General features: G+C 36.7%; 53 protein-coding genes, 6 long non-coding RNA genes and 1 other non-coding gene across 86 annotated transcripts; 28 read left to right on the plus strand and 32 right to left on the minus strand.

Moving 5' to 3' along the window:
* Nucleotides 1-21,415: 21,415 nt before the first annotated feature.
* On the plus strand, nucleotides 21,416-25,099 carry LOC135794829 (glycerol kinase 3-like). The gene is made up of 10 exons (XM_065306268.1): nucleotides 21,416-21,664; nucleotides 21,724-21,923; nucleotides 22,903-23,269; nucleotides 23,358-23,575; nucleotides 23,637-23,849; nucleotides 23,902-24,012; nucleotides 24,072-24,509; nucleotides 24,572-24,740; nucleotides 24,804-24,890; nucleotides 24,954-25,099. The coding sequence occupies exons 3-10, from the start codon at nucleotides 22,951-22,953 to the stop codon at nucleotides 25,055-25,057; spliced, it is 1,659 nt and encodes a 552-aa protein (XP_065162340.1). The 5' UTR covers nucleotides 21,416-21,664; nucleotides 21,724-21,923; nucleotides 22,903-22,950; the 3' UTR covers nucleotides 25,058-25,099.
* Nucleotides 25,100-26,074: 975 nt separating this feature from the next.
* Cbl (E3 ubiquitin-protein ligase CBL) lies at nucleotides 26,075-35,316 on the minus strand. Its single transcript, XM_065306267.1, has 7 exons — nucleotides 34,527-35,316; nucleotides 29,939-30,085; nucleotides 29,607-29,876; nucleotides 29,311-29,533; nucleotides 28,991-29,155; nucleotides 28,281-28,349; nucleotides 26,075-28,223 (listed from the first exon to the last, which is right to left on the minus strand). Exons 1-7 carry the CDS (start codon nucleotides 35,066-35,068, stop codon nucleotides 27,465-27,467), a joined length of 2,175 nt encoding a protein of 724 aa, XP_065162339.1. The 5' UTR covers nucleotides 35,069-35,316; the 3' UTR covers nucleotides 26,075-27,464.
* Nucleotides 35,317-39,830: 4,514 nt separating this feature from the next.
* On the plus strand, nucleotides 39,831-81,689 carry LOC135793329 (frequenin-2). Its single transcript, XM_065304248.1, has 7 exons — nucleotides 39,831-40,325; nucleotides 72,163-72,187; nucleotides 72,324-72,372; nucleotides 72,648-72,737; nucleotides 73,271-73,349; nucleotides 77,991-78,079; nucleotides 78,643-81,689. The coding sequence occupies exons 1-7, from the start codon at nucleotides 40,262-40,264 to the stop codon at nucleotides 78,805-78,807; spliced, it is 561 nt and encodes a 186-aa protein (XP_065160320.1). The 5' UTR covers nucleotides 39,831-40,261; the 3' UTR covers nucleotides 78,808-81,689.
* On the plus strand, nucleotides 57,891-61,049 carry LOC135793328 (craniofacial development protein 2-like). Its single transcript, XM_065304247.1, has 2 exons — nucleotides 57,891-58,290; nucleotides 58,354-61,049. Exons 1-2 carry the CDS (start codon nucleotides 58,185-58,187, stop codon nucleotides 59,244-59,246), a joined length of 999 nt encoding a protein of 332 aa, XP_065160319.1. The 5' UTR covers nucleotides 57,891-58,184; the 3' UTR covers nucleotides 59,247-61,049.
* On the minus strand, nucleotides 81,633-83,640 carry LOC135793327 (luciferin 4-monooxygenase-like). Its single transcript, XM_065304246.1, has 5 exons — nucleotides 83,421-83,640; nucleotides 82,842-83,362; nucleotides 82,625-82,790; nucleotides 82,287-82,565; nucleotides 81,633-82,228 (listed from the first exon to the last, which is right to left on the minus strand). The coding sequence occupies exons 1-5, from the start codon at nucleotides 83,562-83,564 to the stop codon at nucleotides 81,707-81,709; spliced, it is 1,632 nt and encodes a 543-aa protein (XP_065160318.1). The 5' UTR covers nucleotides 83,565-83,640; the 3' UTR covers nucleotides 81,633-81,706.
* A 276-nt stretch (nucleotides 83,641-83,916) lies between these two features.
* Nucleotides 83,917-86,057, minus strand: LOC135794055 (uncharacterized). Its single transcript, XM_065305186.1, has 4 exons — nucleotides 85,780-86,057; nucleotides 85,202-85,722; nucleotides 84,609-85,044; nucleotides 83,917-84,534 (listed from the first exon to the last, which is right to left on the minus strand). Exons 1-4 carry the CDS (start codon nucleotides 85,924-85,926, stop codon nucleotides 84,001-84,003), a joined length of 1,638 nt encoding a protein of 545 aa, XP_065161258.1. The 5' UTR covers nucleotides 85,927-86,057; the 3' UTR covers nucleotides 83,917-84,000.
* A 134-nt stretch (nucleotides 86,058-86,191) lies between these two features.
* Nucleotides 86,192-90,952, minus strand: LOC135794722 (uncharacterized). Its single transcript, XM_065306104.1, has 9 exons — nucleotides 90,808-90,952; nucleotides 90,317-90,441; nucleotides 89,278-90,255; nucleotides 88,704-89,213; nucleotides 87,978-88,127; nucleotides 87,397-87,914; nucleotides 87,180-87,342; nucleotides 86,854-87,123; nucleotides 86,192-86,786 (listed from the first exon to the last, which is right to left on the minus strand). Exons 1-9 carry the CDS (start codon nucleotides 90,824-90,826, stop codon nucleotides 86,259-86,261), a joined length of 3,261 nt encoding a protein of 1,086 aa, XP_065162176.1. The 5' UTR covers nucleotides 90,827-90,952; the 3' UTR covers nucleotides 86,192-86,258.
* Nucleotides 90,953-93,577: 2,625 nt separating this feature from the next.
* LOC135794833 (uncharacterized) lies at nucleotides 93,578-95,015 on the minus strand. Its single transcript, XM_065306275.1, has 3 exons — nucleotides 94,773-95,015; nucleotides 94,277-94,684; nucleotides 93,578-93,984 (listed from the first exon to the last, which is right to left on the minus strand). Exons 1-3 carry the CDS (start codon nucleotides 94,775-94,777, stop codon nucleotides 93,855-93,857), a joined length of 543 nt encoding a protein of 180 aa, XP_065162347.1. The 5' UTR covers nucleotides 94,778-95,015; the 3' UTR covers nucleotides 93,578-93,854.
* A 501-nt stretch (nucleotides 95,016-95,516) lies between these two features.
* Nucleotides 95,517-99,471, plus strand: LOC135794831 (interaptin). 2 transcript variants are annotated; one of them, XM_065306271.1, is made up of 8 exons: nucleotides 95,517-95,676; nucleotides 96,005-96,667; nucleotides 96,740-96,963; nucleotides 97,031-97,169; nucleotides 97,227-97,437; nucleotides 97,580-97,803; nucleotides 97,921-98,061; nucleotides 98,117-99,471. In XM_065306271.1, exons 2-8 carry the CDS (start codon nucleotides 96,023-96,025, stop codon nucleotides 99,245-99,247), a joined length of 2,715 nt encoding a protein of 904 aa, XP_065162343.1. In that variant the 5' UTR covers nucleotides 95,517-95,676; nucleotides 96,005-96,022; the 3' UTR covers nucleotides 99,248-99,471. The 2 variants fall into 2 exon arrangements, with proteins under 2 accessions (XP_065162343.1, XP_065162342.1); XM_065306270.1 differs by having other exon boundaries at nucleotides 95,606-95,772.
* A 25-nt stretch (nucleotides 99,472-99,496) lies between these two features.
* Nucleotides 99,497-100,763, plus strand: Tsen34 (tRNA splicing endonuclease subunit 34). 2 transcript variants are annotated; one of them, XM_065306274.1, is made up of 5 exons: nucleotides 99,497-99,597; nucleotides 99,654-99,803; nucleotides 99,855-99,923; nucleotides 99,978-100,298; nucleotides 100,353-100,763. In XM_065306274.1, exons 2-5 carry the CDS (start codon nucleotides 99,752-99,754, stop codon nucleotides 100,673-100,675), a joined length of 765 nt encoding a protein of 254 aa, XP_065162346.1. In that variant the 5' UTR covers nucleotides 99,497-99,597; nucleotides 99,654-99,751; the 3' UTR covers nucleotides 100,676-100,763. The 2 variants fall into 2 exon arrangements, with proteins under 2 accessions (XP_065162346.1, XP_065162345.1); XM_065306273.1 differs by having other exon boundaries at nucleotides 99,506-99,803.
* mRpL27 (mitochondrial ribosomal protein L27) lies at nucleotides 100,621-101,283 on the minus strand. The gene is made up of 2 exons (XM_065306276.1): nucleotides 101,108-101,283; nucleotides 100,621-101,056 (listed from the first exon to the last, which is right to left on the minus strand). Exons 1-2 carry the CDS (start codon nucleotides 101,166-101,168, stop codon nucleotides 100,692-100,694), a joined length of 426 nt encoding a protein of 141 aa, XP_065162348.1. The 5' UTR covers nucleotides 101,169-101,283; the 3' UTR covers nucleotides 100,621-100,691.
* A 3-nt stretch (nucleotides 101,284-101,286) lies between these two features.
* Pfdn6 (prefoldin 6) lies at nucleotides 101,287-102,019 on the plus strand. The gene is made up of 2 exons (XM_065306277.1): nucleotides 101,287-101,485; nucleotides 101,569-102,019. The coding sequence occupies exons 1-2, from the start codon at nucleotides 101,422-101,424 to the stop codon at nucleotides 101,883-101,885; spliced, it is 381 nt and encodes a 126-aa protein (XP_065162349.1). The 5' UTR covers nucleotides 101,287-101,421; the 3' UTR covers nucleotides 101,886-102,019.
* Dhc1 (Dynein heavy chain 1) lies at nucleotides 101,874-118,128 on the minus strand. Its single transcript, XM_065306269.1, has 23 exons — nucleotides 117,685-118,128; nucleotides 117,499-117,636; nucleotides 117,151-117,438; nucleotides 116,354-117,100; nucleotides 114,743-116,288; nucleotides 114,450-114,689; nucleotides 114,227-114,393; nucleotides 113,756-114,028; nucleotides 113,446-113,687; nucleotides 111,323-113,384; nucleotides 110,730-111,269; nucleotides 110,482-110,676; nucleotides 110,118-110,414; nucleotides 106,820-110,063; nucleotides 106,319-106,464; nucleotides 105,395-106,259; nucleotides 105,107-105,340; nucleotides 104,322-105,040; nucleotides 104,092-104,260; nucleotides 103,098-104,036; nucleotides 102,698-103,044; nucleotides 102,472-102,624; nucleotides 101,874-102,414 (listed from the first exon to the last, which is right to left on the minus strand). Exons 1-23 carry the CDS (start codon nucleotides 117,769-117,771, stop codon nucleotides 102,028-102,030), a joined length of 14,025 nt encoding a protein of 4,674 aa, XP_065162341.1. The 5' UTR covers nucleotides 117,772-118,128; the 3' UTR covers nucleotides 101,874-102,027.
* On the minus strand, nucleotides 106,511-106,650 carry LOC135795070 (U4 spliceosomal RNA). Its single transcript, XR_010549024.1, has one exon. It is a non-coding gene; the product is annotated as a U4 spliceosomal RNA (small nuclear RNA).
* Nucleotides 118,129-121,565: 3,437 nt separating the features above from the next.
* On the plus strand, nucleotides 121,566-123,449 carry LOC135793698 (GTP-binding protein Rhes). The gene is made up of 4 exons (XM_065304762.1): nucleotides 121,566-121,709; nucleotides 121,905-122,328; nucleotides 122,386-122,575; nucleotides 122,630-123,449. Exons 2-4 carry the CDS (start codon nucleotides 121,932-121,934, stop codon nucleotides 123,042-123,044), a joined length of 1,002 nt encoding a protein of 333 aa, XP_065160834.1. The 5' UTR covers nucleotides 121,566-121,709; nucleotides 121,905-121,931; the 3' UTR covers nucleotides 123,045-123,449.
* Nucleotides 123,450-123,827: 378 nt separating this feature from the next.
* Nucleotides 123,828-125,111, plus strand: LOC135795040 (uncharacterized). The gene is made up of 2 exons (XM_065306591.1): nucleotides 123,828-124,015; nucleotides 124,149-125,111. Exons 1-2 carry the CDS (start codon nucleotides 124,011-124,013, stop codon nucleotides 124,453-124,455), a joined length of 312 nt encoding a protein of 103 aa, XP_065162663.1. The 5' UTR covers nucleotides 123,828-124,010; the 3' UTR covers nucleotides 124,456-125,111.
* On the minus strand, nucleotides 124,903-126,275 carry LOC135795037 (UPF0046 protein T07D4.2). The gene is made up of 2 exons (XM_065306588.1): nucleotides 125,565-126,275; nucleotides 124,903-125,505 (listed from the first exon to the last, which is right to left on the minus strand). Exons 1-2 carry the CDS (start codon nucleotides 126,086-126,088, stop codon nucleotides 125,151-125,153), a joined length of 879 nt encoding a protein of 292 aa, XP_065162660.1. The 5' UTR covers nucleotides 126,089-126,275; the 3' UTR covers nucleotides 124,903-125,150.
* Nucleotides 126,276-126,400: 125 nt separating this feature from the next.
* On the plus strand, nucleotides 126,401-128,386 carry Seipin (lipid droplet biogenesis associated protein seipin). 2 transcript variants are annotated; one of them, XM_065306586.1, is made up of 5 exons: nucleotides 126,401-126,555; nucleotides 126,689-127,186; nucleotides 127,248-127,405; nucleotides 127,464-127,817; nucleotides 127,878-128,386. In XM_065306586.1, the coding sequence occupies exons 2-5, from the start codon at nucleotides 126,906-126,908 to the stop codon at nucleotides 128,156-128,158; spliced, it is 1,074 nt and encodes a 357-aa protein (XP_065162658.1). In that variant the 5' UTR covers nucleotides 126,401-126,555; nucleotides 126,689-126,905; the 3' UTR covers nucleotides 128,159-128,386. The 2 variants fall into 2 exon arrangements, with proteins under 2 accessions (XP_065162658.1, XP_065162657.1); XM_065306585.1 differs by lacking the exon at nucleotides 126,401-126,555 and having other exon boundaries at nucleotides 126,687-127,186.
* A 270-nt stretch (nucleotides 128,387-128,656) lies between these two features.
* LOC135795035 (uncharacterized) lies at nucleotides 128,657-136,098 on the minus strand. Its single transcript, XM_065306584.1, has 6 exons — nucleotides 135,794-136,098; nucleotides 132,545-132,572; nucleotides 130,723-130,961; nucleotides 130,146-130,282; nucleotides 129,780-130,064; nucleotides 128,657-129,721 (listed from the first exon to the last, which is right to left on the minus strand). Exons 1-6 carry the CDS (start codon nucleotides 135,854-135,856, stop codon nucleotides 129,130-129,132), a joined length of 1,344 nt encoding a protein of 447 aa, XP_065162656.1. The 5' UTR covers nucleotides 135,857-136,098; the 3' UTR covers nucleotides 128,657-129,129.
* LOC135795041 (uncharacterized) lies at nucleotides 130,534-160,456 on the plus strand. The gene is made up of 5 exons (XR_010549014.1): nucleotides 130,534-130,670; nucleotides 130,768-130,963; nucleotides 158,570-158,605; nucleotides 158,874-159,360; nucleotides 159,435-160,456. It is a non-coding gene; the product is annotated as an uncharacterized lncRNA (long non-coding RNA).
* Daao2 (D-amino acid oxidase 2) lies at nucleotides 144,537-146,110 on the minus strand. The gene is made up of 5 exons (XM_065305498.1): nucleotides 145,799-146,110; nucleotides 145,444-145,653; nucleotides 145,066-145,344; nucleotides 144,891-145,008; nucleotides 144,537-144,798 (listed from the first exon to the last, which is right to left on the minus strand). The coding sequence occupies exons 1-5, from the start codon at nucleotides 145,987-145,989 to the stop codon at nucleotides 144,571-144,573; spliced, it is 1,026 nt and encodes a 341-aa protein (XP_065161570.1). The 5' UTR covers nucleotides 145,990-146,110; the 3' UTR covers nucleotides 144,537-144,570.
* mRpS34 (mitochondrial ribosomal protein S34) lies at nucleotides 147,363-148,174 on the plus strand. The gene is made up of 2 exons (XM_065306590.1): nucleotides 147,363-147,676; nucleotides 147,737-148,174. The coding sequence occupies exons 1-2, from the start codon at nucleotides 147,485-147,487 to the stop codon at nucleotides 148,109-148,111; spliced, it is 567 nt and encodes a 188-aa protein (XP_065162662.1). The 5' UTR covers nucleotides 147,363-147,484; the 3' UTR covers nucleotides 148,112-148,174.
* Nucleotides 148,071-149,044, minus strand: LOC135795038 (IQ domain-containing protein K-like). Its single transcript, XM_065306589.1, has 2 exons — nucleotides 148,670-149,044; nucleotides 148,071-148,614 (listed from the first exon to the last, which is right to left on the minus strand). The coding sequence occupies exons 1-2, from the start codon at nucleotides 148,917-148,919 to the stop codon at nucleotides 148,163-148,165; spliced, it is 702 nt and encodes a 233-aa protein (XP_065162661.1). The 5' UTR covers nucleotides 148,920-149,044; the 3' UTR covers nucleotides 148,071-148,162.
* Nucleotides 149,032-154,044, minus strand: LOC135795033 (uncharacterized). The gene is made up of 3 exons (XM_065306583.1): nucleotides 153,873-154,044; nucleotides 151,312-152,996; nucleotides 149,032-150,148 (listed from the first exon to the last, which is right to left on the minus strand). Exons 2-3 carry the CDS (start codon nucleotides 152,983-152,985, stop codon nucleotides 149,240-149,242), a joined length of 2,583 nt encoding a protein of 860 aa, XP_065162655.1. The 5' UTR covers nucleotides 152,986-152,996; nucleotides 153,873-154,044; the 3' UTR covers nucleotides 149,032-149,239.
* Nucleotides 160,457-173,129: 12,673 nt separating the features above from the next.
* On the plus strand, nucleotides 173,130-185,952 carry LOC135794567 (putative mediator of RNA polymerase II transcription subunit 26). The gene is made up of 5 exons (XM_065305885.1): nucleotides 173,130-173,319; nucleotides 181,030-181,104; nucleotides 181,466-181,617; nucleotides 181,684-182,019; nucleotides 182,079-185,952. Exons 1-5 carry the CDS (start codon nucleotides 173,130-173,132, stop codon nucleotides 185,319-185,321), a joined length of 3,996 nt encoding a protein of 1,331 aa, XP_065161957.1. The 3' UTR covers nucleotides 185,322-185,952.
* On the minus strand, nucleotides 173,158-179,137 carry LOC135794582 (uncharacterized). Its single transcript, XR_010548916.1, has 3 exons — nucleotides 178,900-179,137; nucleotides 178,580-178,827; nucleotides 173,158-173,288 (listed from the first exon to the last, which is right to left on the minus strand). It is a non-coding gene; the product is annotated as an uncharacterized lncRNA (long non-coding RNA).
* LOC135794173 (uncharacterized) lies at nucleotides 176,345-176,902 on the plus strand. The gene is made up of 2 exons (XR_010548821.1): nucleotides 176,345-176,531; nucleotides 176,580-176,902. It is a non-coding gene; the product is annotated as an uncharacterized lncRNA (long non-coding RNA).
* A 108-nt stretch (nucleotides 185,953-186,060) lies between the features above and the next one.
* On the minus strand, nucleotides 186,061-186,852 carry LOC135794581 (cysteine-rich PDZ-binding protein). The gene is made up of 2 exons (XM_065305904.1): nucleotides 186,553-186,852; nucleotides 186,061-186,478 (listed from the first exon to the last, which is right to left on the minus strand). Exons 1-2 carry the CDS (start codon nucleotides 186,723-186,725, stop codon nucleotides 186,349-186,351), a joined length of 303 nt encoding a protein of 100 aa, XP_065161976.1. The 5' UTR covers nucleotides 186,726-186,852; the 3' UTR covers nucleotides 186,061-186,348.
* A 189-nt stretch (nucleotides 186,853-187,041) lies between these two features.
* On the plus strand, nucleotides 187,042-187,764 carry RpL36 (ribosomal protein L36). Its single transcript, XM_065305903.1, has 2 exons — nucleotides 187,042-187,203; nucleotides 187,380-187,764. The coding sequence occupies exon 2, from the start codon at nucleotides 187,381-187,383 to the stop codon at nucleotides 187,714-187,716; it is 336 nt and encodes a 111-aa protein (XP_065161975.1). The 5' UTR covers nucleotides 187,042-187,203; nucleotide 187,380; the 3' UTR covers nucleotides 187,717-187,764.
* Nucleotides 187,765-187,774: 10 nt separating this feature from the next.
* Nucleotides 187,775-193,908, minus strand: Tsc1 (tuberous sclerosis 1 protein hamartin). 4 transcript variants are annotated; one of them, XM_065305886.1, is made up of 14 exons: nucleotides 193,770-193,908; nucleotides 193,184-193,451; nucleotides 193,000-193,117; nucleotides 192,777-192,921; nucleotides 192,608-192,720; nucleotides 192,362-192,548; nucleotides 192,082-192,304; nucleotides 191,871-192,025; nucleotides 191,650-191,754; nucleotides 191,028-191,354; nucleotides 190,422-190,806; nucleotides 189,548-190,365; nucleotides 188,894-189,490; nucleotides 187,775-188,828 (listed from the first exon to the last, which is right to left on the minus strand). In XM_065305886.1, exons 2-14 carry the CDS (start codon nucleotides 193,269-193,271, stop codon nucleotides 188,700-188,702), a joined length of 3,390 nt encoding a protein of 1,129 aa, XP_065161958.1. In that variant the 5' UTR covers nucleotides 193,272-193,451; nucleotides 193,770-193,908; the 3' UTR covers nucleotides 187,775-188,699. The 4 variants fall into 4 exon arrangements, with proteins under 4 accessions (XP_065161958.1, XP_065161960.1, XP_065161961.1 ...); XM_065305888.1 differs by lacking the exon at nucleotides 193,770-193,908 and adding an exon at nucleotides 193,507-193,650; XM_065305889.1 differs by lacking the exon at nucleotides 191,028-191,354.
* A 93-nt stretch (nucleotides 193,909-194,001) lies between these two features.
* LOC135794569 (uncharacterized) lies at nucleotides 194,002-198,168 on the minus strand. Its single transcript, XM_065305891.1, has 10 exons — nucleotides 197,813-198,168; nucleotides 197,438-197,755; nucleotides 196,845-197,381; nucleotides 196,669-196,785; nucleotides 196,157-196,609; nucleotides 195,871-196,101; nucleotides 195,413-195,742; nucleotides 195,150-195,356; nucleotides 194,956-195,099; nucleotides 194,002-194,897 (listed from the first exon to the last, which is right to left on the minus strand). The coding sequence occupies exons 1-10, from the start codon at nucleotides 197,816-197,818 to the stop codon at nucleotides 194,085-194,087; spliced, it is 3,156 nt and encodes a 1,051-aa protein (XP_065161963.1). The 5' UTR covers nucleotides 197,819-198,168; the 3' UTR covers nucleotides 194,002-194,084.
* Nucleotides 198,169-198,536: 368 nt separating this feature from the next.
* CalpC (calpain C) lies at nucleotides 198,537-215,684 on the minus strand. The gene is made up of 9 exons (XM_065305894.1): nucleotides 214,989-215,684; nucleotides 208,440-208,580; nucleotides 203,927-203,996; nucleotides 202,567-202,822; nucleotides 200,172-200,433; nucleotides 199,209-200,108; nucleotides 198,879-199,143; nucleotides 198,759-198,817; nucleotides 198,537-198,698 (listed from the first exon to the last, which is right to left on the minus strand). Exons 1-9 carry the CDS (start codon nucleotides 214,989-214,991, stop codon nucleotides 198,672-198,674), a joined length of 1,983 nt encoding a protein of 660 aa, XP_065161966.1. The 5' UTR covers nucleotides 214,992-215,684; the 3' UTR covers nucleotides 198,537-198,671.
* An 87-nt stretch (nucleotides 215,685-215,771) lies between these two features.
* LOC135794574 (probable cytochrome P450 49a1) lies at nucleotides 215,772-218,397 on the plus strand. Its single transcript, XM_065305897.1, has 5 exons — nucleotides 215,772-216,523; nucleotides 216,587-217,000; nucleotides 217,058-217,617; nucleotides 217,679-217,879; nucleotides 217,935-218,397. Exons 1-5 carry the CDS (start codon nucleotides 216,409-216,411, stop codon nucleotides 218,076-218,078), a joined length of 1,434 nt encoding a protein of 477 aa, XP_065161969.1. The 5' UTR covers nucleotides 215,772-216,408; the 3' UTR covers nucleotides 218,079-218,397.
* dikar (CECR2 histone acetyl-lysine reader dikar) lies at nucleotides 218,080-227,067 on the minus strand. 5 transcript variants are annotated; one of them, XM_065305882.1, is made up of 9 exons: nucleotides 226,559-227,067; nucleotides 226,448-226,483; nucleotides 226,239-226,327; nucleotides 225,568-226,174; nucleotides 225,320-225,499; nucleotides 225,111-225,255; nucleotides 224,797-225,059; nucleotides 220,405-224,709; nucleotides 218,080-220,342 (listed from the first exon to the last, which is right to left on the minus strand). In XM_065305882.1, the coding sequence occupies exons 2-9, from the start codon at nucleotides 226,473-226,475 to the stop codon at nucleotides 219,714-219,716; spliced, it is 6,246 nt and encodes a 2,081-aa protein (XP_065161954.1). In that variant the 5' UTR covers nucleotides 226,476-226,483; nucleotides 226,559-227,067; the 3' UTR covers nucleotides 218,080-219,713. The 5 variants fall into 5 exon arrangements, with proteins under 5 accessions (XP_065161954.1, XP_065161955.1, XP_065161953.1 ...); XM_065305883.1 differs by lacking the exon at nucleotides 226,448-226,483; XM_065305881.1 differs by having other exon boundaries at nucleotides 225,320-225,503; nucleotides 225,572-226,174; nucleotides 226,448-227,067.
* Nucleotides 227,068-227,637: 570 nt separating this feature from the next.
* NELF-B (negative elongation factor B) lies at nucleotides 227,638-229,830 on the plus strand. Its single transcript, XM_065305895.1, has 2 exons — nucleotides 227,638-227,913; nucleotides 228,127-229,830. Exons 1-2 carry the CDS (start codon nucleotides 227,797-227,799, stop codon nucleotides 229,771-229,773), a joined length of 1,764 nt encoding a protein of 587 aa, XP_065161967.1. The 5' UTR covers nucleotides 227,638-227,796; the 3' UTR covers nucleotides 229,774-229,830.
* pn (exopolyphosphatase prune) lies at nucleotides 229,775-231,500 on the minus strand. Its single transcript, XM_065305898.1, has 5 exons — nucleotides 231,225-231,500; nucleotides 231,068-231,147; nucleotides 230,770-231,002; nucleotides 230,449-230,708; nucleotides 229,775-230,385 (listed from the first exon to the last, which is right to left on the minus strand). Exons 2-5 carry the CDS (start codon nucleotides 231,107-231,109, stop codon nucleotides 229,832-229,834), a joined length of 1,089 nt encoding a protein of 362 aa, XP_065161970.1. The 5' UTR covers nucleotides 231,110-231,147; nucleotides 231,225-231,500; the 3' UTR covers nucleotides 229,775-229,831.
* A 190-nt stretch (nucleotides 231,501-231,690) lies between these two features.
* LOC135794576 (dnaJ homolog subfamily B member 12) lies at nucleotides 231,691-234,455 on the minus strand. Its single transcript, XM_065305899.1, has 6 exons — nucleotides 234,313-234,455; nucleotides 234,018-234,231; nucleotides 233,422-233,957; nucleotides 233,247-233,365; nucleotides 232,772-232,935; nucleotides 231,691-232,575 (listed from the first exon to the last, which is right to left on the minus strand). Exons 2-6 carry the CDS (start codon nucleotides 234,148-234,150, stop codon nucleotides 232,460-232,462), a joined length of 1,068 nt encoding a protein of 355 aa, XP_065161971.1. The 5' UTR covers nucleotides 234,151-234,231; nucleotides 234,313-234,455; the 3' UTR covers nucleotides 231,691-232,459.
* Nucleotides 234,456-234,644: 189 nt separating this feature from the next.
* LOC135794571 (zinc finger protein 112-like) lies at nucleotides 234,645-237,429 on the minus strand. The gene is made up of 5 exons (XM_065305893.1): nucleotides 237,040-237,429; nucleotides 236,150-236,938; nucleotides 235,627-236,089; nucleotides 235,039-235,564; nucleotides 234,645-234,984 (listed from the first exon to the last, which is right to left on the minus strand). The coding sequence occupies exons 1-5, from the start codon at nucleotides 237,196-237,198 to the stop codon at nucleotides 234,765-234,767; spliced, it is 2,157 nt and encodes a 718-aa protein (XP_065161965.1). The 5' UTR covers nucleotides 237,199-237,429; the 3' UTR covers nucleotides 234,645-234,764.
* A 507-nt stretch (nucleotides 237,430-237,936) lies between these two features.
* On the plus strand, nucleotides 237,937-241,324 carry nompB (intraflagellar transport protein 88-like protein nompB). The gene is made up of 8 exons (XM_065305892.1): nucleotides 237,937-238,285; nucleotides 238,344-238,549; nucleotides 238,601-239,014; nucleotides 239,068-239,447; nucleotides 239,511-239,704; nucleotides 239,755-240,201; nucleotides 240,262-240,802; nucleotides 240,863-241,324. The coding sequence occupies exons 1-8, from the start codon at nucleotides 238,091-238,093 to the stop codon at nucleotides 240,982-240,984; spliced, it is 2,499 nt and encodes an 832-aa protein (XP_065161964.1). The 5' UTR covers nucleotides 237,937-238,090; the 3' UTR covers nucleotides 240,985-241,324.
* LOC135794577 (hypoxia-inducible factor 1-alpha inhibitor-like) lies at nucleotides 240,810-242,339 on the minus strand. Of its 2 annotated transcripts, none has more exons than XM_065305901.1 (4): nucleotides 242,200-242,339; nucleotides 241,853-242,100; nucleotides 241,330-241,795; nucleotides 240,810-241,277 (listed from the first exon to the last, which is right to left on the minus strand). In XM_065305901.1, exons 2-4 carry the CDS (start codon nucleotides 242,056-242,058, stop codon nucleotides 241,116-241,118), a joined length of 834 nt encoding a protein of 277 aa, XP_065161973.1. In that variant the 5' UTR covers nucleotides 242,059-242,100; nucleotides 242,200-242,339; the 3' UTR covers nucleotides 240,810-241,115. The 2 variants fall into 2 exon arrangements, with proteins under 2 accessions (XP_065161973.1, XP_065161972.1); XM_065305900.1 differs by having other exon boundaries at nucleotides 242,162-242,298.
* A 221-nt stretch (nucleotides 242,340-242,560) lies between these two features.
* Nucleotides 242,561-243,673, plus strand: Alg14 (ALG14, UDP-N-acetylglucosaminyltransferase subunit). The gene is made up of 3 exons (XM_065305902.1): nucleotides 242,561-242,712; nucleotides 242,776-242,857; nucleotides 242,918-243,673. Exons 2-3 carry the CDS (start codon nucleotides 242,851-242,853, stop codon nucleotides 243,559-243,561), a joined length of 651 nt encoding a protein of 216 aa, XP_065161974.1. The 5' UTR covers nucleotides 242,561-242,712; nucleotides 242,776-242,850; the 3' UTR covers nucleotides 243,562-243,673.
* A 237-nt stretch (nucleotides 243,674-243,910) lies between these two features.
* Nucleotides 243,911-247,222, minus strand: Cpr56F (Cuticular protein 56F). The gene is made up of 3 exons (XM_065304666.1): nucleotides 247,092-247,222; nucleotides 246,614-247,003; nucleotides 243,911-244,827 (listed from the first exon to the last, which is right to left on the minus strand). Exons 1-3 carry the CDS (start codon nucleotides 247,095-247,097, stop codon nucleotides 244,528-244,530), a joined length of 696 nt encoding a protein of 231 aa, XP_065160738.1. The 5' UTR covers nucleotides 247,098-247,222; the 3' UTR covers nucleotides 243,911-244,527.
* A 17,057-nt stretch (nucleotides 247,223-264,279) lies between these two features.
* On the plus strand, nucleotides 264,280-266,196 carry LOC135793697 (putative serine protease K12H4.7). Its single transcript, XM_065304761.1, has 3 exons — nucleotides 264,280-264,717; nucleotides 264,778-264,965; nucleotides 265,034-266,196. Exons 1-3 carry the CDS (start codon nucleotides 264,493-264,495, stop codon nucleotides 266,127-266,129), a joined length of 1,509 nt encoding a protein of 502 aa, XP_065160833.1. The 5' UTR covers nucleotides 264,280-264,492; the 3' UTR covers nucleotides 266,130-266,196.
* Nucleotides 266,197-267,932: 1,736 nt separating this feature from the next.
* On the minus strand, nucleotides 267,933-288,068 carry LOC135793695 (uncharacterized). 3 transcript variants are annotated; one of them, XR_010548691.1, is made up of 10 exons: nucleotides 287,700-288,068; nucleotides 281,936-282,118; nucleotides 273,047-273,259; nucleotides 271,945-272,583; nucleotides 271,703-271,879; nucleotides 271,419-271,598; nucleotides 271,175-271,354; nucleotides 270,597-271,038; nucleotides 269,901-270,164; nucleotides 269,334-269,376 (listed from the first exon to the last, which is right to left on the minus strand). XR_010548691.1 is itself a non-coding variant. In XM_065304760.1 (9 exons), exons 1-9 carry the CDS (start codon nucleotides 287,776-287,778, stop codon nucleotides 268,995-268,997), a joined length of 2,472 nt encoding a protein of 823 aa, XP_065160832.1. In that variant the 5' UTR covers nucleotides 287,779-288,068; the 3' UTR covers nucleotides 267,933-268,994. The 3 variants fall into 3 exon arrangements, 2 of the variants coding, with proteins under 2 accessions (XP_065160832.1, XP_065160831.1); XM_065304760.1 differs by lacking the exon at nucleotides 269,901-270,164 and having other exon boundaries at nucleotides 267,933-269,376; nucleotides 270,597-271,035; XM_065304759.1 differs by lacking the exon at nucleotides 269,901-270,164 and having other exon boundaries at nucleotides 267,933-269,376.
* A 13,615-nt stretch (nucleotides 288,069-301,683) lies between these two features.
* Nup153 (Nucleoporin 153kD) lies at nucleotides 301,684-309,883 on the plus strand. 5 transcript variants are annotated; one of them, XM_065306108.1, is made up of 7 exons: nucleotides 301,684-301,928; nucleotides 303,058-303,535; nucleotides 303,596-305,143; nucleotides 305,204-306,888; nucleotides 306,950-307,077; nucleotides 307,143-307,243; nucleotides 309,504-309,883. In XM_065306108.1, the coding sequence occupies exons 1-6, from the start codon at nucleotides 301,857-301,859 to the stop codon at nucleotides 307,204-307,206; spliced, it is 3,975 nt and encodes a 1,324-aa protein (XP_065162180.1). In that variant the 5' UTR covers nucleotides 301,684-301,856; the 3' UTR covers nucleotides 307,207-307,243; nucleotides 309,504-309,883. The 5 variants fall into 5 exon arrangements, with proteins under 5 accessions (XP_065162180.1, XP_065162178.1, XP_065162179.1 ...); XM_065306106.1 differs by having other exon boundaries at nucleotides 309,394-309,518; XM_065306107.1 differs by lacking the exon at nucleotides 309,504-309,883 and adding an exon at nucleotides 307,385-309,375.
* On the minus strand, nucleotides 302,104-302,470 carry LOC135794727 (uncharacterized). The gene is made up of 2 exons (XR_010548943.1): nucleotides 302,330-302,470; nucleotides 302,104-302,272 (listed from the first exon to the last, which is right to left on the minus strand). It is a non-coding gene; the product is annotated as an uncharacterized lncRNA (long non-coding RNA).
* On the minus strand, nucleotides 309,779-313,463 carry wcy (WW domain-containing adapter protein with coiled-coil wacky). The gene is made up of 9 exons (XM_065306110.1): nucleotides 313,228-313,463; nucleotides 313,003-313,036; nucleotides 312,397-312,598; nucleotides 312,100-312,272; nucleotides 311,823-312,033; nucleotides 311,150-311,758; nucleotides 310,905-311,086; nucleotides 310,715-310,842; nucleotides 309,779-310,646 (listed from the first exon to the last, which is right to left on the minus strand). Exons 1-9 carry the CDS (start codon nucleotides 313,266-313,268, stop codon nucleotides 310,568-310,570), a joined length of 1,659 nt encoding a protein of 552 aa, XP_065162182.1. The 5' UTR covers nucleotides 313,269-313,463; the 3' UTR covers nucleotides 309,779-310,567.
* A 168-nt stretch (nucleotides 313,464-313,631) lies between these two features.
* LOC135794726 (uncharacterized) lies at nucleotides 313,632-317,807 on the plus strand. 3 transcript variants are annotated; one of them, XR_010548941.1, is made up of 5 exons: nucleotides 313,632-313,646; nucleotides 313,711-313,928; nucleotides 315,036-315,087; nucleotides 316,049-316,235; nucleotides 316,296-316,325. It is a non-coding gene; the product is annotated as an uncharacterized lncRNA (long non-coding RNA). The 3 variants fall into 3 exon arrangements; XR_010548942.1 differs by lacking the exon at nucleotides 316,296-316,325 and adding an exon at nucleotides 316,368-317,807 and having other exon boundaries at nucleotides 313,635-313,928; XR_010548940.1 differs by having other exon boundaries at nucleotides 313,635-313,928.
* A 5,827-nt stretch (nucleotides 317,808-323,634) lies between these two features.
* Nucleotides 323,635-331,247, plus strand: LOC135793325 (alpha-1B adrenergic receptor-like). 4 transcript variants are annotated; one of them, XM_065304243.1, is made up of 5 exons: nucleotides 324,524-325,254; nucleotides 325,364-326,504; nucleotides 326,561-326,755; nucleotides 327,223-327,413; nucleotides 328,826-331,247. In XM_065304243.1, exons 4-5 carry the CDS (start codon nucleotides 327,236-327,238, stop codon nucleotides 329,725-329,727), a joined length of 1,080 nt encoding a protein of 359 aa, XP_065160315.1. In that variant the 5' UTR covers nucleotides 324,524-325,254; nucleotides 325,364-326,504; nucleotides 326,561-326,755; nucleotides 327,223-327,235; the 3' UTR covers nucleotides 329,728-331,247. The 4 variants fall into 4 exon arrangements, with proteins under 4 accessions (XP_065160317.1, XP_065160314.1, XP_065160315.1 ...); XM_065304244.1 differs by having other exon boundaries at nucleotides 325,364-326,477; XM_065304245.1 differs by lacking the exons at nucleotides 324,524-325,254; nucleotides 325,364-326,504 and adding an exon at nucleotides 323,635-323,955.
* Nucleotides 327,398-346,615, minus strand: LOC135793326 (uncharacterized). Its single transcript, XR_010548608.1, has 3 exons — nucleotides 346,535-346,615; nucleotides 345,958-346,005; nucleotides 327,398-327,528 (listed from the first exon to the last, which is right to left on the minus strand). It is a non-coding gene; the product is annotated as an uncharacterized lncRNA (long non-coding RNA).
* On the plus strand, nucleotides 331,414-334,839 carry LOC135793620 (solute carrier family 15 member 2-like). Its single transcript, XM_065304648.1, has 12 exons — nucleotides 331,414-331,467; nucleotides 331,526-331,598; nucleotides 331,662-331,803; nucleotides 331,855-331,941; nucleotides 331,998-332,272; nucleotides 332,329-332,411; nucleotides 332,466-333,134; nucleotides 333,198-333,301; nucleotides 333,350-333,490; nucleotides 333,550-333,661; nucleotides 333,722-333,958; nucleotides 334,420-334,839. The coding sequence occupies exons 1-12, from the start codon at nucleotides 331,462-331,464 to the stop codon at nucleotides 334,651-334,653; spliced, it is 2,163 nt and encodes a 720-aa protein (XP_065160720.1). The 5' UTR covers nucleotides 331,414-331,461; the 3' UTR covers nucleotides 334,654-334,839.
* Nucleotides 335,388-340,447, plus strand: LOC135793324 (peptide transporter family 1-like). Of its 2 annotated transcripts, XM_065304239.1 has the most exons (7): nucleotides 335,388-335,549; nucleotides 336,963-336,997; nucleotides 338,050-338,128; nucleotides 338,187-338,687; nucleotides 338,746-338,828; nucleotides 338,885-339,817; nucleotides 339,882-340,447. In XM_065304239.1, the coding sequence occupies exons 1-7, from the start codon at nucleotides 335,510-335,512 to the stop codon at nucleotides 340,281-340,283; spliced, it is 2,073 nt and encodes a 690-aa protein (XP_065160311.1). In that variant the 5' UTR covers nucleotides 335,388-335,509; the 3' UTR covers nucleotides 340,284-340,447. The 2 variants fall into 2 exon arrangements, with proteins under 2 accessions (XP_065160311.1, XP_065160312.1); XM_065304240.1 differs by lacking the exons at nucleotides 335,388-335,549; nucleotides 336,963-336,997 and adding an exon at nucleotides 337,297-337,791.
* LOC135793323 (peptide transporter family 1-like) lies at nucleotides 341,025-345,956 on the plus strand. 2 transcript variants are annotated; one of them, XM_065304237.1, is made up of 7 exons: nucleotides 341,025-341,246; nucleotides 341,601-341,635; nucleotides 343,213-343,291; nucleotides 343,357-343,857; nucleotides 343,916-343,998; nucleotides 344,051-344,983; nucleotides 345,042-345,956. In XM_065304237.1, the coding sequence occupies exons 1-7, from the start codon at nucleotides 341,114-341,116 to the stop codon at nucleotides 345,444-345,446; spliced, it is 2,169 nt and encodes a 722-aa protein (XP_065160309.1). In that variant the 5' UTR covers nucleotides 341,025-341,113; the 3' UTR covers nucleotides 345,447-345,956. The 2 variants fall into 2 exon arrangements, with proteins under 2 accessions (XP_065160309.1, XP_065160310.1); XM_065304238.1 differs by lacking the exons at nucleotides 341,025-341,246; nucleotides 341,601-341,635 and adding an exon at nucleotides 341,990-342,476.
* An 851-nt stretch (nucleotides 346,616-347,466) lies between the features above and the next one.
* On the minus strand, nucleotides 347,467-349,142 carry LOC135793769 (KICSTOR complex protein ITFG2-like). The gene is made up of 4 exons (XM_065304853.1): nucleotides 348,996-349,142; nucleotides 348,614-348,940; nucleotides 348,035-348,558; nucleotides 347,467-347,978 (listed from the first exon to the last, which is right to left on the minus strand). The coding sequence occupies exons 1-4, from the start codon at nucleotides 349,140-349,142 to the stop codon at nucleotides 347,555-347,557; spliced, it is 1,422 nt and encodes a 473-aa protein (XP_065160925.1). The 3' UTR covers nucleotides 347,467-347,554.
* Nucleotides 349,143-349,152: 10 nt separating this feature from the next.
* On the minus strand, nucleotides 349,153-350,071 carry LOC135793772 (mitochondrial inner membrane protease subunit 2). The gene is made up of 2 exons (XM_065304856.1): nucleotides 349,459-350,071; nucleotides 349,153-349,391 (listed from the first exon to the last, which is right to left on the minus strand). Exons 1-2 carry the CDS (start codon nucleotides 349,721-349,723, stop codon nucleotides 349,153-349,155), a joined length of 504 nt encoding a protein of 167 aa, XP_065160928.1. The 5' UTR covers nucleotides 349,724-350,071.
* Nucleotides 350,072-350,127: 56 nt separating this feature from the next.
* Nucleotides 350,128-351,399, plus strand: LOC135793770 (uncharacterized). The gene is made up of 2 exons (XM_065304854.1): nucleotides 350,128-350,646; nucleotides 350,707-351,399. Exons 1-2 carry the CDS (start codon nucleotides 350,236-350,238, stop codon nucleotides 351,133-351,135), a joined length of 840 nt encoding a protein of 279 aa, XP_065160926.1. The 5' UTR covers nucleotides 350,128-350,235; the 3' UTR covers nucleotides 351,136-351,399.
* LOC135793771 (uncharacterized) lies at nucleotides 351,267-352,265 on the minus strand. The gene is made up of 4 exons (XM_065304855.1): nucleotides 352,073-352,265; nucleotides 351,845-352,020; nucleotides 351,646-351,771; nucleotides 351,267-351,590 (listed from the first exon to the last, which is right to left on the minus strand). The coding sequence occupies exons 1-4, from the start codon at nucleotides 352,170-352,172 to the stop codon at nucleotides 351,393-351,395; spliced, it is 600 nt and encodes a 199-aa protein (XP_065160927.1). The 5' UTR covers nucleotides 352,173-352,265; the 3' UTR covers nucleotides 351,267-351,392.
* A 5,467-nt stretch (nucleotides 352,266-357,732) lies between these two features.
* On the plus strand, nucleotides 357,733-367,303 carry LOC135793699 (uncharacterized). Of its 3 annotated transcripts, none has more exons than XM_065304766.1 (4): nucleotides 357,733-357,820; nucleotides 360,240-360,603; nucleotides 366,061-366,186; nucleotides 366,310-367,303. In XM_065304766.1, the coding sequence occupies exons 2-4, from the start codon at nucleotides 360,244-360,246 to the stop codon at nucleotides 367,048-367,050; spliced, it is 1,227 nt and encodes a 408-aa protein (XP_065160838.1). In that variant the 5' UTR covers nucleotides 357,733-357,820; nucleotides 360,240-360,243; the 3' UTR covers nucleotides 367,051-367,303. The 3 variants fall into 3 exon arrangements, with proteins under 3 accessions (XP_065160838.1, XP_065160837.1, XP_065160836.1); XM_065304765.1 differs by lacking the exon at nucleotides 357,733-357,820 and adding an exon at nucleotides 359,362-359,495; XM_065304764.1 differs by lacking the exon at nucleotides 357,733-357,820 and adding an exon at nucleotides 359,777-360,005.
* Nucleotides 367,304-475,404: 108,101 nt separating this feature from the next.
* Nucleotides 475,405-476,619, minus strand: LOC135794728 (uncharacterized). Its single transcript, XM_065306112.1, has one exon. The coding sequence runs from the start codon at nucleotides 476,617-476,619 to the stop codon at nucleotides 475,405-475,407; it is 1,215 nt and encodes a 404-aa protein (XP_065162184.1).
* A 30,844-nt stretch (nucleotides 476,620-507,463) lies between these two features.
* Nucleotides 507,464-555,376, plus strand: LOC135793915 (nephrin-like). The gene is given in 19 exon segments (XM_065305043.1): nucleotides 507,464-507,921; nucleotides 515,696-515,798; nucleotides 528,763-528,822; nucleotides 542,997-543,164; nucleotides 543,633-543,812; nucleotides 548,215-548,367; nucleotides 548,441-548,629; nucleotides 548,751-549,041; nucleotides 549,186-549,236; nucleotides 549,239-549,481; nucleotides 549,565-549,855; nucleotides 549,964-550,266; nucleotides 550,351-550,641; nucleotides 550,751-551,038; nucleotides 551,100-551,693; nucleotides 551,994-552,161; nucleotides 552,277-552,422; nucleotides 552,523-552,742; nucleotides 552,825-555,376. Coding segments are annotated over 18 exon segments (4,002 nt in total). The 5' UTR covers nucleotides 507,464-507,921; nucleotides 515,696-515,779; the 3' UTR covers nucleotides 553,172-555,376.
* Nucleotides 555,377-563,105: the final 7,729 nt, after the last annotated feature.

Below are 563,105 nucleotides of genomic sequence, written 5' to 3' on the forward strand. Positions count from 1 at the left end.
TGTGCGCGTTGTCGTCCGCCGTCGGTGATAATTTTTTGCGCGTGAATTAATAGTGCACTCATGTTGGTCTGCATGAGCATGGCGTGCGTGTCCGTCGGTTATGATCCAGAAAAATAACATGGATTTGTATTTAAGACGAATAAATACACAACGTATGTATGTGCCCGGAGAAGAAGTTTGCGAATTGAAGGATCCTGCAGTTTGTAATATCCCAGTAATTATGCAGTTGCGAAATTATAGCAAGCCTTTCATGGGTTTTAAAAGTGGCCGATGTTTTTCTTTTAAAAAATGTATGTATTTGTCAATGTTGTCAATAAAACAAAATAATAGTATTATAATCATATTCCTTTTTGGTATCATCTTTGCCGTTCTCAGCGTTTTACACATTCAATATAGATATATTTTATGCCTTTAGAGTGAATACAGTAGGTGTAATGTTGTTGTTTTAAAAGTCGAACAAAAGAGAACTATATATAGAAGAAACAAATAACAACGATAAAAGCGCTCGGTGGTCGAGTGGAGACGTGCACCTGCTGGCATGCTAGTAGGCGCGGATCGAATCTCGGGTATAGAAGGCATTTTTCTCAAATATAAAAATATCAGGTGTAATTTGGGTTGCATATATGAATTGCAACGAAATATAAGAGAAATTGAAATACAAGTGAAGGCAATAAGGGAAGTAAGAAAGTAAATGGAGAAACGAGAACAAGGAAAAGGAGAATAAGAACTAGAAGAGCAGAGAGGAGAGAAGAAAGGAAGAGAACAGAGTAGAGAAGAGGAGGAGATAGAAGAAAGGGAACAGGGGAGGATCAGATTTTTAAATTTTTTGGCACGTGTCGTTATAAGACAGTCTACGGTCGATCGCCCACTGCTTCGATGCGTCCATTGCTCCCGGCCCATCCTACAGCTACGATGTCTCTGCGCTTCATCCCCGAAATTATCAGGCATATCAACAATTTTTATGGTGGGGGATCACCCCCAGAGAGAGGGAACTCCTTATAAGGACAATCCTTATGAGGCCTTGTTTAAATATTTCTAAGTTTTAAGTCGCCTCAGGGGAGGTGACACTCAAAAATATTCTTACAAGTTCTGACCTGTAGCTGAAATGAAAGAAGGAGTACACAAATCATACAGGTTAGGTTAACAATTTGTATAGAGGGGATCATCCCCCTGAGAGAGGGAACTGTAATCATAGAAGGGGTATACACAAATCAAAGAAGTCAATATATCTTACTGTTTCTTTATTAACAATAGAATACAAGTTAATATTTTACAAGTCAACCAAATACGTGCCGCCATGTTGAAACATGACTTACGATCTGCATAGCCACGCACATGTAATTAACAAATAGTTCATTTTCTACGTTATTGAAAATGAAAACAAATATACAGAGTGTTACCAAAGGAAAATTTAAAGTGCAAACAATAAACACTATAAATCTTGCTCGTTTTCACTAGACAATCAAGGTAACTAATATACAGGCTGTTACAAAAAGAAAACAACGTCATTTTAGAATATACGTCAACGACAAAGTTTTAAACACTACAAATATAGCTATTTTTTCGTGACATAACGGAAAATTAATATACAGGGTGTTAACAAAAGAAAATCTACAATGTAAAAAGGAAAATGGCTTCAAAGCAATAAAGATTGGCAACTTTTTTGCTGAACAAGAAAAATTTGCATACAGGGTGTTGTCAAAAGAAAATCTTCGATTTATAAAGAAAATCACCACAAAACAATAAAGATTGCTCATTTTTCGCTGAGCATAAAGGAAAATTTATTTACAGGGTGATGCAAAAAAAGAAAACAAAAATTCAAGTTCCATTACCTGTTTCCACCTGGATATCCAGGAGAGGTGATACTTGCGGGCATAATAAATAATACAATTATTATTAATTAAAATTACTACTTTTAAAGAAATACTAAATCATGATCTTCTAAACCCAGACACTAGCAAACACGTGAAGCCGATTACAAACAGAAATAAGATACAAAAGCAATAATCAGGCACGATAAACGGTACCTAACGGAAGCGAAAGGGTAGCCGGCGGATCACGACAATATTGCACTACTTGCATTACATTCTGGATTAAATGCGACCATTTTCAAAGCTTCTACTAATTTGACTGATCGTGTTTCCTTATCGGGTGATGACTCCACATTTGACTGTTTAATTAGTCGAATAATAACAGAATATAATATTTATGTTACGCATTTACTTACGTTTTCGTAGGTAGAATACTCCACAAAAGACACAAATGGTGGTGGTAATTCAAATTATTAATTAAATGAATACATAAAACTAAACCACTAGGAATTCTTAACCGACGGGAGATATTCGCCGGCCGACGGCAAACACGTGTGTATCTTGTAAAACCACGCAATTCTGGGTTCCACGCGCGATATCTCAATAACTATACACCGCACTCGTCGGGCACTTCTAAATCTTACCTTTGTTGACCGATTTTAATTCAACTACTGACTCAAAATCACAAGAAACGCGATTAGTCGCCACGAAAACCGCCGATCAAGTGAACGCGTCTTTACCACGCGGCAGCACACGATCGACTAAGTAAAAAATAGAACATACGCTGAGCGAGCCGGACGCGCCGCAACGCGATAACAAAAAGTTGTTTATGCATAAACACCAATAAAGATCAAGAGTGGTAACTATAAACAATTCATGTTGTGGATGTAGTCCAATGCAATGAAAAGATTGTATATTGTGAACGTACTCTCTTATTGGATTCTCATAAAAGTTATTAAGGTTAAGAAGAGTAAAAAGTTAAGAAGATGATAACGAAATTTAATACTTACTATCTTATGAAAAAATGGTCCTTCTACGATGTCGGACTCAGGTGCAAAATCCCTAAAACAAGTAAAAATTAGTCCATCGAAGCATAAATATGCAATTTTAAGGGTCACTTTGTAAGACATTTATATCTTCTCATTGTATCGAAATATGTTTTTAGCGATATCTTCTAAACTAATAGAGATAGAGAGGATCGAATGGCATATCCTTAACCTACGAAAATTTCTCTTTAAGATACACTAGTTAAATTCGAGCTACAGTCAATTTTAAAAAATAGGGTATAAGAAAAAATCATGCAAAGAGGGGGGTCTTCTCATTGTATCGAAATATGTTTTTAGCGATATCTTCTAAACTAATAGAGATAGAGAGGATCGAATGGCATATCCTTAACCTACGAAAATTTCTCTTTAAGATACACTAGTTAAATTCGAGCTACAGTCAATTTTAAAAAATAGGGTATAAGAAAAAATCATGCAAAGAGGGGGGTCTTCTCATTGTATCGAAATATGTTTTTAGCGATATCTTCTAAACTAATAGAGATAGAGAGGATCGAATGGCATATCCTTAACCTACGAAAATTTCTCTTTAAGATACACTAGTTAAATTCGAGCTACAGTCAATTTTAAAAATAGGGTATAAGAAAAAATCATGCAAAGAGGGGGGTCTTCTCATTGTATCGAAATATGTTTTTAGCGATATCTTCTAAACTAATAGAGATAAAGAGGATCGAATGGCATATCCTTAACCTACGAAAATTTCTCTTTAAGATAGACTAGTTTAATTAGAGCTACAGTCAATTTTAAAAAATAGGGTTTAAAAAAATTATGCAAAGAGGGGGGTCTTCTCATTGTATCGAAATATGTTTTTAGCGATATCTTCTAAACTAATAGAGATAAAGAGGATCGAATGGCATATCCTTAACCTACGAAAATTTCTCTTTAAGATAGACTAGTTTAATTAGAGCTACAGTCAATTTTAAAAAATAGGGTTTAAAAAAAATTATGCAAAGAGGGGGGTCTTCTCATTGTATCGAAATATGTTTTTAGCGATATCTTCTAAACTAATAGAGATAAAGAGGATCGAATGGCATATCCTTAACCTACGAAAATTTCTCTTTAAGATAGACTAGTTTAATTAGAGCTACAGTCAATTTTAAAAAATAGGGTTTAAAAAAAATTATGCAAAGAGGGGGGTCTTCTCATTGTATCGAAATATGTTTTTAGCGATATCTTCTAAACTAATAGAGATAAAGAGGATCGAATGGCATATCCTTAACCTACGAAAATTTCTCTTTAAGATAGACTAGTTTAATTAGAGCTACAGTCAATTTTAAAAATAGGGTTTTAAGAAAAATTATGCAAAGAGGGGGGTCTTCTCATTGTATCGAAATATGTTTTTAGCGATATCTTCTAAACTAATAGAGATAAAGAGGATCGAATGGCATATCCTTAACCTACGAAAATTTCTCTTTAAGATAGACTAAATTAATTAGAGCTACAGTCAATTTTAAAAATAGGGTTTAAAAAAAAATTATGCAAAGAGAGGGGGTCTTCTCATTGTATCGAAATATGTTTTTAGCGATATCTTCTAAACTAATAGAGATAAAGAGGATCGAATGGCATATCCTTAACCTACGAAAATTTCTCTTTAAGATAGACTAGTTTAATTAGAGCTACAGTCAATTTTAAAAAATAGGGTTTTAAAAAAATTATGCAAAGAGGGGGGTCTTCTCATTGTATCGAAATATGTTTTTAGCGATATCTTCTAAACTAATAGAGATAAAGAGGATCGAATGGCATATCCTTAACCTACGAAAATTTCTCTTTAAGATAGACTAGTTTAATTAGAGCTACAGTCAATTTTAAAAAATAGGGTTTTAGAAAAAATCATGCAAAGAGGGGGGTCTTCTCATTGTATCGAAATATGTTTTTAGCGATATCTTCTAAACTAATAGAGATAAAGAGGATCGAATGGCATATCCTTAACCTACGAAAATTTCTCTTTAAGATAGACTAGTTTAATTAGAGCTACAGTCAATTTTAAAAAATAGGGTTTTAAAAAAATTATGCAAAGAGGGGGGTCTTCTCATTGTATCGAAATATGTTTTTAGCGATATCTTCTAAACTAATAGAGATAAAGAGGATCGAATGGCATATCCTTAACCTACGAAAATTTCTCTTTAAGATAGACTAGTTTAATTAGAGCTACAGTCAATTTTAAAAAATAGGGTTTTAAAAAAATTATGCAAAGAGGGGGGTCTTCTCATTGTATCGAAATATGTTTTTAGCGATATCTTCTAAACTAATAGAGATAAAGAGGATCGAATGGCATATCCTTAACCTACGAAAATTTCTCTTTAAGATAGACTAGTTTAATTAGAGCTACAGTCAATTTTAAAAATAGGGTTTTAAAAAAATTATGCAAAGAGGGGGTCTTCTCATTGTATCGAAATATGTTTTTAGCGATATCTTCTAAACTAATAGAGATAAAGAGGATCGAATGGCATATCCTTAACCTACGAAAATTTCTCTTTAAGATAGACTAGTTTAATTAGAGCTACAGTCAATTTTAAAAATAGGGTTTTAAAAAAATTATGCAAAGAGGGGGGTCTTCTCATTGTATCGAAATATGTTTTTAGCGATATCTTCTAAACTAATAGAGATAAAGAGGATCGAATGGCATATCCTTAACCTACGAAAATTTCTCTTTAAGATAGACTAGTTTAATTAGAGCTACAGTCAATTTTAAAAAATAGGGTTTTAAAAAAATTATGCAAAGAGGGGGGTCTTCTCATTGTATCGAAATATGTTTTTAGCGATATCTTCTAAACTAATAGAGATAAAGAGGATCGAATGGCATATCCTTAACCTACGAAAATTTCTCTTTAAGATAGACTAGTTTAATTAGAGCTACAGTCAATTTTAAAAAATAGGGTTTAAAAAAATTATGCAAAGAGGGGGGTCTTCTCATTGTATCGAAATATGTTTTTAGCGATATCTTCTAAACTAATAGAGATAAAGAGGATCGAATGGCATATCCTTAACCTACGAAAATTTCTCTTTAAGATAGACTAGTTTAATTAGAGCTACAGTCAATTTTAAAAAATAGGGTTTTAAAAAAATTATGCAAAGAGGGGGGTCTTCTCATTGTATCGAAATATGTTTTTAGCGATATCTTCTAAACTAATAGAGATAAAGAGGATCGAATGGCATATCCTTAACCTACGAAAATTTCTCTTTAAGATAGACTAGTTTAATTAGAGCTACAGTCAATTTTAAAAAATAGGGTTTTAAAAAAATTATGCAAAGAGGGGGGTCTTCTCATTGTATCGAAATATGTTTTTAGCGATATCTTCTAAACTAATAGAGATAAAGAGGATCGAATGGCATATCCTTAACCTACGAAAATTTCTCTTTAAGATAGACTAGTTTAATTAGAGCTACAGTCAATTTTAAAAAATAGGGTTTTAAAAAAATTATGCAAAGAGGGGGGTCTTCTCATTGTATCGAAATATGTTTTTAGCGATATCTTCTAAACTAATAGAGATAAAGAGGATCGAATGGCATATCCTTAACCTACGAAAATTTCTCTTTAAGATAGACTAGTTTAATTAGAGCTACAGTCAATTTTAAAAAATAGGGTTTTAAAAAAATTATGCAAAGAGGGGGGTCTTCTCATTGTATCGAAATATGTTTTTAGCGATATCTTCTAAACTAATAGAGATAAAGAGGATCGAATGGCATATCCTTAACCTACGAAAATTTCTCTTTAAGATAGACTAGTTTAATTAGAGCTACAGTCAATTTTAAAAATAGGGTTTAAAAAAAATTATGCAAAGAGGGGGGTCTTCTCATTGTATCGAAATATGTTTTTAGCGATATCTTCTAAACTAATAGAGATAAAGAGGATCGAATGGCATATCCTTAACCTACGAAAATTTCTCTTTAAGATAGACTAGTTTAATTAGAGCTACAGTCAATTTTAAAAATAGGGTTTTAAAAAAATTATGCAAAGAGGGGGGTCTTCTCATTGTATCGAAATATGTTTTTAGCGATATCTTCTAAACTAATAGAGATAAAGAGGATCGAATGGCATATCCTTAACCTACGAAAATTTCTCTTTAAGATAGACTAGTTTAATTAGAGCTACAGTCAATTTTAAAAATAGGGTTTTAAAAAAAATTATGCAAAGAGGGGGGTCTTCTCATTGTATCGAAATATGTTTTTAGCGATATCTTCTAAACTAATAGAGATAAAGAGGATCGAATGGCATATCCTTAACCTACGAAAATTTCTCTTTAAGATAGACTAGTTTAATTAGAGCTACAGTCAATTTTAAAAAATAGGGTTTTAAAAAAATTATGCAAAGAGGGGGGTCTTCTCATTGTATCGAAATATGTTTTTAGCGATATCTTCTAAACTAATAGAGATAAAGAGGATCGAATGGCATATCCTTAACCTACGAAAATTTCTCTTTAAGATAGACTAGTTTAATTAGAGCTACAGTCAATTTTAAAAATAGGGTTTTAAAAAAATTATGCAAAGAGGGGGGTCTTCTCATTGTATCGAAATATGTTTTTAGCGATATCTTCTAAACTAATAGAGATAAAGAGGATCGAATGGCATATCCTTAACCTACGAAAATTTCTCTTTAAGATAGACTAGTTTAATTAGAGCTACAGTCAATTTTAAAAAATAGGGTTTTAAAAAAATTATGCAAAGAGGGGGTCTTCTCATTGTATCGAAATATGTTTTTAGCGATATCTTCTAAACTAATAGAGATAAAGAGGATCGAATGGCATATCCTTAACCTACGAAAATTTCTCTTTAAGATAGACTAGTTTAATTAGAGCTACAGTCAATTTTAAAAAATAGGGTTTTAAAAAAATTATGCAAAGAGGGGGGTCTTCTCATTGTATCGAAATATGTTTTTAGCGATATCTTCTAAACTAATAGAGATAAAGAGGATCGAATGGCATATCCTTAACCTACGAAAATTTCTCTTTAAGATAGACTAGTTTAATTAGAGCTACAGTCAATTTTAAAAATAGGGTTTTAAAAAAATTATGCAAAGAGGGGGTCTTCTCATTGTATCGAAATATGTTTTTAGCGATATCTTCTAAACTAATAGAGATAAAGAGGATCGAATGGCATATCCTTAACCTACGAAAATTTCTCTTTAAGATAGACTAGTTTAATTAGAGCTACAGTCAATTTTAAAAAATAGGGTTTTAAAAAAATTATGCAAAGAGGGGGTCTTCTCATTGTATCGAAATATGTTTTTAGCGATATCTTCTAAACTAATAGAGATAAAGAGGATCGAATGGCATATCCTTAACCTACGAAAATTTCTCTTTAAGATAGACTAGTTTAATTAGAGCTACAGTCAATTTTAAAAATAGGGTTTTAAAAAAATATGCAAAGAGGGGGGTCTTCTCATTGTATCGAAATATGTTTTTAGCGATATCTTCTAAACTAATAGAGATAAAGAGGATCGAATGGCATATCCTTAACCTACGAAAATTTCTCTTTAAGATAGACTAGTTTAATTAGAGCTACAGTCAATTTTAAAAATAGGGTTTTAAAAAAATTATGCAAAGAGGGGGGTCTTCTCATTGTATCGAAATATGTTTTTAGCGATATCTTCTAAACTAATAGAGATAAAGAGGATCGAATGGCATATCCTTAACCTACGAAAATTTCTCTTTAAGATAGACTAGTTTAATTAGAGCTACAGTCAATTTTAAAAAATAGGGTTTTAAAAAATTATGCAAAGAGGGGGGTCTTCTCATTGTATCGAAATATGTTTTTAGCGATATCTTCTAAACTAATAGAGATAAAGAGGATCGAATGGCATATCCTTAACCTACGAAAATTTCTCTTTAAGATAGACTAGTTTAATTAGAGCTACAGTCAATTTTAAAAAATAGGGTTTTAAAAAAATTATGCAAAGAGGGGGTCTTCTCATTGTATCGAAATATGTTTTTAGCGATATCTTCTAAACTAATAGAGATAAAGAGGATCGAATGGCATATCCTTAACCTACGAAAATTTCTCTTTAAGATAGACTAGTTTAATTAGAGCTACAGTCAATTTTAAAAATAGGGTTTTAAAAAAATTATGCAAAGAGGGGGTCTTCTCATTGTATCGAAATATGTTTTTAGCGATATCTTCTAAACTAATAGAGATAAAGAGGATCGAATGGCATATCCTTAACCTACGAAAATTTCTCTTTAAGATAGACTAGTTTAATTAGAGCTACAGTCAATTTTAAAAATAGGGTTTTAAAAAAATTATGCAAAGAGGGGGGTCTTCTCATTGTATCGAAATATGTTTTTAGCGATATCTTCTAAACTAATAGAGATAAAGAGGATCGAATGGCATATCCTTAACCTACGAAAATTTCTCTTTAAGATAGACTAGTTTAATTAGAGCTACAGTCAATTTTAAAAATAGGGTTTTAAAAAAATTATGCAAAGAGGGGTCTTCTCATTGTATCGAAATATGTTTTTAGCGATATCTTCTAAACTAATAGAGATAAAGAGGATCGAATGGCATATCCTTAACCTACGAAAATTTCTCTTTAAGATAGACTAGTTTAATTAGAGCTACAGTCAATTTTAAAAAATAGGGTTTTAAAAAAATTATGCAAAGAGGGGGGTCTTCTCATTGTATCGAAATATGTTTTTAGCGATATCTTCTAAACTAATAGAGATAAAGAGGATCGAATGGCATATCCTTAACCTACGAAAATTTCTCTTTAAGATAGACTAGTTTAATTAGAGCTACAGTCAATTTTAAAAAAATAGGGTTTTAAAAAAATTATGCAAAGCGAGGGGTCTTCTCATTGTATCGAAATATGTTTTTAGCGATATCTTCTAAACTAATAGAGATAAAGAGGATCGAATGGCATATCCTTAACCTACGAAAATTTCTCTTTAAGATAGACTAGTTTAATTAGAGCTACAGTCAATTTTAAAAAATAGGGTTTTAAAAAAATTATGCAAAGAGGGGTCTTCTCATTGTATCGAAATATGTTTTTAGCGATATCTTCTAAACTAATAGAGATAAAGAGGATCGAATGGCATATCCTTAACCTACGAAAATTTCTCTTTAAGATAGACTAGTTTAATTAGAGCTACAGTCAATTTTAAAAATAGGGTTTTAAAAAAATTATGCAAAGAGGGGGGTCTTCTCATTGTATCGAAATATGTTTTTAGCGATATCTTCTAAACTAATAGAGATAAAGAGGATCGAATGGCATATCCTTAACCTACGAAAATTTCTCTTTAAGATAGACTAGTTTAATTAGAGCTACAGTCAATTTTAAAAATAGGGTTTTAAAAAAATTATGCAAAGAGGGGGGTCTTCTCATTGTATCGAAATATGTTTTTAGCGATATCTTCTAAACTAATAGAGATAAAGAGGATCGAATGGCATATCCTTAACCTACGAAAATTTCTCTTTAAGATAGACTAGTTTAATTAGAGCTACAGTCAATTTTAAAAAATAGGGTTTTAAAAAAATTATGCAAAGAGGGGGGTCTTCTCATTGTATCGAAATATGTTTTTAGCGATATCTTCTAAACTAATAGAGATAAAGAGGATCGAATGGCATATCCTTAACCTACGAAAATTTCTCTTTAAGATAGACTAGTTTAATTAGAGCTACAGTCAATTTTAAAAAATAGGGTTTTAAAAAAATTATGCAAAGAGGGGGGTCTTCTCATTGTATCGAAATATGTTTTTAGCGATATCTTCTAAACTAATAGAGATAAAGAGGATCGAATGGCATATCCTTAACCTACGAAAATTTCTCTTTAAGATAGACTAGTTTAATTAGAGCTACAGTCAATTTTAAAAAATAGGGTTTTAAAAAAATTATGCAAAGAGGGGGGTCTTCTCATTGTATCGAAATATGTTTTTAGCGATATCTTCTAAACTAATAGAGATAAAGAGGATCGAATGGCATATCCTTAACCTACGAAAATTTCTCTTTAAGATAGACTAGTTTAATTAGAGCTACAGTCAATTTTAAAAATAGGGTTTTAAAAAAATTATGCAAAGAGGGGGTCTTCTCATTGTATCGAAATATGTTTTTAGCGATATCTTCTAAACTAATAGAGATAAAGAGGATCGAATGGCATATCCTTAACCTACGAAAATTTCTCTTTAAGATAGACTAGTTTAATTAGAGCTACAGTCAATTTTAAAAATAGGGTTTTAAAAGAAATTATGCAAAGAGGGGTCTTCTCATTGTATCGAAATATGTTTTTAGCGATATCTTCTAAACTAATAGAGATAAAGAGGATCGAATGGCATATCCTTAACCTACGAAAATTTCTCTTTAAGATAGACTAGTTTAATTAGAGCTACAGTCAATTTTAAAAATAGGGTTTTAAAAAAATTATGCAAAGAGGGGGGTCTTCTCATTGTATCGAAATATGTTTTTAGCGATATCTTCTAAACTAATAGAGATAAAGAGGATCGAATGGCATATCCTTAACCTACGAAAATTTCTCTTTAAGATAGACTAGTTTAATTAGAGCTACAGTCAATTTTAAAAATAGGGTTTTAAAAAAAATTATGCAAAGAGGGGGGTCTTCTCATTGTATCGAAATATGTTTTTAGCGATATCTTCTAAACTAATAGAGATAAAGAGGATCGAATGGCATATCCTTAACCTACGAAAATTTCTCTTTAAGATAGACTAGTTTAATTAGAGCTACAGTCAATTTTAAAAATAGGGTTTTAAAAAAATATGCAAAGAGGGGGTCTTCTCATTGTATCGAAATATGTTTTTAGCGATATCTTCTAAACTAATAGAGATAAAGAGGATCGAATGGCATATCCTTAACCTACGAAAATTTCTCTTTAAGATAGACTAGTTTAATTAGAGCTACAGTCAATTTTAAAAAATAGGGTTTTAAAAAAATTATGCAAAGAGGGGGTCTTCTCATTGTATCGAAATATGTTTTTAGCGATATCTTCTAAACTAATAGAGATAAAGAGGATCGAATGGCATATCCTTAACCTACGAAAATTTCTCTTTAAGATAGACTAGTTTAATTAGAGCTACAGTCAATTTTAAAAAATAGGGTTTTAAAAAAATTATGCAAAGAGGGGGGTCTTCTCATTGTATCGAAATATGTTTTTAGCGATATCTTCTAAACTAATAGAGATAAAGAGGATCGAATGGCATATCCTTAACCTACGAAAATTTCTCTTTAAGATAGACTAGTTTAATTAGAGCTACAGTCAATTTTAAAAATAGGGTTTTAAAAAAATTATGCAAAGAGGGGGGTCTTCTCATTGTATCGAAATATGTTTTTAGCGATATCTTCTAAACTAATAGAGATAAAGAGGATCGAATGGCATATCCTTAACCTACGAAAATTTCTCTTTAAGATAGACTAGTTTAATTAGAGCTACAGTCAATTTTAAAAATAGGGTTTTAAAAAAATTATGCAAAGAGGGGTCTTCTCATTGTATCGAAATATGTTTTTAGCGATATCTTCTAAACTAATAGAGATAAAGAGGATCGAATGGCATATCCTTAACCTACGAAAATTTCTCTTTAAGATAGACTAGTTTAATTAGAGCTACAGTCAATTTTAAAAAATAGGGTTTTAAAAAAATTATGCAAAGAGGGGGGTCTTCTCATTGTATCGAAATATGTTTTTAGCGATATCTTCTAAACTAATAGAGATAAAGAGGATCGAATGGCATATCCTTAACCTACGAAAATTTCTCTTTAAGATAGACTAGTTTAATTAGAGCTACAGTCAATTTTAAAAATAGGGTTTTAAAAAAATATGCAAAGAGGGGGGTCTTCTCATTGTATCGAAATATGTTTTTAGCGATATCTTCTAAACTAATAGAGATAAAGAGGATCGAATGGCATATCCTTAACCTACGAAAATTTCTCTTTAAGATAGACTAGTTTAATTAGAGCTACAGTCAATTTTAAAAAATAGGGTTTTAAAAAAATTATGCAAAGAGGGGGTCTTCTCATTGTATCGAAATATGTTTTTAGCGATATCTTCTAAACTAATAGAGATAAAGAGGATCGAATGGCATATCCTTAACCTACGAAAATTTCTCTTTAAGATAGACTAGTTTAATTAGAGCTACAGTCAATTTTAAAAAATAGGGTTTTAAAAAAATTATGCAAAGAGGGGGGTCTTCTCATTGTATCGAAATATGTTTTTAGCGATATCTTCTAAACTAATAGAGATAAAGAGGATCGAATGGCATATCCTTAACCTACGAAAATTTCTCTTTAAGATAGACTAGTTTAATTAGAGCTACAGTCAATTTTAAAAATAGGGTTTTAAAAAATTATGCAAAGAGGGGGGTCTTCTCATTGTATCGAAATATGTTTTTAGCGATATCTTCTAAACTAATAGAGATAAAGAGGATCGAATGGCATATCCTTAACCTACGAAAATTTCTCTTTAAGATAGACTAGTTTAATTAGAGCTACAGTCAATTTTAAAAATAGGGTTTTAAAAAAATTATGCAAAGAGGGGGGTCTTCTCATTGTATCGAAATATGTTTTTAGCGATATCTTCTAAACTAATAGAGATAAAGAGGATCGAATGGCATATCCTTAACCTACGAAAATTTCTCTTTAAGATAGACTAGTTTAATTAGAGCTACAGTCAATTTTAAAAATAGGGTTTTAAAAAAATTATGCAAAGAGGGGGGTCTTCTCATTGTATCGAAATATGTTTTTAGCGATATCTTCTAAACTAATAGAGATAAAGAGGATCGAATGGCATATCCTTAACCTACGAAAATTTCTCTTTAAGATAGACTAGTTTAATTAGAGCTACAGTCAATTTTAAAAAATAGGGTTTTAAAAAATTATGCAAAGAGGGGGGTCTTCTCATTGTATCGAAATATGTTTTTAGCGATATCTTCTAAACTAATAGAGATAAAGAGGATCGAATGGCATATCCTTAACCTACGAAAATTTCTCTTTAAGATAGACTAGTTTAATTAGAGCTACAGTCAATTTTAAAAATAGGGTTTTAAAAAAATTATGCAAAGAGGGGGTCTTCTCATTGTATCGAAATATGTTTTTAGCGATATCTTCTAAACTAATAGAGATAAAGAGGATCGAATGGCATATCCTTAACCTACGAAAATTTCTCTTTAAGATAGACTAGTTTAATTAGAGCTACAGTCAATTTTAAAAAATAGGGTTTTAAAAAAATTATGCAAAGAGGGGGTCTTCTCATTGTATCGAAATATGTTTTTAGCGATATCTTCTAAACTAATAGAGATAAAGAGGATCGAATGGCATATCCTTAACCTACGAAAATTTCTCTTTAAGATAGACTAGTTTAATTAGAGCTACAGTCAATTTTAAAAATAGGGTTTTAAAAAAATTATGCAAAGAGGGGGTCTTCTCATTGTATCGAAATATGTTTTTAGCGATATCTTCTAAACTAATAGAGATAAAGAGGATCGAATGGCATATCCTTAACCTACGAAAATTTCTCTTTAAGATAGACTAGTTTAATTAGAGCTACAGTCAATTTTAAAAATAGGGTTTTAAAAAAATTATGCAAAGAGGGGGGTCTTCTCATTGTATCGAAATATGTTTTTAGCGATATCTTCTAAACTAATAGAGATAAAGAGGATCGAATGGCATATCCTTAACCTACGAAAATTTCTCTTTAAGATAGACTAGTTTAATTAGAGCTACAGTCAATTTTAAAAAATAGGGTTTTAAAAAAATTATGCAAAGAGGGGGTCTTCTCATTGTATCGAAATATGTTTTTAGCGATATCTTCTAAACTAATAGAGATAAAGAGGATCGAATGGCATATCCTTAACCTACGAAAATTTCTCTTTAAGATAGACTAGTTTAATTAGAGCTACAGTCAATTTTAAAAAATAGGGTTTTAAAAAAATTATGCAAAGAGGGGGGTCTTCTCATTGTATCGAAATATGTTTTTAGCGATATCTTCTAAACTAATAGAGATAAAGAGGATCGAATGGCATATCCTTAACCTACGAAAATTTCTCTTTAAGATAGACTAGTTTAATTAGAGCTACAGTCAATTTTAAAAATAGGGTTTTAAAAAAAATTATGCAAAGAGGGGGGTCTTCTCATTGTATCGAAATATGTTTTTAGCGATATCTTCTAAACTAATAGAGATAAAGAGGATCGAATGGCATATCCTTAACCTACGAAAATTTCTCTTTAAGATAGACTAGTTTAATTAGAGCTACAGTCAATTTTAAAAAATAGGGTTTTAAAAAAATTATGCAAAGAGGGGGGTCTTCTCATTGTATCGAAATATGTTTTTAGCGATATCTTCTAAACTAATAGAGATAAAGAGGATCGAATGGCATATCCTTAACCTACGAAAATTTCTCTTTAAGATAGACTAGTTTAATTAGAGCTACAGTCAATTTTAAAAATAGGGTTTTAAAAAAATTATGCAAAGAGGGGGTCTTCTCATTGTATCGAAATATGTTTTTAGCGATATCTTCTAAACTAATAGAGATAAAGAGGATCGAATGGCATATCCTTAACCTACGAAAATTTCTCTTTAAGATAGACTAGTTTAATTAGAGCTACAGTCAATTTTAAAAAAAATAGGGTTTTAAAAAAAAAATATGCAAAGAGGGGGTCTTCTCATTGTATCGAAATATGTTTTTAGCGATATCTTCTAAACTAATAGAGATAAAGAGGATCGAATGGCATATCCTTAACCTACGAAAATTTCTCTTTAAGATAGACTAGTTTAATTAGAGCTACAGTCAATTTTAAAAAATAGGGTTTTAAAAAAATTATGCAAAGAGGGGGGTCTTCTCATTGTATCGAAATATGTTTTTAGCGATATCTTCTAAACTAATAGAGATAAAGAGGATCGAATGGCATATCCTTAACCTACGAAAATTTCTCTTTAAGATAGACTAGTTTAATTAGAGCTACAGTCAATTTTAAAAATAGGGTTTTAAAAAAATTATGCAAAGAGGGGGGTCTTCTCATTGTATCGAAATATGTTTTTAGCGATATCTTCTAAACTAATAGAGATAAAGAGGATCGAATGGCATATCCTTAACCTACGAAAATTTCTCTTTAAGATAGACTAGTTTAATTAGAGCTACAGTCAATTTTAAAAATAGGGTTTTAAAAAAATTATGCAAAGAGGGGGGTCTTCTCATTGTATCGAAATATGTTTTTAGCGATATCTTCTAAACTAATAGAGATAAAGAGGATCGAATGGCATATCCTTAACCTACGAAAATTTCTCTTTAAGATAGACTAGTTTAATTAGAGCTACAGTCAATTTTAAAAAATAGGGTTTTAAAAAAAATTATGCAAAGAGGGGGGTCTTCTCATTGTATCGAAATATGTTTTTAGCGATATCTTCTAAACTAATAGAGATAAAGAGGATCGAATGGCATATCCTTAACCTACGAAAATTTCTCTTTAAGATAGACTAGTTTAATTAGAGCTACAGTCAATTTTAAAAATAGGGTTTTAAAAAAATTATGCAAAGAGGGGGGTCTTCTCATTGTATCGAAATATGTTTTTAGCGATATCTTCTAAACTAATAGAGATAAAGAGGATCGAATGGCATATCCTTAACCTACGAAAATTTCTCTTTAAGATAGACTAGTTTAATTAGAGCTACAGTCAATTTTAAAAAATAGGGTTTTAAAAAAATTATGCAAAGAGGGGGGTCTTCTCATTGTATCGAAATATGTTTTTAGCGATATCTTCTAAACTAATAGAGATAAAGAGGATCGAATGGCATATCCTTAACCTACGAAAATTTCTCTTTAAGATAGACTAGTTTAATTAGAGCTACAGTCAATTTTAAAAATAGGGTTTTAAAAAAATTATGCAAAGAGGGGGGTCTTCTCATTGTATCGAAATATGTTTTTAGCGATATCTTCTAAACTAATAGAGATAAAGAGGATCGAATGGCATATCCTTAACCTACGAAAATTTCTCTTTAAGATAGACTAGTTTAATTAGAGCTACAGTCAATTTTAAAAAATAGGGTTTAAAAAAAATTATGCAAAGAGGGGGGTCTTCTCATTGTATCGAAATATGTTTTTAGCGATATCTTCTAAACTAATAGAGATAAAGAGGATCGAATGGCATATCCTTAACCTACGAAAATTTCTCTTTAAGATAGACTAGTTTAATTAGAGCTACAGTCAATTTTAAAAATAGGGTTTTAAAAAAATTATGCAAAGAGGGGGGTCTTCTCATTGTATCGAAATATGTTTTTAGCGATATCTTCTAAACTAATAGAGATAAAGAGGATCGAATGGCATATCCTTAACCTACGAAAATTTCTCTTTAAGATAGACTAGTTTAATTAGAGCTACAGTCAATTTTAAAAATAGGGTTTTAAAAAAATTATGCAAAGAGGGGGTCTTCTCATTGTATCGAAATATGTTTTTAGCGATATCTTCTAAACTAATAGAGATAAAGAGGATCGAATGGCATATCCTTAACCTACGAAAATTTCTCTTTAAGATAGACTAGTTTAATTAGAGCTACAGTCAATTTTAAAAATAGGGTTTTAAAAAAATTATGCAAAGAGGGGGGTCTTCTCATTGTATCGAAATATGTTTTTAGCGATATCTTCTAAACTAATAGAGATAAAGAGGATCGAATGGCATATCCTTAACCTACGAAAATTTCTCTTTAAGATAGACTAGTTTAATTAGAGCTACAGTCAATTTTAAAAATAGGGTTTTAAAAAAAATTATGCAAAGAGGGGGGTCTTCTCATTGTATCGAAATATGTTTTTAGCGATATCTTCTAAACTAATAGAGATAAAGAGGATCGAATGGCATATCCTTAACCTACGAAAATTTCTCTTTAAGATAGACTAGTTTAATTAGAGCTACAGTCAATTTTAAAAAATAGGGTTTTAAAAAAATTATGCAAAGAGGGGGGTCTTCTCATTGTATCGAAATATGTTTTTAGCGATATCTTCTAAACTAATAGAGATAAAGAGGATCGAATGGCATATCCTTAACCTACGAAAATTTCTCTTTAAGATAGACTAGTTTAATTAGAGCTACAGTCAATTTTAAAAATAGGGTTTTAAAAAAATTATGCAAAGAGGGGGTCTTCTCATTGTATCGAAATATGTTTTTAGCGATATCTTCTAAACTAATAGAGATAAAGAGGATCGAATGGCATATCCTTAACCTACGAAAATTTCTCTTTAAGATAGACTAGTTTAATTAGAGCTACAGTCAATTTTAAAAAATAGGGTTTTAAAAAAATTATGCAAAGAGGGGGGTCTTCTCATTGTATCGAAATATGTTTTTAGCGATATCTTCTAAACTAATAGAGATAAAGAGGATCGAATGGCATATCCTTAACCTACGAAAATTTCTCTTTAAGATAGACTAGTTTAATTAGAGCTACAGTCAATTTTAAAAATAGGGTTTTAAAAAAATTATGCAAAGAGGGGGTCTTCTCATTGTATCGAAATATGTTTTTAGCGATATCTTCTAAACTAATAGAGATAAAGAGGATCGAATGGCATATCCTTAACCTACGAAAATTTCTCTTTAAGATAGACTAGTTTAATTAGAGCTACAGTCAATTTTAAAAAATAGGGTTTTAAAAAAAATTATGCAAAGAGGGGGGTCTTCTCATTGTATCGAAATATGTTTTTAGCGATATCTTCTAAACTAATAGAGATAAAGAGGATCGAATGGCATATCCTTAACCTACGAAAATTTCTCTTTAAGATAGACTAGTTTAATTAGAGCTACAGTCAATTTTAAAAAATAGGGTTTTAAAAAAATTATGCAAAGAGGGGGGTCTTCTCATTGTATCGAAATATGTTTTTAGCGATATCTTCTAAACTAATAGAGATAAAGAGGATCGAATGGCATATCCTTAACCTACGAAAATTTCTCTTTAAGATAGACTAGTTTAATTAGAGCTACAGTCAATTTTAAAAAATAGGGTTTTAAAAAATTATGCAAAGAGGGGGGTCTTCTCATTGTATCGAAATATGTTTTTAGCGATATCTTCTAAACTAATAGAGATAAAGAGGATCGAATGGCATATCCTTAACCTACGAAAATTTCTCTTTAAGATAGACTAGTTTAATTAGAGCTACAGTCAATTTTAAAAATAGGGTTTTAAAAAAAATTATGCAAAGAGGGGGGTCTTCTCATTGTATCGAAATATGTTTTTAGCGATATCTTCTAAACTAATAGAGATAAAGAGGATCGAATGGCATATCCTTAACCTACGAAAATTTCTCTTTAAGATAGTTTCAGTAAAAGGTCGAAAAACGCGACTAAAAGTGTTAAAAAGTGACATTTTTCAATTTTTGCCCATTTTATTCAATCGCAAATATCTCGTAAGCTAAAAGAGATAAATACAATGTTTCTATCACGTGAAATTTAAATAAATATTACAGTTTTGTACACAAATGCAATAAATCTAACCTATATATGGCATGATGTTTAAATAAAGCTGCGTTTTTTTAAGTTTGTTTGCAATATTAAATCATAAATCGTATCGTATAAGCGCTTGTCTTGCAACAATTAAATACAACCGGATAGAATATTTAATTTTGCATGTTTGGAGCCCGCGCTCAAGTATGTAAGACGTTACTCTCAATAATAAAAAAATTAAATTATTTAATGCTAACTCTTTAGTAGAAGGCGGTGGACCGCGACAAAAAAAACACGTAAACGCAAAGTAATGATCGACGCAGAAAATGAAACGAAATATATAATTGAATTATAAACTTACCAATGCAGATCAGACTCCATGGCACGGGGAACACTGTAAATAAAAAAAGAAAACATAAGTAATATTATATTCACACAGCAGAAAAAAAAAACAATCTGTACTGTTTAGTGAAAAGTTACTTACATCAGCACAATGGGTCTTCCAAAGAATGCATAAATCAACATGGCCGCGATACACTTACGCGCAAATAATAAATAATTGTACTAAAGTTTGGAAAGTAGAAGTCCGGATAAACTATACGAGTCGCGCAAAATACTGGATCAACCAGAGACCGGCACGAAACTGGCCGCAGACTACATAAGCAACGACGCGGCAGTTTTTGATAAGAAAGCAAGCGGTGCGCAAGGCCGGCGCGTCGATGGCATGCGACCATGTGCGCGTATTGCAATAGATGCGCAAACCCGGTGGCGCGTCGATGGCACGCGACCATGTGCGCAAATTGCATTTGGCACTTTACCTGGGATCAAAACTAAACTAAGATGCAGCAACATGCGGCATGGGGTACGGACAACGACGACACACGGAAATGCGATAATAAAATGTATATTGTGTTCAAACAAACAATTCTTGTGTCGAAGGTTCACGCTTGCTGATAAATATAGAAATAAACAAAAGGTTTATTTTACAATTTTTTGTCCATGCTATAAATGATATAGTTGTTTCGATATTTAGATTTAGATTAGTAAGGGTAATAATTAAAATTTGATTTGAGTAATTCTGATTTCTTATGCTGACAGATTGCCAGATTTTACATTGAATATTTAAGTGATATTTAATTTGAACATGCATCGTTTCTCGTTTACCAGGTAACACATTAGTCCGTAATCATCTGCTGATAATAAAAATGTTTTGCATTCTTGATGGTTTTTATAATAAATTATTAGAATTAATATAAAATTGATATATTCATGAAAGAAAAAGAATATTTGCTTACGATGCGAATATAATAAACAGCAACGGTGTGTTTTGATTCCACGAAATAAAGATTCGATACTTGCAGGTAAACACACTTATCTCTTGAGCGAAATCGCGTGATTCACACGGACACGGTGTGCACTCACTACCACCAACAAGCAATATTTAATGCAAAACCGTACATCGTGGCGCCATCTAACCTTTTAAAATATTTATCAACTTAATAATATTCTAAACACAATTATCAAATATGCAACAAGGTTGATATTGCAATGAAATTGAAATCATCGAAAGTCATACACCAAACAAATTTTCAATTTTTTCGATTGCGAATATCTCGTAAAGTATTATAAAGTACTCGAATCTAGAAATACAAAATGAAACAAATAAATATTAAAAACAGGAAAATGAGAAATACGTTTCTAAAAATACGTTTCTGTATACAAGCATTGATATAAAACTAAAGGAGACATCGATGTCAATTGGAATATGTAATTACATACTCCATGCGGTTGAAAAAAATAATTCCACCGAAGAAGCGATATACGGAAAAGTTTAAATGTTGTGTCAGCACTGAATGCTTCAGCGGTAATACTATAATTTTATTGCAAATAAAACTCTACTTGCCATTTATAAAAATCCCCGGAAACCACGTAAAAAAAACTCAAACATACTGACGATAATTTACTCACACTGACGGTGTCACTCTTACGACGCTCTGCCGCAATGCGCACAAGTTTGCGCGTAGTCGCCTAGTGTATGCTGGGCTGCAGACCTGCGGTCATAGCGAGATCCGGGTTGTCAGGCCTGTCAAGCAGTGCAGCGGCCGATCGCCTGACAGCAAATATGTTTACGAGAAATAATTTTTGTAAATTTAAATCGCGCAGCGCGATGCGGTCGCATTATGTTCGCTGCGATCAATACTGAATCTATTAACACAATTCCGCTAACTACGCTCTCTTCGTAAATCAGTCGCACGTCACATGTTTCCGTTTTGAGGTTATATAACTATCAATAAGTGCCCAATTGTGCGAATTTCCTTATCAGAAAGTTTGTTTATTGAGTTTTATCAATAGTATGTATAGTACACTAGTATACCGTAAGCTATTTTTTGTTCACGTTTAACCCACGTCTTGCATACGTGGTATTTATATCATTAAGGTAATCTTTATTGCAATTTAATATTTCCTACCACTGGTGAACAAATCATTATCTTTCAGAAAGTGACCTGAGTTTAAGTGGTCAAATGTGGAACATTAAAAGAATGTGCAATTTCATTTCTGCAATGATCAACTGGTGACTGTCATGTTGCCAATGATTGCCAGTTGTAAATACCTTTGGCACTCAAAGGATCAAGGGCCTCTCTATTCTAAAGTGTTCATTCTGTTGTGACCAGGAGAATCTATTCTCTTATATTTAAGTGAGTACAATATTTAATTTTCCATATTGTATTTCACACTAATTTAAAATAGTCACAAGTTCTTCAACTTTTGACAACCAGCAGAATAACTTAGCATGAATTAAATTAACATTTTAAATTGGATTCTGTCTGTATGTGTGGGAATTACATATGCATAGCTTGATGATAGGTAAAAAAAATGGACTTCAAAGTATGTACATACTCAATATGTGTGATTATCAAACAAGTAAAGCTGGTGTAAGTAGATCAAGCATAACGCCAAGAACGTTTGCCAAAGAATTCGTTTGAAGATGCACTGACCTTCATTAGAATAACAGTTAGCCACACAATAAACAATTCATTTGCCTTGTTCTAATTGCCCAAGTGAAATTAGCCAGAGAAACAATATTTTATGTGTTTATCATAAAAATTCGAAGTGCGTCATTATTAAAGTGCGTAGTGCGTACATATTAATTCATAGTGTTACTGTGTTACTACAGTGGAATTAAAATAATAATTACCACTTCCATTCCAACTTAGACTTTGATTGCAGGTCAAGTTTAAACTTTAACATGCGTATAGATACGAGTAATGCATAATATACGTTCAACACGTAAAAATTGAACAGTGTAAATAACAAGCATTTAAGTATTTAGTTATAGCAATCAGTAGTTTGCGCGCAATACTACACAGACATTATTGTTGCATAAGTCACCTTGATCGGAACCTGTTCTGCTCAGTTGAATTACCATACTAACATTTGGAATTTACACAAAAATACTTAAAATACACACAAACTGCAGTGCCGACTTGTGAAAGTTTCCCACAATAGTACATTAATAAAATGTGTGATGTGATTTGTTTATTTACTCTTAGTTTTTGGAACGCGCTTGTTGTTTGAGCGACTGTGGGACACAATCCATGTGTACATTTATCTAATCTATCTTTATCACTTAATTGAACTTTGTTTCTGTAATGTGACGGTTTTTTCGGTCTCTAGGTATACTCGTAGACCGAGTGCGCTAGTAGCCAGACGCGCGCTGCTACCATGTCTGGATCGGGCGATCGTAAAGAGCCGCTAATCGGCGTGATTGACGCCGGCACTCGCACCATCAAGTTCTGCGTTTTTAAAGCGAAGCACACCAAGGAGCTGTTTGAACATGCCGTTGACATTAATCCAATCATTCCGCAAGAGGGTTGGCACGAGCAGGATCCTATCGAGATACTCAATGCCATCAAAACGTGCATCTCGGAAGTGACTAAACAGTGCAATATTGAAGATATCGCTACCATCGGTGTGACGAACCAGCGTGAAACGGTGGTCGTCTGGGATCCACATAGTGGAGAACCGTTGTATAATGCGATTGGTAAGTTTTACGTAATTTTATCCGATTTCATCGTTAGTTGTTATTTTGCCGATAAGAAATGCGATAATCTGACGCTGCATTTTTACAGCTTGGAATGATATTCGTACCTCGTCGACGGTAGATCAGATTCTTGCCAAACTGCCGGATAACAATAAAAACCATTTCAAACAGATTTGTGGGCTTCCCGTTTCGCCATATTTTAGTGCATTTAAATTAAAATGGTTGATGGATAACGAACGGCCGATTCGTCGTGCTGTTAGAAAAGGCAAATGCATGGTTGGCACCATTGACACGTGGATTATTTGGGTAAACAAACCACAAAACGATTATATAGTATAATTTGTCTAACCTCGTGCTCGATTTTCAGAATTTAACTGGTGGAGTTGACGGTGGTATTCACATTACCGATGTAACGAACGCATCTCGCACATTCCTAATGAATTTAGAGACTTTACATTGGGACCCTCTGTTATTGCACACTTTTTCTATTAACAGTAAAATACTGCCAGAGATATTAAGTAGTTCAGAGATTTATGGCAAAGTTAAAGGTACCGAACTTGATGGCATAACGATATCAGGGGTAACATGTCTAAATTATTTATGTCTACTGTAAAATATTAAGATGCGTTTAGATTTTAGGAAACCAGCAATCTGCCTTAGTTGGACAAAACTGTTTTAATCGCGGACAGGCAAAGAATACCTATCGAAGTGGGTGCTTCCTTTTATATAATACTGGCACCTCTGTAAGTTTCTGCATTAATAAATGTTTTACTTTTATTGCAATGAGTAAATTAATTTCTAGAGAGTTCAATCGACACACGGCTTAGTCACAACTGTAGCTTATAAATTCGGTGATGGTCCAGCCACTTATGCCTTGGAAGGAAGTGTTGTCGCAGCTGGTGAAGCCTTAAACTGGCTGAGGGACAACATGGGTTTGATTAAAAATGTACAGGAAGATACGGAATCGTTGGCTCAAGAAGTATTTAATACTGGCGACGTTTACTTTGTACCTGCATTTAAAGGACTTTTTGCACCATACTGGAGAAAAGATGCCCGGGGGATAATTTGCGGTCTAACCGCGTACACAACTAAAAAACACATTATTCGGGCAGCTTTAGAAGCTGTATGTTTCCAAACGCGTGATATCATTGAAGCTATGAATAAAGATTGTGGTATACCCCTATCCAAATTGCACGTTGATGGTAAACTTACAACGAATAATCTTTTAATGCAACTACAAGTATGTTTAGAATATATAAAAAAGACTTACTTAGGACTAACTTGCTGGTGTAATAATTTTAGGCCGATATTAGTGGGATTCCAGTGTTCAGATCACAGTCCCAAGATATTACAGCGTTGGGAGTAGCGATGGCGGCCGGTCAGGCGAAGGGAATTGATGTTTGGGATTTAGATGCAAGAAATCGCGAAGTAGTCCCAAGTGATACATTTTTACCTACAACTACTGAAGATGGTAACGTTACTCTAATACGACCCTTAATTTAATAATAATTGCACTTTTTTCTTTTACTTTCAGAACGTAATGCTAGGTATACTAAGTGGAAAATGGCCGTCCACAGGTCACTAGGATGGGCTACCACAAAGAAGTCACCAGATATGACAGGTAAATTAAAACTACTTCGCATTACATTTACGGAAATAATATTTATCTATTTACTTTCTATAGATGAACGGTTCAGACTTCTGTCGAGTGTACCTGCGGGCCTATTTTTAATTGGAAGCTTTGGAATGCTTGTACTTGCTAGACAATTCCATAATAATACATTGTGAATTCCTAATTGACAATTAAATATTGCTTGGAGTTCATCAAAATAGATTTGTTTTTAGTAAAACCTTGAACCTTTTACCTCTGTACACAAACCGGCTTGCTTTCTGTAAATATTGATTATTTATTAAAATTATGTATATACCTTGTTTATATTTTATAGTAAAGTGCATTTACTAAAAAGCACGCGCCTAAAATCATTGCTTTCAGTTTGTTGTTTACTTCTTGATGAAATTGTACACCATAAAAATTCACTTCTGCAAACTCGTCTCTTAAACGCCCTGTCCACTGACTCGATATAAGTGCGACGTCGCCTAATTTGTTGTGTGTAGTGACATCAAAATTCAACTCTCGGACGCAGCAACGCATTGTGCAACATGGACCCATCACACGAAATATCATCTCACCGCTGGCTAAATTAATAACAAACAGTGGTCTGCAAATGGACCATTGTTGTTCAATGCTACCAAATATCGAGTAATCCGGACAGGAAAGTATGTCCATGGTTTGCATACACCCAAAACAGAAGCAGCAATCACCCCGTAAAAACCTACGAAATCTTAAGATTTCTTTTTGGTCGTGCGTTTGTAGAATGGAGAGTTCAAATTTTCGCAGATCGTTGCAACAGTTACGTGATATCGCGTAATTATGTTCAATTGCATCAAATATTTTCACTCCGTTGTTATCGATTATTTCGTATCGTGTTTCATTTTTCTTTGGTCCGGATGTTTTGTCTTGATTGCGATAAATAAAAACTTGGTTTAGTGAGTTCAGTGGATCTAAGCCGTTAAGAATTCTTTCGACGTTTTGTTCCGTTAGATCAATTGCTTCCAGTTCGCGGTCTAAGATCTCCCCGAACATTTTGTTAAATAGCGCCTGTCAACGTTTGAAATGTGTAAAAACTATAACAATATGAATGACTCGAGTGAAGTTAAACTTTTGTTTTAAGCTTACTTCATTTTCGAAATAATTTTTTACGAAAACTCGTTAGAGAAGTACAACTTCAATAATGCTTACAAAAATAACGATCACCATGTAGACAATGTCCATTATAATAATAATAATAATAATACAAGTTACAATTGTATGGCGAAATATTTACAAGATAAACATGTTTGTTACAGAGTAATATTTTTGTTTAAAACAAGTTTTTTTATTCCTGAGGAAAATATTGAACTCGTACGCAACTTATTAGTTTGATTCACTCTTTTAGTTTAAATAGCTTCTCATCGCAGTTGTACAATTAATATAATTGTTATGTTAGAACCTTATCTTCTGTGCGCGCTTGAATACAACAAATGAAACAGTTTCATTCAGATACGCCGGTACTGCCCATTCTTCCAGTAAACTAAAATAAGTGGTGGAATTACAATTCTAACCCATTCAATGGTACATCCGATATGTTGATATATTTAATTCATAAAGCGCAATAAATATTTTTCCATATTTACACATTATGTACTTTAATTATATTTGTTATTTCGTTTGCTTTGTAAATTGTAACTACATTTCATACACTTGTTCGCGACTCAACGCGCAAACACACAAACGGTCTGGCAACAATTTGATTTGAAACTTGTTAAATGCCCGTAGTTGACGGATTAGTATTGTGCTTTTTCTTTGTTTTCAGATATAAATTAAGTGTTGTAGTAGGACACTCCCCGCGGAAGACAAATGAGAGTGGATGGCCAGCATTGCTTTATTTTGAATTTTACTTTAACCCGTGAAAAACATCTTGATTGAACTATGGCCCCCAAAGTATTTCAGCAAACCTGATTTTCATTAAACTAAGCTAATGTCCTGATCACATATGATTGATCCCACGATGGACAATGAGTTGCTAAAATAAGTCTTGTTATTTGTTCATTTCAGGATGAGAATTTAAACAAATTTCAAACGCGTATACAAATAATTGTACTTATTTCGGTCATCAACCGATTTACCGTAAAGCAAAGCTCGTTTATTACAATGTTTCAACGCAAAGTTTTCAAAAATCGAATATGAGAATACTGACGCATAGAAAAATATATTTTAGATGCAAAAAGTCGAAAACTCCGTCATCATACAAATCGTTTTAATACCTTTTTGCGGATTAAAGTCAATATGTAGTACGAGACAATTGTGAACATGGAATGTGTCGAAGTGAAGATTAATTAGAATACCCCTGACTAGTTTCGTTTCTTATTTTGAATTCTCTTATTGACAACGATGATTCTACATTAATTATTCGTAAAATTTGGCACAAAAAAGGTAGTAAAACAATTCAATCGACATCTCAATTAGTTCACAATGGATCGCAATCGTATTAGACACGTATTATGATAAAAATAGTTTTTTACGTTTAGAATCTTTTAGAAAAATAGTATGAATTTGTAACACTACGCCCTCCACCCCCACTCAGTGGTACTCATGCTATCCATGCTTCGTTCCAAATTCATGTAAAATATCACATGCCATCTCAATATCATTCTTTGTAATGCCCAGCGCTTTGATGACGGCTTCCTTGGAGTATCCTTCGCTGACGAGTTTTTTGATGTAGTCAATGTTGAGGTTTTCATAGTAAACGTTATTATCCTTCGCTGTGAGCGGATTGTACTTAGCTTTCGGCGGTGTCTCAATCTGCATGTTCTCATAGAGGTGATCGGGCTTGGCGGAAAAATTGGGCGTCGTGCTGGACTTCACCGGCACCGCCACACTCGGCTTGACCTTCGAGGGATAACTTTGGTGCCTAGTTTGCGGTTTCGTCGTTATACTATTTACACAGTTCGTGGAACTGATGAAACCACAAATGGTTTCCGGCGAGCTGAGTTCTACGACTTGCTGTCTGTCGGTGGCAACGCCCGCTGTCGTCGCCGCGGAGTTTTCCCTGCTCTCGCGGTGCATCTCCTGCATTGAACTACTTTTGGAAATCGGAGGAACTTCAATAGCGTAGTATGTTAGGTTCGTCACAGATTGCGCTTCGTTGAGCGTTTTGGTGTTCGGTTTTGGGATACCGTTCGTTCGTGAGCTTGATGACGTAGGTATTGTCACCTGCTCCAACGTCGGTGAGCTTTTGCGCGGCGGCAGCGGAGGTGGTAAATTCCACGGCACCACAATTGTTGGCGTGGTGCTACGCCGCACGACACGCGGGCTATTGCGAGGCGACATTGACGGACTTGCAGAAGACTGAGACTACAAATAAACGTGTTACACTGGCACGTATATGCACCACATGCGTCACAAACTCACGGTAAATTCGGAGGACGGGGACAATGAGCTTAATGCACTACCAGTACAATTCCACAATTCACCGGTGTCCTAGAACAGTCACAAGTTTAGTTGTTACGATGACATTGAACCCAAAGGCACACGAAAGCTAGCACTCACCTTAAAGTACAAATAAAGCAAAAACGGACAGTGCGAGTGAGTCAAAAGTAAATACTAAACATGACAAAAGCGACAAAACAAAATTCAAAGTGGGCAAAAATTTACGATGGCATTTCAGATAACATAGTTCCAGTCGTTTCGTAAATTTTCACCCATACTTGAGTAATGGATTAATAAAAATAAATGTATATTTCATATTACCTATGTTTCATTGAAATGTACAGTGCAAAGTCGACCGCAGCGACTTTGTATAAATCGTATAAAAATTAAATCCTTCGATTGCTTGTTTTTCGTTTCGTTTTTCAATAACGTACTAACTAAAGTGTATTAATATAAACATATAATACTGAAAATTAACTTATAATAATCTAAAAGAAACAATCGTTTGATTCCCAATAATTATAAAAACATGATTAAAAGAACACACACATCGGTGCCACGATTGCATGCAGAAGGCGACAAACACAAGGCAAAAGCGCAGCCCCTGGTTCAAATTTTTTGTTTGTTATGATTGTGTGGTGTTCAGCGAGAATTCAGTCAGCGTAATCGTTTGTGCAATGTTTTTGTTGTACCTCAAATTCAAGATCGTCGTCGTCAAAGTTGGCGGAGTTCGGCGACGATCCGACGGCGCCCTTGGAACGATTGTGCGATTTGCGCGGATCGAACGGATCAACGACGATTTGTTCGGTGCCTTTGATTTCTGCCCGACAGAACGGACAACCCTGACCTTCCGAATCCTGATTTTCAGTAAAAACACAAACAACATCTATCAGAAAACATCATAAAGTTAGAGACACATAAAAACGTGGAGTGGGTTGATGATAATGACAGGATTACTACTAGTATTTGAACTCGGTTCAAGTTTTGAGCTTTTGTTTAAGCCCGCACTTACGATCTGCCACGACGTCAAACAGGGCGTGCATAACAAGTGCCCGCAGGGCTCTATTCGAACATCTTTGTCATTCTCGGCGCAAATTTTGCACAGCTGGAATGTGCTGCCCATCTCGCAGTACAGCTCGTATTGCTCCTGTGTGACGGCGATGTGATCCTCTGGAGTCGGCTGCACGGCCCAGCTTAGGTCGGGATTATTAATGCGGCCGTCCGGGAATTGATAGCTGCAACGCAAACGAAAACACATTAATCCATTTCGAACGCGGGGCGCCCTGTCGATTGCGAGCTATTACTCACAATCCTTCCCTGTAGCCATCCAGCAGCGCCTGGATGAGACTTTTGTTCTGCGGGATCGTCTGAAGGATCTCGCCGTCCGCGGTCACGTACCCGATGGCCCATTGTCCCAGCCGCGTGCAGGAGAGTCGAAAAACATAGCTACCCGCTTTGTTGATGTAGCGCTGCAGCCTTGCTTTCACTTCGTCGTACGTCAGAAACGCTACGTAGCCGGGATGCGTGACCGCTAATATTTTCCAATTTCGAAGTAACGTCGCCCAGGGTTGGAACAAACTATATTACAAAAAACCCAATTATTCAACAAACCCAACCACATTAATTATAGAATTGCATACCGTGTGAAGACGTCGAATTCAAAATTTGATATGTAATCATTGCATGTTAAATCTATCGTCGACTTCAACGCCATCGCCTCCAAGCCGGTACTAATCGGATGAACTTTATTCAACTCTTGTCGGAAAATCTTCCAGGGAACGAGCGTGCTGAATAATTAATAAATATAATTAATCAACGTGTCAAGATGCCTCGCGGTCTTTATAACACGCGTAAAACACAGACGAAAAAAAAAATCCAAAACCTAATTAACATTAACACCATCAACATCCGATGGCCAATTTCTACGCTAGGAGTTCTCCAAACTTTAGAATAATAATCAATCCGCTTACGCACGACGCCAACATATTATAAATTCGCCATGGAAACTTCGAAGATAAGGCAATTAATTTTAATTATACACAACGTAAACTTCAGGCATTGCGAAGTAAATGCAATCTTGTTAGCTAGAGATGGAGAGAATTCATCGGGAATACCGTCGAGCAGAGTTAACTTCTATTCGACAATCTACCTACAGAGTCCGACGCCATTAAAACTATACGCCAACGTGTCGTCAACTTCCTGGAAGAGCGAATTGATTAAAAACATACATTTCCTCCACTGGGGTGGCGGTCTAACATTCACGGTTTGTATTGTCAATGTCAATTTTGCTTACGAACGGATATCAAATTAATGTTGTTTGCGTTCTGTTTACAGGATTCACGAGAGTATGCTGCTTATTCCTGCATTCAGGCGAGGATTATCCCTTTCGATTGCGACTACATCTCGTGTTTGTCATCGATTCTATTTATAACATGGCATGGAAATGATGAATCGAGCTAATTAATGGTGCGCAGTTTTTTTCTCTCCATATATCCTTCGTCATCTTAGCAAGATAGAAAAAGATAAAACACGCCATGAGCGCGGATTCGAATCGAATGCAGCGAAAGGATGTTTGAAGAATATTAATCAGAGGAAGTCGAAGTTAACTGTAAAAAGATAAACGCGCAGTGCGATAGTTTACCGAGTTAAACGTGAAAATAATATTTATTTTAATTTCTAGATGCAAAGTTTAATTTTAAGTTGAGATTAATGCAAGTTGAAGGTCGTCAAGTTTAGTGTGTTATATTTTTCGGCGGGCACATCTACCTGTGCGCCATGTGCGCAGTGAATGAATGAACTTTGTTTATGTATTTTCAGTAGGTACGCATCGAAAGGCGGAATTTGGCGCTAAAATATTTATACATGTACGCGAATACGTCTTGGACGGTGCGAACGCAGACGCAGACCGACAGTCGGTTGCGCTAACGGGAATTTATTTTAATTTGCGAACTTGGGAGAGCAGATGAGTGAGACGACGGCGATATTTTAATAATATCCTATCGAACGAATAGGTTGATAGAACCGAAGTGAGTTAAATTGAAAATTTGATATTGAATTTGCGGCAAGCCGAAAGCCGAGGAAACCTCTTAGAAAAATAAACGCGAGATGGAAACGGAAATTACTTTTTTACCATTTGCATTGTGGCCGGTGCCGCCGAGTCTGAAGTGGGCATCATAACGATAACATCTGAATCAATATTAGCGCGCGTTTTTATAGATTATAAATAGCTTGATTAATTTATTTTACTGTTATTTGACAAAAATCTTAATTTCTGCAAACGCGGATAACTCCCAAGCATTTTACTAAGTTTGCTGAGCAAATAAGCGAGTTTGAAAATTAACTAAACGGCAAAAGCTAATAAAATTACACGAAAATATTTACAATAGGCCGAGTAAAAATATTTGTTTATTTAATTCGACGGTAAGGAAGCTGCGTCATAAACTGAGTGCGTCTTCGAATAATAAATAAACCATATTAGTATCTTAGTAACTACCGGCAAAAGCAGTGCAAGAAAAAAAAAATGCGCGCACGCCGCAGGAAAACTAATCCCGGCTCGGCAGTGAATCAATGAATGAGTGCACTAATTTTAGTTTTACAACATCCGTCACGAGCGATACGTCCGCGCACGGCAGCGCGGCGTTCATCGAAAAATCACACGTTCCTGGTGCGCATTTAATTTTTGCCCGAAGTGGGAAATTTCCATTGAAAAACGCGTGGAAGCTGAGATACTCGTGGGGCTATGCTCACACAAACAAACGTCCAAGTGAGCTTTAGCGTCACGCCAGCGCGTCTGGTTAATGAATGAAAAAGGTTTTTATGATTGCGAAAAGTTTTAATCGGTCTCGCGCCCGGCGTTCGTCCTTCTAAGCGGTGTGCGATATCAAAGTGCTCCACTCCTGCGAATGGGACTTGGCAATTACACAACGTATTTGTTATGCCAGTATACCAGGGCGGTCGCTATTCAGCAGTCGACTCGTAGATATAGTTCTCATGCGAAATCTCCAAGCGAGCGATGCCGCTTTGCGTGGGCCATGAATGAAATATTGATTGCAGCCAAAAATACTATAACAGACTTCAATGGCCCGTCGCGAGCAGAATACGACGCGCATTCGCAGCACACTGTCGCGAACATTTCGTCTTCGACGACAAACAAATGAATTTGATAGACATAAACAACTATTATTTCAAACAGAAATTGCATCTACTCTCTTGAATCAATAATACAAATGTACACCGAGAAAGCAATTCAATTTTATTTCTTGCAGAAATATGATATTTCATTGTAGAAAGAAAGAGTTTTATGAATTTCTATGAAAAAAAGTTCATGCAATATCAGTCGAAATGCATCAAGAGTAAGAAAAGTAACGGTTGTCTTATCAAAGGCTGAGGGCGGAAGTGGAAGTTTGATATCGTCGCAGAAGGTATTTTTAGCACAAAAATGTTGAACACAATGGGGAATTTAGCAATTGTTTGATAGCGCTTGCAGATATGGGCGTCAAACAAATCGGGTGCATTTGTTAAATTGCTTAGTAGCAACATCAAAACTTGATTGATCTTAGCAACAGCTTGTAAGACATTGCCACACAATAGTTTGTAAGAAAATCAACTTTGATTCCGACGATATAATCTCAACTATATTGAACTCAAAAAATCGAATTCTCACCGACACAAATCAATTACCTGATAAAATTTAAACACCAAATTGAGATAAATAACTATTTGCAATTCACGCATTGATATACTATCTCAACAGGAGTGCAATGTGACACATTGCGCAAACTTTCATTTCACAACAAGTATATTAATTTGTTTGATTGATATTAAGCTAAGTGGTATGAATCAGCATGACCTGATGCATTCGTGGGCGCTACCTCAATCATTACCTTCGCACGGAGGTTTCGCAGGTCGGACCCGCGCTATTCGCAGGCGTTCAATGAATGAATGAATGAAGCAGCACGTCAGTAGCACATGCGATTATTTTAGTGCATGCAGAACATTCCAGTTCAGTATCCCACCTTATTAATCACCTCAAAATATGAACAATAACACACAATACAGGTCTTATCATTCATTAACAACGTTATCCGTGTTTTTATGATAGTAATCATAAAAAACATTGTAACAATGTCGAACATGTTTAAATTTCTTTTTGATATTGAGTTTGGCATGATTGTGCAAGTGTAATATTACATACCAATTGTGAAAAATATTCATTTCATTAACCTAGATGTTCATATCGATGCACTGGTGTTAATTTCACCTGTGAATTTCTAATTGCAGCTGCTATGAATTATAAGAGATATATTTAAAAGACTGACACGCAAACTAAATGAAATCTGTCGTTGAAACATGAAAAAATAAGATTTATTAAAATAGATTTGTATCTGCTGGTGTGAATCATTGACCGAGATTTACTTTAAAAGATGGTGTAATACTATTTGTCAGGCCAAGTTACATCAATTAATTCAATAAATTCAATGTGTTTTTAATTAAATATGCTTTTAAATCAAAGAAGACTTGGAAAACAGGTCAGTCAACCCGAAAACGTGCCCCCAATAATCCTAAATTCGCGAATATACGATCCTCAAATGATACATGCTTTTGTGAGTTTATTTGTTTAAAATTGATTGCATTTTTTATCATTTGAGTACTGTGACGTTTTAAGTGGGTATAATTGTAACCAAGGTTGAGGCGAAATTAATTTCCAGCATAAAAAATGATCAATTTACAAAAATTCATGAAAAATATCGCACTTTTATACTATTTCACCATATTTTGTGACTAATAGTTAGTGTCAAATTTTGTTTGGTCGGTTTTAAAACATACCAGACTAAATTATTAATACCTTACTCCACAATATGCTAAAATTGCGTCAAACAACTAACAAAATCCTCGCTAATTTTAAAGTAACTAGGATTATACATTTGTTATTTTCAACACAAAACCAGGTTGATTATACAACAAATAGATTCAGAACGTCTAAGTGAATACCCAAAGCTTGATAGTGCTATCAGTAAATAAGCCTCCTGTATGTACAAGATTTATGAATGATTCATTCAATTTGCCTGCCTAGTGTTAATGAATGATGTACAGCTATGTGTTGCTTCTGTAAATAGTGGGAAAAACTCAAACATTCATTCAGAATACAAATCCAAATATTTGTAGAAGATAATAAATTAATTGTGTTTGCACATTGATGTACCTAAAATAAATAGAACTTTTGTTTACCTGTTACTGAAATTTGACCTCCAGAATTCAGCAGCGTCCGACTTCGTTATGCGAAACTGATCGCCGGCGAAGAGGCCGTTGGGAAAGAGCGCTTTCAGTTCACTTAACATGTGGGAGAACACAAGACTGAGTTTTGTTAGATTGCGCCGGTAATGAGAGTTCTCATCAAACATCTTCTCCTTGCCCTCCTTAAATAACTTGATTGCTTGCTTACACTTGCGCATTAAATTGATAATAAATATGTTAAAATGTTCATTGCTATGTAACTGCATCATATTGTCCTCATACTTTGAATAAATAAGTTTGAGTCTTTGATAAGTGTCAGGCAGAATATCCAGTATGAATGGGGGTGAGTTCTTCAGGTTCATCTTCTGATGCTGACACAGTTTCACCACTTTGTCCATCAGTTTCCAGGTCTTATCCAGCGTGCGCTTGTCGGTGGCATACTTGGGATGTGTGCACACGTCCGAGAAGGCGCCCTGCAGCTTCGAGAAGATGGTGCAGAGGTTCTTGTGCTGGATGGGCCTGTTGCGGCCTGCCATTTTGGAGGAGCGTCCGTTCGTTGCGCGTATTATATAATCGGCGGCGGCGATGCACTTATTGGAAACGGCGTCGCGACGAGCACATCAATCGGCGCGCCTCGCACAATCGCACGGTTTTTCGACGGTCGCGAACCAATTTCATTACGACTTATTGCCGAGCGATACATTTATGACAGACACGGTTGACATTTTGTGTGTTTGTCCTTCATCAGCGGCTCGTCCGGGTTTGTCTCTCGCACATGTGAACTTAGCACAGCCCGAGCGCGTCAATGCGTTACCAACTTCATCCCCACCATTTATCACTAGATCTGGTAATAAACTAAGTTTTGCTTTAAATTTATCAATTTAACTCTAAACTAATCACAATACACAACAACTCATATCTAACATTATTAATCACAATGTACTTTCTATAATCAGCAAAATTAATTCAAAATAATTGCAAATAATTTAAAAAAAGTATATTATTTGCGATGGAACAAGTGTTTTGGATAAATTTTACTTAAAATTGATAACAACTCACTGCAATTTTATAAATCTAGTCTGTATTATTAAATTTTATTTAGAAGTTACGTAAGATTTGGGTTGAAACGTCGAAACCTAAACTTAAATCAATATTTCCCCAATCTTCTCAATGTAAAGTCTGCGTTAAACCTAGGCAACCAAACATTCAGGCGCGGCGGATGTGACGCATAACTCAAAATATAATTTCCGTTTTTAACTAGGCTCGCCAGACTTGCTGAGAGATTACAATCTTGCAAGGTAGCAAAGCTGCTAAACCTAAAACTTTGTTAATAGCGGTCTATTTATAGTTATTTACCTGCTTATCAGTAAGTACTTCTTCCGTGCATTAATTAATTGCACTTCTAGATTAGATTAAAATGTCTCAAGTTAAAACTTTATTAGGTATAATTTATGTCTATTTATGTTCAGTACTTATAATTACAAAAATAATGTTTTTGTCTGTTAGGTCTTTTATATTATATTATTTTTTGAATATAGTTATATATGAAAGCTATAGATATTAAATTTAGATTCAAATTTACGACTTGAAACCCAAGCGATTTATAAATAAACCCAATGACAAAAAAGTCAGAATTTCGACCCAAAAGCATAGAGTAAATTGGGCGTTTAATAATGCATAACAGTAATATACTTTAGGATGGTTCGTGATGTATAGCTCCTCGGCTAAGGCTCCAGGGTTGAGTGTCAAAGCAAGCCAGAAAATTATATTCGAGTATTTCATTTTTTTTTCCATTCTCTTGCCCTTCCCAAGTTTCGTCAATAATAAAAAATGATATATTTTCTGAATCTATAGTCCATGTAATAATTTTTGAAAGCTGTGACACCACTGGATTCACAATTCGAAAATAGAGAAGCAGAGCAGTCCTTTCGAGTGTGGGTAGATGATATATTGCAAAATCGTTGTTTCACAATCACTACTAGTGGCGGCTGTATTCCAGGAGGGACATATGACCAACAGTATTAGCGCTAATGATTGACGAGCGTCCAGCTCGTCCAGCTTTCCAGCCTGCGGGTTCTCTCCTGACGACAATTTAACACGAAACAATTACGTATTGATTTTGATGTTTCCCAATACCAATACGATGTACGATCATAATGTTCTAGTAATGACCGAAAGTACGTTGGACTCTTGGCTATAATACTATTGTCTCTATGTGTGTATGTAGGTAGGTATTCCCAAATGACGGCAATTGACTTACATTTGTAATAGAATTTTATTAGGAAATGGTAGTGTTTTGCAATGACTCTAAGGAAAACATGAATATTTAAATTGTGTAAGTAATAACTTGGATAAATAAAAGAGCAAATGCAAAATTTATATCCAAGACTTGAAAACCTGAAAAGAGAGGAGAGGAAAACCTAGAAACGGGCAACTGGACTGCTGCTATTTACGGACTACCCGCAAAAAGTGGTGGGGGCGGCGTACTAGGAGGAGTTACGTAGTTGGTTGGGTGCAAGGGCAAAAGGGTAAGGTACCAGGTAAGTACCCATATTAGTAGAGGAGGTACCTTTTTGCTATTGTGGATAAAGTTGCAAGCTAGATAGTTTTCAACAGATTGTCATTTAATGCTATAAAATGTAAGAACCAAGGTTAGTTTTAATAAGTTTGTAATTAAAAGTAATACTAGACCATATTTTATTACAGAACTTAAGATAAAAACTTAATCGAGTAAGTTTTAACTACTTTGGCAATTCAAATAAGCTCACCATCTTTAGCTCCACTCGCAATTCTCAATCAGAATCAAAAGTATATAAAGTACTTAGTATCTGAAATTGCTACCCTCATGCAAAATAAACTTTTATGTTGTGTAAGCATATTTAGATAAGAATACAATAAAAATCTTCATCCCAAAAATAAAAAGTTAACATGAAATCCTAATTAACATCTCGCAAAACCACAAAAGATTGAAAGAACACCAACGTACAAATACAAAGTATTAACTATTCTAGGAATTTCAAACAAAACGAAAAAACAAGTGAATTACTGCATGACGTGCATCTAGCAACATCCAACGATGAAGAGGACTTGGCAGCAGGAGCGGCCATGAGCCACGAGCATGCGATCATTACCAGCGAGGAAAGACAACGACGAGCCATCGCAAACGACAGTTGTCCTGTAATGTGCTTCGTAATCGCGATGCAAACGAGGCGACCAACAATGGCAATGAAAACGACGTAGTGACAATGCGCGTATGCGATGTGAAATGCAAACGGGGAATAAGCACGAATAAAATCTAAATGCACTGCGGGTGTACAATGTGCGACCCGGGCATAAAGCACGTCGGGTTTGCATTCGATCGAAATAAATTTGACAGTTTGATGCAGGACAGCGCAAGCTAAGAGCAATTGTTACCAGGAATTACAGATTGCAAGTGTAGGGATGATAAAACACTGCATTTTACGATAGTCTATAAAGTAGCACTTTTGTGGTGACATTTCAACGTGCAATGTTATTTTTAACATCACTAATGACAAACAAGATAATTATCTACCGTTATTTTCATGTTGTACTTAAGTAGATTTAATAACTTAAAGTATACCGATAACATAAAATTATACTTTAGATTCCAAATGTAATTCACACCAAATATAAACTTTGCCGGTGATAATTTATGGTTAGAAACAAATGATTGCACCCTTTATACCCTTTACACCTACGTAATCAGCATTCCTCGAAATCGATCATGCAAGCAACGCTCGGAGCGACGTAAAAGTTTTATTTTATTTTCCATCGTAAAAAAGCGTTCCATAAATATGTATGTGTTTTCCACTGCTGGGGAATGACGCCGTTGATGGTGGCGGAGGCGGTGGCCGCAGCGGTCGCAGGACACGTTCGCTATTCAAAAAAAAGCGTCGTGCGCGCGGCTGGAAAAAAACGCACTTGGTTGACACGCGCTCGCGAGCATTAACCAGTCCCAGCGAATTAAATCGATATTTCATATAATCCTTGCATAAATAATGGCATTTGCCGTACAACAGAATAATTCACAACAACACTCGCCGTAAGATGATAAAATATTTCCTATATCGGAACAAATATAAAATTCAGAAGAAATAAATTTAATTTTTTATGTTCTGCAAGTAATTAATTTCTTAAAGATTTATTTTAGACATTGTTTGAAGTCATAAATTCAGTAAAAATTTATTCATGAATAAAATCTATTTTATTATTTATTTTTATTTTATTTAGTATTACTTTAGTTCTGTTTGCAAAGAAAATTGTTTTTTTCTTGTTTAAGATTCTTTTGATCATAATATAATGCCACGAATAATTTTTCATTTATATTTACCCTTTTACCTACTTGATGTTATAATGCACAACGTAAAATACGGAAAATGCAGAAAAATTGTTGTGCTTACGAGGACAAAGAGACGGTAATTGTAGTTGGCATTCCATTATATTCATTCTAACCCTCTAAAAGGTTTCTGTGTATTCGCATGGCGTGCGAATTCAGCCTGTTGCATAAAAGTTGCATTTACCATTGTTCAAAATTATTGCACGAATGTCTTAATGCACTTTAGTTCAATTATTTGAAACAAATTAATGTTAATGCTTTGCATGTTTAACATCTATTAGAGTAACATAATTTGCCTTATTATTTAATAAACACAAATTACTGACAAATGCAAAACCTCGTAGCAATAAATCACGTAAAACTAACTTTATATTAATAACTTCATAAAAATAAAAATTGAATCCGTAAAATTGAGATTTAAAAACCGGAACACGTCCGTTGGTAGAACTTCAAAGTTCGTTTCGAAGCTTTATAACTTCAGACGTTAAATTCTCTAAATTTTGAATAAGATAGTTAGAGAAACTTCAGAAAAGAATAAATTCACGTATAAGTTGGAAACGAGTTTTTTTTCAATGAAAAAATAAATTCAAACATGGAATCTTGTAATAAAGTTAAATTAAATCATCAAAAATATTTCCCCTTTTTGCAAACCTTAATTAATCCATGATAAGTTGCGCCAGCTTGCAGAAAAAAACGTGTAATTTATTAATTTGGGAAAGAATGTGGGTCCATCGAGGATAATTTTGGAAAAGCAATTTTCGCCCAAGTATTCTTCGCCCACCTCTTTTAACGTCTTCCAACCCTTCCTGATCGGTGGCGAAGTACGTGGGCCGGTGGTAGGCGCGCGGTCTCCGAACACGAAAACCGTTAAGCAGCGAGAACGCGAACGCGAAGGCCCGCCGAAGGATGTGCGGCTCATTTCCTGCTGCGTTTGCGCAGCGCCGTCGTCGTTGCGCCACTTCGGGAAAGGACCTCTGACGGTGTGCGTGCCCACTCGCTACCCCTAGTGCGGCGCGCCAGCCAGCAGGAGGACCGCTGCGTACGGTGTGCGGACCTCGTCGCAACTTGCGTCTTTTCGCGTGCGATTTCCTATCGCTTTCGATCGTCTTCGATTTTCCGGGGGCGTCTTTAGCAATCCGAGCCCGAGTCGACGAATCGAACAGTTTGACAAAGTTTGTGCGACGTTCAACACCCCAGCACCACCAGATCAACAAGAGCAACAGATTTGCGCTGAAAGGGCGAACGCGGCCGTCGTGTACACGAACTTGTTTGTTGCGATATTTACTTTCTGAGGATATAAACGCAGATACTCTGTAAACGGACGGGATAGACGGGAAAGTTATCAAGGTAGAGGGAAGTCACTTTCGACAAGATGGGAAAAAAGAACTCCAAACTTAAGCAAGACACCATCGACAGGTTAACTACTGCAACATATTGTAAGTACACAATTTAAGTTAATAAAAAGTAGTAACTTTCAAATAAAAACTACAAAAGTGTGATGATATATTAAGTTCAAACATCTACGTCGTGGATAAATTGCTTTTGCGCGTGAGTTGGCTGATGTGAAAATTTATGTAGGTGGTGAACATCGAAGGTGAAGTCAAAAAGTCAAGAGCATTTATTCAACTTTACTGGACGCAAATTGAAAACTAAATTGGCATAAACTTTCCGTATGGTATATCTACAATATTTATACGCTTTCCTGTCATTGAAATGCATGCATTTTTCGACAAAAATCAAAAAAATACAATTTTGTGCGCCATAAACAAAAAATATGATTATTGACTTGTTTTGTTATAGAAAATTATGATTTTTATGATAAGAAAATGTTATGTCAGCAGGATAAGTCAGATGCACCAATATTGTGTGAAATTTTGAATATCCAAAAGCTCAAAACGAGAATCCATTTCTTCGCAGATTAAGCTCATACGTTTTAGTTCGCTCGTCTGTGGACGAGTGACGCCGACTCGAGTAATACCAGATCGGCTTACTTTCCCGAATAAATATGATTTATAGCTGGGATACCAGACGCAGAAAATCCAACACGAAGGTCGTTTCTAGCTCCTCGTCGGTACTTTACTGTGAAAATATTTGCGAGATGTCGTACGAGTGCAAACTATTGCGTTGAACGTTCTGTCACCTTAAAAATACCAAAAAAATTCAACCGATGTGATTTTAGCCTCATTTAGTAAAAGCACTTGTAGGCAATAAATAATTTTCTTTTCAAAAAACACCCTAGCCTCAAGTTAGCGTGAATGAAAAGCTAGTGGTTCCCATCCAACGCACATTCACGCACAGAAACATAAATATTCAAAGAAGCGAATGCCATGTGTATTTTGCGTGCAGATGGAACGAGGGCGAGTTATCCACACAGACAGCTAGGGAGAAGTAGAAGATCGCTGCTCTTGAACGCGCGCCGGGAAACTGAAAAGTTGGTGGAGCTGCCGCATAGAAAATGAGTTGTGCGCGTGTGAGTCGTGTGTGAATGGCGAACGTAAAGAGCGAAAATGTTCTATTTGCCGAGCGCGGAGACGGATAGACATGGAGATGCTCTCGCCGGATCGAAATAAATAAAGCCAAACCGAACATGAAAGTTTGCAATCCCCGACTATTTCACGCTCTTTCTACTCCGGTTTAGTTTTCTTGCGAGCAGTTTTCCATTCCGGTGCGCCTCGCCGAAGGACGCTCGTGCGGAAGATAGCTCGGCTTGCCGCGGTTCAAAATCGATATGCGATGCATGAAAAGTCGAGGCTCGAGAGGCTGCTGGCTTTTGTTTATTTGAATAACAACATCAAGACTGCAAACGAAACGAAATTTAATCATATATTTACGAATAACCTAACCACCACCAAACCAGTAACCAGATATTTTCAACCAAAAATAAATAAATCCAAGTTTATTTTGAGATATAACATTATTTATGATTTACGAACAAAATAAACCATTTTTAACCAAGATTACGTCTTGAATCTTGGAAGTACCTTGAACTAAAACTTTGTTGACAGCTGTTGGGCAAATTTCGACCTACTTATGAAACTATCGGACGAAATGTTGGTTTGATCAAGTCAGAGCAACGTTATGTTGCTTCTATCAAACATCACATCCGCGTAAATTAAAAATAAACATTAATATTGTCTCTCTTGAATTGATTATGCCCGACTCACCCTGGCATTCATTAGAGCAATGTTTGTCTAATAATAATACATCAAGGAGTGGCACGCGAGATTAGGGCATCCACGCATACATATTAGGCATGTTTTGTTAAGAGAACAGCAAAGGATTATTCTGACTGCGCATATTTTGACTATGATAATTGTGTTGCTTTAGACGCTAATCCGTTTTCCTTGTTTGCTTTTCCACATGTAATATTATAACGTTTTTTATGAATACTTTTTGCGAATACTAAAAGTTAACTATCTACGAAAATAGCTTTTGATTGTTTATTGCCAGAGGCAAAGGGATTAGTTTCATGAGGCATATGCATAAAAGGACAGGGTTCGTCGTTTAACCTTTAACCTCTTTTCAAGTTGCTCCCGCTATCGATTTCTTCGCGGCTCGACGCTGTTTGGAAAAGTGTTGCGTGAAGAGAATTAGTAAAAAGGATCGAATGGGTGTCAAAAGGTGGACGCGGCCTACACCAGCGAACATTATGGGTTTATTTCTTCCGTGTGATAGATACAGGTATATTTAGACGATGCGATAAATGTTAATAGAAATGGCGCCTTGAAGTTCAGCGTGTGAAAACGTTCAGAAAATATTTAGAGAAATTTAATACGAATGCCGCGTGCGTCATAAATGTGCTCCCTATAAAAATCTATTATTTCGGAGACATTAATTTCGCGTGGACAAGCGTGCACGCCAAGTTTTAAGCAGTTGAGTATTGTGAGAAGTGAAAAAACGTTTCATGCTGCACGCAAACGAAATCCGCCCCGAAGTTTGTGGACGTGTTGCTTGCCAGTTGTGTGAAAATTGCGAATTGGGAAAAGTCCCTGGTAAACGACGCAAGACGAACGGTTATAACCCGACGAGTCGCATTAATTTTCGGTTTGCGAACGCGTTAAAGCGTGGCAAACGCCTGGAATGGCAATACTGATATCGTAAAGAGTTCCCAAAATGGCGTTAACAACAAATCAAGTACATTATCTGGTTTATCAACTTCAATAATAGGTAATTACGATTCGCCAGTGAAATTGTCACTTTTTTTCATCGAAACGGAACACAGATAATCATAATTAGATCTAAAACGAAATAATGTATAACATTATGTTGAAATTTATTGTATGATGTTTAATAGTAATAAAAGTACAAGTTTCCATGAACACCATCATTTTATACAAAGGATATACTTAGTAAATATTAAAATAATGTGTAAATATATTACCACTCTAAATTATTTTATTATATTTGTAGTTTCATCAATAAACAGGCAACAAACAAAAAAGAAAACAAAATTTTCCTCATAATATCCCGCGGTGTAAGCGATAAGGCTATATAAATACAAGTCAAGTTTGTTCTTGTGTTCCATGGCAAGTAATTTGATTTAGGACTCTTGATTAAAACTTATTTTAGGTCATTCAGAGCTCTAATCTTATATATCTTGCTAAATAAAGTTATTTCCAAAGAATAACGAACAATAAATGAATATATTTTATTTGTATTTATGATAAACTCAATTTGACTAAATAAACTTTCAAATGCTGAGTTTGTTTAAGTTCCTCAATGGGTAAATGGTCTTTCTATGTTAATTATCCCATGGTCATTAAACCGTTTATCAGCTGAGGCTGAAGTGGCTTCAATATTGGCCTCATTGGAATTGCACTCAGTCATGCATAAACATCACAAATGAAGCTCTCCGCAGATGCCCTTAATATTCGCGATTCAACCAAACCCGGAAACCCGGACAATCTGTTACTATGCAAATGATGTACTTGCCAACTCTTGTCGCCGTCAAATATGTGCGACTACTGAATTTACAAGCGAAATTGTTATGCAAGTGGGCACTCTCACTACGGTTCCACTTTCTGCTTCGATTTTGCGACTTTTGTTTCTCATGCACATTGACTTTGTCTACTACTTCATTAAAAACGGAATTAATTCATCAATTTTTAAGCAATTTGTTTACGCTTGAATTTATGCTTAGAAATAAATCTAAAGAAGAAAAATAAAAAAAGGAAAACGAAATTTTGTTTAAAAATAGATATTTCCACCCGTTGGTCATGATGATATACCAAACTTTTTTTTGTTTTGCGAAAAAGGTGCAAGAACCGTAGGCAAAATTTATTTTTCCTCGAAAAAAAGGTAGAAAATGTAAACCCACGCATAAACTTTAAGAAGCTTCTGGAGTTGTGGGTAATTTATATTCGACACATAAGATTGAGAAATGCCTGCGACGTGACAGGTGATTTTCACCTTACTTATGCAACGCATAATAAACCTATTTTTACCTGCGTCAAAATTTTACTTTCTCTCAACCTCTACATAATACGAGTACATATTAGGGTTGCGTTGAGGTTAAATTTTACAAACAAATAGGTTGTTATTATTGTTGTTGCGGAACAGGATGCCGAAACGAATTTCCCATAAACATTTACGTTAACATCCTTTCACTATCCGTTTTAGTTGGCGTGTTTGGATGTAAGCCGAACTAGACAATGTAAATGGATGAAGGAAAATCAAGTTCTGCATCCGAAACCGCAACATTTCAACAAGAAGAAGAAGGGATAGATAGCGTAGCGCAAAATTGTTATGCAAGTTATTATGATTCTCGGCGAACCCGAAAACCACCGCCCAAGTAAACAATTCTTCAGCGCACATCTCCATCCACATCCTTTTCGCTTCAATTTCGTTTAGTGGCAGCTTTCTTGGTAACTTTGGAATTCTTGCGTTTTCTGTTTGTGTTACATCGGCGAGAATGCGTAAATTATACACGAAACTATTTATTCAAAACTAATTCAAATTATACATCCGTTTAGAATGCAGGACAATTAACCCACTTAACATAAATTAAGTTGGCGCAAAAGCAACCCGACACGGCGCGACGTCATTTATCATGGGAGAGAATCAGGGCGGCTAACTTTGCATAATGAGTCACGATATTTTAGCGTGAAGAAAAAAAATGTTGCCTTTTCTAAATACAAATACAGAAAGAAAACAAAAACGGAATTAACTTTAGACATAAATTTGACTTAAAATTGTTTTATCAACTTGAAAATCGCGTTAATGTGTTCATTCCAACAAAAAGTTTACACATTAATATAAATATTATGTTCTTACAAAATTTTATTCATGTTACGAGGTATTAAATACGCATAATTTACTTCAAGATATAAGTAATATAAAATTAGCAGATTTTTTTTTAAATTTGAAAATAAGATTATATTTGCGCTGAATAAAACTAGTTGTGCATTGTTCTATCCCTGCGATACATTCAAACGTCTTTGAGCAAGAAACAAAAGTCGCCCCCAACCCAACCTCCAGGTTTCCGGCGACTGGCGTCGCGACGTTTATTGTATTGTCATCCAAAAGCAACGATGCTCAACGCTCCGAATGTAAAAGGTAAATGACAACAGACGTCTGCACACAATAAGTCATGCCGGTGTCAAATGATTATAGAGTACGTGACGAATTCACTGGCTGTGCACGTCTTTGCAAACGCGTTCGATACTCTAGGATAAAGCCGCCCGCCCGTTCGTTATTGTATTGCGTTGCGTTACATTACAGAGGCGGTGAGAGCGCCGCCGCCGCCACTGCCACCGCCTTCTCCCGTTCACATCGGACGCGCCACTCGACGCGCAACTTTATACATATAAATTGAATGCCTTAATGTCAGCTAATGAATACGAAAGAAGATTAATTGAGTGCCGCGACTTTTTGTTTCGGGGAATTAAGCGTGTATATCTTGTTCCAACTTAATGTGCGTGTCGAGCGCACGAAAGTGGATTGAAATTGGAACCGGACAAAACGTGCGAATTATGAACACACGATTAGTAAGCCCTTTGATGATACTCGGCGTGGAATGAAAGCGTGCGAACGTTGCATGTTTTCAATTAGAACAGCAGATGTGTTTGACATTGATTGCGTTACTATTTTTCTTTGTAATTAACGTTACGTCGCAACTAATGTAATATTATGTTATTATATTAAAGTGATCATCTAGATAGGAAGTATTATTGATTATAAGGAAATGAATGTGAAATGGACATCTGGGAAATACTTTTTATACATGAATTTTTTAAACTAGGAAAAATGTAATCTTGTATAATGTCCCAGAACTAATTCCTTATTATAACAAAAAGTTTTAATAAGTTTTTTCGAAATTTATCACTTTTAAGCTCAACTCCATTAAAACTTTTAGTTTTTACAAAAATTTTCTTTAAAAACCTAAAAAATTTACTTAAATTAGGTACGTTTAACTGAAAATTATTGACTACTGGATTAATAAGTAGGTGCATTTTGTTTGAAAAATGTGTAAAATCTTTTGCCTGCTGTGAGGATTCCAACCCCCCAGGTTTTATGTAATTGCAAGCAGTTACCGACAGATACTGCGGCGCGGGAGCTTTCCACAGCCCAAATTGCCAGCATTTGCTACCGAAAACAGTGAAAGCGTCGTAAAAGCTCTACTGAATTGGATAAGTTCCTGAATATATGTGCACCGGTTGTAGCATTCGTGTAAAACGTAAAATGTAGGTTGCTTCAAATCAGCACAAAGTTAATTCACAATTCTGCGCGCAATATTTTACATTTATCATTATATAAATTCAATATCGATAAGTAGATATTTATTGACTTTTCTGAATTTTTAGATTTAAAGCGCGGTAGTAAAATCGCAATTTACTTGTTTTATATCCGTTGGCAAGCGAGGAACGCTCTAGGGTTACCCAATTCGATGCACTCTCAGGTGAAGCGACTTTATTTGAGGTTGGCAAAGCATTTTATTGGCTAAAAAGATGTTGACACAGTAAAAATCTTTGCACGTACGAAGAGAGTGAACGGCAAGCACATAGAAAATTGAAATTAAAAAGATAAAAAAATCAATTTACTTTAGTTCCACTCAAGTTTTCCACATAGTATACAATTTAACCGTTTATGCGTTTTTTCTTATTTATTGTACACAACTATTTTCTTTGCGAAAAAAGTTTAAGATTCTTGGATGCAGTCGGAACCTTTGCCAAATGTGTTTGTAATGTTTTAGCAGTTGACAATGGTACACAGCGACGACAATGTTACGATGCTGGTAAACTAGTAACCTTGTAGAAGCCATTTCATCGGACTCAACTTACACAAAGAGTTATCAAAATTGTACTGCAGTCTAAACCACGCGCACTGCGCCAAAACTAACCCTTGTCTACTTTTTTTCTGTTGAAACAAACGCTTTAGTAATTTTAGAAATTTCATTTTATTTTTTACTCATATAAAGCACTAGAATTAAATAAATTTATTGTAGTGGGTTAAAAGTAGAGTCGACATGGTGAATATTCGATTTTTATTTATTTTGGTAAATTTTAACTTTTACTAAACGACATTTATGCAGATAAATTTACTACTGGTGCTGTTTCACGTTTTAGCGCAGGATTAAATGCAAGATTAAAAAGTATTCAGGATAAATGGTTTGTGTCGACAGAGTACAGCCATGCAATATAATGTAATATTGTTAAAGATTAATGACCAAACAGTAATAGTTTAAATTTTATACATATTTTATAACAGCGTTATCATATACTCTATATTTTATAGTTATGCATTTAATTTACCACTGAATACTTAAAAATATATATTTTTATTCATTTATGAAAGAAAATAAAAAAATATGTTTAGAAAATAGGTCAGAGTTCACTTAACACCAATATAGACGAAAAACTAATTAAAACAAATCAACTAGTTCAATCATGATGTGTAAAGCAATTTCTTGGTTTGTGGTAAAGCTTTGAAGCGTATTTTAAGCCTATTTTGATTTTCTTGATGATTTTGATAATGCTAGAGTATTAAAGGGAATTAATGTACTTTAATCGATACATTAGCATAGCACATATTTACACGCGGGTGCCAATCACGCATGCTAAACACATTTAATACTGGTGTAATGTTGACGTAAGTTAGAAGCAATATTAATACCAACACTAAGCAGATTATAATCCTGACAGAATCAAGTACCTAAGTACTTATACCCTGTACTTATACAACTATTTATTTTATAATTTTAAATAAATTAAAAGTAATGTAAAACGTAGAAAATTAATGAATGCGCAAAATTTACTTTAATTATTTTCAAATTCCGAATTAATTTAATTTTACTCTACTTTACCATCGCGTTTAAAACTCGTTTAATTAAAATGAAAACGAACGAACATGTTGAAACTCGTTCGTGGAAATGCAAAACAAATTAATAATATGTGTACTGATTCTGCGTGTGATTACGGACATTCAATAAAATTAAACCTGTTTTCGCAAATTAAAATGTTCCGCTTAGAAAATCTTTTCATTTCTAGATTAATATGCAGGCGTAAAACAAAAAGTCAAAAGAAATGATTATGGTACAAGTACAGTTGACAAGATAATTTATGAAATTATTAAATATTTCCCGCACAAAGCCCACAGATGAAATATAAAAAAGATGAGGCAATGATACGGTAATTACGACTCTTTGCTCTTGGTGTGCCTGGACTTTCTGCTGCGGATGGCGGGAGGTAAATGTGTTGTAATTATTATTTACACTTTGTGCCACTCGCGCACGCCGCCTTTTTACGACACTTTTTTATGCGAGAAGTAAGAGGTTTGCGAGCGGTGGAACGCAATTGCGCGGACGCGACATAAGCTTGACATTCGTGCGCTTTTTATTGTATTTTCTAATTGAAATTCCGGAGTTTGAAGCGGAAAAGTGTTAAAATCTGCGTTAACTTTTGAACCTAAATAAAAATATTTTATATTATTCACTGATTGCGTGCGTTTTAGTATTTGTTATTTGAAGGTAAAGAAAATTGTGAAATATTACAGCAATTTTCATGTCTTTTTTTCAAATACCTCATTTCGACTTCTATTGACAGAATAAACACACTGCAAATAATAAAAACGCAACAATAAAAGTTCAATAGTCCCGCCCGCCGACCTGCCGAAATATATCCAGTATAGGATCGAAAGTTGGGGCGTTGGGGGCGGTTTGAGGTAGAGGTGTTTTTGCGCCGCGGGGCCGCGACCGGTGCCGGTGCGTTATTATGATATGGATGGTGTTTGTCGCTCGACGGGTCGGGCGCCGGGACGCCTGGCGCCATTCCAACCCCGACCATACAGACGGGCCCGGATCGACGCTTGGTATCACCACCCCCCCAATGTCGCCGCCCTGCCAAACGGTAGCCCCAAAGATGTAAAAGTGCGTCTGTCTCTTGCCGCCTGCGCATCTTCTTTTATATGTAGTTTTTCGGGCGACCAATGCACCAAAATTACGGCCAACAAACCGAGTAACATGGGTTGATTTGTATAATGTTGTTATTATACAGTATGTTTAGAATTTATAATATATTTAAATAAGAAAAGCACTTTTTTAAATTTTACTACGTTTTTTGTTGCTCTCGTAAATTTTGTAGAGGAGCTTTGGGTTCTGAATATACAATATCGGATGTCCGATGTACATTTCGTAAAACCCCTACAATGTAGTACCTTGCAGGAAGTAAAACTGCAAGTTGAGGACTCTTCCCGAAAATGGGACTTTTTACTACCAACATTGTAAAACTTGTAGTTTTATTGTGAACCCAGAGAATGTTTTCTTAAAAATGTATTTTTGACAATTTTGCAAATTATGTATGAATTTATTATTATACCATTTTTAATGATGGTATAATCAATATTATATTAACATAACTACTAAGTTATCACGAAATTCTTTTCTAACGTCTCCTTGGTCTACTTTCCAAGTTCTGTTTGTAATTTTTCAGCGGAATCAAATGCGCAGTCAAATTCTTTTGTCTCAAGCCGTGAGCATACAAAAACTATTCTTTCAAATCAATGCGCGGAAAAGAAAAGAGGATCACGCTATTCTGCAATCGTGCGATTCTTGAATAGATGCTAAGAAAAACCAAGTTTGAGACGCATTGTTTCTACCTGATTTCCCTTTCAAGGCAGCCGCCAGCCACCATCTTTCTTTTTTCGCATTCGAACTCGTCTCCATCTCTTCTATCGTTCAATCGTGGTGTTTTTATGAGATCAAGCGCCAGGATAACGTTTCATGCTCCGTATCGTTCCACGGCCAACTCACTGCCGCTTCTTTTCTTATTTTGTTTGCTATAGTTTTCCTCAGTTTCTTATATTGTTTGTGCGGCGGCAGCGCGGATTCTGTCTGAAACTAAATTCTGAACAAACAAAAAGGATTAATCCGATTAAAGGATTCGTAATCTTTGAGCCGTCAAGCCGTCTTGAACGGTGTTTTTAATTTATTTACGTTTAATCAAAGAGTAAATTTAATCTTGCGTTTGAATTCGTGTCGAAGTAGCTCGGGATGTCGGTGTCCGAAAGTTTAATTAGCAAAAAGGAACATTTAGGTAATTAAACGCCAACGCATATACAATGATACCGATGACAGGTTGCTTTTAATCAATACTTTTTAATTCATTAGCATTGAAATTTCTCAAAACTTTTTTCTTAATTAAATTTATAATCTTCAATAAATTTTGTCAAGAAAAAAAAAACCAAATGCTATTCTCAACTATACTTAATTCTAGTTAAAGTAATATATGAAGAAATAACTGAAATTATTATGCAAAATGACGCTGGCATGTTGGCGCCCGTGAAGATTATTTAATTAAAATCGTTGTCGTGCCACATGTTGCTCTCAATATGAATTTCAACACCGCGCGTTTGTTTTATCGATTTGCGGTTTTCGGCGTTAAAGCGAATCGCAGCTGATGTGTACACGGTCAACTATAAATTTTATTGCGTAGGGCTAGAAAAGCGCGCGCACGCCAAGGCTGCAGTTTGCCGAAAATGGCTTTAATGGGCATCGGTTATTGCGCACGCGATGAATTATTGAAATTTATATATTTGTGCGGCAAGCTGGTGACGAATGCGTCGGAACAAGCGGTGTTTAGCTGCGAATTGGAGTTTCAATCGGTGCCGGGGTGCCGGAACACGATTGCAGCTTGTTTATGAAGTGATACAATGTCATAAATTTTCCACGATTTGATTAGCAAACTGTGATTACACAAATGTTTCAATTTATCATTCAAATTCATTGAAAACTTTTACATGTTTTTCCGTTTCAATACAAAATTTTATTAAAAAAGTGCAGTGACAGGTAAATTGAAATGAAATGTCTGTTACTTTAAAATGTAGGTCAAGATTAGAGGGATTCAAACATTTTTAAAATGTCAAGACTTATTTTTACATTCTGCCAGAAAGTAAAAATAGAAATATAACTGCATATAATCCTCATAGCAATGAAAATTCTCACTTTTTCAAACAATTAAATAAGTTTTAATATCTGTTGAATTTGGTAGGGCAATAAAATAATATACTAATATTTGCATCATTAGTTACATTTAAAATACAATTACACATGACATTTTCCAGTTTGGGGGTCGAAGGAAAACAAGATACATATTATACTTTCCGTTTGAACTCGTACACCTGGCTGCGGCCGCGGCGCATAATAAAAGCTTTATTAAATTTAATTGGACAACGGCATAAAACACAAATGAGACCCCGGTCGAGATGCGGGTCAAAATCCAGGGCGGAAATAAAGATATAGCCCCGAAACACGACGCGACGTGAATATCATCTCGCCCATTAATTATACGCGCCGAGAAACAACTCCAACAAATTGTTATCTCGTTTCAATTTCAATTGCAAACATCATCGTATTGTGCGTATTATATTATCTTGTAACTAAATACACATGTTTCGAACAATAACAATCATAATTTTTTATACTCCTTTGTTTAAATTGATTACTTATTAAAAAATTAAATAAAAAATGATTAAATTGATCAAAATCGATTTTGAGGTAAAAAGTTATTATGTATTACTATACATGTGTTATGGCAGTTATAATAATGATAATGTGAACCACTTTCCGAAGTTTTAAATGTATGTGTATGAGATAATCATGCTACTATTGGTTTGTAAACACAATGGCCGCCGGCATATTGCAATAGGGTATTAAATCGGTGCATTACCGTTGTGTTTGCAGAAAATGCTTGCAAATTTATCGTTTCTATTCATGCTTTTGCGCATGCAGGCCAGGAAACCGGCTTAGGTAAAACACGGCGGATGCTCTAATTGCAAATTCAATAGTATTACCGAACATGCAGTTTTCGTTTAAAACATTTAAAAATTCCAACAATTTGCAGCCAAATATAATTGCATTTTAATTCGCCTGCTCGCGCAGAAATGCAATTTGTCTAGTTTACTTTTTTTTCAATTTGATTTTTTACAATTTTTTAATAAATAAATTTTTGCTTAAATGTTAGAATTTTATGTAAATTTAATGTCTGTTCAAACTACTTTTATCATAAAAACATACACAAACAAAAGTGATAAAATCTCCTGCTTAAATTCCGTGACATTCGAATAAAAACCCAACAATAAGAGAGAGTTCTTCCGATAGATATACGTTTGGAAGCAATATATTCCGATAAATAATTTTTTACGAGAAAACTTTCATTGGCGCGCTCTTTCTGTAGGCTTCCAAGCTCACCAGTTACATTGCGCTCGACATTAGATACGAAAAAAAGCAAGAATACCAAGAACCAAGATGAAAACGGTTTAATCGCTACGGCTTTATATTATAGCTTATGGCATTTTGGCATTTCGTAGACGCCAACTAAAGAAAAAGTAATAAAGCAGGATTCGATCGATCATAAATGTCAATGTTGCACAGACCAACACACCGATGAATTTATATCAACTGACGAAAACTTACATTTACGGTGGTGTTTACTTAATGCTACTGTGCTTAAACATTGATTTCAGATTTTATACTTTGGTTTTTATTCAATGCTATACTTTGACGTCAATTATTCGAAAAAACGTTTATATTTAAACGCTCTATTTAAAAATTATGCTATTTATGATTTATACCACAATATGAAACTATAGAACGATGATAAATCGTAATGAAGCTATTATTTCGCTTTATTTTGTGTTTAAAAATACCATTTTCATGCCTGGTGTGTGCCTGGTAAACTAAATAACCATTGCCTTTTCATACGCTCATGCTGCACAAAGTATATCCTTTACACTTTTGTTTTTCGCCCAAAGCGAACGAACGCTCCCGGTTTTGAAGCTTAACGGCTTGAAATTGTTAAGCGCAGAATGAAGAAGGACGCAGCAGCGGTCCCGACGAAACAACAAAAAACGAAGCGCGGAAAAACCGTTTGTGTCCCAAGGCGTCGATAACTAGTGATGCTTTTATGTGTTTTTTTTTTCTCTTTTAACATTTTCGCATTTACTCTAAGGGCGACGCGGTGCGGCGCTCGGCGTCGCGATCTTTTCTTTGCGGCAATCATACGGCAGCGCTGCAGGATCGCAAGAAACTCGTCTTGGAAAATGAGTCACTTACAAGGCGCATTCAAGGGACCAAAGAGACGCATTGCAGCATTTCTCGGGTAAATTACTGCAATTACAAGGGGCGCGAATCAATTTAAATAAAATTACATTAGAACCACCACGATCACGAAGGCAATGAGTTCTTCATTGTAAATTATTGCATAAATATTTTAAGAAGGTTAAACGATGGCGGGTTAAATAATTAGGCGAATAAATTAAAAGTTAGTGTAACGATTGTTTCCATCTTCTGGACCGAGAAGCGTGTTGAGCTTAAGTGTTGTTAATCCAACATCTTTCAACGCCTTGTCTACTAAAGCAACTTTTGTTCGGTTATAATGAGGCTTTAAATAAGGGATAACAAAAGATTTGAATAAAGAATCTAAGGAGCACAATGGACGCAACCGTCAAGATGGTGTTAAACTTTTGCACTGACAAGGATAATGCCTGATATTTTATTGCTTGGCTTCCACGTGAAATGATGTTTTCTAAATTACCGGAAATGACATCTTCATAACGCCAGAGATAATATATGAGATGGGATCCAGCGAATATTATAGTTTGGAACAACTAATCTGCGGTATTATTAATAACGCGAATCGAAATTGATATGATGCATTAATTAACCTAGAAATTAATTTTGTGGTATTATTAATTAATATCTAGCACTATAATTTAAATTATTTGTGTTTATTAGCAAAATTAATATTTTATTTAATTTTTTAGGTGGCATATTTACTGAAGTAAAAAAAAAGAACGTAAATTAATGAAAAAACACTGTTAATCAATATTGTTGCTCATTTTCTGAAAGTATTTAGTATTTTCCCATCGCGGAAAGCGAAAAAGACATCGTAAAAACCTTTTATAAACAGAATTATTAGTTGCCATAAAACCGAAATAAGAACTGAACTACTTCTCTGATATTATGGACTAGCCGAGGCCGTTAGTTTATTAAGTAATAATAAAATGTTTAATATTCGTTCTGGTAAAGTGTTATGAGGATACATAAATTTATTTGTTCGCGCTATACAAATAATAATAATTTAATTGCGTTTGAAACTAAACCACTATAAAATTGAAAGTAAACATTTACCTAAAATAATTCGATATAAATTTAAAATAAGCCATTCTAGTCAGTCAATTTATTCCGTTAGTCCGCTTTGAACATTGTAATCATGTATAAATAACCGAATTATTCACTTCGTGGGCGCTGATAAAGCAGAGAGCATCTATTTAGTTGACCCTTGCTGCCATTTGCAAATAACCCTCGTATACCCGTCAATATAAAATATTCCACATTATCAATAATGCCACATACTGGTAAATAATTTAATAACGTTCTCGGTTCAAGCCTCTAATTTATTATTCAAACACGTAAATAATGCATGCATTATTTTAGGAGTCGTTTAACCCATATCACATTAAGTATATACGTTTATTGATTACTTGATTGGTATATTTAAAAATTATACTGAACACAAAAGGAGAGTTTCACTGATTGCAACCAAGACCTAAAATTAACCCTCGCCAATCTCGGGTGATTATGTTATACGGCTATCGGTGATTCACTAAGTACAGCAATGTAACAAGAGTCCTGCCTACCTGGGTGCTTCAAATTCCTAATATGTATTCGGGACCAACGGTCCCTTCTTCTCCTTCTCCCATTAGGTTGCGAATAAAGTGAACCAAAGTTCAGGCGGCTAAGCAAAACAATTTCAGAGTTGGGTTTTTAATCATTACAATTAATTTTCACTTCGGACTCGCCGACGATTTCAGTCTATCGGGGGCTAAATACGAATTAATTGCCAATCGTTTAGTACAAAAAAGGAAAAACGGGCAATGTCAGCTCGGTTTTTGGGATTCTGTTGGTTTAACGTATACAAATAGATCAGTAAAAAGTAATTTATACTTTTTTCTTCAATTAAATTTATACCAAGTGTCTATAGTAATAAAATTAAATAAAATAACTTTAAATTATTAAACGTGGCGTAATTGCCTTCTATATTTAGTTAATATTGGTATCATAAACGTCACCTGACGCTGTAAAATTGAGGGAATTCTATTGCTACCAATATCATTGGATTGTTCAATCGTGCGAAAGCTCATGTATATACTCGTATATTCAAAGTGTATTTCTATTTGCTGTTTCACAACGTGCCCTCTGTGCCAGTCGCGTATCCGAGTCTCAACAGGCGCTTGATTACATTTCTACTTTGGTGCCTCCTATATGTAAGTACACTTGTGTTTGTCTGAAACAATATTCAGCATTTGCTAGCGACTCTGATCATTTGAAGGCATACTGCCATTTGCACGAACGAGAAATACGCATTTAGCTCGATATCCTTTTAAAATTTAAATTCCAGTCAATTTATATTATTTGATTAAAGAAAAAATATAAATTACACACAATTATTTTTAAGCATGTATATAATAAAATGTAAATGTAAATATGACATCATTCACGACGAGTGTTCACTCAGATTATGTATACTTACGTGCTACCATTTGTTAAGTATGCTGATATTTACTATTTACACACTAATGAGAAACGCGCCCGTTTGAATAATGGTTATATTATGCGATAAATTCTCCGGTTATGCTTCCAAGAAAATTATGAAACGAAATAATATTACTACTCTCGCTATAAATTAGCATTAGGTACTATAACGCTCAACCTTACGTAAGGATTAATTACATACTCGTATAAAGTTGAAGCAAGAAGAGTTAAGAGACGAAACCCGCTTTCGAATTTCGTTTTAACCCTTCAGGCCATTTCTTGCCGACGAAAACTAGCGCGCTGGCATCTAGGACCAAACATTTATTATACTCGCAACGTCAACTTTTCATTTCTTTAGTAACACGGAAGAAAAAACACTTACCAACAAAAACAAAAATGCACCAACATGAAAATTCTATTAGAAAACGCGCTTACCTTCTGACTTACTCATAGGTTTACCGTGTTGTTGTGTTCGTGGTTTTTCAGCTACTCTTAAGCTTCCCCAGCAGCTTTATAGTACAAAAGAAGGAACACTTTGTTTATCCTCTTCACTCATAAAATATACTGCGTAGGTGTTGGTGTTGTGTAGTTGGCTGCGTGGTTTTGGGCGTCCGCGCAGAGTCGTAATAAAATAATACATTTAAAAGATCGTAAACCGGAAACCACCGAAAGGCATCATATATTCGAGCCCTTTTCCTTGGCCTGTTTCCACATGTGTGGGTGAGTGTCTTCACAGACTCCAGCGAATTTTATGATCTGAAAGAGACAAGATGAAGACACGAAAATACGTTGCGATATGTAGGACATTCGGGAACCAAAGTATTAACATCTTTAGAGAACGAAGATGATTAAATCGTATGCCACTGGAAAACTATTAAAAACATCATTAATTCAAAGAGAAAGTAATACAGCTATATAAAAGTCTGCATACCGTTTATTACTACTGATATCATTTTAGTACCTACCTATAAATAACTGCGCATCATTTCAAAACACATAAGATAACTGCGTTTACAAAAAATTTGCAAAAACACATATTATCGCTAATTAAAGATTAACGACAAAATAATTACAAGGATAAATAAAAAAATACTTACATCAACGTCTACACTATACCCCATGACGTTTGAATGATGACTTGAGCTGACCACGACCAAAATATAACCGAGTCCATTTTTCTCTCCGCTATTGACTGATGACTGATGAACTTGCAGACGCGTGACTGATTTGCACAAAAGCCCGCTGCTTTTCTGCCATCGCAACATTTTCGCCACACAGCAATTAGAACTTTTCCTTTCCGATGCCCATTCCGATGCTCACTCATCCACTTCTCTCCTTTCTCTTCCGGCGTTTCGCAGCGGGCTGTTCCTTTTCTCTTTGAAATTATTTTCGCTTCACCAGCATCAAATTCTGAGCGAAGAATGAACGGACGGACCAATGCTGCGACCTAGGAGTGTGACGCAAACGCATTTTCACGTTCGCTGCCCACAGCAGGAGTGATTGATTATGCCGCGTGTCCTGAACCATCGCCAGACACCGTCCGTGCTCGCGCAAAAGTCCAAATACTTACGGTCTTAACAATGTTGCCAGTTTATCAGATTCTAGGGGATACCAACCAGGCATTAATAATGTAATTTGACGGTTTACTATAAACGTAGATTGAATAATTAATAATTAACAATAATCTCTATAAAAACGTTTGTTTGAATAATTTATTTTATTTTAAAATTAAACTCGTACTTTTTATTATACCCGTGATGTGTGGGTGTAGTAAATAATGTGAGTGCTAAACCTAGTTTCTGAAATTCTCCGAGGAGTCATGACTTACACACAAACTCGGTACAAAAAGTGGTTTGTCTGAAACAAGTTACGAACTAGATTTTTTTTGCACAAACTTATTTTTTTCTGGAACATTAAAACTATATTACTGATAGTAAACATAGAAGAACACAAACATGTTGATTACGCCTGCATGGAGTCTGGACGGATCGAGTAGTCCAGAGGAAATGTTGACGGTCCTAAGCCCGTGTAAAGAAGGAAGGTTCAAGGGTGAGGCCAGCGACCTGCCCTGGGTAAAAAGGATTAAAGTGCTCAAAGTACCAGTGGAGAGCCTCGGAATGGGACAGATCTAACGATAACGAACAAGGCAAGAAAACGGAAACAAAGAATAACAAAGCAACATAACCTAAGATTGGCAACGTGGAATATCAGGGCACTCAGTAACCGACAACAAGAACTGGAAAACGAAATTAAAGACTATAAAATTGATATGTGCGCGATTCAGGAAACCAAAAGAAAAGGCAAAGGACAGATGATTATTGGGGAATATCTATTAATATACAGTGGAGTTAAGGAAAACATGAGAGCAAAGGAAGGTGTTGGAATAATGATTCACAAAAAGTATGTAGACAGCATTAAAGGAATATCGTATGTTTCAGAACGAATTGTAAGAATTAGAATAGAAATCAACAAAACAAAATTAAATATAGTCAGTGTGTATGCTCCTGAGAACTGTAGAAGCCAAACCATAAGGGAAGATTTCTACGATAAACTACAAGAGGAGCTAGACAAAATCAACAACAACGAAGCTATTATAATCCTAGGAGACCTAAATGCAAGAGTTGGAAATAGAGTAATACCGGGCATTAAACAACGGTTCAATGAGGAAGTAGAAAATGAAAATGGGGAACTTTTGACAACCTTATGCACAATCAATGAGCTAAGAATAAATAACACATTTTACAACCACAAGCAGCAACATAAGTATACTTTCAACAATGAACGCGGATATAGGTCAACAATAGACTATATCATCACGAACAGGGAAATACCACCAACAGATATATTAGACATAAGAAGTTTAACATCAGCAGATATTGGAAGCGACCACAATTTAGTTATGGCGAAAATTAGAATTAATCCCATCAAAAAAACGAAATCAAATAAAGAAACTAAGCTACAGGAAAAAATAAAAGTGGAAGGACTGTCAGATGAAACAACAAGAAACCTTTACCTAAATAGACTAGAACAAAAAATATTGAACAACAGCATAACAGATGAGGATGATGTAGACAAAGCATGGGATAAACTAAAGACCAATGTCACACAAGCTGCAGAGGAAGCATTGGGAAGCAAGGAAGTAAAACCATACAACCCCTTTGGAAAGAGAACGCCCTGGTTTACCGACGAAATTAAACAAAAATGTAAAGAAAAAAGACTTGCATACCAGCAATATAGAACGGAAAGGACAATGCAATCATACCGCAAATACAAGAGGAAACGCATCGAAACACACGAACTAGTCAGAACAACAAAAAAACGAGCATTTTAGGATATTCTCGAAAAATCTAGAACATGATTTTTATGGAGCCCAAAAAATCATATGGAAAACAATTAGACGACAAAGACAAGAACTCAAAGAGCTGCTAGAGAGTAAGCATATAGAGAAAGAAACCTGGATCAAGTATATTGAAGAACTACACAATGCAAGCATAGACGAAAACGCGATTAACAACACAAGGATTAGAATACAAGAAGAAGCTACTAGTGTGAACAAAAATGAGATCGCAGAAGTACTAGCAAAACTGAAAAACAGAAAAGCAGCCGGCCCGGATGGAATAGCCAACGAATTATTGAAGTATGGAGGTCAAAAATTAATAACAGAAATTACCAAGATGATCAACAAAGTATTAAAAGAACGCAGAATACCCAATGAATGGAGGACAAGTACCCTAATTATGCTATTCAAAAAAGGAGATAGGCAAATACCATCAAATTACAGGGGAATCACCTTACTCAGTACAACACTAAAAATAACAACTCGAATAATATCCAACAAAATACTAGAACGAACTACATTCGGGGACGAACAACAAGGATTTCGAACAGGAAGATCGTGCAACGACGCCATATTCATCCTTAGACAAATAAAAGAGAAGGCAATAGAATGGAACCGACCAGCATTTATTTGTTTTGTGGACCTAAAAAAAGCCTTTGACCGCATAAAGCTACATGACATCACAATTATACTACAAAATCGACAAATTCCACAAGACATTACGGAAACAATAGAAAACATCTACACCAAGAACCAAGTAAAAATAAGAGTCAATAATGAAACAACTGAGCCAATAAACATCGGAACCGGCATAAGACAAGGAGACTCATTGAGCCCGTTGTTGTTCAACTTGGTGATGGAAGAAATAATAAATAAAACCAGGAAGTGTCAAGGATATATAATGGGAAACAAAAAGTAAATATGGTATGCTATGCGGATGACGCTGTACTCATAACGAACTCTGAAGACAACCTCCAGAAAATTTTGCACCAGTTCAACAAAGCAGGCAAATTGTACAACATGGAAATAGCGCCTGAAAAAACAAAATGTATGGTATTATCAGCTACACCAATCAGATGCAAACTGGAAGTAGAAGGAAAAATAATAGAACAAATCAGCGAGTTCAAGTACCTGGGAATCAACATTTCAAGCCACGCAGGTATAAGGGAAGAAGTAGCGGAACAAGTTGAGAAGGGAACTAAAATTGCGGGATGCCTGAAAAACACCATATGGAATAATAAACACCTAAGAAAAGAAGCTAAGGTATCTATTTATAAAGCAGTAATTAGACCCATTTTAACGTATTCAGCGGAAACAAGACCGGAAACAACAATAACTGCCAGACTTCTTACAACAGCAGAAATGAGAACACTACGGTGTGTGGAAGGCAAAACGATCAGAGACAGAATCAAGAATGAGGACATCAGAAGAACGTGCAAAATAGAAAACATTACTGAATGGAGCGAAATGAGAAGGAACGAATGGAATGAACACATAGAAAGAATGGAAGGATCGAGAATAGTTAGGGTTGCTAGAGACAACTCTCCAAGAGGAAGAAGATCACTCGGTAGACCAAGAAAAAGGTGGAGTGATCACTTCGGCCAGGCCCACTGAAGAAGAACAGGCAACAGTGCCTATTTTGGAAGAATAAGAAGAAGAAGAAGAAGTATTTACATCGAAGTAATAGGATTCAACAAATTATTTTTCTATACTTCGTATGACTATCAGTGTTTGCCAAGAAAAGAGTATTAAAACTTTTGTAAAAAGACAAAAATAAATCATTTCCAAGTACATAAACTCCCCTTCTGCTAGTTCGTGCTACAATTACTTTCAGCAACGGTGGCATATCACTGGCGTACAAAGTATACGTAATAACTTTTCCCGTGGCTGAATTTCCATCAAACATCTGTCTCATAAATAACTTTGAAAGTAAACAATGAAAAATAATAAATTACAAAACGCAATCGACAAAACTATCCGATAAACACACGAGAACCACACACCATATTCGGCACATACATATTTTCGTTCTCCTTTTTACGACTTCGATATCTGCACTTTGTTCAGCATGTCCATCAATCAAAGCTAAAACTCGAGCGCCAGCGTGTCACCAATGTTCGATGGATTTCATATCTCGCATCACGCAACCTTTTTTCATGTTCCACGTAATAAAATGGCAAATCATAACTAAACAAAGCGGCAGCGGGAAGTGTATTATGCATTCCTCCAACCACACACAGTAAAAACAATGTGAACGAGCAAAGTTAATGCCTATTTATTGTGCGACTTTGTGTGGCACATTTTTTCACGTTGTACCCAAATGTTCACCCACGCGTATTTACGTGTTTTTGTCGAAAAAAAGTTGTGTTTTTTTAATATAGCCGAAGCGTCGGATGGGATGCGGTATTGTATGGTAATTTTATATCGACCTGACGATGGTGCAGACCGTGGCCTGTCGGAATTTTTGAAATGCAAATACCGCTGCGAGCGCGCGACACTTTTTTCGGGGGCGGCGCGCATGGTTAGGTCTCCTTCGGGAGAGCGCATCGTGAGTGTCGCGACGAGCTGGAAAACATTGGGGACGCCCGGGAGCAGACGCATTGCTCACTCCAATCGGCATAACCAAATTAGATTTAAATTTGCTGCTCGGCTACTGTTTCAGTTTCACATGCCACTGATGTAGTTACCAAAAACTAGGACTTCAATTGAATGATGGGAATTGTAAAAATGATTACAGGCAGATGAGTTGGGAATATTACATTCTGAGTTAATGAATTTTACGTTTTACCTTCTTGAAATTGTTCCGCCACGAGGTTGAAATGCTGCACATATTTTTATTTATATTTTGGTTCGATTCACTTTAATCTGCACGCTGCAACAGTATCAATCGCACTGAACACGCTTCGCTTGCACTAGCATTGCTGAAATTTATCTACTAACGCTAGTCGAAAACCGGTTTGCAAAACATTAAAAATTCAACGCAAACCAACTTCGATGTTGTGCACTGTCTACAGCAAGAGTTACAGACGTAATTGAAGTAATTCGTTCTTCGCATTTTTGTTCGTATTAAACGTTTTGCCGTTAAACCTGTTAGTGGCAACTTGCACTTTATGTGTTTTCCATTCCATAAGTGGATTACACCAAAATGAAACCATTTTGGAAGAGATGCGAAGCGCACGAAATTCTAAATGCGGTGACAGAAACGCGACACGCAACTGATTATAATCCGTGTTTGGACGGCCCGGAAAATCCCCCCAGGCGCAGGCAATTCGAAAACTCATGCATAACATGTTAGCACAAGATTTATTTTCATTTCCATTGTAGTTTCAAGCTACTATTGTCTCTAGATCACGCTATAATAATATTTAACTCTGTATTAATGTGTTTCGATTAGGTTTTGTAAATGTTTAGACATTAATTAAATTAATTACACCAATTAATTGTAATTCATTAATTGCTTCAAGACCAGAAGAACTGAAACATTGAAAGTTTCGAAACGCAATAAAAGAATGCAAACAATTTCAGGGAGTAGCAGAAGAAAAAAGCTGTCGAATAAATTTAGCTTTTCCTTTTCTGTTAGTCGTTTTTTCTGCAAGCGTAATAAGTTTTCCACGAACAGAGAAACCAATTTATTAAGTCAAACCCATTGTAATCAAGCATATAGACTAACAGAAAAGTTACTAGTTTTTACTTTTCCATTGAAATATAAAAACTACTTCACAAACTAAAAAGATAATTATAGAAATAAATTTCTGTGGATTTTCAGTATTTATTGAATATGTAGGTTGTTTTCTTCTTGACATGACCTATTCTCCAACGGATTGAGAATTGAGTCCGCATAGATGAAATGACAAAAGTGATAACTTGTTCCGTGTGAAACGGATAAGTCCGAAGTCGACGAACTTGATCCGCGGGCGGATGTGTAGCGTGCAGGGATTTCTATATTTTTTGCTCGACTTTTCCGATCCGCTTGTCGAGATTCGACGCGCTCGCTGGAAAGTGAGATGGCAACCGAAGCGCGAGTAACAAATCCAATTTCTTGACATATTATCTGCGCCATGCCGAAACGGGCGCGCCGCCTCTTCCGCGATATTATGGGATTTGAGTGCTTGCTGTAAAATAGCGCGTTAAAAGAGACGTGCCCCAGCGTCTCTGTCAATGAGGGGGCGGTTTGGGCGCGTTCGTAATATGAAAAAATTACTTTCGTTAGAATAACACTTCTTATAAGCTGCTTTGGTGTCATCTCCGGGCGGCGGCAAAGTTTCAACACGCATAAGCAGCCAAAAACGAAAAAGGGGAGAAATGCAAGTAATGCCGAAGATGTTCTGAAAATATTTCAACATAAAAATATAAAAATGCAATATAATTGCAGTTTATTTATTAACTTGTATTGTAAATTAAAAACAGTAAAATTAATATTTGTATCAAGCCATTGTAGGTTCATAAAATGAAAAACTTGTTCTCGAAATAGAATGAAGAATGATTATATCAAGAAAACAATAAAGTTCAACTCTAATAAAGAAAGACATAATAAAAATGATTGATGATAGTTACTATTTGAAATGTATGTTATGAGCACAGTAATTGAAAGCACATCAAAAATATACTTTATTTCATCTTAACGATATCACAAAGTCAAAATAACAAATTTTTACTTTCTGAAAATTTTAATGTTTGTGCGAAAAATGTTTTTGTGAGTATTCAGTCAAAGAAACTAAATATAGATATGTTGACGTAGGACATTTCGGACAAGCTTTTGAATCATAAGATTGGCCAATGCGGTAGAATATAAAATTGATTTTCCAACGGAGATTGTGCGCGCACACTGTTTGAATATAAAGCGGCCAGTCAAAATGGCAAATCTGGTAGGGTTTAAAACGAATAGGACTTCTCATGCAAAAAAACGGAACCTTTTCTCTTCTCACGAACGTTGAGCGAGGAAACGATTACGTAGGGCTGCGTGTACAGATGGAAAGTTATAACTCAAGTGGCTTTATATGCGATTGATCAATTAATCATTTGATCTGTGAGTACGTATTGAATCAAAATGGACAATTCACGTTAAAAAAAAGTTACGTTTTGTTACGTTTTGCGTAAACATAAATAAATCAACTTTTTTCACATCTTGTTTGCATAATATTTTCAGTTATTTATTGAAAGATATTCAAATATTCAAAAAAAAAAGAAGGAAAAAACAAGGTAATCATTGACATGGCGTTTCAAGCATCAAACAAATGTGCTAATTTCCTTTTCATCAAATTTTCAATTTAGTTCATAACCGCCGGTGTCGAGGCATAGAGCAGTTTCATTAAAAATCAATTAAAACTTTTAATAGCTTGCTTATGACAGAACAACACCTTGCAGCACTTTCATTCACACTAAACATAATGTGATCATAAACAATTCAAATATTGATTGTTAAAGCAATAGTTTTACTTCAAAAAATTTAAAATTAAACAAATTATTAGAACCTACAAACGGTTTATTTTTTAGTAAATTAGGCTAACACCGAAAACGAACAGGCCTAAAATTTTGGCAGGTGCGCACAAGCAACAGCTTCTAAATAAATTACACAAATGAGGGACTTTCACGCACGTACCTCTTCAATTCCCAGAACGCACGACAGCAGCAGTGCCCGGCGCCTTCACCGTCACCGTGTGTTGCTTCGGCACGTAGCCGACACGAGATGACACGACCGAACGAGACACGAAAGTAAATTTGAGCGAATGCAAGGATGCTTGCAAAAACGCTTGGATAGAAAACAAGTTTAGCCTACAAACTGAGTAGGAAGCTGTGGGAAAAACATTGTACAAATATACAACAAAACAAATTTGAATAATAAAACTAAATCACCAGAATTTACAAAGAAATGGTAAAATTGGTAGTGTTGACATGAAATATATCGCTTTTAAAACAAATGTTATGTAGATTGAAACCGGAAGAAGCGTTTTGTTGAATATCCTATCGACGCCCCGCCATTAAAGAAAAATTCGAGGCGCGACACTGATGCGATGACTTGTTCGAAGCGTGTATGCCCCGCGGGCAACAAGCACTTTGTCATTTAAGTACTCTTGACATTTCCTTTTCACCATCGAATATAAAAACCCATTCATCTTCTACTCGTATGCTTCCTCGTATAACATCTTCGAACATCGCACAAACAGAGAATATTATAATATGAGGTTATGCATTTTAAAGTTTTTGGCAAAACAATTTTAATAATAAAACTCAAAAGAATAAATTAAACAAAAAAACTAAAGTTTAAGTTTTGTTGTTAGTGAGTAAAAGTCCGCATCTAGTCGAATTTAGTTTTACTTCACCGGTGCGGGCTATATTCCGCTTTTGTGTGCTGAATACGTTTTCGTACAATTCGAGAGTTTTATTATCCTTTTCTAAGTTTACATTCACTTTATCTGTTCAACTTTGCATAGCAATGTGTTGTAAAATGAAGAATGTTGCAAGAATTATTCCAGTAAGAATTTCATCTGTATGCTAACTAAATAATTGCAGTTGAAAACAAAAATTTTAAAAATATTTGTTGCATTTTATAAATTATGTAATAAATTATTTATGGTTGACTGCATTTGCAGTGTTATGTCAAACGCTCGATAAAATAATAATTCCACTTTGAAACAAATAATCAAAATTAATGTCACACAACTTTATTGGGTCATTTGAACAGTTATGCACAAATAGTGGCCCATTAAACACTAATGAAGATATACGGAACCAGTTTTAAAGTTTCTATAATGTTAGGAAACAAGGGCGCATGAATCACGATAATACTAAAGGGTGCAAATTGTGAATTCAAAAAACAAATATTTTAAATTTAATTTTTTTTAAATTGGCATGAATAAAATATAATTACTGCGTAATAACTCATTATAAGCAAATTATAAGTTAATTCTTTAAAAAATATATATACAAAACACGTCATTTTTATATTAAAACTACCAATTTCCTTTATAACCTCTTCTATAACCTCGTTTTATCTCTCTTTTAATTTAGATTTTTAATAAAACTTGTTGTTCATAATAAATCTTTAATGCCGTGTTTATTACGTCTTACTTTGGATGCGCTCAGTTAGAATTTGGAATTAATGTTTTCTCACACTTCTGTAGCACGTGTACTCCACAGAAGTGCAATTCCGTGCACGCCAGGCACGTCGGCAGCTCTAAGCTTCCATAATTCATACTCCACTTTTGATTATACACAATTATATAGATTGCACATTGCAGCGCTCTTGGCGCGACGCGCGAGATTTTGTATAACTTTGCTCACGTCAACTAGTTAACCCACGCTTAACACTATATCTTATATGCCAACTTTTAAGTGGCAAATGCACGCTCATAAAGCGCTCATCAACAAAATTCCGCTCATTAAAATAGTTAGATTACCTCTACCTGTAATCTTTCATGTTTTAGTAACAATCAAATTTCAAGATTATTAATTATAAGTGATTTTACTTTGCAGAATGTGGGTGAAGTTTATTTTAAAAAAAATTAAATTTACAATGTTGGTTGTCGTTTAGTGGTGCAGTTTAGACACTTGGGTGAAAGATGAGCTTACTGCGATGGGAATGTGAACTGTTTCGCATTTTGTAAAGAACTCCTAAACCTATCTGTAGAATAAAACGGAATGTGCAAACCACACTTCGCACTTTGCGATGCTTTTAAGACATTTCCCGCTTTAACTGAGTTGCAGTTATTTCTTCTTTGTAAATGTTAAAATCCACTTGAGACGTGAAATGCTTAAAACTGGATTTAATTCCAGTATAAAACAATTTTACACTTAATTTGATCACTAAAAATGAATGAAGTATTAAGTGGAGGCGCCGGGTTTATCATTTACATGACTTTTGTACAATAAAATCACATAATGGATATTTATGAATCAGATTTATTATTTTCACACATTTTTATTGCAAATGCCGCACACAAAAAAGTTGCGTGATGTGCGTAAAAAATTGCTATCAGAGGTGTGAAACGTCGAGCAAACACAAGCAACAAATATGTTGTTCGCACATACAATAAACAACCGAAAATGCGCACGGAGAGCCATATCCAAGATTGTAAAAGGAAAACTCGCGCTGGGCTCACCGTGCTCTTTCTACTCATAAATGTAGCCTTTGTCCATTTACGCTTTTCCGTTTTGAAAACGCGGGCGGTGCCAACGGGCAACTCGGCGTGGCAACGTGCATACAAACAGAAAATTGTTGGAATGAAAGGATTAGATATATACACCGAGATTTCGGATAGCCCCATTTTGTGCGCGCCATGCTGTAAACCTTGTGCGGGTGTATTTGCGCGCCGCGGAAATTTTCGGGGAAATTAAATTTTCTTTCTGGTTGAGCCTTTTTTTGCGCTGGCAGCTTGTTTGTGCATTTTTGAATGGAGTTTTTGGTCGGGCCAAGTTCGGCGCGGTTTTAATGGAAAACGAAAAAGTGCTGACTATTGTAAATTACTTTTTGAGTTGGCAATGCAAAATATGAGTGTCAGGAAAACACCAAAAATAAAAATAATGAATATTACACTTAAGAACGTGTGACTGTGATATGTATTGATCGTTTAAGACTCTAAGACCATTAAAACAGTATCACGCAAGAAGTTAATTTGTTTGTTTTTCGTTTTATTTCTATCTGGTGTTTTGTAACAAACGAAAAAACAAGTTTACGAGTTGAAAGTTGAGTCGCGACCAATGGATTTCTTGTTTGTCTTTGTCTCCTGACAATACGCGCGAACGAATGAAACAAAGTTGGCGTACAACGTGGGGGTAATTAGAAGTTCTCAAATCCACCTTTTGTATGTTTTTCGTCTACTCCGTTGCGTGCTGCACATTTTAAACTAAAACAAAGTCTGGCGACCTTTTTGGCGACGCGTCTCAAAGCAAATTTTAAAATTAGAAATTATTACGCGTTGCGTTAAAGCATTTGGGATTATGGCACAGTGTAACATTTGAGACGTCACGCTCCACTAAACTCTTTGTGCTTGGAAAACCATGAAGCGCACGTAAAACCCATCCCTTTTGCTCGTTAATTTGATCATTAAACACAATGAACATCTTGCGCTGACGCGCACGATTTCTTGGTTACTTTTTTGTACTATCTGGTAGCATTCTGCTACGTTTTAAAATAAAAATATATTTATTTGTAAATTAAGCTTAAACTTTGCTTTTGATATGTTGAAATAAGTCAATTTGTATTTGACGTGTTTCAAAAATTTCCATGACTCACAAAACACAAAATTTGAATTGCATATTAACGCAACAAGCGGAAAATAGAGTGCATCCATCCAAATATCCATCTAATAAACTCAAAGTGCAAAATGTTGATATTTTCCACTTTTAATTATTTGAATTTTAATCCAAAACTTTCATAATAAGGTGTTTCCAAGAAAATAAATTATCCCAGCGTCAGCGTAAACAAAAGCTCATTAACTCCTTGTCTCGAATGTTGAACTTTCGCACGTGTAATCCACGCGTAATCCATGTTGTGACGCTCATCTATTAGCGATAGTTTGAAAGCGGCGATAACACAATGTTGATTAAACTCATTTGTTTCCGTTGTATGGTACGCGCGCGTTGTGCAGAAATAAGTTCTGTTCCAGAGACGACGGCAACGGCGGCGGCAAGTAAATTGCGGCTACCTGCTGGCATGCGAAAGGGGGCAAACGCGGATATACTAAATGTTCGCCGGCGGGTATGACATAAACCACAGTTTATATGAATTGAGGTGGCTTGCTGAGGGGTAATTGAGAGCGAGCTAGGAGCGTATTTGCCGGCAGCGCAGCAAGAAGATATGTGCGGCGTATTAGTCACGCAGCAGGACTGTCCCTCACATTTGCAGAACAGCGATACCAGGCGTGGGCAACAAACACGATACGCTCGTAATAACACATAGCCGTATACTTAGCCCGCAACATCAGTTACTCTACTCCAGGCTAAGTAAATTGTAAACAGCTCCAACTGGGTTCAGAGTGATTGTGGTGCTCGGTTTGCAGTTGGGTCCCAGGGGGGTTGGTGGGGTATTAAATAAAAACTTTGTAATGGATAAGAGTAATACGCACTGGATGTGGAAAGTTTTACTAGGTGCAAATAACAATTACGCATAACCCTAACCCCTCTTAAAACTAACACTAATGAAATACTTAAAAGTGGCCCCAAAATTAAAAATTTAAAAAATAAATTAATTTCGTGTTGGTTAGTAAATAAATATTTTTTGCATAAAAATTATAAAAATGTTGTGGGCAGATGCAAAATACCAATTCAAAGTTTTCATAAACAAACTTGGCACTTAAAACTTGAAACCCAATCAAACCCACTCAAATATTTAGCACGTTAACTATCAAGGCATGCAAAGAATGTGAAGACGCTGTCGCCCGAAACCCGAACAAAAACGAACATCTTGAACTAATGATTTATTTATAAAAACCTTTTGGAAGTTTCCCGGCTAGCGATACAGTTATGCAGTACCACCCTGCTGCCAAACAAGTTATTAAACTTACCGCAGTGAAAGTTAAGTACACCTACCGAGTGTTTTACTTGTAAAAAATTGACAAAAAATTCATTTAAATTCAAATAAGTTTCGTAATCTTATGGTCTGATATTTATTTGATAATTAAGCTGAGTGAATTGAGTTTTTTGCGGTAATTTATAACCTGAATGAAGCGATTCACTGTGCGCAACAGACGTGAACACTCGAAGCCATTAACTGCAGCATCGACATTAACCATCCTAAAGTACTCTCTGTAAACTGTTGCGCAAGTCATCAATAACTTCAAAATTCTTGGAGTTTGTAAGTTTAGAGACATACAGAACTAAATTTGAATATAAACATATTATTTCATTTATTTTAGGAATAAATAATGGAGAAAATTGTAATTTGATTAATTCCAAGTTTTTTTATTCTGTAATTTTTGGTAAAGTATTCTTTTCAAGTCCGAACAAAAAGTAACTTATATTTGCTTGTCACTTATCGCTCCGGTAGGAAAAGCGTAACATTAGTAATTTACTTAGCGCGAGCATTGATCGAGCCACCCTGAATACCAACCTAAGTGCCATTTGCGGCACCAAAACGAATACAATACGTTTGCTAGACCTTGTATTGTGTTTATTACACACGCAAGTGGCAACCGCGTCCGCTGTCCCATGTCATACGATCCGACAACTTTTTGCCTCGCGCACAATTCGCGAGATTCGCATCTGACATTGAAATATCACGAACGTACGCACACGCAGCAGCCAGCCGCCACCGGAATCTCACATCACCGTGTTCACAGCGCGTATTGATCGTTAGCAGCGGGCTGGACAATAAGTGGAAAATTGATGAAACCCGAGGAAAAAATTACAAGGCGGAGGTGGAGGAACACAAGGCGCGCACAATACAGTTGGCACCATTACGGCCGCTTGGGCGACACAATAGATTAAATTGCTGTGTAATGGCATGTAATTCCTGACAAAATAACGAACGGCTCGAAATGGACATGGACATAGTTATTCATTGTCTTGTTTCCCCAGCTGGAAAAATCTTTGACTTAATGATTTTGCCATTTATTAACTCGTAGGGTTTTATTAAGACATTTGTAATAAAAAAATACAATTATTAAAAATCACAATTTTAGAATGTAAATTGTGTTTTTCTTTGAACAAAAAAAAATAGATTTTTGTAAGGTGGATAAAATGGCTTCCGTAATAACTTTCCTTTCTTGGTTGACTGCTAAAAGCGCTGAATAGTTAAATAGATACGAAAGCATTTGACAAGCAGAAAAATATTATCTTAGTAAACATTGAGCAATTTAAACCCCACACCCATCACCGTAATACTCCATGAACACACAATTTAAAAGCACTTACGTCTCAAGAACAAATAATATTTGCTATGTTTGCGTTTCCAAGAAAGCAAATTATCCGAGAACAAAATATAGTCGCTTTTTTAAATTTTATGTCATCATTATATGTCATACTGACAAGTTGAAAACCTGTCAGCAGTCAATACTCTCATCAACACGAGAATCATCGCAGCACGTTTGAAATAATAAAAAACAACTAAAATTTATAGTAATTATACACAGTATATACAAAAGAAATGAACTAATTGGCAATCGTACTAAATAATACAAAGTAAGAAATTTAAAAGTTTACTTTTTTAAGTTAATTTTTTATTTATTTTAAAAATTTAGATGTCAAAGAGTTTGTACTGCAAAGCAAGAAGCGCCATGTCAGTTGTCGGTCCAGTGGCGGGTGGCTTAGTTGGCGGATATTGGTTCGCCGTGTACTATGATGATTTTAAAGACTGCTTGAGCCAAATACAAGCAGCCCTGAGTAACAGTGGCGAAAACTTATTGTCAGGCAGCGGTGAATGTGAAGATATCGAAGACGAGGAATGCCTCTGCCCACCAATGGCGCCAACGCCGCAGTAAAAAATAAATACGTATAATGTATCTTGCCAATAATTATTGGCAATTATTGGCACATATTATAATATGTGCTTTACTTTATACGAAATTATATCCTAATAATCAAATAATAATATACTACAATTTATTATCGGAAGTTGACGTGGACCTTTTTTATTTTTCTGTATTTACCAATTTCTTTACGCGCTGTTATTTATTGGTTTCGTGACAATAAAAATCAATATGTAAACACTTTAGCAAAGTGGTATATAAGCCAACAACGCTTCCAAATATCGATGTTGACTGAAGGCAAATATTCGCGAGCTTTTCTGACTTTTATAGCTCTGAAGTGTTAAATCGCTTGTGATGTCCTGAATTCTGATATTTTGACATTGGTCAAGAGTAATCTTAACACAATATAAAAAAATTAAGTGAATTTTGTGTAAATACGTACAATCAATCATAAATATGACAAGAAAATTGATAAATGTGACTAATATTTATGTTTTTTGTTACAGTTACTGAAAAAGAAATTCGACAATGGTAAGTTATTAATAATAAAAAATATAAAATTAATTTTTGTCATGTTTGTGAAACCAATTTTGTGATAATCTACTTGAAATTAATTTTTTTTCATTTTTGAAAAATGAACAATGTTTGCTCAACTTTCTGTTTACAGGCACAAAGGATTCCTGAAGGATTGTCCCAACGGATTACTTACCGAACAGGTAATTATTGGCCTTTTGTTGCATTCCCTACGCTCGTCTTCTAAGATTCTCCCGAAAACTTGTGCTTTGCGTCTTTGTGAGTTGTATTTAGTTGGGATGCATTGGCAAATGAAAAAACTCCCGCAACTTGTTGATAAGAGATACAAAAGAGTCACGCTTGGAATTTCAAATAGAATTGCAGAGTTTCCGTTTTCCTCGCATTTCGCATAAAATTGCTTTTGTGTGTTTCCTCTATTGTTTGGATTAATATCAATTGCATTGTGTATTTGTTTTAGGGCTTCATTAAAATATACAAACAGTTCTTTCCACAAGGCGATCCATCCAAGTTTGCGTCATTAGTGTTTAGAGTCTTCGATGAGAATAACGTAAGTATTCAAAAATTCAAATAAATTCCTACAAAATTAAAAATCCTAAAATCTTTATACATTTAAACGAAAATGTTAACAATTTAATTAAGTTGATTATGATTAAACCTAAAATTTGCAAATACTAATACTAATCCCAGAATAGAAGTAGATATTTTCCAATTTAATTTTCTAGAGTAAGTTTGCGGAGAATATATTTGCCAAGTGTAGACATTCATGGAAAATATGCAAACGTGCCTTAATTATGAATTTGATACTATCTGCACACTGCTGCCGAATGAGTGTATATGACGGATATTACCCAATTCTCGTGGGAACACGAGCAGCTCCTATTGCACTTACGGGAGTTAATCTAATTAAGTTCGCTAATTTCATTGACAGTATTTGCATTGATGCAAAGTAACAAACTTACAATCCATTGCAACACTACACGCGTGCAAATTTCATTATTTTCAAATATTGGAAAACTGTCTGCATGGTTTTTGCATAATTAGTAGGTAAACATGTTGTTATAATCATTGTTTAATTTTCAGGATGGTTCGATTGAATTCGAGGAGTTTATTCGGGCGTTATCGGTGACGTCACGAGGCAATTTAGATGAAAAACTACATTGTAAGTATTATAAAATTTTTTTATTAAAATGTTGGTTAAATTTATTTCTGTAAAATTAAAATAGTCAGTGTGCAGACAGCGTGATTGAATAACCGATTGCTCTCCGCATTGTTTCAAATCACTGAAGTAGATAACACGCAAGTACATTTGATTCACTGATTACGAGTACCCGAGTACCATTTGTTAGCCTAGAGCGTAAAGCGTAAATGAATTTGTGACCGACGATAAATCAACGTTAGTACGATGTCAAATGAATTTCAATCATTCTTCACATCAGATATTCGGTGACATTTTTTTGTTTCCTAATCACTCAAACAAATAACGCTTCTGTATACTAACGATGTGATTTTGATGTGCTTTTAATTGCGATAAACTTTTCATAGTAAATTGTTGGGTTGTTTCGTAATGATTTGTTCATCATTTCTGGTTAGCCGAGAAACATTGTCATCGCATCGGATTAATAACCGGGTAAACCGCTGAACACTCGCCAAATCGAAATAATCCCGATGGTTAGAAGCGCACGGAAACCTATCCGCATAATCTAATTAACCACCGTTGAATGAATTCTAATTAACCTCTAAATCGTTCACCAGAGTTTCGGATTTCAAGCGATTGTCTCCTGCTAGTTTTGCAATTTGATACCAACCAAACTATTTAGAGGTGGAGAGGAGTAGAGAGGCGGATATTGCAGTATTGATCGTAAAATTATAATTTAACAACTATTTTAATTATTTAATTATTTAATTAATATTTGAACAACTAATTTTGAAAAACATGATTAAATAATTAGCAATCATTTATTTTATTGTTAAATAATAATAAGCTTCATGTGTTGTGTGTCCACCGCAATGTGTAAACATTCCTCGAAATAATGTTTGCACAGGTCACTAATACCTGAAGTTGAACAAAGTCAATTAAAGCTCTATATCTACACCAAACGTACATTTACGAGTACATTGAGAATGGTTGCGTTCATGTGAAGTTTGATTTCATTATACTCAACGCTCTTTTCACTTTTGATTATTATTAGCCACTCCGTGCATGCATATTAACATTGATGTAGAAAAATAACTCATTACAGCTCATTAATGAAATACTCGCTCGTTTTCAATATAAAAACGTGTCGTGGTACAGTGCTAACAACTCATTAACATCTCATTACGTTCCATTAGTTGCGCTCCAGTTAATTTCGATAATTGTTCATTAACTGGAGTATTGAACGCATAGGTAGATACTCAAAATTAAAAACCAATGATAATTACACAGCCGATTAAATAAAATCAAATAAAAATTTAGAATACGTTATATTTATGATTGTGTGGTCATTAAATTAAAGAGTGATAAAGATTTAGTGGACAATTCACAAAACGTGTTGAGTTTGTGCGAAATCATTAGCATCGTAAACCTGAGTAACGATTATGGTTGTATTGTGAGTTCCAGTGGACCATAAGATGGTTTTAACGGACGTTGGGTTATGATATCAGATTTCATGATATGATATGATATGCATGCTTGGGATTTATTAGTATTACTCGACCCGTGGGGAAATAAAAGGCCTTCCGTGTGGGTTTAATCGAATAAATCTGAACGATGTGGAATAATTTCCATAAATAAGCTCTGGATTAAAAAATCACGTGTGGGTATTATTTGCACATGAATAAAATACATTTTTTATTAAAATTATTCTATTTTAATTAAATCGTACGACGAAATCTTGAATCTAACATTTACGGTTTGGCACATTGTTTAGTGAAATTAAAACTATTCGAAATGTCGGCATTCGGAAAGTTATTTTATCATTTAAAATCTAAACGCACGATCCTTATTTTGGTTTAATGCAAATGTGGTGGCTTACGTGTTGGGCTGTTTATTTTTGTGCGAATCCCAGGCGCGCGCGACGCGAGTTTTCCATCCGCACATGGGAGCATCAGAGCCGCGGGTGCACGCTTGGAAACCTTGGCCCAATGACAAGAAACCCAACCACCTACTAGTTGCCCCTTTTCGACCGCGATCAATAAAACCCTTGTGGCCCAGCGTTTCGCTCTTTCATACACACGCCGCCTCCGCTTCCGAATGTACTACAGTACTACCAAGGCCGGGGCCTGCGTTTGGCATTCATACCATGGTTCACTTTTGCAACTCCTCCAACCTTCAACCGACACTACACTAACGCAAACTTGATGCGATGCTTCATGCTTGATATCGTATTTGAAGTGCACCTAACTTGAATATAATAATATTTAAGCAGTTTCTCTAGCTTAAACATATATAAATCTTTGTTAGTTATCTACGAATTAAAGCGGTCCAAAAATAAATTTGTCACGTGTTTAACTTGATATTCAGGTTATTTCGTGGTAGTAAATTAAATGTCCAACGGTAACAATGGAATTGAAAGTATGTAGGTACCGAAATAGAAGTGTAGAAAATGAAACAAGTAATCCTTGTGTAAATTCCAAAGGATACAAAATACACAGCAGAATGTTAACATCACATTCATAAATATTTAACAATATGAGAAAACTTTTCGTGTTTCTCTCGTTCTCCGAAAATGTTCACACAACATAAATGAAAAAGTTTACGTTTTAAGATTCAGAATATTGCAATCAACATTTTGTGCAAAGAGTTGGTGCGAAAGTAATTCTGTAATAGCAAAGATTCCTTTGAGAATGCAAAATCTTCGAAAAATAGATTGAAATGATAATAAACTAATAAATAAACTGAAAATAATTAATTGTATACATACCTGTATATCAAATACCTGTGATCGTCTTCAATATTATGAGTTTCTTCTGTTTATATAAATAAAATTACGTTTTGACAAAGTTACCATTCGTGTATAAATACTAAGCCGCCAGTAAAAAGAAAATAAAGTGAAAAATGAGTGTCAATTGAGAAAAACCTCAACATGAATGTGTTGCCACAATCCTGCTGCTGTGCTCGTCCACTGCGGATCAAATTCGGCTCACAGATTGAAATAAAGTCAACACTACGCGGTCTCGCTGCGGAATATAAATGAGCCGGCCAGATGCTATATATCGCAGTGCCACAGATGCGCAAACCTAGTAGATTTGTTTATTTGTCTACAGCGTGGAAAATTGCTGATTTGTCCCAATTCGCGAAAATGACTGCACAACAAATTGAAGCGGAATGAAAAATGGTACAATTGCACAATTGCACCGCAGTGCAAAGTTAAATAAAAACAACTGTAACTAAATCTGCGCAAGCAACATGGAATAAAAAATAACAATAATATATGCAATGCAATACAAAATGTAACAAGATATGTTTCGAAATGTTTTTTATGTTTATTTTGCATAGTTTTCATAAATATGCAAATCTATTGCATGCAATATGAGAAAAAGTTTGAATCGATATTCTTTTTTTATTCAAGAAAAGTTATATAAGTTATACTGACATAGACGGCAGATATTAAAATGTTTAATATTTAAAGTTATACATTTTTGGTACTCAAAACGAGGAAATAGAGTTAATAAATGTCATCCATCGGAAATAGACGAAATTAAATTTGTTATGAATTATTGATTGATGTAGGCATTCATGTGGAAGTGTTAAACTCGTCAAAATATAAATATTAATCGAATAAAGTGAATATTTTAATGAAATAATAAAAATAAACAATTTCCATTGTTTTAACCAGAATTTTACCTGCACAGGGATTACTACTTGTTTTTTACTACAATTAAACTCTTTTTATTCAAAAATTTAAATTAATCAATGCGGCATTCTAATTTCGTTGGAAGATAAGTAGAGCACCGTTGTTCAATGCATATTTGAACCAGATTTCATGGAAAATTCAATTATCCTTTGTGTTTGTGCATACAAATCTGCGTTCGCGTTCGAAACCATCGTAAACACGTGTTGGGTATGACTTGAATGCAAACATATCGATGAACAAATTGCTAACCACCCTCACCACCGCTTCGCATAGTCACATCACGCTCTTAACGCAGCGAAACAAATGAAATTCGATAAACATAAATAGATTCAAACATCACACACACGAATACACAAGAAATTGAATTAAATCAGAATTTAAAATTAAATAATCCGAATAAATATAAAATAATTCTAGGTTTAAGAATATCCAGGTGTGAAACCACAACAGACGTAAATTCTACTAGTCTGTAAATGTTTACCGAATCGCAGCAGGAAAGATAACTAACTGCAAATTGAATTTTATGCTTCGGCGTTTTGCTTCCGCCTGCGCTGCTTTTCCTAAGTAAATTATTCGGGCGCAAAGCGTGAATTATTTACAATTCAGGTTTTCTTTTCCATTTATTTTGTGTTTTTTTTGCTGCTGGCGTTTCTTGCCATTTCATTGTTTTGCGTCCAATTTTACGGCATTCACTTTTCTCATTTTGGGCTGTGCGTCCGAAACGCAATTTTGATTTATGTATCAGGCTCACGCCTGCTGGCTGTCAGCACTAAAGCAACAAAACAGTGGAATCGGTTATTGTTTACAGCGTTGACAGTTCCATGTATAAATCTTTGGTTTGCAAATAAAACATTCACCAGATGCAACTAATGTTTCATTTGTCATTGTGAATAAAATTAAATTTTGAATATATTGTTGAATGTTTAGCAACGTGTGATTAAATTGTAATTTCCTTTCTTTTCCAGGGGCATTCCGTCTTTACGACGTCGACAACGACGGATTCATCACACGCGACGAAATGTACAACATCGTGGATGCAATATACCAGATGGTGGTAAGTGCTTTTCCATTTAACGCCGCTTACCCGCATGTCACATGTTTGCGCGCATTACACACATGATCTGGAGATGCCGCCGACGCTTGTAACAAGCGCATTTTCTTGCACACATTCTGGTGCGATTATTGCAACAACGTTGGGCGAACGTGGAGTTTGCCCGCTTGCCCCATCGCCTTCTCCATAAAGCAATTCTACCTTGTGTTTTCACATCGCCCGCAACCCTAAACCGCCGGCGTCGTATTAATGCTGTTTCGCAAGTGTTAAATCCAATTACGCTAACTACCCACCAGCGCTTTTCGCCCGCTCGCTATACATAATTCAACGGGCGTTAAGTGGATACAAAGATTAGGCTCGCACTTCACACACTTGATAACAGCACCACCATTTTCGATGGGACTTCCTACACCTGGTTAAATTTATTTTTTATTCATATTCATAGCTTTCTGTACTTCCACGCATTAATAAAAATAAGTTTATGTTTTTTACGAGTTTCATCAAGTGTGAATTTACGTGCTTGAGTGGCAACATATTAAAAGTTGTTGTTTTCTTTTATCCCTTAGGGTCAGCAGCCGGCCGAAGATGAAAACACGCCCCAGAAACGCGTAGATAAGATCTTCGATCAGATGGACAAAAACCACGACGACCGACTAACGCTAGAGGAATTCCGCGAGGGCAGCAAAGCGGACCCGCGAATCGTGCAGGCGCTCACGCTCGGAGGCGAATAGCATAAGGACGAAGGCATTCAGCCGGAGAACCTTTGACGTCGTGCGGACGAAAAGTACGCGTGATCACAACTCGCCGACGAGATCAGCACACCCAGTCAAGTCTCACTCCAAACACGACAAACACGATTACATAACGGACAAAAACAACCATTATTTAATCCGCTTCAACGTTGTATCCGCATAATTTTACTACCGGTATAGTTTCGATGAGTAAGTTATTACAAACCGAAATCGGAATTTTAAATTTTAAAATCTAAGCAATATTTTAATCTCTTTACAAAATACAAACAAAATGTCTTTTTACTGCAAACCAACTCTATGCTATATAAACATTCCACAAATGATGAAACGCGCATCACTCATCAACTTGTGATTGATGTAAACGCGCAAATTTTGTCAATTTTAACTCTAAATTTCATAGATCTAACAACTACTACTAATACTTACTCTATAATAACTAATTAATTACATTTATCTATATATAAACTATGGTGTGACAATGTATAGTTTCGAAAACTATTTCCAAGTCACATTTACTACATATATAATATTCTACACTTTTAATCCGAAGACATTTCAATGTTGGCACGATGAGACATTGTTTAAGTTTGCTACTGTTAATTAATTTCCTAGGCTTAAATGGTTGTGCAACGAGGAATAAAAAAAATAACATCACTTTGAATGATCTAGCTTCATTATACATCCCAGTATAATAGCAACACACTCACACATGATGGACATTTGTACAATTTTAAATCAAGATGCCAAATTTCGAAGCAAATGCCATTGGGACAATAAGATCATTAACATTTCGAAGATCATGCTAGGCAAACATTCACATTCCAAGAGTTGTGCGGATAGCTTACATTCATCTTGCTGAAATCATGTTTATTCTAATCTTATCTTACATGATGCACAAGCTACGGACAATCATTAGTTCGTATTTTGATTTGCTTGCCATGTGTTGCAGTTCTAGTTCGACAAGTTGAACGATACGAATGTAAACAGTTGGGATAATTCACTGGTTTCAGTAAGGGTTGCGCCATCTGTCGGCGATGACTTGAATTGTTAATGGCGATTGAACTTGAACCAGCGAATCATATCTACAAAAGATAAAGACACGGTATCAGATAGCATCGAAAACGGAGTTTAAAATATAAATAAACATAAACATTGACACTACAGTTTAATCTATGCTCGTGCAACAGGTTGATTAAAATGAAATTATTAGTTTACCAAACTTTTAAAATTATAAAACTATGCATGTAATAATAACACAATAATATAAAATATCTAAAAGATAAATTTTAAAACGTTACCATTAATATACCTACTAAAAAGTAGTAAAAATTAGATTTTAGCGTTCAAATCGAATGCAATTACATTAAAATAATTATATTTTCGGGATTTGTAAATGATTAGCAAAGACAAGAAATATTTAGCAATCAATTTACGTCCGAGAAATTATACTTTTTATTAAACAAAACACCAACGCAGTATATTAAAACTTTTGAGCAGGTTATCAAAGAAAATACTTAAATCTTTAATTTCGTTTTTGTTGCAAAATAAAGAAAATATGTAAATAATCAAATTAAATCAGGCACATAAATCAGAATTTGTGACACCGTGTATGTGCATTATACATTCAACTTAGCAATAGTCGTTTCATACACCGAATCAAATTTATGAACGTTTCAGTTGTGATTTGTGTTAATTTTGACATTCTCGCAAAACGGCAAATACAAAAGACAAATTACACACATTTATAACTACTTACTGTTACAATACATTATCTACTATTATCTATCTTTATCGAACTTAAGAAATTGTCTACCTACACTTAAAATAATATTATTAATAGTCGATAACTTCCTGTATAAAATTTATATTGCAAGAGACATCTATGTATAAAACAGTTTTAGTTTTAAAAATGATATTTTCCCACAAAAGAAAAAAAATGATTAAAAATTAATTTTGAAGTTTTTAGTTAATTATTTAAGCTACTTAATTATTATAACCCTCATCGATATTAAGAAGTAGTAAAAGCAATGAGAAATGCCTATTAAACAATGCAATATAAGACGATATTACGTTCTTGCTTGATAATGGTGATGATTAATGAATAATTATGTTACAACCTCTAATCATCTAATTCTGTAACGTTGGCGCTTAACAGTAAACAAAACATAGGAAAAATGAAAAGAAAAACACGAATAAAATGATTGATTGATAATTTTAATGACAAATGTTGGTTAATTCTTATACTATACGGCTAAAAACGCTAACGCATAATATAACGCAACAAAGCCGCAATGCTGAGAGCAATTCTTTGGTTTAAGAACTTTCTGTGATAATTAACAATCATTATGAAAACGCAATAATGAAAATGCTGTGTCTTGTATTGGCGTAAAACATTTCAGATGTGTATCTAAACAACAGCTGAACTTTAAAATCACTTTTAGGAATGTAAAGCAAAAACAAAACGGAAACTGAAATTATTAAGCCATGAGATTGGAGTTTTAACATCGCACACAAATGTTTTGATTGTTTCCGAAGTCGCAGCAATTTGTTTTCGATGAAAGTTTGTGTTAAGTTTTGTGCTAATCCATATGCCATCATAGTCTATATATGAAACGATACCGCCGATGAATTTTGAATCTATTGAAACTGAAATGTTTAATGAACGAAAAGTGCATATGCATGATGTCGACCTAAATTGGCAAAACTGTTTGTTGTTATTTGCAAAATATTGCATTATAAAGTAATACATATATAAATATATAAAAATATGAAAATATTAATTAAACGTAGAATAAAAAACAACCTTTTGTGTTTTGTAATATTTACGATTAAGTAATAAACAATTAAATGTATTAATTATCTATAGTGTTTAGATTATTTAATATCTAAGTTTAACGATTTTCTTTAACATTTCTTTGGCTTCCCTCCGCATGATTTTCCCTGTGGGCGTCAATGGCATGCGATCCAATATTACAACTCCAGCTCGTAATCTGTTTCTTTCATCCACTTGACTTTCCACGTACTCTTCTAACTCGTTCGCTGAAACGGTAGCTTTGGGCATTAGAGTGACCGCACCGACCGCATGGTTGTCTTCAATCGGATGCGGAATGCCCACAACAATTGCCAATTCAACATCCGGATGCGATTGTAAAATTGCTTCCAGTTTGGCAGGCACAATGTGCCAAGACTGATACTTAAACATTTCTTTGATGCGATCGGTGAGATAAAGACACAGGTCGTCGTCAAAGTAACCAAGATCACCCGTTTTTACAAAGCCGTTGGAATCCCACACCGAGGTGGAATCTTGATTGTAATATCCATTCATTGGATAAGGTACTTTTATACGAATTTCACCTTTTTGGTTCAAATCTAAGGCTTCTTCACTATCAGGATCAACAATCTAAAAGGAATAAAATTAAAAATTATGATAAGTTACTTTGAAAAGATAATATTATTACTTTTGCAATGCAATTTGCTGATAATACTCCGACAGAATTTAATTTTAGGTAATATTCGTCGGGTTTTTGAAACGATGCAATAAAACCAAGTTCTGTTTGGCCGTAGCCATTTGTTATTAGTGTTTGAGGCAGCAAATCTCTTAGGCGTTGATAATATGTTGCTGCGAGTGCTGAACCTCCCATCAACATTATTTTTAAAGGTATAGGGTTTTCTTTAGACGGATGAAGATATTCAAGACTTCTTATTGCTTGAACAGGTGCTAAAAATGCAACATGAACCTGAAATAATCAGAATTATTATTTGAAGAAGTCAAAATAGCGGTTATCAAAATTTTTACTTGATATTTTCTTATATATTCCCAGATTAACGAAGAATCATAATGAGTGCACACAACGCGTTCCATTCCATAATAAAAACAAATTGTTTGGAAACCAATTGCTGAGATCCAATACAAAGAAGAATAAATCAAAAATCTTGGTTTAACTGTTTGTAAAGATTCCACACTAAAATAATCAAAATTAATATTTGTTTGACATTATATTAACTTATTATACCTTGTAAAAGTACTCATAATGAAATAATGATTCAAACAAATTCCTTTCGGCAATCCAGTAGTTCCACTACTAAACAAAATCACACAAGTTGCAGTGGGGTCTTCACTGATCACAGGTTCGAAGTTTTCCTCATCGTCTTGCTTCTCAATCATCGAAGCAAAACTACGATATTGACTGCCTTTGTCTCGAGCAAATGTGATAACTTCGCATTTGAACTTCAACGGTGCTAAAGCTTTCAAAGTTTGTTCCTCACTGCCGTTGCAAACGAAGATAATTTTCGGTTTAACAAGATTCATAAGATGTCTTTGATCTTCCACTGAAATTGAAGGATCTGTCGGCGCTATAGTAGCACCGCTAAAGTGTCCAGCCAAATACGGCACTGCACTGTTTAAATGATTATAGCTGCAAATGCTGATTACATCACCGCGTTTTATTCCCATTTTTCGCATTGACATTGCTACTCTAACACAACGAGAGAGAAAACTTTTGAAAGAATCGCGGTGTCCTGTTATTGCTTCAATCTAAGACATTTTAAACCAGAAATAGACAAAAATATTAAAAATTAATATATTGTCATACCTGAGCAGTTAATCCTTTTTCAGCTGATTTTTTCATACTGTAAAACAACACATATCCAACGCCTCTGTCATCTAACTCAGCTTGTGTTTTAGTAGCGTGAATTTCCTTAGTTGTTTCATCAAAATAATGCCCGTAAGCAGCCATTATTCAATAATATTTGATAACGTTTTAAAGGGTCAAGAGTAAAACTGATTGTCTTTGCTGTTCAATCAGTGCACTTATGCACCTAGGACAAATAGCGTAGTTTATTTAAAGGTCGCAATCAAATATGCACTCGGCTTGTATTTAGGTGACGCAAAGTCCACTTGCTACAACACGAACATTCATTAAATTCATTAAAGGAAAATCTTCGGAATAGTCAATACAATTATGAAACAAGCGGTGCTATTATACTTATTAAAAATGCATGCAATAAACCGTGAATTCTACAAAGGGATCGGGGCAGATTTTTAGTACAAAGTCATGTAATTACGGAAATTATTAATAAACGATCAAATTTGTTCATGTGCGTGATCAATTTAATATATACCAACTATTTTCATTGTTTAATACATAATATCATTAAAAACATGAAGATAAATTATACGTTGTTATTTATAGCTAATTTAGATTCAGCAATTTTTTTAACTAAACGTCTATTAATCTTCCCAGTTGGAGTAATGGGTAATTCCTTAGCATCTAAAATCATAACACCCGCACGTAACTTATGCCTGTCATTAACTCTATCGTTCACGTATTGCTCAATTTGCTTCGCAGTTACATTCGCATTGGGTTGTAGCGTAACAATACCCAATGCATGATTATCGTCGGCCGGATGCGGAATTCCAATAACGATAGCCAAGTCGACATCTGGATGAGTCTGTAAGGTCGCCTCGAGTTCCGCCGGGACGATGTGCCACGACATGTATTTGAACATCTCCTTAATCCGATCCGTCACAAACAAGCAGAGATCATTGTCGAAATAGCCCAAATCACCCGTCATAATATATCCCTCTGAGTCCCAAACGCCAGAGGAGTCTTGACGATAATAACCGTTTAATCCACAATCGGTTTTCACGCGGATTTCACCCACTTTACCCAAGGGTAGATTTTCTTCAGTATCAAGATCAACAATCTGAATTTAAAACGTTTAATTTTATTATTAATTGAATTAAAATATTTAATTTTTATTTTATTATGTAAACATACTTTAATAGTAAGTCCTGCCATTGGAAGTCCACAAGATTCCAACTTGGAATAGTTGTGATCTTTTTCTGTAAGTTGTGTAATATACCCAACTTCGGTCTGACCATAAAGACCAGCAATAAAAGCATCCGGAAGTTTTTCACGCAACTTCTCTAAGTAACACGGTGCGATTTTACTTCCAGACACCATCATATATTTCACCCTGTTGCCGTTGTCGTTTAAAAATGGAATACTTTGTATCGCCTGAACCGTAGCAATGAACAAGTAATCAACTTGATACTTTGCGATAATATCGCAGACTAATTCCGGCTTGAATGATTGGCATAGCAATCTTCTAGCACCAATGCCCAAGCTTGAAATACCGATTATGACAGCTGAAACCCAATATAACGAAGCATATCCCAGAAAAGTTTTCACAGGAGTTTTCAGACTTGTCATTCTGAAATAAACAAAAATAAATCTTAACCTTCATATTAAATCAATTGGTATTTTAAATTTATAAGCATGAGAAATTTACAATTGTAAGCAATTAAACAAGTTTATAATTTATTAACTGCAGTATGAAGTTGATTAAGAAACTTATGCGGCATACTTACCCACTTATTGATTTCATAACAAGTTTATGAGTCAAACAGATCCCCTTGGGCAATCCTGTCGTGCCGCTGCTAAATAATATCAAACAAGTCGACAACAAATCTTCTACAACGACAGGTTCAAAACTGTTTTCATCACTGCGTTCCTGCAAGAACCAATCAAATGTTTTGTACTTGGAATTTTTATCATTACCAAACACAATCAGTTCACATTTAAAGTCAGTTTTATCCAAACTATTTGCTATTAATTCCACACAATTAGGAGAAGCAAACACAAGTTTTGGTTTAACCAAATTTAACAGGTGTTTTGTTTCGTCTAATGAGAGTGAAGGATCTGTCGGGGCTGTAATTGCACCAAGAAAAGAAGCGGCAATCAGTGGTACGACAGAATTCAGATGATGATTAGAACAAATTGTTATAATATCGTTTTTTTGTATTCCAAGTTCTCTCATTGCTATAGCCGTACGAACACATCGTGATAATAAAGATTTATATGGATCTTCATAACCAGTTTCTGCAATAATCTAATTTGACTCAAATGAGTATATATATTGTTTATAGATAACTAAATAAATAAATACCTGTGCTATTTTATTTTCCTTCGCCCATTTTTTCATAGCATCCAGTACAAAACAACCTAAACCTCTTGTATCTGTCAATAATCCAGAAGGTTTTGGACCATGCACTTCTTTACGCACAGGATCATAAAAGGGTTTACTGTTAGACATTATGAGAAGTAATTTGCTCTTGTTTATCAGTCTACAACTAGCCGAGATAATGTTTATTCGTCAACTAACTCCGCTGTGTAATCGCACTTTCTAATATTTGATCTGTAAATGACCTCGAGTAAATCAAAAATGATGTTCCACTTTATATTAAATCGTTTCGTGCACCAAAGATGCTGAGTCACATTATCAACAAACATCTAGACTTATCGTAATATTGTAACCATTTTGTAACTACGTAAGAGCAGAAATAATTTTAAAAATCATGAATCAAAGTACATTTATGATTTATTAATGATGAATATTCATAAAATAAAAATATATTTAAATTCAATCTATGGACGAATACGTTGAATTCTTATCAACGCATCTCGTAATTCTTTGCGTTTAATTTTGCCTGTTGGAGTCATCGGAAGTGAACCAGAATCAACAATTAATACCCCAGCTCTTAATTGATTTCTTTCATCGACACGATCCTCGACATACTTTTCTAACTCGCCCGAAGAAACATCTCCTCCTGCTTGTAAAGTGACAATCCCTAAAGCATGGTTATCTTCTGTGGGATGCGGTATACCGATAACGACAGCTAACTCGACCTCAGGATGACTCTGCAGTATCATTTCCAATTTGGAGGGCACGATGTGATACGACATGTACTTGAACATCTCTTTGACCCTATCAGTCACGAACAAGCACAAGTCATCGTCGAAGTAACCGAGATCGCCGGTCTTCATGTATCCCTCGGTGTCCCAAACGTCAGAGGAGTCTCGTTTGTAATAGCCGTTGATGGGACACAAGGGTTTGATGCGAATTTCGCCTTGTTGGTTTAAGTCAAGCACTAGTTCGGTATCTGGATCCACAATCTAAATACATAACAAATTTATATAAATTTTTGATTTATTTTTTTTTTATATTATTGAAAAGATATACTTTTAATTTGAGTCCTGGTACTGGTTGTCCACAAGTTGCGAGTTTGTAATAGTTTTCATTCTTTTCTTTGAGTGCAGATATACAACCGATTTCTGTTTGGCCGTAACTATTGAGTACCATTGTATCTGGAAGAGAATCTCGCAAGGCTTGTAAGTATTGTGGTGATATTGACCCTCCTGCAATCATCATGTACTGTAGATTTTTTCCTTTTTCAGATAAATACGGAACTGTTCTTATTGCTTGTACAGGAGAAATAAAAACAAAATTTACCTTAAAATAAACATAATTGTAATGGTGTCAACATAAGGAGTATATGCGGAACTTACTCTATACATTTCAATAATATCCCAAATTAATTCTGGTTTAAACGAAAGGCATAACAATCGTTTGTATCCAAAAATAAGACAAGTGCAAATGATCATTATGGTGGAAATCCAATAAAGAGAAGCAAAACCAAGAAATGTGTTACCAGTATCTATCGTAGACATTCTAAAATATGTATTTTAAATATAAAATTATTATATTTACGTTATTTTACTGTACCCGTTCGCTAAATTCATTACAAATTTATGATTCAAGCATATTCCTTTTGGTAAACCTGTTGTGCCACTGCTAAACAAAATCAAACAAGTTTCATTCAAATCTTCGCAAACAACTGGCTCGAAAACTTCTTCGTTATCTTGCTTTTCCAAGAAGGTATCAAAGGTTTTAAACTTGTCGGAATCCGCTCGAAAAGTTATAATCTCACAATCAAAATCACTGTTTTTAAGTGCTTTGCTAATTAATTCTTCACATTCTTTAGCCACAAAAACCAATTTAGGTTCAACCATATTCAATAAATATCTGGTATCATCAACACAGAGAGATGGATCTGTAGGAGCAATTGTAGCACCGATAAAATAACCAGCAATCAATGGTACAACAGAGTTGAGGTGATTATTGGAACAGACTGCAATAATATCACCCTTTTTTATACTAAGATTTTGTAAAGAGATTGCTGTTCTTATGCATCGCGTTAAAAGACTACTAAAAGTATCTTCAAAAGCAGTTGATTCTTCAATCTGCAGCAATATAATTTATGAGAATTGTAAAAATATGCATAGAAAATGTATTAATTGACTTACTTGAGCAATATATCCTTTTTCACTCCACTTCTTCATAGAATCAAAAATAAGCCACCCACAACCACGATTATCCAAATTAACTTGAGATTTGTGTCCTCCATTTATTACTCTTTTCACAGGATTATAGTGAATTGTAGAAGTAGCCATAATTTATGCATGAATGTGCAAAAAACAGTTCCTCTTTTATACCTCACAAATTTAACAACAAATGTGATTGGGATTCTGATTACACCGCAAACAATTGATTATTACTGTTTGCAAAACCATTAGTTCAATTAGTTCATTGGATCGGTGTTTTATGTCTAAACAACAACATCCAGCGCATGAAACTCAATAATTTCTGCAAAAGTAGTACAATCATTGCAATAAAATTCTAAAACATGTTGTTTTGCAAGACTTTTAATACATAGTCTTTTAATGCCAACGTGGGAATACATTAATTGTCCTTAAATAAAACCATTTTTATCTTCTTTGTGCAACTCGCTGTATATTAGCATATTATAATCACAATGTGTATTGATAGCAAAAAAAGTGTTAATTTCCACACATAGAAATTGATCACAACTGCAATTATTAATATTTTACAATTTTTTATCCACCCACAATCAATTTATAAATAAAACGTCAAGAAATATTATTAAACGTGACACCCAACATTCATAGTAAGACATTTGTCATTATAACAATAATAATAATAATAATAATAATAATAATAATACTATCTTATATTTCACCAGCTAAAATCATTGCCTTCAAAACATTCTTTTTAATTTTCCCCGAAGGAGTATAAGGAAACGAAGTAAAGAAACGAACGCCAGCTCTTAAACGATTTCTATCATCTACTCTTTGCTCAACAAATTCAACCAATTCGTCTTCTGTAACTGTTGCATCAGGCTGAAGGATTACCAAGCCCATCGGATGATCACCATCCTGCTCATCCGGTATACCAATCACTACTGACGTAGCCACTTGCGGATGGGAGTTTAAGATGCCTTCTAATTTTGCTGGTGGAACATGAAAACTTTGAAATTTTAACATTTCCTTGATGCGATCCACAATAAAGAAACAGAAATCCTCATCATAGTAAGCAATATCTCCAGATCGAATCCATCCATCCTCGTCGAATGCTTCAGAGGATTCACGTCCGTAGTAACCATTCATCATACCTTGTGAGGTGAAGCGCAACTCACCGGTTTGGTTTGGTCCTAAGACTTCGTCAGTTTCTGGATCCACAATCTAAATACAAGCATTATTATAAAAAATAAAATTAAACAAAATATGGTGTAAAGAATTAACTAACTTTATAAGAAAAACCTAGAATTGGTCTCCCTGAAGATGTGGGTTTATTAAACGTTTGTAAAACATCTCTGCGGTCTCCGATACGAAACATTGTAACAATACCAGCTCCCTCGGATTGACCATAAATTAATTGCACATTGGTACCGGGTAACAAATCACGCAATGCAAGATTATTCTCTGCAGATAGTGGCCCACCACCAACAATCACATCCGTTAAACTAGTTGTATCCACACCATCAGGACGGCCTGTTTTTAACAGCATAATCGCAGAAGATGGTGCCATAAATATAAAAGTAACTCCAGCTTCATCAAAAATTTTCCACAAATCCTTCGGATTAAATTTCTCCACAACAATTCTACATTTTCCAAAAAGCATTTCAACAGATATTAAAACCATCGTCGAAACCCAGTAAGTTGTCGCAAAAGTTAAACATCTATCCAAATCACATCCACTATAAACAAAAAAGTGTCCTTGATAAAATATTCCATAATGATTAATTGATATCCCTTTCGAAAGACCAGTGGTACCACTACTGAAGAGAATAACTGCTGTGGTCTTTAAATCATCCACAGCATGTGGTTCATATTCATTTATGTTGTCTTTCTCACTGCAGAAATCAGAAAACATGTCGTATTTATTACTTTCACCAATTACAATCATTTCACATTTGATTTCTGCATCGCGAATTGCGTTTTCAATTAGCATTTCACTTTTTTGATCAACAAAAATCATCTTTGGTTCCACTTGCTTCATGAGGTGCACTGTATCAACTAAACTGATTGTAGGATCAAACGAAGCTACAATTGCACCGGTCATTTGCGCAGCGACGAAAGGGATGTAATTATCCATTGAATTTCCAGCACAGATTGAGATTATATCACCGGGTTCGATTCCTCTGTTGCGCATTTCAATTGATGTATTGATAGATCGAGTTAGCATACTGCCGAAAGATTCTTTAACTCCAGATTCAACATGATACTAAATTTAAAAGAAATTAAAATCACTAAGTAAAAATTTAAACTAAATATTTTGTTTTTACCTGTGCAGTTTTTCGTCGATTACGTCTCATTTGAGTATAAAATGCATGTCCAACACCTTTTGGATCAGGAACGTAAATCTCCGCAGGCCCACTAAGAATTTTAGTTTCCTCATCGTAGGTTGGATCTGCATAAAGCATTTTTTTTACTTTTTAGTCTTTTTTGCGTCACAAACAAAAATTAGGACAACTGTTTTAGATAAGCTGTTGTCACACAAACAACACTAAACTGAATAAAATATCTTTAACATGGTAATATATCTACTCGTACTTCTATCGTATGGTTGGTGATTGTTAGGATTACATGAATAGCTACCCCAAATCGTCCTTGGAACACGCACATTTAAGTCAGTCACCGAATCACCGAATTTTATGTGTGCTCAGAGAAATTACCAATGCGTGTCGTAAATTAACAAGTAAAACACATAGACATACATATGTGTAGATAATTACATATATTATATGCTAGGTGACGATTATATATTTTTTCTTACCAGCAAAGTATCCATCCATGATTCTTACGTAATTTTTATTAGTTGATTGATTTTAATAATTGGGTGGATATTTTACATTATAGCAGTCAAATAAATTCACAAGTCTTTTGTTTGATTGCAATTTGTTGGTCATGACGACGCTGGCAAATAGAGAAACGAGAGTTGATGTTCGTAGAATATATGCGAGGCTTTGTTGAATTTTCAATCGGAAACATGCGCAAAGATACGTTGATCGATATAATCACTCTTATGTAATATTAAATCTTTGCTGACACATTTTATTGATATTTGGATGATTCGAATAGTTAGTGAACCTTTACCATTTGGTAATTGTTGGTTTAACTGGGTATCAATTATTAAAGTTAATGACCTAGTATTATTATAAATAAAACATTGAAATAAACTATAATTTTATTAGATGTTTGACTGGTTTTGGCTGTTACAAATTAAAAATATATGAAAATCATGGTGATATTATCAAAAAGGTCAACAAATGTTAAATAAATATGTATCCAGATACACAAAGTCAAGTGGAAATCGATTTAATGAGGAAATGTACAACTGGATACAAGTTCTAAATATGTAACATGGAAGTGACGTGCTGGCCGTGAACGTGTAGTCTTTAATTATTGATAGTTGCATTCAATATTTATTTTTCGCACAAATGCAAGAAACTTTTGCGTTTGCGCTGTATTAAAGCGAATTACATAAATAATCAATTAATGAAGTAACATTACTTCCTAAAACAACCTTTTATGATAATGGTGTTGACATTGAGCTGAGTAATAACAAACTAGGTTCGAATTATTTTTTACCATAATGTCCTTAATATTGAAAATAAATAACCGCGCATGTATTATAACCGCAAATGAGTAATTTAGATAATTATTAACTTATTAAACACTAACAATGCTAATTACACTAACGATTATATTAAATATAAATAATTATATTGTGTCCATTTTATTTTATTTTTGTAAATCGGTATTATGCAACCTTTAAATTTGATTGTTTAACGTTTTAAAATTGTTGGATTAAAGCGTAGGTCTGAACAAAAGAATTTCAATAATTTGAAATAAGCATTGAGGTCAAATCGCATAGAATTATCTGCACGATTTTTTCGATTACTATTATTATAGGGTTTTCCTCGTTTAAAATGTTGACAACAAAAAATAAACACAGAATAAACTCCAGCTATATTTACAATCAATTTAACGCAATTTTGTTAAATTATAAGAACATTTATTAACAAAATGAAATAAAATTTCAAATTATTTTAAAATAAATGAAACTAAATTAAACTTTTTTATACATCTGCATATTTTTCATCAAGGTTAAACCCTTTAAATTTTGAATGACCGCCAATCCGTCAGCCACATGTCGCATGCAATCCGGCGCAATAAACACAAATTGTAATTCGGTTTAATATTTCAAATTGTTTACGACTTGTTCGAATTGACGCGACACGTGCGTGCGGCGAGTTCCGTTCCCAGTTAGATTTAAAACGTGCGGGCGCACATACATTGCAGGACGCAAATAAAATCCGAAGTGAAAAATTGCATCGACCCGCTCGCCACCAGGCGGTCCTGTTTGTTCTCACAGCCAAATTGTATGTTTTATTAATACGAGTCACCGCTCGCCGGCTGCACGTGAAAAATTACGTTTGACACTATCTATCATAAATAATGTTGTAAAACGTATTAATTATGCCAAGTAGTCATGGGACTCATTTGCCGCTCTGCACCGTCGTACTCATTTAGATTTTCACGCTTCAGTTGATTGAAGTGATGCCGAATTTTGCGACTATAAATGTTTATGCAAGCTGCAGGTTTACGATGTGTGTGTGTATGTTTAAAGTATGTATTAATAGAAGTCTTTAAGAATCTTTGAGTTGAGAGTCATACGTTCAATTGATGTTTGTAGTTTTTATCTTTGACACTAGTTATATTGGCAACGGTACACTTCACATGATTAATTACGTTTTTAACTGGCTATGAATACAAATTTTTTTAAATTTAGAGTTGAAATGTGACAATTTTTACATTTTGGCTTGTAAATTAATGTTTGATTGACAATGTTGATGTAACTAATCAATTATATTTATTATATACTTATATTTACAACTTATATTTATAAAAATCCATAATATAGAGTATTTTACATTTAAATTTGTGTTTGTTTGTTTGTAATGCGTTTTTATATCGTGTTTCGTTTTGTTTTGATTTGGTTTCGTGGTATTACTGTATCACAATGTTGTACTAGTCGTATTGGAGTGTTTTGTTCATGTGTAAAATGTGTTTCCTGTGAATTATAATGTTACTAATAGTTACAAATTAATGTTTGTGTTGTGATCTATTTATACAATCAACTTATGTTTATGTAGTTTTTAAATGACGTTTATTATTGAATTTGAAACAATTCCAAACGATATTTCAATTTTTAAATGATAATGATACATGTGTTTATCGCCATTTTATTTTTAGTGTAAAATAGTACAAATGTTAAGAAATTGGCACGCTTCATTCGTCTATTCTTAAGTTTTGTCTTTTTCCTTCAACGATTATTCCTATTTTTAAAACAAAGTTCAATATTTCACGTTTTTTAACTCCCGATTCTTGTTCTTTCAATGACAAAGTCGAAATAAGTATTTTTTAATGCGGTGTAATTACTGTAGTGTTGTGCGCTTCGGAGTTGGCACGCAATGCAAATTACATTCGGTTCGCACTTGACGGAAATTGTACTTGTGCAATAAGACAAAGCTACTCACGTGTGCGTTAGGTACAGTAAATATATTAATTTTACAACTATACAATTACTTATAAAGTTTAAAATTAAATTTAAGCACTTAAAAAATTGTACCGTGAACATGGAATTTTTATGACTCCACTTTGATTTAAGATTTATTATTTTCTCGTTTGATATGGTGTTAGTTTTAATTTTAAAAACTAATGGAAGATTATTAAGTGTATTAGAAAATGCGATCTGCTTCGTGATAATTTTTTAAACATTTCCCATTCGTATTTCTGGTCGCAATTCTATCTTAAAGTTCAAGGACACTTTTCTTCTGAAGAATTACACTCATCCGGGTCGTTTCGACTGAGTTTCACACGCTTCAAAGGTGTGATTATTTCCTCTGATGATTTTGTTGCTTCGTCGGCACTTTCATCGCCTCGTTTGCTGTAAACAAATACATAAATTATTTAATTTACAAAATATTTATTTGCCAACTGCTTTAACATAGCATATAATATGTAATTAGTTGGTATTGTTGATGATTATGAGTGAGCTGAAATTCTTGGCATCTAGGTTGGCCGTCAAAATTGTCCAACTCATTAAAGCCAGAAATAATTCGCTTGTTTAAAAAGTGTACGCAATCATACTCATAGAATGTATCTCATTTTAATACAAAGTGAAAAAAAGTATTCTTTTTATCTGTGAAATGTGTGAAAATAATATATAAGTAACTCACAAATGTTTCAGCACGTGCTTCTCGAATTTCTCCTTCCGTTGCTTATTCTTCTGCTTCTTTTCTTGAAACACGTCGCCTAAAGTTTTCTTATTTTGTCGCTCGAGTTTCTTCCTTCTATACTCTAACACTTGCAGTTCATCACTGGTGAGTTCATCTTCGTTCACGTTGTCCAAATCCAATTGCAACCTTTTGCTGTTTTTCTTCGCCTTCTGCTTCTGTTTGTGCATACTTTCATCGGAAAACTCGCGACTATACTTATTATACTCGTGTCTACTGTTTTTGCTCTTCATCGCACGTGATGCATCAACATCCATATCTGTATTTTCATTTCTTCGCTTCGCTTCCGCCGTCGACAGTAAGCAAATAACCACCATGCCCGCACAGACAAGACCGAAAATACTCCACGACCTGAAAGAGGAAATACATTTTGGCAAATTTTGCGTGAATGAAATTGGGCGCTTAATTAAGCGTGTAATTCGCACGTCTTGTTACTTACTTCATTGCGATGCGAGAAGAGAAACGCGTGCGGGATTTACATGCGATAAACCGAGTACGATTTTAGCGCGCTTTAATCGATTCAGCACCGCTGAGCTTTTAATGCAGTGGCGTCCGCGAGTAGAGTTAATTAGTGTGCTGTTAATTATATGACTGGCGGCGGCGAAAAGTCGCGTGCGAAACGCGCCGTTTGCGTATAAAAAAGGCGCACATCGCCCGGGATCGGGACGCCTCGTGGAGGAAGTCGGGATTATCGGACTGGGAGGTATGCGAAAAAAGCACGAGACATAGTGCGCCAACTATGATGGGACGAAACGAGCAGTTTCATACAATCGGGCGTATTATTTCGACGACCACGACCAGTCATTATTCATAGACAAAAATAAATGAAACAGTCATACAAAAGGACTCATGTGCGATACATGCCAGGAAGATGGGGGACCATGAAGATGTTATCCAAAAAATTCTAGATTTTTACCGCATTGTAAAACATGTGCTTGTATCTTTTGACGGTTTTATAGCTGTAATATCATATTTTACATTTCTAGCACTGTTTTCATTATTTTTGTAGTGCAAAAATGTATTTATAAAAAATGTGTTGAAAATTTTTGGTTTTAGGAAAAACGATCGTTATTGAACGATGTCAATGTGTAGAATTTTATTATGCAATAAATTTGCAAAGTATCAAACGAGCTTTATCTCTGACAGAATCTTCAAATGTACGTCTAGACTGTGAAGAGTGGAAAGCATTAAGCGAAGGATGCCGGGAAAAGTATTTATAAATTTGGCATAAGTCGTGCTAGTCGTGACGTGGTTGAAACTAAAAGGCGCTATTTATATTCAGTTTCGTAGACGCGAACGAACGATCCACAGTACACGAAATTCACGAGGCAATTCAACAATAGGTACGCATTTTGATAGAAATTTTATAGAAAACGTGTTGTCTCTTGTGCGTCTTGTGAAAAGTCCAAAAGTTATTTGTTTTTGAGTATTTTTAAAAGGTAAGTCACATCATTGCTAATGATTGCTTTGAGTGTTTGTATAACATACGTAGATTCGGCGAATACAACGCAATTTTTGTATCAGACGGAATTGTCTCAGAAAATACGTAAATTCGCTATAAATAAGAACACGCATCATAATTGTTGGCAAGTGTTACCAATCCAAAAGTCGTTGTTTTCTCCACAATACCAGACGATTAAGTGTTTTTCACTGTTTATGTTTTCGGTGTAGCTATATAAGAGTCCGAAAATGGGCAACGTGCGAAGTGGCGAGGCCAACACGAATTCGAATGCATTCAGTGATGATCCGTTCTGGAATCCGCAAAGTGCACCGACCATAACAAGAGAAAACATGAGTAACAACCAATCCGAAACGCCGGGAACATCCAGCAATGAAAGAGAAGAACATAGAGAACAATTACAAAGAAATCTAGAGGAGTTTAAGCTAGAATTGGAAAGAAAACACGAAAAACGCAGAGAACTAATTGCAGAAAAGCGAAGAGAGTTTCAACAAGTGAAAGACGAACTACAAGCACTCAAAGAAGAAAACGAAATGTTGAAATCACAAAAAAGTCAAGTCCCAAATCCCATAGCGAGTTCTCCAGATTTAAAATTACAAGGTAAAATAGAAAATTTGATGGAAGAAAACGAAGAGCTCAAGTTGCAAGTAGAAAAATTGAAAATACTACTAAAGAATGGAGAGGAAGTGAACACGAAAAATAGGGAACTAAGAATAACCGTGTCGGAAATGCAGCTGGATGTCCAAAAGCTCAACTCGGAAATGCTAAATATAGAACAAGAGCGCCTCGAGTATTCCAAACACATCACGGCATTGAAAGACGTGGTTAATGTCACGAAAAACATGCTCGAAATACGCGAGGCGCAAATCGAAGGAGTGAGTATGAAAAGGAAGCCGGCGTAATGTAAACAAAAATGAACTATTTAAAATTCACAATGCCTGTTGCAGCTTAAAGAAAAAGTTAAAACCGTTGAAGAGTTGCTCGCATCAAAGGAAATGAAAATCATGTCGGACGGATTGCGGGAAGAGTATGAAAAACAACTGAGGAACATTCGCAATTTGAGAACGCTGTACGAGGAAAGGCAGCGTCTGGATAAGATTGACAAAGAACATTTACAAGTCCAACTGGAAGAGTGCAAGAAACAAGTTGAAAATGAACAGACGATTAGCAGGTAAATATAAAGTTTTTCGTTGACAGCGACTCTACAAAGAGATTTAATGCGCATATTTTATTCATAGTGATCGCTTAGCTCGCATTGAAGAACTTGAAAAAGACAATTCAACTAAATATGATCAAATCACTGGTTTGCAATCGACATTGGGTTTAACTAAAGCAGAATGTACTGAATTACAAGCTGAAATTGATGTAATAAATCAGGTAACATTTTTAATTTGTAATTTAGATGAAATATTGATTGTTAATTATAATTTCTAGTTATTTTCACAAATTTTGCGAGGCTTTAATAATTCACCTGAAATCGATTTTGACAAATTGCGAAGTGTTTTAGAAGAAAACCACGATTTGTTGACAGACATTGCCTCAAACGAAGAATCACACTCGACTGCAGCAGCGCTTCCTAAAGTACTTTTGGACTTGATCAATCAAATTAATAATGAAAAGCAGACAGACACCAAGTCAGACATTGGTAAGTTTTAAAATGGCTGGGTTTATACATTCAACACGTATTCCCAACTGAAAAGGAAAGTAAACGCAACTTTTCAATTTGCTTTGTGCTACTTTAACTTGAAACTTCTTTTATTTGATTGTGTAATTAAAACATCCCACAGACGAACAGTGCATGGCAAACGCACTGCACCAATTGAACAGTCCCGCTGAGATCGTCGAGAATCTGCCGAAAGTGTGGAAAGTCCTGATAGAATTGCTGAGCCATCAGAATCCGCCACTGAGCGCGCTGAAGGAGGGCGAAAAGGATCCGTGCTATAAATCGGTCGAGACTCCCACGGGGCCCAAATTGAAACTCAGCGTTAGCCAGACTTTTATTCGTCTAAAGGTAAACAACCGTTTGAAGCATTTAGCACGTATTGAATTCGGACCGCAATCAATCATCGGCGTTGCTCTAATCGAATTATGCTTGCCTTCTGATTGTAAAACTGTGTTTTCCTGTTAGGATTTGATAATTGAAAAGAAATTTCTGGAACGAGAAATGTATCGATTGAAACATCTGAACACACATCTCGAGGGACGACTTCAGGACCAAGAGAAACGATTGGAGCTCGTCTCTGGTGAATTAACTACAACCTGGCATGTGGTAAGTGTTAAAAATACAAACAAGTGCAGTGTGTTTATGTGACTTTTGAACGCAGGTTGAAAAAATGCAGAAACAACATCATCAACTGCACACCCACGAGAAAGTTTTGCGTTACGAGTTACATGAGAAAAGAAAATTGCTCACTGAGCTAAAACAAGAATTGCAATACTGTCGAGACAAATGGGGACAGGCGCGTGCGAAAAACGATAGCACACAGGAGCAGTGGAAAGAATTGCGCAAAGAGTTCGCCGCTCGTAAGACGAGTGCTGATGATTTCAATCAAAGCGCCGAGAGCGGATACAGCGACGATAAGGACAGCAGTGAAGACGAGAAGGGATACGAAAGCGACGTCAGCGACGGCAAAAGGGAAAGCGATTGCGACGATTTGGATAATGCGCCATTGGCAACGATTCAAGCGACTTGTCAGCGCGACGATGAAAGTTGCGAACAATTTGATGAAAGGAACGAGCACAATGAGATGGAAATTGGCGAAGAACATCACGAATGCGAACCCAATGTTGATCCCCTTAACGCTGATGATAATGCTTCAGCGCTCCAAGACATGAATACTGAATATCCGGAGGACAAAATCGCTACAAATATTCGGCCAGAAGATAATAATGTCAGCTCGCCAGAAGTAAGTACTACTGTAAGTCCAACAATAAGTCCATCAACGTCAACGGGAGCGATTAGAAAAGTCCCAATACAAACAAAAAATTGTACAAATGATAAGACTACAGAACAAAGACTGGAAGTTGATATAGATAAAGAGATTACGAAGGAGACTGATTCTCTTAGTGAATCACTCATTTCCAATTTATCATTAAACGAGCAAAAGGTAGAAAATAATTCAGTAGCAGAAACAACAGCGTTGTCAGCTTCTGCCCCTCCGTCCTCAGTAAACAAGTCCAATAGGACACCGGAAGAAATACTTGCTGCGCGTGAAGAACGTCTACAACGTCTCGAGCGAGAAAGCAATGAATTATTTCAAAAAGTAACGCACACAAAATTAAGGGGCTCTAATATATCTGACAGATTAGACAACTTGCATGAAATTTACGGGGAAAGTAGCTCTGCATCAAAAGAAGATGAAGTACAACCAGTAAGTTCAGAATTGGAAGAAAGTTCAAACACAGAATCAAAAGATGCTAGTAAAGAAGAAACAGATAATAACAATGAATCATAAAAATAAGATAATTTAATGTCGATAATTCATTTTTATTCAATCTTAAGTATATGAAGATATAAAGACATTACTGATAATATGTAATTCAATTCTTAAAAGCTTTAAATTTTTGAATAAGGTAAATACATGTTCCAGAAATATTTAAATGTGACTATATTGTAATAATTTATTATGTTATTGTAACCAGAGAGAAAAATCTATAATCAAATAAAGAATTTATTTAATTCAAGGACTTTTATGTCATGAATTTGACCGGTGATGGCGCCACCTCCTGGACCCCAAAATATACTGAACACAGAAAATGGAATTAATCTAAATTCATTCAATCTGCAAATATGTTTATAATTGTGGTACAAATTAGAAAAGTTTTTTAAGTCCCCAATTATGGCTTTCTCTGATTTTCCAGGTGTTTTGAAAAATATAAATGTACATAACCTTACTGAACAGTAGTTCAAATTGTGTTATTAAGTTGTTACAGAATTGTTACAGAAAACAAGAGTTATTATGATTGATATAGTATACCACAGTGAAAATGCATTTATTTATGATGTTGATGGTATAAATTTATATTGCTACATGCAATGAATTTAATTATAATTCTTTACAGATTGGGAAAAGCTCAGAAAAGAGTTTAGACTTGTTGGGCAGTTATTTGGACACAATAAACATAAATCAGGTAAATATTGTACCTTCGATATTATTGTATTTCTTATTTTTATTCCTTTTATAGTATTACCTTTATTATTACTACCAGAAGAAGCCCTCTTGTTAATTGAAAAAGGCATTGGCAGACTTGTTTCATACACAGAGGAACAAACAACCAATGATGAACTTGAAGCATTTAAAAAGAGACTATTTGAAGTTGAAACTGAATATTATAAGGAGCTTAGATTAAAACAATTGCAACAAAACATTCACAAAATTATGGCTGGGAAGAGAAAAAAAGGAGATATGAGATCTGAAAAAGAAATCATTGATGGAGAATTAAGTAAACTTGTAATCAATGAAAAGAAGTTGGTTTGGCCTATTTTCAAACATAAATTTGACAAAAGTAAGTTCAGGGCAAGAGACAAATACCTTAAATATATACATATTTTCATTTTAGACTCTGCAAAATTACTTGACAAGGATCTTCTTTGGAAATTTACAACACTCATAAAATATGAAACATTTAAAAACTTCTGGGAAAGAAAGTTCTACATAACTTCAGGAGCAAACTTTGGTGGTGATTTTCTGGTTTATCCAGGGGATCCTATATTTTACCACTCTAATTATATTGTAAGATGCTTAAATGAAAATGAAACTGTTTATCCCACAGAACTTGTGGTTTTGGGAAGGGTGGCAACAACAGTAAGAAAGAAAGGTGTTATAAGTTATTTACAAGATGGTAAAGTAAACTATATTACTATTAAATGGTTTGGTAAATAATTACATGTCACACAATTTAAATTTGATCTATCAATTTAAAGTTTTGATGTTGCTTCTCTGGCAGAACATTTAAATATTTCTTAAAGAACTCTGTGCCTCTATTTTTGTAATTTCCTTGGACCCATGTATGATCCCAATTTAAATCAACTTTTTCACATGTGATCATCACTCTACCAGGAACCAAAGCAAATAAAGTTCCATTTCTACCAAAACCTACATTTAAACCAGGATGAAAACGCAACTGCCTTTGAAGAACTAAAATAGTGCCTTCGGTGACGGTATGACCCTCATTTCGTTTTAGGCCACGATGTTTTGCTTTCGTTTTTGGGCTTGTATTTCGTGTACTTCCTCCTGCTTTCTTACTTGCATTTCTGGCAATGACTGAAATTAAAAAATATGAAATTCAGTTCAAGCGTATTAAAAAATGCTTACTGCCTAAGCATGTGCTGGTATCTTGGAGTAATGTTGAAGCAGTTTTCAGTAGGTAATTCATTATTTTTAATCAAGTTTCGATAAACTTTCGCATTTAATGCGCAAGGGATAAATTACAGGTTACAATTACAGGATTTCTTACATTCATGCAAGCAAAGTTGCCTACTTACGAAGAGGTGCATGCAAAAGACCGCATCGCCGGGATCGAATCATTTCTGCAGGTTATGTGTTCACATTGGCACAAGCCCTCAACAAATTCGTAATCTCCGGCTTTTTGTGTAGTTTTATTTAAATAATATCTATTTGCAATCAAAATGGGTGAAGAAATACAGCGGAAATTGCAAAGTGAAGTTGAAAATTTCAAAGCGTCGCAAAAAGGTGCCTCAAATCATTCCCTACCCACTACACTTCCATAAAAGGTAATAGTTCTTTTACCAATTGATTTTATTGTTATATTTTAGAACTACAAAAGGCAATCACAAATAGACAACAACTGGATGGTCAATTAAATGAGAATAAAATAGTAAAGGATGAGTTGAATCTATTAAAATCTGAGGCAGTAGTGTATAAATCACTGGGCCCTATTTTAATCAAAACTGAACTCAGTGAAGCCAAGCAAAATATTACCAAACGTATCGCCTTCATCACCAAAGAACTTGAACGTATTGATACACAAATTGAAGGACTGGAGAAGAAACAGGACTCATACAAGGGCAATATTCAAAAATTGCAACAGCAATATCAACAAATGCAAATGAAAGCAGCATTGAAAGCATAAACTATAGTGTTTATTTTCATCTGGAAGCTTTTTTGACTCATTCTATAATTATGTTTCATTTAATGTATAATTTATCACTAACTTTAATGCCTTTACTTCAGAAATAATTGCACATTACTGGTAATTTGAGAAAAGTGTGTTTTTACTTGATGTCACACAACAGAGCAACACCTCTAAGTGTCCAATGTCTTGGATTGTGATCTGTTTCAAAATCAATGGATCCAACATATTTTTGATCTGTACGTTGCGGTTTTCGGTAAATCGGACATTCGTATAATTTAGGATCTTTACCGGCGGTCGTGTTTATTGCGTATATGTAAATGACCGGCATTTGTTCATATAGCACTTTGATTCTGCTCTCAATCAACTTTCCACTTTTCCGGTCTAGACTGGCACCCTCTAGGAACAAGCCATAGACATACACTCCCTCTGTGGGACCTTCTTTAATATCTTCGCGATTATGTTTTGTAATTTGATTTTGCAGAACAACGGAGTCAAGTGCCCAACCTTTATGAGCTCTAGTTACATCCTGGAATACAAATAATGTTAAATAACATTCCAGACTAAGTATTTAACTTAGACTAACTTGTCTCATTGCTGTTAAGAATCCTTGTGGATTAAAAAATCCTGTCATCCAAAACGCGTTAGGACGGCCTTTTTCACACCAGTTGCGGAATTGTACATCGCGTTCCAACAACTCTGTATACCAAAAACCAAGTGTTGCTGATTCCCAAGATATCTTAAAATGTAAAATGTTAACATTTATATTTTACACCGCGTTGGAATAATAAAAGCTAAAATTGAATGCGTACTTTTAACCATCGGTCAGGTATTCGTGCATCGTACATTGCATCCAATGCAGCTCTTAATGCCTGACTCATAACAATAGTGCCGTCTATAGCCAACTTCAAATCGCATAACGTGTTGTAAACTTCTTTAATCACTTTTTGAATGCGATCGATTTCCTGTCGGAGAAATATGTTCATAGGTAACAAAGCTCCCATTCGCTGTAAAGCTTCTTTCACTTCGAAACTATTGTATTGTGGCGGTAACTTTTCGAGCATATCTTCAGCTAGTGAATAAACAATTGATTCGCGTGTTTCACCACCTTGACTACCACCTTCCTTTGGTTGAACGCTCAATATAGTATCAAGTATACCTAAATTGGGAAAAGTTTAAGTTTATACAGGGTTTTAAACTTTTTTAGCCTACCTTTCGCGCTGTTGATTTGATAAGTAATATCTGCATTCGAATGCAATCCAAACACTTCTGGAGTATCCGTCGCAGGCAAACTATTGATATAATCAATATACCCTTGTAAATTTCGTGTTTGTGGGACTTTATAACCTTTGTAGAATTCAAACCCTGGCCGTAATAGCACATCACAAAACCAGACTTGAGTAAATGTGGTTAATAAGCGTTTATCAAAATCATCAGTAACCCTTCCGCCATATTGAACTTCTCCTAACATATAACAAATAGTCGGCCATGAAACTCCCTTCTTGGAATCCATGTCATCCAAATGATTTTGCACGAACTGAACGCAAGCCGCAAAATCCGCTTGATTAAATTCGTACGGAACGTTCCAGCCAAGTGGACCAAACTTCCTACGCTCCTGCACTACTGTGTGGATAAACGCAACAGCATACAATAATGGTGGCCATTGATATTGCGAGGAATAATCCAAATAATCCTGTGTGATGCTTTGATAGGTCCGTTTCATACTAGCACGAATGCCCTGCGGAGGTTCATTCGTGAATTTGATTGCCATTTGTAGCAATCCGATAGGAAATTGTTCGTGAACTTCTGTCGTCAGCCAAACACGGAAAGTTTCATGCACGCTTTCTGTGTCTATGACCATTGTCATTACATCGGTGGCAAATGGTAACGATAAGTGAATGTTTTGTAACAACACCCAACCGCCATCGGCCATAGACGTCTCTATCATATCTTTAGCAACAACTTCTTGTCCTTGACCCATTGATACTGATTTTAATGGTATTTCTTTAGTTTTTGCTAAGGTGGTTATTTGTGGTGAGGGATCAGATCCTATTGATAAAATGCAAATAAGCGGTGTGCGTGGTTCAGATTCAAGCCAAGTTACTTCTAAATCTAGCAAACAAGCTTCTCCATACTGAGGACCCAATGAATCTAAAAATCCAGCTTAATAAGTACAAGAAATCATGATATGTATACAAAACTGTACCCATTAAGTATTGTCTAGCTTGAGACACAGTTCTATCTGGACTCCAGCTTCTAATCAATAATAGCTTTCGAAAAACATCTAAGGATTTCTCATATCCACATGGAATTATTTCCTGTTCCGGTTTTTCTTTCTCATACCAAACACGCCATTCTTTTTCATTGTCACCGATCTAAAATTATCAGTAATTTATCAGTATTAAATAGTAATTTAAATTGTTTGAATTCACGTACATCATTTAATATTTCTTTAAAACTCTCCAGTTTATTAATTTCCACCAAATTCAACCATGTAATATCCAAAATCCATCTAAATGGTTTCGGTACAACTGCATTTAAATCCAGTGAAGCGCCGCCTTTAATAAAAGCCAAAAATTCATCATGTGTGATAACATTATTCTGTAAATCAATCTTCATAGCCATCATCAACGTAAACAAAGTTTTGTGTTTCTCATAAAGACTTCTCTGCGTGAACTTCCACACCTCGTACGTCAAATACTTCAAAATAATATCGATTCGTTCATCGGTATCAGAACTTTTCTCGGATTTTGTAATGGAATTATCGAAGATATTCAGAAACTGTTTCAAAGAGTTTTGATACATTACATTAACATTACTCATCTCCACGATCAAAAAGTAAAGAATTGAACCACGGGCCGCAACTGACCGAAACTCTTCACGAGCCGTATTAATTTTTCTTTCAGTATGAACAGAAACAGATAGTTTTTCATTGACTTCTTCCGCTGTGGTTTTTGTCACTTGCAATACATTTATAAGTTCTTCGTCGTCTACTAAAGAACCTTGCGTTGAATTTAAACGACATAAAAGATTCGTTTCTAAATCTTTCATGCGTTTCTGATTCTGCATCACGCTTTCAAAGAGAGCAACTCTTTCAGCTTCCAAATCAGATTTTTCCATTAATATAACTCTACCAAGAAGTTGATCTTCAAGACCTGTAATATTCGCATATCATCAATTACGGTTCACTTTGATACGAAATTAAATTAAACTGTAGGTACCTAATCGCGTGACAGTGAAATCAATAATCGCCGTCTTAGCGCTAATCTCCGGGGAGTAGGGTGGATTCGGCAACTTCGTAGTTATGTACAACATAAATCCTTTCATGACGTCACACTCCTTGTCTCCGACAATAACCTTCTCAATGGAGCCAGATTTAATGAAGTTCTTCTCTAAGACATTATCGATTACTGGATCTAACTCGACGTCAATGTCTTCTATCAGTAGAGGCCTTCCTGTAAATTGTATACATTTGTAAACGTCGTTTTATTACTTTATCTTTGCATTACCTAAAGAAAGGCAATCTTCTAAATGAGTTCTAAAATATTTATGGTTCAGCGAAGTAATCTGCAGATTATTATTCGCTTCTTTGTTTTTGATCCACATTTTACCTTGCGTCTGAGGATCAATTAACAATGGATACGAGCGTGATTTTGTTACAATCAGCGCATTTTGCACGGAAAGTTCATCGTTAGGTAAACCTTGAAGAGTCCATTCGGAAACAACTGAATTTTCTACTAACATATTAGTAATATTTAAGTTTTTCGTGAATGGGATTTCTTTTGAACTTAATATCTCCATCCATGTGTTTACGAGATTTGCACGAAATTCTTGATTATATGGGCCGCAATAAGATAGAAATCCGGTTGCTAATACAACATCACCGACAAGTCGACCCAATTGTTCCTTAAACTCCTTACTCTGCATCGTCCAACGTATCTTCTCGCCGCCTAATCCGTTAATCAATGCCGTCGCAGTGTTCATTTTCCTCAAGCAATTGTTGGCAGCGTCAGTCAGTCGTTGTTTCTCCATTACTGCCGTATCGTACTGTGCCTTGACGGCCATTAACGACTGTTCTCTTTCCTCCAATTCTCGCTCAGCATTTGCCAAATCCTCCATTGCTACTTTCAGACGCGCTTCCTGCAAGCGGAGATTCGCTTTTAACGGCAAAACTTCTTTATTGACGCTGTGGAAGAACGACATTGCTTTGGTCCATGACAGAAGGCCAGCGACATCTCCGCACACGCGTTTAGCTGTGTCCATGTTATAGTCTTCCATATTAAAATATGGTTCGAGAAGGTCGACCATTTCGGCGTTTATGAAATCTTTAGGGTAATTTTGCAACTGGAGGAGAAATGTTGCAGATGCCATTAACTATAAACAGTAAATATTTGCATAATTAAATAAATAAAACCGTCTTTTATTGTTTTTACTTTTAATGATTCAGCCCAAGATGGTTTTGGCGACGGTGCCGCTGGATCTGATATCACAGCATGAAGTTTACGTTGGAATAAAATCAAAACACTGTCCATGATTCGCATAATTAAATGTGGAGGTCTACCAAGTTTCCTAACAGTTGCTAAAAGAATAAGAGTATTACAATTATATTTGGTTTATTTTATAGGTCCCGCTAGGGACTCCCAAAAATTGCCGTAGCGGCTGGTATTTCACAGCCTCATGGCGGGGTATTGGTAAAGTTTTCAACTAGCAATAATCGCACCTCGGATAAACCTCATTGGTTACGATATCGCCTCTGCGCAAAGCTGATGAGTCATACCCATCTTTGACTATATAACGAAAAGATGTTAGAATTCCGTGTAAGAAATATAAGAACGCCATCTAGTTATTTTGAAATAAGTACTATTTAGGTGACACATGTCCCCTTTTTGGAATAGGGGAACCCAGGTAAAAATTAGACCGGAATTTTTGCTTACCAATATGTGCCGGTTTAATTGTATTCAAAGCACTCTCCGCTTCCTCTAAAGCAGGTTTTGCAGCTTCCAATTTTTCTTCAGCGATTGCTTTCTCATGATTAATTTGTGCAACTAAAGCCTGAGCCTTTTCTTTAACAATTTGTACTTGATTCTTCACTTGTTCAGCTTGCATAGCTCTATCTGTAACTTCAGTTAAAACTTTCTCAGCCCTTTTGGAAGCTTCTGCCAACTCTTCCTCCATTACTGCCAAATCCTTCTTTAATAATCCGACTGATATACTTGCTTCCGCTAGTTTTTCTAATCCTGTATCCATTCGCAGTGCGCCATTACTTAATTCGTCTTTAGTACAGCTGTAAATGCTTTTATAACCCGCAATAAAATTTAAATAACTCTTTGGAGTGACATGCGTAGCACGTCGGAAGCGTTGAAAATATTCAGCACTAGTCTCAGCAACTTCATCTTGAATACCACCCAGAGCATTAACAAGTTCCAGTTTTATTTCATCCGTACATTTGATTTGGAATTCCGTGAGGAAATGTTGTGCTACGGAGACTAGTGCATCTTTAGGCCATGGTTGAAACCAATCAATTGTGCAACCTGTTATCAATGCTGGGAAACGCAGAGCTCTCGTACGGAACTTTTCACCAACTGGTGAGAAACAGAATACAACATGTAGATTTTGTACAGTGCGATTCATAAAGTATTCCATGACGACTTCGTGATTTAATGTACGTTTGGGATTTTCTCGTCGCATAATTGGACTTAGCTCTTGAATAATCTCTGCCTGTTCATCTTTGTTGTATAAGTTAGATATAACACCGCATGAGAGAATATTGTTTAAGTATTCCAAGAAACCTTCTTCTTTTATATCTAAATCAGTGAATATAAAGGTGGTGCCTTTTCCTTGACAACCACAAGATCTATACAACACTTTCAAATCTTCTAAGAAGTTGCCTATGTTGTATGAACGTGTCAAACTGATTTGGAAAGATTTATATCCAGCAATGAATGAAGATAATTTAGTTAGCGACTGTTTTCCGCTACCTCCAACACCCACCAACATAACATTTCCTCTTGGATGTCTGATAACTCTTGATATTTTCACCAAATGCAACATGGCGTCCGGGAAAAACACTAAATCCATACCTGCACCCCGTACCATTTCGTTAAACTGTGCCAAGAACATATCCAGCCGATCACGTAGATCTTGATCTTTAAAAACTGGTTCATACACTTTTGGTAACTCCATATCTGCATCTTCACCTTCTTCTCCAGTTGGTTCCGGAGCATCTCTCATAAAATCAACAAAAACTGGCGATGGTTCTGCTTTGACTCTATTGTCAGCTCCCAATTCTCGTTCTACTAAGTCTAACAAAGCTTCATCGAACCAAGTCTTATCGTCCATGATAGTAAACCTGTCGGAAAACACTCTTGTACATTCATGTTTCCACAGAATCAGTAAACAAGCATCAGATTCAATTACAGTTGGCAGAGTGCCAACCATGCCTTGCCAAATTTTCGACAAATCTCGTAAACTGAACACGTAATGAAATTTAGCAGGAGTAGGTAGTAGCTTTTCCCTGGTAATTCTCCAAAGTGTTCTTGTAAGAGGAACTAATTTCTTGATCATATTTCTTACATCAACAGCAAAACCTCGTTTTGAGTTGTAATGCCCTTGACCAATTATTCCAAAGATTTTATCAATGCTTTGATCCGTAGGCATGCAACAATTGAAAATATTAAATTGTCGTTTCAATCTTGACGGAATATCATTTCTACCACCACCTGGTTGACTCATAGCAGCCACGAAGTGTACGTCTGTTATACTTGTAAAGTCACCAGGCTTTTCTAAACTGTAGAATCCACCCATATCAATTGTCTGTCTAACAATTTCGTTCGTTATTTGATCACCCCAACAATTAATTTCTGGTAGATTGATATCATCAATGAATACAATCATTTTCTTGCCACCAGGTGGACCAAATGTACTACCCATTCGTTTTTCAACATAGCTTTCAATTGTTTTCTGGAATTGGTAGGGTGTAGTAGCACTGGAGAAGTTGAATGCTCTATTGAGGTACTGCTCTGGGTTGCAATTCTTCATAAAAGACTTCATCATAACGGTTTTGGCAGAACCTTGTTCACCAATGAGTATAACACGTTTGTCTTGTTTGACAATACATTCAATCAAATAATTTATTCGTACGTTGTCTATGATAGGAATCAAAATAGCGGCAAATTCTGGTGTTGCTGTTTCTGGATAAACATAATTTGAAACTAAGTTTGTCCACGGTTGCCAATTACCATCCTCATCTACAACATAATCAAATACTGTGTCTTCAATTTTTGGATTTCGTTTGGGTATGTCCAATTTATAGTTAGTACGTATATGGTGGTCATATTTTTTACGGTCTTGGTTTTCTAAAAATGCACCTAAGCCCCACGTGAGTGCAAAAACATATATTTTACGAAGGTGGTCATCAGTGTATATTTTAACAGTTTCTTTAACTTCGGTTTCCTCTCCGAGGTCATCATCCAAATCGTTTTCTGGTTTTACATCTACTTCCTCTTCTTGAACTTGTATTGGTATTAAACCTTCTAGGAGACATAACACTTGTTGTGTTATGTTACACTGTAAAACATTCATAACTAAATTTAAGTTTTGAGTGCACCAGGCATAAATAGATAGAAATGTTTCTTCGAACAAAGGATCCAGTACATCTTTTTCTTTTTGGCTGCGTTTTTTAAGCCATGCAACAACCACAGGTTTCCAATTAAGACCGGATGAACTCATGTAAACCATTCCGTTGCGTGAAACAGTCGCTGGTGAAGCATTGTCAATATTATGAGGCTCAAACATGATTTTTACTGTTGGTGCCATTGATAGGCGATCTCCATTGGCAAGAGTTAGAGTTTTATTATCGTCAAGGACAGAATTTAAGTTTTCTATCCAGATAGAATCTACAGGTCCGTCTAAAACAATCCAAACGTGTTCGCCATGTTTGAGTTTGAGTGTTTTACGCCATAAAGCAGAGAATATTCCGTCTGTCCAGTCGTTTGTTGCCACGTCAAGTCGACCAAACATTTGTGCTGCTGTTATAGCTTTCGGATTCATTCTCATTTCCCTGTGATAAAAACCCATTTCTGTCAAAGATCTCATCAAAGTTTGTAGACAAGTAGTTTTTCCAGCTCCTGAAGGTCCAAGAGTCATTATACCATGACGAACTCTTTGTGTTTCATATAACTGTAATTATAATTTATAATTTTATAAAAATAAGTTTAAAATAATATTATTTACTTGAATTAATTTTAAAACCCAAGGTGGATGATTAATTAGTCCGGCTTTTTCAACTTCATCATTAATAGCTTGCTCCAAATCGGCGTAAACAGTTTTCTCTAAAGCCTGATTCGGGAAAAGATCCGCAACCAAAGAAATAAACAATGGTTCATCTTCATCAATCAGTTTGGACAAATTCATATCCCTTAAAACTCTCATCACAATAGTACTCTCGGTGTCTTTATTGTTTACTCGTTTAGCAGCGCCCAAACTTCGCAACACCGAGAGAATATTTCTCAAACCAAAGTCGTAATGGACCTTCAAGGATTGAATTGTATTGAGCAAATGTTACAAACTCAATTGAAAAGTTTTGATAAATACTTACTTGTTTTGTCAATTGTTCCTCGCACAATTTGTAAAGGGTATAGAACTTTCGAGCCAACGTAATATTTTCCAAGAAGCCACAACTGGCAAGTTTTACTCTGATAATAATTTGTCGGTCAGGCACCATCATAGCAACAGTTCGAAATTGAATTTTAAGATTCTCGGGAAGTTCTTTACGTCCTGCGTAACCAGGATTCTAAAATTTATTTATTTTTATATTTTTATATGAACTATGTATTTAATCATTACCATTGTGATAAAAATACCAAATTCAGGACACATTTCGACAATATCTCCATCAGTAAAAACAAATGATTTCTTTTTGTCTTTTTTAGCCGATAGAACCACAGCAACTTGTTGCGCTGCAACTGACAGAACAGGCAACTCGATTCGATTAAATTCATCGAAACAACCCCAAGCGCCAGACTGCGCTAGTCCTTTATAAATCCTGCCCAAACCACGATAATCCATTTGGTCGGAACAATTAAACACAACCACATATTTCGCTAGAGTTTTACCCATGTCTTTGACAGTTTCTGTTTTTCCTGTTCCAGCAGGACCACACGGTGCACCACCCATACTCATAGCTAATGCTTGTGCTAGAGTAATATAACATCTGTCGGTTAATGGGGTAATGACCAATCGATCAGTACAGCCTAAATATTCATTTTGATAGGAGAAAATCACATCAGTTATAATGATCAAAGTTTTGTCTTGTTCTTCTTTAAAGTAGAATCGACATTGTTTCAACCATTCGAAGTCAGTTACATGACGAACGTTCAATCGACACTAAAAATAATTGTTTTAATATAAATATAGTTTACATTAGAATTTTTAATTACCAAAATGTCGAAAATGTCTCTTTGATGCACATGAATCGTAATTAACGTTTCAAATTTAGTTCGTTCTATTTTTGTCAAATCTCTTGTAGTTTGATCAATCAGAGTATTCAATAACTCTAAAAATTTATTATTTGTTTCAGGCATCATTTTTTTATCATGCCTAGCTTGCATTAAAGCCAACTCTGCGTCTCTTGTCCAAATCATTTGTAATCCCAACAAACCAATTTGCGCTGGCATTTTATCCAAAAACGACAAAAGAGTAAAATTGGGATCGTTAATGCTAGAATTCGCAGTTCTAATAATAGAATGCAGTGATGCTTGTGACGTATTCAACAAAGCTGTTAGCCATGTTTCAACACTTCCCTCAGCCCTCACAGCTTTTTCCAATGGTATTGCTTCACCCTCTGATGAAATAATTGCCGTCATTTTGTTATACTCAATATCATGAAACTTTACCGATCTGGTATTATCGAAAATACTCAATAAATGATTTTGTATTGTATGTGAATCTGAAGCTTGGCCTAAAATCTCCAATAGAGCAGGATCTGATACAAAGAAAAATCGTGGAAACATCATACGCTTTTTTTCTAAATAACCACTTAATGATTTTTGACATAATTCAAGTTGTTCTTGTAAATGTGGTAATAGATTTTTTAATAATTCATCACCAACACAACAATTTACAACACCTGGTGTTTCATGCGCACGTTGCATAATTTTTTGCCAAGACTTATCAATTTTAGCAAAACGTTTTGCTTCTTTAGGTAGTTGTTTAGCAATATCACCACCAACAAAAACAGCTTCCAAATAAACCCACATATTCTGCACGAGAAGCCAACGTTCAAGAATTTCATTAGTATTTGACAAATCAAACACCCATTGCTGAATTTGTTTCTTAAACGGAGCATTATAACGATTTGATAGTAATGATCCTAAAATCATTAAACTATCTTCAAGTTGTCCGATAGTTTCAGCCGTTGTATCGCCACGTAGTAAAAGTTCGCCACGATTATTAAATGTCTGGAATGTTAATTCATGAACAGACCATTCATTCGTTACTTGTCTGAGTTTAGCTTCAATGTCACGTTCTTTCATTGCAGAAATACAAATATCTTCAATATCTTCTTTGTGGACTAATAGCGGTGCTTCCAGAATATTTTTAAGACAAAAACCGTCGGATTCAAACTCAAATATGTGTTGTAATGAATCCATGATTCTTTGCCAATGTCTTGGTTTCATTGCTTTATTAGCCATCAATTCTAATAATGGACACATATCATTAAAATCATCAATTGTTTTCTTCAATGCAAAAAATGCAGGCCATTCTTTTAACCCTTTCGGCAATTTTCTGCATCGATTCTGAAACTCCATCAACTCATTATTGATTTCTTCAATATTAACATCTCCCCATGGAATGTCATAGTAACTATTAACACGATCGATAACATCGTTGTACAGCTTGTACAACTTCTGAAGTAAATTAAGCTCTTTTCGAGTTTGCGCCAGATCAGGATAATCCGTTTGCGCCAAACCAAAAAGTTCCTCACCACTCTGATACGTCTGCAGCTTGCGCCACATGCCATCGAAACGGTTCTGAAACAAGATTAGTCTATCGGATGCCTCCCGCGGCGTCAATCCGGCCTGCATCGGACCGGCCGTGTGGTATTCGTTGCAGTAATCGATTTTATCCTGTTTGAAATTAGCCAAGTTGTCTTTCAGCTCAGCCTGCAGTTGTGGCTGCATGTCCAAAAGTTTATTCTGCACTTGAAACGCGTGTTTCAACAATTGTGTCCAGGTGTCGCGTAAATTATCCACTTGTTCAGTAATTTCACGCTCTACCCTAATCTCGTATTTATTTAGGACATTGAAAGCTTCCTCTACGGGTTCGACTTTAAGTTCCATGTCGACTTCTTGGTCGCGAATCTTTTTTAGATTATCCATGATCATGCGAACGTCGTCTAGGTCACGAATAGGTCGATCGATTTTACGCTCCATTTCGTTTATCACTGCGTAGACGTAATCCATTTCACGCTTGTATTTCTTCTTCAACGCTTGCCCAATGCTGTGATATAAGTAAATTTTATGGATCATAAACTTCTACTTAATATGTTTACTTTGCTTACTTATGCGTACAAGATCTGATCTCAGTCAACAAACCATATTTCAGCTTTTCAGTTGAAATTGCCAAGCAGTTTCCTATGATTTGGATTTCTTTCTCTGTGTCCAACTTGTTTTTTAATTCATGATGTTTTTCCAATAAATCTTCGAACTCGGTGAGTTTTATTTGCTGTAATTCTCTTGCGGATTTCTCATTTTTCCACAGGACGCTGTACGGCCGCCATTGAATAATAAAAGCGGTCATTTCCTGTAAACACATTAAGTGATTCTCAAGAGTCCTATTTGCACTACTTTTTTCTGTATTGACCAACATACTTTTTTCATATCCAGAATGCAGACACTCAACAAACTCAGCGTTTTAATGATCTCCTTATTCTCCAGCACGTGATTGTAAAAGTTCTTTGCTTGAACTGGAAATGCTGGCTTTTCTTCAGTTGTTAAACGATAAAATCGCCTACGCCGTGTTCGAAAATCTTCATCTTTCGTCTTCACAGGTCCTTTTTGAGTCTTGTTTATGTTAGAGACAATGTCCATGAGTGTGTTTTTTTGTCCGGCTAACTTACGCCAACCGGTTGGTTTTGGTGGTGTCTTATTTGATGATTTTGTGTATTTACAATGAGTGCAGATATATTATGTACAGTGTATAGCGAAGTATAGAAATAATGTGAGTTTGGGTCATAAGTATTTGTAATAGTAACATTGGTAAAAACAAAATAAAAGAATAAGATTATTTTGGTTTCGAAAAGCTTTATCAGGTATTAGATAGAAACTAGTGCGAATAATTACCGTGGGTTTGCCACTCGACCATTGAGCCACACCTTTCGCCACTGAAGTAATATGTTTAGCGGCGAGGCTGACGATTTCTTGCACGTCTTCCAAGTTCGGCTGAATCGAAACTTTCGGTATTAGGAGTATGGCTTGGAGCAGAAAGATTGCTTGCTCGGGCTTGTCTTCTACAACGTAATCTAATGAAAGTGTTGTGTTGAACAACATTAGACAATCTCAATACCCGAGAGAGTAAAGGTTTTGCGAAGAACTTCCAAGCTTTGTTTTGTTATTTTTACTAAAACATCCACTACCTTCCGGCTGTAATATCGACGCATCTCATTGACCGCATTTTTTACTATTTCTTGCAGGGTTTTACTTAATCCATTACCGAATAGAATATGAGGACGATCGAAACATTCATCGATTGCAGTCCAATCGGTTTGTTGATTTCCTGATAAATCTTGTCGGACATCCATATGATCTAAATCATTAAATTAATTTAATTCAAAAACATTAGAACATTAATTTTTATACCTTCAGTGAAAAATTCTTCAGTTGATGAATCAGCATTAACAAGTTTTGCTTGTTTAACTAACGTCAAGATTTCTTCTACTGCACGTTCAACCATCATACTTTTATTATGCAATTCCGTGGCTGCCGTACGACAAATTGTTTCAATCTTATCATTAAACTCTTCCACAGTCCATGTTGTGCCTTTTTCAGGTAATTCTAAAAGTGTTACTTCTTGCATTTTCTTTAAAACTTCCAAAATACGATTTGTGTAAACATCATTCACGCGATCCACGAGAATCTGAAATCTTTCAACTGCTTCATTTGCGTCTTGAATATAATCACGAATTTGATGAGACACCCAGTCCAGTTCAATTAAACCAGGTTCTATTATCTTAATCAATTTGTCTAAATGCGGTAAAAATAACGGTCGTACTTCGGGTTTAACCGATTGTACTGCACGAATAAAATCTTTAATTAAAAACTGTAATGAATCGTGTGTGAAACCAAAGTGTTCTCGCTTATTATACAGGGTGAAACAAATAACTGGCACTGGCAAATCCATTTTTAACATTAAATCACTTTCCCTGATAAGAAGTGGGATAGTAATATGTTGGTTGACTTTGAGTTTGTTTTTCTCGGAACAAATCGTCAGCAATTTTCGTTTGAGACATTTATCAACATCCGAAACGTGTTGATTCATCCACACGGCAATAATATCATCTTGATAGTTTCGCAATAGATGATCTGCAGTTCTGTGTCGTTTTGACAAGTCATTTGTTGCCGGTAAAGTTTTTAACACTTCATGACCCGTTATGGATTCCATGAGTTCGTCCAAGTGACATATTAATGACCTTGCCCATTTAATTCTCCCAGCAATGGGTGGAAACATCATCGGGATGGGTGGATCATCTTTTTGTTTTTTGTACATTTTAATTATTTTCTCCACTTCTTTCTCGGCATGTTTCAATATTCGCGAATATTTCTCCTCCATTTTGCAGATGGGAATTTTTGCGGCGACTTTTTCGAAACGCACGAGAAATTTAATGCCCTGCGGTGTTTCCCACACGCTGTCAAAGCTGGCTTCGATGATTGCCGCCAGCTGTTTGATTAAAGCTTCGACTTGATGCCTGAATGCGCTATAATCCACATCAAACGCGGTGTTTTTTTGATCGAGATAGTCGTAGGTTTTCTTCATTATAATGTCTTTGATCTCGTTGAACTTTTTAATCGCGTCCTCCAGACTATCACCCAGTAGAAGCCCTTCCATACGGCGTTCGAAAAGTCCAGTATAATCATCAATTACGTCGAACATTGAAATTATTTTTTTCAGGCGTTCGCAGAATCCATTAAACTTGCCAAAGACGTAGTTTTCTGAGAAATTGAAAGGCACTTGATCCGGCATCAATTCTTGTGCTTTGACTATTCGGTAAGTCTTTTGATAAGTCGAATTTAATTGGATACAATGCAACAATTTTTCTTTCATTTCTTGACGATTTTGGGACCAGATTGTTTGCGTCCCGCGATTGTTAATGTAATCTTTACAGGATTCAATCATTTGATTGGTTATCTATTATCAAACAATGGCCAAAGTTAACAAAAGAAACGATTTTTACGTTTAATATTAAAACTTACTTTCACCATCAAAGCTGAAGTTCTTTCAGATGTATTGTAAAACTGAGACACATTATGAATCAATCTAACTGTCTGCAGTAAACCCAACAAAGAATCCTGCATTTTTACAGGGTCATCCAGATACAATGAGTGACAATTTTTCTCCAATGATTGAATATATTTCGCGTTATCAATAGCTTCATTGTAACAAAATGTTATCTTTTTATCTGTTTCACGCCATTGCTTTAGGAATTTTGATTTGGCGTAATCTAAACATAGAATGGTTTTTATCACCTCGCTACCCTGTAAACTCTCAACGATTTGTGAAAACTGCGCGCCGCGTTTTTTCCAATACTCTAACTCATCCTGCGGGCCCGATGAATCTGTCTCGCGTCGTATTTGTTCACTTTCCCTCAAAACCTCAGTAAGCTTCTTCACCCAAGCTTTCATGCGAATTTCCAACGGGCGAATAAACGACGGATTTTTTGACAAGTCAGTCAATTCGTCCAAACTATACTGTGATACCATAATCTTGCTATCGTCGAATATATTTGACTGGCCTGCTACTTCTTCACAAACACGTAGGGCGCTACAAAATGAGCGTAATCCAGGTAAAAGTTGTGTTTTTATCATTGGACAATTGGTTGCTTCATCATCAGCATCTGGCGATGGATGTGCCAAAGCCTCCATGAATACATGCTCGATAATGCGTTCAATTGTGGTGACAAGCCCAATTTTTTCCGCGTCGATTATCCCACAGTATAAATCCTACAAATAAACATACAGTGTGTCCACAAGAATCGTAATTAAAGCAAAACCTTATGAAAACCTTCTTCGGGTAATTGTTTGTTTGTACTAGTTCGGAAAATATAAACACAAATACCAATCAACGGCACATCCCAGCCGTCAGTCAAAAAAAGTTTCTTCTTTTTGATGACTTGTTTTGTTGGTGGAGGCGCCATAGATGATTTACTCGTACCAGGTTGTAGCATACGAGGTTTCGAAGGTTCTGCGACTGGAGTTGGATCAGGTTCCTCCATATCTTGATAGAACCACATCAGTTTTGAGCGCATATGCGGAAGAAACAATTGGTTTATTTCATCCAGCTACAAAAAATGGAAATAAAATACATTTTGTGTGAATATTTTTTTTTACAAATTGTATACCATATCGCCTTCAAATACATGATTCATGATTTCATGTCGTGTCAATTTTGTGGCATCCATGAGCAGCTGGAAAGTAAATTCGAGCCGTGGATCCATTTCGCCTCTTCTCGCCTTTCTCTCGCATTCTTCCCTTCGGCGCTAAAAAAGAGCAATTAATTGAAGCGCGTATAACACAATCAAAAATACCAAAAGCATTGTTTCTGGGTCCAAATCACTATCATCTTCTGTCTCAGATTCATCTGAATTTTCTATATGTGGACCGCTAACAAACATTTTTGTTTATTTATTTTTATTGTTTTTTTTAATTTTTGGGCAATTTGATATCTGCACGCATGAAACGTTCAAACGTAACTAATCCCAAGTTAATCCCTGGTATCATGATATCAACAATGTTGGTAGCAACGCGATATCATGTTCATGAGTAGCTTATTAATACTACTGCATCAGATTGCAATTAGAGTGAATTGCAAACACGCGACGCGTTGATGGGCACCGACCGCCTTTCAGCACGCGCCTAAATACCAGCAACGACTTTTCAACAACTTTCCACGCCGAAACATCCATTTCGCAAATAGTCACCTTCCGTCGCATTGTCTGCCATGTATATTCCCTCCACCAACTTCAATACTATTGTTGTCTATCAGCATTTGTATCAGGATTCGCATTGTTCCACAAACTGTTATACATTTTCCACACTCAACGAGCAAACTATTTTAGGACCTGCTTTATACCTGCTTTGCAATGTTATGCTCTATTATACAGGTTGAAATTGCATTTCAAATTCATATTTTGAGTTAAAGCCGCGAAATAAAACTGAAAAATTGAATTTTATTCTGGGAAGCATGCAATATAATCCAATTATTTTGCATAAAGTATGTTTGTTTATTTTTCTGATTGCATGAATTCAATTATTTCCCATATTAAAATTCAGATTGAACGTCCGGATGGGTTTTGATTTGCTTATTTGAGAATTCAGCGCATTCAGCGAATTCAGTCAGATAAAACCGGCGACGAGCTGGTTCCAGGCACGAAAGCATAATGCACGTATATAAAGCGTTAAATTATCCAAGCAACGCGATATCGCTGGATAAGTATGTAACAAGTAACGTTCTTCTTCATTCCGCATACTGTTTCAATGTTTTTTGCGAGGTGTATTTGTATATATGTGTGTGCATTAACGGCGTGTGAAACGTAAAGATAATGCGTGTACAATCTCACTGGTTGTGAGACTGGTTGGCTGGTCGTTAAATATTTAATTATTGACTTCCTCGATGTTTATGTGCGCATTACGTACGTTCATGGTGCCCTCACTCTCCGACCGCGGCCCCATCGCCAGCTTTCGCACGCCGCCCAACACCGCCAGCTTCTGCGCCATTTTCGGTTTTTTGCTCTCGCTCTTCTTCGGATTTTCACTCATGGTTTATTAAGTCGTTTGCACTCTCTTCGCGCGATCGAATGTGTGACAGGCTGCGGCGATTATTATCGCAAGACGCCGCTGAAAGCTTTTTCTTTATACCGCATTATGACTGTCAGATTATGTTGTGATTTTCTACCGATAGCATGATATGTTGATGTTGTTGTGGGCGGAAGTAAAGTTGAAAAAAATAGTACTTGTTTACGTGTTTGATCGATGCGATGCGTTCGGGAAGGGTACTAGGACAGTATAATTTGAGGTAGCAACCAACAGGAGTGTTTTCTTGACGAATTAATTAAACTCATTAATTCGTGACTTGTATTTCTTTTCATTACTTAATGTCTCGAGAATTTGCTTCGGAGGTGTTGTTTTGTTCAGTTTTCACCTTATTTATCGATTAGAGAATTACGGTAAATAATTTATTATTTACAAAATAATTAATGATGTATTTTGGTAATTTAATTACAAACAACACTCTGTTATTGCAATAATAATTAAACTGCTATTGATTAATAATTTTGACACTAGCTGCATAATTACAACATAATTAAGTACGCAACTGACAATAGCCAAGTCATTATCGCTCAATACTAATACCCCAACTCAAACATTAGAACTATTAATAATTCTGCACATTTTGAATATAAATATTTAAATTAATACAAACCCGGTTCAATTCTTCATCTGTAGCCATTGTGATTTTAATCCAAAGTAGGTATCACAAGTTTTAACAAGCAAAGTTGGCAAATTAGTTTGCACAGAAGATATTAACGTTTGCACTTCTGCTGATATTCTCAAAAGTCCCAAAGGACCAAATAATGTAAGCTTGCACTGATTTCTTCTGAATACTTATTCATTTTAAGGCTTTATATTTTATGATCTTTACGTCTGAATGCGGAATTGACTACTGATTCGTCTGATTTCTATTTCATAACTTGTGCCTGTCTCAAAATTGATATTTTCTCATAATAATATAATCATAATAGATATTCCAAGCTAATGGAAATAATTGCGATCAAAACGAATGAATTTATTTGACATTTGCACGCATCCGTAGCTCGACATGAATGCATTGGACCTCCAGAGAAATTCTAAAGTAATAAATCACGAAACAAATTACAATCAAATCAAATGAAATATGATTGCTTTCAGTCAATGATAAGTATTTTATGCTTATATTTTTATGTTAATTTAATCTTAAAATTGTTTTGTAATTAAATTTGTTTTACTTACCTTTTATTTCATCTGTCGGATTAAATTCTCCACAAAATAATTTAATATTTACTCCAAATATTATCCAAGTTGTAAAGAGTAAATAATTCAAAATAATTATAGCAGCAAATACGCGTTAACGTCCAAACACTAAACAAACAAGAGTATTTTGGAAAAGACCGCACAGTCACTTTCAATCAAATTAACTGTCAGGAAAACAGCACCTCAAACGAATACCAACACCAAACAACCGAAGCGAAAATTACATTTTGTTATTTGGAAGGCGGCAAACGCAAACGACTAAGTTTGGTGTTACATTCAATGCGGATATACGTTTTGGCATTGATTTGAAGTTGAGATTGGCATGCAATTCCGATTCCAGTTATACATTCACCACAGAAGCAGTTAAAACTTTTGTGGAATTGATACTGCCTTTATAATGATTTTTAATGACGTCAAGAAATGAATAAAAGCATAAACTTAGATTAAAACTTTAAAATATTTAGAGTGACAGACATTAGAAGTCATAAAACGTAATTATGTTTAAGATTTTAAGCCAAAAATCAACTTAATCTGGTGGTGTCTAGTCTGTCTGGACATAAACCCGTTTTTGTAATCCCAGAGCACTTTAAATATGTAAATAGGTGATTCTTAAAGTTCTGAAAACTGTTTCGCAAAGTTATAATGAAACATATAAAGTAAGTGCAAAGTTTATTTAAATAATATTTAATCCTGATGCGGAGTAGATATGAATAGCAATTAAATTACATATTCCATTCACTTTTTGTTTTGATAAAGGTGAGAATAATTAATACGATAAACTTTATCGATTTTCATTCGTAGCGTGCGAATCATATTCAGTATTCAGTGTTTGCTGTTTGAATCCCTCCAAGGACTGAAAACTAAGGACTAAGTTTGCCTTCGTGGCGCATTTATTACATTCACAGTAACAAGGTGAATGTGAATTCCATCCAATTAATTATCCTAACTATCCGGAGACCCTCCTCATTGTTAATCAAGACCATTATCATAAAGTCATAAGCATAAAACCATAAAAATAAAAATAAAAAGCTTTGTTGATATTTTTTTACTTTTAAAGATTCTTAATGAACGTTTTAAGCGTTAATTAAGTTCATTACCCACGTCAAATTGGCAATGAATTAATTAATTCCGGCGTTGAACATTTCGGGGGCGTTTTATTCGTGTATTCGTCCATTCGTGGAGTTTAAAGTGCGTTGGCAGCGTTTGTTGGGACTGTTGGGAGGACGATTCAATCCCAATTTGCAGATACAAGCTCTCGCTTTATTGCTACCCACGACTATTCGGGAGCACCATGGGAGCACGCAGCACAGCGCGTGTGACAGTCCCCAGTCGATATCGATTGCAAGGGCGCGCATCCACTCGCGAAGCGTGGAGCAGCCGCCAGCCGCCTCCGAACGCCACCGGCACGCACTCGCTGCGAGCGGCCAGCTGAATCAACATGTTTCGTCGCGGACCGCTGAGACAATAACAAATAATTCACACACGGCGAAGACGTGCGCGCATCTCGACATCGATGACCATTTAAGAACAATAAATTATGACGGTAATTTTAAATTAATTAATTAATCATTTTAATTTGATTTGTAGTAATTTACTTTTGTTTGTATACCCTGTGTAATGTTTGCATGTAAATGTAGAGCACTTGTTGAGTGTTGTTCCACGTCCGGTGTTCCAATTCCACGCAAAGAATTTAATTACTGGAAAAAATATTTTTTTAATATTAAAATATTTATTGTAGTTTGCAAGCAATGAAATACAATGAGCAATGAGTTACGAATACTGTATGAATTGGCTGTGTCCACAAGGAAACGCCAAAACGTCGGCGATAACATCACCGAAAGAAACAGTGGAGGCTAGTCCGATTGAGACGATGGTAACCACGGGACCAAACCCTAGTCCAGGTAGTTCAAACTCCTGTGAGGACGCTCAACCGCCTCCGAAGAATTGTTACCGATTGGTAATGTTGGGTTCGGCGCGCGTTGGAAAAACTTGTCTTGTTGCGCGGTTCTTAGGCGGCAAATTTCACGATAGTTATACTCCGACGATAGAAGATTTTCATCGTAAACTGTACCGAATTCGAGGTGAAATGCATCAGTTGGATATTTTGGATACTTCAGGAAATCATCCGTTTCCAGCAATGAGAAGATTATCTTTTCTTACAGGTAAAAATATTTTCTTCAAATAACAATGCGAAATAAATTACTTATATTCTTTTGTAGGAGATCTTTTTGTGATTGTATTCAGCATGGACAGCCGAGAAACATTCGAGGAAGCAGTGAGATTGCGTGAGCAAATTCTCGAAACAAAAGGTAACGCCGGAGGTGCAAATAATCCTGTTTTGGGACGAAAGAAAACACCTCCTCGAGTACCAATTGTTCTCGCTGGTAATAAATGCGACAAAGAGATGAGGTATTACAGTGATACTCAACGAAATTAAATTCTATTGATTAAATTATATTGTAGAACTGTAACTGTGGATGAAGTGCTTGCATATTGCGAATCGCAGGGTTCGGGTTGCGCGTTTGTTGAAACATCAGCAAAACGTAATCTGAGAGTAGACGAAGTTTTCTATCAACTTTTTGTGGTGGCTAATCTACCGCTTGAAATGGCGCCTAATCATCACAAACGCGTGAGCGCAAACTTTGGCTCGCCGTGTCCGCTACCGCCCCCAGTGCAACAGCAACACGCTAAGAAGTATACATTATCAGTAAAACGCCGCCTCAGCGATGCTTGCGGTGTGGTCACCCCAAACGTACGCAGGCCTAGCATTCGAACGGACCTAATGATTATGCGAACCAAAACAATCGGCGGCAACGAAACCAACGGCAATACAATCAACGTGCTTCGGCGTGTTGAGCAAGGTTGTGTTATCACTTAATTTAACCCGTACAAGTCAGAAAAAAAATGGTAAACACACAAAATGTATTAATAATGCGCGACAAACTTTGTACTTGCATATATCAAAAGAATGTTTGTCACTATGTGTCTTCGTGTATAACGCAAACCAAAATGTAACGACATTTGTTGTGATTATCAAATGGAACAAATGGCGATAAAAAAAAAAGTAATGTTTTACGTTGCATAATGTGTATACCGTGATGCAAATATTGTTCGACCAAAAAAATGAAAGCAAATTGTATTTCAAAAGACGTGTTTCTGATTTGTGTATTTTTATATGTATATTTGTGAAGATTTTTGATGTTGATATAATATTACGGGCATGTTTTCAAAAGAAATGTTACATGTTGACCAGGCGTTATAATAAAGGGCATTTCGAACAATATTCTACCAACTAGAGATTAAATGTTAAAGGATTAATGGATTAGTGAGTATCTCGTAAGAAATCAAATTGGTCACTTACAAAACGGATTAAATACTCATTAAGGGATTAAAAGACGAAGTAGGTAAATCCCAAGCAACCTATTTTAAATTTAGGTTATTTTAAACGAGCTAAAGCGGTCAAGAAATTTTTGGAGGTGTTTAAACGTTTCTCCCTTCCTAAGACAAAATAGAGTACTTAAAGAATAATGCGTAGCGGATTTGGTCAGTGTATTTCTGAGTTTTCTCGGTGCATCTTATTCAAGTTTACCGCTCTTCTAGTGTGCAGTGCGCAACTTTCAAATTCTTCGTGTGTCGATTGGCAACACTGTAATTCAACTGTCACAATCTGCAATCTGTCATTGCGCTTACGTATGGCGTCAAAATAACAAAGCTGCTGCTGCTGTGTTTACTAGACCTCGTTGATGAGCCCTGTAAATAATTAATAACTAACTTATATGCGCCTATTAGTGTTCGAGTGGTCACTTCCATATACTCATAGACTACACAGCAGCCACACGATAAAATGAGGTGAGTTCAACGCGTCGCAAACTAGGCCAAACAGGCACTTGTTTTGTAGTCACCTAGATAATTTTGTTTTGATGTTTTCTGTGCGTCTGTCGTATCATCGAACGCAATTATTAATCAAACAATGTGTTTTTAGTGGCCCTCGAAGCAATATGTCGCAGATGAACGGAAACAATCGACGACCGCCCAGCAACACCAATAATCTCAATAGAGTTCCATCAATTGAAAAACCAACGTGTGCTCAACATGATGATCTCATCAAATACATTTGCGAATCATGGAACAAAATATCACAGGAGGCCGACAAGAGCAGCAACAGCAGTACCATTAAGTATTATTGTGAGCAAGAAAGTCATATGCCCAAAGACTTTGAACCATTTAATCTGGAAGCATACTGGGGTAGGAAGGAAGTACAAAAATTGCAACAGCCTCAACACTCATAGCAAATTTTATTTATTTGGGAATTTGTTTTGATTTCCATTACTTCCAAATTTCGTCACTTTATATCATGTTTATTTCGATTGATTTTAAATAATTTACAAGCAGAAAATGATGAGGGAAACATTCTATTCAACATTTTTGTAACTAAATTGACAAAGCATCATAAATAATCACATTATTTGTTACACTTAGCTGTTTTAATCCCCTTTGCATTTCACTTTTAATAGTTTACAACAATTGGTTGCATTTTTTATAAGTCTACAGTATTACTCCATGTTTATTTTCTTTGCTTCAAATTAAATCAATAAGTTGTCAATCTTTTACGAAAATGTTGAATAAGAATTGAAGAAAATCAATAAAGACATTGATTGTTGATCAAAGACAAACTTTTTATATCAAGGACATTGTTTGATGATTATGGTTATTGCCTAGCCAATACAATCACAGCGTGCGGGCACTGTTGTTTATTTTCGAAGGCAAAATAAACACGACAAACTGTATGAAACTATTATACACTACAATATATTGTATTATTACAATTGGCGAATAATACGATGTAACTGAATGATAGCGATTTTTATAAAACACTGATTTTTTCCATTATTTATATCGATTCTTGAGTTAATATTGATTGTACAATACACATTGTTTTAAGCCACTTGAGTATATCAAATTAATTAACCTATAGTGCATCATCCTACACTTTGGTGCAGCCTTTTGGCAATGGCATATCGAATACTATCGGCAAGTTATCGGGAACGTAATTGATATTGCAAGTAGAGGCGTTAATGAATATGATTTTGCCGTCTGATGTCACTCCATAGCCTTCGTGAATATGGCCGAATACGTGATATTTCGGCTTAACTCTGGTTTGTACAGTTTGTAACAGTTCGACACAACCGGCGCGAACACCGGAACAAGCCAAATCGCCGTGTCCTAAAGGCGGTGTGTGAGTGATAAGTACGTCGACGTTGGATGGAATCAAACGCCACTTTGCTAGACATTCTTCTCCTCTCTCCAAGTTAAAAGCCCAATTTCCAAATGCAGGTTGCCTATAAAAACGATTTAAATTAATCATTTTATATCATATGAATCATATATGTTTACTAACCATGGAGTTCCATATAATTTAATCCCAAATATTTCAATTGATTCATCTTGTAAATATGTACAATTACTTAAAAACTTGGTAATGTCAGCAGTATTCACAGCATCACCAATGTTGGCACTCTTCTTCCCATAGTTGGGAATGTCATCCTCAGTATCAGAACCCTTGTCTTTTTCCTTAAAAGCTGTGATAAACTTTTTGTCAAAGCTCAGCTCATGATTGCCACCAATGACAATCTTGTGTTTGTGTGGCAGACCACCAATCCACTTGTTAAACTCTTCCACCTCAGTCCGCTGTCCACATTTTGTAAAATCTCCAGCATGAATGAAAACATCACCATCTGGCACATCAAATTTGATGTTGTGAATGAGCGAATGCGTATCGCTCATGCACACAAAGCGCACTTTATCAGCGTCTACCGGTTTTGTCGGTATTTTAACGTTTAACTTGAAAAGTTTCTGTCCTTTTGAGATCTCTTTCCATGCTTGTGTTGGATTATTTGTTAGAGAATGTACTGTGACATCCATGTTATGTAAGTTGTAGTCTGATCAAGACGTTAGAAAATCTACATCACTTTATTTTATGATTTTTGTATTGTTCAAGCATGTTGCTATCGTTTGCGATTGTCCACAACCGGCATTTTCGGTAAGCGCGCTAAGCTGAACCGCAGATTGTGGAATTAACGATAAAATATGCGGGTGACAGAAGCAGGTTAGATAAAGAAACTTAGTGAGACTGCGCAAGGTGTCCGACACGAAATTAGTTATTAACAAACAACGATTTGTTATAAAAAACTTTATTAAATGCTAAAAATTTACCGCGTAAATATTAATTGCATTTACAGTATGGCAGGACCTTGAAAATCAGAGGTCATTATGTTTTGATTCGTTATTCGCTTTATAAAAACACTGTGAGCAAAAACCTTTTGCGTAAACCAATCTCGTAAACTAATTACACTAATACTAATGTTAATAAATATCCGAGGACATCGCAGGTAACTTCACAACGTATTATTTTCTGTCGGAAAAAGTATTCGATTAATGCGCAATTCAATCAACCTTTGCTTAGCGAGATTTGAGTACAATTATTAGATAGCATAATCCTCTAATACCTTTGTTGTGACTCAGATGTTCACAGTTCGCATCAACTCGTCCAGTTCAAGTTTAGTCTCAGCCAGTCTGCCTCAAGGCAAAGGTTGATATTGTGTATCGCTTGAACTAGCGGTTGTCGGTTATCAATGATCAGAAAAAAATTTAGATAAGCTAACGACTGCGTTCGAATGAGGTAATAAAACGGTTGAATGGTGAATTAAATCTCGGATGGGTTACTCGCCACTAGTGAACAATGCTGTACCTACTAACGGACTTTTTCCGGCTCGGTCCGTCCGAGTTCTTCAAGCAGGATGTTAAACTGCCCATCATTGAGTATATTGATAACACCCTACAGATCTTCAAGACAAAGGCACAAACTGGCATCAACAACACCAGGGATGTGCTTCTAAAGGGCATTGTGGTTGCTGTGATTTCAAGTGTTCTCATTTGGCTCTCTGTGTTTATGTACATGGCATTTTATTACACTTATGTTCCTACTGTTGCACATCAAAGACCAGTTCATTTGCAATTCAAGTGAGTATGATATAATGTCATCTGCAAGTTATGGTTGTAAATTGTGTGTCTTTTGGTTTAGAACTAATAACTATGCTCAGAGGGGCCCAGTAAACGAGCATAGTTATTTGACAGCACATGTGGAGCTCACCAAACGACAACAGCTACTCATGTTGGGGCAAGCATACAGAATTAATTTGCACTTGGAAGTGCCAGAATCTCCAGTTAACAAAGAAATGGGTTTGTTTTGTGTTTGATTTAATATTTTAATTTTTTTTACATTTATTGCTTAATTTAGGCATGTTTATGGTATGCGCGGAATTTTACTCAAAGGATAAAAACAAAAATAAACATCTAATAGCGCAATCTTGTCGATCGTCAATGTTGCACTATAGATCTCCATTGATTGACACAATTTACACATTGGTATATAGTCCTCTGTTTATTTTTGGTGCAAGTGAAGAAAAGCAGAATTTAAACATTGAGTTGTTTTCGAAATACGAAGAAGAGGAAGGACCTACGGTGACTGACGTTCATATTGAAATACAGTCGAGACAAATTGAAGTATATTCTGCAAACTTTTTAATAGCGGCTGAATTTAGTGGTCTGCGATATTTTATGTTTAACTGGCCAGTAGTATCTGCTGTCTTGGGTAACGCAAATCACATTTTAATTAGTGTTCGACATAAATTTCATTGATTTTAATTTTCAGGCATAGGAAGCAACTTGTTCTTAATTGCTGTTATTGGTTTCTTGGTTTGGCATCAACTGGTTCACTCAGAGGAATATTTATTATACCGAGAACGACGAAACAGTCGAAGAAGCAATAGCGATGTAACTCCAGTGAGATATGAGGATGATTCTTACTCTTCTTCCTCGATTGAAGACATTTCAATCTTGGACAAGTCAAGAGATAAATCCAGCTGTGAAAGTGATGAAGTAATTGAAGATGTAAAGCCGGACACGCCGGCACATTCTGAAAAGGTCGACTAAATTTCTCTATTAACTTAATTATATTCTCTACGATTCCATATAACGCGTTTTACCAAAGATGACACGTGCAATAGTTAAATGCTAGATTTGTTAAGACGCAACTAAATGAAATTTGAATTCCGCGCTACTTAGTGGTGATAAATCGTTTACGAAAGAGATTTATTTTTGGTGCAGGTTTGGAGAGGTTTATATTGTTATTTTGTTTTTGATTATACAAATATCTAAAAATTTTCAGTATTATTTCAGTTTTGTTCCTTATTCCAAGCTACAGTATGTTGACAAGTTGGTTATGTTTAAAATATTGACATGATTAATAGTATAGTTAGCAAATAATTTTATTTGCGGCTTGTAAACTTTTTCGATTAACATTTTAATTGTTTATTGGGAGAGTGGATGGCATAAATTGCAAAGCCGTAGATTGTGGTGAGGGGAATGAATAATGTTGGTGGCCTATAGTCGAAGCATAAATTTAATATTTATTTTTTCTAAAATGCGAGATTAGATTCAATAAGTTTTATTTAAAGAAATTCTTCGCAAAATAAATATTCAATATATTATCTACAATAATATATACTGCTTAAATGACTAACATTTTTCGCAAAAATTGAATTTGTATAAAAAATGTGGTGCCACCGAAACCAAATTTGTCGTACGATACACATTGAAAGTTACTTACTACATTGATATTTATTCATATTTGTAATACTGCAGTGTAGCAACTTTCAACGCTTTTATATCTGCTAACATAAATCCCAAAATACTACTAACACATGCAATCAAAGAAGTTTTCACATTGCAAACGAAAATATTTGAAAGAAAATTTCTTTGATCGTATCACACACTAACAATTTATAATAATAGTCATAAATAAATAAATACTCTATCGCATTCAACTAACGTACAAATAATATGTCTATATACACGTTTGGTGCTCATTGCTCAATTATTGATGATCATCCGCCCCATGTTTATTATTGAGTTGTTGCTCTGCCCATGTAAACCGTATCAATGCCCCTCGACTCTCGCACAAGCTGGTCAATATTTGCCAGCTTGCCGTTTCCCAATAACGTCGTATGTAAACGCGTCGCCAGCCAGCACATTACGAAAGCGGACATGAACAACAAGCAGCCCAAGATGGCGGCGATCACGAGGAACGAGCTGCAATTGCCGTCCAAGGATGCCGCCTTGTGATAGAACTCGCCTGGCATGAGTACCGTATACTCGATGTTCTCCTGAAATTTCGTAAATTGCGTCCCATTATCGTCGAGCTGATGATGATTGCCGGTGAGCGATTGCGGTGCTTGGACGATTTCGATCACATCCGCCGACGCCGAACGGCGCTTACGTCCGTGTCCGGAAGGCTCGAAGAGATCCAAGCAGAAATCTGGCTGACAATCTGCAGCATCCATACATGCTTTTATCTGTGAATGAATCCACAACGTAGAACGCTCCTTCATCGTACTAAGGAGAAACGCTTCGAAATCGAGGAAGACTTCATTGTGTCGCTCGCGATAACGCGCCGGTTGGTGCGGGATGATTGAAGCAAAGTCGCGATTGCGGCAGCTGAAAGTTAGAAATTTCTTGTGAACGTTGATAATGATGTTTAGTGTGCGATAATTACCCATCTTTCACCAATGCAACACTGCCACTCATATGCGGGTCGTCCGGGTCAGGACTGACAGTGACTTCCATTAGTTTCACATATTTCCATGCGGATTCCGGCGAAATGCGAGCGCGAAGCTGAAGTTTGGTTCCGATCGGCACCGCTTGATCAACAGGCAATTCGCCTGGTTGACTGCTCGTGTTATGAATGCGGGCGGCCGGCGCTTCTTTATAGAGCGCTACTTCATATTCCAATCGACCTGGAGTTTCTTCTACCACACCAGAAACTCGAGCACCGTGTGGGCTACGCAAATAAAAATTACAATAAATTATTAGGTGCCTACAGGTTAGTGATGTGAGAATGAGCGCTCGTATAATCACTTACAAGCTTCCTGCGAAACCGGCAGCTTTATTTTCTATTACGGTAGGCTCAGGTGGCTTGCACATGATGATCAACTCTTGATCGGACTGCATCACGACACCTGGAAACTGCGGAAACCACACACGCACGTGTACGAAGCCCTGAAATAATCGTAAACACATGATGCATTATTATCCAATCAAACATATATGAAGTAGCACAATGATTCCGTTAAGTTTCAATTGCATATTTCACATTATTGATCAAACACCTTGCGTTTTATTCAGTTATTGGAATTGAATAGCAAATATAAAGTGGTTCAAAATTCAAATAACTGCTTCATGCCAATGGCACCAATAGATGTCTCTATCAGAATCGCAGGTAGAATTTTGCTGTATCGCGTGACCGCTTGTCTTTGAAACTTGTTTGTCAACTCAACATTTGTTTATCAACATTCTTTGCTGGCCCGATAAAGTGTGATTGTTAGTGAACAAACATCAGTTGTGTGCATGGTTTCATCTCTAGTGTTTCTCAACGTGTGTGCATCAGGTAATAACAAACATTCAATTGTTAATATTTATAACAAGTAAAATCCACTTACATTTCGTTTTAAGACACCGCAATGATTAAAATCTGTAATTCGCAGGCTATACCTAGCCCCATTGGGATCCTGCAAATCGGGCCGTATTTGACATATGGGATCCGCTTCAGGGTCCACGGACCGATCGTCGGCGAACAATGGACTACCTTTAAAGCCATCTGGTTTCTTCAGTTTCGCAACGATGGACTCGCGCCCGGCGACGCTGTTACCACTGGCGAATGTGCATTGAATTTCACTCACTGTAAGTAGTAAACATTTTTATACATTAACATCCGATCCGTGAATCGACAATGCGCAATTACACAATACAATCTGATTCTAATTCGAGAATTAATTATTCGGAACTTGAAACCTTTTTTGCTCTTGTTACCATCGTACGACACTTGTTCGAGGATTGCCCTGGTATTTCATGCGCGTTCACCAACACAACTCATCGCTGCTGCTTTCCGTGCAAATACAGTTAGGGCAATCCATTGGAACGGACGCACAATTCTAATTTTAACATAAACAAACAGCGGCAGGCGCGCGTAGCGAAAAATGCCAGACTACCTAAACGGAACAACTGGTTAGAAAATTCTTATATAAACTTCCTTTGCGCTAACAGATGAAGTGCGACCAAGGAAGACAGTTCCGAATGTTCTTCTTGGAAGAAACACGCTTTGTAATATTGTAATCGATTCGTCGCGGGAATGCCAATTTTATATTCATTATGTTAAACGCAACAACATTCCGAAATACCAGCTCGCACACTCCACGGAAGTCGGCGTAATCGTTAATTTAGATCCGTTTTAATTGAGCATTATTTTTCGCTTGCATTTTAACTGGTCACTGTATCGAAATAACATCATTTAATATCGAATGCAGTTTGACCGTGTGCATCAAAGCTAAATAGTAATTTTGCGCGGACGGCTGATATTTTCTATTAGCGTGATTGTGGTGATTCGGAATCGTGGCGAATTATCAGAGAGCAAATCGGGTTTGACGCGTCAGTTGTGCCCTATGGAGCGTTGCGGCTTGCAATGGCTTGTTATATTTATTGCGCTTGGCGATGGATTATTCCGTTACATTGTTGCTACTTCTTCTACTACTTTTATTTGTTGTTTATTATTTTGAACTTCTGGATGACATCAACGTTTATACTTATAATCTTAGTAAATTCACGAGAAAATGTTATCAATTTAATAAAATGGAAACTTATATCGGATAAAAGTTTTCAAGTGGTTTAAATTATATAATCTGCTTCTTTGATTGGAATAACTCAACAGAATCATATGAAAACAAGTGAGCTAATGACATTGCACTGTACTTTTTAATCTTGAATATTCAGATTACTTTTTATGCAAATTAATAACTTGAAGGAATCAGAAACACTAAAGGGCGAGAAGTATGCGCATTTTAATTAAAAAAAGAACCTAGAGACCTGCAGCTGGCCTGCTGGATGCCTGAGGCATGACTTAGCACAGTGCGCACCGTGCCTTGTCCTTTTATAACTGCGGTCTACCTGCAAAATGGGGTGGGGGAGGATGAAACTATGTGCGCGACACTTTTGTATAAACTCGTTAGTTAAATATAAAATTTTAAAAATTGACATCCACAATGAAGTTGCAGTTGAATGAGTCACTTCCAACATCTTATTTCAAGGAAGTTAGCATCAAATGTGCTCAAACTCAAATGTGTCGCTATTTTATTCTCTTAACAAGCGTGACCGATATTTTATTTAATAGTATTTAATGTGCCTAATTCTTCTCTTTGACTGCAAACTCTAACAAGCACTGAATACGTTTATTTCGAAGGCTTTTCGACAAATTAAATTAATACATACCTTCATAATCTTGTGCCGCAATTAAGATCTGAAACAAGCAAATAAAAATTAGTATCATCTTGTTATCCACATCAAATCAAGTCAATTGAAACATAAAATCAACATAAACCAGCAGCACAGAAAATTCCAATGGAATTTAGTTATCTTAATAAGAAATTTATAAAATACTCTAAAGCTATAAATATGAAATAAACATAATTCATTGATCTTATAAACACATTGATTAAGCAATAAAATTTATCATAATATGTTGGTCACTCGGTTACTGCGATACTATGCTAGTGGAAACGAGCGTGCGTTTTCCGAGCCATTTAGTTTTCCATTTCCTTGCATCTTACACAACAGTCATGACTAGTTTACGCCGTAAACATTATATAAGCGGGATTAGTTCTCATTTAAATTTATTCCGTTGATATGGTTATGGCATCTTCACGCATGCCGTCAGTGTGTTAAGCGATCATCAGATAATGTTTATTAAAACGATTACGTTTATCCGCGATAAATATGCATACGATGCAAATGCCGCATCCTGCTTGTAATGCGCACATGGCGATTTACAAGACCAGACACGAGGCAATGTCAATGTTGCGCTACATTCGCGCGAGTCGTGTACGTGTAATTCGAGCACAATACCTTCACTCCCGGAGGAAACGACTTTACTACCATGGCACCCATGGCTGACACCTACCTACACGAGTGTACATGTGTATTTTATGTGCGGTTGCCACAAATGCAACTTTAATTGCTTCCTGACATTCTCCTGGTACTCAGTGTGGCCTATTTCCTTCAAGGAGGCTAATTGTAAAACTATCGCATCTTCCATGTACACAACAAAAGCCATTCACTGAGATTACCTAGTTATAAGTAAAATATTGTATTTTACACGTGAAGATAAACATAAAAATGTCATTGTGGATTATTCTACTTTATATTTTTTAATTAACTATAAATATGAGAAAATTTATGCACTAGAAACGCAATTTAAGCAAATTTAAAATAAATTCGGTGTCATACTCTTCTGAATTATACTTATGTTTTAATTTTCTTTTTATTGTAAAGAAAGTACGCGTATATAAAAATTGAACTCAATTATTCGGTACAAATGATCTGTCCTCGGTTAAGATAATTGTTTGTATTGTTGCGCATTCTCAGAAAAAATGAATCTTCTTTATGCTCTAGTTTCGGAATTAAGCTTGACAAACCATGCCTCGAAATTTGAGCCATAGTCTACATGTACAATATTAATTGTTGTTTTACGTGTTTTTTAAACCTACATAAATTTATATATTATAGTAAAACACACTTTTGTGTACCTTAAAAATAAGAAAAATTATGTTTATCGAAACGTATGTTTAAATAGGTAGCTAACTGCACTTCCGAAATATTTCACACCGAATTGTTACTGAATAAAAGGAGTAAGTTTACGACCACTTGTAACTTTACGATTGCCATTAACAAATGAATGGCTTCTTAAACATACTTCCATACGTCATATTCATAACATAATTCATGTAGCATCTCAAAATGTTTTAAATTAAATAAAGCGTGTATTAAACAGAGAATCAGAATCCAGTTAGTATTGCTAGAATGGCGAATGTATAGCTGTAGATACACGTTCGAAATGTGTCTGATTCACTTGTATAAGACAGCTAACTCTAACTGAAAAGCATATGCCAATTACGGTAGGAGTGATAAGATAAAAGATGGGAAAACTGCTGATGGCGCACGTGGAATTCGAATTCGATTGAATTACTTTTTTTCAGTAATTTCATCCAGTAGGTACGTGCGCGTTGTTCAACCGGTGCATCGAAAGCACATTTACCGCGCGTTGCCATCGAGGAACGCGATTCAGTTAGGTCAGTTAGGTGTAATCGTGGTCGCCAAGAAAAAAGCGTGTATGTACATATAGCATGAAGAAGGTGACTGGAAAAGTGAATGTATTTCTCTTTGGTAAACAGGCGAAGACGTGCGAGCCATAGATGCTGAGCAAACAAACGCTACAATCTAAACGTGTACAATGTATTCCATAATCACGTAGTGATCGCGTAGATATATTCAATTTACTGTATTCAAGAAAACCACTGAAGTAATAAACAATTATTATCGTGCGTAACAAAATATAATGTTGATGAGTGCATTAAATTTGAGTTTGCATGAGTATAAATTATCTATTATTCAATCTAATCGGGCACATCCTAAACCAACAACGGGTTTTTGGTTAGATATTAACGTATTAGGCAATTTTAATTAAATTTTATTGATAAATAATTATTACACTATTCAAATAGAGCATGAAAAATTATTAAATTAAATATTAAACCAATATTTTCTCATTTCATTTGATTGAAACACACAAAGATCAACTTTAATTTACCGTTTTTATCTTGAAGTTGATAAGTACGCGAGTATTAAAGTTATGTTAATGAACAGGACCCATTACCGCCACAACGGAAGATTCACAACTGCTTATACGCCACATGTTTTTAAGAAAATTTGTAATTTTTGCGTTCTTAGATGGTGAAATGCCATTTTAGCAAATATTTACAGTAAATAACCTAATAACAAAGTTAAAAATATTTGCGTCTTGTATAATTGCTTATTACTTGAATTTTCCCCGAAAATATTATCCAAAAAATATTGATTTGATTATTGACCATCTTTTTTTCTTGGTGTTTCTATTTCTTGTTACAAAATCATAACAAGTATGCCCATAAATATGATTTACAACATTATCCTCAAATGAAAACTCATTCTCAATAATTGGAAACAAAAAACAATCGAATTAAATAATAATTGTAATAATTTAAAAGGCAACAGTTTTCTTCAGCTGAACGCAATTAGAAATTCCTGCTTCCATCGCGTAAACTAAATGCTAATGAAAGCCGATGTGCTTTAAAACGTGCGCCAGTAAATTATGCAAGGAATAAGACAATTCGTCGTGCCACAGTCATGCTTTTATCGCCAGCAATGAGCTTGAACTTGAGGAGCTTGAGCGCGCGCTGTGCGCCGCCGTTTGAATCGCAACAATTTATTTGTCTCTCTTGTTGAATAATTACGCTGTTATGCTTGTAATTTGAGCAGATGTTACTTAATAATCGTGCTTAGTGAAACGTTCATTGAGTTATTTAATTAGTTACCCTTTAGTAACTGTTTTTCCTTGGTGTGGAGTTGCAAACTTTTGCAAAAACTTTTTGAATAACTTGATTAATAACTAGATTAATAGATAAAAAAATTTAAAATAATACTTACAATATTTATCATTAGCAAAGGAATTAATTTAATCCTATAACTATTCTGGACGTTTGCGCACATTTTTTTAAAAATTTTTTGAGGGTTGATTAAAAATTCAAAACACAATTTGTCGTTATTTAAAAAAATATTTGTTTACGATGACAGTTCTTAAGTTCTTGAGTGTTATGTTAAAACTGGAACGTTGTGCGTTACGCGCCCGCCAAAGTCCGAGATGAGTTGCGGAAGTACTTAGTAGCGGCGGCGTCGAGAACAGCCGGTCGACTGATTCGTGAGGAAGAAGCCGCGGGACTGCCGTAGCGCACGCGGTGCTTCTTGGTTCCGCAAGGTTACGCTACAAGAAGTGCCAGTTGTGACGGACGGCTGGTGTACTGTTAGACGGCGTTTGCTTCGTTTGCTCTCGGGCTGTTTGTGCCTTTTTTGAGCAGACCGCGTTTTTTTTTGCCATGCACTCCTCGCAGACTGTCACCGAGTAGGCAGCTCCTGTAAGGTGCGAGAAGCGATGAGATCCTCGAGATCATAGGCTGCTCGATTGGTCACAATTGGTCACAAGAAGTCGCAAGTGGCTTTTACTGGATTTTACTGTTGGTAAAAACGTGTGAAGAGTTTAACTTTCCCCATATCTAAAATATAATTCGGAATTTTTCAGGACATACAAGAATATTAGTGAAACATCTGTAAAAGTTCTTGAAGTTTTTATGTTTATGCGGTTTTATGACTTTTTTGCTTTCACCATAACCCTGAAAACAAATAATCATAATAATTAGTAGCGATTAATATTCATCATTTTATTATACCGCTTACAAATAGTAACAGTATACTGTAGTATCCTGAAACACTATTAGTTAAATCTAGCAACAGAAACAAATTACCTTCGTACTTCTGTTCAACCATGCGATATCTAGGAAACCCACATGTTTCGAACCCGATATCCACGAAAAGTAAATGATTATTCGGTGCAAATAATATGTTGTCATCATTTATATCACGCTTGTTGATTTATTGTTTAAATCGTGTGCGACAACTGTAGACTGTAGGCGGTCGAGTGTTTTCTGTCAAATAATATATTAAGACACTGCATATAAATCAACAACACATTGTAATTCATCATATTAAATGTTTGTGGATTTAAATCGCTAGAAGAATAATATTTACAGTTTTTTTAAATACTATAATTAGTAGAACATATTTAAATTAGTATGCAAATATAGGGCAGTAGTAATTTGCACTTTGAAATTGCATATGTGCATACTATTAGTTTTCTTCTGGTAATTACCTGGCGTTGATTGGTTTTTAATTAGGTGGTAAAGATAGTACTTGCAACTTTCTACTTTTACTTTATTTTTTAAACCTCAATCAATTTTTAGTGTTTTTGAGTTTTACTTTTGATGTGGCTCGTAAACAATTTGACATGCCCTTAGACATGTCCGGTAGCATCAAAGAGTGCAGTCCAGTGCATCCGCGGTAATTATAAGGTAATTACAAGTCACCCAGAACGAAGATATTTTTCGTTAGTCTACAGTCTAGTCTGGGCAGTTAAAAAATTCAACGTGTTCAAGTTTTTGGTCTGATGAGTGAATACCGCTTTGGCATATCCGGGAAACGATGCATTGACATAGTATTGCTTCAAAAAATGTGCATTATATGCACAGGAAAGGTAAAACGAGGTTAAGTCATGTTTCATGATTTAAATTTATTGGTCAAGGAAATGAGTTTGACCATATAAGTGATAAATAGGTACTAAATTTAATTTTGGTATAAAATTTAATGGCATTGCGAAATCTGATACAGGAGCATAATATTATTTAATAGCTAAAGTACCCCTCTCGGGACTAGGTCTGCCATTGACAGGCAGCTTCGGGACCAATCCTTCTCCCACCACTTTTTGCGGGTAACACCCAGCTATAAGAAAGCCCCTTTCCTTCCTTTTTTTCTTTTTATTTTTACTACAATATGCAATCTAGTTTTGTGAAAATCTCTGTATGTTTGGGTATGACGTCATATAAACGTAAATGGTAGCGAAAAATAGCAAAGCAGTAAAGTAACAATTAGTTTTAACACATTGTTGATATACTATAACATCTATATCGTAACCTAACATAATTGTTTTAATGGTATACTGTTTTATCTGTTGAGTCTGCAGTGGATATGCTCTAAATATTCTAAGTAAATACCAAAATTACGTAAATTGTTTGCTTTCAGTCAGTTATTTAATTCTTCAGTTACCTTTTTGGCACTTATTTCTTTTTCTATTCTTAAAATTAATTAAAAAAAAAAAAAACTCCTATTCAACGCCGTGCTGAAAAACATCACGCTGTATGGCTGCGAAGCATGGCAAATAAACAAACAGACGGAAAACGATTTAAGGGTCTTAGAACTTGACTATTGGCGAAGATCAGACAGGAAATCACGACTGGACAAGGTACCAAATGATGAAATAAAGAGGATCATGGAAGTTGACGACGAACTAATCAACGAGTTGCAGAGGAAACAACTGGAGTGGTACGGCCATGTAGAGCGAATGTCTGAAGAACGTCTCCCAAAACTAATCAAGAACTGGATACCATGGGAAAATAGAAAGAGAGGACGCCCGAAAACAACCTGGATAGAAGGCATTCACAGGTATATGTCCCAAAGAAACCTCACAGAAGGGGACTGGAACAACAGAGATGAATGGAGACAAAGGACCAGAAGGCGTATAACGCTATAGCCTGGAAAATGATGATGATGATGAAAATTAATTAATAAAAAATTAAATAATAAATTTTCAAAATTTTCTTTTAAAGCAGAGATGACTTAGCATAAATTTAGTTTAGTGGCACAAAAGACTAGCACAAGAAAATATATAATGCAATTTTCAATAACGCGCCATGCCCAGTTCCCAGCAAAGACGTCACTCTCTCACTGTGTCATTCGAGCACACTGCTTCCGAGCTAAAATCCTCTAAGCACCATTAAGAAAAAGTTAAACACCTGTGGAAGAAGCAGCGCCATTTCAGCACGCATATACACAAAGCATAAAAAAATGCGTGCGCGCGTCTTGAGCAGCCAGTTCAAGTGTGAATTACAAATCATCAAGGACTCGCGCGATGTAGGCGATTTTTTGCGAGATAAAACAATCTGTGGTTCCTCTGCGTCTGGCTGCGTTGGGAGGATCGCAACATTACGTCCATCCACACATTCCGGTGTTATTGCTTTGAGCATGATGCCGACGCCGCGGCGTAATCGCGCACACTTTTATAACGTCTAATGCGCGCCGCGAGAACACTTCAAGTAGGACAAGTGCATCTAATTGTTAAATCGCTCTTGATGCTCTAATGTCTAATGTTATATGGGTACTGGTCGGTGTTGGCTTGTTTGCAGACTTATGGCTTGGCTTCGTTGGATGTGATGATTTTGTTGGTTTTGCTGTTTTTTTTTGTTGTTGATTTTACTTTATGTGGACAAGCACTTTTTGTTTTATGGTGTCGTAGAATGATGTGTTGTGTACCGTATAAAATATTATTGTTGTTTTGCATAGCGCAATTACGGCAACAATGCATAATCGTTGGAATTTTATGCGTTGTTGAGTAACTAACCGTAACTAACTATGTAGTTAAAATATTGATCATCAAGATTCCAGTGAATAGTTTTGAAAATTATCACTTTGTGCAAAAGGAATCAGGAAGAATTTAATTTTAATTTTGTGGTTGATTAAAAAAACTTAAAAAGTTTTAAACCTGCAATTTCTTCTTTGAAAATTCAATCTATTTCTCTTTGCTATTCTTAATTGAAAGCAAATTGTTTGGTTCAATTTCACAATGCATCTCGCACGCTTCCATGCCGCCTCCTCGGAGGATACCCAATGTAATACAGGTTACCAGAGATTTACACTCACGCCCAAGCACAACAATCTCTGCGAATCAGACGCTGGAAGCTCTTTCTTCTCCTCGAGCCATCAATTCCACCTCGCCGGTCGCGTTTACAATTACTTCAAGCACCCAGTCTTCTAATCTGCTTTGCAACCTCACCAAAGCACCACATTCGCGAAGGTAGACTCAGGAAAGCCAGTCGAAGGTATCATAATCGATCTATTCGGGTCTTCGACGATGCTCTAGTTCGCGCATTGATTTATAGTCTTGATTAATCCGTTATACACGTTTGGTACCCGTTGGTATTCGCTGGGGCATTAGTCTGCACTCTTTGTTAATACGCCGTACGCTTCGTACCCTTTTGCAATTGAAAGAAAGCCTGCTGGGCATTGCGAGATGTAGAAAATTCAAATGTTTGCTACGACTTACGTTTTGAATCTGCTTTGCGTTTAAATGACTCGCGGTGTGCGGCGCATGCTGACCGTTTGCAGAGATAGGCAAAAAACAAGGAATCGTTGAAGCGTATGATCGTCGTCAATCACACTTCGATGCGTAACGAGCCGAGGACGACGGGGACTTTTTCGTGCGTGCACGACCGACGAATAAATGTCGATTCTTCGTGTGCTAAACGCTTAAATGACTGCTTGTGATGACCGCACTGAGACAATGACGGAAAGAAAATCGAATTAGGAACAAACGGTGTCGTAGATAATCATTATACCTGTGATGTAATATAATTTATTTTTATTCTTAAACTTGCGTGAATGCGAAAAAAATAAATTAAATCATTAAGTAATTACCAACAGCTATAGATTCTAATGAGTTATGAAAAAACATAATGCATCAATATGAAAACACAACCAATGCAGTTATACCTTAGAACACTGCTCCTAATTGCTCCGGGATGCATTCATAATTATGATGCACGCACGTTGATTGCATATTTTTACACGCCTCTGCGACCACAAAACTCAACCACGCTCTAATCATAATTTTATTCGCACCATTCCCACAAATCCGACTTCAAACCGTAACAAAATTGCACCGAGATTCTTGCATATTCCAATGTACCACATTCGCTGATGACTATATGCCATCGCTTGTTGTTTCGTATTTTATTTTCGCATGCGTGTGCACATGCACACATGATGGTACCGCACTGTAAATATTAATAAAATGTGTGCTGCTATGTCAGTTCGGCGCGTAATCCAATAACCCCGTGAAGGAAATATCAAGAGCAACGTATAATAATAAAAAAGTAGCGTTAGTTTTGCCTGATGAAAATAATGTGGAATATCGGTTCGAATGAATATGCAACAATGATGCGCTTATATATTGTTGTTAATGAATGATAATGCAGCATTTCTGCGGTGTTATGTGGTTGAATCAGTGTCGAGCGCTAAGTCGCGAACAACAATTGGGATTGTATTATATTTGCATTTTATTGTGAAGTTGTTTATTCTTATGAGGAAATTATGTGTGTTTGGTATGTGATTGTGTGGAAAATATTGAAGACGCGCAATAATTGGGATAATTGAAGTAGTTTCAGATTTATGTCATATTGAACTAGTTTGATCTATTGTTTTGTATTGATCTGGGGTAAACCACAAAGTGTCAGGAGGATAATAAATTTATTATTAAATATAGGTATTAGCTCAACCGCAAAACGGTTACTCGTAAATCTTTCAAAATAACATTTTTCTCTAAAATTATTTTTTATGAAAATAAATTCAAATCAGGTTCTAAATCAATATTTATTTAATTTATGGCGTAAAATACTATAAAATTTGTTTATCTGATGTGAAAATGGTTCATTTATATTCAAATACCCCCCAGAAACAATAAATTGAACCATTTAACTGGTTATTTCATGTTTTTTACCCACGAAAAGATAAATGTTTAACATTTTAAATTGATCAACAATCAAATACCCCCCAGCAATTCATGCAAATAACATTTTACGAGATCTTTGATAATTTCTTACACAAAATTACAAATAAATGTTTAAATAACTTTTCGCATTATTCGCAATTACAAGCGATTACTTTATCAACTCAACAAATTTAAAAAACACATCTTGTATCGTGCTGAGCCACTAAACATTTGCAACGGTTTTTCTGTAAGTACATACCAGTATGTGGGTTAAACAATCGACGCGATCTAAATCCAGCTGTGGGTGTTAGCTGTCAGTTCGAAAAGCAATAAAATCGTTAGGTACTTACGAGCACGAGTCATTAAAGTGCTTTAATGTTTTCAACTGTTGAAGAACATTGCTATAAACAAGTTAAATGTAATAATTCACTTTACAAATTAATTACTTACATCCGTTTATCCTTCAAAGAAAAAAATCACAAGTTAATTGAGATTTTATAAATTTTACTTTGCGTAAATAAAAAAAAAATTGAGATTATTGTAAGATAATTGATGATACCATGAGTAATGTATATTTTATGGAATATTGAAATATATTATTCAAATTAAACGCGTTCCAGTGATCTTATACTTCTTTGAGATGCTGTGCAAGTGCACTACTTATATTATTTATGTGAATACGCGTATGAATGGAATAAATAATAATAATAATAAATAAGCAATGTCAGTGTTGCGGATTACGCTCACAACTGCAGTTTTCCGGTTTTGCAATCGTCGATGTCTAAACGATGCCACTCAACCACATCTACATACCTATACCTACGTAATATATTCATTTTGACAAGCAGGTGGATATAATCTACGAGCGCGTACGAGGCACACGTTGTGCAATTAATTTTGACTTGTCGTGAATACGTGCAACTACAGGTGATAAAATATACAACTTTGTATCGATTATAAATGGGTTACGATCAACTAAATTTATGTATTTATATTTACACGCATTTAATTCTCAATATGCATAATATGTAGAACAAATTGCGTTTTTATTCGTAAGTACATCAAAAATATTTATTCTTAGTAATCTGACGTGCTGATAAAATAATTTATTTGTTAAATCCTTTCTGTCTATGAAAAAGCTTTGAAATTCGTGTTGATTGAAAAATTACACCTTTCGGATGAGTGATGGCTTCAAATTAAACAATTCCAAACAATTGACATTTGATTAGATGATTACCCATCAAGATAATCGATTTAACTGAACCTGCGACCGGTAATTGTACTCTTGTACGGTCACGACTACGTTTAATTTCGATTGTAATCATTCGCTCTTCAATTCAACTCTAAACTGCTTCAAGTGTAATTTGGGCATTGTACATTCAACACCGCATTCCGTACATAGCAAAACCATTTCTTTCCAAATCAGGATTTACAAAATGTCAACCTTTTTGGCAATATAAAAATATAGAACAAATTTTATTGCGATGCGGTCAAAACAAATTTCTTAATTTGACTTATCTGGTTGGCGATTAATGTGCTCTATTGTTTTGTGGAGCACAAAGTACCAACTTCCGAACGCATTACGTGTTAGCAACGTTTTGTTTTGGACAGCTCGTGAATCAAGTGTGTCGACGAAACGTAAAGCAATAACTCAATTTTATGCGATCGGAATGCGAAACGTCCAAGACCAGTCACGTTTCTTATGTGCAATTAAATGATTCGGTGATAATTGAAATTGCTAATGTTCTGTAATTGAAACCTGTTACCTTCTAGTATGTTATCTATTTTTTTATTTAATATGCACATGATAGTTGCACTTGATATATGCAGATTTATTCAACTTGTTTCTGTTAGTAATTTTTGAACAAGTTTTAAGAATCTATTGTGTTGGACCTGTTCTGCTTTCGCGCGATATGACTTCACGCTTTGAAATGCAATGGGATGTAACTGCTGTATCCTCTCGTTATTGCTGTAGTTTATTTCGACGAAATTATAACCGTCGTGCTGCCTGCGTAGGTACCACACAATTGCGTGCCATACAGTTAGATCAAATTCGCCGCTAAGCGCCTCTCTGAGATCCGTCTTACTCGCGTCGCGTCTTCCACCCGAAAGCAAGTGGGTCAAATGACATGCACCATGGGTCCAAACAAATATCCCGACGACGGTGACTCGTCCGTTTGTTTTAAACCATACTCTTGAAGACGTTGCCGCGACATACCACAACTGGCTAGATCTTTAAACATGCCTTGGCATACCTTTAAACTAGAGGTAACTTTTGTCTAATTTTGCACAGACTGTGATTTTATATTTGCCTACCGACGCGCTACAATTATACTGCGAGAAAAATTGCCCGACGACTAAATGCCCTCATTTAATAATTTCCACGTTGACGCTCGCATCGGAAGTAATGATTCTTATCTATTAGCATGCCGAGAGTTTAACTATAACGGAGTAAAACAGTTTTTAACGCGCGCGCATCGGATTGTCGCCGCGCACGTTTCCTTTTACGCGCCTTTTTATTTTGATTATTATGCCCGTAATTACAGTTTTTGCCAGTTAGCGTCTTAATTTAGTTGCGCCGAGTTTTAGTTAAAAGTTCAGCGGCGACGCATTAACGCGTGAGTTATAATGATTACTCGGATGAGAAAAAAAATGCGGCGTGCGCGACGTTTTAATTGTCGCAGCGCCGTTCAGCTCAAAGGAGTTTTTGGAAGACTAAGGTCAAAGGTATCAATATCTTTCAGTACAGTTACATAATAAATCTGGGACTTTTGTTTGTATTTTTCTTGTGTTTTTTTTTTAAGTTTTGATGAGTTTATCTCTATTATTCTTATGTTTTATTGTTGATTACTATCAAGAGTTGTTATTCTACTAACACCGACTTTGTTTCTGATAAAACTTTTATAGTTTTGACCGCGTAAAGATTGCTGGCTTGTTAAAATAATAACACTATTATTTATGTCAAACCCACATGGATAAAAATATTGTTCATTAATGTTCGTATTATTAAAAATGTGAATATTTTAGAAAGTGAACTAATTTTTATTGTAAATTTTTACAACTTTGAAATTTTATTCTGAAAATTTCCAATTAAAGCATCTTCAACTAATTTTCTCGCTGATGTAGCACATCCGATAGATAAAGTAACGCCACTTCCCCCATGCCCATAATTATGCACGATCGGAATTCTTTTCCCATCACGAAGTGTCCGAATCTCGGTGCGTAATATGACGCTGGAGCGTCCCGGTCGCAAACCCACCATGTGCTTAATTAATTTGCTGGACTGCGAATAAATAAAGACAATTAACCCAATCTACCAGTCGTCCAGTTAGTCGGGTTTAATTAGCGTACTCGCAAAGTGATTTACGCGCCTACCTCGAGCGAAGGACTAAATTGTCTGCATCTCTGCGCAATGCCATCAGCGTCGGATTTGCTCACGTTTAAATCCCAACTGTTTTCTTGGTGAGTTCCGCCTAATATTACACAATCCATGCTGTAAAACAATCGTAAAAATGATTTAAATAATTCTTTGTTAGAATTTATTCCTCACTTTGGAATAATATAAGTTTCGGGTTCCATGATACAATGAAACTGTCCTGGTGCTTCAACGCGCATGATTTGTCCGCGCACAGGTTGTAATAGTTTGTCGTCTGTTAATTGTTTCGCTTCCAAACCAGTGCAGTTGACAATTACGTCGTATGAACTTAGTTCGTCGAAACTATTTATTTTGCGCTGGATGATCTTCCCGCCAGCTTTTTTGAATTGCTCCATGAGGAAAGGCAGCAACCTTTGAGGTTCAAGGATAAATGCCGTGAATGTAACACCTTTGCTGAAATTTTAATTGCATTAAAACTCTTGCATATTTTCACGTTGCGCGCTGTTTAGATAGGTAAATAGCTTCACGTCGAGTGAATTGTTAAATACCTACCAGTAATTGGCTCGATATTTGCGATTAATCGCAGCAATCTGATTCGCATCGAGAATGCAGTGACCCAGCGTTAATGAAACCCACTCTGGTATTTGTTCCTCGGGCTTATCTAAGAGCTCCGTCATGACTTGCAGGGAAATTCCAGCTTTTTCTGCTTCGCCATCTTGCCACAGCTTAAGCGCATAATCGTATGTTTCCTTTGACCATTTTCTAATCCAATTAAGATAAAGAATTTAAACAAATCGTTTATTTCTTGGAAGGGCAACAAAGCTTCATATTAAAAAAGAAAGAGAAACGCAGACATTTTTTTTCTTAGGTTAAAATAAGTAACGTAAATGTTGGTTATGTTTATTACATAATATTGTCCATTGGTGTGTCTTGGAGAATATACGGCGTCCATAATCCGGCTGAAACATCGCCGGTCGTGTTTGGACTGAAGCGATCCGAGAAAATCGTTACGGTTACTGATTTTCCAAGTTTCGTTTGTACTTCTAACGCACTTGTTACTCCAATCACACCTGCTCCGATTACCGCAATCTGTCGCATTTCAACGCTGAATAAAGTTGAATTACTAATTTATTGTAGTTTTATGAAGCGTCAAACGAACGCCACGATCGACTGATCTCGCATTATCCACTTGCTTTAGTTCTCTATTGATCTCTGTTGGTTTATCGTGACATTATCACTTGTAAATGTTGTTCACGTTGATGATTAGCTGTCAGCATGTGTATGTGCGTATTTATAATATTTGTGTAGAAAAAAATCTCAACTACATGTAAGAGTCTGATAACGGACTTTAATTCTACACATTCTCAGTTGGTAACACAAAGTGTGCTAGTACTTAATGTTTAAATGTTTTAAAAATACCTTAAATAGCTGGTTTGTCTCGTGGTTACTCTTGGGTCTTTACATACTTGTGTTCAGCTACTCGGTCCTGCTCAAAGAAATGCGCATCATGACATTTTTGCCGTTTTTGACGGTCCGTTATTGTTGTGCCTGTCGATGATTCTTTTTGTCGCGCTCATTAGCGATTCGTGACTCTTCTACCTTACAAAACAATTAGTATCAACTGGAATTTCCTTCTTATTTCGCTTTTTCATGTGCGGTTTTTTCTGATCAGCCACGAGCGTTGGGAGAAATTGTGATAGATATTTATTAAGTGCATGGATCAATAAAGTAATTTGAAAGAACTAGTGCTGGACATTTGGGTCGCGGACTTTTTTTTTGTTTATGCGGTGCGTTACGCTTTATTTCAGTTTTCTTATGAACAAATTTTATTTGGATATTTAGATCACAGCGTTCAATACTTCAATGAAATACTTTTATTTTGCGTTGCGTGCAATATTATTTACTATTGGTTATACACCGTTATAATTCTATGCAATCTGCGTATAGGATACAAATTCCGTATTGGATACAAATTCATTTTTGTGCTAAGCTTTAGTGTTTTATTTAGTAAAATATTATTTTATTGGCTTTAATTGACTTTTTTTAAGGTTTTGAATAGTTTTTGCTTGTTTTAATTTCAATGTTACGTAAATTAGTCTTTATTCATTATGTACAGTGGTGTAACTAGCCTTTTATGCACCCGGTGCGAGCTTTCAAAACTGCGCCCCTGAACAATGCTCTAACCAGGTTCTGAAAATAAAATGGTCATTTCTGCGCCCCTCCAGGGTCTGCGCCCTGTGCCTGGGCACTGCTGGCACCGCCCTAGTTACGGCACTGATTATGTATAATTCAAAATCAAATTCAATAGTTTTTAAATTTGTGTTATTCTTTAATTTAGTATTAATTTTTACAGTAGAAGTACCAAGAAACGCTGATTAAATATAGGTTCAATTAATTGTTGCATATTCGCTAGCTACTGTTTCTGATTTTGGTTTGAGTTGAGTTGTTAACATAGGCAACTTACAATACAGGCCGTATGCTGCACTTTATAACCCAACATTCTAGAGTTTACATTTGCAGTTAGATTCTAAAACAATACTGTCTTAAATCATATTTAATTTCTATAAGGCTCTCGTACATTTAGTCAGTAATCATGCCTTACAAGTATATTGGTCGTACGCACGATTTTGTCGGAAAGACAATGTGGGAAATTGTTGGAAATTTAAAGAATTTTGGTGTGGGCAGATTAGTTACTCGTACAAAGCATGAAAGGTATCCAGAAACATCATTTATGAAGATTATAAAAGTGGAAGCATTGCCAAATCCGAAAGAACCATCTCCTGATGTAAGTTGTTGCTTTTGAATCACAAATGTGGTCAGCTTTTTAATTGTATTTTTTCTATAGAATGTGAGGAAAGTGAGAGTATTTGTTGAAAGAACATTTAGAGGCATAAAGGAACCTAAACCAGTTAATATTGAATCTACAAGCTATAAAACAGACTATAAATTAATACCTAAACATGAAGAAGATAAATATTTGAATGCTGAAACCAAACATGAACCCACACTTATGCCACAATTCATGGAATTTCCACCTCTGATGCGAGAATTTCTTTTAAGAGAGAATCCAAAACTAAAAGCAGATGAATTGAGATTGGAGATGGCTTACACTAAAAAAGTACAAATTGCCAAGGATGGTGAAAAACCATCTATTGAATTTGAAAAGACCATATCCACTAAATTTGTACCAGAGTTATATAAATATGTTAAGGTACAGTAATTATTATATGGGTTAATCATAAGTTAGAATAATCAAATAGAAACTTTTGAATTATGGAAGAAATTGGCCTGTTTCCAAATAGGCTGTATGGGCCATTGGTATTATATCATGGGTACTTCTAAAGTTGCCTTTGATAATTAACCAGAACTGACGCATTTCTTGAACGTCATCACGTTTTCTCACTAAATAACCTCTATAATAAGCTTGTAGGGTAGTTGCAGCTTCTTCTGGTGTGTAAATCCATGATCTTTTGAAATATGGTCGTGGATTATCCTTTAATATTTGTTTCGCCCACGGCATATCATGAATGCTCAAATTTTCTTTAAGCCGTTCTGGATATTTGGGATTATTGTTCCACAATTTTTCCGCAATCAAATCCAAAGGGTCGAAAATTGTTTGAAGTTTCGACAAGCTATCTGTGCGCACAGCTTCCAGTAGTACATTTGTTACTACAGGAAAAAGAACTGAAAATACATTATTTTCCATGTAATCAACAACCGAACCTGTTGGTGAATGTTTTGTTTTTATTAAGTACATGAACAGACATTTTTCTTTTACCTTTTGGAGTGTCGTAATCCGTCTTTTCTGCGGATTTGCTTTGTTTGTATGCTTCAATTTCTTCTCTTTCTTGGTAATAATCATACATCATCGAATCCCAAATACTGCTGCGCGGATCTTCGGTATCTGCGGTGAGAAGTGTCGCCTGACTTCGCACCACCACAGAACTATCTAAAGCTTTTGACTCCCTCCATATAGGAAATTGGTTGACTTCCATTATAGAATTAATTACATCATCAGGGGTAGACATAGTGTCTGGCAGAAATATGGTTCTAATTAGTTTAGACGGTTTAGATGTCTATTGAATTTGTGGTCTTTTGTTTCACTAGGCACCTTGGTTAGTAATAAATGTATATTTGGAATTATATTTTTATGTAACACAACATTCGTTTATTGCTCAATTATACAAAGTACAAAATCTATGCTTACGCATCGTACCATCAACTTCTCGTTTGAAGTTTTACATTTTTAAATTAAACTAAACTAAATAATTAAACGATTAAATAAATAAATTAGATTTAAAATGTCTGAAGTCGTTGATCATATTAAGGGTGGATTGAGATGTTGAATCTAGAAACGCTGGGTGACTTGTCTGATCCAATCCAAATATTGTGCAACTTTTACGTAAACCCCGGGTACGCCATTTTGTCCACATCCAATACCCCAACTTACAACACCTACCACTTGCCAAGTACCTCCACGCTCGCACACCATTGGGCCACCACCGTCTCCTTTACAGGCGTCTTTTCCTTCTTCACCACCAGCACAAACAAAGCCTGGGTGCAGTTTGAAGTCATATCCTAGACGAGTATGTTTTAATCTCTGTTGGCATTCACCGTGTGGAACCACTGGAACATCTACTTCTTTGAGAATATTTTGATATTTTCCAAAATCTCCGAATGCGTCTTTGCCCCATCCGGTGGTCCAGCAGCGGGTACCAGAGTAGTCATCATGAGGCGATGGGAGGCAAGCTGGGCTAATATGTGGGTATTTAGCGAAATCAACTGGTTTGTCCATGCGAAGGACCGCCAAGTCGTTGTATAGGGTTCCTGCGTAAAACTCGGGGTGCACATGAAGGTAGCTAATGTCACGTTCGATATATGGGAAGAACTCAACGTCATGGTTAACGTCCCATTCTCCGAGACGAACACGAAGGTCATGAGAAGTGTATTGTTTTACGCAATGGGCAGCTGTGATGATATGTAGTGGATCGATGAGGGTGCCTCCGCAAATGTAGACTGATTCTTTGGGATCTTTCTTTAAAATAGCCACTTGCCATGGATATTCGCCGAATTCACTGTCGCCATCAACGTAAACTGGATTCTTGATTCTGCCGTTTATTCCTTGGGAGTGTCTGACACCACATTGTTTGGTGTTGATGTTTGGAATGACTGGTCGGATGGGTCTTCTGCAGCAAACGTGTCGTGGTCCACAGTTTCCACCTTGTTGTTGTTGTTGTTGGCCAAAATATGCTTGTCTCTGTAACAAATAAATACAGTATAAGCATATTTTTGGTAGTTGAACAATATGGTAATGTAGTTTAAAGTTCCCGTATAGATTCCTGTTCTATTAGATCACCTTAGTGACTTGAGAATCATGAACATCTCGTCGTCGACGACTGGTTGGGAATTTAATTGTCTTCCCTTCGCCTTCAGCTTGTTGGTAAAGCGATTTGCCATTGCGCCTGTCGTAGGGTTTGGTAGGATTACCATAGGAATCGTATGCCGTGGGTTTGTTCACGTAGTCATTATAATTAGCGCCGTAATTGTTCAAATTGTTAAACTGTGACGCAAGATTTGTAAATCCGAATCTTGTGTTATTGTTCGCATCAAATGCACGACCGTAAAATGATTCATCATATCCACCACCGTAGCCAGCATTGAAATCTCCATCATAGTCAGGCCCAAATTGTGATGGGCTATGTGGTAGACCATGTGGTGGATGTTCCAAATATTCAGGCCCATCATAATGATGTGGTGGTGGATGATGGAAATTCGGACTTTCGTAATGATGTGGAGGGTGTTCTAAAAATGGCCCATCGTAATGATGTGGTGGGCCGTAATGACCATGACCGTGACCGTAACCCGGTTTGTAAACGTGATTGTGATAATGGTTGTTCAAAATATGATGTTTTTTGTACGCGAAAAAGTCGGTGACTTTATCGACTAAATAATTATTTGGTGTAACATGCAAATTTACATATGGCTTTACGACTTTTTCACCATAATCGTCTTTAGTGACTTGAACGGAGACCAATGGATTGACAGATACTAAACCGAGATTGATACCGGCTTGATTTACGTAAGGGTTTTGTGGACCGAGATGAGGGTGGTGATAGTTTATTGGATATTGCTGAGGCAAACCAAAGGAGACTCCGAATGTGGGTTTTATATTCTTTTGATTGTAATTGCTTTGGCGCTAGACAGGGAAAGAAAGAAAGAAGATATCGTCAGAGATCAGTCCAACAAATTGTTGTTAACGGTTAGCACCATTAGTCTGCTGTCATATGTCGTAGTGGCGATGATTTAGTTTGTCAGGGAATTGTCAACACACTTAACACACTTAATGATGATTGACTTGCATGTAACTACTTTGTAGTCATGATACTTTATGGTTTTGAAATAATGATTCTGATTACTTACCGCTTCAACTTTAGCCTTCTCAGTAGATGTTTCAGTAGTGGCCTCACGTTTGGTTTTCTTGCTACTCTCAGTAACAGCTTCTTCAGTAACGTTCAAGCCAGTGTCCTTTTTGACTTTAATTGTAGTCATGGTTCCATTACCATCGGTAATGACGCGTTCTTCTTCAGCTTGGATATCAGATTTTAAGTTACGCGGATCCAAAGGAAGATATAAGTCATCTTTGCGTCCAATCACATCTTGGTTGGGGCATTGGTCATACGGGACACAAATACAATCATAGTTTTCACTGCTCAAACCTTGATATTTGTCATAACCATTGCCGCCCAAATTGTTCAAATTTCCGCCGACAGTCAATTCCTTTTTGTAAAAATCAGAGCTGCCATATGAACCAACGGAAGCACCAAAACTGTTCGACAAACCATTACCACCGAAGCCAGATGAAGAAGAAGCGAAGTTTCCTTGACTTCCATAGTTACCGGTTGATCCAAAGTTTCCTTGTGACCCTTGATTAAATGAGTTAGACGCAGAACCATAGTTACTGCCTGCACCAAAGTTTCCTTGACCATAAGAGTTTGAAGAAGAGCCTAAACTGGTCTGTGTGTACAATGATTGTCCGGTGCCACCAAATGTCTGAGGTCCTTGTTTATATTGATCTGGATATTCAACAACAGGTTTGGTACCAGCATAATTTCCAAGTCCGTTGTAGTTAGCAATAGATTGACCACCATATGTGCCTTTGTAATCTTCTTTCAGGAAAGCAGTTGTGCTAATCTGTTCGCTTGGTTTGAAAATTTGAGGTGGATTGTTAACTACAATTGTTGGTACTTTGCTATTAGCAAGATTGGCATCAGCGTTATGGTGATAGTGATGGTGAACGTGTTGTTGGGGTTCTCCGTTTGGTCCAATGTGGGTTTCATATTTCTTCTTGATTTCTTGTTTTTGGATGAAGCTAGATGAATCAAATTCAAAAGGTGGATTGTCTACTTCAATTGGTTCCGATGAGAAAACAGGGCCTGGAGGACCGTAGGGTTTTGGTGGAGCTCCAGGGTTGTAACGCTTTGGTGGAACTGGGAATCCTTGTGGTGGTCTGTTTGGTAGCGATTGTGGCGGACCATAACCAGGTCTTGGTGGTCCATATGGTGGTGGTGGTCCATTCTTGGATGGATACCCTGGGCGGGATGAGTAGATAGCTCTAGATGGGCCCTTGACAGCAATGGATGGAATGGGACGACCAATAGGTTTAATATCAACGGGTTGGGCGTAAACCAATTCTTCTGGGGAAATGTATGGGCGCTTCTCGGACAGCGCTTCATCGCATTGCATCAATCCCAAAGAGCAAAGTCGGTCTTTGATTATATTACGGGCTTCCGGATCATCCGAACTGACGTCTTTCTGGAGAATTTCTTGAACACTGGGATCAGTGTAGATTTCATCGTAGCCTTTGATATTCCGTCCTTGACGACCCGAGTTCAGGATAGATTCGATTACTTGTTCAATTTCAGTAGCATTTGTTTCACGTTTGGTTGAAGTTTTTGTTTCTTGAATTGGGGCTTCTTCAACTTCAACTACCTCTTCAACTTTCGTATCTTCTTTGGGACTATCTTCCCATGACCACGCATTTGTCGACGCGCATAGGCACAATGCCAATACGCAAAATCCCACGTCGAACTTCATTCTTTCTTGTTCTGCGAATCAAAACACAAACAAACATTACCGAATGTTATCGCTACGCAAATCCAAACATTAAAAAAGAGAAAAGCATGAATTAGTGAGTGTGAGTCATGCTTCATATTTAAACTGCGCGCGTAGGATGATTATATTGTTCGGGACAACTTTCTATCAGTTTTACTTTCTTTCGCGGTAACTAATATTTGCCAATTCAATGAAGCAATGACATCACGCTTAGTTTTCGCGTGATTAGTTACACAACTCCATGTCCGATACTATTACGGGACCGCCTACGCGCCTTGGGTACATATTTGTTTTGGAATAAGTAATCGTTAACGACGTTCGACGAAATTCGTCGCGATGCAGCAAGTGAAAGTTGATGAGGCCTTCACATGTCTGATGCTGTGCAGGTGAGGAAAGAACGAACATAAAAGAAGTAGTACTTTCTCGATGTTGCTTTTGTGATTTACTTATGCACTCGTAGTCAGAACGGCGCATAAAGAAAGAAAAGATGGTCACGGTCGCTAGGTTCATTGCCACAGTAGAGTAAAAATCAAACTAAGCTTTTTGTTATATTTTAGTGTCTATTTCTTTAGAAATTTTCACAAATTTATAGCCCTATTGCAATTATTAAGCAGAAAAGTAAATGAAATTTAATTATAATTATCTTCTGTTATTACCATTAGTGAATTTTTACTTTTTCTTGAAATGGCTAATATTTCTTACAAGATTTCTTGTAATAACTAATTTTAAAAAGTTTTTTTTCTAATTTTTTGGGAATTTACTAAATTTAGCTTAATTTATATGTTTATATCATCCAAATTTTAAATAACAATTAATCGAATATTTAATTTATATATAAGTGATATTTAATTAGATAAACAATCACCTACCTTTATGAATGTGCACCAATTATCCTTTGGATCTTCACAACCAAGTTCCAAGTACACCACGAACTGAATCGGTTTTGTCTTTACTCGCGTTTTTATATACTCGTTTCCCGTTCCGTCTTCGTCTTCTTCTGGTACCTTAAAGTCACTATTCGTTGTGCTTAACCGGTGAAGTTGAGTGGGCTAAGCCAACTTTCTACATGATCGTCGAATTGTCGAACTCTCGCTTTTATATCTTGCGCTTTTAATGCGCCGCTCCAACGCTCCTCCAACCATGGACGTCGATGGAATCCTACGGGGGTTTAAGATGCGTACGTTTACCGGGAATTTTTTTCTTGATCCGGATTTACATCGATTACAAAACTTCTTCAAAGAACTCAAAAAACTGTGTCGTAAAAAAAGGGACGATAAAAAGTATGAAGTCATTTATTTGTCGATGCTGTCATATTACAATTTAATATTTTAGAAAAATATGTAGTAATAGTTAAAGAAAATTCGTTCTAAAAATTTACTTGGTTCAGGCAAAAGAAGTTTCACATGCCAAATTTACATACAACATTTCTTTTCACTCCAATTGTCGTGCTTTATTATCTTCTATATTCGAAACAATTAAATAAACAAAGTAAATTTAAATTAACAACCAATTGTTTTATACATTGCTAAAACTATGTTTTGGCGAAATTGGAAAGGTGGGCATTGTTTTCAAAACATACAATCTTGTTTTTTTTCTTTTTAATCTTCTAAATTGATTTATCTACTAACTTTTATTTTTAAAATGCGTTCTTAATTGCAAATGTTTTTTTCTAAAAAAAGTTAATATTTAAATAAAAAGTTATATATTTCTTGCACGTTTCAGTCTCAGGTCATTGGACTGTGCACTCCTGCTGAATGCACACGCATATCCTGTAACTAACAAGCGGGAATCCCGAGCGCATTGCGAGAACACGGATCTTCCACTTTCCCTTTCTTTCATTTCTTTTATTTCGTCTATGTCGTGTCATGCAACGCCTCAACGTTGGTACATCGAGCGTTGCCATTAAACCGAAACGTTCTCTTATGAAATCTTTTCTTCGTGGTCATCACTGACGTCAATGGTTGCACGCTATATTCTTTAATGATCGTAATCATAATAAATCATCATTTAAGATAGCATAAAATATATCAACTTCGGAAATATATTCAGTGAAGATAATTCTAATTACGTTTAGTTGTTTGACAGGTAGTTGCAATAAATGTCATGATAACAAAGTGATCTTGAACTAGAAATTAGAATTGAATACCTCATTGTTTTGCTTTTTGCTAAATTGCGTTTTGGGGAATGCCCGTTTTATTAGGCCACAACCTTATGAATTTCCAGTGTAAATACACACTTGCATTTCTTACATAATCATAACAGTGCTTCGGACATCAAGACATGGCTAGTGTTAGCCGTATTGGACATGTTTGTGTTTGCTGATGAATTCGTAATGTTTCGGCCTTGCGTAATCTGGCACGCGAGCTGCGTCGGTTACTATTGCGTTCTCGTGTTCATTCATCATGTCTTGCGTTTTGTGTTTGGCGAGTGATTCACGGAATACCTTATTATCATAAGTTATTGACTGGTCTTGGATATTCCCAAACATTGAGTATATTTTAAAGTGTAATACTAACATAATTTGACCTAATTATTGTTCGCAATTCTTTGAAGAGTGTTTTGTAAGCTTGTTTAATTATTTGATTGTTATTATCACACTTATTTAACTAGAATATTGAAATTGTTTTCTAGTTTATCTAAATTAATAATGGAACGGTTAAAAACTTTCTTTCTTTGCAAATTTGGAAATGAAAATTTGTTTACACACATCTTTGCTAAACACCTACTCTTATTTTTTTTCTTTTCTCTTCGCTTTCATGCGTGCATAATGAGTATTAAAGTTTATTTTTATTGACATTGAAGGATTCCAAAACTGTCATTGTTATAAACTGCGGACAAACCAAGCAAAGCGTGACTAAACTAAGTTAAGCATTTTCTAAAATGTGTAATTTTCAGTTTTATTTTGTTTGAATAAGAGAAAATAAAACAAATAACATTTAATTATTAACAAATTTGGGTTGAATTTCAAATATCTGGTGTAAATTTCTCAATAATACAGTTTTATAAATTGTAAATAATTATTACTAAACATTCACATAAACGGGACGTGATTTTCAAGTGCCCAAACGCACAACTTTCTCCCGGATCTTAATATTTCTACGTTCTTATATTTAACGTAGGCAACTAAGAATGAAGATTGTTTTGACTTTAGTTTGCTCCTATGTTCTTGCTCAAACTGTTTAATATTTATTAACTGAAACCCACTTTTGCTGTCATCTTTGATAGAAGTGTTGATAACAATTTTCCCTACGATAATTTACTCCCTTACTTATCTATCACATGAGATAAAGTATTTGATAGTCTTTTAATAATATTGTCAACTTAAATAATGTATACTTTGAGACTTTGTTTAAACAAATTAGCTTTAATTTGGGTGGAAAACAACAGATTCTTTTAGAAAGATACAAAAATCTGACGAAAAAATATGCGTACAGTATTCATTATTTCATTCACATTTTATTTTAAACTTAGCGAACTGGTGCTGCAGAATTTAACAGTGCTTATTATTATTTTGGTCCGATATGTTTGTAACTACACATGTATTTTCAACACTATTATTTTTATGTGCCTTTCTGAGATTTATGGGTTTTGTGATAATGGAAAATACAGATTTTCTGTCCACAAATACGGAAAATGATTCAAGTTTAAACATTGATTACATAGAACATTTTTTAAATAAAAGTAAAGTTTTTAACGGGCTATTTGTGTTCGATAACACTTTGAAGGCGAGTGTTGTGGAGCAATATTTAACTGCGGTAACAACTTTTCATGATGTTTCCCAATATAATGCTTGGGAAGTCATTTCATGGTACGAAGAAAACAATATCAATAGTCGAACTAAATTTGAATGGAATGAAGATGACACTCTACAAAATCGCATTGATCATATTGTTGTAATTGCTAGAAGACCTCAGCTTGTGCATGACTTTTTTCGAAAATGGTATAGATCGAATCGATATAAAGTGGACTCCAAAGTAGTTATTGTTTTTATACCAGTTGTGCATCAAAATTTGACTTTAAATGCAGAAAATAACAGCCTCCAAAACTCCATTTCAGCAATTTTTAAATCAGCATGGTTATCATATTCTTATCCATTAGTATTATTCAACAGCGACATAAACAACGAATGCAGTATTTACATCACTGATACCAATCTAGACACGTTTAATAATTGTAAACCAACACGTTTTAAAAAATTATCAATTAACACAATATTACAAGATTTGAAAAAGTTTCAAAAAACAAGACTTAGATTTTTAGGATGTTCTTTGGATGTGATGGCACTTACGCTTGTACCTTATGTTATTACTAAGTCTGGTGGTGATGTTGAGGGAATTGAAGCTACAATATTAACATTGATCGCTGAGCGTGCACATATTTCTGTAAAGTTCCTTAAACATAATTTTACCAGTTGGGGACACTACTATAAGAATAGAACTTATACAGAAATGTACGACGCACTTTATCATCGGAAATGTGACATTGTGATGGGTAATGTTCCAACTATAGTTAATCTACAATTGGACTTTACTGGTTCAAAGGTATATTTGCCAACCAGGTTAACTTTTCATGTTCCTAAAGTTGGCTACCTACCTGCGGGCATGAACATGGTAACAATTTTTAGTCCATTTGGTTGGTCTGGACTAGCATTTATTCTTATTTTGTATATAATTGTACGTTACTGTTTCACTTTTAAAACGTTTCAAGAACTGCGGAATGTTTCGGTACATGATTTAAAACAAGATGGGGGAAGTCTTTTTTTGGAAGGTATAGCAATAGTTACAGCAAGATCAACCCGACATCCAGTTCTTTTAAAGAATCGTGTACTCTTCATTACATTTGTTATTTTTTCTTATGTTTACACCTCTAGTTTTGAGAATGTTTTGTTGTCTTTCATCGTTCAACCGATATCTCAATATCAACTCCAAACATACGATGATTTGGCTAAGAGTCAAATGACTTTTGCTGGCACGATTCTTAGTAAAGAAGCATATGCAGACAACGCAAATAAAGGAGATGAAGCAATTAGAGAAATTTATAAACGCTGGCATACAATTGAAATAGGAGACATGGAACTATATTTGCGACAAAGTGAGGATTACAGAGATATAATTGTAAATCATAATGAAAGGTCTGTTGCGTATCTTATGAAAGTTGAAAAGAAATTTATCAAAGATGGCATCGCTCAATTACGTCCCATTTTCCCAACATTTACATTTTATTCGCAACTGCTGATGCAAAAGGGTCATCCATTCTTGAATATTTTCAACGTTTGGCTGGATAGATGTACAGAATCTGGGTTTTTAAACCATATTGAAAGTTATTATTCTCAGTTTAAAGATGACCAAAAAAGGTCAGCATTTTTTCCGTTTCACCTGGAAAATGTCTCCTTGACTTTTTTTCTTTATTTAGTAGGTATATGTATTAGTACAAGTGTTTTCTTTATAGAGATATTTATAAAAAAAATATTTTGAACACTCAATAATAGAATAATATAATGTGTAAATGCATAATGATAATAAATATATACTTTGATTAAATAATACGTAACTTGTATTTGTTTCAGTGTCCGGGCATCTGATGTTCTACCCGCAAAGCAATGGTAAATTTATATTACCAAGTTAAACTATATGATATCTATATATTGCCGCATGCCGTTTATATTTTCTGGAATTTAACTAGCTTATCTTATAGAGAATTTTTCGAAGGTTAAGGATATGCCATTCGATCTTCTCTATCTGTATTAGTTTAGAAGATATCGCTAACGAACATATTTCGATACAATGAGAAGACAATTTTTAGTTGAACATATTGATACAACCTCCCTTTCCCTTCTGTTTTCGATGCACATCAGTTGATGCTTGTTTTAGGGGTACAGCGTCTGAACCCGTCCTACCAGGATAACCGTTCTTACATCAGATGATAAGTATCGAAATTCTTTATCATTTGCATGCATAGCGTTTGTGATTAATATACGGATTGGACAGAAATATTACATTTTTGGCGTTTGAAGGAATGCTAGGATAACCGTAGATTTTGTAATTCTTTATCGCTTTATCATTTATTTGTTACGATCCACTATTTTTTACTGCGTTTGCTGTGTACGATTTTGTTAAGTTCAAAAATATTAACAATTAGTTCCTTTTGTACCAAATAACAAGTTTCCAGGAAATAATTTCAGCATTTAATGTTGGTAGCTTTGGAACAATTTCCTGCAAGAAGAACTACTAATCATAGTTTGTACCGCCGCTACTAGGTGTTGCTAGCTCGCATTTAACTTACAGGTGTTAATCATTCGTTTGGTGTTTCGAAAGTAGATGGCGCAAGTATCGGAAGTTTTGTTTTGCAACTCTCATTGTAAGTAAGTTTATTTTTATTTACATGAAAACTTGAATTGTATATTCACAATCGATGATGAATTTTTATTTTAGTTGTTCGTACGCTGACGTTGTTTGTGGACGTGTTTGGTTGGTCGATCTTCGTATAGATTTTTGATTTGGCTCCGCAGAAATTTTGTCGAGTGCGCTAGGAGTACCAAAACTGGGGCTCATAGTTTAGCGATGCTTGTATGTAAACAATTTTTGTTGCGTTTACCGAACGTATCGCGCAATACTGATAATGTCCTCGTGTTGTCGCTGTTGACTGTGTGCAGTTCCATACCGGCAGTCGGGTGTATCGCGTGTGTTCATCGCGACTAGTCTTGTTTCTTCAGATCATAATTAAGTTAATTGACTTACATTTGTTAAACAAATTGATGGCTATATACCAGAATCGGGCGCTTTACTTCGGCGCTCGTATGTCCGTCGGCAATCGGTTTTCTTTTTGCACATAAAAATAAGTTGGAGTTGTGATTAATTCGTGCAAGTAGGCAACGCTGGTGCCCAGGGAAGAAGTTTATGAGTACCTAAACCATGGAGCTTGAAATATCTAAAGCGGAAGTGTTGGAGATGTGCATATTTAAGGCAAGTCTTCTATGCTGCAGAATTTACGTGCGGTCGATATTTTTTTATTTAAAAAAATGTATATTACTAAATGTTGTTAATAAAATACAATATCACTACATAGTATAAAGTAAAGTCGCTTTTTTTTCCGGTCCCTTTGTATGCTTAAATTTTTGAAACTACGCAACGGATTTTGATGCGGTTTTTTTTAATAGATAGAGTGATTCAAGACGAAGGTTTGTATGTATAATAACATCCATTAAATAGTGGAGAAGTACTGTTATTTCTAATATGATATTATCGCCGTCTACTCTTTGTGCGATGCTTCGTAGCTTCCCCCTCCAAGCATAGACGTGTGTATGTGTGTACGTGTGGGTTGAAGTTGACCGGTTGATGTTTTTGTTTGGAGAAGGAAAGTCGCTTTCTCTGTCTGTCTCTTTGTATGCTTAAATCATTGAAACTACGCAACGGATTTTGATGCGGTTTTTTACTTCCGTGCGAAGCCGGGGCAGGTCGCTAGTAAAATTATAAATCATTCATATTTCTTTGTAGTATCCTCTTTGTTGTTTTCAACAAATTTTCATCTTAAGCGAGTAGAGCGAGTGCAATATAGCTGAGACTTGTGCTGATGTTTTTAAAGGGGATATATTAAATGCACTTTAGTTAAAATACAATCCACTTGAACAGCCGCACTTAAGTTTTCATACTTTGCACTAAGAAATTCATATTATGCACAATAGATTGTATAGCTTATATTTTAATACAATGCACTTATATATTCAGGTTTAAGCTTAAATTTGCTTTGAATCAACTTTTTAAATTGAAACTTTATAATGGCATGTAATTAAACGAACTTTATTTTTCGATATTTAACTTGTAAATACATTAAATGCACTTATAATAAATGTTTGCACTTAAAATGCAGAACTGAACTTAAAATAAATATTTGCACTTTGAAAATGGATTCCACTTGAATAAAATGCTTTCCACTATGAAATTAATACTTCGCACTTATAAAACTTGCAAAGAAGAAGGGGCCGGCTAAGAGTACGGCACGTACTTAATACTGCAAGTTTTATAAGTGCAAAGTATTAATTTCATAGTGAAAGCATTTTATTCAAGTGGAATTCATTTTCAAAGTGCAAATATTTATTTTTAAGTTCAGTTCTGTATTTTAAGTGCAAACATTAATTATAAGTGCATTTAATGAATTGACAAGTTAAAAATCGAAAAAATAAAGTTCGTTTAATTAAATGCCTTATTTAAAATTTGAATAAAACATAAACATAAATAGAAGAATCAAATAACAACGATAAAAACACTCGGTGGTCGAGTGCGGACGTGCACCTGCTGGGATGCTAGTAGACACGGATCGAATCTCAGGTATAGAAGGCATTTTTCTCAAATATAAAAATAACACGTGTAATTTGGGTAGCATATATGAATTGCAACGAAATATATGAGAAATTAAAGTAACAGTGAAGGCAATAGGAGAGGTAAGAAAGTAAGTAAGTGGAGAAACGGAGAACAGATGAATAGGAGACGTAGAAAAGGGAATAGAAGGAAGAGAACAGAGTAGAGAAGAGGAGGAGAGAGAAGAAAGAGAACAGGGAGGGAGGATCAGATTTTTAAAATTTTTGGCCTCCGGCGCTCTGGTTGATCGCCCACTGCTTCGATGCATCCATTGCTCCCGGCCCATCCTACAGCTACGATGTCTCTGCGCTTCATCCCCGGAATTATCAGGCATATCAACAATTTTTATGGTGGGGGATCATCCTCAGAGGGAGGGAACTCCTTATAAGGACAATCCTTATAAGGTCTTGTTCAAATATTTCTAAGTTTTAAGTCGTCTCAAGAGAGGCGACACTTAAAAATATTCTTACAAGTTATGACCTGTAGCTGAAATGAAAGAAGGAGTACACAAATCATACAGGTTACCTTAACAATTTTTATAGAGGGGATCATCCCCTGAGAGAGGGAACTCTCTTAGAGACTTGTTCCTGAAATGATAGAAGGCGAACACACAAATCAAAGAAGTCAATATATCTTACTATTTATTTATTAACAATGGAATACAAGTTTAAATTTTACAAGTCAACCAAATACGTGCCGCCATGTTGAAACAGGACTTAGGACCTGCATAACCACGCACATGGAAGCAAGTACCATGTAACAATGTTCTACAGGGATAAAGAAATTAGCAAATAGTTCATTTTCTAGGTGATTGAAAATAGAAACAAATATACAAGGTGTTACAAATGGAAAATTTAATGTGAAAAAGAAAAAAATTAACACTACAAATATCATTCGTTTTTCACCCGAGGCTCCGGGAAACTAATATACAGGATGTTACAAAAAGAAAATGCAAAGGGCAATGAGGAAAATGTACATGGTGTTACAAAAGAAAACTTTAGAAACTACAAAGGGAGTTAATATTCACAACATGAAGAGAAAAATTTACAAATAAACAACAATATTTTAATATAAAATCCAAGATTTTACCCGAAAATCATCGGGAAATTGAGCAAAAAGATGGTACAAAAGTCAAACACATTTTAACATATTGTGCATATATATTTATTAATTGATGCATCAACTGCATAAAGTAACCGACGGGTGAAACCTCATCATAAATTGATAGACTATCCGGCGGAAAACATTCGTTAGAGAAAATAAAAATAACTATTTTTTTGTAAATATTAAGATGTACGGAGACTATGAAAACGAAAAAGTATACAACCTACAAGATTTTACCAGGTCAACAAAAAACTCAATTTAATGATGCTAAGGAGTGCAAATCGATTAAAAACATTCAAGTGTTCAGCGTAAAGATGGCCGAGTCGACGGCCGACGGTAAAGTGAGCGTAGTCGACCATATGAATATTGCCAATTTTAATAATCTTCAGGTACTTTCTTAAACAGTGTTTGTATTAATTAAATCATCCATTTTAATTGCGGATGATACATGCAAATTTCATATCACTCAATTAGAATAATCAATTTAAGTTAAACCGCCGTAACTTTGCGTAAAAAAAATTAATTACACACCTACCTATGCATTGATGAGGGATTTTATATATTGGAATATATTCTATCAACTAAAAACACACACACATATTAATGGACACTTATTTGTCATTTAAGGGAACTCTAAACGCCACAAATCATTAAACAAAACAGGAACACATGCCCATTGCGAATACTTTGCTGATGGTCGAAAAAGTACACGACGATTAATTCAATTAAAACCTCAAAACGCATGGCGATTAGAGAGACACGTACGCGGACCACGCGGTGAAACGACTGCCGTGTGCGCTTCGCTTAGCCAGATACAAGGCTGGTACGTAGCGATAATACGCGTCAGTCGAACAAAAAAAGTTGTTTATACACAAACGTACTGATAAACTCGTTGTTGAAAAAACCAAACTAAAATTTTACAATGTTGAAATAACTGACATACACGAAATCTACTTTTACTTTCAATATTTCTCGGCATAAGAAAAGAATTTATTGGCTTTGGGATGTCATAAGATTGAGAAAAACTTTAATTTTCCATTACAAATAAATAATTTATTGTCTTCGTAGTTTACTGTATACCTTATGTGCTGCGTCATTTATTTTTTGAGTATAGTTGGTAACAAATATCTTTTAAATAAAGGCAAACGGATTGAAGATTATGACAGTTATTGAAGTTATTGAGCCGCCATGATCACATGCAAACGAAAAAAATACAAATTCTTCACGATAAAGGGTTAAAAAACACTTTTAATGCAAATTTTCGCAAGTTGCAGGGTAAACACCTGCAACAAATAAGTACCACCCGACGGAGATTTTAATTCTGCATCTCTACACGCCGCGCTGATGTTATTGAGCCGCCAAGATCGCGTGCAAACGCGAAAAAATCAAATATTTCACGATAAAGGGTGATAAAATCATCATTTAAGACAAATTTTCGCAAGTTGCAGGGTGAATTCCTGCAGCAAACAAGTACCACCCGACGGAGATTTTAATTCTGCATCACAAGACGCCGCGCTGAAGTTATTGAGCCGCCAAGATCGCGTGCAAACGCAAAAAATACAAATATTTCACGATAAAGAGTGAAAAAATCACCTTTTAATGAAAATTTTTGGAAGTTGCAGGGTGAATTCCTGCTACAAACAAGAACCACCCGATAGAAATTTTAATTCTGCATTTCTAGACGCCGCGCTGAAGTTATTGAGCCGCCAAGATCGCGTGTAAATGCGTGAAATACAAATATTTCACGATAAAGGGTAAAAAAAATCACCTTTTAATGCAAATTTTCGCTGGTGGCAGGTTGCGGTTATCTTTTAAACTAAAAAATTTAAGTTGTTTGTAAAGTAGGTTTACGATCGAGATGTTTACGTGATAACGTCTTATTGGTGATATAAGTTTTGTTTGTTGCAATTGTTGTAACACTTCACTTGCACTTCACATTTTGTTTTACTGTTAGGCTCCCCGCACACTACAAACTTTTTATCGGCCGATAAAACATTCAACGAAAACTTAACCGCAAGAGAAAAGATCGGTCGAAAAGACGGAAGATCGGTCAACTCACTCGAACGCTATGACTGGCACGGAATGACTGGCAGCGCTCGAGATGAGACGGGAGATCGGTCCGTCTCTCTCTGGTTATAACGAGAGGGGGGTCGGAATGACTGGCAGCGCTCGAGATGAGACGGGAGATCGGTCCGTCTCTCTCTCGTTATAACGAGAGGGGGGTATACCTGCGATCGACCTCGCTCGTGACACAATGTTTCTGAACCGGTCACCCGTAAAACGATTTTAAAGACGTTATCACGTCAAAAACGATAGGAACGAGCGGATTTTTTGATTGGAATATCTCCAGACATGGTACGCAAAGTAACACATGTGTGGGTGGACCAACAATCAAGCGGAACGTAGAAGTACGAGTAGTTGCCTATAGTAAACAAGCGAGTATATCGAAAATAAATTTCTCCACAAAATATCAGATAGTGAAACGTAGTTTGGCTAAGAAATAATTTAGTTTTTCCACTTTAATGCATCACATGTAAATCTTAGAGGCATAACCAACATTCACTTTTAATGGTCAATTTTTGTGGATGGAATTTGTGGCTAATTTCACAAAGATATTAAATTCTCAAGGCATACTAATATAAATTACCATAAGGTGTTAAATATTTCTGGATTATATAACTTCAGCAAGCATTTACAAAATTAGAAAATTTAAGCTTTAGAAATTTTAAACCGATGTTATTATTGCAGTTAATATTGCTAGCCAGTGGATTTAAACACTTCCTAAAACGTGAACGTATAGCTTCTTCTTAAATGGAAGTTTTATGAATTCTCCGCGACATTTTTCAAACTATTACTTCTTAAGTAAAAACACAAATTAACTGTATTTCAGAAACTTGTTTGGTCTTAATATTTCATCGTTTTCCGGTTGTCTTCGAAGGTAGCAAAGTAAGCACCGCACTGGAGCCATGGAAAGTTTCACCGCATACAAAAAAGCATCATACCCGACGATTAAACCCGGCCCATTGCAATGTGGTGCAATTTAGTTCATTTTGACGATGCAAAATCAAAGGGCAGTGGCGGATTACGGCCTAGGCGCACTAGGCGCGCGCGCGCCTAGGGCCCCGGCTGCCTGGGGGGCCCCGGCTGCCTGAGGGGCCCCTGGCACTTATATGTCCCATATAGATATAGTAATTTCACAAATACTTCATCAGTTGGTTTTGACCTCAGCCTTTATGAATAGCGTATCGGTTTTCGCTTGGCGCCCAAAACGGCATTTCACACGTGTCCGCAAAGCAACCGTCACGGATATATAGCTGACTTAAAACTTTTTATCTCCGATTTTATTTCTTTCTGACAAACTGTTTAAAATAAAATTTGGATATTTTCTGCCACGAATTTTTGTGACCTTTTCTTGAATATTGCATTAGAAAGTTATAGCTATAATGCGAGTAGTATATTGCCAATTTTTTTGAGTTGAGGAATATTCCATTGAGGTTGTAAAATAGCGGGTAGCTCTCTTTTTTGGAATATTAATTATTTCGTCTTTCTATCATTTTTTCACATCTGCGGAACACGTTGTACCAACGTTTATCCTCCTACAATTTTTATCTAGATTTTTGGGGTGGTAGGTAGTTGGATTAAAAGAAAAACAGAGAGTGGTCAGTGAGTCTTGAATCACAACCCCGACAACACTAGTTCTACAAAAGTTTTTTCTCGAAGTTTTGTGCATAGACGATTTGGCGTGGGTGATTTTCAAAACTGCAGTCAATAATCAACAAGAGCTTCTATAAAGGCACTGTTAAATATTTTCTGGAACAAACTCCTACAGAGAATCGAAATTACCAGCAAAAACTTACAGGAACCAAAGACAAATATTCTTAATAGTGTTAGTTTATTAAAATCATTAAATGAATTTATAACAGAGGTCAGAAATAATTTCGAAACTGTTGAAGAGGAGGCTAAATCCGTAACAGCTCATCATTCTTATAAAGAGATGAGACAAAGAAAACGCAAATATCCATATGATGAAGCGAACAAAAATGATACAGCATTTTCGTCAAGAAATTTTTTTATTGTATGTGATGTATTAACATCAGAAATTACTCTAAGGAGCGATGTCTATATCAATGTTTTTAACGATTTTAAAATTTTCTTTGATTTAAAATTAAGCCGTGTTGAGACTAATGATTGTGTAGAGCGATTATTGGCTAAGTATGAAAAAGATATTGAGCCAGAATATTTCACTGATGAGTTAACTCATTTTCTAAAATACGTACAAGAAGAAAATATTAGAGATCCACATGAAATGTATGCAGCATTAAGAAATGGTCTAAAATCAACTTTTCCAAATATACACACAATACTGCAAATTTTTTTGACCTTGCCCGTTTCTAATGCAAGTGGAGAAAGGACATTTTCAGTTTTAAAACGAGTCAAAAACTATCTGCGCAATAGTCTTTCACAAGAGCACTTAAATGACTTCGCATTAATGTTCATAGAAAATGATATTTTTAAAAAACTAGAGTACGACAAAATTATTGAAATCTTTGCCCAAGAGAAGGCAAGAAAACTAGATTTGTAATTTATATTTAAATACGATTACCGTTTTTGAGCACACGTACGATGAACTCGAGAACCAAGATAGCATTGAAAACGATAATTCCATCGCGGATAGTATGGCAGAAAATTTAACCTGTGATATTTCGATCGGTCCTATTTATTTATAATTTTTCGTGAATATTGGATTTACAATTTATATTTCATAAACTTATGAAGATGCCCTCTGGGCGAAACATGTCAACTCCAAATATAAATTGTAAATCCAATATTCACGAAAAATTATAAATAAATAAATATTTCAAATCCATTAAATTTTGGAATAGTGCGTGTGGATTAGCCTACTGGGGATACCACGATAAAAAAAACGCGCCAGGTACTCTACCTCATGGTGGTGTGGAAATGAGTTTTTGGCACAAACGAATGTTGAAGTAGACTTTGCGGCGCCCGTACGCTAAAACTATTAATTTTACTGGGCTAATAACCGTTTTGAAAATTTTCGGATTTAGGGGCCCCAAACTTGATTTGCGCCTAGGGCCCCACTGAAGCATAATCCGCCACTGATGGTGCATACATTGTGGCCGCACACGTTTACTTCATGCTTCTTACCAATCTGTTCGACTGTGCGCTGCAATGTGGAATGCCGCGCCGCATAAATGTAACGTAGAATTTATACGCGCAAAGGTGGAGACCGTAGAATGGTCATGTCCTTGATGAGAAGTGGGCACGGCGCATAATCGACATCGGCATCCAACATCCACGATCCACATCCGAAACACCAACCGTCAAGAAGAAATGCGTAACGTAACCGTGTTGTGAATAAACATGTGTACTCACATTTAAATTTTATTACTTTGTTCTCAATTGAATCAATGAGCAACGAACAAATAACATTTCCAATATGCAGTGGCACGAGGACACTGCATAATAAATATGTTTTAATGTAACTTTAGCGTTAAACGTTTGTTTCGATTTAATAATTATTATTTGTAGATTATAATTAAATAAAAAAATTATTTTGCGCATACCTCTGGGCAATGAACATAAACACCAGTGATCGGAAACACGCAAATTGGTGGAGGTTATACGCTTTAAATCTGTTAAAGTATGTAGAAGTAAAGTTTGTGAGGATAAAACTCATTATAGTAATACTTTAGGAAATATCCTTCTTCCTCTGCTATAAACCATATATGTTAAATAATTCCAGCAATATGCTAAGTATAAGGCTCTGATCAGAAAATCGCTTCTACTTAAATTCAAAATTCCAATTCAAAACTTTTTAAAAATCACACAACTGTGAAATATTTGTCGTAACCAAAGGCTTGCAGTTGATTTGATACTTCTTATTCTTGAACTTGATTGACATTATCTCCTGACACCGGATTCGAAATTGATACACCCATCGCCAAGAGGATTTCCTCTCGTGTCCGCCACACTGAACAATACCACACGATGGGCGCACATCAACCCGATGCTCACGATGCCCACGACGCTGTATCATACACCTGCGTCGACCTGCTCGGACAACGAGTTTCTGCCAGGATTTTAGCTGCTGGGCCCGACTGGGTCGGTTGGCAAATCACAGTCAGTCACCGCGAGCGCAGAACCTGTTCACCTGTGCGCCCGGCGCACACACACAACAATCCTCGTTTATTTACCTGGTGTACCGAGTGGCACAGCGGCACACAGCTATGCGAGCAGCCGTATATAGGCGTAATACATAACACCAGGTATGCGGCGCATACGTGGATACCTGTGCTCTCCAAGAGTGGCACGACGACGGTGCGCGCCGGTCCCGGTCGCAGTCGCACTCAGACCTCGCGCGTTTCCATTTCTTATTCGTTTCGCCGCGGTCGTGAGTTTCGTATCGCGTGGTGGTCTGAACAGCGCGAGTTTTCAACTTTTTAAATGTCTAATCATAAACAATAGCTTATTGAATATTATCTAAGACAATATACTTGTCTAACTTTGTTGGTTGATGAGTAGCTAGTGACTTGTGAACCTACCCCGAAGGATTACCATCAAATCGTTTGGATACTATTACACGCGAAATTCACCGCGATAACGTGAGTTGATGTTTCCATGAGTTACAAATTAGTTGCAACACACAATTATATCAAATTAAGCACTCATTAACTTTTACAACCATAATTTTGCTGTCATATAATGTCATACCAAGCCACGATCATCTTCAAATTTAATGTAATCGATGCTCAAATGTTGGCAGCCCACACGCATTTTTGCGTTGTAATTACCACTACTTAACTATGCTAACTTGGTTGGCGTGGAACAAATCGTTTGATAGATGTCCTTGACTATCAAGCGCAACATGCAAAAAGCGACAAGCGACTCACCAACAAACAATGTTTTCGCGCTCGGGTGCATTTCACACTTATCAACCATTAAATAACATTTAACGACAAGTATAACTTGCTTGAAACAATTTAAAGCTGGCTTCAGGTGTCCTTACTCTTTACTTCAAAACGCATTGTCCCATAGCTAATGCGCCATGCGATACGTGCGGCTGGCAGCATTCAGAATCTAAGTGTGAAAGCATTTCTGGAATTCGTAAAATTGTCATGCGATACCAATGCAGTAGGTACATATTTCAGTCGCGTCGCGATGTCTCATCAAGTATCAGACTTTAATGCGCAAGTAAACCCAACTTATAACTTCTAACTCGGTACCTACCAAGTGTAATCGTTCATTTTCTCTCTCTTGATGATGATATGGTATGGTTGCAAGAGGTATGCGCGTTCTCGTCATTGACGTCGAAACCTACTGAAGTCTGAAGTCTAATATTTACTTAACATTCCGATCATGTCTTAATTTTCAAGGGCGGACTTTCGTTTTACTTGCGGAGTTGGTAAGCGCGCTGTGCACGTTTCTAGATTAATAAGTATGTTATGTTTGTTTACTTCGTTCGCTATTTTGTTCACGACTAAATCTTTCGCAAACATAACATTGTTTCAAAGTCGTCATTTTAAAATCTGCCAATCGGCGAAGGTTCAATTAACGAATGTGTGCTATGTTAAAGTGGATGTAGGTATTTGTAATTTGATAGATGAATGTATTTAATGCATTTACATGCAACACCAACTAAGTTCGGATTTACGTTTGTGCTACTTACAAGAAGTGAGTATCGAGTATCCAGTTGATGAATGGAGTATTATTGTCTTTGAGAAATATCTCTTGCCTAGATTTAGTTAGTGGTATGTCAAGATTGTCATAGAAAATCTTTTTTTAAGGTTGAATTATACTGCAGCGCAGAAGGTAAAAGAAATTTTTACCTGTGGGCATGCACCTGCTTTTGATCAACATTTAGTACTTACTAACAACTATTTAATTAGCATGCAATGGCTTTTGGTAATTTTAAAATAGAAAGGTTTCTGTGCGGTTAGGTGAAAATTTTACCCATCTTGAAATTAAATTTACTGCGCGGAAAATAGTGAAATTGTGTGTTTATATAAAAGTTTAAAGAGACCATACGTTAATGTGAAGTCGTTAATAGGCATTATTATCGCTCTATTTGGGTTTATGTCGCATTGCGCATATTAGAACATCCAAGTATGGAACTGCTAAACACTGCGATAAATATTTTGCGCGACAGTAGTTGCGACGTAAGCAAACATGTCTTGACACATTAGCATTTCGATATTTTCTTGAGAAATTCCAGTTGTAAATTGATTTATTCCAAAATCGCAATAATATTCAATATTTAAAATAAACCTGTACTTGAATACATACACGGATAAACATTCGTTTAGTCTTTAATTTAAATGCATATTAAATGAAATGAAATATAATTAAAATATTAATAAACGAGTTTGTAATTTCGTCAGTTTTACAACTTGCACAACCGTGAAAATTTTAAATTATATGTTGTTTTTAATACGAGTTTTAACGTTCATTAGAAAGAGTTTACGCTCCTCGGCTGCTCAGTTCGGGCGTGCAATATGTACGATATAAACGATTGGAATTAATTTGAAAAAACTACGAAATAATGATTCGTGAGCATTAAAAATTTAAAACGCTGGTATACATTAATAGTTAATACATTTAATGCCATCCGCATGATCACGAAAGCTATCCATTACTTGGAAGCATTTTATAGTTTAACTTTAACGTGAATACATTAACCAACCACAATAATTCCAACATCAAATTGATCCTAGTAGTGCAGGTTTGAGGCTTCTTTAAATATTAACAAGTTGAATTTGAAAGTTATAAAAAATTAATAATTATTTATTAATAGATTCCAATTAAAAGTCCCATAAAACGGACATTGCACAATCCAACTAATGATTAAAATTTAGTTTTTGTACGCGCAACATTAAGAAAATACGTCTTTACACGAAAACTCATTTTATAATTAATTTTATATAATATAATTTTATATTTATAATTAATATAAAACTTTCTAGTGAAATTTAAATTTTAATATTTGATATGAATGTCATTTATTGCATGTAAACTAAATAATTTTCATTGGAACAATTATTTTTATAGACTATACTTATTTACACTTTCTCTGAATGAATATTATTAAATTAAAATCATTTGCATTCGTTGAAATTCCGATTATTGTGAAATATGCAATAACTTGTCGCTCGTTACGCATTTTCCATTTTTAATCAGCATAATAAATTTATCACCACATGCAAATTATAAGTCTCGCAATATATAATTGCTTAATTAATTCCAGACGACATCATTTTCATGATATTTTCAACAAAAAAGCTTAAAAAAGAGCTGGACGAAAAAAAGATTATAAATGTTTGTTGAAATGGTGTGGTGATAATTATCTAGCAAGGTGCGCATGCTGTTTTCAATCCGTTTGTCGGTATGACCTAAAATGAATCTGTTTGAGCAATGAAACTAAAGCAAACAGCGAACGCTGAACGTGCTCTTTTTATGCACGAACGCGTGTACTTAGCGCATGACTCGCGACGCGATTATTTTCCAATGAAAGCGACAAGCGTACTTGCTAATTGAGTGCATGTCTTCAATTGCACGGCAAAATGAATCTAATCTATCGATAAGTGAGCGGGATTTGCACGCATCAACTATGTATGGATATATTTAAAACGTATTCCAAACATTTCCAACGACGGTTATTATTGCATGTCATTTATGCTCAATAAATAGAAAGTGTTCTTCATAATTGATGAAAAACTCTATTATAGATTCTAGCCTGTTGAATAAACAAACGCTTGTGTATTTTAAAATGCAATTGAAAAGAAATATGAGTTTAATAAAGTCCATCCAACACTGACATACTTTTCACATGCATTTTTAAATATTTTACACGAATTTCTCCATGTCATCTAGTCAGATTATATTTTACTATAAATCTTCGTTTTTAAGTTGTTTTTTTTTCGGATAAGTACAAATATTCTTCGTCATTTTTATTAAACATCGCATACTTCACAACTGTTGCAATAAATAAAATAGCGTGAGATTGCACAATTTATTATTTTCTTTACGAGAAATGAATTGTTGCGGAATTGCCAAATGCTTTAATCGTACGTGTAATGAACAATCACGCAGCCAAATCTTCAAATTACTTGTGACCTACTGTCAAATTTACAAATCATTTAAATGCCATAGTATTCCATCCATCTGCGATTTGACAATTCATTCTGATTTATTATTTAGTATTCACTATCTGATGTCCATCTTGACTCATATCAAAATGCAACAAACATAACAGTAATTCGAAATGTACGTAACGAATCGATCAAACAGAACACAAATTATTGATCATCAAATGCTAGGACACCCGACTAAAAATAAGTTTAACCTTGACTTCAGTCGCCACAAATGTTGAATTATTACTAGTATTGCATTTTAGTCTGACTCATTTACATTATAACGTGTATTTATATTTTATATGTCTCCCACCTTAATTTAAAATAAACATTCAACTTAATTACATAATTTCGTTCTCTGTGTCCATAGAAAATTAAAATTGTCACTTACCTTTGGGCAGAAATATCACCGCTCTACCAAGGATGCGGAGGTAATCATCATCACGCATAAAATAGGAACGTCGCCAATCGGAGTAGAAGATCTTGCGATTTACGGAATTTCCGGCAACGATTAGTACTCATGTATACGACATCACTGCAGCTCTTGTGTCTGTTATGCTTCGCGCACGTGGCACAAGGACAAGAAGCTGATGGCAGCTGCTATGGCGCCGGATCCATCGCGCTCAGCGTCGTATTGACGCTGATCTTGGGATTCCTCCTCGCCGGATTGGTCTTCTTCCTGTACAGCAAGTATTGGAAAGCAAGAAAAGGTGAGTGGTCGAAAACATAATAGCCCAAAAGACCTACTAAATTATGAATCGGTTCAAATGTTCTATCTTTAGTTGGATAGATTGGTCGTACGCGTTTCAAGTTTGAGCACATCGCGTAGGTTGATTTTCCAAAAGTATTTGAATTAGTCATTTGTTAAACAAATATGGTCACCGTCTGCGTGTGGTTTCATCGTTGTTTGCCACATTGAATACGTTTAAAACACACGCGATGAAAATGTGACCTATCCACACACCAAATTCGTAACACAATCATGAATATTATATCTTTTCTTGGGTTTCATTCAATTGCGTTTTGGATGCTCTGATGTGGCATCTAAAATTCATGAATTATTTGATGCATTTTATAAAACAGTCACGTTATTGTTTCGTTGACGCTTACTTATTATTGCTATGCGTGGCGGGAGTAAATACAAAAGCGTTGTTTTCTAAGTATTATTTGCATAATAGCCAATTGATAGGCAGTCATAGAATAAATGTAAATTGACTTTATGAATTAAACGATGACCTCACACCTTTTAACCACACATCTTCTCAGGTGTATTAAAAAAATAAAATTCTAAAGAATCTACGTTTGAATGAAATCAGTTTAAGTTTAGATCTTTAGACAAAATTATCAAAACATCTTAATTATAAACGAAACCACCATCAAATTAAAATTCAAGTCGCACGAATCTAGAGTCCAGTGAAAGAGCAAATCTAACGCGTTAATGGCCTCTGAGCTCGTTACCATTAGGCTTTAATTTTGAAGTTGAAGATAAATGAGCTGTTTTATTATACATTTGCATAACTTCTAACTTCCTCTACTTTTCGACAGTTTCACATTCTCACTCATTTGAATTCGTTTTTACGCGCCGCGGTCACTTGCTCTTTTCGCGCCGCGCCATCGTTATAATCGAGAGCACAGATTGTTTATTTATCGATTACGATAAGTCAGCCCAGCATGCACGAGACGCACGATTATCATCCGTTCGCACATTCACCGAAGGTTTCTTCGGCGGCTGCTTTCGTTTCGAACACGACGAAAAACGGCGCTTCTTCGGTTGGCGAGCCGTCCGTAATTACAAAAACCAGTCAAAAGTAAGGCAGTGGAACGTCCATATGTACTTACATGCATGAATTACCTATAAAGTATATAGACAAACTACAAACAAGACAACAGGTTATTCTGATTCTAGATGGGCAGAGATACTTTAGAGTTTAAGGCGCTCGTAGCAGAACAACATATAATATGTGGCTGCGATGGACATGGACTGTCGATACTGTTCGATGATCTTTCGAAAATGATTAAACTTGAACTTTTTGTTTTGAGGCTAACTTCGACTTAATTTCAACCACAAAAAGAATTTAATGTTTTTTTTGAGGTAAAGAAATTTGTAAACCTGAATAAAAATCTCACAAAAAAATTACTTCAAGTTCGCATTCAAGTTAGATATAATTGAAATAATTGAAGTAAAAGTTACGGCAATATTTAAGTAAATATTGTAACTACCTGTAGTTAAGTGAAGCAGAACTTAACGTACCGTTTAATCCATTCCGATGCCAAACATGGAAACCGAATGCTCGGAAAAGATACCCCGTTCGCTGAACAAGTCGTCGTCGTGGTACTTATAAGTCCACTCTTTTTTTCTGCCACTTTTGTGAATCTAGAGTGCAAACCGTGCTCACCGAGCTTTGCCATTCTCCATATTAACCTCTCATCAAATGCACACGCATGTAACACGCAAGCGAAACAAGTGCCACCGCGTGTTTGTTCTTCGCCTCCTTGTTTCCATCAAGTTTTTCACCGCTGAATGGCGATCTCAATGGCGCACTTGTAATGTGGTACGAGTTGGCGGCGCATGATCTCATGTGTGATAGTATAAAGCAATTGAAAAGAAACTGCATTCAACACATCGATGAATGAAAAAAGTTGACAGATGCGGCGCGTCGACGTTAAGCGTTTTTAATTCATTTGCTACTTGTAACGTCTAGTTTCATTTTGAAAGCAAGTCACCTAGTTATTAGATGATGCCGAGATTAGGTACTAATGCAGCTAAGTGTGGAAAGGCAGTTTTAACAATGGGCGAATTAATTGCGTTAATGACATTTTTCCCATTCACAGTTTCATTTCAGCTCACAATAGCGGAACGGATACTTCACTTGAATTTTTACACATGTAATTAATCATTTATATATTTTTTGGAATGAATCATTAAGTGGTCAGAGACGTTCTGCTAGTTTTGACGGCATTATTCACACGTACGCACAATATTCAACCGTTGACCGCTTAATTAAATTCACCAGTCACGTCATACGTTTTGTAACGTTATGTAACAGTGAACAGATTGTTGATTAGCCGATGAATATGTTCAATAATATAATCAAGGCGACCGTCACAGCAGCAATCGTTTTAATCAGTAAACTAATTCATCACGCGCATGTTCAACGGACGCCGACCATACTCAATGCGACAAAACGGCGAACTGTACTTATTCCTTTTTTGTCATATTGTGTAAATGCAAATAAGTTATGTTTACCACTACGAATCCCGACAAGTTCTATGCACGTTTGTATGAAGGAACGTGATATCCTTCCTCGTCTACGAGCGGACAATGCAATTATGGAAGGAACAGGATGCATAAAACCATTTCCATTACGAGCATTTAAGTGACTTACGCTTTACACTTTAAATTAAGTTATTGCATAAACGCAGCCGGAAATAACGTTTTATTGCTGTCAAATGTTTAAAATAAGTCTGCGAGTATATTAGCTATGATGCAACATGTAGGTAATATATACGTTATCAAATTCGATTTGTGGCATACATTTCCAACCGGAAACATAGTGGCTTTGTCCTTAAAACATTTGTGCTGGTTGTAGATATAACATGTGTACGTACTCTATGATTTCACCTTTGGAAAAAGTCGGTATTTTAAAACCTATCTAATGTTTGACACCATTAGTTATCAACTAAATGCGTTCTGTATGTAGGTGATTGCCGTAATAAAATTACAAAACTGCATAGAATTTGTATTAATCAATCACGTGTTTTATTAGCATTGCTGAATGCACTGAAAATGCGCATATCGATAAATAATTCGATACATGTGCACTTGCTGCGCAGTAAGTCGGGGTTTCCACATTCCTCATTGTCATAGTGCAGCTAGACTACGTCGTTATACTCGAGTATTGGCTTTAACATTTTTATACATGTAGGTAGTTGAAATACCGCTTTTCTTTAATTACGTTAACTGTTGCAGTTAATTAATATCCAACCATGAAGTAAAGAATGATCTGGAAATGCTAATTAAACTCTATGGTGTTTGAAGATAATCAAAGATTGTGTTTGGTAGCAATTTGTCGAAGCGATGAAAGGAATGTTTAATGCAGCGATGAGAAAATCTGCCATAATTATACTTTTGCTGATATTTTTAATCACCGATAAATCAAGAAACTACGCATTTCCAATTAATCCTGAAATAAATCAGCGCTTGTTTTTTAACGCATGAATAAATGTAAATCGAAATGTAGAGAGCTAGTTGTGTTGTTTATCGCACAAGAGAGACAACGTGATTGATAAAAATGTTTTTTTCATTTTATCCCAAGATCTTTCTATTCAATTGTATTGGTCATTCTAAAAATATGAAAATTCCATTATAGATATTTGCTCTCTTAAATTCCAACATGCACAAATGTAGTTTTGTATTATTTTCAGCACGAATGAAACGTTGCAATTGCAGCGCTATTCCAATGATTTCAAAAACGTAGCATAACAAAAAGTCTCCTACATTGGCCGTGCATTGATGCCTGGGCGGATAGCCGCGTTTGTCGGCCGGTGGCTGCGAAATATTATGATTCTGCGCGAATGGTAATTGTGAATCGTGTATTACGCTCTGCTAAATATTCGGAATTTGTTCCGGTTACACAAACACATCCTTTGATATTCCAACGTTTTGCGGTGTGATGTACGGTGCGGCGCACGTAATGGAATAACGTTTCATCCAATTATTCAATTATATTGCGGTCGAACATTCATCATATCACTACGGCCAATTCGTAATTGATATAATTTTAACAAGATCAGTTTACACGAGTATAGAAAATCTTTGCTGAACGCGCCAAATTTCTACAAGCAATAAATATACGGATAACAAGATGTAATACATCATAGATATGATTTATTATTTAGGAAAAGTAAAAAATGATTTATTTACGGCAAATTAAATAAGTGAATGCAAAATAGATTCTTATTTCTGTATTGAAAGTTAAAAAATATTTGTAAATAAAATTCGAACTTAAATGCGTTGTGCTATTTAAACATGGAAATTTTCAAGTAAAAATGCAGGAAAAAATCTTATCGCTCGTAAAGTAAAATACAACTCTCAACAATTTGTGTCAAACGTCCAAACATGAGAACTGAAAACTGTGTCGATGTATCAAGAGAAATTCTATTGACAGGTGTCACGTTAAGTGCACAATTAAACGCGCTTCCATTTTATTTTGACAATAACCGGCAATAAAAATGCAATAAATTTGCAAATGAAATCTCTTTCAAGTCACGACTTGTGCCTAAAAACCCCAAATGTATTCTTGCTATTCACAATAAAATTCTAAATTGATTTATTTCATTAGTCGTGCTCATAAAACCATAACTCGCAAATCTCTCAACCTCGCCTCGAAAACAGCCGACAATGTACATGTGTCGAGACGCAGCCAGCCAGGTATATCTATCGAAGTCTATCTAATTCCAATATTTCCACGCGCGTTTAACCGTGCAGCGATTATGAATATTATGACGCCGAATGCTATGAGCATGCGACCAATACACACACATTCATACACGGCTGGCTGCATGAACTCGCCGCAATGCGCTATCTATCGCAACGCGACTCTTGTGCTTGTGCATTGCGGTGGATTTTCATATTTGACTCTCGCGACTTGACCTCGTTCGAGTAATTTCTACTATGCTAAATATGCCTGTTCGCTGTTGCTTTCGGTGCGAACGCGCAGCGGGTAATATTTGTCTGTTGTCTCGCTTGTCCCGCGAGTCAAAGTTAAGCTTGGCAATTAAAAAATCCCAAACACACCTTACTTACGACATGTAAATAAACATGTGAACATGAATATATTTTTCATTTCCTCTATGCGTCATTTACAATTCTCTAGGTACATTTATATTCGAGGGTGACTTAATTGTGAGGTATATACTAATTCTTACCGACATTGTATAACAATTAATAAGAAAAACAATATAACTCACCATTTTTAGCGTGAAATTAACGACAACTACACAACACCACACTCGGCACATAGGTTACTGACAGATAGTAGAAGACGCGCCACAGATGATAAGAAGAGTGCGCAGGTATAAATTTTTACTTAGCTGCGACTTCAGTGCTGCCATCCGGTGCGCGATATATTTAAAAATATATAATTGTTTCCTTTTTGGAGTAATTTACTTATTAATAACTCCAACAAATAAATACTCAGCGTTCGCACTAATGATCGCTATGTTAATGAAGTTGTGCAAACATAAATAAACATTTAGAAAGTTTCATTGATAAATAATAAACACATTACCGGTAATATCCGACGGCCGGACTTCTCATAGAATGTTTGTAATTTAATTTTGTAACCGCGTTACCGGCCACCGCAATAATCATTAACCCACAGTGTAAATTACATTTCGCGAAGTATGTCTATTCGTTTACAGTTTACTAAACAAAACACTGTTTAAATTGCACATAAATAAATATGTTTGATTCGTTTGAGTTACGAGCACATAAAAAAACCAAGCAAATATAAACAAGTCTTTTGTGGGGATGTCTTCGTAGAAAATTCCACTGAGCAATAATAAAGCAATAAATATTACTTTTTTATATATACGTTATTTGTTTGCGGATTGTATTTGTGCATATCTCCAAGATTATTATTGATGATCACTAATAAATTAAAGTAGGTATAATATAAATATTGCTCATTTAACATGACAAAGGCAAACAATTCAGTGTTCATTTGCCAACCTGACGTCTTGTGTGAAAAGTAAAGTATCAAGTGTGTTTGCTCACGAACACTGATAATAAGGGATAATTTAACGACACAATGCACACCTTTCATACACACTGGTGTACACATGAGGATAAAATTTTATAATGGACCGTTATCTTAAGTCTCAAGCGGCGATGCATTCTCTCGTAATATTCAAGTTGGGATATTTGTCGCTTGGCCTCTTGCAGCGCCTGAAATCATGCAATAGTGAATTTTTATTCAACGCTCCTTCAGGTTTAATGACGCGTGCAGGTGTGTGTATCTGTGTATGAGGATTCAACGCACGTCGTGCGAATAACTTTCATCGCGCTTCCCTCGCCTAGAAGCGAATTCAGGCAACTTTGATCCTCGATCTTCGTCTTGATTGTGTCGAGCTGTGAAAAAGTTCGCCGCGATCAAGCTTCGGGTTTGCGCGCACCGCTTGTATTCTGTAGTATAAATAAAATGGTAATCGTCTCGATGGAACTTTGCGTATTATGCGTACGTTTACGCTTTACATACGCGCAGGCCGGACGACTCTTGAGCACCTTCCACGCGTTCGGGCTCCCAAGAGCCCAAGAATTAGTAATGGAATGTTAATTGCCTCGGGTTATAGCAACCAAACCCGCCGGAGTGTGTTGCACATTGACGTTCCCAGTATCGTTTTACTGACGAAATCCAAGGAAGTTTATTTATTATCTTTGAAGAAATGACTAGAGTTTCAATTCAGTTTGATAATAATTTTAATTGTACTAATATTTAGTCTGGGAAAAAGTTCTTTTATTCGAGCAACTCGCGAAGTTTTAATTTAAAATTATCAAGAAGTTAAATGAAATTCAAACATTAGTTTAGTTTTTTTTTCAATTCCAAACACATATTTTTGACAATGCTTTAAATTTTTGTCAATGTTAAATATTTATCTGAAAGATAAAATTGCTCACATATTTATAGTTTACTTTAAACTGTTCCGAATTCCATTTTTTTATCAACAAATATTATTTTTAGTCGCGAGTAAAATTTATTATTTATATAAATTCAATTCAAATTCAAATTTTACAAAATAGTTCATTATTATAAAATAAATATTACTCAAAGCGTTATGCAAAAATAATATATATGCATAATAGGATAGAATTCTGTATGTCTATTTAATATTGATACTCATAATGTCTAACATTTCCTGATTTCATATTGTGTATATGTTTACGTAAAATATTCCGAGGTTTCATAATGTTGTTTTTGTTTATAAATCGATGTGTTTGAAGATCTATTTAAGAGTAAAATCTAATACGTAATTAGTCAAGGTTAGTCTAACAACTAGTCAAGTATAATAATATCAAGGCACATCGTGTAATATTATACCTTTAATGCGTGAGAGCATGATGCGCTTCGCAGATCTTCAATTAATTCAACCAGACCTCAAGTTGAGCTTATGCATGATGCTGCGCTTATGTTATTGGTACATTATTCTCCGGCTCTTCTTAATGACTAATGTACACTTAATAATTAATGAGGAGTTATAAGAGGTACCGTAGAAAATGCATTATTTAATGACTTTGCGTGATGTTAAACAGTCTCATAAATAGTATACTTGATTATGTGTACAGCGCATCTTTTTCATCCTGAATTATTTTAATTGAAAACATGATACCCGATTATTATATTTAATTTGTGTCGTTGCAGGTCAACATCTAATACTGGAAACCGATCCCGAAAAAGGCAAAGGAGAATATGCGTTCGATAATCCGGGATTCCGAGGTAAAATTTGATACCTACTAACCTTGACATTAAACTCGGTCATAAACACAATTTCTACGCCAACATAAAAATCGTGTTTACAACATCAATATGAATATTTTATTAATGCGGTTGATTACGACACCTAACTGTAAATTCGAAATATATTATTTTGGACAATTCGCCGCTCTGCGACACCATGAAATATTCATTTTCATTCATAACGTTGGAGAAATTCTTTTTCTTTGTGCCTGCATGGCGACACGTTTCGGCATGATGGAACGGAATCAAATTTACATATCAGCATTAACAATTCCATGACAAACTCATTTAAATATGTTAAATATTGCATTATAATCATGATTGTATTATTAACACCCAGATGCAGGTTTGTCACCGGTTGGGAAGTCGGCCGAAAAGTCCGGCGCAAAACTTGAAACGAATCTCAAGACCAAGTGGAATCAATGGTCACCTCTGGGTGTTCTCACAGCGAAGAACGAAAAGAAACGTACGCTAGATGATTCCGAGTTGGAGGTAGGAAGCTAGACGTTGAAATGTGAATTTATGATTACATTGTTTTGCTTTTTTTACGGTTTCTAGCATCAAGTGAAGCATGTTTCCCTACGAAGCCATGACTTCACGGGCCTCGGTTTCAATATTTGCGGCAACATGAAAGATGGAATATTCATTAAGGACATACTCCATCGCGGGCCCGCCTCAGAATCAAAGAAGTTGAACGCCGGCGATCGCATTCAAAGCGTCACCATCAGCTTCGAGCATATGGTGTACGAAGATGCGCTGGCGATCCTCAGTTACGCAAGCCCCTACGAAATCATCGTCTCGGCCAAAAATGGAAAGGCGTTTAATTATTCCGGGCAAGTTGGACGACCGCTACATCCAATCTATCGCAGCTCGAGTAATATGGAACTCAATCAGGTAGGTTTCTTGTAATCCGCACATAATCGCCTTATTAAGCGTATATTTCTGCGCCGTAGATGGAGAAATCAGCAAAGAAACGATTGTTTGACGATTCGAGCGACTTTGGTTCGAATTATTCTAGTCTCCAAAAGAATCACAACAGCATGGTGCCCACTTTGGAGCGTAGCAGATCGAAATCGCCCAAACCCGTGATGAAAACCACGCAAAAGACAAAAGTCGATCAGCATCACATCGAATACAAAGAGCATTTACGCCCAAAGGTGCCGCGGAAAATTGAAACGGAAGTGCAAAACACTGAGAATAAAGTGCACAAGTTTGGAATTCAAGTACTTCCGCCGTTGGAGAGTCCCACTAAATCAGCAGAGACGCAGAACGTGAATAACATCAATCACGAAAACGAGCTGGTTGCGCCGATAATGAGCATCGATGAAGTCGACAAGAGCAAAAAGAAGGATCAACTGCAATACGAAAATGAAAATCGACAGCAGCGACAACAACAGGCACCACCAGTAAAAAAGCGGGAGAAATTACAACTGCAGCAGCAAGCGCAGCAAAAACAAGAGATTGAAATTAAACCAGAGGAAGACGTTTTTCAACGCCACAATTCAGGTATAAAACGGGACGAGAATAATATTCCGCTGGAAATTCCCAGCACCATGATGAATGCTGCTGTTGCTGCTAGAAAGAATCGCAAGTCAATGGAGGAAGAAGAGTTGAAGAGCCCCAACAAGAAGAAAGGTAAAGCGCCGGCGCCCCCAGAAGCAAACCAAGAAAATAAAACAGACGCATTAAAAGGCGATTTGAAGGGTTACAACTCTGATTCGGACGTTGAGACAGACAATCAATCTTCGGTGAACACGATCGAGTTAAACGCGAGTGATATAACGATTCATCAAAGTGAAGAAAGCGATGAGAAACAAAATCGCAAAACTGCAAGTACCGGAGATTTGTCTAAAATTCAAAAGACGAGAAAAACAAGTACCGGTACCCTTGAGCGTGCGCAAAGTTTGGATATTACAGACACAGGAATGCCTGTCATGGCTGCTAAGAAACGCAAAGCAGGAAAGATCGATGATTTTGAATCGAAAACATCCTCCGATGAAAGTCTGTATGGTAGTTCTTTGGTTAACAAAGAACCACGTCTTTCCTTAATTTTGGATGGGCTTAACACATTCCAACGCAGCCGACTCAAGAAGTCAACCGAATGGGGTAATTTAGAAGACGCCATTTTGAGTTTGGACAAGCAGGGCAGCAATGAAAGTACGCCTCAGAATAGCAGTGAAGAAGAATTCAAAATATCAAATGAAAATTTCAATAAAAATTTCAATTTCGGTGCCAAATCACCTGAATTTGATGCGCTTGTAAATAAAATAAATGAAATCAAACAAGAAACCATGGACATCATAAACGAGCAAGACAAACATATTAAAGAAGTAGAGATTTCTAAAAAGGAAGTCTCTCATATTATCGAAAATGTAAACAATGGAATCGAACCAGCTGCCAATGTGAATGAAGTATCCTTGAAAATCGAAGATGAACCGATGCCAGAAATTATTCGAAATGTGGAGGAATTTGACGACAGTCCGATTGTAACAGCTACAAAACGAGTGAAAAACGTAATTTGGCCGTTCCAAAATAAGGACGCTGAAAGTGAGGAAGTACACATAGAAATTATAAACGACATTAAACCAGAGGAAGAAGTGAAATCAATGAAAACGGCTATAATGACTGATATTACTCCCACTTCCGGCAAAAGCACTCCGATTAGTATTACGCAGGTCAGTAAACCAATTATTAAAGAAAAAATCGAAGTTAACATGAGTCCGAACACATTATCGACTAGAAGCGACCAAGAGCCCATTAAAATTAATGAGCCTAAGATTGTGAATGTAAACGAGAAAGACAAAACGCCGGTAGTCAATTTACTGGAAGTATCCGACTTTTTGCAAGCCGAACGAAACGCCAGTTCAAAATATATACCAGAATTAGATAAACACGAAGACACGAATATTCCAGACGACATTAAAGTTTCTCGGCACACATTTGGTTCACTTGAGATGCCGAAAAATGATAAAAATGTGAAAAATGTACATGTTACAAACGTCAGTAATATTACCATAAATCATCAAAATAAATACGAAAACGTTAATGACAAGGCAGAGGAGGGTATGTACAAAAGTGTCAGTATAACAACGCCTGATTTAATTAAGAACTTAACGATAGCGGAAGCTATTCACGACGTTAACAATGAGGTGACAATTGATGGACCTACATCTCTAACATTGGAAATATCCAATGCAGGTGCCACGAGTGATGATAACAAAATCGAGATCAAACAACAAAATGGCATTCAGATGAAACCAAACGGTGATATTAATAAGTTGGAAGTTGCGGCACCGGATGAAAACGAAGATAATAGACATTCGTCTTTAACATACATTACAGAAATTCAAGTGACTACTCCACAGAAAGTGGAGGCAATAGACGACATTCCTGAAATTGATATAGTACCTAAAATTGATGATAAACTAGACAACGACTTCGAGCAGTACATTAAAAAATTCGAGAGTAATATTAAAACATTCGAAAGCAACATCAACAACTTTGAAGCTAACATACAAAGCATTACAGAAACTATCAACACACCGACGACCATCGAATCACCAACAAACAACGTTGTTACAACTACAGTAACAACTGTAAATGAGGTGGTGTGTGTTGATCCTGAAAAAGAGCTGCAAAAAGTGAATGAAATAGTCGAGGAACAACTGAAAAAACTTCCCGAAATGCGATTCACAACATCAAGCTACGAAAGTCAAATTAAACCTCCAGAGAAGCGCATGTCGCAGATCGAAATTCTGCGTTCGAATTTCGAAAAAAGTAACAGTCCGCCCAGGCACGTGAGAAGTGAAACTAGTCCCCCTAAATCACGAATTCCCGTTTTGAATAAGACACCGCCCACGTCACCGGAGCGACGGGATTCTCGCGCTGATAACGAACAAGACACAAAAGAGATTTTAGAGATGGTATCGTCTAAATATCCAAATAAAAACAAAAACGTAACGGTTACCTCAATTCGTAACAATTCGAGAATACCGTCGGGTCTGCCGACATACGGTAACAAACCTCCGGTGCCACCTAAGAAGTCTGACAGCGTCGACGATATCGTTCACGTTTCCTCGAATGGCAGCTCTGGAAATGTGGAAAGTTTCCGACAGTGGGTGTTTAATCCCAACGATCAGTCAATTACAAACATCTCCGTTACGGAATCCAAGTATGACAGCGGCGTACACAAATGAACGTTGCGTGAATGATACGTACATGAGAGAATTGTATTACATAGTTTTAGGTGCCATATCTCTTTCACTTAAACAATCACGATACTTCAATGACCATTTAGGGAAATTACCGTTACCGCACTCGCATTTTCATAAAAGTATTCAACAAGGGAACACAGTGCCAAGCGTTTGGCCATATGCGAATATTAATAATAATAGATTCACAACTAGAACTTGAAATTTGTATACCAGATTGTATATAAATATCATTTTTGTTGAAATTATTCGTGAAAATTAATTAGTTTTTATAACTTTAATGAAAGCATTCAGTATTTGTATGAAAACTTGATAGAAAAGTATTAATTTAAATGAATCATCCATGTTTGAATTTTAAAAATTCAATGTGCAGAATGTTTATGCAGTTAATGTTATGTAACTTAGTCAAAAACAAAAATGCTTTATTATATTTGAAGCTGTTATGAGTTTATCTAATACTATATTTTTATATACATTTTATTGTAAACCAAAACTGGTTCTGTACATATTCTATCAAATAATTTATGTTTTAAGTGCTCAACATAATTAAATGTTAAATTCTAATGGGTTTTATACAGTACATATATATAAAAATATATTATTGAAGGGGTTAAAATATTGATAATTCATCACTAACCTTGTCTTAAGTCAAGCAGAACAGTTGCTGGTCTCCAAATTTCACTTCATTCCTCTCTTCGGTCAATGGGAGTCCCTAATCCAAGTATACCATGAGATTGTAATTTATTTTAAACAACAAATTTATATTTCACAAACTAACTTTAATATTTACTCACAAGTGAAGCAAATAATTGCATATTACTAACTTTGTCTTGCTACTTTAAAATATTTCTTAACCAAAAATTATTAAATACCTTACCACAGAAGTATCATATGCAATTCACTTAAATATATTATTTACACATTACACTAAATTACTGTAGTAGTCCTTATAATTAATTGTACACTTGGTTAGTGAAATTAAACTATAAATAATAAAAGTCTGTGTTCAGAATTAAGCAGATGATTGTCTGTAGTTTTTGGTGCTTAATAATTTCTTGCCACACATGGCACAAATGCCTTTTTTATATGCACATGATTGACAGTAATGTGAACCAACTTGATGCACCTTCTGTTTGCATATTCTGCGAAGGTACATTAATAACATGTTATAATCCAAGTCAATAATCAATAATGCATTCTTATAACATCCACTTACTTGCATATCTCGAATTTTGTTGTGTAGGGATTGAATCTGTTTTTGGCAGCTGTGAGGGCTTTATTCTCGTTTACTTTACGTCCACCACCGTCTGTAGTATTTCGAGCGCCGGATTTCCATGGATCTGGTGTGATAACTTTCCCGAGTTTCTTTTCGCACTTGTCGCAAACCATTTTACGTTATTATCGTTAAAAATTAAACTTTAACTAATGTAAACAATCTTGATTAAGTTTGATGAAAAGATAGTATGGTTATGTGTGTCGTTTTTATTTTCCTACACATCGTACCGTCAGCGCCATCTAGAATATCAATTTCTTAAAAGCCTGCTGATTTTATTCATCAAGCAAACATACCGCGCCATCTGTAAAAAGAAATGTTCACTGATCATTTATAATACAAATTTAATTAAGATTCTTCTTGTTATCCTAAATATTAGTCAATTAAAAACTAATATTTAAAAGGTGAAATAAATCTTTATGTTCTAAAATGGTTTTCATTATAAACATTTAATTTTAAATTCAACTAGCGGTGGAGGATTGATTGTCAATGATGGCAGCGCTGCCGGAAACATGGCGTCCATCTTTCTTTCAGTTGGTTGACAGCAGAGTGGCGAGACACGCGGTAGTTGTTCTCGTAAAAATATACGATAAAGTAAGTAACAAATAGGGAAAGAATTAGTTTTAAAGCTATTCCTCCTAAATTAGTAAGTCATGATATTAGTTTAAGTGAGAGAATCATTTTCTAACTAGTATTTAAGGCAAAAAAACATTACCCTTATCTCAAAAGGTTATATCTACATATTGACATGCGTTTGTGTTTTGTTGTAGAATGGCACCCCGATATGAAATGGCTGTTGGCCTCAACAAGGGCCACAAGACCTCCAAAATCCCCTCTGGCAAGACCAAGGCCGATAAAGTCAGGCCCACTCGTCTAAAGGGCATCCAGACCAAGCACACGAAGTTTGTTCGTGATCTTATCCGCGAGGTATGTGGACACGCTCCCTATGAGAAGCGCGCTATGGAATTGCTGAAGGTTTCCAAGGATAAGCGTGCGTTGAAATTCTTGAAGCGTCGTTTGGGCACACACATCCGTGCCAAGAGGAAGCGTGAGGAACTTTCCAACATCCTTACCCAGATGCGTAAGGCCCAAGCGCACGCTAAGTAAGCTGTAAAATTACATATTATTTACAAAAATATAAGTTTACAAAAAGTATGCAAAGCAGTAGTTTCAATTTGTATAATATACCTTTCTTCTGTTTCACTTCCTTGTAGTTAGTTAATTAATAAACTTATTTCATTCACAAGGAAAATGATGAGTAAGTTGATAACCAATCATAACAATCAGCCTAATTTAAAACTTTACAACAATGTTCTTCACTTCATCATTTCTTGCAGACATAACTTGGTTTTGCATACAAAAAAACATCACAAGTCAACCCTCAACATGATTGTCAACCTATTTCCTGACCACACACATACACCTCTTTGAGTAAAATATTTCCTTTCATACAAAACCCTATTGTTAATATAACATTCGTTTTTGGGAATCAGTTGACAACATTTTGAAGGATTGAGTTTCAATATTTTAACAATATAACTTATGAAATTTTTCCGCAATATGTAATCATCTCCCAAACTATTTTCCATCCAATTTTCAGCAATTCAGAACCAATTATTAACATAATCACAGTATAAGTGCCCGGAACAGACTCCATAAGAGATTTCAGGATCCTTATACGCCATTTATGCCCAATTCATATATAATAGAAAGCTATGTCTGGAAGCCAAATAGCTAAATTTCATTAAATTATTTAGATTTTCGCTTAAAAGATGAATGAAAATTCGTGTTATCTAATATGAACAACCTGGTAAAATATAGCGGCGAATTTTGGCCCGACCACCGCAGCTTTGTTCAGTTTACATCGCATTTCTGAAGCATTTTTATATAAAATTTCAACAAACAAAAAAGAAAACAATTAGTGCCTTGAGAAAACACAGCCCCGAATGAAAACTGAACATAGTTGCTTGGCACGTCGGTCATTGTCAGAAATTTGAGTGATTTCATTCTTGAATCATTATTGAAATCTTATAATTAAAAAAGTGACTTATACGCCTAGGGTTTGTTGTATTGTGTTGAAGTTTGAAAAATCAGTCGGTGTGTTTGCTGGTCGATGCCATCTGGGTCGCCGGCGAACTGTTCAAGCACGCCTCCATGCTCAGATCATTTTCGGTTGCACTTGATTTCATTGCGTTCGGCTCTTTTTGGTCTACTATTGCCTGTTAACAAATTGAGACTCAATTAGGTTAAATATGCAAAAACATACTAGTATTCAGTATAGTACCTGTAAGTTCTTCATATCACTATGCATGAAAGCCATGCTTCCCTCAGAAGAAGTTAATGAGGCGGACAAAGGAGATGAATGTGGACTCAGGCCAGTAGTGCGCTCCGTCGAAGCATTTACTTCATGGCAACTACTCGTGTCCGGCGAGTGCAGTCCTTGCCGACTCGTAATTTCTTGCTGGTACATCTCCAAAATCTTCCCTTCGAGCGCCCGATTAATGCTCAACTGCGACTGATACTTACTCTCGATGGCTTTAAATTTTTCGTTGCATTCTTCTTTCGTATCGTTGAGCAGCTTCTTATGGGCGCGTATGAGCTTCTCGTGTTGCTGCATTGCGGCATCCAGGTCCGCGATTCGCACGCGATAGGCCTCCAAAGTAGTCGCCTTCAATTCCAGTTGATTACGCAAAGACTTCAGCTCATGCTGATAAATCTCGGTGTATTGAGTGCGTTCGAAATCACTAACATTTCTCGCCGATAACTCCGCGAATCTCTCACGATATTTGATGATCGTTTCGCCAGCAAGCAGTAGTTCACGATTAACACGTTCCAGTTCAACGCGACCACGTTCGCCAGCTAATACCTGTTCCCGATAAACCTGTAATACATTTTAACATTTATATTAACAATAATTTAGATGACCAGAATTCTCTACCTTCGCTTCCGCTTCAGCATTGAGTAAAGTAGACTCGGACTTCTGCCATTTAGTGTTGATGTCGTGCAGCTTGCTCCTTTCAATATTAAGCTGCTCTTTTAAGTCTTCGATGCGCTCGCTCGCAGCAATGAAGTCGTTCGTAAGCGATTTATACTTACTTTCCCAGTAATTTACCTTATCGATCTGAACTTGTATCCTAGAATGCTTGTCCTGATTGTCCTTATCAATCTTTTGCTTCAGGTTGAAGTTGTCATGCTCGAGCAGCTTGACGAGATCAGTTAACGCGGAATTGTGTTCCTCCAGTACCTTAATTTTAGTTACGTCCGTGAAGAGTGTGCGATTTTTAGTTGCGTGCGTTTCGCGCCGTGCCCTTTCAAACATCAACTGCTGTTGCACCAACTGTAACTGCTCTTTCAGTGACTTCACCGTATCTCTACCATCGGCTTGATACTGAAACGCACAGTCGATATATTTATCAAGAACGTCATAGGTTGACGCATAATTAAACTTTTCAACTTGAAAAAATGGCGCTGGACTTGGGGCCGGCGATGGCTTAATGTCATTCGACTCGTACGCCGGAAAAATGCTAAGAAACAAATATTCATAGGGCAGTTCGGTCTGTGTGAGGACATTGGTGGTGCATATCTTTTTCTTAGCGTCCTGCTGCTCGAAGCCATTTATTTCAGGAGCCTCTTCGTCCTTCTCTTCTAACGTTTTTGCGACACCATCTTTGGCTGTTGCGGTTGACGTGTTCTTTTTCATGTCGGGACAGGAATTGGCGCGGCGAACCGTCACATTTGTTATAACTATTTCCTTGCCTAATAAAACAATTTAAATTTGCACTAAAGCACAATTCTTGAATGGATAAACTTACTGCCAGGACTGCTTCCAGTTGAATCATTAATCGGGTCCGCTTCTTGTCCGCACTGACTATGATGCCTCAACCGCTTCATGTTATTCTTAAAAGCGGTCATTTGCCTGGAGTTCGGCATGTGTAACCCACCAGATGTGCATGGGGATCCTTGCTCACAGTCAGGATTATGTTCATGATCCTGTAGAACGCTGTCACATTGTCGCAGCGGCGCATGTGGTTTGGTGCTTTGATTCTTCTTCACAATAATGGCTTGAACTTCTTCGTCTTCCTGACTTAGCGGCGATTCCGTTCGTTTCGTTTGGGTGCTAATTGGTTCAGATGGGATCAGACGAAGCGGCGATGGTGGTGGTATTTGCGTGATTGGTGCTGATGTTCCATCGTTAATCTTTAAAATTTATCCTCTCTGTTAATTATTCAATTAATTTCATGACACAATAAAAAATTCCCTCAACTACTCAATTAGGGGTACCAATAGTTTTTGATGATTGATAAAAATCAATGTGCTTAAATTTAAACAAGCAGCCAATAAACAGCAAGCCAAGATCCAAACATTATGATGAGACAAATAAAATTTGGTGGTAGTTGAGAGTTAGTGAGTGCGCTTACTTGCGAACGGTCTTGCATGATCTTCGCCAACTTTTGGTTAGCTAATGAGTCGCGTTTGTTGTTAATCGGTTGATTGAAAGCGGAGCGATGCAGTTGATGAAAATGGTCGGTGGTGTACGCCGTCGCTGGCGCGAAATTGAATGCACTCAGCGGTTCCTTATTGCCTAGGCGCATCGGCGAAGAGGGCTGTGAATGTGTTGGCGTCGTTGTCGGTGACCCAACACCCGCGGACCGATTGCGTGGACCGAAATTGTTCAGAGCACGGGCAACATTCACCTGTGCCATGCTCTGCTGCTGATGGCGCGTCGACATCAGTAGCCGCATATCCTGCGGAAGCCACCCAGAAACGAAAGCATAAAACTAACACATGTCCAACACAATTCGAACAGAACCCCAGAGCGGCTCGATGCACTTTGAATAAAAAGAAGTTTAACTTACGCAAAAAACCAGAACAAGCAAAACATAAACAAAATCCTTAAGCATATACCAATATAACATTGACCCACTGTACCTAAGAATCAATTAAATAAAAATAAAAAGTGAATACCACAGACAAATTAAAACAATATAACGTTTATATAACATCGATTGGTTGTGTGAGGAATGGAAAACATTTATGTACCTTTATCGGCGTGGTTTCGGGTGTTGCTTCAATTGCTGCTTCGGGAGGTGAAGTCCCCTCTTGTGATTGATGCGTTGATGATGCTAATAAGCTCTGTCCAGCTCCCTGCATATTCAAGCCATGCCAATTACAAGGTGATACAAGTGTTAGTTGTAATTGCAAATGCGCACAAATTAATTTAGAGATTACTGAATACGTCCACAGAGTTAGTTGTTCCATACCTGATGTTGGTGAATAAATTGCGCCACTGGAATGGCTGACGTTGGCGTTTCATTGCCCATCGCAGGAGGTGTTTGAATATAGTTCAACATCAGCGAAGGGCTGAACGTCTCATTCTCAACATTACATTGCATGTTCTTCAACAAACTATAAGACTCTATAAACGAATAATTATGAATTTAATTTACTAGCTAATATTTTAAACGCTAATACCAAGAGAAGCTGAGTTTGTAGTTCCAGAACGTGAACGAAAAGAAGATCCACCACCAGCCCAGCAGGCATCATGAGCGAAACGATCTTTCAACCCGATCGAGTACTGTTCGCACTCGACGACGACATCATGCGCGGTCATTTCTTTCCAGCGTTCTGTCGAAAGCTCGTAATCTTTTGTACTCGTCACTAATAATGGATGCATTTGCACGGTTTGCAGCATTGGCTAAACAACAGAATGGCACTTATGAACAACATAAAATATACAGAAATGTGTACCTACTTTGATGGTGTGTTTGAAAATATTTGACGCCTCCTTGTTCTTGTAATAACTTCTTAAGTAAGCGAGAAAGTTACATGGATACATGCCATAAAGTCGCTGCAATAGAGCGTACAAACCAACTTGCATATGTACCAATTGTTCTTCATTCATCTTTTCAGGAATAGAGCTGTTGAACGCTGCCAAACGACTGGAGAAAAATGATTAATTATATTAGAAACAAAGTTATTTTAAAACGCAAGCTTGTACCTAAAAATGTCAAAAACATCCTGCAAGTGTGGCCCCATCTGTGACGGTATACATGGCAACAGAACGATCAGCAATAGCAACGCGCTCAGTAATAGTAAAATATCATTTTCAGTCTGAAATCGATAAATAACGCTGTACTTGTTGATATGCACAGATAATGAAAACATACCTTCAATAGCTTTAACAACTCCCTAAATAACGCCTTCTCAGTAATCTTAAACAGCCACGTTGGATGCTTTCGGACGACATGGCCGAGCAGATTTAATGCTTGAAACTTACTATTAGTAGCACCCCTAACAAGTGAATCATGTAATCTGAAATTTATTAAATGACAGTTTCAATTAACTAGAAATATTCTAAGAAAAAGTGAACTTGATGAAGGTTTAACTTACTTATTAAAAAGATAGTCATGATGTGATTCTGGCACATTTATCAATATTTCCAGAACTCTGACTGAATTTGTTTTCATATAATGATCATAAAGTCCATTGACAAGCCATGGCTCTTTTACTACAATTAACATCACAATATATAGTTTGCAATAGCACAAAATATATATCATATTAATGCTCTTACCTGCACTAAATTGTTCACTGAACCTTTGTTTTGCCTCTTCAACAATTCCTGGATCATTGGAATTGAGTTCCTCAAACCATTCAGCCATTGTTCTGTAACATGTACCTGCATTTGTCTGCCTGCATAAATGTAGAGTAGTTGAACGTTTTAAGAGTGGTTAGTGATACTGAAGATCCCTGTGATGTTTCTTAATTGTGATTGGAGTTGATTGATCAGTAGTCATAGATATTGTAAGGCATTCATTGTTTCATTGAGCCATGTATGTAATCTGAAAGCAATCAGATAATTAGCATGAAGCAAATAAAATAGGTTTGTTATCTGACCCATTGAAAAAAGCAAATATCGCGATAAAAATCGTGAATACCGCTGTAAATCAAGCACGAAATGTAATGATGGTGGTGAAGAACAATGAAGCGAAATGCAGAGCAAAATGTAAGGTTATGAAATTTATAATTGAATGTAAAACGCTGATAAAATGTATCAAAATGTAGATAAACTGCTAAACTGCCACGATATGCTGAATTGTTGGACGAACGCGTGTGAATCTATCATTTAAAGTAATGTCCGGTGGTTGTCCCTTACTCACCTTCCTCGGTTCACGTCTCCAATCCGGGTCCTGTCAATATCACGCACACACGAGTCGGTTTCTCGTTTCGCCAATCCGTCACCGATGTGCACGTATCGCGCAAACCACACGAAACATTCAACTCAAGTTTAACGCGCGATTATTGTCTATTTACGAAAACTAAATGCCCCACTAACTGAATCTTTTCTAATTTAGCACGAATATTGATTTTATAAACTCGTAATAGTTGAAATAAGTTCCAAAAAGTTTTATTCGTCTCATATGAAAAAAAACTGCAAACATAATAGCCGCACAAATAAAAAATGTTAGAATTCTTTAACAATTTCGGTTGGGTGCGAGTTGATCCATTGAAGGATAAACAGCGGCGGAACTTTTCAAAAAGTTAACGTGACCCTGCAATGTGCGAATGCGCATTTGCGCATCTTCGAAGTTATCGTTGAGATTGGTAATCTGCGATTGCATTTTCTGTCTTATATCATCACGATCGCGTTGAGCAGACTTTGCCTGTGCGCGACTTTGCGCTAGTTGCTTTTCCAAATCACAGATTTGATTCTGCATTGAACGTCGTACAGTTTCACAACGATCTTTAACGCGTGCAACTTGCCGCGCAGATTCATCTCGAACATTCTCTACTTCAGCGCTAAGTTGCGCAATTTCATGAAGTTTTTCTTGGGCGCGTTTTTCCGCATCTTCGACTTCATCGTGCATACGATCCATTTCTCTACGTAGATCGTCATTCTCAGCTTGCAAGAGTTGCGCGTGTCTTTCCATTTCCTCGTTGGCGTCTTGAAGACTCTGACGTTCTGCATCCAAATTCCCCAATCCACTTTTATTTGCTTCCATTTGTTCCACGGCCATTACTGCCTTGTCTCGCAAGTTTTGTATTTCCCTCAAAAGTGCTTCATTATTTCGCTCTGCCATCAAATGCATTTGTTGAGCTTCTTGCAGTTTTAGTTGAGTTGCTTTTAAAATATCGGGAAGCGGAGTTAATTCTTGAAGTTTTTCTTGGAATTGATTTTTAACACGTTGTATTTCCAAATTGACTTGCTCGCCAATTCGGCTATTCTCCAACTCCATTAAGTCCATTTGTCGTTTTTGTTCTTCAACTTGTTGCTGAGCTTCTAAATACTAGATTAAAATCAAATCAAAAAGTTAAAAATTAAAAGTTAATATTTTTTCCCGGTACCTTATTTCGGTAATCTTTTAGTTGTGTTTGCTGTTCTTCAGTTAAAGCTCTCAACTCGTCCATTTCATCTTGAGCCTCACGGAATCGTTGTTTTGCAACTTGCAATTGTTGTTCCATTTCCATTAAATTTTCTTTCGTTAAACTCTAAAATCATCATATTAAGCAAATGTCTACTTATTAAAATAGTTTCAAACCGTTTTAGGGTCTTTCAATTCCCTTATAATTTTCTCCAGCTCTTTAATTTTTTCTTCGTTTGTTTTACGATATTCTGCAGCTTCTTGTAGATTGGCTTTAAACTTATCAACATCAGCTCTTAAACCAGCTACTTCAGTAAGCTTGGATTTATAATCATCTTGTAAACAATTGTACTTTTCACGCATTTCCCTTACTTGCGCATCGGTCTGCAAATATCACAAGATTTATACAACTTCTCAGTGAAATATAACTTGTATTATACCCGTGGTGGACATGGTGGCATACATGGACTTCCACATGGTGGAGGGCAAGTCATTGGTGCTAACATTCTTCGATGTTGTTCAAGATGTAAACGCTCCTGGCGCACAGTAGTCAACTCATTTTGAATGGCTTTCACTTCCATTTCCATTAGGCATAGTTGTTTTTCTAGTTTTTTAGTTTCTTCATTTTCATCTGCAGGGCAAGGTCCTTTTCCAGGACCACATGGTTGCCGGCGTGGGGATTCTTTGTCCCCGCCGGGTGGACGTGGCATTTGACAAGGTGGACAAGGTAAGGAAGGCATTGGTTCACAAGGATCTTTTTTTGTTGATTCCTAAAGTGAATACTTTTAATATTTGAGGGATTGGACGAGAGTATAAGACGAAAATTTAGAATGATATGACATATATGATGTGAAATTGTCATATCAACAGTTGTCAAAGTAACGGCGCATTAGCTTACTTGAATTTGTTGTAGTTTACAGTTGAGTAATCCGTTTTCTTTGACCACATGACGCAGTTCTTGTTGCATACATTGCAATTGTCGTTGTAGTGAATCAAGACTTTGTTCCTTGCACAACAAATCTTCTTGTAACTGATACCGTTTACCCTCGAGATCAGCATTTTCTTGAGCTAAACGTTCTTGCATATCATAACTCTCACTCAATCTTTTGGCAAATTGAGGCATTGCACGCTTAAAACATAAAAATGTAATTGTACTTTTATGGGTATATAAGCAACATTTATACCATTGTCACTGGTTGCATCTGTTCGTTCATTCCCTCATTAGGATACGCCTGCATGCGAGCAGATGAACGCGGATATCCCTGACCCATGTCACGCCCACCTCGCGCACCACCTTGCGCTCCGATACAAGGAGCTTGGAATGGTTGTGGAGGCAAATTAGCATTGGGACAGCCTTTCGCTGGGCCTGTAAGAGGACTACATCCTTGTTTTCGCGAAGATCGCCGTTTTTTATCATCGCATATAATAAATTTTGGCATATTATTCTCAGCTAAACCGCATACAACCACTTTCGGTAATGTATCTTCATCGTAAAACTTATTAAAGTCTTGTTTCTTTGTTTTACCAACAAGTAATTCAATTCTACGGGTTTTTTGCTCCAATAGTGCCATTTTATCATTTAAAAGTTTCTGTTTGGCTTCTAATTCTTGTTCTTCTTGTGGAGTTCTTGAGGATTTCTATTGAAATAAAACATTTGTTATTAAATGTGTAGATAAGTTAACAAAGATGGGCATACGCTTAATAATTCGGTAACTCGATCTTTTAATTCACTCAATATTTTATATATTTCCATGCATTGAGTTTCACACTCTTCAACTTCTTTAAGCACTGCTTGCTCATCAGGTGGCACGTCCTAAAAGCCGACATAATCGTGTTAAATTATTTTGACTAATTTGTAATACAATTGTTTACATTATCTTCAAGTTCCTTTTCGAGTTTAGCAAGTTCTTGGGTAGATTCTTCTACAAGTTTCTCTGTTTGTGCCACGGGATCATCATCGGGATCGTCAGCAGGTGCTTCATCCGCTGGAGGCGGATTATCTCCTTCCGTATCCGCCATTTCGGTAGTATACGTAACAATTCGCTCTACCTCCTCAATTACGTTGGTTGTTTGTTTATTATTTGAATGAAATAACTGAGAATCAAGTTCTTTGTGTTTTCCTTCTTTGTGTTTGACACTATGAGTATGCTGATTGTTACTTTCTGTAACTTTTGGCTTTTCTTCGGATGCGTTGTTTTGTTCGGGATCTTCCCTGGTTGAGTGGAAATTTATATCACCAGAAGCGTATAAATGACAACTGTCTGGCGAATAGAAAACGTCAGCGTCGTCGTCAAACTCGTGAGCACGTGTAACACGTGGAGTTGCTAATGAAGTATCACTGGCTGATATGAATCTCGCAGATCTACGAACTTCTCCTTGTTGTGAAACTTGTTGTTTCTTAGATTTTGCCTAAATATATTAGTGTTATATTATCTCAACATATTTTTTATAACGAATAAACTAACTGTTTTTGCTCGTTTAGGTTTTTGGCTGGTCTTAGGCGTAGGTGTTTCAAAATCGTCGTATCTCCTCAGAGATTTCTTGAAAAACGCGTCTGAACTGCTCGAAATACCGTCAGATTCCAAAGTCAAACCACAATATCCTTTTAAGACGGTGGCACTTTTCGCGGACAAATTACTTCTGCTCAAAAACGTACTAGGTTTCTTCTTTGCACCCTTCGGTGGTATCTTTTTCAACAAGGCACCAAATCTTTCAACAGTTATATCAGACGCAGAATCCCATTGCTTATCTGTACCCTTATCTGCTGATGATTTGGGCCGATTCTATTTATCACATAAACAAGTCAATATGCATTGTGTTGTTAATAAACTATTATTTACCTTCATACCGATAGTCAATCCGCCGATATTTGTTGTAGTTTCACTCGATCACGAAACCCAATAATAAAGTTTAAAAAATGTACGTTTGGGTTACAAGTTATTGAAACTGATTCTTTAAATTTTGAATTTTGGATTTACTTAGAGTGAAATATGGAAATCTTTTAAGAAATCCACAGGAGTAAATAGGAGACTTTGTGTAAGATATATGTAAATTGTTTAAAAGTTTATAAATTTCTAATATTGATTAGAAATCCTATTTTTTAAATATTTTTTTGTAGTTTTACTTTGACGTATATCAAACAGCTCGTAAATTTATCACACTAACTTGATCCTATGTTTTAAAGTTAATTGTTATTGTGCGTAACTATAATAACTTGCCAGTAAACAATAACAAACACAATTTACCCTATGATTTACACACGCCCGTCTACGACGCTTGCCAATACGGGACTGGCCTCCTGTATTTACAAATAAACAACTTGCATATTCATGCACCGTCCCTACCACTTTTTGCGGGTAGCTTGCAATGAATAAAACGCTCAAACGTGTCTGATCTGGTTTAGCTGAACGGTTGCTAGTTCCGAATTTTCACAAGTCTCCCTTTTTTCTTGAGGTTTCCGATTAATTTTGAAGTATTTGTCAATCGATCATAAAAGTTTTACTGGGCGTAGGTGACATATTTATCATTTTTATACAAAACACGTATAAAAATAAAAATAAACAGTAGATTACAGCAGATTATTTACAAAATTACAACAAACAAGAAAAATTTCTTAAAATTAACATTTATATATTACATTTCACATTAGCTTCTTCATAATATTACGTTTTATTTATAAACTTTTATTGTTGCGGCTTATCAGCATGTTAACGATGACTTTAACCACTAAAATCAAGTTTGATATTTAATATTGCCTAAGAATGTATTTGAATTATTAATACTTACCTCACTTAGATTTAGTTTTACATTGCCATTTTGCAGAGGATCCTTATTTTCAAATATATCTAAAACACAAAATAATATTGTATACCTAATTGCAAAAACAAAGTAAATTTAATGACTTACTAAATGCTACGGTTAAGTGTAATATGGCTGAAACAAAATCACCAAAACGCAGAGTACCATCTTTCCTCATATATCTCAAAATTAATATAGTCAAAACCTCGCTGCTCAATTGAAACCCAACCTCCATTAAAGCGTCGCGTAATCTTTCCGCTTTCAGAATTCCGGTTTTCTCTTTAGTGTGATTTTTAAACGCTGTTTGCCAATACTTTAAGGAACACATCAAGTCCTTAAAATCGGAGAATTTAAGTCGACCAACTCCAGAATTCTAAAATTATCACAGAATTTACAAACATATTCCAATAAATTGATCAGTGTTATTGTGTAACTTACATCTAAAGTTAACACGACCTGTCGACACACTTCAATTGACGCACAACTTTTAATATAATCATTCGGTAAGCAAGCATCAAGCAATTCCTGAAGTTCAAATGAATTCACAGTCCGATGTTCATCCGCCAGTTGCAGAAACACTGACTCATACTGACTGAAACTCTTTCCGTCCAATAATGGCGGCGCCTTGACTATGGCTGACTTGAATAAATACGGCACCGTGTCTAATAGTTTCAGCTTCAGAGGTTTACTTGAGTACACCCTCAATGTAAATCCACATTCCTGACCTGGTTCAAATGTTGTAGGCAGGATTAAATAACCTCCCTGTTCTAATTGACACCGATGACTAACTTGTCGACTGTTCGTATACTGAGAATTGACTAAGGATTTGTTTTTCTTAAAGAAAGCTTTGCCGATTGTTTCAGTAGCGCTTTTCGGCAATGAGTACGCTGTGAATCCCACTACCTTGGGTTCCATTATACTGTGTTGATTCAGCGATACAACTACTTCTTCTAGTTCACTGAGTAATAAGTGTAGTTGAGGGTTTATATGAAAAGTTTCCGGATTATTTCGACAACCACCTGCAGAAACACCTTTCTGCCACATTCCTTGATAGATCCTCATCTGCCAAGTGTTTTTATTGTGTAAGGAAGGTTCATCTCGACTTGTATCACTATCCAGATGAACAATTTCCAGGTGAGAAAAGGTTTTAATAAAGTCATTGTAGGAAATCCAGAATTCTCCTTCGTTTGTTTTAAGTTTAATCCGTTCTAACTCCTGGGGAGTTACCTCTGACCATTCCGGAGAGTCAAAGCACCAACTTCCAATATATTCTGTAGAGGTACCAAGAGGGTTTCTGACTTTGATTAGTTGAATGGCTTCACCACTAAATTTCTCCACCTTAAACACAATACACGATCATATAAACATCACAACAACAAAAAATAATTAACATTAACTTACTCGTTCTACAGAATATATTCTGTAATTGGTACCTAGTTGTATACCACTTGTGAGTTTTTCAGTCGGACTTGATTTGTTCTGTTGATTTGGCGGTTGAATAGTAGCAGTGATAATAGATGTCATATCCAATAATTTATGTAACAATCGAGCACACGCTGCTGGATCCTGTCGAAGTGGAATATTTTCTGTGATACCTCCTGTGAGATCAGCCAAACCATCCAAGAGACTACCATATTTTAAAGCTTCGTATGATCCGTGAAGTCTACAAATAAAACCACAATAACATTACAAAACAATACATTGATCATCATAACACGCATAATAAATAATAAATTAACATTGGTTTGTAGGTAATAAAGTGGTCTTATGTCCTCCGGATAAAACCTGTTCAACTCTAGTCTCATGCATTGATATATTTCTCGGTTATTGATCTATCGTCTCGCATTACTGGCCATCCGACCGCAGGCATTTACGATTTACGCGTTTAAAGTTTCGTTATTTTATTTCTTTTACGTTCCGCGTTAAACTCAGCGCACATAAATAACTTATTATTATCTTTTGATGCGATAAAAATGTGATTCGATGAAACGTGTATTCATGTGATGATTTAATGCAATGTCGTTAATGCTGTACGGGTGCAATGCGATCATCACTGATGGCTATGAATCAAATATTGAATTAATACGGTTGTTAAAGAAGTATTGTTGTTAAACTGAGGTCACACTCATGAAGGATTCTTTAATATGTCATTTACTGTTTGTTTGTTTAAAGGTTTGATGACAAATGTGACCAAGCGTAAGAATTCTTTCATTAGTCTCATGACCTAGTGAGTTTTGTTTACAAATAATTTTCTTGATTCTCCATTATCCAGTACAACAATCATTAATAACGTTAGTGGGCAACAAAAACAATAAAACAACAAAAATGTATTGTGCTTATTGGGTCTGCGTATTTTACAGTTGCCTACAGAATGATCATGAAATAATCTGACGATTTCCTCAGGTTATTTTAGAAAAACGCACCAATGTACCGCATGAGTTGCAGTATAAATACCGAACGTGACAATTTGCATCTTTCACACATTTAAAAATCTGATTGGATCTTGGTTGAAACCTCTGAAATTCATTGATTCTCGATTATACTAAGATGCGTGAGTTGAGTTCACGGCAGCATCAGCGCTTGAAGGCAACGAACGCAGAATTCATGCGAGTGTACACACAGTCGCACATACATTCGCCAAATCGTCGACCTGACTCAATGTATGAACGAACGCATTTTATTGAAGAATTTCATACACACATAGGAATACCTGTAAGTATGAATATACCTATGCGACGTGCCCCCGAGACTTCCGTGTTTGACTTTCACTTCGTATCGTATCATTTGAAACCGTTCGTTTTATTAATGAACGGATTTCTGAAACGTTGAAAATCAACGACAAACAAAACTACAGATATAAATACCATATAAGGTTAAAACAACTTGTTAATTACTTAATTTAATCATGCATAAACTCATTATTACTACGGTCGTTTTATATTGAAGTAATAATTGCACGTAAATGCGCATAAAGAAAATTGTCTTCGCTTCTTTTAGGTCTGTGCATGATACAAAAACAAAACAAATTAATTGGTGAGTTGTTGCACGTGCAATTCCAACTTCCAACCGTTAAATGGCGTTGAGTTTCCTGCATCCCGACATTTAGCTGCACCGATAAATTATTACGGTACATTCAAACGAATTCCTGCGTCTCGCAGAAAACCCTAACACGCGTCAACGTCCAGCACACGCGTATGTTGAATTTTCTTGTTTCATGCTTTGTTCTATCTCCATTTAACTCATAAATGTTATCAAATTTAATAGGCTCATTCAATTTAATAAGTCTTGAATTATGCGCACAAATTTCGGAATGCGGCAAACCTGCGCCCGCTGTGATTCTGTGCAAGTGCATTAATGGAAATTAAACGGTAAGACAGTAAGAGATAAACCGTACACAGCCGAGTAGAGAAAGTCGCTTTTGTTGTGGACCAGCAAACAAACGGTGCCCGCCTGCATTCGAGAATTCTCATTCCACCAGCTCGCATCCTTCGATATCAACTTGAACTGATGCCGAAGAATCATGTCAACTTAAAACAAGTTGAGGTATTATGAAATGCGCGCGCCCGTTCGAGCAATAACCGTTATATCACAACAATCGCTTTTACGCATATTGTGTGCGCGTGTTTCGGATTGCAATAATGGTTTAATTTCATGTTATTGTTGTGCAATGAAAGGACAGACGCGTAATCAATTATTTTATGGCTAATTGTTTAGACAAAGGATTAACCTCTTTTGCAAAAAGTTCACGAGGACGCAAAAGTTGTCAAATCAGGTTATGTTTCACATTTTTACTTACTTCGCATACGCTTTTTCCAATAACCCAGGCCAATAGTTGTCAGAATGTGCTGATTGCAAAAAGGCAAGTCGTCCGTGTACCGTGGGCAGACGATCGTCCACCAGCACTTCGGTCCATTCACCGCACCACCACAATCGAAACCTGAACACCCCCGCATATTGGTCGTTGTTGAAAGACTGGTCTGCCGGCACGACCCGATAGAATAATCCCTTGTTTAGGTATAGTATACCTAAACAAGACACCAACCATCGGTCACCTTAAAGAAAAAAATCATAACTTAAAATTTATTTGATCAAAAAGTAATAAATACTTGATTAATTATTCAATACACCAAATAACATATGGTTTCCTCTCGGTTTTGAATTATTGTTTATGAAATATAAAAGATTTATATTAGAAACATGCGCGCATATTCACCGAATGTCTATAAACGAGGCGCTAACTGATGTCACACAGGAAACTGACGTCCTGTACGTAAGTCACGTTAATATCATCCGCTTCTTCACCTTACAACCAAGTCAATTTGGCCGTTAATAAACGGTTTACAAATAGTTTATAAAAAACAGCGCGTGAAGACACGTCTTTTCACCGGCGATAAACTTCGAACAAGAAAGTGACTAATCATTATCTTTTTTAAAAGTTTTAAAAATTAATTCTAAAGGAATTGCCGCTATTAGTATGAGATTTTTTCTTCTACCTGGTGAAACAACTAATTAGTTTAATATTTAGTTTAGTTCATTGACGTAGACATAGATGTTAGGCGATGTTTTGAAATTCAACGTGTACTAGAATCGAAAGTAAACGTTAAAAATGCAAATGACGAGAAGTTTGTAGTACAAACAACTTAAAGATGAACGAAATTGAATTGGTGTGTCTGATCAACGAAGCTAGCAATTTGTTTGTGTATAATTTAACGTAAAAACGGGCGTGTTTGGAATTTTTACGTAAATATTTCCAGAGGCAACAACACAGAACACATGAAAGCTAAAATCTAAAAAAATAGTAAGCATTTAAGCACTGGAAGTTCAAGAATTTCAAGTTTACAAATTACGACTCACGTATTTTAAGCATGGTTATAATTAATTAAAACAATAATAAATCATGATTTGTTATATCCAAAAATATCGTACTCATTACTTTTATTCGAAATTTACTTTTGAAAGTAAATATAGGCCGAATTAAAGCTTGAAATTGTTCCAGAGCAAAAAAATAACGAAAGTCTGACGAGAGTATTCTACTTAGGTACTATAAATTAAAGTGGCGATAAATTCGTGTCCGCAATTCGTAAAATAATCATCATTTTCTTATGCTCCTAACAGCACAAATGATTAAACATGTGGTTAATTTCACATCTACTTACCCATTTTTCCCGACACGATGTCAAACTGCGCGGGTCCATCTTGAACAAAGCCAGGTCGATTACAAAGATCCTAAAACAATTTCAGTTAGTTTAGTTAGATTCGTCAAGGTTGAATAAATCGTTAAGATCGTGTGTTTGTCGAGTGCATTTACGACGCGTGATAAATTTGGTATTTTATTTTTGTCTTGCACACAATCGTTAAACTCTTCCAGTGTTATAATTGCAAACGTTTAGCGTACCTACTGCTAAAATAATAAAAAGTTTTATGTTTTGCAGACATTCCTGGAAAGATGTTTTTCTTGTGTTTAAACTTTTACAGATTGGTATCATCAATTTTAACAGCATTTTATACGAAAACAAGCAAGGATTCATTTCCACGTAAACATGAAATCTTAGACGGTGTCTATTCATGTATAATATCTGATGATGATTCATGATTAGAGAAACTTTTTTTTCTCTTTTTATAGATACGATAGATAACATTACATTTTATTACATTACATGGCGTATTTTGATCAAAAACATGTCTTAAGGTGTAAAAAAAGTGTTATATGCCTGTGACCATGTCAGAATAATCGAATATTTTTCATTGAGAAAGTATTAATTGATATGCGTGTAAACTAAAACCCGTAGACATACATTTCCTTCGTTTCACTGCGATATTAACACAGTCCAGTAAATGATGATTAAGTTGTGCTCAACGCGTATTGAAATTATTCATAAATTATCGTGAAATTGGAACAATCGTATTTCTTGGAAGCACTTAGAAATTATACTCTTGTTTACACCAATTCAGCAATAAACAACTATAATTGGCCACAATACTCGAACTAATACTTTGCTGTTAATTTGAAATTTGCGTGCGGAATATCGATTATAATCGCTTCTCAAATACCGGATCACAATTTACTTATTCTTTTCTTATTTTAGAAAATCTACATTTATATTTACACAGACAAAGTATTTGTTAACAACTTAATTAAACAATCTAAAGTAGATATTAAAGTATTCATTATGTTAATAAAGTTACATTTTAAGTTCATTAATATAATATATTCTTTTCTTTTTTGTAACTCTCACTTTTATAACGTGCGCTTTTTAATTCGAGGAATTAAATGTGTTTAATTTCTATAGTATATTCGCATCGACAAAAAACAACAAAAAACTAGGAAACAATACAACAATTCTAATTCTGGTAATACTATCTACTGCGAATGTGCAGTTACGAAACAGTTACATGGTTCAATCATTTTTATTCATGTTTGACGCTATAAATATAATTAATAATTAAAAGTTTCGAGCATATAATTTCGCACACAATTGTGTAGATTTGAGAACGAAATTAATGAGTTTTAGTGCCAAAACACATGAAACAATCATGTCGATGTAATAGTTAAATAAATTATGCGTAAAATTGAAAATAAAATGTTATTTAAATAAACGTAAAATTAAATTTCACCAATTATTATGTTCGCTTCCTATAAAGGATATAAAGCCTTTTCTTAATAACTGAAAATACAAAATGTATTGTTTTTTAAGATATCTGCAATTTTGTGTAATTACAACCTTGTCATACATCTTAAGGCGTGAAATAGAAATTTTAACGCATGAAAATTGTATATTCAGCTTGAAATTAATGAAAATTCATTTGCACTGAGAATTTAGTTTAAAAACACAACTTTCTACTATTCCACAAGAAAACTATCCACATTATTTTGATTTTATCAGTTATCTCTGTCAATTATATAGGAATTGAACACATCTTTGCACTCCAAATAGTCACAACAGCCTAATGTGTGTGTTCTCAATGCAGATGAAATATATGATACAATAAAATGTGCATCACAAACATGTGAGTAGGTAAAACTTAAGCATGTCAAACTACCATATGTGTACTTAACTATAGTCGCAATAGACTACATATTATCAGGTTTGTAGTGAGTAGTGAACTCGCGAGAGTTAGGCAGTAGACGAGATGATGATCGAGGTGGATAATGAGCTTCAGGCCGTAATCAGCACAAGGTAATTAATTCGCGATGCAAAACACTGCGTGTATAGTAAAACAAGAACTATGAAAGGCAACGTAGATAGCAAACATGTTGTTGTTTTACCATCATAAATGACTTAGACCTCTTTAATGATCTTAGTTTCCTATAACCAAATATACTCTACAATTTACAAAGTTTAAATATCACAACAATTTTTTTTCTAAATAAAAATTTTATTTTCATTTCGAAATTATTTTCGCAAGATGATGAAATACCTATCGTTCCCATGAGAGTCAATACAGATTACGATTCTATGACTTCATCAATCTCTTCAACGCCTCGTCTGCTCTCGAGGGTTGTTGCGAAAGTAAAAATTGCAAGCAAATAGAAATCTCCAGCACAACACCATCTTAATGATCATTCATTGTTGATTGTTAGCTCACGTGGGAAATTTTCATGCGCCTTGTCGTAATACATTTTCTATTTTATCCGCTTTTATTATTTCCTACTGTCTTGTTTGCTACTCCTCAACGCTGCGAGCATCTCTCATCTCTAACAATTGATCCACAGTACCTCTCTGTACCTAACTACATGCCTGTGTACTTTGTGCTTCCTAAACCAAGTTTTTTTTCTCGGCAACGTGTATTATTACGTATTTAAAGCGAGCCGATTTTCACGAGTGATAAAATTCATCGCAAATTGAAATTAGTTAATCCTAGACTACTCTTGGTGTAGCTATGTTAATAATGATATTCTACGTGGTTGCAGGCTTGTAATTTGTTTGCTTGATGTAACATGCTTACAAAACTTCTGAGAGCTACACGCTTGAATCTTAGAAATTGCAGTAAAATTGCAGAAAAATTATGCAACTATGTAAAACTTAAGAATACAACATAAACCATAACAGATGCAATAATCTTTGCAAACAATTACAAGTGTAATTTTATAAATGTGCACATTTAGAATCAATAAATATGGATGCATTGTTATTTGCTACATGAATACCTACAAACCAGTTGCTAAATGTTAGAGGTTATTATTTGTTGATGCTATTAACGCCTTCAGTTATTATACAATCGTCAAATTACCATCATTCTTTGCACATTGCACTGTGTTTTGCAAAAGAACAAAGAAATTTATAATTTCTTCGGTTTAATGGTACATTAAGGCAGATATGCAATGAGTTTGCGCTAACTTTGACTATTTGGAAACACCGCAAAGCCATAATATAGTCATGGGCACCATAAGCATACAAGCAGTAAGCTGTGAATGCTACTCACGCAACATTTGCTTAGCGCGATAATACCTCTAGCATGCCAGAAAGAATATTGCTAATCTGACTAACAAGCTAACTGATGTCTAACCGTTCTTGTTCTGGCTCATCAACATACGAGTATACCTACTCGTTCATCATTTCATATTTTACCGATACATAAATGTAAATTAAACTTTTTAAATATATTACAGAGTAGATATTTAATATGTTGTTTAAACACAGAACAAAAAATAAATAAAATTTTCTCTTTTTTGATTTTTTACTCTTCCTGACGTCAAATCAGAGCGTCACAACTATACCCATAAATAATAGCTTTACATGCCTATTAATGTATTGAAAAAAATAATAATTTGAATCATTTTAAACCATGTAGCATATAAATATGTTTGAAGTTGTTGTGAATGCTATGAGAATCACCGTCAACATTATTAATTCAACTATATATAAAAATTACTTAATGGGAAGTGAAAAATATATAATTGCAATAATTTGTGAACCGTTATCGACCAGAACGCGCCGCATACGCCTCGAAACAAAATTAAATTACGAGCAATAATTACTCTATCGGTGAGGTTTATTCTATACCTTGTAGTCACTCGGAATGCGTGTGTGACCATAAAATGTTTATAATTGCAACCATTTACATAAAAAAATTGTTGATTGCGAATGGAATTGAAGAAACGTCCCACATAAAAATGTTAAGCATTCGATTTGTGTCATAATAGTTTTAGATTTCATATTAATATTTATAATCGCCATGATTTGCAATTTTAAATGATATAGGTAATAATATTGAGACTTTAATTGCGCCTCCACAATAAATTAGATTTTTAAAATGTTTCATTTACAAGTACTTGATTTATATTAATTTAATGAATATGATATGAATCAAAGTGTGGGTACAAACGATAATTTTATAAAATTATTTTATAATACAGCTATTTGATTCTATTATGTTTGTAGTTTTCGTATGCAAATAAATGATTGTATCTCAAGGCGTTTCAGCATATTCAAACGTCGGCCAACACCTGTTACCGTTGTCGTTTAAATATCTTTAATGTCTTTGATATGGAGATATGCAGTTGAACTTTAATGCTTTGATTTTGTTCACGACTTTGATTTGTCTCAGACAAGACTTGACTGATTTTGCAATAATATAACGGTCGTCTTGCTAAAACTGTAATAGCAACGTCCGAGATATAACGTCGTAAATAATATTTTTTGATTTATAGTTATCATTTTGATTTACCTTTGGTCGCTTCCACTGGAACTGGAACGGTGGTGTTTGATGATAGAACACGGAGGTTTGCGCAGCAGGAAAATCAGGATCCTCCCAAAGTTCACCGCGTTTTAAGCACGCCCGGCGTATTCGTTCGTATTCAGTCATCACCTGTAACAAAATAAAATTGTTTAACATTCACGTAATTATCCTACATACTTCACATTCACATTCAAAGCCTTACTTTGTTTCTTGTACATTTGTAAAGTAAAGTGCCAATTATATTTTTCTCAACGCTCATAGCCACAATAAAAATATTTAATTTTCTTTATGCTGAACTATATTGTGTATCACGTCATAAGTCATAACATTTATTTTTTTTATTCTTGGCGTGTATTCATATTTAAATACCTGATGAATATAGAAATACAAAGACAAGAATATGTTTGTTCTATCTAGTTAGTATAAAATTACAGGTATTTGATGCATTTGCATGACAAAGGTTGTAAAATGAAAATTTATATGAATGCAAGTTACTCGTATTTTTAAGTGTTAGTAATCTAGGTCAGGTTTTTTTAAGACTCGTTGCTCAGATAAAAACGAATTATTACGTCGTAAACAAAACATTTGCGTTTCAAAATGCAAAACAGACGTATGCCACTGTTGAATACTGAAATCAAGAAGTGTTGATAGTATCCAATCGACATGTACTTCTTTGCAAAGCATGCCTATGTAAATATCAAGCGGTCGGCCTTGTGATTCCAATAGACAATGTGGTTATTTTTTAATTTGTCTAATGTGAGACTACCTACGTGTCAATAACATGACATAAACTCAAGAATGATACAGGTGTGCTGAGATTAAGACAAATCAAATGTTTAGATTAATTCAATCCAAGAACAAAGTGATGTAAGTGAATTTTCAGGTTATTTCAATGAGAAACTCGCCGTTTGTTTAGAAATATATAAAAATATTTGGGTCAGTATTCAAAAAAATATTTACAACTGCTAAATAATATCTAAAAGTGTAAATGAAATTGAATATAATAAACAAGCAGAAAAAAGATGAGATATAGCTGGTCTAGAAATCTAAATCTCTATGAATAATTAGATTAAAGAAACGTTATACCATTAATTAAAACATTGAATTAAATCTCAGTCGCATTGTACAAAAGAAACAATAAAATGAATAAGAAGTATTCGGTTCACACTTTTATGTGAATCGAAATTAATTTATACAATCATCATTGTCCACGAGAAGAATATAAGTATATAATTATTGCTAAAATCTAAAATTAGTATAATGAGTGTTTAAAAATTAATATAAATTAAGTTTATTGCTCATTTATTACTAAAATTATTCATGCTTGTATTAAAAATTGACGAAGATGTTTATTGACATTCAAGAGTAATGTTTTAGTCACGAATTATTAACTTTCAATAAAACGTTAGTTAAGTACTAATTTATTAGTAATTTAAGATGTAAAACAAATGTGATGTGTTGTTTTTACTAATAATAAAATAAGTATGAATGAAGCACACCTGTTAAAGTATACATGTTTGAGTTTAAAATTAAATTGCAATCACCATTAAGTATATTTTGTTTAAAAAGTAGAGTTCCGTTTTTGTATTTATTTATATTTTCTTTATATGCCATGTAAAAGAAAACAATTGCATTTTGTTTGAAACCGAGTTGTTAAAAGTCATTTCCCTGCTGCACTGTTTTCTCTCGTATTAGCGATTTCAATCGTATCAATAAAATAGAAACTAAATTATAGCCAGGACTAGAATAATTACGCTATTCGATTATATTGCGCAGTTGAATGCGCACAAATCGCATTTACTCAGTCGCCAGCAGAAGTTAAAGTCCTCGTTGGTACTACCCACAATGTACGTTTGCATTGCGCGTTGTCCGCTTGTGTTTGGTAGAGCAATAAAGCAATTTTCCACTCGTTTCCCTAAATACATCTAGCAAAGCAAATTTTCTGCTCCAGAGAGCACCAACACACGACTCAACCTTAACATCGACCACGACTGTACACGCACACTACAGCGATAGACACTTTACCGCATTTATGCGTTTGTCAGTGTGGAACTGCTGCTTGGTGACTTTTGCTGAGCGAGCGCGCACAAAAAGTACATCAAGTACACAAAACGACGAAATACGCGACAAAGTGCGCGCTGAACATGGGGCATAGAACGTGCAAACGATGTTTCATGTATTCAGCAGGCAGGATGGCTAGGACAACATGACAAACACTTTAAATGTCGCGAACAAATTATTCAAAACGAATGGACAGGATGCACTTCTTGTGCTAAATTTTAATGTTAGTTAAACAGGATTAAGATTAATAGAGGTAACAGGTATCGAGAGAATATCCTTATGCTGACAGGATTACCCCCACCACTTTTCGCGGGTAAGCCGCAGTCGTCCAACAGTTGCTTCCTCGATCCCTTTAGGGTTTTCTGTTTAACACGCGTACAGGGAATACCTATCTATAGTCCTACCGAATTGCATACACGTAATAATATCGTAAAATATAAATATTACATGTATTTTACACGCAATAAAATAGTTATTGCCACATTCAACCTCCTCAAAACTATAACGATTGCACGGTACCTTAAACGTGCCATAATTAAACCAACACCCAAAACAGTACGACAATTTGTAACATTACAACATAACCAACAGATTGCTTCACCTTTCAAATCAACTCACACTATAATTAAACGCACAAAAACTAAGGCAGTAAAACAATTTGGAGACGTAAAGAGTAACACACAAGAATAGTCAAGCTATCGATGGAAATGGAAAGCATCGAAGTATGAAAAACCACTTCGTTTGCGTCCACGTTTGGTTCTTGTAGGATTGCTTCACAGCATTTCGCTATGGTTTGCTGCGGTTCGTTTCGTCCAATTCGGAGCGGAGTCAAATGCGCGTTACAATGTTCAGAACACGTCGAAGTTGTGCGCTAAAGGTCGTTTATACGCCCTGCGAGGTGTACAATTTACGGGTACACCCACCTGCAGATTGGCACTTCACAGCGGCGTGGTATATCACACGCCACATGCCAAAAAGATAAAATAAATAAAACCATTGAATGGATTTAAAATAAAGAGGAAGCAATAGATACTGCGACTATGTACAGTAATGTTCACATAAAATTAAACTTTGTAACGTTTCTATTATTATTTTATGATTATATTTGAAAATTTTGAACCAGTATTATATTTTCATCCAATTTATTTAATTTACTAGCGTTACTAACTAATATTATATCAAATTTTGATATAATTTTAAGGCAAACTATTATTCAATATTATTTTAGACAATTAATTAACAACACACGTTAGGAAATAATAACGTATGAATTAAAACGAGGTTGTTCATGATATAATCGGTATACTAAGTTGAAAACTAACTAAATTGTCAAACTTTCTTCTGTTATGCCTCAAAAATACACTTATTATATAAAACGTCGTATTAAATAATTAGAGCAGAAGTAAAGGGTAAACATACGAGTAAGATGCAAGCACGAGGAACTTCCGCAGCAGGTTGGTTATGTATTTCTTTCTAAATCAGGTGTTTGATTAACTAATCAGTAGCCTGCCATAACACCTAAGCATACACCTGTGTCTTTGTTGTCCTAACACTTGACTACTATACTTAAATATTGTTGATTTAAGACGAATGATGAATAGTTCTGGTCAACATAATTCTTTTCATTGGGAAAAAATAACAAGAAGCGAATTTGTTCATTTTTAAATCGGTGCTTGAATATTTGCGTATCACGTATTTTCGATGTACGAAACAAATAAAAATATAGAATACAGTGTGCGTGCTGTGAAGTAGCCGAAAAGTGGCACATGAGTGTTATGCTTTTCACTTCATCCTAACGCCGGTCATTCTACAGCTTTCACAATATTCGAAAATGAATAAGAATTAATAGGGACATATTCGAGTATTATTTTCCTGTTTACTTAAAATTACCTGATACTAGACTCACTATAATTCTGAAATATTAACCTTGAGATTATTCTTAAAGTACAATCTGTTATATTATGTGAAATATCTTTTTATATCATTTTCCTATAAGTTTATGACCAAAATCGCATTAGGAATAGTTAATCATAAAATTATTGTTCAATGTCATAAGAAAGCTATAAACTTATGAAAACTCACACAGAAGTTAAAACACAATTAATCTAATAAAAAATCATATAAATGTTACAAATTTCGTTATGTTTGTTTGTAATGTCTGTTGCATGCAAAATGTGTGTTTACCTGCTCATTTTGTCATTCGGAACAGAGTGCATATTCACAACGTGAATTTAAATGAGACGATTCAGCCAATGCAAATATAGCAACACACTTATTTGTACTCGTTCTTGAAAACTGCCTTTTCTTGCATTTTATAGTCACAATTTCAATTGTATTAGTATCGTATTTTATAGCTTATTCCACAACCTACATTGAAACGTTGAACTGAATGTCTTCTTTAAACTTTTGCATGGATGAACTTGAAACTGCTTTCTGTGCGTTCATAAAACCAGCGGGTCAAAAAGGTCTCCGGTCTTAAACTATGTTTAAATTTATGAATATTGTAGTATAAAACAACGCGAAATGATTTTTAAACTAGCATCCAGGATATAAATTATAATATATCAATATATTATTAGATAAAACCGTAATAAAATAATTTTTAGAAAAATTCATTAAAATTGCATCATTTGCGATAAAATACAACAAAATTTTATGTCTATTTCTATGCAAATATTATTAATTTGTCCCTAATTGCAAACCGTAGTCTGCAATCAAGTTCGAATATCTGAGTACGCACATAAATGAACTTCAACTCGACCCAGGTACGATAAAAACGATCAGTAATAACTTCCTGATGCTTTCGAGAGCAATATTTAAAACTCGCTTGCAATCTCGAACGTCAGCTTCGTGCTCTCGGCCCTCGGCTGGCAGTGCACACATAGGTATTCGGAAAATCAAGCCAGCGCATCGCAACTCGCGGGTCGCGAGTTTCAGGCATGCTAAAAATTAGTTGCAATCAAGCTGCCACTGCACGTAAGTACGCGAGTTGCTCGACAACATCAGAATCGAATCAAGCGGCGCGGCGCGACCGCATCGTGCTGCAGCAGCATCGCGCCGGAATCGGCATCATCAGCAATTACTTTTGCTTCAATTTGACGTCAACTCGCGCGAGATACATGCGCATCGTGATTGCATTCGCCGGCGCATTCCTATTTCGATTTTTTGTGCGCACAATGTAATCAGACGAATTGAGATTACGCTAAAGTGCTACCTACACTACATCGGTGACCAAGCATTACAAATTACAATAATGCTTTGTAATCGTAGCAATATATTGAGTTATTTTATTTTTATGTTACACATTGTGGCTTGAAATTTTTTTGCCATTAAAATGTCGTAAAATTAATGGATCTTGTAATTATCGTATGTACTTTTTGTGTTTTTTGTGTATGTACACATTAACACCTTGAAATGAGTGCAGATAGCGAGTGCTGCAATGTGCAACCGGGTCCGCGTGTTTCGCCGAATTCTACACGCTTGTGATTGTCACGCTTGTCATAATAAAGGTCGTACGTAATGCACAATTATTGTTGTGTTTACATCAAATGCACATTTGTAGCGGAATTGTGTTAATGTTACAACATCGCGTCATGCCAATAACTTTGAAGTAACGCCAAAATTAAGTTGCTATGAACAAAATAAAAGCCGAGAAAAGTAAATTGTGCAATTAAATAAAAACATGCCTACTAATTAAGAAATAAACTTTTAAAATTTACTTATATTATAATTATCACATTGAATATTTTTAAACTATAATAAATCTAAAGTGATAACAATGGCAAACACGCAGGATTAAACTTATCTTCAGCGGAATAACTGTTTAGAATGTTAATACGTTTATGTTGTGAAAACATGGCCACAACAATATGCTAATTACCCGTTTGTAATTCAAGTGCATGCAGTCGCGGAACTACATTTCGGTGTGCTTATCAAATTACGCTGAACCGTTTTGAGGTGAACTAAAAGTCTAATTAAGTATAAAAACCCGCATTGAAATCGAAACAAAAGGCTAATCTATTCACTCGACTTCACCAATCTTACACCTTACACATTACACATATGCGCTAAATAATATCGGATGTGAGAAGCGCGGTTAACGTAGAAAAATTAAAACTAACTGAGAAAAAGAAACAAGAATGAAACGCAATACATACAGTTAGAATCAGTGTTAGAATACAAACGTTATAAAAGAGAAGCGCGCGCACGCGGTAAAAAGATATAAATCGTACGGCATGTTACAAGTCAGTTGTTTATTTCTATTTTTTTTTCACTTCCGAAGAATTTTTGTGTTTATCTTCAGCACAATAAATCGAATTAATGGAATTCAGGTTAATCAATGATTATGACTAAACATGGAACCTTCTTATTGATTGATTCGCAGAAGTTTTCGATGTTTAGAAATTCTTGCAGTTGGAATTGAGGACAATTAGTTGTTGAGAAAATCGAAAATCTAATAAACATCGCTGTACTCACCATGGATTCAGAGTATGTAATTGTAATATTTCCTCTTAATATTCAAACTTTCTTTTATAACAATTAGGCATCCGATCTAGCACACAATTAAAATTGCCGGAGACGAAAAACACTGCATAAATTCACCAACAAATTTTTGTAAATAATTTCACGCGCACTAGAATTGATTGACAGTCAATTATTTCGCATGCAGGAACTACATGTTTCTCAAAGTTGATTAATGTCTATTAGTGGCACGGCCGACAACAACATTTTCAATCCGAAATTCACATTCAGAACGCGCTCGGAAGAATTTCTAATTATCCCGTGTGCGCGCGCGAAGCAAAACGACTCGGCTCGTACTACTTCTTGTCCACGACTGCGTTTCGCTTTTGACTTTCGAATAAGCGAACGTATATACGCGCACTCGTAATCTGCTATCTCTTGGTATTCGCCGCGCTTAACGTGGTGGTAATGCTCGCGGGCCGGTGTACGTGGTGATGGCATTTGCCGTTGGAGAGATGGTCGATGGTCGTCGTCGCATAGAAGCTTCCAATGCTTCCAACTCCACTCTCGGCGGGTTCTTGCGTTGTGGTGTTGCGTTTTTGACCTCGATCGTTCGCCGCGTCCGCACTGGCATCAAAGTTCGATCGACTTTTCATCAATACGCGTATCTGTCGATCGAGCGAACTCTGATGCCGGTAGTTATCTTTTCCTGCGCGGCGAAGCAAGTGCATTACTCCTTGCTGGCGTACTGCGCATCTTCGGCATTCGGCGCACGAGCACATGTGTTATTATTCACGCCGCTTATCGCATAAAATGTTGCTGAACTTGCTGACACGTTGAGAACAATGTGTCCGAATTTCATTGGCATGCCCGAATCGTTTGTTGGTCACGACAACCTCAATGCATGTGTAATTTATTGCCTTATAAAAAAACATGCTGAAACACATGTCCAAGGTGGATGTTTTTGATATTTCTTTATTTTGGCGTTGACTTTGCGAAATGTCTTGGAAAAATTATATATCTTTCATATAACTATTTTAATAGTAATTTTAAAGTTTACTATTTACGTTGAATATGATATTTATTACTTTTCGCTTTAAGATTTTAACAATTTTTAAATACTAATTTTAGTTTCATAAATATAGGCAACTTTTATTGCTTAAAAAATTACTTAAGTCAGATAACTCCACACTTTGTGATGATGCTTAGCTACTACTGGTGGAACAGGTGCAGCTCAGCAAGATAGAAATGTAGACGATGATGACGCTAAAGCAACGTGTTAGCCATTTAAGCAAGGTCAGCAAGGAAGCTACTTGCCGAGCTAGCACCGTTAAACAAGCTGATTAGTCTATATCAAAATGATTTTAATTGTGCAATAAATACACCTTAAAAACATAACTAAATTAACTAATAAATATATTTGATACGATTAAATATGCGTTTATTTTGTAACTTAAAAAGTGGTATTAAGCCGTTTTCCGATGTGCCCACGTTAAAATCCCGTCCGCTACTTGGGCATGCGTACTTGTTTCTACCCAAATGGATGGGAGGTAAGTAACTGATTTAAAAAGTAAATTAATACAAAAATACGTTGATTTGTTCACAATTTTCAGGCAAATACAATATCGAAAAGTTTACCGAAGCTATTGAAGACTTATCAAAATCTTTGGGTACCATTTTTAAATTGCGTTTAGGGGGTATTGATATGTTGATAACTTTAGATGTAGAACATGCAAAAACTATGTACCGAAACGAGGGTAAATACCCAATTCGACCTCCTTTTCACGCTCTTATAAAATATCGCAAGGAAATTTTCGGAAGTGTAGGAGTTGTTCCCGGAAATGGTACCGAGTGGCACAAATTTCGAAGTAGTGTCAATCCTATGCTCAAACCTGATTTGGTGCATCATTACCAGCCACAACTTCATACAATTGCACAAAAATTCGTCAAATACGTTGAACATAAAATAAAAACAAATCATGAATTAGATAATGTCTATGATGATTCACTTTTATATGCAATTCAAGGTTTGATTAGGTGCTAAACCAAATAAAAAGCAAATATTTATGTTTTGTCATTTACAGCAATTTCAGTGATAAGTCCCGGACACGAATTTGATTGTTTATTATTACCTACTACAATTGATTCTAAAGAAATAATTGCGGCAAGTATGGATTTTATGGACGGTTTACATTCCACATTGATTGGTTTACCACTCTGGAAAGTTTTCAAAACGGAGGGATATAAAAAGTTAGAATCCTCTCACAACACAATGAAATTGATATTAGGAAAATATGTGCAATTCCACTATCAAGAATATACTTCAAACAAAAACAAATTAAAGGAAGAGCAGCCATTTATATATGAATTATTTGCAAATGAAAAACTTTCATATCAAGACTGTCTTCTGGTGGTAATTGAGACATTTTTGGGTGGAATTGATGCAACCGCCACTACTATTAGTTTCACGATGTGGTTTTTAGCACAAGACGCTGCTTTGCAAAACAAAGTAAAGAATGACCAAACAAATGAGTTACTAAAAGCTTGTGTTAAAGAAACATTACGACTTAAAACAACAGCTGGAGCAAATAGTAGATTTTTACCTCATGACGTTGACATCGGAGGATATTCAGTACCTAAAAATGTAATATTTACCATAAAATAATGTAAAATCATTTTTTAAATGTCCAATTGTTTAATTTCAGACATTGGTGATGTCTTTTGTATCAGCAATGGGAAAACGTGAAGAATACTTTAAAGAACCATTAAAATACATACCTGAAAGGTGGTTGCGAAAGAATAAAGGAGATATTCATCCCTACGCATCATTACCGTTCGGGCATGGTGCCAGAATGTGTCCTGGGAGACGAATTGCTGAAAGTGAAATAGTTATATTACTTCGCCATGTGAGTATCTTATTCTACTTATCTTTTCATGCTGTAATATGATTTATTTTGGCAGGTCCTTGATAACTTCCATTTGTCCTCCCCTAAGATCGATAATGGCGGCGGCGACATTGGCATGGTATTCAGAATGAACAGAATTCCTGAAACTAAAATACCAATTCAGTTTAGTAAGCATGGTATCCCGATGAATACCAAATGAGTTTTTTTAACAAAATGTCTTTATTATATACATAAAGTTCTTTGTGCCAGAATACGTCGTATTAAATTCGGTGTACAATAATTGTAATATTACAGCAATGTAATATAAGTTAGCAACTTACAACTGTCCTAACGTAATTTCAATTTCAACACATTTTATTACGTCTGCATGGGTAATCACAAGCAAGGAAGTCAAATATTGTTAAAATTAACATACATTTACCGATGCTAGAGGTCTAAAAATCCATTAACGGATTTATAAATCAACTATAATATTTATATATTGGCCTGTTAAAGTAAACGTTGTCCTCACTTTTGAATTTTATTTTGTTTTCTTTTAAATTTGTATTTTGTACAAAGTATTTAAAGCTGACAGCTTGTATTTTATCATCATCTTCAACATTTACTTGTTTTTGATCCTCAAATCGAACCATTAAATAATAAATATATCCTCGTCGCCCTATTTGTTGTATATATATTTTCTATATTGTCGATATTGTTCCATTCCAATAAAAATACACGTAACAATTCGTATGCAGTATATAATCTATATAATTAACATGTAATTGTTATCGAAAAGGATGGTTCGCAACAGAAATAAATAAAATCTACTCAAAGTGCGTCGAACTTTTCGAATCATAAATTTAAAAAGTATTACAACCACTTTTCGCGCTCTAGCTTGTCTTCAGCGAATTTCTCTACTCTGTAGATTCTACATGACATAAGATACAAGACAACACACAACATGTTTCATTCGTACGTTAATCTTACAACTCAATACGTTCTTATCTGTCTCTATACACAAAATATAAAATATACCAGAATATATAATATTTAAAAGTAGTTAATATTTCGTAATCGTATTTGTATTATAAAATCTATACATGTGATAATAGCTTAATTGTTTATAAATTTATCTTTGTTATTCTCTACAATAATCATAATTCTATTTTGGTTCTAGTGTCCTTAATTAATTTATACTTTCTTTCTCAAATGTACAATTCGATATTTTGAAAAGCAACCGAATTAACTAACACTAGCGCTAATTTCCTTTGCTCCGGACACGAAGACGTAAGCACATATATTAAATGATTTGAAATGAACAAATAATTTACATGATACAAATGTCATGGGGAACAATGATTGAAATTTACGAATTGCTAGATAGATGATAGAATTTTCGGAATGCTTATAGAATTTAAATTAGAATTAAATCAACAAAACAAATATAAAATGAAAATTTAAAATGATTATGTACATACAACAACAAACACAATTAACATGATAAATTCTAGTGCTTAGATGTCACTCGTTATATTCAATTTAAATTACTTTAGCGAATTGCTTCGGATATGCTCGTCATTAGAAAGTACGCGAAGGAAGCTATGTACAATCTATAACTAAACACCCAGTAATTAATTGGATGTCCTTAATTATATGGTTACCACAAATCATTTTAAGACATTTCTTGTAGCGCGATATTCTCACTGTATAATTGTCACTGGTTTACACTGATCGCACTCAATTTAAACGTACTAGTTAAGTATACATTAAACAATAAAAAACATTACACATGTAGACAGTGTCTTTGGTTTCGAGTGATCATACAATACATGTTCTGTTAATACGTCTAATTTTAAAGCCATGGCGGCCTGGTCATGGAGTCATACTGTTGCCTAATGCTCAACGCAGGGTGATAACCCGGTGCGGCGTACGCGCCCGGTGGTAACAGTCCTTGATGCAAGACGCCCGCCTGTAAATACTGCAAGTATTGCGGTGAACTAGTGTCCATAAGCGGCGCTTGATGTGGCGGCATAAAGGGACCGGGCACGCCTGGTAGCGGATAACTGGGGGGTCGCGCTTGGGGAGCACCGATAAACGGATACGCGGCCGGCGATGAACCCGACACGGATGAAGGATTGCTAGATTGATGAGCAGGGACACGACCAGAAGTAGTTTTCTCTGGGTTTTCCGGCGTGGAACGATGGTGCGCCGCTGCTGCTGCGGCCATGTAGTAGTTTGATGGCGTCGAGCGGAAATCTTCGAGGAAATTCGGATACGCATCTTTGTCGCCGTATAAACCCGGTGGTAAGGAAAGACCTGTGGTGCTAGAGCCGAAGTTGAACGCACTGCCGGGGACGACGCTCGCAGTTTTTAAAGAAATGGCACTCGGTTCCATTGACGAAGTGGAGGTTTTTAAGCCTGCGTATGATTGGAAGCCTTGTCCCGCGGCTGGTGTTGGTTCGTTAGTCGCTGGTGGGTTACCTATACCAATAAGAATAAAAGTAAAAATACAACTAGTCCATTTAAATACAAAGACAACTTACTAGTTTGTTGTTGTTGTGCAGCTTGTGCAGCTGCGGCAGCGGCCGCGGCGGCTTTAGCTGCTTTGGTCATTCGCTTCTTCTTCGGCTTGGGCTCCGGAGCAGCCGGAGTCTGTTGAACGGGTGCTTGTTGCTGCTGAGGTTGCTGAAGCGCAGGCTGACTTTGTGACATCGGCACTTGTAAGTCCGTCATCTGTCGTTGGTACATATTGGGATGAGTCTGCATCCCGTAGGGAGACATCGTGCTAGATTGCGAAAACATTGGCAGAGTGGAAGCGCTAGTTGCAATAGCTTTCCCAGCAAACATGTGCTGCGACGATAGGTTCTTATCCGAATAGTATGAGGGCGGTGGATTGCCTTGCAATCCCAACATTCGACTCTCCTCGTTCGGGTAACGATCGACGATATGAGTCAAACCTCTGAGCGATAACGACTGATCCATTTCTAGTTGGCCCGAAGTCCCGTGGTACGTAGGTCGTGATATTCCCACATCTGCTTTGAAACTATTCGCCGGTTCATTACCTTGTGTTTGAGCACCCTGGGCAGCGAGGCCAGCCCCCGCTGGTGCTTTATAATTATTCATATTCAAAACATTCGTGTCCCGATAGCGTTGTTGCTGCTGTTGTAAAGAATCCGCTTGACTGGGAGCAGCTGCCGTTGGTTGTTTATAGTGATGTGTTCGTTGCAAATGTAAGTTAATATCTGGGCCAGTGTAGCCCATGTTGGTGTATTTGGACATGTCAATTTTGCGAGACTCATCAAGCGACCCCATGGGGTTTAACGTGCTTCTACCAGCAGATGGTATATTAAGTGGTGGATACTGGTGTCCAGATTCGGGAGGATAATTGTACGAAGAAGGCGTAAATTGATTCAAGGCATTCTGTTGTTGTGGGATTTGTTGCGGGATCTGTTGTGTGGCGTGAACTTGTGACGATAATCTTGGCTCGGGTATGTTTTGATGAATATACTTTGGAGGGTCTCGAGAAGGATAATTTTGGGCGTTGTGAGTTTCCTCATAAGTCCTCTGCGTTGTCTGTTCGATTTCATTGTAGGCACGTTTCTTCACGGGATAAGAGTTGCTAGTTTGTTGTAATTTAGGTTCATTCGTCCTGAAAGGTTCAACGTTCGGTGGAGGTTGTTGCCGACCGTAATCCAATGCACTTCTGTATGCAGCCGTTGCATCCAATTGTGGTATCTGTTGAGGTGGCGTTTGAGTGGGCTGTAATTGTTGAGAACCGTACATGAATTTATCTTGCTGAGCTGGGGCTACTTGCTGTTGATGCGATTGTTGCACAACAGAATGCGTTTGTTGCTGCGGCTGTTGAAGTGGTTGTTGGGGTGACAATTGTTGCATTTGTTGTGGAGATGGTTGTTGTGGTTCCATTGGTGATCGTGTTTGAGTTTGCCGCGCGTACGCATCCTGCACTTGTTGATTAACCGCCGGCGAATGAGGCTGCTGATAGTGCTGCTGCATATCAATCGGCGACGGTTGACTCTGTACATTTGGCGATACCTGTTGACTCATTAGGGGCGATGGTTGTTGTGACTGCGGCGCCACAGGTGAATTCGGATTCTTAGCTTGATATTGGTCCGTTAAAGGCTTAGTGGTGTCGTAATAGGAAGGTGCGCTGGACTCGGCGTTGTAAGGCGGCGTCGGATTGCTTGACGAATAATTACTACTCGGTTGATAGTACGGATTGTTGTACGAATAATTGGCGTTCTGCGTTGTCGGTGGCGTATACACGTGCTCCGAGTATTGTGGGTAAGGCGATTGCGGATTATCACGCGGACTACACGACTTGTCTGGGCTACTTTTGGTAGACACAGTGTCCTGATAGAAACCGACACGAATTTGTCCATTGAATGAATAAGCCGTCGATTTAGGCGACGCATCGGGCAGAGGCGACCTCAAACTAGGAGACGCTACTGGTGATTTATGCAGCGGCGACGGATACGGCGCGGGATACGCACTAATGCGCTCGTCGATCCCCACACGCGGCGAGTCCATGTCCTGTGAGAAAGACGATCGCTCCGACATGCTGCTGCCCGTGCTAACTTTACGCTGGCGAGGTGCCGGCTGCTCGTTCATCAATGGGCTGTCTGGATTTGGCGACGGATCCGGCAGAACAACAACTTTGCGTGTTTCTTCTTTCTTGTTCTCCATCGTGGTATCAATGGACACCGTCTTTTCCTCTTTCGCGTCCGATTTCTTCGTTGCAGATTGCACTTTGGGTCCGCCGAACGCTTTGAACCAGGCACTTAGATTGGGGGTTGCGGTCCCCGGACTATTGTCTAACTTGGGCGAGTCTGCTTTAACCTCCTCACATTTAACATCATCTTTGTTTTCGTCTAACGGCACCTTATCTTCTGACTTTTTATCCGACTCACCTTCATTGTCCTTATTGACATCGTCGTCGATAAATTTGTGTTTACCGAAACTGTCCAACACCGAACCGAGACTTAACTTAGGCGCACTGTCGTCTGTTTTCACTATTAACGAATTTTTAGTGTCTTTTATTTTTGAAAGTGGTCCGAGAGGAAAAACTTCCTCCTGCTTCGAATCTTTATTTTGCACATTTGTTATAAGATTACCTTTGCTTTTGCCTGGTTGCAAGCGTTCAATTGTTCGTTGCACTTCTTTTCGTCGGAACATCTTCGTTGGGTCCCTATTCATCGGTCGCTTCTTCGCGTTTGCATTGGTATTCGACAAGCTGCTATTTGAATTGCCATTATTCGAATGTACCGGTGCCTCATTAGCACCAGTCTCCTTACGAATCGACGATGGAACATCGGATTTTTTCTTTTCCAAGTCGGACGATTTGTTTGTGTTGTTATCAAACTCGTCTATACTTGAAAAGGCCGAGGGGGAATTTGTCGCCGAGCTAAATTCCTTTGGCGTGTCGTCTAACCACTTGTTGATATCCTTAAGTGTTTGTTCGGTTGCCAGAGAAAGAGCATCATACTTTTTAGAATTGTTGGTGCAGTTTGCTGCCTTTTTGTTTTTAACTTTCTTTTCCGATTGTACACTATCTGCGGTGCTATTGTCATCCTCGAATAGATCTTTGGCTAACTTTTTCTTTTTATTCACAACCGTTTCCTTCTTCTTACCCGCCTTGACTGCTGCATCCTTTTTAGAATCCGGTCGGACTTCCTTTGGCTCACTAGGGAAGTCGTAAATTTTCATACTTTTTTCTTTCTCCACAACCTTTAGTTTGGTGAGATCACTCTTAGCCTTTAATTTTTCAATCGTTTCGCTAAGTGTGTGATGCTTGTCTTTTGGTTTGATAGGATCATTTTTCCCAATATTCGCTTTATCGTCTTTAAAGAGGTCTTTCCATTTGTCCTGCTTAGATTTTAATTTGTCTTTTACTTCATCGTGCGGTGAAGACTTTTTATGTTTGGATGGTGAAACTTTTCGTACCATTTCAGGGCTTGACGGTATTGAAGAGGGCGGCGGGCTACTACTCCACCGGTCAAACAGTGAACTACGACTTCGACTAAAGCTTCGACTGCGGCTTCTACTTCCACTCCCGCTTCTGCTCCCACTGAAGCTACGGCTACGACTTCGACTCTGGCTTCGTCCTACCGAATGTTTTCCCTTTTTGAATGATTTCTTTGTAGGCTTATTTTTCAGATTTGATTCTCTGCTATCGTTTTTTCTAGATTTGTGTTTTTTAGGGCTATGCGGTGAATAACCTTTTTTGCTAGTTTTTGATTCAATTTCCTTTGATTTTTTGGATTTAATCTTATCCTTTTCTTTGTCGACCTTTTTGTATTTATCGTCAACTTTGTTTCTATTTTTAGTATCTTTAACTACTTCCTGTTTTCGAATTTTAGCCTCTCTCTCATCCCGTTTGCTTTTATGGTCTTCCAACACATCAGATTTTCGTTTCTTCGCCTTTTTGGGACTCATAATTTCTCGGTACTCTTCTTTCACTCGTTTGTTCTCCTTTTCCTTTTCTTTGTCTTTTTTATCAGCCTTTATTTTGTCTTTCCTGTCCTTTTCCTTATCCTTTTTATCCTCCCTATCCCTTTCTTTTTCCTTCTTTTCTTCTTTATCCTTGTCCTTCTTCTTTTTATGTATTTTTACATCTTCTTCAATATCCCTAGATTTCGTTTTTGCTTTTTTCTGCTCAGGACTAACAGGCTTCTTCTTTGGGATAACTTCTGGATGCTTCTTCTTCTTATTTTTATCGGAATTGGGAAATTCAACAGCAATTTCGTCATCAGACGACGTTATTTGGTCCAGGTATCTTTCTACCGAGCGATTGAAGAATTCTAATACAGTGTCAACCATTTCAGAGTATTCTGAAACAACATATCAATATATTGAAATAAGCACAATTCCATAAACATAACCCACTAAAAATAAAAAATAAATAAGTAATACTTTACCGTTCTCAACCCCATTGTAAAGTTTACAATTATTGACAATTAGTTGAAAATCGGTCCTAAACTTTGAGAAAGTTTTGTAATGCCCGTTTTCCAGTCGTTCTTCCATCTTCTGCAAATCCATGGGTTTGCGAATGATGGAATAATAATTAGGCGCATATTCCTCTTCGACAGGATTTACAAAAGGCCAGGCATCCTCATGGTCTTTGACTGCATCAAGTATTTTATGCAATCCAACTTGTAAATCCTCCTCAGATTGGCTAAAACTGTATTCCTAACAATAATAACAAATCCGCAGAATAAATTTGAATACTTACACTTGAGAAGTTTTCATTTTCTTTTTGGTCGGATTTGAAACCGGCTCAATAAGTATTTGCCCAGTCGCCGACGCCAACGAATTGTTCGTTTGTCGGCCGACCGGTTTGGCATCTTTGGATTTTGTTGGGGACGGCAGCGTACGTTCTATGTAAATAGTCAAATTAGAAACATTATTGTTTTTAAATAAATATTTTTGTCGTTAATTTACCTTCGGCCCCATCTTTTTGCTTGTGTTTCTTATCCTTAGATTTGCCCATTTCATACCGACTTTCAGAGTTGTCGTCAAATAGTTCAGGAGATTTTCGTTCAAACCGCCTACTTATTTCGTGACGCTTTATATCCTTCCTGATTAGATCCGTGTAATAATCTTCACGTATCAAGAAACTTTCTTCCTGTAAAAATTAGAGTTCAAATATTTTCATCCATTAATAAATAATCGATTAATTTAAACTTTACCCACCTTTGTGGAACGTTTTGCTTCAAGTAAGCGTTTACGTGCTATGGTCTCCTTTTCAAGAAATAAACGCGGCAGTTCCGGTATAAAATTCTTCTTCAAAGTTTTATATAAAGATTGCTCAGCCTTGCACTTAGTGTCTTCGAGTTTCCTAGCCAATTGCGACCAATCTGTTATAGTAAAGCAAACGACCTGCCAAATTGGTTTCTCTGACTTGGGAAAGTCTTCCCTGTAGAGTCTGGTCCCATAGAAGTACCAATAGGCTGATTTCTTACCATCGTAACCGATCGGTTCTACTCTAAGACTATCCGCCTCCAAGTTCTTAAGCTCGTCGAGTACGTCAGGTGCGTCCAAACGAAATTCACACAAATTATAAAGAATCTCAACTTTGACACGCAATGGCAGCAATTCGAAATCAATGTCTGTATTGAACGGATTCAAAATATCGTATTCTTCGCATTTCTTCCTGAATAGTCGCCGCAAGAACATCTGATAATTGAAAAGAGAGATGTCATGTTCATGCAGACAACCTTTTAGCAACAAAACAATAAGTTCCTGCAACCATGATGGTTCTTCAGTGCCATCAGTCAACAAAGCCTCTTCTAAGTCCTAAAACAAAACAGCAAAAATTAGAACATTATAAAAGTCCTCAGAACTTCTTTAAAGTACATACTTCAATATCAAAATCAAGCAGTTTAAAAGCGGTACGAAACAAGGAGCAGAAGTGAGCAATACTTGGGACCTCCCACCATGACTGTATATCTACAAAATCGCACTTAATGAGGACATTACATCGTTATTACAGAACGTGTCTTAAAGGAGGCGTACTTGAGATATGTATATATGAAAAGAATAATTAACGCTAGTCAACAATAAACACACCTAGGATGCTAATGAAAGTTGGAAACATAACCTAGACTGTAATCAATACACAAGTGACTTCTTCAAATCATGTTTAGCTCCATAATTACTATACAAATTGAATTTCCATACATTACTCTCGGCGCACGGCTCCACAATTATTCATATCGAGTGGCAAACGCATCGCGTTTTGTTATTAAGCGAACGATACAAATCGGTGCCTGTCAAAATAGCGCCTACAAGAATGGCATTTCCCCATCGGGAGCGTTTCATATTCGGCGCACGAACGCAATTCTGCAGTCGAAATTCACTAATCGCGCCGAGCAATTCACTTTCAACCCATCGCCCTCAGCCGAAGGGACGCCAGCGGACACTCGGCTTCGCGTCGAGATGGGCGATCGTCGCGGTACGTTCGGACGAGCTGCGGCCGTCGACCGTTTGTGCCAAACTGCGTTCCTGATTTATTTGTATACAAGCAACGCTCGGCTCACGCACGCAACGCTACCGCGCTAACCCCCCAAATGCCACTCTTCGTGCCCGTGCGCAATCATCGCGTCGCCTTTGCAAGCGGAAGTTAAACCGAGAGCGAAAACCGAGCACGAACGGCACAAATCCACTGCTCGCACTTGCGCGACTTGCGCTCGTCTCTTTTGCCAGCAAGCACGATCAGCGGTACAAGCAAATGCCAAACTTGCATTATGATTGAACAATATATTGATATAATATTTACAAAATTACGCGTTATATTTACTAAACATTATATTAAATAGCAACAAAAGAATTGCATTGAAAATGAATGTTTTGTTTAAAAGCAAATATTTTGTGGTAGCTTATTTGTATATTTATGTTTCTAATCCTTCTAATAAGTAACGCTTCAAATAAGTCCACAAGTATAGTGAGTCGTAAACTGTACCACTTTTATTAACAACCAATCAAAAGTATGCCTTTTAAAACGGGTTAAACACAACTTGCAGTACATAACATACAGTCAAGATTCCATCAAACTTTCTTTTTATGAGACATTGAAGTGCATCTTCACTCACTTGCGCACTTGTTATTAATTCAACATAACAAAACTAAATATCAATATTTTTATCAAGAGACGTGGTCGGTAAATTTGAATTTTAAATTCGTGGGTAGAAGCTATTTTTAAGATTTACAAATTTACGCTTTCAGACAAATTACATTTGTATTTCAAATGGCAACATTGGCAACGTCAAAGATGCAGCTTATTAGATGTATGTTACCCGTTATACAGTAACTGTGTCCAATATTCGGATGTAACCTCAATCGTTTTGTTGACAAACTGAGGCAATTGTTTTTAAACTTATTATTATAGCGAATAACAAGTTAATTAAGTGCTTTTAATAATGTCTTCTTCAAAACCTGATTTTCCGCTGGAGGCGGTCAACGTGCATGGACCAACTTATCTTAAAAATGCCCTTTTAAGTTGTACTGATCCTATGAAGGCAATTGAACAATTTCAAGTAAGTTTACACCAAATTCTTTACAATATTAATTAAGTCTTAAAGTTAAATAATTAAATTAATGTGTGTTCAAATTGTTTCATGCTTAAAATTGCATAAAAATTTACTCTATTTTTCAAAAACACTACTTTCTAGTGGTAAACATTCAAACTATCAACAATCATCCCTTTTTGTAATTTTGTTATATTGAAACTGTTATTTATACTATTTTAGTTAACAAACGGAATTCTTTTGCCATCCCTACGCCCCATGCTTCCTTTACTGGATCTACACGGAGTCCGGCGATTAGATTTTCACACATCTGTCGTTGAAGAACTGCGCGAAAAACTAATCACACACATAAACGAAATCGGTGCAAAAACTGGTCCAGAACGCGACAAGAAACTCAACGAATTGTTAATAAAAAGTTTCCCTGTCGTGAAAGTAAAATCACTCCGTCCTATCGTAATGTGTATTCTACGAAATATTCCGACAATTGAAGACAAATACTTAAAAGTATTAGTTCGGGATCGAGAACTTTACGAAGACACAGACACGGAAGTCAAGCGTCAGATATGGAAAGACAATCAATCACTATTTGGTGATGAAGTCTCCCCACTTTTAAGTCAGTATATTTCCGAAAAAGAAAACATTCTATTCGACCATCAGAATAACACAACTCAGTTCTTCGGACCATCGCCTAAAGTACGTCGACAGGGAGACGTGGTCCAAAAACTAGCGCACATGATAGGAAACAGCGTCAAACTCTACGATATGGTGTTGCAATTTTTGCGCACATTATTTTTACGAACTAGAAATGTTCATTACTGCACCCTTCGAGCGGAGCTATTGATGGCTTTGCATGACCTAGAAGTGCAGGACATTATTTCCGTAGATCCCTGTCATAAATTCACGTGGTGCTTAGACGCATGCATCCGCGAGAAAAACGTTGATATCAAACGTTCCCGAGAACTGCAGGGTTTTCTAGATAATGTGAAACGTGGTCAAGAGCAAGTTTTAGGCGATTTGTCAATGACACTCTGTGATCCTTATGCTATAAACTTCCTTGCAACTTCGGCGATTAAAATTCTTCACGTATTGATAAACAACGATGGCTTACCAAGGGAAAATCAAATTTTGATTTTACTGCTACGCATGTTGGCGCTCGGATTATCCGCCTGGGTAATGATAGACTCGCAGGATTTCAAAGAGCCGAAGTTAGACAGTCAAATCGTGACGAAATTCATGCCGGCGTTGATGTCTTTAATTGTCGATGATCAAGTGCGTTCATTATCATCGAAATTACCACATGATGAACGCGAAGCAGCCATTACTCTGATCGAACACACAGGATCAGTTCCCGACGCAGTCGAGGCTTATATCCAGGAAAGCCCAGTCGCAAGTATTCTCGCAATGTATTACACAATTCACGTAGCTAGACTTAAAGATAAAGTTGGTTTACTTCGTATTCTTACTATTCTTGCAAACTGCAAAGAGGATCGCGCGTTTGAAGATCCATTCTTGCACTCGCTTGTCCACCTGTTGATACACATGCCTGAGGAATTCATTGCGCCTGCGTTCTGCACCGGACTATTCGACGAGTTTTTCTTCGCTGGATTACAGAGAGACAACGTAACAAGGCACTTGTTAAAGTTGTTGTGGTATATTCATCCCAAGTTGCCATCGAACCGCACTCAAACGCTTATCAAAGCGCTGCAACCCACACATCAGCATGGCGAGAAGGTGCATGTGCTGTATCAATCCTTACAAGAAAAGATAAATTCACAACAGCAAGAAGAATCACCCCCGGATATGGATATTGATGTGAATTCGCCGTTGATGAATGTGCCAACACCTGCGCCTTATCATCAAACGATATAAATTGTTATTTTAATTAAATTTGATTTACTTTAAAACAATATATACACTGGAACTGAAGTTATACATGTTCCACGTCTAGCGATTTCAGTAATGGTATTAATTGTTTCCGACTTAACTTTGGATTATTCTGTGTGTAGTATTTAATATCGTCAGTACTTTTATCGGGGATCTTATTCACCTCAAAACGTGTGACTAACATCGACTCAATAGTGACGGCTTCCTCTTGCATCTTCGTATAAAGAGCTAAGTCCCGGCATACATGACCATCATCTACTTCTAATCCCATTATTATAATTACTTCAGCACTATTATCACGACTAAATTTTGCAAGCGCTTCTGTTATGTCAGTTCTTTGTATAAATCTCTGTGCTAGCATTGGCAGACCTGGAACATAAATCTTACCCACAATTTTCAAATCTTTATAGAGAAGTTGTTCCGTTGTCAACATGGATATATTTCTATGGGCGTCGTTAATATCTTCGAATCGTTGCAATCGGTTTACCACCGGATCAATGGAGAGTTTTTTCTCTAGGACTTCTGCAACTTGCAGGTCCATTGGTTTTACTTTTCCGGCATCCTCGCGATATCCAATTGTATCGTATGTTATCACGTCTAGAATGTTTTATAAATTAAATATGATTCAAATAGTTCCATATTCCACAAAATATTATTTACCATAGAGCATTTCAAGAGCAATTTGTGACACAGAATGATTATTGATATGTGAAGATATTAAAGTGCAACAAGAACCAACCAGTTGTATATCTATGTGTACATTATCTGACCATTCTTCAGTAGTATCTACTGGACGATGGTCGATTACTTCTACAACAGATCTCTTTAAAAATTTGAGATCTTCTGGCAGTACATGATGATCAATCAGTGAAACAGTCATTTTGCATTCCTGCTGCATAGTCTCAAGATTGATTGTATCCCTGGAAGATATTAATAGTACAGTATGAATAAAACATATAATATTTTAAATTCAATCTTTACCTGTATATAAGAAAATCCATGGAGATGTTATACTTATCTAATAAGTAGATATTTTCAACTTTTACAGGGAATAATTGTTCAGTTTTGTTCATCATTGGAAGTACTATTGTATTTTGATATTTCTCCAAACAAGTGTAGTGAAATGCCAAGACCATTGATGACACCATGGAATCAAGATCACAACTTTCATTACCTATTACAAGATGAACTAATTGTCCTGGTTTAATCAAAGTCTGCAGGATAAACAAGAAACCACTTGAATTATCTGACAAATCATACAAAATTATATTTTACTTACAATTTTTTCTTTCATCAACCGCAAATATTCAAGGAATTTCATTTTACCGGTTTTCTTCGACAACCACTAATTTAATTTTACTATTTTACGAGATTATGAAAATACACAAATCAGTGGTGTAAATGAATGTAAGGTTATTATCCCTGACAACTTTTACCTGCTATTATTAAATTTCCTGGCAACAACTAAACTCCATACACAACAATTCCAAGTTAGTTGTAGCAAAGTCCTGCTACGGTTTAAATGAGGAACAAACTATATCGCTTAAAAACCGAGTACAGTTGACACGCAAATTGTTCACTGAGTTGACCTTCCGTCAAGGATACTACAAAACATGATAGGGATGTTGGGTTGTTTCTCTTTTCAAATTGCGCGGCCTATGCATATTCATATTTTAAAATTACTGCGAATTCAAATTTTGTTATCTATGTAGGAATATGACAGATTCACTGATTAGAAAGATTAGGAAAATTTGTTGAGATAACGCGAGAACTCATGAACATATCCTCAAATCAATATCTATGTGCATATGAAGTTGTTAGATAGAACCATACATTTTAAATCTGTAGCTTCTGTACCTCCTGTGGTGGTTTACACGAAAACGTAAGCTTGCATTGAATACCTTTTGGTGGATACATAATTTATTCAATTATAATCATTCCGGTTGGAATTAATAATCAATTTCACTCAATACCACAAAATTCCCTATCAAAGTTCAGTTACAACAATGCATTGAAAGGTCCAAATAACAGTTAACAATCCAAGCATGCCCCGACTCGCACACGCATGCCTTTCATATATTCCAAATAGAGAAAATGTAAACCTAGACTAGATTTGTGGTTCTTCAAATTGTTTTAAGTTCTAAAAACAACTTTACAACCTTAACTTCCACCCGATTCACTCATTAACTGTACTTTATATCATAAAAACAAGCTGACATCACCTCAAATGGACAATGCTTAGTTTAGAAATTAATTCTTCATAATATAAATAGTGCACTGCTGCCATAGGTACTAAAAAGTGACAAACTTTGTGGAAACATAGGTTCCACAAGCAAACACATTACAGAGCGCTTGTTATTATTTTAAAATTACTTATATAGTATAGTTCATTGATATTCTAACTAGCATGCTAGGTATGAAAATTGTCCGAACCTTAGCCTAAAACTCGGTTGTGAAAGACTAGCGTGAGATTTTTTTAACTAATTGATAACAACTATACAAGTTACGAAATAAATATTTCTGAGCTGCAAATTCCATACATCCCTATGTGCCAACTATCATAAAAACATAGAAATTATAAAAACACCACCACAAAATCGACCAATCAATACATAATATGAATTAAACTGTATTTTTGTTTTCATTCCACTAAGTGCAGTAAATGAATTGGTTAACCGCGATTTCTCAACTCCTGTATTCGATCACACGACGGTAATTTGATGTTCTGTGCATTCATGAACAGTTCGCGATCTCCAAAGTTCTTCGCTTTCCATATCATAGAATCGCCTATAACAAATGCAATACAACATCAACAAAAATTACGTTTATTAACACAGTCTACACCAAATATGTGGGTGCATAAAATTCATGGGGCGTAAATATAATGTAAACCATAAAAATAAAAATAGACTTGATAGTAGAATAGTTGGATAAAATAATAAGGAGGTTGTTAGTGTGATATATCCCAGTTCAAAACACTTACGATAGTTTTTCTCTCGGTAGCAAGCATGTCGTAGATTTGTCATGTATTCTTCTTCTATGGATACCTCCAAGCGTCGCACTGAACCTTGATAATCGGAATGGAACGTTTCTTTTACAAAATACTCGACGCCAAGATTATGCGTTTTACGAACAATTGGGTATTTCCTGTAACAAAGAAAGTCATGCGTTTGTTCATCAGTTTACATGGCAACCTACGAGATGAAATTATAATCGGTGCAACGGGTGCCGAAAACCAGTTTTCACCCTCGGCAGACCGCAAAATGAAAACGTTTTTTTTTCTGGCTATAATACTCAGTATCACTGAGAATATGATGCCAACAACACAAAATGATTCGCAATTAACAAATTGATAGATTATGCATTATCTTGGTCCATTTTCCGGCTTCAAAACCAATTTTTGCTGCCCAAGACACACTTTATATTATTGCAAACGGCGTATGCTAGTTTATACTTACACAGACTGCTGAAGGCTATATGCTGGATCAGAAATAAAAATACTTGATGCCATCGAAAGTAGAATGGCAAACAAGATAGGCATGATTTGAAACAGCATGGTGTAGTTGGACTGATTATGCTGAAAATACAATTATAATACATTATTTGAGATAAAACACGAGTAACGTCGCTTACTTCTCGATGTGACGCGTGCCCCTCAGAGTTATTGGTGTGTCTCTGGAATCTGCCCGTGCGTCTAACGTAAATATTAGAATTACCACCAAAGAACATATTAAAGAGCTCATCCGGAGTGGCATCAGCCTCAAACCCGCGTGTATACGAAAACATATTACTCCGATTCGCCTGCCGCTGCATCCTGTCCTCATCAGAACCAAACATATCATACTGTTTCCTCTTTTCTGCATCAGTCAGCACAGCCACTGCATTACCAATTGCTTTGAAAGCCTCTGCAGAGCCTGGAGCTTTATTCTTGTCTGGATGTAGCTGCAGGGCCAACTTTTTGTATGCCTTCTTGATATCTGAGTCTGTAGCATCTTTACTGACACCCAAAATTTCATAATAATCCTTGCACTTCTTAATACGCGTTACTGCATCACGTTGATCCGCTGAGAACTCAGGGGCGGAGGGTTTCTCAGGTTTGGCCTGAGGTTTTTCTTTCTTCTTTTCCGGCTCACTAGCTGGTGCAATTAGTTGGATTTTCTGCAACAAATCTGTACACGCGCGTCATATGAAGTCGTCACAAGTTAAAAATATATGCAGGAAATAACCACCTTTGGCTCTCGGAGTCGGATACAAACGCTGCGCCTTCTGAAGAAACTTCTCGGCTTTTTCACGGTTCTTCTCTTTGATGTAATTCTCGGCTAATTCAATGCAGCGATCCGCCTCATCTTTGTTAACTTCCATTTTCGTATGAACAGTAATTCAGTCGAATTACTTATCTTTATGGCGTAAATACTGCCGAGAAGATTACGAGCGTGACTACTTCTGTCAATTATGAGAGAAACGTCACTTGCAGCTGGTAACTACATTTGCATTGTCATTGCGCATGCGCAGATTAATACTCACTCGACAATTACAATTCACTTTGAACTGTTTGGGATCGTCATTACTTTTGTTCACTGAGTAATTACGAAATATACGATTTACACGAGAGCAAATACAAAGACAACCATAGTATGGATGAATTTAGATGTTTATAGATGACTAGAGATGATTGGCGCAGTAAATAATGACGTGCGTTGCTACCTAATGTGAAATGTTGTCATGGTTACCATGTAAAACATTGAGCCACTCTTGCAAAGAAATAAACAAAAATCTTGTAAAAGACGCTCATTTCTGGTCATATCAATAATGAAATTGTAAATTGGTTACTATTTACTAATTCTACATTTCATGAATTGAATGTATAAACATATTAAAGTTTATTAATTTATATCACTTATGAATGTTTAAATAGCAGCAGTCTTGAGGGGAAAATGTCGATATATAATGTATAATGCAAACAAGTTCAAAAAGTATTATGTGGCCTTAATCTCATTTTTAAGTTCATTATTTACATCACTGCTCACTTCACCCTTTGCAAATTTTGGATGCTTTTTCAAATGAACCATCATCGTCGATCTAGAAACAAACCTATCTGTGCACAGTTCGCATTGGTAAGGCCTCTCGCCAGTGTGCAACCGTTTGTGAATTACCATGGGTGAAAACTGAGTGAACGTCTGTCCACAAATATCACACCTTAAAAAGATTCATTAATTTCATAACAAAACAAATATAAAAATAACTACACACTTGTAAGGTCTCTCGCCAGTATGTGAACGTCGATGGCACCTGAGTGCATCCCTGCGTGCAAATGCTTTGCCGCATATTTCGCACACGTATGACTTCTCGCCCGTGTGTATCGTTGAGTGAATTTTCAAATCGACACGCGCCATAAATCCCTTACCGCACACCTCACATTTGTAGGGCTTTTCGCCAGTATGTGAGTGTGCGTGAGTCTGTAGATAACTCTTGCTGACAAACATTTTGTCGCACAATGGACAAGCGTACTTGCGATTATCGGTGCCTGCGTGTACACTTTGATGCGCTTTGAGTAATCCTTTCGTGATGAAACTCCGCCGGCAAATGTCGCACGCGTATGGTTTGACACCCAAATGGCGATTCGTGTGGTCCAGCAATGATTGTTTGCTCTTGAAACTTCTATCACATGTTGTGCATTGATATGGTTTAACGTCGGAGTGTACTCTTTGGTGCACCATAAGATAACTTTTACATTGGAAACCTTTACCACATGTTGTACATGAAAATTCAAATTTACCTAGAAAAATCAATAAAAATAAAAATTAACTGAACAAATAATAAAAAAAAAATTTAACTTGCCTGTGTGTGTAGCTATATGTTGCGTGTATCCAATTTTTGATCTAAATGCTTTATCACAACTGTTACATTTGTAAGGCTGTTCACCAGTGTGTTTCCTCATGTGTTCTGCCAGTTTGTAATTAGTTTTATACTGTTTTCCACATACATTGCAAACTTTAGATTTATTTTTCTTGGCGGCATTTGAATCCTCCTTAGACGTATCCTGATCTTCCTCTTCTTGGGGATGTTGTTGCACTTCTTCGGTTTCTTTGTGATTTTCTGGTATTTGTGGAATATCGGCTGGCTTATTTTTATCTGTTGCAACCTCGCTATCGGCGTCACTATATTCTGATTTTAAGTTTTCATCTGCATCAACAAGATCTAAGTTAACAGAAATCACGTCATCGTCAGGTGGTATGCTCAATATTAATGGTTCAGCATTTTCTTGTTGTTTTTGATTCTCCTGTACCTCAGGTTCCCTCACCTATAAAAACAATTTGAATCTTACTAAAGAGAACACAACCTAATGAAACGATTCACTCACTTCATTTGTCATTACTTCATTCTCAACTGCAGTAGAACATGTTCCATGCATATCTTTTCTACGCGTAACTTCCACTTCCTTCTCGTGCGTCATATTAGAATAGTGCTCCTCATAGTGTTGTTGCAATAAAATCTTATCATCAAATGACTTGCCACAAGTTGTACAAAATATGTATGAATTCAAAGAGTCAAAATTTTCCTCCTCATTTAAATGATCATGCATGAAATGTGCTTCATTCATCATTAGCCTTTGCACCCCACTGGTGCCAATGGGTGGATAGTTGTCATGGTCCACAATAGCCTTGATTTGATGCATACTTGCATGTGACAAATTAATTTCATCATGCAGTATTGATGTATGGTGATAATCCATTGTGTTATAACCATTTGCTCCACCCAATATACTTTCAGATGTGTCAATGCTATGATTGGAAAGTTCTTGATTAATATCATGTTGACTCAATTGATCTAAAGGTACACTGTGTTGAGCTAATATTATCATGCTGTCTCTATGTGAAAGTTGTGGCAGTTCAATATCATTTACATGTGATAAACCATCATTTAAGAGTCCATTTTGTTGTGAGATTACATGATCCAATGCTGCATCAAATTTCACTTGTGTATGATGAGTTCCATTAAGTATTTGAATTGGAAGAGAGTGTAATTCCTTGAATAATTCAATTAATACACCTTCAGTTCTTAATGCCCTCTCTCTGAAGTCAAATAGTAATTCCACTTTGAATAAACAATTTTCACAAACTATTTTTGGTAAAACATCCGTCTCTGAAATCTAGAAGAAATTTATGTCTTTAAATTTACCTTATTTACCTTTAGTGTACTACAATAGTTTTGTAATTAAAATGATTTGATATAACCTCACTATAAACATACTTGTATAGGTAAACAAGCCTCAATCTTCTTGAATATTTGTCGGTAATTTGCTTCATTGGCAAATATGTTAAGTCCCTTAGCTGCTGAGCCTGTTTTGGAGGCGCACAAACGGCACAAATCGCTGAATCTTGCTGTCGGAGAATCCACGGCCAGTGCCATTTTGATTGGTTTTAAGTACTTATTAAGAAGTTTCACAAATCACTATATCTTGTTATTTACTTTCAATCACAGGTTGCACTTCGATTATAATCAGTCTTACAGTTAGATGCTAATTAACAACATTTTTATAAACTAAATGATAAATAACCAGCTGCAATAATGCTTGGTGAAAGAACAACAAGAAGTATTGTTGAATGATGGTGTTGATTGGTGATGACAGACAAGGAGAATAAAGATCAAGCAAGGATAGGTAATGATTTGAAGATCATATATATCATGCTTGCTTGGAAAATATAGTTATTGCGATGAAAACGCCAAGTGAAAAAAGAAAATTGTGTAAAATTAATAAATGATGCAATTAATGCTTACAATGAGAAACACAAATTTTAAGTTTTTTCAGACTGCAAGATAATTTAGGTGATCTAAGGTATTGCGCAAATTATTCAATGCGCAATCTCGAATGAATATAAATGTAAAATTAAAATTATTTAAAATATAAATTGTAAATCCCTTCAACTCTAAGATGAAAGGGAAAAACCTCTGAATTCTTTATTTATATTCTAGCAGATTAATAAGTGCAATAAATTAATATTTTGCATATAAATTAATTAAAAGAATAAAAGGTATTACGACTCATATTTATTATTTAAATTTTATATGCAACTTTTGATCTATTGTTGCTAAACTGAAAAGAACATCATATTACATCAAAAATTATCGACTTCTATTAATCAATACACATGATTGACTGTCAGGAACATTGTCACAAAAACCTGATTAGGTTGTTCTGAATGTTTGTATTGTACACCATTGAGTCGTAACAACGTGAATATTTTAAAAGAAAGTAAAATATTTCTTCTCTATTTTGCAATAACAATAAAATCCCAAAACTATGCCAAAAGTAGTGGAGCCAGACGAAGAGACTGCAGAAATGCAGGCTCTCTTCAAAAAGTCGCATCCGCTCTACGACCTCTCCAATGTTAAAGACGATGAAAGTTTCAATAGAATTCTCATGACTGCCGATCCAAGCAGAAAACTAGGGACCGCAAAACCAGGATCCGCAATGAGACTAGGAACATCTACTGGGGTAGTTAAAATATGTTTGATTAAAGAAAAACCTTGGTGTAAAACTTTGCGGACATTAGTTTCAGCGACAAAATACTGCGATGGTCATCCCTGGATCCGCATTTCGTCCAGGTACGCAATTTCGTCCACCAACAGGTTCTGAAGGAGTTAACAGACCAATGACTGCGGTTCGAGGAGCTGGGTATACATCCCAGAAACAAATGTTTGATCCACTTAATCAAGCTGCTACTGTTACACCTGCATTGGAAACTTTAAAAGATGATTCGTAAGTTTCCGAATTTATATTATAGTTACGCTCTAATTAAATTTTCTGTAGTCCTGAAGAAAAGGTCCGAGTTGCCGAACTTAAAATTATGCAACTCGTAGAAGAATCATGTGTAGCGAACGCTGAAGGTAACACGCGAAAAGCTCTCAGTAAAGCAAAGGAAGCTTCTAACAAGGAGCGCAGTCTAATACGTATGCAGGAGCAAGCAGGACTCGGCGAACATCACAATATGGATCTTACCTATTCAGTTCTTTTCACTTTGGCAAATCAGTACGCGGTTAATGAATTATACACCGAAGCTTTAAATACTTATCAATTGATCACTAAAAACCGCATGTTTTCAAATGCGCATAGACTAAAAGTAAATATGGGAAATATTTTGTTCAAACAGGAACAATTTCACAAAGCTATCAAGATGTACCGCATGGCTTTAGATCAGGTGCCTTCAAGTCATAAAAATTTAAGGTATTCAAAACGATTACAATCAATTATACACTATTTAACTCATTTTTTAAAAGAATTAAGATTATGCATAATATTGCAATGGTGTTCATCAAAATGGCGCAGTATGAAGAAGCTATAACAAGTTTGGAATATATTATGAGCGAACAACCTAATCATCGCGCCGGTTTACATTTGGTTCTATGTTGTCGCGCGCTTGAAGATAAAGAACGAATGCGCAGTGCATTCGCCATTTTGTTAGGCGTACCATTAGAATTGGAAGATGAAGAGAAATACAGTTCGGATCAAGACAATCCGGAAGATATTCTAATTGCTTCGTCGATTCGTAATGATGATTTGCACATTTACGAAATGAAAAGGCGCACGGATGCGGAATACTGTATTTTGACTTCGGCAAAAACCATCGCACCGTTGATAGAAGATACTTTCAGTGCTGGTAAGCCAAATGTTATCATAATTTAAAATATAAAACTTAATAATGCTTTTATTTGCTTCTTAGGGTATGATTGGTGTGTTGAAACAATTAAAAGTTCAGAATATGCTCGCCTAGCAGGCGAATTGGAAATCAACAAAGCTGTAATGTTCTTAAAACAAGGGCAACTGAATAACGCGATTGATACATTGAAAGCTTTTGATAAAGAATCTAATATTGCTACAAGCGCTGCAACCAATCTAAGTTTTATATACTACTTAGTACGTATATTTTGTATATTTGTCATTTTTTCTCTGATTGATTTATTTAGCAAGGGGATTATGATAATGCTGAGAAGTATGGTGAGATTGTCAAACATTCTGATGGCTACAACGCAGGTGGATTTGTTAATTTAGGCGCATGTGCCCTGGCTCGTAATAACTTGGAAGAAGCTCGGAATTATTTTGTGAATGCGTTGGATTGTGATCCATCCAGTGTTGAGGCATTGTATAATCTGGGCTTGGTGTTGAAGCAGCAGGGAAATAATGAAGAAGCCCTCGAATGTTTCCAGAAATTTACTGGATCTTTAGCTTTGTTACCCGAAGTGACTTATCAAATAGGTTGTCTCTTAGAACGACTGGGTGATAGCGAAGCTGCAGCTGAATCTTTTCAACAACTCTTGGGACTTGTACCGTCGGATGCTAAAGTATTACAGAAGCTTGGAGAATTGTATGATCACGATGGTGATAAGCAACAGGCACATCACTATCATATTGACGTTAGTATTTAATAATTTTGTTGTGGTGTGATGAAATATCTAATTTGGAGATTTTTTTAGTCGTACCGGTTTTACCCAGCCGCATTGTCGGTTATTGACTGGTTGGGCTCGTACTATATTGAAATGCAGGTGGTTGAAAAAGCTCTGAAGTATTTTCAGAAGGCAGCCGTTATGCAACCGAACAATCCAAAATGGATGATGATGGTGGCAGGATGCCACCGGCGCAGTGGTAACTTACACAAGGCTTTAACACTTTATCAAGATATTCACAAGCAGTTTCCTGATAATGTGGAATGCTTGCAATTCCTTGTGCGCTTGTGTAGCGATTTGGGATTACGTGAGGCGCAAGAGTATGCTCTCGAATTAAAGAAAATAGAAAAGTCACGCGAGGTGCGTGAACGTGTCGGAAGCAGTCGGCCCGGGTCACGTCGTTCAAACAGTGGATTATCATCCAGAGCTGGTTCTGGCTTTGCGTCTGTTCCGGAAAATGCTGTGATGTCACCTATTGGATCTGGTCATAAATCGTTAAGAAGTTCGAAACTTTTGAATATGCACTATAGTGCTGGCAGCGGTGATTCTGGTTTTGCCCCAGGACCTCACGGTAACTATAATTTATAAATGTTTATTGATTAGAGTAATCGCAATAACGTTATTTTTACAGATTTCTCCTATAGCGATCCATTGGGCCCGATGCCGGTTAGACCACGCACTGGTGCGGGCAAACCAATTGATTTCGATGATTTCGCTGATGAACAAATCGGCGATGACTTGTTACCAGAGTAAAAATCGCACTAGCTGTTTTCAAACACGTTTTAAAATACATATAAAAAGCTCTACAATCACAGGATTATTATGATAACTTTCACAATTAAATACCGATATAAAAACAAAACAAAAGCCAACAACGCGAAAATTTATGTGTGTTCCGTGTATCGACCCAAGACAATCGCACGCAGCAATGGTGACACATCATTTGGATCCTGCAACACGTCAACCAACATTTTTTCGATATTGCGCATTATAGCCACTTTTTGATGTCCTTTTAACGGATATGTCACTGAACCATTTGGCTTTGCCTATAATTACTAGTTTAGATAATAAATTAAATAAAACAAGACACAGACTTACCTTGTACCAAAAATTGATTGTCACTGTAGGTCCTCCAGCCAGTAATGATTCAATATGGTGCCACCAGTAAATAGGAATATACAAAACCTCGCCAGGTCCTATCACAGTTTCCCATCCTTTCAATTCTTTGAATTTAGGAAATCGCACATGATCTGGATTGTCAAAATCAACCATGCTTTGTCGGTCATGTGGGTGAAAGACAGGATGTGGATACAAGCACTCAAATTGCTCTGGTGGAAACAGTATGCACCTTTTGTGGCCAAGCACCTGAGCAAACAAATTTTGCTGCTCATCATAATGACAAGGTGATACATTACCCTCCATGCCAACAAGCAACAGATTGGATGTTAAAGGGCCCCAACTGTGCTTCGATTGGATAGTGGTGCAAAATTGCCAATCAAAGTTTAAAAAGTCTCTAACTATTTCAGCTCCTAGGTTGTTGTTAAGACATTCTTGTAAATACAATCTAAATATGAATAAAGAATATAACATTGGCACTTTTTAATTTAGGTTTTGAGCTCACCTGCTATTAGAATCTTTAGTTTCTGTTAAGCACTTAGTAAACTCTGAAAATTTCATAGAGAGCTTGGTAGTTGGAGGAATAAATTCAGCATTTAATTTTGGAATTTTCTTCTCATCATAGTACTTGAATTTATGATTACTAGACTGAAATACAGTAAAATCGGAGGTGCCAATGTTTTCTTCTAAGTAGTTCAAATCCCATTTCATTGCTGAGGCAACCAGTTTGGAGCCTGTGATCACAACAGGTTTCTAAAACAATATGAAAATAACCAAACAATGGAAACTTTTGTTCAAATTAAATTATTATTACATTTTCACTGATGAACTCATCAATTCTGGGATCATTACTTTCTAGTCTTGGTATTTGTTCTAGTTGTAAATCGTAGTTGCGAAGCTGACTGCGATCCCATGTTTTACCAGTACTTGCCATTTTTATTAAACAACAGAATTTACATAATTAATTTACTTAGTTTTATGTACACTTTAACTTCTCGTCAAAAACAAAACAGAGACGTTATTCTAACTTATTGTAACCTAACATTTTACTTGGCAGAACCAGTGAACTTAAAATTCTGTTATTTACAATAAAAAAATTAAATATCCTAGGTACAAACTTATTGATGATTACTCTTATATGTCAGCTTATCACTATTATTTAAGATAAATCTTCCTTCAATATTATGAATCATTACAGGATTCACTTAAATTTTTATAAACAATTACAAAACTTTACTCTTGTTTCGAAACCACTGGTATGCACTGGTATAAAATATGGTCTGGAGGTTATCAATACAACTGCCGATTGAAGTTGTGATTAAATTTGGCAGAAGGATTAGAATACACGAACCCACGTTTATTCTGGTAATTAATTATTCTTAATTTCATTCAGTGGAATAAGTGTTTTACACAAAAATTTTATTTTAGCACTATAATGTTTGATAAAACATAGAGACATACTTCATATCTAAGCCACTTGTAATTGTTGACCAAATTCCTACAATGGAGGGTAAATTATATTTAAAGCCATGAGAATCTAATACATATGGCTAATAATTGAATTTTTCAGGAACTTTGTTTATTGAAGTTGGCATCTTAATCTTCCTCATAATTCTAGTCAGAGTCTTCTACCTCATCCACAAAATAACCACAGGAAACACAAAGATATACCCAAAGCGTATGAAGCCAGCTAAAACTTTAATATGTATAGGTTCTGGTGGACACACCACAGAAATGTTGACTCTGATGGAATCTCTAGATTTTAGCAATTATACTTCTAGACATTACATAATGGCCAGTAGTGATTCCACCAGTATCAGTAAAGTGAACACCTTTGAAAGTCACATAAATAAAGGCAAATATTCAATAAAAAGAATACCAAGAAGTAGGCATGTGCATCAGAGTTATATTAGCTCTGTCTTTACAACAATCTATGCAACTTTACATTGTATACCAGTAGTGCTAAGGTTGAGGCCAGATCTAATACTATGCAATGGTCCTGGCACATGCATTCCAATATGTATTGTGGCATTTATCATGAAGGTTGCATTTTTGTGTGACACTAAGATTGTGTTCATTGAGAGCTTCTGCAGAACTCAAACATTTTCCCTCAGTGGGAAGATTTTAATTTATGTCGCTGATAATATTCTGGTGCAGTGGCCATCTTTAAAGAGGAAATTGAAGAGGTCTGATTATATAGGACAATTGATGTAAGAAGTTGTATCATTAAATGTATTTTTGTATTTTTTATTATGTGAAAGAATTTTGATGATTTTTATGTATTTAATTAAATAAATTGACTGTGTGAATCATTGCAAATACTAAATTTGTGTGTTTTGTTTATTTTTTGTTTGCACACTAAGAATTTGCCTGTTTTTTATGCAGCTAGTGCTATAATTTAATGTTATTAACAAATTCTTCTATTTTTTAAACAATTTTGTCTTAATTTTAAGTAAGAGATTATTTTTAGGCCAGAATGTGTAAATGCAACGCTTTCCTACTTGATTCTTCAATAAATATTTACTTTGTGAGTGTAGGAAGATGCAGAAAGTGCGCAGTTGGATGCATTTCTCATTATATTTATTTGCACATAAAGGTTTATACATAATACATTCCTAATGTCATGTCATGAAAATGCAGTAATTTTACGTTCTAATAATACAAATATGGCAAATAAAAATTAGTACGATATGCAAGATTTTTCAAATTCATTGCTCATTTGTTACATTGTACTTTACTGACCTGAAATAATACCTCCCTCCGCCTAGGAAATCGGAAATATTATCATCCAGAGATCCCAAACTTAAATATTGTATAGTGGTGATGCTGTGACGTGTTAAATATTACGAATTACATAAACAGTTGAATAATCAGTGTAATCAGAGACCATGAACATGGCAGTGGTGATCATTGACGGTTACCTGGGCTTGGGCTGAGAGTTCTTACCTAGATATGTTCGAACTACGAATTAAAAATACAAAAACTATATGCGATTATGTACATTTCGTTCGCGCGGAACGAACGAAATTGATGACGGTACAACGATTGAAAACTTGCGGTGGCAGGAGAACGTCTCACGCGGCGCTTAACATGTTAATGAAAAGCGCATTGTGATGAAACGTCCTTGCCGATTTTTATTCTTAACTAGTTCACTCGTGTGTGGGCGTGAGGTGGAGATGTTTAGTATTGGTATCCACCGTTTCCACCACCACCACCGCCGGAGTAACCACCACCAGAGTAACCGCCGCCAGAGTATCCACCAGCGTTACCGCCATAGCCGCCACCGACTTGCTCGTAGGAGATTTTCGGTTTGTAGCCTTCGCTGTCGGCGGTGTATTCTACAACCTGGCGTCTGCCATCGGGCAAGAGGACGTAATATTTGCCGCGGGCGACATCTCCTTGACGTGATTCTTCATGCCCAAAGTCGTTGCCGGAAGCAGCGTCTTGGACATCGTATTTGAAGTTGTAGTTGGCAGGTTCCTAGCGTATCAGAGAAATGTTGAAACTGCTATTAAATTCTACCTTTAGTCTTAAGTGTTTAGAAATCAATTTCACACGGAAACATGATTGGTGCAATTTGAATCAGTTAATAAACATTAAATCTATAATTTACAACACGAGCGGTCGAAAATTTATCGCTTTGATCTGAAATAAATAAATTGAATAGCAATTTCCACCCGAGTCTGAATAGTTTAAATATCGCTGAGATTTTACTACGTATATTAAATATTCATTAGGATTGCACTAATATTATGCTTTCCACTTGAGTGTGCGATAATGATGTTTTGCTAAAGGCGTTTTGCATTTCGCATATGTTACGAAACAATTGATCAATACTTAATACCGTACATTAAATAATATTGACCAGCTTGACCTGATCACCTCCGCGGGAAATAAGATTTACTTCATGCGAATGTCACTTGTTTGCGTTCGCGTGGGCGTTGAAAATATATTTTCATCTTTTATAGTTGCATGAAAGTTAGCGCAGTGTATTTATGTTTCGTTACCTATTTATTCTCGATATGGCTGATTTTATTACTTAATTAGCACTTTAGCAACAATTAGTCAAAATATATTAACAATCTTGGTTTACGGCTGTTAATGTGAGATTAAAACCATGATTATGGCAATACTTATAAGTTTTATGAGCTAAAAAGGCTTTTTCCGATAAAATTTTGATAAAAAATTCAACTAAAATTTACTAGTTTTACATCAGTATAATAATAAAAATTAATTTTTGTCATTATGATGCACGTTTCACGCAAGTATAAAATTTCGTTTATGTGCAATCACAATCAGCGCAAATCTAAACCTATAACTACACCAAATTGCAAAGACATGATGTAATATCTTGCAAACATTCTGCAGCATCATTTAAATAAGCATGCTAGATGCCACATAGAATTTTCTACGCATCGAATTTATGAACGAGAGCTGATAATAACGAATTCAAACATTCAAAGTAAGTAATAACGCGCAGCATGCAAGTACGCACGGATTAAATTATAGTTTGACTATTAAAATTTGTTTATCAATCAGTGGCGAGTGGATTATTAGAGTTTGTGGTATATTATTATCTGGATGAATTAATAAATAGTCATGTAATGTTATTAAGGTAGTACTGTGACTGTGGTCATCGTAAGAAATAAATTACATACTGATAATTGGCGATTTGTCAACACCGGGAACGGGAAAATATGAATATGTAAATGTAGTATGTATCTAAGATGATTGCAGGATGGCCTAATGCTTTTTTAACCGTCGCATCTTTACTTATGTGTGGAGTTATGTAAGATTAAAATTTTGATGATGATTTCTAAACAGAATAAATTGATAAAATATATTAATTGAATGGAAAATAAACCAAGTCGAAAGACTGCTTTTATAACTTTCCTAATCTGAAGGCTCCATCATCTAACACCTCTTCTATTATGGTTCTCCATGACAATATGCACATATAAGCGCATGCAATTTGTTGTGTTTATAGGATTTTTATTATCGCAATTGTTATTAAAATGTCGCAACGCGATGTTGACACGCAGGCGCATGCAGTTGTTGCATTTGCTCAATATATGTAACACCGGTCTCATTACACACGCTTCTTCGTCTCGGCGCGAGATGATTGTCCGCGATAAGTGTGTCTTGTCTTCGGGCACAATGCATGTTACCATAATACAACATTGGTAAGTACTAATGTTACCAATGCTTACAATGGCAACAAAATGTTTACACGTGTTAGATGTATGTCGGGAATTATGTAACTTACCGATTGATCATCGTAGCCGCCTCCGCCATATCCACCACCACCGCTGTAACCGCCACCGCCGCTGTATCCACCACCGGTAGATGGAGGCAGGTAATTATTGGTAGGCCTGGCGGATGGGGCGCCATATTGGGTGTTAGGTCTGATTACGGCTGTTGTCTGGCTCGGGGCACCGTAGTTTCTGCTAGGTGCGCCGTAGTTTTGGCTCGGAGCACCGTAGTTTTGGCTTGGGGCACCGTAGTTCTGGCTGGGAGCGCCATAGGAACCCGAAGGTGGCGAATAAGATTGGCTTGGGGCGCCATATTGATTGCTAGGCAGATATTGGTTGGACGGCACTGGTGGCTCGCCAGATACTAGCGCAAACCCTGCGAGGGCGACAAACACAAACACGGCCTGAAAACAAAAAACGATTTCAAATCATTTTTTCGAAAAAAAGTCCTGATGCACTATTTTTTGGTTTGTAATTTGTGTCTTGTAGTACCTTCATCTTTTGGCTACCACACTGATTAATGTTCACTTGAAACTGTGTTGATGATCACAACAAAATCGTAAACGCTGTTTGGCAGAAGGCAGAATCAGAGCCGAAGAGATGCGCTTTGCTTCGACGCTGCGGGATGATCTGATTCAACGAATCTCGGGTAGATGTTTATATACTCTAAATGCGATTATGTAGTGGGTGTATTTGTCTATTGCCCGACTGTGGCAATCTAAGAAATTCAGTTTTACTTTCATTCGGGGAACCTTGCGGCGCGCACACAGACGCGCAGCGCCGACGATGAGGCGTCCGTCCGCCGATCTTCTTCGCTGCCATCATCGGCCTCTTTGTGGCGGCTGGATTTAGCAATCGCCACTCACACGCACGTGCACACAGACAAGCGAAATAAGTGTATATTCAAATTGAGTAAGGTTTACGTGGCGTACAGTTACGCATTAAATCAATCGAACGAAAAATCTCTTCATCAAATACAAATCCACACTAATTGTCAAATTATATTTTTTGATTGCATATTATCTTCTGCCAAAAAGTAAAAAAAACAGGTATTCCTTGGTGGTCTTCAGTGTGAATATACACAGTTTCGTTTTTCTAATCAATATCGCTGCGGACTGACTTAGTTTTGTTTGGATTTTGCTTCGCCAGAGGACAAATCGCATTCATGTTCATGTAAGCGCATTTCGCTGTTAGCGGTCGTTTCATTTCGAGCGCTCATCTGTTTGAGAAACCTATAATTAACTATTACATCAATATATTATTTTCTACTTGCGTTACTACATTACTCGCAGGTATGCGGCGTGTGCTTATGATTTCAGGCTTTAGGTAGTAGTCTACATCGGTACCTACAAATTGCGAGCGAATTCATCTTTTCAAAATCCGTCTAATTGTTTCTGGCGTTGATGTATCAGCTTTTCTACACGTGAAATATTATTACACACATAAAATAAACTAAATTTTAATTTTTTTCTTAAATTTTTCAAAAAATAAATTTTTCTTGCATAAATTAATTGTTTATCCAATTAGCAAATTAATTATAAGGTAACTTGCCGCGAGGTGTAAATTGTAGCGCTCTAATTAAACCACACTCTATAAAACATCTTAAACCACCCACAATTTTTTCTTCTTTTGTTGCGTGGCTCCAAGATCAACGCATGAGATTCTCACTTGGTAACCGCGCGCGAAGAAGATACTCATTGTGATAATTACGTGTTTATTAGACTTGTTTCAATTAGTTGCGTTTTGTAACATATTAAAAACTATTCCACAACACATCTTTACGAGGCGACTCCTGCGCTAGTAAAACAATGCACAATTTATTGTAAAATGTATATACTTACTCTCATTAGATTACAAATAAAAGCAATGCGTGCACATATTATCATAGAATAAGTTACGCGTAAATACATGCGCTATGAATCACTACAATGCGTTGAACAAATGTTGCAAAGCGCATTGTAGAATCACTGCAGAATCGAGCGATGAATGAATGAATGGATGGTTAGTTGTTTGGGAAGCGTGTAAGACATCTACATGAATTATTTATTATGCGACTATTCCGTATGTCTGCGAGCAATAAGCAAATAAGCAAACAATCATCATCAGACATCATCAAACGATTGTCATTTGACATATGTATTTTACTATTTACTATTGTTATCGATTACTTTCATTGCTTTTTTTCAAATTCACTTTCGATGTTTTTATTTTTATTGTTCTCATTGTTTTTTGATATAATTTATTTCAGAGTAATGACCTTGATATTCCAAGTTGAATATGAATATATGTAGATTCTAGATGATCTAATAGTTCTAAATTTTTGCGTTTAATTAAAGCGTGTAATGTGTGGCAATATTAAATTCTGTAAGCGACCGCATTGAGGGAGTAATATGACTTTGACCTATTTATCGGCTAGAAGAAGTTCTTCTTTGTGTAATATGTATGTTTGTCTGCTACATCCTTTTATGCTTCATTTATTATAAATTATATTTTGATTGAGACATAACACATCTTCATCTACAAAATAATTGAGTGTTGAATAGATTCAATGTCACACGTGTATGACACAAGCGCTAATTTTTTTACAGGAAATTATTGAATATTTCTCGTAATTTTAAACTCATCTCTACGTTCTCTTTTTTTTTCTTGTAAGATGCGTGTATTGCATTGGTTTTGACAATTAACTTTGGTGAGTCTCACATTTTGTAGCATTTTGTTACATAATATTCAGTATATTAAAAATTATAAAAACAAATATTAACACAGCGCTGATATTTTTGAAATTGTGTCAGTGTTTTGTTATAAATTTGTTTTTAAGCGCTCAGAATAAAGTTATAAAAACGTAATTTAATTAACTTTAAATGTGTTGCATGCCAGGCAGTGTTTTGTACAAGTTTGAAACATTTATGATGAAATCCAGTTGTAAAATTTATGGGCTCGATTAATTTGCATCGACACTTTTGACAGCGGCGAACAATTTCAGCAATGCGTGCTGGGAAGATTCCAAAATAGTGACTGCATTTGTACTTTTCGAATAAAACATTAACATTCTGTAATGGCAATCGAATTAATCACGGTTCAACATTTGAATACAATAATTATACTCGCCTACAATTGTAACATGTGTGTTAAAAATCATTTTAATGTTATATTTCAGTTATAGTCGTACTTTCAGTTCATCGCCATGTTTAGACATGACTGCTCGTAGGGATAGTGAACCTTTAACTAAAACTAGACAAAATTGCGCATCAATAAATAATGTCAATGGCTTTGCGCAACCGCTTGTAACGAATTACACTTGACTCACCTGAGCACGCTTGTAATTATCAACTAATTAACGACTTATAAGTAAAGTAGACTGCGCCCAAGAATGGATCAACGTTGCGGCGTTTTTTATAAATATATTTCATTATGTTTTTATTTCTCAGATTTGAGATGAACGCATGGCAGCGGTGGCGGAGAGTAATTAAAAGTAAAAACTAGTTTACGACTCGTTCTTGCATATTTCTCGTTGCGCAATCGGATGCTTTTATGAAGAGCACGACACCCACAACTGGCACAATGGTTCAACTTAACGATCGCTTCAGTGTTTATTAGCTTTCTGAAACACGTGAGACAAGCTAATTGTATACTGTAAAAGTGCATAATATTTAATTTAAGATAAATTTTTGTTTTAAATACATTTTTGCATATTTCTACTGCAATTTATTCTTTTAAACAATTGATTTAGTAAAGTTTAATGGTAATTTTAATGTTCAATAAAAAATTGACATCGTAAAGACAATAAAAATTGTTTTCCCACGTAACTACAATAACCTCAGGCCTAGATTTTATTTATTTCCTTTCTTAACAAAATTTGCAGTTTTTAACAATAATTTCCCAAGGAAAGTGCAACGCAAAAGCCATAAAACTGTAGTAATATTAAGTCAATTGCAATTACATGTTTCAATCGGGTGATTCTCAGAAGAAATTTTAATTGCAAAGCTTTTTGTGTCTAAAAAATATAATTAATTTCTTCATTCCACATGAACTCTTTCAATTATTTATCGCCGCAAGATAAAGTCAGCGTCGAAGCGATTTATTAACTACACGATTGATAAATCTATGCGCATCAAAATTCTTGATGACAGGATGATAAATTGTATTGTATTGGCTTCAAGAAAATGTCTACTCCATTATCCATCCCGCAACCTTGCTATTCTTAAATGTTCTTTGTCAATTTGTCATAGTGTATTGTTGTATCTAATGGTCAAAGAAAAGACGGATTTAATTGCAGATTGTGATCCGTCGTGATGGCAAACGCAAAGTGGTGCGCGGTGAAAAATGGCGTGAAATGAAAGACGATCAAAATATCGTTAAAACGTCGTGGCCACCGCACGGGAATAAAACGTAATCATCCGTACTAGTCCACATTATTTCACCCATTTCCATTGTTGTAATTTAGAATGTGCCACCTTGAGCTGTCTAATCCAACACTCCGCTTCGGCACTTTAAATCTTCAACAACACATTTCGTCTGCAGCTTCGCGGCTTGTGCTCGGATTATATTCATCTACAACGCGAGGACTTGGGTTTTCGATCCTCGATCGCGGATTGAGTCGCAACCGCAGAGATTATACGAGTATGTTGTGGTCGCTTAGTGCCTTCCAGCCTTCGGAAGACGAATAAAAAATTTATTAACCGCAGTATTAAGCACGAGTGCACAATTCGAAATTAAACGCATTACGCGTTGAGCATGCCGCACATGCGCGCGCTCAAAGCATTTGCACAACGTCATTAGTATATTAGAGTGAATTAAGGAAAATTAATTCATTTTAATTGCAACTCACGGTTCATCCGCGCAGTAACTATACTCTAAACGGTCTATTATAAAATCATGTCTCACCACATCTGTGATCATCTATCTCATCTTAAAATCGAATTAATATTTTAAGTAGTAACGTAGCTCATCATCCGCCTGATTGAGCAAAAAAAAATTAAAACTTTCTGACGCGTTACGCAACGCAACGAGAGCGTTGAGTTGCCGAAATGTAGTGAAATTCAAAGCTCAAAATATTTAACTTTACTTCGCAAAACTTAATTACTAAAACATGTACGACGTGGTAAATAGAATAGCAATAGTGCTTAACATCTCGAAGGTTTATAATTTACAAAATTAAAATCGTGCGCGTAGAAAGTTAATGCAAACGAAAAAGTTGCTCTTGTTCTAATAATCTTCTTTAATGAATAAAATTGTTAGCGACCTTGCGCTGGTGGTACATAATCGTCTTATGACCTGAAGCCGAACGTCCGTCAGACGCGTATTGAATCATATTATTTTAATGGGAGTAGATTTACGCGGTGTTACCATTTTAATAAGGTTAAAGCGTTGTTCTGTGACGCATCTCACGACTGGCATGCAATAAACAAATACTTGAAATCGAGAGTAAACTAGGTTATGTGTGCATAGTACACCTCGAACGTCATAGGTTATGCATTAAATTGCGACAGATAATTATTTAGATTATCAATAGTTGCAGACTCAAATTAAAGCCAAACTAAATGCGTATTATTTGATTCTTGTAAATATATTGTACACGCAGCGCGAAGTTATTAAAACCCTTTTGTGGGTTTAGTTGATTTAGTTATTATCTGCGCCGTATTAGGAGATACTTATCTTGTTTACTGCCGAGTGCGTTTCTTTGATTAATGCATAATCGTATTTAATGTGAAACAAATTGAAGTGTTGTTTGTATTACATTTATAATGATATTTTGAATTGCTTCGTATTTATTTTGTCATATTATTGCAGTTTGATGCAATGTGAAATTTAATTTTGATATTTTTTCGCAATTACAATAAAAGTAAATAAAATTTAGTGATAACTTTGTTTTTATTTGGATTAAGTATACCCTAGACGTCAACATTTTAGTTTCAATTAGTTGATGATTAGAAGAGATGAAAAAACTCGTTCTTAATGATTGTTGAGATCGTAATGAATCGAATGTAAGACCAAAGACGTGTTCCACCTTCGCCAACGTAATATCAATTAATACACATCCCATTTCTAATTCAGACTTCTTCATATTTACTAATAAAATAAATGGCTTTATGTACGTATTTGGCCGGTTGGAATTGGCAATAGGCAATCAAGTTTTCCAACATCTGAAGCGTATAAAAAAGTGGGCTGTATTACCAGCGTTATAATACGGCATAACATTCCATCAAGACGCGAAGCGTGCCATAAAGCATATGTGATTTTTTACGCAGCTTTAATTTGTAACATTGTTACATCGCTTTTTGTCTTGCCTTTATCGCCGCAGTCGTTAACAAACTAAATTGGTCGATCATTAGGTGATGATTCAATTATGTTGCGATTATCATCGCCGTCCGGTCAATTTTGCATACCATGCACTGTGCCTTCTGGGCGTCTTCGCAAACGACCGCCGAAGCCTTGATATTTATTGTTTCGATCGATTTGCATTCATGTTAAAATTGAAACCTGACTTAACCCTCGAATACTAAAAATTTCAAGTAAAGGAATATTGTGTAGTATTCTAGTGTTATTGTATTAAGTTGAAGCAAGTGGAAAATCAATCATCGCGGTTATGAACAATGCCACTGCAAGCGCAGAAACAATAAATGCATGTAGAGCAACCGCAAGTTCGCAATAACAATGCCATCGAATTCCAGCAATCGTAGAATCGATAATATCAAGCGAGAAGACGTGAACATGATGCGGCAATCAATAAGTACTTGTGATGCTCGATGTAACGAGCTATTGATTGTAAAATAAAAGCAGGCGTCCAGTGAAGTAAATGAAATGCGAGAAAAGAGAGAATTACACAATTTATTGCTAATAACAAGTTCAGGTACTTGTGGTTCAGCTTTGTGTAATTTTATGCGTTGTACCGGTGCATATTTTATTTGTTTTTCAATTTACACCGATACATTAAAATTTTACTGCGAAAACTTGCAATAAATAATAAGTAAAACGTTTTCAACTCGTAAAAATTAATTATAAAATATCAAGTCCTGAAACAATTTGTTTTAAACTGATATTTTGTTTTCACAGAACGGCAATGAAAAATTGAAATATTTTGAGATGAGTTTAACCTGTTAACCTGCAAGGCCATTACTAAAACAAGGCACTAATAATTGCGATAATGTTACACGCCTTGATCTAATTATGAAAGCGAATTACGGTAATGATTCATGTAAAAAGATTCGCGCCGCTTGTTTGTACAACATGCGCGTCCATCCAATTGCACATGATTCGTGTCGGTGGGTCTTTAAACATTTTATTAGCTGATCAAATTCCACACCTACTGACGATTGAAGATTAAGCATCCAACAAAACTACTTAACTTTCACCATGTTTTCCTTGTTTCAATGCGTGATCCATGGATTTCTGCGCATGTTTTTTATTTTTAATATTTGCTTTTATACGTTTCGGAATTACGTACTTGTAAAAACACTAATTAGTCGTAATCCGTTTAGGTGTGCGAAGAATGCTTCCAAGTTCACAATCGGTTGCACTTATTATATTGCAATTCGCAATCGAATGGCAGCGGCATTGTTGGCTTTCAAACGACGATCATAAATAGGATTTATCGTAGTCCAGATATTTAATTAACGGACTCGCACATGACTCGATCATTGCTCGACACCTTCGAATAGTTGATCTTCTTGCGCAATTGCAATGGGCTTGCGAAAGTGGCAAGAATAAATGAAATAAAAAAGTAAAGCACACGATTGCGATTAGTTCATATTTGGCAAGTCGTAGCTCGTGAATGCCTTGCACACGCACAAAATATTTAATCGTGGTAGGTATTAACATCACATTGATTTGCACTACAATTATGAAAACGCATTGAGTAAATGCAGTGATGGACATTGTCATGGTTGTCAATGAGGTGGATCAAGCGATGAGGAATGCAGAACTGCATTGACCTCAAATGTTCTTCACCTAATAAAACGTTAAATTAAAACTAAATTAGATTACTAGCACTTACCGGTAATTACAGTTTGTAAATCACTTTTGAAGTCATCTTAGAGGTGCAACTTTGTTGTGGCATGTGTTTTGATTTCTAAATGACATCCTGCAGCACATTTTCTGCCACCAACGCCCTCTAACAGATTATGTACAAAGCTATTTTAATTTCTTGTCTTAAATTCATTCCAAAACTTTTTTCCTATTAAATATTGACTGCAATCTCAATAAATAGTATATTTACTGCATTGAAACAATAAAGGTTGCCAAATAATTATTAATGAATGTTGTAGAATGTAAGTGTATCGTTAGGTAATGCCAAGTTATAATTAAAACCATCTCAGCTTCACATTGCCAATATCGTCATGCATAGTCATATTATATTTTATCGCCGGATCGCAGTATCGATAATCTCAAAGCAGTGAAGCTTTGAAATGCGCAATACAACGTCGTGCAAGTGTATAAGTAAGTACAATTGCTCGGGATCAATATGTAGTAATTAATGTTTGGAAATTGCAGAAATTACATGCGCACAAAGCAACAAATTAGTGATTTGCTGCCACTTTTCCATTCAACTGCCGTATTCCCTTACTGCTTATTAATTCATCATCAATAGAATAACACCTTACGTCCTCGTAGAAATAAATTCAAAGATCAAAGATGTTCGATGTCTGAAAGGCATTTGAGCTGCTCACGAGACGAGACTGGACGATACTATCAAAGGTATCGTCTCGGTCTCGGTATCTTCTCGCAAAAGCGATACGAGACCGAGACGATACGAGAAAAGTCTCGGTATCGTGTGAAGCTTTAAGTAGAACTCAGTTTTAGATCTTTGCAGTTCAAAAGTTTAGTCATTTAATTGCTAATTGCATGTATTGTAAAGTAAATCCAAAATACATACATTGTTTAAAATATTAATTTTAATTGCATCACTTTTAATTGAAAATATATTTTTAATGTTTCAAATTTGAAAACGATAATGTATACTAGGGTACAATAGTCGAGTTGATTTGTGTTGAAAGTAAGCGGCGCACGTCTACAATTCCTAACTTACCCAGATGTATACAATATCTTTGCTTCAAGAAGTACGGAAAAACACAAAAATATGTCTCCGGATGTGTAAACAAAGACAAAATTTTCATAAAACTTTCAAAAAGTCAAAAGGTCATGATATTCGGTTACTGACTTGTTATTTTGAATATACAAAAGAAATATTTCACAGATGGTCATATATTGGATTTCATAGATTGGACCTTTTCCCATTTTTCTAATAACAACTTCATAAAAAAGTAACGAGACCAATAACGAGACCAAAAACGAGACTCGGACTGTGGTATCGGTATCGCCGAGAAATTGATAAAACACGTCTCGTCTCGGTATCGTCTAGCTTTTCCGAGACGAGACCGAGACGATACGAGAAAAGTCTCGGTATCGCGTGAAGCCCTATTTGAGCATGCTTTACTTAGTGATTTATGAGACAGGATGAAATTTTTGAATTGCGGAAATGTTTTGAATGCTGAAAATATAACGCGAGTTATTTATAATATTTCATGAATATTTCTAACTTACACCCGCATTATACGGTAAGAAAAAGTTGATTTACCGTGTAATACGTTGACCAAATAAAATCTACTATGGAAAATTACTCAGTAGTTAATTATATGCAAATTATGCATTGCCAATATTCTTTGACGCGAATAGTTGCCCATAATGTTGGTCATAAATATGCTTTTATTAATGTAGCAGTAGTGTAAACATTAATCCAATGAGCTGAACACATGTTCAACATCACACAGCAATTTGCTGTTGTTCTATGCACTCACCAATGCAATCAGTTTTACACGAAGAAATTGCGTATATCATCCGTAAATAAACGTCAATCTGGCAGTTTATTGCTTGCAAAACGATCAATTTGAACTATTTGCATTCCATTCGGAGAGTGTAAGATTAAACACCGTCTCGAATAGGCAATCCGATGTGGTCCGAATACGGCATATAACTATGATTTAAACAACGCGAATTTATAAATTATTATAATAATAGCGCGGGTAATTACAGTTAATTGCAGATAATCACATTAACAGAGACAATAATTTATGGTATTAATTGCAGCATTATGGGTTTGCTGGTTTATTTTGGTTATGAATTTTTATTTTGTTCCGATTTTATATTAGAATTTGACAAAAGAACGTTTATGTAACAAATGCAGAAATTAATTGAAACGGGCTTGAATTGGTTTCGGTGTAATTAAGAAAACTCAAAATCCATGTGCATGTGATTTTTATTGCAAACCTACAAATTAGGCTGATTGTACGCAATGAAACTTTGCTCTGCTGGGTGCGTTCTCATTTCACGCGTAGACAGTACTTGATGAACTGCTCATTACATGCTCATTGCATGCATTATTGCGCAATATGTTTAGTGCGTGTGTACATCAATTTTGATTATAGGAAAATATGAATGCCTGAAGATGCAAATAAAAGTCAACAATTAAAATCATTGAAATTTGGGTTACGACTGGCTAAAATTGCAATTTTTGCTGGTTTCATTGTGGAAATATAATTTTTTTCAATTTTATGGTAAAATTATGTTTACAAATAACATGGTATTAACCTTAAAATTAGAAAACGTGCAAATAAAATACTCATTTAACGCAATTTAATAAAATATTTAAATTTAAATATAAATGAAAAAGCAAATTATGTAATAATTTGAATTTGTCCGATGTTATTAATATTTTACAATAAATTTTTTATGCAACCAACCGCAATCGTTACTAAACGAGAGCAATAATTACAAGTTTTATTGCCAATGTAAAATTTAAGATGAGTATGAAAAAAAAAATCAGAATTTAATCTCATATTTCAACACGATTTATTTCTATTTTCATCTACATGTAGATTATTCAAATGAAAAGATTAGTATTCATGGATATGACAAGTAAAGTAGTTTTCGATCTGCATAGTGAATTAAATTGTTGTAAATCGCAACAACAAGTCGATTAAATCAATCGGTTAAATTTCGCATCAGTACGGATCAAGGTTGAGATTAAAGTAGAGGAAAGAAATCAAATTCCAATGCTGCAACTTACAAGAAAGTTGTTCAACGTACAGAGATCTTATTGTTGAATAGCTGGAGGATAAATGTAGTTTAATAGATTTAATAACAATATTTTCATGTAAACGGTCAAACATTTTTACTTTCGATTGACTTACGGCATATTATGTTATTGATTGTTGATTTAGATCTTGTTTTGAGAATTATATCAAATTAATTAGATAAGAAAATTACAAGTATAACAACAAGATAACTACATGATAGAATATGATGCAAAAGTATGTATTAATAATTGAGATTAAATTTAATAAAATAATTTGTGTAGGAATTATTTTACAATTACTTAAATGTTCTAGAACTCATAGTAATACCATTAAAACTTGCACAATATGATCAAAACTGTACCATTTTTTTAATGGCACTCAACAAAAAACGCAATTACAGAATTATTGCGTGCAGATTTTGAAAACTTAATTTAGCGATCGTTTAACTAAGTAGAGCAAAAATATAAAACACGTTGCAGTTCATTTAAAAGATGATTTTTATAAAATAAAACATTTAGGCATACGCATACACTGATAGTACTCTTAATTAATCTTAATTGCTCAGAAAGCAGTGAGCGCTTCTTGATAATTATACCTACAAATAAATACTAATAGTACTGCCTACGAAAAGTTTATTTTGCTAAAACTACAAATTAATTGCTTCGGTGTCTAATGGCCGGACTTGTTTCTTAATCGAATGTAATATATCATGAATCGACAAATATCTTCATACAAAATCAGTTAAATGAGGTGTGCACTCACTGATGTAAGTTTTAAAACATTTTTTGTGATCATTTTAAGAAAGAAAAAATATTTAATTGATCAATTATGCCTTCAAATTTGTAAATCGTCAATGTCGTACATATAATATGAATACAGATGATTGGACGATTTAAATTATCTAATTATTTATAGTTTTTTAGTGGATTTTTTATATTAGCGAAATTAGTAATTAAAAGATGTTTCCTTTAAGCATGAATAACCTTTGGTAGTAGACATATAAATTAGGCATTGATTCATTTGTAAATGTTAATTTTTTTGTTTTGTTTAATTTATTTTAAGTTAAAGTACTTAGTATGACTTAAAAAAACATAATCGGTGATAATATAATACGGAACATCTTTGCAAGTTTAATTTTATTGTAGTTATTTTAATTTTTGTTTCAATTTATGATTTAATATGTATAATACGCTTCAAAATCAATTAAATTTTCGACACAGTGAAATTATACATCTGCACCGCAAATTTACACCTATATTTCAATAGTGCAGAGTCTAAAGAACAAGGTGTGAAGATTGAAAAATTACCTGTGCCTGGTTTTATGTTTGCAAATTGTGCGCATGTCGTGCAACTCGTTTAAAACACATTATAAGTAATTACCGCTGGTCTTACAACAAAATAATAAAGTGTACATGCTTAAAATTTAACATCTCCTCCTCTCAAAATAAGCAAAGCCAAAAATAATTGAATTTATTATCAATTAAATTTTATATAAATTTTAAATGTAATAAAAGTTATTTTTTCTTGTATCAAACGAATAATTGTTTTACTAAATGTAAAATTTTCCTGTTTTTAAAGATAACCAAGAATAAAAATTTTAAAACCTTTACAACACCCATCCACCATTAATTAAGAGTGATTTATGATCGTAAAATAATTATCGAAAATTAGTGATAATCTCCTAATTAACCATTAAACTCGCAATCCCTAGCCGTCGATAACCACGCGTGAATTACTAACGCAACATTACGTGCTTTACCCATATGAAAGTGAAAAAATAATTCGCAAAGTTGCCGACGCGAAAAAAACACCGCGTAAACGTATGCAAAGAAACCGACGTTGAAATTTGATTTCGACGAATATGAAGATGATTGCGAAAACTCCTCTTGAGCGTCTTGCACACTTCACGAAACCATCTTAAAACTCATCCACTTTTGAGCCTGAAAGTACTTTTACTCACATTCATCTTCTAACATAACCTCAAGTAAGTATTACACATTTGACGAGCATATCTTGACGAAATTTTTATTTCCGTTGCTATTGTTTCACGCGATATCATTTAACAAATCGTAATTTCCAAAGTCATGCATTAAATATAACTTCTAGTGTTTAATATTTAATTTAAATGCGTTTATTAGTCATTTTAACCATTTGCATCTAATTTTACAGTGTGTAATGGGCACATTGTTGCTGCATGTTGGAATGTGAACGGGTGACTTGGTCAATTGTCGAGTGTTGATGCTTATAATGTTGCAATGCGCTATAAAATCATCTCATTTCAACGGCGAGATGACGACTTACCGTGTGATTGCTCAAAATAATCGAAAACATCGAAATCTAATACTTTTCATCTGACCCATGTTCGCAAAGCAATAATAAAAAGATTTACAGATTCAAATCGGCGATAAAAAATAGTCAATTCACGCTTATTCAAATATTTCGTCGGATTTGGCGAAAAATGCATTCACTCAGTCGCGTAATACGGTAATAAATTCATGCTTAGCCGTTTTATGCCAATCACGCTTACAAACGTACACGATTTTTCGATTGTATTCAAACGAATTATTTTCCAATAATAAAGTAAAAGTATTTTTACAGACAGATTTATGTAATTTTAATCTTTGCTAAAAATTTGAAGTCAAAATCAAATTTGATACGCGTGTAAATCTAATCGGTTTTGTTTTGGATGGAAATAAAGATTGATTGTAACATCAGCATAACTAGAAATTATTTGCCATTACGTTTGCTTCCATTTTGGACATGTAAATTACTTTAAATTAAGGTACAATTTGGGTTATTCAATCTGAATCTTTGTGCTCACTTGACACACACGAGTATAAACATCAAAAATGTGTGCAACGCAAGAAACACACATACTTTCACCATACATCATAGATATTTAAGTAAGCAAAATCGTGCATATGCGAATTGCTCGCCTGGTTTCAGTATTATCATGCTGGTTTCTTTATAATTCGAATGGCGCGGCGCGCAATTTCGTGTAACCTGATATTTTTTGGATTTCACACATTCAAAAAGCACTCGTTACTCATAAACTCGCTGCGCATGCCGGCGCGGTGATTTGCCGGCATAGATTAGATAGTTGTGTGTCTTCCAAGTCGAAAATCTAGAACAATTAGGTCAGTGTGGTTGGCGCAGGTACATACTAGAAAGATGCGAGCGATAAACGCGCGGGGGCATCATGTGATGATGCACTTGCAAAACGTTGAACGATTTTAATATTTACCTACGTACGCCAGCGAAGCAAACAAGTGGCCTGTGGGTTAATGCTAAAATCAGAGCAGTGTAAGTTGATCTGCGGCTAATAATGCAAGTTAAGAAATTAACATTTTACGTAATCCCAGACGTTTGTAGATTTGCGTAATTTCAGTAGAGTAGATGCTCGTTACATCGTTCAGAATTTCGCGCAGGGTTATGAGTGATTTATCAGTGCATTGAGATTTTATTAGATTTTGAGACTTTTAGGCGATTGTCACCATTTATGGGCAAGAAACTCAAATTTAGTGTTTTTTACAGTTCAACACATTTAATCTTTGTTTTGAGGCATTTTTTGACTGCCTCTCATCCAGCTTGGATCAAGGCGTGTCCAAATATTCAAATTTAAAGCTTTTCGCCGCCTTTTTGCTGACTTTAACTAATACCCTGCATTGTGGGTCCAGTAAATTTGAATAAAATCAATTAATAAACAAATACAATTATTTTTTTCAACTTTTTGATTTTTTTGTTAAAATTTATCACGTATATTAAATTAAATTATATTAATTATTTATAATAAGTTACAACTCAATATAATATTATATTCCTGCTTAATCGAATGATTTAAAACGTGGGTAATAAAGTTATTAATAATTTATATTGTGCAAGTTCCGGTGGCCTCCGGTCAAGCGTGAAATAGCAAATAACCCAAGTGTAAACGCGTAAATGTCTCATAATTGAATATCTACATGATTTCCAGCATTACTGGTCGGCGCTGATGAGCTGATGTGCCGTGTGCGTATGGTCAAAATCAATTAAACTGAAAGTAACAACTTTTCAACAATATGCGCGCCTATTCACATGTCGGCAACAACCGAACTAATTAATCGCCTGTGCGTACGATTGCGCACATAAATTGTGCGAGATTTACGTTTAATTATAATTAATTAAACTTGCACAATGTTTTAACTCGGGTGCACTTTTTAATTCAATAAAGTTCATCCGACTTAACGACCGTTTCAAAATTAAACAAAGAAAAGCGTTATTTTAATCACTCAAAAAACAAACGCGCATTAATTAAGTAAAAACTTTAAGTAAAACGTCTTTTACTTTATTGCCTAGGTAGAGAAATGTGATAATGTTGCAATACAATAATAATTTGACAAAAACTCTTCATAAAATTAGCTTAAATCAGGTTACATTAACAAAAACTTCTTGAATAAACATTATACATCATATTACACCACTTGAAATATAAAAATATAAAAAGATTCAACCAGTATCCATTCAAAACTATTTTGGAGTAATTATTATCCTTGCTTACACCGCCTGAATGAAGTAAATGATTACTTAATTTATTATATTAACTTTTAACTCCTATTTCATATATTTTTTATAATGGCTGCTTGATCTGATGGCAATTAATGTGTCACGTATGAACGCGAAGATTAAAAAGTGTCGCTTGCAATTATATTTATTTGCGTTACATCACATTAAACAGTATTACACATGAAATTGTGTAATAAAAACGCTCACGCATTTCATCTTTCCGCCTTTCGTTGTAATTCAATGCAATGCAATTCGTTTAGCTTCTTCACCTTGTACAATAAATAAAATCACTTGTCATAATTACTTCAAAACATACTTGAATAAATGAAGATGAATCGTTACGGACTGAGATAGTTGTCCAATGTAATAAATGTGATAATCAATTAATTTCGGATTACATATACCTGAATATTGTATAATAAAACTCTAGGATATCTTGTTTTTAATTGATGACAGTTTGAATTTAAAAATGTATGTTGATAGATGATTGATTAAATAAAATTCGAAATTAAATTAAAATTAAATTTAATTTGATGTTATGTTGCAAGTATACAATGATAGTTTTTGTATGACTAACCCTTCAATTTGTTACATGCAAAACCCACATTGTGAAAATTCCAACGGAATGAGTATGTGCGCGCAAAAAGGCAACGAAAAGAATCGTCTTAAGTCTGATATTAATCTAGTTAATTGATGGTTCTCGTCTCGTTGCGATCATTGCGAACGCAATTCTTTTCATCTCTGCGTCCTCTCCGCCTTGTGTGTTCTAATCGCGGTTGCTTTTGTTGAACAAACACGCAACATTGCAGTGTCGCGCCTCCAGACACGCTCCATTGTGCGTTCCGCTGGCATTTTGTAAATTTGGTAATTGTTTAAACACAACAACTAACAAGTCGCCTTGCTAAACGACGCACGACTGTGTGTATGTACTGCTTTGTTTACCTAGATGATTACATTTCCTGATGCAAACGCAGGAGGTTCGTTATAATAATAAATTCGTAATTACATCACTCGGCAGGAGATGCGAGAGATGCGAGTGTGCGGTTCAAAATTCCGCTGTCGTGTCGTGGCATCATTGGTGTAAGTAAAGCGATCTAATAAATTACGTGATGCCGAATATGAATTGTGCAAAAATCTCGAATCACGTTTCACGATGCGCTCTAATTTTTAGCGCCGAGTCGTCCGCGTCGGCGGTGTGTTTTTGTTTATGCGCTTGTTGATATCGCATGAGTACAATTTGCGCACTGAAATTAAGCGTGCATCAAAGGTACGTGCTTCTTATGAAATATCATAAATCTTCTGAATACAAATAATTGCAAAATTATGTTTACTTCATACTTTAATATGTAATGGACTAATTTTATGAAAATATTTTAAGGTGGAGCGATATAATTTGTCAAATTGGCTAAAATATTAAATAGGAATTAAAATTGGTAGAAATGTAACATTACAGCGAAATAATTGAACATTTTGCAGAGAAACTACATAGCAGTTATTTCTTCGATGCGTAAATAACACCTGCGAGTTTTAAAGTTAAGAAATGTTTATTCTTAGCCTGCTGCTGCCATCTATGAGATTTATTCTACTGTATCTATCGGGAATCGCGGAGAATGAACGATGTGAGTTGAACACTAAAAAGAAGGAAAACTAAACTAATATATTAAATTAAAACTGAAACAAAACGCTCTCTAATACCCAAGCAAAAATAGTGAAATAGTATTTAGTAATCATTTTTACTTTACATACTGGTTTTAATGCATTTTTTCTGTTTGAATTTCAGTTTGAAACCACGTAAGCCAGTTACTCCTAGTTACTGGAGTTGATAATTGGAGGTGATAACAATGAATGGAAAGGGAACTGCACATTCAAACTGGAGGATCTTATCAAAAAACTTGAAGTAAATCTGTAAAATTAATTCTTGCATTTAATTGATAAATAATTTAATCTTAAATTGCAAAAGTTCAACTGGAATGAGGGCAATATTTGAATAATTGATGACATTTTTATAACAAAAGACTAGATAAGAATATAATTGTAATAAATTCAAACAAAACGCAACCACAACAATAAATCCATATACACAACACTTCATCGAAGCACTACACCGGCCGCATTTTTGGTCCTCTTTATTTATCAATTTCTAGCACGATAACCTTTTATCAGTTGTGGCAAGTGATGCTAAAGTATAAAAAGAACGAAAAGACACGCTCGAGTTTATTTTACTGCGTGTTTTGAGACTTCAAAGTGTTAAAAACTGTGATTCTTGAGGTCGTTTCAAGATGAGGTTATACGAAGCACTAGGTCTCATTTTATTCTTAAGTTTAGTTAATATTAATCATGCATGGAGGAATTTTTATCGAGGAAGAGGAGTCGGTGGTAATCTAGGATATCCTCCTCGTGGAGTTAAGTTACAAGGAAGAATATCAAATGATCATGTTTCAACAGAATGGTTCACACAGAAGCTTGATCACTTCCAACCTAATGATCTTAGAGCATGGAAGCAGGTATATTATTTGATTTATATCTAAGATAAATAACAATCTAATATTTACATGTTTTGTTAGAGATATTATGTCAATGATGAGTTCTATGATGCTCAAAAAGGAGGTCCAGTTTTCTTGATGATTGGTGGTGAAGGAGAAGCTACAATCAAATGGATGACTCAAGGCACATGGATTGACTATGCTAAGAAATTTGGTGCATTGTGCTTTCAACTAGAGCACAGATATTATGGAAAAAGTCATCCAACAAAGTAATATTTAAACAATCAATCCACTAGCTTTTATACATTCATTTAAAATGATTTATTTATTGTTCCAGAGACTTGAGCACCAAAAATCTTCAATATCTTACCAGTCAACAAGCCCTAGCTGATTTGGCATACTTTATTTCATCAATGAATGAACAATACAAACTTCCATCCAATGTGAAATGGATTGCTTTTGGTGGATCATACCCTGGATCACTTGCAGCATGGCTCAGAAATAAATATCCTCATCTTGTTCATGGTGCAATGTCAGCCAGTGGTCCACTTCTAGCTGAAATCGACTTCTTTGACTACTTCAGAGTGGTTGATGAAGCACTGGCAACTTACAGTGATGATTGTGTGTCAGCTGTGAAACAAGGCACTCAACAAGTTGGAATTCTTTTGCTTCACATGGTCGGCCAACGAAATATCAACCAGAAATTTAATCTTTGTGACCCTATTGAGAAGTCTATTGACAATCACAATGATATTGCCAACTTCTTTGAGGTTTTGGCTGGAAACTTTGCTGGAGTAGTTCAATACAATAAAGATAATCGCCAAGGCAGTAATAACATCACCATCGACACATTATGCGATATCATGACAAATCAGGACTTGGGACCACCAGTTCCACGTCTTGCTGAAGTTAACTCATTGATTTTAAATGCAACTAATCAAACATGCTTAGATTACAAATATGACAAAATGATTGCTTCTCTTAGAAACATCAGCTGGGATAGTGAAACTGCTGAAGGTGGACGTCAGTGGACATATCAAACATGCATAGAGTTTGGCTTCTTCCAATCATCAACTTATAAACCACAAGTATTTGGCGATTCATTCCCTGCAGACTTTTTCATTCAACAATGTGTGGATATTTTCGGAATGAAATATAACGCGTCGTTTTTGGAGGATGCAGTAGAAAGAACAAATATTTTATATGGAGCTTTGAATATTGATGTTTCAAATGTTGTCTTTGTGCATGGGTCAATTGATCCGTGGCATGCGTTAGGAATCACGAAGACTGTGAATCAAAATGCACCTGCAATTTACATCGAAGGTACTGCTCACTGCGCTAATATGTATCCAGAACGTGGCGATGATTTACCAGCACTGAAAGCAGCCAGAGTACAAGTTGCAAATTTAATTGATTCATGGCTTAGATTATAATTTTTTTTAATCTTGAGTTTGATACATTCAATATAGCAGGTAATGAACAAATAGACAAGAGTCATAATTTTAGTTTACTTTATTCTAACAAGTATTGTCTTATCACATAATAATCTTAATATTAACTACATATACTACATAATTCTAATATTGCGTTCGATCCACCTTTTATTGTGCCATAAAAGCAAAGTTCCTAAATAGTTCAGTGGTCGATTAATGATAGATCCTAAAACTTTGCTCAGACAAGTCACTAAAGTCTTCTTGATTGCTGACATAGTGCGCACAATATATCCCGATTTGTAGTGATGACAAAGTTTGGTTTCTTTCCTGCGTTTGTTCTCATCTGGTTCAATCTCGATACTCACATTAATTCGAACTTTGTGTTCTGATGGTTCAATATGTTCATCCATTGGCATTGATACATCTTTCAGTCTCTTTGTATATGCTGCCTTTCTTGTCTTATGTTTCTTTGTTTTATCTTTCTTCTGAACTACACGATCAACATCTTCTTCGGTAGATATATCAATAACTGTATCTGTTTCATTGTCAATCTCATCACGTTTAGGTTGCTTTAGTTTTGGAGGTGTTGAAGTTGTGAGTAAACCGTCAGCAAACAATTCCATGCTCTGTGACATTTTTGCTGCTTCAATTTCTTCAGCTAAACTGGTGGAGTTTTTATATGGATCTGAACTGCAGCCCGACGTACTTGTAGGAGACTTCAACGTGGATCTCTTGGAAGCGAGGATATCTTCTAATTCCATGTTCTTTTGCAGAAGCATAGACAATTGAGATTCCAGTCTTTCCATTCTTGAATGATACATAGCCATCTCACATTTGGTATCCGTTAAATCAGTGGAGAGATATTCCAATCTCTTTGATAAACGATTTTCATCAAAACGAGGCGATTCATTAACAAGTTCACTTTCCATAGCAGAATCACTGGATATAGACACTGTATTGAGTGGTGCACTATCACAAAGAATTACCTTTTCTTGAGTTTTCATTAATTTGTCTTCGATAAACTCATAAGATTCTTCTAGAGTTTCACAACGATGTTCCAGAAACTCCTTCCGTTCTTTCAATTCTTTCAATTTATCTTGATCCACAGTTCTTAATTTTAGTAATTGTTGATTATAACGTTCACACTCTAGTAAACTCTGTTCAAGTTGCTCCGAAGTCTTCTGACTGCTGTCATTAATATCTTGAAGATGTTGTGATGCTTTAACAAGTTTGTTGATTTCCGCTTGTTGTTCGAAAATAAGTTGCTGATTCTTCTCGAGAGTAGATTCAAGCACTTGATTTCTTTCTAGGAGCAACTGACCGATTTCAGCAGCCAACTGTAGTTCAGTTTTGGTATCAATGTCTTCAAGGTTGATCACAGATAACTCATTTTCTATGTTCGCGATTGAATACGACTCGGCCATCACTTTTCACAAATTTACTTCAACTTCGCGTTCAAGTAAAACTTTTAGACGGTGTAAACAGCTCGTAACAACTGATATGAAATTGGATACGTCACGATGCTTTATTTATATTACTCTAGTTCTAGTTTTGTGGGGGTGCGGGTGCATTTAAGATATTCTAGGAAGATATTACCAACTACATAAAATTTTACACCATTAGGTGAATTTGTGTGAAATTGAAGGCCTTAATCTTTTAACTACTTATTTAACGCACCGGAAAACCCTGTCTGCCCCTAATCGGATTAAAATTTACTAAGTGGGTGCTAATAAACGTGCTCGGCACCTTAACAATGTAATTCCCAAGACAAGTTGGTTGCAAAATGACAGAAACAATAAAATATAACATAAATATAATATTTATTTTATCATAATTCAATTTGCAATAAATCAATAAAGTACAATATCGTCTTCAATCTATTAAATACCGCTCAACTGACGACGCTAAAACTGGAAATTAATGAAACATTGTTGGAGAGTCATGCTTAGCTACATGTACACTTACATATCATAGTTATATTACAGTTATAATACACATAGAAAGAAATTGCCTGTCGTTTATTTGGAAAGTCAGTCATCAGTCATTCCAACAATCATACCATCTATGTACTACGTCTGTTATCATTAATAATATTTAATTTGTATCTTCAGCTTCAGTGATACAAATATTACTTGTTTCTGTCGCGACAAATTGATGTGTTTTATTTTAAATATTTTCCTTCTGATTTGGAGCGGCGTGGTGTGATGTGATGTAACTCGATTTGTAGTTTTCAATGCCTATTCAAATGGCACTTTGAAGTGTTCAAAAATTGCATTCCGACATTAAACACTGAGAATATCAAGAAATAGTTTAGTTATAATAAGATATAACAAAGAAGATTAAGTCTCAGGTTTGGATTGGATCAACTTTCCATGACTCCCAACAACCAAGACACTTAGGGAGCTTATGAAGTTTAAGAATACTTCTCGGAATGCAATTATCGGACACAGATTTCGTGTTCGGTGTGGTTTTCCTGATGTAAATAAACTTGTCGTTATCTAGTTGTTCGTAAATATTTCGTTGTCCCTGTTTCGTTCTTGGTTAACTTATGAATTGCATTAGCCTTTCTTTATTTTCCTATGCACAAACCGTCGCACAATAAAAGTCATCCTATAAAGCAAGGCCAAGGAATTCAACATTAAAATTTTCTGTATACTCAACATCCCTAACATTACATCAAAATAAATAAAATCTCGATTCGTTCGTCTGCTCTGAACAGCTTCGTTGTTTAGGTGCAGTTTGCTAACGCTAAGTGATTAGAATAATAAATATTATAATCGTCATGTACAATTAATCATCATCGAACCAAATTGATTCGTTGTTCCGTGTTGACACAAATCGATAGATGATCGATCATTTTGTGTTCTAGTATCGCTTATGATCACGCGGCCGCCCCGTTTCTCTCCATTCACGGTTTTCCTTGTGTGGCCGTACGTCGTGGTGATGGTGATGATGATGATGTCGTTTCTTCTCGCCAGCAGGCATCCCACCACCGTCGCCATGACGGTCGCCATGTCGTGCATTATACGACGGCTCATCCATCGTCTCCTTGCGGCGTAATGGCGACCCGGAACCCGGTTTCATACCGCCTAAGCCTTTACTTCCGGCTGATTCATGCAGATTCTCCCAAGCTTGTCGATAATATCGATTTAAACCATTGCGTGACTCCGAACTCGATGAGTCGAACGACGCCACTGTATTGCAGTCCGGCGATGCTCGGTGGCGATAATGTTTGGCACTACGATTTCTACAACAAAACGAAAGCGTTCTTATAACACAAACAACATGCCCCACAAAACAAAACAAAAAATATGCGAAAATTAAAAGCTATATACACGTAACAGGTAACTAAACTAAAACACAAATTGTACGAGTAGTTGGTGCCGAATGTGTGAACCACAACTACGAAGAACTACGATAGAATGGAAGAACAAAAGACCAAACAAATACACAAACAAAACAACAAAAAAACAGTAACAAACGAGTGCTAAAAAGTACAGGTGCGATTATTGTCTACTAATGTTCAGCTAAAGAGTTTTGAGTTCATTCAGTGTGAAAGTGTTGATGTCGGTAATCGGGTGCAGTGCGAGCATTTTTATATTTCTTTTTTTTTCCAATCCAGCCCCAGTTCCCAGCCAATCCAAACTAAAAATTAATTGGACGCAATTAAACGCCTTGCGCCTTCTTTTTTTTGTTTATGATTTGCTTCCTTTACTTTAGTTTGTGGTAACATTTATAAATAAAATGAGTATACATGAAAGTGGAACGTACTTTTTATAGATTTAACGAATTCGAATCACAGTTTTGGGGTTTTTGATTGGTGTTTTTTGGCTTTTTGTGTTTTTTTATGAGCTATTAGTATCGGGCTAGATGGGATTGGAGAAGTAGCCGGCCCGATGCGTCCGGTAATTCCTTGTGAATTCGCGACGTCCGATTTGTTGGTCGGGGAAGGGCAGCGCCAGCAGGGTGTACCATCGGGAGGGCATCGCGCTGGCGTGCGGCAAACGGCGTGAAGACCGTGCCGACGCACTCGCACTGCGACACCAAAAACCACACGAGCACAAGAACACATAGATTAGAGATTACATTTACAGGTATTTAAGTAACAATCAAATTTAGTTGTATTATCATTGATTGTACAATGTCTTACCTGATTCAAACCAAAATATACAATATAAATGGATCTGTTTTAAACAAACTTGTAGGTATCTACATTTCAAGAAGTTGTTTGTTCTTTTTGTACTTGAGTGTCAAACAGAAAATGAGAGAAAAATAAAATACAAGAATATTTACAGCTAAGAAGTAAATAAATTACAAGTTTGCCAAAAAAGTTCCAATTTATATCAGGGAGAGACATTTTGGAACATAATTGCAAATTTAAATCAAAAAATTCTTCCTGTCGTTCTTCCTGGCTTTCATTGGAACTTACTTGACACCTATGCATTCATAAACTCATGTTCAACTCACCTTCGCACCAATATCACTATCGTTGTGATAATCGCAGCCAGGAAAACAAAACCACCGAAAGATCCAAGCGCAATGATGGCGCCCATGTTGAGTTTGGCACCAAACGGTTCTCTTCTTTCCGCGCCGTCGATCGACAGAGGAATATTGACGTTGGGCGTCTCGCCATGTTGCACGTTACTGCTACCAGCAATCTCATTATCCTGCGGATGCGCCGCCAGTAAAATATTGTTCGTGTTGACGAAACTTGTCGTTGTGGCTCTTTCAGTGGTGGTGGCGGTGGGTCTGAACGGCGGGCGCTTCGTCTTTTCCAGCCGCACGATTTCGGTTTCCGCTCTGATTGTCGTCGGCACAGGTCGCGTGGGTCGTGTTCTAAATCGCGAGGTTGGCAAACGCGTCGTGCTCTTTACTATTATCGGACTTCCGGTTGAGATTACTTCTTCTGCTATGAACAAGCAAAGCAAAGCGCTCATTACACACGCATTGCAATAGGTAAAAACGATAAGAATCAACAATTACATTGCATGCAGACAAACAAGTGAGGACGTTTCAGCAACAATTACTAATAGCAATAAATATACCTTGACAAACTGGTGGTACGACATCGTATTGTCCATTGGCAAGACATGTGAGTGTTCGTGATCCAACCATTTTGTATCCGTTTTTACACGAGTATTCAACAATTGTACCAAAGATGAGTTCCTTGTTGCTTACAGTAAAGCCGCCATTTGCAATATCACCAGGTGGTGAACAACGTACCGCTACATGAAAATTAAAACAATTATAGATAAGCATATTTGATGATGAGTGATGTCTTGAGCTTACATTCACAATGAGGTGGAGGTCCATTCCATCTTTCATCGATGTCACATGCTAACTGTGCGCGTCCAACCATTTCATAACCTTCGTCGCAGGAATAGATCACCCGGCTGAGATATCCAACGCTATCGTTCACCAAGTGGTACTCGCCATTTGTTATATCTGCCGGATATCCGCACTGAATGCCTGCAGAAGTGATAAAATCATATTATAAACCTTTCACCTTTACTTCTCGTATTTTCACATTAAGGACAGACGATATCAGGCAGTAATCAGTAATCATCACTTACGTTTGCACACCGGTGGAAACTCATTATAAAACCCAGTGTCCAGGCATGTTCTGGTCGTTGGACCCACCAGCAAATGTCCTTCATCACAACTGTACTCAATATTTGCACCGACGTTGAAGTTTTGTGCTACCATTGTTGAGTTAGGAGGTTGTTCAGGTCTTCCACAAGCTTTGGGTTCTAGATAATTTTATATAAAAACATTTTAAAACATTTTCCGTAATTTTGAGGTTAGAATCACTTACGATGTTGACAAATATAGTTCAAATGCATTGTACAATCTGTATCAGACCATAACCATCCTTTGGTACCATCGTATCTTGAACAATCTCCACTTCCAACTGGTAGATTCCAGAAGGAGACTGTAACCTCTTCACCTCTCAACCAATTCCATCCGCCATGTTGTTTATCTCTGATGGCTCCCATCCAATATTGTCCACTGGCATCACTTCTATGTCTCCTCCACAATTCCCAACTTATGAAACCTTGTAGCGCTGGATTACTCTCATCTACCAGGGTACCACCACGACTTCTACAGAATGACAACGCATCTCGGAACTTCAAAGGTTGTCTGTTGTAGAATATGTAACATTTGCCATTGTAAGTGGCTGTGCTGCCAGGTGGTTGATCACGGAATTGTGGACATCTCTCGATTGGTAAAGCCTGATCCGTGTAGACAAATGCTTCACAGATACTCAACTGAGCAGCGGCTGGTGCTTCCAAGTGGACACTAACGAATGCACCGGGCATTGGCGGATTACAGGGCAAAAACAACGGTTGGCCTTCTTCGAGAAAACCAGTGAAACGATTACAGATCGGATTCGTGCCCAAATCTGGACGGTTATTGCCCACGCGGACTATAATAGTCGCCGGTTTCTTTGACCCTGCGATAATAATAATAAAATTAATCTGAATCCGCAACCGGAACTATTGCAGGCAAGAAAATGATTTTATTTGCGTATAAGTAGTTTAGTTTAGTTCCCAGGAAAGCAAAACATGACAATTTAAACTTGGAATTATTAATGTCATTAACATGGAATAATTTACAGACTGCAGTCGTACAGAATGTTGAATTTAAGAGATGCTTGGGCATATGGTTGGAGAAAGTGCGCTTATTTTACTCATTTAAATAAATTTATTTCAATTTATTTGCTGAGCTCGAATGCAGGCGGAAAACTGCATAGGAAATATTTGTATGTGGGTAATTTGCAATTATTATCAGTATGAATCGTATTTCAGTTGAATTAGAAATTGTTTGTAATAAAATCTAAGCCAGTTTCTAAAGATTAATATTTTTTGGCATAAAAATTACGAAAAAATTGTTTTCATTGCAATTTGTCTACTTACCACAACATGGTTTGCCAAAATCAAGTCGAACTAATTGAACCATATACGGTTCAAGCAGATTGACATACCACCAAGGCGTCCTCTCCGTCTTGGTCAACGTGCATGTCTCACCATTGAAGAAAGCACTCGTGCTGCCATCGATAGCTTTCTGCGGAATGCCGCCGGCTTCTGTGCTGATTTGCATCGGCGCTTTGCCCGCGGCCACGTTCAAAACTGTAACAAAAACAATCCTTAGCTTTCGAGATTTAAACACAGTAAATGATTAAACATCACACCGCATGGAAATTAAGTCAGTGTGTCAGAGTAACCCAAAAATGTTTATTGTTTTACGCGACTAGACTACACTCACGCATTCCTAACACACTGAAATCATATTCTAGTTTATAATTGAAATTTTAATCGGTAGTAATGAATTTTAGGCACAGCTTTGTGTTGTGTGTGAATATTTCACACAGGTATTCATATACGCGAGGAAATATAATCAACATCAAAAACAAATTTGCATTTAAAGTTCGTTTGTCTACAAGATTGAATATTAAAAAAAGAAAGTAAAATCAACTGTGACAGGAAAATTTGAGTTTCCCGTGATAATGCAACGGTAAAATGTTGTTTTCTCACCGCGGTGCAATTTGCAGACATCGGTTTAACATTAGCAAACAACAGTAACAAAGGCAATAGATGTACTTTCGCTTGTTTTGACATTTGCTGCACATTTACGCACTTTTTTCTAAATTGCACATGTCTATTCTTTTGTTTTCTATTTCCAGCTGCTTTAATTACTCTTTCACTCTCAGTAAAATCCACACAAAATAGATTAGATCGCCTGAATCTAATTAACAATTACAATCAAATTGATCTGTGCTGTATTTCTGATATTTACCTCTCAGAATTGCGTTTCTTTGTTTCCTGCGATTGTAATATTAGTTTGTCACGTGATTTTAATCCGATACACCCTGTTTTACATGATAATGATGATTAACACTCGAATTGAATAAAGAAAGAGAGATGGATGTCACATTTACGGTGACATATTTATTCCGCGAGTTGAATTATTATCGTCGCTGTCTGTAGAACAAGCAATTCTATCATCTCGCATGCTGGGGCACTTATTCCACTCTTCTTCTCTCGCTGGAACTTGAATTTAGCTTCATCAGCGGAGGAATGAGAGTAGAAAGTGCAATTTGGCATTCGTTGTCTTGTTCTCTAGACATGGGCGCATCTCGATTTAGTCACAGATATTTACTCTCAGACAAATTACATTCTAAGACTACTTTTGAACAACAGCTACGGGATCTTACATTATTTATGCATGAGATGAATAAGATGAGATGAGATGAAATGGATGATAGACTAAACTGAAGTACGGAAAGTGAATAATAATGACAAATACGTTTTTTATTTGCATTTTTCCCACTTGCGGAATGAATAACTTTCGTTTATGATGACAAAAACGACGCGCATACAATTTTGAGATTATTTAATCCAAAAAAATACATGTTGATGGATTATATTGTGTACGTGATGTTGAGCAGAAAATCTTGAGTCACTGTTGGATAACGAATATAACGATCGTGCATTCGACCACGTCGCGCGTTTGAGAAAAGTCTTTGAGCGTTTGAACAGCACTGCCATTTGCGAATGTGGTATGTGACTTCTAAGAATTGACTCGGCGATGACATCGACCGCGGCTATATAGGGTAGCTAAAATAGAGGTACTTTTATTGTGAATGCTTCAATCTATCAGGTTAACCAAGTTCACAGCTAACTAGCTACACTTAACCGGTGATTTTCTTCATTCCAAGAAGGATTTAAGACTTAACTTGAAATTTTCAACGCACAGCCAAATATTTCTAATATTCTATCAATATTAATCTATAGATTTATAGTTTCTGCGTGTAAATTTTTGCGTTGTAATTAAATTATACCGTTAATAAGTGTTTTATGATATTTATTAAATAGTTTCTTGAATTATCACATTTTTCACATTAAATTTTTCGATTTAAAAGATAAATTTGTACAAATTGTATAAAGTTACGCAATGAGTTGATTTATTTTTGGTTTTTTATTAAAGAAAACTCCATTTTTATATTCATGTGAGGTTCACATGTGATTACATGTGATACGAATGTAATAAATATTCCCGACGCGGAATAAATTCGAATAAACAACATTCTTTCGACAGATGAAACCAGCAGGTGGAATGAGACATGAGAGTCAAGTTGAATCGGGATTCAAGGCTTTGCTTTAACTTAACACTCAACCACTTAAATGTTGTTCGATGCTGCTGGCTGAGTTGAAGGTGTAACGTTTAATAGAAGCGTAGCACGGACACGGACACGGACAATATAACTGTAAAAACTCTATTTGTCATTAAGAAACGCGCAAGGCGAGTGAAATACGAACACAAGAAGATATCATTTATCAATGTTGCGAATTGCTTCTACTCTATATTAATATTTTAATTTATTTATGTAAATAATTTAACATATATTTAGGTAGAGATATTTTCTTTTTTTTCAATAGTTCTGTGGCAATTTATTTAAAAAAATGTGAATTTTTGCTCTTTTTGTTCCATTTTTCATATTACAACCATTTATTTGATGAAATATAAACAATAAGATGATTATTATAGTATATTAATAGTTTTCACTAAGTAAATTATATGATTTGTTTGCTTTTTAAGCCTTTTCCTTTGTAATTTTGAGTTATTGACTTCTCCGACAAAAAATTAAAGTTCAGCTTCTGTTTATGTGAGGTTAAAATAATTATTTCCTAAGCAAATGCTTCTATGTGCCGTTAAAATAGAATATCAAGTTACCCAGAGCACTAATTCTAATTAATGTGGTATTATTAGCGCCTGATTGTTTCCGTGACCGATGCGTAATACTTAATGTGATTTAAGATCATCTTATAACAACACCTTTGCGCGTATCATTATTAAGATTCATAACAGTAGAACATTGCGATGCAAGGCATAAGACGGCGCACGTGCACCGAGAATAATTACGCTGGCATCTGAATTATTCACAAGCCGCAAACGAGAATGAATAATGATGCGCCTAAGGGTGTACGCATATTTCCGTTCCTCGCCGCCATACACCGCCATGCTGTAATGTTTGGTTATGCAAAAACAGGTGGAAAAATTAACCTCAACTTATGATATCAATAAAAAGTGATAATTTATAAACTAGGAGTGCTGCGCATAGTATAATTCAAAGCACGTTCTCAATTATTGTTCGTTTGTTAGAGAAGTGGGATCTTTAATTATAAGGCTCGATCAGAAATAATTGTTCTATGTCAATGGCATTTAATGAAAGTATAACTGTGCATTGAGTTACATTCAGAAACTCTGGGTTAGTTTTATTGTAATGAACGATGCATCTTTTTAGTCTATAGATTTTTACATCAATTTTTATTTGGCAGTCTTCCAACCAGCTTGACCAAAGTCTCATGGTTTTAATTTATCGCTACAGAGCGATACCTTCAACTGTTTTGTACATTTTAGGTACTTTATCTAATTATACATTAATTGTATTTAATATTGTCAAAGGTAATTCTGTGTCTTTTTTCTTTGCGACGTAATTCAGTTTAAATTAATTCAATTAAAATTAAAATACATAAATAAATTGTAATCACTTGATAGAAAGTAAAAGTGAAATGGCAAATTAATTTGTGTTTTTTAATGTAATAATGTGAGTGTTCCTGGTAATTAAATCGTTAATCGAATGTAATATGAGCCAGTTACGTTATTATATTCTGCAAATTGATTCAGGCAGAAAATGATGTGTTGCATATTATGCAAAATGTGTTTTAATATGGCCAATAAATGTAATAGTGTTAAAAGAAACAAATTGCCATTTTATTCAATTGCTATTCATTTCAAAAATTACGTAATTGTGTAAATTAAAAACACAAATTCACAATTATAATAAAAACCGTATGTGAAAAATTTTCTCTTGTATTTCATAACATGAAATATATCAAATTGATCATTACATTAATTTTCACAAAATATCTATTCGCTCAAGAAATATTTTGGCATATTTCAGCAACAATAGAAGTAATTGTAATAATTGCAATAGAAAACAGTTATACTGCTATTAATAAATAAAAAAGTACAAACAAAAAAATCATCGCATCGTGCGTCGAACGTTTACGAGCGTTTGAAGTTGTTAATTTGCTTGTAGTCTAACCATCGCTTGTGTTGCACCGGCAGACGATTCAAATAAAACGTATTCATCAAATTCATATTCATACGCTTGCCATATGTTGTGCACCATTCTACTTCGTGGATGTGCTCGCGCACAATGCGGAGGCAAGTAACGAAAAAGAAGAAGCAAAAGAAGTAAATACGCGTACTTCTGCGGTATACGCGAAGAGATCATGCAGTTGATCAATAGTTTCAACGCGCTCGGCAAGGATGAAAATCAAGTTCAAGCTAACAATCTAATAATCATCACATAATCACACATTCCTGGTTTAATGAGTTTGGCATTAAACAAAAACACATTAAAATAATAATATAAAATATTTTTATTTTTGAGGTTAGTTTAATATTTTTGACATTCCGGTCATTTTTAAGCAAAAGTTAGGTTAATTTACTCAAAAATTTTATAAAACAACGTAAATGTACTGTTTAAACACATATCATACCTTAAGGTAATTAAAAAACATTAAATTTATTACGAGTATTAAATTCCTGCGCACAATTTTGTTATGTGTCATATTATAAGTGGTAACAAATGATTAATTTATTGCTTAAAGCATTTATGAAGATAATCGCAATCAATGAATACGAAATCAACCTAACGGTCCTTGTATACTCAAGAATAATTCCGTTTTGAAGCGTTGTGCTAAAAGCAATGACACGTGATTCTAAACTAATTGTTATTCGATGGCGGCGTGCCTATCTCATTGGAATGTCAATAAATTCTTCACACAAAAATCATTCGCGAATTTTTGTATTTTTCCTATGCTAAATGTTTATTTTTCTGCTTGATTAAATCATTTTACTTTCTATGCAACTTTTTATTCACTCTTGATTGCACTTCTAATCATCTGAAAACAGAAAATGTTGGTTTTGCGCCTGATTTATTCAGCAACATCAGTTAGTTCTCATGTCAAATAGACGCTGGGTTTTATTGTTAAATTGATACGATACGCCAATACGTTGATAAATAATTACTGACCGGATAGTCATAGAGAGTCACAGTAGTGTTGTGGCTGTTTGTGTAAATTACCATATCGAAATGCACGTCGAATGCATTCGGAATGTTGTTGAGTCGCGCAAAATTTATTAGAAAGCGCCTGAATGCCGCTGCATTTCGCATGACTTATCCTGCCAATAAATACATAACCTAAACACACGTAAACGCAATTTGCTGAAAACATTTTACATTTTCTCCGGCAATGGGATTTATAATTGCTTCCTATGCGCACGATGGCATTATCATGCTTTGGATATAAATTATAATTACTTAAATTAGATATTTCAACAGATTTAAACAATGAATTAAAAAGGTAATTGCATTTTGAAATATGGCAGCCTAACTGTTTCTTGGATACAAGAAATTTGAAAAAATTAAAAAATTGAAAACCAAAACTTTAAAATTTACTTTTAGAAGAGTTTAGAGCTTTGAGAGATTTTACAATTCAGCTACCATTCACCCCTGGTCATTCTCTATCCTCGGGTCAACAGATTATGCTTGAACATTGCCTTTATTCATAAATTTTTTTTCTTTGATTTTATAACTTTTTGATGATGAAAACAGTGGTGTATAGTGGTTAAATCCCATAACCCCATAATTAAAAAACAATTTAATTTGAGATTCATTGGTCATTCAAATAAATGTATCCGTGGTCAAACAACAACGCGTAATTTTTTGTTATTGTAATTTGCCTGTCAGGCGGACGCGTTGTGGCTTCAGGCAACTGCCACCAAAAACGTGAACATTGTGTTTCATAGATTTGGCAATCGTCTAATACCTATTATTATAACGGGTCTCAATTTCTCACTTCTGGTGATGGCAATGCTGAGGTTATAAATAATGTAGGATTACGACGTACGATTTGCTTTTTGTGATGACTACAAGGAATTTAAACTTCATTATCAACGGCGTAAATCATCAAAAGCGTGTTTTTTATTGCAGCAACGATTGTGAAATAAATCAATGATTAACTATTAGACACATTACAATAAACAAACTATCTAAACATTAATAAAGTATTATTTATAATTTCCACCAAGAAACAAATCATATTAATAAATAATCATAACCTTAAAAGACTTTTAAGATTTGGCAACAGCGCAAATTTCCATTTTTAATTCCTGTATTAGAAATTTGCAAGTCAGATGGCAACAGATGGTATGAAATGCACATTATTATCATGGCACAATTCACAATTCGCAATTCGACAATGGATGATCTCAGAATGCAGTCTAGAACAATCCAATGTCCATCGATTGAATGACCCCGCCATGACCAAGCAAAATCGGGTGCCATATTGCAAGAGATCTATAGTAAACCATCTGCTACCATATTACTATATCACAAATTCAAATCACGTTTCTATTTTGGAAAAAAATTAATTGAATTAAATGGCATTGTTTTGAAATATTAATTTCACGATTTTACTAATACAGTTTGAACATTCAAAGTCATGACTATGACCACGACGACATCGCACCGCAAAAATATGATTGTTTACTACCGTTAGTAGAAAGAAGGCAGTTCCATGTCCCATGCTTGAGTTGGATTACGCTTTGCGAATAATTTAACCATGAGAATATCGCGTGTCGATCAACGACACTTTTAAAATTAACTCAGTACAATTAAATATTAACATTTACCCGTTTTTTAAGTAAAAATTTATTTTTTATATTTAAATTAGTTATTTTGAGGTTATGATTGGGAACATGGCGTAATTGAATTCTAAAAGTTTTAGTTTTTTAACATTTTCTAAATTGCAGCCAATAAATGCCGTTTTCACAGTTGTCGTTTGTCGTTGTCGTGAACAGTTGAAGACGATGCACACGGCGAGTTTGCTTTTGTAGGTCATGCGGTGCGATTCACGCAGACCTTCATAACAAACATTTAAAAATAACCAAGAAACACACCGTGCGCTAAGAAGTCGTTTGCGTTTTGCTCTTCTTCGCTTTGCTTTTGTTTAACACGCAAGAATTTAAGCACGGAAATATTTGAGTCATTGTGTCTACGCAGACGTGACTTTCTTCATCATTCCGCGCGCATTTACACTTGCGCTGAAAAAACTAATTTGGTTTCATACACTGCAGCAGCATTAGCTACTGCTTTTTGTTTTAAAGTCGCTGGAAGTATTTAAAAATAAGCGTAGCCATAATAACTTGTTACAAAAACGATGAAAATGCGTTGATATTGCAAGGAATCGTGAGGAAAATGAAGAAATGACGCTGATTCCGAAGAAGGAGAATAGTGGCGCGCGGAATAATGTGACCCAGTTAATTTGAATACGCACGTACGTATGTACTCGTACTTTGGTTGTACATGTGTGGAAATCCCAATTAAACAACTGAGACAAAACCGTACTTCCGCAGCAAGTGTATTCTAAGTAACATGTTAATGTAGGTTTTGATTTAGTGCAGAATTCTAGAACAACAACGGTTGTGCGTGCTTCATAACCTAAAAATGTATTTTAAGGGTTATACTACGAAGTAATCACTGTATTTCTACCGCCAAGTTTTTTTCTGTCAAATACCTAACCAAAAATGTAATTTTAACAGATAATTCAATTTTTTAGATGTAGGCTTCCCAAATTACCAATTTAATGTAATTTACACGTGTATGATGATAAAATACAATTACATCTATTATTAAACATACATTAAAGGTGTTTTTGTTGTTTTTGCTTGACTTGTTTTCTGAGTACTTCTTACTAGAAAGCTCCCGGCTGTTCTAACCGCAAGATGTTCATCATACCTCGAAGATATTTGGCAATCGCCATTTGTTTTAGCTTGTAACAACTAACGGATTATTTATTTTTCACTTCTGGTTTTCTGAATATGTTTTACGAGTATAATTGTATACTTTGCTCCTGGCTCCAAGGCGTGTCAATGTTCTTATTTATCGTTTCTAAGTATGAATCTCCTGATATGGTCAATTCTGCAATTTTTTCAACCCTATGTATTTTTTAAATCAAATAAACGAAGAAAAATGCTTAATATTATTTTTGATCCGTACGGGAATCAAAACCGGAACCTTGTGGTTACCATTTTGTAAAATTACATTGCTTAATATTCTTTAAACAGATTCTAATATGTTTTATCATATGCGCTTCTTCAATCTGTTTTTAATAAACACAGTTCATTTTCCCATGCGGCAAGTATCACCATCGTCGCCTAACCATTAATAATAAAAAATTATCTATATGAATTCTTAACATGCTCTTCGTTTGCGTATGTGTGTATAAGTGTGTATTAATATCGAAAAAGTTGAAGTTGTAGCAGTCGAAGGAGGTGCCCGGCGGAAAGTTGTCTCTTTTGCGCTTGTGACGCGTTCGCCGGTCGCGTCAGGTGTAGTTTCACTGGCTGACTCTTCATAAAAGAGCCGAAATCTAACGGTAAACCGCGTGCCGCGTTCTTGGCGTTGCCGGTCGGCGTTTCATAAATGGTAGCGGCGTAGCGGTCGTGGCGACGCATAACTGGGTCACGTAACCACCCTCACCGAACTCGCCGAACTTGCCGCGGAACTGACTCGCCATTTTTACCATTCTTCATTCTTCATTCACCATTTCTTATTCATCACCGGCTTGTTTGTTTGTTTTTAAAACAATAGCTATTCCGAATGCATATTTACAAGCATGTTATGCCTACGATGCCCAGGTTTACATCAAAATGTTTTCTTTTACACTTACCGCAAAATGGAATGCCTTCCGGTAGCCATTGGCCCCTTTCACATGTTCGCCGTGAAGGTCCCAGTAATTCAAAGCCCCTCTCACAGGTGTATGTCGCAACTGTTCCGGGTCCTAATGTTTCATCCGAGAATACCACGTTGGAGTGCGCTGGAGCGCCTGGAAATCGACAGCTTTTTGTTTCACCTGTAAAACGAAAAAAAGAGGAAAACATTAAATTAGGGCTGGTTTATGTGCACACGGCGTACTTCCGCTGCAAGAACCACGAAATATGAGTATAAACATAGAATGCATTCGCCTTGAAAACAATAATGAGAGAAGTGTTATGAGTATTTGTGTCATAGTTGGTTTGTTTGAAAACGAACGAAAAACGTCCGTAATGATGATGACCTTAAATAAGCAGTCTACAAGTGCGGCAATTTTCATGTTCGCTTTTTTGACACTTTCAATTGGATTGTCAGACGCAGACATCCTTGATATTGGCAGAAAACGTTCTTGTTTTCTCACGGCCCGGAGCAGTTTCAGTAGGTGAGCTATTGCCGGCAGACGTTGAGCGACAACTCATTTACACATTCCATACTGGTGTCAAAAGCAATTTTTTTGACAAATGTGTTCTAAACAGTTATTTTCGAATATAAAACATGAGAAAATCGTAAATAAAATCATCTCAAATTAAAACTAAATTAAATAAACACCAAATATTAATGATTAATGTTTAAAACTTGAAAATAAAATGTTGTTTACTAAACTTTCACATAATAAAACATTGCTGTTTATTACTTTGACTCATATCGATTTAATCATAAAAATTTCAAGTTGCGTTTGCGCCTACAATAAATCCTTCACGCAAATCTTTTTATAGCCCGCGGCAATTCCGCACAATTAACAAAACAAAAGCACTTCGAAACAGCCATTATGTTTTAAATTAAAACAAAAAACTGGCTAACAATGGTTTAACAAGCCAACTAACCAAGAAACGCTGGTGACAATCTTTTTATGAGCGTTGCAAACAAACCGACGCGGTGTTTTTTTATTGTGTCTGCGAATGTTTTTCTTTATTAAATGCTCGTCTGCTGGGATTTTACAATTTCATTTCTTGTGTCGATTCGTGCTCGCCACTTAATTCGTTTTATACACATTTAATGGAAGAAAGAACGAGAATATAAAATTGTTGGATTTTTCTAGGTCACTGGAACGCTTCACAAAACTCGGGTTAATTTGAGTTTTGAATGAGAAATGCGCAGAGCACATACGAGTACAAACAAAAACAACATTGATTTTTGCATACAAAAAGTACATTTTACAAGAAAACAAAAAATTAATCACTAATAAATTTTTTTTCAAAAAGAAATTTTGCGTCATTGATGAGGTAATTGTATTTTTTTTAAATGTTGTACCCTGTGTGCGAGGTAGAATAATGTTAAACAAACTCAAAAATGCAAAATAAAGTACACGAAGCGTTCGTGAAGCATGGCGCTGCTTTTATGTTTTTATCTTTTTATCTTTTTCATCCGCACATTGCGAATCAATGAGTTTGCGCGCGCATATTGCACATGTCGATGAGGAACGTTAACCACACACGTTATAATCAGTTGAACGTACCGGTTAATTGCTTCCTATATGGCGGACGCGCTGATTTTTTTAATCGCCGATTTCAATCTTGCGCGAATCTCGCGCGTCTTGCGCCTGCCGTCATTAGAGGCACTGGTGCTGACGTTGATGTAACATATTGCATTCGTTGCGTTTCCATCAAATGCACTAATGAAGTGTTTTTCAAATACGAACAATTAAATTACCAACATTTTTAAATGCTGCAATTATTGTCTCAACTTCGTACATATTATAAGTATTCATTTTTTCGCTATCAAATGAGGCTAAGTTCCTGTTAGGCTTTAGACTTCGGAATAATCTTTTGTTTTACGAGCAAAAAATGAAAAACCATTCGAATGTCGATAATGAGGATAACGGCAACGTGCGCTGAAATAATAACATACTGCAAAGCCAATGTGCGGTGTTTTTTCTTTGCATTTTTTTTTACAATTTTGTTTTGTTGAAACGTGAAGACATTCGATAATCACTCAATCATATATGCAACCTGTGCAGGAAACAAGGTCTACAGCTAAATTATCAGTGCAATGTTGCATCCGACATCCGTACATAAAACAAATACTCACAACTTGAATTATTAGCAAACATATAAACTAGTATTGTTACAGTTACGTCAATAATCCGTCAATATATTTTATATTTCCATTCAATCAACCCACATGCATTGCTGTATTGAAACATATTTGAACGTAATTTATCAGGTAATATAACTTTCTAGGTCAGTGCGCTGGAAAATTGAAAAATTGTCGCTTTTTATGACAAGTTTTTTATGTAACTATTTTATTGCTTGTGTAAGCAACCAAACACACCCAGAAAGTTGAACTTAAACATAACCTAAAATAGTATATGTGTAAAATCCGCGTAAATATATTTCAGATACGTGTAATTACAAGACTATTCGTCACACTTGAATGAATCATAACCTAGTGCCAGTGAGTGAGGTTATGTTCGAGCTTGGAATGCAGACTTTTTCTTGTAAGCGCAATGATGCATTTAATAAGTGGTATGTTCTGATGTTTTAATCTACTTTGCAATTTCTCCTGACTAAACAAGAACATATCAATAAACTTGACGTGTTTGACATTCGACTTCCGCCTGTTTCATAAATCTACAATGGCGTCGGTAATTTTTAAAAGAAAACACAATTTAAAACATTAAAACCCAATTTTTTTCATTGTGAGAGTAAAAATAGAAATTATTTACTAATCTGAATGAAACAAGGAAGACACGCATGCATGCCCTCTGCACCACACACGCATCAAATCAGCAATGTGCGAATAAGCGCAAGTTCACTGTCCGTTGATTGAGTCTATTACCTGCGGCGATTAAGAGTAGACGCCAATCGGTAGGTGCGCACGAAAGTGTGTATATTCAGATGGTAGATGCATAAACTATTAATACACATGAGCACTGCGTACTTATTACTTATTAGTGTGCATGCGAATCGGTTTTCAGCGTTTCTATTCCGCAGTGATGAGTCCAAGGTTTGCACGCCTCAAAAAACAGACCTTATAAATCATATTAACATTTAATTACTAGCAAGGAAATAGTTTTAGTTTCTTTTTCATTACCATTCGATTGCATCATGTTTGGATGTTAAAAAATTGTTGTAAAAGTTGCATCATTTCATTAATTACATTGTAAAACTAACCTTGCACTCATTTTTTGAGATATTTTGTAAGAATTTTTGAGTTAAAGTTGTGTTTTTGCTTAGGACCTAGATTATTTCATGTTGACTTGTCAACGTACGTAATTATCGTTCGAAATATACATCTTTGACCCGTTTTGACTCATATGCTGGTCGAATGATATTCTGTTATGTTTAAACCAAACATGACGCGTCGGAAGTAAATACGAGTGACCTTATTATTTATATAAACGCGCAAGAATGTAGGTACCTACATTTATTTCGGGTAATAAGTGTGTGAATGTGTTACAGCGTGACAGTGCGAGGTAATTTTGCGATGAATGTGTGAAAAGAGCGAAAGATGTACAAAAGTTTATTGACAAATGTGCGTAGGATAAATCCTTGCTAATTAATATCACTTGCGCATAAAATATCCAACTTTATGTACATACGTATTTTGTATATTTGCGCATTGGGTAGTATAACTTTCACATCGTGCTAATAGGAAGCATGATTCACGACACAAACAGTGTCAATAATAAATATCTCACAAAGTGTTAATGAACTTCTTATGACACAAATTTTACATCTCAATATCTACTTATTCCGTTTATTAATTCAACAAATAGTAATCTTCGCATTTTTATAAATTAAAACATAAAAAATACAAATAAAACTTTATTTAAATCATTAATATGATGATTTGAAGGAAATCTGTTAATTCAACTCATTTATTAATATTCACAAGTGATTTACTTTTTATTCTAGAGATCTAGAGTAAAACAGGAAACAATTATTCATTCACACATGGTATTTATCAATTAGTTTCTTTATTTCATGATTCCGTGCGTTTAAATACCATTTTAGTGACTTAATTACCTTGCTAATGCTTTGATGTAGTGTGATTTTGTAAAAAAAGAAAGTCAATTGAAAGCTATCATTAGGGAAGTATCTCATAAATATCTTACTCTTTCCTTAATCAGTAAATTGTCATTTAAAATAAGCAAGAAATAAATTTAAAAAATAAATTTTATTTTCTGGATATATCTATTTATTCATAGGTCATTGGACAATAATTACAGCGCAATTAAAGACACAGTTTCTTACTGATTTCTCATTTTCTTAGTGGCGAATATAAATCGCAAAACAACCAACAACCAACTCGAATCAAGCGATATGAAGCGCGGAAGCGCAACAAACGCGAGTAACAAGACATTAAATAGAGCACGATTTGTTTATGCAGTGCTTGTGACTGACTAAAGTGTTGTTTTATTTTAATCCTGTGCGTGATGGATCATCTCTATATTCATAATAGTTTCTGTTTTATTCATTTGACTTTGACTTCTTTAAATTAATGAAGTTTAACATACAATACGAATAAACTTTCTAAATATTCAAAATTCAGGAAAACTAAAACGATGTATTTTTATATTTTAATTAATTTATTGTAAATGAAAACATAATACCATGATGAAACGATTTCTTAAAGGCGTTAGTTGAGATATTTCCAAATACACATGAATAAATTAAAAATATAAATAATTTTTAGTTACAGTGCACTTTTATGAATCAGAATTATAAATCCCATCGTGCGATTAATTAATTTTGAAATAATAACGTAAGAAAACTTACAAAACGTGAAATTTCCAGAGATACAAGACGTGGATGTAACAATTTACAATAAAACGATTGAATTTTTAATAAATTTAACTTCAATGAGACTAAAACTAAAAGTTACGAGTGATTTTAATTCTCATTGCGCTCGTAACAATTAAATAACTTTAAAAGTCTTATTACTAGTTAAATTAATTAAATCATCTTCACTTGAAACCCATTACATGTTTTTCAACGCGTAATTTTTATTTTTGTGGATATTTCTTTTACGAAACCAAAAATATGTACACACAGTTATAGTTATTATCCAATAATGCTTCACAACTTGACGACATTTCTAAGACAATCATATTTAAGTCCCAAAAAAATGTACCCGCAGCTTGTGAAGACGAAAAGAATGCGATAAAAAAAACATTTAGCGTTATATAAACCCACAACAAGACGTCATTACGCAGAGTCCTGTTGGATGCCAAAATGCTTGTCAATGGTTAAAAACACGATGTCGTAAAACTCGGTAAAAAATGCTTGCGGTTTGCGGTGGATAATTGTACCCGCGTGGTTTATGTTTTCGTGATTATCCGATTAACGCTCATCAAAAACAAATAGCAACGGAACTAAAATAAACGCAATTTGTAATTAACTCTGCTTCTACTTCTAATGGTGTTTGTACAAAAATGGTGGAGGCGCCTTAAATTTTATTTAAACGTGTGGAAAACTGTGATAATCCAATTATTGTCAAACTGTATTCTAATCTTATTCTAATATTAACGGTGCAACATCTAACAAGTCGTGTTTTGTTTATTCGTATTAGTAAAATAATGAATGCCGTTATGCATGCAGCATGTGGTAGTCATGTGCTCGCGTAAAATGTACCGCTGAAGAACTGAAGAATTTTTATTTTTATTTTCTTTTACTTACCCTGTGCCAATTCGATAATTCCAAAAACACTAAAGATAACGAACCAAGTCAATACCGAGCACTTGTTAAACCACCACATTTTGCAATTGTTTAATTTTTAGTAAAAACGTGTCCTTAAAGTTGCGGAAGACTTGCGAGAAGTTTCCAGTAGCAGTGCTTAAGTAATAGCGGCGATTGTCAAGTGTTCATCATTTGAATTCGTTGACTATGCGAACACGACTGAAGTGAAATGATGAAATATTGCACGTTTTGTTGTTGCCGAACTTTTCGCCAGTTCTTCGGGAAGTAGTAGCTGCGCGACGCTTCTTCTTCGCTCGCGTTGGCGCGACCAACTAACTAAGCCAGCGGCGCGAGCGACTGGCGTTGCCGACGCTGATGACTCGACGGTTGTTCGCTGGTCGCAATCAGGCCACCTGAAGACACGCACACTTCTTTACCAAGCCGATACATAAACGTGGAAGACATATATGTGTGTGCGCATGGCACGAAACGGAAGCGAAACACCGTTCGTCGGTCGTAGCACTTGGCGTTCTTCAATGCCGTGTGTTCGCGTGCTCTTCTCCTGCTTTCTCCAGCGACGTCGCCGGCTTGCGAAGATTGTCTGTCGCGGTTTTAATTTCTTCGCGCCGCGCGGCGCTTGCTTGATAGTGGTCCACGACGTTGTAGTCGGAGCCCCCACCTGAAGAGATCGAGAAAGCGTTTCACTTCTTGGTGGGCAGGATGCGAGCAGGATATGCGCGGACGGTAATTTGAGCGTGCGTGCGCCGGCTGATGCTGATAGCAAGCGCGAGCGCTCGCGTTCGCGTTCTTCAAGGGAATTACGATAACGTCATCGGCATCGCGTTTTGCGAACTCGGACGTGCAAACGAGATTGTTATTACGAGTACCAAATGCATTCATTGCTGCTGACGCACGGAAAGAGAAAAGCGGTGGCGCTTCCAGGAAAAAAGAGAAAATTTTACGTGCGTAGAAATGAAAATGTTGTTAGAACATTTAACAAACTTAATAAAGTATATTATATAGTAGATTAGGTATTCATTAATTATTTTAACTCATTTTCAATAATTTTTGTTATTTTGTGTGTTTTAAGTAAATTTTTAAACCAAAAACGTAACAAATTGAATTTTGGTGTATATAAGGTTGCCGCTTGCAAATTTTAAGGTTAGGGTATTACGTCCATCTTCTTCACAACTAAAATAAGTATAATTTTAATTATGGCGCATAAATAACAAGTTTTAATAGTGTCATTTGAATATTTTTACTAATATCTGCATTTTTATGACCGAAATTTTAGTAAAAAAACTCTGCAGGCATTAAAATCACCTAAAAATTTATTAACGTTACTCCCACCAATAATTTTCCAGTCTGCGTGTCTATAGCACTTATTTTTCACAATTTATAGTAATATCTCATATTGTCGCTTAATCTAACCTCATAAATCAATCAAAATTAACTTCCTTTTACATTAATCAAGATTATGTAATCGCAAATGTATGAAATAATTTGCAAGGATATCATTGCAAGAGTTTTACTTCCATTCCACCGAGACTTTTACTTTTTTCTCATCCATATTCACCGGCATCTATCACAGCATAAATACCTATGTATGCATTAAAATTTTATGGATGTACTTATTTTATGAGCAAAGGTCGTAAATTGCGCACTAGTATTACAGGTGCAACGTTGTTTGTTTTTCTTATGCAAGATTACGCGAGCATTAGAATCAAATCATACCTTCACGAATGTAGGGGAAAGTAGCCATATTTGGACCATTTTTATATTTTTTGATTTATAGAGCCACATATAAACTGTCAATAAAAATTAAGTAGCGGAAAAGTAACTCACAAGGCTTACCAACAAAATGATATTTTTGGTTTAAGTAAAAATTATATTTATACCCCTCAAATTTCAATTTAAAAAAATTGTGTTTTTGGTCCAAATTAAGAAACCGGTTTCCTAAATTGGACCGCGCGGTTTCCTAAATTGGACCATGCTTTTTTAACGGCAATTGACACAATAGTAAATTTTAGTTTTAGCAGTAACACAAGCACATTTTGTATAAACCAAAGTGCGGTATTTCATACAGGGGATCATTTCGAAGATTTGTGCTCGTCCAGAAGACTTTTCTAGGAGGTCGAAAAAATGATATACGTTTTCCCTGTTAAAACCCCGGTGCCTGTCTTCGGTCCAACTTCGGCAACTTTAAGAATTTATATTTAATGATCAACGACAATCTTAATATAACATAACCTCTCCAAATTAATACTATAAATTATAGATAAATAAAGAAGCTTTCTGATGATAAAATAATAATCGGTAAAACTAACGTTTTAACGGCTTGACAGCTCTTGCACTTACGTCGTTATAATAGATTTGATAATCAATGATACACGAAGTTGTTGTCACGACGAAAGCACGCGGCAAGTTTTAACCCAAATAGTTGCATTAATTGTTTATAAATACGAGTAAAACAAGGGGCCAGTCAATTTTTGCATAAACTTCAACAGTCCGCGGATATCGTGGTGGTCCAACTTAGGCGCTGGTCCAAATTATGCTACCTTCCCCTATAATAGACATTTCCTGTTATTGTCCTTAATAAAAACGGAAAATGAAAAATAAAACCAATGATGATCATCGCGACCACTGCTTGTTGATAAGTTAAGTACGTGTTAACCTAATGTTTAATTAATATTTTATTTTTTACTATTAATTAGGAATAATTTATCGTAATATAAAATTCAAAATTTAATTAAATGTAGTGGATATTGCAACATATATGTCCGATAATTATCCATTTAGGTAATTTATTGTATAATATATAATTATACTTTTAATATTATTAATTATTTTTTCATTAATATTAAAACTAACATTTATAACGAATTAAATTAAAATATTTTTGGTAAAATGTCATTTGAGCATTTATTCTACGCCAAAAATCAAAAAAAAAATGTTTTACTAAATTGCCAATACAAATTTTATCACAGATATATTTTTTAAAATTTTATAAAATCTATTTCTGTTTATTTTGATTTTAATTGTAGAAATAAATTTACAAATATTTCTATTATTCTCGTTATAATTATTAATAAAGTGTGGAAGGCCGCAGGCATTTCTAAACGCGCATTACAACAACAACAGAAATGATTGTTGAGGCAGTTTGTAAACTTTGAAGGTACTCATCGGTTGTAAAACAAGTCGTGCGCCGCAGAAGCGTTAACGCAAGAGGCGAACACATTAAAACCTGCAGACTGTGTGCAGAAGACGAGAAGTCAGTCCGTTTGTGTTATTACTACTATTATTATAATGAATAACAATATATTGTAGTCGGTGGCCACGGCGTGCTACGCCGCGAAAGGATGTGTTGCGCCGTAATGCAACGTCCGAAAGGAAGTGTGATTGCATGACTATTTTAAATGTTGTAAAATGTGTTACTTTATATTCTTATAAATATTATGTTGTATTAAACTGTTTAAATACTACACAAATACAGACATTTTCTCATCGTCGTAAAAAGTACTTATATTACTCTAGAGTAAATTATTTACAAAACGTACTTAAAATTAAAACATTTTTGTATTCATTTCATTAAGTCATTAACACAACCAGAAGAATGTAGAATATACTCGTAAATACGAATGTGACACCAAACACTCATAACCTAAATTATATTCTATTCTAAACCTGCTTTTAACAACGCCATCTAACAGATATAAAAGTGATCAATTTATTTTTCTCAATACGAAATCATAAATTCTGCCCTGATTGATGAATTAATTTCTTTTATTTTGTACTTGTCTGTATTTTTACAACTTGACCCTGATCACGTAGGGGAGACTGGGTACGGTTGTGCCAGGGTACGGTAGTGACAGTCGTCATAATAACGAAACTATACGTCATACGGGGGAGGGTGCAAGAGGATAAAGAAGCGGGGTGCAAATTTGAACGCTTTCCCTAGTATTGCATCAGTCATTGCGCGACGTTAACGTAACTACGAGCCCACATTGCTTTTTGACAGTCAAAAGTAAATATATTTGTACGGCTTCACTTAATAATTATTGTTGTTTGTATACAGATAGGTTACTTCTGTTTTTTGTTTCTTTTAAATTGAACATTGGTAGTTATTTATAAGCATTTGCTTTTTACGTAGATTATTCGACAAAGTCATGGCGAATTTTTGTTTTCGAAAAAGAGGTTCGGGTACGGTTGTGACAAATTTTGTGGGTACGGTTGTGACATTACTATAGTTGTTCTTTTTTGCTTCAAGATGCTTTTTTGCAGTTTTTTTGCTTTTTTGTATTCCCGTGAATACGTTATCATGATCATTTTGTTAGAGATGGACCGGTGGGATCAATTGGAACTGTAAATCCTTCAGGTTGGATGCAGGATGTCTCATTCTTAACATTTCTCGAACATTTTAAGAAATTCTCGAATGCTTCTCTAACACATCAAGTTTTTCTATTGCTGGATAATCATTCCTCTCACATTCATATTAATGCACTAGATTTTTGCCAAGAGAATGGCCATTTTAGTGTATGTTTTTGCATGTCACAACCGCACCCAACCACTGTCACAACCGTCCTTGGTGTGTGGCCGGTTGTGACAATTTGACTTTTTTTTTTAAATTTATCTTATTAGTTATACGTCGTATTTAGGGCCAACATTTTAGTATTCTTGTATAGATAAATGTACAAATTACCATAAAAGTTACTTTTCTACGATCTAACTGGTAAATTAACAAAACTATTGGTAATCAAACACAAATTGTCACAACCGTACCCAGTCTCCCCTATGTTAATCGATTGCATGGACCCATTCGAATATGGGCACGAAGGTATGATGACGCACACGTCACATTTAACACCATCAAGTTTCGAAAACGAGTTTCGGGCAACCAATCTTTCTACCTTCCTGCTTGTCCCATGTACTTTGTAACATGTTGCATGTTCCGTGACTTTCACGACTTTACAAATGATGCCACCCGAATGCAGTGCATCTTCAACACGTTTTTGTTTTTTCCTTTGGCCGCGGGTCTGATTTAGTGACCTATATTTTGGAAAGTTTTTTCTTGTTTATACCTAGAACATTCTGGAATTTGTAATTACAGACATCAGCTTAGTCTTTAATAAAATAACAAGTGTTTTAAAATTTTTAAATAAATTATTTGAGAGTTTTTATGTAATTTATTTTTAAATTATTAGAAATTTACTTTATCTCCCTGTTTAATACATAATTCAAACCATTTCTCCTGACATGTTTATATTTTCCCCAAGGTGATTGTAGATGGTAAGAAAGTAACCATATACTTAACCCATACTTAACCATAAAACACTCCATAATATATCGTAAGACGTAAGGCCCGATAAGGTCCTAAAAAACCTATTAAACGTACGCGCATACAACTATCTGAAAAGTGAACATCGCTGAACGTACCTACTTATTCCAAAACGACCTTTTGATGTATGCTGTGTGTGTTTACAGAGACCCAATGCCCTGGTGCGCTTTCGGCTCGTGCGTGCGCTTGTGGGTTCCAATGCTCGAACACCTTGACCCCGACTTTGGAATGCGATGTCTCTATACGTTCTCGAAATACACTTGAGCCTACATTTCGTTCACCTGTTCCCTCGCCGCCAACAGACTCACCGGTATTCATTTTATCGAATTATGGCTAATTTAAATAAACACAATAACTAATTATCCATCAATGTGTTTGGCTGTCATTAGTCATTGGTGTTGGGCATGGAAGCGACGCGTCAATAACGGTATTTTATGTTATTGGTTGTATCATCATATAAAAGTTATACAATTACACCCACGTTTAACTGTTTTTCCATTTTAGTTTTATTTACATAAAAAAAAAACAGAAAATTCTTGTATTAAAATCAATTTCTTCAAAAATAACATTGGAAATTGTATGTTCGATACTAATACCGCAACTCAAACATTGCTTATTTTAAATTGCATTTTTTCTCTTGTATGTAAGTAGCAAATAAAAATATTAACATAATAAACTTAAAATTTAACATTGAAAAAAATAATATATCATTGTAAAAAGGAAATGAAGTATTGCGAAAACTACGAGTTGAGCATATGATGTTTATCCAAATTTTCGCATTCACAGTGATAATTTACTAGAAACATTAGAAGGTCTCACAAATATTTAACATAAACTACAGAATAATTACCCGTTTTATTCAAACAACACAAAAATAACAACCTTAACCTAATTATTTATAAAAAATATTTATTTATTAAACATTATACGTGATTTTGGATTTACAATTTTATTTTTGAGTTGACATGTTTCGCCCAGAGGGCATCTTCATAAACTGAGTTTATAAGTTCATAAACATGTCAACTCAAAAATAAAATTGTAAATCCAAAATCACGTATAATGTTTAATAAATAAATATTTTTTATAAATATACAACATGGATTACGTATTCACCAAAGAAAGTAATAAACTTAACCTAATTATTTTACTATATCAATATGTGACTAACCTAAAAATGTGTCACGAATGTTACGCATCCACCCAAAATAATGCGAGTGCATTCGACAGTATAATATTGTATCTAATGTGTGATTGATTACACAAAGTAAAAAGACTGTAACTGTTCCGACAGTTAGGTAATCACATGCACACGAAGATCACGTTTGATCGCATTACATGTCATTTATCAAATTACGCCTTACGACTTACTTTTTGTTGACTGAACGTGTTTCCATTCTGATATTCCGTTTAATTTCGCTGGAACGACTTCATAGCTGCGTTTACGACATGTTTAGATTAGTTTTTTGAGAATATAAAAAAGTTTCAATTATCTTCGCAATGGTAATTTGAGTTATTTTATAATTGTCATTTGCGTCAGTGCTCAATAGAACAGTTAGCTGAAATCGTTTAGATAGATCGCTAAGCGTATTACGCACATGTGTAAGTTGTAATACGGTTAATTCAGCTTAATGTGTTTGTGTCGAAATGGTCTACAATGATTGAATTTTCTTTTCTTTTAATTTATCAGGACAAGAGTATTAAAGTACATGTATAGAAATATCTATGTTGGTGCTAGTAATTTATGATGCTTAAAGTTGAAGTAGGGGAGACTGGGTACGGTTGTGCCAGGGTACGGTAGTGACAGTCGTCATAATAACGAAACTATACGTCATACGTGGGAGGGTGCAAGAGGAAAAAGAAGCGGGGTGCAAATTTGAATGCTTTCCCTAGTATTGCATCAGTCATTGCGCGACGTTAACGTAACTAGGAGCCCACATTGCTTTTTGACAGTCAAAAGTAAATATTTTTGTACGGCTTCCCTTAATAATTACTGTTGTTTGTATACAAATAGATTACTTCTGTTTTTTGTTTCTTTTAAATTGAACATTGGTAGTTATTTATAAGCATTTGCTTTTTTCGTAGATTATTCGACAAAGTCATGGCGAATTTTTGTTTTCGAAAAAGAGGTTCGGGTACGGTTGTGACAAATTTTGTGGGTACGGTTGTGACATTACTATAGTCGTTCTTTTTTGCTTCTAGATGCTTTTTTGCAGTTTTTTTTGCTTTTTTGTATTCCCGTGAGTACGTTATCATGATCATTTTGTTAGAGATGGACCGGTGGGTTCAATTGGAACTGTAAATCCTTCAGGTTGGATGCAGGATGTCTCATTCTTAACATTTCTCGAACATTTTAAGAAATTCTCGAATGCGTCTCTAACACATCAAGTTTTTCTATTGCTGGATAATCATTCTTCTCACATTCATATTAATGCACTAGATTTTTGCCACGAGAATGGCCATTTTAGTGTATGTTTTTGCATGTCACAACCGCACCCAACCACTGTCACAACCGTCCTTGGTGTGTGGCCGGTTGTGACAATTTGACTTTTTTTTTTAAATTTATCTTATTAGTTATACGTCGTATTTAGGGCCAACATTTTAGTATTCTTGTATAGATAAATGTACAAATTACCATAAAAGTTACTTTTCTACGATCTAACTGGTAAATTAACAAAACTATTGGTAATCAAACACAAATTGTCACAACCGTACCCAGTCTCCCCTAAAGAGGACATTGTCGCATGAATTTAATTTTGTATACTGTCGAGAATTACGAGTACGTTTATGGTTTGTATAACGACACATCACAAAACTTGTGTCTTTTTGTGGATAATTCGGGTCGTGCCAAAAACGTTTTAGTGCGTTACATATCCACGCATTTTGTTTATATTTTCTAAGTTGAAGTTTATTCAACAAATTTAAGATTATGTAGTTTAAATGGGTGTGAAGGGTGCCCAAAATATACAAAATTATACAAAATAAAAAAAAACAATTTTTTCTATTATTTTTTATAAAATAAATCAATTGTTGTTATTTTAATCTTCTAACATACTTCAGAAATATATTTTTTGTCATACTTGTAGAATGTTAATGAATTTCATCAAAATTACATGTAATTATCTCTAAGTAGCCAACTTATAAATTGTATTTTTTACACAAAGCAATTAAAATTAAGCAAGCAATTACTTAACGTTTATTGAAAAGCAATTAATAAAATTAACGACCAAGGTGATGCTGGAATAACAGTATTAACATTTACGCGGATGTAAAACTCACACGCAATATGGATGAATAGAGGATTAAAAACATTTATTGGCACACAAATATGCAATAAGAAAATCACACCAATATGTCAAGTTAGTGATCGAAAATGCAATTTGGCAAATTAAGCGCAAATTACGTGTACAGTTATTTATCCATTCAATGTTGAAGCTATTTGATCAAAAGTATTTTTAAGGTGTGTAAGAGAATTTAGAAAATGTATTGAACTTTTAACACTGAAATTTGTTTAAAATAAGCTGTAAATAGGTCGTGGTTTGCGTACATCGTTAAAAAAAGCAAATTATTTGCTCAAATAATATTTACTGTCAATTTATTGATGAGGTTATGAACTTCTAACCTTAAAAATTCACTCGACAATCAATTTTATGAATTAAATACACCAGAAAGACTAAAATAAGCAAAATAATTACCTTTGATGAGAGAAAGTATAAATCATATAAGGTAATATACATTTTAACAAAATATATCACGTATTCTAAGAATGCATTAAATAATATCCAGTCATTATTTGTTTTCTTAAAAATAAAACATGATCTTGATAGAAATGAAATTATTAATTTTAATTGTGTATGTTCATAATCTTTATGCTCTATAGTTTTTATTACGTCGACATAACCAGGTACTGTACTTGTAAATGCCTTTAATAAATATTATACAAAATTGCAGAGAAATCTTTTAATACTAATTACAATAGCAAAATATTAAACCGTTAGGAAATTTAATGAGTTTGTTTATAAATATTAAACACTTATTTTTATTATATAATTTTTTTAACGAACAATTAAGTCTGTTGTTACTTTTTTAAAACAGAGCGATAAGTACTTTTCAATATTGCAAATGTAAACGGCAATGTTACTTAAGACATTACCTAGTAATTGTTTAGTTATAGGGTTTCGAAAGTTTGTCTTGAAACAGTGGAAACCAACATGAAATTCAATGAGCATTTGGTTTTATGCAACGCGGTCTGGAAGATTATCGCCGCAGATAAATTTTTATTGTTAGCAACATTTGTTTCATTATAATAAACTATAATAACTTACGTAAAATGCAAAAAAAAGAAAATTACTTAATGATTTACTTACTTATAGTGACTCATCGTTATGTAGCATTAAAATAAATAAATTCAAAGTTTATTGACAGATTGACAATATTTTTGTTCAATTATTTCGCTAATTTTTATTAAAAAATCAAAAAAGTGATGTGAAAAATTATTATGAATATTATGAATATCTACATAATCAAATATTTAAAATTATGATAATGCTTTAATATTATAATAAACACGGAAATTTCCGTATAAGTTCAATTAAAAACAGTGTACATTCACAACATGGTACATGGCACAAGTGTAAAATCAACAAGCTGTGCGTGGTATGCTAAACCATTAGCGACAAGGATCAATTTTACTTCGCTTTGTTTAAAAATTATCATAGAACTGCGTGCACATTAACTCTCTATTCAGAGTCACGGGGCATTTTATTGCCGACACGAAACTTCAGTTTTTGCCAATGTCGAATGCGCCATTCTGCACGGGCGGTGCGTTTTTACGTGAAAGTGAAAACGATTAATTAAGTGCATATCGGTAATGAGTTTTGCATTTCAAGTGTTTTTCCCGGAACCATTTTATTAAAACACTCTACGTGACGTGTAAATCAAATTAGAATTTATTCACATTAAACTATTTCTTCCGTAAAATAATAGATTCTATATTTTTTTTGAATGCCGAGGCAGTGAAGTAAAAGTGTGAATAACTTTACACTAAAAAAATATTTATATTGATATTCAATTGTTTTGCTGATTTAAATAAACTGTTTGTGGAATGGAGACATACCGGAATACTTTTAGCACTTACATCACAAACCAACATGAAACGAACGTATTTGCTGGACCGTCATAGTCGTCCTCAATGAGCAGTCGCGTTTGAAAAAAAATACATTCATCTGTATAAATATGAAGCGGCGTAAAAATTGTTCGTGATGTAAATAATCGCTTTAATAGCAAACGACAAAAGAAAAGCCATAACTCACACCAATATTAAATAAAGTCAAACAAAAACATACAAAATGCAACAATAATCTACACTTTGTATAGATTTTATTACAAAATTTCAAATTATCAAAATATTTTGTAAACTTTATGATTGTGATTAGGATTTTTAGTTTATATAATCTTTTTTGTGTTACAGTTTCAGCGGCACCCGAAATGATCGCAGTTATGTCATTTCAGTCAACTTTTGCTTTTGTCCTGATGATCGTTATTCTAATTCATCACCGGATTCGCTGGACATTTTCACCTTGGAGTCATTTCAACATTTGTTTTAATGTCTTCAAGTTTGGTTAATGCTATATTTGGTTGTTGGTTTGATAACTATTTTTTATTTGTCATTTAATCTTGCACAATCGTTACATACATGAAAAACGAAAAATGGGAACAAATTGATCAAATAATCAAAAATAAATTTAACTGATGCAAGATTTTTAATTTGTAATCAAATTTAATCAAAAAAATTTTGCAGGTGATCAAAAATCATTATTTTTTTAATTTCAATTAATTCATTTAATAATTTAAAATTATTGATAAAAATGACACTTTTTGATATTACTAAATATAAATAAAGTCCTGATGAGTTTAGACATTTTAAAATATATTTATGTAACGCTTTTTACATTTAAATAATTTCGGTTGGAGTTCGTAACACAGCTATGAATTATTCAAACAAAATGCGCAATTAAAACATCATTTAAATGTTGATGATCATGCGTTTATAAACATTTCATGTAATATTTTGGTAAGCACTTTCTTTTTGATAAGTAATTTAATTTAATATAATTGCCCGTTAATCTATCCAGCGAATCCAAAGAATTCAACACAATTTAGTTTAGAAATATTTTGAAATATCTATTAACTGCATCATTTATCAAAAAAATCACATCACATCACTTTCATCTCAATTTGTACCTTTCCCCATTCAAAAGTCCATCAATATATTCATGTATTCACGTGTTACTGATAAATTATGACAAATTCATTATTGTGAACGATAATATTCGGTTTTCACTCGGAATCATTGCCATCAGATGCAAACCAGATGATTTTATTGTTGTTTTGGCTGTTGTTATTTTTGTATCCACTAATTATAAACAATAGCTGAGATTGATACAAAACCAGAAATGCGTCGGAATTTTGCCGAGTATGATGGCAATTTGTTCTTCGGCTCAAAAGTTCCCACAATTTCGTTGAAATCTCGCCGGCATCTATTAGTATCACTTGCTTTGCTAATGATAAAAACGAAATACCCTGCAGTATAACACACAAAACATCACTCTGACATTTGCGGCGCATGAACGATTTCTTTTTCGTTTCATTTTCCCCGTTTCCTAATTTCTAATTACATTCTTATGTTAATTTTATAATGTCGATTATGGCAGCGCAGAGACACAACAGGCAGACTTACGTGATTTATGTTATCGTGAGAAACTATGCAACTTTTAAGTTTATGTTTTTGCGTGGTGTAGATTTCCGCAAAGTGAAATGATTTTCTTGTTTGAAATGAAGGCAGCAATTGTTTGAAAACCATAAATTACTTTGGAATGTCGCACTTCTCTTTTCGGCCACGTTTTAGAAGAATAGTAGACGTGTGGTGGAATTTCCGAAAAATTCTGAAAAGTGATAAAAAATGTAATTTTAGGTCATTTTTTACTTTTGCAGTTAAATAGCTGCAATAGCTGTGTTTTTATGTTTGACTCTTTTATTTCTGGGAAATCAATGTTTTTTAACCAACGGCACGCGTCAACTGGTATTAAACAATCCCGAAAATTTGTGTCAAAAACAGTGCCGCATGTTTTACGATTCAACTTCAAGCTTGGTGGATCCGGTAAATCTGGAAATGTCTTCGAATTATTTCAAGTAGACACATAAAGCATACAATTCTCCGTTTGACACGCAATCATAGCCTAAATGTATACTCTTATTATTTTAACTTATAAAATGCAATGGGACATTTTCGCTGAAAGAAATAAAATAAAATAACTTCAATTTGTTCTCCATAAAATATTCGATTAAAATACTAAAATTGCAAATCATGATTTTAATTACTTCTTGCAATTAAACCAAACAAAACATACAAAACGTTCCCTTCTCGGATGCGTTTCAATCACAACCAAGTGAGTTTTGTATGCCGATATCGCGTGCTCCAACCGAGTTAATAGCCATCGCAAAGTGAAGAAAACGTGATCAATTAAAACAGGAATTCATCATCGTTCTAGCTTTTCCACATTCGCCATACAAATGCAGCCATTTTATTCGTTTCATATGCTTCGAAATCTAAATAGAAAAGAAAACTAACAAAAAGCGTAAACTAATTATTGTTTTAAACTTTGCATTTCTTAATTGTAATTTCTAATTTCATTGCAAGCGTGGTATTGAAAACAAAATAAAACACAAGACAGCATGCAGACACAATTTCAATTACAATAAACTAATACTTCCGACTTTCGTTCAGTACTTCTTGTTTCCAAAGAGAGTTCTGACACATTTTGGAACAATCATTGTCATTGATTGTGTATTGTGAACGCTTGACCAAATATTATCCGTAATGATTATACTGATACACAATGAACAATTGATTTAAGAACAAATAAAAACTAATGAGGTCAGTTTATTATAAATTTAAAAAAATCCGGAATAAAATAGTCATTCACTTCTACAAATAAATTAAACAAATGAAAAGGAACTAAAAGTATCATGTCACCAAGAATGACTGTGTAAACATCAATCATAAATAATTTACATTTTTACTTTAGGATCTTATTTCACTGCTCAGGTGAAAGTTTTCTCTAGGAAAACGTGGAGAATATTGGTCATCAATCTGCTCTGCAAAAAATATGAAATCACCGGAATTGCAACTATTACGTAGTTGCTGATGATGACGTTTGTCTGGGCTGGAAGCAGTACGAGTGGTTTTATTATGTAAATAGAAAGAAACTTAACTACGCGTTGTGACTAATTCGATAACTAGTGATAAATATTTGATTCCATCTGCGGTCTCTGGCTTCACTTGGACAACTACACGTTATTTGAGCGGAACGAAAGTTTGTTGAACTTTTTTGTGTTTAATCGATTTTTTTATTCGTTCATGGGAAACTCCCGAATTTCTTGGTGTATTGTTTGAACGGCTACTAGTTAATAATTTGCTTCGAGCTATTTTAATTTCCTACGGTAGTCGAAGATGCAAGATAAGATTTTGTAGATTATGTTATATTTAAAATAAAATATAATGAGTAGTTCTAATATTTATTATTATAAATATTTCAATTATTGATATTTAATTATGACATAAATAATCAACTGAATACAAAATTTGAAGTGTCACATTAATTCTTTCATTTAAATCACATCAAAATGCGTGCCGTTAGAATGGATATAGTTTAAATTTAATAAAAGCAATAGAACTCCATTTATAAATGATAAAAATATAATAATCTAAGTGTGTGCTCAGTAAAATTCAATGAATTCAAAAAGTTGGACGCATCGAATGATAAATGCAAGAACTATACCGATCAAGAGAAATGTTTCAAGTTGCTCCTAGAATGGATAATCTATTTTCTACAAATGTGAGTAAATATTGGTTGTGAAGTAATATTTGGGTTTAAACTGTGATTTCAATGATTATTTTATACAAATATTTGTATTTTGATTTATTTGTTTTGTGCGTTGAACATAGGCAATACTTATTACATTTTACATTAATTATTCTTGTATTGATATTGATAATTGGGTATATTGCAGTACTATTTTAATTAATTTAATAATAATTCCACGTTACTACATAGTACAATTATTATAATAAATTATTTTAAGGTTTTTCTCTAAATTACAATAAGTATGTAACTTGTTAAACCTTCGTAAGTGTACTAATACAGCAGTAGATGGCTCTCGCAGCAGTACGTTGGTATATCTAAAAAACATATTCTGCTTAAAAAAGTCTACGACGTAAATAAATTACATGATATACTTGGCAACTAGCAAACTTATCTTTTAATTTAACTAGATACGGTGTTGTTTTTATTGTTAAATTGCTTGAACTTCTTTCGATAAGTCATTGTCTTCGGGTGTCTTCGTGACAACGCGCGCGTCGCGCGTACTCGTGCTGGCCGATCGGCCCCGCGATTGTGAAAGAATCACGGGCTCCGCCATATTTCCAATTCCCATGCAGTGAAAGTGTCAATGAAATGTTAAATCTCACGTAAAATGCGAAGTTATTGAATTCTCGATCGAATACAATCAGTGCGTGCAACGATGCCCAAGGAGGCCGATCCGAACTGCGACGGCGACTCGTCTTCGACGGACGAGGGCGATAATAACAAGGTGAGTGTCGTGCGCCGTGGGCCAATTCGCGCGTTCTCACTGCTAAAAATAACTAACGCGCCAGCCGAGCCAACCCACTGGGAAGGTATGCTTCGCGCCCGTTTTCAGCATCGCGCCAACAGCTCGAACACGTTTTTCATCCCCAATCGACTATCGTGCATGTTTGTGCGCGGTAGCCATGCCTTGTTTATTTGTTTAAAAATGTGCGAATTGATACGCGCGTATTAACCTTGAATGGAAGCGGCGCGGCCTCCTTGATTCACGCGCCTCGATACCAAATTAAGTTGCGCTCATCGCAACTCGTAAAATATTGCCTAACATGCTAATTTGCATACTATAATATACTAATGCTTGTTGAATTGGATAATTTTGCAGTCATTTGTAAAGAAAGTCAAGTCTCATGTGACTGGCTTTCTTCCTTCAAAACTGACCAAGTGGTTGGGCGCTAAGTCGCGGCAGAGGGAAGAACTAGGTGATGATGATGATACCTACGAACTTCAACCGCCACCGAAACGTGCGAAGACTCATAGCCACGGCTTTGACATGAACCATATTACGACACCTTTGCATTCACAATTACCGAATCCATTTAGCCAAGAGTTCCGGGAGCCGGTTCCAGGACCGTCGATTACAACACGCAAACTAGTGCTACCAGTATCCAATCACTTCAATCAAAATCAGGCAGATCAAACAAATGGAGTTGACTCTGATAGTGGAGAGTCAACCAGTGGTTATTCATCAATGCCTAGGATTGGCAGCAAGGAACAAGTCTCAGAATTACCAGGACACAATAATGCACAAGCAAATCACAACAACAGTACAATTGTAGGAAACAAGAGCATTTTTAACACATGTAAGTGAAATTTATTGGGCTTTTAAATATATTTATTATACTATGTTAAAAACTTTACAGCAATTCCTACTGAGAGAAGTTTATTTGGAGATCACTTTACCAGTCCGAGAAGATCACACTCGTCGCTTAGTTCGCGGCGGCCGTCTTTCAATGCATCCGCATTTGGTGCGCCGAACTTTATGGACAAAACTCTATCAACACGACGCATCTTCAACTCACCATTCTACAGCGGTCGAATTACTTACGGCGGCGCATCAGCTTACAATCGCAGCATACTGAATACGTCTCCCGAACAAGCACCACTGAGCCCCTCTGTACGACCCAAAAGCGTCAATGAGAACAAAAATGCAGCGCTGAGCAAAACAGCAAAACGTATACTAGACACACTCGAGCAATATACATCTCCCGCTCAGGACGTTCGACGCATTCCCACGGATCACCGACGAACGCCGCGCCCTGAAGGTCTTATAGGCAAGTATGTGGGTGCTTGTCCCTACACGGTGCGTGAAAGCAACAAATTGCCATCGCAAAGGGAGCTACAAGTGCCCACAATGTCTGATTTACTTAAAATGAAATTAAAAGAACGCTTGCAAGACAGTACGTCTACAATGCGCGACATTGCAAACCACTCTAGTGGATCACGCAATGGTGAAGAGTACTCGATTAGGAATAATGACGACGATAAGCTAACGACGGGTAAAAATACGAATAAAATCAAGACGAAAGTCTCGTCTGTTAGGCAGAAGGGTACTCCTGCAGATGAGGTAGTGCCCGAGGTTAAACTACCTGACGTCCAGCTACCAATATCGACACTTCCCACTTTTAACTTTTCGATTCCTTTTGGCAAGCCAGAAATTCCTAAGAAATCTGCTGAAGTGCCAGAGTCTAGCGTTTCAGATAAACCCGCAATTCGTTTTGATATGGATGATGACTCCAGAGAATCGAAAAGTAACACCAATACTACCTCATCAAAAACAATTGCGGCACCAGCGATTAATTTCAATAGTCCTGAAGTTAAGTCTACGCCAATTGCGTCACCAATTAGTAAACAACCTGCACTTCCAAAATTACCCTCCGTTCTGCAAGAAACCAAGCAGTTGGTGAAGAGTACTACAACAAATGGTGTGGTGTTCAAGTTTTCCAAACCGTTGGTGATTGCTGAAAACAAATTCAAGTCGATTAAGGCAATCAACAACTTCAAATTTAGCGATCCGTTGGTAAAGAAAGTTCTAAACGGCTTGCCTGATATCAAAAAGAAATCTGAAGCGCCGGCGGTCGTTCTTCCGAAGAATGGATTTGGAGACAAGTTTAAAGTTGGTTCTGATAAATGGGAGTGCACGGAGTGTATGGTAAGGAATATCTCGACTGCAACTACCTGCATTTCATGCACAACACCAAAAGCTACAACAAAATCAACCCTGAATGGACCAATAAAAACAACGGCGATTAGCACTACTTCGTCGTGGGGAGACAAGTTCAAAGCACCTAGCAGTAGTTGGACATGTTCAGTATGTATGATTCCAAATGATGCTGCTAAGGAAAAGTGTGCAGCTTGTGAAAGTCCTAAACCCAAAGCAGTTACGTCAACAACTCAAATACCAACCACAGGTAGGTTGCATATGGTACATGTTTAATTTGATAAATTATAATACATGCGTTTTTTATTAGTTACCAGCTTTGAAGGCTTCTCAAAAAAGACCGATGAATGGCTGTGTCCAAGTTGCATGGTGAACAATGCAATCACGAAAGACAAATGTGTGTGTTGTGAAACGCCTAAACCTGGTGCGAAACCACTCGTAACACAATCCAAGCCCCCAACGGTGACCTCGTCATGGGGTGATAAGTTCAAAGTTCCTTCTACCACGTGGGAGTGTTCAATGTGTATGATCCGAAACAACGTTGACAAGGATAAATGCGAGGCGTGCGAAAATCCTCGACCTGCAGGAATTGCACCACCGAAAGGCATCGACGGATTCAAGAAGAAGGAGACCGAATGGGAGTGTACCAGTTGCATGGTGCCGAACCCCAGCAGTAAGGAGAAGTGTGTATGCTGCGAGGCGCCGAAGCCCGGCAGCAAGACAGTGCCAACTGCTCAAGTAAAAGAAGTTCCTAAATTTAGTTTCGGCATTGAAAACGGTTTAATCAACGGACAGGGTTTCATGTTTGGTATTCCGCCTGATAAGAACGTAAAGACAGACGAGAAAAAGGTTGATTTTGCGGCGGCGGATAAGACGACGGCAAGTAGCACACCTAGCACGCAATTTTTATTTGGAATCAAGTCTCCCAACGGTGCCAAAACAACTCTACCAAGCTTATCCGAAGTAGCATCTACTGCTACGCCTAATGCGGCAACTCCTGCGTTTTCGTTTGGGATTCCAACTGCTAATAAACGTCCAGCATCTAATGATGAAGCTGATGCACCCAAAACAGCGAAAAAAACTGAATCATCGGGAATTACTTTCCCACTTAATCCCATGAATGGAAGCTTGGACAAGGCGGAAGCGCCGAAAGTAGATCCACCCAAATTTACATTTGGTGCAATCAATAACTCACCTGCGGTGGCGACCAACAACGTATCGTCGTTATTTGGTACAGACGCATCTAAATCAACAGAAACAAAAACACAAACTGCAGCATTCGGAGCAAGCACAACGACGTCAATTCCAACGTTTTCCTTCAATGCAACACCGTCAACCCTGACGACACCGAAGAATGAAGCCAATGCTACTACTCCAACAGCAGCTTTAGGTACAACACTTGGCGCTGATAAGTCTGCAACGCAGTCAACAATGTTTAAGTTTGATTCCACGGCACCTACAGCTGCACCAGCGCCTACTTCAATGTTTAATGCTGGCAGCACGGCGACCAATGGAACAACGCCAGCTCCAACGTTCAACTTTTCTGCATCGAAGGCTCCAGTAAAACCGGCCGAAAGCGTTGCACCGACATTTAAATTTGGAGCAACAAATAACGCCAAACCTACTGCAAGCACATTCGGTGCAACACCGGCACCTACATTTGGCGCCGCAAGTGGTACCACAAGTATGTTTGGTGCAAATGCTGCGGCTACTAGTAACGTTTTCGGTACCTCCAATCCAACAGCGGCCGCTCCAGCAGCCCCGACTTTTGGAAGTGGTATGAGCTTTGGTAGTAATGCCGCTCCAAACTTTGGTAGTGCTGCACCGACCGCCTACGCTCCGACTAATGCGAGCGCATTTGGTAAACCGGCGTCCAATGGGGTGTTCAGTTTTGGAACAAGCAGCAACTCAACAAACGATCCTAAACCTGCATTTAATTTCGGCGCGTCTGCCGTTACTCCGGCGGCGGGAACGTTTAGTTTTGGCTCCTCAGCTGTAAGTAACAAACTGATAATTTTATACAACGTATTGACTTTGCTTTTGTTGATTTTTGCAGAGTACACAAAATACTAACGGAGCTTTTAACTTCGGCGGTAATGATAATACGGCAGGCCCCAACTTCAATGCCGCTGCAAAACCTGCATTCAACTTCACGGCTGGATCAGCCGCTCCAGCAGCATTAACGTAAGTTGGATTCTCACAAATGCGATGTTATAATTTATTTCATTAATTCATTATTGTATTCTCAGGGCCCAACCTAACGAGACAAAAGGTAGAGTAATACGAAAAGCGGTTCGGCGAGCACAGCGATAGTAGGTGTTGCCTGTGTGCACAACTTTTTTTTAATGAAGTAAGTGATCTGTGAAAATTGTATGCGTGTGTGAGCGAGCAGTGTCTGGCTAACAAGACGGTTGCTGTAGGATTTAGTCTTGATATTTAGTGCTCTTTGATTATTATGATAAGAAAAACGTGTATGTTTTTGTTTGCAAAGTCGAAACATACGAAGCATGGAAGCAATCGATGGGTCGCACGAGCCAATCAACGACGATTGATTATGTTACCTAGGTTACACTTAGTTTAATTGCGGAATTAATGGTGGGATGATGGACTTACTTCAAATTTGCCGGTCGTGCGGTTGTAAACATTTGCGAGGTGCGCGCCATCCGTAAAATCAATTTCGATCCAAGTTGTAATATAATGTTGACTATTTAGAATTTATATATTGTACACACACACATATCGGTGGATGTCGTCAGGGCAGCCTGAGAAATGTTTACAATTCATCGGCCTAGTTGAGTTTTTTTTTTCTGTGTAGCGCGTTTGTTTTGTCACTAGTTACGATTGGGAATCCTACAATGTGTAATGTATAAGCTGGCGCGAGGGTGGAAATTTATATAATTAATGAAAGTACATTTATAATTAATTTAGTCGTAACGATCTACTGCTAAGGAACATGGTCTGATCCATAGAATGTAGAATTTTATATTAACAAGTGAAAAACACATGCACGAACAAATCGTCTTGTTCGTGGTGTGCATGATGAAGGCAACTCGCGGCACTTCATCGCTGATTTATACTAATTAAGAGTGTTAATAATGCAATATTAATGCTGATGCGATTTTAATGCTTCATTGATTACGCAATCGGAATTAATATTATGACCGCCGTCATTGGCTTCTGTACTGTGATATTCTTATGGGTCAGGCCCTCGTTGAATGAAAACACTATTTATAAAACTGGAAGAAAAAAAACACAACAAACAAACTCGTAACAAATGATAATTAAAACAAAATACGATGAATATTTGTGACTGGCATTCGCTAAACAGGCAAAACAGACTGAAACTTATTACTGGTGGAACTCAAAACTTTGTATTATGCAAATTTGCACAATAATCGCCATGTATCCGCATAGCATTACTGAAATGGGACATCTTTTATATTATTTATATTAAAATGTGAATTGTGACTGCAACCTCGAATACAAAAAAAAAGCGAAGCAACAATGTTTTGTCTGTTCGTGATTCCAGCGTAAATAAATTAACTTACCTATTCTATTACGAATAATTAATACGATATATACACGTAGATGTGTATATAATAAACATGTGAAAAGTAGACTCACTCCTTGATATATTTTTCAACAGTGGCTATTGAAAAAGGTAAAATCCAACCATATTTATTCAAATGTACAAAGATCCCGTTTATGCGACTCTTGGAATTGGTCAACGCAACTTTCCGCGGTGCAAGCCTAGTCTTGCATTCGAGTAAATATGGTCACTACGAATCAAAGACAAAACAAAACACACAAACTACTGTACATAATTTTTTATAAGTTAAAGAGAAAAACATGGAATGAAACTGAATGTGATAGTAGCCGAAAATATTGTGCGTTTTGTGTTATTTAAATTCAGGTAATTCTCTTATCAGTTCTTATTCAACGGAGCAAACGAGTGTGTATCAATCGTACAACGGCTCTGAAAAACGTTATAAAATTTCCCATACATCAAAAACAATACAATTAAAAAGGAGTTAGACTGCTTATTCTGTAAATATATTATATTTTCATTTATCTTGTAAGAATCAATCCCCCCATCAAGTTGCTGCAAATTTCCTCAACTTCATCTTGTCACAATACGTTTGGGTCAGTTAAATTCTAATTTCACGCGTTTGGGAAATTTTCAGCAAGTGTGTGCCTATATTTTTTTATTTGTATTTTATCATAATTTCTCAATTTTTTTCTCACCAACTCCTTGGGTCGATTCCGCGATTCTGGCCTAGTCTTGCTGAAATAACATATTTCGTGTTTGCTATTAAGGGCAAAACATTTTAATTCCCGATTTTCGTTCAGTGGTTATGAAATTTCAGTTTGAAAAATTGAGCGAAGCAAGCCAGCAAGTTTCAAGAATGTTATACCAATTTCTGTTAATAAAAATTGTTTGTTTTTGATTAAGTTAATAAAATATACACATAAGTAAATAAATGGGGTTTTTCATTTCAGGTGGATTCGATTCCTGATACTGACGCAGTTGAATTCTAACATGTTAAGCGTGGACATTTTTTACTTACCATATTAATATATACTAAATTTATTATTTGCTTAATTCTCAGGGTTGTGGTTGGCGTAGAAAATTTTGAAAAGCTTGACCTTCTGGAAATCGTAATTATTTTGATGTCACAGAATGGACCAATTATTTTTAAACGCCGCTAACAGTCGGATACCTTGGGAGTGTAAATAAATACGAAACATGAATGAATTAGAAATTAGTATTATACGTTTGTAGATCAATTGTTACAAGATTTTTGCTCGAATCTCTCTCGAAAATGTATTACTTCAGTTATTATTAACATGAATAATAAGCCGATAAAAACGTAAAGTTGGTAGGTTGATGAATATTATAAAATATATTTACATATTACAGCGAAAACGAAAATGTACATCTAGGAAGTAATGAGACAGAAAGTAATAAAACTATATGCCTAGAGGATTATTAATTTGTTTCACTAAAATCTAAAACATAAAACCATCATAATACAAATACAAAGTCACATAGTTTTCATCAATCAATAAATCTACCTAGAGATAGTCTTTAGTTATCATCTATTCTTATGATTCCTTTAGCGTTTTTTTTTTGTTTTTTATAATAATAAAATGAAATGCTTGACGGGGCCCTATGCACCAATCTCGGGCGCGGGCGCCTTCAAATGTACTTGCGTTTAAGACGAAACCACATCTCTGTTTTTTCTATTATTTAATCACCATGCGCGACGAATTATGATGCTCTGCACATAGAAAAGATAAACCAACCTGACCGCGGTATCTTATTTATCGCCTAAGCCACACAGAGTGTCTATTTAGGAATTAAGATAAATTGTACCTAACGTTCCCCCATTACCGATTGCCCACAAAAAATTAACTCGCCCGAAAATTAGTGAGACACAAACTAATCGTAACGCAACCTGCGACACGTTGCCTCGTAGCGTAACTATGTACGAAATTGTGCAAATCGCGTGTTACTTTAAAAACGGTGCACTGAGCCAGCACGGCGCGCTTCTTTATCTTTCAATTATTTTTTCGTGTAGTATAAATAAATACAACCAATTATTTTGTCACTTACATAAATAATAATTAAAATATTCTTTAGAGGGAGAGAAGTAACACTAATTTTTGCACACTAAGAGTCATCCGACATAAACGAATTTTGAGACTTCATTTCTTCCAACGTCTTAATCTGCTGACGTAGAAACAAAACTCTGCAACAGACAAAACACGCGTTTTGAGATACCAATGGCCCATTAGGAATAAAGAGAGGTAGACTTACCTCTGCTCTTGAAGTGTGGCTTGTATTTCCGTAAGTCTCACTGTAGACCTGGCCGATTTCAGTTCTGCCGATACTTTGGAACATTGTATGCTGCCCATAATGTGTGATTCTTCAGACAGTTTCTGTGCCTGTTAATTAAAATCACACAACATTATAATTTACAATATTGTATAAAGGAATAATATCGTACTTGTTTTTCTAAAATATCTGCAGGCCATCCGCGTACATGGTTAACTAAATCATCTCTAACGTGATTTGCTAACGACGGTGTAATCGTTGGGCCTTGTGGCCGCAGTGCTTGTAAAGAACTCGAGACGCCTTGCAGGGTAGACAAACCGCTGCCAGTTGGTGGACTGCCGGAGGGCACCGCAACTGCAACAAAAAGTCAGGAATTGTAAATCCGAATGATGGACCCAGACCGGAATTAAATCGTACCTTTATTGCACTCCGGTGCCTCTGAATGTGTCGGCGTAGGGGGGCCCTCGCCAGATGCTCCAGTATGATTGGTGTCAACACTTAGCTGACCTAAATTCTCACTTAAAATTCTAGAAGATAAACTTTTACCATCGCTGTTGATGCCGTCATTCAACGAATTATTCGCGTGATGCGAGGCAGGCGGTCCGGGAGCACTGCATGTTGTGATAATGTTCGACGGCGGCGGCACCATTGACGGTGTACTCGCCGGGTTCGTCAATGGCGAAGACTCCGAACGAATCGTCGTTGGCGTTGACGGCAAATGCTGAGGATGTGAAATCAGCCGCGGCAGCGCATTGGCAAGCAGCACAGGCCCGTGTGAGTTCTGTTCCAGCGGCACGTGGGCAGATGTCGAGTACGACACCTCCGATGTGGGTGTGCTATCGCCGGGTGAGATATCCATGTCTTGAGTCGCATTCTCGTCCGGATGTTTTCGCGAGCCGCGTGGCTCCTTGTGGTCCCCATCGTCTCGCGAGCTCCAGTGCTGGCTGCCCGTGGCGCCGTCGCGCAATACATCTTTGCTGCTGCTGCTACTATTACTGCTTCTTGAGTTGGAATGTTTATCATGACCTGCGAGTTGAAGAAAGAACAAATATAGAATAAAACAATAATGCGACGCAATAAAATCACTCACGTGATCCTGAGCGGCTGGAACTACCATAGTTCCGATCCAATTCACGATCCCTATCCCTAGTTCTACATCTATCCCTCTCCCGATCAATCCATTCGCGCGGCTTCTCCCATTGTGATACTTCAGTTTTGCAATTGTAGTAATACTTTTTACCAGATGAACTAATGTGCTCTGACCAATCACCAACTCTTGTTCCTCTATCCCTTTCATCCCTCTATGAAAACAGAAAGCAGAAACAACGTTATTACTTTATTTCTACACTTAAAAAGTACATCATCACCTTATCAATACAATTGTTATGCATAGGTTTCCGATCCCTAGATGAAAGATTTTGTGAAACTTTTATAGGATGCAGTATGCTTTTGTCGTCACTTCGGTCGTGATTTGTTCTATGTTCCGAGTCGCGTGAGCGCTTATCCTTTGGTGATCTGGCACAATCTGGATAATGTTTGCCTGTCAAATACAACACAACGTAATTCCTGTAAACTTTTCATTAAACCAGCACTCTAAGCATTTTACCCCAGCTGGAATCTTACAGAAGGCATTACTATCCAGACTAGATGCTCACAAAACTTACCTCTCTTGTAGTCTCTATTTTCTCTCTCCTTTTCATATATTTTCTGCATATATGAGCCTTTAGACTGGTAAGAACGATCCCTCTCTCTGGGAGATTGTGAATCCGGACTGTCCGAACGATAGTTCCCATTGGGTGAGTCGCGAATCCGATCATACCTATCTGTGCTTGACCCATAACCCTTGGATGACCCATATTTTGAGTTCTACAATGTGCAGAAGCAAACAATGATGATTAGAAATCATTTGTTTTTGCCAAAAGTTTACTGACATATGAAAATCAATGCTAATGAAAATGTGTACAGATGTCATGAAGGTTAGGCACTATTTCATTTATGTTGATGCAATTGATATTGCCGCATGTTCGCCACAAGTTGTAGTCCCGTAATAGGGCGCGCGGATAATTTGAATGTAAACAAATATGATCCGACCGTGATCTGGGCCCACCAACACAAAATGCTATTGGAAACAAAATGGAATCAGTCAGTATGGGTTGGGTTGAAACATGCCAAAACACAAAATCCATTAGAAAGCAGTGGCAAATGCATTTGAGGCAAGGAGCATATCTGTTGAAAAACGTTTGAATGAATTAATAGTTGTAAATGTTTACCTGATAGGGATGGGCCTGGTGTTTCTCGAAGTACCTGGACAGAACAAAAATAAAACATGATTAGTGCAGGAAATGCTTGTGATCGCGTACAATCGAAATCAGCTTTTATCGCTTATCAAGGCGCTAACGCCTGCCAATCCTGGTCATGGATCGCGATAAATGCCCATTTCCATTCGCGATGAGGGTGAGATGTATATGTGGATGCTTTTGGAGATGCCAGCCTACCCATCGCTCATCCGCTGCGTTTTCCTTGCATGCATTACCATCAATGCAAGTCCTTAGCGGAATTCCGTGGCTTTGCAAATAAGCCGTCTCTTCATCAATTGTCATAAAAGTTGAATGTTTGTCGACCGACGTGCCCCGCTTAAGAACAACTAACTTTCCTCTCAGACGCCATGTCACATAAGGGAACAATTCGCAGCTGAAGGTAAATGCTCCTAATTTCTTCCGTTGCCTCATTGGTTGACGTAAGAAAACGTCGGCGCTGCCAACCTGACAAACCTACAGTTTACTGCAGTGTTATTTCACTTGTTTCTAAGCAATAAACAAGTGAAACTTGTGCGTTTGTCTATTTTTCAGGTAACAAATACATTTATTTGATCCAAGTAATGGATTTAATTACAAAATAAAATTGTTTTCAATAGGTATAATAAAATAATTGTACAAAAAAGTGTTAACTTTTGGTTCTAAACTAGATTCACAATTTAGGTTAGCTACTCTGCTTTTGGCATTTTTCAAATCTGTGTCTGACGGCATCATTCACGATCTCAGCAAAATGGCGTTTTCTCTGTTTCGAGTCATTTGCGACGTGTGGTGATTATTTTGTGTTGGTCACTCCAAAAGAGTTATCAATATTTCTAAGTGAGTGAGTTGAAATTTTGCAAAATTATGTATAATTTCGGGGCAATTAGTGAAAGTAAATCCTGGTAAGTTAATCAAATGGCTTGCTTAACCTATCTTACACAACTTTTTAATCCTGTGTAGCTTCCGCTATTCCTATTGCATAAATTAATTCTCTTACTCTCTAGATGTACCAAATGTTTAAGTTTGCACTAAATAACTTCATGTGAATATGCTTGGATTGAATTCTAGTCACTAAGAGTCAATAAATTTGTAATTAAAGTACAAATCTGGTGTTGTACATTTGTTGGATCAACTATACAGCATTTCTGTTGACTTTTGGTTGATCTTTTTGTTGCATTTAAATCGTTCTGTTTTATTGTTACATATTGTTACCGTTACATTGTGTAAACCCGATTTAAGTCATAAATGTAAACTTCATTCATGTGGTATGTACAAGTACTTAACTTTTCATTTGTAGATTTTGTTGTTTTTTTTAGATGAGGAAGTATTGAATTCTTTTCTTTACTTTTCTAAATAATTTTTATTATTAACACTACAAATGATAATATAAAAGGGGTTATTTTTTTTATTTTGAAGTACTGATGTATTTTTGTTTTAGGGGGTAGGAACACTGTAATAATATTATATAATAATATTTTTTGTTTTTTGGGGGAAACGGATTATCGCACGTGTCCTGTAAGGTTCTATAACGCGATTTTCTAGAGTTATGTAGTTGTTCAATGGTCGGTCTTTCAAATAGACTGGTTTGTTCCGTGTCAATAGCTTGAATTACAGTTTTCTTGTTTATTTCTAGTTTTGACCTTCATAGCTAGATGGCGCTGGTAATTTCATGTTATGATTTTTAATTATTTTCGAAATTTTAAACTTTATCTTATAGAAATTTTTTTTCATAGAATTTTCAATCCGTTCTTCAGTGTTGGGTGTAGTTAACGAGATAATCTCAATTGAAAAATTGGGAAAATAGCATTTTTAGCAGTTTTAGAGACCGATATCTGCTGGTTTTAGGAGAACAACGCCTGAACTCTACCTCCCATGATAATCGCACTTGCATCAGATTATAAATATTTAAATTCTATATTATTTCCATGCGTTGCTTCTTTAATAAATTCACGGATTGGCCTCATAAATTGCATTTTTGTGTTTTGTGAGACTGATTATTGCTTTTTTAGGGGTACAGCACCTGAAACCGACCTCCTGGAATAATTGTACATTGATCAGATTGTAAGTTTTATAATCCTTTATCATTTACATTTATGGCTTCTGCGATTAACTCCACGATTGGTCATAAAAATGTCATTTTTAAGTTTCGAGAGACTGTTTATTGCTTGTTTTAGAGGTACAGCTCATGAAAGCGATTTCGTAGGATAGTCGCACTTTCATTAGATGTAAGGTTTGTAATTCAATATATCTATTCTGCATCGTTTTTTACCCAAATTCAGTAATTAACTCACAGGAAAGGCGTACAAACGGCATTCCTGCGTTAAGATCCCATATTTTTAGAGTGTGTTTGCTGTGTACGATTTTGTCGATTGTTAAAAAACGCTCAATTAGTATCTGAATAACGAGTTTTCTTCAGTTAATTCGAGGAAGTGGTTTCATGATTTGATGTTGGTAGCATCGGTAGTTTCCTGCAACACGTACTAATTCTAGTTTACGCCGCTGAAACTAGATGGCGCCAGTGAACTTAACTTTTCTTTATAAATATTTGGTTTGTATTTTCTTCAATAGATAGCGCAAGTGTCAGAAGTTTTGTTTTGCATGGACTTTTTTCTTTATTTAAATGATAACTTGCTTTGTATGTTTGTAAAGACTCGTAAATTTTTATCTTTATTTCAGTTGGTCGTGTGCCGTTGTATTTTGTACACGTGTTTTGCTTGGTTGATCATCGTACACATTTTTTGCGTTTCTTGTGATTTAATTCAGTTAATTACGTTTATTTCCGTGTAGAAAAGCCTACTTAAGAATAATAAAGAAACATGGTATTTAACAACCTGCGATAACGTGTTTGTGCGCTATAATAAAATATTGGGTGGTGAGCACGTTTTATTTGACAACCGATTGTCGTAGCAGCTGTACTCGTATCTTGAGATTTTAATTCTGTAGTTATATTAGATTCGGATGAAATAGACTATATTAATATTTAATTCATTTATTCAGTAATACAGAGTATGATTTATCATAGTAGGTTCTATGGTGAGAATCAACTCTCTGCGCGCGTGTGTGTGCCGTTTACCTTGGACAGCCAGCTGTTGGATATCTTTCTGTGGATGCATATTCCTAACAGATTTGTTCTTCAAACAATTATTATGTACTGGATATAATTCCATTATGCTACCCACCTGGAAAAAAGGTAGAGTGGGATTTGTAAGGTAGGTAACACCAAGTTTACTAATTATTTTAAAATATAAAATTTACATTCTTGATTGTAGGTTCAATAAATTACATACGAATTGATATTATTCCAAGCATATTTCTTCATGAATCCCCTTTGTTGTTTTCAGAACGGATTTTAAATATAGATCAGTGCATACGCTTGTATGTATAATAGTATATTTACCAGTGCAGTATACAGATGTTGTTGTTTTTAAAAACATAAATAAAAGTGCACTACTTATACCTGAAACGAATGGGATATGATAAGAGAGCTCAATGGCTCAGGTGCATGTGTCGATACTTGCACGTTAGAGATTCGTGGTTCGAATCTCAATGAAGTAAAGGATGTTTTCTTAAATATCAAAATAAATCCGAGTTATGTGGGTTGCATATGCAATTCAAGTTGAAAATCGGATTGAATTCCGAATGGCAGCGAAGAACGGGGAGACGGGACAATACAGAGAAGAAGAAATGAAAGAAATACGAGTATGAGATAGAAAGTAGAAGTTAGAAGTAGTAGGAGAGCAGAGTAGTAGAATAAGAAAGCCGCCAGAAGAGAAGAGAGCATAGGAGTGGGTCGAACTTTTAAAATTTTTTGGGACGTGTCGTTATAAGACAGCCTCACTGCTTCGATTCTTCTATTGCTCCCGGCCCATCCTACAGCTACGATGTCTCTGCGCTTCATCCCCAGGATTCTCAGGCATATCAACAATTTTTATGGTGGGGGATCATCCCCAGAGAGAGGGAACTCCTTATAAGGACATCCTTGTAAGGACTTGTAAAAATATTTCTAATTTTTAAGACGCATCAAGAGAGGGGACACTTAAAAATATTATTATAAGTTCTGCTCTGTACCTGAAATGAAAGAAGGAGTACATAAATCATACAGGTTACCTTAACAATTTTTATAGTGGCTATCATCCCCTGAGAGAGGGAACTGTTCCTGTAATCATAGAAGGGGCATACACAAATCAAAGAAGTCAATATATCTTACTGTTTCTTTATTAACAATAGAATACAAGTTTATATTTTACAAGTCAACCAAATACGTGCCGCCATGTTGAAACAGGACTTACGACCTGCATAGCCACGCACATGTAAGCAAGTACCACGTAATAATGTTCTACCGGGATAAACAAATTAACAAATAGTTCATTTTCTACGTTATTGAAAATGAAAACAAATATACAGGGTGTTACCAAAGGAAAATTTAAAGTGCAAATAATAAACACTATAAATCTTGATCGTTTGCACTAGACAATCAAGGAAACTAATATACAGGGTGTTACAAAAAGAAAACAACGTCATTTTAGAATATACGTCAACGACAAAGTTTCAAACACTACAAATATGGCTATTTTTTCGTGACATAACGGAAAATTAATATACAGGGTGTTGTCAAAAGAAAATCTTCGATTTATAAAGAAAATCACCACAAAACAATAAAGATTGCTCATTTTTCGCTGAGCATAAAGGAAAATTTATTTACAGGGTGATGCAAAAAAAAAGGAAACAAAAATTCAACTTCTATTACCTGTTTCCACCTGGATATCCAGGAGAGGTGATAGGTGCGGGGATAGAACATAATAAATAATACAATTATTATTAAGCTAAGTAAAGTTAAGTAAACACTTACTGTACGCTATACCCTCACAATATCGCCAAAACGATATTTTTACTAAACCATTGCAAGTCAATGCAAGTATTTGTCAAGCCTGATGTGGATAGCTATTTCGACCATTAGAGGTCTCATCAGCACACCTACTGGCTTGACAAATACTGCGTAGGTAGTAAAAAAAAAACACAATTTTTTTTTTTGGAAAACATTTAATAAATTAAGTATAAACAAAAACAATTAAATAGAAAATAACTTACACAGTACATATTTCTTATTGTTTACGATTTAATAATAATTTTTATACAGTACCTTTTGTCGAACAAATTACCTGCTAATTTTTAAAATTTACATATGATTGACATCATTGATGATTTTACGACGAGAGTTTTATTATTATGTCACTTGTGCCCTGATACGTAGGTAGTAAAAAAAAACACAAAGTAGAGACGTTAATAATAGGGAAGAGAGGGGGAAAAGGGGAGTAATTAATTTAGAGGAATATTTGTGAGAGTTTTTTGGTTATTTCTATAATGATTTTTAAGGGGATGATTTAGTATGTTTTCTGTTAAGTTGGACGCTAAAATGTGATGTTTATAAAAATTGGTATTTAATTTTTTAATGTAATTTGAAATTGTTTCGCAGCGCGTACGTTCATGAATAATTTTGGTGCGAATTCGAGATTGTCGCGTGATTTTGAGTATGTTCCGGAGAATCGCGTTTTGGAAAATTTGCATTTTGGATTTAGTTGTTTTTGCAGCAAGTTCAGTTACTTGTGATCCGTACGTTAAAATTGGAAGAATGTAAGATTTGTAGATTTGGGTTTTCAGATGTGTATTTAATTTTGAATGGGGTCCAAGAAGGGGGTATAATTTTGTTTTGGTAATTCTGGCTTTGCATAAGGCTGAAGAGATGTGTTTTTTGAAAGTTAATTTTTTGTCAATAATTACGCCTAAGTATTTAGGGTCGGGTGTTTCTGGGATGTTTAAATTGTTTAAAGAAGGAGTAGATTGATGATTTTGGATTTTCTTCGGTTGCCGAAGTAGGTAATTGTGGATTTTTCCGGGTTTGGGAGGAGTTTCCACTTTTGGTAATACATTTGGAGTTTGTTTAGGTGTTGTTGGGTGTATTTGTTAGCTTGAGCGGTTTGAGATGATGTAGTGATGATTGCGGTATCATCAGCAAACAAGGCAATATCGGTATTTGGATCGGTAGGAATGTCGTGGGTATAAATGTTGTAAAGTTGGGGAGAAAGTACGCCGCCTTGTGGGACCCTGTGGTTAATTTTGCGAGTTGGAAAAAGTGTTTTGAAGTTTTACTTGGAAAGAGCGATTGCTCAGGTAGTTGCGTATTAGCAGGATTAGATTTTTGGGATAATTTAAGAGAATAAGTTTATAAATTAACGCGTCATGCCAAATAGTGTCGAATGCTTTTGTTAAGTCTATTGTAGTTAAAGAGGTAGTTTTGTTCAGATTAGTGTTAATGGTGATTTTGTTAATAATTCTAGCTATTTGCATGTTAGTAGAATGATGTTTTCGGAAGCCAAATTGGGAGTCAGGTATAACTTTAAGTAATTGGGTGTGTTTTGTTAGTTCTACATTAATAAGTTTTTCGTTAAGTTTACCGAGCATAGAAATTAAGCTAATAGGACGATAATTTTGTGGAAGTGTTGGGTTTTTATTCGGTTTTGCTATTGGGATTACTACAGAGTGTTTAAATTGTTTAGGGAAGTAATTTAGTTGGTAGCATGCATTATAGATTTTTACTAGTTGAAGGATAAAGTTGTTTGGATATTTTTGATCATTTCGTTAGTAATTTTGTCTTTACCAGGAGATTTTTTATTGGGAAGTGATTTAATAAGTGATTGTAATGACGTGAAATTTATAATTGGATCACATGGATTTGTTTGAGGTTGTTGTAGGAAATTTTTAATCGTATTTTGTATGTGGTCATGAAATGTGTTATCGTGTAGGTGATCGGTAAGGGAGGAAGATTTGGAAAATTCGTCAGCCAGGGCATCACTCTTTTCTTGTGTAGAAAATTTGATGCCATTGGCCGTGTGTAATGGAGTGTTTTTTTGGTTGGGAATTCTTAGTTGTTTTATGATTTTATGAACGGATAGGAGATTCTTGGTATTGGATAGTTTATGATTCCATTGCAGGTTGCACAAATACTGCATTGACCTGCCATGGCTTATATACAACTGGCTTATTATTCAAGACGCAGAAGTATTGTCAGCTCCACCTAACGGTGGAGACTGAAGTTAGCTTGCAATGGTTTAGTAAAAATATCGTTTTGGCGATATTGTGAGGGTATAGCGTACAGTAAGTGTTTACTTAACTTTACTTAGCTTATACTCACCCTCTCGTACTACCTACCATTGTATTTCAATTATTATTAATTAAAATTACTATTTTTAATGATATACTAAATCATGATCTCCTAAACCCAGACACTAGCAAACACGTGAAGCCGATTACAAACAGAAATAAGATACAAAAGCAATAATCAGGCACGATAAACGGAACCTAATGGAAGCGAATAGGCAGTCGACTGAACGCGACAATATTGCACTACTTGCTTTACATAGTGTATTAAATGTGCCCATTTTCAGAGCTTCTACTAATTTGACTGAACGTTTTTCCTTATCAGGTGATGAATCCACATTTGACTGTTTAATTAGTCGAATGATAACAGGATATACCTAGTATTTATTTTACACACCTTCTTACGTTTTCGTAGGTAAAATACTCCACAAGAGGCACAAATAGTGGTGGTAATTCAAATTAATAATTAAATGAATAGACAAAACAAAACCACTAGTCAACAAGTCAACAAAATACATATCGCCATATTGAGACAGAACTTACGACCTGCATCGTCGCGCACATATAAGCAAATGACACGTCAAAATATTCTACCGGGATAAAAAATAGCAAATTGACCATTATACAGGGTGTTACAAAAGAAAAGTTTTAAATGCAGACAGGAAAGCATCTAAACCCTCAAATATCGCTCGTTTTTCACCATTACTCTGGGAAACAAATATACAGGTCATTACAAAACAAAAAGAAAATTTTCAGAGATGTGAAGGAAAACGATTATACAAGGTGTCAAAAATAGAAAATTCAACCATCAAAGAGGAAAACATCAAAACACTACATGAAGAAAATCAAATATATAGAGTGTTCCAGAAGGAAAATCCCAAGTTTAAAACAAAGAACCCTCAAAACTCACAAGTAAAGGCGATTTACTACGTACTATTAGGAAAACTAATACACAGGGTCTTTCAAAAGGAAAATTTTAAAAACTACAAATATGGTCAATATTGACATCATGACGAGAGAAATTTACACGGAAACAACAACATTTTAACATAAATTCAAAGATTTTACAGGAAAACCTTCGGAAAAGATGAGTAAAAATGGTGCTACAAGAATAAAACACTCACATTTTAATATATTGTGTATATATTTATCATTTGATTAGAATAGCATCAACTGCATAAGGTAACCGACGGATGAAGAATCATCATACATTGATAGAACATCCGGCGGAAAACATCCAATTCAGCAGACGGCAAGCGATGGCGCGTGGTAATACAGTAGGTAAATGCGATAAAAATAACTAGTTACTTGTAAATATTAAGATATATGGAGACTATGAAAGCGAAAAACTATTCAACGTACAAGATTTTCAACAAGAAACTTTTTAATTTAATGATGCTAAGGAGTGTAATTCGATTAAAAACGTTCAGCGAAAAGAGGAACGAGCCGACGGTCGACGGCGTGATCGACCATATCAATATTGTCATTTTAATAATCCTCAAAACTTTTTTATTAAAATGCTTGAAGTAATTAAATCATGCATGTTATTTTCGGAAACAGAGCTATGAATTCAAATAAAAAATGCTTCCACGTGTTTGTAATTTACAAAATGTGTATCCCCCAAATGGAAAAATCAATTTAATATAAACTGTCTTAACTTTCTGCGAAAAAAAATAATAACACACCTACCAGTGTAATGATGAAGAGATTATAGATCCAGGAATATATCTAATCAGATGAGAGAGAGCTCGTGCAGATATTAATAGACACTTATTTCTTACTTAAGATCACTCTATTCGCCATAACTCATCAAGCAAAACAGCCATACATACTCGTTACGAATATTGTGCTGATGACGAAAAGAATACACGACGATTCATTGAATAATTGAAGTCTGAAAACGTGTGGCTAGTAGTGAGACGCGCCCGCGGACCACGCGGTGAAGCGACTGCCGTGTGCGCTGCGCGTTGCCAGGTTCAAGACGGGTACCTCGCGATAATACACGTCAATCGAACAAAAACGTTGTTTATTAACAAACGTAGAGGTAAACACGTACTTGAGAAGACGAAAGTAAAAATTCATAATATTTAAAATAACACACATGTACGAAATCTACTTTTACTTTCAAAATTTCTCGCCATAAGAAAAGAATATATTGGTTTTGGGATGCAATAAAGATGAGGAAAAGCAGGAGATTGTAATTTACCAATACAAATAAATAATGTCATGTCTTCTAATTGTCTTCGTATAAGTTTACTAAATACCTTAGTTAACTAAATAATTGATGTTCACGAAATCGCAACTAATTTAAGTATTCTCTATAAAATAAAGAATTAAAATCGTAAGTATTAGAATCGGCCACCTTTTCCCAGTTTTTTTTTCAGTTCCTAATAGCAAAATTTATATTTTATATTTTATGAATACAACTCACTACTGATACCTTCGAACGGTGCCCTGAACACGAGTCACTTCTACCGCTAGCCGAGTAGGGCGCCCAACGGCACATGTCGGTGCATCGGCAAGAACGGATCAAATTCTTAATGTACGCAAAATTCACTATAAGGTAAGCTAGCTAAAATGAAAATCTGATAGTAGATTATGAAAGATTGAATAATTCTCTATTAGATAAGAATTTTAAATTATTTAATTTCATAGAGTAAAAGGTCGAAAAATGCGACTAAAAGTGTTAAAAAGTAAAATTTTTCAATTTTTGTCAATTTTTTCCTGTTGCTAATATTTGGTAAACTAAATGAGATGGAAAGGAACAAATTGCAGATTCCTAATCTACGGAAAATTCTCGATAAGTTAAACCTATTGAATTTAATTGGGAAATTTGAAATATAAAAAAATAATTCATAAGAAAAAAAATGGGCAAGGGTGGGTGCTGCCGCATGTTTTTTTGAGGATCTACGGTAGCGAATATCATTTAATCTAAAACTGCTAGCGACCAGTGAGATTGAAGATTATGAAACTTTGGAAAATTCTCTAAACAAAATTGCAAATTTCGTCGTGAAGAATACCTATTATTTTATACTATTTACTTGTAGTCTTAAAACGTATTTATTTCATAATTCTGGTGCATATTTGCTTAAAAATTAAAATAAATAATAAATGCTTTATATAACCCTTTTGGGTTAATATAATGTAAAGGCATGTATTTCTTGAATTATATTTTGATTTCTGAAGCCATTTGAAATAAATGTTATCCATATAAATAACCTGTTGCGCATGCGATGAATGAAAGCACTCGCTGCCGTCAGCCGCCAACGTTCTGGCGGCGTTGTTAAAACTGCCGTCGTCGTCCACCGCCGTCCGCCTCATTCGGCTGCGTATACGACGGGCTGTTAGTAGAGCGACGACAGAGAGAGTCGCCGTCGCCGCCACCACCACTGCCACCGGCCGGCGGCGACGTCGTACGACGGGGGTCGATGCATGATGCGAGCGTAGAATGCAGACCCGTCCAAGCGCTCTAACGACGAGTTGGGCAGCGACCGCCAAAGCGTTCGTTCAGTCGATCGCAGCCGCCTCCAAAGTATTCATATCGTTTTAACATACTAATGCACCTGGATGTGCTTATATACCGCCCGCAAGCGTAGCGAATAGCATTAACGTAACGATCCGTCGATTAATTAAACTTGGACTAATCAAGTGTATGGCTGTGCTTCGATTTTCAAGAACAGGGAAAGGAAAGATGGAACGTCAACATATTTAATAGTCAAACTGGCATTGAATTGAATGGAGGAATTTAATTAACTCAATAAAGAATTAAATCAAGTAAGTGAAAGATTAATTAAATATTTTAGCTTCAAACACATCGCATTTCGTGGTACAAAACGTGACCAATAGTATTTAGATGTATATATGAGTATTATATTTTAAATTTGCGTGAGCTGTTTCAAGTTCCGACAATAATTAACAATCCAAAAATATATTTCTTTAAAATAAGTTTTAAAATTTGTATGTGTTTGTTTTATTTAATTATAAAATTTTCAGACGTTTTAGACTATTTTTTATTTGGGTATGGGGTATTTCAGTCAAGTTTTACCCTTGAATATTAATTCTTTGATTATCTTATTTACCAAAGCAACTGAGATATAAATAACTCAAAAAGATAAACTTAATTGACAAGTATCATTGAAATAATGGGTCTTGTGTTGGAAGAAGCTCAGCTTTGGCCGAATTCCTTCAAGCACGTAGAACTTTTAGATATCTAATTTATCCAAATGACCGCGCGTGCCGTAATTCTCGTCTGGCAACTGTTTATAATCCATAGATTGACCCTCTCGGTCACGTCTAAAAAGAACTCAAAAGAGCTAGCTATCCGAGGAGCGCAAAAACTGAATCTTTGAATTAGATACGAAATGTTTGCAATCATACTATTTAAATCTCAAAAAATATACTAATTCAAATTAAGCAAATTTTATAGTGTTTATCGAAGATTAGTCCACAATTAAACATTAGCAAATTTCAAGTTATATTCAAGCTATTAACACATATATACGTACAAGTGACAATGATTAGATTCAAGGACATCTATTGAAGTACTAAGAATCAGTATGTGCTCATCAGATTATAATAAAATTCAACAAACTACCCCTCTCTAATAACAAAGCAGAGAACAAAATCAATAAAAATCCAGCTCAAGAACGGCCACTTGATTTCATCTCACTTTTAAGAATCGCTTTAAAAACTCGATTACAACACATTTTTAAAATCGTCAGTAAATTACCAACACTAATATAGAGAGGGAGGGCACAGGTATTGGTGGTGAGAGTCGGTATCGATTACCCTTCGATGATATGTCGCCCGATATATGAGCCGTTTATTTTGAAAGTGACCTAACTCCGTTTTTCAATTTTTTGCCGGTTACCATGATTACATGTACAACTTCATGTTATTTATCAGTGACGCACTTCAGATTGCTTATATTCAGAGAAAATACGGTACATTTTTTACACATAGGTTTTCCGAGTTAATTGAATAACTGACCCGTGTGGTTTGAAAGTGGCCTAACTCCATTTATAGTTACATCAAGGTATTTACTATTGATAATGTCGGAAAGCAGCGATGAAGGTAATTTCAATTAATTAGTATTTACAAGTCATTTTTGGGACAATTGCGTTAGTTAATTAACCTGTACGTTTAATTAATATAAAACTTAAAATTTAATATTAAATAATAGAAATTATTGCACCCATGAGGAAGAACCGAAGAAGACCACTTAGTTCAGATAGTGAAAAAGAAATAGTAATTAATAAAAAAAAAGCGAATAAGAAAAAGAGTTATAAAACAATATTCCTCGTCAGAGGATGAAGATTCAAATAACAATGGAGAAAAGATTGATGCACCATATATCCAAAAAGTGCGAAAGATAAAACGGAATTCAGGAAAAAGATATTGCAGTTAAACCGGAAGTATTGTTCATGAAAAAAATTTCGAATACAAAGATTGTGGTTGTCGGAATGCGTGCACAAAAAATTTTAATGAAGAAGAAAGAAAGAATATTTTTGAGAAGTTTTGGGGTTTGGCAGATTTTAACAAACAAAATGTATTACTTCACGAAGCTGTCTGTGAAACGAAGACGTTTTTTTTCTTCAATTTGAAACATCTTAAATTATGTTGAATGGACTTGGGCATCTTCAAATTTTATAATGAATCTGGCTGTTAATTTTGAAAGTGGCCCAACTCCATTCTTGATAAGGAAACGCACGTTATTTACTTAATAATTGCCACTATTTTAACAGGAACTTTAAATTTAACATCCTAAAATATGCTTAAGCAGTATGACTCCTTTGTATCTTATACGTATATTTTTAAATTCATTGAAACGCAAAACTTTCAATATCTCGATTTGAAGATAAATGGAGTTAGGCCACTTTCAAAATAAGCGGCTCATATATCGGGATGAATAGTGGTTATTGCCCTCCCGGATCACATGAATCGCACTATCCACAATATTACGTACTCCATCAGTCGGGCCATCTATTTGACTTCACATTTATACACAATTCTATAGCTAAAAACATGATCATGCAAAAAGCAAAATCACCAATGCTTCTCTCTATTTCCGAGAGTAAAAAGCCCAAAAATAGCACTGTTTTATAATATTCGGAAATTTGTCGTTAAAATTTATTTAATATTGTCGTTCACTGCAATTGAAGCAAGTTTTTCAACAAGCTGGTAGTTTATTTTAGAATTTTAATATGTCCTGCGCAAAAACTTCTACATAACTAGCCACGCACGAAACAAAGGAGAAAAATTGCACGAAAAGTCGAGAATATCGAAAAGTTATTTTGGTAAAACATACAAACATCTGGTTCAAAGTGAGGAACCAATCGCCGGTGCTATTTCAAATACACGTACGTCTTGTTTATTGTAGTTTAATGGATTTTTGAGTAACAATGTTAGCACAATGGGCGGAACGAGCAATAAAGATCCTGACTACGGTTGAGCACATGCAATCAAGCGGTGTAAACGCGTCAAGCCACCAACACTCCACGTGAAATGCGAAGAAATCAATATTATGCAAATTTGAGGAAAGAAAACCCACTTGTAATTTAAATTTTCGTGCCAGGTAATTCTTGCACTTTAAAATAAAATTAGTCCAAGGGAATCAATAAAAATTCATGCTTGTAAAAATCTTACATTTATCAAGCTTGTCATCAATGCAAGATAATCGAATGCTCTGTGATGTGAGATGATTTGCAAATGGAAACTATTTGTCTGTTTTGTTAACTCACTTCAGACGAACGGAAAAAAGATAAAGGTTCGTTATATTAAAAGAGCGAATGGTGAGCGGCTTTGATGCTATTGATTGTCTGCCTCAAACAAGCTGTCGTCATAAAATAATAGTCATTCAATTTGTTCGATGAACGTGATTGACACTACAATCCAAAGGCATAGTTCAAACAAATTCAACATTTGGAAAGAAAACATGCCGCAATTTATTCTTTGCATAACGTATTACCCTGCATGTTATAATAATATTGTAGCACCAAGAGACATAATGTGATGACAAATAGGTTGTTTACTTTCTTTCAGAAAATCGTACGTCATGTTGCACAATATAACATCTAAAGTGCTAGATGATTCGATATCGCCCGTGACGTTGAGTTCCGATTGGTCGAGGGTGGCGAGATTGCTTCTCCTCGCAGGACTTTCGGCAGTTGGTAGTGTGGGAAATGTGTTTATGATAAGCGCCGTCATGATTGAAGATTATCTTCGGCGAAGAGGTAATAAATGTGTATTAAATATAACAATTTTCCGATTTCAATTTCCATTAAGTTTTTTATATGTTTAAAAAATTGTTTCTCACTTTTTTAAACAACATTTATTTTCTGTGCAAACCTAAAAGTTAATTAAAAAATCAGTTACTAAAAGTCTTATACTTTAGAACTTGTAGGAAACTCGCTGCTAATTAACAAACAGCTTAAGAAATCAATAAAACTGAGTTTATTTTAAACTGCTTTTTAAAGAAGTTGTTTTCTTCACGTACGCTTTAATGAAATTGCGAATGATTAAACTGTTTACATACTGAACATGATACGCGTTAGTACCACGCAAGTTATGATAGCGCGCAGAATGGGGACGGCAGTCATGCCACATTAATTCCGTTTTATATTATATTGTGAAATGTGAGATCATCGGTCGAAAGGTAAAGGGCGTAACGAACCCCGGTGTCATGACATTTAGCATCTACTATGCCAAGATTCCTTTAAATTAAATTGTTCGCCATAGCTTTGGCCAAATAAAACATTTTCTACACACCTTTTATAATTTGTTCATTTGACTGTAGCTGGTTAAAGTTATAAACTGTATACATGTAGACACAAACTATAACTGTTAGTTACATTTGAATAACCAATTAACGATGATTGTATTTGAATCTCAAGAGAGTGGAACGTGTGGAGATTTCTAGTTTGCCCCAATGTTACCTTTGGGTTTAAACTGTAATAACAATAGGTCGAGATGAGCGCGTAACAATGTTCAAGCTTCCCAACGTTTGTTGAATGCAATCATCGTGTTTGCACCATTTGCATTATTTCAATTTGCCAACCAATTCGCCGGCAATCCACCTACGCTATCTCAAGTCGTGAACATTTGAATGAGTAAGCATCGTCGCCCTATCGATCTGTGCACATAGTCACATACCGACCCTGTTTAGCAACGGCGACGATCTGCTGTTGTTCTCTGCTTTCATCTTGCTTTCTTGTTTAGGCGAGAATAGTTATATTCAATTCAGATAAAAAAACCAGTTATCGAATACTTGCTATAGTATCCAGAATTTTATCAAGTCAGAAGGTTATAATTGACATCAATGCTCAAATTTGCACAACGAAGTGGAAAGGCGTATTGCTAATAATTCATTTGCATTGTAAAACTTGATGATTATCGGGTGGCAATTACGCGAATGGAAAATTCCCTCATTGGCAAGTCACAGATAATAATATAGCGGACGCAAATGAACCCCATTGAGGGTTGAAGGCTATACAAATTAGCAGAGTGCTAAAAATTAATTAATTTAATTTGCAGTTGGGATATTATCTAGCACACTATTAATTACTTTAAATTAATTTTCATTGTTTTCGTGATGAATGTCAGTTTTATGAAATAAAGCTTATAATTTTATTTGCTTTTATTTCAGGAAATTCATTTGTGGTAAACGTGGCATTAGCAGACTTCCTAGTGACAGGATTATTGGTCCCCGCATCAGCCATTGTAATACTAGCGGGCTTGAAAGATAACCTCGCGGTCTGTCGGTTTCAATGGTTCCTCGCCGCACTTTGCTTCCTCGTCACCGTAATCTCCATCGCTGCGATTGCAGTTGAGAATTACACTCGTTTATGCTGTACCAACTGCACCTACGAAGTACTCACCCCATGCAGAATAACAACTCTGCTGTTGGTGATATGGTTCACCTGCGCAAGTATATCCGGCGTTCAACTAGCAACAGATCTATCTTTCGACTACTGCACTCGTAAGTATTCCGGTCTGATACCTTATCAGGCCACAATTGCCGTGGTGTTCGTCGTGCTGCCAGTCACCTTGGCATTCTGCTGTTATGCCCGAACGATTTACCACATCAGCGCGGCCAAGTCCAGACCCAACTTTAAACCACCAATTACCTTTAGTTGGGACTATTCTCTAATGCAAACGAACATGTACAGCTTCCTCCTGTTCATTGTATTCTGGCTACCGTTTGGCATTGTATTAGCTGTGGGCACAGCAAAGCGCATCCCGGATAGACTGTTTTATAACTTTGCTTGGTTCGCCATTAGCAAATCCTGCGTTAATAGTATTTTGTACTGCTGCCTGAATCGCCACTTTCGCGACGCATACGTAAATCTATTTCATTACTGTTGCTGTAAGACGACCGTCTCCTTTGGGAGGCGCCAGCGACCCGAAGGAGTCCGTCCTTCAGGCGATGTGCGGGTACACATCATACCTGGGTACAATATTTATAGCAGTCCGATGAGAGGCTCACGGGAAGGTCAAGCAAATCGCACATCGCATCGACCGAACGGCAGGGATGTTTACGAATTATGATGAGACGATTCCGTTCCCGGGACGGGTGTCTGGGTGTAATTTGCATACATTTAGCTAACAAATATTTAAATATGCGTTGTTTTAATGAGGCGACAGGCGTTGGTTTTGTATCAGAGAGTATTTATAAACTAACAAGGATATACATATTATATAGCATGAAAAGGTATTTCGCCCAAAAATTTGCAACGATCAAGATTTCCAACCAACAGTTTACAAACTGGTATAATATTTAGATAATTTTATGCCAAAAGTATTATTATTAAAACCAATGAATATTGATACCTTCCATCCGGAAAATAAGGAAAACAAACGAATTGCTATTGATACAGTCAAAAAGTAGAATTAACGATAAAATACCAAAACAAAAAAGATGAGATAAGATATCGTGAACAAAACAGGTGACCAAAGTCCATAATTTATGTTGACGTAAATCACATACGTGATCAAAATTTAATATCAAAGTAATATCTCATTATGAAGATTTTACTCTACTGATTGTTGTAAATAATGAAAACAAACATTACTTTTATTTAATGTGGTATAATATTACTTTTATATTAATATCTGCCACTTGGATACTTAAGAAATAAATAAATTATATTAGAAAAAGTGGTAGTCAGGTAGGTCTACACACGATGTAATAAGTGTTGCCTTCTTCCCAGCTGTGATTTTGATTAAATGCTAATGTTTATAATATAACTAAAGATGCCATCTAAAAATTAGTCCCTTGCGTTATACTAAGTTTCATATCGGAACATACTCGTAATTTAAAACTATAATTTGTTTAGCATTCCTTATAACATTTGAAAATTGATTTTTTGGTAAATTTCACTGGGACCAACTTAAATCGCAAAGTTAATTTTCCCAGGTATGCTTTGGTTTCTTTAATCATGTTAATGCGATCACAACGAATGGCAATTTAACTTACATAAACATTTCAAAACATTAATTTAGAATATTGCATCTAGCACAAAAATAAATAGTAATTCGCCGTTGGCCACAAATATTACCAATACTATGCATTTTTAGTAGATAATCTTTACTAAAAATACATTTCGGGGACAACAAGCGGTATTCTAAACAGATAAATAATTCATTCCATTTGAAGATTGCAAACAATTTCGAACAAATAACAATAATTAAATCTTGAAATGTCTATATGGTATCGTCTCACGACTAATGAAGCTTTAAACTTCTGAAATAAAAGCATGTAGTTATTATTAAGTACTATTGTAAATGTAATACACATTTTTGATGAATATTTTGCATTCTATTACAGAATGATGAAACTTTTGAAAAACAAAAATCAAAAAAAAAAACGCAGAGATTATACAGATCATGAATTAAGGCTATGGAAATTTATAAAAATATTTAAAATATTTTATATTGATGTATTGTGTATACAAATATTAATAGTTATACTAATTGATATGAGATGTATTTGTATTAAAAGTTGTAACTATACCAATGACAAATGTATGAAATATCCACAATATATAAATCTAAGTTCATTCAACAAATGTTGTTTAAAAAATTAAGCCATGATATGAAAGGATAAGATCGTTGAATCGTTGCTTCCCGTTTTATCAATGAAAATGTTGATATTATCAATCTAATCTACGGCGATGTAACTAAAAAGACAATTCCATTGTTTACACAAATTGTTTTATAAAATTCCAGAGAAACCAAAAGAATAATAGATTTTTGTCAATTGTCATTAGAAATGACATTTCAATGGATGTAAGGATTGCAATCATTTTATTCAAATTTTAAGTTTATTTAAATAATTTTCTTGCAGAAAACATCAATTTCGTTACTGTGTATTATTGGTACCGAATTCTGGGAACGGTTTTCCTTTTGTGGCTTACGCAGTAAGTTACTATTGTTTTAAATAAAAATCTATATATTTTTAATTGTGTTTTTCCACTTTTTAGCTATTTTATCGTTATATTTAAGAAACGAATTACATCTATCTGAAAACAGCGCAACTATTGTTTATCATGTGTTTATTATGTTATGTTATATTGTTCCTATAGTTGGTGCTATATGTGCAGATAGTATTTTAGGTCGTTACAGGTAATACTCATTATTTCCTTTAAAATAAATGCTTCAAATATTCATTTTCAGAACAATTTTGTACTTTTCAATAGTATATATTTCTGGAAATGCGTTTATGATTTTAGCTGCTATTCCAACAATTGAAATATCACCAATGTAAGTAAATTCTTATCAGTTTAATTGCTTTAAAATAATTCAAATATATTTAATAGTTTCGCAACAATATTTGGATTAACTCTAATATCTATTGGAAGTGGTGGAACAAAACCATGTGTTGCTGCTTTTGGTGGTGATCAATTTTATCTACCAATACAACGTGACAAATTGCAACATTTCTTTTCATTGTTCTATTTTGCGATTAATTTAGGAGGATTTGTTGGCATGATTTTAACGCCAATACTAAGAAATGCAGTCACATGTTTTGGTGATGACACATGCTATGCACTTGGATTTGGATTTCCTGCTATATTAATGTTTTTATCGCTCTGTAATTTAAAACTAACCGCAGCAGAATAATCATCTTTATATTGTCTTTAATTTTAGCACTGTTTATGTTAGGAAAACCTTGGTATCGTATGAAACAACCTAAAAGTAACGTGATGATGGAGTTTGTCAGTTGCACATCAGTATATATAAATATAATATTAATGTATTCGTAATTTTAGTTATGAATTTTTTAGTATGCACTCACTCGACGCATCAAGAGTCAGTCGCAAATGGGACATTGGCTGGATTACGCGGAGAATAAATATAACCGCAAATTGATTCGTGATATGAAAGTTGTTTACGCGGTGCTTTTACTTTATACTCCCTTGCCATTATTTTGGTCGTTATTTGATCAGCAAGGATCTCGTTGGACCTTCCAAGCCAGTCGGATGGACGGCTTTTTTATGGGAATACAGATTGTTCCTGACCAAATGCAAGTTATCAATCCCGCATTAGTTCTATTTTTAATCCCGTTCTTTGACAAATGCCTTTATCCAATGATGCAAAAACGCAACTTTATGACGAATCAGTTACATCGTATGGCTGTAGGCGGATTAATTGCTGGCGTAGCATTTCTTTTTGCCGGCGTATTAGAACTTGAATTAGAAAAAAACTATCCAAAGTTGCCTGGTAATTATCAAGCATCTGTGAATATAATCAACACTACTCCATGTCGAATCGACATTATCAATCCATTCAGAAGACGAGTTGCATTAAACGCAAGCGAAATGTATACTTTTCAAAATATTCCAGCAATAAAAGAAACTGAGTACAATATTACTGTCATCGCACCAAGTATTTGTGGTGTTTACGAATTGCCGGAGAAAGTGTTTCAGATGAGAATTTTAGCCGTTGAGAGACAAGTAAATATTCTGATGCACAAATCTGTTGCCATTGATTGCAACACTGTATAAACTTGTTTTTAGGTAGATACGATAGTGATTGCAATAAACAGAAAGTACACAATTGCAGATTACATCACGGATCCAATCGAATTCAAAAGATCACTCAGCGGAAAACCCAGATTACGGTAATGAATAAACTGATGCAACCGAATGTTTTAATTGCAAATTTTCAGAATTGTATTTTTGCAACGTTCAAAATTCCTGAGAAATGTGACCGTATCATTAATAAGCCACATATTGACGGATATTTACTTCTTCCCGGATGATAGTCGATCAATGTTAGTTTCGGACTATTTAGAATTACCGCCTGGTGGGTAAGTATTAAAATGTTTATGAAATTAAACTCTTCCTTTATCCATTTTCAAATTTTAAGATACAATTACTTGATTCGCGCCAAAAACTTAATTGATAAAGAAGGATACGTCCATTTGGCACTTGGAGGTGTCTATACATTAATAGTAGGCGAACGAAATTCAAATATAGAGGTAGTACCGTATTAACTGTACTGTTTTTAAGTCAATATATAAACCGGTTTCTTGTTATAGTTTAATAGATTGTATACAATGTCTCCGCCGAATAACGTCAACATAATGTGGTTGATTCCTCAATATTTCCTAATATCAGTCGCGGAAATCATGTTTGGCGTTGCCGGCTTAGAATTTTCCTTTACCCAAGCACCGAAGAGTATGAAAACTGTTACGATAGCATCGTGGTATCTTTCCGTGGCGATCGGTAATCTCATGGTCATAGTGGTTGCACAAGCTAATATTTTTAAAAGTCAGGTCAGTGACGAGCGTCGAACAAGTGCCACCGCGTTGGCCCACATTATTAGCATAATGCCTACATGCCATACATGTTTAAAAACTAAATGTGTGTCCGTGATTTGTTAGAATTTGCGTTTTGAGTAGACCAAGCCACTGTAAAACACGAGGAGATTTCAAGTCTAAAGTATCACGATCTTATCTATTTGCACTTGTACTTTTTTTCCAAAAGATATGAATTAATATTTTTAAGGGCAATTATTATATTGAAGTGACCGAGTTGATATGATTGTCATCATCAATATTTTGTCTCACATGAGAGAATGTAAAGTACGTATTGTTTAAGATAAAAAAACAATGCGTTTTACTTTCTCCGATACTTACTCATCAAGTTTTAGATAATTATGACGATGATGAGGATTATGTAGTATATAAAATCTCGATGAGCTCAACTTGGGTGTTATTTACATTGTATTTTATAGGCGTATGAATTTTTCCTGTTTGCGGTTTTGATCGTCGGCGATATGATGATTTTTACACAGATGGCTGGTAAATATAAATTCGTCGAGTTGGAAGCAGACAGTTCAATATTTGTAATGTCAGAATTGCAACCGCTATATGAGGATTCTGATGATGAGAACGATTTCGGCACTAATGTGATGCAGTTGATAGAAGTTGCATCTATGAACAGAATTAATGCACTTGACAAGACGTAATAATCTAAGTTTACCTATGCACAAAGCATATTTAATATTTACGATGGAAATAGAGGATGTGCGGCAATAATATACTGCGTTTGTTAAATGAGAAGAAAAACAATAAAATTATGAGAAACTGGGTGTGTGCGTGACAAATAACATAATAATTGTAAAGGAAGTGTCGAAATATACGATTGATTGATATTTTTTAGAGATAAACTGTGATTATAATCAAAGTGATCTGATTTGTTAGTTAAGATCAATCTTTATTATTTTTCCAAGAGTGATTTTGACTTTTAGTGTATGTAGGTTTTGTGCAAATTGCAATCTATAGACTAGCATCAAATATAACAATAAAAAGTTGTATTTTCGAACAACATCTTACTATTACCTATTCCTTTACTATTATTATTAACTATTACTATAGTCACGCAATAGCAACTTGACTTTATTAATCAGTTTAGTTTTTTTATAAAACAAACAAACTAATTGACACTATTATCAAACTTATCAAACTTGTACTTTCCTCAATTCAATAAACGCCAAATAAAGAATATGTAAAACAATTGTCTAGTTTTATATTAAAGCTGGATTACTAGGAAATTTTTTCTTTATCTTTGCATATCAAAATACTCATAATACGCTAATAAACTTTGTCAGGCTTTAGATCTTGATAGATCAACAATGTGATAAATTGCCTAGATAAAGGAATAAGCAATACATAAGTTTCTGTTATCAGCTATAATAGAATATTTTCGATTCGTTGTATGCCATCGCATCATTCGCTCAGTGGAGGTTGACGCGAATTGTTTAGTTGTATAAGACAAGAAAGTTTTACCATCACGTGAATTACTTTGCAAAAAAGGATTTCAAAATGACCGTTGAAAAAAGAAAGTCGGATCCGGCCGCAATTGGTGAGTTTCAAAAAAATATTCAAAATTATTTATTTCCGTAAGACCAAATTAATTTCGTACTAAAGTAACCTAGTATTGAGCGTACATAAGAAAAATAAGATATTTTATTTATATTGGAGAAACTATTATTTAATTTAAAAATAAAGTGCCAGCAAGTGCAAACAAGTGCAACAATTTTATTAAATTAAATAGGAAATTGTCAATAACCGAGATTTTCTTTAAGTTGTTTTAAGTTGGATAGTTTGAGTAGCAATCCAAGAAAAGGATAAATAGTAAATTACGTCTATTGATTGACACTCATATTCTATTACGCACAATTATATGAAAGTTGCGTATACATCAATAGCGCCGGAAAGGAGCTGTTTACTCAAAGCACATAATAAAAGTCTGTTATCAAAACACCTATCAGGTTTGTAAGTACCCACGGGATTTATTTTACCTATTGTTTCATAAACTGTAAATTATAATATGTGGCTACTGATAAGATAAGTACTCTATACCGTACGTTATAGTTAAATGATGTCATGTGCATTGCGTGTAAGAATCAAGTCCAATGTGATGCAATTTTTTGGCAAATCAAAACGCACGTGATAAACATATGATGTAAATGTTAAAATTTGATTATTATGATTTTGCCAATAGACACCTTAACTAACTAAATGCCAACTGGTGGATTGAGTATGTAGTTCATGGTTGAGTTGCAAAAAAACGAGTTGAACGATAGACCCAGTTCATTCCGTTCAATGTCTCAACTTTATTAAGATTCGCGGTCGATATAATTTAAAGATGCGGACGCTGCGGATAAAAAAAAGATTTTATTTGCAATTTTATAAATGTGCCAAGCGCCAATCGTTTTAATATATCGCAATTGATGCTACGATTGTCATCGTATCTGGAACAGTTTAACACACGTTTAATGGCGATGACGATTCACTTTAATTATGATTTTGTGGCATGAAATTTTATAACAAGTAACAACTTTATAGATGTTGATATACTACTACTACTATTCCAAAATCTGAAATGTTATATGATTGTTAAGTCAAGCAAAGAAAAGGCTTAAGCCACTACGTAGGCAGATAATGTTTTAAATAAAAATAATGCCAGATTATGTTCATGTGCAACTGATAACATGAATTTTATTCTTTATTACAAGTAGGGACAACAGTAGCAATTGAAAATGGACTCATTAAAACGCAAAAATTCAGATGAAGTTCAAGAAACTAATTTAATCGAAATTCCGGAAACAAAAAACTCAGAAAATAAAACAGTTACACTTAAATTTGAGTTTGGTACATCTATATTATTATATTTATACGTTTATTATTGTAGTAGTAATGATAAATACTTTCGTGATGTTTCTTATTAGTGATAGCCATAATTAAACAATTAACATGATGTTTTTCTTTTCAGAAGCTGCACCGACTGATGATTTGGAAACTAGAGAGGTAGGATTTAACAATTAAACACTTAAAACCATTCAATTCTAGATTCCCCTTCCACATTTAAACAATACTCAAAACTCCAAGTATAATTGTTATAAAGCGGTCTTTAAAATATTATCAAGTAAATTTTTATAGCTTTCAATGAATGCGACAGCACACCTCGATTAACATTTTGATTCGCGCGTTAAATATTCACATTCGCATTCCCCGCGCGTTCATTCACGATTATTATTGTCGAATATATTTATCGTCGACCAGTTCGGTAAACAATACGTGTTTTTTAACCGCACGCGACGAGTCTTTATTGTGATCCGCGAGCGCAGAAGTAAACATTGACCGGCTGACAGCGCGAGTCGCAGCACACCGTCAACAAATTCGTCAATCATTTTTTCTCGCTAGTTTTAATCCAGCAAACTTATTCAAATACTCTGAAAAGTGCTGAATATTCACTTTGGTGCATAATCCGGATTTGTCTTTGATTTCTTATCGGAGTGTACGCTGTATAAGTAAAAGTAAAAAGTAACTGATGCCAAAGTCAAATACATAAACTTAAAAATGTTTGTAATAAAATAAAGTTGTGCGAGTTAACCTGACAATAAGCAAGTTTCACTCATGATTCTAGAACGGAAAAACGAGCACAAATGAATTTTATCTATCACACGTCATTGGGATGCGCGCACCTTGTGTGACCTTGATTAACTTTCGTAACTTTTGCGCTTCTGTGTGAAACTTTATTGTGTTACGTGAATAATTTGTGATATTTAAATAAGATGGGTGTCTTTAATGAAGATGTTGAGGTAATTGTAGTATATATTTGGGATGTGCTATAAAAAATTACATTATCAGGAAACTGTGTTCAATTTGTAAAGCAACTTCACTCGGCAATGAATGATAACGATAATAAAGTTATCGGGTATTACAGAGTGAGACAAATTATTCCATTGTTTGAAATGCACGATATTGTTCTTTATGAACAATGATTTTCTTTGTGTTTACTTTTTTTTTACTTTTTTTCGTAAGCATTTCTTTTATAGTTCAAATTTATTTATTTTCAGAAAGTCAAATACCCTAAATCGGTATTTTTCATCGTCAGTAATGAGTTTTGCGAGCGTTTCAGTTACTATGGAATGCGAAGTAAGTAAAACTAAAAATTTCCAAGGCACAATGTTTGGTAAATTAACTGTACTTTCAGCAATTCTTAGTATTTACCTCACCGACATGCTATTATTTTCCGAGGCTGATGCAAAAATTATCTACCACACATTTACCATGTTGGTGTACTTCTTCCCTGTCTTCGGCGCCATGTTGGCTGACAGCTACCTTGGCAAATTCAGAACGATTTTCTACGTATCCATTATTTACGCGTGTGGCAATGTCATCCTCGCGCTTGCAGCTACGGAACCGATAGGATTGCCTCAAACAGAATTTTCCATGATAGGACTGGTACTTATTGCCCTTGGCACCGGCGGCATTAAACCGTGCGTGTCGGCCTTCGGAGGTGATCAATTCACCCTTCCGCAACAGGCCAAACAACTCGCTGCGTTTTTCTCAATGTTCTACTTTGCGATCAACTCAGGAAGTTTTGTATCTACCTTCTTGACTCCTGTCCTCCGAGAACAGGAGTGTTTTGGAAGTTCACAGTGTTTTACACTTGCGTTTGGCGTACCCGGTGTGCTCATGATTATTTCCATTAGTAAGTATTCATATTTTGTTATAAGCAAGAATACGACTAACGTTATTTCAACTTGCAGTTATTTTCGGCCTTGGAAAACCATTGTACAAAATCAAAGATCCAGAAGGCAACATGGTGATTCAAGTCAGCAAATGTATTGGAGTAAGTTCAAATCATTAGAAACTAGCAGAATACTACAGTATTTCTGTTATTTTCAGAACGCAATCAGTGAGAAATCAAAATCGCAAGAGAAGAAAGAACATTGGTTAGACCACGCAATTCCTGAATATGGAGAATCCTTGGTTCAAGATGTTAAAGCATTATTACGAGTATTGGTTTTATATATTCCATTGCCTGTGTTTTGGGCATTGTTTGATCAGCAAGGCACTGGCTGGACTTTCATGGCGCGACGAATGGATGGAGACGTCGGATTCTACACCATTTTACCCGATCAAGTTCAAGTTGTAAACCCTATTCTGATTTTGATTTTTATTCCACTTTTCGACATGGCGGTTTACCCTCTGTTAACCAAATTGAAAATTCTGAGAACACCTCTGCAACGATTGACTGCAGGCGGTATATTAGCATCAGTAGCATTTTTGATCTCTGCCTGCATTTGTATTGCCATTGAAGCCGATGCCCCAATATTACCAGAGGCAGGCGAGGGACAAATCACATTTTACAACTTTGCTGATGAACTACAATTAACCAGTGTGTCCGACAACAGCTTCAATATGACAGTTCCTAAAATGGGATATGTTCAATTGGACAAAAGTGTTACTGGAAGTGAACCTACATTATTCTTAGTTGGCGATGAGCAATTTGAGTTTACCTTCAAAGAAGAGACTACCGTCGGATACTATATTTCAAAAGACAATAAAGCAGTATCATTCACAGATTCACTTGCTAAGAACGAGGCAGGTTTACCATCCGTCCGAACAGTGATTAGAAGTAAAGATAATAAGGAGTATTCGGTAACATACATTATGGATGACACTAAGGAGAAAGTGGAAGACATAGATAAAGCATTAGAATTGAAACACCCGGGCAACTATAAAGCAAAAATTGGCTCATTCGAGTCAGATGAAATGGAATTCAAACTTGGAGGTGTTTATACTGTCCTTGTTGATGTAATCTCAGATACAGAAATGGTAAGCATAAAATTCTAAGTTTTGTTTGAATTATTTCTAACTCTAATTGGCATCGTATTTTCAGTATGTTGAATCCAATATGATTACCCCATACAACAGTATCCATATGTTGTGGATTATTCCACAATACGTTGTGTTAACAGCGGGCGAAATTATGTTTTCGGTAACCGGCTTGGAATTTTCATATTCTCAAGCTCCACTAAGCATGAAGTCGGTATTGCAAGCTTGTTGGTTATTGACCACTGCCTTTGGTAACTTGATCGTAGTTATCGTCGAAGCAGCGGAACCATTTGAAGAGCAATCGAACAATTTCTTCTTGTATGCCGGTATGCTGTTTGTTGATATGATCGTATTTGCGTTCATGGCTATGCGTTATAAGTACGTGGCGCCTATTGGCGAACCAAGAGAAGGTGAAGATTTGGGCATTGAAAATGATGGCTTTAGCAGTAGTAACGAAAAGAACTAAGACAATTGAGTGATATGTATTTTTTTTGTATTTAACTAACTTTGTATTTGACAAAACTTATGATATAGATATTTTATATAGATATGTAATATTATTCCTGATTATATCTTGCGGGATTAAAATATTTATTTTAATGTAAAAGAATTAAAACTTTTAAATAATGATACTCTCTTAACAAGTTATACCTTTCCTGAGATTTATTTACGTTAAAGTTGTAGATTTATGGCAAATATAACAAAAAACACCTAAGAACAAAAACATTTTACGCGATTCAGATGCACCTCGAGACATCTTGTGGTCCCACTTTACACGAAACTTCGATTATTCTGAAGTTCAACCAGCGAATGATAAGAAACAAGTGAATGAAATGTATAACAACAATCAGTTCAATCGCCGCATAAAACAATATGTACATTTTATTATTAAAGCAAATTTGAAATGCTATCCAGATATATTAATGAAAACTTGGGATTGAGCCTTGGACTGAGCGAATTTCTCACATTGTATTATTACTATTTGCTTAACAATTGTGTAAAATTGAGTAAAATTGTGTAATTGGTGTAAAGAAATGTTGTAAATTTTCAGAAGTTTTATTAAGGATTAAATTATTTAATACCGATTACGTACTATGTACATGTATTGTATATATGAACATGAAATCAGATTATAATATTAATATGTAAATTTGTTTTAAAGCAAACATGGCAAAGCCTAGACAGATATATATTAAAGTTGAAAATAAGAGTAACGCCAGATAAAGTTCATGTGCCACTGATAATAATACCGCGAGATCCTTAATTGACTACCTAAAGAAACAGTTACGTTCGAAAATGCACGATACCAAACGTGGTAGTGAAGAAGTAGATGAAGTGCCTGAAGAAATTGGAGAAACAACTAATTTATTAGTGATAGCAACAAAAATCAACGAACAAAATGAGGCGGATTTGCAGAATTGTGAATTTGGTAAGTAATATTTAATTTATAAAAAGGAAATTTATTGATCTATACGGAATTACTGCCCAATTGTTTCACTAAAACTTAAGTGCGGATATCACGAGAGGTCTTAAAAGAAGAGAGAACGTAAAAAATATGCAAAGTTGGGTAGAAAACGGTGAGTCGCAATTTTGGATATTAACGGTCTTGCGCTTTAAGAACAGCATTTCAATGAACTGTGAACAAGATTGTTTATGACTGTTAATTATATATTTCTTCAATTAATGAACTGTTAATATTATGATATTAAAAACGTTTATTGGTGATTACCGCCAATAATTAACACAGTCTGATTATACAATTTATACTATGTTTTTATTTCAGAATCGACTTCAAGTGATGAGATGCAAAATAAAAAAGTAAGATTAAACCACTTAATAATATGACAGTTTCATCAAATCACCAGAGTTGTTCAATACTGAAATTTGAATACTAAAGATCAAAATTATAAGTGCAATACCCTCGTAACAATATCGTAAATTGTTTAGTTGTAAAGCCGACTTGAAAATTTTAATCCGCAAAGTTTAATTCAAATAAAAGTTAAGTTAACGTGCGTGCAAACATGATTACTGAGTAATAATTGTTGTAGCGAAATGAGTACATATACCAGTTTTTATGACATCCAATGAGTTGCGACAGCGCACCTCGGTTAACATTTTGATTGGCGGGGACAAGCAAAAGGTATTCACCGCTCATTCACAATTATTATTGTAGAATGTATTTGCCGTCGTATCGCTCGCGACTGTCAGTGCTAGCAGCACACGGAAAACAAGACAGCTAATAACTTTTAAAGTGCGCTTTTTAAACAAACAAAAAATAGAATAGTGTACAGCATTGACTTAAACTTAAAAATATTAAAGGATTCAAATTGTATTCGATATTTAGAATAAAATCCAGTGAAAGTAACTAATGCCAAAGTTAAAAATGTAAATAAAAAAAACATCGTGTTATAAAAAAAATCCTGTGCAGAAAACTCGCAAGTTTACAAATGAATTTCAACCAATGCACATTGTAAAGATGAAATAATTCGTGACCTTGATTAACATCCGCAATTTAGGCGCTTCTCAGTAAATTATTTATGTGTTACGTGAGTTGTTGTGTGTGATTCAAAAGTAATTAGTGTAAAAACTAGATTTTTTCATTTGATAACATATTGTGATATTTTCATTCAACATGGGCGCGTTTGACAAAGACGTTGAGGTAATTTTTATTTAATATTGTGCATTGCTTCTATAAGTAGATGTAACACGTAACTACCTAGTTGATAATATAATTAGACTTGGCAATGAGCGATAATAATAAAAAGGTATTTTAGCATTTCCAATACCAAAAAGGCTATTGTTGAAAACTTCCGAACGGTTCAAATTGTTTTCATAATTATTTTTGCTTCGTTATGTCGCAACGGTGTTTGTTATTGAAGTTCAATAAATGACATTTAATTACTTTAACTGCGCTCTTCAATAATAGTGATTTTATAATAGTACAAATTTAGTATAGTAATTCTACTATAAACAAATTCAAATCATTTTTATTGATAATCCATGGCCAACCTTATTAAAGTAATCAATGTAATGTAGATACAACAGGTAGAACATAAGTTTTTTTCTAACAATTGTTTTGTTAATTGCGTTGGAAATATCCCATAAGTAAAATACCATGTAAATCCAAACATACCTCGGTAAAATTAAATCCATTTATCAACAAAAATATGTATTCAAGAAATTTATTATAATTGCGATATTGGGTATTGCACACATGTCAAGGTTGATAATTACTGCAACGAAACATAGACACAAAACAGTAAATTACATTATGGTTAATTTTATCCTTCAATGCTTTAGCGAAGCATAACTAATATTGATTCTATTTGCCTAATAATTAAGTTAACATAAATTTATTTATTTTTTATTTATATTTATTTGTTTCTTTTTTACAGAAACCTAAGTACCCTAAGTCGGTGTTCTTTATTGTCAGCAATGAGTTCTGCGAGCGTTTTAGTTTCTATGGAATGCGAAGTAAGTAAATCGCCAAGATGCACAACAAGAACAAGTTTCCTAAGTAAAACTTGACCTTTTTTCAGCTATCCTCAGTATTTACATCACCGACATGCTGCTATATTCTGAATCTGATGCGAAAATTATCTTTCATGCATTCACCGTTTTGGTATACTTTTTCCCGCTGTTCGGCGCAATGTTGGCCGACAGTTATCTTGGCAAATTCAAAACTATTTTCTACGTGTCAATTGTTTACGCGTGCGGAAATATTATCCTTGCCCTTGCAGCTACGAAACCAATAGGTTTGCCTCCAGTGGAATTTACGATGATAGGATTGTTACTTATAGCAATTGGTACCGGAGGTATTAAACCATGTGTGGCAGCCTTCGGAGGTGACCAATTCACCCTTCCGCAACAAACCAAACAACTCGCTGCGTTTTTCTCAATGTTTTACTTTGCAATTAACTCAGGTAGTTTTGTATCTACCTTTTTAACTCCTGTGCTCAGAGAACAGGAGTGCTTTGGGGGTGCCCAGTGTTTTACACTAGCATTTGGTGTTCCTGGCGTGCTCATGATTATTTCAATTAGTAAGTAATTCAGAATGTTTGCAAATAAGAATATGGCTAATATTATTCTGCATTTCAGTTATTTTTGGTCTTGGAAAACCATTGTACAAAATTAAAGAACCAGAAGGAAATATGGTGATTCAAGTCAGCAAATGTATTGGAGTAAGTTCAAATCATTGGAAACTTACAATATGCCACAATATATAATTTACAGAATGCAATCAGTGAAAAATCAAAATCAAAAGAAAAGAAAGAACATTGGTTAGACCACGCAATTCCTGAATATGGTGAATCATTGGTTAAAGATGTTAAAGCTTTGTTAAGAGTTTTGATTCTTTATATTCCACTGCCTGTTTTTTGGGCATTATTTGACCAGCAAGGCACTGGCTGGACTTTTATGGCGCGCAGAATGGATGGAGACATTGGATTCTATACTATTTTGCCTGATCAAATTCAGGTCATCAATCCACTGTTAGTTATGTTTTTTATTCCTCTCTTCGACATGGTTGTTTATCCAATGTTGACACGTTGTAAAGTGTTGAGAACACCTTTGCAACGTTTAGTTATGGGTGGATTGTTAGCAGCAATAGCATTTGCTATGTCTGCAGGCATTTCAATGGTAATAGAATCAGAAACTCCTATATTACCAAGAGCAGGAACCGGGCAAGTGACATTTTACAACATCGGGAAAGAATTAAAATTAACTAGTCCAACAGATGAAAAGATTAACATCACCGTCCCAGAAATGGGATATGTTTTATTAGACGAGAGTGTGACTGGCAGCATTACCAAATCATTCTTAGCTGGGGACCTTCCAATTGAATTAACTTTTGAAGAAAAGACTACAATGGGATATTATTTGTCATATAGTGGAATACAATCGTTCACTGATTCATTTGCTAAAAGTGAGCAAGGATTACCGATCGTCAGAACATTAATACGAAATAAACTAGAAGATAGAAACTATGAAATAACATATATCCTGGGCGATATGCAAGAGAAAGTTACCAAGAAAGATGAACCTGTGGCATTGAAGAAACCAGGAGAATATAGCATTAAAATTGGAGAATACCTTTCCCAAAAGATAGAATTCAAATTAGGAGGCGTTTACACGGTTCTTGTTGATGCATTTTCTGATACACAAATGGTGAGTGTTTAATAGCAAATTCGATTAATTCACGAGTTAATTTTGCAATTATTTTCAGAATGTTGTGCCTAATACAATAACTCCATACAATCGAGTGCACATGTTGTGGATTATTCCACAATATGTTGTTATTACAGTTGCCGAAATTATGTTTTCTATTACTGGCTTAGAATTTTCGTATTCTCAAGCCCCACTAAGCATGAAATCGGTATTACAAGCTGGTTGGTTGCTCACCACTTGCATAGGTAATCTGATCGTGGTTATCATTGAAGCTATAGAACCGTTTGAAAAACAATCTAATAATTTCTTCTTGTACGCCGCTCTGATGCTCATTGATATGGTCATATTTGCGTTGATGGCCATGCGATATAAATATGTTAAGCAAGGTGACACAGTCACGGAAGATGATGGTATTGAAAATATTGCGTTTAGCAAAAGCAATGAAACTAAAATGAGTACATGAATTTTTGCTCTTGTAAATTTAACTTGTGAACTGTTTTTAGAGTATTATATATTTTTTCACTTCAATTTTATAGGAAATATTTTATACTGGTGATCTGTCGCACGAGAGTAATTTAATATTGATGAAAATTAGAAGTGCGCAAAAAATAAAATAATAAGAATTAAAATAACGTTACCTTGCACGGTACTGGGTCCTAAAGTTATTGCACATAAACCTATCCCACACAACAAGTCTGCTTTGATTCACAAAACTGCATGGACTCACACCGACTCTTGTTGCACGCGCACTACTACAACAAACTCTTTACTAAATACACGAATCTAGTGGTGCGAGCAGGGCCGTCGAGAGCCAGCGCGGGCCCCAGCAAACGTTAATTTTTCGCAATTTTTTTTGTGTTTGCGATTTAAGAGCAATCAGCCGGGTCCCGGGGAATTTACCCCAGTTGACAGAAAACTTGTTTATAAGCAGCAAATGTAAATTTCAGAAAAATATACTTGAATTATAAACTTACCAATGTACCTACAGCTTATCGGACTACCAGGCACAACGAGTGCTGTAACTAAACGAAAACATAAATTAAAACAAAAATATTTCATACAATTGAATTATGTTATAATTAACCATCAACACAGAATAAACAATCAGAGCTGTTTAGTTAAAAAATACTCACACGAACCTGATGGATCTTTCTTAATGATGAGTATCAACATGGGGGCGAGATATATCTGATTAATTTTGCAACTGACACCAAACACACCGCCGAGTGAAGAATGTTATGAAATCCAAAAACCGGCATTTCCCAACATTAAACAAATTTCTATAGTCACAGAGTACAAATAAATAGTCGATTGATCTTCGAGTATAACACAAATTTAGAATATTAAAGTCCGAATAAATGATAGAAGTCTCTGAAAACACGAGTGGATTAAGCAGCGACCGGCAAGAAACTGGCTGCAATCCACCGATAGTGCATGCCAAAACTGCGTAAACAATGACGGGACAGTATATGATAAGAAAGCAAGAGGTACGTAAAGACGGCGCGTCGAAGGTACGCGACCTTGTGCGCGAATTTGCAATAGACACATTACCTGTGATCTAAACTAAACTGGACTTCGCTGCATGCTGCAAGTTGATGCGGCGCTAGAAGACAGCGCGCGGGACACATGCGGTCGTTTACACCGAATCGCAGATAACAGCATTGTATACAAAACTATTCTCGTGCCCACGTTTGTATAACTCGATTTTATTATTTTTAGTGCATTCTAGTGCCATCTATGAATGCGACAGTCCTACAATTTAGACTATAATAATCAATAATTAATGTTTCCACGTGTTTCCACTTTTGTATGCAGTACATATTGTCAATTAATTATCTTCTAAACTAAAAGAGATAGCAACCAGAAAATTATAGATTATGGAAGATTGGAAAATTCTCTATCAGATGGAAATTTAAAATAATTAAATTTAATCGGGAAAAAGGTCTAAAAACGCGACTGAAAGTGCTAAAATATTCAATTTTTCAGTTTTTGACGAGTTATGTCAATTGTGAATATCTCGTAAACAAAAAGAGATATATACGAAGAGATTTCAAATTCTTAATCTACGGAAAATTTTCTATAAGATAAGCTAATTAAAATGCATATATAAGAGATGGAATTTTAATTCATAAGAAAAAATGTGCAAATGGGAGTCAGCTGTACAATCATCCACGTACGGTGCCCTGAACACGAGTCACTTCTACCGCTACCCTCATAAGGTGCTGTGAACACGAGTCACTTCTACCGCTGCCCTTGTACGGTGCCTTGAACACGAGTCACTTCTACCGCTGCCCTTGTACGGTGACCTGAACACGAGTCACTTCTACCGCTGCTCTTGTACGGTGCCTTGAATCGAGTCACTTCTACCGCCAACCTCGTACGGTGCCCTGAAAGCGAGTCACTTCTATCGCTGCCCATGTACGGTGCCCTGAATACGAGTCACTTCTACCGCTGCCCACGCAAAATCACTTCACTTCAAACAATAATTTGTACTTTGAATATATTGTTTACTTGATAGATACACCTGAGGATCTTATCCCAAATAAAATAAATTTACATATACAAAAAGATTTAGCTTCCAACGCCATAGAGTAAATATTCAACTATAGATCGTTTGTCATGTTCATCTAAACTGTGTGCTAAAGAAGCCTTTTCATTGGCGTCGGTACCTTGAAGCACATCACTAATGCAGTCAGGACTCACACTAAAATTTCGACTACTCATATCCTTCAAACAGATATCATGATAGACCAGAATTTTGTTGTGAAACGTCACATACACAAAGCATGTAACGGGCTTTTCGCCGGGAACTAACGTATAATAGCCGCTCGCAAACGCTTGCACCGACTCTCCCTGTTGAAAACGTACCACATTCTTTTCCTGGTCAAGAATGTATGTATGACCATCCCAAGAACAAGCAACCAAGTCGTCTATTCCGTTGCCAGTAACGTCGAGCTTTGTCAGCGCAAAGATTTGATGATCTACCGCAATTGCCCTGCATATTAAGCAGTATTATTAATGAGAAAACATTTTAATTTGATATTCACTAACCATAAAATAATTTCTTCTTGGACTAACATAATAGTGCCGTCTAAAGTTGCAACCGCATATGGCGCACCTCTTTTGTTATCATCCTGTGGAAGCACTTTAAGATCTCCGATGATTTCCGTAGAAATGTTCTGGTTACGCATTCGGGATAAACCAAGAAATTGGTAATCAATCGAAGATCCAGTTAGGTATTCACTAATCGAAGTGCTGGAATCGCTTTGTTCTAATTTGTCATCGTTTGTGTATCGAATGCGCATAAAAGTACCACCCGGTTGAGCGATCAGTAATGTCGGCTTGTTTTCAGCGTCGTGATGTAAAGTAACAGAACCAATTTGCTTCGCGCACTCCCATTTGTTTAAACCAACCAATTTACTGCATAATTCATCTGCAACGCTACTACGCTTTCCAATTGTTGATGCTAAAAATTTTCTAGGATTGTACCATCTGTATGATCGTACAACTCGGTCGGTTAAACCTAATACCATCTCTACTGAGCCATCATCATCTATGTCATCTAAGAGAATATACTAAAACACAATTACATGAATAACTAGGACTTAAAAAAATATTAAGAAGTAAAACCTTAGTATTTGCGGGAATTCTCTGTACGTGCAATTGTTGTAAACCATGTTTCTTTTCAAAGGGTTTAGAATGAGAAGAATCTGATGTTTGTACTTCACTTTCACCACTCAAAATCTGCCCATCAACCACATCAACAGAATCATCAACTGAATTGTGTATGCTTGTTTCATCTTCATTAACTTCATCTTGTGCAGAATTCCCATAAATATAACACCAGCCATCCCCTGTCACTATTACTAAACAATTTCTATTTTCATTAAATATATCCCCCACTGCCAAACAGCAAACAAACCCAAGATTGCTTATTGTTTGCCATTTTTCATAGCCCTTTCAGAAAACATTATAATTAGTATGTGAATTATTGTTTATATTATAATCTTACCTTAAATATAGTGACTTCACCTCTCTCATTACCTACAATCAGTTCTGAATTTCCATCATTGTCTACATCATGCAGCGTAATAGCATTCCTTAGCACATTACCAGAGAATTCAAATTCTAAATGCTTTACTAGAGAAATAGCGCGCATTTTGCAAGTGTTATGATTTTTCAGTACAATTTAGAGGTAGTCTAGCATCAGGCAGAGAAGATCTAATAAGCTGCCACCGAGCTGGAGGCCAGACAATAAATGAAGCTTTGGCAGTGACAAGACCTATAGAAACTGGGCCAAAATTGTTTGAATCCATAGAATGACCAGTGTGGTCACCTTCCACCCAGCAATGCCCTTCAGGTACTTTTATAACTTTTCTCTTGTATCCAAGAGTGGAAATGATATCACCTGAAATTTAAAATAAAAATTTAAGTTATCTTACTCATTACTATCATGTGTGGTTGTTGTGTTGAACCTTGGATTCCAACCACTCTCTTGATAATCTTTTGTTCTGGATCCTTTGGTGAGATCAAGGAGATGATATCACCGCGTTGAATATGCAGTTGTCGGATGGCCCAGCGATTCAGGAAGACGTAATCAGTAATATTCCTATCTGGGTTCAATGCTGGTTGCATCGAAATGCCGTCCACACGGGCTACATAGCCGAACGTGTCCACTAATGTCACACCGATCGGCAGTCCAATGAATATGCTTTTAATGAATGTCGTGAATATTTTCATTGGACTCGACTAAATTGATTGAGTCCGAAACTAAGAATTTAACTATGAGTACTCATTTAACCTAAAAGCGTCTGTGGTTGATAACTAACAGGGTACAACAGAGGCGTTGGAAGTGACATAACTGCTATCTGTGTCTATCTTTTACGAATCTACAAACAGCGTGCGTATTTACTGACTTTCGCACAGTACAATTTCGACTAAACGGGCGGGATAATGATAAGCACTTGATAAATAAATATCTGGGACAAATACATTTCAATGACAAAATTATAAAATGTATATAACTCATTCAAACTTATGTGTAACTTTTAATTTTTTACTAAGTAAATTTTTTTTATGATTTAAGGGGTATATATTGTTTCAATTTAGAATACAATTATTAATTTATTGCTGATTTTTTAAATTAAAGATAATAATATAGGCAACTTGAATTACGTGATGACTGCTGATTGATCGAAAAGATCCGAAAGACCTAAGTGTCACCATGACGTCAATTCCAATGCAGCTCAACAATGGCTGCAGAAGAACCATCCAAGTCCGAATTTAATTCAATCTTATCATGTATAAACAGAAAATTTGAAATTATATCCACGAAATGGTCGGACGACAAAAACTTCGAGGCCAAATTCCGTACACAAGTACCCAGAGAGAACGAAGATTACAATGCGTTATGTGACGAATGGGTCGATCTGTTTTCGGCCGTTACATCCACGACTTGGGTGAAGAAAATCTCTAACACCGGCCCGCAAATTCGTTTTCGTAAACAGTATCAATGTTGGACACATCCTGGTGAAGTGAGGAAGGAGCTACTATTTGATCCGCGAAGATGCAAAGCTACACTTGATGTTAAAGTACTCACTGACAATGCTCACACCCGCCGGAAAAACAAGTATATTAAACAAGGCTTGAATGTTGTTGTAAAGGTATCTATTTTTGCTATTTCAGTAGAAGAAATTACTTAACTTACTTTAATATACTTTTAGCTGAACTTTACACACTTGCATTCAACTGAATCATCAAAACCATTTGCATTTTTTGTGCATACCTGTGAGCCACAGCCAGAACCTCCAAAGCTTACAATCACACCTAATGAAAACACTCCTCGAGTAATCAACAATATAGCTAATAAACTAAAGAATACTGTCCCAAAAAATAGGACTGCAACTATGACAACTGGTCAAACACATAATGTACAAACTGCTACTGGTGCTAAACTGCCAGAGCAGCCACAACAAGCACAGCAATTTCCACCAATTATTATGAATGTGCCACAGTATGAGGAACTGGTGATGTATCAACCAACTCTGTTGTTTGAACCAGCTCAGGTGATTCCATCAACAGCTGCATTTGCTCCTCATTTTGTTCAGGTACAAGGAGTCAATTTGCAGACCCAAAATGAGAGCAACTTTTAATATTGAATGTGACACAAACTCCAAGTATAAATTTTAAACTAGTTTTAGTTGTAAAATGAGAAAAAGTACTGATTTTATATTAAGTTAACTATATTTATTATCTATAATCAAAATATTAATCAAAAACTCAATTTGTATAGCAAGTTTACTTTATATTTGTGATTATGTATTAATACTATGAATGATAAAGTTGTTACTGGATGTTTTGTATGATTGTACTTAAATATATCCTCATATATTTAATATGAGTATTAATTTTACAAATGTTTAACTGTAGTATATGCCAGCATACTATTCTTGCTTGTCATGTCCACAAGCTGCTGTTTGATTTCATCTGGAACATCTAAACTTAGATTTTTCAATGTTTCAATAATCTGTTCGGTTTCTGTCAGTAGAGGATCCAGTTGTTCATAATCATTTAATTCTTGTGTCAAATGAGCAATAAAAACCTTTTGCTGTAAGAATATTAACAAACTAGAGCAATGAAATACTAAAAACTGTGAAAAATACCTCTAACAGTTCTTGTTTCAATCTTTGAAACTCATTTTCTGTTTCATCAATCTTCTTAGCATGCTGCTGAGAATAATTGAATAGATCCAAATCATTAGAAATAAAGGTCATTTCTTCCAGCTTATCCTGTAACCAGCCAGGTTTTTTTGTAGTTCTTGCTGCTGCATAAAAACACAGGAAAAACGGAAAAACACCTTACCTTAACTTTGGTGAGGAATTTTTGACAATTCTGTAAACAATTATCTTTTACCAGCTGGATGGGATTATCAAATTCTTCAAATTCATCAATGTTGCCTTCCTCTGCAGCAATAGCATGGTATTTATTCCGGCACTGCTGAAATCCCTCAGTTATTATGAACTTGGTATCATCTTCCACTAAAATAATCTAAAGTTTCACTTGTAATCTCAAAATATTTGTAGAATTTACACTTCTTAGTTAAAGTAGATATTTCATATGGATAAAAGAAATAAGCTTGTCTTTCTAATCTATACAAAGTCTCACTATCCATTGTTTTATTTTCACCCATTTTAAAATTAGTATTTAGCACTAAACAGAATAAGAACGCAAATGCAAATGCAATAACCTCTGAATGAACATATGACAAACGGTTACAAATTTAAAATTTTTGTTTTAGTACAGGTCGCGCCATCTACTGAACACAAACGTATTAATGCTTCTTAAATAAGAAAAGTTTAATATCTTTTCAAATCTAGGCATTATGTCTTATTGCAAGTGGTTTATGATGATATTTTCACGTCAATATCAAATTTTAAAACATTTCCTTAAGCCCATTACACATTTATTAATTTTCCCATAATCAAAGAAAGGATCGTCACGAATTGAACACCGCACGACGCTACATGACTATTTAATCGATATCATAAAACCGATACAGCGCGCAATATGTACTTAACATGCTTAACATGCTCGCTTTGCTCGTAAATAGATCCTCAAACGCGAAATGGACCATATCTGCTGATAGCGAAAGATGCGTTCCGTCTGTTACTCAATTCGAAGACTCGCATAACGCGTCGTGTTTGATGATCTGTGCGATATTACATTAATGGCGTGCAATGTTATTAAATTGTTTTTGGCAGTCATCGGTTATAGCGCGATACGTATCGCGAACATTTCGGAGTCATGCGCCGTTTGCTCGGCAATGCATGCGGCGGGTTGATACACCTTTCCTGACGCAACTGGAACAAATTTGTTACTTCGTGATTCGCGATTAATTGCTGGATAATGACTTTCTAATTATGCTGCTGGATAATTATGCGCATGTCGTCTGCGATATCGTCTGTCCGTGACAATACAAACCAATATGCTGGCATTTAACAAGATTGCTTGTTTGATCTTTGATTGGAGATAGGAGATTTTGAGATATTGTCAAAACAAATTTGAAGAATACCAGGATATATTAATATTAATTGTTGAATATCTGAAGTAAACAATGTTTAAGCATCACTCAGTGTTGAAACTTATACTGCTAACCGCGCCCAAGAAAGAATTGCAAAGAATGCAATGATTTGTTACACTGTTTTCTATTGTTTCTTTTAATGTCTGTAATTTTTCGTAGTTTGCCGCACGCGTTGCTTTTGAAAGATAATCGCTAGTTAATTAAGAGTGATTTAATATTTTATTGATTCTAATTGTTTAACCATTTGTATTCCATGAACTTTTACAATAAAATAACATTCAATATAATTTACAATAGAATTATTACCTAAAAATAGAACAATTACTAAACAAATTCAAAAATTTTATTGAATAAAAACGTCTATCTATTCGAATTTTTATTTTATAATTTGTTTTACTTTAAAATATTCAAAAAAAGTTAATGTAATTATTTTAAAATCAATAATTTACGTCGGAAAACAAAAATATAGAAACTATTTTTATATTAATTTATGACTCTTGATGTCTAAATAAATTTCAAGCTTTTGCAATACGCGATATAAGATAAATCGATAAGAATCAAATTTTTCCTTTCATTGTTTCACCTCCCACATCATGCGTTGATCCATAAACACTGCCACTTTACTAGTGCACTTTGCACACTTTTTCCAACACAAACACGAAATATTAACACATTTACACATTGCAACTGTTGGTACTCACTTGAAACCCGTACATTTGTTCATTTTCATCAGTCCGATTAACTTATGACCCAACTTATAACTCCCGACCGGCGTCGCAATTGTCCACAAAGCAATCGTAGCAATAGCAACAATCGCACGTTTATCGCGCGTCTATAAATCACGCGCCGCCATAAAGACAAGCGGGCAAGTTTTCTTCGATAAACCCATTCATGCATGTCCCTTGCACGCCGCTGCCAGCGCTGTAAGGAGTTAATAAATTTGGCGAAAATATTTGCAAAGGTATGCGAAAAATTCTGGTGATACTATCGCAAAACAGAATAACCTTAACGTAATGCGATGTGAGTTAACGAGATAAGTTTATAATTTTAATTAATATTATGTAGGTGTGCAATAATGCACAATTATTAAAACTTTCTTTGTTGCATTGCGAAATATATAAGGTTGAATGTGTCAGTGAGTGCGTTTAGTTCCTATAACAATAAATAAAATAAAAATATAACAATTGTTGAATGTGGGGTCACGGCGTTTATTATTTATTAGAAAAACGAAAAATCGTGATTGAAGACTTTAGGTTTTTATTTTTTTACGTTACGTTACGGTATCACGACTTTTTTTTTCATGGATAAATGTGGATACATTTTTTTGTTTCGTTACGTGTCATGTTGTTCGAACTTTTGCAAAGTGTTTCTCACTTCTCTTGCTTTGACTTCTCTTCAATATTAGATACTTTTACTGCTTTTGTTCTAACCTCTAACGCATTGTTGTTTATCGCATATTTTCAACTTTTACTTTTTTGGTTTTGTTTTGGTGATTTGATCAAAATGAAATATTGATCGCAAACAGATTTAAATAGCTTCAAAAAAGATTCACTCGAATAGGTTAACATCGATAAACGATGTACTGATCTGGTAAATTTAGCACAATTTCTTGTTATACAACTTATGATATAAGAAATGAAGAGAACTGAAAATAAAAAAAAAATAAATGAAGGGTTGAAATTTCTTCTTTAAGTGTCAAAAATTGAATTAAAAACTTAATGAAGATTTATGACTTGCAAAATGCTATCAAAAGTGAAATAAACAAATTTTTACTAAATTTGAATGAAATAATTGATAAATATCATCATTGGACTAACAATATGTACAAGTATTTGCTTTGCAATTTCGTTGATGTATTTTTTTCGTTTTATCTTAACAGCATGTTCACAATAGATCAGACACAGAGATAAATTGATGTAACAAATGTGTTATTATGCATTTGCCAGCCTGGAATCAAATCGCTTGTATTTACAAGCATTTGCTTTAGTTACTTGAACGTTTGTTGCTCAACATTTCACTTCTACATTGTTACTTGTTACCTTTTACCTACGAACTCTTGAATCATAATTTGCAGTTGACGACTAAGCAAACAGACAACATGTTTCGCATTATATCTTAAAATATTTTAAATTAAGCTGACTTATTGGTAATTGTAATAACTAGGTTTGGTAATTCTAAAACATAATTAATTAAATCATTTTCTGGTCCTTCATGTTGCAAAACACGTCACTCAATTCTAAATCCATTCGCGGTTCTGTTTTGACAAGAATAGATTAACCAAAAACCATTGTCGTAATACCGGGCTGACTGAAAGCAAATCGAGAATCAAAATTCGCAATTAAATCAAGATCAAATCCACGACGCACACGATTATCGCAACGAGATCTCTTGGATATGTACCGCACAATGAACGCCTCACCGACATCGACCTAAAATTGCATCGGGCGCTCTCATTTCGGGCACGTATTATACTTGCGTGCGATTGCGGTGCACCGAATATAATAGCATTGTGCGCCGAATTTCGCACGCGTCGTAATATGCAAACGGTCGGCGAAAATTTTGGGACTTGGTGGAATTGCTTCATCGCGATGAGGTGGGCCATATGTACCAACGAGTTGTTTGCATTACGCGTGATTATTAGGTAAATGAGAAAAGTGTAATACATATGGGTATGAATGAATTAAAATTATGTTGGGAACAAGTTTGTGTGAAGCTGGTTGGTAGCATGGTGTGAAACAGTGAAACAGTGTAATGACGTGAATTTTGACAGTTGACCTTACATTAGTTTCTTTTATTAAAACGCAATCATGCTAACTGCATTAAAATAATGTATGAATTCTCTTACAAATTTTATAATTGTGGAAAAATGCATTATTACATAAAGATTAAAAGTTTTTAAGAGTTGTAAAAGTACAAGTATCACATAATCATTATTTTTTTGTAATTTGGTAAGTTTGGTTAATAATAATATCAATTTCGTAAACCAAATTTCAATTGAAAATCCAAAATCACCTTAAATAGAAAATTGATATTTATATATAAATGTATTTTCATGTTCTAATGTTAAACATTAATTTTTAACATTTGATAATCACAGATCATAGAAATAACTTTGAAATTCCTTAAATTCCTTTCACAAACACGAAAACAATTGCGACATTACCAATAAACTAATATTGTTGACTCCTACAAATCCGCCATTTATGGCATTTCTTAAATTCAATAACAAGTGACAAAACACATTTAAATCAATTGAATTAAACTTTTTTATGCGTAAACAATGAAATATTTGGAATTCTTTAAAAAAATGTATGTTAATAGTACTCGCATGTGTAGTCATCATCCAAATTTACTTATTTATATATTCCCAGTCCCAAATATGAGTAATCATGAGACAACAACGATTACAAAATCGAATCACGCATCTATAGTTGTCTTTTTGGACTCACAAATTTAAATACTATATCAAAGTCAATGTTTCAAAGCTTTGTAAGCGATTTCTTTAAATAAGAATAACTATGCGAATATTGCTTTGTTCTAAATTCAATTATGATTGTATTGCTTTAAAATTTAATGAGCCGGATCATGCAATATTACCAATAAAGCTCAGACGTAATATGGATTTGTAATGAATAATTTTAATTGCTTGTAACTCATGCACTTTGATGCAGACATGATTTATGGGAAATATTTAAATAAGAAAAAAACGAGCATTAATTATAAATCAAGATAGCAAGAATTTAAAACGTGTTAATGAGAGGCAAAATTATAAAACATGCCAAAAACATATTTCTAATAGTGTTGACATTGATCCGTGATGCGATTTATCAAAGATGCATTCGCAATTTAAAAAAGTCAAGGTCCTACAAGGTTGTTATATTAATTTTGCTACATTAATTATATTTGTACCTGTGATTTATAAGACGTTTAATAATATTTAAAACATTTAATTTTTATTTAAGTGATAGTTATTATATCAATTGATATTTATAACAAAAAGTAACTAATTATAACTGCAATTGTAATAAACATTTAATACAATCATTGTTATAATACAAGTAAGTCGTGACTTACTCGGCCGATTGAAATAAAATGTTGGGCACTTAATTATAACTCGAAACAAATTTATTAAAACGATTGTAAATGCATTCGGATGTTTGTCAGTTGTAAATTATTTTTAAAGTTGTTAATTCTCATGAATGAGTAGGTATTACTTTGCAATTAACTCATTTTTTTCATTGTACTGCGCCTTTGCAATCATAGAAATACATTCAACTCACGACAATCGATATTGGTGTTAACAATACTCCTAGGTTAACAATAAAAATTATATTGTTAAATTTAATGTAGGTTGCTCAATTAATTAATTTAGGTATCAGATTACTAACTATATAATTATTATAATATCATTTAATTTAATTTTATTTATATTACACTAAATATACTTCAATGTAAATGATGAGTGTTTTCAAAAGTGGATGAGACTTTTCAATGGGTTTCAAGCCTTGCGCGAACTTCGACGCCAAAAGAGTGGGACGAGTATAAGTAATCAAGTCGAAACCACCGAGTGGATTATTAGAGTAACGAGTAAATAAGCGAAAACAGTGTTCATTCTGTATATTCAAATGTAACTCAAAATAATATCACAATTATTTATTTAAGGGAAAGTTTTAAGTAGATTTGTAAATAAATTAGTGATAACCGTGCGACAGACAACTGGAAATATTTAAAAGGCAAGGATTATTTTCTATTTTTAGGTAATTATTAAAAATTATTATAAAACTGTTATTATTTTGGTATTAATATCAAAATGTCCTAAATAAATTAAAACTTCGTGAATAATATAAATTTGTTTGTTAATTATAATAAATAGAAATAAAATCAAAATAATGGTTTAGGAGTAGGTAAATACAAATTTCAAGTGTTAAATGTTTGAAAACTCTGTTTTAGCTACACAAACAATAACAGAAGGTAAATATCAGTAGAATAGAAATGAGAATAAATGTCGCCAAACAAAGTTTATTTCTATTTGATGAGAGATGAAATGAGGTTATGTTTATCAATAGAAAGCTAATAGAATAGAAATCAATATTGACAGTTCCTTTTTTTAGTTTCCTTCTGCAAAAACTAAAATTTTTAAATTTAGAAACAGTAATTGTTCATTGAAGATGTAGTAAGTGTGATAATTTGTTCATTTTGTAACTTTTACATCACAGATGTACATCACAACTCATAGTTTCAACAATAGTTTAATTAAATTAATAGTGACTTTTATGAGAATCATCTTAAGGCTTTCGTCATTTCATTCATGAGTAACATCACAATAGCATATGTAGTCTCTATGAAATATTGAATTTAATTAATACTTATGTGGTATAATCTGGATTATGAGCAATAACATAAACCACAGAAACAATATATTTGTAGAAATATGTTGATGAAGATGTGAATATTTGCAACTGATGATTTAATACTACAATAGGTTTTAGAGTGCATTATCTGATCAGACTTTCGTCATTTTGTATATTAATAATGGGAGTAAGTTTTATTGTGCGATATAAATTAAAAAATCTGGCTTTAGGTTAAAAAAAAACTAGTCATTAATAAATGCTATCATTGTTAATATTTCAACATCCATTGAAAGTGATTAGTAAAATCAAATTTGAGTTACTTACGTGTTTAAAACTTTCGTAGTTATTACCGTAATTTGTGCATTTTGCAAATAACCCACGATTTATACCAAATTGCGGATAAAAACGACTATTGACATGCTTTTCAAACCAATAAAATGGACACAAATTTAACGTTATACACAGAGCAAAACAAAACACACTAAATTTTGTTATTTTATTGTGTTGTTGCAACTATAACTGTAAACACCATCCATTATTTTAGTGAAATTTTTGGTGAACTGCACATTTATAAACTCAACAATAACAAATGTTAATGTCATTCAAATGTACCTAAATTTAAACAAATTAAAATTTTATGCTGTAACATTTTTACACTGATATTCCAACTGGAAAAAAATTTCCTATCGACATTTTATGCGTTAATTCCGAAGCGCAGCGTCGGTCGACAGGCGCGACCCTTAACGAGCGCACACGTCTATAATTACAAATTAAATTTATCGTCTGCCGTGTGTCGCGAGGCGCGCTAGCTCTCCTAATTAAAAATCGTCGTAATTAACACATTACGTACAAAATTGCGAAATTCCGTTTCAATTTGCTCGCACTCGGCATACGCGCACATGTAGATCCTAGCTGTGTTCACATAGATTATGCAGAAACGACCGCAAACACCTTTGAAAGCAGCGGTGTCGACGGCGCGTCGAGTGAGATGTGTGCAGTGAATTTATTTCGTCGCACCGGATTACACCGAACGGTGATAAGATGTGTTACACTATTTATGGGCAAAGAGTTTATTAATATAGTGAGTGATACAAACATAACCATACTTGAACCAAAATCTATTTGTAGATTGGGTTGCATAACTTTGAAAATAAAATTAAACCATTACAAATGTTCAAATTCCAAACACCTTAAACGGCTTCCAGGTCAAACAAAGAAAAAAACATTATCGAGGTATTGTTATGGTAATATCGGCAAATACGTTATGAAATATTTAAGGCTGCAAACTATTTATCTACATATGTTTTGATTTTGTTTGGTTCGACGCCTGGTCATTGTTGCTTGATGCACTGTAGCCAAATACGTGCTGATGCCATTGAAATTGAACTTTTTACGCTATTGCATTGTGCAATTCGGATACACGACGCGTGCGGCTGTCCGTCGTGGGCAATCTGGTCGGTGTACGCCAAGTTGCGAAGAACAAACATTAGCATTCAATTCTGAAGCGTGTTACGGAACTCACGAATTAGAGCGTGAAGACGCGGAGAGCAAAAGCAAAGTCTTGGGCTAGGCGTGCCCAACAACGAAGAGCGTAATTGGTTTATTTATTAATCGATCCGTTAATGTGTAAATGTGCAATATGTTTTTCTTTGCGACCATTATAACTAATTAATGATAATTTATAAGGTGTGAGGTTAATATCAAGTATAAATTGATTTCCGATGGAATAAAATCTAAAAATTTTATGCAGCGTTGTAAAAATTCGGGGAATTATATTCACTTGTGAATGTGCAAATCTTTTCGTATTCTTATCATATCATTTCAGAATTATGACATCGAAGATGTTGATGGCATCGCTTTTGATGCACCTGATGGCTGACATTTTTCAAGCGCACGCCTTGGAGGAGCCATCGCCCGAAGTATTCCTACAGCCGCGGAATTTCAATCCGCATCCGTACGAATTAGGTTACGATCCGCGGAGCGGTGATCGACAGGTCTCGAGGCTACGCGAGTACGCCAACCAAATCGACGTCTTCGGCGCCGACGATCGCGGCCCCATCCTCTTTCCGGCCAACAACCAGCCCGGCGATAATCGCGTCACGACCGATCCGTACGTGGTGGCACAGCTGAAGGACACGCATCCGTACGCTGGCGTTGCAGCAAAGAAGAAGAAGAAGTACGGCATTCCGGTGAGTTTTAGAATTTCCGCCAACACGAATTACATTTGCATTCAAGCACGAAAACATTTTCGTGTGAATTTACGTTGTTGTAATTTGAAATTGTAAATTTTGCTTGTTGTTAATATTCATGTGGGCTAATTGAGATTCCAGGAATGTTATGCACATGCAGAAACTGCATAAATGTTCGCACGCGTTGCTAATACCTGTTATTTGGTTAATAAGAACTAGAACGGCATTATTTTGTTGGTGAATTTAAATAAATGCATAATTATTTTTAATTAATTCAAAGTTGACTTGAATTTTAATTGTACGAAACAGTTTTATGGATTTTTAAATTATTTACCAAACACTTTTTAAATTTATAGTTGGAAAAATCATTCGTTTTGACAATTAATTTTCCTTTCACGCATCTCGCGATTTTTAAGAGCTGCTGAATCGCGCCAATGATTTATCGGTGTTTTCCTCGCGTAATGAAAGCGCTTAAACGTTTCAATTTCGTTTATGCGCGTTTTACAGCCTTCGCAGATCTTACTAAGTACTCTCGAACAAAAAATATAGAGCACCAAAGTGGCAATTAAAAAAGACATTTAATACTAGTAGCATTTCGCATCGATGTATTAGCTAAAGTTTCCAACCCAAACGATCACCATTTACACAGATCCACTGCCATCATTTACGATTACGAAAAGTCTGTTTATTTTAATTAAATCAACTTATTAGCAAACTCGCACAAGTTTTAATAATTGTACGCTTGACTAATTTTACGAGGATTTCGAGGATTATATCATTGCGTTAATGAGAATTTATTGTAATTGATTTATGAATAACAACCTTCGACATCCGACAATACTCTACTCTCACGTAAATTGTGAAACGGAAAGTCATAACAAAGAAAAAAAAAAGAATTAAAAAGCTTCGGCGTTAAATCCACTTTAACGGCGTGTATTGAATGGTTAGTGATGTTACCAATCATCATTTGGTCAGTTCGTATTCGTAATAAATTCGAATGTCATTACCTGTCGCCTTGAAAGGCATTTCACTATCGCTTGCGACACAAATTACATAATATTGGGAATATGTATATCTTGATCAAAGTAAAAAGTGCTTAATAAAAGAGTTTGTCTGGTGGCCATGCAAATCGAAAATATTGCGGCGGCGTTGTCGAAAAAATGATGAAACTACCATCATTATCACTCAAGCGTGAAACAAATAAGCATGTTGCCTGACCCATTACTTATTTATACATTATCTCACCTTTCTCGATAAATTCTTTAAAAATATGAAATTTATCTACTTTGATTTATTGACAATAAACTGATAGACGTACAGATTGTATAATAATAATTGAGATTCAATCAATATTTATTTAGTTCCATTTCTGATTTTGATACTGATAATTTAACTTTCATAAACATTTTTTTATCATCGTACAAAACGTGTAAATTTATTTTCATGCATAACAATCAGTAAAAGTACCACAATAAATTATAAGTTTCGATGAATGTATAAAGATTTGTTTAGAAATTGTAGGCATCTGGTAGTAATTGCAGTTTACTGGTTTTAAATCGTTTAAATTCTTGAAAGGTGCAAATGGTTTATTTTTATACATGCCCACAGATGTTTATATCGTAGGTGTTGCTTGAAAATAGATTGTTATCGCTGCGGGTATAACAATCAGACAACTATTATTATAAACATTGAAAAGTTGTTTTATTGCTGAAGAAGTTGAAGAATAATTGTAATATTATTACGTTTAACGAAACAATGTGCAATAATATTAATAGCGTAATAACATGTTAACATTTTTAAATATTTTATGTAATAATAATGTTAAACAATTGTAATTTTTTTCAAACAACGAATCTTTGATTGTCAGGAAGACAATGCGCCTATAACTGCCGATAAAATGTTTGATAGCTTGAGGGTACTTAAATGCGCACGCAATTGAATGTAATTAAATTCACAAAAATGTGTTACATTCAAACATGACAATTTGCTAATAAAGCGTAACGCGCGCCGGGCGAATCGCGGCAATAAAACGAAATTATCGCGCTCGCGAACCAAGTTTGGAACATCGCGCATCCAAAAATTAATTTCGACGGCTTTTGCATTTTCAGCGCGATTTTATAGATGAGAAGTTGTAAAATATTCAAGCATGTCGAGCAAATATTACGCCGAGTACGTTGATAAAACAAAAAGCTCGTTTCTAACCAAAAGTTCGCCAGCAGTGACGCCTGCCTGGTCCGCTTGCGCGCCGCAATTTTAATAATGCAAACGTCCCAACATCGTAAAATCCATGTTCCCGTAGCGCAGCGTAACAATGACGCAATAAAGCATTATCAGGACATAAAACGTTCTTGCATCTCGCGGCGCGGTCATCGTTTCGCCGTCTTGCATTCCGGATTGCGCGTTGCTGTCCGCAGACGACGGTTATTAATATGTGTGGGCGTGTTGGGGCTTATCATTTGCACAATACATTGTGTTTACGCCTGTTTAACTCTAATCGCTTCTATTTTACGCTGCAAATTTTCACAAAACTTCATGATTTTCATTACAACTGCAATAACGTCGGTAGTAAATATTAGAGAAAAGTTTTGTGTGACATATGTTAATATAACATGTGTGTTGGTTATTTTTTGTAGTTTTTTTAATTATTAGTTTGACACATTGTATATTATTCGAAGATAATTCTGGCCAAATAGCTGAAAACACCAGAAACGCCATAAACTAACAAATCATTGTTTACTTTACGACTTTCGCCCTGCTAGACGATTCCGAGTAACCAGCAACCGCCTCCGAAACGATCCCCATGGTGGATGTAGATGGTTTGGCGTTTCGGCGTGCGTTCGCGTTTCCGTACGCGCAAACACTCGTTACAGTCGTAACATTGTCAGCCACCGGTCGGGAGGCCCATGTGCTGTCGGCGGCAGCAGTACATCCCGTACTGGACACTGGGTGCACGGACCAAGCCCTCGAGCAGGCTGCAAATTCGCAAAGTACACACTAACACAATCACCCGCACACACAAGTAAACGTATATTTTCTCTCAGCGCGGGTGCTGTACGACCGACTTCCTATTCCTGTGTGCCAGTATCCTCCAGCAAAGACGAACGTTTCCTATCTCATAAAGCAAAAGCTCTGAATGCCCCGACGCCGAGGTACAACCGTCGGAGGATTCGTACGCTGCGTCGACTTTCCCGGTCGACGGCGCCGTTTGAAGCGTGCCTCCGTTTTGTGTGGCTATAGCATGATGCACGAGGCGCGCTCGCCGCAGCCCCGCAGGATCTGTCATATTGTCTGCCCAGGATATGTGCATGTAACGTCCTGCTTTATGCTGCCAACGACGCCAGTACAAAATTTATCATAAACCATAAACTGTTTATTTGTGCACGCGTGTATGTGTGGTTGCCTGCTTTTGAATGACGCTTCCTTGCGTGTGAAGCTGGTTGCAAGCAAATTCTTCACCAACATGGATAATGGTTATGTTTGTAACATATTAGAGAAACTGTTACATGATGAAAAACATAGAAAAACTTGTTAAGTCGAAAATGTCATTTAGGTAAAAAATATCGGTAGCAATTTTTATAAGTTTAGCATATGCCTTTTTGTAAAATTTTCTGCTTGCGCTTACAATATCCCAGCAGCGTTTATGCATAACATGTGACATGTTTCGTGGCGCGCGACGTTTGATGAATACGAAAACGTCAACGCGACGCCCATTGCACCCAGCTCCTTTCGCGGTCGCTATCACATCGCAAAAGACGTGTGTACGCGTATAATGCCAGATATGACGGCGACGTGTCTGCGAAGACGCACGCGGAGTTAAAGTAAGCTCCGCTTTGTGCAGATCAGATTTAATGATACGCGACGTTTTTCACGAGTTTTTCGCAGCGGGGGCAAATCTGCCAACGCGGTGGAATATTTTATAGGTACAAAAAAACGTCATTTCCACGAACATTCGATCAAGAATTAGAATTGAATAAATTGTTTACATTGATGTGATGTGAGTTTATCATGAATAGATAATTTTTTACTTTCTCTTCGGTGCGTTAGAATGTTTAGCAATATTATTGTTGAAATGGTACCGCTAGCGCCATCTGAAGGCGACACTAAACACTAAAAATAATTTGAAGAATCCGTAAATAAACACGAAAAAATTAATTTATGAATATTTACATATGAAAGCATTAATTAAAAATTGAATATTGCGGAGTAGATTGACGAGTATTTTAATTTATTTTTTGATAATCAAATAATTACCAACTGGGTGACCAGCGACGAATAGATGAAAGGTCGAAATGAAATAAATCTGAACACAATTTTAATTAATAGTTCAACGAGCACGACCCGCTTGGTTAATGCTGGCGTTGCGGAGATGTAACCATTGAGCCTGAACAATGCTAATTTCGACGCGAAACAAGTTTATTCATTTCGAAAATTCAACGTATTACGGAAACAGCCGCGCCACGCCGACGTGTTGCCGGCGGCTCGTCGAAATGCCCCCAAAATGCGCTCAGCTGTCTGTCACATTCTATTTAAAACTTTTATTTCTGCAATTTATCGCTGAGGCATAAATTACAAAACAATTCGGAAAATTCCACACTTTTTGCTCGCTTTTTGTCAATCGCAAATAACTGCCGCGTAAAAAAAACACACAACAATACATTAAAAAACCAACTACAACACGCCAAAGGCTTATCAAAACAATCATGTCCGGTATTATTAAAAATAATGTTTTTGACAGCTTTAAAATTTATGTTGCAATCAAAAATTTGGTAACTTGATCATCGTGAAATGGAGATAAACACCAATTTAAGATTGTTTGATTTTGACTCGTTGAAAGCCAAAAAATCAAACGGAGTTTTTCGACTTTGTAAAGAATTCGTGGCCTCTGGGAGTTATCGATGATTGATTATAATTTATTAGTTGTACAGTCGCTTGTTGAACTGCAAAATCATCGCTTCTTATGATCATCCGTATCTATCCCACAATATATTCGGAAATAGGAAATGTTAAAACCTAGCCGGCGAACGATTTCGATAAAAAAGTGTAATGCGTATATAGTGGATGATTAAGATTGATTGCTCTGAAAACCCGCCGACCCACTGCGAGTCCTGGCGCGCATGCAGTGGGAAACATTTTTTCCGCGACGACGCTCCCGGTCGCGAATTTAATAAAAATATGTTCCGCCGGCCACCACAGCAGAGGGTTGCCGAGGCGAAGCGAGGCATCCCGAAACGAAACGTATGGCTGTGATGTGAATATAACGACGGATACGTTATATCCTGATGTCTAAATAATTATGTTCCATTCTTTTATGTCCTGCCATGTTATGTTCCGACGTTCGCGTTCAACAAAGCCAATGCTCACGTTTACGGAATGCGCGCGCACGTTGGTTGTGTGTGTTTTTTTGTATGCGGGCTTGTTCTGCTAATTTAATTTCCGCTCTTTTTGAATCATTTTCAGGAGCAAGTAAACCCGCAAGTGTACAAGGCGCTAGCCGCGCATGGGGCGCGGGTACTCAACGTGCCGCAGGCAAACGATTTGAAGAACATTCCCAATTATGTTGAGCATTATGATTATGACGATGAAGTAAGTGCTACAAATTGCATTTTATTATTGTGTAATCAAACATATTCAAAAAAAATCAAAAAAAAAATAGAATTTAAATGAGGTTATGTGATGATTTGTACGTAATTTTTTTTTCTGTTTTAGACAAAGAAAAACTACGCATTCTCTTATAAAGTTGTGGATCATTTAACTGGCGATGACTTCTCTCACAGCCAATCTCAAGATTCTCAAGCCACCAACGGGGAGTACCGCGTGAAACTTCCAGACGGACGCGTCCAAATCGTATCGTACACAGCCGACAAGAACGGTTACAAAGCGGATGTGAAATACTCGGGTAGCAAACACACCGATGCTGCACAGCCAGTTCACCACCACCGCTTTGCGCCGCATCCACTGCCACCGCCAGCTCATCAACACCTGAGCCCAGACGCCCACTCACCCGCCGCCCGTCGAGTGCACGTGCCCTTGTACGCCGATTCCGTGCTGCACGTCGCCGGCAATCCCCACGACGGCGGCGTAACGCTGAAAAGCCATGCGCACGACTTCATAAATCAGCACTTAATTACCGACGAACACAAGCCGGCGTACTACGAAGCCGGCGACGATCCCGGCGTTCTATTTATCCTGTCGGATAAATATCGCGGGGCTGCGGCGGAAAAGGTTCAACTTTTACCTAATATTCGCGCACAAAAAGCGCACCACGAGCCGGGGCGATTTATCGCGGCCACTTTGGCTCCGTACGTCGTTGCCAACGACGGCGGCGATGCTGGTGCGCCACTGCTGCACAACGTGCAAGCGCTGTCCACGCTGGCACCGGATTTGGATAAGTTTAATCCGGTTTATATCGATGCGCCAAAGTATAAACTACCTACGACGATACACTGAAAAAGAGAAGTTGTAAAATTAATAGCGCGCGCTGCCAGCGACCGACCAACATTCGCTAACTCAATCTCGATACCCCAAATTCCTTTGGTTGTTGGTCAGCGACAGGATGCGACAGGATACGAGCATGTTTAATGAACCAAACGCTCGTATTGCAGGATTTGTACAGCGTACTTGTATATAAATGCACCGAAAAACTTATTATTCAGTCATTTCTCATATCACATAAATATTTATCCTGTTTACTTGCCATCTATCGTAGATACAAATATTTAAAAGATTTTTTATTTTATATTTTTTATAATTATTCAAATTATTCAATAAAATAAAATTTTTAATTTTAAAACGAAAGAAGATGTTAATATTTAAAATTTTTAGTTAAATCTTGAACACCAGGTAGTTTTTTTATGTTGTGACATGTTTTTGTTCACTGTTCCAGGTAGGATTTTAGTAAATTTTGTGAATCGGTCGTTGAAACGTTGTCAGTTTGCGCAAAACGCGTTCAAAGTTGATCTGCGCACGTGTTTCCACTATTCAATTTTTAAACACCGCCGCCGCCCGCATCGCTGACAGCGCGAGTCATTTATAACGCATTTTCAAAGGACGGGCCGGTTGTTCTCGATGTGACAACATTCTGTTTTCAATCTATTCCATCCGTCGGCGAACGAACGCATTGTGCCATCTGTAACGTAAAATGCACACCTCCGGACGGCGGCTTTCACGTCGATGTCGATGCCAATGCCAGCAACGACCGAGGAAAACGATCGTCCTTCACTCAGGACATCGCAACAATCGGCAGACAGACGCACTTGTTGTTGCAATGTTTATGTGTGTCTTTCGTTCTCAACTATGTTGAAAGTCAGAGAATCCAAAGCGAGCGGAAAGCTTGTCGTTTGATGCAACGTACAACAATATATTGGGTGTCAGTTTATTCCAGATGTAATTATATTAATATTTTTTTATATTATTTTAGATTTTTCAGTAGATGATTATTTTTAATTTGACCTCATGTCAATTCCTGTCGGATCATCGAAAAATATTTCGTTTTTTTACGATTTTGCGCGAAATAATAAAAAAATACTATGTATAAGCAGAACGATAAAATATATATAAAGATGTTATAGAGAAGACAAGTAATAATTCAGTTTTATTGGCAGGGAGAATAGCGTTATGATCAAAATTTTATCGGCGGCTCGCATTCATTCACAATATTGCCAGAACCGTACAGCACCAATACAAATTCGTGCCGAATTTGCGAGTTGCGCGTTGTATTACTGTGAATTTCGTCGTTATTTGTTGCAGAAACGAAATTGATTCCTTGGCATAACATGCGTTCCATACATATTTTTGTTTTGTTGCAGTCATATATAAAATGAACATCAGTTTTCGTCCTTTTTACGCTAGGTGATTGAATGTCCGAACAAAAAATTATGCAACACATATTGTATGTACGTGGAAAGTATATTTTAAAAAATAATTAAAAATGGCTTCACATCCCGCAAAAATATGTTTAGAAGTTATAACAGATTCAAGGTGAAAAGGAAATTACATTTTTGTGCATTTCCACATCGCACATATGCAAACTCACACGAAATTATTAACTGTATATTCCCAGGAAAGTTTCCACTCTTTGTTGGAATGTTTTTATTTGCTTACCGTTTGTAAAACATGCAACAAAATACCAAACTCTAAAAACGGATTTCTGTCGACTGCTTCATTTTATTTGCCGTAATGAGGAAGATGCGCCAACGAGTGACTTCAATATCGAATATCATAATATAATTTTATTACCCCTAGTGAATAATACGCGTTTTCTTGAATTTTACTGTATGTGCGAAGACGATGTCTGCGTCGCAGTTATGCGAACAAATTTTAACACGGAATAAAAATTTTATAGAAAATACTTACCGGCGCCGGGCGTCTCTTTCTCGCGCGCGTGCACTTATGTAAATTAAGCGGGCGCATTTTCGTCTCAGCCCCGCCGTCGTACCGGTGGCGGCGGCGAGTAGCAAGCGAGCGCACCGCGGCGCGCTTCGTCCCCGAATGAATTTTACTCTGGCTGCATGCAGAATATAAATTACTTGTAAATAACCCATTTTAATGTTTAATGTTTTATTATGCGAATATGCGCGAAACCGTATTACATCTACATTTCTGAGACTATTATATTCCCGTACATTTTTCTACAAAGCTACGCAAGTCGTTTTCTAGTGCGTGAATATAAGCGGCTCACAAATAGTTATTACTTTGCTACTTTGTCGAGTTGCAAAAAAATAAATTGCGCAATTTAACATTGAATGTAAGAATCTCTTAAAAATGATTACAATTTATGCAACCAACAGTTCTTGAACATCAACAGTAATGCTTATGTATTCTTATCTATTTTAATATCAGAAATGTTTCGTATTTAGCATGTTTGAAATCAAATTTAATAATCTAAAATAAATGCAAAACATATCAAGCACTTTGTATACCGACGCTGGCGCTGGAAAAGCAGAGCGAAGGCGAAACGCCACGGCTTGTAAATTTCCGTCACATGTGCTTTTCGAAACGTCGCGTCTACGCAACGCGCCCGCCGCCGCCAGCCGCCCTCCACACGTCGGCGTTTCCTCTGAATATTCAAATTTCCTCAAATATATTACGACCTCGCGCAATGCGCCCAAGGTCTCCTAACGTCTGCGAAAACTTCCTGTGATGCTCATTCTTACGTTCGCCGTGAATTTTCCTCGCTCTTGTTTTGCGCGAGTGCGCGCCTGTCTGTAGCATACATTTTTCATTTATATTATTTGCATGGCAAGACGGAAAACATGCATCGCGTTTGACGAACGCTTACCGCCGAGAGTGCAGCGTGTGCGCAACATTGTGCAATCAAAATGGGAAATTGTGTCATAAAATCAGCGCAATCTAATGTGCATTGGAAATAGAATTTAGAATATTGAACGACATGTATGGCATGTATTCTGGACACTAAATAAGGATATTATATTTGATACATTTTCATGCAGAGGCGATTTATGAGTAAGTAGTAAATTGTTAATTTTGGGACGGTTTCTCTATATTTATTCAAATTTGTTTGAATAAAAGCATTGGAAATCTAAATTATTTAAGAAATATGTTTAAAAATTCGAAAACGCAGTCTTACTTTCAAAGTTACCGAGAGTTTTTCAAAATAATTCAATAAAATGTCAAGAATTGTGATTTTAAACAGTTTAAAGTGATTTTAACCGATATTATGATTAGTTGCGGTAATATTACTTCCATCTCTACACCGAATTGATGATATAATATTCATGTACGAGTATTTCATATTGAAATACTTGTCATAATTCTGGATGGCGAACCCTCCGAATGGACGTCACAACGTTTGATGAATGTATTTGCTATTGAAATGAGGGATTTCTGTAATGTCTATACGGTTGATCATGTTTAATTCTGCAGGCGTTCTATTTGTTAAATGTTTGAAGTAAACACACAAATACAGACAAGGGATAATCGCCCTCAAAATGTAAAAAAAGTGTAAAATTCTATTAGTAACAGTAAATTTACTTTAAAATAGTTTAAATTAAAATAGTTTCATGATGACTTGAATACCTAAGTCACATGACTTTTTATTTTAAAATAAATCTATCTTTCTATCCCCGTTGGTAATTTGTAGCCGCTGTCTGTCCGCGTCGAAATACACTTTTCTTCTCGATGCTGTGGTGCCTTTAAACAACGCCCAAAGTCTTAACAGGGTCTAACAAGTTTTAGTTTCGTACATAAGGATTTCGGGCTGTTCTTAAACTCGCTTAACTTGGAAAACTCGTCCTTCGGATTCGCGCTGCGCAATGTCCTTCGAACCCAAATTATAATTATATCACCTCGACTTTGCGAAACAAGAACAAGTAGCTGCAGGAAAAGAACAAGAACAAGTCGAACGCTTAAACTCACTCGCTCTTATTTATATTTTACGTCCGAAGAAACGTTTTTGAAATAAAACTCTGGTTGGTCCTGCAAGAATTCGGCACTTCCTCGAGTAGACGCTCAGCTTTCACGCTGCGCTTTATTCAAAGTCTCCGCTTAGTTGTTTTAGGCTCTTTAATATTTTTCAATTTCGTTGGCTTGTGCTTGCGAGTTTCTCATTTCAGCTTTTTGCCAAAAACGCCTTGCGGAATATTTTCTTTTTTTGTGAGCACGCAGTTGCAGATTGAAAAATAATCTCGCTAATGCAACGAGCGTTGTTTGGTTGCTCTTGGTTGGTGGTTGATACTCGTATTTGGTCGTTTCGGATCGTGTCGAATGTATTGTGTTATGGTAGAGATTTCGAGAGGGCTTGAAAGGGTGCGAAATGCGTGCTTTAGGTGTGGCGGATCGCTTCTATTCGGTTTCGGGCTCAGTTTGCATTGGGATCTTTTCGGTGTGTGATCCGACGGGCGTTGACGCACCCACAAGGACGATCCCGATGGACGCAGGACGCTCGCAGACACGCTATCGACCGCAAGGATAGCACGTTCGCACGCCATATTAAGCTATTAAACTGCTTCGATCAATTATCCGCTTACTCCACATTACGCTTATAATGTCCAGCAAGGGTTCTCCAATTGGTACAAGTGCCTGTTTCTGATACAAGTATGAGTTTAAGCTGTTTAAACCACAAAACAATACAAATCAACGTTGTTTTTGACTTTAAAATACGAAAAATAATATTTTGACCTAAATTTCAATTAATATTAATAATAATAAGACACATTAATTAATTATACAAATTAATACATTTGCTATGATAACAATGCGTGCAAGTTATTTGAACTGGATTCTTGCCAGCATTATAAGCACCCCTTAACTCCTAATTGAATTATAATTTCTCCGTAATCATTCACTTTCCACGCTGAGAAGTTAACTGTGACCTAAATAGTCACTACAATAATACAAAGTGTTGAAAAAGTTCTGCAACTTTGTGATAATTTCACGCAAAATAAATTAAAAGTAAACACACTTTATATACACATAGTAAATGAGGTAACAGAATATGCAATTAAAAAATATGCACGCTCATAATGAACGTATTCACATAATTCACATAATTTTCTTTTATTCAATTTCTCTCTTATTTATGTGCGAGTTTCCACATTGCCGGGTCCAAATACACTTTTTTTTTCAACGCACGCGCATAAAAATGATAAATTTTCATAAAAATGCGTCGGACGGCATTCGAATTTTTATGCAATAAAAAATGTAAAAACATGCGAATAAAATCGGGACGCGCGCGCATCGGAACACAAAAATCAACTCGCCGCTAAAATATATTCAGATTCCATGCGCTATTAGTCGTTGTGTCGGCGGCGGCGGGGCGTTTTTTCGAGGGAAACGCATTTTTGCGTAAATTATTTCGCAATGTCCTGAACGGAAACGAGATATGAAACAATCGCCGGATCGCCGCTATCGGTTTGCGTTTGATTGAGGGAAATGGGACGGGCGTGAGCGACGTGAGCCCCCGTTACATCATCAATAAATTAAATAAGCTTGATTACAATTTTGCCTCGATCGTTCTAATTTACTGATCGACAAATATGATAAATCTCAATTGAGCACACGCAAAAAATCCAACACAAAATTAGCTGTTGTTTTATTTTTTGTCGTAGATACTTGCAACTGGCTTCTTGAAATATTACTTTCATCAATATTTTTAATGTCTGCACCATGTTTTGTTTTTGCTGATGTCACATTGGTAATTTTTTGTCAACAAGCGGCAAAGTTGTCGGTGTCTGGCCGAGTGCTTTCGTAAGTACATAAACGTAATGTACATATGCATACTCGTACGCGTACCTTGGCGTGGTAAAGAATGCGTGAAACGAAGAGGAAGCTTTTATAATACGAAACTTTAAGAATGTCATTTTCGCAGCCAGCGTCCAAGTTATTTTACGGCCCATAAAATCTATGCAGCGTTTTCAAGAACGACTATATTCTAGAAAACGCGTAGCATTTCTATGTCAATATTGCCTAGTTTAAAAGAAATGCTGTAAGCAAACAATTAAAAAAAATCATTTTAAAATTAACTCAAAATGCAGTTAAAACAGTAAAATTATTTGATTTAACTTTGAAATAAATGAACGTTGGCACATTGTAGTGATATTTGTAGAAGTTTAATTTAAACTGACAGTTAAGAGGCAATTAAATTAAAATTAGCAACTACTCATTCGCATTCATTCTTACACCGATTACCTTACATTGTGCAAGATTAAATAACGTGGAAAATTATATTAGGTTATAAGGATTAATGTAAAATGATTGCAATAGTAGAATTATATGGAAATTGCTCTGGATCATTTGTCCACCAGCCAGATTGTTTAATTTGTGGAAATGGCACACGGGGTGCTCGAAAATCTCCTCTACAAATTTTTATACACTTCATAAAAGCAAAGAATTATAATTTTAATTGTTACAAATTTCTTTCCATTTATACTGTTAATATTTGATGTTTTTGTGATGCGTAAAATCTTTTTAATGGTTTCGTACATCCAAGATGTAATACCCTGTTGGATGGGCTCAATGCAAAGTACGAAAACAATGAGTTTCTCGGTCCCAGGCGTAGAAACTGAGAAATGTGCGCCGCTTTCGAACACATTCGCGTTTTCGGTGCCCGTACCGCGCGCGTAGATACTAATTGCACGGTTAATAACGAACCGACGTAAATTTCGCGAGCAGACGCCGCCCGCTCTTCTCCACCTAATAAAAGTGAACGCATGGAGTGCGCACCCTCACGCGGCGCGATGTACAAATGTGCGGTTAACGGTTATAAATGTTATTGCGGTTGGGCAAATTTATTTCGAATGTTTCACCTTTACGCAATCAAACCGACGAGGCGTTGCTTTCATTAAAGACGAAGATGTTAAACTTCACTGTCTACGCAACATCACACATCGAAGATAAAACAAATCGTTAATTTTAATATGAAAATTTCTCAAAATCTATTCAACTATCTTGGGTAAAATACATAAAATGCAAATTTTGGATTTTGGGGTGCATAATTTAGGCGCAGCTGACACTAGAACTAAAGTAAACAATAACAAACATTTTTCTTCTCGCACCCTAAAGTTAAATCGGATGAATCTTAGACAGAAATCTCCTTGGGAATTGCTGCCTGGATCGGAATTAAAATGCGTTAGATTGATGGAAGCTAGACGCCCGTCGCGTTTTCGAACGTGACAGGGGAATGTATTTTAATGAGATTTCCAATATAAGAACAACAAATTCCCCTCAAGCGTGTTTGTTCGTTTCGCCAGTTTAAGGTTCAAGAAGAGAGCTTTTGCGTAGTTATTTTAAAGTTCAAAGTTGAGCATTAATGTATACTTTGTAGCTGGAAACAGTATGTGATGTGTAATCTTCATATGTTGTTGATATTATTGTTGTGATAATTAATTTATTCTTGTATGTAAATTATCCGTAAACAAGAATTAAATTTTATAAAAAAACGGTATTTTTATTTATTAAATTATTGCAAGTTATAACTGAATACTATTTTATTTTCTTATATAAGAAAGTTTGTGTTTGAAGAATGCATAAAAACAGGCGTATTACTTCAACACGCTCCAACAAGCAAAATTTCCGCCTCTTTTTGTTCATCTTTCAATTTTTTCGCCGCTCCTCGAGTGCTACACATCGGCCCCTATTGGTTCCGTCATTGTCTCATATCATCTTTATCTATACCATGATGGGCGCCGACGTGCGCCTTCATTTTCAACGCAGGAGTGCCGAACGCAGTCGCTCTCTGCGCGTGATATTTCATCAAAGAGAAAAATAAAATAAATATGAATAATAGAGGCATGAGAGCGATGCCTCACTCGGGCAACTCTCGCACTATTATACGTACTTATAAAACGTTCTTTATCGTTACAATTTTTCCTCGTTTTTTTTTTCTTTTCTTATTTCAAGCCCTTTTTTCTTGCCGCCGACGCATCTAGCGCTGTTTTTGGAGAAACGCGTGAAGAGAAAACGAGACTCTGATGAATATTTAATTTTGCTTTTCGTCGAAAGTTACAAAGGACGCGCGCGAAGGGTGTTAGCGAGGAGCGTCGTGCGAAATTGAGGATGCAATCATGCCCAAAGTTTTAATAATAAATAAAAATTAAGCTAATTTTGTGTTTTACTCGTGCGACTACTAGAATGCTCGCATTTTTTTACTTAGTTTAAAAAGTTTGCGAATTACATGAAATTTTGATGCGTCAAAATGTGCTTAGTTATCTAAATTGTAAAGTTAACTTGCAAAATGTACCCTACCCTGATAATATTAAATATTAATTTACAATTAAAGTATGATTATTATTTTAAAAGTTTAGCTTTCCAGGCAAAATATTCAATGTCACAATAAATTAAACGTGACTACTGAATAAAACTTGCTTATTGAACTCTTTTTCGCCAAAGTTTTCCGTATATTATTTGTAAAATGTATTTTTAGTGACTCGGTTTCATCGCTTTTGTTGGTCGAACTCGGAATGCCAAACATGTTGCAAGATTTTACAATAGAGCAACACAAACACGGATCGCCTTTTCCTTTTCGGTTCGCTTTTCAGTTTGCAGCATTTCACTGCGAGTTAAAACGCAAAGTGGAAAACTAAAAACATAAATTTTACGTTTCTATAATAAACCTCCATATTCACATGCTGCCCGCCCGCTGGTGCGCGCGCATCGCCCGTGTGTGTAAGAAATTTTTATATTAAAAAAGAATCGACGGTAGGGCAGCAAAAAGAAAGTGAACTGCAAATTAAAAGTTCGCTTCATAGCGGAGCGAAGCATTAGTCCCGCCTTGATTCATGGTCCCTACAGGACAATTAAAAAGTTTTCTCCGTTATTATCTCATAATATTGGCACCGCTCATCTTTCAGAAGCTTCATTTTTTTTTATTTCTGTTTATGAATATTACATCTTCTCCTTCGAACTGCCATTCTTCTAGATGTATATTATCGAAAACTTCGAAATCGGAAACGTTTCATATCGGCGTTAATATAAATACTTATAACTATTGATGATGCGCAATGTGGGAAAAAGATTCAGATCGTTTCGAGGAAATAAAAGTTGAAGAATTGAGTAGGAAACTTTTCAAAGTTTTTTGTGTAACGCAAAAAGAGTTGCGATAAAAATTCGAACGTTGAGATATATGCAAAATCGACGAATTTAATTATTCTTTATAGCGGATGCTTTAAAACGTAATTAATTTTTGAAACTGAACGCAAAACGTTGAAATAAAATTGAGTGAAGTACATTATACTAGAATAGAATATTATTTATTAATAGTTAATTAATATTAATAATTTTATATATAAAACATTGTATTATTAAACTAAATTTAATCAAAATTTTCGTTTTTAATGAATGTTTTAATATAATAAAATTTTAATTGTTTTCTTTCGAATTATACTGTATATTTTGATTCTGACCATCACAAAATGCGCACATTGTAATAATTTACTCATTAGTAATTACTAAAATTTAATAAAATTGATTTTATATCCGCCGCGAACGAAAACATGCAGGCGTGGTGTTTGAGCGATCGGAATGAATATAAATCGTGCGCACGCAATTTACCCCAGCTGTAACGAGCAAAATTGGATCGGCTGCATCAATCAAATTTTCAATACATTGTAATTAACAGTGTAATTATACGGAATTAATTATTCGCGACCAGCGAGACCCATAGACTATTTTCGAAAATAAACGTCATAATACAGCGCTCGAACATTATTATCAACAGACACAGCGATCGTAATTAAATAGATTTACGTGGGAGATTCGGTCATCCGAAGCGGCAAAGGTAACTAACTAGTGATGCAAATTGTATTAGTTGCGATTAATCCCAGAATTTAATTATTAGAGACGTCTGAAAAACTCAATTGAGCGATGGACGTTAATATTCGTCTGTGGCGACTCATGCCGGATGACATTATTGGATTGATGTTTACGGTCCGGTGTGTTAATTCGGTAAATGACGATTCTATTTTAATATTGAGACTGGTGCACTGTGTGTGCAATCTATACCTGTGGTGCGAAATTAATTCTCCAACATCAAACAATTTAGATTCGCAACGCAACGCGCGACAACCGATCAATTCCACACTCAGCGCGGTATTACGTTATTTATCAAGCGTCTATTTGTGCGTTTAAACTAGGTTATTCGCAATTGCATGCATTATTGGTTGCCTATATTATATATTTATATAGTGGACGTTAAATATTTAAATGATTGACACTTTTTTATTTATGCGAGTCTTGAAAGGTTGCTTATTTTGTGTGACATGGCATCCACTGAGTGACAAGCCTCAATCCGACGAGGGACTATTCGTGATCTCCCTCGGGACTCCACCCACGCGACTGAAGGATATGCAGACAAGATGGCTTAACTGGCGTCGCCTTTTCTAGCGCAAAAATATCCCTCTCATATTTGTCTTCACAACTTGGATGTCTTCTCTGTTTTGTGTTTATTGCCGCCTTATGCCGCCGTCGTTTCATCTACATCTTCACACACGATAAAAAATGCATAAAATATTTTGCCAATTTACGCGAACAAGACACAATTTTTTACAATAACTGAAATTCAGCGATAGCAAAAATGTATGACTTGCTGGCAGATTTAGTCTGGCAAAATATTTATATTTGCTCTCGATGAGGTCAAGGTTATCCACGTGCCGTAAAACATGAGCGCTTTTAAAAATTAGAAACATTTCCGGAACGTGTGTAAAGTGTAATCCAGTTTGGTTTAAAATTTTAAGCTAATTAATTTATTCCCATCTCGAGGGCAGCGAGAGTTTGGCGAAGCGCGTTATTTTCTTTCTATCGAACCGATAAATATCCACAACGCGCATCTGTACGAAAACACATCGAACATTTACGAATGTGTTTGCACAATTTTCGGTTCGGCTCGATTTGTAACGAGCGGAGCCTAACCAACGTTTGCGGGATTCATTGTATTTGGCCAAAAAACGCGCCGAAATTAATTCGCCTCCATCCCGCAGGTGCCACGATTCTCATCATCGACGAAAGTACCAAGCAGTCAGTTACCAGGCACACCTCATACGCACGTGTGTGTAGGTATATGCTTTTTTGCAAAAGCATTTCGCGCAAAAACAAATTTCATAATTAATTAACCGAACGCGGCGAGCCGTAGGAGGGCGAGCGAGTCGGCTGCAACACGCAGAGCGGATCCGCTTGCAAGTGTGGCCAATGTAAATGTAATTAAGGTTAATTAGACGTAATTATTTTGGTTCCTGAGTGACGCTCGTGTAACAACTAGCGTAGAGCTGCAACGGGTTAACTCCAATCACCACATATACTCGCAACGGGTTTGAATTGTCACCAAAAATTTTCGATTGAAATTTTAGAATATAAAATTGGTATTTGAAGAAAACATCCCTCAGTTTATATAAGATTTAATTGTGTAATTGCAAATAACAATAATACTAATAATATACACATGCGTTGCTTGTATAAGCTGAAAATTTGAAACCTTTGCAAGTTTCCTTGATGAGAGAAACATGTTTGACCTCACTAACAGTCTAACAGCTTCCTGCATCTTTTGCCAGAGATCCTTTATAATAGTTAGCAAGCTACTATGTACTATGCGCTATCTACATTCATATTCAATGCAAGGATAAAGCAAGCATTCACACACACTGTGTAAGGTCCGGAACAAAGCAAAATTGTAGGACTTTGCTGGCGTTGCCGACGCCGTCAACCTTTGCGGCTTTGCGACTGTTAACAGTTCGTCTTAATCATTTACGCGCAAAATTAGACCGGCGGACAGCAACCTCCGACATTGTCAGCATTCTTTCGCTGCACAACGCCGACATTAAACGCAGCTTGTTCACGAAGACGCTTGAAGAAGAGACACCAAAGGGGGCGGCCCGCCAGGATGTTCGCGAAACAATTCGACAACAATGCGGACAATTAAAGCTAAATTTTATTCTAAAAACTGTCGCGCAACTCGAGAGCAAAGTTTCGACGGTCCAAAAGGTGCCTTTGAATTTAGCGAATACGAAAACCGAAGTTAAAAGTATGTTTTGCGCGTGAGAGGGAGACAGGGAACTTGGAAACCTTAATTATTCACGCAACGAAACTTTATTATTGAGCAATCAAGTCTCTTGTATAATTAAACGACGACTTTAACTTAGCGCCAACTAAAAACTAATTAATTATATAGTTAATTAATTGTGAATTTTATGCTGCTGCGGTGATGAAACTTGTGTTTCCATAGCAAACGGTTTAAACACAACATCAAAAACTAACTCAAAGATATAAAATATCGTGTGTTGAGCGGTGGATTTGGGGCAAGCTTTGAAAGGTGGAATTGAGAAAAATTGAAGCGCAGAGATGAACGATGTATGAAGGCGCTTGCTAAGCGGTTCAACAAGAAAGCAATTTTTTTCGAAATTGATGTTGATTCGCCCTTGTGTAGACAAGCAAAGCGCTTTGTTAACTTTGGTTAATTTAATGCTGCTTCTATCGTATGAGTACGCCGCCGATGCGGATGAAAGAACGGCGAAACGTCGCTTCGATTGTGTATTCAAAACATGCGAAACGGACGTGGTGTTATACTCACAGCCTGTTTCGACTGGGAAGACACGCGGATTCGCGGTTTACGAGTTTTGCGCGAGATTATTAACCGTAAGAGTTTTCTGCGTCATTGGAGAAAACAAATTTCCTTCGTCAAACCTCAATGTAATATAAATGGAAATCAAATGCAAAGGCAGACAAGCCACTAAAATATAAAAACAGTATTAATTTTTTTCATCAAATTTATAACAACAAAACTTTCATTAAATCTACTAAAATAGAAAAGTATTAATGAAACGCATTTCCGTATTACACTTTTATATTTTCTAAAGAATAAAATAAAATTTGTCTTCTTCCTGTTTATTCCAACGATAGATCCATATAAAAACAGGCAATATTGCAGCGGAAATGGTGGATCAAGATAATATTTTGATTTTTTTCTTGCGGTAGACCCAGACGCCTTGGGCGATGGCAGGATTGGGAGCGACGCAAGCCACATAAGAAGCAGGACTATTCAGGGCAGATCAGGTACAGGGGTACAACGCATACACTGCATGGATAACATTGTATAATAACGTTAAAAGGAAATTGGTTGAATATTTTTTATGGCGCATACATTGTACGCGTTAGATACACAAAGTAAAGCGCTCAATGTAAAAAATAAATTTATAAATAATGCGATATCTATTATGTTGGATATAAAAAGTGAAGAAGAGCTTTTATGGGAAAAAAGTAGGACGCAGGATGCAAAATGTCTGGCTCACATGTAATTTTCGCAGAAGCAAAATTAATAAATGATTTATCCATTAAATTTATGAGTCTAGACATTCTAATTTTTTATAATTACGTTAACAATAATGTATATAATTATTTACAAAGTATTAAAATATTTACTAATGAATTATTCTGTTATTAAAAATTTTATTCATTTTTTACTTCTGTTTTTTTTTTGTCTTTTAATGTCGTCTTTTGTTATTCTTTAAGTAGGAGACAAAAGTGTATAAAATTCAATTCCTCCGACGCTGTTTTTTTGGCAGTCTGTATCAACAGTCTGAACAGTTTCAACAGTGGCTATTAATAAATAAATAATGCAATTTATCGCACTTTTGGACGTGCGGCGTTTGTGCGCGCGTTCGGCGCGTTTGTTTTATAAACTCGAGCCATAAACTCTTAAAAATCCTACGAGACGCATTTGAGATATAAATCTAGAATATTTTCGCCGGGAATATTGTTCCACTTTGGCGCTCGTATGAGCCCGCGTGTGGAAGGTGCATACGTGCGCCGCGTGAAAACACGTACGGACTATTTGTATGAAGAACAGGCGCGAGACAAAACGAGGCGATGGAGACGGACATGTAGATGTGCAAAGATGGGGACAAACAAAAAGCTCTGCTCAGTACCGTTTTGTTTGCTTAGGGAATATTTTCCTCACATCACGCACCAGCAATTGTTAAAATATACAAGAAAAAGCAATTATAAATCAAGTTTGTAAAAAATATGGGTTGATGATAATAATCTCTAAATTGAATTTGAATCGAATGAAATATAACATTGTTTTTGCGGTTGGATTGATCCTGCCTGGGCGAATTCATGTTTAACATTTCATTTCTACGTAAAAACGATTGTTTTGATGCAAACAAATTCTGAAGTGTTGACAATGAAAAATGATGTCCAATCTCATGAAAATTCAATGCGTGGGGTATTTGCACAAAAATTCAAAATAAAAGTGTGAAGTAAATTTAAGAACTAGAAAATGGACACAAATGGAAAACCAACTATCACGAAGAATGCCTAATGAAATAAGTGCGGTAACAAGGTACGGCAAACACGTAGCTACAACTAACTTGCTTGAATATCTGTTGTTCACAGTGTTGGGAATCTCTCAAATGGACAAAGTATACAAAGTGTACTAGAATTGCTTCATTTTAAGCAATATTACAGACTAATTTAAATTTTAATGCATTTTTAACATAAAATATTTAAGAAAATTCAATAATAATAAAATAATTTTGAAATGATATAAATATTATATTCCTAATATCACCCTGTATAAATTAGCTTCCTCTTTCAAAGCACGTAGATATTCGAAGGTAACGTGTGGGGTATTTAACTAGCTGGTTGCTATTAACCGACGAACAAGCGAACGAAAAACGATCTCCTTTTTTCGCCAGCATTGCTGAACCTACCAAATTGGTAAGCAAAACATGCAACTAAAGGTTTCATGCCTTTGGGCCTTCCTTTTTCCTATATCGTTGTTTCCTAAGCATTGTTTCCTATCTTTAAAATATATATCAGTTATATTTATTCAATAATTTTAGTTATAACCTCTAAAACTTTATTAAAGAAAGTCTTGTTGAGTATGTAAATGAATAATGATCTATGGCAGGTCCAGGCGTAATTTGCTTGCGCGTTTAGCGCATAATTTCAAGCATCTTTCAAAAGAAGTAAGAAAAAATGAGATTCGAGTAGTAGTAGGAGTAGGCGGTGGGCCGATATCCTCGACGGATTATTATCTCATATTAGGCGCGTGCGCGCCCGGAGTGAAAAAATATTGGGTTAAAGCGGGGAGGAATTAGTTAAGAGAAAAGTAATCAATCAAAAATATATTAGCGAGTCAGCTAAGATATAATGGAAGAGAGTGAAGGGAATGGAGAATGCAAACGCGAAGAAATTTAACTCGCCGAAAACACATCTGGGTCTTTATTCAATTTCCAAGTTTTATTTTGCGTTAACTTCCTGGTGTTATTTTTATCTCGACGTTTTTGTGTTTGTTTTGTCTCAGTAACTTTTCACAAAATTATATAAAACACAACCACATGGTTTGAAATTTATTACGTTGTCAAGCGCATCAATGCCAATAGAGACGAGTTTTTAATCGAAAGCATGTTGCGGTCGGAAATTGCGATGCATCCGCATTAGTCGTTCATCTCTCGATCGTCTGCTGGAAGTCAGTCGCTCGTGTATTATGTTTGTGTTGTAGTGGGATGTTAGCAAACTGTTTAATTAATAGCGGGACTATTAGTAGATTATTCGATATACGTACGTGCACGTCGCCGCCCCGCACACAGATTTGGATTTAGACTAGTAATTTGTGGAATTGCGGAATTAAGTGTTCCCATAAGCGGTTCGATTAATCATACTTATTATGGCTTGGCTTTCTAATGTCCCGAAACCACAAGTGCACTTACGGTTGTTGTTGCAAAATTAAAATTCCATTGTTTTTAGTTTATGTGGTTAAATATAGATGGCGTGAGTATTCAATTAAGGAAATAAATATTTATAGCATTAATTGCCAAGAATTTATATAATAATTAAATAATATTATTTTACTTTAGTGATTTTCTATGTTTTGGCAAATTAAAACACCCGTCATGTTTATTTAAGTGCGTAAACTAAGAATGGAATGACTAGGGTGCACTTAGCTATGGCAAATAAAAGCGCCTGCAGCAAGACTGCGAGTCACATACCACGGATTGCTCATCGCCGTTTGCTCCTGCATCTCCCTGGGCGTCCGGAACGCCGCCGCCGTGCCGACGTGCCTGCACTGCTGCCGCTGAAACACAGACGGCGGAAGGGCATTATTATACAATATGGTAGAGCGCCTCCGTAGTGCGGAATGCGCCCAGCGAGTGTCGCGCGGAGGTGGAGAAGTCAAAGCAGCCCGAAGCTATGCAGAGTAATGAATTTTCCACCGAGTACAAGCTAAGTCAATTTTTATTACGCGGATGGGAAGCGGCAAGGGCGACCCCGAACGCCCACGCCAGACGCTCTCGTGTAACGAGGCATTGAGGCGACTAAACGAAGTTGAACCGCTGCGGTGGTGGCGGCGACGTCCTCCATGCCACCAGAAATAACGAACAAACGAAACGCCTAACGAGTCCGGGATGGCAGGAGTCGGGCGTGCACCTAACAACTCTCCTCCAAGTTATTTATAGGCTTTATGGCGGATGCGCCGGGCTAAAATAGGATAAATACCTGAATAAACTATGCAGGCATAAACATCGTCTGCGTTCAGATAATTCAACTTTTATTTTCATCGCGGTTCAATTTTACGACTGCTTACTTTTCCTGCGGTAGTTTTGTTTTGTTGTGCGATTGTCACAGTATTAAAGAGTAGATTTTTCGGGAGTATATTTGTGTTGATAAAGTACAGAAGGTAGAAAATGTCACCTATATTTGTGTATGAATTTTCTTCGCCAGAGTTTTTTGGGTAAGACAAATAAAGGAAAAAGACCCGCGATGCGATAAGCATACATTGTGAGAAAATTGCTACTTTACAGGCGCTTATCTCCGTCGCACTTAAACTTGTTTCGTGGTAGACAGTTTTAGACGTACCGGCTCTTTATCATTTTCGTACGCAACCCTTCCAACAGGCGCTCGTGTCATCCCAACTTTTGAGTCGTGTGTATACAGCCGAACTTGCATTATTTATCACGAGCGCCCGAACTACAGCGCGTCTTCAAATAACAACTGCGAAGAAAACTATAAAAAGAAATGCAAGCAAGCGCCACTTTAAAGCCGGCGACGTTGCTTAACAAATATTTGCAACTTGGGAATTCTCAACCACAACAATGACAATTGAAATAAATGAATTTGCTTTAAATAGAAAAATCATCTAAAAATAGAAGAATTAATTTTTTTTTATGATAAATAGATGTTAAATTATAAAGCAGGTAATTTAATAAATTAGTTTAGAAACTGTAGAAACATAATGTCTGCATTATTCGCCCTCGTTGCGAAAGAGGTAAAAAGTGCACCGACTGCATTAACGCACCACGCGCCGCCGACAAAGAGTGACCGTGTTCGGAGCTCCGAAAGAAAAACAACAGAGTGGAATTGAATTAGTCGTAACGGCGATATACTCGTGCACATGCACATAAACAGTCCGCTCCTTCCATCGGACCACCAGCACCGCCGCCGGTTGCGCTGTACTGATGTTGGCGCGCGCTTTTTTCCGCTTTTTGCAGGCGGCAGCAAAACGCGCACGGCGATGTTGTGTAATCATGTTACTTCAAAGATACGTTCATTGCCTCCATTGTCCTGTACTTTTGCCAACCGTTTCGCATTACCATTGTACGCACGCGGGCCGGTGGTGACTTTGTCTGACTTTACAAATTTAAATTACAGTGCCGGAGTTACCGGCTCATGTGCGAGTACTTGAACACCGGAACGTGGCATATGCGCCATACCGCAACATGTTTTTGAGTGTGTGTACATATGCGAATGGAAACAAAGTGAAAAGCAGAAACATACAATATGGTTTCGTACAATGCGAACTTTTTTCATACTCTACTGCAAATATTACGCAAATAAATTGAATAATTTTGATTAATATTAAATTTTACAATCAATTATTATTAACACATACTGTATATTACCTGCTTATATATCTGTGTATGTCTACGAGTGAGCATTGCAATTGCCAAATTCTGTTAACTGGAATAAAAGTCCATTTATTTGCATTTCCTGCTTCAGCATTTTATTCTTTGTATTGTTTTATTTTCATTTTTATCTGAGGCGTCGCGTCGAGTTTTCCATATTTCGATCCGTGCGCACACGAGCGTCGTAACGACGGCAGCGCTTAAATATTAACTGCACATTACGTGCAGAAAAATAACAATATGTTGCGCGCCTCGCGGGCTTTTTTCCGTTTGCCAAACGCGAGCTTTGTTCACATGCGCTTTTTGGACTCGACGCTAAGTGCCGCATTTAGTTTCATATCCATCCAAAGTCGTTTTGTTTTAATTTCGTTGATGTTTATTTTGCATTTCGCTCTCGCTTTATTTATATTTATTTTATTTTTTATCTCGGTTGAACATTGTGCCTCGAGCAGCGGCGCGCGTGAGCGAGGGTGGATGCGCCGGGCTACAATGCAAACGATGCGGAAAGATGTGCGAAGAAGTCAAGTTGTGTCGAGTCGAATGCATAAAGATTAAATTAGCAAAATGCAAATTTTCTTCGCTTTGGCCTTAAGTATGCTCCAGGGAGGTTCGCGCAAGCTGTAGCGAGAATGCGGGACGTAGACGTTTTCTTAATTAAAGCTAATTACACGAATCCACATTGAAAATAATTACGAAAAAGTTCATATATTGAATGCGGAAAGAATGCCAAATTAGATACCGAAACGATACAAAATTTCATAGGAAATAAATCTTTTGACCTTGTAAAAGTCAGAAATATTTATATGTAAAATAGAAAATCCTGGATCTGTTTAAACTTTCATTTGGTTTTATTACTTTCACACTAAACGAGTTTGGTGCAGTTTGCTTCTCCGCCGTTTCGTCACGCAAAACACGCGGACGAGTTGGTTACTCGCCGATATACGATGTGTCGTATAAAATTCATTTAGCTTTGCAGAATATCCTTGCGCTTTCAAAGTCGTGCCCCATCAAAACGGGCCACATGCACGAGTGCTTTAAATTTCGTTTTATTTTACAACTTTCGGTTTGGTGCACTTTCAATAGCCACATCAGAGCGAATGCATTTAAGTTCAAAAATATTGATTTTAACAATAAAACATTGGTGTTTTGACAATTGCAACTGATTATATTTTAGATTGTGTCAATCAAATCCAAATAAGATTTATTTTAACCGAAAAACATCTAAAAACACAAAAATATTTTGTTCTTGTGATATTAATTTGCACAACTATTATTTAATACATAATGGAATATTAAATATAATTCTCAAACAAAGAAAAAACTATAATGCACGTTAGGACGTAAGAAAAGCCTCGGATATTGCATCACAAATTCAGAAGCACGATGCATCTCACTCGTTTGCGCTCGACTTCGAAGAAGAAGAACCGCGCGCAAGCCGCTTTGGCGGATCCAGGATTTCCATATTAAAAATTTTATGTCAGGAAGATAGCAGCGGCGTAATAAATCAAATAACATGTTATCTCGCACGAATGTGTACATTTTTGCTGTTTTGCATCCACTTCCTCTCTTGTCGAGTTCCGCTCATCTTAAAATGCATTTTGAGCAGCATACGCATCCTGGAGCCGGTCGAGTAAACAATAAACAGCATCGCCTCCACGATGTGGATGTTACGAAATGAAATTGTAAATATATAATAAAAGTAAACATGCACGAATCCACCTATATTTATTTCAAGAACATTATTTATATTTGCATAGAAGATGAGTATTTGAACTTTGGTTTTTAGAATGCAGGTGGCAACACAACACAAAACGCTCTCTGCGGCATGAACAGAATTTAATTATTTTGCGACTAAATTAATTATTGTTTTATAATTAATAAAAGTGCATTTGCGATGATTATATTTGTGTGAAATAAATTCAGCGCGCCACGCAAAGTAAAATTAAATAAAACGGGTAATTGCATGATGTTAAATACTGAATATTTAAATGCCCGCTCAAAAATACGCGCATTTAAATTTACCATCAGGGACGCATTCAGCAAATGTTATCTATTATTGGTCTATTAACAAGATTAAAATTCGGAATTAAATGAGTCCTCACCGCTCGTTTCGTAGCACTTCCATTACATCTAATCGGGTCCCGTGCGCGGAAAAGGAGCATGTGCGCGTGCTTTCCACAAAAGAAATGCGAAAAAAAGTCGAGCGGCGAGCAAAAGGGCAGCCGAAATGCAAATTTTACATGCCACGTTGCTTCGGCGCTTTAAATTAACTTGAGTAAATCTAAATATAAAAAGCGCACCCTGCATTAGTAAATTAATTCTTAGCGTTGCAGAGGTTGCGCTTTTTATTAATAAAAACACACGCAAACGTATAAAGGTAAAATGGAAACGACGGCGGCGACGGTGGCCTGGAGCGCGGCAGACGGAAAAATGTCTACCGACCTTTCGACTGCGTTTATACAATTTGCGCGTTTATTTTACGTGCACGTTTAATGTTTGTTTTACTCGAGAGCAAAAATATATGCATACATATTACAACATTAAATAATGATTAGCTTTGTTTAGTACGCTTTTAATTTTTCATATTTTTATAGAAATTTCTTAAATTAAACGTGTTCATAAAGCATTATTATTTACATTATCTAGTTGCTTGTATTTTTAAACAAAATATGAAACTATATGCGCGAAAATAATGAAATAGACTCGTTTTCGTTGCGAGCATCTTTCGTCTTACATCTAGCGTAAAATGCAAATGCAAGGCATAAACTGTTATTACACCTAGAATAGTTCACACTAAAACATTTTCACAATGTTGCGTATGCTATCATTTTATATATGCGGTGTTTCTGCATGCGCATTATTTACCGAATGTATCAACCTGTTCGATGTCAGATTTGCTTCAGTATATTTTATGTGAAACTTTCTGACACTATTAGATTATAGAAATAGAAATCTTTCATTATTTTTTAAATTAATAAAATATTTATTTATAAATGAATTTTATAAAATAGCCTGTATATGATGCTACTATACACTTTTCATTGGTTTATTGGCACATAAAATGGTTTGCGGATAATGTGCTGTATGTGACATTCGTCAGCGTGATGAATGTTTACATATTTAATACAAACGAACGCACATGTTCAACTAACTTACAAATATGTTTCATGACTTTCATGTTTACTCGTAAAATGTAAAAGAATGCAGTGAAATTCAAGTGTAAAGTGCAAATGAAAATTCAGAGTATTTCAAAAATGTGTTTGCGTTGCTTGTATTTAATTTAATAACTTTATGTACGTACATATTTAGTTGAATAAATGTTAATGTATGTAAAGAGAATATTATATAACACCCAGTCTATCTAAGGTGGAATTTGGTTATTATTTTAAACATAAAAGCGCATTTTACAAACATTTAGAATGTAGGTATAAAAAACATCAAAGACCTTTGACTAGAGTTATGAATCTATTTTTTGTTGCGTTTAACCGATGATATTTTTTTCATGCATGAAAAAAATATCCTTTTAAAGCTTGTTGATAAAATATACTTGTATATACTGAGTGCGGCATTAAAATTTATCATTTTCGTTTATTCAGAAATTTGAATTATTAGTATTTTAGTAGTAAAATGTAAATTGGACTTATAAATTCGTGTTAAATTTTGCCACAAATCCTTCGCAAATTCGGCGCGCGTAGTAAATTCAGAATCTAACGCTCGTAATTCATGGAAAATATGACGTTTTCACGAGTTGGCCGCAAACAACTAATTCAACTCGTAACTGAACGTGAACGCTTCGCCTAGTTTTGGCCTGACCGCAAATGGCCCCAGATTTGAGCAGATTTTAAATCAGTTTTATATTTATTCGAAAAGTTTGCATTATAATCGCTAAATAGCTGTCGCATAATCGTAAATAATAAACATCCAAAGTTGAGTGTGCGTAAACCAACTCGTATCTCCAGAAATATATTAATAATCAAACATGCATAAATAAATTTAACAGAAAAATCAAATCCGTGCTTATAAAATCTATATTTATAATCCGCATTAAAAATACGTGTAGGTTCCGATGATTAACTTGTCCGTCTCGTGAATAATTTAAAGATGACATTAAAAGTCGCCGCTTATCGTCAGTTTTTCGACAAGGCGGCTATTAAAGTTCAGTCAGTCGTCATGGATGGGATAACACGGCGTGTAAAAGCCGCAAAATCCGGATTAGCGTGTGTTATGTAGTAGAAAATTGGAGATCAATAGGGTGTAAGTTCTAGTTCAATCAATTTAAAACAATCGTTTCAACACGAACGCCGTCCGATCGCCGGCGTTCACGTTCACCAACACAAACGCGCGATATTGCAACCTGCACGGCTATCATCATTCCAAAGCGCGAAAAACCAATTGAATTGTATCGTCAATACACCGTTAAAGTTAATTTCAACCAATGTACACACCAAAAACAAACCTAAAAACGTCAATATTAAAAGTTTAATAACAAATCGTTGTTTTTATTTACGCTCACAATTCGTATTAAATAATAGACAGAGTGACGCTGTGAAGTTGAATAAGGGTTGCTCAGGGACTACCATCGGGGAGGACAGTGGCAGTAAACAGTAATAAATTCTTGGCCACCGTTGACAGAACGATAGTACTTTAACAAAAACTATTTCAGAACTTTACTTATACAACTTGACGCAATATTTTTACGCCGGCAAAAACACGAAATTAAATTAATTATAACATGCTTTAATTAATACGAATTATTATGTTAATTAAAACATGGTTACTTGCGTAGCGCTGCGTGTATTATTTACGAAAACTTCCCAAAATTCAATGCCTTGCCAGCGGCAGTTAGGCCAAGTTTTTTTACGAGCTTTTTTTGCTTCTGGTAACCGACGTTGATGATTTCTTCTTTCTTCTCGTACACTCGCCGCGCGGGCGGCTTTTACGCGCGCATGATATGTCCAAAAGTACAAGCAAGATAATTTACGGTTGGTACTTTACTTCTTGCTCGAGTTGTTCGGTGCATGCACGCGCCGCCGCCTCCACAGCCCCCGACGTTAACGTACAACAAGCGGCCGTAAACTTTCGCCTTATCAGCGCCACCATAAACATTCGATGGTCGGTCGCGCGGATGCTGGATGGGTGCGCGTGCGGTGACGTTGTAAAGAAGGCGCTGGCAATAATAATCGAGGCGAGCTTGCCGCAGATGAAGAAGCGGTCCGTTTTAATATCGAACGTTATTTTATGTCTTTCACCTGGATCGTTATGTGCTCTCAGGCGTTCGACTTAATGGAACGTGCTTGAGTAATGAAATTAGCAATTTGACGACCTTGGAAAATGATAACGTATCTAGATCTAGACAAGCAAGTAAAGTTGAGGCAAAGTATTCTAATGTTCACTTTCGGGAAGTTACTTGGTCAATTAAATTACTATAAAGTGTAATCACAATGAAATTATACACAAATATATCATTTTTGTGTCAAGTGAACAATTTAAGTCATTTTGCCATGATTAAACTATTAATTTCACTAGTAAACTGTCAGTATTGTGTTGTGGTTTACCAATAATCATCCTAACACGAATCTTGTCATATTGCACGTTTATCCTTCAACAACAGATGACTGAAGGTATATTACTGGGGCGATTATGTTTGTCATATTCAAGAATTCAAGAATTTAATAATTAAAATATTTGTAAGAACATGTCTATCCATGCAGCCGCATAAATTTACATGTTAAATGGCTTTGCGGTGGCGGTAGAACGCAAGGATATGTGGCAGGCGACGAAATTACGTAACACGTCAGGAGCGATTGCGGCGCACTTAGGAAGTGCTGCAATCATTTGCAGTTGGCGTGACGCAATCGCGAATTGGCAGACTGCATCTGCAAGTGCGATTGCCCAACCACCTCTTAATATATTCCCTCAACTGCGTTAATGTAAAGCAATCTCTCTAGTTAAGCAAAAATATAAACTAGAATAAAAGAAAAAGAAAAAACACACCGACTGTTTAATTGTCAATGACTACATCGTGGACTGTATCGTGTGCTGAAAGCGCAAGCACAGCCACCGAGTCTGGACACGTCCGCGCAAATTTATTATGGAAATGTTCGTTCCGTATTCAATTGGAACGTGATCGTGTTTAAAATCGAGGCATATTTTACGTCTCTGCCAAGTCGCGCCCCTGTTCGCTACTTCTTTGCTACTCGCGCTCGACTTTGGTGGAAGAGGTAAAGGATGAAAAGGGGAAGCAAAGACGTTGGGTTTTGATACGCGCCCGACCGTCGTAGCTAACCGCAATCTACGGCACTGGCAAGGATAACAAAGTCATCCTTCTTTGTTTATCGCTGCGGACGCGCGTTTCGTCGGACAAATACAAAACACTAGGGCTATGCTCACCTGCGCTTTTACAATGGCCGCACATATTTTACGACAATATTTTACATCCAGATTATTTCAAATGGACGAAAACAAATTGCACGATGCTCAATATACCAAAATCAGGTATTTATATCGAATGATAGTTAAACATGGGTAAAAAATAAGACATTTGCACATAAAATATGCAAATTTAACGGATGCATTTGGTGCACGTCTGGTGGAAACTCCAAACTCGCAGCGTGAAACTCAACGAAATTTGAAAATCTCTCAATTCCGACCTCGCGGAGCTGCGATCTCTTAAGTCACAGCCTGGCGCGCTTCCTTGCTTCCTGCAGACTTCGGACGAAAACTTAAAGATCAAATTAAATCCGGAAATCTAGATTACCACCGTCTCGACGCCGGCGCCGACACCAACACCAAAGAGTCAGCACTCGCCTTACTCGTTACTTGGTATGATCTTACATAAACACACTACTATGGATCATTAATTAACGTTACTCACACTTTGTTTGTCTAATAAAGTTTCTATATGTGCGCGCGCGGCGTTTCGCCGGCGTTGCGTCGCTCTACATCATCGTGAACCCGGCATATACAAGCTAGCAAAATGGAGGAATGCGCACAGTCAGACAGTATGTGTGGCTGGTTGCTCTTCGCGTCTGACGCCGAATGCAACAGCGGTCGCTCGGCGTCGAGGCGTGAGGTTTCAGTAATTAGTTGGGAGGATTGCCGCCGGTTATTATCAGGGAAAGGCCTGTGAGTCGAGTTGCAATGTCGACTTCGGTTCGCACACTTTGGCACTTCGCAGCAAACATCTATCGTGTTTTTCATGTATGCGAGCGTTTACGTATTGTTTCGATGTGTTTTGTGTGTATAGATTGAAAACAACCGGTGGCTATGCCGCAATTAGTTACTTGTTCGTTTTTACCTAACGTTTTCTTTTCGTGTTTCCGAATAGAAATAGTGTATATTCAGCTGCATATACTATATGCCTAGAACAGCTCTTGAAATACCGGATGTGGCGCGTGGAAATTTTAAGTAATTTATTATTGACGTTTAATGTGTAGATATGTCAAACTTGATTGTCGGAAATGGAAATTTTTCTATTTCCTTATAAACGAGATTTTTACTAAATTTACATTTAAATATAGCGCGCGACCGTCTGGTTTACAGCGAAGCTTACACGAGTGATATAGTTTTTCTATAGAGGAATAATGCGGGTCGACATTTCCCACTCACTATTTCCTGTATTTTATATTCAATTTATGTGTGGAAATATGTCGAGTAGTTCCTACAGGGCATTCAGGTGCTAGATTGGAAGGTATAAGGCGGGGAGGAGTTGAATGCGCACCGGAAATTCAGTACTTTTCATCCTGCCAAGCTCAGGGATTACAAATTTTCTACATTTTAAACTCAAATTTTCAGCGCACTTTTTATACCCGGCGTTAACACACATTCCCACGCAGAACTCAATATCAGGTGTAAGCATAAAAAAACACACAAAATAAAACCGATTCAAAGAAGAAAATTACGAGTCTATATTACATTGAAAAACGTAATAAATTAAAGTGAAACACACTTGAAATTCAAATTAGTTTATAATAAATAGTTAATTACAAACAATCAACACAACATTGTCGAAAGTGATTATACTTGTTCGGTGTATATTTGTCTAAACATTTCACAAACAAACGAGACAGTTGACGAAAATTGCGCGAAGAAAATAAACGAGTTAGCCAAACATTACCAACAACAATGAGACGCTCTTTAACTACATTGTGTCTGTCAATAGAGCGTTTGTGTGCGCCGCGCACATTTGTGATAATTAATTCGCCGATGCGGGCAATGACAACACAAAACTCGCGAAATTAAATTAGGCGCCAAGGTGCTCGAAAGGAACCCCAAGTGAAAGTGTATCAGGCACGTACGGGCCGCGCACAGCAAACTCTTAGCAATTCGCTTGAATTATGCGACAACTTTTCGCTTCAAACGCAAAGCGGGGCGCAATGCAATTAAAAAGTTTGCAATATTTTGATAGCAACAATGACATTAATGAAATATGTTGCTCAACAAACCAACACAATCCAGAAATCATCATCGGGATTATAATCAACTAATAGTTTTTGCATACTTTATTGTCAATTAACTGATTAATATTGTTAGAGTTTAAATCCGCTGAAATTCGCACGAATTTTTACCAAACAAATTTCTAAATTGGCTTTTAATGGAATGAATTGTGCGTGCGATTTCTGGAGTAGGCTTTAATAAAAATCCAATTAGCATTTTTTTTGCCGCGCCGAGCCAAATGAAGCGGGGCCTAAGTCAAAAAAATGAAACAAAACTCGAGCGCATCACGGTGCACACATACAAACGAGAACACCGGGGCGAATAACATAAAACGAAACTCGCAAACTCACGAAACACGCAGAATTATAAATCTGCTTTTAATGTCACTCTGAAAGTTTTAATTTTTTTGTCTGTTTCTTCTTTGCCATTTATTTCTCTGTTATTTTTATTATTATTATTCGTACATCGGATTATTGTTGAAAAAGTTTTTTCATTATTAATACTGCAAAGAAAAAATACATCGTTTTTTATTCGATGTAAATAAATTATGTTTTGTTTTCTTTCTAAAATATGAAGTGAGTAATTTAGTTTATTAAAAGCTGTATCGACCGGTGGTTAATTTAAAATCCCAAACCTATTTTTCATCCTTGTTGATGCTGGTTGGTGACCCACCTCCAGCCTGCACACACTCGTATCCCTGTAGTGACGGCCAGTGGCACATCAATGACGATGATGGTCCATGGCGGCTTCGTTCACGTACGAGCAAAATCAATTTTCTGACGTTAGAACAATGACGCATGATTTATAGTTGTATTTAGGACAGCATACATCATTTTGCAGAACACAAAATTGTGCGTACGCGCGATGTGCAACCCCCAAACTGGCGGTTTCATACATCGGCAGTGTATTACCGAGTAATTTATTAATATCCTACCCATCAGGAGACATTTCACTGATGCTTCACAGGAATTACGCTTATGGTAAATAATTTGGCCGCTAGATTGCAGGCAAAGTTTAAAACTATGAAGTGTAAAGAGTAAATTTCAAGTAAATTGATACCTATCACGTGTTAAGTTGCTATTAAACTTTGATTCTGTGCCACACACGTGAACGGCTTATCGTAAATCAATGTCGCGAAATAACGTGGACATTGCTTTGTTGTGCGCCGATAATAAAACAATAAACGAATCGACGCATTGCAACCAGCACGGCCGGGCGCAGTAAATGAAACAACGACAGAAAGCACAATGGCAATCAGCGATACAAGCGCCGGGCGATTATTTCTCTTTTCGCTGGCGGACGTCTCGGGTGCGCGCTGGCCCAACAAAGCGCAAATCGCAATTTAAACTCTAATTACGAATAATTCCGCCTCTCGCGCTCGACCGACGGCGTCCGACTCGCGTTCGTGCGCCACCAGATGAGGAGATAGCCTAGTTAATTGCTGATGTAATATATTGGGTCCGTTTCCGTCGAATGGGCACGCAATGTTTTACATAGAATTGCACTTAGGAAATGAATTGGAAAGAGCATTTTTCAACTCGACGTTGCGCGTTGTCCGACGCGATTCGCAATATTTCGTACACGCGTTGCGAGAGGAAAGAAGAAAAGTGGCGGCACGTGCATACGTCTTCGAGTTCAACACAGTTTTGTCTTCGTACTCACTTTGTATATGATTATGTGCGCAACACGCGCAGCGAATCTTCGCGGCACATGAAAATTGGATGAACAAATCTTTTCGATAATACAGTTTTGTTGTATAAGCCTCCGAATAACGAATAAGAATGTAAAGTGGCAAGACGTACGAGTACGAGCACACGAATCGCTGCAGTTTCGTAATAGAATCGCGAAAGTAACACACGCGACGCTCTGGAAATAGGTAGATGCTAGAAAATTATTAAAAAGTTTTCGAAATAATTTCCAATTCGTTTTAGTGCGCGCCGAGTTTGCACGCTTTCGAATAATACTGACTTGTTTTCCAATGAATATTTGAGAAAACTTTTCAACAATAAATGCAGTAGCAGATAAAATAATACGAGAACTTATTTTTATTAAATGTGAATAAATAAACTATTTTTTCGTCTTAAAAATGCAAATATCAAAATTGTGATAAATTTCAAGCGCCGTCATCAGTGTCGCAGCGACGCGCTCTCAATAAACGACAGGTGAATTATAATTTGCAACGATAGGGCACCGACTGTCGGAAGATAATATCAAAGACGATTTTGGATGCATCCGCGACGGTAGCAGAAGGCGTCGCTTCAACTAACTCACGTCTTGCGTACTCGTTGAAAGAGATTGCGCTAGCGCCAGCGCCAAGAAACGGAGATGCAGGATCGCACCAGATTCTCTGTAAAATATCTAACGACTGTTGGTGCATACTCTCTAGTCGAGATTTTAAACTTTACGATGAAGGATTGTGTGTTAAAACGCTTCAACGACAGCGAAAATAACAATCTCATCAATTTTGAATTTTTGTGATGCAAATATTCAAACTGCTATAATTTTGCAAAATTCGATTGACATTATAATATTGCTGATTGTATTTATTTGTTTTATATTGTTTGTCAATGAAAGTCCATTAATATAAAAGGAATTTGATCCATGTGAATGATTGCACAATGTTTCACACGTTTTGTGTACAGATGTTTGCGTCGAATGTGACACATGATCTGAAACGAGTCCGAATTTCAATTAAATTCACAAGAGCTGCTCATCACTTCTATCCGCATGCGATCATTTTATTTTAAACCGATTGATTCATGTCGCTGACTATGAAATTATCACTCAATAAACCTACATAAATATTGATTTCTGCCGTCATTTTTTGTTTTGCGCCTTTTGTTGGAATGTAATCAATATGACTATTATTTGCAGAAAATTTCCATTAGAACCAGAATGGAGTAAGTCTATCAAACAAGGAAATCAAATTCGTGGAAGATATTCGCGAATGGAATTCATTAATTCCAGTTTCAATTAGAAGAGGAAATTTGTTCACAAATCGCATAAAGATAATTTTCATCATTGCATCAAATATGCACCAGAAACGATTTCTCAATAAGTTTAATAAAATATCTGATAGAGATAGGTGAAAACACTGAATTGTATGTTGATGTGAACAAAGTAAATAAATAATTTATTACCATATGGTCCATGTAGCGCCGTCTAACGTTTCAAAAGCATACTAATATTGTTCTATTTACTTCTTGATACAACGTGTATAAGTTAGATAAGCGAAACGTGTTGGAAAACAAAATTTCAAAGCAATTCAAAATTCTCCATTTCTAAATTAAATGTTTGCAAATGTGTGGCACGTGCCCGGTTGGCCAATAAACACGATAATTTATAGATAAAACCGGCCCCAATAAGTTTGGCGGGTAAAATTGTAGCTAACTGGCAATAAACTAAACTAACAATAAAATCGAATAAATTATTTGCGTGTTTAGCAGTTAAACATTTTCCATTGCGTTCTTTCGCTTTCGTCCTGGTGGCCCGCTTTCCGCTTACTTCGCCTTTCTGCCCGAAGGATATCGAGGATATAGCTTGCATCGATATTAGTAGTTTACCGCGATCGCCGGTCCTAACTTATATGTGGATTTGCGCAAATCGTGCAAACGGCATGAGCAACTTTTAAAATTATTATTATTATTACAACTCTGGTACAAATCCAATTATCATGAATCAAAAGCGCAGTAACCATTTGAACAATATGTTTCTAGACCTAGGCCACACCGTTTCGCCGCGACTTTGAGACAAACAAGAAGGCAATGCTGTTTTCGATGCTGCGCTGCAATGTAATTTCTTCCTTTTACTCGTCTGCTCTAGCCGTGTCTGAACGTGCAATCCACATACAACAATTTGACGTTACTTTGTCTGTTTTTTCGCGTTACTTGAAAGTGGTTAGTATCAAATGTTCTGCTCTTTGCTCGCTTGTGGCCGAACTACTTTGTCTTTGTTTCGAAAACTGCTTATGGCTAGCTTTTTCACGGACAATAAATTTGAATTGTATAGTTTTAGTTAACCATTTTCAACGTGGATACGATATGTGATTGCTGGCATGTACAAAACTTATTAAACTTGTTTATGTTTATACTTTGTTTTTGTTGATATATTTTTGTTATAATTTAAAAATATCACGGATAGATGTCGACACGTATCTGATTCGATCTATAAAATCGATATTGATCTTAGATTTTTCATTCAGTATGCTTTTGAGTTATAATAAATAAATTTAAATTTATAAATTGCATTTTTTAAAATGAAATTAATATTTTCTCGGGGTATTTCTTTAATTGAAGCATTTTAAGCCTTGCAACTATGCCCGTTTGCCGATCGTTAATGGAAAAATACTTGAAATTGAATTTAATGTGTTATTGACGCTTATTGGCTTGGGACTCGTTGAAGAAAAATGAAGTGCCTCGGGTGGGTCGAACGTGGCGGCCGGAATCGTCGTAGCGTTAAGTGAAGAATTGCACCTTGCACCGTTCGGGGCGCATGAATGATGATGCTCAACGTAATTATTTCTGCGCCCCGGTCTCATTTTCCGCTCGTCCTTTCTTCCCGTTCGCCGGCCTCTATCATATTCGACTTGCACTCGACGATCACTCTTTTACCGCTTCCTTGCTTTGTATACGCGACGCGGTGGCGAAAAAAGCGCGCAAAGACGCGCGGAGAAAAACAGTGCGCCCACCGATTTATGTCCTCCATTTGTCCTCCCATTGTTCCGTTAGCGACGCGACTATAAAACATTTTTACGACATTACGCCCGAACGAGCAAAGCAAATGAATGAAGAGAGACGTTTCGTTAGAGATTCGTTTCATTTGGTTTATGTAAGGACTATATCGTTTATGAAATGATATTTTTCTACTAAATACGAAAGTAGTCCATTTTGAAGCAGTCGACTTGCTATATCGCTGTCGTCATACACCACATAACTACATTCATAAAACATTTTCATTCACTTCGTCGCTCTTCAACTTTAACCCCCAACGTTAAGTATAGTATAGTATAGTTAAGTAAATATTAAAAGTTTTTAAAATATTAGCAACGTCTACACCTCGTAGAAATAAACAATACATAAACAAAGAACTTTGGTAAGTAGTTTAGAAATTGCCCGAATCCAAATATCCAAGATAATATGCATTAAGCGGAGATGGTTGAACTTTGCATCATGTTAGTAAGTGCATTTAGCGGAGCGTCCCCAGAGTCCACAGACAATGCCATTGGAACTCATTAAACGTCGGCTCTCAACGGTTTGCAGACAAGCGTTGAGCTGGATCCGGCCGCTTATGAATGCCTGAACACATTGTGTATCCAACACACATGTTATACTCTGTCGTCCTAAACCGGCGCACAGATAATCAGGTCTGTGCTCATAATTGAAAATCTCGTCCCGTCGATGGAATGCTTTGCCATCACAACGACCGCAGGTACGATTAAACCTCAGGATTTCCGAACGATGCGCTTTAATCAAGTTGTGTGTACAAAATATTTCGATTAGTTAAAGCAAACTTAGAATCTCGCGAATTGAACACATAATAAGTGTGTGATGTGGTAGATATAATGCAGGTGTCTCTGGTGGAGCGTGACCAGTTTTCAATTAGCAAAATTGATGTGAACATAATCGTTATTGTGCATTAGAAACATTTAGAGCTAAATAGTTCCGATGGAAAGTTCAGCGTCACGCTGGCGACCGCGTGGCGATAAATTATCTTATTGCGCATTTCCATACGCATACTTTGTGCAAATGATTAACCACACCCAGAAACAGCAGGTTTTGATTGTTTAATCGTATTAATTTACAAATATTAGTTAAATATTTCCTAATTTCATTTGAATTCTTTTTGTATGCTCAGCTAAATTAAACTATTACTAACGAGTAGATAATCGTCGTAACGCTGGTCGCGGTCAAGCGGCGGTGTAAACAGAAACCTTTAAATGACAGTTAATTTCATAGTTGCGGTCATTCGGCAACACCGTTCGTGCCAGCGTGCATTACAAACTTCTGCACACGTTGAACCCCGGAGAGCATACAATTTGGATTAGTACAATCGCCTCCACGTTGCAGTTCTCCGGTGGTTGTAGGTACTCTCCGCGTTGCTGTTTAATTCCTCTTGTCTTTTGATATCCCCTTGATGGGCTCATACCGGGCGAGTGCGCCAACAATGCTCTCGAAAATATGCGAAGGCGGTGGCGCACATGGTAATGCAAAGCGCAAAGCTTCTAAGGTCTGCATGCATCCCACGGATGTCGTCCAAAGTGGGTGTAGACTGTAGGAGGTCTAGGACTAGAAGTAGGCAAGTGGTGACAGTACTCCTAGGATCCTAGGAATGCTACACAAGCACGGAATAGCGCAAACGGTAATGGGGGTAGCGGCGTGGGATGTTCGAATAATTGTTTAAAAGCGCACTCCGGAACGGGACTAGACTCGCATTAATTCCTATTAAATTACTAATTTCTAAGACAACAAAATAATTTACTTCGCGCCCCTGTTGTATGCGTTGGGCGGAGATAAGGAGGGTGAGTACGTGCCGGATGGAGAAGGAGAATTTAATTAAGTCGCTCGCCCGAAACTCTCTTTCTAAAATAATATACACAAGTTTGTAGTAAATTATAGTTTTCATTTAGTGAATCCCTAATGTTTAGGGGTACGGCTTAAAGAAATCTCCTTAAAATTAAAACGTTTTACAGCGCATTAGGCCCAATTTGACATGGCTTGGTTATGCTTGACTTGACTTGACTTCTTTCGTGCAAGTCAAAAATATTTTCGCTCTGATTCCGTCTTCTGTCTTCGTCGCGCTCGATTGTGAAAGATCCGAAAGTGAAAACGTAATCCGAGGGAGTGTTCGCACCTTATAATTTACGATGGGTAGTCCGCGGACGGAATTTGTTGGGGACAGAGGATCATTTATCTTGAACCTTATCTAAGTCTATCTATCAATATAATACGGAGATATAAGTTTCACATACACGCATACGCCGACAATACATTTCCGCCCGCGCCATCCACCCTCGCATCCATCGGCGCGCGCGATTTCTGCAAGGATAACGACAGCGGGCGAGTGTACATACCGCACCAGTTTGGGGCGATGTCGCGCGTTATAAGTTGAAGTCCCTAACTATGGTTAGTTATGGTCACGTTACGGTACGTGAATCCGAGCAGGCAGAAGTCCATTGCCAGGATTGCTGAGCCGAATGCGAAAGCGAAAGCCGAAGCAGTCGGCGAAAGGAAAGCAAAACGCCGATAAGGTGAGCTGGTTCATAAACGCAAACTCATACTTCGGAGGGTAGTGTTGCGGGGTCCAATCTACAAGGAGGTATCATAATAAATCGTGCAAATTAGAACGGCGAGAATATTTCCGAATAAACTAAACGTACCAAATATTATTCTCTATACTTTTATCTAATAATTTTATTTTGTTTTAAAATTCTGCAAATAAAACGTTTTAAATTTAATTGAAATGAATTTTTATTTTGTAACAGTAATTGTAAACGCAAAAACAGCAAAATGCGACACGACGCCATAACATGCAACACTGAATATTAAATTTGATGTGCACCTTTTATTATAATGCCATGTTCGTAGTGCGAACAAACCCGAAACACGATTTGCTCGTTTCGAGTTCGTAGCTATTACCCTTTTACGCGGAAGGAATGCTCTATTTACTCAATAGCCACATGAGCTGCAAGCATACGCGCCCGCGCCATTCCCCTATAACTATAATCATATAAAGAAACAATGAAATTTGTAATTGTATCCACCCAGACTCAAAACATGTGCATAATTACACTCCCGCTTGTTTTCCGACAACAATAGTTTTTGACTGTTTGTTGCCATTTTTAATCTGTGTACCAGTTTTTACGGTCGCTAGTTTTGCGATTTTGTTTCGGACAGTAATTGCAACTATAAATAAAACTATACGCATCGCAATAAAATATTTTCAAAGGGTATAAAACGAAATTGAAGCAACAGAGAAAAAAAGGTCAAACGAGAACTGGTGGAAGGAGAAGAATACACACCAGGAATTGGGTTTTCAAAACGTTTTCGATTTTGCATCCCGAATGTAAATGTACAGTGGACAATGGGATAAATTTGCATTCGGGAACGATGACTGGCGTCGAGATCGGAATCAGCCCGCCAGTGCGGAACATTGGGAAATTCTCTTAGATCCAAAAGCGGGGCTTAACTGCCGCCATTTACTTCTTCCACCGCGTGCCCCGGCTGAACGCTGACGAATTCTCTCCAATCCTTTCCTACGGTTTACAATCATTACCTTGGGTGCGTTTGACTTTCACTTAACCTGATTATGATCGCTCAGTGGTTACTGTTGTTGTTTAAACGCATTAAGGTAGAAGTAACTATACCACTCAATTTGGCTTTGAATTGTAAAAGTCGAGTGACATTTTGAGCTTAATTCTTAAATGCAGTTGAAAACAACATACACTGTTGCGATATATGTGCGTATTTACTGCAAGTGAATTTTTATACGTAATAGAATTGTATATCGGCCATCTTAAATCATTTTCGTGCCATTAATTTTCATCACAACAAAATATTTATTCATTCCACGCACAAACGCATCGTTATTGTAAGTTATTACGATGAGTTATAACTCAAACATGACTGCTAAACGGCATCATAGGAAACCATTCCGCACGTATTACTTTCGGGTATGGAAACTGCACTCATTTGCATATACATTGCATAACAAATATTGACCTAAACAATATAGTGATTTAAGTTGTTGTTTCGTTCAATAATTGATTCTAAAATTCTTAGTTTTACTTTTTATAACAAAATGAAATAAAACAGGCACAAATTTGGGGTTGACTGTTGAAAACATTTTAGATAATAAGAAAAAAAAGCACTCAGCATCAAGTACAAGACAAGACAAAAAAACTCAAGCAAGAGTATCTAGCATTTCAGTCATGTTGATGTGGAACGAATTTAAATAACAAATTTAATTAAACGACAGACACTTTTGACTTATGTTCAAGTTGTTTGCAGCATTTTCCTTTGTTTGGTTTCACACTCTATTACTTTTTTGTTTTGTTTTTCCCTTTGTTTTAATCAAAATAAAAACGCAATATTTGACCCCGAGGGCTTAAATATTTTTTTAAATACCAGGCTTTAAAAACAAATATCCGGCAAAAACTAAACAAATATTTGCGCTGTTTTATATATTACACATATTTTTAATTCTTTGTACCCGCGTACATCTTTAAAAAACCAAAAATTATAACATAAAAAACAGGGAAGCAAACAAAACGCAAAGCTGCTTGTGCTGATTTCGTGGAACTCGGTGTACCGATGTTATGTTTAGGTGCTTTAGCGCGCCTTTGCAGCAAACATTATCGCCTCCGAGAATTGTAAAGCGACACCGCCGCCGCCAGGAGAGTCGGAGGCGGCGACGAGTAATAGCCGAATGCCTTGCGCTTCCTGCGCGCTGCGCCCACGATGTATAGGTAACTCGGGGGAGGCCGAACATAAAAGGTCGGATTAAGGCGATGTTTATTTTTCAGGGTGCAGTTTATTTTCTGATGTATAAAATAAGCGTGTCCACGCTTCTTACTTATGGCGGTTTAAGAGAGACCCCGGCGTAAACTTTGTCGCTGGGTTATTAATTATGTAGCGCAAGAAAGAAATTTGCGCTGTGAGAAATTAATAAAGTCCGTGCTTACATTTTGCAAGTATTAAATTTCTTTGATGCAAGAAATTATCAGCTGATTAAGCAATTTTCTTATTTCTATTCAATTAATTTTTAATAAGAGTATGCAAATGATCTGAAAATCTTTCCTACAAAACAAAACAACACTACGAACAAAAACTCTATTTAAATAGATTTTTGCTTGATTCTCGAGCGCAAAGACTAAATAACACCAGCACATACTCGTACTATCCCTGAGTTAATAGCTCTAATAGAGGCTCCCCCGATGTATTACGCGCGCAATGTTTTGAAATCCAATTAAATGCACGTATTGCTGAAAGCCCACCAATGGAAATAAACATTATACGCTGATAATAATTGACTATTCCAAATGCACTTAACAGCAATCCCTTACAATCAAATTTTAAAGTTTTCTGCAATAGTGCAAACATTTTAAATAGAGTCCATTTAGATTATAGACTCTGAAGGTCTAGAACAAATAATTGCTATGAATTAACAAGCTAACAAACTAGAAATAAACTTCCAATTACCACTGCAGCATTTGTAATCTTGATTATAATAATAATTATAAAGCAATAGCTTGTGAAATAGGAGATCGACGCATCCTATTTTGGTATTAGACAGGTAGTTTCCGTTTCGATTGTTTTGTAATTACAATACCAATTGCGAGTCGTCGAATGCTTCTAATTTATTCGTGCGTACAAACTATTACAACAATCTGGTTGTTTTGTTATGCTCAACATGTTTACGTGCGCACAGCAACAAATTTCGATGTGAGCTCGAAAGGATTATATTAATGCACAGCGCATTAAATCATTTATCTTAGTAATATTTGGTTATCGAATTAATTCGTTATACAATAATTATAATATTCATCCAGATTTGTTGATTTATAAATGAAAATATAATTGTCAATTACCTCTCACAACTTGCATATTGTTTACGTCATTAAAATGTCCAGGAATGTTTAAAATTTAAATTAGAGAGTATAATGGCGTGGCTGAGGGTTTCATCTTGTGCTAAATTTACTTTTTGTACACTAACGATAAATTTCTGTTTTGTCTATTGCGTTTGTTATCTTTCATTCTTTAATGAAAATGTGTTTTTCCCGTTGCTTAATGAAAACGCTACGCTGCTTCAGCTTGTTCATTTCGAACATCGAATGAACAAACCCGCTAGCATTTCATATCATTTTTTGCTCATTCCTTATCCACATTTCGTTTCAGCGCGCTCCTTTTTTCTCCACGTGCCGGCGGCGCCGAGCGTCCCGCTGTCTATGCTCGTTGATTATTATCAAAAAGAAATTCAAGACAAAGACATATTCGTTATCTTACACAAGATGGCAATATAATATTACATCGCCCCCTTTGCCGACACTCAATTTCTGTCTTTATCAGAAGCAGCGCGCCGCCATCCAGTTGGATACCTACGCAGTTACTCGATGAAAAAGCTTTCGCAATCGGGAGCGACCACCGTAACAACAGAACACGACTGCGTGCAAAGCGGGGAAGCAAATTGTATTTTCCATCTTTTGATAACGATTGCAGGCTGGCCGGTTGTCGCTTGGCGGCTGCATTTGTAGTAATGCGGTCAGCGCCCGTTTCATACATTTCACTTTGCTAAATTGGTGGCAACAATAATAATGGATATAAAAGTTCAAGGCGTCCAATTCGTATGTAATTTCCAGTTATGAGAGTTCGGAATTTTACGATCTGCAACCGACGACCACGCGCAGTGCAGTCGGATCGCCGCGACGCTCGAGCTGTTCGTTTAATTGTTACGATTTCATCGCTCGCCGTGCGGTGGGCAAGGCGACATGTCCATATGCAATTAACATTTAGAATTATCACTTCACGCTCTTTGAGAATGGTCATAAACGAAGTCTATTGTTGATTAAGTGTTATTGTTTACTTTTACGCTTGTCATAGTTTATGGTTTCTCATTTTGCTCTTATTTTCTGTTTAAAAATAAAACTTCTTCTCAACCTTCCAACTTTAGAATTAATATAGATGATTCAATTCGATTAGTTGCCTTCATCAAATGTCTACTCAATTTACTGTGTTTGAGAATCCATTCATACAGTTTTATACGTCCATTCAATTACACTCTTCATTCATTATACTTGCTAAGTACTTACACTAAACCAACTGGTGTGCTGTGAACTCTTCGAATACGATTTTTTCCAACTCTTTACTCAACGTGTCCGCACGTAGAGCAGCGCGCTTATTATAGTAAAGTTCCACGAAGATTTATCAACGACTTCTATTCGTGATACGACGCAGATCCAGAAGTGAATAAACTTATTAAGAGCTCTTAGAAGACAACATCGCCCATTGTTTCACTCCATTATATGCGCGATATGAGTGGAAAAAGTCGTTTGTTTGCCCGCGGAAGGGAAGCGTGCATTTGTGGGAAAACCCGACTAATCTTGCTAATTAATCAACGCGACTTAAAACCGTGAACTTCGCTTCCCTTGAACTCTCGATGCTTCCAAGTTCTCCCACACACAGAGGAAAGTCATGTACACATACGCCACATCCACTCCATCATATTTGAGCCATATTTTTCCAGCTTTTATCATAGATTACAATGGGTTCGAGTTTGAGAGCGTTGGGTGTTGTGGTGTGCATCGCTGTTGCCGCGCAATGTGGCTGTCCATGTTGCTGTTGTGAATACGTTGTTGTTTATTACAAAGTGCAACAAAGCAACGTTGGCGTACAGAGATTAAGGCAAAAGCAAATGAACGTTCGAGTGCAAGTATCAGGAACATGAACGGCAATCTACTACGTGGAATACATCAAGAGAATAATTTACTAGAAGAGAATTAAAAGCAATTATTATGCATTTCCCATACTCACACTTGCTCCCAGGAACATATAAATGCACACTTGTAATACGCATCTGGTGATGAATGTTTATGAGTCGCTTTGAGAATTCACCATTTCTATAACACAGAAAACGTATTTTGTTATTTATATTAAGAAAAATAATTTTATGAGATTTTATATTTTAATAGCAATCTTAGGTCCAATTCAGTGCGTAATTAATTTTTGACCTCAATTAACCATAAAAGTATATATTAACATTGCTATTTACTTTAGATGATGTTCAGTCACGTGTAAAAGAATTCCAAGTTACATATCTGCGCAGATTTGCAGTCAGAGCAGAAGGCATTAAAATGAATAAACGGTAATAAAATTGTTACCGAAACACATTCCGCTCGCGCCTCGAACGGAAAGCGAAATAATGCTGTGTATGTTGAATAAAATGATGCATTAACTTGCGCAATTTTCAAATGCGGTACACACGCTTTTTGGGGTGTCGGGGATGTAAAACGCGCGCGCGCTTGCGAATACTGCAACTAACTTAAAACATACCACCGAACTAAAACACAATGTAATGGCAACTATGGCGACAACAAAAACGCAAATTGCAAGCGCAATGAATGTTACCTAGTTTGCTACTGTGCGCACAAATGGTGTGCGTTCAAACGGAAGGAAAAGAAAACGATTGTGTTTTGCAACAAGTTTGAAAATATTGTTCGGAAAATTACGCACGTAGAAAAGTTTTAATTGAGAGAATTAAAATAGAATCAGCATTTGGTATTTTCATTGAAGGGCACGGCAGCAGACTTAGTTGTATAAAATTATTGTCGTCATTCGCAAATTAAATTTCTGTCAACTATACACAACAATGTATAGATAATGTATTGCATGAAATGGAAGGACATTTCAGCCAACATATTTTATAAAACTCACTATTATTGTAACATTTTTAGTGAAACTGTCGCAAATAGATGCATAAATACACACTTACCCAACAAATGCATAATGATATATCATGCTAATAGGTAATATAATTTATTGTTACCTAAATGACATTAAATCGCCGTCATAAATTTATTAATTTGTTTTTCCTTCTTGTTTTACATTCACTGATGATTTATTGCGTTGATATTGGCGTCAAACGTGCCGTTTCCTAGAAAAGAGACAATTACAAGCATTTATCACTATCAATACTACTAATGTAAATTTTTGTAATGAAATCCTGTTATATTGAATATTTGCTTCATTTTTGAGGGCAAATGCAATATTAATTTCAAACCAGTTTCAATTTGGCTCTAAAACAAACACAAAATTAATAAAATACCAAATATAAAGCTAATAAAACCACAAATCAATAATTTATCTACGCATAGAGTTATATTGTTGATGTTGTTATTGTTGCAATAATGAACGCAAGTTACAATCGTTTATTCACGATTTGTTTCTTTCCTTCCAATTGTGCGCAGCATCGATAAAATAGGTGATATAGGCGGTTGCGCCGTGGCAGTAGGTACTATTATTAAATGGGAATAATTAATTAAGGTATTATGTTGTGCAATTTGCATAAATAAGTTTAATTAATTAATGACCGTGGCGAGCGGCGTGGTTGGCGCAGAGCGCGCCGCTCGGAGCATTACAATTATTCAACGTATTAAATACTTACCGCTGAGATATTTCTTTTCATGGGCCGACAAATCGAACAGCACTAGTTAAACTGTAAGTAAATATATTTTAATCTTTGCACGTTGTTGACTACGAGATTATCACATTCTCGCGAATCTTAACAATTGAATGGTTATGTATTTTGGCGGTTTATTTTGGCGCATGTTTTAAAGAGATTCATACTCTTCTTACCCAGTAGGTGTCGCGTCATGCACCTAAATTCGAATATTTTATTATCTGCGTCAACAAAAAATCCGTTTGTTTACTTCAGGTTGTAATCTCGTAAACTTGTTGTTGTATTCGTATGAATTCTCAAGTGTACGTGATTCTAGAACATAGTAAATCTAATTGAATAGCCTTGCACACTTCATAATTGTCAATTATTAACGCAGCAATGACATTTCATTTTAAGAATCGTGCGGTGCTGCGGCGTGACTTACTTTTTTCTGTTTCAACTTTTCAATAACGCTTTTGTGTCTGCGCAGTGTTTTAGTTTGCATACGTGTATTATCTGGTCAGTTGGTCAGATACCGCTGCGCATTGCCACACTTACTGACACAGGGAGCCCAATTAAATTCGCCGTTTATAGAAATAGTATAATTAATAGTAAGTGCTTAGTTGTTGCCTTCCAGAATTGCTACTTTGAAGTCTATACTTATCAAAGCAATCTTATTATACACGAGTTAATATCGTTGCAAATATTGCAGAGCTTGCTATATCATTTGTAAAGTGAAAATTATACTGCAGGCAAGTTTTCAAGCTAATTGAATAGTTTTCAGGGTTTTTTTTCTTCACAAAACTTAGGATATTGTTTCCTAGCTTTAATACTCATTTAATTTATTCACATACTTATCAAATTCTATTGTATAATATGCATTAGATCATTGCAAGAATTAATTCCTGACAATTAAATGGAAATAAAAATTCTCATCGCAACTTTGCAACATGGGAAAGTGCGAATCGTGCTCCACATAAAACAATTTACGAATTCCAGCGCGTTTTCTTCTTTTTTTCTTACACCGACGTCGTTTTCTCATCCACTTGCACTTTTTAAACGCTCACCGTGTAAACTCGCCTATTAGATAATCAAGATCGCTGTGTGCATGTGCATTGTTAATGCCGCATGTCCTTTTATCGATAGCGTGCATTGTGCATGCAAGAGTGCATACAATTAATGCGCGATTTATAAAACGTGAGTATTCCCAAGAACACGTCGACGTAGTGCTTACACCTACTCGCCCCGACAAACAAAAAGTCTACCGATTTACATTGCATGTCCACGCTTCTATGTGAACTTGACACACAGCTCAAGTTTTCTCAACGTCTCGACCTGGAGTTTATTATCGCGCATTTAACGCCGGCATAAATTAATAATTAAAGCAATGTGTTCGTTGCATGCAAGTGCACTGAATGTAGTTTTATAATTATTGCACTATAAACCTCCTTCTTGAATTTTACGAAGTTTACTTCAAACGGCAATTAAACCTGTACGTGGTTTGAAACAAAAAAAGTTGTTTATAGATTCATGAAGAATTAGCTCTTAATTTTTAATATTATGTAGCTACTTTTCGCAAGCCGAAAGATGTTTAAAGTAATAAAGGAAGTTGTAAAATTTTTAATCGCAAACAAGCGCTAATTAATAGCTTGTCCCATGATCGTAAATTTGAAGTAAATTTTATGCGCACTTAATTGTCTTAATCAAATATTTAATTTTTCCAATCTTATTTAAGGTAATTAATTGGGAATAAATTGATGTAACATTTTCAGTTTTCATTTAATCCTAGAGTTTTATATTCAGAAATACTTTCAAGTTGACAGCAGGCGTAAAAAATTCAACATACATCATATTTAGATATTTTAATGCGCACTGCTTTCTATGCACATAAAGTTTGCAGCACTGAGCTTGCATTTCTGTGCAACTTGTTTCTCTAGTGTCTAGTATCTGGTTCAACTGCATGCATAAGTATGCGCCCGCTGTGTTTGCTCTGTATTCGCGCTATAAATTCTTTAGGTTAAACACAATTTCATGCATGAAATACAAAATAGACTAACTATTTTATTCAAAGCACAAACCCAAAAACTGCAGCTCGCAAAACACGACACTTCCGTTGCGCGAGGATGGCCAAAACGGACCGAACTTAAACTGGAACGCGTGAGTAAACAGTTTTATGCGAGCTATTTCTCTAGTTACAAACCCATTTACTGCTTTGTCACATCTTCAATGTTATTAATAATAAAGTAAATTGATATAAAAAGGTCTCATTTCACTAAAATGGGCATAGAAATAACATTTTACTGTCTAGGCAAGGAAGTAAAAGTGTTTTCGTAGTAAACTTTTGACCATGAAAAGAAAAAATTACCAGGAAATTGAAAAGATATTGTTAATTATTTACGCATATCACATTAATGCCACAGTTAATTATTTTCTGACGCACGAAGGTTTTATTTGTATTATTGTATTTGCACGTTTAGTATAATGTGAATAATTTAAAGTTTAAAGAACAACAAAGAGTGCCCGATATTAATTATCAATTTAGATAGTTCAATAAACATTAAAACTAATTAAAGCGCATGTTAAAGCATAGTTTAATGAGTTTTACGATAATAATTGCAGTTTGTGACATAATTTGAATGTATTTATGGATATATATCACTATTAATTGCAATTAGTAGACATATTTAATACTTTAGATAATTTATTGTTAGTTTAAAGCGTAATGATATTCTATAATTATTTGATACACCCACAGTGATTTTATACTAAATTTTGTGGAAATTTCATGCCAAAAAGTGATATTTTACATACGCTACATTAGTGTAAAGCTAATATTGTTAAACTAATACGTCTAATTAAACTAATCGATTCTATGATCGGCTATTTCTGCGTCACACTGTGCGCATAACTGTGAAAATGGTGCAATCAAACGTAAATACTTAAATCATTTATTAGTGCCAACTAAAGTAGCTATACCCATATTAAAACTATGTATTCTTTGAATTACAAACATTAATACTAAAATTTTTGCGCAATTTCTCCAATATATTGCTAATAATTAAATTTGACGCATAGAAAAATATTTGTTATTGCACATATTGTTTATGAATCATATATCATATCAATTGAGGCAATATTATATAAATCTATGAGTAATTTAAAGAGCACTATAAATCATGTGAAACAATAAAAGTAGCAGGTATTAAACTTTTCTGGCCTCCGAAGAAAAGTCTTCTTTTCACTGCATTTGTTGTGTGTCGCTCAGGTCGTCATAAAACTAGTCTCATACATTTTAAAACAGTTAGATCATGTTTATTTAGTAGGCGTGTGTTGGCGCGGATGCTTTCTACTCTCCAGTACTCTCCCGCACTCTCTTCCGTTGAGAGGATATATGGATGAAGATGTGGATGAGAGATGCAGATGGATGAATGCATCCACTTTCGCTGTCGCGTCAGCGGCGAGTGCGTGTACAAGTATATTAGCGAAAGGACTAGGAAGGTGGAAGGCAATACGCATCCCTGGTGTTAAATACACTTGGGCACGAATGGGCGCATTTGGAGTGCTCACGTGGGTGAGATGCTGGCGTCAGCGCGGGCGTACGGCGCGAAAACGTAAAATTGTTAACGCTCAAAATGGAGGGTGTTAGTTTTAATACCGATTTTATGTCCGAATAACTTGCTTCCCGCTCGTAAAACGCGCCCGCTGACGACTATACTACTTTATATTTCAACTCTATCCCAAACTGTCGCCGGAATAAAAACAAACTTAATAATAATTACGATCGCCGCGTTTCTCGTGCACGTTTAACGAGTGTGGCGAGCGCTTAATCAAACGTACTTTTACATAATTTTAAAGATCATAAACTGCATAATTTACTTACAGTGCTAATTTTTCAGGCGGAATGAAGTTAATTCAAAATTTGCTAGGTTTATTAATTAAATTTATCGAAAATATAATTCCAAAATTTTTGACGTGATTATTATTTAAGCCACATTTGGTATATCAGCATTGTTAAAGGCGTCATGGCATGATGGCGTCATTATGCGGATACATCATTAGAAATGTACGTGTTATGCTATGCTCCTGCTCCAACTGGATATGTCTCGCTTGCCGAAATGCTGAAACGGGGACGAAATTACAAAACTTTGCTTATTTATACGATTCTGCCACATAAAGTTTTAACGAATTCGGCGCCCGCTATATACTATAGTATAAGTTTCTGGGCAAAACCGTGCTAACTTTAAACCGCAAAGATTGTCTTTTCATGCCGCGTTTCGACAAGAATGAGGACCAAGATGTATACAATAAATATCAAAAGGATAGCGACGCATTCACTTACGAGTTTATTTTTGAATCTGATTAATTTATTATTTACAGGAAGAACAAATTGTTTCCTTTATTGTTTTCTTCACGGTTTGAGTATTTTATCGCAAATATTAATTTGACAAACAAAAATAAAACTGTTTTTGTAAAGTTAGTTAATATGTCATGGAAACTCTTTCATTCATGTTTTAAATATAAATGTTAAGGTCCTCAAAGCGCATATATGAGACAGTATAACACATGTTGATTCTGGAATTTAAAATTCCTTCTGTAAATATGAGTATCAAAAAGCTATAACGGGATATGCTTTGCGAGCTTTTGAAGTAAAACTACTTGATGTTCTATTAACAAATGTGAAATGTAGATGAGATTTGTTTATGTATATTATATATGTATCTTAATACCCCAAAACTAAAATAATATTTGAGTTTCTATTAACCTAAAACATTGTATGCATAAAAAAGTATGCAACCAAATATGCAATTTTAATATTGTGGTTATAATTATAATTTTCTATTTGGGTAAAACAAACTCTTGTCAATAGAAGACAATGTACCGTAAACAAAGGCATACCTATTTGAAATTCCAAACTTATCGAATGTTAGGTCAAGTATGAAAAAAATATTCATGAAAAATATAAAGCGCGAGATGAATAAATATAAAATTGTAACGAACAAAAGCCAGCCAACCAACCAGCCAAGCAAGCAAACCTAAGAAAAAACCATATTGTGCTTATATTTCATATATTTTGCCCCGGCGCCTGGTTACGGCGTCCTTGTTCGTCTTAATATGTTGTTCTTATTTCCGCGCACGACCTTTTTTTCGCTCCCCACGCAGCTTCGTACATATTTTTAGTCAAATTCTGCTGTTTCAGTCCTACGTGGCTTATAGTTCGATTCTCGTTTGTTGCCTACAGTTTTCCCGGCGTGTTTCATCGTTTTCCGGTTTAGAAAAGCTGAGGCGGCGCTTTTTTTTCGAAGGACGATAGTCAGTTTAAATCCACACATTTTATTTCAAAGCATTCTCGTATCAAATACCAAATACCAAATATTTTTTTATTATAACAAGACATTTTCTAAAATATAAAAAAATCTTAATAAATATTTAAATTGAATATTTTCTCATTCATTACATTTTTTTGCTTTAAGGTCCAGATGCAAACTAAATTAGGAAAAGGACAAGACACGCTAGAGATGAGCAGCATATGAATTACAAAAGTCCATGAAAAGCAGAAAAAGAAAAAAGTTTGTTTGTTAACTAAATTGTAATAGGCTAATAAATATTCAACGCAAATTCTTATTTACTTAACTAACGAATTTAGGACCCGCAAAAAGTAGAAAGAAGAACAAATAATTTAATAACAAAAATGATTGAAATCGAACTTTTGAAATATTCATGAAGTTTTGACATGGATTCCCGAAAAAAACACAAAAACAATGCGCACAGAATGAAAACATCTGAAAACGTGTCCCTGGAAAAGTAGAAATCAAAGAAACACAATTCCATGACAAATGAGCAATGATATTCCCGCCGGCATGGGGAAATGATAGACTATCGGTCTCCGGTATCAAACACGCAAAATGGGATAACAAGAGTACATATCGTATTGTCTGGTTGCAATTGTGAGCATCGCATCGGCGGAAATTGAGTACATTGCGAGCAGGTCCTCGGAGAGCACTGAATCTCCGAGTGGAAAAAGGCAGCAGTGGCGACGCAGTGACAGATTCGACCAATCAGCCGGTCGGATTTGCGATGACAGCATCTCTGTTGACCGCTACTTAACCTCACTCGTTCGAGGATTATTACGTCGTTGGTCGGTCAGTTCGCAGGCGTTGCCTTCGTCGCGATCACGACGACTTAACGCATTTGTCAAGACGTTTTCGGTTCTTTCGTTCGGTTGTCATGTTTCTGTTCACTCCGATCAAGGTTATATGATAATACATTTACAGAGTTAGCAATAAAAGGTTCAAAGGATATATAATCAAACATTAAATAGGGAAAATGATTAGGTTTGCGTAGGAACCGCAAACCCATTAAATTTTCTCCGGAGACTTTTCCGATATGTACTCGGACCCTTCTCAATTTGCTTCTTCTGCATGGTCCATCATGTCAGCATCGACACGTCGATTTAATTATACACCGACCAATAATAAGCGCTAATTGCGACCGGTTGCTTTATTGCATTCTGCTAATTGAGGGTCACTTCCCAGCTGTCACCCTTTCTCAGCTTGATCGTTACATTTAATGTCACATTTGATAATTAAGACCTTTTCTATGTCTTGATTATAAATTTTATAGCTTTACTAATTTAGAATGTTGCAAACACTTTTCCTCCCCTAAAGTCCATCAAAACCTTATCAACAACACTTTATATCTTGTCTTTTGTATCACCCTACTGGCCAAACTTCAATACGCTAAATGACAGTCATTTGCTCCTGATTCATGTCGAACTGCTTCTCCCTCGGTTTCCTGCGCTTTCTTGATTGCGCGTTGTAGTTAATCGCGACTGGTTGACATTTCGCTGATAGCAGAACACAAAACGGACCAAGCATGGGGGAAAGAATTGCGTCTGCGAGAGGTGAAGTATTAGCGGCATCATAAATGCGCGACGCATAGCAAGAAGTGTTCGACGCGCGCGGCCGTGCGAGCGACGAGCGTGTCCATAAAAGGGCAGCCCGTGTCAGAGTCAAGCGCCTGTCTCATAAATCACCCCGCAGACCAGAACCGTACGCGCCCCACGCGCACACCACAGAGACCATCTGGCCGGATCGGCTTATCGAAGAAACCATTTTCGCGCGATGGAGCTTTAAGTGTTCTGCGGTCCCTCCGGTCCTGGGAAATATGCAGAATATTGCAGAATCATTTTAGCATTAAGGGCCAACCAACTACCAACCCCCTAACCGGTGTGTGTGTGCACGATGACACGCAAAAAGTGTAATGATAAAGTGATCACCTAAGTATTAATTTGACAATATTAATTATTACCTTTATATGTGTGAGTTGTTGTAGCCTCTAATATTTTTTTTATTTTTTACTCTCTGGGCCGAAATTCTAAAACTAAAAGTTTTAGCGTCCGGGCGCAGTCGAAGGTAAAGTAAAAGTATTTGTATTCTGCGATTGTGCGAAACGTGTTGAACAAGTGTGTCTCATTAAAGAGTTTTGTTTGCTGTAACGTCGCGGCGGCGAACGAAACGAACCGAATTTGCAGCATCGTCCTAGTTCAGCAGCGCTATTAGCGTTGTTTCCTATATACCTACGCTTGCCTGTTTTTGATGACCAACGCTCTACACGCAGGTAGCGTAAATTGTTGGCAGAATTGAGCGCGGAAAGTGGAAAGTTTTCAACAAGGCTTAAGGCTTCTTAGAGTTCAAAAGAAAGAATCCTGCAACCTCAGTGCGCAAAATGTCTGTGAAGAATTTAAAAATATATATATATTGCTTGGACAAAGTAAAGAAAAAACGTGAAGCTAAAAGCCAAAAAAGCAACTTTTACTGAGTTACCTTTTGAGTTTCTTTCATTAATAAAACCAGGCATCATTATCATTGACCGTTTGAGTTCACATCCAAATAAAGCAGAAAGTTTAGATCCAGAGTTTTCTAAAGCATGAGCAAAAGTCTAAAAACTTTGCGTTGGAAAAATCACCGAAGATGCATAAATTGCCAAAATTCGCTTCAAAGAAAAATCTGTTCACACGTCGGCATTCATCAATCACACTCTTTTAAAGATACACTCAAGTTGGTGATGGCAAGGAGGAAAGCGTAGGGCGATCTCGCCGCTCAGGCAACGAGATAATAAAAAGTTTTATGCACTTGAAAATAAGTTCCGCCATCGTTTCAACGATGAGAGCATCTTTGATACGGAGCCTACTGCTGATTATCATCAGCTACATAACTTGCAAAAATTTCTCATTCTTGTTTTTAGTAAAATTATTGATAGAATGTTCCCGGAAGTTATATTTTCCCATAATGCCAATCATGTAGAATACACAGGAATAGAATGCACAGGTTAGCAAAAGATCAATTCAATCCACAGTCCTGGATCCTTAAAAAGTCCGTTTGTTTCATGTTCCCTTCACTCTCGCCGCCGTCAACGTCGCTTTCTGTTCATGCCCACTCACCGCATGCTGTACTCACTTATTTGCTGCTCTGTCTACACTTTTGCTCTCGACTTCACTTTGTGCCAACGCGCGCACATTCTGCTTTTGACCTTTAGGCCCTTCGATCCCTCGTGCAGCGCGTTCGCACACAAATATGCAGCAACCGCTTCAAAGGCTTTGACTCGCATGTTCTCCCCATCCACATCCACATCTTGTACACCACCAACACCATCACCTTTTGCTTCGACGCCGTTTCAAGGACGAAACTGCTGCATCAAACAAAACAAAGCCAATAAAATGTTAAACACATTCGTATCGCTGAACTGCTGAAATTATTTCACTGCAACTGTCGTATTAATAATTAAATTTTCATTTTAAACCAATCCTGCAAATGTAGTCAATGAAAGTAATAAATTATTATATTCCATACATGAATTAATTAGCACGCAACATTTTTGTTACGCTTCACTGCGTTGCGCTTACATTCCTAACTTAAAACACACCAAATGTGGACGCGAATGTAATATAGATAATGGGAAATCGCTTCAACAATAAACAGTTTTATATATTTGTTTGCATCACATGCGATCGCCCAGCAAAAGCATATATTGAAATATAACGGACAAAATTACTTTCATCATTGACGTATTTTGTGTTTAAATATTAATTTTAATTTTTCCGTTTTAATTGAATGAATTTTCAACAATTTTGAAAACTTTTCCAACTAAAATGCTCGCCAATTCAAACAATTTCTGCACTTTGATTATTAATTTTGTTGCAGCACTAAAAGTACGAATGCTTTTAATGACTTTCTTTCGATGATGAAAACGCGGAAAATACAGTATGTTTAAAATTACAAAATTTATTTTTGATAAGTGTTTAATCATCTGTTAATTTTCCACATTTTGCGGTGAATAAGATTTCACCACAACTACATATGATCACTTTGGCAATCCCCATTCCATTTGCTAACTCATTAAATATGTGTTTGCTTTGATCAAAGTTAATCGAGTATTGTTAGATACTGATACTCCACTGCGCTTCTCTTTTGCTCATCGATACCATTGCATAGATTCTGCTTCTCTGCTCCACGATATTATTACTCATACACAGTAAGTTCTTGTACGCTACAATAGACTGCTCCGCTCGTAGATGTTTGCGTCGTGGAAATTGATGTTCGGTACGTAGCGCGATGGTAACAATGAAATAGCTTATTATTCAAAGATCGTTGATGATGTTCTAATAGGAACAACTTGTAGTGCTCCCCGATTGACGTTCTTCGAACGTGCGCACCCACTTCCTGCAGGGTTTCCTCCTCCATAGCCGAATAATGGTTGGCGACGGAAGAAAGGGAAGTTCATCATGTCGATCGCGATGATAATGATGGAAGAGCTTCTATATTAAGCTCCATGAAGGTATAACACTCATCAGTTTACACCAAATGCACTTCAATTATTTGAGATACTGACAGTGGATGCGGAGGAGCAAGATGAGAGCTTTTCATCAAAGTGTAATTCTGTTCATTTTGTAATCTTTGAAGTTATATTGATTCAAGAAAACGTAAAAAAATCAATATAATTAAATTAAATTACAAAAATATAAAATGAAACATCTCCAGAATATCAAATACGAATAAATTATTAAATGAAACTTGATATGATGATGCGGTAAGTTCCAGAATAAAAAATTTAATGATTTCAATCTGTTTTTCAGATTTCTTCATACGGCCCCTTTGCAAAATGACACCTTCCCGGTTTCAATTGCCGTACGAGGGAGAATTTTGCGTTACAACACTTTGTCATCCCTCCTCCTGTGATGCTGCGCCTCTTTGGTGCACACGTTTCATCGCCTCACCGTATCCGTTTCATTTTCATTTCCTTTAAACTTTTTCCTGCGGCGCGCGCGCGCTTTTTTCATTTTTCTCATATCTAATATTTTTCGGGCTACAATTCACCGAGAGCGTGCAGGCAGTTTCCCGCATGCGAAGTGCTACACGACACATTCTTACAGCCAGCTTCATTCTGTCTAGTTGGTACTTTATCTTTTTTTTTCTTACACTGGTTTTAATTTACTTGGCGCCCGAATTTATCTGCACAGCTTTAAAGTATTTGTATCCGGTAAATTTATAAATTTCTTTTTTATTTGAACAAAAGTATCATCACATTATTATTCAGAATATAATTTCCTTTGTTGTAGGAAATAAATACGAGTTTATATCCTGCTCAAAAGCACAAGATATCAAATCAGTTTAATATATCAAGCACTCTATCTTAAACTACCTGACAATATTCTGGTAAAGCACGAGCTGCTCATAAAATAATTCACATTACACCATTTTATTACCTTTCCTGAATGACTTCGATGCGGTTATACTTATCACTTCACTCCAAAATACCTCAACAACCACTAAAATATTTTTGGGAGTAAAAATATTTAATAAAAAGTGTTTTGTGCTGTGGCAATCCAAAGACGGAAGCAAAACAATACAAGAAGCAAAAACTAGATATAGAAAAGCTTGGAATGAGGAGTTCAGGGATCAAGGAGCAGAGTGCAATGGCGCAAAGAGAGCCGTCGAGTCACCTTTGATATGAAATCAAATTTCATGGGAATTCGATCAGATTAAATCGAGGCAAGGTTTAGGTTGTACAAACGCTGCTCGTTGGTATCTTGTGTATCTCGGACGTGAACCTAGCAAGCAGGGTGTGGGTGTAGCGGAAGGAAGAAAAGGGAAAACAATAAGTGGTCTTCTAAGGTCGTCCTTTATGGGGCGCTGGCACGTCGTTGCTATTGTTGGTTGTCGGAAAAGGACTCGCTCGACCGAAACACACCTTTCTTGCCGGCCGAGTTGTATGAATTGAAATTTAAGCCCAGGGTTGAGTTACGTTTAAACACACCTTGACTATTCAAACAAAAATTCGAGAATACTGCGTAGACAAACAAATCTTTCACGTTATTGAATGCAATTTTCTGCAAGCAGCAACATTTATTTCTCAAGCATCACACCCCAATGATACTGATATCGTCATGACGACTCAACTAAACATGCCGACATAGATTCATATTATACGCGGCATAGCAGTGACATTAAGTATCAATTTCGCCCTCGGCGTAATGGACACAAGTGCAATAATGAAGGCGATGCGACGCCCGCGACTGACGCTAAAGCGACCGTTTTGTGTCGGCGGCATATTGCTCGCTGGCGCTTCCATTGTCGATGTCGTTACTGTTGCCTCTGCGATATTCGTTACGCCTGGATGTCGGCGGCAGTGGCAGCGGTAGCGGCGTCGTTTGTTGTGCAATGTCGTCGGTCACCTTATTAGATAACACGCGCGCGTCGGGTTACGTACGAAGGCAGGTCAGAGGACAAAGACTGCCACACTATCACCGTCTGTTGTGGCTGGAGGCGGCAAACAGCCGCGAACGAACGAACTGCGTTATGCGAAACTGCTAACTTATTCCCATCAACAACATCGTTAATAACATTCTGATGCATCCGTGCATATAACATCACTATTGTAAGGTGATAACGGTTTTCTTAAATTTTATATATTTTTTGATTGTTTTTAATATTTCTCAAGTTCAAGATTTTCTAAAAGTTTCAAGAGTTTTTCATTGTATTGTCGAGACATTGTGAAGAGCTTAGACAACGCTCAAGTTGAAAGTTTTCTTTTATACCTAAACAGATAAAGAAAACGCAATAAATCTGTAATATCCGTACGGTGGACATGAGGAGTAAATAGAAACAGATTTGTCGACGACAAGACACCGTAAATCGTCCCGAATGAATGCTATTTACGAACCGCAAGCTCAACAATCAAAGATTTCGTTATTTTCTTTGCTAAACTTCTTATTAACTCACAAAAAATCCAAATGATTATGGACTGTAATTAATTATTCTGAAATCATGAAAAGAGCTACTCAGCAGTGACCATCTTATAGTTTTTAAGGAAATGGTAAAATTTAGGTCAAACAAATCATTAGAAATTGTAGTAATAGTTTTAATATGTTCGCTTTGTAAAATTGTACAAATCCGCGACGCATCTCATGTGTGTCGACTCTGTTCTATGATTCCAGAAAGTGGTATACATAAACAACGCAGTATTTCTGCATTCGCGAGGCCTTTGTGCCGGACGAAACGGACGAAACATTCAAAACGAGCGACCCGTGTCACGGATAAAAGCGTTCCTGGTTGTAACCAAAACAGTTTCAGTTTGTATTCGAAAAGACATGTTACAAAGCCTGAATTAGCATGACTTTCTTTCTCGTTCCCTAGTATTCCCGGTATCTGCTGGCATCTCGTGTACTACCTGCTCGACGGCGGCATCACGCCCGATGCGCTTCTTTCCCTTCTACTCTGCGCGCCCTTCTTTTTGTCCCACGGCGTGCTTCGTGCCTTTCTCGTCCTTTCTGGTTGCCTGGGCTGCGCGCAAATGGAAGGTTAGTGCAGGGATTAAAGTGAACTGAACAGGACGAGCGGAAACGTTCCTATCTATTTATTACCTTTTCGCAACAAAAAGGTCAACAAGATGAAAAAATACTAGGTATAAAGGTACTGGTCAGCGGGTAGTGGAGGTAAAGGAGATCGTCTTTCCTCTCTGCAACATCACACGACTTGCACGACTGACGGGTTCCCTTGGATGATGTTGGATTGTTGGCGTTAGGCCGGCTGGTTAAAAAGCATGAGAAGCTTTTCTGTAGTATTGTACTGTATGAGTTGTTTCAGGAGACGGCAACGGCTCAAGGCGCTGACCGCTCCGTCCGCGCTAATCCACCCTTCTTGACACACGACCAGGCCGGAACCTTTCCCGATATATCCACTTACGTCCGACTGACGGACGGACAGGCCACTGAGAAACACTTATAAGGTACTGATTGATATTGAAGCGGTTCGATTAGCTTCAAGAATGCGAGGGGTTCGGAATTAATTGAAGAAATGCCGAAAGCCACTCTGACACGTAAAGATGACACAAATACTTTTTTTTTTGTCTTTTTTGGATTTCCAAGTATTTTGCTACAGATGTTATTGAAAGGTTGAGTGTAAGTAGGTCGTGACCTTAACCTCCCTAGAATAATTAAATAATTGATGATAGGGTAAGATAAATTACGACGCAGTGGATCCGGGGATGAAACAAACACTCCCGCTTTGGAAACAGGTGAATGTCGGCATAACTTAATGTAAATTTGACAATTACATGACAGATTTGTGGGAATTCATGCAAAATGTGTTCACAACGTAAATATGCATACGCTACGCGCGTGGCAGATTGTAAATTGTGATAAATATAGCATTGTCTGCGCAAATCAAATTCGTTACTCGCTTCGTGTGATGGTGGTTGCATGGCGAGTGCTTGACTTTCACCTATACGCGTAGGCGTGTAATATTAGTGTCCAAGTTCATTCGGGACGGCAGAACTATCGCGCAAACGATATCCATTTAACTGCAGAAAGGTGAATTATGTATATCAATCTGCGAAACGAAATCCAATTACCGGCGCGCATTTTGGAATGTTATTTCCGGATTGCGCTTGAAAATTTAGCAGCTCACCGAGCAGCACATGGCCACCGCTGCCGCCACCACTGCCGCCATCCTGCACATCCACTCTGTCGACGGGAACGAATCGCACGCATCGCGTATGTGCGAATATGTGCGAATCGCCGAATGGCGCGCGAGCGAGGGTACACCGTATTATAGCATATGCGATTAAATTAATTAATTAAATGTAAATGCGCTACCAACCGACGAGCATTCGTACACTTGCGTCGAAATGTTATTTTAGTATTGCAACGCCATGGGCGCTATGTGTATATGTGTGTGTTTTGTTGGTAGTGGTTTCGAGGCGGTGGTGGCGGTGTCAGTGTGCGCAATGTGCTGATAACCGAACAGAAATTGTGCGTAATGAAGGAATATTTGGGAGTGTGTTAGGTGCTTCAGGTTGATTTTGCAGAGGTGAAGCTTTAATTATTCAGGGGTTTTCACATATTGACTCGGCGTGCCTCGCACTTAAATGGCGATAATGCGCAGCAAATATTTTAATTATTTTACATTCTTGAGAATACGACCCTTTAAAAAGTACCTGGTTTTTAAATTGGCATTTTATTGTATGGGCAATAACATAAATGTATTAATAATATAAAAATTATATGTAAAATACATCTTTATGCAAATATAATCGACAATTAAATATTTTTTGTTATTTTTGTGAAACTTATATGCTTTGATACGCAATTGACTATAATCTTACTACGAAATTATTTATGTTACCATAGAAAATCCAATGAAAATGTAACTTTAATAGTTTTTTGATTGTTTCCAAACAAAAAGTAAAGTTGTTATTCATATTTCTTCACTTGACATATATTAAATATTATATTATCTTAGACTTTGACTAATATTATGTGTTATTTCTTTTTATTACCAATTTAAAATCAATTAAACTATTTTTTTTAAAGAAAAACAACAAAAACTAATTCGAACACTTGGTATTTATATTGTTTATAGTTTCAACATTTTCCAATAGTTTGCTTGGGCATAATTACTTCTAAAAGATTAAAAGCATATGCAATAATTCGAGGTAAGTGCAATACGTTACCTGAACAAGAACGCAAATAATAGAATTCACTTTACAAGGCTATATTCCGACAGTTAAATGATACTCAGCTTCGATTTCAATGCACACACTACTAGCAAATCATTAAAAGTATGTTACATTACAATCACAATTATTATTATTTACTATGTCTCTTAACGAAAGCAATTTAAATTTACTTTCAAGTATATACTTAAAATATATAAATCAATAATTTTTGCATTTTCATCTCTTAATTAATTATACCAAAAATAATAATAGATGATTATCATAGCAATTACTATTTTGTTTCCACTTCCAGCTGAAGTGAGCCACAATAAAGATTCACACAGTCCGTGGAAGCTTCTGTCAGAGTTCGGTAATAATAATACCTATGCCAGGAACATTGTCTTCTAATACACGTCAGAATTGTGTTTGTCATGCACACCAGCGGCGTATTCTTGTATTATATTAACTCGTAGTTGTTTGAACTGTGCAAAGCGTGTGTGCTCTGCAGAGTTGCGAATGCTGATACGTGTTTCACCGCAGTCTTCGTTCGGATACAGTTTGTATGACGGTTCTCGTCTTAATGCTGCACGTTCGTATAATTTGCGCAACGTAGCGATGCAAGTGAAACTGAATGATCTCCTATGAACTTATGCATCTAATACAGGTTGTATACTGAAACAGAGTAAAATTAAATTAAAATTAATTTATTTTAAGTGTTTTTCCGGTTTCTTTGCTTGATTTGGTTATCGTTATTTTTATTTATCGTTATTTGAAGTAAAATGCAGGGTGAAATTTTCCCATGTGTGTTTTCGGTGTCCCTGAGTTTGCTTCCATATGTTGCTTGGTGTAGGCAGGTCCCAATAGTTACCATGTACAAGAATGATAGCTAGAAGGGCCAGAAACGAAGGAATTAAGATAAGGACACGTCGAAAATTACAAAACACGGCAGCAGGAACCCGTTACCGGCGGCGGGTACACACACAAAACTTCCTCCATCCACACCCATTGCCGAAATACATCGCATAGTGTCTCGACACAAGCCGCGAGCGAGCATCGCGCGCGCCTGATTTATATTTTCAATTTTTTTGGTGCCGCGGGTGTGCGCGCCGCTCCCGCGCTCGCCGCGAAAGAACCCGGGTTCATGGACAAGCAGATCAGATGCTGTGAAATAATGATACCCCCACTAGAGAGTGAGCAAGCAAGCGAGTGAGGGAGCGGCGCGCGCGCCGCCGGGGGATGCGCGACTGAGACGGAGGGAGGCGGCGAGAGGAGCGCGCTGGCTGCTCTCTGCCCGGCCTTGCGCGCGCGAGTGAATCGAATGCGGGATGCTGCTTTATGTCGCCCAGTCTCCGACCTACTGCGCGCACGTTCGCAACGGACCGCGCGACGTCGCTACTCCCTCGTTTCACGTCGCCAACGCGTGTGTCCGGTTATCGAAAGTCGCCCGATCCAGTCGACATCGACATCACCATCGGCAGGTGTAATACACTCCGATGATAAATAACCATTCGGAAAGTGGTTCGTGTTCCGGCATTACCCGATCATAAACTTATTAGTGTTAAGTAGTTGGTACCACTGGACGGACGCTGACAAGGCCGCGGAGGACGCGTATTTATCGCGCCAAGTTCACCCCGTCCACAAGTAGTGGTTTTGTGTGTTTGTTGTGAACGCGTTACCAATCGGTAAACATTGGTTTTGTGTGCTGTTGACTAGTTTACGATTTTTGACGCGTTTGATAAACATAGTGCGGAATTTTTCAACGGTTACCGCGTGCAAAGTTTAAAGTTATGTCACACATAACCAAAGACAGCAATACACACTAAGCAAAGTGCCGCGTTTACAAAACTAGTTATCAATCATTGTCGTCGCTCGCCGGAGGCGGCTTTGAGGGTGGAAAACGTTTAGTGGATTAAACGCCGGCTGCTGTGGATCGTCCAAGACGTCGATTAGGTATGCACACGTTTGTCCGAACGTTGGACGCTTTGGCGTTGCTTGCAACGCCGGCGCGCCGCATTTATCACCGGACGAATTGCGAATCCGGTTTAATTACAAGTTTGCCCATTATGTCATTTCGAGTGCGGCGGGCGGCATCAGCGGGAACTTTCCTACACGGACACACCAAACGTTTGTCGCTTTTCCGGTTGCATTTGTTGTGTGAACGTGTGTTGCGCATGTGTGTGTCGCAAGGAAGAAAAGTGTCCCGCACGCTCCGCGTCTGTTCCGATCGTGTTGCGACGATTGTATTAGTGCTATCGCTCCGCCGTATAACTTACGCAGAGTGTCCTAATAGTGTGCGCCTTCTCGTCCGTTGACCCATTCTTGGAATTGAATTTTCCAGCTGGCAAACGGAGAAATCTAATTTGCATTCAATTTTTTTCCGTCTCCTTTTCTTACGTAGACAAGAGAAAAATACGAGCCCCGGAAAAAAGATTGACTTACCACATTAATCTTTGATTTATTTTGTTTCCTTTTGTATTATCGCTTGCAAAATTCAATACATTGTTGTGAACATAAGTTTTGAAGAAACCCACCAAAATGTTTGTTTACTTCGCCTCGCATTTCACAATTCGCAACTTATCTAAAACTGGTTTGATGTGACATGAAATTAATTCGCATATTTGAGAAATTTCTCATTTCATGCAATATCGAAAGTTGTCGCGTATTTAATTATTCTGGAAATTTATGATGAAATTGTAAACACTTCGCAAAGATGGCAATGAGACGCAAGTTATTGTGAATTTAAAACAAAGTTTTCTAATTAATTACACGCTCTTTCTCGCAACATTTCGCAAAACAATAACTTTTTAATAGGTGCGTTGGGAAACTTTGCGCCCTTCGTTACACTTCGTTTACATCGGGGTCCTATTCGGTGCGGGTTCGACGGGTTGCCTAGTTTCCATCCATTCTCATCCATCTATCCATCCGTCTATCGGTAAAGTTTCCCCGTCTTTCGTTTTCTTGATTTCATTCAATCCCTTCTGCTTCCTACGGCACACAAGACGAAAACTTGGAAAGTTTCATTCTTTGAAATATTACTCTTCCACCTTTTGATTGTAAACAATTGTCAACTGATAATTTTAATGCTGTTCATATATTTTCTCGATAAATGATGAGATTGACGAGACCGGAAGCTAATGGCGATGAAAAAATTACGTTAATTCAGGAGTTTCAGAAACGTATAAAATAAAAAAAGAAAAATTTATTTCATGTTCAATTTAAATTTGAAAAGAACAGTTATAAGGAGTTAAAAGGTAGGAAAAGCAAAAGTGAAAAGGAAGACGGGCGGCTATAGAGTTTAAACGCGGGCATCTCGCTAGACAGATATGAAAAGAAAGCAAAAAGGAATGAAAAAATTGAGAAAATTAAGTCCCCGCTTTGCTTTCTTGATTAATCACGATACTTTTCGTTCCTTCAAAACCAAAAACCATAAAAATAACAGACAAAACGCACATAAAGGCGCGCAATGGCGCACCAAATGGAAGAAAGAGGAATGTCGAAAGAGATGAATATTTTCGAGGCCGGTCTTAACGGGACGAGAAATGAAATGCCAAATGCCTACAGTGCGGTGAAAGTGGAAGGAAAAAATAGAACATTAATAAGGAAAATAGCGTTGCGAGGCACAAAAGGAAAAACTAATTATTTTTAGGGCGAATGTTGCTTCAGATCAAATTACTTGATAGATTACTTTACAAATGTTTTATCTTTTTGTCTTATCTCAACAATTTAAGCAAATTTTTCAGTTTTAACGACTCATAAATATTTTTGTTTAATTATAAAATCCTTTGTTGTCCCAATGGAAGACTAAATTTATTAGTGTTCCAACCGAATGCGCACGCATTTCAGCGTAACAATCGAACCATGCACACTCATAGTTCACGGTTTATTTACGCCGCGCTAAACAGGTGAACATTTATTTAAATAAATCGATGAGTTGCATTTAATGCCGGCTGCTGTCCAGGTTACTTAGTTATTTGTTTCGATATAATCCGGCGCTCACCATGAATCATACTCTCTACCCATTTTTTTTCGTTTTATGTTCTGGTTGCTCGTGTTTGATACATATTCTCTGCTATGCATTACAAAATGGTGAGTGGAAACAAAATCTGTCGGCCGCCAAACACAAATGTACGCGTGCATGCGTGTTGCACAAGCAGGCGTGCGGATTCAATTCGGTATTGATTTATTATTTGCGCAATTCCAACAAATTTGTCTCTTTCTCTTTAAAGTGTTGCGAACGAACTAAATCCGAGACTAAATCGTTTCCAATAGTTGACAGCTTCCGGCGGACATGTGCAACTATATTTTTCCTTTTTATGTGCGCCAATAAGATTCCAGCGTGTGGCCTTCCACGCGAACGGGTGTATTTTTCTTTCTTGTCCATTTGAGCTTTTTTTGCACGCTGCGCGGTGGCGGTTTTTATATCTTTTCTTGTGCGGTTCTTGGCTATTTTGACAATTTTTCCGTGTCTTTTAATGTCTTATTTTCATGGGTTTGTTGATGCCGCCGACGTGGCAATGAAAACTGTTGAATTTCTCCCTTAACAAACAAGTTGTGCCTTTGTCACGCAATAAATTTTCTGCTCGGCAACTACAACTATGTTTTTGTTTTGAATTAGGGCAATATAGTTTTAATAACGTGATTAGTTACAATCTAACTTTTTCGTTTCGATTACTTTTGTTTTCTTCAACTTTTGATTCGAGTTTCGAGATAATAAAACGAAACCAAAGCACAACATGAAAACCGCGATAAACACGGTGAATAAATATCGGTGTCGTTAGAAAGCATTGGAAAAGCTTTACTTTTGATCAATAAAAATTTATTTTCTTGGTTACCATGAAGAGCACTAGGACTTAGAGCCGTCTAGACGCACTTTATTTTGGTACTCCTACCAGTCTTCACCGTTTAGCTCCGAAATCCATCCACGTCGCGCACCGAAGAACAAAAGTTTATTGCCGAAAGGTGAAAGTGTTGCCTTTTCTTTAAAAGGTTTTATGCGTTCTTATCAAATGTTTTGATTGACTGTGTATACCGACCACCTTAGGTATACACTCTCGTGATTTATTCACCGCAGTTGAGAAGCAATTTGTCCTCCGAGTATACTCAACAGATAAAATAAAAGCGATAACGCAAAAAGGTCATTAAAATGTATGGACCACACAATTCTCAACGCAGAAGTCTAAAATCTAAAGTCGTCGGATGATCCGAATTCATTTTCATTCTTATTCACATTGACAATCACAATTTACATTCTTTCTTTAATACTATCATCGCTAGCGCTGGAAGTTTTCCATAACCGGAGTCCGGAGAGTCTATCAAGGCGTTCAATATTCGTTCGCCGCTCGTTCACGTCCGACCGTCAAAATTCTTCATTATTTGCATTCTCTTCTAAGTAGTTTACTTATCTGGAACGTGCCGAAAAGGGTTTCTTCGGTTCGGCGTGTCTATATGCGCGACGAACGCCTTCCATCCAAGAATCCGGCGGCGCCGCCGACGCCGCAACGACTCTCGCTAATGCCCAGCCGATCCGTGGCTGGGAAAAGGGGGTGGCGCGGCGTTGGCGACGGCGAACGCGCGCATCTCGACCGACCTTTACGTGTAAATTGATTCGATCGACGGATTACCAACGTAAAATCCCTTTCGATTCCACGCCATCCAATAATAATCCCAATTAAATGACGCACCTAAACCTTGTACGGCTGGACGCTTCCAGCGTTTACACAGACAATTTTTATTGAGGTCGTTGGGAAGCGACTCTCATTAAAGTATTTTCCAATATCAAATACAAACACGAATCCGGGTGTGAGGAAATTGGGTGCTATTGAAAGTGAAATAAGAGAGAGTTAAACTTTTATTTCTCTCGTTTATCATTTAAGTTTGGTTTACAAGTTGAATTGACACACCCTAACATTAATTGAATAACGTTTTTCACTTGTTTTTAACTCGAATAAGACGGGCCAACATTTGGAGATATTTTTTCTTTGCATCCGCGCAAGACTGAGCGACTAAAAAGACTAAGTTAATAAAAACCAACATGAAACATCGGCTTTCGTGCGACGTCGCGAAAACCATCAATCAATTTGATTTTATTGAATTTTGGCGCTGCCGAATCTCTTTCTCTGGCGTGCGAGTGTGCGTGCGTGTGCGAAGAAGGCAGAATTTGTGTAAAAGGCGGCAGCGGGTGCGCTGCGCGATTCGTCTTAAAGTCAGCACAAGATCAAGTGACGTGTATCGCTTTTTCTCCCCTTTTTTGGGGGAGCGCTTTTTATTCATAACCGCAACACATCGCGCAGGCCTAACTCAATAATAAATAGTTTTTCCAGCCGAAAGACGTCGTCCTTGAATATGCGTCAAAATTATACAATGGACCAGCTGAACGAGCCGAGCAGCGAATAAAAAACCAATACATATTATACGCATATTTTTTTATGACTGGATCATAAAATGATGCGCGCAGACCGGACATTTTGTCCAAAAATGAAAATATTATTTTAGTAATTTTAGACAAATACGCTCGGTCCACGAATGATTTAAATTAAAAGTCAGCGGACACGTTTCACGAATTTAAATTTAATTTCAAAATCCCGCACTAGTGTAGCTTTCCGTAACTTTCATGGCGTTCATAATTCGAAAAGCCTATTAGAAAAACAAAAAAGTTGTTGAACAAGTGAACATGCTCAACTAAAAAGTATGGCGCGTATGCGTAGAGAGAAGGTTTGTAGAAAAAAAAACGTACACAGCAATATAGCCACTATCGGAATTAAAAAATTAAAAGCTAAAAGCGTTGTGCGCGCACGGGTAATTTGCTTTTGTGCCGAGCGAAAACGGCCGTCCGTAGTTTGGGCCAAGCTTTCATAAAAAAAAATCGTTGCTCTTATGCGTTAACTCACTGCGCGGAAAGCAGCAGGACGTTTTGTCCTCGATGCCACTCGCCGCGCGTTGGCGATTTACTGGTTTTAGTTTGGTAATGTACGAATTGAGTTCCCTTTTTTTTAATGTTCTCTGAATACCCGTACACCGTTCGGGATGAGAATCGACATTACTTTGATCTGCTATGAAATGTTACAGTAGCACAACAAGATTTTTGCATTTAACTGCGCTGATTTTTATTGTTTCACGGTATTTATACGCAAATAAAGATTTTTTTGTAAGGTATGCACTCACCTTATCTAATATAAGTTATATAAGTGGTAAAAATTTGAAAAATTTAAATTTATTGTAGCTTATAACTTATAATATCAAAAGTTTGCGGCGTCCGGAAAAGTCTAAACCGTGGCAAAGAGCCGACGTAAACTGAAACGAAACTTTTCAATACTTTGACGCGTCACATACTTCCCCGGATAGTTTTTCCACGCCTCGCGCGCGTGTACTTTTTCCTTCTGCACGCTTCCGAGTCCATCGTTTCGACGCCCGAGATAAGTTGTTCTGAAAGTGACATTTTAAATAGAGACTGAAAGCTGATGGAATACATTTCGCACGGCGCGCTCCTCGGGATGAAAAACGTGTGTATTTTGAGCGTAGGCATAAAAAAGTGCGAATATAAAAGACGCGAAAGTTATTCCTCGCGCGCCGCGTGTTCGTATGTTCAACGTCGGTTGACGCAATCCGCCACCGCCTCCGATACCACGATTTGCGTCCGCCCTCGTTTACATCCATCGAGATCTCGGTCGCTACCTTCGAATGCGCGTTTGAAGTACCCGCGCGCACCTCATGCTAAAATCTTTAGAATTCTTTTCATAAAACTCCGACTCGTGCTGTGCCTTTCTCGCCAGGCGCTTATACAAGCAATTTTACGGACGCACTGCGGCGGGGGAAAAAATATGTTTCAGCTTTATTTCTGCAAATTCATCAGTTCGGATGTGCTACAGGTACTTTACAAAATAACTGACGTGAAAACAGATGTAGCGGGGTGTAGCACACATATTGAATTTTGATAAATATCAAATTTTAGAAGCCACACATTTAATATTCTAAATTTATGTAGAGCTTACTGAGCTGTAATATAATAATATTTTACGTGTACATATTAGCATTCCGCGCCACGAACCGAAATATTTTGAGGTCTTCGGGGTTGTTTGTTGGTTTTATTCTTAACAACAAGGCAATTCATTTACCTACTTTAATAATTACGTTTTTGTTGTAAATTTAATTTGCTTCTTTGTTTTATTTTTTTACGACGGGCAATAAAACCTCTTTTGGCAGAATTTTCATCCTCTACTTGTGCATATTTATAGTTAGGAACAATATTAAACAAGTACAATGTGTATGCGCGCACGTTGCACGTAGCTCATATCTTTACAGCCAGATAAAACAAGTTCCTTTCAGAAGCCGCGCGCCGCTGCGCCACGCTCTTTTTATTTCTTTCGACTGGCAAACGAAAAACTGAGCTGGAAACGCAAATACGCTCCGCTGGAATATTCTAGATGAGAGAGATCTCTAGCAAAAGTGTACGTGGGAAAAATAAGGCAAAAAGATTATTATACACAGAGCTGTAACTGTTAACTGTAAAATGCGAATAAGCGTTCCTTCTCGGCCCCTTGATGAAAAGGAGGTGGCGGTAAGAAAAAGGGCTGCAAAAACAGAAGAATAAAAGGCGGCTACAGGCAACAGCGCACTGCCGCGGCGTAAAAAGTATCTAGGGATTAATTCGAAGGGACTACAAATTTTATGGCATATGCTTTGTTGCTTTTTAACTATTCCTCATTCGTTTCTTTTTACATCAGTAGGTTAGGCGTAGCAGGACGCGATCTGAATAGCGTTTTATTTTAGAACAAACTCAAAAACTTGGTATTTGTTTTTTAAAAATCATTTTTTGCACATATATCTTTTATTCTAATGGTAAATCAATAAATTAACCCAATTTTGTTTTAAAATTAACAACCCTGAAGTGCGTTCTTATATACTTTTTGCAACTCTCAAGGTGTCTTTAGCCAAAAAAAAACTTTGTACGCACCCTGAGTTTTTTCCGGCCGGTTTCGGCAACGCTGCGACGACAAGCGTAATTTATATTTATGCGCTGTAATTTATAGCCGAGGTTATAAATTTCTGCCTAACTAAACAAAAACAATCCGAATGAAAATTTTTATGGTCTTCCGCGCAAGTGAATTCTAATAACACACTCCAAAAATACACACACAAAAAAAACTTCCAAAACTGCCACTTTAAATAGTGGCTGATTGATTGTGTGATTGCAAATATAAACAAAAGACCTAAATAAATATTGGTAACAACTGTGGAAAAAATTATTTTTGATCTGTTACAGCATGTTAATGATGCTGATACACATCCACAGTTGCAAATGTGCATTTTTAAAAATAGGCAGACTTTCATAAATAATATTTAAAAAATAAAAAACATCAACAACAAAAAAGCACTCATCGTTATTTATCTATATTTTATTTGCGTATCTCTTTATTTATCTTCTGTATTCCGCGTTGTGTTTATCTTCAATTGTATATTCTATATTTTTTGGTATTTTTATATTTTTGTACAATTTCATATATCTTTTGTGTCGTATTTTCTCGTCTCTCTCGTTTTTTTTTCGACAGGGGGTTTGTTGTCTCCTCCTGGCCGGTGTGGTTGTTGTTGTGTGCTGTTTTTCACTGTTCCGTTTACGAGACTAGGCTCTTTGGGCCCGCATTCTCTTTTCACTTCCGTTTTGCATTTTCTCTTTTTATCTGCCGCTGTGCTTGGTGTGTGTCTATGTGGGTATTCGAATGTTTCGAGTTGAGTTGAAGTACATAAGTACGTGTTGAAGGTGCGCAATGATTTATGGCTTTCTTGTGCATAATGCTCGGCCAGGAAATATTATAATGTTGCGTCAGAGACGTAAAGAACGAAGCGTCGTTGCGCGAGCGATATGAATAGAATAGAAATGCCGTTCGCGTATAATAACTGCTGGCGAAAAGGGACCCGCAGGGCCGAAAATTTTACAAAATATTGCGCGCACTCTTTTCTCTACGCGCCCGGCACGCACGAAACGTTTTACTTTCAAACAGCTGAGGATCTGATGTGTTTGTCTCGGGGAAACTTATGCGCTATAAGTCACTTCGACAACCAGAAGGAAAGGTCACGAACGTTTTACATATCATCCTGGTGGAATCTTTTATGGTAATTTTTTCTGTCACAATTGAAACATTAATATTCCTAGGTCAAAAGTTAAAGTACATATTATACAAAAAATTATTGAAAATTTAATATTTCCGGATAATTAAACCGTCAATTCTATGCGCTGCTTGTTATGCAAAATTAATAACTAATTGACGAAATTATATATGGATACACCTGTGGGCGGCGTCATGGACGAGGCGGACAAATTGAATAATGCATTGGAAATAATTGCCTGCGTTAATATTCTATACGATGGCGCGATTAATGAAACAATAATTTAATGCATTATTAATGTAATCACTATTATAAGCTTGTTACTAATTTTTGTTTTTGTTCTCTGGTTCTAGGTAAGCGAACGTAATCCAACGGAATAAATTATGGTGGATGCGCTGGGCACGCGTGGGGGCAAACAAATGAACATTGAAATTCATTTGTGAGTATTTATTCATTTTGTATATTTAACACAACAAAAACATTCTTTTTTCCTGCTTTTAATTTCTGAGTCTGGTTAATATTTAATTCCATGTTTGATGTGACATTGCAAAATTTCTAAAATACGAATGTTTTGAATTGGAAACACATATACACATTGCGCCGTTAATAAAATATTTATTTTTATGCCGTCGTTGTGCGCCAGGTGAGAACTGCGAAAATATGTGTGGCAGTGACGCATTTCGGGAAATTTAATGAGTTTTCGCAGTGTTTTAATGTTTACCTTCGTTCGGTGTTTATTTAAAGCCCGCGGGTCATTTGTCCATGTGTTGCAACGATGCTGGAATATCCAGAAATTTCGAGTATTTGATGTTCAGCGAGGTCCACCACGTTTGTTAAGGTATTTAAGTGTTCATGCGTAAAGCCGATAGCATTATTTTATGGTGGTTTATTCTCTGCAATAATTCCTCGGCTGCAATCTGATTTCACGTATAGAACAAGCAGAAAACGAACAAAATTACGCCTATAAAACTCCCTAGTTTTCAAATGCGTAGGCACTGTTACATTTCGCTAAATTGAAAACTACAAGTATTTAGTAACATTTGTTGAGAACAGGTTTACAACAAAATACTTAAGGGTATTTATATTTACCGGAAATATAACTGTCGGAAATTATAAACGAAATAAAATCCAATTTAATATATCAAATGAATTGATTTCTAAGCATATAAAAATCCGATTTTAGTTCCTGTTCAAACCCCCATTAAGTTCCCCACATTGTCGACGCATTCTTTACTTTTATTGCGGTTTTTGTGTGCTCTGCTTTGCTATTCACTGAATCTTCCAACAAATTTACGACACAAGTAAACAAAAAAGTTTTATATTAAACATGGTGCATTCAATTCCATAACACGGCATATTTATAACCAATAAAAAGCGGCGCGCCAACTTTCCAATACATTCCCCATTCATTCTCTCCCTTGCCCCAATTCGGATTTTCTTGGAAATATTTTGAAAACATCGGGTGATAAAAAAATCCAGCAGCAAAACAACACGCAAATGTATGACGCCGTCGAATACTGAATTTTTATTCGACGCATATAATAGGCAGCGCCGGTGACAACTTGTGAAAATATGCTTACAATGTTTGGAGAATATCCAAAGCCAGTCGTTTGCCATCATCGAAATAAACACTAAATCTTTGGACGTTTACTTCGCGCCCGGCCGTGGGAATATTAAAAATGTTATTGCAATCATAACTTTTGAATACCGGACGTGTTTTTTGTTGTTTTACGCTTGCTCCTGTTTTGTTCAGAAAAACAAAGAGTGCGTTACGTGTTGGGCGATGAAAATAACACCTTTTTATATATTTGAGGGAAGTAGATCCTCACGTGCGTTGCGAACTTATGTCCACGTTCACACACGACGCGGATTTACGATTCGACTGTAAAATTTTCCCTTTTATGAAGTTTAAGCTTTATAATGCCGGTTTGTGTACTTGCGCTAACTTAAGTTTATGTATTTGTCCAATTGCTACCGTCGTAATAAAAGCGAAGCATTCTTTTTCAAGCAGTTGAACTTTTATTTGATTTTTTTACATTTTAATTAAGTTTCTAACTCCGGCGACAGTAACCATTATATCTTTGCAATAGGTGAACGCAAATTGAGTTAGAATTCAAATTCACCGGAAAACAATTCAGCTAGTTACTAATGGCCATCCATACGGTTGAAATTAATGCACCGGGAGTCGATGCGTCATATTTATTAATCAATTAGCGGCGATGATTGATTTATTCAATATTGCGGCGAGATGCGTTTTCCTCTGTGACGCTGCAGTGTAATTAATGCAGGGAGTCGTCGGCGAGTACAAAACACGGAGTGCATATAGGAGAGAACGTTATCGATAAAAGCAATTGCCGGAGCAATCGCAAGGGGCGACGCGCAGACAATGGCAGCAATAGAAATGAGCAGAAATAGCGCCGGCAGCAACTGTAACAGCATCAATATGCGGTCGACGCGGCCGGGACTAAGTAGCCGCGGCGCGTAGGCAGCAAACTGGCTGCTTGATCCTACCGGATCCTGCTGGGGAACGCGGTGTTGCGTTACGGTCGGCGGTTTAGAACAGCCCATTTGAATGGTGCAAATATACAGGAGCAATAAGTGCGCATGTTCGACTGGGCGAGCATGCATTTCAACTGCAACTGCAACTTTCTCAATTAATTTCTAATAGATTAGTTTCGACGCGTCGAATGTCTGGCCAGCTACTTGTACCCAAAGTAGCTTGGGAGGGCACTTGTAGCAGCTGCACCTGCGTGCGCAGAGAATGCGCATGGCATTGTGATGCGACGCAGCGTATTGAATTCCGAAACGCATTATACTCGAACCTCTTCCTTCGGCGTTGTCGTCGTCGTCCTGGGCATGATTTGTGCTGGTTAATCAGTTTATCCCCTTGGTTCGGCAACCGTCGGTGCGCGTAGAATCGCCCAATGGGAGAACGATAGATGGTCGCTGGCGCGGCATTATTTTGATTGACGCGACCGACCACTTCATTATACCACCATCGAACATCCGGTTCATCCTGGCTGGTGCCGAGTGCTATCCCCACTCTGGGCGGCTGGCATCCGGTGCGGGGCGCTGCACTTCTGCATGGTGCAGCGTGCACGAAATTTACTGACTTTGATTAATCGAACAATAATATACTTTGGACAAATTGCTATCGGATTCCATTTGATGTATGCATCATGTTCATGTGCTCATATATGCTAGTAATCCAATTACGCAACTGCCATATTTCTGCGCGGAGTTGGTGTGTCGATGAAACATTCATCAAGAAAATATATCTCCCGTCTATTTGGGGGAGTGTATCACGGCAGTAATTGAAATTTACTCACGATCTGATTGCACCTGAGTAGTTTCTGCCAAAAATGTATAAATTGCATTTTTCTACTGCATTAAATGCTTTTTGATGTTTCGATCAAATTTTACATTTTAACATTATAATAAATTACGTGATTTGTTTTTATATTCGCGTAAAGGTTTAAAGCTCAAAAATCATTTTAATGGATTTACTTCAATTAGTTCCGACATTCAACAAAACATTTTCATATTAAAATCAATCAGCAATTACTCAATTTCTATTAAAATGGTTTTTAATAAATCAAAATGGAACAATATTATATGCCCATATTAAAATATATAATCTTTTGTGCAATTTGCAACAGTGAAATACAAAATTTCAGTGTGGATAAGCAAGCATAAATAATTTACCCTGCATCAAATTTAATTACATCCACAAAAGTTTATAATTTCGCCTAGTTGGAGCACACGATGCGGTATTCTCTCGGTTCAACCCTATTTTAAAATCGCAACGTAATAATATTTGCATTTGTAGTGCATTTGTCGCACTTGAAGTACAAAATATTCAACATAGATGAACAGGACGCGCGCATTATATACACGGACCCGAATTGCCAGGCTCGCATAACATGTGTACTAAATAACAATCATATAATATGAAGCGCGTGCTTGTGAAATGCGTCCAGTGTCCGAAATGCAGGATAAATATAATTCCCCTAATGAATGAAATGAAATGCGGCACATGAGACGACCTGCAGGACAAAATCTGTCGCTGCACTGTTGCAATATTCACAAAACTGACGAGACACTTTTTTATTCTTTTTCTTTAGTTGGCTTTATTAAATTTATTTCTGAAATTAAAATTTTATTTTCTACCGCTAGATGGTCCTACAAGTTGGATATGAGTTGATTGTATTAATTTGTTTTTATATGGTATGAAAAACTTTCAATCACATAAAACGCTGTCAAGGATTGGAGTTTTTATTGTTTCATATATATTTTTATATGCCGACGATTGCGCGGATTGTCTTAAAAAGTTTGAACAAAGATTGCACGTAGTAAAATCTTTTCATCGCCACGCGCGACGGCTTAGACATTTTTCATCCAAATGTGGAAAATCAAAAAATACGAGCGCACACATAACGCTACCGCGGAGACCTATATCACAACTACAGCCAACTACAAAGCAACGGCAACAATACGCATAAAACGCGAAACTTTTTGAGTTTTAAAAGTCCGAGCCGTCGCTTTCTCAAGTTTTCTCGTCTTTCGCCGGTAGCAGCGTCCTCCGTACCTACCACACGAGTCCTTTATAAGATGTTCTACAGGCGTTGTCACTTCGTTTCGTTATTTTGTTATTGAAATATCAGATATATAAGATTTACATTGTATTTTTGTTTTAAAAATGGTTGCGATGGTTTTGATGATTTGGCTGATCGTAAATCTATTTTTATCAATTTATCAATCGTATGGTTTTCGTGAGCGAAATAGCCAAGGAGGAATGCCGTGAAAATTTCATACGTGCATTTAATCACAAACCGAGCATGCGGTTTGGCAATCGCGGCGACTGGAAAACCGGAAGAGCTCAAACATCGCCGACTGAATATCGGTTTTCAGCACAAGCGTTGGCCGACATTCATCGCCTTTCGATGTTCATATTGAACGATGCAATAGACTCTTTCATATATTTCTATCATCTCATATCGTCCGGGTGTTGTATATCCGAGCGAATCTTTTCTCGCTTTTCTTCGAATCGTCGCTCTGTGCGCTGCAATTCGCGTAAATAAAACTAAACGAAATGAAAAATAAGGAAAATATTACCCCACCATTGGAACGTCCGTTGTCCGCTTCATCTTCCCAATAACAATAGACCTTTACAATTTCTTATACGCCGCTTGTTTCCTACTCCTTTCGTTTCCTGATGTTCTTGACGGTTTGCCGCGCTCTTCCGCCAACGCACGCGTCTTTCAACCGAGCTCATTTTGACGTCTGAATTTCATTCTTCGCCGATATTTATTTTGCTTTTTTTTTTATTTTAAGAAAACCCGTCGCGATTGTTATTGCGTTCAAACTACTGGCATTTTCATTTCATTACTGCGTTTCCTACAGCGCACGTCGCTCCGGAATCAATTCATTCTTGGGCTCTTTTTTTTCCACCCGTTTCGATCACACGTTTCCCATTGCAAGCAAATCCTTATTGCGCTTGATTAAAGAGAGTGAATTGTTCCCTTTCGGTCAGCTTCCATCCTCCAACTTTTGCTTCGTGTTTTTATCGCTTTTACGAAAACCCTTTAAGCGCAAACAAAACGATTGTTTATTATCACGGCGCGCAACGCGCAAAAATGCTGTGTGTTACTTTTAATATCACGTCGGGGATATTCATTTATCAAAAAAAGAAAAAATACTAAACGCAAAAATCTAACGCGATGCACTGCGCGCCGCCCGCTTGAAATACGAACAAGCAGCGCGCACGCCATGGAAAAGATGAAATACAATAAAAAACGCTTCAATATAAGAATATAAAAGAATGCCAATAACAAAGCGCGAACTCAAGTGGCGGATCTTTTTTCATCCGAAGAGAACGACAGACAACGGGGACGAGACCTTCCTCTAAGGCGAAATCCTCTCCTTCGTCTTGTTCTTATTCGCGCTTTTCGTGTTCATTTTTTCTCTTTTATATTTTGGGTGCACACCAGGAATCGGAGGTTTTTTTTCAATTCGATTTGCGAAAAACATCCACCAGTCGAATGAGAAAGTACACCCGGGTGGTTTTTATCATTTTCCTCCACTTTTATTGATGAGTCTTTAGTACTTTGGGCAATAAGTAAAAGATAACATCGCCTTATTTTTATGCTTGAGTACCTAAACAAAGAAGTGGGCTTAGCATACATAAACCTGCATCATTTTGTGGTGCAGGTGGTTTTTAAGCTAAAATATATATAAGAATTGATAAAAGGTAAAAATTAATTAATTAATTAGTATATGAAGTTCTGATTAAAATTAAGATTTAATCGAGTTAAGTTTTTAGTGAAGTTTGTAAAGTTAGTAACTAAGTAATATGGTTCAACTTACCAAAGCGTATTAATATTGAATTAAAATTGACTTTGTTCCAAAATCACATTATAGTCTTTAGTATATCATTTTGTGTATAAAAAATGTAGACAGCGCAAATATTATGTCTGCTTTAAATCAAGTTATAAAATAGATTAAATATTAAGCAGATTAGACTATATACGCGGTATTAATCTTCGAGACAAACAGTATTTATGCTTTTAACTTGAGATGAATGGCACCAGAAAGTTTTCGAATGTGTTCGTGGCACCTGTAAGTCGCTGCTGCAGCGATACGCGCCGCCGCCGACAATGAAATTTTCCGAACGTCGAAAACCTAACTTAGCGAAGCGAACGAACGACAGGCTGGATGCGTTTTGTGTACACATACACAGGTCGAAAGTTTTACCAGGCGCCCAATTCGCATTCCTCTTACAATTCGCATCCTGTTCGTTCGTCGTTTCATTTCCAGGCAGCTCGTTTGTGTACACATTGTCAGAGCCCGCAGGCGAACAGCGCGCGAGGAACTTTTCTCGATCTTTAGATCTTAATCCGCGACACTTGGAACGCTTAACTTTCATTCACGCTTTCGGAGGTCCAACTACTGCAACAACTATTAACTACCAACTACGTGCCGAAGGAACAACTTTTCGATGTCTTCGGTTTGCTGCCTGCTGTAAATAAATTCGAAATTCGATGTGCGATGCTCTCTTTTAATCCCATTGTTTTAAATTTACATTTCGTTTAGTTTACAGACTTAAAAAAGTTGCGAAATAATTCTTTGTTTTTATATGTGTGCGCCACAAAGCAAATTGAAAGTAGCGAAAAGACAAAAATGACCAGCGAAAAAAAACTTCTGGAATTAGAAGGTGAATGTGTAAACGAAAAAGCACAAAAAGAATGTTCGAGGTGAAAGGATACTTTTTACGATTAAATATTTAAAAAAGTCCTGCAGGATGCGTACAATGGCTACAAGTTAAATTAAATTTTAAATTTTAACATACGCCTGCCTTCCAGACAACTTTATCTTCGCAGTCGCTCTTTTTCTCGAGTCATTCTTTGCAACTTTTGCAAAAATTACTTCCATATATTGCGAAAGTTTACATTTTACGCGCATATCAATCTTTCGCTTGGAATTCGCCTCGGATTGTTTCGTTAGGAGCGCCTGAACAAACATATTACCTCATATTAGAAACGAGGCGTGAAAGGATGGGACCCGTTCAAACACCACTGAATTGTTTCTTCAGCAACAGCGCTGGGGCGTCATTTCTGTTCATAAACTAATCCGTAAAACATGAATTTCGACGCGGATGCGAAATAGGTCGGAGGTGTACGCGGCGACCATTTTTCACATAAAAATAGAGCATCTACAACAAACTGCGTTAAAAAGAGTAATGTAGCTGCAGCTCTGCGGCTTACTTTTATACGACGATGGATTTCCTTACACAACATAAAACTCGAAATGTTTTTAACTCTTAACAAAGTGCAAGCAAGACTTTCATTCCTTAATCGTTGGTGTGGTTTGCGAGCATTTTATAAGTGATTTTTTCAGCAGGAAAATTTCCACTTTGAAAGTCTGCGCTGAAGAACTTTAAAGACGTTTTTACAAGTTTTACTGTACTTGGAAAAAGTCGCATTTTATTTCGGTGGAAAGGAAATAAATTGTATGGTTTTGTGTTTTGATTAACCTGTTTTGAACGAATCATAGTTGGAATTAATGCGCATCGCAAGTTTCCGAACCGGATCCGGGTCATACATCAGTTTCAATTAATTCAACTATAGTACATATTGCGATGTCGGCGCCGACGTCGAAAGATTGTGTCGACGCCGCACGTCGGTTTATTCTGAGCGGGCGAGCAGGAAAGCAGGAGGAATTGCTGTTTGCGTTAACTACAGCCCGAAACCCCGAAAACCTTTTACCAGCAGTAGCGCTGGGTTTGCGGGTGTTGTAACAATGTTGCTGGCGGCGTTTGCTTTTTCCCGGACTGCGGCTCGCCATGCTGGTTGTCCGCCAGCGTTAATTGGAAACGGTAATCTAAGTTAGCGTCGGCCTTCACTATTAAGATAATAATTGGGAACATTGTTTTGCTGTGTTATGCCTTTCTGACACGCAAGCTTTACGTTTTTCCCTCACCTAGGTGCTAACTATCCACAGTTAACCGTAATTCATTCTAAGCTTTGTGTATAAATATAAAAAGTAAGTCCTTGTAAAGTAGGATAATTATAATATAACTTAACTTACGGCCGGTGTGCTCATCCAAAGTTGGTGTTTAGCAAGGCATTAAATGTTGAACTTGAAGACGAAAAACATTATGAAAATGAACTCATTAATTTGAAGTGCAATCAAAAAGTAACAAGTTTTCCAGCGCGGAGTATTATATAACGTGCTTTTCGCACGCCGTTGCTAACTTTGAACTTTAATGACTCTCCGCGACGGGCCCCGGTGATGATGGTGGTGGCTGTGCGCACTCTTCTAAAACAATCTCTAAGTGCGCGTCGCGATACTTAGCCACCGTGCTTTACGAATTTAAAAACGCTACATTCGGAAAGCGCACTAAATCTCGTCTAGCCGTCGACGTCCACGCCCGACCGCACCTAACATTTCAAAACTTTGATTTGTTTGCCGCGGCGGTCTGGCTCGCACGAAGATCACCGCTCATTCCTGCGGATTCCCTGCTATCCGAGCGCGCGCCTGGAGTTTCAACAACTCTCTTTGAAACAACGCGGCAAGACTGGGCGCACTACCAACAACAATGGAAAGCCGAAAGCGTGTCAGTGGTAAAATAGTAGCCGGGGCTTAGACCCAGACGATGGCGGCAGCGTACATTCGGACAGCGACCGGCTTTATGCACAATTAACGCAGCTTTCGCTTTGTTTGTTTCTACAATTGACGACCCGGTGGTCAGTTTGGCTTGCCTCAGATGTACATCAAGCTTTTCTCACAAAACATGTTCAGTTGTTTGCTTAGATTTTATTTGTATGACCGTTTATAAGTTTACAGCCTTAGAGCTGGAAAATATTTTTTCTAAATTGGCTTTCATCTAGTGCATTTGGAATTCGCATTCGTAAAGCTTTATTCAAAATAGCTTCGAATGCACTCACGACACGATAGTTATGGATTCCGTTTGCAAAAGTCGATTTCGTACGCCGACTGAACTCTCTGGAAGCTCAACGCCGAGGCGTACATTACCGAACGTACTCGCATTCGCAGAAGATTTTCATTAATTTATCTGCTTTGACGACGTCGCAGGGGCGGGCGGCATTCGAATGCTGAAAAGGCGTCACCGACGAAGTCATTATGACCGGTGAAAAGAAGTCATTAGCGTTCGTTTTTCACTTAGTTTTCCCGATATTCCAAAGCGCAGTATTCATGCTAAACCAGGACTACTGAGAAACTTTTATAGGGGCAACATTTTGACAACGCATAAGTAATTATTGGGAACTTAACGGATATTAGTCGAAGCGGAAACAAATATTTTTAAATCCTGGTGAATCCCAGCAAATGGCTTTCTATGTTCATTTATCTTAATGCAATCGATGTTGTCAGCGATTTCCACTTAGCGTCTCATCACATTGTTTATTCGTTTATCAGTTCCGAGCTGTAGCATATCCTGTGTTAGGGGAGGGCAGGTTTCGCTGGGTTTTTTGGGAGTTTTGCTCAACCTGGAAGTGAGATCGAGGTTTTTGTCCATTAAAATCAAATAAAGCTTTTCTTTCTACATCCGCCCAATTCTTGCTGGCATTATTTTTGTTCGACATTATCACCTCTGGAGTTTTTATAGTGTTTTTTTGTTTCGCATTCCAAATGCGATTGCAAAAAGCCGAAAGAAGCAGAAAAAATTATTAGGGATTTGATTGAATGAAATCTGTTTAATCTAATGCATTTGTTTTATTTTTTATTAAATAAACTAAAGTGATTTTTTGTGTTCAAGTGAAGCTTAACCTGACAAATATGTTTAAAGCAATAGATAGATACTAATCCTTTATGAATTGGATTGATGGTTTTCATTTTGAATGACATGAAAAGCAGGCTATTATGTTTTTTCACTAAATAATCGAATTTATTTTTGATATAAAAATGAAATATTCTTTAATATTTTTATATTTCTTTAACCTTCATATATCATAACATTACTTATCACCACCCTTAATATATTCAACAAGTCTTCATTTTACTATATGACCTCCACACTTATCTTTTTTTTTTGCGTTCTTCTGCTTCGTGCCCGCCTGGCCGCTTCGCGCACCGACCGGATCTTATCTAAATACCCTAAGAACGGACTATTATCCCATACATTATCCTTAACTCGGTGCCTATACCGTTTGGAACTCCTTCACGCCACCGCCGACGGTTTTCCAATGCCCGGCACCGCCGTTTCGCTGCAAACTTTATACACCTTGTCTACGTACTTGCCGTGATACGCCAGGGCGGTTCTCGAACCCAACACGACCACCAAAAAAACTCGAGCAATTCAATTAAAGAAGCGCTTGGCGAACCTTTTCGCCGAAGAGGTTCGTCGCTTCAGGGCATCGTACGCCATTCCCATTGGTTTGATCTTAGCTTATAAACCGGCGTACGATTTTCAATTGGAATACCAACTTCAATTGAAATTAAAATTGAGAAAAATGGAATGCCGTAGGCATAAGCTCAAGCGGAATCAACGAAATTAAAACGAATTAAACTTTGCGGGGTTTTCTTAATATGGGTTTAGGCGTGTTGATTATTATCTTATCCTTAATCTTGAGAGTGTGGTACACATGCTCAATTATTCTGTTTTGCTATGTTTCAGAGGCGGAAGATATTTGGAAGGCAACAAGGCGTGAAAGTTGGGAAGAAAGTGGATTAGGACGGCGATTATTGTAAAGGTAAGGAAAATTGTACGATATTAGCTGTTTGTGTAATCAATGTATATCTGTAATAACTGCTATTGGGTTATCCTAAGCTAACAGGAAGTTATCTTAGCATAACAGGCTTATCCTTGGCTTTCATGCAAAATTACGATCATCTGTTATCCAATGTAGAAGTTTTCTTAGCGATAGTTGCGTTGGATTTGGAGTAATTTTGGTATAGAGTGATTCATTATTGGGTTAATTTGCATGTTGATTGGAACATGATTATTGAAAGTTTGTTTATATAAGGTGCGACAGGTTTCAATTATATTATAGGTTAGATGACGTTGTATACCTGAGTTGTTAGATATTCAGAAGGTTTTAGATTAAATTTGTTTTATTCTGATATTCTGACTAATTTGTCACCAACAAGAAATGTCAGGCTAGGCTTTGCTCTTACATCTACGTAAAGAAATATCGCAGCAGGTAAATCTAGATCCCAACAACCCTTTTACCCTAAAAACAAATTTATTTTTTCGCATTGCACGAGTGGGTCCTTTCAATTTTACGATACACCCAAGTGGAGAGGTGGTTGTGGCCCCGCAGCGAATTGTATCCTTTTGTGCGCCGAATAAAAACCCCAAAAACGCAAACCCGTAAACTTAATTTCTTGCCTTTTACCCGTTCGCGTATTTTCGAGTGTTTGCGCAAGCAATGTCTTGAATTTACTTTTGGAAAATTGCTCAATTAATTTTCCAGCCAAGCTTCTTCTTATTGCGGTCTCCTTATATTTTCCGCGCATCAGCTCTCGACGTCGCATTTTCCATATTCCGCACCAGTTCATCTGCCGCCATGGCTCACGTTTCACGTTTCTACCTTTGGCACACACAGATAGACATCAGGGATACAACATCAGAGCTCTGTCTCGTTCGACGATTTCCGCACGTTAAATATCCGCTCATTGTGCGCTCTCTCGAGTTCTGCTCGTTGGACGACCCAGCGCCCCTACAAACGACAATAATCCGACCGTATTTTAACGTTTATTTACCTCTGCCGGCCGGGTTACATGACGCGAGGTGCTACCAGAAGTAGCAAGGAAACAACGCGTCCTTTTCCTGCGCGTCACGCTACCACAGTTCTTTTCTTTTACGCGTCGATCCTGTTTCGTGCAATGACAGGCGCTCCTCAAGATGAAGCAAGAAGCAAAAAGAAACATTTCGCTTTGAAACAATTACGTTTGGCAACAACTTCCGAATTAATTTCTAAGGAACGAAAACGACTTCAAGTACGCCGGAAGAACTGTAAACGATGGTGCGGGGGTCTATAGATAGATGCAAGCTTTGCGAATAGAGCGCTGAGACAATTACACAGTACATTTATACAATTACAAGCATCATTTAATTCATTCGAAACTTTCAATTTACAAAAAGAATAATTGCCCGTTTGTGCCAATGCGATTTTCGAGATATTTTTGTTGTGATTTCTCAATTCGAATACATTTAGGCAAGCAGGTGATAACATTGATGATTTCATTAAAGAAATGCGCACATTTGCAAGCGAGATTTTGAACAGTTGTGCTTATTAGACGCTTGGCTCAGCGAAAATGTGATTTAGAAAATTGCGTGCTCGCTGCCGCTTCTTTTGCAACCTTCCGGTATTTGCGACGTGCTTGTAACGCGTCCCTACCGCCGTATTGCTGTTATAGCACTTGTCGTTAAGCGAAAGCGTTTTTTTTTTCTTCTTCTTCAAATACAATTTATACATTACCATCCGCAGGCATTGCCAAAAATGTAGCTTACGTTCACTTTCTGTCTCCCCATATGTATGGTGTAGGTGTGTGCCTGCTTCTGCTCTGCACCCTCTATAAAATTCATCACCGACTTGCAGAACCGCTGAAACGTAAACGGCACTATATAGACGTTGAATGTGATGCGATGCAATACACGATTCATCTCTATAATCGTCCTGGAAGACGTTATCAATTTCCATTTCGCAAACTGAGCCGCCGCTTCCATGTTTCACTATCGCCGCGCGCACGTAATGTCGTTTCTTCCGCTGGGGTGGGCATTGGCGTCGTGTATCGAAATATATGAGAAAACGCATGTATGCGCCACACACGCGATTTGCTCGCGATCTCTCTGGGTTATTGTCTCAACGATGATGTTTGCACAAGGCCAAAGGAAAGCAGGCGGCCCCTCGAGGACACGCGCATCCCCCTGACGCAATAAATATCCAGCAAACTATATGGTCGCCGCTGTGAATCATTTCCACCCGAAACGTCAAATGTTAAATTATTTAAGGTTGCTGACGCGGTAACCTTCGGCGTGCGACCCTCTTTCTCGATATATTGCACTCAACCGCCCAGAAGTGCACGATTCGGCATTCTCGAGCCTCCACCCCTCTTGGTGGTGATGCACGACACTTGACGCTCATGCGGCGTGCGGGGATATAGTCTTAACCGCCTCTGATCTGTGCATTTCCACAGTGATAACAAGCCTGTGAGCAAATCAATTGGGTAATATATATTTTAGGGATGAAAGTACAAGACTTTTGGAGTTTAAAAGTATTTTGCTTTGATTTATATCAACTGTAAATTATTTCTTTACAAGATGTAAATTTAAGAGTGAAAACACCATAAAATATTTCTTATGTCGTGTTTACCATTAAATATGTTTACATTACGAGCTGTTACGCACATTTACATTCTGATTCTTCACGCCGTGACACTCACCCCTGCGATAAAATAGGGGTGCGTTTGTTAAAATTTAATTTTTGGTACGTACTATTTATCAAGCGAATGTGTTTAATTAAAAAAGGAAAATAATAAATTCATCAACCGGGGAGACACGATAATTGCACGGATTTCCCCACCCCTTATAACTTCTGAATGTCAAGTGAACACAACAAAGGGTTTGCAACACGCAAACATAAAACACGTCACGCCCACATTGCTTAACACAGAATATAATACATTAAAACGTTTTCTCCGTGCACCCTCAGGGGTTAAATATATTTTAGTACAAATTGAATATTTTATCATTAGGCGTTTGGTTTTTTGTGTTGAGATTGTAGATCTATAAATAATCGAAGGCAAAGCGATAAACAAAAACCTTTTTTCCGGAGCGAAACAATGACGTATAATCAGTACTTTGTGTGCAATCCCTTTTGGGGCCAAAGGGGACGCGGCGTAAGGTTCGCGCTCGGGCGCGACGAACTCCCCGTGGGAGATGTGCTCGATATATCTGCGTGCGCTCCGGCGCTCTCGACGATCCCGGCGATTCTTGTTTCCACTTTCGATGCCATTATGCCGGGAATGCGATCCAATATATATTCGGATACGTTTTCGCTCCCCTTTATCAACATATGCAGCGGCGCACGGTCGCGCCACGATCATGAATCATTTTTATATTGATACTTAGACGAATATCGAAGCGGAGACCAAAGAGCAAGCATCCTCGGACGTGCGGTTGGTTTCTATTCAATAGATGCGTTGAATACAGAAAAGTTGACACGTTTTTAAAATACGATAAAGTTTATTTCTCACATGTTAAAAGCTTTAACAACTAAAACTTAAAATTCTATTTTTTGGTTGAAATTTTGTGGAAAAGTTGAAAGTACATTAGTGGTGGAGTTGAAGAGCTTCTTCACGTTTCACTTCAAGTAGTGCGTATAAAGATGACGAAAGGAGTCTTAGGTATTCGATCGGTTTGCGCTGAAGTACAACGTAGGTACTTTGATAGTAGTTTTGTTAAGTTTGCAGAATATAAACACTTATTAGTGATGTAGAATCGAAAATTATAAGTTGCAGGAGTTCAGTTTAATGGCTTCCAAAGATTAAGTAAATAAATGCTCAATGATTTGAAATGAAATTTAAGGCCGAAAGAAATAACAGTCAAGGACTGAATTCAACTACCGGAAGTCTAACAAAAGGGCCCTTAAAGGATAATATATTTGAACTGAAATTGGATCAAAATATACTACACTGTATGTCAACAGAAAAAAAAAACAAATGGTAACAAAAACTGACTCCGTAATTTATTTGTTTATTTGTATTTATTCCGGGTACTTTTTGAGCAACCAGAATTAGGATGTATTGTTTCGAGCGATCGAGCAAATCTGAGGGGAGGATTGTTTATTCCAGTGACAGATTCGTGGGTGCTTCGCATGACTGCCGATTCGTCGCTTTAATGATCCATTCGAAATTTTATGGAATAACTTGCCGCCATTCCTTTCCGATCCCAACCTTTCGCCCCCGCCGGAATTTATTTTTATTATTTCGTACAGCCGGCTACTCCGTAGTTTGGCAACGCAGCTATCACTTGATAATGGCATTCGGGGTCATTACCGGCTATCATAAAAATATATCTACCTTATCGTAACAGCAACAAAAAGCCGGACTACCGCGGTGCGCGCGATCCTGCTGCGTCTGTTAGGGTATCGCAACCATAGAAAAAAAAAGAGGACAAGAGATCCTACAATTTGGTCCAGAGGTTGAGTTTTTATTTATTCTATCCACAGTTAAAATCACTTTTATCGTTTGTTTCTTCGGATGCAAATACTTTTTGATGGATGAGATCTGGATATATTTTAATTAATTAACATTATTTTAATTAATTAATTATAATTTTATGAATATTCTGTGAACAAATCTTGGGTATACTCCAGCCCTTCAAATCATATGTTTCAGGATGGTTATTAAAAAGCAAACGAGTTTTTGCATCCGACGTCGTTTGTTTGCGCGCAGTTTTGGCTCGTTCGCCGAGCGCCACTCGAAAAGTAATATAATTAACCGTGCGCACATTAAAACACTAAAATGGTGTTTATTAGATGCGGAATTTCTCGGCTAGAAGTTGAAAATATTAAATTGTGTCAGATGCAGCTGCAGTGGTTGGCGGTAATAAAAGCCAAAGCCTCGCGCCGCCATCGCGGGTCGCCGCCAACGAAACTCGATGCATTCGAAAAAGTTCGGCCTCGACGCGCTCGTTATGCAATGACGACGAAATTTTGCACTTACCCCAGAATATTTCAAAAACGCGTTCAATTATAATATATATTTCAGTGCACTACACTATTTTTTTTAATACGAATTTGTTTGATTTTTTCATTTTTATTTAAAACTTTGCATGTTTACGGCATGTTAATTGGTATTTTCCAGTGCTAGTGTAAATGAAACATTTCCAGTTCCGAACGCGATTGATTGTGTTACGCACTCAAAAATAGGCTATTTAAAAAGTCGCAATTGTACGTACATATGTATTGTTCGTATCGATTTGATTCTATGTTACGACTCACTACTGGCGAGCGATGCGGGCTCCAGCATGGAAAATTAGTGAAACTTTTCCACATTCGTTCATATTTATGACTTTTATTGCTTGGGGCACTAACTGCGCTCGGAATTATTGAAAAATCTTGGATTGATGCCACGAATTGATAGTCATCAGGATAGAGCATACTAAAATTTTATTTCTTTCTACAATTGGGTTGCACTAAATTATATATTACGCATTAAGAAATAAAAAAAGTGTTTAAAAACATTGACCAACAGAATATATTTTAATTTTTTCTTTAGGATAAAATTGCAAGCTTTAACTTTTGCAAGAAACAATAAACATGCTTGATCTTAAATTTTTCGCTCGATGAAATTCGAAGTACCTAAACAAGTCAACAACCCTCGGGGTGAAACACGCCGGGCAGGTCCGGATGCTTGCTCTCTTGTCGCTCGCTTCTTGTGTATTTTTAATTCACTCTTATACATCACTGGCACATTATTTAAACAAATACTTGAACGTCTTGCCGTGGCGCTGCATCGAGTGCGCGCAAAGTACCTGCGCTATGTTTTACTCCTCCGGCGTAAAACTTTTGCCTCGTCCTCTCGTTTCAACTTCGTCCGCTTTGCGGGTTTGCGTTATGCGCGCAACGACATTGTTTTCATTCTCGTCCTTGTGACGTGGCGGAGCGTACGAATATGTGCCGCCCTCGTAGCACTCATTCAACATTTGCCCGGCGCGCAGTGCGCCCACTACGCCGTGTACTTTATGACTTGCAACAATTTTCTTCTTATTGTTTGTGTTTGCGAGTGTGTATAAATGCAATTTACAATGGAAAATCGTCATAAATAATTTTACGCTCGAGTCGCACGTAACGTCGTGCCACTGCCGCCTCCAGTGCCCGCCATCGTGCACATTTCGCCCGGGCGGCGACATTTTTGGTTGGCTGCATCGAGGCGGGCGTTCGTTTTGTCGCTTTCGCATCTTGCTTTTTCATCTGCGCAATGTTGTGCACATTAGTTTGGACAAGCGGCGGCGTGCACCGCACCCGGGGTCATGTATATTTTCCTGCTCGGCGCAGACGTCGCATTTTTATTTTATACACTGAGGCCCGATGGGAATAGCGTATGTTTATTTTCGTTGATTTACGGTCGTTTATTGTCGGTTTCCTTTTTCCATTTTCTTCTACGCGCACCCTGCCCAGTCGTTGTTTTTCATATGTGCCCCGGCGTCGACGAAGATATTACAAACGTCTCAGCAATTGATTTGTCGAAAGTTGTTTTTTCCTCAAATTGAAACGTTTTGAATATTAAATTTATTCCGCTCTAGAAACTTTCCAAATGAAAAGTTAATGCAATTTCTATGCGAAATTAAATAAAAGTTACGGATCAAATAATTTGTAATGAAACGAGTGAATAAATACCATGTAATTTAGTCGGAAATTTCCTCTATGCATACAATGTTTTCCCAAAACGTAAAACAAATGTTCAACTTTATGCGGCCGCCCGGTGCACGCTTTTGGCAAAATTAAAAGCACCAGAGAAACATTAATTTAACAACAATGAAACTCGACTTGTTCGGGACTTCCTCAATTCGAACTATTAAATCGATAAAACTTTGTTGTTTCACACAACAATCCGGCCCACCTGTCCAACTCGAACGTATATATACAAACAGTGCCAAGTATAAATTAAACTCGCCGCCATTGCTGCTCAAAAATAGTAATTTCGTGCCAGCGTGTGTTTACGATGAAAACTTTAATAAATAAAATCGTAGCCGAGCGATAAAACTTTAAATTTTCAATTATATCATCTCGTTGTTAACGCCTGTTACGCTCCAGCAATGTAATATCGTGATTAATTAAAAGCGAATAAATAACATTCGCGTTCGCGTAACACGCAAAAAAGTAGATCCGACTGCCTGTCGATACATCAACAACGTGAACGCAAATCGCGTTGCACACTGCTGGAAATATTTACGGATCTGGGGGTGGCATTTACGCGCAGAATGGCGTGCACACTGTGGCGTTGTTGTGCAAACATCCGGCGCGTCGGAAGGCGACGGCGGCAGCGCGGTGTTCTCCACTCGTGGAGCCGTAATCCCAATCGGGATTAGTTCGGCGCGAGCTCGCGAAATATGTTGTGCCAGCAGGATCGTGGTTCTAATCTCACACGAGGATCCCGATCGCCAAACCAAACTTATTTATTACAATCTGTATGCTAGAAAACAATAAATGTGTAAATTTATGTTTTTGCGCGCACCTATTTGCGAACACATTGTATAATTACGTTGCGCGTAAAAACATTACGCTGTCGTGTTGCGCTCCGAGGCGTGGGTTAACTGTAAAGGCTTTCAATAAACATTGTCTTCCACAAACTTTTACAATATATAATTGTCAGTTGGAGCGACGATTAATTGCGCCCGAATCGACATTTCGACCTTTCTCGTAAACTGTCGCGCGTCCTCTATTTCACTTTTAATGACTCGCCTAATTTGAAGCGCCTGCGCCCGTCGAAATAGATGACTTAATTTACAACCGTTTTAAAGTTACGAGGGTCGATGGCTCAACCGCTGCCACATCGCTCGCTTCACCAATTCCAACGTGCTTTATTTATTTATTATCCGTTGCATTAAAATTAAAGAATGTGGATTTTAAAAGCTTATCAACCAATAAACTCGTGCTTTTTCTAAATTTCGAAATTTTTGATGGATTGAATGTTTACTTACTTAGTTGGGTTTCAAGTGTGTTGCTGAGTATTATAGCGACATTATGTCATTAGGTGTTAATCGAACGCGAAGGTGGACCGACGGACTTTCACTCCATCATTGTTCCATTATGGTCGTGATTGTTTTGGGTTAAGTGGCGGGCGCACAAACCTCACGGGGCAGATAAGTTCTTGGACTCCGCTGTATGATACAACACAACACCATATACCTATCTAATGCCCAGTGCGCGACAAACTCGAAGCGTGAGCACGGTTTTCGGAGCATTAAGTAAGGGGCTATATCGAGCGTGTTAATGCCGAAGGATGTCGCATCAAAGGCCATCCAGATTATGCCCCGATTTATATGTGCGACGACGAGCGTCGTCTATTATATGCCCTCAAGGTTTTATTACATGCCGCTCCGGTTTCGCCCGGGCGGGCGCGATCGCGCAACCGAAAGGAAGATGCAAATGTGACGCCGCTCCCAGATATCCACTGCTACCTCATAGCCATATCGGAAATACTCTTTCGCTTCATAACTTAGAAATGTTTCTGCGCGATGGGCACTTGGCGTATAAATAAAAATACTAAAAATAAATGAGGCCATGTGCCATTTTTATTTTTACGTGTTTAATTTTAGATCCAATTTTAGATTGAATTTTACGCTGAAATACTTCCGGTATTATTCGGAATCTACGTCATTTGGGATAATTATCGCACGACGTGTACAAGGAATAGGTGGAGTAATTATTTCATTATAACGTTCGAAGATGTCGCCGAGACGCCGTTCGATGGCATTGTGCGCCGGATGCCTGGTAGCCTTCCGAACGCACTAATGGCGTGTCCGGAGTTAAGTTATTATCCATGCATTGGATTAATCACGACGCCGGGGCCGCATTGGCCTGCAAACGACTAAAGACCAGGACGAATTTTGGTCTTTTGTCGTGGTCCTCATTTGTCCGACATTGATATTCACTACTTCCCATTCGCTCTCCGGGAAATTATTGTCTGCGTGAAACTAGCAACCAGATGGGAGAACCTTCATTCTGTTTCTGGCTCTGAAAGGACTAAGGAACAATCGACGAAATCGTATTCAAGATATTCAAATAATACCTATGCCTGCTAATGTGAATAAGGAAGCTGTGATTTTAGCATTTTAGCTAACTGCAGCAAAATAAAAGTGAAAAACTTTTTTCAATAAGATAATTCCTAGACTTATGAGTGGCATCGAGACGAGAACAAGTTTTAATTTAAAAACTTTATGCTTGCAATTCCATTTGTCTCTATTTAAAGCCGGAAAGTTTGCAAGTTTTAACTCTGTAGGAGCGGAGGGCATAGTTTTTCGTCCGGGTTAGGATGTGACGATATTGTCAAGAGATAATTTTTCGCCTACTTTTCGTCTTGCGTCAGTTAAGTCACCAGTTCTCGCCGTCGGCTACGCTCCAAAACAGTCGTTGACTTGGCGCTTTTATTAATTTTCTTATTTGTGCACAGTTTCCCGACTTCTTTTCGCTCTTATTTTTGAGCCAGGCATAAAAAACTGAATAGTAAATGGTGGCGCGAGGATACGGCTATTTTATACTCCTCGACTTTTTGACAAATACATACGACCGCAAGTTTGCAAACAATGATTTTTTTATTCGAAAGGCTTCCGGGCTTCTTCACCCCCGATCTGTTTTTGCATTGTGGCGTGCGTGAAGGACGCGATGCCTCCAGGTTTTGCTCTCGGTTTGCGGCGCCCTTTATTCCAGGAAAGCGGTGGATATTAACGAAACGCGAGAAAAGTTTCGAGGGAGGGCGAAAAAAGCTTGGAAAAGTTCCAGACTGCCGCCGCGAAAAAATTGGCCCATTTCCGTAACACCTGTGGGGATGATTATTATAAGAAGCCGCGTGGAATATTAGACGACATCATCCTTTAAATATTTAACAGCCTCAACACTCTCACTCGCCGCTATGACTAATTAATTAGCCAGAAAAATATGACAGTGCTATAAAATGCGTTGAACTATGCTTTGGCCTCGTTTCCGGTTCTAGGGGCGTCCACGTGTCGCCAAATATGTATTTAGGCAAGTAAACTGAAAGAATACATCAATATTGGAAATGGCACTTGGAAATTCATCTCGGTCTTTTGTGGGATTTTTTGCTATCCGCTAGGATGTGGATTGGGATAGAAAGCGGTTGCGGTGCTCGGCGTCGAGGGAAAGTTTGGTTCTGCAGGCACAAACCACTAAATGAAAAATTCCAATTGAATATATGAATTGTTCAGCGAGGAATAAAGAATGGTTGTTATCTCGCATTCTCATTTCGACGCGTTTTCTTTTCAATTCGCCTCGCAGCTCCACTCAAAAGAAGCGACGCGAGATTGATTATTTAATCTTGAAAGTAAAATTGTGTCTGCGCCACCACCGCCGCCGCCAACTTCACTTCTGGCGTCACCAAACCCGAACGGACTCAGATATAGTTGTTACCGGGATGGCTTCTTCACAATGATTCTAATTTTGCAGGCGTTTCAGCTGGCATGAATATCCTGGGTGGTTTTGAAAATTTAATAGACGACGACTTGTTATGGTGACGTCGACATCAAATACGAGCGTTTTTGGTCTAGCCATTTGGGTCTACCCGTTCTGACCCATCCACGCACACGGTGCAGCCGTGATTGTATTGTTATTGTGAACAATAGTCCGAGGTCACATACATAGCACTACTGGTTTGAAACCGAAGGGGATGTGAGAGGCGGTTTGGTGGCCGCGACCATTATGGCGCGTCAGGTGCTCCCAACTAGCCTGAATTAGTGCCCCAACTAAACAATAACTCCATTACGCCGGCCTGAATGCCTGACTCGCACAGTCGGTGGCGTTCACCGCCGCCATCCGGCGCGCTGCTTCTTTCGCGATGTGCGAACGCGCACATGTGAACGAAGCGTGCCAGCCAATTTCTATGACTAGGTCAGAACGTTTATATTCTCCCGGATCTTAGCGCATGAATAGAAAACGATCCGAAGAATAGATAGTTCGGCATCCATTTCCTCGAGGGAAATTAAACGAACCCGCCTCCCTTGCCCGCCCCCAACGGCTCGCTTTGTGCGCTCGCCTGCATGCCGCCGACGTGCGCCTTTCGCCACCTCATTTATTATGGCCGAAATGCGAGACGAAATTAAAACTCTCTAATACGACATTTCTTTAATTTTACTTATTGCGTCATTGATGACGTAAGCATGCATCCCGTATATAGTAGTTCCCTTTGACGCAATTCAATGTGATATCTTTAAAAGATGCGCAAACAAAATAAACGCCCGCTCAGAAATAACACGAGCGCATCTAGCCAACAAGCGGCGTGCTTTCGCACGGTCTTTTTACCACTTGCGCGTCACCACCGTCCAAGCGGGGAGATTTCATGTGCTACAACTCCTAACCTATAAATAAAACATCGTCCAGGACATTTCAATTTAAAAGCAGTCTTATCCGTGCGCCCTTTCTTGTCTTGTGTTTCTTTAGGAAAAAAAGGATTCGCCGCTGACATTTCGTTTCATTATTTTTTATCTTCCTTTGCTCGGAATTTTTAACTGTGTTTAAAAATACTTTATAAGTGCATTTTTTAATAAGTGATGTTCTGCTTTCTTATTTTTGTAAATTAAATATTCAGCAAACATTCTGCGCTGTTTTAAGCTAAACATGAGATTTTTTTTCGGATATTTTTTGTCTGTCATATTTTTCACGTTGCTTATTTTACGGTCTTTGTGCTGTCGGAGGTAGTTTATATCCCAGCGACCTTTGCTCACATTCGGCGAGGCGTTCCGCTCACGTTCCGCTAACGTTTTACGCAAATCCTCGTTCGTAGGTAATCCGCGCCCGATGCGCCAGCGAGGGGATCGCGGAACGAGAACGACATACGCATATAATAACGCGGATGATCGTACCGACGCGCAGCGCCCGCCCAAGTTTAAGTGCGCCACCGCCTAACTAAATCGGTGAATATGTATATGATACACCTTACAATAACGTAACATAATATTTTATACGTGAGGTGTGTTATTGCTCAACGCGCGTCGCTTACAAATCCGTTCGTACGTCAACTGCCTTCCTGAAAGGGGACCAGGACAATGATATACTATAAGTTATCATAAATCAAATATTATTTTAGTTTTTTAAGTTTATATTTTATTACTGTTAATATTTAATGCTTATTTAATTTTTTTCGCAAGATTTTTACTATGAGAAATAAGTGAGTAAGATATTAGAGAATATATTTTGCTATAAGCTACTGTAGAACAACTGGTACAGGATGAAAAAAATGAATCCTATCTTAAACGACATGCTCTCGGAACAAACGCGCGACAACTGCACGTAGGCAACGCGCACGTGCGCTACACGAAAAAATCCACCCAAAAACCCAACCATTTTGAGATTAAAATGAATACGATTTTGGTAATATATAAAAAGAAGTTTATGACGCTGTATTCGGCATAGACATGGTGGAGGTGCCGGGCGCCAACGGTCGGAACACGTAGGCGACGCTCACGCACAACTTTTACACGATGAGATTGCGCGACGGCGGGGGCAACAACGGCGACAGCAAGAAAATGACAATTCTTACTTAATTAGAGAAAACCTTGTCGGGTTTCATTTTTTTCTTCTCGCCAGCTCGCTTCTAGCGCTTCTCGACGGCTTTTTTACCGCTTTCATTTTTTTTCCCAACAACATGTCCTCGCGTGCTGGTTGTTTTTTTTTTCCACTCTCTTTGGGTGACTCTGACCCCCCAAGCACGACGCACTGAACAGCAACCCATTGTACTTGCTGGATGCTTGTTTACTTTCGTTCTTATTATTCCATGCGAGGGCGCAGCACACGGCTCTAACCTTTTGACCTCTTAATTACGTTACAGATGTTGATGCGCATGTTACTACGTTGATGATGTTGATTCTTCTACATGGCGGTCTCATTTGTATTAATGTCGCTCGTCTGCGAGCACGGAGTACCAGATCCTAGTAATTTTCTTTTTTCGTATCTCGGAGAACAATAAAAAACGAGTTCATGGTTAGCGTTTTTATTATAATGCTTATTTATTGAGCTGCAGATATTCACAAGATTCTCAGCTTGTAACATTTTTTTTTGTTTTCTCGGCTTTTGTGGAAGTAAAAATTATATTGGTCTATATTTTGAGAAGATGTAGTCATGTCAAACATAAATTACAAATAAAATGAATGTTGATCGCTATTTTATTGTCGGGAATATAAAGGTTTTAGTATCTGAGTTGGTGAGTTATAAAATTGTGTTAGCCACGTGGCAGGTACATGAAAATGATTTTATGCATTGAATATTGCAGTAGATCAAAGTTGATTTGCTTGCAATTGGAATGTGGAATATCCTGGAACGCAAATTGTTGCCAACGTGGCCAAAGGAAAATACGAAATGCGTCGGAATGCTGCGTGAACGTAATAGGTGAAATCTGTTGTAATCCGGGATTATCTAAAGAGGACAAACCTGACTGGTAACATCATTAAAATCGATTAGATTTAGACGTCGCCGCTCCCAACTGTCTACCAGCCCTCCTCGTGCGCCGCAGTGCTTTACCAACTTGTCGCACATAAAAAGCTTATTCCGCATCTTTACAACTCGTTGCTCGGTCTCGTTACGTTTTTTCGTTTCTTCAGCGGAGCGACGTCACTCGCGTGAACCGTTTCGAACGTAAAGCTCCAACGCAGCACACGACCAGCGTCTTTGCGCCGTCTTTTAGACGACCTTCTTTACGACGCGCTGACAATTTTTAGAAAACTCGTTCCGACTACCTTGCTAAGACATCCTGGCGCGTCTTTATGTTTGTGTATAATCTCACCTTGTATCCTACAAGTAGTATTTTTAAAATTTTCAAATTCACTGTTTTAAAACAGAAAAACATGATTTTTTTTTGCGCAGTCTGTAATCTTGACAAGTACACATTTAATCCAAATTACTCGAGTAGTAATAATATGTTAACCTATATTATGACTATGAAGAATGTCTTGATACGCTGATTTATGAGGACGGCAGGAGCGAAATGGAAAAGATTTTTAATCGAAACCCGGATTTGCGGCAGGAGGGAGTGAGTGCAGGCGCGAATTTCGTGCTGGCGGGCCAGGCGAGAGCGCTCTGTCTCTGGGCAAAAGTCAATAAATTACAACTTAGTGTCAACGAGTTGGTTTCGCGCCAATAGAAAAATTGCCCCCTCATAAATTCATGAGCGCTACATAAATTTTTCTTGTTGGTTCGCTCATTTGTAGGGGTGCACATAGGTTGTATCAATTTCTTACCACACTACACACCTACTTAATTTCTTCCTGATTTTTTTCCACTTTAAAGAAAACACAAATATTAATTTATCATCAATTCAAGTAAAAATAACTTCCGCTTTTCCTTCAAGTGTTAAAATGTTGTTTATATTTTGTGGTGATATGCTTCCAGATAATTATAATTAGTCCACTGCATTCGTGCAATGTCATCGCCTTTCATTTCCGGGAAATTCCAGTGCACGTTGCTGCGCTTGTCCCGCTTGGCGCATGTAATAATTGCATAAATATTCCGAACCTTTCGCGGATAATCCGCTTTGTCCAATTTAATATGCGCAGGTCGATGTCGGGCGAAATTATATGTCGTGCATTCGCCGCTCCTCTGTGTATACACGTTCAAGCGTCAGAAGGGGCTTTCCGAAATATCTGATGCGAGGCGCTCGTCATCGTTATCGTCATCGATTTCACCTGTAAGGATATTGTGGCGGCATCGTTATACTCCCGTATTATATTTGCAAGTTAAATTTTATTCGAGCTCGTTAATTTTCATACGCGCCACTCTTTTTTGTCCTAGGGTTTTTGCTTTCTTCCTTTATCTTGTGTCCCATCGATGTCGCAATGCAAAAATATTCGGCCACGATTTAAATTTTAATTTTTCCTGTTGTTGCTTTGCTCTAATTGTAATGAATATTTTTATTGCATAAATTTAGATAACATTTGTGAGATTTATACGTTAATTGCACAGGAATCAAAAATCAGTTAATGCAATAAATTTATGCACGGCTGCAGTTTAAAGTTTTTGGTTTCTTGTTTCTCGCATTACTCTTCTAGACGAATCGAAATTTAAGACTACGTTCTCCCGGAAAATAGAATGATAATTATAAAACTTCTTCTGCGGCTCATCAGCATGATAATACTATTTAATTATGAAAAAAACCAACACTTAATTCCGAAAGTTTATATTGGTTTTTCGGCTTCTCGGCACCGCGAAACCGCGATGGACGCGCGCTCACAACACGAAAAGAATCGTCGACAGAGAAAGCAGAATCACTTTTGATGGCACTTCACGCTTCACGTTTGTCGATGCCAGCGCGCGCGCGCCTCTCAGACACATTCGATGGAAAAAGTTGGCAAATTGCAATTAAAAAGTGTTAATGAGAAAAATTAGCGCAAACTTATACGTCTACTGAAACGGATAGATGTAAAAAGTAAGCCATTTGAACAAGTTGCGACTGCATACATTAGAAAATTCTACAACTACGCAATTTATTTTTTAGAGAATGGAAAATTTGCAATGCAAAGAAAAATGAGTGATGAGATGTTGAAACCGCTCGCTGCAGGTTTTGATTACCACTTTTCTTTTGCCTACTTGCGCGCTTGATTTAAATAACGCTAAGCCACCGCGCGGTGGCGCATATTTGAATGTTTAACTTTTTTTCTTCAGGGGCGTTTTGCCCGCTTTAACCCCCTCTCTCAACGTTTTCGGTACTTACAAACCGCCATGAAATTCAACGAATGAAAGAACTCCGAAGCCGCTAAGCTGATTTTAACTATCAATGTTTTTACTTGTACTTAGCGTCATTCTTTGCACTCCTCCCTTTAGCCATACTAGCCAACGGCGGCACGTCTGTTCAATTCAAATCTTGAGCCCTAAGCTTCGGGCATGCTGTATATTCGCACATATAATACCCTTCGCGAAAACGAATTACGCATTCTAATTATACCCCGGGAATTACCGCTCAGAGCTTCAACATGCTAAAACCAAATCCGAAAACCGCCAGTTTCTTACGCCCGACAATTAAGGAATATATTTCAATTGGATTATAAATTTAATTAAAGTCGGGGCTTTCATCACCGCGTGTGATAATAAAGTCAGTGAGTGCGCGCAGTGAAAAATCAATGTTGCTGCACATTTTTGCGCCATGTGTGTGCGGGGGAGCACAGGATATTAATACTTTTAGCACATGGGGGATGGGTTACTTTGCGTGTGCCCAACTTTCGCTACACCTTTCCGCACTTGCAGCAGCAGCGAATGCCTCGAGGACGATATTAAATTATGAAGCGACACGGACTCTTGTACCTCCGAGTTCTCGGCCCCAAAATTCCTAAAATTAATACGGATCAGCGAGTCTGGTCCGTTTAATTATAATTTAATTGAAATTGATGCAATTAACGAACGGTGAGTCGGTGAGGTCGGTGTGAAAGGTTCAAACGGGCAAGGCGGGCACGACATAAAGCAAACAAACAGTAATAAGTACACTAACAACGGAATGCTGCTAGTGTTTTAGGGGGTGGGTCGTGAATTTTCGCTTTGTGTTGCTCGACCGGAAACATATTTCAAGGAGAAGGGATGTTAATTAATAAATGCACCAGCGCCAATCAATTTTGAGATCTATATATATATTTCCTATGCACGTGATGTAGTTATTCGTTACTGTACGTGCGGTTTACCCCCCGATTGCGGTCCGGTAACTGAGTTAACGAGGTTCGCACCAATCTTCTAGAATCCGTCCGAACCGATGAGTTTCACGGGGCCGTAAGCAAACTAGATTAATTTATACACCAATTTTAATTAAATGATTTGCGTATGAAAAGAATACAACGCTTAAAAGTAATTAAAGCTCGAGTTTGAAAAGTTTCGGAGGCAATTTGAGACGCGAACGCCTTCACGCCTGGGCGTCTTGGCGTGCAGCTCACACCCCCGCGGCATACTCGCCGATGTCTTATGCACTAAGATTAATTTTATTTCGCCCGCCGCGCGCCGGGGAAACTGCAAAGAATTTCTAATATTGTTAGTGCTGCTCGCACAGAGAGCCGAGCAAGCAAAGAGGCGGTCGTGTATGCGACTTACAACTGAAATACACACCATAAAGAGGAGCGACTTTTGGGGTGGCACTCGACGTTTACTTACACTGAGCGCTCGCATTCCGTCACAATGCATTACACTGTTTTCGGCAACGAGTACCGACTACCGCGACTAGCGGCGGAAAGCTCTTCGAGGCGGTTTACACTTCGCTACGTAAACGCTCCGAAGTGGCAGGCCGGCGGGGTGGTTCTGCCGCTACCACCGACTCCGCCACCCTCCAAACATTTGGGAGTCGTCGTAATAAAATAAGTTGCGGTCGTTACATTTCGAACTAGGAAACAAATCTTGTGTAATTTCTCTTCTCGTACGCGCGCGCCCGTCGCGAGGCTAACGGCTTGATTTATGCCGCATATTATACGTTCGCTCGCAACGCTGGCATCCGAATCAAAAAGTTTTAATTGACTTTTCCGAAGTCTGCCGTTCCATTGCGTCGACCATTCTCCTCGCCACGCGGATGTAAATTGACCTCTTACGAGGACGTTCTATTTCTTCCCGGCGTGCGTGTGCATAAACATTGTTTGTCTGTGATGCAGCGAGGAAAAGAAAACATTTCTTTAAAAAATCGTCTTCGATCAGCGAAGGCAAGTTGTTTTTGTTCTGTTTGTTTTCCGCTCATTAGCCCTTCTAGCCGATGGCAAAATCGATTGAGAGCAAATTTTATGTTTTTTTTTTAGTGTTTTAAAACGATCTTTTAAAACAATAACTTTTTAACATGAATGTCAGCAAAATAAAATTTTTAAGAAATTAGAATTTTCTAAGAATTAGAAATACTGCAGGATATTGAATGGGTGCACAAACATTGTAGTTTTTTATCTAGGAAGGTAGACAATCATTATGACAATCTATTGTTACTGCATCGCCGCATGCGCCTATATACAAAAGATCGTAAACAAAGCGCTAGATAAAGCCGAAGGCAAGACACAAACGCGCTACGCCCAATGATTTCCTATTATGCCAGAACGCACATTAAGTAATCGCAAAATGTGACATCAACCGCAAACATAATGAATTCATCTCTGACGTAGAAGAAGAAACATGTCGCACGTACGAGCACGCACGTCCCGATTGAGCATCGTGCGTGTTCTCGAAAACAAAACGCGAAAAAAGAAGAAAGCAACGTTTTCTTTTTCTAAATTTGCTCTGTGGTTTCCCGCACGAGACTCGTGAGGATTTTTTCATCTCACCTGCTCCGTCGACCGCAATTCCCGCATTGTTTTTCGGCGACGGTGTGCGATGCGTATACGGCGGTGGCGGTGCGTCGAATATGCCGCCTTCAGTCACCGGCGGCGAGGGCGCTCGCCCCGATATTGATCGCCGCGGCGCGCGCCCGTCGAAAGCCTCGTGCTGCCGCAGCATCCTCAGCGGCATCCAATGGAAGCATGGACAGTACCAAGCCCACCCGACCGACGTCACGGTGCGCGTCGTTTCTGCCACCACCACCTCACCAACATCCCGCAGCCCATTCTCCCAGCCTTCATCTACGTCCTGCATCTTGATGTGCATGTGTGTGTGAGTGTTTCGAACCACTCATTTGCAACCGTTAACGTTTCGCTCTAGCGCTGCGCTTGCTTTGTTTTCACTTGGGTGTGTGTTGGGGGTGTTTGTGTGTATTTGTTTGAGTCTGTGCGCACTGTGGGGATGCTGTACGCGGCAAAAGACTCTGGCGTCACGAGCGCGCCGCGCGCTCTTCGCCCAACGATGTGTTTTGTATAGTAAATAGGGGTTTTGTTTCGCGGGAATAATTAAGAAAAGACCACCCTTTAGATCTTGCGCTTGATAACAAACTACAACTCATCGTCGAGGTAGCGCGACGAGCTCTCTTGCGAATATATTCCGAATACGTCGTCGTTGCGTTTCATTTGGGAAACGTAGTTTTCAAAACCACCTCAATCCCGTTGAGATTAGCGGGGAGTTTTTGTGTGTTGGGAATTTCCTATTTTACTTCCAGCAGTACAACCCACATTGTCAACATATTTCAACCTCAAGAAATATGTTGATAAATAATAACAACACTTTTTAAATTTTAAATTTTTGTGTTTTTACGTTGAATTATTTAGAAATTCAAAAAATTTCCATTTTAATGGTAATTACAGCTCTATAATCAGACAAAAGAGTTAACACCTTCATTTGCTGGTCATTCCAGTTGAGACAATAGGTTTATCCCTCATTACCCACAATAGTCCTCTTCCCCGAAAGCACCTAGTTGTGGACATCCAAGCAACTCCAAAAGCCATGAAGTGGTTTGGCGCACAGATATCCACAGTCATCAACTGTTCATAAAAACTTTAATCAGAAATATCATGTGTTAATAACGTAATAAATATAAATTGATTAGACTTGGATGCCATTCCTTTTTTTGCTGTTGTCTTCGTTTAGACGTTGATATCTCCCCGAGGAATAATAACAGCAAAAACTTTACTGTATCATAAGCTATATCAAAACATTTTCGCAACACGCCAAAAGACCCCGCTCGTTAAACACTCCATTGTCTTTCCATCCATTAATAACTATTATTTACAATACGCGTCACTCATATTTATATTACACTCGTAATTTATGAAATGAAGTGCTCAGAACACAACAACAAAGGTTATACGATATTACTTTTTGAAAAGGGGTGCTTAAACAAGGTGCTCAAAACTGGAATTCTCCATAATAGATTGTTCTATATTAAATGATCCATAACCTTTCGAGTGGTGTGATTTGCAGGTCTAGACTACTTTTTGCTTGAAATCTATCAATATTTCATTAATTTTCAACCGTCATTTACATAGTCAAGCAGAAGCAGATTTGTGAATGTTTTGTTTTAATTTCGTATTGCGTGGTGCTCCTTATTTACAAATGGACTTAATTAGACTTTATTATGAGAAGAGATAGAATAAACATTGATGCGTATTTTAACTCGTAACAGGAAAGCAAACTTACAGCATCACCAATTGGAAGTAATACGAAGGTGTAGTTGTTTCTCGTTAGCCCGCAAGTTCTTGCCGGCGTCGCGCGCTCATTTGTTTGCGTTGTTTAAGTATTTGTAAATCAAACTGCACACATAGTCTTAAAACCGTGCTTACGCTCTAAGCCCACGGCTACGTAATCCTTAAGCTTTAACCCTCGAAGACTGCCAACGAGCGCGGGGTATACAGCTGTATATAATACCAGAAGCTATGGCCGTGCGGCTGGCTGAGTGGTAGCAAAAGGAAGACGAAAGCAAGAGGGCACAATCGGCGAAGAAGCCGGGTGCGGCGTGCATAATAGAATAGAACGCGGGTTCAAGGCGAGAGACCATCGAGAGGGTATAGTAGAGGCGTTATTATTTCAACGCATATGTATATTACCTCTAATATGCACACAGAGAATAGACCCAGAAAACGAAAGCATGCGGCGGCTAAGACCGACAGCGAATCCATAAACAAATTGTTTTATTGCGTTAAATAATGCCAGGGATGGCCATATGGCAAAGCGCTGTGGGGGAAATTTACTGTTTGAATTAACAAGTTGACACGCCACATGCCTACACGACTATCGTAGGAACGCTTCAATGAGTTAATAGGGCCACGTCCCTTTAAAGGTCCTTCAAATATTTCTGTTGGTTTCAAGGATATGCCCAAAACACATAATGAACAAACTTTTAGAATTGTTACTGTAAAGATAATATTTACCAAGCACTAAATTTGAATTCCAAATTTTTCGAATTTTTTTCCAGGTTTGTTGATTTTTATTACACACTTTTATGCAAATATTTGCGGACGAAAATAGAACCACAAAGAAAAGTAAACGCTCCGTGAGATATGACGAACGAAAGCCTTATACCTAAAAAGCATCTGAAATGATGGATGATTCCTCGAAGACCATTTGACCGATATATCACCAGATTATATAATTTTTACACGGTTCGTAATGCAATCGAGAGTGGGATAGAATGCGATGTGATAGATAAAAGGGTGGCGGAAATTGCGTTTGATTCTATTTAAGCTTTAGAAAATTGTTGAAAACGTTAAAAAAACAACTCTTTCCATCCGCCAAGCTTTCGTCGACGACGGTTTTTCTATTCATTTGAGTTCCTAGCATTTCATGGCGTTTCTTTTCCTTTGGTCTCTTGGAAATGCTCCAATTTGTTATATGCAACTTGATCGATTCGCTATCACGAGCTGCAGTTCGAACCAGATAAATTCGTTGAAAACTAGCGACTACCTCAACGTTGGCAGTTGAGGGAAAAAAGTTATTCAAACATTTGTACTACATATGTCCATCACTTAAACTCGGACTTGTGTTCGCGGGCAAAAACGAAAATTCCTGCTCTGTGACCAATGGGAAAAAGCGAAAAGAATGCGTTTGTAAAAAGTGAGCGCAAGTTTGAAGCAAAGCAGAAAGGACGCCGAGAATTCTTAAGAACGATAAATTCCCATCGATAGTTTTCCAATATAAATTGTTAGTTTGGAAAGTACTTATTTGCGGTTTAAAATGTTTGCAAAGAGTTGACGTAGGTAATCACAACGAGAAGTAAACAAGAAAATAATAAAAACCTTACCCGTGGAGAGTGGAGAGGTTTTTATTCTTATTACAATAATCAAGCATGAGCTGAACAATTTAATTTTGTATAGAGGTAAAATTATTACCAAATTGTCGGAAAACTTCAACATCTAGAAAGTCATCGATTTGGTTCCGGGTTTAATCAATACTTGCACGTACCGCGACCAAAATACGAAATCTGTTCCATTCAATTTGTTCATTAGAATCTTGTCCTACTTGCGCTCACAGGGGTACACACTCTCCTTAGCCTGGACCTTCTGCGGACCAGTTCAATTCGAAGCATGTGCACTGCTTGCCGTTAGTACCTTGTTCCAAGTTCCATTCGCCGCATCCTGCAGCATATTCACGTGCAAGTCTGCCAAGAGACCAAGTGAGCCAAGACCTTCCAACAGTCTAACGAACTAAATGAATGAGCAAACGACGGCTACCAGCGTAACGAACGCAATGAACATTTCGACTCTCTCAATTAATTATTTCAGTTTGATTGGAAATAAATTTGCGAATTGGATTCGAGGGTTGCAAAGAAAGCTGCGGATACTTTTAATTCACACCACATTAACATATTACGCATTTACTACCCAACTATCACTGCCTCCAATAGGCTTGAATGTCGTAAACATTTAATGAGACGAAAAAAGGTCGGATGCGACTCGGCCGGTCGCCAATTAATCGCCCTTAGAAATAAATTAATTACGACCGGATGAAAAATGGGCTCCAATGGAAGAAAGAAATTAATAGAAAAACGGAACAATTTGCAAACATAGCCTGTAAATGAAAATTACGAGTAATTATTTTACAATTCCCGGGATTTTCGATGACTATCCATCGCTTTGTTACTTTGTGTTCTTTGTTATCGATTGTTAAACATGATGCACTTTTTGCTCACACTCAATGTGCGCGAATACATTCATCGTGATGCAAGCGCGAAAAGGGGGATTTGTTTCTGCTATCAAAAAGTGTAATTTAGCAACAATCCTCAAAGGACCGGACGCGGTGCGATAATCTCTCGTCCGCCAGTGCGGGCGTTTTCATTCCGCGTGGCGTTTATATCTGCACGTCGAACCGAGACGACTGCATGCGGAATATTTCCGTGATACACGAGTCACACGAGTATAGAGATAGAGTTGAAACATTCGCATCGTGATTAGGATTTCGGTTTTAATGGCGCCAAGTTGAAATCACGCGTGAATGAAACCAGTTTTTCAATGTTGTTTATATGTTGCATGTTGGTTGCTTGTAAACATTGCGGATATTGTTTTATAGTTATTCAAAAATTACCATTTTTGTTGCGTTGCATTGAATTGTAATTGATATTAACAAAACGCAATTTTATTCGATATTTTTCGATTTGCACTGGTAACAGAATTTATGATAAATTAAATGTATAAATTGGCGTCAACTTTTATTGCGTTCGTTGAATATTTTATCAGCTTGCACTCAAATATCATATTTATTTGGAACATGCCAACATCAATTTTGTTCTATGGTATAATAGTTAATATTTTTCTCGTATGCTGGCGCTACTAGTACTAAATTGAATTAAAATATTGTTTTGCAAGATAGTTTAATTTAAAACGTACTTATTGAAGTAATTAGATGATAAAGATTTAAGTTTAATGGAAATGATCTTGTTTACTGTTGTACTTTTATGCTAGGGTACATAAACCCTGTCATTAAAGTTGTGTTATCAGCCCTCTGAGCTCACCTGATTCGCATAATACTAATGCACAACGCTGCCAACCGATGTATGTATTATGAAATCTGCCTAAAGGATTATCGCGTGGTATAGAGGAAAAGGGTATCGTCTATCCATCCTGCCCTCGTTACACGTCATTTTATCGCCACCGCCATTTTGATAGGAACAGTAGGAAATAGCGCGTCATAACAAGCTGCTGCTTCTCCTGCCTGCTCTATATTTGCATTTATAAAATTAACTCAAAACAATCACAACAGTTAATTAATAAATAATTAAACTTTTCCTTGTGCAACGCCCAAGCACATTTGCAATTTAATTAATAAATAATTAATTCCATCAATCATATTCGCACAATGTTCATTCGAGCCCATGTTGGAGTTTTCCAAATTTTCACCCGGAGAGTAATGTTTTTTCGGTTTTTTTTTTGTGCCGCTGGTAGTGTACGCTGTGTACGAACGCTGGTAATTAATTCACTGTCTCGATTAATGCTAATATTTGATGCAAAAATTTCTCTAATTACTTTTCTGTTTGCATAAAAATTGATATCAAGAAAGAACAATATTAGATGTAGAGGTATATGCAATGAAAGCGGCGGCTGCGGGGATGGACGAGGTAAACGAATTAAAATTAAGCGAAATTGGTGTTTAATTAATTTAATATCGCGCAGCGTCTACACTGGGTAATTTACAAACGCGCAAAAATTCAATGGCCAGCATCAATATTTAACTAATATTGATCTTGTGCTTGTGCAAACATGCAAATTATCGGCGATTTGTTCGATCCTTTAGTCGGGCAATAAATGTGAAAACTTTACGACCTCCGTGTAGATGAGTTAATTGAACGTGCGAGCGCTCTTCTCGGCGTGCTGTTTGCGTTAAGGCGCAAGCTAACATTACATAAACTTAGTTCGACAGCGGTGGCGGCGTCGGCAACAGAGCGGCGGTGTGAGTGTCGCGCTGTCACACATGTTTCGGCGCGCGCGGTAATAACTTAATGCTTGACACGAACATACGATATTTATTGCGACGATTAAACATGCATCTAAACACTCTTGATGGGCTTATTACAGTTGCACTATATTTACAATCATTTTATGAGTACTTAGATATATATTTTTTTAATTTTGAGAAGTTTAAACCAGGTTTTTTACTGATTTTAATGAAATTTCCTAGAATCTATAATGAGATTTAAAGTTCACGGTATAAAATATATTTGATTTAATCGAATGCAGATTCAATATGTGTTCACCTGATCCGGAAGTTTACTTAATCTCATATCCTCAGCCGCTCGCTGGGAGCGTAGCCGCAGTGCAAGTAATAAAATCAGGAGAGCACCAACACTTTTATATGCACTCAATTTATGCGCATTGCGTGCTGTGCCGAGACTAAAAATCAGTCTTAATCTGGCGCATCGCCGTCGACACACAAATTTAATTCATGCCGTATCTACCTCAGGCCAAAAGGGAATATGAAGAACATCATATGTAAACATACATAATCCACGGGATGTTACAAAAAGTATGATGATCATAATTTACTGATAGCTCCATGTTGATGCGTAAATATTAATTTAATACGAAAGTGATTTATGAAATATGAAGCAGATTAAATGGTGCAATCAAGATTTTGTTTTTATGTTGGTTGTGCGATGATGCATGCGGCGTTTTAATTTTTCATTAGTTTATTTTAATTAATGAATATGTTAATGAATGTTAAATAATGTTAAAGTGCATTTTATGAAAGTGCACTTCAATTACTCAACGACAGGATAAATTATTCACACTCAATCTACGTCGTTGGTTTGCAACGGCTGCAACGGTAGCGGCGGTGGCGGCGGCTGCGGAAGAGTGGTCGTAGTGCGTCGCCGCCCGAAAACGATGCGCGCGCACGCGCTTGTAAAAATCAAAATCTAAAATGCAAAATCAATTCTATCAATTTGCATAAATTCAAATTTAAAAGCGCTCGTTCCCATTTAGTGCTGAATTTATGAGGCATTATTTCGCCACAACACCTGCGACCTTTCTCCTCTCTCCTCGTTTGCTACTTTTGTATTTGGTTCGTTTTCAGCAGTAAACATCTCTCTAACACCGATAACACAACTATACCACAGAGGCGCAGGCGTTTGAATTATGCCAAAACAACTTCCCAATAGCCATTGTCAATTTATCGGGTGTTTCTTTAAGCCAATCACTCTAATTGACATTCTGAAAAACCAAACTCATGTATAATGCATTTATCTATCTGATCTATCTCGTGATACTTGACATATTCATTATTACCTTTCGATTTTGCTTCCTGTACGCACTAAGTGGTCGTATCATTAGATTGCAATAAGAAATCAGTTTCAAATCGCTGAAAGTGTGAGCTGCGTAGCAAACACGGGAAGGTGTTAAATGGATTCCCGATCGATGTCGAATCGATCGTTTATGCGATATAGGAAGTAGTGTGCTGTGTAATTATAACGGCGCGTGGTAAGTGAGTGCTGAATTATGCGAGCAATTTAATGGCGCTAAATTATACCACGTTTCTGTAGTATGCATCGATAAAAACAGTGCAACTTCAGCAAAACTTCTGTTTTGATTATTGCATAAGCATATATTACACATAATTGTTTATTGATGTCATTACACTGAATATTAATCAATTTTATTTTATTTTCAGGTGAGTTTCGACATTTTCAATCATTTCTTTGGAATATTAAGGTATTTATTCGAATATTTTTAATTAAATTGTTTAAATATTGCGCTGATATCCAAGTCGACCTCAATAATTCCAATAAACTATTAAATCTTGAATTGGGAACACAAAGTTTTCATCATCAAACTCGGTTTCGCTGGGAGAGATTATTGCAAGAAATTTATCGCGTTCACGAACAAAACTCATTATGTAGAACGCTCCGGCATATAATGTAAATGTATTAATTATACCCAGTGAGTAAAGCCATTAACTTTATAACGACATTAAATGCATGGGCGTCGAGTAGGGGCGCAACAAGCGCATCCCGGCGTAATGTGTAAGTCCTGTATGCGTTTGCCTCTAAAGGGGTAAATTTACTATTTCAATATCGACGATGCCGACAACGACGAGGATGTTGTCGCTCAGTTCGCCCTTCGCCAGCATCGCTTCGCCTCATCAATATTTACGATAATAAAAACCTCCAGAGAGTAGCTAGCTATCCTCGCAGTTTGCGCCTGTGCCAGTGTCCTATTTTCTGCGAAACTATTGAAGAAGATCGACTTGTTAAAGTGGAGTATGTCGTATAGTACAGGCGCTGTGGCATAGGATGAACGTGAGTTTCAATTTTGTCGGCGGTTTTGGTGGTGTTAAAATATTTGATAAACTAAAACTGTATGCAAACAACGCATAAAACAAGCGATTAATTCCAACGAAAATGTAATGGTCGTGGATTGGACTGGCGAAACCAATCGAATTTACTTTTATTGGTTTTAAAACACCAATAAACCGAAGGAAAACGTTGGCAAAACACGCAACACTTTTGGACGTGAGTTTGCCCATGTCCTTCGGTTGTTACACGCCTCGCGACTAAGCGGACTGTGTCTTGTATCTTTCCGCTGAACATTTACGGGCGTACGTTTACAACGCGGCGTGCCCGCTACCGCCGCCGCCGCCGCCGCCGCCGCCACGGAAGGTTCTTGTTGTGTCCTTGTCGCGGTGCAGAAAAATGTGTGCGGGTTGAACGAGTCTCGCCGGACGAGTTCTCGAACTGGCCGATACACTGGACGCTCGCACGCACGCACTAAATAGGTTTGACACAAAGTAGGCCAATTTATGAGCAACTTTTTTCTTCTTTCTTCTTCTGCTTGTGCTCCCCATGCGGCGCACGCGTTTTTCTATGGACTTCCCAGCTCAGACTTGCTCGGACAGCCTGCGTCGAAAAGTTGGACGGCGTATACGCATTTAAACGAACAACAAGTGACAAATTTTAGGAGGCTATTTAATGGAATTGTATTCGAGCACGCGCATAAAGCGAAAACGAAAACTTTTTGTGGTGGCTTCTTTTCTTTATTGCCCAGCAAGAAAAACTCTCGCTGAATAAAATACATTGTGACAACAGACAATAAAATTGCGTCTAACAGCTCTCACATACAAATACAATTTTTGTTTTGTTTACACAAATTCAGCAGAATCATTTTATATTTATTTGATAATATATTCTAAACTAAATAGTGCCTAAATAGTCAGCATGTGTATAATTGAAATAATGTTTGATGTTTGGACGTGAATTTATTCCACGCCTCATATATGCGTTGATTATTTTGCGTAATTAGCGAATTCTGCATTTAGCTAGCGCTGACTTTGAAACGTGCGCATTCCCGTAGCGTTTACGTGCGCGCTGACGAAACTTTATTCAAAATTACAATCTACTTGTCTCATAAATTTCGAATAAACATCTAATGCTACTTGAAGCGCCTCTTCGTTTCGCATCGAGTGGAAGTTGGCGGTGCGCGCACCGCTCGCTTAGTTTCCGGAAAGATAATTTCTTCTCTTCATGGCGCACGGTGCGCGATGCCTCGCGTTCATCTTTCGGCGGAGTCCTTCGCGGAAAGTGAGACGTCGCTACTGCAAACAAATTAACTTCACGCAACACCAACAAATCCGACGGCGCTACAGAAATGCTACTAGGGCTACGAGTTTCGTTTATTTGTTTTTGCAATCTACACATTGCCTCGCGGCTTCTAGTTTGATAATTATTCAATTTTTGGCATAATGCTTTGGTGAAACGAAATGTTTGAAACGTACAATTAGTTTTGAGACAAAACAACACAAAATTAAATTAAATGTTGCGCAATTTTACAAATCGATATTATGCTGTTGTGTGTATTTAATGAGTGGTTAATAATTAACATTTGGAAAGGGTGCGAATGCTACAATGGTGAAAGTAAGAGGAAAAACGTGATGACTTTGGTCGGCGCGGTGGCGGCAGTGCTGGAAAGCGCTTATCGGATAGATTTATAGAGGAAAGGCGGGCGATCGGAGTGTCGCCTCTGCCCCATTAACCCATGTTTAGCGGCAATGACCCATGGTGCTTTAATGGCTCTTCACACGTGCATTGCTACCCCATTCAGCGATGCGAGCACACGTGTGACGCGACCGCCACTTATTCGTTCAGGCACATCACCCAAAATGACTATCTTTTGTCAAGTTTAATTCTAAACTGGTTACGGTGTGGTAAATTTTTGACTGAAAAAAACACTTTTATGCCTATATTTGCGTTTTCTGCACGAAAAATTTGAATCGAATTTGCATAAACAGAAATGTTGATTCGAGCGGTCGTGTGCTCATGCATACCCGCACGGGTATGTATACATTATGCGACGGAGGCAGCATTGTATCGATGTTGCTGATATAGTAATTCGGATCAAAAGAAAGAGCGCAATAGAAAAATATCTTGCTTGCCGAAAAATCCGATATGCCGTTTGCTCGACGAAGCTCGAAATCCGATCGCTATAAAATAGATCCATTCAGATTCGCGATGATATTCCAGCTTGGATTTCCGGGATTTCGGATTCGTACAATGCGACTTTAAAAGATTTCGGAAAAAGGAACCCGCTCGCAAAAGGCGGCCCAGTTCCATGCATAGATGGACATGATGCAACAAGAAAAGATGTCGCATACACACAACAAACAACCTCGATTGCAATCACAAACAAACAAAAAATAAATAAGCACACCGCACACGTCAGGAAAACAACAGCACTCGGGCTCAGGTATTGATTTCCAACGACAAAAAATCACAACTCATCGAGTGTGTCAGATGAAAGACTAAAATTGGAAAATCGACAGCGCTGAAAACTCGATCGAAGCTTATTATTATTGCCTCCATCGTTGCTTCTGGTTAAAAACTTTATATTATTCCAGGAAAAGTTTTAAGTCCCGCCGCTATTATCATTTTCCCATTTAGATCCTGCAGACAGTTCTGCATCGTGCGGTCTATATCTAATAGTTGACGATGTATTATAAGCGGGGAAATTTATTAGCGACGAGGAAAGTCTACGCCGGCGGGAGTGCAATTCAAGAATCGCAATATTGAATCGGGGCGAGCGCATAAATTCGTACAAATGCGAATCGAACTAGTGCGTCACGCGGAGGACCTTTACTTTATAACATATACATGCATTTTACGTCAGAAGATGACAAAAAAGGGCTGAGAACGGAGAATTTCCTGCTCATATACCGTTGTTCGTTTTATGTACGTTATCCAATCCGGCTGGGATGGAAGGCTTCGACTTATCTCCTACTTTTCCCAGTCGCAAAATTACATGCATATCAAATTGTAAAAACAGAACGCATTTTATATATATTGCGCGCTCCGGGTAGAAAAATCAATTCCAAATGCTTCCAACAATTCATACATTGTCGAAATATGAAATATACGTGAATATTTCTTATGCGTCGCTGCATTACGAGATGATTTAGTACTAGGAGATTTTCATATTTAATGTCATAAGTTGTTTATCTGCAATCCGACTTGATTTTCCCCGATGTCAATGTTTCATGCCACATAAACTAAAATTTCAGCAAATTTCCACCCTTGCACAGACTGTTAATCACAAATGTTCGTGCGTTGATATATACCGTGATACCGCACATCGGACGTTGGACGTTGTCGATGATCACTGATTAAAGTCTTCTTTACTGTGCTATTCATCAGAAGCTAATAATAACTCCGCACCATGTCGGATGTCCGCGAGCTGTACAATACGAACGCCACTGGCGTGTCGGCACATATGCCCGTGACATCCAATTACGATTTTTCCCTTCAATAGCACCCACACAGCGACACGTAAACAAAAACCACAAACGCTGACATTTCCCAGTAGACCAGCATTTCCCTTTTATCGTATGTTACATTTATTTCTGTTTTACTATAGTTATTTAGTTACAAACGCAATTTTAGTTATTTATGCAATTTCACACGCACACAAGTATTTTTCAATGTTTGATTCTTTTGGTAGCGTGCGATATCAAAGAGCAAACAATATGATGATTAATTAATCGCGCTCGACGCCGGCGGACATTCAAGTGTTGCGTGTAATTGTTCGAAGAGCGAGTATTCCCGTGAACCGTGCAATTTGCTCTGCGCCAGAAGCGACGCACGGAACACAAGCGAAATTGTTTCCAACCCTGCGTCCTACGTTTACAACGAGTGTAATATGTGTGTTTGTGGGGGTGCGTTTGCGTTTTCTAATTTCAACACGCGTGTTTATTCAAAAGATGTGTTTTATATTCTAACCACCACACAAGCAACTTGAACATTAGCTATAATATGTTTATTTCCATGATGATTAATTTAAATTTTGACGTTGACATGTCGCGTCCTTTTTTTGTATGCACTAAGTCGAGTTAAGTCGGCTTGCGGTTATCAATAGATGAAAAGTTGTTGCGAATGATTAACTTGTAAAATATGCAAATAACTTGTGCATACATTACGCACCGACGCGAGTCGCAGCAAAAAATATTCATCCATTAATCCTCCGGCGCAAAACTTGCCCAGAAACTTACACATCACACACTCTCTCACTCCCAAAGCTTTTGTGCCCGGCGCCGCCACCATCAGGGCCAGCCATTGGGCGACTTGTGAAACTTCACTAATAAATGTCTAGACGCGCATGCACGAAAACCAGTCGCGCACAATGCAAAATTTAAATTCAATTGTAACGTCTATCAAACGGTTCCGAGCAACGAGCGCAAAACTCGGTCGAAACTCGTAAGCGGAATATTCAAATATGCATTGGGATAAAAGGGCGCTCGGCGTGTCCGCACGGACGGACGGGCGGTAACAACACAACAAACGCGCCGGCCGAAATTCGCCACCGCCGCCGCCGCGCCTACATCTTTAAAGCGTAATTAGAGCACGCTAAACTGAACATCCAATTACAAACCGAGCGTTGGCTATTTCGGTTAGACCGCAGACCAGATACAGCCGCTCGCTGCGTCTAAGATTATCGATTTGCCGTAAACTATTCGTGCATGCATTTCGTTAATGTTGTATCGTTACGTCGCCACACATTTGGCGGCGTGCGGACATTTGGAGCCTTGCTTGAATACCCCAAAAGCAAACTATGTGCTTATCATTCGCATAAACGATGTGTTTGTAATGCGCACATAAATTAATTTATTATAAGTCACTAACAGCCCAAGCATTAACATATTTACATATTGAATTACTAAAATTAGCTTTATATTAGGCAAATTTTATTTGAGGTGAAGATGCAATATAAAAAACGGAGAATAATGAGGGACTAATGCTTTTATTTTCATTGGCCATTAGGACACAAGCACCAATGCGGAGAGATCCCGAGACTTGAACACGATCGGCCTGCGGGAATTTTTTTCAGTAGACTATATCCATTGGCAGCGCTTCTTCGGTTATCCTTTATTAAGTCTCTCAACGTGCTATGGATATCGGCGTAAGTGACCATTTTCTTCGAATTCCATTCCAGCGCCGTCGACGCATCTGGGTATTCAATTTTATATGATATCGGCAAGAGGAAATAGAAGAGCGGAGGCGATTTTACATAATTTCCGGCCGTGCGCGCCGCCGCCTCTTTTGCATTCCCACCTTCAACACGCTCAGCAACGACATTATCGCCGACGAACATCAACGCAGTATCCCTGTTAAGATGCGATGATATCGTCTGAAAGAAATTCAAAAAACGCCGATCGGCGCGCCGCAAATTACCGCGATCGTATCGGAACGCGTCGATGTAGAACACGCCGAACAACGGTCGCGGATTATTATCGTTCCGCAGGTTCACGTATTGCCCGGCGTAGTCCAGAAGCCGCGCGTACGTAGGCCGAGCACCCAGGCAGCCGGGCCGCTCCCGGCCTGCATCCTGATTGCCGATATGCGAACGCCCGATGGCGTAAAAACTTTCCCAATTAAAATCGAATGGATAGAATCGATCCAGCAGGACGTCGGATGGCGTTAATTTCGACTCGTCGTTGCTACAGTCGTCGCCGTACGCCGTCGTATAACCACTACGAGCAAAATCCAGCCAAATCTCTCTTGCGTCCTCTTCGAATGCATCTCGAATTAGATTCTGTAAGTTTTTATGCGTTCTGACGTGTCCTTGCAAGTAGTGAAACTCTTGAGCCTTCAAAATCTGCTCTAGATACTGTACAGTTTTTGGCATTGCTTGGTGAAAAACATGCCGAGATGTATGACCTAAAATTAGGACAATAACACTCGGGGCACCAACGTCTCCTTGGCGTGCATTCTGTCGATATTGGTGATTGTTCAAGAAAAAGTAGAAATCTTCGTATACAATCACGCTTTTCATGCTGCATTGAACATAGGCGAACTCAGTGCTGACTTGCAATGCTGAATGAAACTCTGTACAAGTTTCGTTCTTCTGGAGAAATCCTGAATGGGAATCGACGAAGTCTAAGGATCCGTAACAACAATTGTAGGTCTTCATGTCAGGATAATCTAGTTTCTTCTGAATCAGCATGTTTTCATCAACGGTCATCAAGGAAGGAAATCCGTAATTACATAAAATATCTTTATCTCTTATGAAAATTGTGAAATTTTCTATTGTTTTGCAAATAATCTCATTGTTTTGAAATTTTACGTAAAACAATATTGCTAATATTACTATGCATAGAATTAAATTGCGAAATTTAATGTTTCGCATATTTTGCAGTTGCTTTTAGGTTATTTTGAAGTCACTGTCAGAGTTTGCGAAACACAGCGTCCGCCCTGCGGATGTATGTCAAGTAAACAAAAAGCTTGAAACATTTCCATAGTGATATCTTCGCATTGTTCGCACGTATTTAAAATTCACGCTTCCCCCGAGTGTGCTTTTGCAAGTTATTTCCGAAACGCACGCGTTCCGCTCGCACAAGACGCGACTGCGGGGCGTATCAGTTCAATGTGTAAATTGTGTGAGTTTTTCCATCTATTCCACTGCCGCCCCACCGTGACTTGGCCGTGTTATAAAGGTTCGGCGGCAATTTAAATTTTGCGCGTTGATTGCGATCGTAAGAAGCATGCAAATATCCATGTGACAGAAACAGGAGGCATATAAAGGCGTTCTAATTAGAATAGCTGGCTAATTAGTACGCATGTCATTAAGGATTCTCTTTATACTACGTACGACCGTCGAGCGACTTTATCGCCACCAAAGGCGTTGTACGCACGTACCCGTGCACCCGCCAAGGGATATCACACGCGCGCGTTTGTTGTGTATTTAAATACAAACGACGCGTCGCCATTTGCCCGCCATCCAAGGCACGATCTTTCCGCGGCGATTATCATTTCGCAGGACTTTTATAATAATTACAAACTTTTGTATTCAAATTTTTGGAGGGTTCCAACACAACTTTTCGCAGAGTGAAAACATTTCAAAAACAATTTAAGTTTTGGTGTTGTCGAAATGTAAAATTTATCATTTATCAAATATAAGTTGTATTTCCACCGCAAAAACTTTAATTAGAAAATTGATTGATTAAATTTAAGCGCTGGGGCTTTGTGCATTCGATGGCAAGCAAACAAGAAAAAAACGCATCGCAAAATTCCGTAATTACTTGCGAAGAACTTGGTTGTAGCACTTAAAGGCAACATCGGTTTTGCGGGCTCACGGTTCGAGCGTCTAACCTTTAAACGATCAATTACCATTTAGTTTCCCAAGCGTTTGATGGGCGGCCGGCGCAAGGCGACGTTACGGTTATAAGATCCTCGTAACTCGATTAAACTGAAGAAGTCCACTGAAGCTTGTTATGTCTTATTAAAGCGACGCAGGTCATTAGAAAGCGCCTACTACTATTGCTCAAATTTTATCTACGTGCTTATTAAACAAATCCTGCCTCGTCCTTCGGCAGGTACGCCCGGCCGGATCAGATTTCATGCAGAAAGTTTTCAAGTAGCTACCTAACTATAACTATCATCTTGTTATAGATAACTACTTGAGATAAAAAGCGAAGAAAATTGAGTGCTCAGATTATTTTCGTTATCAAGATAAGTTGATGGTAAACCCTTTTCCTGTGATGAGCAATCAAACGAAAGTTTTGTTTGTGATTATTTTTCGATGTGTTTGAGTTGTCAGAAACTTTAGTCGCTCCGGAGGTATGAAATTTAAGAAGCCGTTAATTAAAATGTTTTTGTTTGTGTACGCGCGTCTGTTCTCGATTCGCTTAGCGTCTACATTAGGACATTAAATATTTAAGATCGAATGCGCGTTATTATCATGCATAATGGAGCGTCTGTGTTTTGCGGAAACTCTACTGCGTGCCATTATGCCTCCGCTGCCGTCGACTTGGTCGGTCCCTATCCGCACGACGGCTCGCCGCCTCCGATGGCGTTCGTCTTTCAGACGTGTTTAACGAGAGGTTTACGTTACGCGCCGCACAAATGAATATATCACACTAATTCCGCATTAAAGTTACAACTTAACAAGTCTTGAAACATATCGTCGGCATTTACGAAAATTAGGATAACGGTTAGAAAAATGTCTATAATTGATAACTATTATTGAAATTGACAAGGAAAACAACATTGAATTGATTGTCAAAATATATATTGTACATTCCTTGCGTATCATATTAGGAAGTTCAGTAACATGGCACGAGTACGATGCTCCATCATCGGTCCTTGATATTCAAATCCTTACTCCATCATATAAGTCTCATATCCTTGTCGAGTTCATTGTATGCCATCTTTGCTTGCCGAACGTTGTTTGCTCCGTCTGCTCGCCGTTTCGCACGTATCATATCATGTAATTTCGCTTTAATTACGAAAATTTATTCGCGACACAATGACTCGCAACTTACTTGAAATTTGATCGTGTCTAACGTCGTTTTGCTTGTTATTTCAAACGTACATTACACACAACGCGCGATGATATATTACGAGTTTATAAATGATTATCACATGTAGCATACATACACTATACACACAATTTATAAACTCGTTTGAAATTTCTACACAGTAAAAACATGAAATTTGTTTAATTAGGCCAGATTAAGATTCACATCATTAAATTTTTAATGCATCTATATTTAGTTTCGATTTCACTAATCGCTACTATTTTAATTGGAGTACAAACGGAAACTGTGGTTAGCTAAATGATCATGGTGGGCGTTTTAATTTATCATCGCTGTCGATTCAGCTCAGAAAACAGATGTTTACTAATCGAAGCAAAACTATGCCAAGAATCATGTTATGCATGTCATAACAGTTAAACAGTTAGAGCAATAGCATTAATTTTATATCTGTTTAAAATTACACTAAACCTCTTGATATTCATTGATTGCATTAATATAATGGACTAGGAAGTGAAAATATCAATATTTTCTACGATTGATTACATTTTCCACATTAATTAAAACGTGTAGTTATATATTAAATTTGTAACTAGATTATGCGAAATATTGAAACATGGCAGGATATTTAATAAATTAAATATTTACTGTTTTTATTTGGTATTTTCTCTATTTAGAGATGAAAATAGTGAAAAAATAGTGCTTAAATAACGGATAGGATTGTTTGTTTGTTTGTTTATCAGAACGATAATTTGCGTACTTGCATTAATCTCAAGCTCTATTATTGTGCCCCAGAACGACGCTTTCCTCGAGAGCAAAGTAGGTACACACGATCGTATATTCGAATTCGTACATTCCTAACGCGCGCGCGAACGAATCACAAAGCCCAAACACAAACGGACTGTTTGGGATGCTTTTAGAGTAATTAAAACGTAGAAAACCCTTTTCCGACCTTCTAATAGAGACGCTCGGTCGCAAGCAGCGCGCGTGGAAAACGACTCTAGCGAATGGCTCGTCTAGTGGGTGATAGTGTGATACCATCTAAATGTGTGCCGAGTCCAGGAAGCGTCACATTGTACGTGGATATATTCGAGAGCTGCTTCCTATTCCTATCAATAAAACCGTTTGGATGCGATATGGCAACTACCGTGAGCTGCGCACACAATGGAAATTGACAATTCGTGTTTTTTTATTCGCCTGCGTATTCCTACATAAAGCATGTTTATCTACAAGGTGTTTGTTTTGTCTTGTGATAACCCACTACTTGTTTAGTGTGAAAGTGTTGGAGAAAATTTGTTTGCCAGAAGTATTTATGATCCCAACTGTGGATGTATGTATTCTATTACCGCATAGGCACTCGGAAATTGTGCATTTTACCCAACGAAGGGACGCCGGAATTTTTAAGTTCGGGACAAATGTGTGCGAAGAAAGAAAATTCGCTCGACGAGATTGGTGAACCTTTGATGGGTAAATGGGAAAATTGTAGAAGGGAAAATTGAAATGAAAGAAAAAAGGGTATACGAATTGGTACAGAATACGTGCAACAAATTCAATAATAAAACACCCCCCGAAAAAAAGGGCAAGAAAGAAAAATGTGCCCTCAATTTCAGCCTTTCAAGTTTATTATTTAATTTATTTGAAAATGAAACGCACACGGATGTGGCCCCAAATGTATTTGCAAGTTGCAATCTGAATAGAAAAACAGTGAAACAACATCAGTGCGGAATTTGGTCGGAATGGAAAGTTTATAAAATTCACTTCAGAGTGCACATATCAGGATAATACGGAAATGATGATGGAGTAACAGCCACAGTAAACTCGATTCGAAAAAAGCAAAGGTACTTCGTAATATATTTGAACATTAGTTTTGTATTCTGTGGAAAGTTTGCTAAACCACCATTTCGAGACTACGGTTGTCTTTTTTTCGTGTTGTCATGCAAATAGCTTTGATACAGTACTGAAAAAAATGCTAAAAACATTCACGAACATCAACATCAACTAAGCGTTTTTATTCTGCATCCGCTTGACAGACAGAAATGTGTTTCCAGATATAAATATAAAAGTAAATAGGAATAACTCGAGTTAACAAAAATAGAATTTGTGCTTTATTTATTAATAGTTTTTTTAGGATAATTTTGTATTTCATAATATTGCGTTTGAATCTGGTGATTAGTCATTAATTGTCAATTTAAAATGATTGCGTGCTATATCAGATGTAGAAAATGAAAATAAAGATATAAAGATATTGATGTGTGTAATTTTGAATACAATTTTATGTTTTATTGCCTAATAGAACAATTATTCTGTTTTTGGCAAAGGTAATACAGTAATACATTTAACTAGCGCATAAAATGCTGTATATTCCTGTTTAGTAAATGATAAATTTACTACGATATCTAAAATAATTTTTTAGAGTTTATATTGTGGAAAAAATCTTCCATAAATAGGCATATCCCGCGTGTTAAAACAAGCGTGCATTAAAAGTAATGTATATGCCCATCTAATACGAAGATCGTCATCGCTCAGACGTCGCCCTCACGCGTATCGCAATCCTTCAAAACTCATCCGAGGAAAATACAACAAAGGTGCACGCCTGATACTTGCGGTACCGCCAGTGCTGCCACAGCCGCCACCGCTATCGGATAGTGGTGCGGCCCCCACAACACATGCGGAGGGAAGTGTGTAATGTAGGCCATTTGTCCTGCTGCTGCGGGCGTGTGCAGGCGTGTGTTTTGTCACATCTGTCCCGCGAGAATATGCACTAAAATCCTATCACACAACTCCGGACAGGTACTGGGTTTACATAAGCGCGTCCAATGCACATATCCATCCGTGCGCGCTGGCATAAATGCCTAACTATATATTCACCCTTCGTCGGCGCACCACCCCTGCTCTAAATCCATTCGGGACTGTTGCCCAGGCGGGAAAATACTATACTTAAATATACATTATTCTCCTACAGTTGGCGGAGTAAAGAAATACTGTTTGTTTATAATCTTAAACTCACATCCCAAATTGATATCAAATTTTATTGTTGGTGTGTGTGATTCAGTGTGAAAATAAAATTTAATATTATTTTTATAAAAAATATAATGAATATTAAGTTTTTAATCGGAATATGCTTTATCTCGTCATAAAATTTACATCAACATTTCTACACATGAAAATATACTGAGTTAGTGATTTTTCAATGTTTATTTATCTAGTAAATATTAAAATGCATTGTGTTAGAAAAATTTAATCTGTTTATTGGTGAGATTTTTTTTATTCAACGCCTCTGGTTATATGAGTTATTGCAAATTAAATTGAAACAATATTTTGTTTCAGGCTTTGTCGCCATCACTGGAACTGGCAAACCGGTAAGTGTTTGATATTAAATTTATTATTTTATATATCAAATTTAATTAAAATGAAAATTCGAAGTGGTTAGTAATACCTCTGGCGTAGACACCTGCTTGTTTTTAATAAAACATAACATTTTATTAAATTATATTTAGAAAAACGGTGTACAATGGATTTTTTTACACTTAAAACCTACTTTTTCATGTTAGTCTTTTTTATTAAGGTTTAGAACATATATCAAGTGTATAAAATGAAATTGGTATGCACATAGAGTGAAATATTATTATTTGTTTGCTCCTGAAACAATTTTTCTGTTCTAATATGAAAAAATTGAACATCATTTAAAATCTATAAGTTATTGCGTTGAAGTTTAGACATAAATTAATAATAAAAGCAATATTGAAAGAGCATATGCATACAAGTCGAATGTATTTAATATTAACGCGGCTGTAAATTTAGCCAACTTCATAAATATCTTATAATTACGCCGACATTAATTCCGCAACCTGTATATATATACCCGGCACAAACTAATTTTCGAAGTATTTAAAGCGATACATATTTACTTTGTGTTCTTGGCATATTACTACAAGACAATGCATTTTAAGTCTTCTTAATACAACAACGTACACACGATAAACAAACAGCAAACGTAGCCCACCTCGCTCACAAAGGCGAATCGCGCATGTGTTGACGAATATTTCATCGCAACAAGCCTCGTGCGGCGTTTTGAGCACGTACTGCAGGAGGGAGCGTCGAAGGTGGTGCTGCGAGGACTCCAAGGATGAACGCGCGTAGCAGACCCCCACGTGCAAGCCACCAAACAGAGAATATAGAATCCATACACAAATAGACGCGAGCATGCAAACTAGTTCAGTGTTTGAATAGGAAAACGTATGCTCAGGGTGGCAGGAGCTTGCCTCCCGGCATGTGTATGTATCAGTGAGTGTGTGTGTGTAGGTGACGTTCGAGTTCTGCAGTCTGCAGTGTATTATCGCCGAATAGTTAGCATGTTAAGCATCTGTGTTTGCCACTGGCGCAGTAAACAACAACGCCGGAGAGCAACGGCAACAGTAAGCAGTCGATCCGCTCGCGCGAGCGGTTCAGCCACCACCGCCACCGGCTTCGCTGGGTGGCGGCTGTGGCACCGGCGAGGAATGGATGTCGACGGGGGTATTATGCAGTAGCGTCGGAGCGTTTTGCAGGATTAATAGCTCTTTTTATGCGGCGTATATTGTGCTTTTATCACGTCGCGCACATTGCGCCCTCGCTTCTACATGTGTACTCTGTGTAACTAACGCCGCGCCGCCGTCGTTTGCATTACGAGGAGGTTATTTTTAACAAATGAGTACCGCCGAAGGTTTTCGGACGTACAAATTACATGCGTTTTTATCGCGACGCGCATACAAAGACCGTCTCGATGTAAAGTTAATAATTAATCTGCTGTGCTTTCATTTCTTCTCCACGCTAGAATTATGCCTTTGTGCGCTGTTTACTCGATTTAAATATTGATTTTTGATCTGGATAATCCACGACGTGATTAAAAAAAATATTCAAATAACAAGTGATCGTAATCGGTACAACAAAAAATGTTTTGTATAGGTATTGCCGTATCAGGTTTAATTTATTTTTTGCCTCGAGCAAACTTCCTTTGTAATTCTCGGTTGCTTTTATTCTTTTGCACTCGGTTTGTATTTGTTTATAAATAAACTCGGATCAAGCTAGTTGCGTTTGGAATCGTCGAATGAATTTAAAGCGAACGCTGTGCTAAAAGGGCCCTTTATTTTTTTGCGTTTGTATTCGCTGCGAGCGGCACAAACTTTAAAGAAACACTGTTCGATATTTACATAAAATCTTCAACTTCGAGTGCAGCTGCCGTCACCCCAGTTGAAATTTCACGAATTTATGCATGAAGCTGCAACAACACACTTAATAAAACGCAGAAACATTTATTTGTTTATGCTGACGGCATTCAAATGGACCAAAGTCAAAGTTTAACTATTAGCTTCAATCTTGTTAGAAGTCGTTTAAGTCAAATATGCGACATTTTAATATTCATTAAGTCTATTACATAATTATTGAATCAATTACGTAAAATCTATGTGCAACAAAAATAATAGGCCTGAAATTAAATCTTTTATTAATTTGTTGTTAATTAAGTGATTGTGGAAATTTTGCACAAATGTTAGCATTAAAATCTTTATAACGACACTTTTATAACTGCTTCACGCTTAATATGAATAATTTACAATTGATTAATTACTAAACAGCATATGTAATTATTTTTGCGCTGAGTTGGGATGTCATGCTAAATTTAAAATAATTTCGCGTTTATAGGTCAATTACATCTTGTAATAATACGTTAACAAAATTAGCGAAGGCGTACATGCAATAATGTCCACATAACTTTCTAAGTGTTAATTCGTTTGCACACACGTAGGCCGCGTCCTACACGAGTTATAAAAATGAAAATAATCGGTGAAATTGCAATGAATTTCCAAATCGTTGAATTTTTAAACATGGCACCATACACCAAAAAAGTGTTGAATTGTACTCAGCTGCCCACGCATTCGAACCAATCGATTAGGCATTAAGCAATTACCTTCGGACATTGGACATTACAAAATCGCGCCATTTTTGGCCGCCTCGCTCGAATCGTTTATTTAATCTAAGCTTTGAAGCGCTGTCCAAACGAAATAATATTCTCATGAAATAATATTTTATTTGCTCTTTTCATAGACAATTTTTTACTCGCGCCGACCTAATTTACAATTCAACTTTCTTCTTGGGGCGTCTATTTGCGCAAAGTATACAAGCACCGGCGGCGACGACTCTGCTCCACGCTTCGTGCAAACTTTGTTCAGTTTGACTAAAAGTATTTTATAGCTCAATTTCAGTCAGTTCTTCATCGTCAACATTAAGAAGGTTTTTTGCTTATTTATCTCTCTTATTTTCGCTGCGCAGACGACAGTTGCATTGTAGTCGTGGTGAAATAGTTGCCCGAAGTTGTACAAGTGGTTGTACCTATGTAAAAAAGTAAAAAGTAAAAACTCAATCAAAACTTTCGATATGCAAGTCAGCTAGATACGCGTAGGATGCGAGAAATCTTTCTCAACTACTCCTTAATATAATTTCATACAATTTGTTTCAATAAAACGCATATAACTTTAAAGCAATTTTTTGCAAATCAAGATAACTTGTATCCTTTGGTATGAATAATTAATCGAGCAGGAGTAGTTTGGTAACAGCAGGTACAGTACGTAAATGCCGATAGGATCATTCTTTTATTTGCTAGAAAACTCAGTAACTATTAAAGCGGATGGGCCCCGCTGCGAATCAGCCCGGTTCGAGTTTCCTAGTTTGCTCATCAATATTTAAAGTCGCCTCCGAGAATCGCTCGTTGTTCCATCTCATTTCCTCCATTTGTTGGCCCTCATTGTTGGGTCTCAACTTACTCGTCCTTGTTATTGACGATGCCGGCTCCGGGTCCTGCGCGCCGCATCCCGTTATGTTATCCGTCTCGCTGCCGGCTCGTATTGTTGTCGCTGAGAAAACGCTAGCGGTGGTACCGCCGGAATTCGATAGTCGGCGAATCTGTATCTGGGTGTGACGCACATAACTTTTCGACTCCCCCAAGACGGGCGCGTCCTTGATAAATAGAAGGTCCTTTAATTACCGAACTTGCGCTTGCCGTGTGTACCAAATAATTTGATTTCACCGTGTTGTATGCATTGAAGTGGTTTTTCGGTACCGGATACCAATGGGGTGTGTTTTTTTGTTTCTCAAGGGGTCTTCTTAGACGCGCTTTACTTATTTATGCCCTCTCACCCTGCCCAAAGTGACAGCTTTTTTAACTAAAAACCAGGCATTAAATTTTCTTTATCCGCATCTTTACACGCCCACAGTGTTTTTTTTTTCGGTTGCAAAAATGGTGTTCCGTTTCATCATTCGCTCATTCTCGTCCGACCGAACCCTAAATCAGGATTCCTTCGTGGATCTATGAATATACGAAAACTTTCGTCGAAGCAATATTTCAACTTTCGGCCCCAGCTCGCCCGTCCGCAGCTTTCGCGGTCCCAACACGGCGCGTATCCCCCGATGAGCGCGGGCGTGTTGTTTTGCTTGATTTATTTATCAGCTTTTTGATTAGTTTATTCACCTCCGTTCTGCGAGCAAGCAGGCCGCTGCTTCTTATCCGACTTACTTCCGAGTGAAGTGCACTAACTCCTGACGACAGTTTTCAATTCGCATCGCAATTCGCGTACTTCCATTTGGCGTCGATCTGAGGAAAAAAATTCGCTCGTTGCGAAAAAAACTTAACTTTGATGTAAAAACATGTTTTATTTATTATGTTTGCTCTCTTGTCCTTTTAGTCGCCTGAATCCTGACATCTTCGATTAGAAATTCCCTCTCGGCACGAGCGCAATAATTATTCAAGTCGCGAATGCGACGATGCTTTCAAACAGAGGGCTGGACCGAACGACTGCCACTTTGCGCGTCGCCATCTTGACTTTCAGCGAGAAAATTCTTCGACTTCTCTTCTCTCCTCATTGCTTTTCTTAGTGTAATTTAAGTGCGTTAGTGGTGGTGGTGAACAGGAGGAAAAAACAACAACAACAAGCACTCGGTTTCGACTTTAATTTCGAACTACTTACAAGTCTTGTAACTTGCTTTAAGAGACAAAACGCCCAAAGACTCGGGCGAGAAACTTTTCGGGAGCGCGTAGAAAAAGTTTTTTTGCCACGTACTTTTTTCCTCGTCGCCGGCTCCCCGAGATCTTTCTTTTTTTCTTACGTGCGACATAGTCGACGTTCGTTCGTGCTTGTTACCGACAAAAAGACAATTTTCGTCGTTTGAGGCAACCCAAAAAGAATGCCCAAGTAAGAAAAGTGCCAGGGGGCGAATTTTAGGAAAGGGGTATTTTATTACCTGGATTAAAGTGCAATCAAAAATGGCAAAACGCGAAAACTTTGTCGACGACCGCAGAAAATTTAGTATCAAACAGTAAAAACATTATTTATTTATCGTCGGATCAAAATGCAAAATTTATACTCTAGCGAGCTGGTAAATTACCTATATATATTTAGGGAACAATTTCAGCCTGAATAATACGGTAATACAGTGTTAAATTGACCAGTAAAGATCCTGATTGAAATATTAACTCCTTCATTATGCATGTCCTTGAAAGTAGTCCGAAGACGGCGGCGATATTACGGACTCAAGAGACTTGATAAATAAACGGGGCAACCACCTAACTCATTATCCTTCAAGGCCCTAATTACTTACCCTATGAATACCTAACCTAGCCCAGGCGGCGCAATGCGCCGAGGGTCCTCGACGTCGCGACTCCCAGCGCCAATCTTCCTAATTCCTTCTTACGCAGCTAATACCTGCGCACACTCCTACAACTTCAACAACAAAAGGCAAATTATCAACACGAAGCCAATCTCTGCAAGTCGGGATTTGATTAAATTATAAACGCACGAATCATATCAAATATTATTAATTTACCTGCTTATTTTTGTTGTAGTGCGGAATATAATTTAATATTTATATAAAATTAGTTTAATTAAACTTTGCTCACGAACATGTGTAATGCGAAGCTGTCGGCGGCAGGACGAAGGACGCACATGCATACATACCAAGCTTGACCTCAACAAACTCTAGTGAATAGCTGGAATAGTGACCGGTGTTCATAATTTATTAAATAATCAACACTACCTTCATCTATTATTATATAGTGGGTTATATAACGTAGCCCGGCCGGGGTTGGAAAACAAACCGGCGTATATTGCGAATTTCGAAATTTCTAACCGTAAACAACATTAACTTTCAGACCTGCAGCGTTGATATTTTTTGCTTTATACAAAAATAACACACGGCATGTAAACATGTTGATGTAAAATTTTAAAATACAATTTCCGCTTTTATTTTGTTTTTTACTTTTTTATTAATTGTGTTTATTTTCTATTATTTTTGGCAAATTTTAATTTCATTTAAACTACGTGCGTATGGTACATAATCCGAATATAAACTTATGCAAAATAAACATTGAATTTGTTTACTTTAGTTTGCAATAGATGGCGGCACCTTTGTAATCTAGTATCGTAATATTATTTCGAGCGGGTAGTTGCTATATGGAACGATGGTAATACATTCAGGGCTAGTATGTAATTATAATGATATACTGCCGATGGTACTCTCTTAATTGTTGTTTGCTCAGCGAACGTTTTCTAGTTATCGCCGGATAAATCGATAAATTTTACTTTATTATTAATGGCGTATAGAGCAAACCATGTTTTGTTAGGTCTTAAGGGACTAGGTGCCGGTAAAGGGTATGTGTTTATGTAAAGCAAACACAAAAAAAGTAAAAGTAACTTTCACAAATTACGCACAAAACTTTGCTATTAAAAAAATTAGTCCTGCACCGAGTTGTTAATGCTGCTGCAATTTTCCATCGCATAAATGGAGCTTAAATAAATCGCAAAAGCTCAGTTTAACTTTCCTAATGGATGTTTCCGTTTCTGTCCTATATTATTACCAGCATACATCCAGTTTCTAAACTGAATACAGTTTTGATAAAAAGAGAACGATAAAATCTGTTTAAGCAGAAATGTGGCAGTTGTTTTTACCTGAAACCCTGAGTGTAAGTAAAACAAAGAACTTTCTCTCGGAATATTTGTGTTTCAATAAAGCAGCGCTTACTGAGAGCGACACACAGCTTTTGCGGCTGGCCGCCCCCATCCGATATCACAGTTCGCGTGCAAGATTCATGTGAACTAACTAAACAACAAGAGCTTCTGTTTGTGTTTGCTCTTTAGCAAGCTGGATGCACTCGTGCCTAGTGCCTACTTAACGACGCAAATGGTATCGCAAACTTCATTTATGCAAACACCGATCTCTTCTGCTAACGATGATATATTACGAAATAAGAAGGTGAAAATATAAAAAAGAGAAACAGTGTTAATATGATCAATGACGATTCCCAGCTTCCAGATGTACGCAGCTGTTGGTAACTTGGACTTTGGATTCACTTCATTTACATTTTCTGCTCGATTACAATTTGCATAAACATAAATTTCAGTTCTAAACTCTCGTTTATTGATGTAATGTAATTTACGATTATTAATAACTTCCTCTTTCTTTGGTGAAATCTCTTCTTGTTTTGGTAACCGTTTGAATTCTATCACTTCATTACTCTGAATTTCACTCGCTTCTTTGTTCTAATTTTAAACAAACAACATGTACGTGAACACGTTTGTAATGATATGTTGCTTAAAACCACAAGATGTGTCTGCGTGCTTGTCTAACAATGTTCTTGTTTAATTATAATTTGCTTTGTTTGAACGAACTTTGATGATCTGCAGACTTGTTAATTTTTTGCAACAGAAAACACTCTCAATCTTTACGATGATGCTTTCTTGACATTCATAAAAATTAAATGCCTCCTGGCGCTGTGCTACTTTAGCTTTACGCATTAACCACCTTTTCACTGTCTCGGGAAAGCCGAGTAGAAAAAATAATAATTACGTTTTTTCTGGATGATTTTTTAGCGTCCTTGTTGGCGCCTACGTCTCGTTTTGCTTTTGGTTTTGTGTTCTGCGTTGTGACTTTGGCCCTTCGCTTTCGTTCTCGTCAACGTCCAAAACCTGTGTGCTTTCCGTTTTCCGTTTTTTTTTTGCAAAAGTAATTCGTTGTTCTTTTGTGCGCGTCTACGTTTATATATCGCCGCGCACTTAGTTTGTTTTACTTGCGGCAGCTTTCTGTTTTTTATCTTTGACGCTTGATTTTTGAGCCGCTCGGTTGCCGTCTACAGTACGCATCCCTACATTTTGTGGTTTTTTGGCAAGCACATACCGCATACCTTATTTTACCTTATTTACCGCCCACGCGCCAGGACGATCAAAAACGTTTCGCTCCTTTTTGCGCCCGGCACATTTTATTTACTAACATGTAAATGAAAAGCCAACATTAGTGGAGAGTTTTGGCGCACGTATTATTATGAAAAGAACGTCGGACGTAGGTTCATCGCAAAAAGTTGACGTAAATTGTTGAAATCGTGCAATTTTCACAAAAGGGTTGGAAGAATTTCACGCTGAGCGCCCTACCTTTCCGGTCGTTGTGCGAGTATTACCATCCCTGGACTTTGTTGTGTTTTTATTCTGAGGGTGCAACTCAAAGGCTCTTTCAAAATTCAGCTTGAGATAAGAGCGTTTTATTTTGTTTTATTTCTGTAGATATGATTAACTCGCCGAGAATTAAACAGAGAAGTCTGCGAGTCTCTTTCAACACATTGTTAAAACTCAGTTCAAACAAAAACCGCTGTATATTAAAGCTGACAATGAAATTTTTATAACCTACGACAAATATTGCTCCAGTGAGAAAGTGGGCAATAAATATGAAAAGTTAGATACGTTTTGAAGGTGCAGCGTAATAATCATTGGACGCTTGAGTGTGCGAAATAAATTATCAGCGGGGAGCTTTATCAATGCGACCGAAACTAACTAGAGACTAGAGCGGTACGGGCAATTTATCATATTTGCTATTTGCTACCCGTAATGTGGGTCAAAACACATAGCCTTAGGCAATTTACGTATATAGATAACGAAGAATTCTCGCAGCTCACGCAGAGACTGTCACAACTATAGCGCTACCTTTACAGGGGAGTAAGCTTGAGGTCCTAGGCCTGCGGACAGGCAAGACCTTTCCACACCATTAGTTTAATTCATTTAGTCTAGTCGAAAAGTTGCCCGAGGATTTTTTATTCACTTACCACTTGAGTAACTTCTTTACAGTTTGACATTTTGACCTATCCGGTGGGGTTCGAAGCAATTGATTTGATTTATTCAGGTCTCAAAAATATTTTCCTTCAGTCTGCGCGTGCATTGAGTCATAATTTAACCGCAATTGGTTTCCGTGAACGCGCCCGGTGAATTAGTCGGCGAGACGTCTTGCTTGTCGCGACACAACCAGCTTCGTATGTTAACGGCACCTTAGGGATACTTAATTTACACTGCTTTACTACTTCTTGTCATCCATTACGGCTGATTTAACTGTCCCACTACGCCAGGAAATGACGCGCGCATAAATCGAAACTCAATCAATCTGGCGCACATGCCAAGGTCCATAAAATATTTATGTTTCACTTTCCTGCTGATTAGAAGAGTGATTGTTGAAGAGTCTAACGGTGGAAGTAATAAATATAAATAATATTTAGATGGGTACAAATAAGAATAGGACGGATGCTCATTTCATGATTATTGTTGTATTTTTGTAGCTTTCAAATACAATTGTGTTATTTTTAGAATTTATATTAGACGTATTTACGTTTTATTCATGACCGGTGGTTGCAGTCAAAATGATAAAGCATTTTAAATTGGCAGCCCAGAGGCAAGTTATGAAAAGTCCGTGGAAATTGGTTAGCAAAACCGCGGCAATGTACAAATTACATCCGCAAAATGCAATAAACAACAAACATTCCAAATAAAATATTATATCCGATTCGCGTCTTAAATAAGCAGCCAAAAGGAACTCGTACACCGGGCAGCTTGACGCTATGGCGATGAAAAAACAACGCAACACAACATCGCGCAGAATTAAATTATGTTTTTTGCTCCCACATCGTTTTCGCCTTGTGGGGCTTTTTATGGTTTGCTTCTTTATGGTTTTTACGGTTTTGTGGTTCGTCGTTTTCAATTTTTGGTCCAAGCGCGGCGCGCATCAGGCATCGCATCGCTTCTGCTTACCAAAAAAGTAGCAGAAAAAAAACGAAACACAACGTAAAAATAGAAGAACGAGAAAAAAACACCGTCAAGTTTGCGTTCACGTCGTGATTGTGAAATTTTTGCAAAGCTCCGCGAACGTCTTTGCCCCTCGCCGGCGCTGTTTCGTTTTTCGCGTTTGTGTTTGCCGCCTCCGTTTTGGCCGCCGCTCGTCGCTCGTTAATTTGTTTTTTTCTTGCGTTTGCCCGGAAACAAACTAAGTAGCCGGTCTTCGTATGCGGCGCAAGGTTTTCCCGTTGCCGCGTTTCTTCGTTTCCAAAGCCACAATTCACTTCCATTTACACACACGTGCGACGAGCAATACGCACAAATAAGAAACAAATACACACACAATGCGGCAATGGCTATAAAATGGTGGAAATTGCAATGCAGTAAAAGGCGCACGGCGCACGCACACACTGTCATTGCAAACCTATCCGGAAAACGAGAAAAAATCGAGCTCGCTATAAATAAAGCAATAAGCAAACAAGCAAACCAGCAAACAGTAAGTGTACATTTTCCGTGCCTTCCAACTTTATGCGAACGCAATAAAAGCTGGCGAAATTATTTCCTCAGCTTAAGCTTACACTTGTTTACAGTGTGCGCATATTTTTGTTCGTTAATTAAAATCACATTTGAGTTAGTTATTCACTACATATGTTCATGAAAAAATATATAATTTATGTTGATATGCATTGAATTGCAGAAAAGAAGAAAAACGTTTGCGCTCGTCAGCAAATGTTTGCGTTTTTGGTTTTATGTTATCAGTTGCGGCATTTTCCGAGCACATGCTTAGATATTTCGAATGTGCGAAACGTGATATTAAAAGCTCGTCAAGCAAGACGAGATTGTCAGATTTCAGCATGTGCGCGCGTTAAAACGATGCGCTTCGTTTACGAATGTGTCGAAAACACATATCCATTCGGTGGTCGTTTATATACTTTTTTTTATTTCACGCGCTCGTTTTGCTAGCATTTTCAAGCATGGCTTTCATCGCAACATCACACTTTCGAATTGCACTTTGCTGTATGTTTGTACTAGTTCCCATTTTCGCACTTTGAAAAATTACATGCCAAGAGAAAAGCTTGCAAGTTTCAAACAAACAAAATAATTAATATCAAACGATAAATGATTTTTTACGTTTATAGCTGCGTTAGAAGCCTAACAAGTTGTGTAACTCACCCTCCCGTCCACCCAGGTGAAAATTGCTGGGTACAAGATCAAAGGAATTCATTTTGAAACTGTATGAAATTGTTAGGAAATAGTTACACTGTTATCACGTACAAACAATTTACACGAATATTTCAACATTAGCTTAGTCTAGCCTGGCATTATTTTGCATATTATGAAACTCACAAAATGTTTGCATTAAATACCTAAATATTTTCTTTTGTGTGTAATTATTTAATCAAAAATATATATTTATGACGCTTGAAATGTTTAAATGTTTGAATATGATATTTCAAAACCCAACTGCGTTCGGAAAATACCAGGCATAAAACAAATATTCGAAGGTAAATTAATTAGTGATTTAATTAGATACCCGTCATTACGAATTTGCACGGGTCACAATTAAATATTTAGTTTGCTCACATATTCTCCTCCATTGCACGAAAATCCGCGAGCAAAGCGAAATTTGTTGTCGTTGCGAATGATTCAGTGAGGGTGTTTGATGGCAATTCTACCTCATACTCCAAATGTCTATGTGAGCATAAATAAATGCGAAACGAAAATCCAAAATCCAAAACGCGCTGCGAAAACACAAAATGAAAATCGTACCTACATCAATGCGCGAAATCCACACGCACACACATACACACCGACAAAATAATACAATATGTCGACGTGTGTTACTACGCGTCCTGCTTGATTTGGATAATGTCGAATCGAACGGTATAGCAGGATGTATTCGCAAAAATGATGTGTGTATTTGGCTTTTGGTGCGTCGAATACGAATACCAAGTTTTCATGCGTTTGGCATCACAATGCCAACATGTTTTTTCAGCGTACGCATTCAGGCAGTGAATATGATGAGGTTCGATAACGAATTTAAGAAAGAAAAAAAAAGTGTTTTTTATTTAACAACATTTTAAAAATAAAATTCACAATTTGTTTTAATTGAAAAAGTTATTGCATCAATAAATTTTATATTTAAACGTAATTTTGATTTTATAGAGTGATGTAAATTGCAATTATAAAAATTACAAATTTAATATCTGCCAAACGAACATGCGTGTATGCAAATTAAGCCATGATTGTGCTTATTATTATTGCGTTGGATTTATAATTGGCAGAGATTCACTATAACATGCGATAAAGGTAATTTCAAATTAGCCCTGCGGACCAAAAGTATTATAGAGTTGTTATCATTGAGCGCATTGCAATAGCTGCCGAATTGCAATGGGCAATTGTTGCGATTTATGCTTTTTGTTTAATTGACATAGCCAGTCAATTTTACACACTGGAAATTATACAAATTACTTCATATTTTTAAAGATATTACAAAACGATTTAATCACTTCACTAATGAATAAACCTGGCATCTTAAAAACAAAAATAAAATTTAAAATATCACGCTGGGATATCAAAACAAAGTGTATAATTTCTATAAATTGAAGTAAGTACAAGCAATTCCCAATTCGCATCCAGAAAACTAACTTCGTACGTGAACGCCGCGCTGTTTTATTGTAACTATCCGGAAAAAGTGCTATGACGCTGCCGAAGACGCAGTAAACGTGGTCCGACTACCCAGTTAACTATAGAACATCCCCCCGGCCACTCCGTACCTTTACGAGATACACAAACTGCTCCCGTGGACCGACAAACAGCATTTCCACGTCCCGCCATATTGCGCGCCGCTGTCGACTGCCGCCGAGACGTTATAACAAGCGACTGACATAAAAGTTTTAAAGCGTCGACATGATGCACTTAATCAAGAGCCGTTGTTTTTCGCTTTTCGTCCAAGCACCTGACTAAAAGTTACGCGCAAAATAAATTCCCGCGCGCCCCGATGTGCACTTTTCCGCGCCGAGAAGCGGTTTTATTAGTTTTTAAAAGGGTTGTTTTAGAACTCGTATTTTGTGCTTATTAAACTAAAGAATTAATCAGAATTTATGTCGCGTTAAATGGAACGCTCCAGCGCGCGAAAGAGAGTGTACTATGCTTTTACGAGGGGTGGGATATTTTTTGATACAATTTTAACATAATTTCACGCGTTGATTACTGCATTAACGCTCGTTTGATGACTCCTAATGAAATTACAAATTCATTATGTGAACAATCAATAAAGTCAAATTAACGGGCGCCGATTAATTAGTTTCTGACTAAACAACCGCTCGATTGCTGCCGTTCTGGTTTCTGTAACAAGCACCCACCCCTCACGTCTTTATGATTCGTTTACGTCATTGATCCTACCACCCTTTACTGATATTTTACAATCAACCGTTAGCAGCATTGTCTTTGGTTTACTTCTGGTAGTACTTCCGGGTTTGTGTGTTGTTTTGTTACACCACCTCTGAGAGCTTATTGCCTGCTGCGTACCCCTAGGGGGTTGTGGGCAACTGGCAAATATTACGCAAGCTTGTCGCTTCTAATCTAATATTTGAAGCAGCCCTGCAGGAGAGCGACGTCAGAGGGTCGTTTGCTCATTTAAGACGACTCTCGTGTGGACGTAAGTTGCTTTAGCACTGAGCGAAAGTGAACGCGACGCTAACCGAAAGCACAAGTATAACGCATATGCGCTAAGCACCTTGTGGAGTATTTAGGGGTGTGTGACAGGTTCAAGCACTCTGAGCTGGTGGTCGTGCCCACCACCTGACGCTAACACCACACACTGATTATTACCTATGTTACACTGCAGAATCATCGTTCACATCTCGCCAACCCTAAAATAATATGATTTTATTAGTTTTCTTATTTAGTTTTTACAGTTAGAATATTATGTTTTGTTTGTAGATATTATTTGTTATTTATAGCATAAAACTTTGGTAGAAAAAATACCGGAAATAACCGAAAAATATGAGAGATGGAAAGGAGAACATATTTTCTAGTTAATATCGCAACACCTTATTCCGGGTTGTGTTTTTTAGGAACGGAAAAATGTATACCTAAACCTTTCTTATAGGGCACTAATAATAAAGATTTCACTTTTTGCGCAGCCAGTAGTATTACTTGTCTTTTAGGTGTAATATGTGCTTGGTTTTCGGTGAACTCGTAATTTCAAAATTCGTGAAATTTTTCCTCTTGATGTTTTTTCCGGTTTTACTGCTTTGTTTATATGGGGTAGTTCGCTAGCCGTAAAAGATATGAACTGCGAATAATGTTTATACGTATAAAAACATTTTTTCCTTCGTATTTTTAATAGATATATGTAAAACCAAAACTTTTATAATGAAAACATCTTTGTTTTTAAAGCTATAAAATGTTTAAATTGCTCGTTTCCGCTGTGAAATAGGTTACTTACATGTTACACTTGCTTCTTCTCGATTTGCAGCATCATTTAAGTCAACACTTAAAATCGCGTAAAACCCACTTAACATTTATATAATTGAGCACCGAAAATCTCGCCGCTGCGGCACCAACAAACGTGAATTTTTGTTCACATGCGAAGAGACGTGCCAATTTTAGTGATTCGTATATTGCACTCTAAAATTTCACAATTTAATGGCTACTGGGAGCAATAAACAGAAGTTGGTGATCTCTGTTACCTGAATCTCTCGTTTGCTTGGTATCCATCAATGAATTTCGTAATTTCCGAACAAACCGCATTGACGAACTGCTTACATTTAAGTCAAGTGTGTACAAGTTAAGTGATTATTTAACGTCCAAACTTTAATTACGTAACTGTACCTCATTTGCTGCACAGATACAATCCGCACGACCTCACCTCCTCTTCAAGACTTGAATTTTATGAATGAACGCAAAGTATGGAGGCCGTAAAAGAACACTAGTTCGTGTTACACGTAACAACATAAAAATGAATCAACAACACGCCGCGCCGTATATGCTAAGAACCTGTTATTAGTTGCGTATTTTTTATATTCTTGCTCCGTGCATGCACGTTCATTTACTCAATGAATGTTGCCATGGAAGTGCTTCGCCGTGCTGCACTCGCCTGCCAATAATAATAACCAATAACTCGGATTACTTATTACTAGTGTATGCAGTCATTGCAGTTGCTGGCGGCAAGTACGATTATTGCTACCGCCGCCGTCGGCGTAGTCGTCAATGCACTTACAATTGCAAGAGGGAGCGTCAAGAGGAACCAGTCTGACTGTCGATTCCGGAGATGTTGCGCAGTTGCGGCCGATGTGCAAGATGTGCATAACGCGTTTGAAAGTTGCACATTTTCCTTTTATCGACTTCATTATCTAACATTTTCAGCTGATGCAGACTGGTTTCATGTGTTTATTATTTTCAAATATTACTTTTCAGTTACGGATACTATTTAGATAGAAATAAGATTTGATTAAGTTAAATATAGGAATACTTTTATTTATTTATTTTATTAAAATGTAACTATCCTCTGTAATTACTTTGATTAATCACCGCATTACAACGAAATCGAGTATCGAATTGCTTTTTTCACAAGAAACCAGTTACATTGCAAGCGCGATTGACTTCCACTTTGTAAAAGCTGTAGCCATTTCACGCATATTACATTTTACAAAACGCGGCGATTTCATAATAATCTCGTCGGTACATAGAAACTGCCGATCTAATATTATAATTATAATTACAAATTTATCAACTTACATATTTAATAACGCTATTTAGAACAGCTATTTACTTCATTTGCAGTATCGATAAATATTTATTTTCCATTAAACAACTTTGAAGTACACTCAAAATACGTTTACGCCGACTTAATCGATCGTTATTATATTATCTGCATGATTTATTTCATAAATATTTAATATTTTCACATTGTAAAAACTTACTGATGAAATTAAGTTTGTTGTTTCAGATTCTCAAGTTGATGGATGAAGGTACGACGTGCTGACTATGAGATTGTTAAGAAGGTAAGATTATATTTCGAATTAATTATTTATTAATCAAAAATATTATTCAACATCGAAGCGAAGTAATCATAAAATTACACAAATAAAAATTCCAAACAAAATACTACGCGAACTTAATCAAAGTTTACTCATTATTCTTCGGATTATTATTGAAGCGAGCCGCAAGCGTCGTGCAAATTCTGCGGATCGTCGAGCGGAAAAAAATCGTAAACATAATGTCGTGCTGTAAAATGCACGTACTGTTTTGCTACGCTGTACAAAATATAAACGCCAGGAAACATTTTTATAATGAACGTATCTTGTTTCTTGTTATTGTTATTCAACGTGAAATATCAAGCAGTTGCGTCGCGAAAATCTCAACGAAAGAAACTAAACAGGTGAAAAACAAACTCGCCATGCTAACAAGTTTGAATGAAATGAAGCGCTTGGCGACAGTGCGAAATAAGACGAATAGAATCACGAAACCGCACCGCGAAGAAAAATGAAGTTTGCGTGCTTTCCTCCAAGATGCTTTTCCGTATTATTGCCGTGTCATGATACAACTTGGACGAATGGGCGAAATGCAAGGAAATAAAAGACATTTAATTACCTGAAACTTCCGTGCGGTGCAGTTTCTCTTAATTGAAACGTAGTTCTGAGCTACTGTATGCAACTGCAAGGCACAATATTTGAAGTGCAGTAGAAAATGTCGATTTATACGCGAATGCATTTTATGGCTGCGTTTTACATCAATTAATGGCTTATGGAAATTCAGCAAATGTCAATCACGATTAATTAAGAGCGGCTACACAAATGTGTTTACCAATCATTTTGATTAAATAAAGCGCCTAATTCGTGTGCATGTGAATATTAGAGTGGCGTGAATGTCCGCTGATTTATATCATTGATTACGTTAAACACGCCAATCTTTCTTCTGATATCTGAAATTATGATTTTAATTAATTATTTCAATACGCGGCGGTTTGGTCGTGCTATACTCAATATTAATTTATGCACAAGTCACGACTATAAACGCGGGCATAATTATGAGTAAATTTATATGGTTATTACAATGCGTAAACTATTCACATTTCTCCATCGAAGGCAAGACAACATTTTCCTAGAATACTCAGAACGTTAAAGATCAGTTTGCCAATAAATCTGTTAAGTGTACTGTGACACTATGATTTTATTTTGAAATATTTCTGACATATTACAGCGTAACATGTCTTAAATAGTATATGAGTAGAGTTTAATCCCTACGGGAACAATGTTTCTTTGTGAAATAAACAAAATTTAAAAAGTCAAATCAGTGGGTTTATTGTAACATATAGAAATTTGGATAAAAGTTAATGGTACTCATGATTAATTGCACTTTGAGATCACCCACACGATAATCCAACACTGCACTCAAGTGAAGTCTACTGCATTTGTAATATGACATTAGCCGCAAAGTAATTAATTCCATATATACTCATTTTTGTTATTTTGCAATAGTCTGCACGGCGAGTGAGTAGTTAATTTATACAGTTCCCACGTTTGTATTGGCTCACACAATTCTTGGATATTGTGTATGTCGTTCTACGCCACTGAATATTAGTGTACATAGATTGAAAACTTTATAACCGCGCAACTTCTGAACCAATTATAAAAATGAGGCGTGTCATGTTCTTGCTAATACAGTTTTTCTAAACACATTGTATACAATTGTATCTATAAACAGGTCTAAGGGTTTTATAAAATTGATGGAACCCTCTTAAATAACTTGACTTCTGAAGTTCTCAGAGAATGCTGCCGCATCCGATAGTCATTAATGTTTGAACAAGAGAAAAAAAAGCAGGTAACTTTAAACTGAATCGATGAGATGTGATGAGAGTGAGAAATATCAATTTTCGCCCGAACGTGAGAACCCTAACACCGAATGAGGCATGACCATTACTCGATGATAATTCATGTAAAACGAACGTGTCGTGAGGGCGGCGAATGTACACGTACTAATATCGATTCGGAAGAAATTGAGCTCTCCTCTCGTCGTAAACAATCAATCAAATCCGCTTAACACCTACGTACATTTCATCGTATTCATCATCAGATTATTCATGTTTCAATTACGTATCTAAAAAGCTTCTGTTTGAGACTGAATGATGAAAACATTAAAAATGAAGAATACAAATTTTAGGATGTTATATTTTTTATAACAAAAAGTTTCTTTGGAACAAAACTGCGTAATCCTAGAAATTTATAGCGGTGTTTTAGAAATGAATTTGTTTATCCCCGAACAACACACAGGTATCTCGGGGCGGGTTTGAAGTGACGGGGATTAGTGTGAGGTCAAGAGGGGTGCGCCCATTTGTGGGGACGTCGATGATTTATTAAATCAATCGATTATAAATTCCCGCTTGCGTTTCGAGTGCTTGATTTATTACGTTTTGTTCAGTATTTACTCGTTCGTTTTGCTTTTCTCTCTGTGTACGCAAGGGTCGCGTTTGAAGTGTGTTTTATTTGCGCGTATAATATTTGGCCCGGACGCGTGGAATAATATTCGACTTGTTTGTGTGCACAAATGGAAGTTCTTGATTCCTCTCACCCTTCAAACAACATAATCTGGCCTCAATTTCCTGCAAAGCTTTAAACGCTCATTACCAGTACTTAGATATTGAATACGTTTTTGAAGCGTGCGTATAATAGAAATTGTGAGAGCAGGCGCAATCCGGAAGTTCAGCACGTGCATATCGCGATTATTTCAGCGGGTGTGCTTTTGTGGCTTTGATTCCAATAAATTTTCAAGCGTTAAGTCTTGTACTGTAGCCTTCTTCACTTGACTTTTCTGGCATTTTGACTGGTTTCACCCCTCTTTGTGCTTCGTGCCTCCTAATACATTAATTATGCGACTTATAATATCACAGCGTCGGCTTGGAATTCCTTCTCGCTCGGTTCCACTCGCCTGCGCTCATAATTTATCTGTGCTTTTTGCCTTTTCTTCCGCACTTCTAAATGGTTTTAGAGAAAATTCCGGACTGGTTAACATCACTAATCCAATGTCGGAGCACAAGAGGGAAAGGGCCTTGGTCTTGTGTAGGCAGGCAGAGAAACACCCCTCGAGGCATCTTGTCTCATGATAACACGCGGAACCTCTACCTACCCACGGAATCTACCTGTAAAACTGGGGCAGGACTTGCGAGGCGCTCTTCGCCGCGAGTCGGCTGGCTGACTTTTGCACCTGTTCGGCGCAACTGTTCCATTCATGGACAGTTGGCGTGTGTAGTGGAATTGCTTCGGGCGTTCTCCTGGCACTTACCATCGGGGAGGGTTCCGCGCTGCGGTGCGCCGTACACGACAGCCGAACAAGCAAACAGTCTGGTCGCATTGTTTAGTGAAGAATAAACATGCAATTAGCGTGAGTAATCGGGTAATTGTGTACTTTACATTGCGTTAAATTAATTTCATTCTTTTTCAAGCTCGCGTAAAAAATGACCCAACTAGTAATTTACTTATTTAATTTAGTTTATTGAAATATATACCAACCTAGGTAGATCCAAGTATTCAGATAGCATTCTTTACTTCTCAAACAAAAAAATGTTTGCCTATAGGCAAAAACACTCATTTTATTTTCTTGCAATACTCTAGTTCAGTAGCAATAAAGAACAAGAAACACCGAGTCAAGAGTGCAATATTACACTGCGTAACACAGCACTTTGATTGAAAGTCAACTAATGATAGGTACATAAAGACAGCGAAAACAAATCATTCCTCACACTCGTTTAAACACACCCGACTCTTACGCTAGATGCTGCTTGCTGGAAAAAGATAATTCTAATTGCATCCACGCACTACTCGCGAGTAGAACACCACCAACACAATACGTTATTGTGAAACAAAGACATAATAATTTCGCCTACAAGGCGCGTAAAATGATTAACTTACAAGATAGAATAGAATCAAAGTTTCCGCGCGGCGTCAAACTCTCACACGCAATAAGAAGTTGCGACGACTAACGACGGCCGACGACAATTCACGTAACGAACCAGAAAACAGAAAACTCCTAACGCCAAAATCCGTATAATAACTTTGTTATTAGTTTAATTACGAAACCTCCTTCGGCGCGATCCGAGCTCTAGCGTACACATCTGTTCGGAGTGTTCTTCGAGACCCAGGCGGCGCGATACCGCTTTGTTTACTCTTTTACTTTTAACATTATCTTTGTGTTCCTACGAACTGCGCGCGGATCTCTTCGCGCGCTTATTCATGATATTTCATAAATGAGCAAAGTTTGCATAGGTGTACATTCCATGTAAGTAATCTAACCATAAGGTGTATTAAATTGTATAATACACTAAATTTAATTATTTACAAATCACGAAGAATTAATTTATATTATGCAAATACCAGCGCAATTATTTCGCAAATTTAATTATGACTTATTAGAGCATTACTAAAAACCAACATAATTTACTTTATTTTACAACGAAAATTTTACGGTAACATTATTTTTCTAATTCCTAACACCTAGTATATTTAATGTTGGATTTCTTGAGTTTAACACTAAGCTGAATTTAATTTATACCTGCACGCTGGCGCAAAGTCGCCCTACTTTCAGCGTATAATTAATTGTAAATGTGCTGCACATTTTTATCTTTCAGGAAACACTTACGTCATTGACCGCCATTGCGCTGTACATTCATAGATCCGAACTAAACTTGTGTCGCTACATTACTACAATTTGCGTAGTCATATGTTTCAATGCGTCCGACCACTAAAAGTGAAACTTGGAGGCGTAGGAATGAAATTAACATTATTAGAAGTGGCCCATTATATCCAATACATTCACATGAAGCACATTGTAGTAAATCCTACAACCTACGCCAATAATTCGCTGTGACAGTGCTTTCTTTTCTCTTCGGCAAGTTTAATTATAAAAACACCGCAGCATGTGCACGATAGGAAATAATCTCCAGTTTTGGTGCTTTCAGTACGTTTCATAAACTAGATACATGTTTAGTTCATAATATTCGACATGGTTTCCGATCGCCGATGAAAGTTGAAATGGCAGAGTGCAAATTAGGTTGATTATCTAATAATTTATAATGAACCACAGCCCACAAGTAAAAGGTAAAAGTTTTATAGCTGGTAATAAATTTCCTAACGCTGAAGATGGCATTCTGAGAATATGTGGGCATCAAAATGCTTCGATTAGCATTTATTTGTTTATGTTTGTTTATTATATTATATATGCGGATTGGGATAATTTTCTCTGTCGTAAAATGTTTATATCGCACTCTAGCCTTGACCACTTATCCAATTAACACATGATTATAATCACGCCAAAAGGAAGATTATAGCGATAATTTCATTCTTTTTTTTTTCAAAGTTATAATACTAGGAATGTTCAGGAAGTTGTAACCGAATTCGTCTTGGTGTAATTCGACGAACTATGCTAATTAATGCTAAAAGCCAACACGACATAAACGTAAAACGAGAAAAATAAAGTAATGAGCATGATCAAACAAGACACTTAACTTTATATCGCATGTTGATAGCGTATTTGCAATTAGATCAAAGTACTGACTGAACATCCATGCTCATTAAAATCGACTATTAATTTTTATGTCAAACCGGAATTAATTATTTGCGTATTACTAGATATTTCCAAAAGCTGATATTTGGTTTATATCGCTTTACCTTGATCAACCTAGATTTGTTCTGACAGCAAGCAGATTGGTATTGAGGGGTCCCAAACACCAAAATCGTTAGCGCGGCATATTTATGCATGATATACTGTGGCGTACGCCCTAAGATCACAAAACTCTCTGGGAGTGTAAGAGAGAAGTCTGTTTCAACGTATTATTTCATCTTGTGTGTACATACGCCGAGCGTCTTTTCCCTTGGATGGTGTTGTTACTAGGGGCGTGCGCACATTTCATTACCGCACCACTCGCTTGCTTTACGAGTAGCGTATACATCACAATAATTGATAGTGTCGGATATTGTCTGGTGTTGTTCCTGCCCTCCTACGGACCCACGCAACGCAACTTTGCTCTCTTGTGCTACACCTCCACGCTCAACGCGCTGTTAATGTAAAATACCGAGGAAAGGGTTGCGGTACACTTCAAGTCCGTACATTCTTATACACCCCGTGAGGCGTGTTCTGGCTTAGAACTGACTGACTTTCGCGCGCGCGCGCGCCCGACGCTTATCCTCTCGACGGTGCTTTCCAGGGATTGTAGCTAACAATGACTATAAAGTGCGGTTTGTACTCGAATAGATGGATGCGGATCGTTTGCTTCCTGCATCAAACCGAAGTCGTTATTTGCCCACCACTCTCGCGTAACCATTACCGACACGCTGCCGTCGTACACTCCGCGTGGGTTTCAGGAGGTTCAAGGGCTATATCATCGAAGACGCCACCTCGCCATTGCCTCGCCTCGTTACCTTCCCTCACTCAGACGAAGAAATAGCGAGCGTAATTTTTCAAGCTAACATTTTTACCTTGTTTTGAGCCATCTACTGTACTTTCCCGCACGTATTTCATCCAGCGGGGATTTCGTAACAAAGACTCGGCTGTTTTAAAAATGCTAACTTATTACCCTTTTAATACATCACCGGCGCCTGCCTCTTAACGCCGAGCAGTCCGTTGTTGGACGTAACCCCGCGTCTCGCGTCGGTCGGATGAGATTTTTTCCGGTTTGCCGGTTTGCTTACTTGTTTTAAGCCGCGCCGGGGCCGACCCGACTCGAACAGACAAATAGTACGCCTGTCCTCCCAGAACCCCGTCTTTCCTTGACGAAGAGACGCGTCCGGGTTTTGCTTATATTTTAAATGGCAAAAGGGATTTAATCTGCCCGGGAGGACGGGTCGGCGCGGCGCTTTTTCATTCCGCTCTGCTGTTCGTTGTAAACTTCCCGCGGACTTGCTATCCCCAGTGCTTAGGGAAGTAAGGCGTTTGGTTTAGTAGAACGCGGGAGGCATTCGATGTGGAATTATTGTTCCAGCGACGCGGATAACTTTTGGCCGCCGATTTACCAATCTACATTTCGAATTGGCTAAGCTGATTATGTCCTCTTGATTCAAGCATAAGTAATTCAATATTTAAATATTAATTTTTAAGATTTATTTTTACATTTATTCAAATTATGCACATAAATAGAAAATTGTGTTTGTAAATGGATGCACATTCGAACACGAAAGGAAATTCAGACGGAAGCCATAAAGAAATAATGTGATCCATGTTATACATTAATATTACATAATTCCTGGCCACCATTTTCAATCTTACTCGTACTCACTGGTCTTGGTGTGGCCGCCATTTCGACTGTAATAAACTACAACAAATGTGGGTTTACGCGGATGCTGCAAACGCTCGACATCGACTTAATAGAGTCATCGTCGTTAAATTCGACTCTAGGAGTTCCCGGGCATGGGACACGAAACTTATTTCATTAAACATGCAGATTGAAATTTGTTTATGTGATTATCAGTCATTTATAAATAGGAAAAGAGTCATTTTAATTTTCAACGGTGAAGGTAACTAGGTACTAACTTATGATTTTAATGACTTTAAAACCAGTTTACTGTGGTTTTAAGTGGTCAAGATCGGAGGGTTGTTAAGAATTAGATTAAAAAATAAACTTGGGTTAATTTTTAGGAGCTTTTAGGAGGCCATAAAGACAGAGATTTTATAATATCTATATTTTGCACATACATCATTGGTGTCGTCTTTGTATGTTCGTTTGGATTTCAATCGAATTATCAATTTTTCTTCGTGGAAACACTTTTAATGGCGATGGATGGCTCCGTCGATACATTATTATGACGAAGTGGATCGGAATATGCGTCTGGCCTGCCATAATCGACCTCCAACGTGCTTCGTTTTCGGCTCGCGCCAACGCCTGCGACGGTTTTACGCTCCCGTCTGTTCCGGCGCGGTCTTTGCCAAACGCCTTTCCCGCCGCAATTCCAATTCGCCAAAAGAAAACGATGGCAAAACCGTTGCAAGACCGACGCGTTTCTGGTATAATTTTACGAGTATGGCGTGTCAATTTTCGGCAAGCGGACACATAAAATATTTCCTATTTCGTTTCGTTTCATTTATCTGAGTGCCTTTTGTTTTCGTCCAACTTCCAACAGGAACAAAATATTCCTTATCAAGTATTTTCAATTGTTTCAAAATATTGACCTTGTTCATCCCAGCGTAAATTTACGATAATTTATTGGCATACAACGAACTGCTAACAGCGCACAAATAAAAATATAAAATTGTGAGCAGGTTAATTAGTGATTTTTTGAACGACTGAATGAGTTTCATTCATGATCTGATGGATGCAATAATGTGGAACAAAAACGTGACTTGGAAATACAACGCAAAAAGTAAAACACCGAAAGAAGCAGTGCAATCGCAAACAAGAAGAGAGAAATAAAAGTTGCCGCTAGCAATCTTCTACCGTGTTGTATCATTTAAACTGGGAGAATTATTTCCTCTTCTACCTGCTACGTAGCTAGATCAGATCGATTCAAGCGCATCTTGTGAGATTCTACTGAAATCAAAGCCAAGGCGGCGCGAGATTGCCAGTATGTGTGTTGTGCATGTCCAGCGCCGAAGCCCGAAGAAACCAGCTCCGGTGTTTTTCTTTTGCTTATTTGCTCCTTTTTCATCGTCTTCAGCTTCCAGGCATATGCGCGTTCCACCGATATCTTCTGTCTTCGTGTCTTGCACTCGCTTGCACTGACGCTCATCTATTTTTTATAATTACTCGAATAATTCCCTTTCCACCTGTCCCCGAATCTGTGGCTACATCCGCTCGCAACTTGCGCACCGCTTGCCATTGAGAACAAACCTATGGTGTATGTAGTGAACCCAGATCCGAAGGTCTGACGCGCGTTGCACCTGCCGTCTCTTCCAACTCGTTCCTAACAACCCAACCTGTATCTTTAACTATATCTCTTCGGATGCGAACAAGTTGGAAGTTGGATAATACGCATTGAATGTGTAGCAAGGCGTGCGAACGAGTTGTGTATGTGTTGGGTTGGCGGAGTGGTGGGACGCAAGAGGCGCGCACGTTGGATGACTTTTTTGCTTCAGTTCATGCGCGACCGAGCTCCAGTTGTGCCTTAAGTCGCTTCGTGATTCTTCACATGCGCTCGCCCCGTCAGTCGGCAATCGTACGCGATACGAAGTTGTCGCCGCGTGCGCGCTTGATTTCTCTACTTAACCAAGACACCAACCGCCATGTGCTTGTGCATTTCGCGCGATTGTATCTTCAGTAGTTAAACATTAAACATTTACCCGTCAGTGACATTGAGTTAGTGAAGACCAAAATAAAAATTCGCGTGAGACCATCGGTGCATTTATTTACGTGTTTTTACATCGCCCGCTGTTGCTCCAAAAATAAGAGAGGATCACTCACACACATGGTCCACAAAGAGGAGATACTCGAGAGTGTGTTGTCATACTGTCACATATGATCGTAAACATTTCATAACACGCGCATAATAGCGCTATATGGAGAGTTTTTTGTGCGTGCAGAGTGCTGTGTTTGCAGACGATTTATATTTAAACTACGTTCAACTCTCCCACGTGGTGGAGGGCAAACTTTGACGAACCAGAGAAGAGCACAGGAACACACAATACCGAAGCATCATTCCAGTTTACAAAACAGTGCGGTCGGGCACGGACCGCGGGTATTTTACCAAACGCGGAGGTTCGGCCTCCGCAAAAACGGATTTGTGAGATTTGTTGTGTATGTGTGCGTAGAGTGGTGCGTTGTAAACAAATACAAGATAAGGTTTTCTTGAACGCTTGAACGGATTTACATTACAATAACAGACGTTGGACCAAGGTGTGCTAGTTAATATAAAATAACATTGTGAAACATAAATTGGACGCATTAATGGATATTTATTTACAATCTGCTAGGTATGTAGAAATTATACTTTCAAAGATTGAATCTCAAACATGCCATTTTATCGTTTAAATCAGTTTGCATGCAGCGCCACCCTTGCAAAATCCTGCAGATATTCTTGGTAGAACATAATAAACTCGATTTGCTGGCTGCTTCGGCTATTGTGCTGCTAATAACATCGTAAAGATAATGAGGCGTTAAGAAACACACATAACGAATTATTACATATAAACACCGACGTAGCGACTTTTTATTGCGCCTCTCCTTACATTATGACGTTTATGTTCGGACGGCCCCGCTTGCGTTCTATTGCGTTTGCTTAGATCTTAGAATAAAAGGCGAAATGTGTATAAAAATATGTAATACACGTTTCAAATAATAACGGCGTTCTGCGAAGGGGAAACAACTCGCGCACCGACAAAGACGCCGAACGAACCAGAGGGGCGTAAAATGCATCGTCTTCGTCGCGTCGATGTTTCGCGACCGTAAAAGTGTCTTTTTAGAAGTTTCGTCTTTTGTGCGTCCTGGCACTTGCTGGCTGGGAATCGCTAGCGACTTGACGCGATAGTCACTTCTATTGGTCGTTTGCAGGGATCGACAGGGTCGGCAGACACATACGCATAAAACTGCTTATATATTATGTATTAAGACGCATTAATCGTCGTCTGGCTGGTACTTGCCTTAGATAAACGCGCATTTAATAGGCTCGGGCAGAAAAAGGGTTTGGGATGAAAAAAGTAACTTTTAATCTCAATGTCGCATAGTTTCGTCTTAGTAATTTTTATGTGGTTAGAAACAGAATCCTCGAAATTGTTTTTTAATTATGGTCACATTCAACGACACACCGCAATCGTAGAAATCACATAAAAGCGTTTTAGGAACAATGTTTCTGGATATATAATTAAACTAGCATCTTTTTCTTGGTAACTTCATGGCGCGACTTAATTTGAAGTGTTTTTTTGTAAATCTGATCTTCTGTTACTCCAGCCACATCAATATTGTCGGAATGCTGGTCTAGTTGTTAGCACTAGCGTCAGGTAGATAGAAAGAATCAAAATAATTATGTCGACCGGCACGCCATGGCGAGCCGCACTATTTTCGAGAGTATGCAACGCTGAATAAAACAGGTACCAGTCGATCGTTACAGCATCTCTTCCAGTGCCCTGCTCGCTGCGAGTTTTCTTCTGAAACACATTGACTACACTGGAAACGATTCGATATACATGCCAGTAACGACGAGCGCCTCTGCACTCGTATAATTATTGATGTTTGTGGAGCAAGACCAAAGAAAAAAACACATACGAACGCTTTTCTTCGCATGTACAGTACGCGTTTTCGTCTCGCCGGTTGTGATATCGAATTGGTTTCGCTTAGGCGGTTTTCTTTTCAAGCAGGTCCGGGATTTTCACACACTTCGTTCAAGCGTCGCCCCGAATAAAAAACCATAAGCGTGCGGGCGAAAAAAATCGCGTTGAAATGTATATTGATTTCGCTTTTTCTCTCTCCTTTACTTCGCCACACGCCGACGTTGACAACGCTAAAAAGACATTTCCTGTAATGAGGGAGTCGTTTTCGTGAATATTTCTAGTTCGCATCCTTCAAAAAGGCATCCGCGAAGAAAATGCAGAAAAATAAAAAATGATGAAAGATGTGGCGCGGCACGTTTCTGTGTGTATTGCCGAATTTCGCATTGCAATTTCTCGTCGTTTAGATATCCACGTAGAAACGTGCATTCGAATATCTCGAATACAATTTAGCCGACAGAATTTCAACTTTTACATGAATTCTTTTTGCCGTGCAGCATCCACTCGTTTTGCCTTATTTTGATTTCATTCTTATTGAAATGCTTCGTATGCCGAAATGTTTCATTGGCATTTATGTATTTCCTCGGAGGAAAACACTTGCCGGACTACATTTCGTGTTTTCACAATGTCGAGCGCTTCTTTGTAGTGTAAAATAGTAACCAGCAGGAGTATTGGATGCCGGAACATAAGGTGAAACGACCGGGAGCAGTTTGCCAATCGTAAAATTCGCGTTCCGGTGGATCTATCCATCAGTTTCGTTCGCATGATGCCCGGGCTCGGCCAAATCTGGTGATAAATGTGTTGTTTATTCTGACCGAGCGACTCTTATCGTTGGATACGACCGCTTCGTGTGCTCTAGCTTGCCTGCAATTTTTGATGATCGAGGTTCTATTTATTTCTTCTACTCCTAACAACAACATTTTAGTGTCTGCTTAAAAAGTACTTTCATTCTAAATAAATATTAATATTTTCAATATAAAAACTTTTTCGGAAATTTTGCTGTTGTAGTAAGTTAGAAAAGCCTTAGTAACCTTTGTACATTAGTGCTCTTTACCTCTATTAACATAGAAGCTCAAAAATATCGTTATCAGGGGAACGACATCGTAAAAAGCGAGATTAGAACCTAGACATCGACCAAGCGACTCTCGAGCGAGCTTGCTCTCGATTTTCGTAATATTTGCTAATTATCACATTAATTAACATTTTATATTCATACGCTTTGCTAACTTTGTGAAGCGGCTTCAAGCGGCGAGGTGTTTCAAAACCGTATCATCCTCGTATCTGCCGAAATAATCTAAACGGACCATTATTATATAGCGTCGCTTCTTTCGCCCGATGAGAGGAGTTTTTGTTGCCTTAAACACCGTGCAAGACCGAGTACTTAAAGTCTCAAGTTACAATTAGGGTTTATCTTTGACTACTCCACTGGAGTAGTTTTTTGCGGCTGAAGATTCTTCTATGTTGTGTCTTGAGCGCGTTGAGTTCATTAAATTGTTGCTTGTTGCTTCCATTTCAACTCGCAATCAAGAAAATTATAATTCTCCTGGATCTTGATGGAAAATTAAGCAAAATAATAGTTTTCCTAGGCACGCAACGTAACTTTTCATATTTAATCCTCTCCAATACACTGGATAATTTGCTAAACCATTTAATTTTTGAGATTTTACGGAAACGCTTCGTTAATAAGTTTGCTCGTGCGTGCTTAATATCGTTCTATCAGGTGCATGAGTAAATATGTCTATTAGTTTGCGAGTCGACATTTTGCAAATACTGTGCGCAGAGTGCACGAGTTGAGCACAGGATGTCGTAACGTAAAAATGCATCCAGTACTGTTAATCTGAACTCGCATTTATTCGCCAGCGCAAGAACTCGATCGAACTCGTGCAGGAATCTCGCAGAACTCATCTCGAACACGGTAAACTGCACTTCTTATTGAAGACAGCCGATTACACATTAATGAGATTTATGCGCTCGAGTACAGTTGCTAATGCGTGCTATTAACTAGGGTGGGTGCACCAGTGCCGCACCAGGCACCAGTAGTGCACCATTTCCACTTTCACCTTAAAATATTAACGTTCTGTCGAATTTTCCGCCACTTTTTTTATATTCGATAGAAATGCCATACTCCTACGAATCATATAGTTGTAAAAAAACGGACAAACACGCCATCCACATCAGTTTTTAAAGCAAAATTCATAACGACAATGGTGCACTTCGTTTAGAGCGGTCATTCTAATAAGCGACGCGTCGACGGAAAGTTTTCTTAAATCTGTTTAAATCTTTGTTTATATCAATTTCGGTAACCGCTTTTCTAATCAATTGCGTACTATGCACTGTGAAGCATTAATGTTACGTTTTATTTAAACTAAAAATGCTAATTCAAATCAATAATTGCCATTGGTAAACTACTGGAACACGAATTGAATGATTTTCCAGTAATATACCATGTGGTCTACAACTGGTGATTTAGCTATTTGATATCTTTTTTTATTTTTTCTCTTACATGTAGGTTTACATTATGCTGCAATAAAATATTATAACAAAAAGAATACCATTATTCACAGTGTTCCAGTTGTAGACCAGTGGTTTACTACTGGTAATATCTATACCAAGAGTTTATTCCTGTAATAGACCACCTACATTTTTGTATACAAAATGCTGCCGAAAAGAACTTTTTTTTAAACTATAAGGAAGAAGATGAGTTAAAAGCAATTGACGAAATAAATAAAGGTGCAAAAATTAGGGAAATATGCCGAAAACACAACTTACCCCACACTACGGTCACAAATGAAATAAAGTTAATATAATAATAAATAATAATTTTTTCAGAAGTACTTTCATTGTTTTCTTTTTATTTTAATTTATTTTAAATTTTTGATTTATGTTAATTCATAAATATTGTGTTATAATTATAACACTTGTGTAAGTGATACGAATTTTTGTTAATTATCTAGTTAATTATCTAGTTAAAATTAGTTAACAACAATATGTGCCTTGTAGCATTTAAGTTTTACTTGAAACTTGTAGACTGATGAAAAGTTGTGATGATTATTACTTAAAAAAAAGTGGTTCACTATTGGCTCAACGTCTGGTATACTGCTGGTACAGTCTGGTCAACCTTAGGCACATAGCGATTTTCCACATTTATTGTTAAATAACAACAAACCCAACAGCTATTAAGAAAATTGAAATAAGCTACATTATTCTATGGTAAACAAAGAGTATGTAATTCTTTTTTTTGCAATGATTGTTGTAATAAATGAGTCACAATATAAAAATTACTTTCAAAATGTCGCTTAATTGGTTTGTTACTGGTGCAGTCACCCTAAGTATTAAAATAAACTTTGTATTTTAAATTTCAGGAGGATGTTATTACGTTGATAGATAGAGTTATCGATTCAATTCAGTGTTTGAGAACGGTTTGTAGTTGTTTTCTGTTCAATATCAAATTTTTCATCGCTATGCGCTAGAAGTTTGCTGATAAAGCTCGCAAAACGAAAATGTCGGGGTCGGCAATGTTTGCATCGTTGGATATATATTTTTGCAGCGGCGGTGGAGCTGCAAGACGCGCTTGTTTTCGAAATTATCTATTCAATTCGTATGCATATTTATATACGTTTTCATCCGTTTCTGCTTACAAGAAATGTTCGGAGTCTGTTGCTAGCGGTTGCGGCAAGCTGCGCGCATTCGCTTCGCTTGTGTGTGCCTCTGTGTTCTGATTACATTCACGAGCCAACTTCAGCCAAGCCCAAGCAGGGCAAAGCCAAGACTCGATTTCGTAAACGAGCACCTGCCATGATGCATGCGAGATTAACAACCGTCGCTGAACCGGTGCGGAAATCAGGCTCTAGACAAATTCATGCACAACCAACAAAAATTATTGAAAAAAAAATATAATTATACGAAGACGTATTACAAATGTCTGACAAACACATTTGTTACGCGCAATTATTTAATTTTATTGTTCTCTATATTCATACGTTATAAATTTTGTTCATCACTGCCTCTGACATGAACATGAACCTAAAATAATAAATATTTTAATAAAAACGTGCGTATACATAAATAAAATTTATAATTTTTTGTTGAGCTTTGTGTGAGCTGAAATTGAAATGCAATTAAATTTGTTAGTATTCAATTTAATGCCGATAGATAAAAAATGTGGCACACATGACATGTTTTTAACTAACTAAACAAATAATTAAATAGAACCTGAATGAGCTTTTTTAAAATTTGCGTAAATTTTGCTTAATTTCGCCGCTCTGTTGCATCATTATTGCACTGTACACTTTTTTTCTGCTATTTATGAAAAGCTCCCGCTCGCTTATTTCGAATTCTTTTATTTAACTCGCGCTCCGCTTTATCCTGTACTTTTTAAAGCGCGAGATAAGGTGATTGCTAATTTTGCATTTTACGTTTTTTTTTTTGTTCCTTCAAGATTCATTTGCGCTCTTCAACTTTTCCTCTCGCTTATTTTTTCTTATTTTTTGTGCACAGTTGTGTGGCGTCTCTCTTTAGCTAAATGAAATTATTTGAGTGTAAAGGAGAATCCATTGATTGGCCTCGATTGGCAAAGTTATAAAACTTGGTTACCGGTTAACCCTCCGTGCCTTTCCCCTCTTCCGCTCTGCGCGCAACTTTTTTGTTCCGCTGCTCTTGCAGGCGAAACTTTCGTTGGATAATTTTTCAAAACACGAAGCCGAGCGATGTGCGCTATACGGAAACTTATAGAATATTCCGAACTTATCGTTTCGTTCCGTCTCTAATCGTAAGTGAGGAGCACCTACCGGGGGCGGCCTCGTTTAGTAACTGCTTGTAATGTGGAAAATTACAAACCCTTTGGGAAGTCGACCGAGGCGAAAACTTGGAGACTTTAATACACTTTTAAGTTCCTATCAGCAGGAAAATAAGCAGTACTCGCTGTATACAGATACGTCTCGCGTCGCAAGAAAACCTGTGTGCCGTGATCATGGCCTGACTTACTAAAGGATGAGTCTTTACAGCCAAGGATGTCAGTTTCTGCATCATACCTTTCCATCTTCTTGCTTTTCTACCTTCCACAAAGAGAAGCATGTTGACGTGTTGAGATCACCATCATCTCATCACAGCCTACGATTTTATGTGTTGATATACATATCTTTGCTATCTGTTTAATTACAAGTTTATTAAACTCACAGTTCAACGGAGGCCATGGAAGTAAGAACAAGAAGCAAAGAGGTAGTAATTACGTCATTTTTAATTGTATCACACAAAACATGAAATTAAGAAACCTTTTGTGCGATTAATGCTCTGTTGCTGCGTGTATTTTAACGCTTCCTGGGATCTTGAGTTCCATGGGAATCTGGATGTTAATATATAACCGCCACGAACCGAATGACGCTAAGTTTACTCCGACCACGAGCACGTTAATGAAGAAAACGCGGAGCATTGAACATAAAACAATATCACGCTGCGCTTCCTCTCAATTCGCTCGCGGACTCATCCTCGCACAGTAACGCTTAAGATTATAATTTTTTTTCGTTTTTCTCATTCATAAAACTCGTGTCGAGCCACCGCGGGCACAAATTGAATGAAGCCGAGCGAACCAGAATTGAATGGACGGTGTTTTACAATTTCTCACACGCGTGTAGTAACTGCCGCCCGAACGCTGAATAGAATTAGTAGACGCGAATAAAAAAGGAAAAAATAATGCGCGCAGCGAACTATGTTCGTAAACTAACTCGCTGTTAATTCTTAATAATTACAAATCGTATGTATCGCAACGAAGGATCTTGTTCTCATGAACTTCTATTATTTGCGTGCGTCTGGTGCATTTGGGCCTTAATAGTGTCTCAGCTACCATTTAATTAGGATCTTCCCTTTCGAGTAATTAATTTAATGTTTTAACAATGTCTGTTTATCGTCCTCGCTGGGAATAAATTGCGGTGCGCACTTAATATTTCCGTTTATTTAAATTAAACTGCCTGAAAGAGATTTTAAGAACAAGTGCAAAAGAAACTTGCTTTGGCTAATTAATTAGCTTAGTTTCGGGTGCGCTTGCGACCTCAACAAAGAATATTTTAGGTTTTTGTTGGTGCTTACAACGCGTGCTTGATCAGTATGCAACTAAATTTTTCCCCTGTTTTAATTACCAAAAGCTTTTCCTCTTCATGCTGGTATGTTCCTGGTGGAGACCAGCTACAGTGCGAATTATTTGCATCTTCTGGAGAGCTTTTCATTTTCCACTCGGTGTTGTGATAGCCTATTTATACGTACACTTTGCAAATGAAAGTGGCTTTCAAATACGCGCGTCCGGAGAATTACACATGTACGCGGCTTTTTTCATATTGTTTGTATTAAAAACAGCTACATCAAAACCCTTTTTAGGACAATTAAATTACGTTTTTGTTTCATCTAGTGCTGCGTTTACATTGCACTTTTATTAACAAAAGAGATTTTCCATTGATACAAAGCTAATAATCAAAATGTGTTTGTTTTATTTCAGAAGGTTCTAAATGAAAGATTGATGAAAAACTGACGCCGGATTTTCATTATTTCATCAGGACGACTAGTTGACACGTGCTTCAAGATGAAGTTTCTTCCTACTGGTGAGTGGAATTTTTAATAAATAATTTCTATGTTGATGGGTTCTTGAAAGATCTTTTCCCACTGAAGATTATTTCGTAACGAAAAAGAATGTTTAACAATTCTAATTAGGGCTGGAAAGCCAGCAGGCGCCTTGTAAAGACTGAAAAGAAGCATTCATTAACAATAATCCGCCTATTAATTAGTCTTACGGTTATGAATAATTTATTGCAATGCACGTTTCGTGAATTATCTAAATTTTGCTTTGACTCGTATTTTTTGTTGTGAACACATTTAATTATTCAAAAGGAAAATTACGGAAGCGCCGAAGTAAAATTCGCAGGATATCATGGTCTTGAAGTTAGGTTAGATCTTTTGAGAGTTAAGAAGCCACCAAGGAAAGAAATTAAAACTTCTGTGGAGATGAAAATAAGAAAACAAGAACAAAAGATGAGCACAGAGCACACAAAAAACGTAGTATTGACGGAATGGGTTGTTTGTTACTTCTCGGCAGATGCTCAGTCATTAAAGTCCTGCCACTTCTGTCTTGCGGCTAGAGTCAGATTCAAACAGATGACGAAGGGATGAACGCAGTCGGTGTGTATCGATTAACCCATATTTTGAGTGAGAAAGTCCCTTGCGGATTATGTCCTGTCCGGTCGGTTTTCATCTAACTTTGTACACTCGTCCTTTCCAATTCGAGATTCATCAGTTATTCTGTAACTAAAATATTAAAGATAAAGTTGGTTGGAATTAGATCAAACCCTAAATTTTGATTACTCGACTAGGTGTGGGGATATGAGCTCGTTTAGAATAACAACGTGATTTTATTGAAAGCAAGGAGCACAGGACACAGTAGCGATAGTAAGACTCTTGGGTTGGAAAACGTGCATGGTTGCTTTGCAACGTTGTTAACAGTATGCACATCAGGGCTAAGTGGTGAGCGCGCATGCTGGAAGGAAAAGCAATTCTCCGCACTCGTGTGCGCGCGGGTCCTTAGAGAGGCGCATGGTCCTTTTTGGAGTTTTTTAATTGGAAAAGTCGCACGTAGCACGTCCGCCACACAGCCATTGTAAGGCAAATGACGAGTGGACACTTTGAAAGTTCTTTTGTAAGCGAATCGTCGCGAAGATCCTTTTTTTTTTCATGCGTCATTTCATACGGTAATTTTAGATGCGAGTGCGAACGGACAATGGAACGAAGGATAAAGTGGCTACAGAGAAAATGGGTCAATATGTTAACAAGGGCGTGTGGAAGTTTTCTTCCACCCGGAAGTGGAAAATTGATTATATATACGCGAGAATAAACTAAATGTATACATTTACCACTAAATATTACGCTAAGCTGGCTTTTTATGCATTAATTTTAATTATTCACGGCTTTAATAACAGGTTATTAAATTCGGTTGATTTTCAGGATATTTATGTATCATCGGAATACAAAACTGAATGCGTTTAGGTATATGCTATTTGCAATTATAATAATCCACGAATGCACGCGGATAAATCACAGGTTTCTTTGTTTGCATTGCAGTTTGCACGGCTCACGCGGAATACCAATTGCTAATCAATTGTTTTTCGCATTACCATTTGAGCAAACCCGATAGATAACTAACTTTTGACGCTTGTAATGAAATATTTGAATGCTGATGATGATTTATGCGGCATAATGCCCACCATTGTTGGCTGTTTTCATACGCGGCTCGCAAAATTTTCAATCATAATTATATTTCATACAGAAAGTTTTATTAATTAAATGCAAATGAAATCTGTGTTTAAATATCGGTAATTGTGAACGTCAAATAATATAATTTTAAATATTACACTGTAGAGTTGTAGAATCCCGCCATTTTGAAATTTTTTGAAGGTACCTTTGAACCGTAATGTACGTCATTTAGGAAACAGTAATGTATTCTCAGTCGATTATGTCGAGTGACAAAGAACAAGATGAGGAAATGACGCAAACGTTGCGCGGTGGCCGTTGAATTCTAACTGCAATATTACTCATACATCGTATGACCATCACGTACACACTTTGCATGTAATAAGTGCCCCGGCGTACGTCTTCGTCAATGTTGGCGGCAATCTAGCGCAGCACGTTCAGTGTACCAACCCGCTGAGTGTCTTTTTAGTGCCGTTCTGTGCTTGTTTACTCGCTTTTTGTAGTAATGATTCATTAGCATAAATGTGTGCGTGCAAATAAGACGCTGTTTTTCCGGGTTATTAGCGATGTTAATATATGCGGCAATAGTGGTGCAGGAGATTTTTGCACGCTTAGTGATTATACATTTACACTGATTTGATAATAATGGTTATTACGAGACCTTAATATTATAATTATCATTTTGGCGTACTACATCTTGTTTTGTATGCTTTGGTAACATCCTGTCACTTTCAAAAAAATATGTGCTTTATGTTGAAGTTGAATCTTTTGTTAGACAATCTCTATTTGGGGAGGTTTACCAATCGCAAAATGACTTTTATCACACTTTTACGACCGTCTGCACTTTTGCTCTCTTTACGTGTTCAATTGAAAATCAATTTAAAACCACATTTGTGCCATTTACAGAGTATAAAAGCTGCTTGCATTCGTTTACTCGTATATATTGTTTTGACTGCACTTTGGGTATCGTACCACATCGTTTACTTTTTACTCTAGCCATGCATAAAAACCGTGTCAATGAGAGGAAGACAACTCCTGAAGAAAAATCTGTTAGGGAAATTACAATGCAGTCTATGAAGATTACGTGTACAATAATATGTGCCCTCATTGTCTTGCATTGTCTTGCAGAATGATGAATAATTTTTTCAAGTTGTGCATTTTTTTGTCGCTTGTTTTGATACGGTTTTTATCACCAGCAGTAATGAAGCCTGACACTCATTGTTATTGTCACAAGACGTCCGCCTGCGTATAAGTCGGTTAGCAATTGCAATCGAGTGTGAAGAAGCAACGAATGGCAGGATAAACGCTTAATTAGATGACTCACGTCGGCGTGATGATGTTTTTTTTCTGTGACGCTTCAATGCGGCTTACTAAATGCGTGTTTAAAATGTAACGCGTTTGAGTGTGATATTCATGAGCAAAAAATTAGAATGTGTGTTTTCAGGTGTAGGGATTAAAATGAGCCATTCATTGCTTGCACGCTTGGGTGATGCGCAGTTAAATTTATTAAGCATCTGGGTGCAACTTCTTTTTCTAGGCGTATTTTATTGCGGCAATAAATGATCCTGAAAATTAGTGTCGTGATTTTTTACGTGTATGCTTTAGTCTTTCTTGTTTGTCATCTTGAATGTCCAATCAAACAATATCTGCTAACGATATTTGAGTATGTTACTCTTTGGAAAATATGCTCCTCCTAGCAAGTTAGTTACTAGCGTAGTATTTCTGTGTGTTTTGGGCATTTTTCGCTTGCCTAAGCCAATAAACACAACGAAGAAGAAGAGTTCTCAGGGAGCTTCTGCAGCAGCAAACAACGGTTCCTTCGGAAACGAAATGTGCTTTTTAGCGCAAATTTCGTCTACACTCTCCGTGTGCTTTGCAGATAGGAGTATCAACTTCTCGCAGAGTAAATGTTTGTACTGGGAATCTACTCTCAGATTGTATTCCAAACGAATCGAACTTTTATGTGTGCACGCCGCAAAGGACGAAACTACTCAGTTGTGTCTTTCATATTTCTCTCTTCGACGGATATGTTGTATACTTTTTTTTGCTTCCACTCGTATTCGTGCTATTCCCAGCGCATTTTTTTATTTTATTTGTCGATTATTTACTCAACCACTTATCATTTGCGCGCTCGATTCCAATTCCGGCGAAACGAGCGGCGTCATGCGGACAAAACGTTGCGAATTGCTGCGCTTTCATAGTTTACTTCCGCAGTTATTATGATATTTTTATCACCGCACTGATTGCGAACCTGTTTGGATAGTTTCAGTGTTACAAATATTATTAATAATCCAGTTGGTGCTGTGGAAGCCAATTCGGTTGAAATTTACGACGCTGGCATCAATATCGTTTAGCTGATTAAATCCAGCGCATTGCTAAATATTAAATTCGGGCATGGATTGAAATGTTTTGGAAACGCATCAATCATTAGATAGGTAATATACAAATTGCATGATTGAGTAATGCGAAAAAATATCCGAAACGACAAAAAGCGTATTATAGAACATAGCAAAACATAATTATCTCGAAACATAATGAAGATTTCAGTTGGATGTATTTTTTTGCGTCTTGTCCGACACATCTTTACGTCTGATGGGTTTACGCGCATCCTTGTCATTTCAATTCGCTCGCTCGCATTTCGTATGCCGTGCTCCGTTTCTCGGGATGTTGGGGCAACTCTCCAATAATGATGATTTGGTGAGCATTCGGGTCAAGTAATTGATTAAAGGGAAGTCTCAAACGATTTTCTGATCACGACGCACATAGGAAATGAACGCATTGAAAGCAGATAGCCATTGTAATTTACCCATTTCCTCTCTTTTCTGAAATTACTCTTCGGCTTCTTTTGCCGTATTTTTCTTCTTTCTTTGCGCGCCCGTATTTTTTCGTATGTTTTTACCGGCGCGTTTCGTGCTTTATTGAGAAAATGGCCTTTTACGCATTCCGCTGGCATTCGAACAGCTTAAAATGAAATACAAAACACAGAAATACTAAAGTTTTGTACGAATGACGGCGAGGTCGTGCCAAAAGGACGGTAAACAAAGTTGATGTTCGCCGTTAGCGTAGAAAAAGGAAGTAAACAAGTTTTATCGGAGGAAATCGAAGATCCGTTAGGCTCATTATACGTTTAATTAAACGGTTGCATATTGGCTATAGCAGCACGTCATACAAATTACACGTGAATTTCCGAATTGTATCATTAAATTATAATACCGGCGAAATGGACGCAGAGTAAGTACTCTGGCATCAGTAGCACGAGAAGTCAAGATGCAAATCGACGTTTGCAACCAACAGCTGCACACCACAAAACCTGTACTTTATGTCGAAGAATCATGCGATAAATACGAATGGCGATTAATCGCCACGATTGAAAATTATAAGGAAATAACTCATTTCAACTGGAAAGTGCGCCAGCAATGATAATCTAATAATACGCGAAACAAAAGCAACGACAAAAGTTTGCAAAACTTTTTTCAAAATTACTTTAATATGATGTATCGACAGCTTCCAAGTTTTTGTGTAAACATTTTTTGTTCTCTTTTGTTTCCTCCGCCGGTCTCTGTCGGTCTTGTCCCCGGAGTTCTTTCCAATTTTTCTCATTTTACATTTGCGCCACCTCAATTTAAAGAGATATATAACTTGTCAGCTGCACGAGTCGCGCGCAGCACGCGTTGTGTAAATAAATAAATTACTTTCCAATATTATTTGGCAAACAAACGGAAGTTGGCAAGCGTCGACTTAATGTCACTGCGCGCCGCCATCACATCAACATCGCATAGTCATCAACTGCGAAAGTTTCAAGTTTGATACAACATAAGTAGCGATACAAGTCAAACAAAAAAGTTTGCATCCGTTGCGCGAAGCCGCTTTTCATCATCATCATCATCGTGGGGTGGTGTGTTTAGTTGGGGTTTAGTTTAGCTTTAGGTCAATTTAAGCGAAACTCGGCAGGACTTCAAATATAAAACATTCTCTCGTCTATGACGTGCGAGTGAAATACCTTTCTGTGCACACCTATGAATACGCTGCGCTTGACGTGTGATTTATAAAGAGCATTCTTCGATAAATATATATTTTTCCTGCTCGTGCAAGTTTTTTCGCCGCGCGCCGCCATTCACCTTTCGGTGCGGTATTTTTCGCTAAAACGCGACCGCTTTTTTTCCGAGGTGCGATTTATTTTGTTGGCGCACGGACAAACATCCCGACGCCCCGACGTGAGCGACAACGACGCTCCTCGCGGTGGAAACGAGGACGTCGAACATTTTCCGCACGTTCCGCATCCAGCATTCGAAACGCGTCAATGCTGTCGTAAATCAATTGCCCGAATCACAATGGTCGTTCGTTTGCGAGACAAATCCATTTCGAAGCGCTGTTTTCTAACCCAATTAATTCTATTTCGCGCCGAATGAAATTATAATCAAGCCGCTTCCCAATTAAATTTTACATTCGCCCGTCCGCTTCATTTGCCAGGCGGCGTCGATCGGGCGTGAGCGAAGAGGAGCTTAAATGCATCCGGGGGCATATCTGCATCGGGCCTGTGCATCATTTACTAATTCTATTATGCAATTTACATGCCATTATAACCGAAATGCTTAATATGTGTCGAACACACAGCTTCGCCATCGTTTAATTTTTCATAGTCAATTTTCAACAATTTGTGACTAAATAAACCTAAAACTGATTTTCCACCGCAGGTAGACGCGAAAATAAATTACACTCGTTATCGTTTGAAATCACAATGAAGCATAAGTTATTTAATAAATTTAAAACGAATCTTCTGTTATCTGTCGGCGACAGTGCGGTCTTTGGTCAGCTCATAACAATAAACCTCAGTGCCAAGTCCGCCGCTAGGCTTTCGAGTATCCACACTCGCTGAAAGAACCGTGGTTTAGGGTAGTAAATGTGGCAAATGTCGCGGATCAGTGCGCACATTGTGCCCTCCTCATTCTGGTCGACACAGAGTCAAAGCCAAAGTGAAAAGTCTGATTCAAATTACACAATAGGTCAAAGTAACTTATTCTACTCGACATCATGGCAATTGATCTAATATAAATTTTCCTACGTAGCTTAAATTTCACTCGTTATTTTAGACGATGAGACATAATTTATTACCACATCATCAAGTATTTAGTCATGTAAATTTACGACTTCTAAATATATCAAACAAGCTAAGTGTCTGATGCACACCCACGACACTTGAAATATTTTCGACGTGGTTGAATGCACCTCTAAGAAGCAATTCATCTCAGGAGATCAAATGTGTCGGGGAATTATGGGACAATTATGCCCCTCATGTAGCGCAGAGTAACACCAGCGCAAGAAACCTTTAATTACTGAGGTCAAAAGCTAGTGTCACTGTTTATTATGCTCCCGAGTAAACTGATGTGGTGCTCGGTATATTAATTTAGTACAGTAAACACACTTCAGCTAGTGCAAGTGCTTTGAATGGCTCATATGCGTGTGCACAGAGGCGTTACTTAAATTTTTCCAACTTGCGGACGTTGCGTTTTGCGGTAATATTAACTTATATTTTATGTGCACTGTCCAACTTATTTTTTGATGTTTACTGTAAATGTGTATATTTGTCCCTTGTTTGCTGACTCCTCAAACAAAGGATTTTAATGATTTCCGTTAGTTATTCTCAGTCATTGTTTCAGTTTTTGCTCTTTAGTGAGTAATCGCCTTTCATAATTATTTCGTTTCTTAATTTTGAACTTTCTGAAACGCGTATGCATGTGGTAGTGCATGATTTTAGTGTTTCTGACAGTCGCAGCCCGGAAGTTATTCATGAAACTAGACTTGTTCAAATTTCCACGAAGCAGCTGGAAACATAAAACAAACACCGAACTTTTCTTTGTGAAGTAAAGTGCACGCTTGTGCAAATGCGACGCAGCACACTGGAATAGGCAAAGTTCATTTGGATCGCATCAATATTTAGTGACTATTAATGGCTTATATATCCGTGAGGGTATTTGTCCTTCGAACCCTTTGCGCCTCGTCGCCGGCTTCGAATTGAAACGTATCCTGCGTGCTGTTTTTTTTTGCTTTCATTTTTGCTTCTTTTTGTCACTTGCTTTTTTTTTTCGTCTGCCACGCCGCAGTATGAATGCGCGTGTCCCGACGAGGGAGCAGCGTGGAAGCATCCACTTTACTTACTAGTCCTACATTATGATGAGGTAAACATTCAACATCCAACAGCCAGCGTTGGATGGTAACCGAGTTCCGTGTTTTCCCCGAGTATTCACAACGCGCGTCGAACGTAAAAATGAGAATAAACACTTGAATATACTGGGGGACATCGTATCCCCAAAGGTTATTTATCTTTGTAAATTCGTCGGTCATTTTCCTGTTTTTTGTGTCTTTGCTGTTACTAGTGACGGAAACATGTTCATTGGAAAAATCGTTTTTTTTTTGCGCGTTTAAACAACACACTGCGTCAAAATGGTTGGATAACAAGCAATCGTAGCAATATTATCGTCGAGCATGAAAATATAAACAATGTGAAATTTGTTTATATTCCGGTATTTGCGCATTCGTTTGTTCTGCCTCTACGCGCGCAATCAATTGAAGTGCCATCGAGCGTCTGCCATTTAAATTCATTTTCATGTAATACGACGCACGAATAAACGCACACAATATACGCGCCCCTTCGATAAAGAATACAATTTTAATTAACATTAAAGTTTAATGTCAAATGTGTATTGGGTCGCTGCTTTTGTTTACGCGCATATATTGTTTTTGCATATTGAAGTGCGGCCACACAATGCACGCTCCAGATGAAAACGAGACCATGTGGGAAATTAAGTAACAATTTCCGGTCTGAAATTCTGTACGCAATTGTTGTACCATATTAATAGTTTGTTGTGTGCCCACATAAGGGGTTCTTACATCTTTTAATGATCACGTGTCTCAGAAGCCGTGACATGCGACCTATGTAAGAGTAATATTTGCTGTGTTTTGTACGTGTGTTATAACCAGAGACCAAAAACGTCAATGATGCAAAGGCAGCAGCAGGAGAAAACCTTTAAAAAAACGAAAGAAAGCGTACGCATTGTTTGTTTTTTGTTTGTTCCTGCGGACAAAAGAAGGTATTGACATGCCAAGATTAGTTTCAGTCCTTCAGTTTCACTACTCGGGCGCGTTATAATGAGAAAGTAAAAATATATATTGAACAAAACACACGACAAGGTGGTGAGTAAAGTGTCGACGTTTAACTAAAGCTGGTGTTCCCGAAAATGCTCCTAAATTAGCCTCGATGATTAGCGAGTGATTCGTTTCAGCGCAGTGTCAGAGCTGAGGAAGTCGTTTCGACTGATATTTTTGTTACCATTTATTACCGACACTCTGCTTGGCGAGTCAGTGAGTCACTCGTTTCCAAGCAATAAAAGTTCACCTGTCGTCTATTGTATTCCTTCTTCCGTTCTCATGCGCCCCCCGCGTCTCGTCGACCGCGAACGTCTTGATCGCTTTTTTCTTGGCAATGTTTTTTTTTCAACGTCTTCGCTTGTCTGCGGTGGGTGCACGGAGTGCATCGAGGGGGCACTCGCCAAGGGCAGAGGTTACAGTGGGCCGGCCACCGTTACACTTCTGTGGTTCGGGTGTGAAAAGAACTCAGAACCTCACAATCCCACGATTGTATAGTTTATAAGCGCTGTCTCGCTCATGTTTGCCGCCACGGTGAATAATAACTATTAAAAATTATGTTTATATTCTCATTCTATCAGCGATTACGTTTACCTACGATCCGAGACGCTCCAAGACGCTCCACGTGCATTTCAAACTCATTAAAAAGCAAATAGGAATTAGTTTAGATAAATAATCTGGAATCTAGACAACGATGAGTATGCGAATAGGCATATATAATTTTTTTTCCATATAAATAGACACATAATTGGATCGCGATATTATTGCATGATTATGCGTTTTATAATCACACGAATGTGAACATATTTCATTATGCTATATTATTCAATTTGTACCTACGCTAGAGGTGAACACGCAACCACAACCACCCTCGCGTTTATTTTTATAATTGCTGTAAGTCGAGGCATTTTTCTGCGATGTATGCAAATTTTTCAATTGCCCGCGTAATCATAATCATTATATATAATTTAAATTACTGCCCGCAATACTTGGTATTTTCAGATAAGCACCCACAGAAAGAATTGGAAATTATAACTTTACAATAAAAAAATTATGCGTTCTGAACTCGAACTCCGAGAATGTTTTATATTTTCAACGATTTGTTTGTTTCCAACTCATTTCATTTCAACCGCAAAAGTTTGATTACAGATTTACGTAATCAAACATTTTTTAAATTTCAATTAAACATTTTCGTATGTTTTCTGTTTGTGCGAAGTTTTTTAATTAAAGAATTTTCCACTTTATACTATTTTTATATTGATTTTAAACTAGGTTTACTCAAGAGTCATTTACTTGACTTTTTGCATAGGAAGTGAGGTAAACGTAAGGCCTGTGAAGTGTATTGCGGAATACTAATTACAAACGGAACGAATAAAACTTGCCTACGTGGTAATAACAACACATGACTGTAATCTTCCTGCAAAGTCGAAATCTAATATACATTAAAGTGTACAGCGTCTTCAGTCATCCTGCGATATGCCGTGAGTTGAAAAACGTCGAAATTAAAAGAAAACGAACGCGAACGCGGCGCGCAGAGATTTAACACAACAAGAAGTCGAAGAGATATCCGTCGTGAACGCGCAGAACAAGATCGAGAGCACTGGAGGCACGATATGACGAGATGTACGGCGCGCACCGGATGTTGAAAACCTGTTTGGTAATAAGGCCCCGACTCTCAGACCACGACCTGCTACCATTTGCTCTGCAGCGCCTCGTACTCCGGACGAATTAATCCAAATAAAATATGATTGTAAGCATCGGCCAGCGTCGCACAGCGTCGTATCAAACGCTTGCGCTGGGCTCAAAATGACAAAAGATGCAACGCAGAAATGTTCGTTTCGAAGGCTTTAAATACACTTCACGCTTGAGTAGTTTAATTCTTTGCAGTAGATGGATGGGCTCACGCCAGTGAGAACGCTCTGCACAGCGCGCAATTTTCATTATGTTTTGATGAACTTCTCCAAAGGCGTTCATGGTAGTAATTAATGCGCGGAAAGAAGAGGCGCGTATTTATGCAGCAACATTGGCATTGGCATTCGACCGACGACGGCGGTTATAAATGTAATAATGCAATAACACCGCGCGCATGTTGGAAGTCAAGTCGCGAAGGATGAGAAGATGGAAGAGGCCCAGCTTCTCCACACTCCAGAGGCCTAGTTTTACTGGTTTTCTTATTCAGCTCTTTTTCATTTTCTCATTTTAATTGATCTACATGTTGACCTTCTGTATGCTTGGGATGTTGTTGATGTACTTCGGATGTTGGTACCATTCACTGGGAATCAGCAGCAGACGTTTATAATCTGTGTGCGGAGATTATATAGACGTGAAGAGAAATCATCTAAGAAAAATGATTGTTATCAATTCACTGCTCCTTAAGAGCGGGTATTTTTTTCTCTCCTTTTGCATCCTGAGCTTGTGCATTTTATGTTCTTGGCATTTTTTATTTTTCGAAAAACGTTTTGACGGCACAAAAGCCTGAATCGAGCTTATAATAAAACTTATAACTTAAAACAAAAGCCGTTCGGACATAAAAACGAAATTGCAAGACATAAAAAATAAAGGAAGGAGCTTTTATATCGCCGTCTACTTTTCTAGCCGTTGAAAACTAAAATCGTCTGCTCGTTTTCCGTGCTTCTGTTCGTTTGCGATTGCATTGGGCAAAAATCTCGGCACGTCTGCTTAAAGTAAACGCCGGTAATATATTTTTTTCTTTCGCTGAATGCCATTACTCGCACTGCGATTGCACCGCGCGTACCTACGGTAAAAATATGAATTAGAGGCGACACTTTTCTTCCTCTCTTCATGTATGTTATTGGCGAAGGGCCGATGTAAGTGTTGTACGCGATATAATGGATGGCTGCCTTTTCGGATAAAATAGCCAATTTCTATTCTATTATCTGTCAAAATAGCCCTCGGATGGGTTGGTGCGTGCGTGCGCCGAGTGGATCTTTCCTGCGAAAGCGAAACGCGTCGGAGTGTGAAAATTACTTTAGAACAAGACGAATGATAGCGACCGTCGAAGTCGGCCGCGGCTCCTTCGACGAAAGCGGCGCCTCCACCATCGGCTATGTGTATGCGTAAGTTCGGTTAGCCATTCAGTCGCGCAAGCCACCGAGGGCTCCTAGTGGATCTTTCCTGTTATCCTTACACTTTCTCGCTTGCCATTAGTAACTCACGCCCTTGTGCGCCACTCGAAACTCGACGCTTTCGACGCAACTAACTCCGTCGCATCTCTGTCGCTCGCCTGCCGCGATGTCGCGCGCTTGCCCTTTAACTGATTTATTATAATTTAAAATTAGGACCCTTTATCTACATCATTACCAAGTTCGGCAAGTCTCACTGCAGTCGCATATAAATCAGAAGTCTTATGCGTAAATAATTACGGTACTTATGCGCGAATCGATCTCGCGCCGAGCAGACAGAGCCCTTCATTTATAACGCCGCAAACTGCCGCACGAATACGCTAAGTAGGCGCAGGATGTAAGGACTAAGAAGGCGCTTCCATCTCTGCGGGGGAGGTTTAACGCTAGTGCGTGTCGCGCCGCCCAGGCTCGAAACCTCAAGCCGTGGACTGACGATTAATTGCCACAAACACAAAAATAATTTCGGGTGTTCCCGTGTCGAGTCTCTTCCTGCGCAAGCAAAAAACAAAAAGCCCGAAAGAAACACGCGAAAAGAACGAATCCATCATGCTTTAACACTGCTTTAGCAATCTTTAAATACATTCAGCTTTAGGGGAAAAAGAATAACGCCCATTATGGGATAATTAAGAACTGTTTTTAAATCATTGTTGTTTAAATTAGCTCTAATTGAAACCATTTAAGAATGCGCAGACGCCGCACATTGCTACACGTATGAGTTCATATTTTTTATGTCGAAAGGGCATGCAGTTGTTCCACAGAACATTAAGTCGTATAAAAGTGAAAATGAAAAGATGCAGCTGCCTTTGTTATATGACCATCTTGTCTGTCGCTCGCGCGCGCGTGCTTTTTATCACGGACAGGTGAATTTCACATCTGCCCTGCGCACGCTTTCAAGAATTGAGAAACCAAGTTACCACAGCAACTTTGGTGGTAATGCAATATTGCAACCATTTGTTAAAATCAAAAATCGCACTTGTGCGCGGGCACAGCTGCGGAAAATTTGCTTAATTATATTAATTGTGTTTCTTGTTTGTTTCAGGTGAGTTGTTTGCACTTCTACACGGTCTATTCGCTCCAGCTTATCTTAAGCCAATCAGAGGTGAGTGTGTAATCCGTGTACATGTTCTAACCTGGTAGCGGTAATCTCATAAAACTTCACTTCCCTTTGATTTATAATTTATTTACGTCAACTTTACGAACTCGTACTTCCGTTAGAATTGAATACGAATAAAAATGTTATCTCAACCTTTCTTCTGCCAGTGAGATGAATGTTCACATGTAATCTGTATTCATTAAAGTACCGATAAAAATAGATAACATCAATCGTATTTTTCTTCTCGGAATAACGCTTGAATAATTAATCGAGTTGAAGTTCGTTTGTTCACGGTCACAATAAACTTACTGCTTTTTCTGGAGCTGAACAAGACAATCGTTAAACTATCAGTGTTTTCATCCGTTTTAAATGTCATCATAAGTAGGCATCTTGTGCTGATGTTGTGTTAGTTCATGCGCGACGAGCAAATATTCCTATGCTCGATCAATCAAAAAAATTAAAACGATAATTGGACAACGCGGTGTTTCGTTTAAGATGTTCATTATAAGTTAAACTCTCATTTTATACACACATGCGCAATCATGTCATTGAAAGTAAAATGCAAAAACTCGGAAAAGGATGCACAAATGATGCGCTGCTTGCATCAACAATCTTAATCATAATTAAGCAATCATAGTCAATTTCAATTTTCCTCTCGTTTCCTTCGCCGATCCGGACGTGAGCGTTGATTTTTTTCATGCGATTGCTAGGTATTTTTTTATGCGCGTTGTGTTCTGCGCAGCTCGCAATTAACCGCCCTGGAATCAAACTGAATGAAATTCAGGATTATCTGGTTTCCTGTGCACGCTCGTAAGCTTTAATTCCGCGCCGATATTTACAATCCTCACGTGCACTCATTATTTCGTAAAAAAACGCTAAAAAGCGCACATCCAGCTACTTTAATATACAATCCGTCTCAGAATGCTCCGCGGAATAATCAATGATTTTGCTCGGATATATTCAACGTGTAAAGTGCATTTATGAATAGAGACGACACGAACCAGCTCGGGCAGGACGACGAGTAGTTGCTGGAAGCGCGAGAATATTGAATGAACTTTTCCCATCAGGTTACGTCTTCCTCACAGCCTGCGCCAACGCGTACGTATACTACGATGGCTTCACCGTCATCACATTGCTATATATCTCAACATCTTGGAAACTATCCGCTCAACAACTACACACTTATACACACATATACATGTATGTATAGTGTGTATATTGAATCGACTCGAATGACTTTACAAGTTGCATGCGACGAGAGAAGCGATGCATCCCAATAAGAAGTAATACGAATGAACCCGAACGTGTTTGCACCGGCAGAGCGCGCGTGTGGAGGTGAATGTGCATCGTGAGCAAAGAAAACGAACAGGTGTAACAACCGACTCACGAAACGCACTTACAATCAGTGCACATTGAACTGGTTTTTGCCTTCTGCTACATCGCAAGGTGCAAACACTCAGCAGGCGCTTTCAGTCAAAGCCAGTGGCGTACCACGATTGCTTTTAGATTACATTTTACACCTTGTTTCAAAAGCAAATTTCAATATCTTCTCAATTATAAGCTTGATGCAATGTACATTTACATTCAGATATTACTTATACATTTTACAAGGCATCCACAACGATTTAATTTAATTCTAAACGGAATCCAATACGGGAAGCGATATTACTTAAGAACACATTTTGTTGAGCATTATCCCAGCGTTGTAAACGTCATTGCTTCTGGTTCTTCACACTTCGAGGCGTTGCTTGGATAGTTTGAAATGATAGTCAAAGTAGCAGCTATCATCATCAAGCGTTTGGTTTATTCTTTCGTTTTTTGACTTTTCGCTTCAATCGCAATGCGAATTCGCTCGCGCACTCCGCCGTTATGTCAAAGAAGTCGTTATACATGCGGCAAGGCGCGAACCGGCCACGTTTACTACATTGAATATGTTCACACAATTCAGGCGCATTATCGTCGTTGCTCGAATTACTTCATACGGTGCTTGCCGTCGTCAACATCAAGTGCTGTTCAATTTTTTGCTTGTTATGATATTTTACTGCGAGTGTTTCGATAGTACCAACTAATGCTAACGATGTAAACTATATCGCAAATGATTGCTTTAAATTACAATGCGGAACACTTGCTCGCAGTGAATGTAATGACCCATAATGAAATGGACATAGAGAAGGTAGAAATAAAAGTGTGAATTGAAGTGACTAGACGCTGACTAGTCAAGTAAAAGTGAGCTATGCATGCGTGTATTATTTTGTATATGAAATTCTTTGATGGCACTTGTCTGTGCATTTTTCTGAAATGTGTTGGCCCGTTGTTTTCTCAGCCATATCAGATTTCAATATCGAAGGCAGCGCAACAAGCAAAGCCGTACAAAGTGCGCAATCGGCCGGGTTTCTGACATATGTTTGCAGCTATAAAAATGTATATAAGTGGAGATGATATTATTTTCTGATGGAAGGCTCTGGGCAGACGCGCGACGTGGACGCATGGAGAGGTTGGGAATATCCTGATTTGTTACGCGCGCGCCACTGAACCGCAACCGAGCCTTCCTCTCTCACTGCGGCAGTGGCAGCAGCAGGAGAAGAGAAAATACGGCATACGGGCGGGCGGGCGAACAGCAAGAAGCAATCTACCTGTCCGGTAACTATATCAGAAGGCTATAATCATGCCTTTCTGCTGCATACATACGTGTGCATGTGAGATAAAGCCGCGTAGGCATCGTCGAAGAAGGTCAAGAACATCGTTTCGAAGTGAACGAATGACCGAACGGAAATGACGTAACGGATATAGATTTTCTTGCTTTTATATTTCTAATAAATATACACCTCTCCGTCTTTCACGCGGACAAACGGAGGCTTTTAAAATGTAAGTGATTATGATACACGAAACGAAACTGTAAAAATAAAAAGTGACTCGAACTCGATTCGATTAATGATAAACTTGTATTAAACGAATTTGGTTTGTTCCAATAGAGACAAATTGTTCGACAACGGCGGCACGGATGTAAAAATGATCTCGAGACATGATTAATGATGGCTTCTTGCCGTTGTTGTAAATAAATAATAAAATTGATCTCCACTTAAGTAGGTGATACACCTATACACCTTGCTGTTATGTTATTATATTGTGTTCCGGGCGTATGTTTTCCTAATCGAGTAATCTATAGATTTTCTCGCGAAATTCTATTGTACTACGTGAAAGGCAAAGTAATGATGCTGTACTGTTATACTTTGGCATCGTACAATAATATGAAAAATCTTGATCTACTTCACGTAATATCTCCGGTGCATTTGATTGAATTGCAGTGCAATGTCAGTTCGGCCGCAGCTGAACCCACCTGCGAAACAATGAACAATGACGAATGGGCTGCAATTGGTGCACGTACTCGTACTGCTTTATTTTTACCTGGGAAAGATATACTCGCTATTATGTTTTTCAATTTTATTCTTGCGGGTAAACGGTACTAAAACTACGCTTGTCCAGAACTATTAGTTGTTACAGTTAGATTTCTTGACATAATAAGTTAACGAGATAATTTCTTGCAAATATTGTTTACTTTTATCATGTGTGTACAACATGATATTACAAGTATCCTCAATCAGTCATCTGTATTGTAGGGCAATTAAAATGTACGATGTCAAATATTAGTAGATACTTCCGAGTTTCAACAATGTTGGAGTCGCAACTAATTTTAAATAATCATCACTAATCGTTACTTTTGCTCCATGCGCTACAATCGCGCGCTGCGAGGTTCCCGCTTGGTGGCAATCATAATAACGGGAAATTCGTATACAAGGGAAACAGTTTAGGAAACGTCTGCGATGAAAACGTTCGGGAAACGCGAAGCAATTTGTATTTCCATCGTTCGCGCAGCTCCCCGACGCGGCGCGCCCTGGCTAAACCGAAACGAAACCCAAAACGATATTATCGCAATGTCCATATTACAACACAACACGTTCTCGGCGTCGAGGAAGGAGAAGCTCCTTATGTTGCTGATATCGCCGTGCCTTATTTTGTTTGCCCCCCGTGCCTCATACTTCTTACTTATACCAATTGCGCGCCACCATTTCTCGTTTATATTCATTATATTCATGCACACTTGATACTTAAACCTTAAACTGGCTAGCGTATGTTTAATAGGGTGGTCCACCCTCAGCGCTTAGTGTCGGGTGGAAATGGAGCGCGGTTCTATTTGAACGAATGCGCTAAAAAGTCCATCGTTTCATCCTGGAACGGGAAAATCGTGAAATGCCTTAAACGTTATGCATACTTCTAAAATTTACTTTATTTTGCGCGGCGCGCCGAAAGCTGCGCAATATGAGCTCGAACGCGGCAAGTTCCGCGCGTGAGGAGGCGTTTTTGTTTTACTACTCTTTACGATTCGCAATTACATGCTCAATAAACTTTAGGCGTTTATACTTGGGTCGTATAGCGCACTGAATGAATGAGTACTGCAGCAGGGAGCATAGCGCAGTACGTATTACGTGTAGTAAACGTAATATGTTGTCGAATCGCCGACTATATAAGAGAAAAGCCGAAAAGGGCGGCCCCGCGGAAAAAGTGCGATTTAGATAGAGATCTTTTTAAAATTTATTATCTCAAAAAACTACCTACTTGCAGTCGACTTTAATTGTTTCTTTTAACTTATCATCGTACAATCGCGCTTGTATAAATGCTGGCGGAGATAATGGAAAAGTGTAAGATGAAATTAAAGCAACTATTACATTTACGTTGCAATCATGCGCAGCACGGTTTTTAATCTTCCGGGAAAATCCAGCAATTGGCCGTCAAGTTCCTAAAAGTTTCAGTGCAGCGCAAGAAGAATATGTATGTTTTATATATGGGAATTATATGCGAAATTTGCATTTAAAGTGCCTCATCGCGATCGTTTTTCTCACTCATTCGCTTAGGATGTCTAGATTTTTACAATAGAAAAGTGCATTTTGTTGCTATTCATCGTTGCCTTTTCGGTGTGAGAATAGATGGTGCAGTACATTCGTATTAGACTTTTAATATATTCGGCTGGTGCGGAGGAGAAACCAACAGTGAGCGGAGTGGTAATAAATAATAAAAAGAACAATGGGCGCAAAGTTCGCACGCCATTATTTCTAATTTCCAAACGGCAATTAAGATTTCTCTCCGCTACTACCCGGCTCGCCATCGCTTCTGCCCGGACGCTTACTTATTGCCTTCACGAGGCGCGATGACTGCGAGCCGTCCACATTCTAATAACCATCGAAAATTCCCGGCGCGCCACGTTTTTCGTGGTGCGTCTTTCATAATTACGCAAATTAAGAGCCTCATTAGAATCTTCAGTGCTCGCGCTTGGATGTAAACTCGAGGAGTATTAGAAACGCGTCAATGAGAACAGCTCGCGTTCGATGGAAACATTTGCTCGGCTCATAAAACAAAATGAAAATAAAACGTTTGCATGTTGTAAAGTATTTTATTGCGCCGCAGCGGCCGCGTAAGAAGTCACAAAATGACTCGACGAAATGATGCTAATGTGAAATAATCAGATTAGCAGAAAGAAAGAAAAAAACACTGTTCAAACAATAAGAAAATAGCGTATACAAAAGTACTTTAATTGTTCCTGTGAATTTGTATGCACGGCTGAATATATACTGAAATAGTGTTGCGAATGTGTCGCTTCTTTTTCGTTTCGCTGCGCTCAAAGCGCTGAAGATCAAAACGTCGCGTCGTCGGGTTGCCGTTTCCTCAAATCTAATTTGTCTGTGAGGGAAATTTACTTTTACAACGCGTGCATTTCCCAAACCGAAGCGGATAAACAAATAAACAAACTATAAATTTCCTGCTTTATCTTTCGACTCACTGTCGAATAACGCACGCCATATGACACAATTCCGCGTTGCGCAAAGCACAAAGCACAAAGCACAAAGGGGACTCGAATAACTCCTTTTTACTTAAAACCGTTAAAAAGGAAACCTAGTTATCTCGGTTTGTGACAACCTGACCGGTCATAATACACCCACCGTAGTGTAAACCAGCAACATCGTAAAAGTAAAAAAATAGAAACTGCGTGCTGTGCAAATGAATAGTTCGTCAAAGCACATCGCGCGGTGAATTAATCAAACGCATCAAAGCACGAATGATGAAACAGAGTTTCAATCCGCATCGTATGCCATTGTGAGCGCATCTCATTCATACTCTTCACTTGGCGTAAACGCTCCGTTGGCGCCTGCCATTAATAAACTGCACGAGAGTACGTCTGCATTACACTTGCGCTGCGTGCGCGCATGCTGTAGCCTCGTCGTTTCTGTATTACTTGTGTTGCTGCACCAATATAATGCCTGCCACTCACACCGACGATTGCAACAAACGGTGATAGACTAAGTGCAAATCGTTGCACAATGCAATTAATTAGTTGTTATTAAAAACGGACGGATGGCAGTCGACGCCGTTGTGCTAATGCGCACTATCAGTCGAGCAGGAACGCACACGATTCTTAATTAATTTCCAGCTAGTAACAGGTAGCCAAGGGCTGCCACTAGAACTCGCCGACGTTACGAGTTACTGTCGGTTCGCAGGCATTCGGAATAAATGCATTTTAATTAACGGAAAAAGCACGTAATGCCTACCAACACCCAAGATTCCAATGAACGTAACGCGATGCAATATCACACATTTTCCAACGTTTAAATTGTCGATTGAAACAAAACGATAAATTGTTTTTTAATTGGCTTCATGTAATTTACTTCTTGTAGCAATCAATAATGTTTTTTTATTAAATCTAACCCGTAATCTTATTTGCCTAATTTGAACACGAACTTTTGTGTTTTGTGTTCCCCATCAGTCACGATCAGCGTAAAATCGTAATCGTGATGTGAAAAATCGTTTTTTTATGCTTTGAATTCAATTTTACGTCTGAGTTTGTCGAATATGTGGTGCTAATTATGATTGGCATTAATTGGTCGTAGTTTTATCGATCCGTATGGACTTCACTTCATTTCGGTTGACTCATTTCTCTCGGCTTGACGCCGCACAGCAGCGCAGCGATTCTCCGATTAAAAAGGTGAAGTGAAGTAATCGAGACTAATTAGTTGTCTGGATTGCCAAATACATATTGAACAAGCCGCACCGAGTAAAATATTCGACACACATCGCGAGGTGCGTTCAGAAATTCGTTTCCGAAATGGATTAATTCATTAACTTAATTGCGATCGGACAGATTGCGCGCCCGCTTGCTCCGCAAATTTTTAAGTGTTTAGATTGGATTTTTATGGCTTTCCATTAGGTGGTACTTTTTTCATAGAGAAGCAAAAGTGGAGCAGCTAAATAAAAAATATGATGCTTGAATGTACATCATTTTCAAATTAATTTTTATTTATTGCTCGTTAACACCTTGAGTAATTTGTGGTACGTTCCACGCTGACAGATGAAATAATTTGTAATCATTAGCATATTTAATTTCACAATGCAGGACTGATCAAACATGTTTGGAGTTTATTACGTCATCGAATTGTGGGAATAATTTAATTTGTCGGGTTGCCGAAGGGGTTACAATTCAGTAGCATGTCATGTGGTAATTAATTCATGTTTACACTTTCTTTTATTTTGTTTGCACTAAAGGGTGGAAAAGGCACACAAGTGTGCTCAATGAACTGTCTATTTTGCGGCGTGCCTGGCGTGTTTAATTAAATATTCGTGGTTTTTATTAATAAAATTGTTTTTTCAGTCGATGAAAACATTAATAGAAAGTGTATGAATGTATGAAAACATCGGTTCGGCGAATATTTAAATAAATTATTTTCAGTTTTCAATAAAATCTTCAATGGAGAATAAATCAATTTTAATTTGCATTGAAAGCCCGCTCCCTGGAGATTGCAGAATAAATTAATTGAAATGATTGCGATGAATTTATAATGCCAAAATGTTTGAAGCGCCGCGCTAGCAAAGCTCGCGTGCGTGAGTGTGTCACAGTTGTGTCGGTGTGCGTCGCAATATATTCAGGAGCGATTTGATTTTATGAAATGCCTTTTATTAAACGCTTTTATTAAATGCATCACCCACATACCGACGCGCCCGGTTACTAATGCCCGAGCATACAAATTTTTGGGGCATTTGTTTGAACGCAAACTGCACGGTGGTTTTTGCACTCTCGGTGAGTTCATGTCGGGTTGCGGTGTAGATAAAGCAACTCGGTACACACACAGCGCAGATAAATAAATAAATCCTATTTGAAAAATGCCATGCATACCGCGGACGCGGCCGAAAAACAGTTTCCAATGCAAACACATTGTATGCACACATTTACCGCGCGCTCGTCCGGTCGCCAATTGTGTTTGTATATGCGAATACCCGCCCCGGCGCCTAATTCGCTTTGTCAATATTGACCGTCGCCTTTTATCTAACTACGAATGTATGAATGCGTCATACATAAAATACGAATCATTAATCGACGCCTGCGACAGAGAAACACCCACGCGGCGAGCAGAGTTATGAGCTTTTGAACGATTTTTGACGTGTGCGTATGCGTTCATTTGAACCAGCAATTTAAAGTGAATCCACACTCACACATACTAATATACTAGGAGCACCTCTATTGTTCCATAATATCGGAAGTCGCATTCGAATGCAACGTCGCAGCGCCAAGTCAGGCAAAAATATCGATAACTAAGGACGACAAGCACATTTATCTTCTGCATGCGCGCTGTGCTACCACTTTTATTTCTTACGCCGCCAGTGATCCATGAGAAGAGATTTTTATTAGTTAAATCCGGTAGCTTGAATTACAAGCACCACTCGAACGTCGCTCATCTCTCATCGCGAACGCTTTCGCAAATCCATTTCGATATTCGCTCAGCGCACCCCCAACTTGCCTCTATTTTCACATCATCTGCATACGTACTTATAAATCAATCCGGGAGCAGGATATTGCTGCGTGTAATTCACGATGTGCTGTGATTTTTCATTATTTGTGCCTGCTCCAGAGACAACAACACATCGCTCGAATCGGCGTCCTACGTTATTGTTATTATTTAATGTACTTTTCCTTGATTTTACGACCGCTTGTTTTAATTCAACGTATGAAATAGATTTTTTCCTTTTAGTTACACAGATTTTAACATCACTTCATAGCTAGGTGAAGCAGATAAGTTGCGGTAGGTCCATCACGTTAAATCACAATTTAGAGATGCTTTTTCTATTTGTTATTGTGAAAGCAAACAACTGGGCCGAGGCGAATTCCCCCTGTGTGGCAAGTGCGTGTATTAAATGGGGTATGCGTTGAGTGAGGTCCTCATCCGGCAGGACGAGCCCTAAATAAACTAAATCTGCTTCAGGATTATGCCAGTCAGGATTTAAACTTTAACCGCAAACAGTGTAAATCCACAGCGGTGGATGTGGACTTTTTCCACAACGTGCTATCCAAACTTTGGCGCGCATTTTAATCAATATTTCAATACGAAATTTGACAAATATATACTTTCAACGACAACATAACGACGTTATGAAATTGATGCGAAAAAAGATAAGTTTTAATTCCATTTGTTTGGGGTATATTTACTAGCTTTTTGTTGAATACTAATGAAAATGCGAGCGTCGCCAACACGTCTAGAAATTTCAACAGAAAATAACCAGACAAGTTGAAATGAAGTAATTTTGGTGGAAAATGTAATACTTTAACAGAAACTTTTAAATGAATAAACTTGCAGTTTGCATCTTTCGCTGGTTTTGCCTTAAATTTTCTTATTCTTGTCGTGTCGTGGTATTGTATTCTTTTACAACTAATAAGCCACGTTTAAATGCATATTTTGCGCTTAACGATGGTGATTAAAGGTATTCATGAACATTTAAGCTTAACGAAGGCACTATTAGTGCGAAACTTTTTGAAACGAAGACGATTTTCCGATACAGAGACGGATGGCAAATTATGGAACGAATTCAACTATATATCATCATAAATTACGATAAAGAAACCTAGTTAGTGATTCTGGCGTCGTGCGCTCCGGATGTTCGCCTCGGCGTCGGCTTCCTTCCATCCGCCATGGGCCTTTCTTCATCCTTTAGTGGCGTCAATAAAAAATACACCTTGCTTGGCGCGTACGCACACCTTAAATGGTTCGCTTCCTGTCCCTCGACGACGCACGGAGTCATTGGGCTTCGACGAGCAACACGTCGATATTATAAACGTATTAAAACCGTGTCTGTGTCTGCTCTTCAAAGTCGAGGAAGAAAAATAAAAGCCCACCGATATTAGACGCAAGCGTGTGCGTATATGTAAATGTTAAAAAGCAGGCAACGACTTAATGAAACCGTAGTAATTAAGTGACCTCCGCCTTGGTTCTTGCTCTTGCGCTCTGTGCCGGTTGTTGTTTGGTGGCTTTGCTGCTGCTGGCCCGGGCGTCGATTCATTCTCGAGTAACCTCTTCTGCGGCTTCGGATTCATTCACAAGTAGAAGTTCCCACACTACGCGTTCGTTCGCGGACGTCAGTATCAGATTATGTTAATACACATTTATGGTCATCGTCTCTGTCTTGCGCCCGCGCGTGATTCTGAAATCCGCGCCGATCACTTCTCGGGGCCGCGTCCGCTTTTCACAATCTCCACGCGCTCGCGGGAGATGAACAAAAAACCAGGACCGGTTTTTAATGAGTTTGTGTGGTAGTTTTAGGCGTCTTCCGGTTACGCGACTGGATGCGGTCGCATGTTACTCGCGCTCTAATGGTTTTATTGGTGTTATTGGTTAAAAGTTAACCGACTTATCAAACATAATTCAACGACATTGAATATCAACCGGGCGCCATTAAATCTCCAAGCGGCGATGAAATAAATATTTAACGCTTCACAAAGTACACTTCTTGATGTATTTTTTTTTCATTTGAAGCTACATGCTTCTAATATTTTGAATGTTCATTCATAAGTTATACTCGTTTCAAAACAGGATGTTCTAATGCATGGTCATGGAGTGAATGAAAGATTCAATCACGATAAAATCAGACATTTGCGGTATTTGCGCATGAGTGAAATCGAAATTTAATTATGACTATAATAAATCACCTACTTTTCGGGTAATGTATATGTGTATGTTTAAACATCTTCATTTACAATGAATGTACTGATTACAAGGTGTTAATTGAACATTACACATTAAGCAAAGCATGAAATTACGGCAAGCATTAGCCGTAAAAACATTCATTACAGCCAGTGGGAGCAACGAAGCGATTCTGAAAATAAGGCATAGCTCACGATACCACCCAACAATCTCCCGAGTAATGTCTTGATTCTACGGTTACATTACATATTCCTTCATGTAAACCACCGCGTAGCTTATAGGTTGTATTCGTGTTCGTGCGGCGAACAACACATAACGATTTCATGCTCGACGATTCCCATTTATCGCACTCCTTCATCTTTGCTTTTGTAAACGGCGAGCTTGTAACGTTAATAAATAGTTAAACACGCTTGTTGAGTGACGAACGACTGTATCTTGCACGCGAAGGAGAAACCAACTCCTGGAGTGATGGTGTGCGGGGTGGCTGCCTCAAACTGGAAATAATAATATTTCACTTGGAGCGCCATTTGTCATTTCGTCGTAAGCACGCTTCGCTTTGCATAGCTATTTTCGGTGCAGTCGCGCCGATAGAGATGTCTCATTTGCCAGCGGCTGTGCTGTGCGATTTATAAATACAATATTAGTTTTGTTTTCTGACAAGTGGGAGGTATGATCAGCTAGGATTTTATTGCTCCACTTGAACGTAGCGGGTGGTAGAGATTTGATTACATCATCGCTCAATGAGTCAGTAATTTCAGCCCATGAAAGCACACTACGTTGCTATGACAACTCACGCTTATTTTTTTCTATTATCCATGATCATGTATAATGAAATAATATATTTACTCTGCCTGCGACTTGTGCATCGCATTTTTTAGTTGTTGAATAATGTGAAATATCACCGTTCTCCAACAGAAAGACTATATTAAAGTTTGAAATGAAAAACATGAATATCCTTCCTATCTCTTCCCGTCTGCTACGACGCTAATTTTTAATACGATACTGTAGAGCAACGAACTTTTATATTACATTAGCAAGAAGTCTGGCGGACGAATTACATTCATCTACATGAGATTGTGCTCGATTTGCACGACGTTGGCGTCGCCTGTTGTGTGAATATTGCGAAACCGTCGGGGCGTTCCCCGCCGCAGCGATGACAGAGCGTCGGTATCTTGTGCAAAACTGCATCTGTTATAGCATCTAATTGCCGTCTCTCGGCGCGAGACGCAGCCGGGTCTCTTCTTCTTCGCGTTGGAAAAAGTTTACATCTTTTTATAGCATCGCCTGCTTGCTGCAACTGCGACTGTTGTGAGAGTCGCAATTTACAAGTGTGGATGCGAAGGCGCGTTCTTTCTTCATCTGTGTGGACGCTTTTAAGTTGCATACAAAAATAAGCATAAAAGTATAAACAATGCGGACGGGGGCCGCGAGAATCCGAGCCATGCGGGCAGCATATGCAGTCCTGGATTGTTCTTTTGTGGAGTTTCGGATTACACAAAACCAAAGCGGAGCAATCATAAAATGGGCATGCCGGGATGCGCAGGAGATAACAAAAAAAAATATGGCCATGCCGAAACACTGGTCGCAAACTGCTGTTAATGATTGTCGTGTGTTCTACTGTTCTCTACTGTACTGACCATGCCTGGTGCATGGGATTTCACCACAGACAATGTCAATATTGGCATCGAAATGGCGCACTGCAAGATGCATTTTTCAGATCGCCATTTCCGGTGTATAAATTGCCGCAAAACGTATGATATTTCTAGTAGTGCGCTTTCGCACGACTATACTGCGGTATACTGGTAATACTGCGCGAAGTTTTGCATATTATGTGCGCGTATTGCGAATTTTTTTCCGGGCGCACGTCGGCAAGCCCGAAAGTGTTAGCGATCGAGCGTGCTAAATTAAAAAAAATCGTGAATGCATACATATAGAGAGATATGCATGCGGCGAGAGCGACGCGCTCAGCTGAACGCTTGAATATTCATGAAGGGAGTCGGCGCATGTAATCTGGGCATCAATTTATTGGCAAATACATGACGCCCTATAAAAAGTTACATTCTGCATTATAATTCATACGTAAATATCGCCCATGCGACATGTTATAAATCATGCATGTGAAAGTAATAAATATTAAAAATGTATCATGAAGAATTATTGCCTTTTGCTTTACTTTTGGTCGGGCGCGCACACCAGCTTCAATGCATTGGTTAAATCACCAGCAGGGCGCGAGATTTTCCATCGAAAAAACGCATGTCGAATGCGAGCGCGACTATTATGTAAACAGGGTTCGACACCGCACGTTCAATTGGTGGCAGATGCTGCAAAGTGACAGCATAATTTGAAAACAAAAACAAAATACAAATATTTGTATACTACAAGAATAAAATTATACGCTGCTTGAAAATGATTAAAGTTCACACGTTTATTTCTCAAGTTTTATGCAAAGTTGACGCAATTTGTCAGGGAAGACAAATCGAAACAGCGAGAAATAAAACGAAACAAAACAAATATATCTCCCAACCCACCATTAGAAATAAATAAAAATATCCGGTTCGCGAATAGTCGAAAACTCCTTGTTTCCCCCGAGAGTTAACGTTATAAATCTTAAGCACGGTTCACCGCAACGCCTCACCAAACAGGAAACCGGCAAAAGGACGATCCCGCCTGATACACAACTATTGCATTATTAACACCACAAAATCAACATGCTACTAAAAAGGCACTTTAATGACATTTGCAGTTTTACAATTCATTGATCTTCACTGAAATGGCAGCATTTTCACGTGCGATATTAGATGTTTATTTTTATGGTGACTAACACTCAATTGACCTTATTCAGCAGTAATGTCTTTGTTTATATGCAGGTGGTCATTTATTTCATGTCATTGTCGTTTTTTGTAATCACACGAATAATTAAACAGCAATTTAACGTGCACGTCCGGGCCCATAGACTTTTGTTTTCGGGCGGTCATTTGTTTTATAACCACTTGAACTTAATTTATTGTTATTTATCATTCACAGTTGTGGTCAATTAATTTAAGGTGGAACATTAAATGTTTTTATTTTTTTTTATACTTTCTAATACACAATAATACGTACATGTCTATCGGTCGATTACACAGAGTAACGCCTCTAATTTCCTTTTATTTTTCTCTGTTGCAGTACTTCTGATGCTCATGGCGGCAGCGCCTTCCATATCCGGCCAGCAGCAGTACTTCAGGGTCTCGCCAAGAGACGTCAAAGTTCTCGAAGGGGGCGAGGCGATGCTCGAGTGCGAAGTTGCCAACTTGGCAGGACAAGTTCAATGGACCAAGGATGGATTTGCGCTAGGTAATCACAAATCGCTTGCCACTTGCTTTATAATTAAACGGCGTCTGGTTTTTTCCAAATGATTGATAATTTATAAAAGACCTTTGTCGTTCCAACTTGAAATTATAATTTCTTTGTTCTCATATCAACTCATGATGTCAAATTTGCATGCGTGAGGGTTCTCAACGTATAATAATTGAGCGCACCGAGAACATTTCTCATCGTGACACCTCCGGAGACATTCGCAAATGAATTCGCTTGTCCTTTCGTAAACAAGGGTTCAGGTCTTGAAAACTCACATGGGACGCGTTTCCGTTTTATTATTTTTTGTTTGTTTTTCTTTGGGCGAAAGAAAGATGCGCATCATTCAGTTTTGGACACAATACAATGTACATTTTACTTTTGCCAAGTTTTATGTCAAAATACATATTCAATTTTTTTGTTTTGTTTTCTTCTTCGGTACTCACCATACTGTCTTGTTTGTTGCAGGCTTCAAGACTGAGATACCCGGCTTTCCCAGGTATTCGGTGATAGGCGACCGACGACACGGCGTGTACAATCTCAGGATCAGCAACGCGTCTCTGGAGGACGACGCTGAGTATCAGTGCCAAGTAGGACCCCATAGATTTCATAAGGCAATCAGGGCCAACGCAAAACTCGCCGTAATATGTAAGTCTTTTTTTTTTTTAGAAAAGATGCTTTTCTTTTCTCCATCAGCGTTGTGTTCAATTCCCTGGGGTTCTACTTACTCCAATGTTATCTTCCTGGTGTTTTAATATTTAAGTACGAAAGGACTTGAAACGTATTTTGTTCTTCGATTTAATATTAACTTTAGCTGGGAGTTTTCAGTTTTTATCAAATACTTGAGAATGATTGACCATCAGATACTAATTAAAGGGTTAAATTCCTTTATTAAGCTTGGGCACATAACTTTTTTTGCTGCATGAAAATGTTGCGAATTTGAAGCATACATTTCACATTTTGTGCTTGAGTTGGAATGCGCCCAAAATTTTCCATTTACATTCATCATTTGACCCTGCGGCTGTAACACACGCACTCACACCATTCGCCATTCTATCCAAATACATTATTTTGCACCCAAAACAAAATTCAACAATCAATCACGCAATTTGCGTTTGGCCAGCGCACGAATTTCGATTATTGATGGCCGAGGGTGGTGCGCTTGTTTGGCCATTGTTAACTGGCAAGTTTTAAAGTAATTATAAAAGCCTCCCCTGACCACACCGTCGCGTTTAACTAATACGCGTCGAATAATTGCGCGCGAACGTGATGAATGGCACGTTGATAGAATATTCCGCACGGCCAATACGCGATAATCAACCGCGAAAGCCGTGCGACATCGAGGCGATGCAAGCTCGCATTAGTTTTTGCCACAACTCGCAACTAATTGCAAATAACGGCGCGACCAATAAATATACATATGGCTAATCATTTCAATCACCGATTAATTAAGAACGCCACAACTTTGGTTATGGTAAAGCTCATCGGGTTTTTGCACTGATGAGATTGATTATGAATAGTCGGCAGGCGCTAACCAATGCGACGCGACGTGTTGATATATTAAGCAATCGCTGAACCACTTGCCATCGAAATAAGATAAATATTTAATTGGAAAACACAATAGGTATTCCGCCATGATCCGTTCCGCATGCAGGCGTGCGCGCAGTTCCCGTTGCAGTGTATAGTCGCTTTCGTTTATTAACGAGCTTGAGTCTGAAATCGATTTCGATTGCTATTAACACCTGCGGAATAATCTCGACGTTGATCGCGAGTAATCTCGCAACGACAATTAGCTTTGCATTATTATGGCTCCCAGCGCATTGTTCGAGGGTGCCGAACACGTGTTCAGAGCCGAAACTGCTAATTCAGTGGGCGGCAAAGAAGATTGTGTGATTTGATTTTGATGATCTACAAAGTTACTGTTTCAGCGGTGTAATTATTCTGAGCTTTGAGCTTCCACTTGGTTTACAGAGATGAAACTCAATTCTATTTAGTTCCCAAAATATTCCAAATTGCTAAATTTGTAGTATTTTTTCAGATAATAATATTACTGAGGGAAATTAATTAAGAGCTGTGACAGTTGTTGTATTCTAAGGGTTTTAGGTGGGGATGCGGTATGGACGCTGCGATCAATAAAAGCACAACAACTCTGCTTGCACCCAAATAATTTCCATTAATTACGTATTAGGAAAGTTTTAATCATCCCGGAATTCAAGTACCTTATCCAGTTTGCCTCATGTTTATCTATTGATTTAATCTAATAGAGTTCTTGCATGAAAACGGCTTTGCTTCCATTCGTGCGGTAGTACTCCAGCACTCCGCAGCGGCTAATGTTTAGCAAACATCGGTGGAGTAGCTAATTGTGTTCGGTATAAAACAGCATTTATCGGGTTTATTCAACGATAAGCCGGTCGGAAAGGAAAATGCGAGCGCGTTGCGTCGTTGTTGCTGTAGCCGCTCTGCGCGATGGGGTCGCCGACGCAACGGCATTCGGATTTATCACTGGGTAATATTTCTTCATGTGATATTGTAAATTATGTCAGCCGAAACTCGAGACGGCAATACCACTCGCGTGGCAGATTTACAGCTATAAACGTAATACGTCTAGGTTTGTTTAGTTCTAACGACGCCATGCGCTGGCGGGATGAATGTCTTCCTTGTCTAGTAAAAACCTCGGCGATGTTTGCCATCTCGCGCGCGCGTTATTTATTAGGTCTTTTTACTTGTCCTTTTAGCGACGAGTTGGGGGCTGGCCGGGGCAATTTCGTCCTCTTAGCATGCAGCCAAAGAAAACAATAGCTGCTGAGAGTAGAGATTTTAATCGTTATGGCTATATAAAACAGGACCGAGGACGTTTTGGCACAATTTCGTATAAAATCCTAGTTTTTTTTGTACCCTCTGCATTCATTTAAAATGCTGCAACTCTAGCACTCTGCGTAGCTTGAAAAAAATTGAGTACAGATTCTAAAGCTAAAGAATTTCTACTCTTTGTTTGGCATGTTTTTCTCGTGTCGCCGACTTTGAGTTAACTTGGAAGCTGCTGTGAGTAATGGCGACTTGTCACCATTAAATCTTTATTACATCACGTAACAACAATGAATTTAATACGTCGGTGTCGTCTCACACCCCACAACGCACTCTGAGTCGAGTGCGTACGCGTTTGCACATGACTTATGAGTGTACAAGTCGCTAACTATCTAGCCGAGTGAATAATGGTGTCATTCAGCGTGTCGACGTAATTGAAAGACTATTCAAAAAGTAGCACCTGTTCATAAGAACTGCGTTCGGGAAGAAGGGTATTCAGTCTTTCCATGATGGCAAAACCGTTTGATGTTTACACGCCGCACATCGTGGGGTTGCATTCGTTGGTGTTAATATGATGAGCGACTGATACTGTTGCCGCCCTTGCGAAACTCAGGTGTAAACTTTCCGTTTGTGCAAATATTCAAATGTGACTGGGATCGTAACAGATCCTGCCCTCGTTGCGTCAAAGGAGTGCGAGAGCGCGCGCGGGTTACTTTACCATAAGATGGTAATGATATAAATTAGTAAACTTCGCGCGTCAAGAATTCACCGCGCCGTGTGACAGGTGTTACATCGATTTAACGTCGGATTTATAGAGTAACTTTGTTAATGCGGTTTTGCACCGGCGATGCGGGTTTATTGTATGTGCGTGAGTTCGACACCCAAGGCGAGGTGGATGCGCCGGGCATAAACTTCGCCAAGCCGGAATTTTAACCTAATGGATTTTGGCATGTGGTGGGAAATTGTGTAGATGTTGTATGTGCGGGCACATAACACACGATGCAAATCAAATTTACCGAAGCGGAACTTGGAGAAAAATAACAATATCAACCAAAACAATTTGTCGGGAAATTTATCGTTGATCAATAATGCTACATTAATCACATCTAATTGAAGACAATGAGGAAGTATCGACATCATGAGCTTTGTCGTTTTTCCTGTGCACTGTACGCGAAAACGTTCGGTAGTAATTATATAACGTATATTTTCAATTAGAGCATGCGGGCGATGTCGGAACGACTCGCATACACGTCACCAATAGAGGAAGAAGTTAAATTTGGCGTAGCAATGTGCGGAGGCAGACGGAAGAAGAATTTCTCGACCTGGCATCAGGCTGCGTCTGCCGGGAGAGGTTTTGTGTTTCGTCGAGCGGGCGAAATAAAGGTGGAGAGGAAGTTAGTTTTACGGGCTGCGTGTTCGATTCCGGTGGTCGGGGGCGCGCTAAGTTGAACGAGAGCCTGCTGGCTTGGCGTTGGGCCAGCGAGAGTGTTCATCCAGGATACCCAGTCAACTTCTCTTTTCTCTTTATTAGCTATCATGAAAACTGTGTATTTATCCAGACGCGAGGCAGCAGCTTAAACTCTCACTAAAAAGTAACGCTTCGATTTTTTGGTAGGTTGCTGCAAAATAGAACATTAACAGCGTATCAAAACAATTTCCTGTTTTGTGACTATAGGATTTATATATGTCGCGAATGCTGTTTTTTGATTGATTCTGATTTTTTGTTTACGATCAGAATAATAACGTTGCTATTGCGTCCAGTTTCATATCTATTGTCGCCAAATATTTATGCCTCTATTCGCTGACCTGATGCCCGGGTTTGGAACAAGGGGGATGCTTTGCGTTACCCATATAACCCCAGTCGAGCTACGTGCACCAAATCTCAAATCGTCCACTTTATTAGTTTACACACATCTGAAGCATTGTCTTTACATAGGCCAGCGCCGTCTCTCGCCCACCTAACAGAGTTTAGTGAGATGTGGCGGTACGTGCGACAAATACATAGTGACCATTCGTTATTAACTATGGCAGTAGAGTGTAAAACCTTCCCTCACAGGATGCCCGCCATCTCTATTTCCCTCGGCCGCGTTTGAACAATTTAAACTTCAGCCGCATCCCCGTGACCCACAAACCGCATGGTCTCTGTTTCTGTCATATTCTAATAAAGTATTATTAAATTTAAATCTGGCGTTTTCGTGCCACGAAAACATTTTCACAAACAAACTAATCGAATAATTAATTTCAGCACCGCCCTCGTTGGTGGAAATACTAGACCATGCGCCGAACTCGAAGCTGGAGATCAAAGAAAATCAGGAATTCCATTTGGAATGCCGCGCTCGCAACGCCAAGCCCGCTGCCAAAATAGTCTGGTACCGGGAGAAGGCCGAGCTGAATATTCGTGAGTATTACACAACAGGATGCGCCTTATTTTTGGGGCGAACATCGAAAGTAAATGCAAATTTCACTTGCAGCCAATCGCGAGGATCAGACCATCGAAGAGTCGAGCAATGGTAATCACCGGAAAATTACGCGCTACGACACACACTCGCGCATTTCGATAAAGCCCACCTCCGAGGACGATCTTGCTAAGTACACCTGCGAGGCAAAGCACGAGGCCCTTTCATCCGATATGCGAACTTCGGTGGAGCTCAGTGTATTATGTATGTAGATATTGTAACATTCCTGTTTTGCCACTGGGCTTAGACGTTCTTTTGTTCTTCCCATTTTTGTATACTTACACCACAAGTGCCGTGTTCAGCGACTATACAAAGTGAATTGCAGATCCGCCGGGACTTCCGTACATCGAAGGCTACACGGATGGCGAAACGTTTCGTCGGGGACAGAACGTTGAATTAATATGTAGAAGCCGGGGCGGAAATCCACCTGCCCAATTAATTTGGTATAAGAATGGAGAGCAGATAAGGATGGCCTATCGAACATCTGGCAGGATCTCCGAGAACGTCTACACTTTCACGGCAGATGCCAGCGATAATAAAGCACGGTACAAATGCGAGGCCAGTAATGTCATGTCCAAGACGTCATTGAAAGCCGAAATCGACATGACCGTTTTATGTAAGTTAATTTATACACGTTAGTCAAGTCTCCGCACGAGTCGAAGTGATATCATTAACATAATTGCCTAATTATATTTGCTGTGATCGTATTATATCGCATTATAACAATCCGAACTCAACATCATTGGTGATTTGTTTTCAGTTTCGCCGGCACATGTTACAATCTCTGGTCCAACAGAAGCACGTGTCGGTGACCCGTCCCACTGACTTGCACCACTGCCAACAGCAATCCACCTGCCGATATCAAGTGGATGGTTGCCGGGCGTCAAGTAAAGAATGCAACATCCCGCACTGTGGTCTCGCCTGCCGGTGGCTGGATAACGACTTCAAATATCACAGCTGTCGTCGAGCACCGGCGCGGTTTGGTGGTCGTTTGTCACGGTCTTAACATGCAATTAACTGAGAATGTCGTGTCTACGCACACCATTAATGTTTTATGTAAGAAACTTAAGTTTATGACACTTGTCTCCTCACATTTTATTAATAATTCCGGCGAAAACTAACGCAAAAAATTGGTTTAGATCCACCGAGTCAACCGTTCATTCATGGCTATACGCAGGGCCAACCGATCGCCGCCGGTACTGTACAAAAAATTTCCTGCACATCATCTGGTGGCAATCCACTGCCCACAATGACCTGGTATAAGAACGACAAGAAAATCCATTCGACACTAAAAACCCTTGACAAATCTGTATCGGCCGAGATAACGATTCTCACCAACGTCACCGACAACGAGGCGCGGTACCGCTGCGAGGCGGCGAACTCTGCCACTGAGATCCCATTATTTGAGACCGTCACTATGAGTGTCCATTGTAAGTGGCTTTTTTCCTTTTTCTTTGTAAAAAAGCATCTTTCTGCAAACCCAACTAAAATCACCGTCGTTAAAGCGTTTTTTTTTATCACAAATTATTATTTTGCAGTTGCTCCCGAAACTGTCAAAATTAGAAAAGACCCAGTTGAGCTGAAACCCAACGAAGAAGCGACACTTACATGCGATTCCAGTTCAAGTAATCCTCCGGCAAAATTATCTTGGTGGCGAGAAGGCATCCCTGTGCTGGGATTGAATAATGTTACGAAAGCTGGGCTACACGGTGGAAAGGTATCTAGTTTGGAGCTGAAACTAAATATCACAGAGCAAATGAATGGCATCATTTACACTTGCCAAGCTAAGAACGAAGCCCTTCAACGTTCCGTGCACGATGCCATCACGCTCCAAGTTTTATGTAAGTTTATATCCGATTTTATACACCCAATCTAACACGGTGTTAGTATCAATACGCGGCATCACAAACTTTATTTCTTTTCAGATAAGCCAGTTTTTGATAAAGAGAACGAGAAAGCTGTAACTGGAGTCGAGTATGAGCCGCTGATAATTTCCCTGAAGGCCGAAGGAAATCCGCAAAACATTCAGTACACTTGGACGAAAGACGGGTTACCCATTATTCAATCATCTAGCAGCACCGGTATGGAACGCATAATATCGGAGGGAGGTGTGCTCAATATCACCAAGCTTAGTCGCAACGACGGCGGGATTTATTCATGCGAAGCCATTAATTCTCAAGGCAGTACAATGACCAGCATCAATGTGACTGTGCAATGTAAGTCGATCAATCAACTGTGGGTTAGATAGAATTTTATGAAATATCTATCATCCGTAAAAATAATATGGCTTCTGACATTTGATTTGATTTGTGGATGCGTTTTTAGTTGCCGCTTCCATCACCGGGACAAGTGAGAACGTCATTGTGAGTCCCAAAGAAGACGCCACAATTTCATGCACTGCCACCGGCAACCCCATGAGCGACGAGTTCATCACGTGGAAGCGCGATGACTTTCCCGACTTTATGGCCAGGACGTCGACTATGTATGACAAAAATGGCACATCATTTTTACGAATTAGCGCAGTCAGCAGAGAGGATCTCGGCAAGTTTAAGTGCATAGTCAACAACGGCATAGGGAATACGACAACCAAGGACGTTATGCTCATCGTAAAACGTAAAGTTTTATGCGTTGTCACGAAGTGAAATATGCTCTAACGAATTTATTCCTAATATAGATAAGCCCGAAATGGATAAATCCCCGATCCTAATGAAGTTTGCCAGCGATGCTGGCGAATCTGCCAAAATCACCTGCCGCGCTTCGGCCTCGCCTTTGGCGAAATTCACGTGGGCACGTGCCGGGTCCCCAATCAATGCCAACACCACCGGCAAATATTTCACCACCTACAGGCAAATCGATGCGCTTGTATCGGAATCCACGTTGATTATAACGCACGTTTCATCCTCTGATTATGGTAACTATGAATGCGTGGCTAGGAATGACTTGGGCTTTGCGACAAACTCACCCCGTCTGGAAGTGACATCAGCGCCTGATACCCCAACCTTGCTGGAAGTTGCCAACGTAACGCATGAGAGTGTAACCCTGCAATGGACTCCAGGGTTTGATGGCGGCATGAAAGCAAGTTACCGTATCAGGTATCGCGAGATCAATGATGTCGGCTACAAATATGAAGACGTATTACCTCACAACGTCAGTCAATACACTGTCAAGGGATTAGAACTCAGTACTGGATACGTCTTTTCTATCATGGCTATGAACAAACTCGGCAATAGCAAATACATGCCTGATATCGTCAGTGCAAAGACGTCAAGTAAGTTGATACGATAAAATCCAATGCACACATTTTTAATACCGCATCTGCTATTTGTAATCAATACTAACGTGAAGAGCTTACTAAACTTTCAATTTATATAGATAAAGTACCTCCTTCATACCATTCACCTAGTTTGGATGAAAAGAACTTCAAAAATTTTCCTGGCTTTCTAATAATTGCGGGCACAGTTGTGGGCACTATAATCATATTGATGAATATCCTGTTAATCGGCTGCTGCGTTCATCGCAGAGCAAAGAAACGTCTTGCAGGTAATTGATTGTGGTTTTTGTGTTTCAGTTTATAGTGATCATGTGGAAAAAGTCATTCCGGAAGATTTACTTGACAAACAAGATCTTCCGAGACTTGTTATTATAAGTGTTTCATGCATTGGAGTTATTTTGCTGCTGATCAATATTGTGTTGGTAGCTGGTTGTGTTTTTAGAAAGCGTGCGAAACGTATTAGAGGTTTGTTTTATTTTGTTTAATATTTAGTTCGTTTTTGTTTATCAATTTTGCATTCCAATGTAATTTATCAAAGTGCAGTGATAGTGACATTTACTAATGATTCCTCTCTTAATAGATCAAGGCAATCAAAGCAGCAAGTCGGCGACGATCGAAATGTATGCCCCAAGCAGCTACAACGACACCGTAACCGGCGAAACCTTATCATCCGTTAGTGAAAAGAGCGAGACCTATAGCAACGAGGGCAGCAACAATGAATACGTGGTAATATCGAAAGTTCTAATCTTTCCTACATTGTCTTTTACCGCTCCTCTACTCTCCTCGGTATATATTAAATTAAACGTTTCTCTCATCTGTGCTGCAGGACGAAGGTAGAAAACAAGCGGCGAGCACTTATCTCATGGACCAACAGGATTATCAGTCCTATCCTGTTTGTCCAGGATACGAAATGCAAATTCAACCGAACATGGCGCACAAAACTCACACCCTGCCGCATCCACACCACCACCACCAGCACCAGCATCACATAGACCGCAACCGCGCGCGCGATGATCAAATTCTGGGCTATCATGGCAGTATGTCAGGTAATTACATAATCTTGTGCATGTGATTAACTTCGAGTTGCCGCATGTGTCGTAACCGTTTGCATTGTTTATCTATTTATAGCGAAGTCGTCATACGTGAGTGCACCATCGCCGGCACCACCGGCAGACGGTTCTTACTTTAACATGTCCGACCGTTACTTATCCTATCCGCCGCCATTGGATTTTCAGAATCCACCGCCGATTCCTGTGCACCCGCATCTCAGTCACTTGACGCCGGCAACACCACCCCTTCCATTAAATGGATCACTTTTACGCCATCAGCATTCAGCAGTCCCGCCGCCGGATGTGCTTCATAATACGAATCAGAATTCGCAGATTCTGCAAGCGCAGACGCTCAATCAAAAGCGAGAAATGAGCAGCTTTGGCAATGGATATAGTGTAAACGAACAAGAAGGACATCTTGTATGAGATAAGGGGGAAGTTTTGTACATCTTGTAAAAAGCGTGATTGTGTTCGTTATTTCGTTTCGCGTGCGTCGTTAAGCTTCATGATACTCAAGAGAAGATTCGTCGAGTGGATTCAAAGTCTGATATTGATAAATCGAATAGACTAGTTAGTTGAACTAGATAAATTAGTGTGTGGATGGACACATCGTGCTGCAATGATTTACAATCAGGACAATACAATCGTGCAAACGAATTTACTACTTTATTAGCAACAGACAGTGTAAATGTTTGGGCAAGTGCTAAACGAAAACCATGTTACATTATGGCGACATAATCAAGGCTGATAAATAATATTATTGATTTGCCTTTAAGATACGAATATAATTGCAATGAATAATCGTTCTAAGTGTCCGTGCTGATCTTTGAATTTTGCTCAATTTGTAAGCCAAATGATACGCGTTTCTTAATTGGTGTTCAAACCACACACCCGACAAAATATGTTCATATAACGTATATAATACAACGTTAGATCATTCCAATGCAAATTATCAAAGATATATTGATAAGGGGCTAAAGACTCACGTGTACATTTTCATTAATCAATCGATACTTAAGAGGACGACAAAGAATACTAATTAATCATTTGATATTTACACAATGTGATGATTGTATATAAATTTTAGGCTAGGTGATGATGTCTTACAATAACGTTGTAACAGATTAGGTTTCTTATTTATGCATGCATTTAGTTCGGTTTCATATTTTTCGTTTATTTTATTTTAAGTTCGTTAGATTCTCACACATTTAATACAAATTGGTGTTAATGTAAAAATTCATTATCTACTAGTCCAAACAATCAACCAAAGTTAAATTTTCGAATTGGATGTTGGAGCCTTTCTAGCGTTGCTTCTGCAATTTCGTTTTTAGTGAGTATAAGTTTTCGTTTATATTTAGAATTATTCTTACGTTTTCAATATACGTGTAATAATGTCGCATTAATTAATGTCATTGTAGTTCCGAGGATATTTTTACGTTGTTCGTTTTAATTTACAACTTTATCTTCGCAACTGTTACGATTAAAAGCAGTTTTGAGTTTGTTTTTTATATATATAAAAGTTTCCATAATTTGCTTCGCTCGTTTGCGTCGTTAGTATACTTATCTTCTAAACCATAATACTGCGAATAGTTTATTTTGTTTTTTGAATCTGTTGGCACGTACCCACCAAGTTTTGTTACGGACAAATAGGGTATAATGGGTGTGTCGATAAGGTTAATAAATAAATTACAAATTGCTCTATCTAGTTAATCCAGTATTTAAAAGGTAAAACATAGGTAATTATTAACCTCGCTAAACATTGAAACTCATTAGATAACTATAAAGAAAGCAAAAGTACCCAAATGATATGCAATTTGAAGGAAGAACTTTGTGAATTCAAAATTAACACCGCAAACATGGTAATACAATCATTCAGCATAGTCGTAGTTCAATTGTCATAAGAAAAGAAAATTGTATTTATTTCACACAATATAAATTTTACATTTATACATATTAAGAGCTTCACATTTTAATTGTAAATATTGTACAAGAGTATTATTAATAATTCTGCAGTAACGATTGATTATTCTTATTATCAGATATTATAATTGAAACTGATACCTTCCAGTTTTCATAAAAGAAATAACAAGTTTTAGAGGTTTGAGAAAGAAGTGCCTTTTTATGATATAATTCATACAATCCGCCATGTGTAATATGTATTTAATGCACGGTGCAACAAATTAGATCGCTGGTTAGACTTAACATACCTCGTGTTCTAATTTTTTGTCTCGGGCATCTGCAAAACTGGTTCGTTTCGAATTTCAGTAATATGTACTTATGAATTTTTGTAATAATCAAAATAAATCGAAGGTATTATGGAAAATTTTCATAAATTGGTACGACATACTAACATGACATTCGAATATTTACAAAACCTTGTGTAATAAGTATTCTCCATTGTTATTGACAACAAAGTAATATAATTAAGAAAATTTAATGAGGAGATGTATGAATGCTCACTGTATTTAATAATTAATATTGTTAAATTGTCCAGTCAATAAGATAAAATGGAAGAATTGAATGTCTGTTCATCTCATACTGTATATTGTTAAAATAAACTATTAATCATATTATAAATCATAAATATAAATTGTATATGTTCTGTAGCAATATTAAAGTGGAAATCGGGAAGCAGTGGGGATTTATCAACAACGATTTGTTTAGCAAGCACCACATGCACTCAGTCTGGTTCGGTTCACGTTGTGCGCCGGTCTTATTTTACGGTAGTGCATAATTTGTAGTTTCGTTCATTCATTCTACTTGATTTTTACTATGGACACTAAACGGTGTTCGGTATAAGCAACTTGTCATCTTTGAGAGAAAACGCGCCGAATTTCATGGCGCCTTTGCGGTTAGTCTGTGTCCGCGTTGCCGAGTCAGGTCTAGTTGGCTGTTATCACCGGTGAGTATTTCTTATGGTTACCAATCGTGAAAAGTTTTGTTATTGTTTGTAGTGCTGGCATATAACGCCATTGTGTATAATTTCTGTTGTGAATGAGTGTGGAAATGTGGAAGTTACACAATGCAGGAACGCAAAACTAAACGCGTCATGTTTTCCAATTGGAGAATTTGATGGAAATTAACAAATTTCTGATTTCTGTTAGAAATAACAGATTTCTGTTAGAAACATATTGGAGTTTTTTTACAACGTATTTTCGCAGGATAGTCGCACGGGATCTGATTAAAAATGAGATTTTGATTTACAAATAAGGTGCGTTTGAATAGCGCGTAGAAAGTTGAATTTAGTACAGGAACAATAAAATGAGTAACATAACTATGCTTACTATGCGTTTGTGATTGTATGACTTTTAATGAAATATAAATTAATATTATAATAGCAAGTGTATTTCTTTATGAATCCTCTTTGTTATTTTCAGAATAGATTTTAAATAAAACATTTGATTGCATGCGTTTATATGCAGGTATACGCAATATAAGTGTTGTTGTTTTTAAAGACTTGAACAGAAGTGTAGCATTTATACCTGAAACGAATTAGGTACGATAAGAGAACTCGATGGCTCAGGTGCGTGTGCCTATACTTGTATCTTAGAGATTCGTGGTTCGAATCCCAGTAGAGAAAAGATATTTTCTTAAATATCGAAATAAATCCGAGTAATGTGGGTTGCCTATGCAACAGAATAAATGTATTTAAAAACATGATTAGAGTAGAAACATAAATAGAAGAATCAAATTACAATGATAAAAACACTCGGTGGTCGAGTGGAGACGTGCACCTGCTGGCATGCTACTAGGCACGGATCGAATCTCAGGTATAGAAGGTATTTTTCTCAAATATAAAAAATATCAGGTGTAATTTGGGTTGCATATATGAATTGCAACGAAATATAAGAGAAATTGAAATACAAGTGAAGGCAATAAGGGAAGTAAGAAAGTAAATGGAGAAACGAGAACAAGGAAAAGGAGAATAAGAACCAGAAGAGGAGGAGAGAGGAGAGAAGAAAGGAAGAGAACAGAGAGTAGAGAAGAGGAGATAGAAGAAAGAGAACCAGGGGAGGATCAGATTTTTAAATTTTTTGGCACGTGTCGTTATAAGACAGTCTACGGTCGTTCGCCCACTGCTTCGTTGCGTCCATTGCTCCCGGCCCATCCTACAGCTGCGATGTCTCTGCGCTTCATCCCCGGAATTATCAGGCATATCAACAATTTTTATGGTGGGGGATCACCCCCAGAGAGAGGGAACTCCTTATAAGGACAATCCTTATGAGGTCTTGTTTAAATATTTCTAAGTTTTAAGTCGTCTCAAGAGAGGCGACACTTAAAAATATTCTTACAAGTTCTGACCTGTAGCTGAAATGAAAGAAGGAGCACACAAATCACACAGGATACCTTAACAATTTTTATAGTGGGGATCATCCCCTGAGAGAGGGAACTGTTTCTGAAATCATAGAAGGGGTACACACAAATCAAAGAAGTCAATATATCTTACTGTTTCTTTATTAACAATAGAATACAAGTTTAGATTTTACAAGTCAACCAAATACGTACCGCCATGTTGTAATAGGACTTACGACCTGCATAGCCACGCACATGTAAGCAAGTACCACGTAATAATGTTCTACCGGGATAAACAAATTAACAAATAGTTAATTTTCTACGTTATAGAAAATGAAAACAAATATACAGGGTGTTACAAAATGAAAATTTAAAGTGCAAGCAGTGAACACTATAAATCTTGCTCGTTTTCACTAGACAATCAAGGAAACTAATATACAGGGTGTTACAAAAAGAAAACAACTTCATTTTAGAATATACGTCAACGACAAACTTTCAAACACTACAAATATGGCTATTTTTTCGTGACATAACGGAAAATTGATATACAGGGTGTTACCAAAAGAAAATCTACAATGTAAAAAAGAAAATGGCTTCAAAGCATAAAAGATTGGCAACTTTTTTGCTGAACAAGAAAAATTTATATACAGGGTGTTGTCAAAAGAAAATCTTCTATTTATAAAGAAAATCACCACAAAACAATAAAGATTGCTCATTTTCCGCTGAGCATAAAGGAAAATTTATATACAGGGTGATACAAAAAAGAAAACAAAAATTCAAGTTCTATTACCCGTTTCCACCTGGATATCCAGAAGAGGTGATAGCTGCGGGGATAGAACATAATAAATAAAACAATTATTATTAATTGTAATTACAACTTATAAAAAAATACTAAATCATGATCTCTTAAACCCAGACACTAGCAAACACGTGAAGCCGATTACAAACAGAAATAAAATACAAAAGCAATAATCAGGCACCATAAACGGAACCTAACGGAAGCGAATAGGCAGCCGACGGAACGCGACAATATTACACTACTTGCATTCCAGCCAGGATTAAATGCGACCATTTTCAAAACTTCTACTAATTTGCCTGATCGTGTTTCCTTATCGGGTGATGACTCCACATTTGACTGTTTAATTAGTCGAATAATAACAGAATATAATATTTATGTTACGCATTTTCTTACGTTTTCGTCGGTAGAATATTCCACAAAAGGCACAAATGGTGGTGGTTATTCAAATTATTAATTAAATGAATACACAAAACATTACTACAAGGAATTCTTAGCCGACGGGAGATATCCGCCGGCCGACGGCAAACACGTGTGTATCTTATAAAACCACGCAATTCTGGGTTCCACGCGCGATATCTCAATAACTATACACCGCACTCATCGAGCACATCTAAATCTTACCTTTGTTGACCGATTTTAATTCAACTACTAACTTAAAATCACAAGAAACGCGATTAGTCGCCACGAAAGCCGCCGATCAAGTAAACGCGTCTTTACCACGCGGCAGCAGGCTAGTTAAATTAGAGATTATGTCAATTTTAAAAAATAGGGTTACATGAAGAAAAATCATGCAAAGAGGGAAAGTTTGAAAAATCTATATAAAATAAAACCAGATCTCATTGTATCGAAACATGTTCATCGCGATATCTTCTAAACTAACAGAGATAGAGAGGATCGAATGGCATATCCTTAACCTACGAAAATTTCTCTATAAGATAGGCTAGTTAAATTAGAGATTATGTCAATTTTAAAAAATAGGGTTAAAGAAAAAATCATGCAAAGAGGGGGTCTTCTCATTGTATCGAAACATGTTCGTTGCGATATCTTCTAAACTAACAGAGATAGAGAGGATCGAATGGCATATCCTTAACCTACGAAAATTTCTCTATAAGATAGGCTAGTTAAATTAGAGATTATGTCAATTTTAAAAATAGGGTTAAAGAAAAATCATGCAAAGAGGGGGGTCTTCTCATTGTATCGAAACATGTTCGTTGCGATATCTTCTAAACTAACAGAGATAGAGAGGATCGAATGGCATATCCTTAACCTACGAAAATTTCTCTATAAGTTAGGCTAGTTAAATTAGAGATTATGTCAATTTTAAAAAATAGGGTTAAAGAAAAAATCATGCAAAGAGGGGGGTCTTCTCATTGTATCGAAACATGTTCGTTGCGATATCTTCTAAACTAACAGAGATAGAGAGGATCGAATGGCATATCCTTAACCTACGAAAATTTCTCTATAAGATAGGCTAGTTAAATTAGAGATTATGTCAATTTTAAAAAATAGGGTTGGCATAAACCTACGAAAATTTCTCTATAAGATAGGCTAGTTAAATTAGAGATTATGTCAAAAAGAAAAAATCATGCATCGAAACATGGCACATGTTCTCTATTGCGATATCTTCTAAACTAACAGAGATATCTTCTAAACTAACAGAGATAGAGATCGAATGGCATATCCTTAACCTACGAAAATTTCTCTATAAGATAGGCTAGTTAAATTAGAGATTATGTCAATTTTAAAAAATAGGGTTTAAGAAAAAATCATGCAAAGAGGGGGGTCTTCTCATTGTATCGAAACATGTTCATCGCGATATCTTCTAAACTAACAGAGATAGAGAGGATCGAATGGCATATCCTTAACCTACGAGAGAGGGTCTTCTCATTGTATCGAAACATGTTCATCGCGAAGAGGCATATCCTTAACCTACGAAAATTTCTCTATAAGGGTCTTCTCATTGTATCGAAACATGTTCATCGCGATATCTTCTAAACTAACAGAGATAGAGAGGATCGAATGGCATATCCTTAACCTACGAAAATTTCTCTATAAGATAGGCTAGTTAAATTAGAGATTATGTCAATTTTAAAAAATAGGGTTTAAGAAAAAATCATGCAAAGAGAGGGGTCTTCTCATTGTATCGAAACATGTTCGTTGCGATATCTTCTAAACTAACAGAGATAGAGAGGATCGAATGGCATATCCTTAACCTACGAAAATTTCTCTATAAGATAGGCTAGTTAAATTAGAGATTATGTCAATTTTAAAAAATAGGGTTTAAGAAAAAATCATGCAAAGAGGGGGGTCTTCTCATTGTATCGAAACATGTTCGTTGCGATATCTTCTAAACTAACAGAGATAGAGAGGATCGAATGGCATATCCTTAACCTACGAAAATTTCTCTATAAGATAGGCTAGTTAAATTAGAGATTATGTCAATTTTAAAAATAGGGTTAAAGAAAAATCATGCAAAGAGGGGGGTCTTCTCATTGTATCGAAACATGTTCGTTGCGATATCTTCTAAACTAACAGAGATAGAGAGGATCGAATGGCATATCCTTAACCTACGAAAATTTCTCTATAAGATAGGCTATTAAATTAGAGATTATGTCAATTTTAAAAATAGGGTTAAAGAAAAATCTAGTTAAATTAGAGATTATGTCAATTTTAAAAAATAGGGTTTAAGAAAAAATCATGCAAAGAGGGGGGTCTTCTCATTGTATCGAAACATGTTCGTTGCGATATCTTCTAAACTAACAGAGATAGAGAGGATCGAATGGCATATCCTTAACCTACGAAAATTTCTCTATAAGATAGGCTAGTTAAATTAGAGATTATGTCAATTTTAAAAAATAGGGTTTAAGAAAAAATCATGCAAAGAGAGGGGTCTTCTCATTGTATCGAAACATGTTCATCGCGATATCTTCTAAACTAACAGAGATAGAGAGGATCGAATGGCATATCCTTAACCTACGAAAATTTCTCTATAAGATAGGCTAGTTAAATTAGAGATTATGTCAATTTTAAAAAATAGGGTTTAAGAAAAAATCATGCAACATGTTCGTTGCGATATCTTCTAAACTAATAGAGATAGAGAGGATCGAATGGCATATCCTTAACCTACGAAAATTTCTCTATAAGTTAGGCTAGTTAAATTAGAGATTATGTCAATTTTAAAAAATAGGGTTAAAGAAAAAATCATGCAAAGAGGGGGGTCTTCTCATTGTATCGAAACATGTTCGTTGCGATATCTTCTAAACTAACAGAGATAGAGAGGATCGAATGGCATATCCTTAACCTACGAAAATTTCTCTATAAGATAGGCTAGTTAAATTAGAGATTATGTCAATTTTAAAAAATAGGGTTTAAGAAAAAATCATGCAAAGAGGGGGGTCTTCTCATTGTATCGAAACATGTTCGTTGCGATATCTTCTAAACTAACAGAGATAGAGAGGATCGAATGGCATATCCTTAACCTACGAAAATTTCTCTATAAGATAGGCTAGTTAAATTAGAGATTATGTCAATTTTAAAAAATAGGGTTAAAGAAAAAATCATGCAAAGAGAGGGGTCTTCTCATTGTATCGAAACATGTTCATCGCGATATCTTCTAAACTAACAGAGATAGAGAGGATCGAATGGCATATCCTTAACCTACGAAAATTTCTCTATAAGATAGGCTAGTTAAATTAGAGATTATGTCAATTTTAAAAAATAGGGTTTAAGAAAAAATCATGCAAAGAGGGGGGTCTTCTCATTGTATCGAAACATGTTCGTTGCGATATCTTCTAAACTAACAGAGATAGAGAGGATCGAATGGCATATCCTTAACCTACGAAAATTTCTCTATAAGATAGGCTAGTTAAATTAGAGATTATGTCAATTTTAAAAATAGGGTTAAAGAAAAATCATGCAAAGAGGGGGTCTTCTCATTGTATCGAAACATGTTCGTTGCGATATCTTCTAAACTAATAGAGATAGAGAGGATCAGATATCCTTAACCTACCAAAATTTCTCTATAAGATAGAGAGGATCGAATGGCATATCCTTAACCTACGAAAATTTCTCTATAAGATAGGCTAGTTAAATTAGAGATTCGCTCTTCATTACGTGCATGCGTGTGTGTATGTGTGAGTGTGCAAAACAGTTAATTGCTCAATCGTCATTTACCAATAATTAGAATTAATGGCACTAAACCTAAGCTATTCAAGAGTTGGATAGAAACATATAGAACGTAAACCATAACATGTAATAACAATCGGAGACTACGTCTCCACAATAAAAAAGAAAGAGAAATAAAAATACAAATTACAATCCGATCCACCCTCGCGACGATATCAATGGTCGCCTAGATCGCGTGTAAACCCAAAAAAATACAATCATTCTACAGAAAAACAATGAAAAATCACAGTTTTATGCAAATTTTCGCGAGTTGTATCAAGAATTCCAGCAACAAATAAATACAACCCGCCGGAGAATTTAATAGTAAATACTTTCCTGTTCTGACCTATACCTAAAATGATAGAAAGCTTTAATATTTCATTATTAACAAATTACATACAATACAACTTCAGAATTTGCAAGTTCAATTCCTACAGAACACGTGACATCATTTTAAAACAACTTTATCACCTACAAAGCCACGACATGCAAACTGCTACCAAATTTCAAAGAATAACGCTAGAAAATAGCAAATTGCATCTTGTTTTCGCGTGACATCACTGGAAAATTATATAAAGGGTGTTACCACAAGAACAATAAAGATTGACAATTTTTTTGCTGAGCAAGAAAAATGTATACACAGGATGTTGTCAAAAGAAAATCTTCTATTTAAAAAAAATCACCCCTAAACAATAAAAATTGCTCAATTTTCGCTGAACAAAAAGGAAAATTTATATACAGGGTGATACAAAAAAGAAAAGAAGAAATACAAGTTATATTACCTGTTCCCACCTGGAAGATATCCAGGAGAGGTGATGGGTGCGGGGATAGAACATAATAAATAATACAATTATTAATAATTATAATTACTACTTTTAAAGAAATACTAAATCATTAACTCTTAAACCCAGAAACTAGCAAACACATGAAGCCGATTACAAACAGAGATACAAAAGCAATAATCAGGTACGATAAATAGAACCTAACGGAAGCGAATAGGCAGCCGTCGGAACGCACTACTTTACATCGTAGATTAAATGCGACCATTTTCAGAGCTTCAACTAATTTGACTGATCGTTTTTCCTTTTCGGGTGATGAATCCAC

This window comes from Atheta coriaria, unplaced genomic scaffold (assembly GCF_025399875.1).
Source record: "Atheta coriaria isolate IRGN ID8LTWV9N9 unplaced genomic scaffold, Caltech_Dcor_3.1 hic_scaffold_6_pilon, whole genome shotgun sequence".
In the NCBI taxonomy this organism is placed as follows: domain Eukaryota; kingdom Metazoa; phylum Arthropoda; class Insecta; order Coleoptera; family Staphylinidae; genus Dalotia; species Dalotia coriaria.

Coding starts and splice junctions, on each gene's coding strand:
- LOC135794829 (XM_065306268.1), top strand. CDS start 22,951: ATGTCTGGATCGGGCGATCGTAAAGAGCCGCTAATCGGCGTGATTGAC. Junction 23,576..23,636: donor TTGACACGTGGATTATTTGG/GTAAACAAACCA, acceptor CTCGATTTTCAG/AATTTAACTGGTGGAGTTGA. Junction 24,891..24,953: donor GAAGTCACCAGATATGACAG/GTAAATTAAAAC, acceptor TACTTTCTATAG/ATGAACGGTTCAGACTTCTG.
- Cbl (XM_065306267.1), bottom strand. CDS start 35,068: ATGGCAGGCCGCAACAGGCCCATCCAGCACAAGAACCTCTGCACCATC. Junction 29,534..29,606: donor GATGGCTACAGGGAAGGATT/GTGAGTAATAGC, acceptor TTTGCGTTGCAG/CTATCAATTCCCGGACGGCC. Junction 28,224..28,280: donor CCCCGTCCTCCGAATTTACC/GTGAGTTTGTGA, acceptor GTTTATTTGTAG/TCTCAGTCTTCTGCAAGTCC.
- LOC135793329 (XM_065304248.1), top strand. CDS start 40,262: ATGGGAAAAAAGAACTCCAAACTTAAGCAAGACACCATCGACAGGTTA. Junction 72,188..72,323: donor GAAAAAGAAATTCGACAATG/GTAAGTTATTAA, acceptor TTCTGTTTACAG/GCACAAAGGATTCCTGAAGG. Junction 72,738..73,270: donor GAGTCTTCGATGAGAATAAC/GTAAGTATTCAA, acceptor TTTAATTTTCAG/GATGGTTCGATTGAATTCGA.
- LOC135793328 (XM_065304247.1), top strand. CDS start 58,185: ATGTGCGCGATTCAGGAAACCAAAAGAAAAGGCAAAGGACAGATGATT. Junction 58,291..58,353: donor AAACATGAGAGCAAAGGAAG/GTGTTGGAATAA, acceptor CGTATGTTTCAG/AACGAATTGTAAGAATTAGA.
- LOC135793327 (XM_065304246.1), bottom strand. CDS start 83,564: ATGGCTGCTTACGGGCATTATTTTGATGAAACAACTAAGGAAATTCAC. Junction 83,363..83,420: donor AAAAAGGATTAACTGCTCAG/GTATGACAATAT, acceptor AAAATGTCTTAG/ATTGAAGCAATAACAGGACA. Junction 82,566..82,624: donor AATATATAAGAAAATATCAA/GTAAAAATTTTG, acceptor TGATTATTTCAG/GTTCATGTTGCATTTTTAGC.
- LOC135794055 (XM_065305186.1), bottom strand. CDS start 85,926: ATGTCTAACAGTAAACCCTTTTATGATCCTGTGCGTAAAGAAGTGCAT. Junction 85,723..85,779: donor AGGAAAATAAAATAGCACAG/GTATTTATTTAT, acceptor GAGTCAAATTAG/ATTATTGCAGAAACTGGTTA. Junction 84,535..84,608: donor TGGCAGGACTTACTATTAAA/GTATGTTTACAT, acceptor TTTTAAATTCAG/ATTGTTGATCTTGATACTGA.
- LOC135794722 (XM_065306104.1), bottom strand. Junction 87,343..87,396: donor GTAATGAATTTAGCGAACGG/GTACAGTAAAAT, acceptor TACATATTTTAG/AATGTCTACGATAGATACTG. Junction 87,124..87,179: donor ATATTATTGAAATGTATAGA/GTAAGTTCCGCA, acceptor GTTTATTTTAAG/GTAAATTTTGTTTTTATTTC.
- LOC135794833 (XM_065306275.1), bottom strand. Junction 93,985..94,276: donor AAGCACGTGCTGAAACATTT/GTGAGTTACTTA, acceptor ATTTGTTTACAG/CAAACGAGGCGATGAAAGTG.
- LOC135794831 (XM_065306271.1), top strand. CDS start 96,023: ATGGGCAACGTGCGAAGTGGCGAGGCCAACACGAATTCGAATGCATTC. Junction 97,438..97,579: donor AGACACCAAGTCAGACATTG/GTAAGTTTTAAA, acceptor AACATCCCACAG/ACGAACAGTGCATGGCAAAC. Junction 97,804..97,920: donor AGACTTTTATTCGTCTAAAG/GTAAACAACCGT, acceptor TTTTCCTGTTAG/GATTTGATAATTGAAAAGAA.
- Tsen34 (XM_065306274.1), top strand. CDS start 99,752: ATGATTGATATAGTATACCACAGTGAAAATGCATTTATTTATGATGTT. Junction 99,804..99,854: donor ATTTATTTATGATGTTGATG/GTATAAATTTAT, acceptor AATTCTTTACAG/ATTGGGAAAAGCTCAGAAAA. Junction 100,299..100,352: donor CAAACATAAATTTGACAAAA/GTAAGTTCAGGG, acceptor TTTTCATTTTAG/ACTCTGCAAAATTACTTGAC.
- mRpL27 (XM_065306276.1), bottom strand. CDS start 101,168: ATGAATTACCTACTGAAAACTGCTTCAACATTACTCCAAGATACCAGC. Junction 101,057..101,107: donor TACCAGCACATGCTTAGGCA/GTAAGCATTTTT, acceptor TTTTAATTTCAG/TCATTGCCAGAAATGCAAGT.
- Pfdn6 (XM_065306277.1), top strand. CDS start 101,422: ATGGGTGAAGAAATACAGCGGAAATTGCAAAGTGAAGTTGAAAATTTC. Junction 101,486..101,568: donor TTTCAAAGCGTCGCAAAAAG/GTGCCTCAAATC, acceptor GTTATATTTTAG/AACTACAAAAGGCAATCACA.
- Dhc1 (XM_065306269.1), bottom strand. CDS start 117,771: ATGTTTGTTAGCGGTCCACATATAGAAAATTCAGATGAATCTGAGACA. Junction 117,439..117,498: donor ATGTATTTGAAGGCGATATG/GTATACAATTTG, acceptor CATTTTTTGTAG/CTGGATGAAATAAACCAATT. Junction 104,037..104,091: donor AGCTAGACAATACTTAATGG/GTACAGTTTTGT, acceptor CTGGATTTTTAG/ATTCATTGGGTCCTCAGTAT.
- LOC135793698 (XM_065304762.1), top strand. CDS start 121,932: ATGAGTTACGAATACTGTATGAATTGGCTGTGTCCACAAGGAAACGCC. Junction 122,329..122,385: donor AAGATTATCTTTTCTTACAG/GTAAAAATATTT, acceptor ATTCTTTTGTAG/GAGATCTTTTTGTGATTGTA. Junction 122,576..122,629: donor AAATGCGACAAAGAGATGAG/GTATTACAGTGA, acceptor ATTATATTGTAG/AACTGTAACTGTGGATGAAG.
- LOC135795037 (XM_065306588.1), bottom strand. CDS start 126,088: ATGGATGTCACAGTACATTCTCTAACAAATAATCCAACACAAGCATGG. Junction 125,506..125,564: donor AAATTATATGGAACTCCATG/GTTAGTAAACAT, acceptor TCGTTTTTATAG/GCAACCTGCATTTGGAAATT.
- Seipin (XM_065306586.1), top strand. CDS start 126,906: ATGCTGTACCTACTAACGGACTTTTTCCGGCTCGGTCCGTCCGAGTTC. Junction 127,187..127,247: donor CCAGTTCATTTGCAATTCAA/GTGAGTATGATA, acceptor CTTTTGGTTTAG/AACTAATAACTATGCTCAGA. Junction 127,406..127,463: donor TCCAGTTAACAAAGAAATGG/GTTTGTTTTGTG, acceptor TGCTTAATTTAG/GCATGTTTATGGTATGCGCG.
- LOC135795035 (XM_065306584.1), bottom strand. CDS start 135,856: ATGTGCGCAAACGTCCAGAATAGTTATAGGATTAAATTAATTCCTTTG. Junction 130,962..132,544: donor TGCGGCACAAGATTATGAAG/GTATGTATTAAT, acceptor TACTACTTACAG/TGAGTGAAATTCAATGCACA. Junction 129,722..129,779: donor GTTGCATTGGTGAAAGATGG/GTAATTATCGCA, acceptor TCTAACTTTCAG/CTGCCGCAATCGCGACTTTG.
- Daao2 (XM_065305498.1), bottom strand. CDS start 145,989: ATGCGACAGATTGCGGTAATCGGAGCAGGTGTGATTGGAGTAACAAGT. Junction 145,009..145,065: donor GAAACTTATATTATTCCAAA/GTGAGGAATAAA, acceptor ATTGTTTTACAG/CATGGATTGTGTAATATTAG. Junction 144,799..144,890: donor AATTTAGTCCTTCGCTCGAG/GTAGGCGCGTAA, acceptor ATTTATTCGCAG/TCCAGCAAATTAATTAAGCA.
- mRpS34 (XM_065306590.1), top strand. CDS start 147,485: ATGCCTTACAAGTATATTGGTCGTACGCACGATTTTGTCGGAAAGACA. Junction 147,677..147,736: donor CGAAAGAACCATCTCCTGAT/GTAAGTTGTTGC, acceptor TTTTTTCTATAG/AATGTGAGGAAAGTGAGAGT.
- LOC135795038 (XM_065306589.1), bottom strand. CDS start 148,919: ATGTCTACCCCTGATGATGTAATTAATTCTATAATGGAAGTCAACCAA. Junction 148,615..148,669: donor GGATTACGACACTCCAAAAG/GTAAAAGAAAAA, acceptor ATTCACCAACAG/GTTCGGTTGTTGATTACATG.
- LOC135795033 (XM_065306583.1), bottom strand. CDS start 152,985: ATGAAGTTCGACGTGGGATTTTGCGTATTGGCATTGTGCCTATGCGCG. Junction 150,149..151,311: donor AGAAGGCTAAAGTTGAAGCG/GTAAGTAATCAG, acceptor TATTTGTTACAG/AGACAAGCATATTTTGGCCA.
- LOC135794567 (XM_065305885.1), top strand. CDS start 173,130: ATGTATACGACATCACTGCAGCTCTTGTGTCTGTTATGCTTCGCGCAC. Junction 181,105..181,465: donor CGATAATCCGGGATTCCGAG/GTAAAATTTGAT, acceptor ATTAACACCCAG/ATGCAGGTTTGTCACCGGTT. Junction 182,020..182,078: donor GTAATATGGAACTCAATCAG/GTAGGTTTCTTG, acceptor TCTGCGCCGTAG/ATGGAGAAATCAGCAAAGAA.
- LOC135794581 (XM_065305904.1), bottom strand. CDS start 186,725: ATGGTTTGCGACAAGTGCGAAAAGAAACTCGGGAAAGTTATCACACCA. Junction 186,479..186,552: donor ACAAAATTCGAGATATGCAA/GTAAGTGGATGT, acceptor GTACCTTCGCAG/AATATGCAAACAGAAGGTGC.
- RpL36 (XM_065305903.1), top strand. CDS start 187,381: ATGGCACCCCGATATGAAATGGCTGTTGGCCTCAACAAGGGCCACAAG.
- Tsc1 (XM_065305886.1), bottom strand. CDS start 193,271: ATGGCTGAATGGTTTGAGGAACTCAATTCCAATGATCCAGGAATTGTT. Junction 192,721..192,776: donor AGTTGTTAAAGCTATTGAAG/GTATGTTTTCAT, acceptor TATCGATTTCAG/ACTGAAAATGATATTTTACT. Junction 190,366..190,421: donor AACTGGAAGCAGTCCTGGCA/GTAAGTTTATCC, acceptor TTGTTTTATTAG/GCAAGGAAATAGTTATAACA.
- LOC135794569 (XM_065305891.1), bottom strand. Junction 197,382..197,437: donor AACCTAAACGAGCAAAAACA/GTTAGTTTATTC, acceptor TAATATATTTAG/GCAAAATCTAAGAAACAACA. Junction 196,102..196,156: donor AGATGCAACCAGTGACAATG/GTATAAATGTTG, acceptor TTATGTTTTAAG/CGTGCAATGCCTCAATTTGC.
- CalpC (XM_065305894.1), bottom strand. Junction 203,997..208,439: donor TCCAGTGGAAGCGACCAAAG/GTAAATCAAAAT, acceptor AAATTGTTTTAG/GATCTTTGTAATCGACCTGG. Junction 199,144..199,208: donor AGGTCGTGTTAACTTTAGAT/GTAAGTTACACA, acceptor TGATAATTTTAG/AATTCTGGAGTTGGTCGACT.
- LOC135794574 (XM_065305897.1), top strand. CDS start 216,409: ATGCGTTTATTTTGTAACTTAAAAAGTGGTATTAAGCCGTTTTCCGAT. Junction 217,618..217,678: donor GATATTCAGTACCTAAAAAT/GTAATATTTACC, acceptor GTTTAATTTCAG/ACATTGGTGATGTCTTTTGT. Junction 217,880..217,934: donor TAGTTATATTACTTCGCCAT/GTGAGTATCTTA, acceptor TTATTTTGGCAG/GTCCTTGATAACTTCCATTT.
- dikar (XM_065305882.1), bottom strand. CDS start 226,475: ATGTTTCCAACTTTCATTAGCATCCTAG. Junction 225,060..225,110: donor AAAATGAAAACTTCTCAAGT/GTAAGTATTCAA, acceptor TTAGGAATACAG/TTTTAGCCAATCTGAGGAGG. Junction 224,710..224,796: donor TTACAATGGGGTTGAGAACG/GTAAAGTATTAC, acceptor ATGTTGTTTCAG/AATACTCTGAAATGGTTGAC.
- NELF-B (XM_065305895.1), top strand. CDS start 227,797: ATGTCTTCTTCAAAACCTGATTTTCCGCTGGAGGCGGTCAACGTGCAT. Junction 227,914..228,126: donor AGGCAATTGAACAATTTCAA/GTAAGTTTACAC, acceptor ATACTATTTTAG/TTAACAAACGGAATTCTTTT.
- pn (XM_065305898.1), bottom strand. CDS start 231,109: ATGAAATTCCTTGAATATTTGCGGTTGATGAAAGAAAAAATT. Junction 231,003..231,067: donor GGTTGATGAAAGAAAAAATT/GTAAGTAAAATA, acceptor TTTATCCTGCAG/ACTTTGATTAAACCAGGACA. Junction 230,386..230,448: donor TGCTCTTGAAATGCTCTATG/GTAAATAATATT, acceptor AAAACATTCTAG/ACGTGATAACATACGATACA.
- LOC135794576 (XM_065305899.1), bottom strand. CDS start 234,150: ATGGAAGTTAACAAAGATGAGGCGGATCGCTGCATTGAATTAGCCGAG. Junction 233,366..233,421: donor GGCACGCGTCACATCGAGAA/GTAAGCGACGTT, acceptor TTGTATTTTCAG/CATAATCAGTCCAACTACAC. Junction 232,576..232,771: donor CTACCGAGAGAAAAACTATC/GTAAGTGTTTTG, acceptor CATTTGTTATAG/GCGATTCTATGATATGGAAA.
- LOC135794571 (XM_065305893.1), bottom strand. CDS start 237,198: ATGGCACTGGCCGTGGATTCTCCGACAGCAAGATTCAGCGATTTGTGC. Junction 235,565..235,626: donor ACATATAGCTACACACACAG/GCAAGTTAAATT, acceptor TGATTTTTCTAG/GTAAATTTGAATTTTCATGT. Junction 234,985..235,038: donor ACTGGCGAGAGACCTTACAA/GTGTGTAGTTAT, acceptor AATCTTTTTAAG/GTGTGATATTTGTGGACAGA.
- nompB (XM_065305892.1), top strand. CDS start 238,091: ATGCCAAAAGTAGTGGAGCCAGACGAAGAGACTGCAGAAATGCAGGCT. Junction 238,550..238,600: donor GAAACTTTAAAAGATGATTC/GTAAGTTTCCGA, acceptor AATTTTCTGTAG/TCCTGAAGAAAAGGTCCGAG. Junction 239,015..239,067: donor TCAAGTCATAAAAATTTAAG/GTATTCAAAACG, acceptor ATTTTTTAAAAG/AATTAAGATTATGCATAATA.
- LOC135794577 (XM_065305900.1), bottom strand. CDS start 242,281: ATGGCAAGTACTGGTAAAACATGGGATCGCAGTCAGCTTCGCAACTAC. Junction 241,796..241,852: donor ACTAAAGATTCTAATAGCAG/GTGAGCTCAAAA, acceptor ATTCATATTTAG/ATTGTATTTACAAGAATGTC. Junction 241,278..241,329: donor CAATCAATTTTTGGTACAAG/GTAAGTCTGTGT, acceptor TAGTAATTATAG/GCAAAGCCAAATGGTTCAGT.
- Cpr56F (XM_065304666.1), bottom strand. Junction 244,828..246,613: donor GCGGCTACGATGATCAATCG/GTAAGTTACATA, acceptor CTGATACGCTAG/GAACCTGCCAACTACAACTT.
- LOC135793697 (XM_065304761.1), top strand. CDS start 264,493: ATGAGGTTATACGAAGCACTAGGTCTCATTTTATTCTTAAGTTTAGTT. Junction 264,718..264,777: donor ATCTTAGAGCATGGAAGCAG/GTATATTATTTG, acceptor ATGTTTTGTTAG/AGATATTATGTCAATGATGA. Junction 264,966..265,033: donor GGAAAAAGTCATCCAACAAA/GTAATATTTAAA, acceptor TTATTGTTCCAG/AGACTTGAGCACCAAAAATC.
- LOC135793695 (XM_065304759.1), bottom strand. CDS start 287,778: ATGTGGTGGTTTAACAAGTGCTCGGTATTGACTTGGTTCGTTATCTTT. Junction 271,880..271,944: donor GAACTATATTTGTCAACATC/GTAAGTGATTCT, acceptor AAAATTATCTAG/AACCCAAAGCTTGTGGAAGA. Junction 271,355..271,418: donor ACCTCCACCTCATTGTGAAT/GTAAGCTCAAGA, acceptor ATTTTCATGTAG/CGGTACGTTGTTCACCACCT.
- Nup153 (XM_065306108.1), top strand. CDS start 301,857: ATGCAAGAACTATACCGATCAAGAGAAATGTTTCAAGTTGCTCCTAGA. Junction 301,929..303,057: donor ATAATCTATTTTCTACAAAT/GTGAGTAAATAT, acceptor ATAATTTTGCAG/TCATTTGTAAAGAAAGTCAA. Junction 305,144..305,203: donor AACTCAAATACCAACCACAG/GTAGGTTGCATA, acceptor GTTTTTTATTAG/TTACCAGCTTTGAAGGCTTC.
- wcy (XM_065306110.1), bottom strand. CDS start 313,268: ATGGTAATGCATGCAAGGAAAACGCAGCGGATGAGCGATGG. Junction 313,037..313,227: donor ACGCAGCGGATGAGCGATGG/GTAGGCTGGCAT, acceptor TGTTCTGTCCAG/GTACTTCGAGAAACACCAGG. Junction 312,034..312,099: donor ATAACAATTGTATTGATAAG/GTGATGATGTAC, acceptor CTGTTTTCATAG/AGGGATGAAAGGGATAGAGG.
- LOC135793325 (XM_065304245.1), top strand. CDS start 327,236: ATGTTGCACAATATAACATCTAAAGTGCTAGATGATTCGATATCGCCC. Junction 327,414..328,825: donor AGATTATCTTCGGCGAAGAG/GTAATAAATGTG, acceptor CTTTTATTTCAG/GAAATTCATTTGTGGTAAAC.
- LOC135793620 (XM_065304648.1), top strand. Junction 331,804..331,854: donor AGTATTTTAGGTCGTTACAG/GTAATACTCATT, acceptor ATTCATTTTCAG/AACAATTTTGTACTTTTCAA. Junction 332,273..332,328: donor ATTAATGTTTTTATCGCTCT/GTAATTTAAAAC, acceptor CTTTAATTTTAG/CACTGTTTATGTTAGGAAAA.
- LOC135793324 (XM_065304239.1), top strand. CDS start 335,510: ATGACCGTTGAAAAAAGAAAGTCGGATCCGGCCGCAATTG. Junction 335,550..336,962: donor GTCGGATCCGGCCGCAATTG/GTGAGTTTCAAA, acceptor TTTTCTTTTCAG/AAGCTGCACCGACTGATGAT. Junction 339,818..339,881: donor TAATCTCAGATACAGAAATG/GTAAGCATAAAA, acceptor TCGTATTTTCAG/TATGTTGAATCCAATATGAT.
- LOC135793323 (XM_065304237.1), top strand. CDS start 341,114: ATGCACGATACCAAACGTGGTAGTGAAGAAGTAGATGAAGTGCCTGAA. Junction 341,247..341,600: donor TTTGCAGAATTGTGAATTTG/GTAAGTAATATT, acceptor TTTTTATTTCAG/AATCGACTTCAAGTGATGAG. Junction 341,636..343,212: donor ATGAGATGCAAAATAAAAAA/GTAAGATTAAAC, acceptor TCTTTTTTACAG/AAACCTAAGTACCCTAAGTC.
- LOC135793769 (XM_065304853.1), bottom strand. CDS start 349,142: ATGCGCGCTATTTCTCTAGTAAAGCATTTAGAATTTGAATTCTCTGGT. Junction 348,941..348,995: donor GTGAAGTCACTATATTTAAG/GTAAGATTATAA, acceptor GTTTTCTGAAAG/GGCTATGAAAAATGGCAAAC. Junction 348,559..348,613: donor GAATTCCCGCAAATACTAAG/GTTTTACTTCTT, acceptor ATTGTGTTTTAG/TATATTCTCTTAGATGACAT.
- LOC135793772 (XM_065304856.1), bottom strand. CDS start 349,723: ATGAAAATATTCACGACATTCATTAAAAGCATATTCATTGGACTGCCG. Junction 349,392..349,458: donor GAGAGTGGTTGGAATCCAAG/GTTCAACACAAC, acceptor TTTAAATTTCAG/GTGATATCATTTCCACTCTT.
- LOC135793770 (XM_065304854.1), top strand. CDS start 350,236: ATGGCTGCAGAAGAACCATCCAAGTCCGAATTTAATTCAATCTTATCA. Junction 350,647..350,706: donor GCTTGAATGTTGTTGTAAAG/GTATCTATTTTT, acceptor ATATACTTTTAG/CTGAACTTTACACACTTGCA.
- LOC135793771 (XM_065304855.1), bottom strand. CDS start 352,172: ATGGGTGAAAATAAAACAATGGATAGTGAGACTTTGTATAGATTAGAA. Junction 352,021..352,072: donor ATCTACTTTAACTAAGAAGT/GTAAATTCTACA, acceptor AGATTATTTTAG/TGGAAGATGATACCAAGTTC. Junction 351,591..351,645: donor TGAAACAAGAACTGTTAGAG/GTATTTTTCACA, acceptor ATATTCTTACAG/CAAAAGGTTTTTATTGCTCA.
- LOC135793699 (XM_065304766.1), top strand. CDS start 360,244: ATGACATCGAAGATGTTGATGGCATCGCTTTTGATGCACCTGATGGCT. Junction 360,604..366,060: donor AGAAGAAGTACGGCATTCCG/GTGAGTTTTAGA, acceptor AATCATTTTCAG/GAGCAAGTAAACCCGCAAGT. Junction 366,187..366,309: donor ATTATGATTATGACGATGAA/GTAAGTGCTACA, acceptor TTTCTGTTTTAG/ACAAAGAAAAACTACGCATT.
- LOC135794728 (XM_065306112.1), bottom strand. CDS start 476,619: ATGACCGTTGATGAAAACATGCTGATTCAGAAGAAACTAGATTATCCT.